We start from the raw sequence: 576,716 nt of genomic DNA on the forward strand, positions 1-576,716 counted from the left end.
TCACAAAAGTCAATTTCACAACCAAAAACCTTGGTGAGGAGACTTCACAAAAGGATAATAAAAGCACTAAAATATCCCCTGCTGTACTTTATAAGCATATTGCAAGTCACTGAGAAGTTCCATAACCATATAGAGGAAAGAGGCAGAAGGCTGAGTTCCTAAATAAGGTTGTGGAACTCCAAGGTGACTTGCAATACCCTTATCATGTATGCTAGGGCATATGTGATCCAATATAATATATGGTCACGCTATAACCTTTTCCACAAACTACTTAAAACCTTGGTGCATAGCTCTTTCATATTAAAGAGTGAGCATGTTTGCAAACATGAAGAATTAAAATAAAACCTCTAGTGCAAAATTAAACACATCAAACACATATAGGAGATCTGTGGCAAACAGATGTGCGAAACAGTTCAATACAAGTCAGTTTAAAAAAAAGGTGCAGTAGCTCGAATGAGCAGAAACATACAGAAAGATTCTAGCTTTTCTCTATCTTAGGAGTGCAAAAAATAAACATATTCTCTCTGCGTGTCATTGTAAACTATTAAAATAGAGCAGAAGAAAGAAAAGCAATGCTCCATTTTCATTGCTTTAAACAGCTGCTTCAATTGTGCCTGACCTGCCTTTCATCTTGGCTGCTAGCTTTAGCAGCTGGCATTGTGACGTCAAAACAGGAACGTAATAAGTTATACTAGTTGAGTACTGATGCCTTTTCTTTATAATCAGAGACTGGGTACATCACAAGTCGCCAAATATAAAGAAATTAGAGACTGCCATTTATACAGGGATTACAGAATCCCCTGTATTACAAATTCATAATACCAAAACACAAATTTCTGAGGAAAGAATTTCCTTAGTCATATCACTAGACTTGTTAATGATATTTTGACTAGAAGAGCAATTAATCTAATATAAGGACCATCATCTTCATATATAGGGCCTTATTACAAGATTAATGGTAAGACTGCCGTAGGACAACATTCGCCCCCACCAGCAACCCATGGCACTCACGGTCCAAAGGCCGCCGTATTACTAGTTGATAACAGGGCTGGATGTGTGGAAGATGGATCTTGCAGCGGTGGTGAGTATATTTCACAAATATATTGATGCCTGTGTATACATATGTGTCACATGCACACATATGAATGAAATATGTTGAAAAATACCATATACCCATTACCCAGGTTCAGCCCATATGTGGGCAGTCCTAGCAATTGGTATATGGTTCAAAATGAACTCACCTGAAGATAACCACACACAGAGTCGTAATCCTCAGGGTGAACATCTTGCTGTGAAGGGGGGAACTTGGAGAAAGGGATCCACTAAGGCATCTGCCTGGAAGAAGAAAAAAGGGGTGAGTACACACCCCAAATCCTTTGTCATCTCCACCTTGAAGCAGTCAGATGGACCACAGTGGCCCACTCATTGAATAGGCAGCTAAAATATGTCTGGCGGTGCAGCTCCCCTGTACAGCCCTTTGGCAGCTCCCTTTCCCCGAATGTGAACCTGGCGGTCTGCTGGCATTCTCAGCAGTCCAGCGGCAGTCTTCTCTAAGCCGATCATCCCAACTCGAAATATGACTGTCAGACCGCCGAGCGGCAGTCCCTGGCCCTCCTAATTCATAATAAGGCCCCTACAGGCACATGCATCATTCTAAAAATGTGCGATTCCTTATTTGCGATTTTTAAGGAAGCAGGAAGTGAGCAGCCCAAGCCTCATTTTCAGTGCACAAGCTCAGGGAGAGGAGGGAGCTGGCTCTGGGAGCTGAACAGGAGTGGGACTGAGAGATTGGAAACACCTGTTAACTAACTGAAAATGGAAGCTGCACAAACAGCAGAGGACAGCCAAACCAGGCAGGAAAAGAAAAAGAAAATTTTCTGAAAATTTTTCCCTCATTGAGGGAGTAGTCCACAGCCATGACAAGCCTTTGTATCGCTTTGTTCACCCTAAGTGTGGCAGGGTATGCTCAGACGTGAGTCCCTTGCTCACTTGGCCACTGGATTCAAAATAGCCTGGCTGATGAGGATTGTGAATCCGAAACCGGTCCCAGGATGCTTGTTTCCGGTCCATGGAAGACATGGCTTGGCAGTTCGGGCTGGACTGTTCCCATGAGGCACAGGGTCAGACTGATTTGCATATAGCCATGTCTGAAATTGGGTGGCTGAGTGGGCTAAAGAATGGTGATGGATTAAACCCAGATCACTTGACTGGGGGTGGGTGTTTGATTTGCTCAAACGCTCCGTCCATCATCCCCTTTGTATCGCTTTGTTCGCCCTAAGTGTGGCAGGGTATGCTCAGACGTGAGTCCCTTGCTCACTTGGCCACTGGATTCAAGATAGCCTGGCTGATGAGGATTATGAATCCGAAACCGGTCCCAGGATGCTTGTTTCCGGTCCATGGAAGACATGGCTTGGCAGTTCGGGCTGGACTGTTCCCATGAGGCACAGGGTCAGACTGATTTGCATGTAGCCATGTCTGAAATGGGGTGGCTGAGTGGGCTAAAGAATGGTGATGGATTAAACCCAGATCAGTTGACTGGGGGTGGGTGTTTGATTTTCTCAAACGCTCCGTCCATCATCCCCCTTTGTATCGCTTTGTTCGCCCTAAGTGTGGCAGGGTATGCTCAGACGTGAGTCCCTTGCTCACTTGGCCACTGGATTCAAGATAGCCTGGCTGATGAGGATTAAGAATCCGAAACCGGTCCCAGGATGCTTGTTTCCGGTCCATGGAAGACATGGCTTGGCAGTTAGGGCTGGACTGTTCCCATGAGGCACAGGGTCAGATTGATTTGCTTATAGCCATGTCTGAAATGGGGTGGCTGAGTGGGCTAAAGAATGGTGATGGATTAAACCCAGATCAGTTGACTGGGGGTGGGTGTTTGATTTGCTCAAACGCTCCGTCCATCATCCCCCTTTGTATCACTTTGTTCGCCCTAAGTGTGGCAGGGTATGCTCAGACGTGAGTCCCTTGCTCACTTGGCCACTGGATTCAAGATAGCCTGGCTGATGAGAATTATGAATCCGAAACCGGTCCCAGGATGCTTGTTTCCGGTCCATGGAAGACATGGCTTGGCAGTTCGGGCTGGACTGTTCCCATGAGGCACAGGGTCAGACTGATTTGCATATAGCCATGTCTGAAATGGGGTGGCTGGGTGGGCTAAAGAATGGTGATGGATTAAACCCAGATCAGTTGACTGGGGGTGGGTGTTTGATTTGCTCAAACGCTCCGTCCATCATCCCCCTTTGTATCGCTTTGTTCGCCCTAAGTGTGGCAGGGTATGCTCAGACATGAGTCCCTTGCTCACTTGGCCACTGGATCCAAGATAGCCTGGCTGATGAGGATTATGAATCCGAAACCGGTCCCAGGATGCTTGTTTCCGGTCCATGGAAGACATGGCTTGGCAGTTCGGGCTGGACTGTTCCCATGAGGCACAGGGTCAGACTGATTTGCATATAGCCATGTCTGAAATGGGGTGGCTGAGTGGGCTAAAGAATGGTGATGGATTCAAACCCAGATCAGTTGACTGGGGTGGGTGTTTGATTTGCGCAAACGCTCCGTCCATCATCCCCCTTTGTATCGCTTTGTTCGCCCTAAGTGTGGCAGGGTATGCTCAGACGTGAGTCCCTTGCTCACTTGGCCACTGGATTCAAGATAGCCTGGCTGTTGAGGATTATGAATCCGAAACCGGTCCCAGGATGCTTGTTTCCGGTCCATGGAAGACATGGCTTGGCAGTTCGGGCTGGACTGTTCCCATGAGGCACAGGGTCAGACTGATTTGCATATAGCCATGTCTGAAATGGGGTGGCTGAGTGGGCTAAAGAATGGTGATGGATTAAACCCAGATCAGTTGACTGGGGGTGGGTGTTTGATTTGCTCAAACTCACCGTCCATCATCCCCCTTTGTATCGCTAAGCTATTTGGCAAAGTATCTTTAAAAGTGCAAGAGCAGGAGAAAAGAAAAATATGGATCCGGATCCGAAACAGAGTCAATACAATTGGGGTGACGCACAGCACCACTGAAGAGCTGAAAAAGCGATGGTACGATTTGCGCAGTCGGGCCAAGGTGCGCATTGCTGACCGGCTGAAGGAGGCAAAATAGACAGGAGGGGGAACATCAACAGACACTGGGAACACTCCCATGGAGGACTTTGTGGAATCCACAATCCAGCCTGAAGCTGTTGTTGGTGTGACACAGCTAGACACCTCAGGGGCTGCACACACATCTGGAGGTAAGATGAATGCATGTTGCCATTGTCCCAAATAATAAAGTTAGAACCTGTTCTCAGAACAGCATAAGTGCACACTTATTAGCATCTACTACACAATGTTCTCAGAAAGGGAAGTGCATTATGGGAGATGTAGGCAGGTCAACAGTCACAATGAAAAACACACACATATGCAAAAAACAACTCTAAATAGTGTAACGTATGCTCAATTTAATGACAAAATAAATAATAGATAACTGTGACATGACCTCAAAAGCATGAATTAATGCTGTTTTCACTGTTTAACCTCACAGATGCAGAACGTGTAGAGGCTGAGGACAGTGATGACCAGCAAATGCAGCCCTCCAGTGCATCTGAAAATGAGGACACACCGGGTCCAGCAACCAAACAGTCATGTGCACCAAACTCACACAGGGCACCTGTCCCAACTCTGGTCCCCATGGCTTCAGATGATGAGGTCGATGTAACATCTGAGGGCAGCCATCGCCAATCTACTCACATCACAACTCCACAAACACCGGTCAGACGAGGCAATCCCAGAGTCTGGCATAGAAGACGTAGAGCACGCAGAACACAGCAGGCGGAGCAACCAAATGATGTCTGGGGTGGCCTTGTGGGACAGATGCTTTGTACGCATCGCCTGCAGAGCAAGAACACATGATTAGTACAGATCCAAATTGGAAAGATGGCAGACAACATTGCAGTACTGTCCAATAGTGTGCAGCAACTAACCAAGGTCATGCAGGAGGGACATGCATCTCTGAAAAGACAGCATCGCCAACTTATGCAGCACCTCAAAATGTATGAGCAATCCAACAATAGGCTGGCCACTACAACTGCACTGCTGGCACGTAGGTCTGTGACCATGCAAACACAAATGTGCCATTAGAGCGGGGATGTGGCGAAAGCACTGGACCAGGTGACCAATGCTGTGGAAATGATGAATGCATCCACTAGTGCAGCCAACATGTCCACGCAGGAAGAAGGTAGTGAGGGTGCCTCAAGCATGAGCAGTATAGTCATGCCAGTTGCCACTGCAGTAAGGCGCAACACACGCAGCAGTACCCCCTCCACTTCCAACATTAGGTAGGAAGATGCTGGCTCCGACAGTCGTCTGGGTTTTCGTGGGAGAAAGCGATAGACTTCCATGTACAATGAGATTCCGATATGGTAACGTAACCGTTGTTGCAATGTGACCTTTTGACTGACTTTCAAGTCATCCTTTCTTTTTATTCCACACATGTCCATTACCTAGATTCCTGTGCCACTGGTCACATTGAAAGTGTGCTTCAATACTCTGGTCATTATTTCTTTACATAAAGCTTACTTTGCTTGCAATATACAGTGTTTGTGTCATCATTACTCACCTTAGAAGTAATTTTGTGTGATGTCCAATCTTCTCCTGCGCCCTTCTGCTGTGCTTGACCCTTGTAGGGCACAGTGGTGTGGCACTTGCTGGTTTCCATCGTCCGAGTCGCTGTCAGACAGCTCGATTTCCATTCCTCCCATTGTCGCAATATTGTGCAGCATGGCACATGCTGCTACTATCTTGCAGCATTGTTCAGGGTTGTATTGAAGTGCTCAACTGGTCTTATGGAGGCATCTGAATCGGCTCTTCAGCAGCCCAAATGTGCGCTCTACGACGTTACTCGTTGATATATGTGCTGCATTGTACCTCTGTTGGTTGGCAGTTGTAGGATTGAGGTAAGGTGACATAAGGTAATTACGCAAGGCGTATGCGCTGTCACCTACATGTGAGAAAGCAAAGGGGGTTAGTGGTTGTTTGACATTGACATACGTACCTTGAATGTGAGAATGTATTGCACATATTTACCAAGCAGATGTCCCTCTCCAAATTCTCCCCTGACAAGACGGGTGTGAATGCCACTTTGCCTGAATATATAGGAATCATGTGCACTGCCTGGAAATTGTGTCACAATGTCAGTTATCATGTTTTTGGCATTGCAAACAACCTGAATATTGAGGGAATTATAACATTTCCTATTCCTATATTAATATTCCTGTGCTGCATGGGGATATATTGCCACATGGGTGCAATCAATACAACCCAAAACATGTGGGAAGCGAGCAATCTGGCAAAACTCCTGTTTAGTCTTAGCAAGGTCATGCGCTGAGGTAGGGAAATTGATGTGTGAGGCTATCCGGACCATTATGGCATCAAGGAATGCTTTGAATATTCTTGAAAGTGTGCTTTATGACACACCTCCAGCTGCTGCAATGACTCCCTGAAAACTGCCTGACGCCAGTAGATGTAGGCAACATAGGACCTGCACATGAGTTGTTGGCATTGGACCTATGTGTCTGTCGTTGCAGGATGGGGTCCAATTAATTGATGAGATCATGGATCATTGCTGCATTCAGCCTATACTTATCGTATATCTCATCCTCTAGCTGTCCTAGCAAAGTTATGCGCTCATTTATTCGCCTCCGTCTGTGTCCAGCAGCCTGCAGCCTCATCCTTCTCGCCATCAGGTACAGCCCTGCCATTGTGACTTGTGGGAGCTCATTCTGGGTGTGTTTGAATAAGTTTGAGTTGATTTGCAGCTGTATGTAAATTGCACTCATGATTACCACCTGGTTGTGATCCTTCTTATTTTGCGATAGCAATTTTGCGATTTTCAAAGGAGTCGCAATTTGCGATTTTTCATGCATTTCATTTGAGATTCTCTATTTGGGAGGCGCAAATACGGAATCTCAATTATTTTTGGCAGAATTTTTTGTGATTCTTTATATTTGCGAAAATCAGTGTTTTTCGCAAATATACCGTTGATGCATTGCTACACAGTTTTTTGCGATCTGCAATTTTTGTGAATTCTTAAACGCTTGATGCATGTGCCTGATAGTCTTTTGTCCTCTGAGCGATTGGTTTATAGTTGTGATTTCAAGAACTGGACACCAGTATGACTCAAGACCACTACGATCAGCCTTTTTGTTGGGCCATCAGTTCTGTTGTAGTTCTCCCTTTCCTGCTCACTTCTCTCAGACCACCATTACCAACATGCTCCACTATCTATCCTGAAATTGGTTGTATCCCTTCAATTCAAGGACTGCAGAAGCTTAATTTGACTAAAATACATATAACACTATGCATGTACAACAGGAAAACGAAACTGAGTTGCACAACCTTCAATTTAACACACAATACATTACTTTATGATTTCTAGATAAATAGATGATGCCAACAGTAGCCTTTTTGAAATGACAGTGGCAAGGAAATGCAATTGGTCTTGAAAGGTTACGTAAGAACATTATTGCACCTTGGAAAATGTATTCATGGAACAGGAACAAAAATGCATCAATGATGTATGCCCCCATAATAATAATGTAGACATGCTTATACTTTCTAGTCTAGTAACTATATGTAGCTGATCTAGAAATGTGCAATTTGTACAGGAATACATTTAAGTCCAGTCTATTATGCCTCATTACACTAAAGGCGCATCTTCATTGTTTGCGCTAGGCGCACCTTCTTAAAGGTGTGCCTCGTGCAAGCAATGAAAATGCAACGTATTAGCATGAATGTTCTGCCCCAAGGGCAGCCACGAACCAACACTGCCATGGTGGCAGGACATTCTTGTGAAAAATGGAGCGGCTGCTTTGAAGCCGCTCCATGATTTCACCCTGCAGACAGCAACCCGTCTGCACTTTGAAGGGGGATTAGAGATAACCTTGCTGATGGGTGCAATGAGTGACTACACCCGCCTGCAAGAGAATGTCTGGGGGTCCGTAGGACCCCCAATTCCCCCCTTCGGAGGGCTCCTCTCAGTGGGCGCACTGACAGTGCTTCACCTTTTGGGTGGCACACTGTCAGTGCACCTCATGAAAGCTTCTTTGCCTTTGCACCTGCATCTGTAATATGGCACAGGCGCAGAGGCACAGGGATTCTCTAATTTGCATCGGGCACCCCCAATGCAAATGTGAGATCGCCCTTTCAATATAGTCCTGGTGCTTTAAGTGCTCCAGCGCTATCAATATTACAGGGCAGCAGAAGCGTCTATGGCCCCTTCTGTAATACCAAAATGCCCTGGAGGCGCGCAAAGAGGGTGCAAATGCCCATTGCAGGGCACTTTCATAATAGGGCTCCAAGTGGAAGAGCTTTTTCTGTTACAACCACTGCACTCTGTACCTGACTCAGTCTCTTCCTTTGTCTAATTGTAAAGTCATATGTGCTCAATTAGTGTGGCACAGTTAAAACACTGAAAATTGACCTGCTTCTGCCCCACCAAACTTGTTTCCCCTCTCCGTTTAGAGATGGGAGAAGCACCATGTTTACACTCTAGTAAGTAATTTAAATTCAAAATACACTTTATTCGATTTAAAATGTTAAATCATAAAAGCACAAAACATTAACAATATACATTGTATCGTATGTGTGTTTTTAACCATCCATTTAAAATAACATCAATTAGGATAAAAAAGCTTCAAAATAATTTTATACACATCGATTAACATACATGATTTCATGAACAATAAAAAGGAGGTGGCTTTACATTGTTTTCCTACATCTAACCACCCCTTTCATGTAGTTAGCTTTACAGTCAATACTGGACGCTCCTGAGGCAGTTGTGGTGGGGGCCAGGAACCACAAGCTCCAGCTCTCCTTGCGGCGTCTGCCACCTGCGTGCATCTCCTGTGCTTGGAGGCGCATAACTCACCGCCAGCACTCCCGCAGCACGGGACGCTCCTGAGGTAGTTGTGGTGGGGGCCAGGAACCACAAGTTCCAGCTCTCCTTGCGGCGGCTGCCACCTGCGTGCATCTCCTGTGCTTTGAGGCACATAGATCATCACCAGCACTCCCGCAGGGTTCTAGATGGGCACGCTGAATTTTAAGTAGTAATTCCTAATCTAAAATTATGGGCATATTTGATTGGGAAACCTGGTTTTCTGAGCCTCTAAAAACTCTAGCCCTATTTAATAAGGTGGGTCTTTCCACATTTAGATCATTAAAATAGTTAATAATTTCACCATTTCCTGAAAAGATTTTTAAAACTTTGATGGTATACTCTTGAGTATATTTGTACTTGATAGCTCACTTTGTCCATACTAATTAGACTGGGCCCCTAGATTTTCAGTGAACTGAACCAATGTTCCTGTGAACACAATCCATGAGTAAACTATGGTGGCTTTTCCACTCACTCGCAGGGAAGTGCCCAATCTCAAAGTAAATATAGTTTACTTTCCATTAGATTTAATTTATGGTCTATGAAGCACAGCAATGAAAATAATGGTAAACATCAAAGCCTATATGAAGGAGGCTGGCTTACTATATGGTGCACATGTATTTAAGAGAAGCACCATGCACTAATCCACTCTCTAAGTGGTAGCTGTGGAGAGCAGCCTTCAGGCTCAGTCCAGAAGTACTGTAAAGTAGCTTGTTTCACCAGCTCTAATCACATAGTGTAGATTAAATGAAAAAGAACCACACAGTGTATTTATACAAATATGTCTACTTATCCTTCAGGCTTAGTCCAGACGTACTGTAAAGTAGCTTGTTTCACCAGCTCTAATCACATAGTGTAAATTAAATGAAAAAGAACCACACAGTGTATTTATAAAAATATGTCTACTTATTATACAACTCTCACCAACACATGGGTACATCTCCTACCTGGAGAGATCAACACAAATACACAGAATTCTTTAATTGGAAACAGGTAAGACCTAGCCATATACTAAGAAAGTGGAATGCGAACTGACCAAAGTTGGGACTTGGACCAGAAGAGTCGACTCATAAAAGCTGGGGACACAACGACCACCCAAGGTAAGTACCCAAGAACCCCACAGAGACTGTGTGAAGAGTTGGAACATAGCTGCATACTCAATACAAGAGAACAGGAAAGTCAAAGTTATAGTTTTAAAGAAGAGGGACCCTTCCCAGTTGACCCTGAAGAAACCCAGTGGAAGACAGAACGTTAAAGAGTAACCCTGCCCATGGATACCCCATGAACCAGGATACCTACACCAGGGAAGCCGGGTTCATAGCTGCGAATTGACTTTGGAAACCACAGTAGACCACCTAGGAGGACTTCAGAAAAGATGCTTCTGATGACGACTATGCAAGAGTTCAGTGGAATCAATGGGTAGATTCTTGAAACATAGAACCTGCAAGAGGACAGAGTCTATGGCAATCTATTGGGACCAGGAGACATCAATCAATCAATCAATCAATCATGTATAAAGCTCACTACTCACCCATGAGGGTCTCAAGGCACTGAGGGGGGGAGGGGTGTTGCTACTGCTTGAACAGCCAGTTCTTGAGGCGTCTCCTGAAGATCAGTAGGTCCTGGGTCTGTCGTAGGTCAATGAGGAGGGTGTTCCAGGTCTTGGCGGCGAGGTGGGAGAACGATCTTTCGCCGGCAGTTGTTCTTCGGATGCGTGGGACGGTGATGAGGGCGCAGTCGGTGGAGCAGAGCTGGTGGTTCGTGTGTAGAAGGTGAGTTGTGTGTTGAGGTATGCTGGTCCGGTGTTGTGGAGGGCCTTGTGAGCATGGGTGAGGAGTTTTAAGGTGATCCTCTTGTTGACAGGGAGCCAGTGTAGGTCTCTCAGGTGTTCTGTGATGTGGCTGTGGCGGGGGATGTCTATGATGAGACGTGCAGAGGCGTTCTGGATGTGTTGGAGTTGCTTCTGAAGTTTGGCCATGGTTCCCACGTAGAGGGCGTTGCCGTCGTCCAGTCTGCTGCTGACGAGGGCCTGAATGACTGTTTTTCTGGTCTCGGTGGGGATCCATTTGTAGATCTTGCGAAGCATGTGCAGGGTGTTGAAGCAGGAGGATGAGACGGTGTTGACTTGCTGGGTCATTGTTAATGATGAGTCTAGGATGATACCCAGGTTGAGTGCGTGGTCAGTGGGTGTCGGTGCGGCTCCCAGTGTGGCCGGCCACCAGGAGTCATCCAAGGCGGAGGGGGTGTATCCGAGGATAAGGCCCTCTGTCTTGTTTGAGTTCAGTTTCAGGCGGCTGTTCTTCATTCATTGGGCAACGGCATTCATTCCCTCGTGGAGGTTGGTTTTGGCGGTGGTGGGGTCCTTGGTGATGGAGAGGATCAGCTGTGGGTCGTCGACGTTTGAGATGATGTTGAGGTTGTGTGATCGGACGATGTTGGTGAGCAGTGTCATGTAGATGTTGAAGAGTGTAGGGTTGAGTGATGATCCTTGGGGTACGCCACAGATCATCTTGTGGTTTCTGAGCGGAAAGGGGGGTAGCGGACACTCTGTATGCTGCCGGTGAGGAAGGAGGTGGTCCAGTCCAGGGCTTTGTTGCGGATCCCTGCGTTGTGGAGGCATGTGCGTGGGGTGTGGTGGCAGACGATGTCGAAGGCGGCCGACAGGTCCAGAAGGATTTTGCCATTGTCTAGCAGGGTCCTGATGTCGTCAGTGGTGGCGATGAGGGTAGTTTCAGTGCTCTGGTTGCTGTGGAATCCCAATTGGGATGCTTCCAGAGCCTTGTTCTCTTCGAGGAAGCGTGTCAGGTGATTGTTGACCATCTTCTCAATGCCTTTCGCCAGGAATGGGAGCAGAAGATAGGCCTGACGTTCTTGAGGTCCTTGGGGTAAGCCTTGGGTGTCTTGAGTAAAACCGTGATCTCGGCGTGCTTCCAGCTTTCCGGGAAGATGGCTGTCTCGAAGGAGGTGTTGAAGATCTTGCGGAGGTGGGGTGCGATGATGGTGCTTGCTTTGTTGAAGATGTGGTGTGGGCAGGGGTCGGATGAGGATCCTGACTGGATGGTGCTCATGATTTTGATGGTGTCATCATCGTTGACGTGGGTCCAGGAGAGCAGGAGGCTGGTGTATCTGGGGGGTGATTCTGAGGTATCTGTTGATGTTGGGGGGGTCTGGGTGTAGAAGCTGTCGTGGATATCTGCAATTTTATGGTGGAAGAAGGTGGTTAGCGAGTTGCAGAGGTATTGCGATGGTGGGATGACGTTGGAGTAGGAGCAGGGGCTGGAGAGTTTCTTCACCATGTTGAAGAGCTCTTTGCTGTTGTGTGTGTTGTTGTTGATGCGTTCCTTGAAGGAAGACCTTTTGGCGATTCGGATAAGTTGGTGGTGCTTGTGGACAGCGCTCTTGTGGGCTGCGTTGTTATCTGGTGTCTGTTTGTGGTGCCGCTTTGTGCACCAGGTAAAGCTGAGGAAGACCAGAGCCATTCACAAGCTGTCACTCATCGGAAGTTGAGAACAGGAGGGTTGGTGTCCGGCGGGAGCACCAACAAGCCTTGGCAGCAGCAACAGACGTGGAAACATTGGCTCTACAAGAGACTCACCAAGTGCAGGAGAGTCAGAGCAGACCCTGAGCAAACAGGGGAGCCCACTGAAGTAAGAGAAGACCATGCTCAGACGTGAGTCCCTTGCTCACTTGGCCACTGGATTCAAGATAGCCTGGCTGATGAGGATTATGAATCCGAAACCGGTCCCAGGATGCTTGTTTCCGGTCCATGGAAGACATGGCTTGGCAGTTCGGGCTGGACTGTTCCCATGAGGCACAGGGTCAGACTGATTTGCATATAGCCATGTCTGAAATGGGGTGGCTGAGTGGGCTAAAGAATGGTGATGGATTAAACCCAGATCAGTTGACTGGGGGTGGGTGTTTGATTTGCTCAAACTCACCGTCCATCATCCCCCTTTGTATCGCTAAGCTATTTGGCAAAGCATCTTTAAAAGTGCAAGAGCAGGAGAAAAGAAAAATATGGATCCGGATCCAAAACAGAGTCAATACAATTGGGGTGACGCACAGCACCACTGAAGAGCTGAAAAAGCGATGGTACGATTTGCGCAGTCGGGCCAAGGTGCGCATTGCTGACCGGCTGAAGGAGGCAAAATAGACAGGAGGGGGAACATCAACAGACACTGGGAACACTCCCATGGAGGACTTTGTGGAATCCACAATCCAGCCTGAAGCTGTTGTTGGTGTGACACAGCTAGACACCTCAGGGGCTGCACACACATCTGGAGGTAAGATGAATGCATGTTGCCATTGTCCCAAATAATAAAGTTAGAACCTGTTCTCAGAACAGCATAAGTGCACACTTATTAGCATCTACTACACAATGTTCTCAGAAAGGGAAGTGCATTATGGGAGATGTAGGCAGGTCAACAGTCACAATGAAAAACACACACATATGCAAAAAACAACTCTAAATAGTGTAACATATGCTCAATTTAATGACAAAATAAATAATAGATAACTGTGACATGACCTCAAAAGCATGAATTAATGCTGTTTTCACTGTTTAACCTCACAGATGCAGAACGTGTAGAGGCTGAGGACAGTGATGACCAGCAAATGCAGCCCTCCAGTGCATCTGAAAATGAGGACACACCGGGTCCAGCAACCAAACAGTCATGTGCACCAAACTCACACAGGGCACCTGTCCCAACTCTGGTCCCCATGGCTTCAGATGATGAGGTCGATGTAACATCTGAGGGCAGCCATCGCCAATCTACTCACATCACAACTCCACAAACACCGGTCAGCCGAGGCAATCCCAGAGTCTGGCATAGAAGACGTAGAGCACGCAGAACACAGCAGGCGGAGCAACCAAATTGATGTCTGGGGTGGCCTTGTGGGACAGATGCTTTGTACGCATCGCCTGCAGAGCAAGAACACATGATTAGTACAGATCCAAATTGGAAAGATGGCAGACAACATTGCAGTACTGTCCAATAGTGTGCAGCAACTAACCAAGGTCATGCAGGAGGGACATGCATCTCTGAAAAGACAGCATCGCCAACTTATGCAGCACCTCAAAATGTATGAGCAATCCAACAATAGGCTGGCCACTACAACTGCACTGCTGGCACGTAGGTCTGTGACCATGCAAACACAAATGTGCCATTAGAGCGGGGATGTGGCGAAAGCACTGGACCAGGTGACCAATGCTGTGGAAATGATGAATGCATCCACTAGTGCAGCCAACATGTCCACGCAGGAAGAGGGTAGTGAGGGTGCCTCAAGCATGAGCAGTATAGTCATGCCAGTTGCCACTGCAGTAAGGCGCAACACACGCAGCAGTACCCCCTCCACTTCCAACATTAGGTAGGAAGATGCTGGCTCCGACAGTCGTCTGGGTTTTCGTGGGAGAAAGCGATAGACTTCCATGTACAATGAGATTCCGATATGGTAACGTAACCGTTGTTGCAATGTGACCTTTTGACTGACTTTCAAGTCATCCTTTCTTTTTATTCCACACATGTCCATTACCTAGATTCCTGTGCCACTGGTCACATTGAAAGTGTGCTTCAATACTCTGGTCATTATTTCTTTACATAAAGCTTACTTTGCTTGCAATATACAGTGTTTGTGTCATCATTACTCACCTTAGAAGTAATTTTGTGTGATGTCCATTCTTCTCCTGCGCCCTTCTGCTGTGCTTGACCCTTGTAGGGCACAGTGGTGTGGCACTTGCTGGTTTCCATCGTCCGAGTCGCTGTCAGACAGCTCGATTTCCATTCCTCCCATTGTCGCAATATTGTGCAGCATGGCACATGCTGCTACTATCTTGCAGCATTGTTCAGGGTTGTATTGAAGTGCTCAACTGGTCTTATGGAGGCATCTGAATCGGCTCTTCAGCAGCCCAAATGTGCGCTCTACGACGTTACTCGTTGATATATGTGCTGCATTGTACCTCTGTTGGTTGGCAGTTGTAGGATTGAGGTAAGGTGACATAAGGTAATTACGCAAGGCGTATGCGCTGTCACCTACATGTGAGAAAGCAAAGGGGGTTAGTGGTTGTTTGACATTGACATACGTACCTTGAATGTGAGAATGTATTGCACATATTTACCAAGCAGATGTCCCTCTCCAAATTCTCCCCTGACAAGACGGGTGTGAATGCCACTTTGCCTGAATATATAGGAATCATGTGCACTGCCTGGAAATTGTGTCACAATGTCAGTTATCATGTTTTTGGCATTGCAAACAACCTGAATATTGAGGGAATTATAACATTTCCTATTCCTATATAAATATTCCTGTGCTGCATGGGGATATATTGCCACATGGGTGCAATCAATACAACCCAAAACATGTGGGAAGCGAGCAATCTGGCAAAACTCCTGTTTAGTCTTAGCAAGGTCATGCGCTGAGGTAGGGAAATTGATGTGTGAGGCTATCCGGACCATTATGGCATCAAGGAATGCTTTGAATATTCTTGAAAGTGTGCTTTATGACACACCTCCAGCTGCTGCAATGACTCCCTGAAAACTGCCTGACGCCAGTAGATGTAGGCAACATAGGACCTGCACATGAGTTGTTGGCATTGGACCTATGTGTCTGTCGTTGCAGGATGGGGTCCAATTAATTGATGAGATCATGGATCATTGCTGCATTCAGCCTATACTTATCGTATATCTCATCCTCTAGCTGTCCTAGCAAAGTTATGCGCTCATTTATTCGCCTCCGTCTGTGTCCAGCAGCCTGCAGCCTCATCCTTCTCGCCATCAGGTACAGCCCTGCCATTGTGACTTGTGGGAGCTCATTCTGAGTGTGTTTGAATAAGTTTGAGTTGATTTGCAGCTGTATGTAAATTGCACTCATGATTACCACCTGGTTGTGATCCTTCTTATTTTGCGATAGCAATTTTGCGATTTTCAAAGGAGTCGCAATTTGCGATTTTTCATGCATTTCATTTGAGATTCTCTATTTGGGAGGCGCAAATACGGAATCTCAATTATTTTTGGCAGAATTTTTTGTGATTCTTTATATTTGCGAAAATCAGTGTTTTTCGCAAATATACCGTTGATGCATTGCTACAGTTTTTTGCGATCTGCAATTTTTGTGAATTCTTAAACGCTTGATGCATGTGCCTGATAGTCTTTTGTCCTCTGAGCGATTGGTTTATAGTTGTGATTTCAAGAACTGGACACCAGTATGACTCAAGACCACTACGATCAGCCTTTTTGTTGGGCCATCAGTTCTGTTGTAGTTCTCCCTTTCCTGCTCACTTCTCTCAGACCACCATTACCAACATGCTCCACTATCTATCCTGAAATTGGTTGTATCCCTTCAATTCAAGGACTGCAGAAGCTTAATTTGACTAAAATACATATAACACTATGCATGTACAACAGGAAAACGAAACTGAGTTGCACAACCTTCAATTTAACACACAATACATTACTTTATGATTTCTAGATAAATAGATGATGCCAACAGTAGCCTTTTTGAAATGACAGTGGCAAGGAAATGCAATTGGTCTTGAAAGGTTACGTAAGAACATTATTGCACCTTGGAAAATGTATTCATGGAACAGGAACAAAAATGCATCAATGATGTATGCCCCCATAATAATAATGTAGACATGCTTATACTTTCTAGTCTAGTAACTATATGTAGCTGATCTAGAAATGTGCAATTTGTACAGGAATACATTTAAGTCCAGTCTATTATGCCTCATTACACTAAAGGCGCATCTTCATTGTTTGCGCTAGGCGCACCTTCTTAAAGGTGTGCCTCGTGCAAGCAATGAAAATGCAACGTATTAGCATGAATGTTCTGCCCCAAGGGCAGCCACGAACCAACACTGCCATGGTGGCAGGACATTCTTGTGAAAAATGGAGCGGCTGCTTTGAAGCCGCTCCATGATTTCACCCTGCAGACAGCAACCCGTCTGCACTTTGAAGGGGGATTAGAGATAACCTTGCTGATGGGTGCAATGAGTGACTACACCCGCCTGCAAGAGAATGTCTGGGGGTCCGTAGGACCCCCAATTCCCCCCTTCGGAGGGCTCCTCTCAGTGGGCGCACTGACAGTGCTTCACCTTTTGGGTGGCACACTGTCAGTGCACCTCATGAAAGCTTCTTTGCCTTTGCACCTGCATCTGTAATATGGCACAGGCGCAGAGGCACAGGGATTCTCTAATTTGCATCGGGCACCCCCAATGCAAATGTGAGATCGCCCTTTCAATATAGTCCTGGTGCTTTAAGTGCTCCAGCGCTATCAATATTACAGGGCAGCAGAAGCGTCTATGGCCCCTTCTGTAATACCAAAATGCCCTGGAGGCGCGCAAAGAGGGTGCAAATGCCCATTGCAGACCCGGGGCACTTTCATAATAGGGCTCCAAGTGGAAGAGCTTTTTCTGTTACAACCACTGCACTCTGTACCTGACTCAGTCTCTTCCTTTGTCTAATTGTAAAGTCATATGTGCTCAATTAGTGTGGCACAGTTAAAACACTGAAAATTGACCTGCTTCTGCCCCACCAAACTTGTTTCCCCTCTCCGTTTAGAGATGGGAGAAGCACCATGTTTACACTCTAGTAAGTAATTTAAATTCAAAATACACTTTATTCGATTTAAAATGTTAAATCATAAAAGCACAAAACATTAACAATATACATTGTATCGTATGTGTGTTTTTAACCATCCATTTAAAATAACATCAATTAGGATAAAAAAGCTTCAAAATAATTTTATACACATCGATTAACATACATGATTTCATGAACAATAAAAAGGAGGTGGCTTTACATTGTTTTCCTACATCTAACCACCCCTTTCATGTAGTTAGCTTTACAGTCAATACTGGACGCTCCTGAGGCAGTTGTGGTGGGGGCCAGGAACCACAAGCTCCAGCTCTCCTTGCGGCGTCTGCCACCTGCGTGCATCTCCTGTGCTTGGAGGCGCATAACTCACCGCCAGCACTCCCGCAGCACGGGACGCTCCTGAGGTAGTTGTGGTGGGGGCCAGGAACCACAAGTTCCAGCTCTCCTTGCGGCAGCTGCCACCTGCGTGCATCTCCTGTGCTTTGAGGCACATAGATCATCACCAGCACTCCCGCAGGGTTCTAGATGGGCACGCTGAATTTTAAGTAGTAATTCCTAATCTAAAATTATGGGCATATTTGATTGGGAAACCTGGTTTTCTGAGCCTCTAAAAACTCTAGCCCTATTTAATAAGGTGGGTCTTTTCACATTTAGATCATTAAAATAGTTAATAATTTCACCATTTCCTGAAAAGATTTTTAAAACTTTGATGGTATACTCTTGAGTATATTTGTACTTGATAGCTCACTTTGTCCATACTAATTAGACTGGGCCCCTAGATTTTCAGTGAACTGAACCAATGTTCCTGTGAACACAATCCATGAGTAAACTATGGTGGCTTTTCCACTCACTCTCAGGGAAGTGCCCAAAGTAAATCTAGTTTACTTTCCATTAGATTTAATTTATGGTCTATGAAGCACAGCAATGAAAATAATGGTAAACATCAAAGCCTATATGAAGGAGGCTGGCTTACTATATGGTGCACATGTATTTAAGAGAAGCACCATGCACTAATCCACTCTCTAAGTGGTAGCTGTGGAGAGCAGCCTTCAGGCTCAGTCCAGAAGTACTGTAAAGTAGCTTGTTTCACCAGCTCTAATCACATAGTGTAGATTAAATGAAAAAGAACCACACAGTGTATTTATACAAATATGTCTACTTATCCTTCAGGCTTAGTCCAGACGTACTGTAAAGTAGCTTGTTTCACCAGCTCTAATCACATAGTGTAAATTAAATGAAAAAGAACCACACAGTGTATTTATAAAAATATGTCTACTTATTATACAACTCTCACCAACACATGGGTACATCTCCTACCTGGAGAGATCAACACAAATACACAGAATTCTTTAATTGGAAACAGGTAAGACCTAGCCATATACTAAGAAAGTGGAATGCGAACTGACCAAAGTTGGGACTTGGACCAGAAGAGTCGACTCATAAAAGCTGGGGACACAACGACCACCCAAGGTAAGTACCCAAGAACCCCACAGAGACTGTGTGAAGAGTTGGAACATAGCTGCATACTCAATACAAGAGAACAGGAAAGTCAAAGTTATAGTTTTAAAGAAGAGGGACCCTTCCCAGTTGACCCTGAAGAAACCCAGTGGAAGACAGAACGTTAAAGAGTAACCCTGCCCATGGATACCCCATGAACCAGGATACCTACACCAGGGAAGCCGGGTTCATAGCTGCGAATTGACTTTGGAAACCACAGTAGACCACCTAGGAGGACTTCAGAAAAGATGCTTCTGATGACGACTATGCAAGAGTTCAGTGGAATCAATGGGTAGATTCTTGAAACATAGAACCTGCAAGAGGACAGAGTCTATGGCAATCTATTGGGACCAGGAGACATCAATCAATCAATCAATCAATCATGTATAAAGCTCACTACTCACCCATGAGGGTCTCAAGGCACTGAGGGGGGGAGGGGTGTTGCTACTGCTTGAACAGCCAGTTCTTGAGGCGTCTCCTGAAGATCAGTAGGTCCTGGGTCTGTCGTAGGTCAATGAGGAGGGTGTTCCAGGTCTTGGCGGCGAGGTGGGAGAACGATCTTTCACCGGCAGTTGTTCTTCGGATGCGTGGGACGGTGATGAGGGCGCAGTCGGTGGAGCAGAGCTGGTGGTTCGTGTGTAGAAGGTGAGTTGTGTGTTGAGGTATGCTGGTCCGGTGTTGTGGAGGGCCTTGTGAGCATGGGTGAGGAGTTTTAAGGTGATCCTCTTGTTGACAGGGAGCCAGTGTAGGTCTCTCAGGTGTTCTGTGATGTGGCTGTGGCGGGGGATGTCTATGATGAGACGTGCAGAGGCGTTCTGGATGTGTTGGAGTTGCTTCTGAAGTTTGGCCATGGTTCCCACGTAGAGGGCGTTGCCGTCGTCCAGTCTGCTGCTGACGAGGGCCTGAATGACTGTTTTTCTGGTCTCGGTGGGGATCCATTTGTAGATCTTGCGAAGCATGTGGAGGGTGTTGAAGCAGGAGGATGAGACGGTGTTGACTTGCTGGGTCATTGTTAATGATGAGTCTAGGATGATACCCAGGTTGAGTGCGTGGTCAGTGGGTGTCGGTGCGGCTCCCAGTGTGGCCGGCCACCAGGAGTCATCCAAGGCGGAGGGGGTGTATCCGAGGATAAGGCCCTCTGTCTTGTTTGAGTTCAGTTTCAGGCGGCTGTTCTTCATTCATTGGGCAACGGCATTCATTCCCTCGTGGAGGTTGGTTTTGGCGGTGGTGGGGTCCTTGGTGATGGAGAGGATCAGCTGTGGGTCGTCGACGTTTGAGATGATGTTGAGGTTGTGTGATCGGACGATGTTGGTGAGCAGTGTCATGTAGATGTTGAAGAGTGTAGGGTTGAGTGATGATCCTTGGGGTACGCCACAGATCATCTTGTGGCTTCTGAGCGGAAAGGGGGGTAGCGGACACTCTGTATGCTGCCGGTGAGGAAGGAGGTGGTCCAGTCCAGGGCTTTGTTGCGGATCCCTGCGTTGTGGAGGCATGTGCGTGGGGTGTGGTGGCAGACGATGTCGAAGGCGGCCGACAGGTCCAGAAGGATTTTGCCATTGTCTAGCAGGGTCCTGATGTCGTCAGTGGTGGCGATGAGGGTAGTTTCAGTGCTCTGGTTGCTGTGGAATCCCAATTGGGATGCTTCCAGAGCCTTGTTCTCTTCGAGGAAGCGTGTCAGGTGATTGTTGACCATCTTCTCAATGCCTTTCGCCAGGAATGGGAGCAGAAGATAGGCCTGACGTTCTTGAGGTCCTTGGGGTAAGCCTTGGGTGTCTTGAGTAAAACCGTGATCTCGGCGTGCTTCCAGCTTTCCGGGAAGATGGCTGTCTCGAAGGAGGTGTTGAAGATCTTGCGGAGGTGGGGTGCGATGATGGTGCTTGCTTTGTTGAAGATGTGGTGTGGGCAGGGGTCGGATGAGGATCCTGACTGGATGGTGCTCATGATTTTGATGGTGTCATCATCGTTGACGTGGGTCCAGGAGAGCAGGAGGCTGGTGTATCTGGGGGGTGATTCTGAGGTATCTGTTGATGTTGGGGGGGTCTGGGTGTAGAAGCTGTCGTGGATATCTGCAATTTTATGGTGGAAGAAGGTGGTTAGCGAGTTGCAGAGGTATTGCGATGGTGGGATGACGTTGGAGTAGGAGCAGGGGCTGGAGAGTTTCTTCACCATGTTGAAGAGCTCTTTGCTGTTGTGTGCGTTGTTGTTGATGCGTTCCTTGAAGGAGGACCTTTTGGCGATTCGGATAAGTTGGTGGTGCTTGTGGACAGCGCTCTTATGGGCTGCGTTGTTATCTGGTGTCTGTTTGTGGTGCCGCTTTGTGCACCAGGTAAAGCTGAGGAAGACCAGAGCCATTCACAAGCTGTCACTCATCGGAAGTTGAGAACAGGAGGGTTGGTGTCCGGCGGGAGCACCAACAAGCCTTGGCAGCAGCAACAGACGTGGAAACATTGGCTCTACAAGAGACTCACCAAGTGCAGGAGAGTCAGAGCAGACCCTGAGCAAACAGGGGAGCCCACTGAAGTAAGAGAAGACCATCAAGAGGACCACAGGCAAAAGGCATAGGAGTCACAAAAGGACCTCAAGCAGCTCACCAAAGATGAAGGCCCACGGTGCAGAGGAGATGGTGAGGACAAATATTTTAGCAGGAAGAGATGCTGGAGACTGAATCTTCTTTTAGCCCAAATATATCTGGAGTCCAGAGCTAACATGGCTTTGCAATAGCAAGTCGACACAGTGCACAGGGGTTTGGTCCGAGCAGTTCTGACGAGGGATACTGGCCTCAAAAATGGAGAGAAGACAGGTCAGGCTTCAAGGGAGTTGCAGAACGACCACCTGTGTTGCTGGACCTTTCAAGTCTGTGAGACATCAACAGTAGCAGGCCCATCAACTTTGTTACAGTGTCTGCAGATGCAGAGGAGTAACTCCTTCATTCCAAGGGAGATTGCTTCAGGTGTCCTTGATACCTACAGGTCTGTTGAAGGTCCTGGATGAAGCATAGACACAGACAACAAAGAAGACATGCAGAACAGCGAGATCAGGAGCAGCAGAAGTCTTTCTTGATGCAGTCTTTGTTCCAGGCAAAGTGCAAGCATCCAGACAGTGGAAGAGTGGCGCAGTTTCAGGCTTGAGTATTGTCCCATGATGGATCTGAGGACCCACCCACAGAAAAGCAATTTTATAGCCTTGGAAATGGGTAAGACTAATCAAAGGTCCCTCCCAGAGGAGGGGCTGGACAGAGGGGAAGATACTCCCAAGTCCTTTGTCCAGTTTTGTGCCAAAGCGGGAGCCAAGGGCTCCCAGAACTGGTTCTAACTATAGTATGCAAGGAGGGCACCAAACGTTTCCCACCCCAGCCCAATACACTAAGCCCTGTCTGTGAGGTGGTCACACCTCCCTCTGACAGGAAACTATTGTTCTACCTTCCCCTGCTCGAGCTTAGCTCAGCAACAGGAGGGCAGAATCATGTCTCTGGGGTCGGCAGCAGCACTAGCTTGCTGGAAGACTCTGGAAGGCTGTTACCGGGAGTACTGGGGGCTTTCCAGAGGAGCGGTAACGCTGTTGGAGGTATGATTCCAACATGTTTGATACCAAACATGCCCAGGTTTGGCACAGTCAATGTATAGTTAGCCATTGCATAATGACACATGGCCACTGTATCAAAATGGTATACAGACTAATGAAGGGTCCACACTAATTCTGCTGGTTTGAGGGGGAAACTTGGGAGTATAAGTACATGTGCAAGTTTTATTGTTGCGCTGTATCTTCGTGAAATTACATCTTTGGAAGCGTTTATAATATATGATGCACAATCACAATGTAAATAGTAAATAGTAACGGTTGTTAATTTGTAAATTGATTTGTGTGTCATTTACAGTTACCCCTGATGAAGGGCACCAGTTGCTCGAAATGAATTGGGCTTTTAATAAAACACTGTTTGACGAATTTGCGTCAATCGTATTCTTGAAAATTAGGTTCGGATGGCCCAGCTGGAATATAAGAAACTTGAAAAGTGGAATATCACTCCGTGTGTGGACAATGGAAAAGTGCTGAATTAAAGTCAAACTAGATGGTTAAACATTGGATTACTTTGAGTACTTAGGATTAAGTGGAACGAAATTCTGCCAGACATGCGGGATAGCTGTGCGATTGGTGGGGCGTAAACGACGCCCCAGCTAATGTGGAATTGTTTACTTAGGTGCCAATTGGGCATGGCACACAACCAGTCTGCACGCACTCTGAATCATAATGGTTTAGTTTTGTTGAATTACTGAGAAAAAGGTGTGCATCCTACCCCCAATGTGGAAGTCTTCATGAAGATTCCCTTCAATGGGATAGCACCCACTGTTTAACCAAATGGTAAAAGAAGATAATAGACCTAATGAATGCAGAATCCACACCTACGGTGAAATATTGTGGTTTGTTACACAAGCCGGTGTTTTTGATTGAACTGAAATTAATTTTTAACCTTCATCTTTATTGAATGGCAAATAGTTGTATACCATTAATTGGTTGTATTAGCTACGTGACTTGGATGTCTTAATAGGATCTTTTAACAAATGCAGTGCATCATGGAACGTGTAGTATGCAGCGCAAGATAGCAATGTGCACAGGAGTATGGGTGGCTCAACAGAGTGGGAAACTCAGGATAATTAACTAATGGGGTGGTTGAAAGGGAAGGAGGAAGTAATATAAATAGGGGTGGGTAGCCTTTGAGACGTAGGAGGAAGGAAGCTTTTTAATGTCAGACAGGTACAAATTATTTTCTCTTTTGTTAGCTCTTAAACAAATACAAAAAGGTGGTATTGTTTTTTGATAAATTCGGCGCAAAAGTAACTGTTGGATTTATGTGCATATAGATGACATAAAAAAGGAATGGGGCGGTGGGAGGAGGGGGACAATGTGGTAACGTTGATTGCATGGATGCGAGTGGGTGGCGTATGAATGTCATAAGAGATGAAAGGAATTGGTATAAACGTACGGGAGTAGAGGCATGACATTTGAGAGAGGGGTGTGAATTAGTAGCTTGGTTGATGATGGAATATTGAGTATGTTGGGTGTATTTGCTGTAAGTGAATGGGGAGCAGGAGGTTTGATATGGCAGAAGTAAGTATTGAGAGTGAGTCTATGAGCACGGTTGTTGGATCACATGGGTTTATTTGGTTGTGTCTGTTCAAAAGAGCAAAAGTTGATTAGGTTGTCTGTAAAAGTTGGTTGTATTTAGAGCGGGACGTTTTAGGGGGGAGAGAGATTTTATTGGCATACGTGAAATGGATGTCCATTGGGGGAAAGAAGGGTGGAATGACTGTTTTAATAATTGTGAATGGGTGCATGGTTTTCAGACTTATAGAGTTGAACTGGTTCTGCTTGTTAAAAAGGTAAAAGGTACTTGAGTAAGTCAGGTGCATGTAGAGTGCGAGGAGTAGGTGGCAGAGAGAGAATAGTGGTAAACGTTAGACACAAGTTCATTGGGAGGAAAAAGAAAAAAAAGGGGGGATGATTGTTTGAATGAATGTGAAGATGGATGAGGAAGGATTTGGTCCAGAGCGCGATAGAATGGGTTAATGAATGGTCCACCCTAATTCTGCTGGTTTGAGGGGGATACTTGTGAGTATAAGTACATGTGCAAGTTTTATTGTTACGCTGTATCTTGATGAAATTACATCTTTGGAAGCGTTTATATTATATGATGCAAAAAATACACAATGTAAATAGTAAATAGTATTGGTTGCTAATTTGGAAATTGATTTGAGTGTCATTTACAGTGACCCCTGATGAAGGGCACAAGTTGCCTGAAATGCATTGGACTTTTAATAAAACACTGTCTTCGATGAATTTGTGCCAATCGTATTTTTGAAAATGAGGTTCGGATAGCTCAGCTGGAATCTAAGAAACTTGAAAATTGGCATACCACTCAGTGTGTGGACAATGAAAATGTGCTCAAGTAAAGTCAAACTAATTGGTTAAAAATTGGATTACTTGGAGTTCTTAGGATTAAGTGGAAGGAAATTCTGCCAGACAGGCGTGATAGCTGTGTGATTGGTGGGGCAAAAACAATGTACAGCTCATATGGAATTGCTTACTTAGGTGCCAATTGAGCATGGCACACAACCAGACTGCACACACTCTGAATCATAATGGATTACTTGTGTTGAATTACTGAGAAAAAGGTGTGCATCCTACCCAATGTTGAAACATTCTAATATAGGCATTTTAAAAATTGTAACTTAAAATCCGACTTTAGCATTTAAGAGTTTTTTTAAATTACAATTAATCAGAGACTAAACATGATATATTTACGTCTTACCTAGCAAAAGTCATCCCTTATTATATGTAAAAAGGTAATCTGATGTTTTCCAATGGGAGAGGTAGGTCTCAGAGTAGTGAAAAATTAATTAATGACTTATTCAATACCAGGGCATGTAAAACCTAAAAAAGTATGTATCCAACTTTTTATATACAGTGTGCTCTGCACAATGGAATGTTTATGGCCTACCCAAGGGCTAGCTCAGTTATATGTATTTAAAAGGAAGGTTTAAGCCTGGCAATAGGTTTATAATGTCATTGCTGCCTAGATCGGCCAAGGAAATGGTTACCTGTGCCCTCATTTTATTGCGTATTGATTATGCCAATGCACTATATATTGGACTTCCTGGATACTAGCCGAAAAAGCTGCAAATTATTCAAAACACGTCAGTTAGAGTGCTGCTTGGTATCCCTGGCAGATCAAGTACATAGCAACATCTTCGGGAGCTGCAATGGCTCCCCGTGGTGCAACACGTCTAGTTTAAGACCCTCACCCTTGCTCACGGCGCCCTATATAAATCCGGGCCGCCTTTCCTTTCCTTTTATGTTCCCCGAGGACAATTGCGATCAGCCGCATTATGTCGCGCAGTCATACCCCGATTTCGTCTGACACAAACTGGGGGCAGCTCTCTTTCTTTTTAGGGCAGCCAAAGCCTCGAACGCCCTTCCTTATGAATTGCAGACACTCAAGATCTCAGGCTGTTTAAAAAGCAGCTTAAGGCCTTACTTTTTAACTGATTTCAGATCCTCCTAGCGCCTCGCTTCTTGTCTACTGCAGTTGGCTTTCGCGCCAGGACACTCTTGAGTATCTCTGCGCGCTACAAGTGCTTTATAACATAACATAACATTGTGCCATCTCAATGTGGCAATGTAATGCTGCACAAAGGCTTCAATGGCACAGGCTTGAGACATGCTTTAAAAGGGCTACTTACAAAAAATGCTGCAGGCCCACTAGGAGCATTTAATTTACAGTCCCTAGGTACATGTAGTATCAATTTACTAGGGACTTATAAGTAAATTGGATGTGCCAATTGGGCGTAAGCCAATTCTACCTGCTTAAAGGAGAGAGCACAAGCACTTTTGCACTGGTTAGAAGTGGTAAAGAGAACAGAGTCCCAAAAGTCAACAAAAACTGGTTTAGAAAATAGGAGGAGTGAAGGCAAAAAGTTTGGGGTGACCTTTAGATAGGGCCAAGCCTGACAAAAAGCAATAAATTGCCTGAAAAACCCAATAAAGAACATATGATCAAAATCTCTGTTAAATTTGAACCAAACATTAGACTTCAATGCAGATTTAAAAATAAAGAGAAAGGGGACAACCATGCTGGTGTTCAGAAGGTGAATGAGCATTAAAAGCATTTAGATTGTATTTTCATAATGTCAGAGGTCAAATGTTAGACTGGCTTCTGACAAATTGCAGATTAGTCTTTTAAAATGGAGATTGGTATCTACTTTTCTTTCTCTAATTACAAAGTGAGAGGATTTTTTAATGTGAACCAAGTGACAATCTTGCTGAGTGTGAAAGGAAAAGCTGTAGAATGCTATTTTTTCCTAACACACTAAATGTGAACTGTGCAAACATTTCAAATCATATCAGCAGCTAGGAAAGCACAAACACAGCACTTTTGTGTGTACTTTTGAAGTGTGCTAGAAATATGTATTTTAATAGGAATAAATAAAGACCCTTTACTTGGTGATGTGCAAATTATAAATATTTGATGAAGCCCGATTTACACACATTATCAGTGCTGCTGTACAGTTTCATCAGATCCACCACATATCTGCACACATTTAGTGGCCATTTCAGGAAAAATGTGCTGGCTAACAAGACAATCTGCTACCACACCATGTTCTTCAAATATACTGATGACAGTGTGCACCAAAATACACAATAGGCTACATACAACACCCTTATCATTTTCCTACTGAATGGGTGTGGCTCATTTGCTACAATTGTTCTTTGTGTGATGCTCGCATTTTTCACAATCCCAATAACTTAAGTATTGTGAAGCTTAAGGAAGCACCACCATGCTGAAAATTGCTCCAGCACCCCCAATCAAAAAAAATTATTCCAGCATCACTGGGGATATCTCAAACACTTTTTGGCAATGAACGACCTAACTTTAAGAGACTTACCAATGATTTTTCTCCAATGTGTCTACCCACTACAATATTATGGTAATTGCTGGGAAGACAAATCCTCACAGAGGGCTGAAAAATAAATAATTCATTCAAGGAGTTAATTGCAAGGGCCTTAATGACTTTCTACATCAGGCAGAAAACATTGAAGCAAACAAGGTTCGAATTATCAGCCAGTCAATCAGCTGCGTATTTCTTGGAGAAGATATTTTCAACAAACACCCAGAACAACGCAGGCAGAGCCACATGTTCCGGAACACCACAAGCGCAACCACGCTTGCCTGAACAAAGCATCTGCATTAACCACTTATGTGTGTGGGTAAGGCAGAAAGCGCTCTAGTATTCAGAATGGGCAGGGAAGCGTTGTAACAGGAAGCTCTGAACAGGTAAGTGGGGCTGTGGCCGGGTTTGGAGTGTATTTTTTTGGGTTGGAGGGCAGGTTTGGAATTAGGGTTGGTTTTTAGGGCTCAGGGCGGGGGGAGGCAGGGGGAGCCCAGTGAGCGCTGGGGTCGTTTTATGGGATGGGTTTGGGCTGTGAGGATTGGCGTAGTTTTGGTAATTGCAGGAAGGATTTTACGTTTCGGGCAGTAAAAGGGTTGGGGGAAGTATTGGAAAGGGGCAGGTTTTAGGGCTCAGGTAGGGAGGGGGTCAAGGTACTTTTAGGGACAGCACAGGGGAGTGTGGTGGGGTGTGGACAGGGTAGTCCACACCCCACCACAAAGGCATGGGTTTAGGCCTCAGGCTAGGGGGAAGGAAAGGGGTAATTTTAAGGGCAGGGCAGGTTTAAGGCTAAGTGCTGGGGGGCAAGGTCGGGGATTTGAATTTTACGGATTAGGGCAAGGGTGGGGGTAGAGTAGTGGTGAACCTTAACAATGCATGCCCCCTTACCATTCATGCCTTTGCAACAAAAAAGCATGGTAAAGGCATGCGTGGTAAAGAAAGGCGTGGTTTAGACACATTCGTGGTTCGGGCTGTGTGGTAGATGCATGCGTGGTTTAGCCATGCTTGCCTCTTTCATACAACCAATATTTTTAGACTAAATGTAACCTAAATTGCTCTATCTGGACATGTTCCAAAGTTTTGGTTTATTTGAAGTTAGAATCTTGCAACAACCAGCAAGATGCAGACCAATCCACTCAATTTAAAGAGAAACATCACTCATGAAGCGGGAGGCATTTTAGTAAACTTTGGAGCAGACCACTATGGAAACCGACATCGTCTGCCTGCACACACTCTCAATTGAGAGAGTGACGAAGTGGTAGGGTGTAACCAATAATATGAAGGCATTGCAAAATGTAGCGTAACGGCCAGAGCTGCCTACTTGGAACTGGGCAACCAGGTTTAAGTCTCAGCTTCAGCTCAACAGCCTGTGATTTTGGGCAAATCACTTAATCTCCCCAAGCCTACCAAAAAATGAATGTGTGTAAAGTAACTGGTGCTCATGTGAAGCCATCCAATACCTTTGAGTCGAGTTTGCTCTGTATAAAACTGCAAAAAAAAGCCAGAGGTACCCATATAGGTGGACATCAAGGAATAAAAGTAGGATGATGGTAGACAGGATGGTAAGTTTGTCAAAATACAGATGGCGGCTGCTTTACCTGGTGGCATATAAAGATCACCCCACACCTCGTATCCTAACTAGGGAATTTTATCTAACATGATGTATACTGTGTAACCAGGGTTGTGAATCAACCCCCTTGGACGTGGCCTCTAATCACCTTGGGCCCGATTCACAGAACTAACTTAAGACAAAATCCTAAACTTACTACCATGTTTTTATTACCAGAAGGCACTTACTCATTTTGGTATTCACAGAAGGCACTTACTCATTTCGGTATTCACAGAAGTTAGGAGTCCTAAGTTTAGGACTCCTAAATGCCTTCTGTGAACAACAAAAGCCTTAAAGTTAGGATTTTTCACAGTTTAGGAGTAGTAAAGTTAGGACCTCTAACTTTGAGACTCCTAAATGCCTTCTGTGAATACTGAAAATCTTAAAGTTTGGATTTTTCTCAGTATAGGAGTCCTGGCGGGGATGGACCATCCTAAGCCCTATGACAGTGCCTGGTAGGCACCGCCACCATTCTAAGGATGCGGAGTGGTCCGACAGGCAATCGGAATGATTGCTACTATTGGACCTGTGGCTGTCAGGCTTTCTGCCCGCCAGCACACCGCCCGCCATCAAAAGCTGGAGGGCGGGAAACGGCCTCACTATGGCGGTGAACCCACCACGGACAGCCTGTCAGTGGTGGGTTAATCGTAATCAGCCCCTTAACTTCTTACAAATTATAAAAGTTTGAGAAATAGTTCACTATTGTGCGCAATTACGTACAATTATTTCCTATGGGGAAAAGTAAAAAATGCATATAAAATCGCACAGGCGTTTCTAGAGTTAGGGTAGTAACAGGCCAAGGGCCGATACTCCTTGAGTAGTCTGGCGGGGATATCATAGATTTACCTGGGAGCAGGGTGCTGGAGGGGTTGGTAGCTGGTGCGCTATGAAGAAGGGGACATCTAAAAAAAAACTGCACAGAGGAACTTGTAGGCAAGTCCAAGTGTGTCGGGTACACCAACTCCTTGTGATCGGAATGATGCTCTAACATGGGCCACCTCTCGATAGCTCCAAGTCTGACTACGTTTACAGCACGGAGCAGTGAAGCAATCAAGCGAGGGAAAAAAAGGGTGGGGTCAGCAAGGAAGGGGACCTAAAACGAAAACTAAAGGGAAGAGCCAATAAACAATCAAAGGAAAATCTCACTAGACTTTTCTAAATAATCACTCATTTATAGGATAAACTACCTGTAAAGAAAAATAACTGTTCCGTTAAGTATACAAGGAGAGTATAATATCTTCCAAATCAAGGTCTCTAGGAATGCTTTGACCCCCCCCCCTTGGTAGCCAAAAATAGTTTTACTATAGAAAGGAGAAAAGCCAAAGCCAAAAAGAGGGCTTATGTAAGACTCTATTAGGAATATAAATAAACATTTAGTTTTAGGCTAATGTACATATGACATACCCTACCCTTGTAATATTGAGCCTCGCTTCACAGAGGAAGTAGGAGACTGACAGGATTATGACTCTACAGCAATCTCCTGTTAGAGTAGGGCAAGAAAACATAAGCGTTAGATTTAACCAAATCCTTTGGTTCCAAGAGTAATACATCGGTAAAGCCCTCATTTCACTTTCGGAGAAGGAATTGTTACTGAGAGTCACCGTTCAACCCAACCGGGTCATCATCATATTATTTTGGGTATGTTTGTTCTCCAGAAAACATAAATGCCAAACAAGGCAATTCCAGTAAGACAAGGATGAGCATAAAGGGCACACAAAGTTCTAGAACGTGAAAGTGACGCACAAACAATAATTGCATCCCTATATCTCATGGTAATGTCATTGTTCACACATGTTGCCTATTCATCTATATGCATATACATATGTATAGCTTCAGGCTCTCCTCCTCATGCACTTGTTCCGCAAGAGCCCACCGAAAGTGAAACTCGCCAACAGAACAAGTGCTGCCCAAAAATAAAATGTCCCAAAGAAGCACGGGTATTCCTGCCACCTGCAAGAGACAAAAACGTGTATCTCATCAACAGGGAGGAACACTGCGTGTGCTACGCATAGTAAAGTACATATGCGGCCCAAAAACTGCGGACTTCCGTGCCCAAGAGGAATCCCATTTACTCCGCACTGGTTAGCAATGAAATGTCACAGATAAAATAAAACTGTACATCAAATAAAAGAAAATTCATCCCGATAACCAGAGGTGCAACCACTCCTTTACCAGACCCTTGCGTGGCTCTGCAACACGGCTCCCTGACTCCGGCCAGTGACGCAACAGGAGCAGAAGTGTTTTTATCTGATTTCCGCTCTCCCGTAACGTTGATGTGCCGCCACCGGTAGTCATGGGACTCATAGTCTTCCGAGTTCCGGCGGTATATCTCCACACTAGGAGGAACGCTGCGTGCAGGACAGGGTTCAGGTGGGGTTCATGACAAAGGGCTCCCAAACGGGGGCTCAGGTTGCAAGGGCCACAGGAGCATGGGGGCACAGCTGGATCGTCTGTACCCAGGCTAGGCAGGCTTGGTGTAAAACAGGGAGCCAGCCGGACTCTATGCTTCAAGAAGGTCTTCAGGGTCCCGGGGCAAGCAGGTTGCAGGGATGATTTCTGGAGAAGTGGGCCACTCACAAAGTAGGTCTGAGGGGTTCCAAAGTCCCTCAATGGGTGCTAGCTTCTAGGTTCCAGTTGCAGGTGGTCCGGTACACCAGGATTGGTATGGCAAAGCTCTGGAAGTTCCTGGTGCCTTCACACTTGGTGGGGAGACAGAGTTGAACTGTCAGAGCTCAAACACCTCTTCCTGGGCAGCTGCAGCATCACTCGGGCTGGGAACCTGCAAGTTGATTTACTGGACACTGCAGGTTTGGTGCCTGCAGTCTGCAGGTGAGTAGCTCCTCTACTCCAAGGGTGTTCCTGGGTGATTTGTGAAGTGCTGGAAATCCTCCGGGGTTCTTAGAGGCCTCACAGTGGCAGGACGAGAAAGCACACCATGAAAGTTAAGTCTTTGCAGCAGTAGACAAGGTTTTACACTCAAAGTCCACAGCAGGCACCTGGTTCTCAGGTGCAGCAGCTCTTCTCTGTCCATTTTCTTATAAGGTGAATTGAATCTAGAGTTCAGCATCTATGGGTGCCACCTAAATACTAAATGTAGGGGTGTTAAAGGGAGTGACTGGTAGTAGCCAATGGGCAGTGGTCATGACCATGATTCTGGTTGGCTAATTCTGTCCAAGGCAAGATGGAGGAATTTGAAAAATGTGGTCCACATTACCTGCCCCACCTTAGGGGTGGTGCTGGTCAAATGGGGGCACACCTCCTAATCCAAATCATTTTCCCACCTGTACTCCCCCAAATGTGGAGCAGGACAGGGGGATTTGCATCCTCCACTAACTTGAGGTGCCTGGGTTGCATTTCAAAGGCGGCATTGTCTTTGAAGCATCTCGCCCTGATATGTCATTCCGGCCTGGAGGAGGTGTGCAGCACCTCTGCCCAGAGCAGGCAATGGTCCCTGCCTCTGCACGTGCAGGCTCTCACCCCATGAGGGCAGAAATTTGACTGGTGGTGACAGGCTGGCTAAGACTACTCAGAGACCACAAAAAATCAGGAAATGGGGGGGGGGGAGGTAGAGTTTTGATCCTTTCAGTCTCCTAGGTTTATACTAACAATCAAAAGTGGAAAGGATCACTAGTCCTGCAGAACCCAAGTGTGCAGGATGTACAGGGTGTCTCCCAAATATTAACCCTCATGCACGTGTCTTTTCGTTGTTCTATTGTTCTGATCCCGTGGCGGTATATACTGGGTACCCGCTTTTTAAAGTACACGTAAGTGCATAATCATTGGGTTATTTTTTGTAAAATGCACCCTCCACCAGGAGGTTCTTTCTTGGGTTGTGACAGTAGTGATCGTGGAAGTGATTGGTGAGTGGGAAAGGTGAGGTATATAGTTAAAATACCCGTACAGCCAGATTGTTTATTTTAATTGATCTGGATTCGGCTAGCTTCAATGAGCGCGTTTATTGGATTGATTTTTAGGAAGTCCAAACGCATTTATTCAGTGCAAAATGTGGGGGGAGAGGTCGACATGTTTCTGCCCTAGTAGCCGTGAGGCGGTCTGTGGGCATTCATCAGGACCGGTGAGTGAAAGTGTGTGAAGGAAAGGAATATTATTAACCTGTTCCTTGGTGCGAGGTCACTTGGTACCTCATGTTAAATAGCGCGTTGCGGCATCAGTTGGGAGGCGCTGGGGTGCGGATGGCAATTTGCCTCACTACCGTAGCTAACAGCTGGTGCTGTCGCTGCCTTCAGCCAACCGGTTGGCTGAAGGCAGCGACAGCACCAGCTGTTAGCTACAAGCACCAAGGAACAGGTTAATATTATTCCTTTCCTTCACACACTTTCACTCACCGGTCCTGATGAATGCCCACAGACCGCCTCACGGCTACTAGGGCAGAAACATGTCGACCTCTCCCCCCACATTTTGCACTGAATAAATGCGTTTGGACTTCCTAAAAATCAATCCAATAAACGCGCTCATTGAAACTAGCCGAATCCAGATCAATTAAAATAAACAATTTGGCTGTACGGGTATTTTAACTATATACCTCACCTTTCCCACTCACCAATCACTTCCACGATCACTACTGTCACAACCCAAGAAAGAACCTCCTGGTGGAGGGTGCATTTTACAAAAAATAACCCAATGATTATGCACTTACGTGTACTTTAAAAAGTGGGTACCCAGTATATACCGCCACGAGATCAGAACAATAGAACAACGAAAAGACACGTGCATGAGGGTTAATATTTGGGAGACACCCTGTACATCCTGCACACTTGGGTTCTGCAAGACTAGTGATCCTTTCCACTTTTGATTGTTAGTACTCAGAGACCACACCAGTGTTTAGTAGTTTTTCTGGGGACACCTCTAAGGTGCTCTCTGTGTGCATTTATTACTAAATGGTGTAGATTTATTAAGATGAGATGTTTAGCACCCAACACCCCTCAGCACAGTGAAGCCATCATGGTGCTGGGGAACCCGTAATGATGGGTGTCCAACCCATGTACTCTATATGGCTTCCCTGAACACTATCCAAGAATAAACTTAAATATTGTAGGGTTGTGATATAGTGCACCCTGCCTTACTTCTGTAAGGCCTGCAGTAGGGGTGACATACCAAAACCTCATGCAGTGTCTGTGAGCCTGGCCCACAGGGACGTGTGCCATGTTGACTCTGATTTTCTCTGCACCAAGACACACAGCTCACAATTGAAGCTTATATGATCATGGAGATAGATCCTTAGGGAGGCACAATTTTTGCTGCAGCCCTAGTGGACCCTATTTAGTCCCAATGCCCTAGGTACCAGGGGTACCATTTGCTAGGGACTTAACAAGAGTTACTGAAGTTATGCCAGTCATGGTACAGTTTTGAGAAAGAGCTCTGGCACTGGGAACCTGGTTAGCAGGGAGCAAGTGCACTTTGAGTCGAAATCACATCATGTGCCAGTCAAATGTAGGGGCTAACAATGTCGAAAGAGGCACTTTCCTACATGAGCCAATTTACACTTGGAGTCACTCTGGTGGTCCTGGGTTCAAGATGCAGGTTAATTCCTTTTCACCCAGGCAGCAGGGAAGCAGAACAGCAAAGTAGTGGTCATTCTTGCAGCAATTGGGCATAGCAGTCCTTCTGAGTATTCCACAGGTTCCAAGGTATGCTTAAGAGTTGGGTCTTTGGGTCCAATATTTATACCTGGTGCCGACTTTGAAATGGGAGAAGCCTCTCTGTCCTTGCCCCAACTTGCTTGGGGAAACAAAAGACTAGTGTTAAACCCTTTGCGAGTGTGCAGAGTCACAGTCTTTGTGATGGGCAAGTGGAATGGGTTACTTCAAAACAGGGGAGACACTGTTCCAGGTGAGGGGTCACCCACTCACTCCAAGTAGTACTATAGAGTGTGAAGAGAGTTTGAAAGTAGGTGTCCAGGGCCTAGAACTCACTAGTGAGAGGGAAGAGCAAGTCTTGCCTCTTGTTGCCCTCACACACCCCAAAGGAAGTCATGCTTCATCATCACGCATTTGTTCCCCATCTAGTCGGCGCTGCAATGCCCTACGGGTCCACCAAAGTGTAGCTTTAGCGGAGATCTTTTGCAAAACGCTGTATGATGCGTGCAGGTGTAAGTCCTACATGGAGGGTGAGTCAGTGCGTGCAAGGTTAAAACTGGCTAAGGGTTAGCAAAAGACTGTGTTTATTATTATGGTACCCTTGTCAGAATAAAAAACACGAAGGTTAACAGTTACCCCAATCAGCGCAATGTACCTGGGTACCTAAGGGGACAACATGTTTTGCGCCCATGTGGTCATAATGATCCATGGCGCTTCATCAGGACTAGAAGATTGAGTGTAATGTGAATAGTGCACGGGAATAATAGGTGAAAGGGGTGAAGAACCCTCTTTGCAATCAGGGCGGGCCAAACCTGTGAACCCTACAGATTGACTGAAACTAAATAGTTGGAATGCTCCTGATGTGACCTAATATTAAAAATGAGAAATGCTCCAATGCTCCAAGGGCTAATGGCATCAGATGCCCGCACCTTACTGGGAATTTTGCTTGGGTGCCGGCTCACAAGCACCTACCCCATCCGAAGCCTGCCCGTATGCAATGGTTACAACTCTTACCCCCCATCAATTTAGAGATGGCCCATCCTGCCAATACTTATTCCCCCTTTGTCTCACTGTCTGGGAGTAATACACAAGGACCAACTGCCAGCTACTCTCAGCCATGTGACCCATGATACAGGTTGCAGGAACCAAATGGTTGGGGCAAAAGACCACCAATTTTCTTAAAGTGGCAATCTCTGGCTTAAAATCCAACTTTAACATTAATTAGGGTTTTAAATTACAAGACTTTAAAGATCAACCTTGACTTCCCTACCTCTCCCATTTGAAAGGTATTGCTATAAAATGTAATAAAGTAACTCAATGTTATGCCATGGGAGAGGTTAGAGATTTTCAGTACCAGGACATTTGAAAGTGAAAAATATATGCCCCACATTTTAACTACACTTGACCCTGTCCTATGAGCAGTTTAGGGCATATACTAGGGGTGCCTTATAAGTATTAAAAAGAAACGTTTAGGCCTGGCAAAAGGCTTACTTTTCCAGATTGAAATAGCCTTTTAAAACTGCACATACAGGTTGCAACAGCAGGCCTGAGACATGTTTGGAGGGCTGCTTAAGTTGGTGGTACAATGAGTGCTGCAGACCAACTAGTAACATTTAATTTTCACGTTCTGCGTACATGTAGTACTTTACTAGGGACTTACAAGTAAATTAAATGTGTCAGTTGGGTGTAAGCCAGTTTCAACATGTTTAAAGGAAAGAGCACAAGCGTGTGCAAAACATATTCTGAAAAAAGGAGGAAGGTAAAACGTTTGGGGGGAAAACCACTCTAAGGCTGGCAGGTCTAACAGGAGAGGAGTTGGAAGAGCACATGATTGCACAGGGGTGTATAAGGCAAAATGTACCCTCCACCACCAAAAGATATTTGGGTGGCTACTGTAGGAGGTGAGAGACAGGGGAGGGGGTATCAGACTGTAATGGTGGGGGAACTGATCCCAAAACCCTACTGGCTGTTTAGTGCCAGGAAGACCAAATAACTTACTCTCTGGTGGGGCAGAAAAGTCCTTTGCATGATAAGGGACATGCACCCCTGTCTTGAGTGCCCAACTGTACTGATGTCTGAATCCCAAATGCTGATTTGTTTTGTCATAGGCAAATGGGAATCATGCATCTGCTTCATGACATAAACCTGTCTTGCATGGGCAATGAGGTGTACCCATAGCCCCATTCTCATAGTCGTGGAAGGCTACTCCCTTCACCAGGAGTTAAGTAGCAAGAGTGTGGTGGTGGCAGCATACAGTGTACTGAGCAGTAGGAGTGAGCAGGTCTGTTTTACCCTGTGTCACTGAAGTGAAACCTACAGGTTCACCCACTTTTAATGTTCCACTACTGTGTGCTTAACTCACTCTTGGCCTACATCAGATTGGTATTTGCAGCGCAGAGGTGGTGTATCTGCGTTGGAAGTAGATGTGCCAGGGAAGAGTAGAATGCAGGGATAATACAGTAACGAGCAGTGCGTGCATGGCGAAAGCCTGTGCTGGGTGTATATGTGCCTATGAGTACTACATTACCTGAAGGACATTGAGCGGTGCAGTGAATGCAGGACAAATGCATGTGATGGCTGTTTATATACCTGGGAGTGGTACAATACTTGAACGGAAGGGTATGGTGCGTGCATGTTAAATGCATATTCTGGATGTGTGCCTATGAGTGGTACAATGCATAAAGGATACAGTGCTGGGCAGTGAATGCATGTTAAATGCAAGTGCTGGATGTATGTGTGCCGTTTAGTGGTACAGTACATGCATTGTACAGAGCTGGGACGTGCCTGTATGCTCTATATTCGCAGCAACTTTATGTCTGCCTGTGGATGGTACAATACATGGAGGGCTCTGTGTTCCATTTTGGGAGACCTGGGCCCACATGGTCAAACATGGAGAGGGGGGTAGAGAGATCTCCACAGACCAATTTGGGTATTGCTACATTCCTGTATGCTGGGTAGGTCATGAACTGGGGTGGGGAGAGCGAATCTTTGATTCAGTAAGAGCGAAGGTGCATGGGCACATCTCATAAAGGAGATGGTGCTTATAAGGGAATCATAAGGAATAGGATTGAGTGCCCTGGCTAACCCTTTGAGGCACATATCACTGGGGCTTTTATCCAGTTGTGAACTCTGGTCACTCCATGGCCTGTGTTGTACACCTATGAACTCTGGAGATACTCCTGCTGTGACAGTGCTTTTCAAGAGGAAGAGGGAGCAGAGGAGTGGACACTGCAAAGGCAACAGAACTCCAACATAAAACTTTAAATATTCTGACTTTAAAGCACATTTATTGTCCAGAAATGCACTATAATAAAGAAAGTTTGAAGCCCAAAAATTGTAATCTGCCAAGCAGCCAGACAGCTGTGTGATGAGGAAACGCTCTGCAAGGCATCTGCCTGTAACCAGTACTGGAGGCCAAGCCCTGTTAGTCTCCCTGCAGGGTGGGAGGACACCACACAGGCAATCCAAGACCATCTGCACAGTAACCTGGAGCACCAGCACTTCCTGCTTGCCAAGACCAGTGTGCACTTTGAGGAAGAGTAGAGAGCTGGAAGAAACGCGGTCAACGGGACTCCCTGTGTGAGGTGTTTGGAAACAGCCGTTGCACCTATCGAGCTGTTGCCTGTGATCATGACAGAGTTGGTGACCCCCATATGCCACGAGTGGGCTGCAATGAATTTAGCCTTGTGTCATGCCTATCGGGGCCAAAGTCCCTGTGTGGTAGCAAGGAAATGACCCCGTATACCAAGAGTGTGGAAATCGCAAATAATCGCTGTTAGCATAAGCAGAAACAATCTTGTTTGCGGCATCCATTTTGTCAGCTATGTAATTCTTCCATCCTAAACTGCTTGTCTTTTTTCCTGCCTGTGCTGTCTATTTTAGTTAAACTTCCTGACTCAGCTAAACACAATATGCATGCTAAGGAGTTTGAATCTGCCAGAACATCTGTTCTCAGACTCAACTGTCAATCTCTTAGTGCTGCCATAATCACTCCTGCTCCCCTCCCACTTTGCTGACTAAGTGATTTCCACATTTGCCCATGTTTGTCGGTAGTGATTCCTGTGTAGACCTGTACCTTCTATTTGTAACTACATGCTTACCAGTGCAGAAAATAAATTCAGAATAAAAGGCCCATGGTCTGTGTATTCAAGTCACTACCTCCTGGAACACTTGACCGTGTTATATGGATGTTGTCTCACTCATGAGTGAATAAACTTGTTATTTTGAATTTCAGCTCCAGTTTCAATCTCTTTTTTGTTGGTCTAAGAACCCGTGGACAAAGATAAGGTTGACCCCTGCACCAGCGTGCCCCTAAAAAGGCACATTTCCACAGTATGGTACCCGACTCGTAGGGTCCATCGGAGACGCGGCCGCCCGAAGCAGTGGTCTTGACGGAAGAGTGGAATCTTGCTGAGGATACGTCCTGCATGAGGAGACCCTTGTCTTCGCAGACCAACGTGTTTTTCTGGTTTTCTCGATATTGACCCTACAGGTGTTGGCCTGTCCCGACTGAGATTTTCTTTGGCGCCCATTTTTGCAGTGACCATTAGGTCGACCAAGAGATTGGCAGTTGTAGGTTGAAGACTTCTGTTTGGTAAGGTCACTGAAGCAGCACTCTTGATTTTGGATTTGCTTGGCCACATTAGTGATACTGTAGTTACTGTGAAACCAATGCGTGAAGCTGCGCCTCTGTATATTCTTCCGAAGGGTGTGGGAACAAGTGAGGATAAAACCTCAGATGATGCAAAGGGATATTTTATTTACAATTGGGTTTATACCCCTTGGAGTGGAGCAGATGTTATGGCTCTTAAAGCTGCTTTGCCGACCCACGGATAAATCCAGCCGCTTTTTATGAAGAAGTGGAAGGAGCTATTAGTTCCTGCACTATGACCCTTACAGATATCAATATGTTTTTTGGGGTTCAGTGACTTAATATCGAGGGACAAAATATAGAATGGCCACAATATCGACTCCAAAATATCGAAGTACAGAATATAGAATCCCTATCTACAAACAGGTAAGTACTAAAATATTGAATCCAAAATATAGTTTACTAAAATATTGAATGTTTTAAATGTATTAGAAATAATATAAAATGAATTCAATATTAAAACAATTAAATAAAACATACTTAAAATAATGTAAAAAAGGTTAAAATGTAAAAATAGTATATGTAATGTAAAAAAAGTAGAGAATTTGTTGGATAGTGAGAGGGTAAAAATTACTATTCCCGCTCCAGTGAGTGCAATGGTAGGGAAAGTGTTGGATAGCGTAGGGGTTAAAATTACTATTCCCACTCCAAAGAGTGCAACAGTAGGGAAAGCGTTGGATAGCAGGGGGTAAAAATGACTATTTCCACTCCAGAGAGTGCAACAGTAGGGAAAGCGTTGGATAGCGTAGGAGTAAAAATTACTATTCCCACTCCAGTGAGTGCAACAGTAGGGAAAGCGTTGGATAGTGTAGGGGTAAAAATTACTATTCCCACTCCAGTGAGTACAACAGAAGGGAAAACATTGGATAGCGTAGGGGTAAAAATTACTATTCCCACTCCAAGGAGTGCAACAGTAGGGAAAGCTTTGGATAGCGTAGGGGTAAAAATTACTATTCCCACTCCAGAGAGTGCAACAGTAGGGAAAGAGCTAGATAGCGGGAGGATACAAATTACTTTTCCCATTCCAGTGAGTGCAACAGTAGGGAAAGCGTTGGATAGCGTAGGGGTAAAAATTACTATTCCCACTCCAGTGAGTGCAACAGTAGGGAAAGTGTTGGATAGAGTAGGGAGAAAAATTACTATTCCCCTCTCCAGAGAGTGCAACTGTAGGGAAAGAGTTGGATAGCGGGAGGGTAAAAATGACTATTCCCACACCAAAGAGTGCAACAGTAGGGAGAGCGTTGGATAGCGGGGGAGTAAAAAATACTATTCCCACTCCAGGGAGTGCAACAGTAGGGAAAGCGTTGGATAGGGTAGCGGTAAAAATTACTATTTCCACTCCAGTGAGTGCAACAGTAGGGAAAACGTTGGACAGCGTAGGGGTAAAAATGAGTATTCCCACTCCAGAGAGTGCAACAGTATGGAAAGTAATGATTTAATATTACAATCAAATTAAATTAATTATCAATACCAATAAAACAATTTATTAAAAATAATTACCAATTAAAAACATTAAGTACCACTTAATAATTATCAATTAATTATCAATACCTATAAATAAAAATAAATATTTACTTTAATACAAATAATTACTTCCGACCCTATTCCCTTATAAATCCACAACCCGCTCCAAATAATAAATAATACAATTAACATAATTATGAATTAATCAATTAATGCAAACTAATTACCTATTAATAAAAATGTATTACCAATTAATAAAAATTAATTACCAATAATCATTAATTATCAAGCAATTAATTATCAATACATATAAATAAAAATAAATATTAACTTTATTACAATTAAATTACTTCCCACCCTATTCCCCTATAAACCCACAACCCGCTCCAAATAAATAATAAAATTAACATAATTATCAATCAATCAATTAATATAAATTAATTACCAATTAATAAAAATGAATTGCCAATTAATAAAAAATAATGACCAATTAATAATTAATTATCAATCAATTAATTATCAATATATATAAATAAAAAATAATATTTAATTTACTACAATTAAATCACTTCCCATCCTATTCTCCTAAAACCCACAACCCGCTACGGAACTAAATTACGCAAAAATTAAATTACATAACATTAATTACTTTAATTACTTTAAGAAAATTAAACATACATCACAAAATTAATACATCATTTTAACACATATACTACCATACATAACACTAAAAAAAAATCGATATTATAGAAATCGATATTTTGAATTCAATATTATGGAAATCAATATTTCCAACTCCAAATTCGATATCCTGACTAACTATATTTTGGTAATTCGATATTCTGTCCTATCAGAGTGTATTTAAGCTCAGGTGAGGCATGTTTCCTGCAGCGAGTACCTACTTTCTAAGGGTTTAGCAATAATAATTAAAAAAAAGATACTAATATAAATCCCCCTTTCTTGATAGAGACAGCCTCGAGCTACCAGTGTATATCTCTGAAGAAGGAATGTTTTTCTTGTAATTGCATTTCCAAATACTCGGCGGGCAAGATTATATTTGATAAAAGATATTAAAAAATTTTTTTGAAGTGCCCAGCTAAGGATCAGGACCATAATATCTGTTTTCCTCCTAGATGATTTTATTTGAATGCCAATACTGAAAGGACCATACAAACATGTAAATATCCCGACATCAAGAAATACAAGGTGTCCGGATAATTAGAGGTAATGACTCTTGGTTGTTTTGAAGTATAGTATCAGGGACAACCAAATGTAAGAAGGAAAGAGTAATAATATAAGTCCAATTACCTTTTAGGAAAACGCACAGGCCAGGATTATTAGAAGCAAGATATATGGGGATATCATTGATGGAAGAGAATAATATGTAACAAGGTAAATTTATAATCTTCTTTGAGAGCGCCACCCTTTTATATTGTAAAATGGTTTCCTAAAAAGATTAGAGTAGGTTCCCCCTTCTCCATGCAATTAGAATTATGCTTCCATCACTCTCGATGCATAAATAGGAAAGATATATCCAGTGGCAGACTGAGGGTAATATCATCAGGTTTTTTTTGCAGCACGGAAAATAGCCCATCTATTAGAATGAAAATAAACTGTTTTGGGATAATTGCATAGAAAGAATAACAAGACATAGGACTCTGAAATGTTACACCAACAAGCGAATACAGTATACCCAATGACATTTGTGGCAACATGGTGACAATACTTGGCATTATAAAGAAACTGTATAGAACAAATGAGCTGCCCATAGAACCTGCAGACGTAATATGTTGACAAAATTATGTTTTTACAAAAAAGAAATGTATAGCATGGGACAATAAAAGTCTGCTGTTTTTGCTAACAACTTCTATTTCTAATTATGTTTATTTGCAGGAAAGAAATGAATAGTGGCAACCAACCAATGCCCACTGAAAGAGAGACATAGATAACTGTCTTGAAAACGATGGTCTATTATTTTAAACCATCGAAACGCGTTGACGCCTTACTATACACAATCAAGGGACACAGTCTATCCTGTAGACACGAAAGATTGAGGGTGTCCAGGATTAGCCGAGAAGTATTTTGTTTCCCTGATGTGTGATTTGATGACAAATAATAGTGTCTGTTTTGTTGTCTCTCTGTTGTAGTGTAGTGCTTATGAGGAATTAGGTTGGGCAATTTTATTGTTAGTGTACAAAAAAAACTTTGTTTTTTTGGTAATTAAATGCTTGTACTAATGAAAAACAGCCGGATACAAATGTAATATTGTTGTATATGTTTTTAACTGGACTGAACTAAAAAAATTAAAATTTAAAATTGATTGTTGTAATATTCAGGATGTTGTTTTTAAACAAAAAATAAAAAGAAAATATTTTTGCATCTAACTATTCTGTAATTCATGGTGTTAGTATTAGAGGTCAATTCTAATACATGGGCTATAGTTGGTGTGATCAGCACATAGAGCAGTTGTTGTGAAAATTGCCCACCAAGGGATCTCCCCCCTCTTTTTTACTGTTTAAAAGTACTCTAATCCCCTGATGTGTTTAAGGGATCTCTCTCAATTATTAACCTGTTTTCGAGTGGTGGCAGCGACAGCTGTGTCCATGCGTCAAAGTAAGGGAATAGTCTTGTCACAGAGATTGCTTGTGCGCTCTTTTTGCATATTGGTCTTACTGTTCTGCTGCCCTTTATTGCTGCTGCTGACCGTGGAGCCCGGGGCCAAAATCTCCTTTCTGCCTTCATCCCTCGTCGCTCCCGCGGACCGCCGACTGCCGGGGCACTACACCCCCCAGAAGGCAGTGCGGTCTCGCGAGAGGGGTCGCGAGAGACTGCGCCAGTCTTCAAAACCAGCTGGGAGCCTCCGCGGCGCGGGACATGCTCTTTTTGCACATTGGTCTTACCGTTCTGCTGCCCTTCATTGCTGCTGCTGACTGTAGAGCCCGGGGCCAAAATCTCCTTTCTGCCTTCATCCCTCATCGCTCCAGCGGGCCGCCAACTGCCGGGGCACTACACCCCCCAGAAGGCAGTGCGGTCTCGCGAGAGGGGCCGCAAGAGACTGCGCCAGCCTTCAAAACCAGCGGGGAGCCCCCACGGCGCGGGACGCACGCGGGATCGCCCGGGCAGAGCCCGGACCAAGGGCGGGCCCGTCCTTGCCCGTCTGTGCCTGGATGAGGCTGGGCTGGGCCCTTTTTCTTGGTCCCTCAATTACGTGAACCCGGTAAGACAACAAAACAAAGGAGACTTTAAATGAACTTTACCAATCAACTAACTCTATTCGATTATTACCCCTAAGTGCTTCCCCTTAGTCTTACCAAGTATAAAGAGTGCCCAGTAAAACCTGCCCACCATACGACTGTATCCAGGAGAAACCGATAAACGGAGCGTACTGAACTTTACCTGTTGGAATAGACTAGAAATCTTGATTTTGATTGATATTGATTTTATTCTGTTTTCTTATTTTTCATCTTTTAAATAAATTGTGCTAGTCGAAGTCAGTATGGGTAAAAGGAAACTACTTAGCCCAAAGCTCAATACAGGAAAAAGAGCCCATACTGAGACCCAGCAAACCTTATTGAGCTATCTTACCGGAGCTATGGGGGCGCTAGATAAACAAATCAGTTCAGTAGTTAAATCCCTTGAAGCAAGCTCGTCTCGATCCAACGATGAATTGGCCCAACCGGAGGCTTTAGACTCCTCAGGGCAATGCAAAATGATAACAAATCCCCCAAATGAGTGTATTCGATATACCGCTGACGATATTGCTTCGAACAATTCAGATTTAGCATCGCAACCTCCCCAAAACAAGCATAGGTCCCCCTTACCTGTCAAAAATCTTCTCGTCCATAGAAATCCGATACACACAGATCCTATAATCTGCCTTGAAATCATATCACCCAAAGTAAACATTCCGCACAATGGAAAGAAAAAAAGAGGTCCCAAATAATCCCCAACAAAAGATAGAACAAGGCCCAGGAAAACCTCCGACACACAGAGCACAGATCCAAAGAACTTAATGACTCTATTGGATAGGTTGGATCTTTATTTCAGAGTTAGGCTAGACCAAATGGACCTGAGATTAACCTCCATCGAAGAACATTTAGCTAGTGTTAAAAAATAACCGAGTATGAACTCGCGATCCTCTGTACCCGGAGCAGGTTCTCCTAACTCTGGCTCAACCCTGAAACCCGGACCTCCTGATCCTAAAAATAATGTGCCCATAAATCCTAGGGATAGAGACCGTACCACATCAATGCCCTCCACTTTCACGTGTTCAACATGTCACACAACAAAAGAACACTTATCTAATTCTGTTAAACCTTCCCTATTAAAACCCACACCCACAAGGGGAGGATTTGGTTCCACGAAGGGCGCAATTGATCCTCCAGGCTGTACTGCTCGAGACTCATGCCTCTATTCCAACAAAAACCCTGAAACGATAAACTCGGACAGGGCAATCTTGGCTCCCAATGATCACCTTGACCTTCTTCCAGCGGCCACATATTATAGTGTTGGCTAATGTTCCAAAAAAGGAAACCTCAGCAGTAGAAGGGTGGGAAACATTGAGAAACAAATCCCTATACTGGTTGGTCAAGAAAACGGGCCTAACAGAACACTTGTTTAGAGAATTCAAAATGGCTACAATGGTCAAGAGTGTGGGTTCTCGTGGGGAACTTTTTGCGGGAGATTCAATTGTCTTGACTTTTGGATCTCTTCAGTTGGTTAACAGAGTACTGCAACAGAGTGGGAGTCACAAGATAGCAAGGGGTGAAATAAACATTCTTCCATTAGGCTTTTTCTATCCCCCGCCAAAAGGGTTCCAAAGAGCCTCGGGGATGGGTAGAAATGTATCAACCCAGCTTCGTCCATACGATATCCCAATATGAAACAGATTTGATCTACTTTCGGGCTTGGAAGAACTTGATTGACTGGCTCCTTTCACTTCGGGGCCTAAAAGGAACCAAGCTGCCATGAGCTGGGAAATACAGCCCCGTAAACCTCCTAACCCTTTCGCTGTACTCCTTTCAGATACAAACTCAAACGAACCCGACACATACCCCCCCCATTAGCTCCCAAGAAAATTTGACATTAGAAGTGGGGGTAGATTTGGGAAAGACTCACGATGCTGGGAAAAACACTACTGACATTAATGCCTGTTTAGATACTACCATCCAGACCAATGCCCTTGAATTAGCCAAAGACAAGCCCTCAATCACAATACTCTATTGGAATATCGCCGGTCAGCGTTCAAAGGCAAATAATGATATTTGCCTTAGTTTTACCCAAAATGTTAATATTCTCTGTTTTCAGGAGACGTGGGCCACTACTGTGATCCATATAGAAGGCTACAAAACATACTTCTCTCCTGCTCAACCTTCACCCTCCGGTAGAGCTAAAGGAGGCTTGTCCGTTTACGTTTCCAACTTGGTAGAAGCAGTAGAAATAATTCCAGTAAAACCTGAAGTTAATTTATAAAGTCTCTGCCTGAATAAAGCGGACCACTTCCTTTTAGTTAATTTTTATAATAACCTGCCCCAGGGAGAATTACTGATAGTAATACGACAGATTCATCTTTTACTACAGAGTATAGTAAACAAAACAACGAAAGAGGTCATAACTATTTGGGGAGGCGATTTTAACCAGCGTATGTGTAAGTTCAGTGATCAGAACATCTGCGGCATAATCGACGAGAATGATAGCCCGATAACCCACTTTTCTCATTCAATAATTGGGAATGCTCTAAATGACACTCTGTTTGGTCTAGACCTTGGTTTGGCCAACAAGATGATTAATCCGTCAATTGGTCCTATTCAACCTTTAACGATAGAGGAAGATCGAGCACAATAGATTTTATTCTCATTTCCTGTAAAGCGGAAAAACATGTCATAAACTTCACGAACCACGTTAACGCAATAAGTGACCATTACCCAATCAGTATCACACTATCATTGTCTCAGAAGCCAGATAGCCACAGCATAGCAAGGGCTCTGACCCAAAACAGCCTGACATTAGATAGACTAAATGGGTTCTCACTCAAATGGGAGAAAGTTGACCCAGTAGCTATAACTACTAACGTAGTAAAAACAGCGCATTTGGCTATTCAAAAGTGTCTTGATATGGCCTCATCGGATGAGGAAGTATTATTTAACTTTATGGTGGTCACAAAAGTAATAAAAGAAGCACTTTTTGTTAAACTGAAAAACACTAAACCCAAAAAGAAAGGCTGGTTTAACAGTAGGTGCACAATTGCGCATTCTAAAATGGAAACTGCCGTACAAAAAACAGAACGTGTACCCCAAGAAACAGCAATTCTTGGAAGGGAGTATAATCTCGCCATGAAAGCCAGAAAAGCAGAACTGAAACAGGAACTTTGGGATCAACTCCACAAAAGCTGTACCCAAAAAAACTGTTCCGCTTTTTGGGCTGTCATTAAATCTCCCTACCTTTCTGATTTGAGAGACTCCCCTAAAATTGATGTGGCCATAGACGAAAGGACTTGGGTGGAGCACTTCGCTAAGATATTTACGAAGGGAAACGAACTAGTGAACTGTCAGGTAAAAACCTTCTCTGAAAAACAACCAACTATATATCCCATAGTCCTTGATATAACCCACAATGAAGTAGATCTTGCACTAAAGGCCAGCAAAAACGGGAAGGCCCCAGGTCCCGACGGGGTCCCAATCGATTTTTTTTAAATCAAATCCTGACTTGTGGACCCCGATTCTAACCAGGGTCCTGCAGGCATCTTGCGCGGTAGGACTCGTTGAGTCATGGTCAAAATCCATCCTAGTCCCCATCTTTAAAAAGGGGGACCGTCAACTAACATCCTGCTACGTCCATTCTCACTGCTGGATTCTCTAGGTAAAGTGGTGGGCCGAGTCATCCTTCAACGCCTCCAGCAGTGGGCGGACAACAACAGGATTCTATCTGACCTACAATTGGGTTCCGAGAAGGGCTAGGAACTACTGAACAAGCCCTTAATTTGACCCTTCTGTTAGGCAAGTATGTTAGTGCGAAAGGTGGGGCCCTCTACATGGCGTATGTCGACTTGTCGGCTGCCTTCGATTGCGTTAGTCACGCAAAACTCTGGTCAGTCTTACTGGAAATGGGGATAGAGCCGATGCTTGTTAACTTCTTGCGTGAGCTATATTCAAATGCTTCAGCCAGAGTGAGGTATGGTGTTAAGGGGGAACTAACTGTGTTGTTTGGTGTAGAGAGAGGGGTGAGGCAGGGCTGCGTCCTGGCACCCTTTCTTTTTACACTTTATACCAATGGACTGGAGCGGGACATGTTTAAAGGGTGCCAGGACCTTCCGATCATAAATAATCGCCAATTCTGGCCCTACTCTACGCCGACGACGCGGTGATATTGGCCCGTACCCCTGTAGAATTACAGCGGGCTCTCGATAGATACGGCACTTTTATGGCCAATCTGGACCTAAACATCAACATTAAAAAAACTTTTGTTATGTCTTCGGGATCCAGAACGAAAAAAATCAAGGCTATCTTTTTTAAAAATGTAAAACTCAAGAGCACCGACACATACTTATATCTAGGGATAACTATTGATCACAAAATTACCTGGAAACCGGCCATTGAGTCTTGGAAACTCCTCTTTATGAGAGCTACCATTGCTTTGGTACATTTTTCACGAAGGTTGGGAAGAAGGCCGCCCGTCGAACTCATAGAGATTTATAAGGCCAAATGTTTAACTGTAGCAACCTATGGGGCGGCTGTGTGGGGCTACGAAAACATAGACGTTCTACAAAAGGTCGAAAACTGTTTTCTGAGGTATCTTCTTGCAGTTCCTCAGGGTACTGCGACCTTTTCGTGCCACTTGGAACTGGGTCTTTCTTATTTGGCTGATATTGTCAAAATACAACTGCTTCTTTTGTGGCACCGTATATGGTCATCAAACAAAACCACTTTTCCCAAGGGTTTATTCTGGATTGTATTTCTTTGGAAAATGCACACATGATTGGGTGGATATGTTTCATCAAAAGCTTCTTGTATGATCTAGGCTTTGAAAAATATTTTCATTCACCCACCCTCATCCTAGAGATATCTAGAAAAGCATTTCAGGCGCAGTGTCTAACACATTTAGATGAATTGCGACTGGCCAAAGAGGCCAGTAAACCATCTGCCAAACACATCTTGTCCATACAAACCACTCTGACTATCCAACCCTACCTAACTCTTAACATTACCAGCTACGAGAGATTTCTGCTGATTCGGCTTAGGCTAAACTCTTTCCATCGATTAGTTACCTTCCCAAAAAGAAATAACTGGGCAACAGCTTTACCACCTTGTCCATGTGACGATCTCTCTACTCAGGCCACTATCCATACAATTTTATTCTATAAGTTCTATAGTGAACCTAGGAAGATCTGGCTTATCCCGGTATTAAAATTTATGGGAATTAGAAGATGCCGTCCCGCACTGCTCTCCTTACAGTTTCTGGAAGAGGAATGGTTAACGAAAGTCATAATTACATTTTTAAAGTTTATTGTTCGCCATAGGCCAAATTTAGAGTAGACCATTACTCCTCTGTCCAGGATATTTATTATTTCCATGTAATTGTGCAATGACGTCTTTTTCATATCGTTCTTTTTTATAAAGATTGAATATTTGTATATTATGAGTTGTTAATACATTCAAATCAATTTTATCATGTAATTGTTTTAATGATATGGAATTTTTATAATCATTGAGATGTGAAAACATTTTTAGAACTGTACTTTTATGGTTTTGCATACGACGAAAACCGAATAAAGTTAATTTTGATTTGATTTTGATTGATTGCTTGTGCTAGTACCCCATTCAGATGATGCTATGTTAAATCAAACAAAAACACAACATGTGACTAGTGCCCGTTTGACAGGATATGAATTGACACTTTTGTCCCCTCATATCACGTTGAAAAGATGTTTGACTCTAAATCCTACAACATTATTGCCCTTTCCAGCTACTCAGTCTCAGTCACAGGAGCTGCATGACTGTTTATCCCTTACTGAAGAACAAAGGTTTGTGTTGATCTACAAGATACACCTCTTTCTAAAGTTGATGGAGAACTGTGGGTTGATGGGTCTTGCCTGAAGTTGCCTGATGGCACGACATCTGCTGCTTATGCAATTACAACTCTTCAGACAGTAGTTGAAACAGCTCGCATCCCACAGAAGTTGGCCCAAGCAGCCGAGTTGATAGCACTGACGAGAGCATGTTAGCTTATGTGAGAAGTTGGCCTGATGTATGATGTCTCCATTTCTGGGGGCACCTTATATCAGTCCAAACAATCCCTTATGGTGGTGGTGTGGAAATAAAATCTATAATTATGCCCCTTCGCTGCCCTCTGCGCGATCTAATTATGCCCCTTTGCGCGATCCCCTTTGCGCAATTAATAATTGCCCACATTAAAAGCCGGCACCATTTTGTTTTTAATTCACCCTTTGGTGTCCCAAGACCCCGAGCACGAGCACGACACCCCTGCCCCTGGCCTTCCTCATTTTCACCATCTGTCTCTGTGGTTTCTGCCAAGTCCGGGAAACCAGTACATGAGTTCCTGCTCCCCCGCAGAGATGGTTCATGTTTCTGACATGAAGCACGAGCACAAACCCCCAAATGAGGAAGGCTCCCCCTTCCAACTGTCAGACTATTTCACATCACAAGTCCCCACACGAAGCCTAAGACATGCCCCCATTTCTTCACACTCTGCTCCTCTTGCTGATCTTTGTTCCTCTATCTGCCACGACCTGTTTGTTCCTCTATTTTGCCTCGTGACCAAGACTGTATAAATATTCTGCTGTTGAAAATAAAAAGCCCCCTCTTCAAGAGAGGGACTTGAGAGATTGCTCCTGTGCCCGCTTGGTGCTGGAAGCGCTCCCCTTAAGTCGAGTTATTGGTCTTCTCCTCCTTCATTTGAGCACCACGGACTCCTCGCTTTGCATTGACAAGAAATTATGATTTATTAAGCATTGAAATTCAGAAATGAGGTAATAAGTAAATTTTATTTACCACATTATTTGGCGCCCGGAACAGGGACCTTCCCTTTCCCCCACGCGCCGGCGATATTGGACCCGGTACTGTCCCCTCCTGACCGTTAACGGACTTCAAAAGTGCACAACGCGGGGAATTCCCGCTAACTCCCTCGAGGCGAAGAGGGGGACCGACTGCGGCCCAGCATCCACACGAGGCGGTGAGGAAATAGCGGAACGTCCTGAACCAAAGCCCAACCTGCGAAGCAGACGAGTCCGAGGTTCTACAAATCCCACCTTGAAACTGCGCGCCGCGTTTTCCCAAAATCTTCAAGAGGCCTTCCAGTTATTTTTTCGGTGAGTACTGCTGAAAAGTATAAAAACGAACCCACAGCTTTTGTGGGGGCGGTAAAGATACGCGTTTTGTTGGTTTCTCACCCATCTTTGGTGAGGACTACTAAAACTAGTATAAAAGACGGACTCACTGCCTTGTGGGCACGGTAAAGATACATGTTTTTTGTGGGTTTCTCACTTATTTTGTGAGGACTACTAAACTAGTATAAAAGACGGACTCACCTCTTTCGTGGGTACGGTAAAGATATTTGTTCTGTTTGTGTTTTTCTCACTTCTAAAATCTTTGAAAGTCTTGCCATCATGCCTATTTTCTCGAAAATATGTAAGATGGCAACCAAAAGGAGTATTCTTGAGAAGGAAATTCCCCTTCCTCCTCTGGATACTCCAGGACACTTCATGTATGCAAAACATGGTGTCGGTGCACTTATTTATTGTGATCTATGGGTAGAATATACTAAAGACCTAGAACTCAGATATAGATGGCCTGAAAATTGTAGTTTTGATACGGAGTGTATTATGAAATTAGAGGAACAGTTATGGAAGAAAAAGAGAGTCCGCCAGTCACAGAGTGACTCAGTAGAATTATGGAGAAAAGAAGCCCATAGGAGGCAACAGAAGGAATAGCATAAAGTTGAAAAGGGTAAGAGAATGTCAGAGCAGGCCAAGAAAGAACAGTTACAAGAAATAGGGAAAGATGTAGTTAGTGAAAGGAATAAAAGGGAACAATCAGCCATTTCTACTGGTTTTTATCCTGTATTGCCATCTGCACCTGAAAACCTTAACATTGCATCAGCACAGCCTACAGCCCCACTACCAGAGGATACTTTTACTAATTTTCTCTTAGATACTCCACCACCCTATGAAGTTCCAGTCATTCAACACCCTCTGCCTCCGCCACCCCTTTCACAACATAACGCACCACCTCTCACTCCAGAAGGGGGTGCCGTAGGTCTAGACCCAGGTAAAACAATTCCCGACTGCCCCTATGACCCGACTCCGAGCAACACAGGGGAGGCGGGCCGAATAAGTAAAATACTTCATGACTGCTGGGAAGAAATAAGACATCTACCAGCAATTGACATGTTTCTTCAAGCGGCCTCTGAGTTTCTTCGTACTGGAGAGAACTCACGAGCCATTAACGCTATGACTACAAGAAGATCACACCCTGTAAAAATGCACATGTATAGGTTCTTCCTTTGCTGTTTCATAAAACACATACAAGCAGAGGAAAGAAATGTACCGGTTTCACTTTTTGACTTATTAGATTCCACATCCGACCACACTAGTCTAGAACTTATAAATGATGCACTAGACATGTTCACCCGTAATGTGACCCGTATTCTGCAAAACTTGCAAACAAATGAAGAGAATAAGAAACTTGAGGAGGAAATTACTGAACCTACTGAAAAAGTCCTACCCGTTCGTTCTTCCGCCCCTAATTCATGAACACCCCCGCCTACATTCCTCCAAGGTCACTCTGAACGGTCATCTCCAGATGAGTTATTTGAAAATACATCCAATGCATTAGACTACTGGTTAGACCAGGAACCTCCGCTTACACCGGAGGAGGAGGAAATAGCCAGAACTGCGACCATATGGGTCTCTCAATATAAGATATATGACAATTATCTCATAGCCCAGCTTTTTCTAGCATTACCACGCTCACATCAAAGATTAGCAAGTCTCTACATGGTACAACATCTCATCACACTCAATGACACTCATTTTAAACATGATCCAAGACTCGAAGATTTTCTGTCTGACTGCGCTGATAACATGTTCCTCCACAATAGTTCAGTTTTTCTCAACACATTTATAGATTTTAGACAGAAATACCAGAAAGTGACTGGATATAGATCTCCCCATAATACGTGTGGATCAACTAATAGACTTCCTCAAACACGCCAGTTCCCCATGAGAGAGGTCCACCCCAGAGCTGACACAAATGGAGCGCTACAACGCGTCTTCATTTATGTACCCTTGACAAAACTTGAGTTACTAAGGATGAAAGAGATGGTTCCCTCCCACTCAAAGGATCCTGCTGGATTCTTTAAGGAATTAGGAGATGTATTAATGATGGGAACATATACTCTTTCTGATATCACAGCAATTCTGAAATTATTGTTGCCATCAGGTATATATGACAAACTAAGAGAAAAAGATTGGGAAGTAGCAGGTGAACACATTAGATGGACTGAACTTCAGAATGACGAAAATACTAGAGTAGCAGGTCAAGGTATAGGAGACAGACTAAAAGCACTTCCTGGCACTATTTTAAAGGTGCTACCACAGTTACTAACAGTGAAAAAGGAGGACTGGGATGCCATTTCCTCCTGCAAACAGAAACATGGTGAAGACATAGGAGATTATTACACTAGACTTGAAAAGTGTTTTGCGGTAAATAGCGGCCTTATGCCGACAAGTGAAGCTTACCCGCATCTGTTTGTTTCTAAATTAGTAGATAACGCCTTGCCAGCCATTAAGGACAGAGTACTAAAAGTAGAAAGTACCTGGCAAGCACATACACCTCCACAGGTGTTACAAATGCTACAATATCACCAGAATCGCATTAGGGATGAAGAAGAAAATGATAAGAAACGCATGAAAGACACAAAGATGAAAGCATTAGTAGCCCAAACTGCACCCCAGCGTCAACAGACACCAAGTAGCCAGACAAATATAAAAAGCACTTGTAATTATTGCAAAAAGGTGGGACACTTCGTTAAAGATTGCCCTGTCTTAAAGCACAATTTGGCTACTGGTAAGACCCAGCCACGCCCATATCAGCCAAAACAGAATGGTTCCCTAGACAGTTCAACACCTTCAGTTCCACTGACAACACAAATGGCCCAAATGAATATTATAGACAGTGCCTACACTGAATATTACCCATATTTCTCATGATGTTGCCCAGAGAGAGAAGATGACAAACTGCCCCTAATCCCCATTCCAGTAGATCAGACAGGTCCATTTATAGAGGTCCGACTTCTTGGGGAGGATAGGAAGTTTCTACTATACACTGGGGCCAGTAAAACAACAATAAGCCATCAAGAGGTCCCAGAGGCTCCTCTCTCGGGTTCAAAAAGTATTTCTCTGGTTTTCTCGGGACAACCTGTGACAAACGTCACCTCAAAGCCACTGCCCTTGCAGGTTGGTCCCCTCATGACAACTACAGATCTTATATTGACTAAATCATGTCCAGAAAACTTGCTTGGTATAAAAACATTGAAAGAATTAGGAGCTGTCATTGTTTGCTCACCTACAGATGTCAGACTATTTCTGCGAGATTTCAAGGGCCACTACACAAGTAGAGAATTAGATGAGCGTTTGAAAGATTTGCCACACACCCTGTGGGCCACTGATTCCACCACAGTAGGATGTATGGAAATAACACCTCACAAGGTTACACTGAAAGAGGGAGCCCAACTACCACGCATAAGGCAATACAAAATTCCACCTCAGGCTGAACAAGCATTAATGTTAATTATTCAGGACCTAATACAGTCAGGTGTGATTAAGGAAACAACTTCTAACATTTACAATTCCCCTGTTTTACCAGTTCATAAAAACGTGGAACCAGGAACACCACCTGTCTACAGACTAGTGGTGGATTTGAGAGAGCTCAATAAATGTGTCGTTCCACAACACCCTGTGGTTCCAGACATCTCCACCCTACTCACAGCCATAGATGCAGAAGCAACGCATTTTTCAGTCATTGACTTGAAAAACGCATTCTTTAGCATACCTATTCACCCAGACAGTCAATACCTTTTTGGCTTCTCCTTACAAGGACGAAGTTTCCAATTCACAAGAGCTCCTCAAGGTTTCACAGAGAGTCCAAGCGTATATAGCCAAGCATTAAAAAGACAACTAGATACTGTTCAAATGCCCACGGATACAGCCATACTACAATATGTTGATGATATCCTCATTACGGCCAGATCTGACGCAGCATGTGCTGAAGCATCACTACTAGTACTAGAATTCCCAGCTGCAAATGGCCATAAAGTTTCCCCCGGTAAGCTTTAATTTTGTTTACAGCAAGTGGCATACTTAGGGCACTTGCTGTCAAAGGAGGGTAGGCAGCTTACACAGGAACGCATCCAACTCATACAACAAATACCACAACCAACAACACAGAAACAAGTTCGAGCTTTTGTTGGTCTCACCTCATATTGTAGACAGTGGATCCCACAATTTGCACTCATTTCCAAACCGTTAGTGCAGCTGACAATACTCGAAGCTGGCGCTACTCCACAATTACCCTGGACAGATGAACACACGCAAGCCTTTCAGTCTCTTAAAAAAGCTATGTGTCAAGCCCCAGTGCTGGCAACACCTAATTACACCAAAGATTTTACATTATTTGTAACAGAAAACTCAGGTACAGCACTATCAGTTCTGACCCAAGTTCAAGCAGACAAACATAAACCATGTGGTTATTTTTCAAGCACATTAGATCCAGTAGCACAAGCATTGCCTGCATGTCTAAAATCAGTAGCAGCTACTGCACAAGCTATTAGACAAAGCAATTCTATTGTGTTGGGACATCATCTGATAGTTCAGGTCCCACACGCTGTAGAACTTCTGTTAAACAGAACACAAACACAGCATCTGACAATAGCCAGACTCACCGGATATGAGATGACACTTTTTCAGCCACACATTGAGATTAGACGCTGCAACATTTTAAACCCAGCAACACTGTTGCCACTGACCTCTCCTACTGAAGAAATTCACGATTGTATTGACATAATTGATTTAGTGACCAAACCAAGACCAGATTTACAAGATACTCCCCTTGCTAAGGCAGAAATGACACTCTTTGTTGATGGTTCATGTATGAGACTCCCCACAGGAGAATTAGCAGCAGCCTATGCCGTCACAAATGGTACAGACACTTTAGAAGCACACAAGATAGAGATACTGTCGGCACAGGCAGCAGAACTCATAGCCCTAACACGAGCATGTCACTTAGCAAAAGGAAAGTCAGTTAACATCTACACTGATTCACAATATGCCTTTGGAGTTGTACACAACTTCGGTACATTATGGAAAGAGAGAGGATTTCTCACATCACATGGGTCCAGAATACAGCATGCTACACTCATCACTGCCCTCTTAGAGGCCAGTCAGTTACCAGAGAAAATCGCAGTGCTAAAATGTAAAGCGCACACAAAAGGAACAGATGAAATATCAAAAGGGAATGATTCTGCAGACAGTGCAGCCAAGTTAGCAGCAAACACAGAATTAAGTATACCACACTGCCAATATACAATACGAGACCCCTTTTCTGACATCCAGGATGTCCAAAGTCACACCACACCACAGGAACTGCTAGAATGGAAGGAAAAAGGAGGGTCCTTACAGATCAAGGCTGGATGACACCTGAAAGAGCAGTATGGTTTCTACCGGATGCCATGGTACAGGTTATGGTAAACACCATACATGGACCAGCGCATCTGGGAGAAAAAGAAATGTTAGACAGCATACAGAATATATGGCACAACAAACATTTGAGAGCTGCAGCCAAACAAAAAGTTAAAACGTGCATGATTTGTAATCAGTTCAACCCAGGAAAAGGCACAAAGGTGGAACAAGGAGGATTCCAACCCCCTGACCATCCATTTGAAGTTCTCCAGATGGACTATATCCAGATGGAGAGATGTAGAGGTCACAAGTATGTGCTAGTTGTAGTGTGTGCTCTGACCAGATGGCCAGAAGCCTATCCCGTCCCAGATTACACTGCAACGACAACTGCTAAACAATTAGTTAGAGAGTTTTTCCCGAGGTATGGGTTGCCCCGTGTCATCTACTCAGATAACGGCCAACCTTTTTCCTCTGAACTCATGAAGCAAGTGTCTCTTCTGTTAGGGTACACTTGGAAGTTTCACTGTGTAAGACATCCTCAGGCAGCAGGTCTAGTAGAAAGGCACAACCAAACTTTGAAGACAAAATTGGCCAAGATATGCACTGACAAAGGCGTGGACTGGATGGTAGCCTTACCGGTTGCCCTCTTCTACATGCATATGGTAGCCCATTCCAGAACTGGCTTATCTCCATATGAAGTGGTCTTTGGCAGACCACCAAATATGTGGGGTACGCCAAGGCCTAAAAGAATAACTGATGTTGACAGTACTATGCTGACTGACTACCTGGCTTCCTTGATGTCTGCACTCCAATCTTGTCGTTCTCAGGTTGCTGCCACCTTCCCTGACAAAACCAACCCGGAAAAACACGCCATCCGACCCGGGGACTGGGTCCTCGTGAGGAACTTCGACCGAACCAGTCCCCTCTAGCCCAGGTGGAAGAAGCCAAGACTCGTACTACTAACAACACGGACAGCAGTGAAGGTCGAGGGCAGGAAGGGCTGGCTCCACGCAAGCCACTGCCGGAAACATTTTGGACAAAAATACACTGTTGCTTATGGCCCTGCCAATCCCACTGACATTGTGACTGAACAATCTTTATTGCCTTTGGAACTAACCCCACAACAGGATTACAAATCAAAGTTAAGGTCTGCCATTCGGACTCTGGCTAATTAGGTCCATTGGGCGTCGGTCCAGTGGTGAAGTGGTTGGAGCATGGGAATGGATTTTAACACCTTGACTATGTGGGAGAAAAAAAATGAACTCTAGAAAAAGACATAATAGTCCTATTATATGTTTGACAGTATTATTTTTCCTCATGGCAGTTATGACGTGTCTTGGTTGGATTCTCCACACTGTTTTTCCTCCAACACAACACACCTCTCATACACCCAACAGCACTCAGGAACACACCTATCACGACCTACCCCCTCATGAACAAGCCCATAGACTAGCCTTGCGAAACAATACCTTCATACAGATGCTACACCACACTCAGCAGGCCAGTAATAGCACCAATTGTTGGATATGTGGCCGCATCCCACCTCATCAGAAAAAGGGAGGGATGCCTCTTTTTCCTTTCCCATTCTCTTATAATGGAACTTGTGAAGCCTGGTTCGCCCTAATAACAGCTGACGATACTAACCCCACCTCCTGCCCTGACGGAAATAATTCATGCAAGAATGGGTGGCCTTGGGGGGATTTAAACAAGGTACTCAATACTGCCTGTTACCCTAATAAGGAGGGAGATCCTCAGGCGACCGGTACAGTCCTAGAAAGTGAAGAATACAAGCAAGGGAACATGACCATGTCCTACAAGATGTTAAATACCAAACCTAAAAAGAATGCTGGTACCCTTCCATCTCGGTCTCACCAGTAAAAGGACACCTGTGCATCCAGAAAAATGGCTCTGTTCCATTAGGACACAGTGACTGTCATACCACTATAAGTTTTGAAGACAGAGGAAAGTCCTCATTTCTAGCATCTCGCCATACTTATTTCATCTGTGGCCAAATGGCCTATGTGCAGCTGCCCTTGAACTGGGGGGGAACTTGCTATATAGCATTCCTGTTACCCCCTGTCTTTGTGGCCCCATCCACTTACCACCAAGACCTCCTAGTGCCCCATGTCAGACATAAAAGAACGATCGATACCTCCTTGGTTGACCAAACGGAAACCTCATGGGAACAGTATACAGATTTTAACAAAGGGTTCTTCTTCTTTGTTGGCCCTGTACAGAACAGCAAGCTTATACGCAGGTTGACAAGGACCTTAGAGGCTGTTGTAAACCAGACGGCGTCTGCCCTGGGGAGCTTAACCCAGGAGCAGTCTGCCATACGATTGGTTACTCTCCAAAATTGCCTTGTCCTTGACATCATCTTGGCTGACAGAGGCGGAGCCTGTAAAATTATAGGCTCTAGCTGCTGTATATTTATTCCTGATAATTTCCCATCTGTATACACGGCCATAACAAAATTACACTAGATAGCCGTAAGTTTACATCAAGGACATGGCACTTGGACGTGGTCTGACTGGTTCTGGAAGATAATATCGTCCTGGGGATGGCAACTGCTGGCAGCAGCAGGTATAATATTCCTGATAATAACTGGATGCTGCCTTTGCATCCAATGTGGACCTGCCCTGTGCGGTCTATGCGCTGCAAAATGCATTCCTAAACCACTTGTCCAGCAGAGAGAAAGGGAAAGAATCATGTTACAAGAATGTATAAATGATCTCATGCAAATTGAGATATAATGTAGGTACACTCTGGGGCAAGGAGGGAATGTGGAAATAAAATCTATAATTATGCCCCTTTGCTGCCCTCTGCGCGATCTAATTATGCCCCTTTCCGCGATCCCCTTTGCGCGATTAATAATTGCCCACATTAAAAGCCGGCACCATTTTGTTTTTAATTCACCCTTTGGTGTCCCAAGACCCCGAGCACGAGCACGACACACCTGCACCTGGCCTTCCTCATTTTCACCATCTGTCTCTGTGGTTTCTGCCAAGTCCGGGAAACCAGTACATGAGTTCCTGCTTCCCCGCAGAGATGGTTCATGTTTCTGACATGAAGCACGAGCACAAACCCCAAAATGAGGAAGGCTCCCCCTTCCAACTGTCAGACTATTTCACATCGCAAGTCCCCTCACGAAGCCTAAGACACGCCCCCATTTCTTCACACTCTGCTCCTCTTGCTGATCTTTGTTCCTCTATCTGCCACGACCTGTTTGTTCCTCTATTTTGCCTCATGACCAAGACTGTATAAATATTCTGCTGTTGAAAATAAAAAGCCCCCACTTCAAGAGAGGGACTTGAGAGATTGCTCCTGTGCCCGCTTGGTGCTGGAAGTGCTCCCCTTAACTCGAGTTATTGGTCTTCTCCTCCTTCATTTGAGCACCACGGACTCCTCGCTTTGCATTGACAAGAAATTATGATTTATTAAGCATAGAAATTCAGAAATGAGGTAATAAGTAAATTTAATTTACCACAGTGGTTGTAAGTCAACCTTAAAGACAAGCTATCCTAGAGGTAGCATGGACTAAGCAGCCTAAAGGCTTAACTCAAGAGGACATGTGAAGCCAGCTGTTTTACCATATGCAATCCTGTAATATCAAATGAAAGGACACCACACAATTATATATTATAAAAATATATTTATTTATTCTCAGAATAATCCCCAATACTCTTTATGAGAAAAGAAGCACAAGCGTTTCAACAAAAGCACAATATAACATATGAAAGTTGCACAGTTATGGATGAGGCCAGTGGCCACTCAAACCATATATCAAAAAAATGGTATAAGTATCACTAATCGATCGGGGGTAAGGCCTAGGGCCTTGGGAATCGCAGGGACTACACTGGACTAACAGCAGTTAGGACGGTAATAGCCCGCGGGATTCGGGTGCAGCGCTAAAAGCACACGCATGCACCAATGCAAAGTCAATGGTGCGTAAAAGTTATCGAGTTACAGTTTTAAGAGTCTTCCGACTGGACTAGAAGGACAAAACTTTAGACTTAGACACTAGAGGTTTAAACCACTACAGGAGCACCGGCGTTCAAGAGTTACCTCACCCACAGGAAGCGGGTGCACAGGTGCAAAGATGTGTCGGGTTTCGTCACGAAGATCTATGGTGCCTGAAGATGAAGATGCTGCAGGCGTCCAGAAGAGAAGTGTCCGGTGTGATCCAAGGGTAGATTGAAGATGTAGAGCACCTGAAAGCAGAGGGGACAGAGTCTGGGTCACTAGCCAGTGACCAGGAAGGAACCAGGCGATGTCGGGCACAATCAGGTGCTTGTCATGAAGCTTGTCTCCACTGCCACGTGGACTCTGGGGCACCGAGGATGTCCTGGAGAGAATCACGAGCTGTCCCACAAAGGCTCTCGCTGTCGGCGGTGTTGGCTTCCGGATTGCAGTCAACAGGCCTTGGCAAAGGCAACCCATGCAGGATTTAAAGATTGCTTCTTACTCTGACCAGCAAGGTCAGAGTGGGTGCTCCTTTTCAGGGGAGCGAGGGCCAGTCTGGAGCAACCAGACTAGCAGAGCAAATTCAAAGGTTCATTGGTACTGGGGCCACTAGCCAACAGGCAAGCAACCGGATCAATGCGTCAAGCAGGAAAATGCAAAAGGGCCCCACGCAGCACTCGATGAGTGTGGAGGGGTGAGCTTCAGTGCAAAAACTGCTCGGGGCTGGAGCTTCTTAAACTCCAATGCACAGCTTTGAGAAAGCCTCGGATGCTGCACGGTCAGCGCTTCATAGTTTTTCCAAGATGGCCGGTCCCACGCTTCAGGTCGCCTCCACGGGTCTCAGCTTTGCAGGGACTGTGGATCGGGCTGTTGGAAGGCAAGCACGCTGGGTCTTGTTGATCTCTGTTGCTCGAGTTCCGGCGGGAACTGCAACAAAGCAAATGTCGAGGTGCTGGATGGTGCCTGTTTGCACAGGGTGGTCACTCCTTGACCACAAGGGAGATTCTTCAGTCTTCCACGTCAAGTGGGATGTCGATGGGTCCAGAGTTTCGTTTCATAAGTTTCAGTCAGGATAATCTGATGTGCACTAGCACAGCTCCTACCTTTATTCCAAATCAAGGGGTTGGATTACCTGCTAGGTCCCTCCTATGGGTGGGACCCAGGAAGGGGGTGGTTACACCCCTTTCCCTTTGTCCAGTTTCACGCCAGAGCTGGGACTGGAGTGCCCCAGAACCGGTTTGACTGGATTTTGCATGGGACACCTTGTGTGCCCCAGGCAGTGTCTAGTTTCTTTCAACCCTCCCTGCTCCAATCCACTATCTCCTGTCTGGGGTGGTGTAACACCTCCCTGTGACAGGAAACCCTTTGTCCAGGCCTCCTCTGCCAAGTTTCGGTCAGCAGCAGGAGGTCAGACTTGTGTCGGGGCAGCAGCATCCATTTTGTGATGCTGAGGCTCTGGTTAGGATTAACCGCGTTTAAAGTAAAGTAACATGTCTTCTCCCTCTAGAAGGGTGGAATGCTACCCCCGTCGCCAGAACTGGCGAGGGGGTAGAATTCCAAAGTGTATGACACCAAGCACGACATGTTTTGATAAAGCCAAACCAAAGATAGCATTAACCGCGAGGATTATAATGCACAAAGAGTATATGGTATGGCAGTATCACTGGAACAGCAGTAAGGAAATGGTTCCGAACACTGCAGACAGGCTCAGCTCATGCTAGAGCACCATCTCACATAAAACCAAGCACTCAGCCTCCAGGATTGTAAAGGCCTGCCATAGGAGTGACTTATAGGTGCATATGTGTCCAGATATAGGTTTAGACATTGGTATACTACATCTAAGCAAGGGGTGATTACACGACCTTGCACCAGCTCAGTGATCAGCCAGTTGTGTCAATTTGGGTGGCCAGCCAGGGGTGGCAAAAGATATGCTGCAGCCCCTGGTAGGCCTTGGATGCACCTATGCCCTGGGAACCTATAGTGCACTGTAGGGGCTGATAAGGTGACCCAACCCAATTTAGTTATGCAACTAGGGTACATGGAGTCCATTTTAAAGAGAGAGCAGATAGCCTGGGGCCCTGAATAGCAGGATCCCAGGCCAACTAAGTCGAAAACCAGCTAAACACTAGGCAAAAAAATCTGGGGTAACCATAGTCAGGTATCCACCTTCCTACAGCTTAGTACAGATCTACTCGTTAACATTTACACCAATAGCGAATATGCTTTTGGAGTTGCTCATGAGTTTGGGCAACTCTGGAAGGAAACAGGCTTTCTTACTTCACATGGGACACAAATAGTGCATGGAGAATTAGTACATAATCTCCTTACTGCCTTGACATATCCTAAGAAAGTGGTAATTTTCAAGTGTAATGCACATAAGATAGTGACTGATAAAACAGGAAAAGGAAATGCCTTTGCAGGTCACACAGGTTGTGAGACTGCAAAGCAACGAAGTACTACATCTATGTATGTAGTTAAGTCACAGGCTGAACGTTGGCATGATGCCAGACAAGAGGTGTTGGACATGCAACAATATGCCTCTGTCGATGAATTAGATCAATGGTCCAAGGAGGGAGCATTTGACGATGAGGGCTGTTAGAGGAATAAATAAATTACCAAATGGAAGTTACCCTCAGCCTATTTTCATCCTATGATTCACATGGCACATGGCTGGCACATGTTACAGCATCCTCAATAGCGAAGCAACTTATGCAAGTTTGGGATCATCTAGAGATTGTCGGTACAGCTAAGAAACTAGTCCAGTCCTGTCTGATTTGTCTCCAGTATAATCCTGGAAAAGGATCACGAACTCCAGCAGGAGGGTTTGCAATACCTACTGCATCTTTTGAGGTTCTGTAAATGGATTATATTATCGCAAGAAGAAGGGGACCCCTGAGAAACTAGTTATGAAGTAACCTAGACAGGGAAAATACACTCATGTAAACAATTTAGGACTACTTCAAAATAACACAACCCTTAAAAATTGATACGGGAAATAACAATAGTGACACTCAAAGAATTAGAAAAATACACAATTGTTTATTCATTAAGTATAGTTTTTAGGTTTTTTTTCTCATATAAATATATAGATAGCATTATAAAAGAACATAAGCTTGTAATAAAACAGCGACAAACATATCATACAGAGACTAGTAGACCAAGCACAACATTCTGACTACTATCATACCAATCCATACACACTGACCATACATACAATACCTTTCACATAAATGCACATAGTGTAATTCAACCCAAAAGTGATAAATTGATGAATAGGGTGAATCTTTAAGGTTTATGAAGTGGGCGTAAAGCTGACTCAGCGCGTTTCGACAGAAACACTGTCTTCATCTGGAGTATCACCTCTGGAAGTTGTGCTCACGATAGATAACCCCATTTGATTTACGTCTCTGTAGCTGGGCAGAAGAAGAAATTCTAAAAGGTCTTCAATATAAAAAGCTCAAGTGCAATATGTTGAGATGCAGATGAGGTTTAACACTTTTGCTCCCGAGATATACGGTAAGTAGATAGGAAGTCTTCGTCAGGTATAATATATAGGCTGATTCTCAGAAGTCAACACAGTTCTGTCTCGAGCCTGAGAAAGGTTTCAATGATACTACCAATGCAAGGTTGAACGATGTCTGGATAAAACAGAGGACAGTGACATCCTCTCTATAAGTAACGATAGACAACTTGGACGAGCTGTGAATCCTGGTGATGACGATGTATGCAGCCGATAGAATAATGGAGAGGGGCTTTACAGCTCTTTCTACGGAGACCGGCAAAACAACGGATATCAGCCGCAGCGTTTACGATGTCTCTGTATGATAGGTTTGTCACTGTTTTATTACAAGCTTATGTTCTTTTATAATGCTATCTATATATTTATATGAGAAAAAAAACCTAAAAACTATACTTGATGAATAAATAATTGTGTATTTTTCTAATTCTTTGAGTGTCACTATTGTTATTTCTCTTATCAATTTTTAAGGGTTGTGTTATTTTGAAGTAGTCCTAAATTGTTTACCTGAATGGATTATATCCAGCTTGAGCGCTGTAATAATCTGAAGTATGTCCTAGTGCGGGTTTGTGCCTTTAGTAAATGAATAGAGGCATACGCTACAAAAGATAATACAGCTCTTACTACAGCAAAGGTGCCCCTAAAGGAGTTTTCCCCCAGATTCGACATTTGGCGAGTTTTATAGAGTGACAACGGTCCCCATTTTATTGGGAAAGTTGTTGAGTATCTCATGACAGGGTTGGGAATTAGACAGAAGCTTCATGCTGCTTTTCACCCACAATCAGCAGTACCAGTGGAATGTTACAACTCTAACCTTAAACTAATACTTGCCAAAATATAGGCTTCCACATCTTTGGAATGGCCTGATGCACTGCCATTGGCTTTACTATCTATTAGATCTGTACCACATACACGATCTGGCCTCACACCGTATGAGGTGGTTTTTGGGAGGCCAATGAATATTTGGAGGACTCCTAAATGACCACCCTATACATGATGTACCCTATGTATTGATGAATGACTATTTGTTTCAGTTGACTGTCAGTTTGTCTTCTATTTATCAATAGGTTAGTGAGACCCTTCCAGACAGGTTGCAGGGTGAGGGCCATAATCTATGGGCAGGGGACTTTGTTTTAATAAAGTCCTTCCAGAGAGACAGCTCCCTAGCACCCTGATGGCGAGGAACTGAGCAGGTGTTCTTGGCTACCAGGACTGTGGTTCGAGTGACCAACCGGAAGAACTGGGTGCATGCAACACATTGCCTTAAGGTGTTGCAAGACCTAGTGAACCCAGCTGCATTGGCAGATCATAGCGGCATCCTGGATACAGAGAAAGGACAAGTTACATCACCTGAAGGACCTGAAAAAGTCTTCCCGGACCACACAATCCATGGTACATCGCGATATCAGCTCCAACCCAGGAAGAGAGACACATCATTGCTGAAAAAGACTGTTTGAGCCACTGTCCTGGGTTAGTGAAAGACTGAATTACAAAGGGGGGTACTCTTTTAGAGGCTACTGGTCTCAACCTCAGCGAAGACACCAATGTCTGCCCAGGACCTTAGAGAACCATCTGATCTCTAGTTCAGCGGCAAGATGAACATGCCTACAGAGAAGAAATCAACTGCTGCAAGAGTTTGTGATCGAAAGAGCATGTTCAATATTGGACTCACTTTGATTGTTGTCATTATCACTACAATAACATGGGTTGTAGAGGGAGTAGCTCCTGCTCGAAATCTACTGACTGCTACTACTCCTGTCCCCATTGAACACCACTATTTCACTCTTCCTTATCCTGAGCAGAAGTACAAAATGTCTTAGCTCAACAATACGGTCATTCAAATGTTGCATCACACCCATAATGCTACAAACATCTCCTGTTGGGTGTGTGGAATGGTGCCAGCTCATCAGAAAAAGGTAGGAACGCCTTTTATTCCTCTGCCGTTTTCACACAATGGCTTCTGCAAAGCCTGGTTTGCTCTACTATGGGCTTCTGAATATGCTAACATTATTTATGCTAATGTAGGTGGACTGAATGTCCAGCTGAACAGAGTGTGTTACCCTGATGAGGAAGGAGATCCACAAGCTAAACGAACTGTATGTGAAATGGAGGAGTATCGTCAAGGAAATTCTTCCACGCACTATGTTTTTCCTAACACTCGAACTGTCAAGGGTAAAGTACCTCCTGTTATAGCTGTTACTAGAGCTCAAGCAGACCTTTGAGTAAGCAGTATTGGCAGTATCTCTGTGAGAAAAAGTGACTATACTACAACATTGAACATTTCTAGAGTAAATAATAGCAGTTTTTTGTCATCACATAACACCTATTTCATTTGTGGAAGTAAAGGCTATTATCACCTACCTATTGGGTGGTCTTGAAGCTGCTATGTGAAACTATAAACTGTATAATGACATTTCTATGAACCGATATAAGAGGACAATAAATCATGATGAGGTGGATCAAACTGATACTGCACTGCAGATGTACGTTGACTTTAATTTGGGACTATTCTTCTTTGTTGGAGCGGCCTTAAACAGCAGAAACATAAGGGGCTAGACACGTGTTGTTGAGGCTGTATCCAATCAGACAGCCATGGCACTTGGATATCTCACAGAAGAACTACAAATTGCAAGAATCGTGGTGCTCCAAAATAGGATGGTCCTTGACGTCATCCTGGCTGACCGTGTTGGAGCATGCCGCATCATTGGGTGCAGCTGCTGTGTATATATCCCTGACCACGCCCCTTCAGTTTTTGAAGTGATTTCCAAGCTGCACAAAATAGCCACTGAAATCCATCAGGATTCAGGGACATGGACTTTGACTGGATGGCTATGGACTATGTTTACTGTATGGGGCTGGAAATTATTGTCAGCCCTATGTATATTTACTGAGATTCTTTTAGTTTCTTGCTTATGTATACAATGTGGCCCAATGCGTTGTTCCCTTTGTATTTCTACTTGTACCTCATGTATACCGACGAAACTAAATGTCACAAATGTGAATGCTCGCTTGGCAATGGGCCATGAAATTACTGAATTAATGCAGATAGATGTGCACAATGTTTTCTCAACTCCCTCAAAAGTATAGGAAGATGTCTTCAGCAAATGCTAAAAGGGCCTCTGTGGAAATCGCAAATAATCTCTGTTAGCATAAGCTAAAACCATCTTGTTTGTGGCATCCATTTTGTCAGCTATGTAATTCTTCTATCCTCGGCTGCTCGTCTTTTTCCCTGCCTGTGCTGTCTATTTTAGGGAAACTTCCTGACTCAGCTAAAAGCAAAATGCAAGCTAATGAGTTTGTAGTTGCCAGAACACCTGGTCTCGGACTCAACTGTCAATCTCTTAATGCTGCCATAACCACTCCTGCTCCCCCTCCCACTTTGCTGACTAAGCGATTTCCACATTTGCCCATGTTTGTCGGTAGTTATTACTCTGTAGGCCTGCACCTTCTATTTGTAACTAAATGCTTACCAGTGCAGAAATTTTAGCATAAAAGGCCCATGGTCTGTGTATTCAAGTCACTATCTCCTGGAACACTCAAGGGTGTTGTATGAACATGGTCTCACTCATGAGTGAATAAACTTGTTATTTTGAATTTCAGCTCCAGTGTCAATCGCTATTTTGTTGGTCTAAGGACCCGTGGACAAAGATAAGGGTGATCCGTGCACTGGTGTGCCCCTACAAAGGAACATTTCCACAAGTGGTGCCACCGTGGAAAAGACTGCTGTGCAGTAAGGGGCATAGCCTTGTGCAGTAGCATGGCAGTGACTCTGTAAGGACGCATCAAGGACATTAATTTTTTCTGCCATGTAAAAAGGATTACATTTAGATTCCATTTTAGTTTTCTCTTCTAACTTAGGCCCCGATTATGAGTCTGGCTGTCCCCTGACCACCAGACTCGTGGGGCGCTGCAGTGGTTGCCTCCAAATCTCCTTATTAGGAGGTTAGGAACCGCCATTTTCTGGCATTGTTGCCGTGGTGTAGAGGCATTCATATGCTTGGTGGGACTGGCGTAGTCCTGCCTAGCATATTAGGAGTTTCAACTCCGCCAGGGTTTTCATGGAGGTTCCTCCTCCATTAAAACCCTGGTGTAGAGGAAACAAAGTGCCTATGCGCACGGTAGATGGACAAAGGGGGGTCCCTGTGTGCATGCACACCAGTTCCTGCACAACATGGACTTTTCAGTTCATTCCATGCAAGAACTGTCTTTGGCATTCCCATTATGGTGTCCACTTTCAGAGGCACTGCCATGGGACCACCCAAAAAAAGCCCGCTAGACAGGAGGAAACTCCTCATTTGGTGGGTGGCCCGACCATGGCTTAGGTGGTGCGGCAGCAGGACGGACCTGGCGCCTCAGCACTAAAGTCGTAATCAGGCCCTCAGTATCTTTTTCAGATGGTGGTTTGAACATGTTTTTCCCTACCATGAGAAAATGGCATGCCCAATTTTTTTTTAGTTAGACATTGTTGTTCTGTGGTCTACACTGTTAGTTTCAGGGAAACATACTAGAACGTGATGTCCTTGCTTTATTTTGTGCTAGTAAGAGACAGCTCATTTACCCAGACTAGGTAAGGATGTTTTTCTGTATCTCCTGTAGTATGAGATAAAGCCAGAGTTCTATTATTTAAACAGAGTCTGTTTTGAATTCAGGTTAGGGACACTTCATGCTGGAGTTATAATGTATGCTGCAGAGCGTAGTGAATGCGATGCAGCTCCACAGGCATGACATACTTTCCAAAAAAGAAGATAGCAGCACAGGCAGAGGTATGTTAGCTTGCACACTGGGATAGAGTGCATTTGTTAATGCACTAAGGCCAGCTTCCTGAGACATTACACTCAGTATGGTGTTAGATCATTCCAGCTGTGTCTGGCAAAAGGGTACGCCCACAGCGCTTTTGCTAGGGTAGGGGTATTAGTGATAGACTTGAATCATTTTAGGCATAATCAACATGGTTTATTTATTTGTATTTTTCACCATTTTAATAATGCCCCTAAAAATATTGTGTCTCATCTGTATAATAATCGCGGTTCATGTTTTATTTAAAAGGATTACATCTTTTTTAAATGTATTTTTGTCTCTTTTCTTTATGAAACCTTGGGCTTGCAAAAGTGACAAAAGAAAGGGTTAAATCTGTTTCCACTAATTCCTTGGAAATAAGAGGTCATGTTTGAGGTTGATGACAGCATCTGTGGGATTGGAGGTTTAGGAGTTAAGATGCAGTACTATGAGTTAGTTGGACGAAGATTGATTGAAGATATAAGAAGACTCAGTATCTATATTATGAAGTGGTGTTGATCTAACTCACAGTTCTACTAAATTCATAGGAACTGTATAACAGTCCCTGCTGGAGAAGTTTGAATGCTGTGGGGACACTAGCACACCACCAGGCAGGATCGTCATAGCCACAACTATTGGGAAACCAACCAAGCACTTACACTGCAGGTGGAGCTACAGAGAGCCTTCAGTCCCTTCAGAATCTCAACCGCAGGTGAGTTACTCAGTACCCGTTGAGTGCTGCCATTGGGTCTGCATGTCGCTGCCTCACCTGAAATCAGCTTCAGCCACTGCAAGCGCCTGCGGACAGGAAGCACTCAGTAACGCTGATGGCTTCACACCTGCTGCCTGTTGGCACTGGGGGAACTTGCTGCTAAAATGAGTGCTATAGTGCTGGAACACTATTGACTTTATGTTAGAGTCATAGTAGCTCTTCAGACTCAGACTACTGGTGGGGCATACCCTGGATGTTACCAATAGTGAATGGGGAATAATCACAATCGCTAACCCAAGGAGTGAGTGGGACAGGGAGTTGTCTAAAGCACTAGAGGTCTGACATCAGGGGAGGACTTAAGTAATTGTTTGGGGAGATCGTATTTTTCCCTTTGTATGGATATCAGTAGAAAATAAAATACTTCTCCTTTTTAATAAAAATCAGGCTAGACAATGATTTATCCCTGCTGCTGCGCACATGTTGAGTTGTGAATCTGGGTTCACTATCCTGTATCCATCTTCCTCCCAAAGGAGACTTGGATTGCTTGGCCCACGCTATCCTGAGAGTAAAGTGCAGAAGGGCTATTTTACTCTATTATAGGTCGGGGGCTTGGCTTGACGCACACCAGAAAGATGGCCGCGTAGTATCGCAGCTATGCCAGCCACCGACATAATCCTGCAGTAATCCTGTCTTTCTGAAGCCATCGGCCCTACTACACTGCAGCGCCTAATACCCTGACACTGGGGGATTATTTATCGGTGAAATTGCGGCAAGAAAAGACAATAAAATGGTGAAAATCGTTGGTTCAACTTGACGCCACGCTCAAGACGACCTGGTGGCCTCCATATCCAGATCTCGGTGAGCCAGAGACCGCGTGTTGTAACATGCATTATATGTTTGAGGGTTGGTGTTCCAGCTTTTCCTTGTTTCCCCTCCCACTCCCTTCTCATTGGTTATTGGGTTCCTACGTCAGATTATTCATTAGGCATCAGGGTTGATCGGTGTTATTCCAGCCCCAGCTGTTCGCCATACCGGTCCTGCACTTGCGGGTCTTTATATATCAATAAATTACTTATATAATTCAACTGACGTTGTGTAATATATACGATGACACTTCAGATGGCGATGAGGACGGGATACTAAAGAGTTGTTCAAGACCCGCCAGTGTTTGACAGAGGATCGCCTTTTCTCTTCAAAGTATTTTTTCAAGGCAAGTTATTCAGATTTTCCTTTTTTGTGGCGAATTATTCAGTGCTAATTAATTTATTTACTTTTTCATGGAGGTCGAGTTATCAAGCAAAAGAGTGTTCATTTGGCTCAAGACTCAGCGACCTTCTAAACTTTAATTTCAGGCAAGTTACGATATTTCGATTTTTGCCAAAGGAGTTTTCTAGCGCTAATTCATTCTTTCGTCTACTTTCTTCCATGTGCTGACGCGCTGATTTTCACATGTTCGACAGCGTTTTCGAGGAAGCAAGTAGCATTCTCCTCAACTGTAAACTGTCAACGGTCACGTCTATTTCAACGTCGGCCGTTGGAATTTTCAGTTCAGAGTCTTGCAGCCAGGCATTCCTTTCAGCTGAAACTGACATCGCTGATGTGGTTGCTGACGTCATCGCGTAGCCTACGATCCGGAGTGTGACTCCATTTTGTATTCTGAAAATCGTATTTTTCTCTCAGAACAGTGTTATTCATGAGAGGAATTTGATGTTACGTGATAAAAAAACAAACAAACGGATTTTTACCTGTTTTTCAAGTTTATATTTTTCTCACATCAATGAGCTATTTCTTTTATAAAACTAAACTTAATATTTAGAATATTTAGTAGTAATTTTTGAGAAATTATAGAATTGTCAAACTTTTCTCTTTTCATATTTTAATAATAAGTTTTAAAAATAGTGTTTCTTGTGAAGAAAGAGGTACAAGGAAAAGTTGCAGAAATGGCTAGAAATACAAATATATGTGCTCCAGCCCCTTTCTTGAATGATCCAGGGAAACCAAGCATGAAGTGGAAAAACTGGTTGAGGGTTTTTGAAAGTTATTTAGTCGCAATAGACGGGAAGAATTATGATCCAGAGAGAAAGGTTGCAATTTTGTTTGGATTATTGGGAGCAAATGGTCAGGAAATTTTCGATAGTTTGCCTGAGTATGAGCCACCCCCGGGACAGTTTATACCATTAGATGAATACCAAGAGGCGCTCAAACGTTTGGAAAGACAGTTTGGTGAGGAGCCTAATATAATGATTGGGCGTCATCATTTCACTATGCGTAAACAACAAGAAAATGAAACTGTTGAAGAGTATATTGGTGCTTTACGTGTTCTAGCAACCAAGTGTGAATATAATGACATGGTGGATGTATATATTAGGGATCAGTTTGTTTTTCACTGCCATGAAAAGAAAATACAAGAGAGGCTTTTGTCATGTAAAAATCCTCCTTTACAAGAGGCGATAGATATTGCCAAAGGGATCGAGAGATCTCTTCAGACATCAAAAGTTTTATCTGCTTCCTCAAATTCATGGGCTGATGTGTATGTTGTTAATGATTTAAAACAAAAGTACCCTGCTTATGAGAAAAGAAATAGAGATGGCAGGGGCACAGATTCAAGTGTTATTATATGTTATAGATGTGGGTCAAAGAACCATAAGGCAGACTTTCAAGGATGCCCAGCACAGGGTAGGAAGTGCACAAAATGTATGAAAATTGGTCATTTCGCTTCGAGTTGTAATAATTCCAGATCACAAAGATTCCAGAAGGTGAAAGTAAGTTATGTAAATGATTTCGAGGAAGATATGTGTGCCAACATTGTTCTGTCTATTGATGACCAAACTGGAAATATTAAGGGTCCATTAGGCATTGCACACATTGGAGATGTAGAGGTAAAGATCATGGCAGATTCAGGATCTCCTATCACTATTATTTCAGATGTGAAATACGCGAAATATTGGCCTAATACAGACTTATTTGCTACAGATATATTTGCCAAAGCATATGGAGAGTCTGACATTAATGCATATGGGTATTTTTATGACTTGTTAAATATAAAAGGTAGAATAATTTCCACCAAAATCTATGTGGCTGAAAAGGGAAAAGACATTGTAGGTTGGAAGGATTTAGCTAAGCTGGGCATCATACTTAAACCTGGTGCAGATGACCCAATTGTTTTGGACGAAAACTTTGTACAAGCATCTATTTCTTTGGTAAGTCCAGTTTTAAATGATGATTTGGAAATTATTTTTAACAAGTATGAATCTTTGTTCGACAATAGAATTGGTTGTGTTAAAGGTTTCGAACACGAAATTAAGCTGAAAAAAGGTGCAATACCGGTTAAACATAAGGTAAGGGCAGTTCCTTTATCAGTAAAATCTGAATTGCGAGAACTCTTAAACAAGTTAGTAGAGGAAGAAGTAATTGAGCCAACCAATTCTTCAGAATGGATTTCGGCTATTGTTTTAATTAAAAAGAGAAATGGTGAAATTCGTTTATGTGCAGATTTGAGGTTGTTAAATAAAAATATTGTTGTTGATTGTTTCCCTCTGCCAAATATACAGGACATTTTGGCAGCCACTAGTGGATCAAAATATTTTTCAATTATTGACCTCAAGTCTGCATATCATCAAGTGCAGTTATCAGAAGCGTCAAAGGAGTTGACCACATTCATCACTCCTTTAGGGGCGTTCAGATTTAAAAGACTTCCATTTGGGCTGGCTTCTTCAGCCAGCGTATTTCAGAAATTAATGGAAGCTATTTTGAGTGGAGTTGACGGAGTACAAAAATTCCAAGATGACATTCTTATACATGCAAAAACAGTAAAAGAACATAATGAAATATTGGATACTGTTCTGAGTAAATTGTTTGATAGAGGGATGACTGTATCAAAAAACAAGTGCAAATTTTTAAAAGATGAGGTTGAATATTTAGGCCACGTGTTAAGCTGTGAGGGTATTAGACCCAAACTTGATTTAGTTAAAGCCATAACTGATGCCCCAAGGCCATGTGATAAGGATGCTCTTAGATCGTTTCTCGGGGTTAGCGAATATTATTCGCGGTTCGTAGAGAATTACTCTTGTAAAGTCGAACCCCTACGAGTATTGTTGCGCAAAGGAGAGAAATGTTTGTGGACTGAGGAACAAGATAAGTCTTTTAAAATGATTAAAAATGCAATTCTTAATGCTCCAACTTTGAAGCCATACAATCCAGAAGGGCATAATGTTGTAACTGTGGATGCGAGTTCTGTGGGTATCGGAGCAGTATTCACACAAAGGGTTGGCAATGAAAGTCATACAATTGCATTTATTTCTAGGAGGTTACAGGATTCTGAAAGACACTACAGCACCATAGAAAGAGAAGCATTGGCTTGTGTCTGGGCGGTTGAGAAACTGAGAATGTATCTATGGGGCAAAAGTTTTGAATTATTTACAGATCATAAGTCACTCACTTTTCTTATGGATGGTTGTGGTAGAGGGAATGGAAAAATTTTGTCTAGATTAATCAGGATACTGTCAAAATTACAAGAGTATAACTTCACTATCAAACATATTTCTAGAAAATGCAATGTGAGAGCTGATTGTCTATCACGCCTTCCACTTGAATGTGATGATTCTAAGGATTATGATGACACTGAATGTGTAGTTTCTTTTGTAAACAGTAGCAGTCAATTTACCAGTATTTGTGAGGAATCTGATTGGCTTTCACAACTTAATGATGATCCTGTATTAAGTAAAGTCAAATTATTTATTTCCAGTAGCTGGCCCCCAGTAAGAAATTTGAGTACAGATCTGAGAACTTATGCACAAGTGGCAGATGATTTAAGCATCGAGGATGGGTTCATAATGAGAGGTGAACTATTGGTACCCCGCCTAAGGTAAGACAAATTCTTTTACAAAAAGCTCACAGGACTCACCTTGGATCTACATTAACCAAGAAAGCCCTTAAACAATATTATTGGTGGCCAGGTTTGGACTCAGAAGTGAATTCATATGTAGAATCTTGTGCCACCTGTTTGAATTCTGACAAACGTTGGAAGTCCAGAGTTCAAGAGTTGCAATTAGTGGAAATACCATCTTCCTCTTGGAATAAAATCGCCATAGATTTCTCTGGCCCTTTTCATGCTTTAGAAAGTTCATGTAAGTTTTTAATGGTGGTTTGTGACTATTACAGCAAATGGGTCTATTTCAAGTTTGTTCCTAACATAGAATCTAAAAGTGTTATTCAATTTTTAGAACAACTTTTTACTATTGAAGGGTTGCCTCAAATTTTAGTGTCAGATAATGGTAAACAGCTGACATCGGAAATGATGACGACCTTTTTAAAGAAAAATCGAATTTCACAAGAAAAGACTCCATTGTACTCCCCCAGATCCAACGGGCAAGTGGAGCGTGTCAACAGGTTTATTAAAGATGGAATTTAAATGGCCCTGGCAAACAATTTATCAGTTGTAGAATTCACTCAAGAGAGAGTGGACATGTATAACAGAACTGTCAATAACGTTACCAATTTTTCCCCTTTCTTTCTTATGAGAGGTAGACAAGCCGTCACAAGCATATCACCCAGGCTTTCTGTGCATCAAAAAGGGAAAAGTGACTTTACTGTTGTGGATGATGATAGCCTAAAAGTCAAGAGTTCTATCTGCAAGCAACAACTAAAATCCAAGAAATACTATGATGACATTCATAAAGCAGTTCACAAAGACATTTCTGTAGGGGATTGGGTGTTAGTGAAAAAACCATTTGTAAAACAGAAAGGAGAGTCTAAATTCTTTGATCCAAGCGAAGTTGTAGAAGTATCAGGAGGTGCAATTCGTGTGTCAGAATTGGGTTGGAGGAACAAGAGTGATATAATCAAAATCAAAGGCTTTCAAAAGAAATTGATGTCTGATTTTAAAGATCGGAATGCAGTGTCACTCGCAGATAGCTTTTGGTATGAGGTGACATCTAATGATGAGAATACGGTTAATAATAAGGAGTCTGAAATGTGTTCCTCTTCAAATCCCAATGGCGAAATTTGCCAGCCAAAAGACACTGTTGATTTTGCTTTAAGATCAAATAGAGAATTGAGTTTAGAAGATGCTTCTGCTAACATCCATGGGTCGAATTCCCAAAGTTCTACCGCAAATGAATACAATGATTGTGGTAGTTTGCAGAATGAGCAGGAGTTGTTATTTTATCCTAATACTGTTGAATCTGCTAGTACAAGTTCAGGAAGAGTGGTACAAATTCCTTGTAAGTTTAGAGATTTTATAATGTATTAATATCATTCTGTTCTTTTGAAAAAAAGGGAGATGTTGTAACATGCATTATATGTTTGAGGGTTGGTGTTCCAGCTTTTCCTTGTTTTCCCCTCCCAATCCCTTCTCATTGGTTATTGAGTTCCTACGTCAGATTATTCATTAGGCATCAGAGTTGATCGGCGTTATTCCAGCCCCAGCTGTTCGCCATACCGGTCCTGCACTTGCGGGTCTTTATATATCAATAAATTACTTATATAATTCAACTGACGTTGTGTAATATATATGATGACACTTCACCGCGGATTGTGCTGCGGCTGGACCGGATACATCGCTGCTGATTGCCACCTCCACGGACGCCTATCCCACTTGGCACCCGGACGAGCATAGCCTGGAGAGTAGCGCATTGCCATATTGCTGCCGATAAGACCCGCTGATGACATCGGAGGTTTGTGTGCCGTGGCCCCTGCGCACCAACGTGAGCTGCGAGCTTTGGGGGCCGCTCTGTGGGAACCATCGTGGCTGGGGAGTATCGCGGGGTGGATCAGTGAAGGCCCCTAAGGAGAGACACCGCAGTACCAAAGGAGAGACACTGCAGTGCTGATTGAGCGCACTGTTTGGGGACACGTAGCTGCAGGGTGGGGAAAAAAACTGAAAGGCACTACTGCGGCTGACGGGTTGAGCCATTTGAAAAAACGCGACCACATGGTGACACTAACAGATACTACTACGAGAAAAGGCAGCGAAGTTGGGTGCACATACCTAATTGAGACATTCCCTAAAGGCTAGCTGGGATTGATCGTACCAGCATCTAAGCGCTGTGAAATATATGTAGGACACAAACCGGAGTCCAGACAGTGGTGAGAGCCATACTGCGAGGTGCCCGCGCCCCTAAAGCCCTTCAGGCACTACGCAAGCACCACACACAGTGCCGCACTGCCCCAAACATCGGCGTTGACACGTGGGTGCTTGCTACAAGGACGAGGCGCTTCTCAGCGCTTACTGCTTGACTAAATACACACACTATCCTCAGGTGGAACTGTATTGCTGCATGGTCACGATGACGTGGTAGACAGGGCTATACCTCGAACACATGCATGTGGTTTCTTACCATGCTGAGGGGCACTGATTGGCACAAGTGTTTCATATTTGGGAGTCTCTGGCGACACGCTGTGCCCCACGTGGTACTTTAACAGCCCCTCTGGCATATTTCCAAACTGTTAGCCGCCCGGTGAGGAGCTCTGGCGGAGAGCTTCTGGCCAGACACAGCCTTTTTGGCTAAATTCCCCCCTCCCCCGAGACAAACCCACTCACCTGTGTTCTTGATGCTCCTCGATGCTTCATTCCAGCCCTTGTGAGCCCAAGATACTCGTCGGAGTTGGAGCTTGAGGCTTTCTCCCGGGAGTTCCAGAGCCAGCATGGCCAATGTCCGGTGGAGCCGCTGCTTGGCTATAGGGGTGTCTGGCCCAGGTATCTCGCCGCGGCCGACACCTAACAAGCCGGGCATAGGGCATTGCTGCCCTCCTAACTCCGCTGCTAGTCGTTGACTTCCATCCGCCTTATCCTCTTCATCTCCTGGTTTGAAGCGCTGGACAGACCCTTTTGCTTCTGTAGCCGATGCCCGATGCCTCGCTGGTCTCGCCGGAGGATTGCTGAAGAGCCGGGCGGGGACTCCCCATCCTGTCTCTGGGCCCGATTGGTGCTGACTTTCTCTTCAGCCAGCCCACCTGTTTTGCCTCTTCGCAGGACTTATGGATTGACTTGGAGACAGGGCAGAGGTGAGAGGGTGCTGGCGCCGCTCTCCGTGGCTGCTCTGAGCCTTTCAATGAAGGTCTGGTGACATTTGAAAGTGGTGGGGCGTAAACTACTTTGCATATTGCACGCAGCGAGCGAGCCCGAACCACCTTGCATCCATCCATACATCATTCATGCATCCACCCACCCATCATTCATGCATCCACCCACCCACCCATCCTGCATCCATACATCATTCATTCATGCATCCACCCATCCATCCATCCTGCATCCATACATCATTCATTCATGCATCCACCCATCCATCCATCATGCATCCACCCATCATGCATGCATCCATGCATCCATCCATACATCATTCATGCATCCACCCATCCATCCACCCACCCATCCTGCATCCATACATCATTCATTCATGCATCCACCCATCCATCCATCTTGCATCCATACATCATTCATTCATGCATCCACCCATCCATCTATCCACCCACCCATCCAACCTGCATCCATCATGCATGCATGCATCCATGCACCCACTCTCCCTGTTCAATTTCCTTTCCTCTTTGAAACCGGCCAATCACGTTTAAGCTGGGTCCCCCAACTCCACCATCTAATATATTCACATTCATTTTACCGTTACTGTAAACATCCGTGGTCTCTTTGGAGGAAAACTGACCTGACAGGAGTCTGCGAGAAACTGGCTATAAGTTTGTGATTTACATCCCCACTGAACTATTTTCACACTGTCTACGGTTGATTAATAGCCACATTGCACACATCCGTACAGGGTGCACTCTTTACTTAAGACTGCATGCTTTTCTTCTTTCAGCACTGCAGTGCTGTCGGGCATCTTAAACAAATAAAACACGTCAAAACACTTTTTTCCTCCTTACTTGCGTGTGGTCACTCTTTTGCACAGCTCGTGTCAACAGGCTGCCGTGTCCGCACTAATTGTTTCCATATTTCAGACAATCCTGGTGCAGCAGGGGCACAGGTTACTCTACGCCCAGAGCACGCCCATTAGTAGTCCGAAGGGCTCCTAATGGGCATGCGCAAAAAAGCACGAACACAAGTGCGCATGCGTGGGCACGGGTAAAAAATTCTCCCTCCGTCCCCACGCATGCGCACTCGTGTTGCTGCCTGCCTGGTGACAATCATGTCAATCAACATGACGCCTCCCGACGTCATGCTGACTGGCATGCATTGTCAGTTCTCCCTCGGTGTCTCCTGCGGGCGGCTGCAGGCGGCTGCGGGCAGGGGGGCTTCGCCCCCACGCCCCTATGGACGCACCGCACCTGCCCTTCATTCCTAAACCTTATCAGAGAGGCGCCCCTCCGTTTCTTCTGGCTTTGCCTCATTGCTAGACTTCGGGCCGATTTGAGTCACAGCAGAGGTTTGGAATTTGCACCGCTCTCCGCGACTACTCTTGAGCCCATCTTTCTGCTATCGTTCTGGTGAGACGCCCCTCCTGCTTTCCTTTGACTTTGCTGCCTCCCATTCTGCGGACAGCTGCCTTGTCGCCCATGGTCTTTCTTCCCTGACCCCTGGTCTCCGGATTGGACACCTCTGCCCCCGCTGCTCATGGACTGTGCGGCTGTGACTTTGGGGCTGACTGCCTTTCTCCCTCTGGACTTCCTGGCTATGGTAGCCTTCTTCCTTGACTTTCGGACTTGGACTTTTGTGCTCCCTGCCATTTTCTTTTTATGACTCGCTTCTACTACCTTTCTCCTGATCCACCATTTTAGCGATCTCTGACCTCTTCCACTGCCCCAGCGACCTTTCTATTGTCTCTCCTGTTGCCTCTGACCCACTCCTTGCTGTCTTACTTGTTACCAGGCCGAACAGGGCTCTTTCATTTTGGCCAGGGGCACTCTTATAAGATGCATCGGAGTGTCGGATGACCTTAACTACTCACCCTGGTACTGGAAACACTTGAGGCACTGTATTGGTGGACCACAGACTCTCATGGACCTCCTCACTTTTCCTGCCCGCCATTTTGCTGCTGCTCTCGGCAGTTTTTCTCTTGTCCCCGGCTTGTCTTCTTGCCCATTCCTTCGTCTTTTACCCTTTTCCCTCGTTTCCCCCTTGATGTTCCTCAAATGTTTCCTCCCTTTTATGCATTGCCTTCTCTCCCTACCCTTGATTCCCTCCCACCCTACCTTGGTGTTGTGACTTCGTCCCCCCTACAACCCCACTTAAGGGAACTCTGCCTGAGGATCTCTACTATGTGTGCTTATTTTTGTTTATAGGGATAACTCTTATCACTAGTATTTGCAGTAGATCTTTGTACCATCTACCGTTCCTATGTGACCCTTGAGTATATCCAGTCCTATCCCTTCCCTATGTATATAGAGATAACTCTAATCACTAGTATATGCAGTAGACCGGTGGGCTCTCTTCCATTTCTATGTGACTCTTAGAGTATATCCATGTGTATCCCCTCCCTATGTATATAGAGATAACTCTAATCACTAGTATATGCAGTAGACCGTTGTGCTCTCTTCCATTTCTATGTGACTCTTAGAGTATATCCATGTGTATCCCTCCCTATGTATATAGAGATAACTCTAATCACTAGTATATGCAGTAGACCGCTGTGCTCTCTTCCATTTATATGTGACTCCTAGAGTATATCCATGTCTATCCCTTCCCTATGTATATAGAGTAATCACTAGTATATGCAGTAGACCTTTATACCATCTTAGAGTATATCAACGTGTATCGCCTCCTTGTGTGACTTTACATCTTGTACATTTGCAATTTTTTTCCGTGTGTATCCTTTTTATAACGCATGTAATCCTAAGTCCTTATGTTTCTCAACTGGTGCTTATGTAAAGCGCTCTGACACCTTCGGGTAAAGTTCGCGCTATAGAAAATCGCATAAATAAATAAATACTATCTGTTTCCCTATCTCGTTTTGTCTCACTCTCACTTTCCTGTCCTTTTCTGCCTTTCTTCTCCTTTCTCTCTATCCCTCCTCTTTCCTCCCCTGCGCCTTAGATTGTTCTTTGTCTCTTACTATCTGCCGCTTTTACTACTATCCTACCACTTTTCATTACCTCGTCCAGCGTCTTCATTTTTGCCTTCCTCGAGGATTCTCATTTCCCTACCCCCTGTTTTTTGATTTGTGTAATTTTATGTAATTTATTGTACTGCTGTGGTTACTCTTGTAAAGCGCTATGATACCTCCGTGTCTAGCCAGTGCTATATAAAACTCAAGTAAATAAAAATAAATACATTTAAAAAAAAGATAGTCCGGACTCCACCGATCTAAATTTCTGTATTGGGCTGTTGCCTACACGCAGGTCCACACAATGGGAAAACCGGACAAACATCAACCGAAACTTACGTTCGAGATGCGCAAATCTGGTAAACCCCAGCATGCCTCAAACTGGATGGGCTATACACATGAGCCTACAGTCCATCAACGACAATATGGAGGCACTAAATGGCCGCATTGATAGCATCTCTGCTAAGCTTGATAAACAAGGCCTGCGAATTGGAGAAGCGGAGCAATGTATCTCAAATATGAAGGATAGCCTACAAAAATTGAGATGAAAACATCGGACATGGAACAACTATTGCCAGTCATCCAAGCAAAAAACGAGTAACTCGAAGCGCGCTCAAGGCGCAATAACGTACGTATTTCGGGGCTTCCTGAATCGACCAATGTTGGGCGCCTGGAAACATATGTCGAAAACCTGTTCCGAGAGCTTTGTGGAGTAGACACGCTATCCAGTATCTTTATATGAGATAGGGCTCATCGCTCACTAGCAGTGCGGCTGCCTCTTGGGGCACCACCTAGGCCGATTATTGCCCGCTTGCTCAATTATAGAAACAGAGACACTAAACACCGGATATAAAGACAAAAAGGACATTTAAATCTATCAAGGTAATGCCCTCTCCTTCTACCCGGACTTTACAGCGACAGTGCAAGCCGCACGTAAAGAATTTCAAACAGCAAAGAAAATTCTGTTGGCAGAAAAGATCCCATATGCTATGCTGTACCCAGCGCGTCTCCATATTGGAACCAAGGATAAAGCTAAAATCTTCGTAAATTTTAAGCGGGCCCTGGACTATGCGAAAACGCTGCAGCGCAAAAAAACGCCGTCTCCAGGGACCTCAGATGTTGATGAATGAGGGGGAAAAACAGGTCACTATACTCCTATGATATGATCTAGTGAGGGCTCTACAGAGCGATCTGCCCCAGTGTCATATTCAGAGCCATTATCTCTGGATGGCCCCAGTTGGACACATCATTAATGCTCTATGCTATGTGACTGCAATGTTGAGGCACTTAGATGTCTCTGTATCCTTTAATGTTGTTGACCATCTGTTTTATAGAGGCTTTTATATACACAGGACACTGAATTGTTGCTTACACATCTTTATTTCTTGACTATAACGATGGCTCAGGTGCTATAACTAGACACTCGGTGGCCACCTCCCCTGTCTAATGGGAGGCTGTTTGTGTCGCAATGCCCCTTGTAATGGGTAGACCCCAATGTACTGTATTATTGTCACTATTCGCATTGTGGTTTGCCAGAGGTATTGGGTATGACTTTGGCAATGTTAGGGTGCTGAATAGGGGTGGGCGGAATTTGCTAAATCGCGTTACGCAAATCTCCGCAAAACGGTAAAAATCTCTGCGAACACGCAGAAATTCCGCAAACACGCATAATTGCTTTTTCTCAATGCTTTTTTCCTGTTCGCAATTGCTGTTTGCGTGCTCGGGGGAAAATATCTCATGAACACGCATTTTTTGGGCAATTTCGCGTTCACCGCGGAACTCGAAATTACCCAAATTCTGCGAGCGGAACGGAATTTACCGCCCAGGCCTAGTGCTGAAGTGGGAGGGGGTGGTAAGGTTTTGTAATGTTGTTTTAACTTTTGCACAACGTGATTGCACAATTACACGGAAGGAGGTTGCGTTTATTAGGGATTACATGGAAACACTCTGTATTTTTTATTCTGCCTCTCTTTGCATGCAATATCTGAGAACCAAAGGCTATTGCAAAGGACATGGACATAGGGTATCGAAGCATATTACAAGAATTTCTAAAATGGGTCTGTACTTATATGCTGATGTATTATACAACCGCCATCATGATTACACAGGGCCTAGTCCCCACTCACCTTCAAGTAAAGCTATTTACTTAGACAATGCACAATAATTACACTTGCCTGACGTGGAATGTAAGGGGACTCAACACCCCCAAAAAATCTGCCAAGTGCTCACTAATTTAGAGAGACACATGGCTCAGATAGCCCTTTTACAAGAAACGCATTTAACCAAATCCTCAGAAACCAGAATTTCGACCAGATGGGCTGGATACAGATTGGTGTCATCATATTCTGCATATGCCAGAGGGGTCCTTATTTTGTTTAAACGAGGTTTGCAATTCACAGCCCTTAAAGAGTACGTTGATGATAAAGGACGATGCGCAACGATCCATGGAAAATTAGGACAAAATATGATCACTGTCATTAACATTTATGGCCCTGTGGCGGACGACCCACACGTATTTCTCTGAATGCTAACAGTGCTACGCATATGACCAGAGGCAGCTATATTATGGGGGTGATTTGAATACGCATTTAGACCCCACCAATTACAGGTTGAACCCACAGGGTGCACTCACTGTAAATGTCGCTCAGTGTTTACCCAATGCTATGTTGGAATTGGGGCTTGTGGATGCCTGGCGCTTACGCAATGAAGAGGTGAAGATGGGCACACACATGTTATGTTATGTTATGTTAATAACTTTTATTCAGCGCACAGCTGCCCCAGCGAAGGGGCGTCCTGGCGTCACGCCTGCTTATAACACATGGTCCAGATTGGATTACTGGCTATTAAATGAAGACTGCAACAACTGGGTTACTGATGTAGCTCTGCTTCCACGCACATTATCAGACCATAGCCCAGTAGTGTTGAGTATTAGCGTACCCATATCTATACACCGTCCATTCACATGGCGTTTCAGAGCTGATGCCTTAATAGACCCTATTTATAGTGACACCATAAGGCAAGCGATAGCGCAATTCTTTGAAATTATTGTGGGAACTGTAGACAGCGCTGCCACGATGTGGGAGGCCTTTAAGGTCACTGTGAGTGGAGTATGCATAAGCACTACAGCCGGTATACTGAAGGATATCCAATGGCAACTTTCTACAATTGAAACTACACTGGCGAACCTAGAACGCGATTACACAGCCAACCTCAACGCTGCTACACTAGCACGCATTCATGAACAGTTACAGGAATATAACACCATGGCAGGAACAGAAACCCCTTATTTATCACGTCGCCATATCGCGCGAGCATACAGCAAAGGGGGCCTACCTGTTCGTCAACTAGCCACCAGACACCAATTCCACAATGAACATTGTCTCATCACGAAAATAGTAGATGCACAGGGGGAAGAACACTACAAACTTCAGGGGAGTTGAACAATTTAGAACTTGTTATTCCACACTATATACGTCACACGGGAGTGCAGATGAAGCGGTGCTTGATGACTATCTCTCTGATATCGCTTGTGCCTGGTTGGCGGATGGCCACTGCGAATATCTCAGCCAACCAATTGGCGAAGAAGATATCAAAGCAGCAATCCAATCTTTACCAAACAAAAAGGCCCCTGGTCCAGATGGACTCACAGCTGAGTTCTACAAGGAATACGCTGAACTTTTAATGCCATATCTATTAGAGGTATATGCAGAGGCCCATGAAAAGGGTATTCTCCCCTTGTCTTTACGACAAGCCTTAATTATCACTTTACTAAAAAAAGATAAACCCTCATCCCAATGTGACTCCTATCGTCCTTTGTCACTAAGTAATTTGGATGCCAAAATGGTAGCTAAAATATTGGTCACTCGATTTCAATCCCTCATGACCTGCCTTGTGCTCCCGGATCAATCTGGCTTTATACCGGAACGTTCTACGTCACATTATTTAAGAACGCTTTTTGCCATGTATCATGTTTTAACGCCAGACGTGCCTGCTGCTGCGGTAATGTTGGATGCAGCTAAGGCATTTGATTCAATCGAGTGGTGCTATATGTTTTACATCTTGAAGTGAATGGGGTTTCCGCCTGTGTTCATGTGCTGGGTACAGCTACTATATACAGAACCGTCTGCGAGGGTCCGAGTGTGGGGCCTCACCTCCGAACCACTTTCCATCAACAATGGAACTCGACAGGGTTGCCCCTTATCACCACTACTTTTTGCTATCACACTTGAGCCCTTGGCTTGTCTAATCTGGCAGCGGCACTGGGAGTTAGCGCTCAACTTCAATTATCTCCCCGTCAGCATATCATTATATGTCGACGACATGGTGCTTTTTGTCCGTGAGCCCTATAAATATTTATCCCCATTTTTACGTGAATATATCCAATTTGGTTTATTTTCTGGACTTTTAATAAATTGGGATAATTCGGTAGTTGTACCCCTGACGACAATCACTACGCCTCCACAAATGGAATATCCACTGATTTGGTCTGCAGATCCTGTGACATAGCTGGGCGCGTGGGTGCATCTCAACTCGGAGATTGTAGTCAGGGAAAATTATGGCACAGCATGTACGATATTAGACTCTCAGGTTGATAGATGGTCCTCTTTGCCCCTCTCCCTGGCTGATCGCATCGCCATTATCAAAATTATCATGTTACCACGGTTTCTCTACCTCTTCAATAATATCCCGATCACACTGCCAAAACAGCTATTCCACACTATCCGCACGCAACTGCTTAGGCTAATTTGGAATGGCAAGCAGGCCAGGGTAAGCTGGCATATACTTACTCTGGATTATGCACAGAGTGTTTTTTGTGCTCCAGCTCTATATGTATACTACCTATGTGCACAGGCACAATATGCCTACTATTGGCACAACCTGCATGCCTTTCCGCCCCATGTGGCGGTGGAAGATGGAGATGCCCACCTCATCCCACTGGCTGGAATACTCACACAAATACGCAGGGGCACACCACAAATGGAAATAAGCACTATTGTCGCCTGGCAGACTATTGGTAAAATAACCGCGAAACTCCTCTATACCCCCCGGCACTGCCACTTACACACCATGTGACTCAGGAAAATGGGGTGATCCGATCATTACACATGGTGGGTATACAACACATGCAGAATATCTATGTAGCAGGTCAGTTTCTCACAGTTGAAGACCTCCAATACGTTACTAATCAATCATCACTGTTTGTGTTCACCATCCATCGATTGAGACAAGCACCTAAGGCTCATTATGGCTCATTCCCAGAAGAGCCACCTACATTACAATCACGACAGCTTCTACTAGTGGCACCTTCAAAGCGTATATTGGTGACTAAACTGTATAAAGCGGAGCACTCTGAAATGGTGAGGATAGGAGATGACAGTCCAGACAGATGGAACAGTAGACTAGATCCTCCACTGACCCCCAACTGATTGGGAACACATAAGTACATTAACTGGTAAATTGACCCCAAATGTCAATTTAAGAATTATACATTTTAAGTATATTCACCAGGTACATCATACACCTCTGAAATTGTACAAGATTGGACTCCGAGACTCCAGTGAATGTAAGAGATGTCGCCAACCGGATGCAAACCTTTGACACTTGGTGTGGCACTGTGCGGCTACCGCTAAATTTTAGAGGGAAGTCATAACAAGTTTGCAGAATATGTCCAGTCTACAATTGCAATGTAAACCTGTTCATGTGCCTCATATTAAGGAAACAGTGGGGAAATTCTTACGAATTGCTTTATAACTATCAAAACGACGAATAGCGCTGACTTGGGGGAGTACCTTGACCCCACACGTTGGTCACTGGTTAAATGACATGGTTTATTGTAAAGAGTCTCCTGAGTTGTATGCGGAAGAATAGCTATCATCTTCCAAACCAAAAGACATCTGGGAACTGCTTTAACAATATTTATTAACAAATAATCAGCAAGACTCTATGATCACTCCTTAAATATCATTGGTGTATAATATGTAGTCCCTATGATTTGTCATGTACATTATCAATGCTAGCCCTTCTTGAGTCTGTATATGTAAAATAGCAATGATCACATCTAATTGATTGTGTTGAATGTTATGGGTGTTGATGTATCGCCCAACATGGCGGGTTGTGTGTTATCTCTGATTGAAACTCAATAAATAGAATTTAAAAAAAATACCAAAAAAAGAAAAAATCTTATATAGGTCGGGCCAAAGGACATCAGGAGTGAAATGCCTCAACGCCATGGTTAGGTGCAGTAGCCCCTATGTGCAGTGTGACCCTCTGAAATGAGTTCTGATACTCTCCTCCTGGTATGTAGTGTTAACAGGATCACTGCCTCTGCCTATTAATGCGCTCATCTCAGATATATTTTGTGGATAAGCAGGTGCATCTCTAGGAAGACGCCATTTCATCTTTAGACGAAGTCCACATACTCCTCCTCCTTCTCCTTCAGCACGCACTACTGTAGAGATCTTTCTTGTTTGTACCAGGTCCAATAAAGAACAAGCTTTGGTAAGTGCATTAGGTTTCGCCTATGTGATTAGGAGTAAGCTGTTTCTTAGTTGTAAGTTGTAGTTTGCTGAGGAGTTGTACAATATAAGTTACAGAAAGTCTGTTAAAGAGTAATGACTTGTTTATGAACACAAATTTTGAACATTTAAATGAAAGAGGGAACATTTTAAATTAATTGATGCAAAGCAATATTCTGCATTTAGAGGAGTTCTAACAAATGTATGGTCTGGTGCCACCGCACCTGTTGCACCATTCAAATCAAACCCTAGTGCCTGCAAAATAACTGCATTTGTGACTGCCTGTTTAGTAGTATTATATAGCAGTATTTGGTGTTTAGAGGAGCTATGACAACCTTTGTCCCGGTGTCACTGCACCTGCTGCACCATTCAAATCATGACCCCATTGCCTGTAGTGCAAATGTACTTGTGACTGCCCATTTGGTAGTAAAAGAATTGCAATATTTGGTGTTTGGAGGGGTCCCTAGAGCTTTGTGCCCAGTGTCACTGCACCTGGGCACAAAGCCCAACCCACCATCCACCTTCACACATACCCCAATCACATTCAGACCCACACCCCCTCTTCACATTCAGAAGCACACCCCCCATCCATACACACCCCCACACCCCCAAACACATTCACCCCACAACATGCCTGACCCAAAGAAACCAAAATTCACAAACCAGGAGATGGAGATCCTTGTAGATTGGGTCATGAGAATTGAGCCCCAGCTGTTTGGCGCATTGGTCAGACAGACCAGCATCGCTGAGAAAACAACCATGTGGGAGAGGATCGTCAATAAGGTCAATGCTGTTGCACCCATCAGGCGCACCAGGGCGGTTTGCCAGGCCAGGTGGTACGATCTGCGGAGGATGGTCAAGTGCAAGATGGACGAGGACTACGCCAATAGCCAGTGCACTGGAGGTGGTGTTCCCTGCAGACCAGTACAGTACCATCCCTGGGAGGAGAAGGTCATGGCCCTGCTACCACCGGGGGGAGTACATGGAATTGAAGGAGTCGTGGAGCCTGGTGAGTATGCAAACAACTCATTTGACATGGGGGCACTCCCAGCATCGGCCAAACATAGAAGGGGTGGGTGGATGTTACTCCCAGCAGTGCCCAGACATAGGAGGGGTGGGTGGATCTGACTCCCAGCAGGGCCCAGACATAGGAGGGGTGGGTGGATATGACTCCCAGCAGTGCCCATACATAGGAGGGGTGGGTGGATCTGACTCCCAGCAGTGCCCAGACATAGGAGGGGTGGGTGGATCTGACTCCCAGCAGGGCCCAGACATGACACGGGTGGGTGGATGTGACTCCCAGCAGTGCCCAGACATAGCAGGGGTGGGTGGATATGACTCCCAGCAGTGCCCAGACATAGGAGGGGTGGGTGGATGTGACTCCCAGCGGTGCCCAGACATGACACGGGTGGGTGGATGTGACTCCCAGCGGTGCCCAGACATGACACGGGTGGGTGGATGTGACTCCCAGCAGTGCCCAGACATGACACGGGTGGGTGGATGTGACTCCCAGCAGTGCCCAGACATAGGAGGGGTGGGTGGATATGACTCCCAGCAGTGCCCAGACATCGGAGGGGTGGGTGGATGTGACTCCCAGCACTGCCCAGACATAGGAGGGGTGGGTAGATATGACTCCCATCAGTGCCCAGACATGGGAGGGGTGGGTGGATGTGACTCCCAGCGGTGCCCAGACATGACACGGGTGGGTGGATGTGACTCCCAGCAGTGCCCAGACATGACACGGGTGGGTGGATGTGACTCCCAGCAGTGCCCAACAGTATGGGGGTGGGTGCAAGGCATGAGTTCTAGAAGGCTGCATGTGGAATGTCAGGAGGGTGCAAGGGGGAAGGTGAATATGGCAAAACTTTGGCCACCCCAATTGCCAATAATGTGTATGCACAGGCTCAATAGCACCCATCCCATATGGCCCAGGTACACACACGGACCATGCTCATTGTACTGGGAGTGTGAATGTACTGACAACATAGCTGATACTTGGCCTGGTGTATGCAGCACAAGGCCCTCATGTGACCATTGCAAACACTAACATAAGGATAACAAGGTCAGATATCTTGCACAGTAACTCACAACCAGGGTCATGGCAGCATGTGCCATGGTGGGACAGCCACAACATGAGTGAGGCACAGTTGCAACTCACACTCCAAATACCAGCCAAGCCTGTCACACACACCCCTTACTTAAACATAGCAAACTGGCCTAGGTAATGTAGTGATTCAGAAAAGGGGGTGGTGATGAACAGAGTGCCTGAATTAAGCAGACCACTCTTACCCAGTCCAAAGATCAGGGCTTGATCCATCACCGTTTTTTAGCTCACTGCACCATCCCAGCTCAGAACTTGGCTATATGCAAATTAGTCTGTTCCTGTCCCAGTGCATGATGGGAACAGGGCAAACCAAACTACCAAGCCAATTCTTGTACTGGGAAGGAAACAAGCTTCCGGGGACCGGTTTCTGCCATTTCAGGCGTCTTCGGCCCGGCTTGCTTGAATCCTGATGGTGCAATGAGCAAGGGACTCACATCTGAGTATACCCTTCCACGCTTATGGTGGACAAAATGATTCAGAAAAGGGGGTGGTGATGAACAGAGTGCCTGAATTAAGCAGACCACTCTTACCCAGTCCAAAGATCAGGGCTTGATCCATCACCGTTTTTTAGCTCACTGCACCATCCCAGCTCAGAACTTGGCTATATGCAAATTAGTCTGTTCCTGTCCCAGTGCATGATGGGAACAGGGCAAACCAAACTACCAAGCCAATTCTTGTACTGGGAAGGAAACAAGCTTCCGGGGACCGGTTTCTGCCATTTCAGGCGTCTTCGGCCCGGCTTGCTTGAATCCTGATGGTGCAATGAGCAAGGGACTCACATCTGAGTATACCCTTCCACGCTTATGGTGGACAAAATGATTCAGAAAAGGGGGTGGTGATGAACAGAGTGCCTGAATTAAGCAGACCACTCTTACCCAGTCCAAAGATCAGGGCTTGATCCATCACCGTTTTTTAGCTCACTGCACCATCCCAGCTCAGAACTTGGCTATATGCAAATTAGTCTGTTCCTGTCCCAGTGCATGATGGGAACAGGGCAAACCAAACTACCAAGCCAATTCTTGTTTTTGGCCACTATAGGTGTGGCAGGGTATACTCAGACATGAGTCCCTTTCTCACTGCTCCATCAGGATTCAAGCAAGCCGGGCCGAAGAGGCTGAAATGCCAGAAACCGGTCCCCGGTAGCTTGTCTCCTTTCTGGTGAAGAATTGGCTTGGTAGTTTGGTCTGCCCTGTTCCCATGATGCACTGGGCCAGGGACAGACTAATTTGCATATAGCCAGGTTCTGAGCTGGGATGGGGCAGTGAGATAAATAACGGTGATGGATCAAGCCCTGATCTTTGGACTGGGTAAGAGTGGTCTGCTTAATTCAGACACTCTGTTCATCACCACCCCCTTTTCTGTATCGTTTTTGGCCACTATAGGTGTGGCAGGGTATACTCAGACATGAGTCCCTTTCTCACTGCTCCATCAGGATTCAAGCAAGCCGGGCCGAAGAGGCTGAAATGCCAGAAACCGGTCCCCGGTAGCTTGTCTCCTTTCTGGTGAAGAATTGGCTTGGTAGTTTGGTCTGCCCTGTTCCCATGATGCACTGGGCCAGGGACAGACTAATTTGCATATAGCCAGGTTCTGAGCTGGGATGGGGCAGTGAGATAAATAACGGTGATGGATCAAGCCCTGATCTTTGGACTGGGTAAGAGTGGTCTGCTTAATTCAGACACTCTGTTCATCACCACCCCCTTTTCTGTATCGTTTTTGGCCACTATAGGTGTGGCAGGGTATACTCAGACATGAGTCCCTTTCTCACTGCTCCATCAGGATTCAAGCAAGCCGGGCCGAAGAGGCTGAAATGCCAGAAACCGGTCCCCGGTAGCTTGTCTCCTTTCTGGTGAAGAATTGGCTTGGTAGTTTGGTCTGCCCTGTTCCCATGATGCACTGGGCCAGGGACAGACTAATTTGCATATAGCCAGGTTCTGAGCTGGGATGGGGCAGTGAGATAAATAACGGTGATGGATCAAGCCCTGATCTTTGGACTGGGTAAGAGTGGTCTGCTTAATTCAGACACTCTGTTCATCACCACCCCCTTTTCTGTATCGTTTTTGGCCACTATAGGTGTGGCAGGGTATACTCAGACATGAGTCCCTTTCTCACTGCTCCATCAGGATTCAAGCAAGCCGGGCCGAAGAGGCTGAAATGCCAGAAACCGGTCCCCGGTAGCTTGTCTCCTTTCTGGTGAAGAATTGGCTTGGTAGTTTGGTCTGCCCTGTTCCCATGATGCACTGGGCCAGGGACAGACTAATTTGCATATAGCCAGGTTCTGAGCTGGGATGGGGCAGTGAGATAAATAACGGTGATGGATCAAGCCCTGATCTTTGGACTGGGTAAGAGTGGTCTGCTTAATTCAGACACTCTGTTCATCACCACCCCCTTTTCTGTATCGTTTTTGGCCACTACAGGTGTGGCAGGGTATACTCAGACATGAGTCCCTTTCTCACTGCTCCATCAGGATTCAAGCAAGCCGGGCCGAAGAGGCTGAAATGCCAGAAACCGGTCCCCGGTAGCTTGTCTCCTTTCTGGTGAAGAATTGGCTTGGTAGTTTGGTCTGCCCTGTTCCCATGATGCACTGGGCCAGGGACAGACTAATTTGCATATAGCCAGGTTCTGAGCTGGGATGGGGCAGTGAGATAAATAACGGTGATGGATCAAGCCCTGATCTTTGGACTGGGTAAGAGTGGTCTGCTTAATTCAGACACTCTGTTCATCACCACCCCCTTTTCTGTATAGGTAATGTAGTGGCCCACTGTCACAAGCGTCATGGTACACAACAAATTCCAATTGCATGAAGCAGTCAAGCAGGAAATGCAGCGGGCGGAGTCTCAAGTCCCTTGCACTCATAACACGACGCTGTACCTACACCTTACTGAGACAGCAGACCTACATCAATTCTTGCAATGGTGCTGGGTATTGACAAGGTGATGCACCTGGGAGATGTACAACACTCTAAAGCACTGTGCCAGCAGTAGGTGTACTGGTAGTGGTGTGTGTGTAGTGTGGTGGGCACTGGCTGCCCGTTACGGCACTGCAACACCTCCTAAAATTGTTCAATTGAAATCTTTACCATTTTTCTCTGCCACTGGTATGCGCATGCTGCCTCAAAACCTGGGGCATGCCTGAAGCAGACGTAAGGAATGACACAGCATCGTGCACATCGGCACACACAGAGCATTGCTTGATATGCCTCATACCAGCAACACAACTCCAGAAATCTGCCAATGCTATGGCACAGATGCAGGATGCTGCTGTGTGGTATTTCCAGCATGGTAAACCGCAGTGTAAATGTCTTGCATCCCTGCTGCCATAGCTGTGGTGCACAATGACAGGCAAATCTCTGATGATATGTCTGGCTGTGCCATGCATTGTAAATCGACTCTCACACAGAAAAAGCAACATGAACACAGATCAATGTGACTGCACAAGTGAACAGTGAGCAAAATCAGACACAGGTGTAACAGTGATAAGGACAATGTACATTAAAAATACAAATACCATGAAATGCCATTAACATTGTCTGTCTCTCACACCCCACAGGGCAACGTGCACAACCGAACCCCAACCAGGGGGAAGAAGAAGGTTCACAGTCCCAGGCTACACAGGACCCTGACCCCACCGACAGCGACGCCTCTCACCACTCCCAAACCCATGCAGCAGCTGGATCAGGGGCATCTGCGCCAACCACCACACCCATCCCGCCACATCCCAGCAGACAGCTCGGAGCCCTGCACACAATCCACAACTGAGCCAGTCTGAAAATGAGGGACACGGTTCGCCGGGCACCCAGGAGGTGGCAGACACCACCACCACTGTCAACCCTCAGGGGTCCCGGCGCCCTGATGTGCCCTCAACAGCAGGCCCGGCTTGTGTGGGCAGGGGTGGTGGGAGTGGATCAAGGCGGAGGCGAGAACCTGACCAGGAAGCTGCAGGGCCCGGTATGTCTGAACTCAGAAACATCATGTTGGACTACCGGCGGGACACCAGGGAGTTCAGCCAGGGGGTGGGGGCCCTCATCACTTTAAAAAACCAGCAGGCCGAGCAACACGCCAGTCAAAGACGACAACTTGGACGGATGGAGGCAACACTGGCTGAGCTCTAGGCGGTGCATAGGGACATTAGCCACTCACTCCGTCGGATTGCTGACAACATGCAGCACCCTCCCTGTGTCACCAGGCCCGAAACATCTAGGCAAAGACTGCACAGGGAGGGAGGAAGAGGAGGCGGAATCATCCGACGGAGAGTCCCAGGCATCGTCAAGGCCACGCAAAAGACAGTGAGAGGCAGAGGGCCATGCGCATCTCCAGGTCACCTGGTCTGGCATGTTGCCATTGTGTGCAACAGCATCACCTTATTGACTGTCTGATTCTCCCACATGGACTTGCTGGTCGGAGAGTCACCAATGATGCCAAACACTGTGGTCTTGACTCTGGTGACTAAAATTGCAAGGCATCACATCTCCCCCTGTGAACTTTGGATTTCTCACTTTTCTGTACAGCATCTAACCCCTACTCACAATTCACTCACAAGATGGAGAATTAAACCTATCAAACACTTTACGTATTGATGGAGAGTCCTTTTTGACGTGAGTCAACAACATATGTGAAGGGATATGTCAAAGTATGCCAGAGTGCAGATCAAACTCAAGCCATCCATACAGTGGGAACTGAGGGCCAGATGTAGGAGCCAAAATACCGGTCGGTAACGGCTGATTTCGGCCGTTACTGACCGGTATTTAAGAATTGTCATGTAGGGGCCCTATTTTACCGATTCGGTAAATTTACCGAATCGGTAAATTTACCGATTCGGTAACTGCAAGATGTTGGTGGGACTCTTCTGAGTCCCACAGGCCTTACAGATTTGGTATTTTACCACCCAATCCAATTGGGTGGTAAAATACCGAATCCAGGTGTGCATGCACATGTGTGCATGCACACCTATGCCATGTGACAGACAGACATGCCCTTAGGGCATGTCTGTGTGCCACATGGCACACATGCCTGTATTCGGGGTGCTAGAGGGTGTCAAAGTGACACCCCCTGCACCCTTGCAAAAATCGGTATTTACCGAATCGGTAAATACCGATTCGGTATTGCCCATTGATTCCTATGGGCTTCAAGGCCCATAGGAATTAATGGGCAATACCGAATCGGTATTTACAGATTCGGTAAATACCAATTTTTACAGATTCGGTAATTCAATTACCGAATCTTCCTAAATCTCCTACCTTCATATTTACCGATTCATAAATACTGAATCGGTAAAATTCTGTATTTATGAATCGGTAAATACGCTTTTCCTACATCTGGCCCTGAGTCTGGTTGTGGAGACACATAGCTCACCATGTATGATCAACTACATCCATGGAGGGAAATACTCACGCATGATTGTTACTACCTGCTGAGGGGGGGTGGGCTGGCTTGCCATACTGCTCTGACAGACAGTTACTGAAGTCACATGAAGGTCTACCGGTCATGGTTAATGTGTCTGTCTCCAGTGAGGGTGTACCAGGTCTCTTAGTTGATGTGTTAGTAATTTTCTCTGCATGCATTTGGACTGTGGAGGCAATGAAAGCTGCACAGGGCAAGGCAGGCTGGATGTACCTCAGGCAACGTGGTCTGGGATGGGAGATGTCCATAAATTGTGTCTGTTGGCCAGAGGATGTGGAGTGCCTACTGACAGTGGGTTAGGAGTATGAAGGTGATCCTGCAAATGATATTGGGACTCTCAATCAATCTGGATATTTGTAAAGTATGCTACATACCTGTGGGTGTTCCAAGGGGCTGGGGGGAGGGGAGGGGACTGCTACTGATCGAAGAGTCAGGTCATGAGGAGTTCTCTGAAGGCCAACATGTCCTGGGTCAGATGGTAGTTGTGATGGAGAGTGTTCCAGGTATTTGCGGCGAGGTGGGAGAGGGATCTACCACCGGTGCTGGTGTTCTGGATGCATTGAACTGTTGCCAGGGCAAGGTTAGCAGAGTGTAGGCTGTGGGTGGGGGTGTAGCAGCTGAGTTGGCTGATTAGAAATGCTGGGCTGGCGTTGGGTATGGCTTTGTGTGCGTGGATGATGAGTCCAAAGGTGATCCTCATGTTGTGGAGCCAATGCAGGCCTCTCATGTGTGGTGTGATGTGACAGCATCAGGGGGCATCCATGATGAGTTGTGCCGAGGTTTCCTGGATGTGTTGCAGCCGTCTCAGGAGCTTCTTTGATGTTCATGCATACAGAGTGTGGCTGTAGCCCAGTCTGCTGGTGACGAGGGGCTGGTTGGCTGCTCATTCCTGTGTCGGAGGGGATCCGTTAGAAGATCCTGCAGAGTATCCGGAGGGTGTTGAATCATGAAGTACAGACAGCTTACACTTGATGGGTCATGGCGAGGGTGTAGTTGAGGATGACCCCCAGGTTGTGTGCGTGGTGGTTGGGTGCTTGGGCAGTTCACAGTGAAGTTGCCCACCAGGAGTTGTCCCTGGATGTAGTGGTGGTGCTGAGGATGCGGACCTCCAAATTCTCTGTCTTCAGCTTCAGCCTGCTGACCTTCATCCATTATGCAAGGGCATTCATTCCCCTGTGGAGTTTGGCTTTGGTGGTGTGGGGGCAGTGGTGAGGGATAAGACCAGTTGGGTGTCGTTTGTGTAGGAGAAGATGTTGAGGCTGTGTTGTTGAGCAACGTGGGTGAGTGGTGGCATGTAGATATGGAACTGCGTTGGGCTGAGGGATGATCCCTGTGGGAGGCGGCAGATGATCTGGGTGGTCTTGGAGCGGAAGGGTGTGCGGCGGACGGTCTGGGTTCAGCGGGAGAGGAAGGACGTGGTCCAGGCCAGGGCCTACTCTTTGATGCTAGCCATGTGGTGGCGTGCTGTTAGGGTGCAGTGGCACACTGTGTTGAAGGATGCTGATAGGTCCAGAAGGATGAGTGCCGCTGTTCCTCCTTTGTCCCTCAGGATCAAGATGTTGTAGTTGGTGGCAATGCGGGCAATTTTGGTGCTGTGGTTGCAGCAATTGCCCGCCTGGGATGTCTCCAGGATGTATTTTGCCCTTGAGGTAGGTGGTCAGCTGTGCGGTGACACTTTCCACCGTGACTGTTGGCGGGAAAGGGAACAAGGAGATGTGCCTGAAGCTATTGAGGTCATTGGGGTCCATCTTGGGTTGCTGCAGTAGGGCGTTGTTTTCGGTGTGCCATGGCTGTGCTTGCTATGTTCAAACGTGCTGAGGGCATGGGTCAGATGGTGACCTGGAGTGGATGGAGATCATGGTCTTCATGGTGTTCACTATGCTGATGTTGGAGCAGGCGGTCGAGTTGATGGTGTGGGTGGGGGTCGCAGGGGTGGTGCTCTTTGCAGAGGATGAGGGGGTGTCGGTGTTGAAGCTGTTGGGGATGTCAGTGATCTTGCAAGGGAAGAAGGTGGTCAGTGATTCACACAGGTCTTGGGATGGTCAAATGTCGTTGGTGTAGGAGCTGTGGTTGGGGAGGTCATTCATGATGTAGAAGAGCCATTTGGTGTTGTGTGTGTTGTTGTGTAGGCGGTCCCTGAAGGCGATCCCCATGTCACTCCTGATGAGTTGGTGGTGTTTGTGGGTGGTGTGCTTGTGGGCTGTGCAGCTGTCTGGTGTATGGTTGCGGAACCAGTCCTCATACTCTTTCCGACAGGTGTGTATTGGGGCCAGGTGGACCTTGGTGATCCAAGGGCCTTCCCTGTAGGTGTGATGGATAGCGGAGTCATTGAGTGGGTTAAGGGTGTCGGCCCAGTTGTACATCCGCTGTTTCAGTTTGATGGGGGCGGTGTTGGTGTTGGTGGGGTCGGTGGTTGGTCCATGGCCGAGGGTGGTGGTCTGTTGGTCCTAGGTGAATCTGAACCAGTAGAGGTGAGGCAACTGTTGGGTGCAGTGTTGTCTGGTTGCCTTCCTTAATGTGAAGTGGATGCATCTGTGGTCAGTCCAGTAATGTTTGGTTGTGTTGTCGAATGAAACGTGGTGATTTGCAGAGAACATGGGGTCCAGTGTGTATCCAGCAGCGTGGGTGGTTGTGGTCACGAGCTGTGTGAGTCCGAGTATCCACAGGTTGTCAATCAGGGCAGTGGAGTTGGCGATGTCGTTGTCTGAAGTTCATGCCCCCAAGGAGGATGTGGTCTGTGGAGGTGAGGCCGTGGCTGCTGATGATGTGGCTGATGGTGTTGCTGAACAGTGTGCTGGGGTCTGGGCGGTCTGTAGACGACAGTTACTCTGATGGTTGTTTTGAGGTCGGTGTTGAGTGGAAGTGCAGATGCCCGGCAGTGGTGAGGGTGTTGTTGGTGTTGCTCGTGACTCCGAGGGAGTCCTTGTGTATAAGCGCGAATCCCACACCAACTCTGTTGGTGCTGTCTCAGCGGGAGACATTGTACCCCTCTTAGATGGCGAGGGCGATGTCTGGTGTGGCGGTGACTGTCAGCCAGGTCTCTGTCAGGAAGGCAACATTGGGGGTGGTTGAGGCTAGGAGGACCCAGAGTTTGATGGCGTGTTAGCAAGTTGAGCGGGTGTAGAGGGGGATGCAGCCGAGGTGGTGGGTCCTGTGGTCTATGTATTTGTGGTCCAGATGCTGCAGAAGCTGCAGTTGCAGCAGGTCAAGTGCCCTTGGGTGTGTTGCGTGGCAGCCTGGTATCAGGAGGAATTGTGTCTGTGGTCGAGTGCTTGGAGGGTGCTGGATTCATCGTACAGTCTGATGAAGTGGCCATTTTAGGGTCCAGGGTTTCGGGCGCAGTTTGCAGTCCAGGTTCAGACTGTCCAGCCTTTCCCATGGAGGTGGTGCAACGGAGGCACGAACAAGCTGCGTCCAGCCGTAACAAAGGATGGATGGACAGAGGAGGATTTTGGAGGCGTGTGTGTGGCAAAATCTGGGCACTGGGGGTTGCAGGGTCACTGGGGATGCAGCATCAGGAATGGGTGAACACATGATGGCAGAAGGTGTGACACATCATAGAAAAGTTGCACACATACACAAGGATAGTTGCTCAGCAACATGTGAGATGTAAATAAAACGGCTGGAGTGTCTGGTCACTCATGGTGCAATTCTAGTAAATGGGTGATGCATCACCAAATATGGCGGTCACAGGCTCATGCACCAAAAAGCCAAACGGGGCACAGGACAGACAGCGTCAACATGTGTTGCATTACTGTTGTGGGTACCAAACCAATATAAGTATATACACAACCATGTATGCCAAATTCATAATGGACCTTGAGCCATCACAAACACCATGCATGTTGACACTGGACAAATACCCACATATGCACTAACATCATGTAGTATGCCATAGATGACATATGCAGACTGTCAAGACCTCTGCGGTAACAGTAATTGGGCACAATCGACACTCAGAAATACATTACCAACATAAATGTTTCAAGTCAAATCTGTGGCCATGCTGCTATAGCCAATGTACATGGCCAGTGGCATAGCTCACACAAAAAATAACTGTCATGCAATCTGGGTACCTGTAATGATGCTCCAACAATCTCCAACCGACTGCCCGGGACTGCTGGTATCTTCGACCCTCAGATGTGTGCGATGCTGAAAGGGGTCCCTCTCCAGATAGCCCATTATTCTGAGTTTGATTAACAGACTCAATCGGGTGATCGGGCGAGGGAAGGAGAGGGTGGGAACAGCAGGGAGGGAGATCTGAAATGAAAGGTAAACAGGCATCACAAATCAAACATTCTTGCCAATGCATCACATCATACCGCTTGACGGATACTGTAACAGTAACACCTGTGTACTGTAACCACAGCCACTGTAGCCTATTGGTGAGCACAGGTCTTACAATTATACACCAGCTGAGGTATTAACTGGGACACATAAAAGGTAGCCAAGTCTGTCAACTAACTGAAGGGGGTTTGACTCTCCCCAGGCTGCTTCAATGCAATTAGAACCATGCCATCATCAAGTCAGTCACAGCCTATGATTGAGGCCATAAGAAATAAGTGGATTCCATGTGTAGCACAGCTACGTACACATAGGCTATACACCTTTGTCTGTCCTGTAAATCTGTGAGAGTCATGAATATTACATACACATCACCCACAAGAGCCCTACTTAGCTCATGTAACCAGGAAGGGGAACATTGGAAAACAAGGAAGCCAAGCAAAAGCCAATCCATGGCTATGTCAACTGAGCATTACAATGCCAAACATGAGAAGCTGGTGAGACCAAACTCTACAGAGAGTAATAAACCTCAAATGCAATACACCACCCCTACCGTGACATAGGATATGCAGCTAGGCACAAGATATTGCTGGGATTAATGACAACTGACTGGTGGCACAGAACTGTAAACGTTTTCAACAGCACTACGTGGGTACGTCATCAGTGAAACAATCCTGGGATAATGGAAAATGAAAAATTACATTAAGTTACCAAGAAGGCTAGCAAATCTGTGTTCCTCACCGGCACTGATGTTGTGACGTGACAGTGACATTACATAGTGGCACAAGGGGCAATGCATCCATACGAACAGACTCAGTGCACAGTTGTCAGACCATGTGAGCCATACACTGGCCTACACCTTCACACCATTCCATCAGGAAAACCAAACTGTACTGGCCCACAATATAAACGTGATGAGGCACACACATCCTGATGCACACAGTCACAGTGCAATTCCACACAGATTCTGTGGTTGTGATGTCACATGCAATGTTAACCGGTGAGTACCGCAATGTGTCTGTGCCAAGGTATACCCACATTGATGCATTCACAAGAGTCAACACTCAACAACAGATGACTGACACGAAGGGTGACTGTCCAGTAATGGGAGTATTACAACATGCATCTAGCTCCATGTTCATGACACATGTGTTTATGCGACCACAACCTGCACATGAACAGTTCCCACACATTCCCAAAACATTCCAGCACAAAATAGCCTGTTCAGATATCTCACCCAAAATGACATTCCCTCATGTCTTTGCATGGTACGCTGATTCGACACACGTTGCAATCATCAGGATGACTAGCAGGAGTACCAAGATGACCCGGACAGACAACAGGCAGAGCAACCTGGAAATGACAGCCACTCAAGGGTTCACATATGAAATTTTGTCCTACAGACATGGTAACTGATCACAATGTAGTACACCTGTACATCCTGAACACACACATTGCACATTTGCGTGTGTCCTGACATCATCACTTGTGTGATACATCACATCAAACTTCTAAGTGAGTTTGCATACAGTCAGCTGGCAACACATGCCACTCTATGGCAGTAGTTTGCACACAAATGCTCAGTGACTCACCATTAGGAGAAGAAGTTCCGTATGAGCCGACTCCGGATGTCATCCTTCTCCTCCTCATCGCTTTCATCGTGGCCCAGTCCGGCATCCTCAGCAGGTGGATGGTCCAGCTCGTCAGGATCCAGGTAGAGTGGTACGGCCTCCTCAACTGCCATGTTGTGTAGCATGCAGCACACAATGAAGATGTTACACACCTTGGCCGGGGCGTAGGGGAGGGATCCGCCGGTCTTATCAAGGCAACGGAATCGGCTATTCAGCAGTCCAAAAGTACGCTCTATGACTTGCCTGGTCTGTCCGTGTGTATTGTTGTACCGCTGATCTGCAGCTGTCCTTGGGTTGCAGAGCGGTGTCATGTGCCACGGCATGTTGGGATATCCCACATCTCCTACAAATAGACACCGTGTCACAATTAGAGTTATGCCATTCGGTCGGAGATAAAAAAAAATGAAACATACAAGACAAACAGAGTATACCCACCAACAAGACATGCCTGTTCGTTGTGCAGCTGCAACATCATCTGTGGTACCCTGCTACGCCTCATGATGAATGCATCATGGCACGATCCTGGAAAACGTGCACAAACGTGTGAAATGATCATGTTAGATAGACACACCACAAAGGCATTTATTGAGTGGTAATGTTTCCTATTGCGGTAGGCTTGCTCCTGAGCTTGTGGTGGCACAAAAGCCACATGTGTACCATCAATGGCCCCAATCACATCTGGCATCCCTCCCAGGTCATAGAATCACCCTTTACATCTGTCAACTCTTCGGTTCTAGGAAATTTGATGAATTCATCAATATGCTGTAACATGACAGCTAACACATCACGTAGCACACGGCTGTACATTGTCTGGGACATACCCCCCACATCTGCAATGGTAAATTGGACCATCCTGTGGAAAAGAATTGTAGGGCTGCCATCACCTTTAGCTGTGGTGTCAGCGCAGAAGGATACCTGTGTTTTGGTTGTAGATGTGGTTCCAGCCTGCCCCTCAAGTTCTGAATCAACTCACGACTGAATCTGTACCGTCTGATGCGATTGCGTTCCCTCATGGTCTCCAAGTCGGGAAAAGGCCTTGGTAGAGGGGGTGCCCTGCAGAACATATTTGGGGTAAATGGATGACAACTGTCAGACAACAACTATTCCACTGTACATGGCAGAAGCTACAATGCTACTACACATCAAGTTACTATGGGCTCTGCCATACGCAATACATCCGGGACACATATGCAAGCTTCCTGAAACTCCTAACGAAAGCCACACCCATCTGTTGATTGTGATCCTATATTTACTTAAACACCAAGGAGCTGATGGCCGGCTCTTAGTGAGCATAGCAAGATGTTAGAGGAGTGACACACGTCAACAGACATGCATTAGGAGGATGACATCCCATACAGACAGCTGATGTGCAAAGCACAGAGCCAGGTTACGGGGAATATACATTGGACATATCCTAGGACATGCCTAGGACATGATGACAACGGTGTGTATGTGACAATACAACACAACAGCAATTGTCACAATGCAGTCAGGTACCCATGGTGATCAATGATGTATGGTGCCATTAGACACAGAAGCCATTGGCAATGCACATGTTGCATGTTGTGCGTACATGCAACACCATTCCCGTCACGACACAGACACAGATTCGGAGCACCAACAGCAGATGCATTTCACAGTCCCCAAATAGCATATTCTATCTTTACCATGGCACACCCATTAGATTGTGACATTAGGAACATGATGTGCGTCAATTAGTCCAGGGCAAAAGTGCCATGGTCCCTGGCATCATGAGACAGTGCCCTTAGTGCTGACTGTGACATCCCCGTGTTGATGTGCATTACAACATGTGCATGAAGATACCAATGGGGGGACAGGAAAGGTGATGTTTAACACATAATGCACCAACACACATCACATGTGTAAAAAGGTTCTCACACATCGATTGTGCAACGTGACCTGATATCCTGTGCTATATCAGTGCCTGGCACACTTAGGGCAGGGTCATGTAAGTATGCAATGACAAAAACTAGATAGACATCCTTCTGTTAACCGTACAGCGACATCCCATGTGTGCGTGACGTTTCACTAATGTAATGGTGCCACACGCGAACGGGCCGTACCCCGACAGTGCGTGCGTGTGTGCGGGACGTTTCACCATTGTAATGGTACCACATGCGAACGGGCTGTACCCCGACAGTGCGTACGTGTGTGGGCGATGTTTCACCATTGCAATGGTGCCACACGCGAATGGGCCATACCCCAACAGTGCGTTCGTGTGTGCGAGACGTTTCACCATTGCAATGGTGATATACGTGAGCGTGTGACGTACCGTACATGTAGATTTCAATTGTTGTTACATTTTACTCACCGTCTGCGCCGTCGTCGGTTTCTGTGTACCAGGTCGTAGGCGTATAGGACTGGGAAGACACGGTTGATGGGGTTCATGGCGTGTCAGTGACGTACCGGGGTGCGGTTCGGACCAGACTCTGCTTTTACAGTAGTACTTGGTCGGTTGGAAAATGCTTCCTGTTTACGTACGGACGGCGCGTATAGCATGACCAGCATATGTATGGTACGTAGTTTTTGTTTGTACGGTATTTGGTACGATTTGTATGGGGTTTTGCTTGCGGTTAGGATCGTACTTCCTTGTACGTACGGGGACGTTGTCGGTGTACATTTTGTACTGGAATATAACTCTGTACAGGGATTCGTTGGCATTTTTCCAGGATCTGAAGTGCCCCTAGGTGTGTAGTAGGGTGCTTGGAGGTTTTGGTCCTGGTGCTGCTGCACTATTGAAATCATGACCTTAGTGCTTGCTAGATAACTGCACTTATGACTGCTTAGTTAGTTGTAAAATATAGCAATACCAGGGGACCCATTAGGATGTCGGGCGGATTGCCCCCGCCAGGCTGGCGGTGGCTACCGCCAGCCTGGCGGGGGCAATCCACCTGACATCCGCATTCGAATTCCCCCCGCCATATTAGTATGGCGGGGGGGACCTCGGCGGACGGAAAGACCGTCCGCCGCTTTTCCGCCTCGGTCGCCTTGCGGCCGGGGCGGAAAAGGATTAATATGGTGGCGGTGTCTATTAGACACCGCCAGCCATATTACAAGCCGCCAAGGAAAGGCATGCGGTCTTCACTCTGGGGGCCCCCTGCGGGCCCCCAGAGTGAAGGAGAGATGGGGGTGCACACAGGTGGGACCTGTGGTACCCTCCTTCATTTGCATAAACGAAGCGGCAGGCACCGCGCGGTGCCTGCCGCTTTGTTTATGCAAATGTGAAAGTGCATTTTTAGCATTGTGGCGGGCGGTGCTGAGAGCACCGCCCGCCACAATGCTAAAAATACAGGATGCGCCCGCCACAGTGGCGGACGCATCCTAATACCCCCTGCGGGACCCCCGCCCTTATGGCGGGCGGTCCCGATTACCGATGGGATGGCGTTCGGATTGATAATTAATTTGTTAATTGTTTAATTATATTTTTGGGGGTTTGGGTCTTGGGTTTATAAAGGTAAAAGGACTGTAGTTACTTATTTTTAATTAATTAATATTTAGTTGGTAATTAATATTAATTAATTAAATATGGAAATTGTGTAATTAATTTTAGTTGCAGGTTGTGGGGTTTTTAGGGGTAAAGGGTGGGAAGTAAATTATTTTTAATTAATAATTAACTGATAATTAATATTTATGAATTGATAATTAGGGTAATTGTTTATTTTTTTAGGTGTCACGGTATTGTTTTTAAATGTGTAAAGGGTGGGGAGTAAGTACATTTTTCTTACTTTATAATTAGTTCCTCAAATATTATAAGTTTTTTAATTGAAAAACAATTTTATTTGTGTAATTTACTTTTTACATTTTAATTTCAGGTGTGGGTTGTGGGGCTTTTAGGGGTAAAGGATGGGAAGGTAATACATTGTATGTGTTTTAATGTGTTCTTTAATTAATGATCTTTCTTTAATTGATAATTAAATATGTTCATTAGGGAATTTATTTTTAAAATTTTGATGTGGGTTGTGAATTGTGTGGTTTTATAGGGTAGGAAGTAAATAAACTAAATGCATGTAATAAATAATGTTTTTGGTCATAAATATTATGGTATTTGTGATATGTATTTATCAATATAAACATTTTTAAAACATTTTTAATAGTCAATATATTTGTATTTTACATTTTATCAATATATTTTTTTTTTTTCTGTTTAAGAAAAATATTATTGTTCACATTTTCTTTGTTTTTAATTTTGAACTGATTGGAGTGGGAATACTAAATGTTACTCCTCTGCAATCCAACACTTTCCCTACTGTTGCAGTCACTGGAGTGGGAATAGTAATTTTGACCCCTCCGCTATCCAACACTTTTCCTACCTTTGCACTCACTGGAGTGGGAATAGTAAATGTTATCCCTCCCTCCACCACTATCCAAAACTTTCCCTGCTGTTACATGGAATTGAGTGGGAACTGTAAGTTTAAAGATTTTTAAATAGTTTCATGTTTTAATTTATAATAACATTTTATTTTTCAATAGATTTCATGTTATTGTTTTTTATATAATTTTAAAATTATATAATAAATTAAAATGAATAGTTAATAATTATTTGAGAGTAAATATATATTAATGATTATATATGTGGTTAACGTTCTTGAATTATTTGTTATATTTATTAAAATGTATATTTAATATATATTTTTAATTAATAGTATTATTTTTTATATTACATTTTTATTATTTTATTATTTGATTTAATATATATAAAAATGATATTTTATACAACTATATTTATATGATCAATATTTATTTTCAATATTTTTGTACTTACCATTATAAATTTAGGATGTCGATATTTCTGACATCGATATATATATCTCAATATGGTGGTATGGGGATATTTTAGGTGTCGATATTCTGTCAGTGAACTCAATATCAGGTGTATAGAGGAGCTCTGACAACTTTTTGGACCGGTGCCACTGCATCTGCTGCACCATTCAAATCATGCCCATGTTGCCTCCAAATTAACTGCACTTGTGAATGCTTGTTTGGTTGTAAAGTATAGCAATAATAGGTGTAATACGGTGCCGGGAGATTTTGGTCCCAGTGCCACTGCACTGATACTCTATTGAAATCGTGATCCTGGCGCTTGCTGGATAACTACACTTGTGACTGCCTTTTTAGCTGTTAAATATAGCAATATTAGGTGTTTGGAAGAGATCTGACAAGTTTTTTGAGATGGTGGCACTGCACCTGCTGCACCATTCACATCACGACCCTGTAGTCTGCAAGATAGCTGCACGTTTGACTGCTGGTTTAAAAGTAAAATATAGCAATATTTGGTGTTTAGTTGGGGTACCTTGAGCTTTTGGTCCTGGAGTTACTGCACCTGCTGCACCATTCAAATCATGACCCTACTGCCTGCTAGAGAAATGCACTTGTGATTTTCTTGTTTAATAGTAAAATTTAGCAATAATCTCGTTTTTTTCGGAATCCCTAGAGTTTTGGCCCCAATGCCACTGCACATGATGCACCATTCAAATCAAGTCCCTTTTAACTGCAAGGTAACTACAATTGTGACTGCCTCTTTTGTAGTCAATAAGGAAAGAGGTTCCCTCTAGTTACTTTAAGGTCCAAGAGGAGGGGGAAACAACAAATTAGGAGAAGAAACCTCTAAACTGATCTTACTTCATAGTAGTGCTTCATAAGGCTCATAAGCAACGCAAACCCAACATCAATGTCATACACCAGTGTTAATTCCCCCAAAATATTTATTTTTTATTATTATTGTCTTCATACAAAAATAGTATTTTAATATGTTTTATCATTTTGCTACTAAACATTGCTTAAAAAAAGAGAAAAGGTAATTGTCCGCACATATATATGACAATAAAACAGATAAACAGACTGTTATCTAGATATAATCAAAGTCTCAAAAAGATGAATAGACAGTAGTCCTCCAGCTTATTAGCCAATTAATATCAGGACTGGGGCCATAGAATTTCACTTGTACTGTTGATTAAATTAGCATTGCTACAAACTTTTACAAATTATTCATCTGTAACAGTTTTAAGGGATATGTAACCAACAAGACAACTCTAAAATTGAAATACACTTGATGAATATCCAAATCTTTGTGATGCAAGTGTCACTCATCAGATTCTTCTGGTATATCTGTCTCTGTAAGGACTCTTCACATGTATGGTAGTGGTCAATGCACGTTTTGGGGGGGCCATCATTTAAACCACCTTCCTCAGGACCAACATCAGTTCAAATAAATCTCAAATAAAGTGGACAGGCGTTATCAGGAATACATTTCTTTGAAATGAGCCGTAAGTCTTTACAAAGTCTTTACAAATGAGGGAACAAGCCATAAAATACCCTGTGTTTAATGCTACCATCAAAGTTGATACCGATACATTCATATTTACAACAGAAACCTTTAGATGACAATGGAATGCAGCGTGCATCCACAATGTAACGAGTATTCTATTTGTATACCATGCATGAGTCAGGCATCACGCGTACAAGCAGGCCATGAATCGGTATGCCTATTCAATCTCTCCCGCGCTTGCTGGTAATTCATGCTGTCTCCGTCAACAGAGCAGCGGCTTTTTATATGTAGCGCTAACAACCAAACAGGAAAATTGATTAATTCACCTTTTTTCTCACTCATGGGTTTTGGATACCCTGGTAGACATCCCATCTAATTGGATGCCCCAGCGCTACACTCCGTAATTTTGCAGACTATTCACCTATTGGGAATAGTGACCTGGCATGCCCACCAGTGGCACCAGGATTAGGTTGCATCACACTCCCTTCTATCCTGAAGAAGACGCGGACGTCATAAGTTACCCTCTACACCTAAGTCGGGTCGAAATATTGACGCATAGCCCTAAGCATGGGCATGTACCACTCTTGATCACCCTGCCCTATTATAGGATGTTGCATTTATGCACCCACAAAATGATGACAAATATGTTGTAAAATTATCTTGTGGACAGGTCCTACTATACTGTTCTTTTTTTATAACCAGCATCAATCAAAAACAAGAATTACCTTGATACTATACAGCCTGTGATTTTGACCTCTTTCTATTCCAAGCATGAGCACTTCTCCCTTACTCTTTGACTCTTGAACAACCTGTCTACCTCTTAAACCTACGTGGTAAAGTCTTTACCATTTTTTTGCATTTATTATTGAAATATAAAAAATAAATATATTTAACAGAAAACTGGGGGTGTAGTATGTATTTTCTCTTGTTTCAGGGTGCAACTTTATTAAATAACTTGTGATCTAATAGTATTGATAACTAGTGGTTGATTAAGCAGGCAGCCCCCATATAATGAATTTCTCTCACTTTGCGGTTTTTTTCTCAAATCAGTCTAGGACCATTTGTTTTTCATATCATTAGTGTATGACATCATGTTCTACATTTGACACAGTGACAATGGATGCAATACTTTTTACAGAACATTGAACAAGACATTTCCATTATGGTCAGCTTTTTGAAGTTGAACAATACCCATGTCCTGTTGCCAAAGGGGTTATAGCTGTACCAGTCCTGTGCTTTGAAAATATTATCCTTAAGTGACCCTCTCAATCATGATTGCTGCCTGCTATGACATTTATTACTTACCCAAGCTATTTTTCATATTTAAATATTTGCTTGCATCCAAACTGGTTATTTATGCACCAGTGATTATCGAGGGGCACATTAACTATTAATTCACGCAACACAGAGCAGCAAGCCAACTTGCTGTGATATGTTTTGTGTAAGGAAGAGAGCAGAAATGAACTATATTTACAAATGTATGGAACATTTATGCTCTCTTCCTGCACTGGCACACTGTGTGCTGACTAGCTCCAATGCAGAACATATGTAAAGTGGAAATAATGAGGAGAAGCAAGGATATTTCTCCTTGTTAACACCTTTGTTGTGGAGGTGCACCTTTTTGGCGCAAACCCAGGTTTACAAGCCTTTGTTCTGGGTTTGTGAGGATCACCCATTCTCCATCCATGTAATGCCTACCTGATGCAAGTAAAGCAAAGCAGTGCTTTGCACTGTAGCAATACTTTGTATTTACGAAACAATGCAACAGGGTTTGAGTGGCTCAGTAAATACCAAAAATGGTTTTGCATTGGGGCTGTGCCATAAAGTCGATACAATCCCAATACAAAATTATAGCAAATTTCTGACTGAATGTATTACATGAAACACATGTTGACTGGGAATGTGCAAAATTCACAAATTTAACATTTTCATTATTGAGATTTCATTAAAAAAAATTGTTAAGTTATGTGTAAAAACACAATATGCAAGACTAGTATTGGGCACTATATTTTAGTTCAAATGGGTCCTAGAGTGTATTTTGGACACAAGGATGCATTTAACACTAAGGGGCCGATTCCGATTTGGTAAACTAATACGTACGACAAATCGAATCCGTAGCCCTTTCCGTACGAATCGTACAATTCCGTCCGAATCGCGTAGTATGATTCGTACGAAAAATATATGACCGAATCATTGCAAACTGTACGAAAAGCAAGGGAAAATCCGTACGATACGGACCCTGAAAGTGAACCGTACGAATCGTAAACATGCTGTACGACCCGACAAGTAAGATCCAGACTGGGGAATCAGAATGCGATTTGTACGAAAAACGACGCGTATGAGCTGAGATTTGTACGGAAAACGTTGCGTATTAGCGAGCCACACAATCAAATACGAGATGAACCCACACTGAACGAATCACACGCGAACCCCATAAAAACGTCGCTTATGAGCGACCCACACAATCAAATACGAGACAAACCCACACTGAACGAAGCGCACGCGAACCCCGTAAAAACGTCGCGTATGAGCGAGCCACAAAACCAAATACGAGACGAACCCACACTGAACGAAGCGCACGCGAACCCCTTAAAACAGCACAAGGAGGTTGAAAACAACTCGTACCGCGAGAACGTCGCATTGTACACACAAATAAACAGAAGCAAATACAAGTAAACAAGTCGTACTGAACCACACCAACACTGTAAAACAGCACAAGGAGGGTGAAAACGACTCACACAACACCACAAAACACGTCTCCTGTGTACAAACCATAGAAATGAATGTCCTGGGCAGATCCAAACAGGCAAATAGAGGGGCTAACTCTGAACCACCCCTTAAAACACACCCACCAAAAATTCAAACTAAGCCCCACCCACAAATGGACCAATAAAAAGGGCCCACATACACAAACCATGATCCTTTGCAACAGACCCAATTTGCAGGAGACACTGACAAAACACCACCAACTGCACACATCCACCTTCACACATACCCCTTTCACATTCAGACCCAAACACCCACATCCATACACACTGTCACCCCACACCATGTCCGCACAGAAGAATCCAAAGTTCACAAAGGAGCAGATGAGATCCTTGTAGATGAAGTCATCAGAGTCGAGCCACAGCTGTTTGGCGCATTGGTCAAAGGGACCAGCATAGCTGGGAAAACCCGCCTGTGGGAGAGAATAGTCAATAGGGTGAATGCTGTTGCACCCATCAGATGCACAAGGAAGGAGTGCCAGGCGGTACGATCTGCGGAGGATGATCAAGCAGAAAATGGACGAAGAGTACGCACAGAGCCAGTACACTGGAGGTGGTGGTCCCCACAGACCAGTACAGTGCCTGCCCTGGGAGGAGAAGGTGATGGCCCTGCTTCCACCGGTGGGAGTACATGGGATTGAAGGAGTAGTAGAGCCTGGTGAGTACAAAAACAACTCATGTAACATGGGGGTAATGGCATCCACACCCCAAGTACAAAAAATGCCCGCACAAACCCCCAAGCGCCCACCGCCCAGAACTACATCCAAACATGACGCTAATGCCACTAACATGTGTATGCCCCATTGAGAAAGCAAGGCCATGCTATGTCCCATGCTACAGGAAGCACAGACCCAAAAATGAATGTCCGGTATGCAGGGAGGGTGGATGTCACAAAATGCAGTGTGGGACTCCAAATCAGACCCAATTGCATGGGCGTCCACATGGGGGGGCAAGGGGGGCTCTTGCCCCCCCTGGATCGCCAGTGCATCTGGTGTGGGCCCAGTCAGGGCCGGCCCTAGTCCATCATGCTTTCAAAATGGTGCCATTGTTCCAGGTGGCATCACCCTCCATTGGGTGTGAATGGTGCATGGGGGTGGCCGAGAAGGGTGCAAGGCAGAGGGCGAGAAGGGTGCAAGGCAGAGTACGAGAAGGGTACAAGGCAGAGGATGAGAAGGGTGCAAGGCAGAGGGGCGAAGGGTGCAAGATAGAGAAGGGTGCAAGGCAGAGGGGAGAAAGGGGCAAGGGGGAGAAGGGTGCAAGGCAGAGAAGGATGCAAGGCAAAGGGGGATATGGGATCAAGGTGGATAAGGGTGCAAGGCGGAGGGGGAGAAGGGTGCAAGGCAGAGACGAGAAGGATACAAGGCAGAGGGGAGAAGGGTGCACGGTAGAGAAGGGTGCAAGGCAGAGGGGAGAAGGGGCAAGGGGGAGAAGGGTGCAAGGCAGAGAAGGGTGCAAGGCAAAAGGGGATATGGGTTCAAGGTGGATAAGGGTACAAGGCGGAGGGGGAGAATGGTGCAAGGCAGAGGGGGAGCAGGGTACAAGGGGGAGGGGGAGAAGTGTGCAAGGCAGTGGGGAGAAGGGTGCAAGGGGGATGGTGATGAAGTTAAAAATGTGCTTACTCCTAGAAGCATTTCTGTGGACGCCCATGCCCAATTGGCCTCATCCCATATAACCCAGGTACACACCCATGCACCATGCTCAAGCACAGGGAATGGGAAAGTACTGACAAGATAGCTGACACTTGGCCCTGGTGTAGGCAGCACAAGGCCCTCCTGTGACCAGTGCAAACTCAAACACCAGGACAACAAGGTCAGATATCTTGGACAGGAACTCACAACCACTGTCATGGCAGCCGGCTCCATGGGGGGACAGCACACCACGAGGGAAGCCCAGTGCCAACTCAGACTCCAACTACCAGCACGGCCTGTCACACACACCCCTTATACAAACATACCCTCCTGGGACAGGCAGTGGAGTGCCTCACTGTCACAATGGACATGTAACACAACAAAACCAATACAGATCTGCTGAAGCATCCTAGCAAAAAATGCACGGCACAGATTCACAAGCCCCTTGCGCCTCTTTCACGCCGCCGTTGCGTCACCTATGTGACGCAGCGGCAGCACAAAAGTGGCACCATGGTGCTGGGTATTTACAAGGTGACGCATCTGGGAGATGTGTCACGTTCTAAAGCCCTGCGCCAGAAGTAGGTGTTCTGGCGCAGGTGGCGGGGGGGGGATGTTCTGGCGCAGGAACGCCTCCCAATAGTGGCTGAGTTAAATCTACAAGATTTCACCTAGTCACTTTTAAGCCCATGCTGCGTCAAAACCCTGCGCAACTTGAAGCAGTCATAAGGATTGATGCATCATTATGGAGATAGGGCCCCACAGAGCATTGCTGGAGCTGCGTTGCGCTGGTGACGCAGCTCCAGCAATGCGCCACTTCTACGGCACAGATGCGTGATGCAGCTGTGCCGTTTTTCCCCCATGGTGCTCCGCTTTGTAAATGTGTCGCATCCATGTTGGCAGAGCTGTGGTGCACAATGACTGGCGAATCCCTGCTGTTATGCAGGGATGTGCCAGTTATTGTAAATATGCCCCACCTTGTCAATGACTCTGGAGCACATATCAATCTGACCTCACAACATACCCATCCACAAGTGAACATTGAGGACAATCCAAAGCATAGACAACTACCAGGTGGAACAGTGCCAACTACAATGTGTATGAAAAATGGATGTTGCATTAAATGGCATTAACATTGTCTGTCCCTCAACCCACAGGGCAGCGTGCGGAATCTACCCCCAACAATGGGGGAGATGATTCACAGTCCCAGGCTCTGCAGGACCCTGATCCCACCGACAGCGACGCCTCTAACCACTCCACGGATGACCCCGACCAACCTGGCACCTCTGGTGTCCAAACCCATGCAACACCTGGATCAGGAATATCTGCGCCAACCACCACCACTATTCCTGCCACATCCCAGCAGACATCTAGGAGCCCTGCCCACAGTGAATAACTGAGCCAGTCTGACAATGAGGGACAAGGTACGCCGGGCACCCAGGAGGTGGCAGAAAACACCATCACTGCCATCCCTCAGGGGTCCCGTCGACCCGATGTGCCCACAACGGCAGGCCAGGCTCATGTGGGCAGGGGTGGTGGGAGTAGCAGCAGGTGGAGGCGAGAACCTGACCAGCCAGCTGTAGGGCCCGGTATGTCTGAACTACGCAACATCATGGAGGCATACCGGCGGGATACCAGGGAGATCAGTCAGGTAGTGGGGATCCTCATGGAGATCAAAAACCTGCAGGCCGAGCAACACGCCAGTCAACAAGAACACCAAGGACGGATGGAGGCAAGACTGGCGGCGGTGCAAAGGGACATAAGCCATTCACTCCGTCGGATCGCAGACAACATGGAGCACCCTCTCTGTGTCACCAGACAAGACACTTCTAGGTGAAGACCACCACCAGGCACAGGGAGGGAGGAGGAGGAGGAATCGTCCAACGGAGCATCCCATGCATCATCAAGGCCTGCGTATGAGGGTCCCCCAAGGAAGGTGGGTCGTCCACGGAAAAGACAGTGAGAGGCAGCAGGCCATGCGCATCTCCCAGGTCACCTGTCTGGCACCTGGACTTTATGTGCAACAGCATCACCTCATTGACTGTCCTACTCTGCCACATGGACTTGCTGGTTTCAGTCTGATCAATGATGCCAAGCACTGTGGTCTGGACTCTGGTGACTCCAACTGCAAGGCATCACATCTCCCTCTGTGAACTTTGGATTCTCTGGATTATTGTACAGCACCTATCACTTACTCATGAATCACGCACCTGACAGATAAATAAACAAAATAATCACAAGGAAAATTGATGTTTCAGTCATTTAGCATGAGTCAACAACATACATGTGGAGACATGTCAAAGTATGCCTGAGTGTGAAACAAACTCAAGCCATCCATACACTGGGATCTGAGTCCGGTCGAGTACACACAAAGGTCACAATGTATCATCAAATACATACATGGAGCGCAAAACTCACACGTGATGGTTTCAAGCTACTGAGGGGGGGCTTGACATACTGCTCGGACTGACAGGTTTGGAAGAGTATCATGAAGGCGTAGAGGTCATGGGTCATGTGGAGGTACCCGGGGAGGGAGTCCCAGGTCTGTTTGGCGCGGTGGGAGAACTATCTCCCGCATGCAGTTGTTCTGTGGATGTGATGAATGGTGGCCAGGGAAAGGTTGGCTGGACGGAGTTGGGGCAATGGGGTGTTGGATGAGAGACGTCCAAGTTCGTTTTTGGTAATATAGACAGAGTCGGATGGCTGGGAGATAATTGCGCTGAGTTGTGACAACAAAATCTCTATATATACAGTAAGACAAGCTCAAAGGATAAGGTGATGGCCATCCACTAACAACCAAACCGGTAATGATAAATCAGTACCATGTATAATACAAAACCAAGATGTATCCTGAGATAAAAACAACACATGAAGTTTGTACAATCAATCACAAGTCAAGTAGTCTTCGTTTCTTCAGAAAATGATCTCAACACAGTCTAGCTGCCAACACGTGTGTCGTCTATAGTGGTATCGACTACAGACTTCTTCAGGGCTAGAATATTATAATATATACAGTCAGACATATCCGTAACACAATCTAAAAAAGCAACCTAATTGCAATAATCAAAAATACCAATTATTCCAAAGAAATTCAAACAAAGTGAGCATCTACAAGTGGCTGAACACTCAATGGTAAAAACATGTAGTTCCATCTACAATTAGTTACGAACACCGAGATCACAAAAGAAAGGCTGTGTAAAGTGATGAGAAAAACAGGCATGAAAGACACACAGATATCACACAAGACCACGTGTCACCATTAAATCACCAATCCAAGTTTGTGATAAAAATAATAATAAAGAATCAGGATAGAGGCAAATTCACCCAGTTTGTGAGAGAAAAGGTTAAATAAGAAAAAAGCAAACAAACACAAATGTGTGTGAATCATAATCCTAAGAAAACTCACCTATAGCTAGGCTATCAAATCATTGTCTTCAAACAGAGGATATCGATAAAATAATAATACATCTCATCAGGATCTATACTCGAATCAACAAGGATAAATTGTATTTACAATAGTGGCCAGAGAGGTAAAATGGGAATATTCATAGGAAGATTAACTAATCATAACTCACTATCAAATTTGGAAAGTTCCCAGTTCAGTGTATCAAAATTCCTGTACGGACTCCAGCGTCATGGAAGTACCCCAAATCACCTGTCAACAAAAGGCTAGCATAAATGATTCATCATCGATCCAATGTGGAAACAAAAGTTAAAAACCTAATTATCAATCTCATCCAATGTATGAAATAATTATATGAAAAAGTAGTAAAGACAGCTAGTCTTATGCCATAAAAATTGTGCTATGCTTAATCCTGAAACGAGATTCCACTGTGAAGCCAGTCATCATTATTGCCCCAAAGTTGACTATCTATTCAATAAAGTTATTTAAACCTGAGAAGTAACAAACCCCAACAATAAAAACAAACCACCGAAGGGTCTGGACTCACCTAGGACCGAGTATAGTCCGACATGAGGTGCAGAAGACGGCGTGTAGCATCAACGCCATGTTGGTAAAACGCTTAAATACGGTGTTTCCGTGAAGCAACATCGAAAAGGGACAAAACGTCTCAACCGCATCACTGTTGTAAACATACTCGGATGAGCGCCATCTTGTGCAAACCAAGAGGTCTCACCCGTCAATCGAGAAACGAAAAAACCACATCCCAATCATAACATTCACAATCTTGATTGGTAATTCTTCTAAATGATTACTTAACACGCACGAATAAAGTATAATAAAAAATTAAGTTTTTTAGGAAAAGAGCTATCGTAAGTATTCCTGAATGATGACCGTATTATTCTCATCCGAAGCAAAAAATCAAATCAAAATGATATGCTATGAAAATATGTGAAGTTATCTACGTGGGACACTAATGCCATATACGCCCGAACTAATAGTGAAATAAAATAAACAAAGGACTCCATATTTCTAGCCGTAACTATTGATAGGATTACAAACCAAGATTCACCACATAAAGATAAGAGAGAATGATAGCAAAATTAAGTGTAAAAAGACCACATGTCAGGAAATATAGTGAATCTAGAAGAAAGTTATAGATATGAGAAGGAAATAAAATCACCTCATTCCTGTTTAGCGTTATTAACATCATCTCATAATTGAGTGCACATAGAATACAGCAATAACAATATTCCATTATGGGATATCGACTATATAACATAGATAAGTCTGGAGCTATACATAAATATTCTTTATTCAGTAAACATGAAAGTAGTCGCAAGAAAGTGAAATAGTACAGAGAGCAAGGATCAGGATTAAGCATAGCACGAATTGGAAATGTGCTTTTTTATGGCATAAGACTAGCTGTCTTTACTACTTTTTCAAATAATTATTTCATACATTGGATGAGATTGATAATTAGGTTTTTAACTTTGGTTGCCACATTGGACCGATGATGAATCATTTATACTGGCCTTTTGTTGACAATATTTCGAGATGACTTTCACTTAATAAGTCATGTTGAGATCGTCCTACTGACGCTTCTGTCTACTTCTGCTCTCAGTTATTAGGTGATTTTGGGTACTTCCATGATGCTGGAGTCCGTACAGGAATTTTGATACACTGAACTGGAAACTTTCCAAATGTTATAGTGAGTTATGATTAGTTAATCTTCCTATGAATATTCCCATTTTACCTCTCTGGCCACTATTGTAAATACAATTTATCTTTGTTGATTCGAGTATAGATCCTGATGAGATGTATTATTATTTTATCGATATCCTCTGTTTGAAGACAATGATTTGGTAGCCTAGCTATAGGTGAGTTTTCTTAGGATTATGATTCACACACATTTGTGTTTGTTTGCTTTTTTCTTATTTAACCTTTTCTATCACAAACTGGTTGAATTTGCCTCTATCCTGATTCTTTATTATTATTTTTTATCACAAACTTGGATTGGTGATTTAAAGGTGACACATGGTCTTGTGTGATATCTGTGTGTCTTTCACGCCTGTTTTTCTCATCACTTTACACGGCCTTTCTTTTGTGATCTTCGGTGTTCGTAACTAATTGTAGATGGAACTCAATTTTTTACCATTGAGTGTTCAGCCACTTGTAGATGCTCGCTTTGTTTGAATTTCTTTGGAATAATTGGTCTTTTTGATTATTGCAATTAGGTTGCTTTTTTAGATTGTGTTACGAATATGTTTGACTGTATATATTAAAATATTCTAGCCCTGAAGAAGCCTGTGGTCGATACCACTATAGACGAAACACGTGTTGGCGGCTAGACTGTGTTGAGAAGATAATTTTTTGAATAAACGAAGAAACGAAGACTACTCGACTTGTGATTGATTGTACAAACTTCAAGGTCGTTTTTGGGTCTGGGGTTGTGGAGTGCCTCCTGAGTGTGGCTGACGAGTCTGAAGGTGATCCTGTAGTTAACAGTGAGCCATTGTAGGTATCTGTGGTGGACGGTGATGTGGCAGTGGCGGGGGATGTTGAGGATGAGGTGTGCGGATGCACCCTGGATGTGTACAAGTCCTCCTGGAGTTTGGCTGTTGTTCCTGCATAGAGGGCATTCACGTAGTTGACCCGGCTGGTGTCATGGACCTGGGTAAATGTCTGTCTTGCCTTGGAGTGGATCTATCTGTGGATCATTTGCAGCATGCGGAGGGTGTTGCAGCATGAGGTAGACATGCTGCTGAGTTGCATGATTATTGTGAGCGAGGAGTCTACGATGAACACCAGCTTGCGTGTGTGGCCACTGGGTGCTGGTGCGCTTCCCAGGCCGGTGGTACACAAGGAGTTGTCCCAGCCGTAAGGGGACAATCCTCAGATGATAACCTCAGTCTTGTCCAAGTCCAGCCTCAGGTGGCTGATGTTCATCCATTCGTCAATGGATCTCATGCCTTCTTGAATGTTGGATCTGGGAGTGGCTGGGTCTTTGGTGAGGGTGAGGAGCAGCTGGCTGTCAATGACATAGGACATGATGATGAGGTTGTGTGCGCATGTTATGGTGGAGAGGGGGGTTGTGGAGACATTGAAGATCGTCACACTAAGAGATGAGCCCTTGGGCATGGGCCAGATAACCCCAGTGTACTATGTGGTGAAGGGGGGAGGCGGACTCCCTGGGCCTTGCTGGTGAGGTACTTGGCGATTTAATCCTGAACCCTCCTCTGGATCCCAGTGTTGGAATGTGTGATCTGACAGTGAGGTAGAACATGGTGTAGAATGCCGTTGAGAGGTTGATGGGGGTGAGGGTGGTGGTGTCACCATTGTTGAGCAGGGTCCAAGATGTCGTTGGTGGTGGCAATGAGGGCAGTTGCGTGGTGTGATTACTGTGGAAGATGGACTGGGGCGGGTTGCCTGAAGGTGTTTGCTTGGAGGGAGTTGGTCAGTTGCTTGTTGACTGTCTTCTTGATGACATTTGCCGGGTAGGGAAGCAGGGTGATGTTCCAGGAGATCCTGCGGTACTGCCATCCGTTGTTTAAGAAGGGCCTGGGTCTCTGCATGCCTCCAGCTCCCATGGAATGTGGCGTACCCAAAGGAGACATTCATGACGTGCCGGAGGTGGGCTTCAAGGATGGGGTATGCTGTGATTGAGATGTTGTGTGGGAAGGGTCCTGATGGAGAGCCGGAGTGGATGGTGTACATGAGCCGGGTGGTGTCTTTCCTGCTGACGTGAGTAAAGAACCTGAGGAGGGGGTATGTCCCGTAGATAATAGCGCTGTCTGACTCAGTGTGGCGAGGCTGTCGTGTATGTCCACAAGCTTGCAGTAGTAGAATGTTGCAAGGGATTCCCTTGGCCTTGCAAGGGTGGGATGTCTTTTGGATGGAGAGCTGGGGTTAGATAGTTCACTCACGATGCCGATGAGCTCCTTGATGTTGTGTGTGTTGGTGCCTAGGCCCTACCTGAAGGATGTCCTCTTGTCCATGCTGATGATATGGTGATGTCTGTGTGTGGCAGTTTTCAGGGCGGAAAGATAACTGATGGGTGTTTGTTTCGCAAGGTTTGCACAAGAGTCCGGCTAGATCTGTATGAGCCCAGTAGGTCTGCCTTGTCCCAGGTGGCTGAACTGTTGTTATGCTTTACAGGAAAGTCCGCCAATGTGGCAAGAGTGTTGGATCCGTCGCTGATCCAGTGTGTGAGGTTGCAGGGTGTGGCGGTGGTGTTGGTTGGAGTGTCCTGGGTGAGGGTGCCACACAGCTCGTCTGTGGTGACTTAGATCAAGCATCTTTGGGGATCTGTAGCGGAGTGTGGGGCAGTGTGTTGCTTGTCGGAGAACTGGATGTAAATGTTAATGTACCAATGAAGGATGGTGGTGTGGTTGTCCTCCAGCCAGACGTTGCTGTCCCCCAGCCACATGTAGTCTGTGGAGGTGAGGGCCTGCGTGCTGATGTAGATTTTGATGGCTTAGCGGAATTGTGGGTGTAGGCCTGGAGATCTGTAGATGAGTGTTATTCTGAAGGTGGACAGGGGGTTGGTGTGAAACCTGAAGTGCAGGTGCTTGACAATGCTGAGTGTGTCCTTGGTGTTGTATGTGACTCTGAGGGTGTACTTCTGAATGAATTGCAATTCATCCTCCTGGATTGTTGGTGCGGTCTCTGCGGGTCATCTTGTATCCGTCTATGATGGAAGTTGTGTGCTGAGGATGCGTTTAACCAGGTTACTGTATTGAAGGCAATGTGTCGGGCTGTTGTGTTGAGGAGGTAACAGAGTCCAATGGCGTGCTGGTGGACGGAGCAGGTGTGGAGTAGGAGGCACCTGACCTGGTTGTACGGACATGGTCTGGTAGGTGGGTCAGCGCGGTGTAGGCAGTAGGAGTTGCACACCCAGCATGCGAAGCTGTCGTGTGTGCGCTTAGGGGTTGCCTGATAGCACGTGGTTGATTGTCCAGTGTTCGTTTCTTGGAGGGTGGCTGGAGCATGAGTCTGTTGTGTTACGTGGGTCATGCAAGGACCAGAGGGTCTTGCACTGTGCAGATTGCAGGCGCTGACGGTCCAGTCTTTGGCACGGCGTTGGCGCAACAGTGGCACAGACAAGCTTCTGCCTGCATTAAGAATGGGTGGAGGGAGGGAGGAGCACCTGGGAGGTGTGTGGGTTGTAGAATCAGGGCACTCGGTGGGGTGGTGCCGCAGGGGAGGCAGCAGCAGGAATGCGTGAACACCTGATGGTGGAAAGGATGAGAAACTAGGCCAAATCTAGCACACAAAGACATGGAGGTTAGAAAGGCACAGTGTAACAGGTGCATGGAAAGAAAGGAGTGTCTGGTTACTCATGGGTCACTCAAAGAAAATGGATGAACTATCACAAAAATGATGACGGGCACAGGATCAGGCTCTAAAAGGCCAAGCTGCGCCCTGGACACACAGCGTCAGCAGGTGTTGCCCGTTGTGGGTAGCAACCTGCACAAATACATACACAACCAAGTACTTCATGCACAATAGGGATCATTAACCATGAAGAACTGCATACATGTTGCCAAAGTACACATACACCCATATGCACAATCTTGACAATTATGCCATAGATGACGCATGCAAAGTGGCGGTGACAGAGATGAGGCACATTGTACTGTGGTGAACACATTTACTATACAAACGGATCAAGTATGTGTTGAGGCCATGCTGCATGAGCCAATGTCCATGGCCAGTGCCATTGCTCTGCAGAAAATAACAGTCATGTAATGAGTCTACCTGTACTGCTGGTGAACCAATGTGCACATGACTGCCTGTGACTGTCAGGGCCTTGAATCCTTGGAAACGTGCAATGCTCAAAGGGGTCAATCTCCCGATAGCCCCTTGGTCTGAGTAGAAATTACAAACTCAAAAGGGTGATAAGGCGAGGGAAGGAAAGGAAGGGAACAGCAGGGAGGGAGATCTGAAACAAAGGTAAACAAGCATTAGGATTCAACACTTCTTGTCACTGAATCACAGTATACCTCAGGACCTATACTGTAACAGTAATACCTGTAAAGGAAAACAACAGCCACTGTATCCTAGTTGGGATCACAGTAATGAAAGTGCTACTGGATCTGAGGATCAAACAAGGACATTACTACACACTTACAAAGAAGGCTGTTATATAAGTTTCCATGTATTTATCCAGCAGTTAGCAACATACCCAAAAAAGTTTTAAGTGCCACGTAACTGGGGAATTTGAGCTTTTTCAGGACGAGCTCTACAAGCCCCTGCTGTGAAAACAGAGATGAACAATCCGCATGAATTCATAGCACATGGAAAGGTGATGAAACACCATAACACACCAAAGATAATGTTGTACGAGTTGCTAAAGGAATTGCCAAAATTATGATCCTGTTCCAAGGATTGTGCAACTGCCACAGGGATCACCGAAGAAACATAAAAGGTAGCAGAGTATAGCAGCGATATGAAGGGGGGATAACACTCTGCAGGCTGCTTCAATGCAATTAGAGCCTTGCGGTAATCCAGAAATTCACAGTGCATGAATAAAGTCCAATAAACAGAAATTCAAATGAGCTGCTGCGTGTCTCACACAAAGCGGACAATCCGTAGTTCCCCCAGGGAATCAGTGAGGGTCAAGAAGGGAAATTACCCAGCCCCCGCAAGAGCCTTAAGAAGCTCGTCCAACGAGGGAGGGAATTAGGTAAACACAAGGAAGCCCCGCAAGAGCCAGTCATCGGCTCGTCCAACTGGGCTTTGAATTGCCAAACAGAACAAGCTGCTGGGCCGGAACTCAACAGAGAGTAACGAGGAGCGTGGTGCAAAAGCACCCCTACCGTGACCAGGATATGCAGCACGCCAAGAGAGAATCCTGGAATTAACGGCACCTGACTGGTGCCACGGATGCGTTTACAGTCGCTTCCGCGCAACGTGGTGACGTCATCAGCACCACGTTCTTGGCTTCATGGGAAATGTAACTTTTCATCCACTTACCGAGAAGGCTTGCACCGCAGTGTTCTCCACAGGCCCTGAGGAAGCGATGTGACAGTGACATGACATACTGGCACAAAGGGCAATGCATCCATACGAACAGACTCACAGGACAGTTGACAGAACATGTGGGACATACGCTGGCCCCACCTTCACAACATGGATGTTGGAAATCCAAATGTACTGGCACACAAGATTAAGTGGATGAGCCAAACACATCCTGCTGCACACAGAGAGGCTGCAATTCCCCATAGAGCCTGTTGTTGTGATGTCCCACACAATCTCAACCCGTGGCATCCGCAATGCGTCAGGGGCAAGGTTTACACACATTAATGCCTTCACCAGAGTCCACACTCCACTACAGATGACTGTCAAGAAGGGTGACTGTCATGTCATGGGAGTGTTGCTACATGTTATTTGATCCATGGTGATGAGACATGTATGCATGGTACTACAACATGCACAGAAACAGTTCCCACACATTCCCAAAGTGTACCAACACCAAAAAGCCTGTTAGGATCTCTTACCTGAACTGACATTTACACATGTCCATGCATGGAACGCTAATTCAGCCTACTTTGCAATCATCATGAGGAATAGCAGGAGGACAAAGATGACACGAGCACACAACAGGCACAGCAACCTGGGAATGACAGACACATAAGAGGTCACCGGTAAAAGATTTTGCAGCAGACATGGGCAGTTACGAAACATGAACAATGTAGGACACATGCAAATTTCATAGAAAGTCATTGCGCAATACTGTGTGGCATGACATCAGCACTCGAGTGACACATAAGAACACACATCAAAGTCACTTTGCATACAGTCAGCTGGACACACACATTGCAACACATGCCACTCAATGCTACAAGCTTGCACACTCATACCCAGTGACTCACAATTATGAGAAGAAGTTGCGTATGAGCTGACTCCGGATATCATCCTCCTCCTCATCACTTGCATCGTGACCAAACCCTTGATCCTCAATGGGTGGATGATCCTGCTCCTCAGGATCCAGGATGATTGGCACTGCCTTTTCAACTGCCACATTATGCAGCATGCAGCACACGATAAAGATCTTACAGATCTTGTCTGGTGAAAATGGGAGGGATCCGCCGGTCTTATCGAGGCACCGGAATTGGCTCTTCAGGAGACCAAACGTCCTCTCAATCACTCGCCTGGTCTGCCCGTGTGCATTATTGTACCGTTGATCTGCAGCTGTTCTTGGGTTGCGGAGAGGTGTCATTAGCCATGGCATGTTGGGATATCCCGAGTCCCCTACATAGATACATCAATTAAATAAGTGGGTCAGGAGATGACGTTAGAGCAAAAGATACTGAAACACACAGGACAAACAGAGTTTACCCACCAACAAAACATGCCCGCTCGTTGCGCAGCTGCAGCATCATTTGTGGCACCCTGCTATGCCACATGATGAATGCATTGTGTGCCGATCCTGGAAAACGTGCACACACGTGGGAAATCAGCATGTTAGTAAGACACACCACAAGGGCATTTATTGAATGGTAATGTTTACGGTTGCGGTAAGCCTGCTCCTGTACCTGTGGTGGCACCATCAATGGACCCATCAATGGACCCAATGACATGTGGCATCCCTCCCAGGGCATAGAAACCACCCTTGACATCTCTCAACTCTTCAGGAGTAGGAACTTTGACCAATTCATCAATGTGATCCAACATGGCTGCCAAAACATCACGCAGGATACGGCTGAACATCGTCTGTGACATTCCACCAACATCAGCTATGGTTAATTGAAACATACCTGTAGCAAAAAAATTGAGGGCTGCCATCACCTATATCTTGGTGGTCAGCGCAATAGGATACCTGTGTTGCGGTTGGAAATGTAGTGCCAGCTTGTACGTCAACTCCTGAATCAACTGTTGAGTGAATCTGTAACGTCGGATGCAGGCACGTTCTCTCATGGTAGCCGAGTCTGGGAATGGCCTTGGTACAGGCGGTGCCCTGCAGGACATATTTGGGAATAATGAAGAATGACGGTCAGCCAACATCAATGGCAATGTACATAGCACATGCAAAACTGCTACTAGACATCAGGTCACTACGGAGTCTGGCATGTTCAATACATCCCGGAAACATATGCCAGCTTGCTGGTACTTCTACGAAAAGCCAGATACACCTGTTGATTGACAAATCAACATGACATGCCCTGAAATGAGCTGCTGGGCAGGTCTGAGGGAACAGCCCGGGAAATCACCGGAGCGACACACGTCACCATACCTGCAGTGGAAGGATGTCATCCCATCCAGACAGCTGACGGCAAGGCACACACACAGGTCACATGGAATGTCAAATGTACATATCAAACACATTGCAATTAAGGTGTACGTGACAAGGAAACAACACAGCCATTGACACGACGCAGACATGTATGCCTAGGGAAATATGATGTCTGATGCACATAGACCCAACAGCTGTGGGAATCCACATGTGGCATGGTGTGCGTAGATGTGAAACCATTTCCATCTAAACACAGACCCATGTTAGATGCACCAACATCAGATGCATTTTACGGAACACAAACAGCTCAATACTACACATGACACACACCTGACATAGTCACATAGGGTCATGCTGAGCGTGACATGTTAGTTGACAAAGTGCCCCAGCCCCTGGCATCAGGAAACAGGTGCCGGTAGTGATGACTGCTACCTACCCCTATATTTGCATCAGCGTGTGAAACGCACCCTACCCCTGCATTCGCATCAGCGTGTGAAACGCACCCTACCCCTGCATGCGCATCAGTGTGTGAAACACACCGTACCCCTGCATTCGCATCAGCGTGTGAAACACACGGTACCCCGCATTCGCATCAGCGTGTGAAACGCACCATACCCCTGCTTTCGCATCAGCGTATGAAACTCACCGTACCCCTGCATTCGCATCAGCATGTGAAACGCACCATACCCTGCATTCGCATCAGCGTGTGAAACGCACCGTACCCCTGCATTCGCATCAGCGTGTGAAATGCACCATACCCCTGCATTCGCATCAGCGTGTGAAACACACCATACCCCTGCATTCACATCAGCATATGAAACGCACCCTATCCTGGCATTGGCATCAGCGTGTGAAACACACCGTACCCCTGCATTCTCATCTGCGTGTGAAACGCACCGTATCCCGCATTCGCATCAGCGTGTGAAACGCACCCTACCCCTGCATGTGCATCAGCGGGTGAAACACACCATACCCCTGCATTTGCATCTGCGTGTGAAACTCACCGTACCCCGCATTCGCATAAGCGTGTGAAATGCACCCTACCCCTGCATTCGCATCTGCGTGTGAAACGCACCGTACCCCGCATTCGCATAAGCGTGTGAAATGCACCCTACCCCTGCATTCGCATCTGCGTGTGAAACGCACCGTACCCCGCATTCGCATCAGCGTGTGAAACGCACCCTATCCCTGCATTCGCATCAGCGTATGAAACGCACGGTACCCCTGCATTCGCATCAGCATGTGAAACGCACCATACCATGTATTCGCATCAGCGTGTGAAACGCACCCTACCCCTGCATTTGCATCAGCGTGTGAAAAGCACCGTACCCCTGCATTCGCATCAGCTTGTGAAATGCACCGTACCCTTGCATTCGCATCAGCATGTGAAATGCACCATACCCCTGCATTCGCATCAGCGTTTGAAACGCACCGTACCCCGCATTCGCATCAGCGTGTGAAACGCATCGTACCCCTGCATTCGCATCAGCGTGTGAAACACACCGTAACCCACATTCGCATCAGTGTGTGAAATGCACCGTACCCCTGCATTCGCATCTGTGTGTGAAACGCACTGTACCCCGCATTTGCATCAGCGTGTGAAACGCACCCTACCCCTGCATGTGCATCAGCGTGTGAAACACACCGTACCCCTGCATTTGCATCTGCATGTGAAATGCACCGTACCCCGCATTCGCATCAGTGTGTGAAATGCACCGTACCCCTGCATTCGCATCTGCGCGTGAAACGCACCGTATCCCGCATTCGCATCAGCGTGTGAAACGCACCCTACCCCTGCATTCGCATCAGCGTATGAAACGCACCGTATCCCTGCATTCGCATCAGCATGTGAAACGCACCATACCCTGCATTCGCATCAGCGTGTGAAATACACCCTATCCCTGCATTCGCATCAGCGTGTGAAACGCACCGTACCCCTGCATTCGCATCAGCGTGTGAAACGCACCGTACCCCTGCATTCGCATCAGCGTGTGAAATGCACCTTACCCCTGCATTCGCATCAGCATGTGAAACGCACCATACCTCTGCATTCGCACCAACGTGTGAAACGCACCGTACCCTGCATTCGCATCAGCGTGTGAAACGCACCCTACCCCTGCATTCGCAGCAGCGTGAGAAACGCACCGTACCCCTGCATTCGCATCAGCGTGTGAAACGCACCGTACCCCGCATTCGCATCAGCGTGTGAAATGCACCGTACCCCTGCTTTCGCATCAGCGTGTGAAATGCACCGTACCCCTGCATTCGCATCAGCATGTGAAACGCACCGTACCCCTGCATTTGCACCTGCATGTGAAACGCACCGTATCCCTGCATTTGCATCAGCTTGTGAAACCCACCATACCCCTGCATTCGCATCAGCGTGAGAAACGCACCGTACCCCTGCATTCGAACCGGCATGTCAAACGCACCGTACATGTGTGTGGATCTCACAATTACTTAGGGGAAACATAGGGGACGAATAGTAGGCCCTGAATGCATGCTGCTGTCATGGATACTGAGTTTGGAGTAGCTATGTGTCCAACAGGTGTCCTGCAAAAGTCAGTTGCCCCAAAAAGTACAATGTTGCAAAATGATTGTTGAGCTGAAACTCAAATTTGAAACGATGCGAATGGGTGTCAGAGTCGTATGTTTAAAGGGATTGGAGGAAACGTACGATGCGAATGAATATGACCTGTCACTCTGTACTCCTCGAACTAAAAGCCCCTCAGCAGCACTGATTTAAGGCAGCATGAACCCCTGAGAGGGCACTTCTATGCAAAACATTGGAGTGGACCACACTGCGGCTGTCTCTGCATCCTCTGGCTACATTGGCACGTACTGTGGAGAGGGCCCAGGCATTCTCAGAGGATGAGAACCAGGCCCTGCCGGACAGCCTCCTCCCACAGCACCCAAAGCTGTATGGGAGACCAGAGGAGCCGGTGAGTGCAGACTCCATTACCTTTGACTGTGCACCTGTTATGTGAGTGTCACAACAGGCATTGTGTCCAGGTGGGACAGACATGCAATGTGGTTTGGAGTGTGTCCCAGGGGGTGTACATGCTGATGTCTCTCATGTAGAGCATGATGTACTTCATGTGTGTTCACTCCTCACTTGCATTGTGCCTACTGTGACATTCACTGCATAGTGAATGACACATTCAGCCGTGCCAGACCTTGCTGGCTTTATTTCCAAATGTCCTGAGGTGGAACCGTGGTCCCCCCGGAGTGACAGGTGACTGTACTCACAGATGTTTATGACTTGAGTGGACCTGTGGTGAGATTGTCCAAATGATGTGTGTGAATGTGCCTTGTCATGTGGGTGAGTGTGTATGTGATGAGTTGCACCACTGCTGCATGGTGTGACAAGTAAGCAGTGCTGTGTGCCTGACTTGCAAAGCTAGCACGACACCTGTGACCCCCCACAGGCAAGTGGCACATGTGTTGTATCCGCTGTTGTCAGTGACAGGCGAGTGATCTGTGCCAGGGTGTGTCAGTCTGGTCTGCTGAGGGTTCTTCAGTGGAGTGGCATATGTGACTGCTTGGCACGTGCTGTCCCACACCCTGCAGTTGCATGTGCTGCCCAGAGTGTGCCATTATCAGTGAGTGTGTTGCACCCGTTCCGCCATCTGTTGGCTTTCAATGCCATGTAGTGCATTGGTGCCTGCACACAGGCCAAATTCACATGGACAATGATGCAAGTCCTGTCAGCATCCTATGCCCTGTTCACATTATCAAAGATGTGCAAGTGTATGCCTCTGGGACATGGAGCAGGTGTAGTGATGTTGTCTCACTGTGTCTTCCTGACAGGTAACACCCTACAAGAAGGGGGAAATCTGGCGGGCCATCGTCAGGGGCGTCAGGTCTGCGGGGGGCCTCGCCGGCGCCTGAGGAATGTGCAAAAGAGGTGGCAGGACATCCGGTGCTGGACCAGGCATATCGCCTGGTCCAGCTGAAGTTGTCACCTCCACGCCGGCATGGTGGACGCTGTCGGCTGACCCCCCACATGCTTCGCGTTCTGGCGGTGGAGTTCCCAGACCTCGATGGGCAGTTGCAGGAGAGACAGCAGCAAGGAGGGGGTAGGTACATGGCTGTTTGTTGTGTTGTGTGTCACCTGCTTTTTTAAGTGCTCTGAAGCCTGGCTACACTCCCACAGTTGGGGTGTCTGCTCAGACAAGTTATATGTGCAGTGCCTTTTCGGTTCCCCACAGTCACCTGGTGCTCATTTTCATCCCTTCCCCTCCTTAACATGTGTCTCCTGGTCTGTGTGTAATCACATTTTCACATGTTCATCTAGGGTGCAAGAAAATCAGACTGCACATTGATTTCCGCATCATGTGGGAGGGTGGTATGAGACATGTGTTGGGACCTTGCCTGTGCCATGACCTGTGCCCTGTGTTGGTGCTCCATATTTGTTGGTACTGATGATGACTCTCAACATAGGAGTGTGAGGTTTCAACTGCACACCCTTGCAGCATGCATGACCTATGTAAGGTATTGTAATTGCATTTATATAGCGCTTACTACCCCTGACAAGGCGTCAAAGCGCTTTTTCGGCGGGTAGTATGCTACTCCGGGACCCATAGAGGATTAGTGTTGAATTAGTATAGTGAAACATGCAAGTACATTTTAAGTGGTGGATAGGTTAGTCAGTTATTTGGATTTGGAATGATAGCAGAAGGATAGAGGAGGACAAAGGTTTGTATTTATTTATCGCTTGTTGACGCACGCTATTCAGGAAACCTAAAGGATTAGTGTTGAATTAATATGGTGAAATGTGAGGTCATTTCAGTGGTGGATATTAGTCTGTTACTTGGAGTGAGAAGAATAGCGGAGGGATAAAAGGGGAAGAAAGATTTGCATTAATTTACCACTTGTTACCCCTGATGGGTATTGAAGCGCTTTTCTGGTGAGTAGCACCCCACTCCGGAACCCAAGGATTAGTGTTGAAAATTAGTATAGTATAAATATGAAATAATTTGAGTAGTAGATATGCTATTCAGTTATTTCGGCAGTATATTAGTATAGCTGAATATGGAATTTGAGAAGTGAACATGTTCGTCTTTTAATTTTGATTGAAAAGGATAGTGGAGGGATAAAAGAGTGAAGGATTTTTTTGTAGGTCTTAGCAGTAGGAAGAGGCTTTTGGATGAGTAAAAAATGAGTTTTTGGAGTGGAGGAGTCAGAGGGGAGAGTTTAGAGAGGTTTGTTTAAGGGAATTGGTGTAGTAAAAAGAGGTGTCAGATGATGCAAGGAGGGGTAGAGCAGGAGGGTTATTTTGGCAATCATGGTAGTGGTATGGGTTTGAGATAAATGAGAGAGGATATATATTGATAGATGTATATGATGAGAGATAGGGTAGTGCATTGGAAGGAGTAGTAGAAAGAAGTTTGAGATGAGTCAGAAGGTTGGGATAGAAGATATATTGAGGGAAGTATAGGCTGAGAAATAGGGTAGTGCATTGGATATGCTTTTTCAGGAGAAAAGTAACAGACACACAGATCCAAGTACATGGAAGGTACATAGATGCACAATGCTCTGTGGATGAGGATGGTGTGGGCTGGGTATTGCTAAATAAGAAAAAGGGCAGCATTTCTGGCCCTGGTCCTGGTCAGTCTCGAACAGGCTCAAACAGGCACTACCCTTGTCCTCTCCGCCCTAACAGGCTCAAACAGGCAACTACCCTTGTCCTCTCCGCCCTTAACAGGCTCAAACAGGCAACTACCCTTGTCCTCTCCGCCCTTAGCCTCGACGCCCGGGCTGAGACGCCCTAAGCCTGGCCTTTTATAGCCCTGGTAATCAGGTGGCCCTTTCAGCCAATGGGAACCCTAGCCCTAACACTATCCAATCACAACACTAGCCCTAAAATCTAGAACCAATAGGAGACCAGGACCTTACAGACAATCTTAGCCCTAGTCCAAGCACCCAATCAGTTCAAAAACCCTGATCTCTACATCCAATAAAGGCCTTAGCCCTGCCAGTAGTCCCAACCCAAGTCCAAGCACCCAATGGTACAGGGAACCCCAGTCCCTACTTCCAATAGAAAGCCTAACCCTACTCTTAGTCCCACAACTAGTCCAACAACCAATCACACCCTAAATAGCTACTTCCAATTAAAGGTCTAACCCTGGCCCTAGTCCCACCCTACTCCCAACAACCAATAACAAAGTAAGCCCTATTCCCTACTTCCAATAGAAATCCTAACCCACCCAGAAACCAATAAGAACCCTCAAATACCCAACCAATGAGGACATTAACCCCAACCCAATAGAAACACCAAATATAACCACCAATCAGTGTACACATGAGCCAACCATTAGCAGACCATATAAGGTCCCAGCGCCCTCAGACAAGGTTTGCTGGCCAGGGAGTTGTAAGTTGCTTCTCCTGTTCAGAATCTCCTAGGAGACAGACAGGCTCAATCCACACTTTGGACTTTCGCAGGTAAAGGCTTCACTAACTCGAAATCTAACAATACTGTTTGAATAAACTTTACCCCCCTGCTGGCCAAAAAACAAAGCGCACAGGCCCCAGTAAATACAGTTTAAACAGCTCACAGAAGCACCCTCTGATGTATAATAAATATCCCTGTTGCTGGGGGGGCGAGGTAGGGCGGGTGGCCACACTGGCTTGTGAACACAAAATGGTGGCTGGGGGTGCACTGTTTTAACAAACAGGTCTTCGCACAGAGCAAAGGAGAAATTTGGAGGGAAAACAGATTTGTCTCCAAGGAATGAGAGGGACAAACTACAGAGGTTGGACTGCAAATCCCACAATTCAACATGTTAAATGCAAGCAATCATGGGTAGGGAAAACCACAAGTTTAAAACACAAAACAGGTGATAAAATATGCAATCACAGGTAGGTCAAAACTGCAATTTTAAACTGTAACAAGCACATGCAAAGACAGTAATCACAGAAATGGAAAATCGTTTTTTAAACAACTTTTGTTTTGGGAAGAGACAGCACTAGTCTATCTCCTTACCACTTCCTGGACTCTGCTCCCTGCAATCTGGGGCTCAGGTCTTGACCTGAGAAAATCTACTATGTGTATATATATGTATATAGAGATAACCCCAATCACCAGCACATGCAGCAGACCCCTGCACTCTCCACCACTCCCACGCGACTCCCAGAGTACATCCACCCGTATCTCTTCCTTGAGTTACTTTACTACTTGTACATTTGCAGTTTTTCTTTCTGTTTGTATTTCTTCCTTGTGTGACTTTACATCTTGAACATTTAGAATTTTTCTTTCTGTTTGTAACTCTTCCTTGTGTGACTTTACATCTTGTACATTTGCAATTTTTTTCTGTTTGTATCTTTTATGTAACGCATGTAATCCTAAATTCTTATGTTTTGCAACTGGTTCTTATTTAAAGCGCTCTGACACCTTCGGGTAAAGTTCACGCTATATAAAATTGCATTAAATAAATAAAATAAACAAGTAAAAAATAAAACTTCTCCTCTGAGGCAGCACAGAGCTGACTTGACCTGTAGAATGCCCCTTGGTTCGGCCCCCCACTCCCCAGGGGGAGGGGGAGAGTGGCTGGACCGGGGGTCTCAGTGGAGGCCACCCCAGGGAAGCAGAGCCCGAGCACCAATGCACAGGAATGGCTAGAGATAAGAAAAGGGAGAGAGACTAGGAAAGAGCGGGCCCACCAGATAATAGGGCTGGGCCAGCTCAGCCGTAAATCTAGGGTTAGGAATGTGGGAGGGAGGAAAGGGTATTTAAAGGTGGGCACCGGGCACAAGGCCCTCTTTCTCCGGGGAATTTTGTCAGAAGAGAGGTGCTGCTGCTACAGAGTGTAAGGTGAGGAGGGGGGCTAGGGGAGCACTAGGTCTTGGCAGGGACGAAGGGTAGGAGAGATGTGCGGGTACTGGCAGGGTTCGCTGATGGTCCTGTAGTAGTGAGGGCGCAGCACAGATCACAGTGCAATTGGTTAGGTAGGGGGGCACACAGGTACAAGGGCTTCCGCCCTCAAGGAATTGCCGGGCTGGCTTACTCGTATAAGAGGACTCGGGGGCCGCTGGTATCCTTGAGTGACTGTTCGAGCCCTAGTCTACATTCACCATGGTTTTCATCCTTACGGGGGTCGGTTAGAGTGGGGAACTGCGGTGCCTACGGGGAGCGGAGGAGACCGAAGACCGGGGGTGAAGGGGTGCTATACAGGAAGAATCCCCAATCCTTTTCAGACAACGCAGTGAGAATTTGGAACTCACTTCCGCCTCCGGACCACCACCTCCCCCAGGTCTTCAAAACTGACCTCAAGGTTCTCCTCCGTCAAAGACACTTTTTTTTTTTTGAAGTTCAAAACTGCTTTATTGCATAGGAAAGCAGACAGTACACAGCTTCATGTGCCTACAACCCGGAGGCCGGCAGCGTGACAAACAAATAGAACACAGCCTGTCGACCGGCATCCCAGAGGCCCGGCAGCGTAGTATAGAATCAGGCTATAGCAGCAGCACAGCCGACCGTGTTAGGCACTGGAGGATATATTGCAGCAGAACAGTGTTTTCAGTTACTAATGTTTTAGGTTGATAAAACTTCCCAACATTCAAACGAACTAAGAGGCATTGTAGACATGGACGGATATGAAGGCATGAACCAATAGGGTATTATAGATATGCAAGGATATACTATCTCATCAGTCATAGAACAAGAGATCTGGCAGCATATAATCAACGCCATAGAGAGCAACATGTATGGTGTCACGAAGTGCCAGCGAATATGTAAGGAGTGAGCATATGTCATAGGTAGCATGGTAGTGTCCCAGATAGAGCAACGGGGACAGGCATCGCCAATGGGGAGTTCAGTGGTTGCAGGCAACACATGGGATGTACTAGGTAGGACGGGAGTCCACAACAGGGGAGCACGGATATACCTCCCATCGGCACAGAGGGAATATGCATGTGTATGAACGAGTCTTGTGATTAGTCGTTGGAACCCCCGTAGGGTCGCTAAGCACTAACCTGGCTCCCCTCGGGGGCATCATCATCATCTATTTGTGCAAGTAAGTAACCCACCAGGGGGTCCCAGATATCCCTAGGCCGACTCATGACCGGTAATAGTTCAGCGAAGGTAGTGTACTGCTCCTGACAATAGGTCAAGTCCGTTAGCCAATCCTTACATTTAGGCGCTCTACCCCGGCCCCATCGGCATGCCACCCGTCTCTTAGCTAAGAGCAATGCAGTATCGACAAATTTCCGACTAGACCTAGGAATATTCGGAGTATGCCCTAAGAGTGCCAGCAGGGGGTCCATAGGCACAGCGCCCTTCGTCATTGCCGTGAGGGCGTCCGTTACTTGTTGCCAGTAATGCAGCACCTGGAGACATCCCCATGCCAAGTGTAGGAAATCTGCATGTTCGGCGCGGCAACGCCCACAACGATCATTGTCGCTAGTCTGAATCTGTGTTTCCGCACAGGCGTGTAATATATCCGTTGTAGGAATTTGTAATGTATGATTTTCAGTCTGCTCCTTGCTGAGATACGAGACGTGAGGGTACAGCAATATTGCCATTGCTCATCGGTTAATTCAGCAGTCAGCTCAGCTCTCCAATGCCTCCGGGCACCAGTCAAAGGTATGGGAGCCGCAGCCCTGAGTTGACGGTACAGGCCAGAGACCAAATGTGTCCCATCTTGTGAGCAGAGTAGGAAATGGAGTGGGAGCAGTATGTCAGGTTCACTGGGGAAATCAGGCAAGATGTCCTTCATCCCCGCGCGTAGGCGTATATAGTAGAACACGTCAAGTGGAGTACGGCTATGAGATGCAAAAAACAGCTCTGAAAATTTGAAATGGCCGTTCAAGAATAGGTCACCCCAGCAAGCAATTCGTACCTTCGCACAGAGGGTGCGGAAACCCTGTTCCTGTAGCAGGGCGAGATCAGGATGAAAAGTCAGCGGTAGTCTGGGAGAATACGGCAAAGGGCAGGACAGGTTTTTGGCAATACGCCGCCATGCGTCAAGCGTACACGATACCGAGGTGTTCGATGTAGGTATGGACGACTCCGGGCAATGAAGCAGCCCACTGAGCGGAATAGGATGTACAATCCAATCTTCCACCGCGATGTGAGGCATGAAAGGGGTAGGGGCCAACCAGTGGTATGCGAATTGTGCCTGTGCGCAGAGGTAGTAAGCCTCAAAGTCAGGGACATCAAAGCCTCCCATTTCAAATGGAAGAATGAGCGTGTACCATTTCAACCGTGGGTTCTTACCCCCCCAGAACAGCCGACGCAGTTCCGACCTCAAGGTCTTAAAGAAGAAAGCCCCTGGATAATAGGGGATTTTGAGGAAGAGATATAGGAAGCGGGGAAGAATCACCATTTTTATAAGGGATGCTCTACCGGCCATGGAAAGCGGCAGGGTGATCCAACGATCAACTGTGGAGGCTAATTTGGTGATCGCCACTCCATAATTGGATCGTAAAGTTTCGCTCCTATCTTGGGAAATTTGTATCCCCAGATATCGCAGCTCAGTCCGATACCACTCCAGTGGATAGTCAAGGGGGAAATCGGAAACCGCCTCTGTTAATGGGAAAAATTGTGACTTGGACCAATTGATGTGCACACCCGACATTCCGCCGAAAACAACGAATTCTCGGAGTAGGGGGTTAAGGTGCACCTCAGGGTGTTTAACATAAAGTGTGATGTCATCCGCGTAAAGGGAAACATCTATTTGCCGCTGCAAGCATTGTATCGCCCCTTCCCGGTGTAGTTGACGTAGGCGACAGGCAAGAGACTCAATGGCTATAGCAAATAAGAGGGGGGATAAGGGGCATACCTGGCGCGTACCTCTCGTAATGTCGATTGGCTGCGACAAGCGGCCATTGATCAGCACTCTCGCCGTGGGTCGAGTGTAAAGTAGGCGCACCCAAGATATGAAGAGTGTCGGGAACCCCATGCTTGCTAATACAGAGAATAAGTAAGGCCTTTCGACCGAGTCGAATGCTTTGGAAACATCGAGGAAAACAGCTGCTACCGGCATGTCGGGATGTACAGTGCGGAGTAAGGAGAAAAGAGTGCGGAGGTTATGGGAAGTGGAGCGGCCAGCCACAAACCCAGATTGATCGGGCAATACAATCCGGGTCATGAGTAGTGAGAGACGGGTAGCCAGAACCTTAGCGAGTATCTTGACATCGCAATTCAGTAGGGAAAGCGGGCGATAAGAATTGCAGGAGCTGGGGTCTTTGTCGGGTTTCAAGAGGGAAGTAATGACCACTTCCCGCATGGAGCCAGGGAGGACACCATCGCACAGCGACTCTTCGTAAACCTCTCGGAGGACAGGGGCCATAATATCTAGGTATGCCTTATAAAATTCCGCAGGGATGCCATCGAGGCCGGGGGCCTTGCCGTTCTGTAGGGACATAATGGCGTCGCGGATTTCATCCAGCTCAAAGGGAGCTGCCAGGAACACCCTATCCCCATCGCTGAGCCAGCAGAGCGCCACATCTCCCAGATAGGCAGCATAAGGTATAGCGGGCTTAGTGTCAGAGGTATAAAGTGTGTGATAGTGAGATGTAAAGGCAGTAAGCAGCTTGTCCGATTCCCTGACCGTGGACCCGTGTGTATCAGTAATTTCAAGTATAGTGTTGCGTTCCCGTGAGGCTCGCGTGAGTGTAGCGAGGACCCTACCAGGCCTATCTCCCTCGCAGTATTTTCTGGCCTGCCAGTGTTTTCCACGAAACTTAGCTTCCCTAGCAGCCTCCTCCTCATATTGTGTCAATGTTTCCCTAAAAGCAGCGTGTATGTCAGGGCTATCGCTCTCCACCATACGGAGTTCAAGTGTGCGCAGCTCCCTCTCTAGTTTGTGAATCGTGTTTTTGATATCCCGCAGGACCCCAAAGCCCTTAGAGATGCAATATCCTCTAACGGTCACCTTAAAGGCTTCCCAAATGTGCTCGACCGAATCCACTGACCCCCTATTCCTGGGGAAAAAGGCAGCTATCTCCTGGCCCAACTCAATTCAGAACAAACTATCCAACAGGATCTCAGGCCGAAGTCTCCAGTGTGGTCTGGGGCTATCCCACCCAGGTACGCGAATGTGTAGTAGTAAGTACAGGACTGTGATCAGAGTAGGTTCTTGGCAAGTGTGTCGCCCTTAACACTTCTGCGGTAATCCCCCTGGTAAGGAGAAAGTAGTCCAGTCGTGCCCATGTGCCCGTGTGTGAGGTAAAATGTGTGCCTTCCCTCCCATGGGGATGTAAGTGCCGCCAAATGTCTATCAGTTCGCCCTCCCTGATCACTCCCTCCAGCGCCTCGCGCGCCCTGGGCTTATAGTTGCTCACCCCATCCATCCTATCTAAATGTGGTACCTACGCTAGGTTGAAATCCCCACCCCAGATAACGTGACGCGAGCCCACATCCATGATTCGTCCCCATAAGGTGGTAAAGAAAGCGGGAGTATCCACGTTAGGGGCATAGCTGACAACAAATGTGAAGGTGTCTCGACCCAGTCTGCCCCACAACAAAGCATATCGTCCCTCGCCATCTACTAGTTCCCTGCACTTATGGAACGGCATGTTACGTGCTAAAAGGATGGCGACTCCTCTCGCATAAGTAGAGTATGAGGAGAAGGTGCGGACTCCAGCCCACTTGCTCGCCAACGTGTGTTTTCCCTGTGGTGATAGGTGGGTTTCCTGCAACATGGCTACCTGGACATGGTGTCTATTGAGATAAGCGACGACACTGCGACACTTCATGGCATCATTGAGACCCCTAACATTCCAAGACATACAGGTCAGTTGTGCATCAGCATTGAAGGCAGCCATAGATAGAAGAATAGCAATTGTACCAGTTCTAACCTGTGCGACAAGACAGAACCAATGCTAAGTGACCGATATAAATATTCATGCCAATGCAATAATCGAACAAACAATTCAAGCGATAAAAGCCTCTTTCGGAACCAACCCAGCCCCCCTCCCACCCCAGCATCCCAATCATGCCAGCAGCCACCTTTTCCCTCCCACTGTCCCTCCCTCCACCCCCCTCCCCCCAACCCCTGCAACAACGTCAACAACAGAAAAATTTGCATGGGGAGGACCCTGTAGGGATACATCATAAAGTACGCACAGCCACGTCCCCCGTCCACGGCCTCCGATTCTGTACCGCCCATGGAGTAGGCCGGGGTCAGGAAAGTGGTCCTTGGATTACATTACCACAGGAGTGATGAGGCAGCGTGGGTCCATCGTGCGTGGTCGTCTCTGTGTCCATGCAACCGAAGCAAGGGTCAGTGTGCGATAGCGCAGGCAAAGCAAAGAGTTTAATAGAAACAAGCGTTCAGTGTCCGCCCACTGCTGAAGATGAGTTTTCGCCCTCCAGGTCCGCCGCCTCTCTGCTTTCCTCCCTACGAGCTGTACGGATCGATTTCAGGAAATCTTCAACTTTTTGGGGGTTTGTAAAGAAATGTTGCTTCCCCTGATGTGTGATCCGCAGCTTTGCCGGGTAGAGTAGGGCATAGTCCAGCTGAGCCTCTCGCAGTTTCTTTTTCACAGGGATGAACTTTCGCCGCTCTTCCTGCACCAGGGGAGTGAAGTCTGGATATATGGAGAAGCTGACGCCATTGTATTGCAGGGTTTGCTTAGAGCGGGCCACTCTCAGCGCGACATCACGATCCCGATAATTTAACAATTTAGCAATGATCGGCCTAGGTGGCAGTCCGGGCTTGGGAACAGGGTCCAATGATCGGTGTGCTCTCTCGATGATGAACTGAGGAGAGAAGGCGTCCTCTCCGATCGAGCCTTTCAGTAGTTTTTCGACATAGAGCTCCATCCTGCCCGTGTCCGTGGACTCCGGAATGCCCGTGACGCGTATGTTGTTGCGTCGGCTGCGGGCTTCCAAGTCCTCATTCTTGGCCGCTATGACCCTGAGCAAATTGTCCATCCTGGCCAATTGTGTGGTGTGAGTTGAAGTGATATCATCATTATCGGATATGCGTTGCTCCGTAGCTGTCAGCCGCTCCTCGTGACGGTCCACCTTATGAACCAGGGCATCTAGCCGGGCAGTGATGCCGTCGACCTTTTCCACCACAGTGGCAAACCCCTGTCTCATCTCTTGAAATAGGCTATGGAGGTCAAGATCTTTAGTAGGCGTAGTAGCGGCTTTCGAGGACGTATCGCCGGTCCCAGGATCGGCAGGTACTGATTTCGTGCCTTTTTTGGGGCCATCAAAGCTCAGTTTTGATTGACGATTTTCTGGTCGCACCATGCTGGCGGCTGGACACGACCTCTCCACCACCGCACTCACAAACGCTGCCGTGCAACCAGATTTCCGCCAAGGGGGACGTGACGCAATCTCGAGAAAATAAGTGCGCAAATGGAGAGTGACAATGCCGCGCGGTGTGTGTCAGCCGAGGCCTTTCCAGTGCACGGTGTGCACAGCTCGGGGGCGCTACAGTTCATCCGATAGCATCTGCGCCAGTGGGTTCCTTGGTGGGGGTGGGTCACGAGGCCCAGCGGCAACAGTGGTTTAGGGACCGGTACCCTGTGGGAGAATCAGGCCTTAAAGTTAATTCCAGATCGTGAGGGTAGGCGCAGAGGCCGCCAGCACAAGGCAATCGTGAAAGGGAGCAGGCCGTCTGCTGTCGCTCGTGCAGCCCAGGGCGTCGGAGGAGATGGGCAGCATCCAAAGTGAGCAGCAGATTGTTGTTCAGAAGCACACTGTGTGTAGAAAGATCCAATATCAGCAGCGCCGTATTAGCGTGCAGCTCTCAAATCCACAGTTGGATCGATGGTCTGGGGAAGACCTAGCAGCCGAAGCGACCCGAGATCTTCAGTGGTCTGGCATGGGCCAGCCCGAGCCCCGACAGGCAGCAGCAGCAGGTTGCTGTAGCAGGCACCGTGCGGGATATTCGAAGAGACCCCAGGGGGCCGGGGGTCGCCGCGCACACAGGAATCAAGAGAGGATGCAGGCTCAGGATCGCGCCAAATATTATAGGGAGGCAGCAGCAGTTAGGAGTCCGGGCCCACGATCGCCCGCCAGCTATTTTGACAGAGGGTGTTGCCGCCGGTCCAGAGCGCCTCTCACCTCGTGCCGTGCATCGGCAAGATCCGCACTCCTCCGACGTCCTCCAATGCTGGCCAGATCTAGGGAGGCAGTCGTGGCACCCTCCCAGCTGATCCGTCTCTCTCCGGGCCGCACTCGACCAACGGTCACTCCCCGCAAGTGCCGGGGCCAACAGAAGCAGGTCGAGCGTGCGAGGCGACAGGGCAGCTGCTTCCGATCACACCCGCCGCCCGCATCAGACACCGGGAATCAAGACAGCCGCTCCGAGGACTCCGAGACCCCTGGCGCAGTTCGGACCTCCCGCCTCGTGGCAAGCCCCGGTGTCGCGCAGTTCTCCCCTGCCGTCCCTCTCAGCCCGTAGTCTCCGAGGGTGTCACCGGCAAAAGTTCAGGCGGAGCCCACGCCGGCCTCGATGTCTCAAGCGGCTCAAGCTTCGGGTCGATTGCTGGGGACAGACCACTGCATCGGATGGTAGGCAAAATTTTTATTTTAATCGCCTGTGGTAGAGGATAATTGTAGGATAACGGGCCAAGGAGTGGGAGCTACTTAGTTAAGCAGCCATTCCGCGTGTGCGCCCTCTAGCGCCCCTTCCGTCAAAGACACTTCCAAATTTAATTCACGCCCTCTCTATTACCTGAAGGAAGACCTTCCATTTTTAGAAAATTCTATTCTCCTTGACTATGGAAGTGCCTTCCCAGTGTGTTCTTGTGGTTTGAGTGTCTTTGCTTTAGATACCTGCACAAGTGCCACCATTGCCTACGTAACGTTTGTTCTTGTGTTTGAGTGTCTGCCATTTATTGCAGTATTATCCTTCTACCTGTGTTTGGTACTCTTTTGTAACATGCACACATCACTTTTCTCTTGTAACACACTGTGCCCATTCTATGTGGGTTCAGCATGGGTCTGCCTCTGTGGCATTGGTCCCTGGCATAGTTTGTATTTTTCCTGTGTCTGCTACATGTGTCCACTGGACAGGGATACAACATTTGGCTTGTGCGTACTCACACTGGGCAGTGCCTGTGTGCCTATTCACAACAATCTGTTGATGGTTGTTGTTAGACGGACCGGGAGGGTCGGCCGAGGATACGGGGAGAGGTCTCCGGGGAGAGCCGTCTCCAGTGAATCGTACAGACAAGTAACTTCCCCCCCACAGACGGACACCACACAATGATAAAGTTCAACGATACTTTATAGACAATTCTTCAAGTACGGTAGAATGGTACAAGGAGGTCTGGACTCAGGGGTCCCCTCTATTCTGGTCTCTGGTTGGGAAAAGGGTAGCGGGACAGTCTTGTTACCAAAAAGATGGAAAATAGCTCTCAATCCTCGAGCTCGGTGGTGTAGATGAACGGGCCGCGGCGGAGCCAGCAGGTCCCGAGGTGGATGAAGGAAGACGACGGTCCGCGGCAGAGCCAGCAGGTCCCGATGAAGGTGGTGGTTACAAACGGTCCGCGGCCACGCCAGCAGGTCCCGACGATGATGAAGGATAGGGTGGTTCCCAAAGCCGCGGCAGCGCCAGCAGGCAAGACGAAGGTGCACAAGACAGAGCTACGGCAGCGCCAGTAGTCCGTCAAGGATGAGTTCTTCTTTGCGTCTCTCGACTCCAAGATACAACTCCCGTCCTGCTCCGGAGCTGCCCCAGTTATAGGGCTGGTGTGCTTTGATGTCCGGACCCTCGCACTTGGAGGTCGGGAGGTCCGGGATGAGGGGGTTCAGACACCCAGCAGGGGGGTGGAGCCAGCGCCCGGGGAGGCGATGGGCGAGCGGCACTTGGCGGGGGAGAGCCAGCGACACCTCCTGCTCCCATTGACTGACCAAGTAGCCCGCTCACCTCCTGGGTGGATGTTGGTGCCGGAATGTCTGAGGCCTGGCCAGGCCCAGGGTTGAGGTCGATCGGGGGCCAGGCGGCCTCGTGGTGGAGTGTCCAAGATGGCGCCCAGGATGGGCGCGCAGGCCGGTAGTGGGTCGGCCTACGCGGTCAACAGGTTCGAGTGTAGGGGTCCCTGCGGGGACGGTGGACGGGCAATGGTGGTGTGTGGTACTTGCGTGGCTGGTTCGGGCCTGGTTGGGCCGGGGGAGAGCGGCCCTTCATGTGGCCTGTCCAACATGCGTCCCCCCCAGCTGAAGGCGGGGAGAGTTACCCATTCTCTTGGGGACTCTTCTCGTCGAGGCGGAAGAACCGGGACAGGCCATCTGCGTTGGTGTGATCGGGCCCAGGCCGATGTTCAACTGTGAAGTCCATCCCTTGTAGGGAGATGGACCAGCGTAGTAACTTCGGGTTTTCCCCCCGCATCTGCATCAGCCACTGCAGGGGTCGGTGGTCGGTCTGTACCCGAAAGGGTGTGCCAAAAAGGTAGGGCCGGAGCTTCTTGAGGGCCCATACCACCGCGAAGGCCTCCCTCTCTATGGTGCTCCAGCGTTGTTCCCGTGGTAGGAGTCGCCGGCTGATGAAGGCCACCGGCTGGTCATGGCCTTCGGTGTTCACTTGGGACAGGACTGCCCCAATGCCATGGTCGGAGGCATCCGTCTGGACGATGAACTCCCGGCTGTAGTCGGGGGCCTGGAGCACAGGGGCGGAGCACATGGCGGCTTTCAATTGTTCAAATGCAGCTTGACACTCTGGGGTCCAGTTGACTTTCTGGGGCTGATTTTTTGACGTGAGCTCTGTGAGGGGCCTCACGATAGTACCATAGTCTTTCACGAACCTTCGGTAATAGCCCGTGAGGTAGCGGGCAGCTCCCATGCGGTCGATTAGTTCATCTGCCCGGGGGATGGGATGTGCGTCTGTCCTGGTGACCGCATTCAAGCCCCGGTAGTCGACGCAGAACCGGAGTTCTGGTGTGGTGCCGGGGGCAGCTGCTTTGGGGACCAGGACTACAGGGCTGGCCCAGGGGCTGTCCGAGGGCTCGATGACCCCGAGCGTGAGCATTTTGGCTACTTCCTCCTGGATGCAGGCCCGTACCCGATCTGGCACGCGGTAGGCCCGGTGGCGGATAGGGGGGCTGTCCCCCGTGTCCACATCGTGCGTACACCAGGAAGTGACACCTGGGGTGAGGGAGAACAGGCTGGCGAATTGTGACAGGAGAACTTGGCACTCTTGGTGTTGCTCTCGGGTGAGGGCCTCTGAGAGTCGGACCCCATCTACGGAACCGTCTTCCTCCCGCGTTCGTAGGAGGTCCGGGAGGGGCTCGGAGTCCTCTTCAGCCCCATTGTCTGTGGCCATCAGGAGGCTGAGTTCTGTCCGTACAAAGTGCGGTTTCAGTCTGTTAGCGTGGAGGACCCGGAGGGGGTTCCGGGAAGATTCCAAGTCGATGAGATAGGTAGCCGGACCCTTGCGCTCGACCACTTTGAAGGGCCCTGTCCACTTGTCTTGTAGGGCGCAGGGTTCGGTGGGGGACATCACCCATACCTGTTGCCCAGGTTCAAATTCGATGGAGGAGGCATTCCGGTCATACCACCTTTTCATGTCCTCCTGACTGGCCTCTAGGTTGGCTTTTGCTAGTTCTCGGAATCGCCGGGTCTGGTTGCGGAGTGTTAGGAGGTAGCGGAAAACATCTGGTGGGTTCTTTAGAGGGGGCATCTCCCAGCCTTCCTTAACTAGGCTGAGCGGCCCTCGCACGGGGTGTCCATATAGCAGTTCAAATGGGCTGAAGCCCAAGGACTTCTGGGGAACCTCTCGATATGCGAAGAGAAGGCACGGCAACAGTACATCCCACTGGCGACGGAGGGGCTCTTCCAACCCCCCGATCATCCCTTTGAGCGTGCGGTTGAACCGCTCAACGAGTCCGTTTCCTTGAGGGTGATAGGGGGTCGTGAACCGGTAGGTAACCCCGCACTGTTGCCAGAGAGATTTCATATATTTCGAAATAAAGTTCGTGCCTCTGTCACTGACGACCTCCCGGGGGAAGCCCACCCGGGAGAAGATCCCCATCAGAGCCCGGCCGACTACCGGGGCTGTCACCGTCCGCAGGGGAACAGCCTCCGGGTAGCGGGTGGCGTGGTCCACTAGCACCAGGATGAATCGATGGCCTTGTTTTGTGCGCGGGTCCAGGGGCCCTACGATATCGATTCCGACCCTCTCGAACGGGGTGGTGACCACGGGAAACGGTTGCAGGGGGGCTTTCAGTTTGCGGCCGCTCTTCCCACTGGCTTGGCACGTGGGGCAAGATCGGCAATGCTGGTGTACATTGTCCCTCATTTTGGGCCAGAAGAAGTGGGTCACCAGGCGGCTATAGGTTTTGTCTTGACCCAAGTGTCCTGCCAGGGGGACATCGTGGGCCAGGTTTAGCAGGAAGTCTCTAAAACGGAGGGGTACCACTAGGACTCGGCTGGCCCCCAGCTCCGCGATTCTTTGCTCACTGTACAGCAGATCATTGTCCCAGTAGACCCAGTGAGTTCCGGAGGTATCCCCTGCGCTTTGGGCTAGCGCTTGCTGGCGGAGTCCCTCGAGGGAGGGACAGGTCTTTTGTTCTTGGCGAAATTGTTCTTGCGTGGGCCCCCCCTCTTGAGGCCACTGGTCGAGGTTAGCGAGGTCTGGAGGTTGAGCTGGTTCGGGGGGGACGTCACGGTCGGTGGTTTCGGCGGGGGCGACCGGAGGCGGTGGCGCCGGCCATTCGAGTTCCTCTGGGCGGGTGTTGGCACGGGCGGTCATGGACCGGGTGGTGACGCACGCCCAGTCCGGGACGCCCAGCATCCCCAGGTGCTCTTTTCGTTCGACTGCTGCCCATGGAGAGCTTTCCAGGTCATTACCCAGGAGGCAGTCTACGGGGGCATCATCTCGGACCGTCACCTTCAACATGCCGGAGACCCCTCCCCATTCGAAGGGGACGCAGGCCATCCGACACAGACTTTCTGAGTTATCGGCTGAACGTACAGGGCAGAGAATGTTTGGTAAGTATTGATCGGGGGTCACCAGGTGACAGCGGACGGCTGTTACACTGGCCCCAGTGTCACGAAGGGCTTCAGCCCGGCGTCCATTGATGCCCACCCATTGGCTGTACTTCTGGGTATTAGCGGGTAGGGGGACCCGCGGGACCATGTCTCTCCCCCCTAGGCAGGCGAGAGCCATGGCGGCTGGCTCCCATTCTTGGTGTTCCTGTTCATATTCTTCTTGTTCCTCTGAGATCTGTTCCTCCCCCAGAGCAGCAGCGGCTACTTGGCGGGGTCTTGGGCTCTGGTACTGGGGGCAGTTTGGGTCGTTTGCATAGTGTCCGACTCGTTGACATCGATGGCAGGTAACATTGGCTCGATGTCCCGGTCGCGCTGGGGTGCTGCCCCGGTTGGCCGGGGGGGTGGGGCTGGTAGTGGGGGTCACCGGAGCGTTGCTTCTTCCGCGTCCTTGGCCTCCACCTCCTCGGGGACGGTGCTGACCATTGTTGTTCCGGTTCTGTTCGGAGGACCCATTTCGACTCACTCTGGTGATCTCCCACCGGTCTGCTTCGGCTGCGAGCTGCCGGGGATCCGTTAACTTGCTGTCGAGGAGGTGCTGGCAAAGTTCAATGAAGCAATTGTTCGACAGATGCTCCCATACCATAAGATTGAACAGTTGTTCGTAGGTTGTGACCTTGCTTCCTTTGATCCAGCCCTCGAAGGCTCGGCTAAAGTAATTGACATAGTCCACCCAAGTTGTACCTGGGATGCGGGTGCAGTCTCGGAACCTCTGACGGTACATCTCGGGTGTGAGGCCATAGCGGGTGAGGAGTGCAGCTTTCATATGGTCATAGGAGGTCATCTGCTGGTCCGGGAGTTGCAGCAGGGCGTCGCGGCCCTCATTGAGGAATCTCCCCCACAGACCGGCCCCCCAATCGCTTCTATCGATCCGGTGTGCAGTCATAGCGATTTCATAGGCCTTAAACCATTGCTGGATGTCGTCCTCTCGGAAGTATTCTCGAACGACATCCTTGGGGATGTGTACCTTCTTCTCTGTTGCCCCTGGAGTGTGGGGTTGCTCGGGCACCCCTGTTTCTTTATTCTGTTTGCGTAGGTCGATTTCAGCTAATTTCCGCTCATGTTCATATGCCAGTTTCTTTTCCTCGAGCTCCCTTTGTCTCTGTTTCTCCTCTCTTTCTTCTCGGAGACGCAGGTGCTCTAAGTTGATTTTCTGTTCGGCCAACTTTAGTTCAACGTCCACTTTGAGCCGGGCCATTTCCAGCTCGTGTAGTCGGGTTCTTTCTCGTTCCTGGATCTCGTCCGGCGAGAGACCCGTTCTTCGTTCTTCAGGGGCCATGGGGGTTTGTGCTGCGATGTCTTGATCGGGGGTTCCGGCAGCCCCGGTTTCTGCCCAAGATTCCAGGGCCTGCTTAAAGTCATCTTTGGTATTTAGTCCGGTGGTAGCGATACCTAATTCGATACAGAACTGTTTAAGTTCACGATGGCTGTACTCGCCCAATTTCTCCATCTGGAATTTCTCCGTTGATCCGCTGTCTTTAGTTGACATCGTGATTCGCCGTGGGGTGAGCTACTCTCTGTACGGTTTATGCGGTGATTCGGATCCCGTCGCTGGCCACCAATGTTAGACGGACCGGGAGGGTCGGCCGAGGATACGGGGAGAGGTCTCCGGGGAGAGCCGTCTCCAGTGAATCGTACAGACAAGTAACTTCCCCCCCACAGACGGACACCACACAATGATAAAGTTCAACGATACTTTATAGACAATTCTTCAAGTACGGTAGAATGGTACAAGGAGGTCTGGACTCAGGGGTCCCCTCTATTCTGGTCTCTGGTTGGGAAAAGGGTAGCGGGACAGTCTTGTTACCAAAAAGATGGAAAATAGCTCTCAATCCTCGAGCTCGGTGGTGTAGATGAACGGGCCGCGGCGGAGCCAGCAGGTCCCGAGGTGGATGAAGGAAGACGACGGTCCGCGGCAGAGCCAGCAGGTCCCGATGAAGGTGGTGGTTACAAACGGTCCGCGGCCACGCCAGCAGGTCCCGACGATGATGAAGGATAGGGTGGTTCCCAAAGCCGCGGCAGCGCCAGCAGGCAAGACGAAGGTGCACAAGACAGAGCTACGGCAGCGCCAGTAGTCCGTCAAGGATGAGTTCTTCTTTGCGTCTCTCGACTCCAAGATACAACTCCCGTCCTGCTCCGGAGCTGCCCCAGTTATAGGGCTGGTGTGCTTTCATGTCCGGACCCTCGCACTTGGAGGTCGGGAGGTCCGGGATGAGGGGGTTCAGACACCCAGCAGGGGGGTGGAGCCAGCGCCCGGGGAGGCGATGGGCGAGCGGCACTTGGCGGGGGAGAGCCAGCGACACCTCCTGCTCCCATTGACTGACCAAGTAGCCCGCTCACCTCCTGGGTGGATGTTGGTGCCGGAATGTCTGAGGCCTGGCCAGGCCCAGGGTTGAGGTCGATCGGGGGCCAGGCGGCCTCGTGGTGGAGTGTCCAAGATGGCGCCCAGGATGGGCGCGCAGGCCGGTAGTGGGTCGGCCTACGCGGTCAACAGGTTCGAGTGTAGGGGTCCCTGCGGGGACGGTGGACGGGCAATGGTGGTGTGTGGTACTTGCGTGGCTGGTTCGGGCCTGGTTGGGCCGGGGGAGAGCGGCCCTTCATGTGGCCTGTCCAACATGCGTCCCCCCCAGCTGAAGGCGGGGAGAGTTACCCATTCTCTTGGGGACTCTTCTCGTCGAGGCGGAAGAACCGGGACAGGCCATCTGCGTTGGTGTGATCGGGCCCAGGCCGATGTTCAACTGTGAAGTCCATCCCTTGTAGGGAGATGGACCAGCGTAGTAACTTCGGGTTTTCCCCCCGCATCTGCATCAGCCACTGCAGGGGTCGGTGGTCGGTCTGTACCCGAAAGGGTGTGCCAAAAAGGTAGGGCCGGAGCTTCTTGAGGGCCCATACCACCGCAAAGGCCTCCCTCTCTATGGTGCTCCAGCGTTGTTCCCGTGGTAGGAGTCGCCGGCTGATGAAGGCCACCGGCTGGTCATGGCCTTCGGTGTTCACTTGGGACAGGACTGCCCCAATGCCATGGTCGGAGGCATCCGTCTGGACGATGAACTCCCGGCTGTAGTCGGGGGCCTGGAGCACAGGGGCGGAGCACATGGCGGCTTTCAATTGTTCAAATGCAGCTTGACACTCTGGGGTCCAGTTGACTTTCTGGGGCTGATTTTTTGACGTGAGCTCTGTGAGGGGCCTCACGATAGTACCATAGTCTTTCACGAACCTTCGGTAATAGCCCGTGAGGTAGCGGGCAGCTCCCATGCGGTCGATTAGTTCATCTGCCCGGGGGATGGGATGTGCGTCTGTCCTGGTGACCGCATTCAAGCCCCGGTAGTCGACGCAGAACCGGAGTTCTGGTGTGGTGCCGGGGGCAGCTGCTTTGGGGACCAGGACTACAGGGCTGGCCCAGGGGCTGTCCGAGGGCTCGATGACCCCGAGCGTGAGCATTTTGGCTACTTCCTCCTGGATGCAGGCCCGTACCCGATCTGGCACGCGGTAGGCCCGGTGGCGGATAGGGGGGCTGTCCCCCGTGTCCACATCGTGCGTACACCAGGAAGTGACACCTGGGGTGAGGGAGAACAGGCTGGCGAATTGTGACAGGAGAACTTGGCACTCTTGGTGTTGCTCTCGGGTGAGGGCCTCTGAGAGTCGGACCCCATCTACGGAACCGTCTTCCTCCCGCGTTCGTAGGAGGTCCGGGAGGGGCTCGGAGTCCTCTTCAGCCCCATTGTCTGTGGCCATCAGGAGGCTGAGTTCTGTCCGTACAAAGTGCGGTTTCAGTCTGTTAGCGTGGAGGACCCGGAGGGGGTTCCGGGAAGATTCCAAGTCGATGAGATAGGTAGCCGGACCCTTGCGCTCGACCACTTTGAAGGGCCCTGTCCACTTGTCTTGTAGGGCGCAGGGTTCGGTGGGGGACATCACCCATACCTGTTGCCCAGGTTCAAATTCGATGGAGGAGGCATTCCGGTCATACCACCTTTTCATGTCCTCCTGACTGGCCTCTAGGTTGGCTTTTGCTAGTTCTCGGAATCGCCGGGTCTGGTTGCGGAGTGTTAGGAGGTAGCGGAAAACATCTGGTGGGTTCTTTAGAGGGGGCATCTCCCAGCCTTCCTTAACTAGGCTGAGCGGCCCTCGCACGGGGTGTCCATATAGCAGTTCAAATGGGCTGAAGCCCAAGGACTTCTGGGGAACCTCTCGATATGCGAAGAGAAGGCACGGCAACAGTACATCCCACTGGCGACGGAGGGGCTCTTCCAACCCCCCGATCATCCCTTTGAGCGTGCGGTTGAACCGCTCAACGAGTCCGTTTCCTTGAGGGTGATAGGGGGTCGTGAACCGGTAGGTAACCCCGCACTGTTGCCAGAGAGATTTCATATATTTCGAAATAAAGTTCGTGCCTCTGTCACTGACGACCTCCCGGGGGAAGCCCACCCGGGAGAAGATCCCCATCAGAGCCCGGCCGACTACCGGGGCTGTCACCGTCCGCAGGGGAACAGCCTCCGGGTAGCGGGTGGCGTGGTCCACTAGCACCAGGATGAATCGATGGCCTTGTTTTGTGCGCGGGTCCAGGGGCCCTACGATATCGATTCCGACCCTCTCGAACGGGGTGGTGACCACGGGAAACGGTTGCAGGGGGGCTTTCAGTTTGCGGCCGCTCTTCCCACTGGCTTGGCACGTGGGGCAAGATCGGCAATGCTGGTGTACATTGTCCCTCATTTTGGGCCAGAAGAAGTGGGTCACCAGGCGGCTATAGGTTTTGTCTTGACCCAAGTGTCCTGCCAGGGGGACATCGTGGGCCAGGTTTAGCAGGAAGTCTCTAAAACGGAGGGGTACCACTAGGACTCGGCTGGCCCCCAGCTCCGCGATTCTTTGCTCACTGTACAGCAGATCATTGTCCCAGTAGACCCAGTGAGTTCCGGAGGTATCCCCTGCGCTTTGGGCTAGCGCTTGCTGGCGGAGTCCCTCGAGGGAGGGACAGGTCTTTTGTTCTTGGCGAAATTGTTCTTGCGTGGGCCCCCCCTCTTGAGGCCACTGGTCGAGGTTAGCGAGGTCTGGAGGTTGAGCTGGTTCGGGGGGGACGTCACGGTCGGTGGTTTCGGCGGGGGCGACCGGAGGCGGTGGCGCCGGCCATTCGAGTTCCTCTGGGCGGGTGTTGGCACGGGCGGTCATGGACCGGGTGGTGACGCACGCCCAGTCCGGGACGCCCAGCATCCCCAGGTGCTCTTTTCGTTCGACTGCTGCCCATGGAGAGCTTTCCAGGTCATTACCCAGGAGGCAGTCTACGGGGGCATCATCTCGGACCGTCACCTTCAACATGCCGGAGACCCCTCCCCATTCGAAGGGGACGCAGGCCATCCGACACAGACTTTCTGAGTTATCGGCTGAACGTACAGGGCAGAGAATGTTTGGTAAGTATTGATCGGGGGTCACCAGGTGACAGCGGACGGATGTTACACTGGCCCCAGTGTCACGAAGGGCTTCAGCCCGGCGTCCATTGATGCCCACCCATTGGCTGTACTTCTGGGTATTAGCGGGTAGGGGGACCCGCGGGACCATGTCTCTCCCCCCTAGGCAGGCGAGAGCCATGGCGGCTGGCTCCCATTCTTGGTGTTCCTGTTCATATTCTTCTTGTTCCTCTGAGATCTGTTCCTCCCCCAGAGCAGCAGCGGCTACTTGGCGGGGTCTTGGGCTCTGGTACTGGGGGCAGTTTGGGTCGTTTGCATAGTGTCCGACTCGTTGACATCGATGGCAGGTAACATTGGCTCGATGTCCCGGTCGCGCTGGGGTGCTGCCCCGGTTGGCCGGGGGGGTGGGGCTGGTAGTGGGGGTGACCGGAGCGTTGCTTCTTCCGCGTCCTTGGCCTCCACCTCCTCGGGGACGGTGCTGACCATTGTTGTTCCGGTTCTGTTCGGAGGACCCATTTCGACTCACTCTGGTGATCTCCCACCGGTCTGCTTCGGCTGCGAGCTGCCGGGGATCCGTTAACTTGCTGTCGAGGAGGTGCTGGCAAAGTTCAATGAAGCAATTGTTCGACAGATGCTCCCATACCATAAGATTGAACAGTTGTTCGTAGGTTGTGACCTTGCTTCCTTTGATCCAGCCCTCGAAGGCTCGGCTAAAGTAATTGACATAGTCCACCCAAGTTGTACCTGGGATGCGGGTGCAGTCTCGGAACCTCTGACGGTACATCTCGGGTGTGAGGCCATAGCGGGTGAGGAGTGCAGCTTTCATATGGTCATAGGAGGTCATCTGCTGGTCCGGGAGTTGCAGCAGGGCGTCGCAGCCCTCATTGAGGAATCTCCCCCACAGACCGGCCCCCCAATCGCTTCTATCGATCCGGTGTGCAGTCATAGCGATTTCATAGGCCTTAAACCATTGCTGGATGTCGTCCTCTCGGAAGTATTCTCGAACGACATCCTTGGGGATGTGTACCTTCTTCTCTGTTGCCCCTGGAGTGTGGGGTTGCTCGGGCACCCCTGTTTCTTTATTCTGTTTGCGTAGGTCGATTTCAGCTAATTTCCGCTCATGTTCATATGCCAGTTTCTTTTCCTCGAGCTCCCTTTGTCTCTGTTTCTCCTCTCTTTCTTCTCGGAGACGCAGGTGCTCTAAGTTGATTTTCTGTTCGGCCAACTTTAGTTCAACGTCCATTTTGAGCCGGGCCATTTCCAGCTCGTGTAGTCGGGTTCTTTCTCGTTCCTGGATCTCGTCCGGCGAGAGACCCGTTCTTCGTTCTTCAGGGGCCATGGGGGTTTGTGCTGCGATGTCTTGATCGGGGGTTCCGGCAGCCCCGGTTTCTGCCCAAGATTCCAGGGCCTGCTTAAAGTCATCTTTGGTATTTAGTCCGGTGGTAGCGATACCTAATTCGATACAGAACTGTTTAAGTTCACGATGGCTGTACTCGCCCAATTTCTCCATCTGGAATTTCTCCGTTGATCCGCTGTCTTTAGTTGACATCGTGATTCGCCGTGGGGTGAGCTACTCTCTGTACGGTTTATGCGGTGATTCGGATCCCGTCGCTGGCCACCAATGTTAGACGGACCGGGAGGGTCGGCCGAGGATACGGGGAGAGGTCTCCGGGGAGAGCCGTCTCCAGTGAATCGTACAGACAAGTAACTTCCCCCCCACAGACGGACACCACACAATGATAAAGTTCAACGATACTTTATAGACAATTCTTCAAGTACGGTAGAATGGTACAAGGAGGTCTGGACTCAGGGGTCCCCTCTATTCTGGTCTCTGGTTGGGAAAAGGGTAGCGGGACAGTCTTGTTACCAAAAAGATGGAAAATAGCTCTCAATCCTCGAGCTCGGTGGTGTAGATGAACGGGCCGCGGCGGAGCCAGCAGGTCCCGAGGTGGATGAAGGAAGACGACGGTCCGCGGCAGAGCCAGCAGGTCCCGATGAAGGTGGTGGTTACAAACGGTCCGCGGCCACGCCAGCAGGTCCCGACGATGATGAAGGATAGGGTGGTTCCCAAAGCCGCGGCAGCGCCAGCAGGCAAGACGAAGGTGCACAAGACAGAGCTACGGCAGCGCCAGTAGTCCGTCAAGGATGAGTTCTTCTTTGCGTCTCTCGACTCCAAGATACAACTCCCGTCCTGCTCCGGAGCTGCCCCAGTTATAGGGCTGGTGTGCTTTCATGTCCGGACCCTCGCACTTGGAGGTCGGGAGGTCCGGGATGAGGGGGTTCAGACACCCAGCAGGGGGGTGGAGCCAGCGCCCGGGGAGGCGATGGGCGAGCGGCACTTGGCGGGGGAGAGCCAGCGACACCTCCTGCTCCCATTGACTGACCAAGTAGCCCGCTCACCTCCTGGGTGGATGTTGGTGCCGGAATGTCTGAGGCCTGGCCAGGCCCAGGGTTGAGGTCGATCGGGGGCCAGGCGGCCTCGTGGTGGAGTGTCCAAGATGGCGCCCAGGATGGGCGCGCAGGCCGGTAGTGGGTCGGCCTACGCGGTCAACAGGTTCGAGTGTAGGGGTCCCTGCGGGGACGGTGGACGGGCAATGGTGGTGTGTGGTACTTGCGTGGCTGGTTCGGGCCTGGTTGGGCCGGGGGAGAGCGGCCCTTCATGTGGCCTGTCCAACAGTTGTTTGTCACAAATTGCCAGCCCCACGAGGTGAGGTTAGGTTACTTTTGGAATTGTTGCTGCACAGTTTTTGTTACCCCGATTCAGAGGTCTCACTTCTTGAGCTGTATCAATCACATTGACTGAGGTATGGGGGTGTTGTGCGGGAGAGGTCTTCATGGGCACACCTGATTTAGCCTTGCCAGGTCTGACCTGTGGGTGAGAAGTGGCTGAACAATGGTTCACCATGCACTGCCCCTGTGATGGTGGCCAGTGGGTTCAGTTGGGGCTTTGCAGCCTATGTCATTTTGTTCCAGACATGATTCAGGCTCATACATTTTTGCCACATGTATGTAGTTCAAATGCAATGCTGTTTTGTCTTTGTGTGCAGACATCTGTGTCGACATTTTGCCTGGGGATAACGGTGTGTCCACAATGCAGCAATGATTTTGTTCATCACAATTGCAGGCCCATTAGCTTAAGCAATGTCCTGAGTTGGGACATGTGTGCCACTCCACATGACAGCCATTAGGTTTCATGTGCAAGCAACTGTGTCATCAGGGAATGGATGCCCATGTGAGGAGTGACATATTTCAAGTTGTGTCACATAAATTATTGTACCTTGGCACTCACAACACTTGTTAATAGTTGATCATGTTTAGAATGTGTTAATTTGACAAATTGTGTAAATAACACTTATGTGCCTGCATGATAGATGTCTCACAAGGTAGTGTACACAAAACGACATTTCCACTTTCATGGAAGACGCTGGCACATTTTCAAACAGGCCAGTGTTATTGATAAATGGTGTGGCTTGATCTCCATATACATGTTCCCACAGTGGTCTTGAGGTCTTGAATTCCTTTGTTGTCGATTATACAAACTCAGGAGTGTCAAGACATCAAGACCTTCATTGGCCCATGTATATGGACAATCTGCAACACCATTTGTTTCTAACAGTGTTTTATTTTGAAGTGTGCCAGCTTTTCCAATGAAGGTGGAAATGTTTTTTAGTGTGCATTTCCTGTGAGACATCTTTCATGCAGGCACATAAGTGTTCTTTTCACAAAATTGCGATTTACCACATTCAATACATGTTGATTGTGTAAAGTATTGTGAGTCCCAAGGTACCAACATTTTCTTTACTTTATTTTTTGCAAAATGTACCCACAGGGCTCTGAGTGTGGTGACACCTTGGGGAGTGAGGTGGATTAGTTAACCCTGATGGGCACCTCTCTGTTTCTTTCTTGGTGAACAAGAGGTGCCATCACTTCATTGTATTGATCTGCTCTCCTGCAAACAAACACTAGCTTCTCTGTGTATTTCTCTTTCAAGTTGTGGCCTGGTGTGTTCTTGGGATCAGTGTGTCCAAGTAGCATTGTGTCTATACCAACTGGGCAGTACAAGGCTCAAATATGTGCAGAGTTATCTGGCTGTTACTCATGATACATGGCATGATTTACAGTGTGACCTATTGATTTTGTACTCGTGTCAGATGTGTACAAGTGACTGATGCATTTCTGTTTCTTCTCCTTGCCCACAGCATCATCACCCAAAACTGGAGGAGACAGCTGCACGGACCAGGAGGAGGGACCCAGCCACAGTGCCACCAACGTGGAGGAGTCCGAGGGAGCAAGTGGCACGGAGGGTGAGGGGAGTCAGTCTGCGGACCTGTTGGGAGGCGACACATCTTTCCACGCCGATATATCCGATTCTGACTCCCATGAGGAGCGAGAATTTGCCGCAACACCTGGCAGCAGCACCGAGTCTATCCCCGCCTCCTCCAGCACCATCTCCACCCTCCCAGTTGCTCCTGTCCTTTCTGTCTGTGCAGCCCCCCATGTCTCCTTCAGCCTCGGCACCGCAACCCCTGCCCCTGTCACCCCTGCTGCCCTCAGTGCGGAGTCTGTGGACTTACTCTGCCAGTTACAGGTTGGTCAAACATCGATGCTGAATGTCCTCCATGTCCACACTCAAATCCTGACACAGTTGTTGTCTTTCATGGAGGGCGTGTCATCAACGATGTCTGACCAACGTCAGATTATGCAGTCCATGGACTCATCACTGATGGCAGCAGTTTCCCTCCTGCAGCAGTTCCCCCTTCTTCAGGCCCATCCGATCACGCACCCCAACAGACACAGGCAGCACCCCCCCACATATGGAGAAGCACACACCTCCTGGCACGCACACTCAGGGGGCTCCAGGCACACCCACAGGGGCTGGGGATAGACCGCATACACGCAGCCAGAGTCACAGTCCGTACTCCTCACAGCCCTCTCCCTCCACTCCAATAGTGTCCTCGGGTGCAGGGGTTGGGCTGGACAAACTGGCTGCAGTATGCAGCGCAGAGTATATGTCCACCTTTGGCGCTACGTCCACCCCTGCACCCACCACACCTACCCTTTCCACTCCTGTCCCTGCGGTGCCTGGTCCTGCCCCGATGATGCCCCCAAGGGTCAACATACCATGAGGTACTTCATGTGCAGGCAAGTTAGGGGTTGACGGGCTACCCAACGTCCCTCTCCAAGGACATTTGTATGAACTGGCCATTGGCCTTATTTGAGCACGGACTCATTTTTGAACATCTTATTTTTTCAAGCTGAATAAAGCCTTTTATTTTACGTTCACCACTATTGCATTTTAGGTACTTGGTGTTGGTGATGAGTGGTCCTGGAGTTGCTGTCCTGGTAATGTTTTGGGGTTCTGAAAGATGTTTTTTGTTGATGGTCATGAGGTGGACCATGGTATCTGTGTGCCGTCACAATGTCTCTGCAATTAATCATTGGTTGTGTGTGTTTAGTTTGGCTTGAGACATTGTCCCAAGAAGTGTTCCTTCCTCTGTGGCACCTGACATCTTCACTGCAAACAGTCGCACAATTGTTGTGCTGACATGTGTGCACATTTCCTTTTTTGGTGACGGTTCCCTTCAACAATTGCCATGCCTGCCCACAGATGTCTACTGCTCATTTGTCTGTACCATCCTTGCTACTCACTGTACTTGTGTTTTGAGTATGTACAAATGCCTTCAGGGACACATTCACCCTTTTCATTACTATGCATGTGTGTAATCACAGCCTACCCCTATGATGGGAATTGTTATGCAGGGTATTTGGGCACATGACTCACAATGTTGTACATTGTATCTAAGGGGATTCAACCCTATTCCTTCCATGAGAGACTACATCTTGGTAGTCTGAGCACCACCTGGACATTCATATCAGTCCTGGGATGTGCGTGACAGTGTGTGTTCCGTTTCGCTCTCTTTGTTTGGTAGGCTGTTATATCACTATACACTATTGTGTCATGATGGTAGGATGTGCATTTAGCCTGCAGCCGCCATGGGTGGGTATGCATGTGGAATTTGACATCATACCCACATGTGGTGGTCATGCAGTGTGTGAAAGTAATCCATCCTCCAGGGAGTGGGACACTGCTGTAAGTGATATGTTGCTATGGCACTATCATTATAGTCACAAGTTAGGGATGTGCACATACCCCCATGTAGTTGTGGTATGCTGATGATGATGTACCCCCCTATATCTGAGCACTGCTGGGAGTCCTGTGCACCCACCCCCATACTGTTGGCCACTGCGGGGAGTCATATCCACCCACCCCTCATATGCCTGGCCACTGTTGGTAGTCATATCCACCCACCCCCATACTGTTGGCCACTGCTGGGAGTCATATCCACCCACCCCCATACTGTTGGCCACTGCTGGGAGTCATATCCACCCACCACTCATATGTCTGGCCACTGCTGGGAGTCCTGTGCACCCACCCCTCATATGTCTGGCCACTGCTGGTAGTCATATCCAACCACCCTATACTGCTGGCCACTGCTGGGAGTCATATCCACCCACCCCTCATATGTCTGGCCACTGCTGGTAGTGATATCCACCCAACTCCATACTGTTGACCACTGCTGGGAGTCATATCCACCCACCCCTCATATGTCTGGACACTGCTGGTAGTCATATCCACCCACCCCCATACTGTTGGCCACTGCTGGGAGTCATATCCACCCACCACTCATATGTCTGACCACTGCTGGGAGTCCTGTGCACCCACCCCTCATATGTCAGGCCACTGCTGGTAGACATATCCACCCACCCCCATACTGTTGGCCACTGCTGGGAGTCCTATCTACCCATCCCTCATATGTCTGGCCACTGCTGGTAGTCATATCCACCCACCCCCATACTGTTGGCCACTGCTGGAGTCGTGTGTACCCACCCCTCAAATGTCTGGCCACTGCTGGGAGTCATATCCACCCACCCCCATACTGTTGGCCACTGCTGGGAGTCATATCCACCCACCCCCATACTGTTGGCCACTGCTGGGAGTCCTGTGCACCCACCCCTCATATGTCTTGCCACTGATGGTAGTCATATCCACCCACCCCCATACTGTTGGCCACTGCTGGTAGTCATATCCACCCACCCCCATACTGTTGGTCACTGCTGGGAGTCATATCCACCCACCCCTCATATGGCTGGCCACTGCTGGGAGTCCTCTGCACCCACCCCATATGACTGACCACTGATGGTAGTGATATACACCCACCACCCCCTTGGAGCTGGACACTGCTGGCCCAGATCTGCGCATACCAATGTGAAGGTAATATGCAGGGCCAGATCGGCGCGTACCCTTCCGTTTGTGCGGTACGCAGGGGTTGCTGGACATGCCCCCAGGTAACCAGACCTTGGTGATGATGTATGGCATACAAATTATGGGGTGGGACTTTGGTATGGGTAATGTTTCCCACCTCTCACCCCCCCTAGCCCCTGGTTGTTGTTGTTGCAGCAAGTCCTAGGCGAACAGGACTGGGGTGACACGGACGATGTGGTTGATGGCGTGTATGTGCCTCGTATCACTATTGTAATGGTGCCATACGCGAGCGCACCGTACCCCTACATCCTGGCGTGTGTGCGCATCTTATCACTATTGTGATGGTGCCATACGTGAGCGCACCATACCCCTACATTCCTGGCATGTGTGTGCCTCGTATCACTATTGTGATGGTACCATACAAGAGTGTGTGAGACGCACTGTACCCCTACATTCCTGGCGTGTGTGCGCATCGTATCACTATTGTGATGGTGCCACACGCGATCGCACCGTACAACTACATTCCTGGCGTGTGTTTGCCTCGTATCACTATTGTGATGGTGCCATACGCGAGCGTGTGAGACACACCGTGCCCCTACATTCCTGGCGTGTGTGCGCATCGTATCACTATAGTGATGGTCCCATACGGGAGCGTGTGAGACGTGCCGTACCACTACATTCCTGGCATGTGTGCACATCGTTTCACTATTGTGATGGTGCCATATGCGAGCGCACCGTACCCCTACATTTCGGTCGTGTGTGCACATTGTTTCACTATTGTGATGGTGCCATATGCTAGTGCACCGTACCCCTACATTTCGGGCGTGTGTGTGCATCGTATCACTATTATGATGGTGCCATACGCGAGCATGTGAGACGCACCGTACCCCTACATTCCTGGCGTGTGTGCGCATCGTATCACTATTGTGATGTTACCATACGCGAGTGTGTGAAATGCACCATACCCCTACATTCATGGCGTGTGTGTGCCTCATATTACTATTGCAATGGTGCTATACGCGAGCGTGTAAGACGCACCGTACAAGTACACTTCCGTTGTTGCGGTACGTTGTTCTCACCGTATGCGCCGTCGTTGGCTTTTGTGCACCAGGTCGTAGGCGTACAGGACTGGGATGACACGGATGATGGCGTTCATGGCGTGTAGGTCGCATACCGGGGATGTGGTTCAGGTTGGACTCTGCTTTTACGGACATTTTGAGCTCCCGTAGAAAAAGGGTCGTATGGAGTGTCGCAGAGACGAATCGTACTTGCTGAGCCGGAAACTGCTGCTTATTTACATACGGACGTTGCGTAATGCGTGTTCCGGATACAATTCGCACGTATTTTTTTGTCGTACGGTGTTTAGTCCAATTCGTATGGATTTCTGCTTTGGATACGAATCGTACTTCATTGTACGTATGAGGACGTTTAGGGGTACGATTTGTACGGGAAATATGCTCCGTACGGCTATATGTAAGGGATTTTATCGAATCGGAATCGGCCCCTAAATAAAGCATGAAAAACTAAAGAGCATAGATCAACACCTGCTTGTGTTTTTTTGCGTAATTCCCATTGTGCCATACATTTTTATTGGAACTGGCACATGATTAAGCCTGGGCCAAATGGGGCAACAGCTCAACTTGATACAGACCACTGGACATCACATGCCAATACAATACACACTGTGTATACTGATAAACATTTGATTCACAGGAAATGTACTCACCATCATGCTGCTGCTCACAAGCCTTCAACTGGACATGCAGGTTCAGCCAGGCTTTTACTAAGGTTTGCCACTTGCATAGAATCGGAAGGGCCTGGAGTTTGGTGTAGTGATCTGTGGGTCTCCTAAAAAAACCCTGCTCCTTGCTTCTTGACCAGCAGCAGATGTCAACCCAGCTCTTAAGGACATCTCTCGTAGTTAATTTCTCAATCCCAAAGAGATTGCGCTTCATGGAGATCTCTTGTTAGCCCGGCAGTCAGGCATGCTTGGCAAGTTGGGTATAAGCAACCCCACAGAACTGAGGAATTGTATTAATGACACTGTTTCTGATAAAGATGTGTTCTCCTTGCACACATTTGAGGCCTGCTCACTCACGTGGATAATTGGGTTAAAGTTGCTCTCCATTCATGTATCTTCACACTCTACTCATGCCTACATTCACAACTTTCATTGAGGGTTATGTTTTGAAGGGTACATCATGATTTACAATTGCACATGTAGCGTGTGTGCGTCTGTGTGTGTGTGTACTATCCTACAAAATCCCTTGTTATCTAATACACATTGAATATGGTAAGAGAGCAGCAAAAAGTAAATCTAGGCACCAGGTGTATTTTTTAGTCTTTTCCCAAAGACGGATCTTGGTCATCTCCACATTGATTTTGAGCTGGTTCTGCTTACTATATGTTGCAAGGGCCTTTAGTTTCCTCTGCAGACCAATTGGGATACAGTCCAACAATACCAGATCATCTGAGCAAAGCAGACAATCATGTGCTGTTTCCCTACTTTGGGGAAGAAGGGCTTTGTTTGAGATATGAAAGTAGGAAGTTCAGCTAGAAATAGACTGAAGAGCAAGGGTGCTAAAACGCACCCCTGCCAAAGTATTTTTCTAATTGGAATTCTTTGAGATAGCTGGCCTGATATTTCTAGCTCCATCTGAACCCACTTGCCAAAGTGCAAGGATTGATCACACTATGAGGTTTGAGGGAGCTCCCAGGCCAAAAGTTTTCTCCATAAGATATCCCTATTCACCAAATCAAAGGCTGTCCTGAAATCAACAAAACAGCAGCAAAGCCTTTGATTCACTTCTAAGGCCTCCTGAAAGATGACCATTAACGCAAAGCAGTGAGCAGTGATCCTGCCAATAAACATCCTGTCAAGGAATATGGCAGGTGCAAAGAGTGACCTGTAGGACAATACACCTCCCGAGAACTGGAACAACTATGAAATAGTTGCGCTTCAAGAAACATGGCTAACAGCCCCAGTCAACGTCCCTAGGCACATTCTTCATCACGTAAATGCCACAAGAACCAAGTAGTATGGCAGACTGAAGGGCGGCCCTGCCATTTACATGTCCACAACTTTAAATATCACATTTGCCCAAATGCCTGCAACAACAGCGGATATGCAAATATGAAAAATTGACTTGGGCCCCAATCACGCTACAAGTACCATCATCCTCATTAATCTTTATACACATCCAAAACAAAAGATTAAAAAAGATTTATTCAAAACACTTATTGCTACCATAGCAGAAATTCGGTCTGAACAACCAATGTGGGAAATAATACCAACAGGAGACTTTAATTCAAATCTAATATATACTCCTGAGGAAGATGACAATGTAACTGCAGCGAACCCAATCTGGGCAGTACAAACGCAAGTCATTCCTACCTACAAGCGGTCTGATTCCAGTGGGCAGCAATTGGTGATAGATCTTGAACACTTAGGGATGCGAGTACTAAATGGTAGAGCGGCACAGGATAGACCTCCTACCTGCACACATAATGGTCCCTGTGCAAGCTCTATTATAGATTACAGAATCATCACATTACCGCTGTTAGCGCAAATAAAGGTGTTTTCAATTACACCGCACTGAGAGCGACCGTTTGCACCAACATCTTGAACTTGCAACATCGTTTTCAAGTCATAGTAAAGCACCAGCTTAGGTTGGGTCTACAATAACAATAACCCTCAAACAAATAAGATGGACAATTAGCACAATTCCCCAAATAGCCTTGTGGTCAAAGGAACTGATAGCAACAGAAGAGTCAGAAAACAGATTGATGATAGAATCCTGGGCCACCTTTTTAATAAACTTTCTCAGGATTCTGCAACAACAAAATTGCAATGCAGAACGAAGATTGACCAGCACAGATTCCTCAGTCAAGCATCTGGAAACTTAAGGAAAGAATTAAGAGGCGCTATCAGGTCCACAAGGGGACTCAATACACCTATAACGATATGGGAACAGATACAGCAACTTAAGAAGCAGTACAAAAACACATTTGGGAGGACAAAAGAACACAGCGGGACAACTTCTGGTTGAGACTGTTATACAATGTTAAACGAACAAACCCTAGAGCTTTTTGGCAGCAAGTAAACTCCCTTGCATGAACAAAAAAGTAATAAACACAACCTGCATAACAGAGCAAAGCAAAGGTTTTTAAGTTGCATGTCAAAGTACACACATTACAGCACACTTTTTGCCAGATTCAACTCTTTTAGTCATACCTCCATTCTATGACAAAATCAATATTTTTAATTCATTTTAGTGCAGCAAGTCTTTTGGTGATTTGGTAGCTCTTGAGTTGTAACCGACCCTATCTTGGCTGTTTCCTTTTACTTATTAGGGTGCCTTACCCCAGAATGACCGTCCCAATCGCACAAGACTTCAGTGCCATCAAGGGAGAAGATTTCAATATGTCCCAAAAAAAAAAAGCCAACATCGCACCTCTCTCGTCACTTTTCCAGCTGGCACTTTCTTCTTGGTATTTCCTCCTTTTGACCCACCCCCTTGTATCTTCCCATATTGCTGCTTGTTAGTCCAGCCCACCTTGTTCCTTGCATCCACCCCTCCACTCCTCTTTATCCTCCTTCCTAATGGCGCTTTCTCCTGGCAGCTTGTCATCAGTGCCACAGAATTGAAAACTGTTAAGTAATGTAGACTTCTTTGCCTTCATTACAGTTCCTTTTTCTTTCTATTTAAAATAAAGTAAAGTTGGTAAGGAACCTTCATCATAGTGCTTGATTTCTTTTTTTATAACAGAAAAAAAAAACAATTTGTCATTGCACCTTCATTTTGCATATTGGCAGAAACATCACTTTAATAAAAGCAAGGCAGCTCTCAATACGCCCCAGTGTTGGTTTCTCAAATTTGGCTGGCTTTAATGTGCTAATGCTGTTTCTCCAAGCACTACAGTCCCCAGGATAAACAAACGTATAAAGACGCCATAGCCATATATAAACGTTCCATAGTTACTCACATGAGCGCCTTCTTTCGATCCCAAATTGAGTCTGCTCAAAATTCCACCAAGAAGCTGTTCCAAGTAGTCAACACCCTCTCCATTCCCTCATCAGGTCCATCTCTTGAGGCATCTCAAGATTTATGTAATTCCTTAGCGGATTTCTTTGCTACCAAGGTCACTAATATATATTCATCTTTCTGTTCCTTAACTCACCCTGAAGGTTCTGATTCGAATCCCCTGCCTACACCAGCCAGATCTACGTTTTCACATTTTCACTCAGTCTCTGCTGAACTGATTAGTAAACAGGTTGTTACCATCAAGTCAGGCTCTCCCCTAGACCCGTGTCCACCTTCCATAATCAAACTTCTCTCCGAGGTCATTACCCCCTGACTCACTGACATTTATAATTCCATGTTTCTCACAGGCGACTATCCTGAAATATGGAAAAAAAACAGTTATTAAACCTTTGCTAAAGAAACCATCCCTTGACCCCTTAGAATCAGCTAACTACAGACCTATAGCTTGCCTTCCCTTTCCTGCTAAGATATTTGAATCTCTCATGAATCACCAGCTTTCTGAATACATCAATCAACACCAACTTTTAGACGACACCCAGTTTGGATTTAGGCAGGGTCACGGTACGGAAACTGCACTGATAAAAGCGTCTGACGAGATCAGGGCAATCTTAGATCAAGGAGGGGTGGCGGTCCTCATACTATTAGATCTCTCCGCAACCTTTGACACGGTTGATCACTCCACCTTGATCAACCGTGTCTCAACCTTGGGGGTTAATCACCTAGCTAAGGACCTTCTTGCTTCTTTCCTGGCTAACCGCACCCAATCTGTGAAACTGGGCACTTTCTACTCGTCCATCTTCACTTTGCCGTGCGGAGTGCCCCAGGGATCATCGCTAAGTCCAACACTATTTAACATCTATGTGTCGGACTTGGCGAGGGTCATTAAAGCACATGGGCTGAGTTTAACCACCTATGCAGACGATACCCAGTTGGTGCTGGCCATGCATAAGGATGGGGCAGCGGTTGCCTCTAGATTCCAGGAGGGCATGCAAGCCATAAGCTTCTGGATGTCGAGGAACTGCTTAAAATTAAACTCGGACAAGACCGAGGTTATGACCTTTGGCAACCTTTCCCCTGGATGGTCCGCCATCTGGTGGCCAAACGAAATTGGCCCCCTCCAAAACCGGTTGCCAAGGTCAGAAACCTCGGGGTCATGTTTGATGACAAACTTTCATTCCACCACCACGCGAACACAGTGGTTTCTTCCTCCTTTTATATGCTAAAAAAAATCAAGAAGCTGCTCCCATATTTACCGGCATCTGTAGGAAAAACCCTTATAACTACCCTAATCTTTTCCAAGTTGGATTACTGCAACGCCCTTTTTTTGAATGCTCAAGAACAGGTCCTAAATAAACTCATATCTATCCAAAATGTGGCAGCCAGAGTTTTACTTGCCATCCCCAAATATAACTCTATCACTGCGGCCATACGTCAACTTCATTGGTTGCGTGTTAGAAGCCGCATAAAATTCAAAGCACTTTGTATAGCTTACAAAGCGATTCACAACTCAGGACCACGGTTCCTTAGGAATGCTTTTTTGATTTATACCCCCAACAGATCCCTCCGCTCATCATCTACTTGTCTTTTACCAGTCCCACGCACCAGAACCTCTTCTTGGGGAGACAGACGCTTCCTAGTGGCCCCCTCTAGGCTCTGGAACATCCTCCCTCTGTCCATTAAATATAGCCCCACCCTTGCCATTTTCCGAAAACAACTGAAAACTTGGCTTTTAACCAATGATCTCCTTCAGCTTCTGCCTGTCCTATGCATTTAAAAAGTTGGATATTTACTTTATAGTTTTTCATGTCCAGGTAATAAACAAGTCTTTAATTCAGTTTCACTACTGTAAGACTATCTCTCTCATAAGTTAACATCGGAATTACCTTGTTACATTTTATCAATGCAACTAGCAGCCCGTCCCGACGTTGTCCGGGTATGAATTGCTGCCGGCCAGTAGTATATTGTTTTGTAGGATTTCGTTTTGATAGCATTTCTTATCTGTGACAGGCCTGTGAAACGCTCCGATTCACAGTGCACTGCTGATGCACTTAAGAGTGCGCGTTCAGTAGAGTGTGAACTCGAGTTTCCCTACTTTATTTTTCCTTCCAATATTATATAGCGCGAACTCGACAACATGGCATGAGCACAATTTACATTACAGAAGAACGCATTCATTTGTGGTAGGCACGGGGAGACAAAGCGATTTGCCTGGAATCACAGGATGTTGAGCTGATGCCGAGATTCGAAAGTAGCTCCCCAGCTCTAAAGTTCGCAATTCTAGAACTTGTGACGGGAGGTGTGTCTAAAAGTGTATGTCGGTGCTGGCCATCAATGAGAGAGACCTGTGCATTTTTCAAATCGGTGGTGAAAAAATATGAGTATTTTGCTGGAGATGTGGCCCACCGTGCCACCAATGTACTTACCGGGAGAGGGTAAACACCCATTATTCCGCAACTTTCTTTCCGCATACCATCACTCTGCATACTTTCATTACGAAAGTACCATGACTCCGCAATGCCATTATAACGCATGGCATTACATTTTATATGCTTTTACCACGCATACATTTACAACAAAATTCGTTGTAAATGCATGAATGGTAAAAGCATGTTGTTTTTTATGTTTGGATAAGGTAAGTATGGGTATAGGGGTATATGTTTTGGGGTACTGAGGTATATGTTTTGGGGTGTTTGGGTATTTTAAGGGTTCAGATATAGTTTTGGGTTATGGGGTACAGGGGTAGTTTTAGTGTTTAGGGATAAGAATGGGTTTTGGGGTACAGGGGTATTTTTAGGGTTCAGGGCTAGGTTTGGGTTTTGGGGTACAGGGGTATTTTTAGGGTTCAGGGGTAGGTTTGGGTTTTGGGGTACAGGGGTATTTTAAGGGTTCAGGGCTAGGTTTGGGTTTTGGGGTACAGGGGTATTTTTAGGGTTCAGGGCTAGGTTTGGGTTTTGGGGTACAGGGGTATTTTAGGGTTATGGGGTAGGTTTGGGTTTTGGGGTACAGGGTTATTTTTATGGTTCAGGGCTAGGTTTGGGTTTTGGGGTCCAGGGGTATTTTTAGGGTTTAGGGGTAGGTTTGGGTTCTGGGGTACAGGGGTATTTTAAGGGTTCAGGGCTAGGTTTGGGTTTTGGGGTACAGGGGTATTTTAGGGTTCAGGGGTAGGTTTGGGTTTTGGGGTACAGGGGTATTTTTAGGGTTCAGGGCTAGGTTTGGGTTTTGGGGTACAGGGGTATTTTTAGGGTTCAGGGCTAGGTTTGGGTTTTGGGGTACAGGGGTATTTTTAGGGTTTAGTGATAGGTTTGGGTTTTGGGGTACAGGGTATATTTATAGGGTTAAGATGAGTTAGTGTTTAAGGGTGTTGGGGTATTTTAAGGAGTAAGGGTAGGTTATGATTATGGGGTGCGGGGGTATTTAAAGGGAGCAAGGTGGACACCCGGAGCTGGAATGTACAGAACCTGGGAAGAAAAAACAATGAACTATTGGGCACAACGATCGCTTTTTTTTCGTAATCCCGCACCCGGCACACGCCCACGCCCCCAGCACACGCCCACAGCACACGATATGAGACATGGCATGAAGGGCGGAATGTACCACACGCCCCCAGCGTTTGTCACGCCCCCAGCACACGCCCACAGCACAACGCAGACACGCCCACAAGGGACTACTTTGCTGGCACGGTTCTTTTACCTTTTAACTGCATATGGTGGGCGTCTGCATAGCCTATGTCCTTCTGCTGCAACTGCCCTTTCCAACGCTGTATTGGGTGTTGTGATTGGTGCTGTGGTTCCTGAGATTACCCGCCTCAAAGGTTTGGGCTCTCTCTTTATTATATTAGTATAGATTTCCATTTGGGAAAAGAAAAATACTTTGAGTTTGGTGTTTCTGGTCTCACCATTTAATATCACAACTCATGGTAAAGTCAGATTTTTCAAAATCTAATTCTGAAAATACCACTTTTAGATTATTGGTTTTGTCTTTCTTTAACCATTCTGTGCCTTCTGTCTGTCTCTAAGTACACATTTGGGGTGGTGAACAGCTGGGCCTTGCGAATTCCCTCTAGGTAGCCACACACACAATGGGAGCTTAGATGTGACTTCTTGGGCCTTAATGGGCCATTAACTGGTTAGATGCGGGGTGGGAAAGCTAAACACAACTTTACTTGCACCTAAAAAAGCTGTGCCCTGCCTCTAAATATTAAGCCTCACTGTCCTGTATTACCACTCCAGCAAGCTTAGAGCCAGTCCAGGGGAGAAAGGGATTCCCTGTACTTCAAAGCCACAGTCTAGAAGCTTCTCCCCCCTTCCAGAACCAAGTGTAAATACTGAGCATCAAACACCACCACTTTAGCACACTTCTGGACCTGTGGATACTCTGCCAGGAAGAAAGTCTGCTGTCCTGCTGAAAGAACTGACACTTTGCTTTGCTGACCTATGCCAACTGCCCTCTTGCCTGGGAGTGAGAAGGACTGGACCTGCATCACTACAACCAAGAACCCAGAGTGGCTTGAAGGGCCAGCTGACTGACGTCCTGTTTTCTGAGGTCTCATTGACAAAAAAAGACTTCCAACCAATCTGCTCCTGCACCTGAACACTGCATAATGTGAGACTGCCCTGCCAAATGGTACCACCCCAGTCCTGGACCTATGGAAGTGGATCTAAGGTGCTCTGCCCTTTGTGATTCTCATCGGTACCGCCACAAAGCCTCGTAAAGCAACGTCACAGAAACCACGCACCAGAATTTAAGGTACTGTGTGCAGTGGGTCCCTGTAGCTGCCCAACACTCCAATGCTCTCGGCCTGAACTTGTTACTTTGTCCCAGTTCGGCGCGACCAGATAATCGCACTTGACGCTTTGAGTTTTTTTGCTCTATTTTCACCTACATCTTTAAAATTGCATATCTCATGATCTACTTATTGATTTTTTGTCATTTTGGACTTGTTTTATTTTTTAAACTACGTTCTATTTTTCGAACCAGTTGTTGTACCTTTTGTGTGGTGTTTTCCCAGTTTTACTGTTTGAAGTTTTGCACAAATACTTTTCCCATTGCCTCTTATGTTATGCCTGACTGCTCTCTGCCAAGCTACCAGAGGGTGAGCACAGGTTAATTTAGGTTGTGTATCTGACTTACCCTGACTAGGGGGCCTATTATGATTGCGGATTTCCCGCATCCTCCGGGCCGGCGGAAGCCACCGCCGGCCCGGAGGATGCGGGAAAACCGCCGCGGAGCCTAGAAAGACCCACCGCCATATTAGGATGACTGGTGGGTCTTGCATTCAGTCCGCAGCTTTTCCGCCGCGGTCGCCTTCCGACAGCGGCGGAAAAGCTTTAACATGGCTGGCGGTGTCTATCAGACACCGCCAGCCATATTATGATAGTGTAAAATGTATGCTTTTCCGCCGTGGAAAAGCATACAGACCTTCACTTCGGGAGCCCGTTGCGGGCCCCCTGGGTGAAGAGGGGGTGGGGGGTGCACATGGGGGGTACCTATGGTACCCCCCTGCATTTGCGTGAACAAAGCAGCAGGCACCGTGCGGTGCCTGCCGCTTTGTGCACGCAAATGCGGTGCATGCATTTTTAACATTGCGGTGGGTGCAGCTTGAAACGGCACCCGCCACAATGTTAAATATAGAGGATGTGACCGCCACCCTGGCGGTCACATCCTAATCTGCACGGAGGGAACGCAGCAGCCCATGCGGACGTTCCCTCTTACTCTGGGGTCGCGGACAGACTCAAGTCCGTCCGCGATCCTAATCGACCCCTAGGTTTGGGGTCCCTATTTGTACAGGGTGCATGCATCTGCCAACTAGAATCCCAATTTCTAACACTGTTGTTAATGCATTGGTTTCTTATGGCTATAAAATTGTCCAACAAAACATTAAAAACTATCCATTAAGTAAAATTGAGGCCTTCTGTATTTATTCGGACTTCAGGGTTTTTTCTTGTCGGAGGGACGCACATGTGCATACCAGCACAAGCTTGCAACTTTTTGACAGATCCACATCCATCTAAAAAGAATTGCAGGTGGTAATGCCATAAAAAGCTGGGAAAAAACCCATTTCCAGTGGTTTGCAGTTGGTGTGGTTTGGGCAGTGAAGGCAAGTTACGCACCCAGTTTCTCTGGTTCCCCTGCAGATATTTGTGTTGAATTTTGCTTTGCGGATGAGTTAAAATAAATGCTGTATTTTGCCTTATTTACTTTTCAATAAATTGTATTACCTAACCCTAGTCTTTAGGTTTCGGTAATGAGTCATAAAAAAAGAACCATACTTTAGAGCATATTGTGGTTGTTCTCCATTCATCGCCCATGTATAAGTAACATAATATATATTCCGGGAGAAGACTAAACGCTGATACATTTTGCATCACAAAATTCTGCTTTTTGTAACAATGCTGCACTTGACGTGCTGCTAGGACACTGACATTGGCCAATGAAACTACTGCTACAGAATTATCGATCTATGGGGCATATTAGCAAGAACCTCGTTAAAATTATCGCTGTTTTAGCGGCAGGAAACTTCCGCTATAACGGCGATAATGGGCTTGCTAATATGCGTTATCGAATTCTAATAGAAGCCCAGGTTAGATGTCTTGCACATCTAACCTGGGCTTCTATTGGAATTCTATAACGCATATTAGCAAGCCCATTATCGCCGTTTTAGCGGCAGTTTCCTGCCGCTAAAACGGCGATAATTTTAACGAGGTTCTTGCTAATATGCCCCTAGGTTTCCCCTCACCAAAGTTATGGCTTCACCTTTTCTGTGTTGATTTGAACCTGGCTGCCATCTCAAGTTCAAAGTTCATGCCCCACCTTTTTTTGCCACCACCTACTTTCTTCATGATGTCGTGGCTTCATGCTTCAGACTTCTACAGAGACGATTACTGCACTTCACTTTGCAGCTGCGTGGACCACATTAACTATGTTAAATGAGTATTTTGATTATTTTACCACTGTTAGCTGTTTTGAAGTCCCTCCATGGGCCATACAACTACATTCAGCATGCTCTTCCCGATGCTGCTATGCACTTGGTTGAGCTTGACAAAACCTCATAAACAAATGAATACAAAACAAATAAATATAATCTCTGGGGTTGAGATCCAATATTGCTAGGAATTTCATTTATTGCATAATCTGAAACAGGAGAATTGTTCTGCTTCAAACCTGTTCGTTATCTTCAAATGTTAAAATACCTTTTTTCTTTTAGGAAACATCACTCCCTCTAATCTCGTCCTTTTGTACATTTCACAAGCGTCTTTTCCTGTTTTTTTCTTCCTTATAAACATTATTATTCTATTAAGTGTTAGGAATGATAGTTAATTTAGCCATGACGTTCGAATTTAAAGAAACCAACACAAAACACAAGAACAATAAAACAATAACAAACCGTTCGTGAAGGCAAGGAGTATGTATAGTGTACTTTTTTATTTTTTGCCAACCCAACGCAACGTACATCTTCTTTTCTTTGAAAAAAAAGTGTATATTTCTGGGGAAGCCGTTTGAACAAATAGATACATCCCTGAAAGGACAAAGAAGTCTGACATGCCTTCTTGAAAAGAAAACCTAAAAATACCTTGCTGGATGTTCTTGTGATGGAGAAAAATAATTGCTCTGTAAATAATGCTATGCAGTGACTACAATACTAACAATGTAATTTCTCTCACAATCATAGAAAAAGTTAGTGTATAATAAATATTTTTCTTCAAACATCTTCTTTAATCTACTAGCTTCATCTGCGAGTTTTTCTCAAAACAAGTTGTTAAGGAGTCAGTGATTTACAAACGAAATAAATGTAGTGGCACACAATGGGTAATCTGATTGGCTCTAATAAACATTTTCACTGATATATTCATTCATGTTTACAAATAGCAGCAGAAACTTCACAAGTAATAGCAGAAAAGGGTCTTAGGCTCACCTCATCCATCACTTCTTTGCTGTACCCATAATAATGATGCATACATAATATATACATAAATAAATTAATAAATACATAAATAAATAAATACGCTGATACATATTTTCAAAGTAATGAAAGCAATAATTCCGGTAGGCTTTTGGTAGACGCGGACTGAGGGAATTTTCTTCAATGAAGCAAGTAAAAAAATATTCAAGATGGAGGACTGTTGCAGCTCAAACGGATTTCGGTGATAACTGCCAAGTCAATTTTTGTCAGAATCACTCATAGCGTCACCAGATAGCTAATGCAAGGTCTTCTTAATAAATGTAGCATTTTTTAATTATATAACAGAAACAATAAATGACAGCCTTGAGAACACTGATTTTACAAGGTGCATAGCAGCAATCTACAAAGTGGTGTGATACTAGTGCCTAGAGTATGAGCAAGCACTTCAGTGTGTGACTCTTCACAAAGTGATCCAACACACAACATTATTGTACACAGTACAACACACGCAAATGTGGTCAATCCACAAAGAAGGAGCATAGATTTTCTCCACTTGGGGCACTGTAGAACACACACCTACATAGAGAAACAGAATACTGTCATAATTTCTTTTTTTACAAGAGTTCCCTTAAAGTGGGGGTGATGTGTACACACAGACTCAAAAGTTGCTTATATCTTAAAAGGATTCTAGAAAAACGTTTGGGTTAAAGTTGTTCAGGAGGCACCCTCCATTTAATTTTGCCACAGAAATTAGTTTGCACCTTTCCCAATTAATGTATGATTTTTTTTGCCTCTGGCACCACATGCACACTGAAGTATTATGCCTACAAGGACCTTATATTGATTTATATTTTATGTGTGAAACAAATATGAGCTGAAAAGTTAAACATATCTCAAATGGATTCCATAAGCAATGACCTGTGACACATAACGAGGGTGGAGTTTGCTGTATTGCAAGCAAGATAATGGGCCGCGGGACCCTAGTTAAAAGACATTACACATTGAGGGGGCAGTGGGTACTTAACACCTGTTTGCATTGGTGCCAGTGTATCTGCTGCCAATTACTCATTTACATTTGAAGAACTGAATTGATGATTTCTGTTTCGAAGATAATAAAGCCCAGTGAAAATCCATGCTAGTTGGTGAACTGATATCGAATTGCTTTTGGTATGGCACTGGTTGTATTATCTCAGTTGCTTCTCTGTATGTCACACTCTTCTCAATCAAAAATTTAAAAAACTAGCATCCCAAATTGAACTAGAAAAAATTGGCACAATATAGGTATAATCCTATGACCTTTGTTTTATTTTCTATTCAGCATCGCGCATCCCTATTGTCAAAACAGAGTTGTTTCAAAATATATGTTTTCGCAAGCCTTCTTACGTGCTGTGAAAAAATTCCTTCTATGATAATCATGCTACCAGTGGACATTATCTCCCGCTCGAGACATCTGAAATGTGGAATAGCCAGCGTTAACAAAAATACCACTCACGTTTTTTACAGGTTTGTCACAGCATCAGTATTACACCGTAGAGGCACGCAAGTGGTAAAAATATGTCAAATAATTTCGAGTTTTCTCCCTTAGGGTCACTTACTTGAATCTACAGCCAGTCTGTTTGACCAAGATGTTTAAACTCTCTTCCGAACCTTTCCCTCTGAACTATCACATAATCTACACCCTCAACTGTTGTGTTAGAGTATTATAAGAGCAGGACAGAGAAGGAAAAGCGGTCGACAAGTTGCCTGTTACATGACGTGCATTAAAAGGACAGGGGGGCATGTTACCAACAAGTAGCGATAATTATCGCTAAATAGGCTTAGCGACGATTTTTTATCGCTGCCTATCGCTGGATATGTTAGCGGAGAAAACATGGTATTAGCAACGTTTTTCTCCATTGTGCTAAAATATCCAGCGATAGCGGGAAATGCGGGAATATTGCTCAGAATACAGCGATATTCAAGCATTAGCGACGAAATTCTCTTAGCCATGTTATCCAACTCCCATTGGATAACATGGCTAAGAACTGGTCTGGGCAGGTGTTAGTATTTGGAGATATTCGCGCTTAGCGCGAATATTTCCATCGCTACGCCTGCCTTGCTAATAGGTGATAGCGACGTTAGCGACTGCTTTCAGTCGCTAACTGGTTGGGTACGCCCGCTTTGCATGTCATTAGCGATAAACATCGCTGACATGCAAAGCGGGCCCCAAACCGTTTGCTATCGCCTAAAAGTTGTCGCTAAGATCAGTTAGCGACAGCTTGCTAATAGGGCGATAGAATTATCGCCGCTTAGAGGCCAAAAACGGCCGCTAAAGCGGCAATAATTGCCTATCGCCCTGCTTGATAATATGCCCCCATAATGTCCTTAACTTCCTTATGACATTGTATGCCACAAATATATCTTTTGAAGGTATATTTTAATACTGTTTTGCTACCATCACTCACAAATCCAAAGTGGAGGGTTACATCATATTTACAAACTAGTTGGCACTTACAGAAAAAACAGAACGCTCCCAGCTCAGGGCATCCATATTGCAGGCGGGTCAAAAAACCTGCTGCCTCAATACATTATGCAACATTAACATGGATAATTATATGTCCAGCTGGTACATTGTCTGTAATGGTTTGCGTGTTGCTGAAAGGCAGTACATGCCACTCCAATGTATATTCACTGCTGACATGCTGCTTCGAAGCTGCTAATCAAGTGAAAGCAGGGGCTGCATGTTTTCCTCCTCGTTCTTATCTGCGCGCTTTAGTACCCCGGGATCCACCACTGACTGAGACCTGGAAAAGAACAAAAGGCACATTTTATTCAGCTCCTGCAAGAAACGCACAAGACACAATGACGCAGATGCTATTGTAATTCAAATCAAACCTACTTTATTTCCAAGAAATACATTCTTGCAGAAATATTGCACATTACCCAATTCATATGTAAACAATCCCGAATGTCATAAAATTAATAGTGCCAGCACACATTTAGATCAATTTAACTAACACATGACTTCATCTAATAGCCGCATAAATACTTAAAATTTCCGAGGCTAAAAGACAGCAGGTGGTCCATAAGTCTCGCATATATTAAGAACACATTAAAAAGACAAAAGATGCCGAATTAACCATTACCTGGCAGCTTATTTTGTTCAGAAACAACATTGTAAAGTGCAGTGTGCATAGCAGCTTATCACAATCACATGGGCTCTCTTAATCAATCTTGTTAATAGGTCACAATTCCCATCTTATGCAAGGCCTTGCCAAATCTTTCTTTGGATGCGTACAGGACTCGGGTCTTCGAAACAGTCCCGCACATATTAAAACATTCTAAAAGCAAGATGCAACACATTGCTTGCCAGGTCAAAACACCAGTCTGCCAGCTAAAGCGCATGCTGACCTTGATCTTAAAATACTAAGAGGAAGAAGGGCTAACCTGGGATGTTATATTTTTTGCAGATTGTAATTGTAAATGGTATTTACATATCACTTACTACCCCTGAAAAGGCATAGAAGAGCTTTGGGTTGGATTTGAAAGAAGTAGGAAAGAAGTGAAAGTTTGAGAAGGATGTTTGGTGGTTCACAGCAGTCAGAAAGGTTTGGGAAGAGTCAGAGTGAAAAGGGATAGGGCAAACGTTGAAAAGAGGATTTTCTTTTTATAGAAGGACACTGAAATTATCTTACACATGTACATATCCAAATGTCACTTTGTACTGTTTTACTAGCTGGTAAAAACCCCTTTATACAAAAACCCACATGTAGATAGAAGCAGCAATATTTATGCTGCATCTGCTTTGTTATCTAATCACAAGAGGCAGGTGGAAAGACTGATCCATTCAGTTTCCTGTGTAAATATGCTAATCAAATGGAGAAGGATCACTTGTCCTGCACAACCTTTAGTATGCAGGAGGAATGTGGGGTGTCCCAAGTAAAAGACCCTCATGCACGTGATGGGTATGGTGGTAAACTGAGCGGTATATCTTGGTTTTCCGCTTTTTGAATCACGTGTGTGCATAATCATCAGGTCAGTCAGGTTATGCAGCCTCCACCAGGAGGTTCTTACCCAAGGTTGGTACAGTAGTGAGCCAGTGACGGAGGGAAGGAGGGAAAGGAATTAAAAGTCCCGAAAAGTCAGATAATGATTTTATTCGTTCTGTATTTGGGACTGGTAAACTCTGTAATAGTGCATCTTGTGGAACTTGTTATGAGTAGTAGATGTACTTAGAGTATTAAGGTCATAAAAGGTGAGCTAAAAGATGGTCGACATGTTTCTGCCTCAATTGCCTTGATTAGGACTTACGGGCATTCATCAGGACCCATAGGTGAATAAGGTGAGGAAAATATAAATATACAAAAGTGCTCTTGAAAATGGTGATAAGAAATAGGGATTTTTTAAACCTGTTTCTCTGTTAAGGAGGTCACAGTGTACCTCACGCGCTTTTCTAACGCGCTCCAGACGGGTAGCGGAGCTTCAGGCAGACTGTTGCGTCTTGCGCTGGTGACCTCTTTGCGCACTCTCCTCTCGCTGACCCGGAAAGCATCTGCTTTGTGCCCATTCCACAAAGAGAGTACTCTGCTGAAGTCCCTATCTTTCATGATAGAAGAGTTAAGGATCAGAACAGTTTTATGCTGCTCAAGAGGCAGGTAATAAAGGGGTTCATCATTGGGCTTTTGTGCATTCAATTTGTGAGGTCAACAAAGAGGAAAATTGCATGCTTCCTTCTCCGCTGCACTTTACAATGGTTGGTAGCGGTAAATATTACACAACATTCCCCCATCACCAAGCAGAACCAATCAATGGCTTTCACTCACAATTCAAACTAAAAATGAAAACAATAGGCTGCAGTCTTTCAGACGGTTGTATGAGACTTACACAGGTGAAATAACATTGATCTACGACTATATCGCATCCCCTACAAAGTCAAGGTGAGTATATTACTGTAGGGGGCATCACATGTCACATTGAGCCATCTGAATGCAGTTAAAGAAGATTTATTTCCATGAATCTCCAGAGCAGCTTGTCTCAACATAATAATTACTATTACTTTTACCTTCACATCATCTATAAAACCATATTACCTACTTACCAATATTTCCCTTGCAATGCAAATGTTAGGTCGTCGTAGCAGTATTATTGTAATGTGAAATAATACTTGCGATAGCATAGCAGTACACTCTTTTGGACACACACCGGTGCAATGAGGATTAGACACAGTTTTCTTTGGGTCATAATTCCAGGCATGGAAGGATGTTGGTAGCTGGTCACAGCTTATACATTTCTTCTAAAATATTGTGACGGATGTCCACAACAGGTCTGGCTGTGCACTTGTTTTCCTTTGTGTGAGAAAAGGAGAAAATTGTGCATTCTATTTTCACACGGAGCGCTTGCATGTGCTGCGTAATGTGTGATGTGCACTTGAGGTATCTTATCTGTACATGTTGTGCACTGGCAGACGTATGGGGAGGATAAGGAGCAAACCCAGACATATTTGTGGTAAATCACTTATTGCGATATAGATTAGGAAGATAGGGATGCACTTATTTCGGGTACGTCTTCCTGTGTGGTAGGTTGAACTAGGACAGGTCAGGCACAGGAGAAAGCACAGGGCAAACACTGCTCTCGTGACACTGTTCGCATGGGATTTCTTTGTAGAGCGCAACATGATATAAAATGTAACCGTTTTTGAATTCCCTGTTCACTCCCAAACCTCCATCTTATCATAGATATCAGCTGTTTATTATTATTACCCAATTATATGGTTCTTACTTTATCGACCTGGGAATGATGACAGTGTGAGTGATCATGCTGGGATTGTAACCTGCGACCAACAGTTTAATAGTGGATCCTGAAGTGGCCGCATGAGTCCGGCCAGCCAACAGACAAGCACAGTATGACTATATTCATTAACTTCCAGAGTACAGCTGAAGACTAGAGTAGAAATGGAAACCAAAACATTTAAGAGGAGGGGTAGTTTATGGTTTGACACTAATAGAGAGACTGGATGTGCCGATGTTAAACACATCCATCTTTCCTTCAAATGGTGCTGTGAGCAAATGCATAACTATAAGGATCAAGTTGATTACTCATTTATGAAGAGTGAATGGACACATCTGTTTTTATCAAGTCCAGCCTTCTCACAAATCATAAATGCTACATATGAAGACAACGCTTGCATATTGGTTCCCTTTGGTTGGGAGGGTGCTCTATGAAATGTGCATAACTCAGGCTTTTAACAAGAATCTGTGACTCATACCATAAAATCCTCATTATGAGTGGCCGTTTAATTCCAATAGGACTACTAACAGCAGCTATCTGCCCACCAGAATTATCAGTTTTTTTGTTTCACCCTGAAAGTAGCTGAAAACTTTGGAGATAAAACAGGACCAAAATGCGGAATTAGCAGGGAAATTGGATCCATAATTACTGATTCCTTGGCAATTTTTCATTTCTCCGTGGCCCCCCAATGTCCAGCTCATAACCGGCCAGATTATCCCCTGCCCATTTCCCGGACAACTCAAGGTGCGGGCCTAAGTGTCTTGTGTTCCTAGCTTAGAAACTCTTCTTCAATTCTTCTAAGTAGTCCATCAAGTGCCCTTAAGAATTGTTTAACAATGTCTGTTCTAAGGCTATCAAACGCACGATTGAATTTAACAGGGGAGATCTGGTGAGAATGCTAGCCGGCATGAGAAACAAGTTCCAAATATATGCTATAGCAAGATAGAAATGGCCCAAAAAATCTATTTTGTTACAAATACACAAACACTCAAGAAAAACCCTAAAAGTATCTAGACATTTAGGGGGAAAGTGTCTTTCCCCAGGTATGATCTAAAAGGGATTTTCATTTAAGTGTGGCAAATGTTTGGTCCATTGAACGATGGAATTATGGACTTATAGGCCCAATTTAGAGTTACCCCATCACAAACGTCTAAGATATCCTGGACGCCTTGTTATAAGTGCCATAGAAAAGAATGCACTTTTAATAAGCCAGACAGGATATCCATTAATTTAGTGATTGAATAACTCATCTGCCAAACTCCAAACCAACCCCCTAGACTTTCTAATGGAGTAGAATTCTTTCAGCAAGGAGCGTAAAACACTTTGTGAGCGATACAGGGTTGATTTCCTTAGTTAAGTCAAGTGTGTGAAAATAGTGAGAAAACCTTGAGCTGAAAAAGATCCTTCAGTTGGAGTTGAGGCTTCCAGAGGCTGAAGACAGATTCAGGATCTGGGGCTATATGCAACCCTATCTCCCAGTTAGCTGATATGAATGTGTGAAAAAAGATACATTGATTTTCTGTGGAAAATCTGCTACTTGCCCTCGATAGCTTGGTTCAAGCAACAAGGATAGTCTCAGAGAAAATATATATGGCATGTGTGTAACATCTAGAGAAACAACAATATATTTACACATTTACATAGGTCAAAACAAGTTAGTAAAAAATACATAAATCGAATTAGCAAATGACACAGAAAAAAAGCAAATCAGATGTAGAGAGTAAAAGGTGTAATGACAACCAACACTAACCAATAGAAAATCATGAAAAAGAAAATAAAAAAATTTGGAAAAATGACAGTGTCAAAGATTCATATTATTGGCCCCTAGGAACCTTTAATATCTGACTCATGAGCGAATGTAGTTGAACAGAAGTTGTTGGTTGACCCTGCTGAAAGCTTTTACCTTAAGACTTAGAAACCTTTTTGAGGTGGACATTTTCTGTGGGGAAAACCTGAAAGAAGTTGCCCGCTTGTGCTTCAGAACTTGGATACATCGAGCAAGAGTCCCTCTAAAGGTCCAAATGTGTCACCAAAAAGCTCTGAGCTAGAAAGACAACAAAGATGAAGTCTTTGAGGCTGTTTCTTTTCCTGGGAAGTTACACACGGTGCCCTTGGTGATCTGGGTATTTAAAAACAAAAAAAAACAAAAAACAAAAACTAAGGTGTAGCATTTTTCATAAATTCTGGTAGAACTCTTGCCTTGAAGAAAAAACTTCAGGACGGGATCTCTACTTTGTGCAGCTCTGCATGGTACTTATGGACATACGTCCGCTTCATCAGAATGATGTTTAAGCAAAAAACAGTGCAATGCATCTGGCTTTCATGGACCTTAGTAGCACATTTAATCATGTGATCAGGTCCAAGCTCTATGGCCTTTTAACCAATGTGGGATTGGGTCCTCCTTTAGCGGATTTTCTTCAGGCCCTGAATAGAGACTGCTTCTGTCAGATTTAGGGAACAATCAGGATGTACTAACCCCTTCAAAATGGCTTGAGACATATGCCAGAGTTGTGTTCTAGCCCTATTTTATTCTTGTTGTATATTAACAATCTTACCCCCTTCTTGATTTCATATGGCCAGGACATTCCGCGGGTTAAATGTATATGTCTGCTTTGTTATGCTCAGATGATGCAGTACCCATGTCTCACACTTATACCAGATTGAAATGCCTAAATGATGCCTTTGTACTCTTTATAGAGAATATACACTATGGCGAAATCTGACAAAAAGTTTTATTATGGCCTGTGGTCCTAAGAAGAAGAAGTCAAGATGTATCTTAGTCAAGGGAAAGATAGATTATTAGGAATGTCTGACACTATTCACACTTCAGTGTGACATTCAACACAACTAGTTCATTGACCCCCTGCATTTCATCTTGGAAGCAATTCTTCTACGCATCAGTGGTACTCTTCAATAACTTTACTTTCCATATTGACAGTAAGCCCATTGCACCTTTTCTAGAAATTTGTAAAATGAAATGCATTCTTATCTTAACAATGAATGCTGGTGTTTGGGTGATATAGATGGGGTGGTAGCCTTCAAGGGGGGGTACACTTAGTCAATTCTGTCGACACCTTCTTGCCCTTCCCCTGAGTAGCCCACACTACTTTGTATATGAAGAGCTGCTACTTGGCTTTGTTGAGGATTAGATTAAACTTGTTCCTTTGTTACTATGGATATAGATCTGGACTAATTAACATCCATTCTTAAAACAGATCAATAATCCAAGATTGTGTTTTCTGTGACCAAAGACTTAACATCTCTTGGTTTCGCTATATCAAATCTGTAACAAAGAAGCCTGGCAGATCATCCTTACAAACTTTACCTTTTTCAATGGTAGCCAGAGACAAGTGTTGTAGTATATATGGACCTAAGGTGGTCGAATAGAGAAGGGTTGTCTGACAGAATATCGATGAAACAAATATAGTGTGGACAAAATATTGTGTCAAAAATATTGAGGACCAAAATATCGAGAAGGTAAGAGCAATGAGTTAACCATGGATAGTATAGACTTACTATTCTTAACTCCACATCTATGTACCTTGATGATATATATACATATCTATATATATATATATATATATATATATTCACTGAAAAAACCATAGGTTATAGACCATATATAGTTAGGAATTAGCATTTAAAAAAACCTTATTTTACTCACACAAAACCATTGAAATTCCATATATAGTTAGTTGCACTAACTATATATCGCGCACCCGCAATCCACTGCTGATCATGTCACATATTACATCATTCATGACATGGTCAGTGACATCACTGATGACATCACTGATGACATCTCAAATGACATCACTGATGAAATCACTGATGACATCTCATTTGACATCATTTCTATTAGGAGTACTCTCTCTTTGCAGATAGTGAAAGGTAGTTAACGCAGGCCTTTGCCCCCGTTGTAATCCGTCGTGCCTGCTTCTCTCTCCATTTGATTGATTGTTATCCAAGTATTTACTGTTTTAGAATTAGTTCTCTTTGGTTCATTCTCTATTTACAAACAAACACAGAGTCGCAATACTCTGTTTAGTCTTTGCAGATAACGAAAAATCGTGTAAAAAAAAAGAAAAGGAATCGAGCAAAATCAGTAGGCCACTAATGGGATCTCTTTTTGACCTCGCTAAAATAGAAACATTAGGAACAACCCCTCATGACAAATACAAAACTAGTGAGATGAACTGAACTCCACACAATGATGGCTGCAAAACAGCTCGGCTCCGCCACCCACCCCGCCCAAAATAACGATAAAGAGCGGCTGCCATGATTGGTTGCAGAATGGCCACAACGGAGCTACGAAATGGTGGTGCTCTCATGCTAACCCCAGCTTCAGTCTGAAACATCCAGAAACACTGTAGACTACCAATTCGATCAGTTCCGGTAGCGCCCCAATGTAACCCGGTAGAGAAGAACTAGCCCTCCCGACATAGGTGGCCGGCTCCCGGGGTCAAGCGGAACTTTTTGCCTTTTGGTGACTCTTCCATTCTTGACCTTGTCCCACAATCCGTTTGACCTAAAGACACGCTGTAGTGGGGCGCCCCTTTACCGTTTCAGTTGCCATTCCGCCCGCTTTTCCTACACTGTGCCTTTTCCGCTATTCAGCTGTTTACCGCCCGCTCTTGCGACTACAGCGTCTCGCTCACCATGTAGTTGAGTTGCTCCCGCTCTTGCGGTGCAGCGATAGGCGGCTGCCACAGGACTCTCAAAATGGCGGCCGGCTCTTCAGATTTGGGCGTGGTCCACTAAAATGGCCCTGCGACACCTTGGAACTCGGACGCTTGTCTGCTAGGGCTTGGGCTCCATTCTCGAAAGCGTCCCCTCAGCCTTGAAGATTCTACAAAAGTCTTGGGGGCCCCCGACTCCCGCAGGCTTCTGGTGGGGAGCGGCTGCCATAATTGCTCGTGGAATGGCCACGACGGAGCTACGAGATGGTGGTGCTCTCATGCTGACGCCAGCTTCAGTCTGAAACATCCAGAAACACTGTAGACTACCAATTCGATCAGTTCCGGTAGCGCCCCAACGTGACCCGGTAGAGAAGAACTTGCCCTCCCCTCTTTGACTGATGGTTCTTGTTGCCTGTCCCTTCTGTTGTCATTTAACAGAACTATTTAGCCTGCTGAAAGGGGTTGTGTTTCGACCGCTGGTTGGTGGAGACATTTTGACTATATTCTGGACCTGCGTTGTCGCGTAATGCGTCATATGACGCGCCGCGTTAGCGCATCCGGAAGTCATCCGGGGCGCGCAGCGCGTAACGTAAGCATAACAAGTCATGTGACTTGTTAATAAAACTTTTCATTGGTTCATTTTACTTTTCTTATTCTAATGATGAAAGCCTTGGTCATATCACCTAAAAATTACGCTTTTAATTACTTCCGAACATTATTTTTTCTTAAATATATGTTATAATGTTCCAGGCTAATGTACTTTCCCGGAAATTTTACAACTGTCCTGCAAGTAAAATATATTCTTTTTTCGAGAAAAAGAGCGTTTCTTCGTCCCATGACGGAGCCGTTGAGCAAAAGAGGGTCGACCTGCTGTCTTAGTCGCCGATACGCCTGAATATGAGATTCTTATCGATCACTTTATGTTGCAGGAATAGAAAACACAACAGCCCTTGACCATTTATCTTTACTGCGTTCCTTCGTATTATACCTTTTACCCTTCATGTAATTGGTCTGCTTTATTTCACTTGCCTTTTAATGATTCTAAAACAGTGACTATTATTAAAAACTTTACCAATGTATATACTACTACCATGTTTTCTTTTAAAAACCTTTATTGTGAAAATTTCATTATACAAATACGAGCCTATAACCACGTGGGCCTGCCACGGAGCAAACTGTAATCGTATATGATGAATAGACATTTACACTGTAGAGGAATGTAACGGGCGGGCCATTAGGTTGCAAGAACTAAGGTGTCTAACAGTTACGGAATCGGTGGACGTACATTTTATAATTAAAATACGACAGGGCCAGTTACAATAAAATTATCTAGATATACATTTGCGGGCAAGTACCATGGGTGACGTTAATTCGAACTTTCAACAGTACAGTAATCAATAAAACATCAGAACTTAATATCAATAGGGATGTCGAAATATTCAATCAATTCTCGTCCCCGCCCGCCATGTGCTTCAAAACTGCATACGTATCTCGTGATTTCAAGGTTCTGCAACCAGTACACAACAAGGAGTTACGAGTCCCATTTATTCCGGCGCCATTTTGGGCGAGGACGGGCAGGTCCAGGATATAGTCAAAATGTCTCTACCAACCATCGACTATGATGATGTTCATATGCTGTATTTATTAGAGTAACAGTCATCTGTCCACATGAAATTAATTTACCACAATCTAAACATGTCATTTTAATCTTTCCAAAGTTCTTCTAAATATTTGGGACCGTTTCCCTTGCCTCTGAAGCTCTCAGTGCCACTTCTTTGATGAATGTACTAGCAGGTCAGGGGTTCTCCTCCAAATCTCTCTTTTATGCAGCACTATAATTAATTGGTGCCACCTCTCCATATGACGATGCATGGTATCGTTACCACAACTATATTTTTTTTCGGTTCCTCTGGAGAGTTCATCGTGGCAGATGAAGCGTGTAACGTACCGGGCATTTACCTTTTTTTGCATGTACAGGAAAGGAAAAAAAAATCGAGCGTCCAAGTTCTAAGGTGTCCCAGGGCCATTTTAGTGGACCAGGCCCAAATCCAAAGAACAGGCCGCCATTTTGAGAGTCCTCTTGCAGCCGCCTGTCGCTGTAGCATCAAGAGCAGCCGAAACTCAGCTGAATGGCAACTGAAACGGTAAATGGGCGCCCCACTACATTTCAGCATTGTAGGATGACCACACCAGTACAGCAACTTGCTAGACATCACCTCGGTGCCATCCGGATCTCGGCGCCCCACTGCAGATGAAGTGCCTCTCAACTATGAAACCACCACGGTGACATCCGGATCTTGGCGCGTTGTGCTGCCTTCGGTCCGCTACTGACGCCATCTCACAGGCTAATGGGGTGACCCACGCCGAGTTTCAGCATTGTAGGATGACCACACCAACTTGCTAGACATCACCTCGGTGCCATCCGAATCTTGGCATCTCAACGCCTAGTGGTATCTTCCATACAGAAAATATTGTTACGCTGCCTTTGGCCCCATTCGCACATCAGTCCGCAACTTAGACATCACCTCGGTGCCATCCGGATCTTGGCATCTCAGCGCCTTGTGGTGTCAGTCAGAAAATATTGTTGCGCTGCCTTTGGCCCCATTCGCACATCAGTCCGCTACTGACACCATCTCACAGGCCAATAGGGCGCCCCACGCCGACTTTTACCATTGTACGATGGCCACACCAGTGGCACAACTTGCTAGACATCACCTCGGTGCCATCCGAATCTTGGCATCTCAACGCCTAGTGGTATCTTCCATACAGAAAATCTTGTTACGCTACCTTTGGCCCCATTCGCACATCGGTCCGCAACTTAGACATCTCCTCGGTGCCATCCGGATCTTGGCATCTCAGCGCCTTGTGGTGTCTTCTACTCCGAAAATATTGTAGAAAATATTGTTGCGCTGCCTTTGGCCCCATTCACACATCAGTCCGCTACTGACACCATCTCACAGGCCAACAGGGCGCCCCACGCCGACTTTTACCATTGTACGATGGCCACACCAGTGCCACAACTTGCTAGACACCACCTCGGTGCCATCCGGATCTTGGCATCTCAGCGCCTTGTGGTGTCTTCAAATCAGAAAATATTGTTGCGCTGCCTTTGGCCCCATTCGCACATCGGTCCGCTACTGACGCCATCTCACAGGCCAACGGGGCGCCCCACGCCGACTTTCAACATTGTAGGTTGGCCACAGAAGTGCGACAACTTACTAGACACCACCTCGGTGCCATCCGGATCTTGGTGCGTTGTGCTGCCTTCGGCCTATTCGCACATCGGTCCGCTACTGACGCAAACTCACAGGCCAACGGGGCGCCCCACGCCGACTTTCAGCATCGTAGGATGGCCACACCAGTGCGGCAACTTGCTACACACCACCTCGGTGCCATCCGGATCTTGGAATCTCAGCGCCTAGTGGTGTCTTCTATTCCGAAAATATTGTTGCGCTGCCTTCGGCCCCATTCACACATCGGTCCGCTACTGACGCCATCTCACAGTCCAACGGGGCGCCCCACGCCGACTTTCAGCATTGTAGGATGGCCACACCAGTGCGGCAACTTACTAGACACCACCTCGGTGCCATCCGGATCTTGGCGCGTTGTGCTGCCTTCGGCCTATTCGCACATCGGTCCGATACTGACGCAAACTCACAGGCCAACGGGGCGCCCCACACCGACTTTCAGCATTGTTGGATGGCCACACCAGTGCGGCAACTTACTAGACACCACCTCGGTGCCATCCGGATCTTGGCGCGTTGTGCTGCCTTCGGCCTATTCGCACATCGGTCCGCTACTGACGCAAACTCACAGGCCAACGGGGCGCCCCACGCCGACTTTCAGCATTGTAGGATGGCCACACCAGTGCTGCAACTTGCTGGACACCACCTCGGTGCCATCCGGATCTTGGCGCGTTGTGTTGCCTTCGGCCTATTCGCACATCGGTCCGCTACTGACGCCGCCTCACGTGCCAACGGGGCGCCCCACGCCGACTTTCAGCATTGTAGGATGGCCACACCAGTGCTGCAACTTGCTGGACACCACCTCGGTGCCATCCGGATCTTGGCGCGTTGTGTTGCCTTCGGCCTATTCGCACATCGGTCCGCTACTGACGCCGCCTCACGTGCCAACGTATTTTCTCCGCATTTTACACCCTATGCCGCATAACAGGTCATGTGACTTGTTTATAAAACTTTTCATTGGTTCATTTTACTTTTGGTTTCCTAATGATGGAAGGCTTGATCATGTGACCTAAAAACAACACTTTTCATTGGATGAAAACTTTTTTTTTTTCCCAAACGATGAAAGCCCCACCTTGTTTCTGGATGTTTCAGACTGAAGCTGGCGTCAGCATGAGAGCACCACCATCTCGTAGCTCAGTCGTGGTCATTCCGCGAGCAATCATGGCAGCCGCTCCCCACCAGAAGCCTGCAGGAGTCGGAGCCCCCAAAACTTTTGATGAATTCTCAAGGCGGAGGGGACGCTTTCGAGAATGGGGTCCAAGACCTAGCAGACAAGCGTCCGATTTCCAAGGTGTCCCAGGGCCATTTCAGTGGACCAGGCCCAAAAAGGAAACAGCCTGCCGCCATTTTGAGAGTCCTGTGACAGCCGCCTATCGCTGCACCGCAAGAGTGGGCGCAACTCAGCTGAATTGCGGCTTTTGACACAGTGGACCAAAAACGGACGGAATGGCAACTGAAACGGTAAAGGGGCGCCCCACTACAACAGATGACACTCCACCTGGAGAGGCCCGTTCACGCCGCCTCCCCCGGGGCGCCCCACGCCGTTATTCGGAGCAGCATTGTAGGATACCAAAACCAGTGCGGCAACTTACTGGACATCACCTTGGTGCCATCGTTCTGCTGCCTTGGAACTATTCGCGCAACAGTTTGCTACTGATGACCCACCCCCCGCGACGCCCCATGCCGTTATTTGCTGGGTGGCAACTTACTAGACATCACTTTCGTGTCATCTAGATTTCAGCGCGTTCTGCTGCCTTGGAACTATTCGCACAACAGTTTGCTACTGATGACCCACCCCCCGCGACGCCCCACGCCGGAAATCTGGACGTTGTGCTGCGTTGGGACTATTCGCACAGCCGACCGCTACTTTGTTGTTTTTCCCTAAAAATGTTTATATGTTATTACTATTTTTGTTTTCTTGTATATATTTATAAATTATTAAAGTTTTATAATCTTACTACTTTGTCGGAGTGCTATATATTTTTAATGTGACACATAATTGTAAAAACTTTGATGTTCAAAGAGTCATCCCTGGAATCTTCCGCTTCAGGCTCGGTCCCCTCCCCAATCACAATACAGGATGGTTTTCAGATAATAGCAACGCTTCTGCTGTGACGGATCTCATCGAGTGTGGGCCTTGATCTACTATAACTCCTTTGAAGAGGGGTGATTCTTTACAGCTGTGGCCATAAACTACATCTGCAGGGCTAGCTGATACCCTAGGACCAGCCTGGACAATCGGACACAGAGGAAAAGGAGTGTCAGAGGGTGCGGTAGTGAATAGGGCGAAAGGGAGGTGTCGGGCGGGCACAGGGTGTGATTCTCAGGGAAGAGCAGCGCAGATGGGGGGAGGTTTATTACCCATGCATAAGACAGAGAGCGGGGGGACCACTGCCTGGGGGAGATGCTTGCGAGGGTGGGGAGCCATGCTAAGGATCGACAGCGTGCACAGAGTGGGTCTGGTCAAGGCATCTAAAATGGCTGCCGTGCACGACAAAAGTGTGGCATTTGAAAAAAGACAAGATGGCGCAGACAATGTTTTTCAACACTTCCTGATTTCCTTCGAATCGAACGTTAACAGACGTTGGGGCATATTACCAAAGTTAAGCGATATTTATCCATAACGATGCTTAGCAACGATTTTTTTACCGTCAGAAATTATCGCAGATAAACCTTGCTATTATCAAGGTTTATCAGAAATACGATAAAAAACGACCGCAATGCATTAATATCGCTGAAAACTCAGCGATATTCATGCATTACCGAGCTAATGCTCTTAGCCATGTTATCCACCTCCCATTGGATAACATGGCTAAGAACTGCTCAGGGCAGGTGGTAGCTTTTGGAGATATTCGCGCTTATCTCGAATATTTCCAAAAGTTGATAATAGGAGATAGCGATGTTAGCGACTGTTTCCAGTCGCTAACATCTTGGCATGCCCACTTTGCATGTCATTAGTGATAAATATCACTCACATGCAAAGTGGGGCCCAAGATGGTCGCTATATTCTACTAGCCGTCGCTAACTGGTGTTAGCAACAGCTAGGTAATACACATATAATTTTATCTCCGCGAAGCGGAGCGCTGTTACAGATATATGTCTTGTTTCTGAACGTTAATTTCTCAAAATGCACTGAAGCACATATATTGAGACCTAGCAAAGGCACATCGGGCTACCAGTCCCTACAATTTTGCCAAGTTTCGTGCAAATCCATTCAGCTGTTCGATCCTACCGAGAGACAAGATGGCGGCCGCTACGGACTGTTTGGAATGTTTACAGACACCAGAGAGCCAATCAGCTTCGCTTCGCAAAGCTCCGTAACGCGAAAAGTACGCGAAGCGGTGCGCTGTTAGAGATATATATCTTTTTTTGAACGTTAATTTCTCAAAATCCACTGGAGCACATATATTGAGATCTACCAAAGGCACATCGGGCTACCAGTCCCTACAATTTTGCCAAGTTTCGTGCAAATCCATTCAGCTGTTCGATTATTATTATTTTTATTTTTTTTTGCCCCGCGGGGCCCTTTTAAAACCTCCACATCAAACCTAGGGGGTGAGCGACAATGTACTATGCCCCCTTATGGTCATTTGCCCCTTCGCTTTGGCCTCCTCTTGTCTCTCGATCCTACCGAGAGACAAGATGGCGGCCGCTACGGACTGTTTGGAATGTTGACAGACGCCGGAGAACCAATCAGCTTCGCTTCACAAAGCTCCGTTGCGCGTAAAGTACGCGTCCTGGGACGCTGCCAGGTCCGCTGTTACAGATATATATCTTTTTTTAAACGTTAATTTCTCAAAATCCACTGGAGCACATATATTGAGACCTTGATAATAGGAGATAGCGATGTTAGCGACTGTTTCCAGTCGCTAACATCTTGGCATGCCCACTTTGCATGTCATTAGTGATAAATATCACTCACATGCAAAGTGGGGCCCAAGATGGTCGCTATATTCTACTAGCCGTCGCTAACTGGTGTTAGCAACAGCTAGGTAATACACATATAATTTTATCTCCGCGAAGCGGAGCGCTGTTACAGATATATATCTTGTTTCTGAACGTTAATTTCTCAAAATGCACTGAAGCACATATATTGAGACCTAGCAAAGGCACATCGGGCTACCAGTCCCTACAATTTTGCCAAGTTTCGTGCAAATCCATTCAGCTGTTCGATCCTACCGAGAGACAAGATGGCGGCCGCTACGGACTGTTTGGAATGTTTACAGACACCGGAGAGCCAATCAGCTTCGCTTCGCAAAGCTCCGTAACGCGAAAAGTACGCGAAGCGGTGCGCTGTTACAGATATATATCTTTTTTTGAACGTTAATTTCTCAAAATCCACTGGAGCACATATATTGAGATCTACCAAAGGCACATCGGGCTACCAGTCCCTACAATTTTGCCAAGTTTCGTGCAAATCCATTCAGCTGTTCGATTATTATTATTTTTATTTTTTTTTGCCCCGCGGGGCCCTTTTAAAACCTCCACATCAAACCTAGGGGGTGAGCGACAATGTACTATGCCCCCTTATGGTCATTTGCCCCTTCGCTTTGGCCTCCTCTTGTCTCTCGATCCTACCGAGAGACAAGATGGCGGCCGCTACGGACTGTTTGGAATGTTGACAGACGCCGGAGAACCAATCAGCTTCGCTTCACAAAGCTCCGTTGCGCGTAAAGTACGCGTCCTGGGACGCTGCCAGGTCCGCTGTTACAGATATATATCTTTTTTTAAACGTTAATTTCTCAAAATCCACTGGAGCACATATATTGAGACCTACAAAAGGCACATCGGGCTACCAGTCCCTACAATTTTGCCAAGTTTCGTGCAAATCCATTCAGCCGTTCGGGCTAAAAGTGAGGCCAACCGCCCTATGGAAAACTCAATGCTAAAAACACGTTTTGGGACCCCCCTTTTTTCTCGGCCCCCCCTTGACGAACCCCCCCCAAATTTTCAAGGGCTGCTCAGAAACAAAATGTGCCATTTTCCTGAAAATTTCAGCCAATTCCGTCCACAAACGCCAAAGTTATTAGACATAGAATTTTCAAAAAACCCATAGAGAAAAAATCCTAACTATATATACCTACTGGCGACCGCCAGTAGGTAATATATATATATATATATATATGTATGTATGTATATATATATATATATATATATATATATATCTATATATATATATTATTTCCAAACTGGCCCCCTGTTCCGGTTCTCTGGGCGCTCTCCGGCGGTGCGTTTAAGATACGGCAGAGCCTCGCCGTTAATATTCCACAACACCATTCCCCACAGGGAGTTCTCCTGCACTCTCAGTTATCCATCAATAATATAGCTGCAGATTAAATTGCTTTTTCCATGCGGTGTTTTATTTAAGCATACCAGCTACCCCTACACGTTTCGGTCTCCACTGAGACCTTGCACACTGGGATCAAACAAACACAAAGTGCGGCATAACAACTTCGTATTTAAACATGATGACATCACTTCCTACATTGTGCCGCTTTGCATTCTGGTAACTGTGTTTTTTTTTTACAACGTTCCGTATTTACTTCAACTTCAGATACCTATTCAAATTTTCAACTAATAATCTCATCAAGTCACCGATCCAATATCACATTTCAATGGTGTAATCATGGGTTTTAACATTTTCCTGTTAATTTACAATCTATTTTTCAATTTAACCATACCATATATTGGCAACCATCACAATCCAGTCCTCCAGTGGACAACAATGTAATCATATCTATTGCTGTAACATGCATGAATTTGAATGGTTATCTCCCATTAAGGTCCGACCCTCCGGTGGGCATAATTTCACCAGAATTACATATGGTTTACCTACCATTATGTCAGTTTTAGTATATTTCTTGTATAGACCTTATATCCTAACTCCAAACGATCTACTTATTTTATATCCATGCATGCTTTTCAATGTGTTTTTACAATCAATATTTCCTTTCTTATTATACTGTTATCATTTCATAGCCCCATGAGTTCAACATAAATTCATTAATCATAAACTTACATACGGTTATATGAGAATCATTTTGGTAGTGAAGAAATAAATTCATCAAAATTACGGGAAGCTAATATGTAACACTTATTAGTGAGTATAAACTTCGTATTTCTTCAACAAGGTTACGGTTATTTTCAATTTCAGTTAAACTGGTTATATTTCAAAAAGTCAAGTCTCTAATTATTATAAATGTGAATGCAATTCTTCACCCTGATTTAGACCCATCGGGGTCAGTGTTCTGAAATTTAAATAAGCTTAGACTCCTTCTGTCTCAGTATCTTTTCTCGATCACCACCCCTTCTTACACAAACATAAATATCTGGCAGAAGGTCTGAGACAACTGAGTGATGCCGACTGCTATTGAAAATCAAGTATGGCCGAAGTATTAAAATCGGGATGAGTACCATTTTTTACATTGTGCTCATCCTAGGGTCCACATTCTCTATCTGCTTCCGAAACTACATAAGGATATCTGTAATCCCCCGGGGAGACCCATAGTTTCCTCCATAGGTTCACAATTGGAGAACACGTCTAGGTACATTGATTAGTATCTGAGAGCGTATGTGGTAGCATTACCATCTTATCTTAGAGACACAACGCACTTTTTGACGATAATTGAGGGAATACACTGGGAAAGTGATTGCATCTTGGTTTCCCTTGATGTAAGCGGCCTATATACAAGTATCCAACACGATCTAGGACTACAGACCATTCAACATTTTTTCAAGACTAGGTCTATCTCATTATTTCATCATTCACAGATGATTGTGAATATGATTGAGATCTGTTTAACTATCAACTTTTTTATCTTTGATGACACGGTGTATCGGCAGTCACAGGGCACAGCCATGGGAACCTGCATCACCCACAGTTATGTGAATTTATTAATGGGCTGGTGGGAGGAGCAGGTGGTCTCACAAATGGCGGAATTTGATAACAATGTGGCCCTGTGGCTGCGATACATTGATGATATCTTTTTCATCTGGTGTGGGGATGATGAGTCAGCCAGATGTTTTGTTGACAAACTGAACATAAATAGGCTTAATCTTAAATTCACTGAACACATAAGTAAACAGTCATTGGAATTTCTCGATGTTTGTTTGGAAGTCAAAGATAACCTGACGACCAAACTATTTCGGAAAAAGACTGCTGGAAATAGCATTCTCAGTGCCAGCAGTAGCCATCCTTGTAACTTAGTGCACAGTATCCCTTATGGGGAGCTTTTGTGTGCAAAGAGAAATTGCGTCACTGATATCGCCTGCAAGTGTGAGGAAACAGTTATGTGCCAGAGGTTTAAAGATAGAGGCTATAGTAAAAAGACCATCGATGAGGCAGTTTCAAGAGTAGAAAAGAAGTCTAGGAAAAAACTGTTATACTCCAAGAAAGAGGAGAATAGTGGTGAATGTATCAGGTTCATTACTACATTTTCAGGTAAGGCTAATGAGGTACGCAGAATTTTTAAGAAACATTGGCATGTATTACTTACCGATGATCATCTTAAGAAAAATGTGGGCAGCAATCCTCAGATCATATTTAGAAAAGGCCGATCATTGAGAGATGAGTTGAGTCATAATCATGTGACAGCGCAGGGTAGAGATACATCAACTGTTACACCTGACTTCAAATGTTGTAGGAACCGTAAGGCATGCTAGGGGAGTATAGACTGTGACAAATTGTTGGTACTCAACTCCAAGAGGGAGTTTTTGATCAAACAGAATCTGACGTGTAATACAACTCATTGTGTATACATCTTGATTTGCCCTTGTAATAAATGGTACGTGGAGAGCACTAAACACCAAGCGAAAAAACAAGTGTTGGAGGACCTACGTGCAATAATAAATAACAACAAGCAGTATCCCATTGCTCGTCATTTTCATGACAACCATATGCAGGATGATACATTTGTTTGGATGGTTGTAATTGACACTGTAAATATGGGTGTAGGAGGTGGCAACATAGAGTTGTCATTGAGAAAATTGGATTCACAATACATTGTTGATTTAGAGTCTGGCACCTAAGGGGTTAAGTTTAAGCGAGGAACGGCAATCCATTTGCATGATTGATGATATAAAGAATTTTTTTGAATAACAAATTGTTTCTAAGAATTTAAAATTTAAAAATTAATTTATTACAAGTGGGGGCACTTCTTCATGCAACTGTTTGAATACTTTATAATCTAAGGAACGTTAGACTGATGTAGAACACCATATAAAATAAATGGACACCGGGGTCCATTGGGAATTTATTTATTCGTTCTCCGTTAATTCTGCCATTGAGATGTTGAAAAATATCCTGCTATTTTGCCTGTATGCCCACTGGGGCAGAATTGTTTTATGCATGATCTTTCATCTAAGTTCACTAATGATTACCAGTTACAAGTTATAACATGGTGACTGGCTGACGATAACCAATGCCCACTTGGGCAGAACTGGTTGAGATTGAAACTTGAAAGGTTGGTTCTTTATCGATCAGTGTTGATGAACACTACGAATCACCGGGACGATAACATGAGTCATTACGCCTCGATGGGAGGGGTATCACAGTGACGATAAGATCAGCCAGTGTGCCACAATGGGATGGGCTACACGCCCGTAACTCATGCAATGCGTGCCTCTACTATAAAGAGAGGGGCACGGCAGTGAGGCATTATTTTACAGAGATACTAAGATTCTTAATATTTTAATGTATTTATTGGTGTTTCAGGACCCATATTAGGAATGTTAACGTATGGATTGATCATCACAACATTCGTATAGCTTAATGCATTTACTGTATATTATATATGAATGTGTACGGTTTAGTCTGATAACCAATGTCCAACGGAATACAGCCGAATAGTGCAATATATTCTAATGATGTTTAGAGACTTCAAAATGGCCGCAACAGTTGCTATTATGTATTGGCACTTGTGTGGGTCAGTCCGTCCTCTAATGGGGAACATGAAATGTATTTAATCATGGCGATTTTGTGTGTTTACAAGCGGGATCAAGGCGTAAAGCCGAAACGCGCCATTTTTTACTTGCTAAATAAATTAACTGCAGCCATATGGGTGTCCGAGTGTTTCCTGTGCAAACGGGGATTGTTGGAGATTAAATATATATATACACAAATATATACACATTTATATATATATATATATATATATATATATATATATATTTATATATATATATTACCTACTGGCGGTCGCCAGTAGGTATATATAGTTCGGATTTTTTCTCTATGGGATTTTTGAAAATTCTATGTCTAATAACTTTGGCGTTTGTGGACCGAAGTGGCTGAAATTGTCAGGAAAGTGGAACATTTCGTTTCTGAGCAGATACTGAAAATTTGGGGGGGGTTCGTCAAGAGGGGGCCGAGAAAAAAGGGGGGTCCCAAAACGCGTTTTTCCCATGTTAATTTCCATAGGGCGGTTGGCCTCACTTTTAGCCCGAACGGCTGAATGGATTTGCACGAAACTTGGCAAAATTGTAGGGACTGTTAGCCCGATGTGCCTTTGCTAGGTCTCAATATATGTGCTCCAGTGGATTTTGAGAAATTAACGTTCAAAAAAAGATATATATCTGTGACAGCGCTCCGGGTAGCGCTCCGGTTCGCGTACTTGATGCGTAACGGAACTTCGCGAAGCGAAGCTGATTGGCTCTCCGGTGTCTGTCAACATTCTAAACAGTCCGGAGCGGCCGCCATCTTGTCTCTCGGTAGGATCGAGAGACAAGAGGAGGCCAAAACAAAGGGGGAAATGACCATAAGGGGGTATAGTAGATCCTCCCTGACCCCCTAGGTTTGATGTGGAGGCTTTAAAAGTTTTTTTTCGTGGGGTGCGCCCGGTACGCGTAACGGAAAGCGGACTGGGGAGCGTACTGCAAGGAAACAAGAATGATTGACTTTTAACTTATTGTATGTTTATAGACTTTTTTTTTTTTTTTTTTTCTGCTGAGTGACGTCTCGGCCTATCTCCACGGGATGCAGTCCCTACCATCTCGGCGTTTAAGCCCAGGGGGACCGGTAGTGTGGGAGAGATAACGTCTGTTAACGTTCGATTCGAAGGAAATCAGGAAGTGTTGATAAACATTGTCTGCGCCATCTTGCCTTTTTTCAAATGCCACACTTTTGTCGTGCACGGCAGCCATTTTAGATGCCTTGACCAGACCCACTCTCTGCACGCTGTCGATCCTTAGCATGGCTCCCCACCCTCGCAAGCATCTCCCCCAGGCACTGGTCACCCCCGCTCTCTGTCTTATGCATGGGCAGTAAACCTCCCCCCATCTGCACTGCTCTTCCTTGAGAATCACACCCTGTGCCCGCCCGACACCTCCCTTTCGCCCTATTCACTACCGCACCCTCTGACACTCCTCTTCCTCTGTGTCCGATTGTCCAGGCCGGTCCCAGGCTATCACCTAGCCCTGCAGATGAAGTTTATGGCCCCAGCTGTAAAGAATCACCCCTCTTCAAAGGAGTTACAGTAGATCAAGGCCCCCACCCGATGAGATCCGTCACACCACACGCGTTCCTACTATCTGAAAACCATCCTGTATTGTGATTGGGGAGGGGACCGAGCCTGAAGCGGAAGATTCCAGGGATGCCTCTTTGTACATCAAAGTTTTTACAATTATGTGTCACATTAAAAATATATAGCACTCCAACAAAGTAGTAGGATTATAAAACTTTAATAACTTATAAATATATACAACGCAACAAAAACAGTAAATACATTTAAACATTTTTTTGAAAAAAGAAGCAACAATGGTCAGTAGCTGTGTTTTGTGCGAATAGTCCCAAGGCAGCACAACGTGCTGAGTTCTGGACGGCACCCAGGTGATGTTACCTGGGTGCCGCACTGGTTTTTGGTATCCTACAATGCATCTCCGAAAAACTAAGTGGGGCGTCCCGGGGGGTGCGGGGGGAGGCCTCGTCAGTAGCGGTCTGTTGTGCGAATAGTCCCAAGGCAGCAGAACGCGCTGAGATGTGGATGGCACCCAGGTGATGTCCAGTAAGTTGCCGCACTGGTTTTGGTATCCTACAATGCTGCTCCGAATAACGGCGTGGGGCGCCCCGGGGGGGGGGGGGGGGGGGTTAGGCGGCGTGAACGGGCCTCCCCAGGTGGAGGCTCGTCTGCTGTAGTGGGGCTCCCCTTTGTCCAAAAAACGGCGTGGGGCGTCCCGGGGGTGCGGGGGGAGGCCTCGTCAGTAGCGGTCTGTTGTGCGAATAGTCCCAAGGCAGCAGAACGCGCTGAGATGTGGATGGCACCCAGGTGATGTCCAGTAAGTTGCCGCACTGGTTTTGGTATCCTACAATGCTGCTCCGAATAACGGCGTGGGGTGCCCCGGGGGGGGGGGTGAGGCGGCGTGAACGGGCCTCCCCAGGTGGAGGCTCGTCTGCTGTAGTGGGGCGCCCCTTTACCGTTTCATTTGCCATTCCGCCCGCTTTTGGTACACTGTGCCAAAATCCACCATTCAGCTGAGTTGTGCCCACTCTTGCGGTGCAGCGATAGGCGGCTGCCACAGGACTCTCAAAATGGCGACAGGCTCTTTCCTTTTTGGGCCTGGTCCACTGAAATGGCCCTGGGACACCTTGGATCTCGGACGCTTGTCTGCTAGGTCTTGGACCCCATTCTCGAAAGCGTCCCCTCAGCCTTGAAGATTCTACAAAAGTCTTGGGGGCCCCCGACTCCTGCAGGCTTCCGGTGGGGAGCGGCTGCCATGATTGCTCGCGGAATGACCACGACGGAGCCACGAGATGGTGGTGCTTTCATGCTGACGCCAGCTTCAGTCTGAAACATCCAGAAACAAGGTGGGGCTTTCATCGTTTGGGAAAAAAAAATGTTCTAATCCAATGAAAAGTGTTATTTTTAGGTCATATGATCAAGCCTTCCATCATTAGGAAACCAAAAGTAAAATGAACCAATGAAAAGTTTTATAAACAAGTCACATGACCTGTTATGCGACATAGGGCTATAAAAAGCGTAGAAAATCCGTTGGCACGTGAGGCGGCGTCAGTAGCGGACCGATGTGCGAATAGGCCGAAGGCAGCACAACGCGCCAAGATCCGGATGGCACCGAGGTGGTGTCCAGCAAGTTGCCGCACTGGTGTGGCCATCCTACAATGCTGCGCCGAAAGTCGGCGTGGGGCGCCCCGTTGGCCTGTGAGTTCGCGTCAGTCAGTGGGGGCTGTTTGAGGATCTGACTGCATTGGAAAGCAATGTGATGCTGTGCGTCACCCCCAAGATGGAGGTTCCTCGGCTGCAGTGGGGCGCCCCTTGGTGTTTCACTCGCTATGCAGCTGAGTTGCGTGTGAGGCGGCGTTAGTAGCGGACCGATGTGCGAATAGGCCGAAGGCAGCACAACGCGCCAAGATCCGGATGGCACCGAGGTGGTGTCCAGCAAGTTGCCGCACTGGTGTGGCCATCCTACAATGCTGCGCCGAAAGTCGGCGTGGGGCGCCCCGTTGGCCTGTGAGTTCGCGTCAGTCAGTGGGGGCTGTTTGAGGATCTGACTGCATTGGAAAGCAATGTGATGCTGTGCGTCGCCCCCAAGATGGAGGTTCCTTGGCTGCAGTGGGGCGCCCCTTGGTGTTTCACTCGCTATGCAGCTGAGTTGCGTGCGCACTTGTGGCGAATAGGCCGAAGGCAGCACAACGCGCCGAGATCTGGATGGCACCGAGGTGGTGTCCAGCAAGTTGCCGCACTGGTGTGGCCATCCTACAATGCTGCGCCGTAAGTCGGCGTGGGGTGCCCCGTTGGCCTGTGAGGTGGCGTCAGTAGCGGACCGATGTGTGAATAGGTCGGAACCAGCACAAGGCGCCAAGATCCGGATGGCACCGAGGTGGTGTCATAGTTGAGAGTTCTGAGCAGCGCTTGTAACACTGTCTGAAGCTTATTTGCACCTGCTGCAGCTTCACTATTGCCCTGGTGTGGCCTAAGATCGCCCATGACACAGGCGGCCGCCTCCTGGGGTCCGGCGGAACTTTTTTCCTTTTCCTTTGTGCATCTTGTTCCACAATCCGTTTGACCTGAAGACACGACCAGGTCCCTGAATGTGTGCAGGGGGACGCTATTGATTGAATCAAAATGGCGGCTTCACACAAAGCTGACTCAAGCGTTGCTGCTGATGCTATACAGACAAAAACTGGTTTTCAGTTTGTACATTCTTCAGGATTTTTCCATACAAGGCTGGTTGAGAGTTTGTAGAACAATGGCTTCAGATTTTCAACATACTACTCTTCAACATTCTTCCTAAATGTAACAATGTGAGACTCACTAGGAGAACAGTGCAGTGAGGGCCACAAACGGCTGTTTATCTTTCCTTTCAAAATGCTGCCAACAATATTTTCGGAATGGAAGACACCACAAGGCGCTGAGATTCGGTTGGCACCGAGGTGGTGTCCAGCAAGTTGCCGCACTGGTGTGGCCATCCTACAATGCTGCGCCGAAAGTCGACGTGGGGTGCCCGAAGGAGGGGGGGGAGGCGGCGCAAACGAGCCTCTCCCGCTTCTCCATGTGGAGGCACTTCATCTGCAGTGGGGCGCCGAGATCCGGATGGCACCGAGGTGGTGTCTAGCAAGTTGCTGCATAGGTGTGGCCATCCTACAATGCTGCGCCGAAAGACGGCGTGGGGTGCCCAAAGGGGGGGGGGAGGTGGCGCAAACGAGCCTCTCCCGCCTCTCCAGGTTGAGGCACTTCATCTGCAGTGGAGCGCCGTCTAGCTGAGTTTCGCCCGCTCTTGCTGCTACAGCGACAGGCGGCTGCAACAGGACTCTCAAAATGACGGCCTGTTCTTTGGATTTGGGCCTGGTCCACTAAGATGGCCCTGGGACACCTTAGAACTTGGACGCTCGAATTTTTTTTCCTTTCCTCTACATGCAAAAAAGGTAAATGCCCGGTACGTTACCTGCCTCATCTGCCACGATGTACTCTCCAGAGGAAACGAAAAAAAATATAGTTATGGTAATTATACCATGCATCGTCATATGGAGAGGTGGCACCGATTAATTATAGTGCTGCACAAAAGAGAGATTTGGAGGACAACCCCCGACCTGCCAGTACATTCACCAAAGAAGTGGCACTGACAGCATCAGAGGCAAGGGAAACGGTCCCAAATATTCAGAAGAACTTTGGAAAGATTAAAATGACATGTTTAGATTGTGGCAAATTAATTTCATGTGGACAGATGAGTGTTACTCTAATAAATACAGCATATGAACATCATCATAGTCGATGGTTGGTGGAGACATTTTGACTATATCCTGGACCTGCCCGTCCTCCCCCAAAATGGCGCCGGAATAAATGGGACTCGTAACTCCTTGTTGTGTACTGGTTGCACAACCTTGATATCACGAGATACGTATGCAGTTTTGAAGCACATGGCGGGCGGGGACGAGAATTGATTGAATATTTCAACATCCCTATTGATATTAAGTTCTGATGTGTTATTGATTACTGTACTATTGAAAGTTCGAATTAACGTCACCCATGGTACTTGCCCGCAAATGTATATCTAGATTATTTTATTGTAACTGGCCCTGTCGTATTTTAATTATAAAATGTACGTCCACCGATTCCGCAACTGTTAGACACCTTAGTTCTTGCAACCTAATGGCCCGCCCAGTACGTTCCTCTACAGTGTAAATGTCTCCTCATCATATACGATTACAGTTTGCTCCTTGGCCGGCCCACGTGGTTATAGCCCCGTATTTGTATACTGACATTTTCACAATAAAGGTTTTTAAAAGAAAACATGGTAGTAGTATTTACATTGGTAAAGTTTTTAATAATAGTCACTGTTTTCGAATCAGTAAAAGGCAAGTGAAATAAAGCAGTCCAATTACATGAAGGGTAAAAGGTATAATACGCAGGAACGCAGTAAAGATAAATGGTCAAGGGCTGTTGTGTTTTCTACTCCTGCAACATAAAGTGATCGATAAGAATCTGATATTCAGGCGTATCGGCGACTAAGACAGCAGGCCGAGCCTCTTTTGCTCAACGGCTCCGTCATGGGACGAAGAAACGCCCTTTTTCTCGAAAAAGGAATATATTTTACTTGCAGGACAGTTGTAAATTTTCCGGGAAAGTACATTAGCCTGGAACATTATAACATATATGTTTAAGAAAAAATAATGTTCGAAAGTAATAAAAAGTGTAATTTTTAGGTCATATGACCAAGCCTTTCATCATTAGAATAAGAAAAGTAAAATGAACCAATGAAAAGTTTTATTAACATGTCACATGACCTGTTATGCTTACGTTACGCGCTGCGCGCCGCGCCCCGGATCGCTTCCGGGAAGCTGCGCTTCGCGCACCGGAGCACTTCCGGATGCGCTAACGCGGCGCGTCATATGACGCATTACGCAACAACGCAGGTCCAGAATATAGTCAAAATGTCTCCACCAACCAGCGGTCGGAACACAACCCCTTTCAGCAGGCTAAATAGTTCTGTTAAATGACAACAGAAGGGACAGGCAACAAGAACCATCAGTCAAAGAGGGGAGGGCAAGTTCTTCTCTACCGGGTCACGTTGGGGCGCTACCGGAACTGATCGAATTGGTAGTCTACAGTGTTTCTGGATGTTTCAGACTGAAGCTGGCGTCAGCATGAGAGCACCACCATCTCGTAGCTCCGTCGTGGCCATTCCACGAGCAATTATGGCAGCCGCTCCCCACCAGAAGCCTGCGGGAGTCGGGGGCCCCCAAGACTTTTGTAGAATCTTCAAGGCTGAGGGGACGCTTTCGAGAATGGAGCCCAAGCCCTAGCAGACAAGCGTCCGAGTTCCAAGGTGTCGCAGGGCCATTTTAGTGGACCACGCCCAAATCTGAAGAGCCGGCCGCCATTTTGAGAGTCCTGTGGCAGCCGCCTATCGCTGCACCGCAAGAGCGGGAGCAACTCAACTACATGGTGAGCGAGACGCTGTAGTCGCAAGAGCGGGCGGTAAACAGCTGAATAGCGGAAAAGGCACAGTGTAGGAAAAGCGGGCGGAATGGCAACTGAAACGGTAAAGGGGCGCCCCACTACAGCGTGTCTTTAGGTCAAACGGATTGTGGGACAAGGTCAAGAATGGAAGAGTCACCAAAAGGCAAAAAGTTCCGCTTGACCCCGGGAGCCGGCCACCTATGTCGGGGGCGATCTCAGGCCACACCAGGGCAACACGACTTGGGGAGGGGGCCGGAGCCAAGCGCCCCCTCCGAGTCCGCGCCATCACACCGTCCCTCGGGGGCCTCCATCAAGCGGTTCAGGGAGGTACCGCATCACATTGTTTTCAAATGCAGTCACGTCCTCAAACAGCCCCCACTTACATTGAGAATAGTGAAGCTGTAGCAGGTGCAAATAAGCTTCAGACAGTCTAACAAGCACTCCTCAAAACTTTGAACTATCAGAGTGCACGAGTTTCATGCTCGATCGATTGAGCTAGCCGGATCGGGCAACAAAAAGTATAAAATAGTTATGTAAATAGTTATTTAATAAAATGTTTTACCCTGTTACTTTGCTGGTGTGTTGTATATATTTGTAATATTTGCATAGAGTTTATCGTTATTTTGGGCGGGGTGGGTGGCGGAGGCGAGCTGTCTTGCAGCCATCATGGTGTGGAGCTCAGTTCATCTCACTAGTTTCGTATTTCTCATGAGGGGTTGTTCCTAATGTTTCTATTTTAGCGAGGTCAAAAAGAGATCCCATTAGTGGCCTACTGATTTTGCTCGATTTCTTTTGTTTTTTTACACGATTTTTCACTATCTGCAAAGACTAAACAGAGTATTGCGACTCTGTGCTTGTTTGTAAATAGAGAATGAACCAAAGAGAACCAATTCTAAAACAGTAAATGCTTGGATAACAATCAATCAAATGGAGAGAGAAGCAGGCACGACGGATTACAACGGGGGCAAAGGCCTGCGTTAACTACCCTTCACTATCTGCAAAGAGAGAGTACTCCTAATAGAAGTGAGGGGGGGGGGGCAGCATTCAAAGCAGATCAGTGTGCATAAACACGAAAATGTTTTTACTTACCACGTACTTGACATTCGACAGCTTATGATATTTGCTATTAAAAAAACATTGAAATTCACTGAAAAAACCATAAGTTAGAGACCATATATAGTTAGGAATTAGCATTTACAAAACCTTGAAAATTCACTGAAAAAACCATAGGTTATAGACCATATATAGTTAGGAATTAGCATTTAAAAAACCTTTTTTTACTGACACAAAACCATTGAAATTCCATATATAGTTAGTTTTACTAACTATATATCGCGCACCTGCAATCCACTGCTGATCATGTCACATATTACATCATTCATGACATGGTCAGTGACATCACTGATGACATCACTGATGACATCTCAAATGACATCACTGATGACATCACTGATGACAACATTCAGTGACTGTATGTTTCTGTAAAGTTAAAATATGTCTTACATATTGAAGAATGAGTGGATTTATAAGTGTCTGGATGAAGGATTTATTAGGTGCATGACTGACTGTATGAGTGACTGATTAAATGTGTCTCACTGAGTGCATGGGTTAGTGACTAAACTGTCTTAATTTGTGCATCATTATGTCTGTTGTTCTGTAAACTGCTGCATGTGTTGATCATTAGCTATACGAGAGGCTATATGTGTTATTAATTGGTTGCCCAAGTATTTCTATGGCAGATTGAGTTTGTGTGGGGGTGGCTGGAAGGTGTGTGACTCTATGCATAGATGTGTGATCAGTTGATTCACTAGATGTATGGGTTCAAAAGTGCATGTGGAAACACCTGTATGGGCGGTTGACTGTGTGCATGAGTGTATTGGTGAGTGAATGGATATCTAAGTGCTACATGTCAAAGTAAGTACATATGTAAAACACAGTACATGTGAGAGTTGACATATATAAATAACTGTGCATAAGAGCCAGTGAATGTGTGAGTGGCTGTATGGATCATTGTGAACTTGTATCAGGGATTGCATAAGAGAGTAAATATGTGTTAGTATATGTTTGAATAAGTAAGGTGTGTATAACTGTATAGTTGAGGAAATGGAGGTGTGATTGATTCTTTGCATGACTGACTAGGTGTGTGAGTAACTCCATGGATGAGTGACAGTCTGTGAGTGTCTGTTTACACTGAGTGTATCTAAGGTTATATTAGAGTCTGAAGAGGTTCATCGTATTATCACATGAATGATGTCATCAGTGATGTGATCAGTAATGTCAAATGAGATGTCATCAGTGATGTCATTTGAGATGTCATCAGTGATGTCATCAGTGATGTCACTGACCATGTCATGAATGATGTAATATGTGACATGATCAGCAGTGGATTGCGGGTGCGCGATATATAGTTAGTACAACTAACTATATATGGAATTTCAATGGTTTTGTGTCAGTAAAAAAAGGTTTTTTAAATGCTAATTCCTAACTATATATGGTCTATAACCTATGGTTTTTTCAGTGAATTTTCAAGGTTTTGTAAATGCTAATTCCTAACTATATATGGTCTCTAACCTATGGTTTTTTCAGTGAATATATATATATATATATATTTATATATATATATATATATATATATATGTATATACATATTACCTACTGGCGGTCGCCAGTAGGTATATATAGTTAGGATTTTTTCCCTATGGGATTTTTGAAAATTCTATGTCTAATAACTTTGGCGTTTGTGGACGGAATTGGCTGAAATTTTCAGGAAAATGGCACATTTTGTTTCTGAGCAGCCCCTGAAAATTTTGGGGGGGTTCGTCAAGGGGGGGCCGAGAAAAAAGGGGGGTCCCAAAACGCGTTTTTCCCATGTTAATTTCCATAGGGCGGTTGGCCTCACTTTTAGCCCGAACGGCTGAATGGATTTGCACGAAACTTGGCAAAATTGTAGGGACTGGTAGCCCGATGTGCCTTTTGTAGGTCTCAATATTTGTGCTCCAGTGGATTTTGAGAAATTAACGTTTAAAAAAAGATATATATCTGTAACAGCGGACCGGGCAGCGCCCCAGGACGCGTACTTTTCGCGCAACGGAGCTTTGTGAAGCGAAGCTGATTGGTTCTCCGGCGTCTGTCAACATTCCAAACAGTCCGTAGCGGCCGCCATCTTGTCTCTCGGTAGGATCGAGAGACAAGAGGAGGCCAAAGCGAAGGGGCAAATGACCATAAGGGGGCATAGTACATTGTCGCTCACCCCCTAGGTTTGATGTGGAGGTTTTAAAAGGGCCCCGCGGGGCAAAAAAAAATAAAAATAATAATAATCGAACAGCTGAATGGATTTGCACGAAACTTGGCAAAATTGTAGGGACTGGTAGCCCGATGTGCCTTTGCTAGATCTCAATATATGTGCTCCAGTGGATTTTGAGAAATTAACGTTCAAAAAAAGATATATATCTGTAACAGCGCACCGCTTCGCGTACTTTTCGCGTTACGGAGCTTTGCGAAGCGAAGCTGATTGGCTCTCCGGTGTCTGTAAACATTCCAAACAGTCCGTAGCAGCCGCCATCTTGTCTCTCGGTAGGATCGAACAGCTGAATGGATTTGCACGAAACTTGGTAAAATTGTAGGGACTGGTAGCCCGATGTGCCTTTGCTAGGTCTCAATATATGTGCTTCAGTGCATTTTGAGAAATTAACGTTCAGAAACAAGATATATATCTGTAACAGCGCTCCGCTTCGCGGAGATAAAATTATATGTGTATTACCTAGCTGTTGCTAACACCAGTTAGCGACGGCTAGTAGAATATAGGGACCATCTTGGGCCCCACTTTGCATGTGAGTGATATTTATCACTAATGACATGCAAAGTGGGCATGCCAAGATGTTAGCGACTGGAAACAGTCGCTAACATCGCTATCTCCTATTATCAACTTTTGGAAATATTCGAGATAAGCGCGAATATCTCCAAAAGCTACCACCTGCCCTGAGCAGTTCTAAGCCATGTTATCCAATGGGAGGTGGATAACATGGCTAAGAGCATTAGCTCGGTAATGCATGAATATCGCTGAGTTTTCAGCGATATTAATGCATTGCGGTCGTTTTTTATCGTATTTCCGATAAACCTTGATAATAGCAAGGTTTATCTGCGATAATTTCTGACGGTAAAAAAATCGTTGCTAAGCATCGTTAGGGATAAATATCGCTTAACTTTGGTAATATGCCCCAACGTCTGTTAACGTTCGATTCGAAGGAAATCAGGAAGTGTTGAAAAACATTGTCTGCGCCATCTTGTCTTTTTTCAAATGCCACACTTTTGTCGTGCACGGCAGCCATTTTAGATGCCTTGACCAGACCCACTCTGTGCACGCTGTCGATCCTTAGCATGGCTCCCCACCCTCGCAAGCATCGGCTGTGCGAATAGTCCCAACGCAGCACAACGTCCAGATTTCCGGCGTGGGGCGTCGCGGGGGGTGGGTCATCAGTAGCAAACTGTTGTGCGAATAGTTCCAAGGCAGCAGAACGCGCTGAAATCTAGATGACACGAAAGTGATGTCTAGTAAGTTGCCACCCAGCAAATAACGGCATGGGGCGTCGCGGGGGGTGGGTCATCAGTAGCAAACTGTTGCGCGAATAGTTCCAAGGCAGCAGAACGATGGCACCAAGGTGATGTCCAGTAAGTTGCCGCACTGGTTTTGGTATCCTACAATGCTGCTCCGAATAACGGCGTGGGGCGCCCCGGGGGAGGCGGCGTGAACGGGCCTCTCCAGGTGGAGTGTCATCTGTTGTAGTGGGGCGCCCCTTTACCGTTTCAGTTGCCATTCCGTCCGGTTTTGGTCCACTGTGTCAAAAGCCGCAATTCAGCTGAGTTGCGCCCACTCTTGCGGTGCAGCGATAGGCGGCTGTCACAGGACTCTCAAAATGGCGGCAGGCTGTTTCCTTTTTGGGCCTGGTCCACTGAAATGGCCCTAGGTCTTGGACCCCATTCTCGAAAGCGTCCCCTCCGCCTTGAGAATTCATCAAAAGTTTTGGGGGCTCCGACTCCTGCAGGCTTCTGGTGGGGAGCGGCTGCCATGATTGCTCGCGGAATGACCACGACTGAGCTACGAGATGGTGGTGCTCTCATGCTGACGCCAGCTTCAGTCTGAAACATCCAGAAACAAGGTGGGGCTTTCATCGTTTGGGGAAAAAAAAAAGTTTTCATCCAATGAAAAGTGTTGTTTTTAGGTCACATGATCAAGCCTTCCATCATTAAGAAACCAAAAGTAAAATGAACCAATGAAAAGTTTTATAAACAAGTCACATGACCTGTTATGCGGCATAGGGTGTAAAATGCGGAGAAAATACGTTGGCACGTGAGGCGGCGTCAGTAGCGGACCGATGTGCGAATAGGCCGAAGGCAACACAACGCGCCAAGATCCGGATGGCACCGAGGTGGTGTCCAGCAAGTTGCAGCACTGGTGTGGCCATCCTACAATGCTGAAAGTCGGCGTGGGGCGCCCCGTTGGCCTGTGAGTTTGCGTCAGTAGCGGACCGATGTGCGAATAGGCCGAAGGCAGCACAACGCGCCAAGATCCGGATGGCACCGAGGTGGTGTCTAGTAAGTTGCCGCACTGGTGTGGCCATCCTACAATGCTGAAAGTCGGCGTGGGGCGCCCCGTTGGACTGTGAGATGGCGTCAGTAGCGGACCGATGTGTGAATGGGGCCGAAGGCAGCGCAACAATATTTTCGGAATAGAAGACACCACTAGGCGCTGAGATTCCAAGATCCGGATGGCACCGAGGTGGTGTGTAGCAAGTTGCCGCACTGGTGTGGCCATCCTACAATGCTGAAAGTCGGCGTGGGGCGCCCCGTTGGCCTGTGAGTTTGCGTCAGTAGCGGACCGATGTGCGAATAGGCCGAAGGCAGCACAACGCGCCAAGATCCGGATGGCACCGAGGTGGTGTCTAGTAAGTTGTCGCACTTCTGTGGCCATCCTACAATGTTGAAAGTCGGCGTGGGGCGCCCCGTTGGCCTGTGAGATGGCGTCAGTAGCGGACCGATGTGCGAATGGGGCCAAAGGCAGCGCAACAATATTTTCTGATTTGAAGACACCACAAGGCGCTGAGATGCCAAGATCCGGATGGCACCGAGGTGGTGTCTAGCAAGTTGTGGCACTGGTGTGGCCATCGTACAATGGTAAAAGTCGGCGTGGGGCGCCCTGTTGGCCTGTGAGATGGTGTCAGTAGCGGACTGATGTGTGAATGGGGCCAAAGGCAGCGCAACAATATTTTCTACAATATTTTCGGAGTAGAAGACACCACAAGGCGCTGAGATGCCAAGATCCGGATGGCACCGAGGTGATGTCTAAGTTGCGGACCGATGTGCGAATGGGGCCAAAGGCAGCTCAACAATATTTTCTGAAGAGAATACACCACAAGGCGCTGAGATGCCAAGATCCGGATGGCACCGAGGTGATGTCTAAGTTGCGGACCGATGTGCGAATGGGGCCAAAGGTAGCGTAACAAGATTTTCTGTATGGAAGATACCACTAGGCGTTGAGATGCCAAGATTCGGATGGCACCGAGGTGATGTCTAGCAAGTTGTGCCACTGGTGTGGCCATCGTACAATGGTAAAAGTCGGCGTGGGGCGCCCTATTGGCCTGTGAGATGGTGTCAGTAGCGGACTGATGTGCGAATGGGGCCAAAGGCAGCGCAACAATATTTTCTGACTGACACCACAAGGCGCTGAGATGCCAAGATCCGGATGGCACCGAGGTGATGTCTAAGTTGCGGACTGATGTGCGAATGGGGCCAAAGGCAGCGTAACAATATTTTCTGTATGGAAGATACCACTAGGCGTTGAGATGCCAAGATTCGGATGGCACCGAGGTGATGTCTAGCAAGTTGGTGTGGTCATCCTACAATGCTGAAACTCGGCGTGGGTCACCCCATTAGCCTGTGAGATGGCGTCAGTAGCGGACCGATGTGCGAATAGGCCGAAGGCAGCACAACGCGCCAAGATCCGGATGTCACCGTGGTGGTTTCATAGTTGAGAGGCACTTCATCTGCAGTGGGGCGCCGAGATCCGGATGGCACCGAGGTGATGTCTAGCAAGTTGCTGTACTGGTGTGGTCATCCTACAATGCTGAAATGTAGTGGGGCGCCCATTTACCGTTTCAGTTGCCATTCAGCTGAGTTTCGGCTGCTCTTGATGCTACAGCGACAGGCGGCTGCAAGAGGACTCTCAAAATGGCGGCCTGTTCTTTGGATTTGGGCCTGGTCCACTAAAATGGCCCTGGGACACCTTAGAACTTGGACGCTCGATTTTTTTTTCCTTTCCTGTACATGCAAAAAAAGGTAAATGCCCGGTACGTTACACGCTTCATCTGCCACGATGAACTCTCCAGAGGAACCGAAAAAATATATAGTTGTGGTAACTATACCATGCATCGTCATATGGAGAGGTGGCACCAATTAATTATAGTGCTGCATAAAAGAGAGATTTGGAGGAGAACCCCTGACCTGCTAGTACATTCATCAAAGAAGTGGCACTGAGAGCTTCAGAGGCAAGGGAAACGGTCCCAAATATTTAGAAGAACTTTGGAAAGATTAAAATGACATGTTTAGATTGTGGTAAATTAATTTCATGTGGACAGATGAGTGTTACTCTAATAAATACAGCATATGAACATCATCATAGTCGATGGTTGGTAGAGACATTTTGACTATATCCTGGACCTGCCCGTCCTCGCCCAAAATGGCGCCGGAATAAATGGGACTCGTAACTCCTTGTTGTGTACTGGTTGCAGAACCTTGAAATCACGAGATACGTATGCAGTTTTGAAGCACATGGCGGGCGGGGACGAGAATTGATTGAATATTTCGACATCCCTATTGATATTAAGTTCTGATGTGTTATTGATTACTGTACTGTTGAAAGTTCGAATTAACGTCACCCATGGTACTTGCCCGCAAATGTATATCTAGATAATTTTATTGTAACTGGCCCTGTCGTATTTTAATTATAAAATGTACGTCCACCGATTCCGTAACTGTTAGACACCTTAGTTCTTGCAACCTAATGGCCCGCCCGTTACGTTCCTCTACAGTGTAAATGTCTATTCATCATATACGATTACAGTTTGCTCCGTGGCAGGCCCACGTGGTTATAGGCTCGTATTTGTATAATGAAATTTTCACAATAAAGGTTTTTAAAAGAAAACATGGTAGTAGTATATACATTGGTAAAGTTTTTAATAATAGTCACTGTTTTAGAATCATTAAAAGGCAAGTGAAATACAGCAGACCAATTACATGAAGGGTAAAAGGTATAATACGAAGGAACGCAGTAAAGATAAATGGTCAAGGGCTGTTGTGTTTTCTATTCCTGCAACATAAAGTGATCGATAAGAATCTCATATTCAGGCGTATCGGCGACTAAGACAGCAGGTCGACCCTCTTTTGCTCAACGGCTCCGTCATGGGACGAAGAAACGCTCTTTTTCTCGAAAAAAGAATATATTTTACTTGCAGGACAGTTGTAAAATTTCCGGGAAAGTACATTAGCCTGGAACATTATAACATATATTTAAGAAAAAATAATGTTCGGAAGTAATTAAAAGCGTAATTTTTAGGTGATATGACCAAGGCTTTCATCATTAGAATAAGAAAAGTAAAATGAACCAATGAAAAGTTTTATTAACAAGTCACATGACTTGTTATGCTTACGTTACGCGCTGCGCGCCCCGGATGACTTCCGGATGCGCTAACGCGGCGCGTCATATGACGCATTACGCGACAACGCAGGTCCAGAATATAGTCAAAATGTCTCCACCAACCAGCGGTCGAAACACAACCCCTTTCAGCAGGCTAAATAGTTCTGTTAAATGACAACAGAAGGGACAGGCAACAAGAACCATCAGTCAAAGAGGGGAGGGCTAGTTCTTCTCTACCGGGTTACATTGGGGCGCTACCGGAACTGATCGAATTGGTAGTCTACAGTGTTTCTGGATGTTTCAGACTGAAGCTGGGGTTAGCATGAGAGCACCACCATTTCGTAGCTCCGTTGTGGCCATTCCGCAACCAATCATGGCAGCCGCTCTTTATCGTTATTTTGGGCGGGGTGGGTGGCGGAGCCGAGCTGTTTTGCAGCCATCATTGTGTGGAGTTCAGTTCATCTCACTAGTTTTGTATTTGTCATGAGGGGTTGTTCCTAATGTTTCTATTTTAGCGAGGTCAAAAAGAGATCCCATTAGTGGCCTACTGATTTTGCTCGATTCCTTTTCTTTTTTTTTACACGATTTTTCGTTATCTGCAAAGACTAAACAGAGTATTGCGACTCTGTGTTTGTTTGTAAATAGAGAATGAACCAAAAAGAACTAATTCTAAAACAGTAAATACTTGGATAACAATCAATCAAATGGAGAGAGAAGCAGGCACGACGGATTACAACGGGGGCAAAGGCCTGCGTTAACTACCTTTCACTATCTGCAAAGAGAGAGTACTCCTAATAGAAATGAGGGGGGGGGCACCATTCAAAGCAGATCAGTGTGCATAAACACGAAAATGTTTTCACTTACCACGTACTTGACATTCGACAGCTTATGATATTTGCTATTAAAAAACCATTGAAATTCACTGAAAAAACCATAGGTTATGGACCATATATAGTTAGGAATTAGCATTTACAAAACCTTGAAAATTCACTGAAAAAACCATAGGTTATAGACCATATATAGTTAGGAATTAGCATTTAAAAAACCTTATTTTACTCACACAAAACCATTGAAATTCCATATATAGTTAGTTGCACTAACTATATATCGCGCACCCGCAATCCACTGCTGATCATGTCACATATTACATGATTCATGACATGGTCAGTGACATCACTGATGACATCACTGATGACATCTCAAATGACATCACTGATGACATCACTGATGACATCTCATTTGACATCATTCTTGTGCTAATACGATAAACCTCTTCAGACTCTAATATAACCTTAGATACACTCAGTGTATACAGACACTCACACACTGCCACTCATCCATGGAGTTACTCACACACCCAGTCAGTCATGCAAAGAAACAATCTCACCTCCATTTCTTCAACTATACAGTTAAACACACCTTACTTATTGAAACATATACTAACACATATTTACTCTCTTATACAATCCCTGATACAAGTTCACAATGATCGATACAACCACTCACTCATTCAGTGGCTCTCATGCACAGTTATTTATATATGCCAACTCTCACATGTACTGTGTTTTACATATGTACTTACTATGACATGTAGCATTGAGATATCCATTCACTCATCAATACACTCATGCACACAGTCAACTGCCCATGTAGCTGTTTCCACATGCACTCTTGAACTCATACACCTAGTGAATAAACTGCTCACACATCTATGCATAGAGTCACACACCTTCCAGCCACCCCCACACAAACTCAATCTGCCATAGAAATACTTGGGCAACCAATTAATAACACATATAGCCTCTCGTATAGCTAATGATCAACACATGCAGCAGTTTACAGAACAACAGACATAATGATGCACAAATTAAGACAGTTTAGTCACTAACCCATGCACTCAGTGAGACACATTTAATCACTCACTCATACATTCAGTCATGCACCTACTAAATCCTTCGTCCAGACACTTATACATCTACTCATTCTTCAATATGTAAAACATATTTAAACTTTACAGAAACACACAGTCACTGGATGACGTCATCAGTGATCTCATCAGTGATGTCATTTGAGATGTCATCAGTGATGTCATCAGTGATGTCACTGACCATGTCATGAATCATGTAATATGTGACATGATCAGCAGTGGATTGCGGGTGCGCAATATATAGTTAGTGCAACTAACTATATATGGAATTTCAATGGTTTTGTGTGAGTAAAATAAGGTTTTTTAAATGCTAATTCCTAACTATATATGGTCTATAACCTATGGTTTTTTCAGTGAATATATATATATATATATATAGGGGGCGCTAGGTGGCGCACTGGTGTATGGACGCCTCGTCGTAAGGCTCTCACAGCCTGGCGCAATTAATCCTGTAATCGATCCTCGAACCGATATGTGATTGGGCTGAAGCTGCCACCATCTGCTGAGGAGGCTGCCCTGGTGCTCCGGTGCAATTTTCGGGCCGATCGCTCATACCCCAAAGCTGGAGGAGGCTCCGTTGTGCCCAGCGATCTGGACTGCTGGAGGGCTTGATGCAGGCGGCCGGCCTGTCGCACAACGCGAGGCCGAGGATCCAGTGACAGCTGCTGGGCCCTGGAAGGCGCGAAACTGACGAAGCGGCGGTGGCGAGACGCGCTGTCCGAGCTTTACTCCTCACAGCGGCGCCTTGAAGATAGCGGTGCTGTTGCTCGGCCCATCTACCCCTGCAGGTACGCGCTATAATTCCCTGGATCCCCCTGGGCAAACTATTTCTTGCAGAGTGCGACCAGCGGGCTGCTGACGGCTGTCGGGGGTGGAGGCCATCTTAGGAACGGCCCCTCAGCCGACCCACGAGACATTCGGGGGAAGACATCGCGGTGCACGCAGCGCCGGCTGCATATGCCGTTCGCTCTTGGGAACTACCTGGCTGCCCCTTGATAGCGTGGTGAGTGGAGCAGGCAGCGCTGTGCAGGGGCCGAGGCTGCGGCCATTATTGGAGGACTACAACTGCTATCCAGCTACTGGCACTAATTGGGTCCTGAAGTGAATGTGCATGACAGTGTGCAAGAGGCAGGAGACGCAGGTGGTACCGGCCAATTGGAGACAGCGGTGGCTTGCCATGCACTAACACCTTTGGCACTTACTACTCCTTATTGACTGCGACCACCACCCCTCACCGGCTAATTGACATCCTGGGAGAGGAGGTTGCTCCATGCGACTAACTGTGCTGCGGGCCTAATTCACGAGTACTGCTAATGGTGTGCGACCGACCTACCACCCTGAGGGCAATAGACGCACGGTGAAACAGCGGTGGGGTGGTCCCACTGGGAGATTCCCAAGTCGGAGTTGATGAAGAGATTGGAGTACGAAGGAGACGACAGATACTCGCATTAACTTTGATTTGAATCCCACCTGAATGCTGATATTTACTGGCGCGCGTTGAGACGGTACAGACACTGCGTAGATAGTGTTCACCGATCCTGCGTACCAGTGGTGAACTAGCTGCTTACTTTGCTACGCACTGTGCTGCTTGTGTGTGGTTGGTGGCAAGATGGGCCGACCTGACGCGCGTCAGCCGAAGCTTACATTTGATGCCGCGAGGAAGTCAACTCGCACCACTCCGGAGCAACTACCGCAGACGGAAACCAGTAAGCCTACTAGTAGTCAGACGACTAACTCCACTGATATCCAGGAAATCCTACGCGAGATGCGACAGGGATTCGCAACTATTGCTGATAAGGTGGACAGAATATCGTCCAGGATGGATGCTGTCGTGCACAAGCTGGATGTCCACAAGGGGAGACAGAAGGAAGCGGAACAGCGGATCTCAGACGTTGAAGATACCTCAGGACAACATATGTCACGACTTACGCGGATGGATGACCTGCTACGCACAATAGCGGCGAAGAATGAGGATTTGGAGGCGAGGAGTCGCCGTAATAACATACGATTAGTGGGTATTCCGGAGTCCACCAATGTGGGCAGAATGGAGGACTATGTGGAAAAACTCCTGTTGGCTTCGGTGGGCTCGGATGCATTCTCCCCCCAGTTCATTGTAGAGAGGGCGCACAGATCCCTTGGACCGGTACCCAAACCGGGCATGAAACCGAGGCCTATCATAGCCCGCTTGCTGAACTATAGGGATAGAGACACAGCACTACGGGCGGCTCAGACCGCCAAAGCACTTCACTACGATGGGAACAGCTTCACGATATACCCTGACTTCACTCCTATGGTACAGGACGAACGGCGCAAGTTTCTGGACGTCAAGGCGAAGCTTCGCACTCTTCAGGTTGACTACGCACTACTCTATCCGGCTAGACTACGAATCACGTACCAGGGCCGCCAAAAATTTGTTACGAAACCACAGCAGGTAGAGGAATTTATAAAACACTTCAAACGCACAACGCTCCAGAACAGGGATGGGATGGCTGCGCCTGACCGCGGAGAAGACCGCATGGAGGATGAGGAACAGTGATCTCCTGACTCTTGATCATCCGATATCGCCCTGAATCCTGTCTGTGAGTACTACGGTGTGGACTACTACACGGCAATGGACTTGTTCATTGTTTACTATACTCCTTGATATTTTGCGGTGGGTGGGGGTTTTGGCCTGACACAATTTGGTCTTGATCCTCATCGCCAGGCACCCCCCTTTCCCCCTGATAGCTAAGGGTGTCCCACTGTGGGGAACTTGTGGAGGGGAGGGGGTGCTGTGTTGCCACCTAGAATGCTACCCAACGGGTATTACCCATATTGTTACTGTTGTTACAGGGTGTTTTCTCGCCCTCGATTGTTGAGGGCATTGGGGAGGGGACGGGTGGAAGATTGCACTGGCGAGTTGGGGAAGCCTCTGTGGGTGGTGGGTGGGGAATGGGGGAAACAGTGGGAATTTAATGGTTTGGTTGAATGCGAACTACACGGGCAGGACAATACAGTGATATGCTGGAGGGATGCGAGTGGACTTGTTGAGTATGTTGCATTGTGGTTATGGGTGTTCCATTGTACGATCCTAAAACAGATTGAACTAGGTCACACTGGGCGCAGGAACTGTTAACAAATGCACCTTTATATCCTGGAATGTGCGCGGACTGAAGGATGCACGGAAATGTAGGCAACTGTTAGCATATTGGGACAGACACAGTGTACAGGTGGTTATGCTGCAAGAAACTCACGAACCCCCAGCGGCTGCCTCCACCTTCGGCGCGAGATGGGCGGGGGTAAGGGCTATCTCGAACTACTCCTCTTATTCCAGGGGCACTGCTATACTCATACACCGAGCCCTCCCCTTCACACTGCAAGGTCAACTGATTGATAAGGAGGGGAGATATGTGATTGTGTGGGGGAGGTTGGGTGGAGAAACGATCACCATTGCCAATTGCTATGCGCCTAATGTTGATGATCCTAATTTGTTTGCGCAACTCTGGGGGGGCATATTTGATGTGGGTTCTAGGCATCTCATCTGGGGTGGAGACTTCAATTTGGCCCTGCACCCGAGATTAGATAGAGCGGATGGAGGTTCAACATACCATACTAGGGCGAGGGATACCCTTAGAGGGATAGTTGAAGAGGAAGGATTGATTGATAGCTGGAGACGAGTGCATCCTGATACTCTAGATGGAACGCACTTTACCCAACACACTGGAACATGGGCCAGAATCGATTACATTTTTGTATCCATAAATCTAGCACCACATATTCTGCACTCTAAACATCTGCCCAGGATGCATTCCGACCATTGCCCGGTCCTAACGGTTCTAGATATGTCCGGTTTTAATAAACCACGCCCACCTTGGCGCTTACACCCTAGTGTGCTGATAGATACTGTCTTCCGCGAAGAACTTAGAACAGACATAGAAGAATTTTTTCCCCGGAATAAGGATACTGTAGACTGTAGAGACAGTCTGGGAGGCTTTTAAAGTTACGGTAAGGGGATGGTGCATTGCTAAGAGCTCTGGGGTGCTGAGGGACATTCAACGTGCTCTTAGTAGGTTGGAGGAGGACCTCAAAACTCTGGAGGATGGCATGGTTCGAGGGGCTACTGGAGACATGCGGTGCAAGTTCAGGGCTAAACTGTCGGAATACGAGGCAGAAGCGCAAATGGAGGTATCATTTAAGGGAAAGCACTGGCGGGCCCGCGCTTATAACGAGGGAGGGAGACCGGGAAGAGCGCTATCCATGGCAGTGCGGGCTGCACGGGGTTCAAATATTATCCTAGAACTGACCACAACGGACGGGGAGGTACACAGGGATTCTGTCGGGATTCTGAATACACTCCGAACACACTATGAACAACTCTATACCTCACGGGCGTTCGGTGAAGTGGACTTGGATGACTATATGGGGGACATTGCACTCTGCTGGATAAGCGACGTTCACAAACAGTTTCTAGGGGCGTCCTTCGAGTTGGACGAGGTGCGGGACGCCATTATGTCCTTAAGCAATGGGAAGGCACCGGGTCACGATGGCTTACCCGCAGAATTTTATAAATGTTATATAGAGGTCCTTGCACCTGTTCTGCGGGAGGTATTTGAAGATGCCTTAGAAGTGGGTGTACTTCCGCGGTCTATGCGTGAGGTGATTATCACGTCTCTCCTCAAACCGGGGAAAAATGCTGCATACTGTGACTCGTACCGCCCACTGTCGCTCTTGAATTGTGACGCCAAAATTCTGGCTAAGGTGCTGGCGACGAGATTATCCTTACTTATGACTACACTCATATTGCCTGATCAATCGGGCTTTGTCCCAACGAGATCGACCTCACACAACCTTCGCACGGTTTTCTCCCTGATCCAAACGGTACATCCTGAGATCCCTCTAGCCGCAGTTTTTCTGGATGCGTCAAAGGCGTTCGACTCGGTGGAATGGGGGTTCCTATTCACAGTCTTGCGAAGGATGGGGTTCCCCCCGATATTCATAAACTGGGTACGGTTGCTATACACGGCTCCGACGGCGAGAGTACTCGCGAATGGCCAACTCTCTGACGCCTTTGCACTAACAAGAGGAACCCGCCAGGGGTGTCCTCTCTCCCCCTTATTGTTTGCCGTGGCGATAGAACCATTGGCCTGTCGAATCCGGCAACTTCATAAGGCTAGCGCCTTTAATTACCACCAGCGTCAGCTCTCTATCTCGTTATATGCTGACGATGTTACCCTCTATGTCAAAGATCCCAGCTCCAACTTGAATACATTACTGCGGGAATTTGTCGCCTTCGGAGGCCTCTCTGGCATTTCTATTAACTGGGGTAAGTCCCAACTCTTCCCTCTAACGCCGGCAATATCGGAGTTCCCGCTGGAATTCCCGCTCGAGTGGTGCACCTCTGAACTGCGCTACCTGGGCATAGGGTCGTGGACCTTGGTCAGCGGACTCGATAATTCTCGCTTCGGTGCTTACTCTAATCAGGGGTTCCACTCGGCAACTCTGGGCATTAGCTTGCCTAATCTCCACAACAGCCCCACCAATTCCAGGGATGCCTGGCTCCACCTTGGGGACTCCCAGCAGGGACCATCCCACAGGGAAAGCCAGGACGGGTTCCCCAGAGTTATACAGCGCCGGGACGCCCCGTTGCTGGGGCAGCTGTGCGCTTTACAAGTATACTACATTTACATTTACATTTACATATATCGAGAGATAGGGAGGATACCTTACGTGCGAACTACGGAGTAGCTATTACTAAACTAGCGGATTCAGTGACCAGATGGATTAAATTGCCCTTGTCGATGGCGGCGAGAATCTCCCTCATAAAAATGGTGGTTCTACCGCGCTTCTTATACTTATTCCTTAACGTTCCTTACTACCCAGGCTCATTCTTCTTCAAAACCCTACGCTCTGAGCTTATACGGCTTGTATGGGGGGGCAAGCAGGCACGCCTCCGCTGGGCGGTTATGACACAACCGTACCGTATGGGCGGATTTGACGTGCCTGATTTCGAGGCATATTACTTGAGTGCTCAGGCACACTACCTGGATTATTGGCTGAAACCGTCACCCTACATGCCGCAGGTGGCGGCGGAGGGTTGGATAGCCCATCCGCTACCGCTGGCAGGCGTGGTTCATGCCCCTACATCAGAATTGGATATGTATTCTAATACAGTGACCTGTACGATGGATGCATGGCATCGTATAGGGAGGAAGCTGCAGGCCCCATTACTATACACGGCTCGGATGCCACTTTCTTATCACCCGCGGATAGCACTCCTTCAAGAGGTGGGATTCCAAAGGCTGTGTCGTCGGCTCCACATTCATAAATGGGGTGATCTTTTCCGCGAAGGGCTATTTCGGTCTCGAGAGGATTTCTTTCAGGACAATGAACCCACCCCATTGGAGTTGTTTTATTATATACGGTTACGGGAGGGCCTGAGGGTCTTGCTGCCGGAATACCCTCGTGAACCCCCCAGTGTGACCCCACTCACGGTAGTAGTGAATAGCGTTGATGGTGCGCATTTAGTGTCTCGTATTTATAGAAGCCTACGAGAGGAAATGCCTGTTGTGGAGAGTACGGCCAGGGCGCATTGGTCATCAGATCTTGGCAGGGAGATAGCGGACGAGCAATGGGAGTATAGTTTTGGCCTTTCAGGAGCGGTGATGTCCAGTTGTCGTTTTAAAATAATACATTATAAGTTCCTTCATAGGTTATACTATACGCCGGCTAGGAAATTTGGATTTGGTCTGATTGACTCGGACAGATGTGAAAGGTGTGGTCAGGAGGGGGCGGACTTCTTTCATTTAGCGTGGACTTGCCCGCAAGTGCAGGAATACTGGTCACAGGTGTGTGCAGGACTTTCCCTTATGATAGGAGATGCCCTAACTTTAGATCCACAGCTGTTCCTACTAGGATACACTGCAAAGATTGCACGAGCCGTTAGGAAATATACTGACGTGGCAATATTACTGGCAAGAAGACACGTGGCGTGTAGGTGGGGTCGGGGCAGAGCTCCTAAATTCAAGGTTTGGCTGCATGACATGCTATACTGCCAAGAACAGTACGGTATATTTTCAGAATTGCTGCCCCTCAACTCTAGGCCAGCTGACATATGGGGTCCTCTGCAGACATATCTTCTTGCAACCGCCACACAAGGAGAGGAGGATGCTGCCACTGAGGATATTACGCTAACGTCTGAATCAGCTTGAACTTGCATGCCTTGTTTTGATCAGGGATGGATGGGGGAAACTGTGATATATCTATGCTGTTTTCGGCTTTCTGTCATACGAGAATTGATTATGCAAGCAATGATGTCGGATGTGTAGATTTATGCCTGATAAATACAGTCTACTGTAAAGACCCTCGGCCCGGCCCCTTGATCGGTCGGCTGCATACCCTGTTTAACAGTATTTCAAGTGCATTGAGAGCTGGATAAGTACTCCTCCCCCCTAGCCTACTGAAGGGATGACCTGCTCCTTGGCTTCGTTGCCCCTCAACCCCATATAGCAATTGCCAAGCTTACAATCGCAGCTGCCCCAGTGCTTTGATCTGATCTGTTGGGACCTCCCTTTGGTTATGGCTCTGGTTCCTACCCATATGAGATCCTTCCTATATATGTCCTTACTTGACAAAAGTTCCACTGTGTTCATATATGTGTATCGCTGCCGGCCTTGTACGGTTGTAGGCACACTGCTGTGTAACTGTGTATGTATGTCAATAAAAGTTTATAATCCCCCAAAAAAAAAAAATATATATATATATATATATATATATATATATATATATATATATATATATATATATATATATATATATATATATATATATCCAGGATCCCAAAGAACGACCGCGGTGGGCCAAACAAGGGCACAGACTCCAGTTAACAAAGTTGTTTTCCTGTAGAAATTCCCTTCACAATATTTTTGACATCAATATTCTTGACACAATATTTTGTCCATATAACATTTTATATCCGATAATCTGTCCAAATACCATAGAGAATTGGAGGCAATGCACAAACAGTTGATGAGAGAGTATGCTGTGGTCTGGATCTCAACTGACCTGGAACCCTACCTGGAATCAGCAAACCAACCATGGGAGCAATCACTTTTACCCAGATGTAGAGTAGGCAGTAATTGTTGATATCTTTCTTTTCGTGAGGAAGATATGTGACTACCTCGATATACACTTGGTCTTGTAATAATTTTTTTTATCCCAGACTTTGATTTACTTTATCATTTTTTGCGAGTTTATCAATCTTTCACACAATGATTTTTGATTTCTGTTTTAAATAAGCACAACTTTGATAGATGTAGAGCAGCACTATTCTTGTACCAAATGCTTTTCTAAGACTGAAGTGGGCACAGCTGTAATTCATCAGCATAATTCTTGCTATTTGGTTAACTGTTCTGATTCTTGTAAATTTTAAATATGCAAATTAAAGATTTCACAAGTGCGAGTCTTATACAATTATTTTTAAGCGATAGAAGAATCTTCAGAGGTGGGCTGATTTTAATTATCAAAGTCGAATGTTGTTATTTTATGCTTTTCCGGTTATCCGTTTTCAATTTTTAAATGTGAGGATATTATTTTTTTAATTTGTGTTATTTATGTAAATTCATGAATCTTTGTTAAAAATTGAATTAATTTGATTGACTGATAGTGTGATGATTTTCAGCTATTCTGCTCTGGAAGCTCGCTCCAAAACCTGAGAATTTTGTCTGGTTTCACTTCCAATCAATGCAATTATTTCGATAGGGAACAGTTAGGTGATCATTTGACCTAGTATGGCAGTGCAGTCAGAAATGGGGAATGTGGAGAAGTGTGGCTCACTGGTTAGAGGAGGCAGACCTGGAAGCAGAAGTCAGCCTGGGACCAGGGTTCAATTCCCGGCTCGGCGGGGTCTTGAGTCCTAAAATGTCCATGGCCTCGACAATTCTCGCTCCGGTGCCTACTCGATTTACGGGTTCCGACTCTGGGCAATAGCTTGCTTAATCTCCACAACGGCCCCTCGCGGCGGGATGCCTGGCTTTCACCTTGCGGATACCCTGCCGGGGTTATCTCACAGGGGAATACCAGGACGGGTTCCCTAAGCAAGCGCTTAGAGACCGCTTGGTGATTTGCGCTATATAAATTCCTGTACATTTACATTTACATTTACAATGCATATGATAAGCTGGGTTTCTTAAAAATATCATTTGGAATCGCTGAATCTCTGGTATTAGATAATCTCACAAAAGTTCAAAATAAAATTAAAACTGAGGCCATGATCTAAAGGTGTATCTTATATGTATTTAAACATGTAGTTGGGCATATGGTTAAGCCATTAAGGTGCTTTCAACCCTCAAGTTCTTCCCTTTCCATCACTTTAGTACAGAAAAATGTCGAGGAAAGATGCTGCAAAGAGAGGCCTATCTGAGGGTGGAATGGAGGATCCTGGAAAGTGATAAACTTATATTTACATCAGTTGTTTAATAGGATACCTCACAGTTCAGAATAAGCAAATTATCTGTTGCTTGGGAGGTTAATGCCAAAAAAGAAAAAGAAAATATTTTGTTCTTCTAAGTCTAAGAATCAGTCAGTAGGGGAAGGAAACTAGTCAAATGCAGAACAAGCTCTTCAAGTACACTAAATTAGAAAATTGATGCTTTTATTATTTTCCCCATGATTCTGAGGTTTACTTCTACAACCAAAAGGGAAGCGCAATTTAACCTGTCATTGTACATGTTTTAGGGATCATTTCAAATATTGCTTTATTGTAGGCCAGGGCGGAAAATTCCGTTCCGCTCACGGAATTTGCGGAATTTGGGTAATTTCGTGTTCCGTGGAGAATGTTGAATTGCCAAAAATTCTGTGAGCCGTGGCTTCGTGGAAGTTTTTGCTTGTTCGCGCTTTCAAAATGTGTGTTTGCAAGATATTTCTCTCCGAGCACTTAAACAGAGTTCGCGAACAGGAAATATGCATAGCGAATGGGCGGAACAAGCAATTCTGCGTGTTTGCAGAACTTTTGCGTGCTTGCGTAGATTTTTTATCATTTTGCGGAGCATTGCGGAGCGTTGCGTAGCGCGACTACGCAAATTCTGCCTACCCCTACTTGATTCCACTTGTGGAACAGAACTATTATGAAAAACCCATTTTAGGTGTTACTAAACTCGCAACAATGACGTTACCTTGCTGTATTTATACACATCTCTCTGGCAAACAACACAATTCCAAATATTGTGTTAAAAATATCTTCACCTTTTCTTGTTTTTTTATTCATTTTAATTTAACCTAATTTAATTTTATTATGTATCTTTGATACACATATCTAATTACATTCATTTTATGTCTTTATTTGAAGAAACTCAACCTATTGATACGAACTGAATGAAATAAAGGTATTGTTTGAGGTGATGGAAGCCCCACTCAGGCAACAACCATAATCTTTGTCAGGGTGAAAACAAAGTCACTTAATAAACCTATGCTTAGCTCTCTGGTAGGTTGGCCCAAAGCAGTCAGGCTTAACATAGAGGCAATGTGTAAAGAATGTATGCAGTATTTCAACTGTAATGAAGTGAAAACACAACACAAGTAAAATCCCAAATCAATTCAGAAAAATAGAGTACCTGTTAATAAATAGCATGATACTAGAGCATCAAAAATCCAATCAGTAGAACCAGAGTAATGCTTTTTTTAAATTCTAGAAAAAAATATTGCCAGAGGTAATGAAGCGCCAACTGGAGGTGACTGGTCACACGAGACCGGGATACAGTCTCAAATTCAGCTGACTGCGATGGAGCAGAGCCAGATACAGGACCAAGTTTGTCTAACTCAGGGTTTTCCTTTTCCACTGTAGTGTGGGAACTGCATGGTATTGTTTTGAGTGGTTCTGCTTCACTTGACTTCATATCTGGCAAGCTTTCCGCAAGATCTGTGTGGCAGGGTTTTACACCACTCGGCATAGGATCAAATGAAGCAGTTGATGAGAAGTTGCACTGCTCTTTGGGGCTTTGCATCACTTTGTGTTGGATCCGATGGAGCCTTTGGTGGGGCTCTGAGTCACTTTGGATGCAGTGAAACATACAGTTAGGCAGGGAGAAGTACACTCCAACCCCACCCAAGGGTCCAGGTACTTGAGGACAGCATGTGGGGGTCAGGGCTCACTTCCAAAGGGCCAGCAGAGGTGATCAAGTCAGGGCTAGTTGGATCTAGTATGCTGGAAAGCAGGAACAGCTTCTGGAAGCATGTTGTGTCTCTGTAGCTCAACTAGGAGGTCAGGCAACAGACTGGTGGAGTTACTTCTGGGGTCCTGGGTTCAAAGAAAGGATCCAGTCTTCCTTCTTTAGACAGCAGAGAAGTCCTTCTGAATGTTCTCAGGTACAGGAGTATTCTGATGAGAGGTTCTGAGGTTGCCACGTTTATGCATTGGGTGGGAGAAACACCTTTTTCTCACTGTAAGATGGTTCTGGTCAGTTCTTCCCTTTACCCTCAGTTAGGCTCCAGCCTGGTTAGTGAAACAAAGAGCAGACAGGCCAAGAAGTGAGCTGCATCTTCCAGTGACAGGGGAGGCTTCTACTGAAGTCAGGAAGGACTGCATACAGTACCAAGGCTACTTGATGAAGTGTAACCACACCAGTGACCCAGCTCATCCCAGCCATCCTGTCAGGAAGACCCTCATCTCTTTACCACAAGGCCATTATGCACCACTGTCTGAAAGGAATACACATCACAGCACAGGCAGGAAGGCCATTAACAGTCAGATGACCCTGGCTACTGGCAGCAGGGCAAATTTGTTTAGGCAGAACAATGCAAACATTCTAAAAGAGCATCCTCAAAATAGTAATTAAAATCCAACTTGACCACTAAAGAGGATTTTTGCTAGCTCTTCCCAAAGTGAATTTAGCACTTATTAAATGTAATAAGGTATATCAGTGTAAGTCTATGGGAGGCGTGCCATACCACAGTGAAAAATTACGTTGGGGTTTTTGAACAGGCAGGGCATGTAAAATGTGGAATGCACATGTCCTACTTTTTAAATAACTTGACCCCTTCCCTATTGGCATTGAGGGCCTACCGAAGGGGTAAGTATTAAAAAGTAAGGCTTAGGCCTGGCATAAGGTTTACTTTGCCATACCAAAATGACACTTTATAACTGGGCAAAGAGACTGCAGGGGCAGGTCTGGAGACATGTGTTACAGAGCTACTTAAGTGGGTGGCACAACGTGTTCCACAGCCAAATAGTAACATTTAATTTACAGGCCCTGTGTACATGTATTACAATATACTATGGACTCCTAAGTAAATTTGATAATCCAATCAAGGGTTTACCAATTTTACCATGTTTGGAACGGCGAGCGCAAGCGCTTTACCCCTGGCTAGCAGGGAAAACATGCAGAGAGTCCTAAGGTTAAAAAAGCATTAAGCTAAAGATGACAAAAATCTGGGGAATACCATGTAAAATATGGTCCTCTCCAACACAGGGCCACCCCAGCAGAAAGCAGAGAGAATTAACCACATCCAAGAGTGTTCTTTTCGCTAAGGTGGAGAAACCTTGAGAGATTATCAGTAATGGTGTGGTCAGTCCCAGGGTGATGCTCCACTGTAAAGTCCATACCCTGTAGGGAAATTGGCCCACCTCAGCAGTTTAGGATTCTCATCTTGCATTTACATAAGCTATGTGAGGGTTCTGTGGACTGTTTGAATCCGCAAATGAGTCACAAATATGTGTGGTCTCAGTTTCTACAATGCCTCCCTCTGAATTGCAATACACCTTTGTCCCTCGGTAGTAATCTCCTTCTGAAGAAGGCTACAGATTCGTCATGGTGCTCATCATTTAGCTGTGAACAGACAGCACAAATCTCATGCTCTGAAGCATCAGTCTCTATGAAGAACTCTATTGAGAAGTTAGGTGCCTTGAGCACGAGGTAGGTTATCAAAGGCTTTTTGTTTTGCCTCCATTCAGCTTGCTTATTGGGCTGTTTCTTGGAAGTCAGCTCTGTCATGGGGACAGCAATGGTGCAATACCCCATGTCAAATCTTTTATAGAATCCAGTCAGACCTAAGAGAACACTCACTTCAGTCTGGGTCTCGTGGGGCTCACAAGTCAGGATGCTTTGTATCTTGGGCTGAGGATTGGAGTGAAGTAGTGTGGCTCACTGGTTAGAGGCGGCAGACCCGAGAGCAGAGGACGGCCTGGGACCAGGGTTCGATTCCCGGCGCGGCAGGTTTCTGGACCAGGGTCAGCGGACTCGATAATTCTCTCGCCTCGGTGCCCACTCTGATCAGCGATCACACTCGGCAACTCTGGGCATTAGCTTGCCTCATCTTCACTAACGGCCCCACCAGACCGCCGGGGATGCCTGGTCTCACCCTGGAGATACCCATTAAGGGACCATCTCTCAGGGAAGCCAGGAAGGGTTTCGCAGCGGTCGAAGCGCCTTGGGACCCTACGGGTAAGTAGTGCGCTATATAAATGCCTATACATTTACATTTACATACATGGCCTCCACCAACTTGGTGGCCCAGGTACATCACAAGCCCTGCCCTATCTGGCACTTGTTGGCCTGCGTGATGCAGGGCTTGAAGCACCTCTCTGCAGCTTGTGACCCAGCTAGCTCAAGAAGGTCGCCTAAGAAAGAAATGCCTTCTCCTGTAGGTTCCGGGGCATCAGCCTCAGGCTCAGTCTCCTCCTTGAAAGGGGTAACATCAGGGGTGGGATTCCTGTGTGGTGGGATGTGGTTTATTAGTACGGGTAAGTAGGTACTTACCACTAGTAATAAGGCCACAATCACAAAATGAGGCCCTGTCAAGGTCTCAATACATTATTCCCTTGCTTAACCCTTGGTATCTGGCTGCGAGCAGGCAGACTTAACTTAGGAGACCCACGTGTAATGCATTTAAAAACACCAATTCATTAAATAGGCAGGACACAACACATGATAAAAATCTAACACCAATTTATAAATATAGAACCCATGACACCAAAACAACAAAAATCCAATTTAGGAGACCGGAGACATGAATTTTGAAATAATAAACACTTTCTAGTGCCACAAACATCATTTTTGGACATCTGGTTGCGCTTGAGCAGAACAAAGTCAAAGTTTCATGCTCACCGAAATGGAGCACAGGCCTGGTACACTTAGAGGTAGGGTCTGGTCAAGTTTTTACCCTGACTTAGTCCCTTCTTTGGAGCTTTTTCACTCAACGTCAAGTCAGGCTCCTTGTCAGGCCGGGATTCGAGTCGATTATAGCAGATTGGCTCAGCACAATGCCACAGTCTCGTTGACGATGAAAAGCTCCAGAGATTCAGCAGGGCAGACCTGAATCTCAGGTTGGGTGACGGGCGACGTCACCAGCTTGTTTATCATCGACAAGTTGGTCACCTTATGGAGCTTTTGGAGAAAAGTTCTCCAAATTCTCCAAACTTCTCGATCTTCTTCCAGAAGCTCCTTTTGGGGTTCCAAAGTGTCCACAAAACCAATCCAAGTTTCCGAAAGCTCTGAGTTGCTCCTTGGGTTGTTGGGACTATGACGCCCACAATGCACCCAGCCAAGTCCAGCTGAAGGTAGTTAGCTGCTATCGTCTTGCTAGAGATAAAGCAGGAGCAGATCTTTTAACCTGTTGCTTTCTGAGAGTTCCCTCCTTCACTTTGTATAGGAAGGCAAAGTCCTTAGGGTTGTAGTTCCCAAAGTGTGCAGCAGGTGGAATCATCCAGAGTGCAGTCCTATAGGTGCAGGCCACGGTTCCAGAAGGGCAGTCGTTCTTCTTCTTGTAATTTCAGTCAGGGTTCTGAGTTGCAGGGCAGCTCTCTCATATTTATCGAATGTTCCTGGGTTACAAGCGGGAGCCACCCCTGACCAATGGGGTATAGGATGACACCAGAAGTATAGCAACTTCCTCCAAAGTGTGGCATATTTGTGTTCCAGGAAGCACTATCCCTTCAAAATCCGAAATGGAGAAACGCTCTTCTGGAGGTTAGGATTTTGAAAAGCCACCCTACTCGTGTGGCTAAGTTCCCCTAACAGTTCCCTTCCAGCCGTTATGCTAATTCAATTACTGGGTCTCCTTTCTGACTGGGGGTGCAGCAAGTGGGGGGAGCCTGTGTCTTATCCAAACTGTCATTCTTTCTTTGAAGACAAGTTTGGCTACCCAGACCCCTCCCTGCCTTTTGCTCTGCAACCTATAGGTCTCCTCCCACCAGTCATCCTTTATCTCTATGCAGGTCACTTCACACCTCATCTGAGCAGCTTGGTTCAGCCTGCCAAAGCCTGGTCAACCAGGAGAAGCTGCTGGAAGGCTGGATTTTAGTTTATCAGAAAATAACATTCTATAACTTCTTTTCTGTATAGTTTTCATACATCTAACCCAGTCAAGTTGTTGGATTTATTCTATCATTTACAAACTTTGAAATATGTTTATAGCTCACATCTATCAATAATTAAACTTTAGTAAATATGTTCCCATGCTAGCTTATGGAGCCAATGAGCTACAATAGGGAGAAAAATGAAATTGACAGTTTTTCCCTTACCAGGGCATAACACATCTTTTAAAATGTCCCTGCTTATAGTTACAAGGCATCCTACTCCTAGAGCAACCTGGGGGGAGACCTTGGGCTTGACTCAAATGTGTACAAATAAGGTAGTTTGAGACACTGGAAGTACCACTAACTTTAACGTCGTATTTGCATATATTTTACTTTTAAAAGCAGCCTGCAAAGCTGGGCCGCTAAGCATGAATGCCTTACCATATACTAGGGACTTAGAGGTAGGTTGTCATACCAATTGCAATTACAACTAATCACCATATATCTTTTACACAAAGCGCTGGCCTTTGGTCTGCATAGCAGAGCCCAGTGCACAATCATAGACAGTTATCAGCAGTAGCAATCAAAAAATGGGGGTGATCAGGGCAAAAGGGATGACTTTCTCACACTATGCCCTTTGCTCCTCCCATTAAAGATGGGCACTTGGGCCACTGTGTCAGGCTCAAGGTCCTTCGGACTTCCCTGACGGGCTGCCATGGACTGTGTGGTCATCAAATCCCATTCATGCAGCTCCAAGGTCTTCAGATGAGACCTGAGCTTCACTTCCCTCCAAATAGTGTGCTCTAGGCCATTCATCTGCAGACAATCAACAAGGATTGCAGGACTCACAGCTGCTTTCAGACTGCCTGAGACCACCCACCCCTCTAGGGGATCTAAAGCCACAGGATTGTGGCGTACTGATCATCATCTGTAAAAACCTGGTGAACTATATTGGGAATAACCTGCTCTGAGGACACCAAGTGACATCTAACTGTATTCATGCTGGCTGCTGTGTTTCTTAGAGTCCTCACCCTCTACGCATTGTTGTGAGTCAATGCCTGTATGTATTAGTATTGTTAGGCATGTGAGAAGTAGACACTATCAATCTGTCACCCAGGGACACTAGGGTAACCTCTGCTCTCTCCCACACTAACTGGTGCCACTGTCTCTCGAAGCACTGCACTAGCATTCCCCATGGGTAGCCCACCAGTGGGGGGCTGTTTCCTCAAGGAGCTTATGGCATCTTCCTTTTTGTCCTCTGGCTTTTAGCACTCACAGCACTTGAGCAGGAGGGGCCACTGGGCCCTCTTCGCAAACAAACCATGCTTCTTGAGTTCAAAGGACAGCTGGGACTCCTTCCTTTGAGAATTCTTTGGGGCCCTTTAGAAAACTTCTTGTGATTTACCCTGTGTTCCCAATCATTCTTTGAGTGGGACCTGATCCACACTTCTTGGGGTCCCCCAGATATCATCCTGATCACTCTGGTATTGAGCCAGAGGTCAAGATAATTTCCAGGTGTTCTGGCCACACTGAGTTATAATCACTTAGGTGCTGGTGCAACTCTGTTAACAATTACTCATGATGTGCTCCTTCATTATCATTTTATAAAGCCTGCTGTAATCATTCACTTTTCTGCTCTTCACCTAACTATCCAGTACCTTACTTTACTTCAGGAGTCCACAAAGTCTGCCTAGGCTGGTGTGACTGCTTCTGGCTATCTCTGCACCTCAGGAGATACCGCTCAGGGGTCAGACCAAACTTGTGATAAGGACTTCCTTCATGGGGCATAGCTCATCTGGTCAGCTATCCTTAGGACCAACAGGTTATCCCTCCCAACTATTGAAACGTGCTTCCATAGACTAGCCGCTCAGCCATCCTCTGGGACTTTTCCAATACACAGGGCTTCCTCATATGCTGCAAGCCACTCCCTCCCAAACAACTAGGCACCAGGGCCGAGAGAATGTGGACCCCTTTATCTACTGTAGGCACTACTATGTTGCTGCCACGAGCTTCATTGCACTTTGTAACTCTCTTGGCTTTAGGACCCATTTACTGACTTCATGAGCCAGCAAACTGCTCCTCTCCTCCATGACCTCCTCCATGGCTAGCCTTAGTTTCATCCTGGGCCTTCTTTGCACCGGCCTCTGCTTTCCGTTCTTCCATAGCCATGGTTTCCAGTTGCAGATACAGGGCCCTCTCCTTCTTCCTGTCCTCCAACGCTTCAGGGTTAAGGCTGCTGAAGGACATTCTGACCCTGGCTGGGGACCTCACTACTGTGGGCCCTCTTTACCCCACTGCCTTTGGGGCCATTGCCAGAGTATTCTCTCCCTGCTTCTCCACTTCATCCTCCCCCTCAGTATCATCATCACCCTTCTGTAATGTTGCCCACAAATGAAGGGCCTCTTCCAAGGTTCTGAGGGCTACCTGGCACTCCAGTTTCTTGGAGCATTTGGGTAGCTTCAGCCCTCTCTCCTTGTACAGCTCCTTCAGCTCTGCCACTATGAAGCCTTAATTGTTGCTGAGATCTCATTCCATTCACAACAAAAGAGTTCAATTTACAAAAATTTTAAAATGCCCAAATACAAATGAAGATAATTGAACAAAACTATTTTTTGATGTTAAATTAAGGCTTTTTATTTTTACACAAATCACTGAGTAGCACTGCAAAAATACTAAATTCCACCACTGAACACAAGTGTAAAAGATTGGATTTTTAGTTGAGGGGGGATGAGAACCCAACTCAAATAATAATCAAAATCCGTGTCAGGCTCATCCTCAAAAGTCACTTAATAAACCTATTCTCAACCCGCTGTTAACTTGACAGAAAGCAGTGAGCCTTAACTTAGAGGTAATGTGTCAAATATGAATGCAGTACTTAAACCTGAAGTCGTATTTTAGAGGGTTATCTTAGTGGGTGGCACAATGAGTGCTTGAGCCCACTAGTAGCCAATGTTCCCTCTAATTTCTTTCCTCTGTGTGCGGCAATGAAGGGTCTCTGTGCACTACAGCCAAGACTTTGTGCACCAACTCACCATACAGGTAAGTACTTTTCACATTCCAAAGAAGCAAGGGGTCCCCTGAATATAAAAGTGCAGTGAGTGAGGTACCTTGTTTCAATGTGTTGTAAAATGGGGGACATGTCCATAAAGATTTATATTAAAGAGACAGAAAGACAGCTAAGCAAGTATTATGTTGATTTTATAATAGTTCAACATGAACAATTTTAAATTTATGACAACTTGCTCTCCATTCAGATTAGTTCTGTGTTGTTATGCTGAAAGTTGTGGATACAATTAAAAAACAGTCTTTGATATATTTTTGCTACCACTGCTTTACATTTTCCGTGATCTATTAATAATACCTCTTACAAATAACCAATTCAGTAGTGGTGATTTTATCAACCTTGAATGGGTGGTAAGTTTCGTAAGCCTTGGCAGCATTTGACCATATTGCTTGTATATTAAATTTAGAATACAGTAGGGCACACTTACCTCACTTAGCTACCTCTATAGGTTTAAAATTAATTTAGTTTTTTGGTGCCATGCTTTCGCCCAGCGAATGGCTATTTAAAGACAATGTGAACAAAAGAGCCCACTTTGCAAATCACTATTAACTGATCTTAATTGTTAGATGTTTTAACACAATCTGACAACGTAGTAATAGATGTGAAAACTTGATTAATTTGGAGAGCATATTATGGATCTGGCCCGAAAAGTGATGTCTTGGGTCTATCACAATTTATCAGATAATTAGTTAGGCCTTATCTCATGGAACTAACTTCTAAAAATAACTGAAGGCAATGGGGTCTCAGATGGTGCATCACACTGTTCAGTAGGCTAGGTTCAGAGCCTGGAAAGAGCGATAATCAAAGTGAGCAGATGATGCAGTCCCTTATCCTGTTACTAGAGATCACTCAGAAGTAGATGAAGGAGAAAACCCAAAACATCTCAGAATGAGTTCCTTTGTGAGTCTGACTTTCCTAACTCCTGATAATGGACGGAGAAAGTTATTTGGGAGGAGAATCTGTGTTCCTTAGTCAGACACAGGTGAGGTCATACCACATGTTTTAATGCGATTTCAACCCTATACCAGTCTACTGTAAAGGAGTTGAGCTGAGCTCCTACACCATTACTAGCACAGGCCAAAAAGATCATTAAAGAGCTATGATCTATTTAGGCTTCCTTCTGCAGTGTTTCTTTTTCAGTGTAGGTGAAATCTGAAGAACGGTACAAGGGTCCCTCATTTAAATAATGATGAGAGACAAAAATGCAGGAATAGTAAACAAGTCTTTAAGAAGGACATCCACAATTCTTTGTATAACCATAGACTCATTCTTTAGCAAAAGCCAGGCTCCAACGGAGTAGAGGGACCTTTCAAAGAAAGAGGAGCAGGTGACTTCTTAATGTGGTTTGCCAAATGCTAAAAGAAAGTTCATTACCCTAAAGGACTAACCATAAATGTGTTTCCACAGTATGCATGCCTTTTATGGTAATGCTAACTTCAGTATGTCCACACAAAGTTTCATTGAAATAAAGAAAACCCAAACATTTTTAAAAGAGCATTTATTTGTAATCACCTGGCATCATTCATTATTGATTTTGGGTGTGAAGACTATAACGTTTTTGGTATGAGCTTTAAGAGCTGTGCTTTAAAATAAAGGACACAAATGGCAGTGGGGAATATAGTCCCAACAAACAGGTGGATTTATCAATGTCTTCTGCACTGTCACCTGCTATTAGGCAAGAGATGTGTAATATGCAATAGTCAGCCCAGTTGCAGTGAATGACTCATTTACATTCCATAGAGTTACTCACAATGAGCAGGACTTTAGTTTTCATTAAGATGTGTTTAGCTCAGAGCCATGCAGACAGGTAGGCAAGCAACATAACCACCAGTGCTTTAAGTGGAATGAAATAAAATATGTGGGAGGTCCGTGAAAGGGATGTTGACAAAGAAGTGTATGTTGGACTCCTTTTTAAGATTGGTGGCCTTTGACAGTGTGCAGCCTTTCCAGTATTTTGGTGCCACTGAGTTTTCCGTTATTGCATCCAGAAATATCTCTCAACAACATACACCTAGAGCACGTCAGAACTATTCCCAAAACTTGTCAGCAGCATCTGATAAATGAGTAGCAGCAATCATGTGTTTTTAGTATGCTTTTATGGTCATGAAAAATGTACCGAATAAAGCTTTTTGAATTTGAAATTGAGTAGCAGCAATCAATGATTTTGGGTAAATAATTAGAACGAAAGTACTTAAATTCTGAAAACATTAGACTGAATTAAACAGTATTATTGTCTGTGTAAGGGGTAGTGGTTTTCAAAGTGTCTCATTTACTCCTGTCCTTCGCTTCACTCTACTTTCCTCTACAGTCACCCAGTCTGTTAGTCTTTCACATAAAATGGAATTTACACTAGATAATTATGTGACCTAAACCATTTGCGCTCTACACAGAGGCCAAGGATTGTATGATCATGTAGTGTGAGCACCACGACCCACTGACAAGCAGTGTGAGAAACTTGCACTGCCTTTAACCTCAACTCCAGGTCTCTCAATTGTGCCCAGTTATGAACATCCATCTACAAGTTAAGCACACCCAGACATCTAGACAGCACTGAGTGCACAGTATGCACTATACAAGAGCTGATTGTTGCATTAAAAAGTGCAGAAACACACCTGTAACAGGAAGTGTTCCTAGGGAATGCAAGATGAAGTATAACGTGAAAGAGCCCGTTAACGCGATGGGAACCACCCATTTCTCACAGCACAATTTCTACAAAGGTTTTTTTGAAGGGAAATCACAAACAAAGTGCTATTTGTCTCTGTGTCAGTTATTCATTATATATCATGCAAGTTGGACTCTTATTTCCATAAAAGCCGTTTTATCAGAAGAACAAATAAAAGTTACATTAAGAAAAACAATCAATCAAATTAAGTTTATTTCTGGTTCAATCCCTTTATCAACATCATGAAGTACAATCCATCCGGTACGGCTATATAAGAAACAATATGCAAACATAAAAGAACAGCATTGAATACAAAACCATAAATTAAAACAGTTATTAATGCAATACTTGGATAAAAACCATAAAAAGTTATTGCACAATAAAATACTTCAAGCATATATGGTTCATTCGACTTTAGAAGGGAGAACCAGGAACTAAGTATGCTTGTAATCAAGTAAAATTCAAATCATCACATGCAGTGTGCCGCAAACGAAATTACCACAGCAGTAAGTCTCCCCAACTCAGATTTAAAGTGGCTAAACATGTTTCATGTGACAGACGCATTGGCCAACGCTGCAGCTTCCACATGCTTCAACACCCTCCACATACTCAGCACGACCTTCAAATGGACCCACCCCCGAATTAAGGAAGACCGACACCCATGCACTCATCACCAGCAGGCTGGACTACGGGAACGCCATCTATGTCGGAATCAACAAATCTCTTCTCCACAAACTTCAGACTGTCCAGAACGCAGCAGCCAGACTCATCCTCAGCATCCCATGACAAGACCACATTACCCAGCATAAATGAGCACTCCACTTGCGCCCTGTCGAAAAAAGAGTGACCTTCAAGCTGCTCACACACACCTATAAAGCCCTCCACAACACCGAGCTCCAATACCTCAATCTCCATCTACACCCCCGAAAGAAACCTCCACTCCGCTGACCAGGCCTTGGACGAAATCCTCTGCAACCACAGAACCAGACAGGAGGCACACCCTTCTCCTACATCATGGCCAAGTCCTGAAATGAACTCCCGCTCAGCATCAGATGAAGCCAGACACTAAAAGCATTCAGGAAGAGCCATAAGACCTGGCTTTTCGAATGATCAAAGCTGCACAAATCCCCCCTACACACTCCCCCAGCGCCTGGAGACCCTCACAGGTGAGTAGTGCGCTCTATACATCCCTGATTGATTAATTGATTGATATGCCACCACAGTGTGTGTTTGAGTGTTATCAACAGGCCCTGCAATTGGTTTGGCTGTCTGTAACTCTTAAAGGTGCAGTGCTGCCTTCTTTAATATACACAGAATGTCTGAGATTGGCTTGGTTTGGCTTCACCTCTGAGAGCTACTTTCAGGGTGCTGGTGAGCTTCCAGTAGCTCCCGAACTACTGGTTGGAGACCCCTGGCATGGATAGTGAGTCGGGAATTGTAGTCCTGAAGCACAAATGTGTAGGTCATTACACCACTACATGCATAATGCATAGCACTTTGAAGCACTCCATTCCCTAAAGCCTCGCTCACTGCATGAGTACATGCTTACTGACTGAATGATTACAGTGATATAAGGAAAGACACTGGGTGAATTCCTAATTGGCTGACTTTTACTTTAGTGAAGGAATTACTACATGGGTCCATAAAGAGTCACTGTGGGATTGCAACAGCAGTCACACTGTGTTTGCTGGAGTATATGGATAGTGACTGGGGAATTGTAGGCCTGAAGTACAAATGTGAAAGTCGTCACACCACTACATGCATAATGCATAGGAGTTTGAAGCACTGCATGCCCTAAAGCCTGGCTTACTGCAGGAGTACATGTACTTGTGTAACTGCAAACACACCAACCAACCAAATCATTCTCTCTCAATTTTGCCAAATGACCACTGACTCACAGTGTGATTCTAGACAAATAACAGTGTCCCTTGGACTTCACTGAAAGAATTACTAGATGGTACTGAAAGAGTCACTATGGGATTATAAAAGCAGTAACAGAGGTGTCGATTCCGAATCGGGAAAAACCACTCCGAATAGCCGTTCAGAGCGTTTTTCCCGTACGAATCGTACCCTGCAACGTCCCCCGTACGTACGACGAAGTACGATTCGTACCAGGAGCCGTACTCTGTACGAGTCGTACAAGACACCGTACGACTCTAATCTCCGTACGATTCTCCCTCGGAACCCGCTGTACGCGACATCTGTATGGTTCGCGGCTGGTTTTTACGACCCAGCAAGTACGATACGTGTCAGGTACGCACCGTACGACCCTTTTTCTACGGGAGCTGAAAACAGCCGTAAAAGCAGAGTCCGCGCCGAAACAGGTACGGAACGCCCCCCCCGGGTACTGTGCGTACCCACCATGATCGCAGGGGTACGCACAGTACCCCTGTGATCATGGGGTGTACGAGCCGTACCCCCATTGTACGATCGGTGTACGAGCCGTACCCTCATTGTACGATGGGCGTACGAGCCGTACCCCATGTACGATGGGTGTACGAGACTTATCCCCATTGGGGGTTTACGAGCCCTACCCCATTGTACGATGGGTGTACAAGCCGTACCCCCATTGTACGATGGGTGTACGAGCCGTACCCCCATTGTACGATGGGTGTACGAGCCGTACCCCATGTACGATGGGTGTACGAGCCGTACCCCCATTGTATGATCGGTGTACGAGCCGTACCCCCATTGTACGATCGGTGTACGAGCCGTACCCCCATTGTACGATGGGTGTACGAGCCGTACCCAATGTACGATGGGTGTACGAGCCGTACCCAATGTACGATGGGTGTACGAGCCGTAACCCCATTGTCCCAGACTGCACACAGGCTCTGCAAAGGCAGGCCTGAGCCATATTTTATAAGCTGCTTCTGTGGGTGGCACAACCAGTGCTGCAAGCCCACCAGCAGCATTTGATTTACAGGCTCTGGGCACACATAGTGCACTGTACTAGATATTCCAATCATGGAATCACGAATCCATAACATCAATTCACAATAAGGAGCACTTGCACTTTGGCACTGAATAGCAGTGGCAAAGTGCCCAAAGCATCTAGACAAGCAAAAACATAGCAAAAACACAGGAGGCAACATCAAAAAAAATGGGAGGGAGACCCACGCCAATGGTGCCAGGTCTAACAATAAATCCTTTCCAAGGACGGCCTCTTACGAGTATTGCCTACCCCCCTTGGAAGGTTTTTCCTGTTGTTAATTGTTTATTGGAGATTTTTAATGGGATTCACTGGGTGCCTGGTTGCATGTATCCAATGTGGGTGGGGGGTTGTGGGTAAAGGGTTTGTAGAATTTGTTGTTCTTTTTAGATTTTGATACAGAGTAATGCTCCTCCGATTTACTGACCGTAGGTATGTTACACATCTACAATACACTCCTGCTCATAGTACCTAGCTCTCATAACTCCTCCAAATACGCATAGCAAGGGCTTATGTTTCAATGTCTATCCTGTAACATTAGAGGGCTGTCAAACCCTAGAAAGGGATTTCAGGTTCTAACCTATATGTCCAGATATGCCATCCAAATAGCCTTCCTACAAGGAACACACTATGCACCACTCCCAACACACCAATTTAAATCGCAATGGGGCACTAACAACTTCTTCGCCAATTATAGTACATACTCCAGAGGGGTGTGCATCTTGGTGCACTGGTCTCTCCCCTTCCAGGTGAAGGAAGTCATTGCATATGAGGCAGGTAGCTATGTTTTAGTATTGGGCTCCCTGGGCAAAGAACCACTCCTGTTGGTCAACGTATATGCTCTGAATGTTGATACTGCACATTTCTTCCCCACATTTGCCACACATATCACAAGACTGGATGCCAAGAACATATTAATGGGTGGAGACTTCAATCTAACCCTGGACCCCACAATCAACACAACAGGGCCGGGCCACATTACTAAACCACACGTGGTGAGGAGCCTTACCTCTTTGTTGGGTTCATCACTACTGAGAGATCCCTGGAGGGCCCGTAACCCAGTGGTTCGTAACTACTCCTTTTATTCAGCACCTCAAGGGTCTTGGTCGTGAATTGACCATTGGTACCTTACTCCCCGACTTCTGGTAGAGGTTCAAGCTATTGACTGTCTGCCTCCCACACTGTCAGACCACTCCCCGGTCCTTCTCTTGTTGGAACTGCTCACAATATCGCAACCAAAATATCTACTGAGATTGCCTGCTGAGGCATTGCTAGATTCTGTATTTCACGCTGAGGTTGGAGAGGCCATCCTCAAATACTTTCAACTAAATGAGGGTTTAGTGGCACTACAGTCCATGTTGTGGGACGCTTTAAAGTCTATATCAGAGGGGTGTAGATTTCCAAACAGGTGGGAGTGCTGCGCTCCATACGAAGAGAAATAGAGGTAGTAGAGGGAAAACTCAGTGGACTGGACCCCGCAAAGCGTGCGGCTGCCCCTCCGTCACTCCGTGAGCAGGCAACATTGTTAAAGGGATTCACTGACCTTGCTGCATGTAGGTTAAAATATCTGGGCAAGTATGCCAGAGCACGAGCATACGGCGAGGGTGAAAGGCCCAGGAGAACACTTGCTAGACTACTTCGTCCCCAGCGCCAGTCAGCATATATTACGTAACTAGACATGGAGAGCGGGGTTACGCTACAGATGGGGAAACAAAATTACTGCTAACTAACTAAACTATACACGTCCTGCGAACTTCCAGTGGGGCAGGCCCTGGCAGACTGTCCAGCAGAAATAGCCATGGTGTAGCTAAACGGAGGACAGCGCAAATTCCTACCCGCCCCTATTGATGAGCATGAAATCAAGGCAGCAATTAATGATCCCGCTGGCAACCGAGCCCCCAGGTTGGATGATTTAATGGGTGAATTCTATAAAAACCTATTAGGGCATACTCGACCCACGTTTGCTGGAAGTACATGCTGACCCTCTGCAGACGGGAATGCTATCTCCTACTATGTGTGAAGCTATAATATCGCTGCTACTCACACCAGGCAAAACACCCCGTAGCTGCACCTCCTATAGACCATTGTCACAGGTAAATCAAGATTACAAAATTTTGGGCAAGATCCTAGCTACCCACCTCTCTTTATTAATTGACAAGATCATATGCCCATTCCAGGAAAGGTTCGTTCGTAGCCACTCTACCACTGTGAACGTACAGGCAATATTTGCAGTCATAAATTAAGTAGAACCCTCTCTTCCTGCGGCAGCAACACTGCTAGGTGCCGAAAGGGCTTTTGATTTGTTAGAATGGCCTTTTCTATATGCGGTGTTACAAAAAATGGGGATTCCGGTTGGCTTTGTTAACCTAATTCGGCTTCTATATGCGACCCCTGGCGTCCGTCTCTAAATAAACGGCGACATAACTCCCCAGTTTCTTCTCACGCGAGGCACCAGACAGGGTTGTCCCCTCTCACCTCTGCTATTTACTATAGCCATTGATCCCCTGGCTCGACTCATTCAAGAGAGACACATTAATTTTAATTTTTTATTTTATGTGACTTTTATAGCGCCTGAATCACCCCATACGGAGTATCTCTGCGCTGAGACTGCTTGTGGCCATACCGAGGGGGACTAGAACAGTTCAGTTTTCAGATGTTTTCTCAAGGCTAGGAAATTTGTGCCCTGGCACATCTGTATAGGGAGGTGATTCCAGTACCTGGGGGCTAGATGGGAGAAGGATTTGCCTCCCGTGCTTGCCAGTTTGACACGGGGAGTACAGAGAAGTGCTTGATGGCTAGACCTAAGGGGACTGGCCAGAGTATATCTGACCAACTTTTGGGATAGATAGCTGGGGCCCATGTTGTGTCATGATTTATACACCATGCAGCAGATTTTGAACTCAATACTCTTTTTTATTGGGAGCCAGTGGAGTTTGCGGAGAAGTGGAGCAGAGAGTGTTCTGGGGGAGGGGGGGGCATTGCTCACTAGACGGGCAGCAGTGTTTTGAACTATCTGAAGTTTATTTAGGGATTTTTCTTTAGCAGAGATCAGTAGATCATTGCAGTAATCCAGGTGACTGATAATCAGTGCCTGTATTAATGTTTTTTGGGTAACTGATGGCAGTAAGGGATAAACCCTTACGGATAATGCCAAAAGTATGAAAGCAAGTCCTGGCTGTGAAGTTTACATGTTCCTCTAGCGTTAATTCCTTAATCAATTCGCACTCCTAGATTTTTCACTGTCTGCTTTGGCGGTGGGGCCAGTCCTAGTTCCCCTGGCCACCAATTGGGAGACCATCTCAATTTTCCTTCTCCGAATAACATGATGTCGGACTTTTCGGTGTTCAATTGGAGGAAGTTATCCCTCATCCACTGTGCAATGCATTTCATACCTTCTGAAAAGATGTCTTGAATGTGTTGATTTGATTTGTCAAAGAAAGAAGAAGAGGAGTTGCGTGTCACCAGCATAGAAAATGGGGGTGAAGCCTAATTTCCTCAGTAGCCCTGCCAAAGGGGTGACATAGATATTAAACAATGTGCCCAATGTGGGGCTCACACAGGAGCCCTGTGGAACGCCCTTGGTGACTGTGGTGGTCTGGGAGCTGTAGGGGCCAAGGTTAATTGTTTGTGTCCTGTTGTTTAGAAAGTCAGTCAGCCAGTTCAAGGCTTTGCCCCGGATACCTATATCCTTAAGGCGTTTGAGCAGGACCTGGAGGGATATGGTATAGAAGGATGCAGACAGGTCGCGCATTCATCGTGGACTGAGGTTCCATAGGGGCCTGCTTGTGACCTCATATTATGCCGATGACTTGATGCTATTTGTGGATGACTCAAGTGCTAACCCATCTCCCCTGTTATGCGAGGTGGTGCTTTTGGAGTATATTCAGGGCTAACTATAAATTAGGCCAAATCTGAGGTCTTCCTGTTGACCCCAGCCACTAACCAAGTCGATACTGAATTCCCATTTCAGTAGTGTGCTGTTCCCCCAAAATATTTGGGCATCTTTCTGCATTGTAGTGCACCTGAGGTGATTTGTTTGAGTTATGGGCCTGCAATAGACAAACTTACAACAGAGGTCAAACGATGGATCAAGCTTCCTCTTTCCATAGCTGGTAGGATTGCCTTCATGAAAATAGTGGTACTTCCACAATACCTATGGGTGGATTGTTTTAACGCCGCACAAATACCTCTTGTTGATAATCCTTGGAAACACTTACTAAACATACACTAGCCAGATACGGATTGTGTACTGTAGGGGATCTTTTTAAAGATTCGCAATTGCGCACTATAGAGGAGCTTACCCCACATTGAAATGCACCGTATATGGATAGATTCATGTTACACAGGGTTCGTTGCTCCCTGAAGCAGGTTGGTCGACCATGACAAAAGAGCCACCCAACTCCCCCCACTTACACTGATTATCACTTCCCCAAATGGAACACACTTAGTATCATGACAATCTCATGCCTCCCTGGCTCTTCCCCCCGCAGTAGGTGCAAAAGTGTGCCTGGAAACAGGACCTTGGCCTCTCATTGACAGACAAAGTGTGGTCTTACTGTTGTGAGCAAATGCGCTTTGTATCAAACAACCACCATCATAAATTGAAATTTTTTTAATATTTGCAACGGGCATATCTCACACCTTACCTGTTAGCTAAAATGGAGTCCAGCATGCCACATAAATGCACTAGATGTGCCTCAGATCGAGCTGGTTTTAGCTTGGGATTGCGGGCCTAAACTGACATACTGGGAAGAGATTTTTCAACACCTGTCCCTGATGAACACACATTGCGTCCTGCGCCACTAATGGTGTTGCTGGGTTATGTCCAGCCTGTGCAGACGGGAGTGCAGCGGTTTATTGCAATTGCCCTACTTACTGCAAAACTGTAGGTCTCCTTACATTGGGGTAATGCACAAACCCCTACTGTGAAGGCCTGGCTCCGAGATTTGGTATACTGTGACACCACAAGTGAAATATACGCCAAACTACAACCAGCAGCGTTACGCCAAAAGGTAATTTGGCAACCGCTGAAGTCATATTTGCAGGCATACCCCCTAGAAACCAACTGAAATCTGTACATGGGTATTGCAGTGCGGGCATACATACACTAGGGGAGGAGAGGTTGCAGTAGCTTTTCCTATTTGCCCTTTGCTGGTGCTGGTGTTAACTGATGATGGTGGGGGTGCATATATGCCTATACAAGGGCTTCTGACGCTATCTGAGGTGTATTTCATGGAAAGGATGGTTAAATCCCTTGATATACCTTGTATGATCCAATATAGGATATGTTAATTGTTCAATAGAACTATGCATGTGAGATATATCAACATGAGGAGGATGAACGACGAAACTTCTAGACGAGAGACTTTTGCTGAGACAATTATCATTGAAATTTATGGAAGTACTCTGTATCGTGTTTTTGTTGTTTTTGGTTACTTCATTTCCTTTTTTCTTGATGCACATTCTGAAAACATTGCAGACGTGTTTATTGATATCTGTTGCACTGTTTATGTGCACTGCAAAATCTCAATAAAGAAAAGTTTAAAAAAACAGTGCCTCTACCACATAATCTTCTTGGTGGTCTGTTTATCATATTCTATATGAGAGACTTACATCTAGATGCACTAAGGTTTGCGCAGGTGCTCACATAGCACTGGGCAATTTTCTGATTGTTTGGAGGAGGTGTGGCACATTCAGACAGTTTAGTCACTAGCCCATGCATTCAGTTAGACACATTTAATCACTCACTTATACAGTCAGTCACACACATACTAAATCCTCCATCCAGACACTTATACACCCACTCATTCTACAATACACCTTGGCATTTATATAAAACATATTTAAACTTTAGAGAAACACACAGTCACTGGATGATGTTATCAGTGATGTCATTTGAGATGTCATCAGAGATGTCATCAGTGCTGTCACAGACCATGTCATGAATGATGTAATATGTGACGTCATCAGCAGTGCATTGCGGGGGTACGAGTTATAGTTAGCTAAACTAACTATAACGGGGGAATTTCTATGGTTTTGTACGAGTGAAATGTCCAACTAACTATAACGTCCCTGAAACCTATGGTTTTTTAGTGAATTTCTAAGGTTTTTAAATGCTAATTTCTAACTATACAGTGCCTGAAATCTATGTTTTTTTCAGTGAATTTCAATGTTTTTTTAAATACTAATTTCTAACTATAACGTGCCTGAAACCTATGGTTTTTTCAGTGAATTTCAATTGTTTTTTAAATGCTTATTTCTAACTATGTCTACAAAGTTAGGACATGTGAAGAAAGAGGAAGAAAAGCGCAGCAAGAAGCAAGACAAATGCAGAAAGAGGCAACAGAAGTCCAGAAAGATGAAGAAAAACGCAGGAAGAAGCAAGAGATGTGAAGAAAGAACCAACAGAGGAGCAGAAACTCCTCCTGTGCCCCAACTTTTTAGTGACAGGTACTGGTGTTAACTGATTCTGACTAACCAGGACCAGAGCCAGTGCTATGCTAAAAGAAACTTAGAATACAGTGAAAACACCTACATACACTAGGGAACACTATGCATTGGGGTACCCCTGTAATGAGCATGACCTTCTCTGTATTTGCCATGAGTTAGTGCCTGGGTCATTGCATGAGTACATGGGTGGTGACTGGATGATTAGAGTTTAGCAAGGACAGTGCATGGTGATTTTATAACTGCTTGGGTTTTGGCGGAGTGATTGGATAAGTACATGATGCTGGATGGGTGATTGGAGGAGTGCATGGGTAGTGACAGAGGGATTTCTGGAATGCATGGGTACAACCTGGGAAATTAGAGGAGTCAATCAGTACTGTGTAGGTGGTTAGAGTTCTGCATGGGTAGTGCACAAGTGAATTTTAGCAGTGCATGTGTTAGTGTCTGGGTCGCTCCATGAGTACATGGGTACTGACTGGAAAATTAGAGTACTACAAGGAGAGTGCATGGTGAATTTATAAGTGCCTAGGTTTTGGCAGAGTGATTGGATAAGTACATGGTGTTTGCTGGGTAGTGACAGGGCAATGGCTGGACTGCATGGGTGTTGCTCAGGGTAGTGTAGCAGTGCATGAGTTAGTGTATGGGTCATTGCATGAGTGCATGAGTAGTGACTGGATGATGAGAGTGCTGCAAGGAGAGTGCATGGTGAACTTATAAGTGCTTGGATTTTGGTGGTGGGATTGCATAAGTACCCACGCGTCACATCAGGCCCGCCCGTCCCTTCACCACTGTGCAAACGCACCCCCTGGCGGGTTTTAATTTGGGGGATTAATTCCCCTTGAATCTTGAGGGCCCCTGGTGGCCAACTAGCCCACCATGTACCTCCATTAAGTGCCACAGAGCTGCGTTGCAGAGAGGTGGTCCAAGGCTACGCCCCTTTATACACCTCTCTGCAACGCAGCTCTGTGGTGCTTACTGGACGTACCTGGTGGGCTAATTGGCCCCCAGGGACCCTCAGGAGTCAAGGGAACGTAATTCTCCACTGTGCAAACGCACCCCATAATGCATTGTAAATTGGGGGAATAAGTCCCCTTGAGTCCTGAGGGTCTCTGGGGGTCAACTAGCCCACCAGCTACCTCTAGTAAGCACCACAGAGTTGCGCTGCAGAGCGATGTAAAAAGGGGGCATGGCCTTGGACCACCTCTCTGAAAGGCAGCTCCCTGGCGCTTACACATTCTAATCCAATAAACAATTTCAGATATAGTTTTTTTTCATATGGAATAAAATATAAAGGATTATGATGATGGATGGCAAGAATGAGTGCACATTATCCCATGAACCAGGACCACAAGCAAGTTGGAACAGTTATTACTCAAATATGTCTCACACTTGCCTTTTCATGGATTTCGGGGAAAGATCCTTCTCTATTTCTTTTGTTGGCATGTTGTAGGAGTCTGCATTATATTCGCTGTCATCATCATACTCATGGTCAAGTAGTGTCCTTGCCCATGTGCCCATATCATACGGAGGCAACATCCCTCCAAACTCTGACGGCAGGATCTCGGGATGGATGAGTTGATGCAAGCTGTTCAAATTATTTCCATGTAAAAATATCTACAAATTAAGAGCATAAAAATCGTCAGGGATACATGTGCAATAAACTAAACAAAGAATCTTAACGAAGTTGGATTAAATGAGTTATAGAGAACCTTTAATATTAAAAAACATTTTGTCTAAGATTCTATCCCTTTTTGTGGATTTAGGAATGTCATTTTTCAACCACAGCAAACGATTAAGAGCATTAAAAGTATATATTACTTTTTTTCTTGATAATAGGAAATAACAAGGCAGCCATGTCTGGAAGTTTACCGCTAAGGTAGGAACAAACTCTCCAGAGTGCTTTGGTATTCTAATTTCTTCATTGCATTACACATGTAGGCCTATGATCTTAGGTCATTGTTTACATCTTCACAACAGTAAAGATTATTTCTGACAGGTTTGGTATGACATTTACAGTGAAGCAGATGGATACACACAAAGCTTTCGCTGAATAAGTTGACATTTCTATAACAATTCTATTTATTCCCAACAGAACGCACAGTGATTCGCGATTGGGCCTTCACTGTAACCCGGCATGACAGTCATGTATGGGTATACTCGGATCATTTATTTTTTGTCACTTTACATTTTGCTCAGCGAGAAAGCTCCGTGCATTTCATACTGAAAATCTCTTTCCAGAGCTCTATCTTCCATCATGGAGTAGCACCTGATTCGCAGGGTAGGCAGAGGCATTTGCAGGCATTCTAAATATCCACTGTGGTACTCTGAAATATCACTTATCACGATCTGCAGACTTTGGAGTGCAGCTATGACAACACAAACAGTTTCAGTTGGACATCTCAGATATTAAATTAGAAGCCAGCTTTAAACATGAGTGTTACCATTCAATGTTCTATGTCCAGATTACCGACAGATAATCTTCATTATTCAGGTCACCCTGTTAATAATTAGAGTCCTTGTACAGAAGAGATTATTGTGAGTCGAGGAGGCAGGAAACTCTACAGTTTTTCCACAAACTGTGCCAAACTGTATTTTTATTAGGTTTTTGGTATTTCTTTAAGTAGAAGAAATGATACCACATTGTGTGTGAATTATAAATGCAAAACACTGTTCTGAGATAAAAATATCTTGCTGGAACAGCAAACCCATGTCATAGTCATAGTCAAAATTACTTTATTCGGCAGCAGGAGCCATAAAATTAAGAATTTTTTTTTTAAGTTCCAAAAGATACGTTTTGAGCATACAAGGGAAAAGAAAACATTACTACATTACACATAGCAAAAATCAGAAAACACACAAAGAAAAATAACAATGATAACACCATGCAAAAGTTTTTCTTTGCCACAAAAGTAAGCATTTTAAAAAGGCACATTTCATTGAAAAACATTTTATACATAAAAACTTAGGTTACATAATTTAAAAAAAATATCTGTACATAGCAATAAAGGGACATCCGACTTGACGATTTCATCGATCACATATACACCTGCAGAGGGTACAACACATAAAGTGCAACAGTGAAAGGCATTAGTCCAGAGGCTACAGGCATTATCTCATAAAGTGCACATTATAATGGTTCAAAACCAAGTTAGCACTAACTGAGGGAGCAAGATGAGAATTGCAACGATAATTTTTTCCTGGGTCTGATTGCCTCAGTTAGAAAGCTTGCAACCCCAAAGCATACCATAGGAGAGGATAACATTTGCAGGTAGATCAGATCTAGCCTGACTTGGACAAATTGGCGGTCTCTAAGTAATGGTAAGATATGTTTTCTGTGCAAGGAATCGTAGTGGGCGCAGAAAAACATAAAATGCAGAGTATCCTGCTCTGAAAAATTATCACAGAGGCAGGGTTTTAGTGAGCCAGGTTTCGCGTAACCTTGTGGAAAAGCCAGAAGCCAGGGGACCAGGTTCAAACGGAATCTGGTCAGAACAAAACAATGATATGCTATATTGACGTCAGATAAATATGGCTGCATTTGTGGACCCAAGCTCAATATAACAAACCTTCTCACCGACGGTTTGACTAACTCCTTCTCCTCCTTGAGTCCCTGCCGTTTGCCCAGAAACTGCTGTTTGAGGTCTTGTACCTTACCGCTGCCGTAGTGTTTTTATGGGCAGTGTGCAAGAGGGAGACCAACTCTATGTCTAAACAAAGACCGCGTAACATCAACCACAACTTAGACCTATTAACATAATCAGACGCTGAGGTTAGGTCCGTGAAGGCCAGATGTAAAACTCCCCTCTTAGCGATGGTGTACTTCCCAATTACTAAATGCAGGTTAAGGCATTGGTCCAAGTTTCCTTTGACCTGCCTGAAGCGATACTGCAGATTGGAAATTATGTTAACCTGATCAAGCCAAACTGTTAGGCGATCCAATATTACTTTCCCCAAAATTTGGGCCGCTGAATCTAGGAGGGAAATCCGTCTATAGCATGCGAGGTCATCCCGGGGACCCCTTTTAAAAATGGGGTTGATAACCACCTTTTCCCATGATGAGGGAAAGCCACAAGAGCAGGCTTCATTAAAAACATGGGTTAGGATCTTGGCCCAGACCTAGGGATCGGCCTTATAGAGGTCTGCTGGTACCCCGTCTGGTCCCGACGCCTTTCCTCCAGAAGTTGAGGTAATAGCTTTATGAACCTCATCTATACTGAAATGGAGGGAGATGTTTGGTGGACCGGGAGCTGATTGTCCCACAGAAACTTCCAGATTTATGTTGATATAGATGTTACCAAAATGCTAGATACAGAGCTCAGCAGGTATTGTGCAGACTCTACTAGAGTTTGGCATATCCGAAAAGAAAGGGCTATTGACCACCAACCAAAATCTGGTGCTGTCAGCGAGGACGCTAGCTTGGCTGTGCGCCTCCTAAGCCTACTCCCTTAGCAGCTTCTTCCTTTCCTGAAATGCATGTTTACAGGCCTTTCGGCAACTCGCAATTAATGTTGCGTCCCATGGGTTTTGCATAAGAGCCTGCTTTAGTTCTTTATGGGCAGCCAAACAGGTATTGTAAAACCACCATTTAGGTTTTGGGCATCTAGCTCTAGTTTACAGGTTATATCGGATGCTACCTGCTTAGCGATTTTATCAAAAGCGGTTAGAATGACTCTATCATGTGGGACAGCGTCCATACAGACTTGAAACTCCGGAGCACAGGTGGAATACAAATTGTCTAGGAAACTCTCCGGAATGATCCTTTCCCACTTCAGTCTCCGAGCTTGGTGTTTAGTTCTATTCTTAGCATTGGAGATTTGACTAGATACCCCCCCTTTAGTGGCGGCTGACAGGGAGAGATCCAGTATTGAAGGATTATGATCGCTGAGGCAGTTCCAGGAAACACTTAGGTTTTTAACAACTGGCACTAATAGAACAGATAACATAATGTGATCAATTATACTAGGGCTACCACTGCTGTATAGGTGGGGACCAGGACAGTGGGGTCAGTTTGCTGTAGGCATTGCAAATCATGGGCTGATAGGAAACTTTCTAAAAAAGTGCCTGATGGTGTGTGCTCAAAGTGATTTGACAGGTCAAAGCCATCACCCTCATCTCACATGGGAGTACAGTCAAGACAACAATGATGAATATTAAAATTCCCTAAGATTGGGCGTGGCTAGGCGCCGGTTAAAATGGCCGCCTGAACCGAGTGCTCTGATCGACCGAGCCTCCAACAGTCTGAAATCCGGCCAAAATCCGCCGAAAGGAAAGGAACACATTTCAAATAGTTACACATCACTAATCAAAATTCATTATGCATAAATAATATGGCTTTATCCTCAGTATAACTTCCCCCAATTTTTAATTTTTATTTTTAACTTTAACTTAATTCAACATAATCTAATCCTTAATCTTGAATAAAACGGGTCCTTCCGTTTCTCCAATGTGTCGGGACTCTTTTGAGACCGGTTAAAGTAATGAGATTTCACCTCTATTTTGTGCTTAGGAATCAGCCCCACCCTACCCTCCACCTCCCTTCACGTCCTGACGAAAACCCGCGCAGTAAGGATCTACTGTCCTACATTTTCTGGGTCGAAACGTAGACATTCATCTACAACCAAGAACTCCTGACCCTAGCTTGATATATTCAGCATCCTAGGAGTCTCTTTCCACGAAAAATGTATTTTTTGATATATGCCTTTTCTTGACCTCTCATATGTGGATCAATGATATTTATGATTTGACTTGTGGATTTATGCATAATGAATTTTGATTAGTGATGTGTAACTATTTGAAATGTGTTCCTTTCCTTGCACTCTTTCCCTTCCTCCTGTGGGCGCATTGAATTTTGTGTACTTTACTATTGATTTTTCAATCATTGAATGGCTCATGGTGCAGTGAAAATAAAAACACTTTGCACCCTCATTTGTTTTGGATCAATTCAACAAAAATGTGTGAGTATAAATAAATAATTGTTTGTTTGGTCTGGGACCCCTTTATATATACTTCAATTTTTGACTGCAGAGCATGGCACCTAATCAGGGTGCTACGGACTTTGCGACCTGGGCCCAGTGGGCGGAGAGGCCTTCGCGGGCTGAAAGTGGGCCTTAAACCTGCAACTTGGCACAGTGGCACGAAGGAGGACGAAATCCCTGCCCGAGTCCCCGGCTTGAGGCCTATTCGGAACGGGGCCTGTCGGGCCCTGAGAGGAGCCGCTCCACATCCTTGGTGCCGCGCTCCCTGGGGCTGATGCCCCCGGAGTGCTGTGACCCCTGCCTGGACACCTACTGCGCCCGCACGTCCAGAAGGTGAGGCGCATCGGCCCGGGGGGCAGGAGGCTTGTGTGCGGTGCCGCACGCGACGAGGGACGGCGGCATTGGCCGCGATTGACTGCACAGCGTGGCGCCTAAGCTGGGTGCTACGGACTTTGCGACCTGGGCCCAGTGGGCGGAGAGGCCTTTGCGGGCTGACGGTGGGCCTTAAACCTGCAACTTGGCGCAGTGGCACGAAGGAGGACAAAATCCCTGCCCGAGACCCAAGTCATCATTGGACACCCTCCCTGTGCCCTGCGTACCGTGAGAACCAGCCCCCGGGGGCGCAGATCTGTGTGCTGCAAAAAACTTGCTGTGCTGTGCTGTGCACTGAACCAGTGGGGTTACTCCATGGCGGCGCATGCCGGCTTCACCTCGGGGTCACGAGGGGTGGGCATCTTGCTTCGGCGCAACTTTCCCTTGGTCATTGAGCACTCAGACTCCGACCCCCTAGGACGCTTTGCTACAGTGTCGGGTAAATTGGAGGGTCGCAACATAAACCTAGTCACGGCTTACATCCCGTCTGGTCTCCAAACACAATCGTATCAGGATCTAGGTAAGATGCTCCTTTCACTCCCAGAGGGGCGCCTCCTGATAGGGGGAGACTTTAATGCTGTGGTATCCGGGGCCCTAGACAGACTTCCACCCAGAGACATCCCAACGGGTCACAGATGGCTTACAGACTTTCTTGATGCTTTTGGCCTTATGAACCTATGGCGCACCCGCCACCCTCGAGACACGCAATACACCTTTTACTCTGGCACACACCGTTCGTTCTCCCGCATCGACTACATACTAGCGCCACAGTACCACGACACAACACTTCAGGAGGTTACACATCTGGCGAGAGGGATCTCAGACCACTTGCCGTTCCTTGCTCACCTCACAATTGGTGACAAGCAAGAGGGCTGCACTGCGCCGATAAACGCATGGTATCTACGCTGTGAAACCATTAGACAGAAACACCTCCATTCAATAGACCGATACTTTGAAGAAAACAATGGTACGGTGGCCTCGTCCACGGTGCTTTGGGAGGCTTTTAAGACCGTGCTTAGAGGGGAGGCCCTCTCAGCGATTTCTGGTCGACGTAAGGAACGGGAAGAACAAATCTCCAATATGGAAAGGGACCTCCTAGAACTGGAAACAGGGGCTCACGCTGAGGGTGAGCCCAGGGCAGTTCACCTTATGGAACTTAAGGCGGCGGAATACAGGGCCCTAGTCACTGATGCTGCCAAGATCATAGCCAGAGATAAAGAAGGTAGACTATACGATCAAGGGGATAAGGCAGGCAAGCTCATAGCCTGGCTAGACAAAAAACAGCAGGCTCAAAGAATAGTCGCAGAGCTCAAGACAGAGTCTGGTACCGTAATTACGGAACCTCATGACATAGTCAGGGAATTCGCGTCCCATTATCAGAAGGTATACAGCAAAGGTTCGGACAGACCAGAGGAAGACTCGGTCTCCTTGCTGACCAACATTCGAATGCCCACGCTCTCGGATATGGAGAGAGAAGACTTGGAGGCGCCACTTACCGCGGAAGAACTGGCCCGAGAGATCGGGGATCTCCGGTCGGGAAAAGCGCTGGGACCAAACGGCTTGCCAATAGAACTATACAAGCTCACACCTTCTGGCCTTGGTCCTTACCTAAAGCGGATGTTTGAGGAAAGCAGGGATCGGGGCATTCTACCTCGCGATCAACGTATAGCCTCAATAGTAGCCATCCACAAAGAAGGGAAACCAAGGGACTCCTGTGCCTCTTACAGGCCCATATCCCTCCTCAAAGCGGAGCCCAAAATTTTGGCTAAAGTCCTTGCCAACAGGCTTAAGCCTGTCCTGCCCGTCTTGGTCCACCCGGACCAGTCTATGCAGAAGGACTAGGATAGTTAGAAATGCAGATGGAATATTAGAAGGCTACAGCCTAAGGCAGCAGCACACAAGCCTTATACTGCCAGCCTGGGGAGGACCAGGCCCGTCGAGGAGCACAGTAGCGCAGGCAGCTGTGAACGGTCACGCGAGCCCATTCTTAGCCTGCTATGACCGTCTGAGAGAAACGGTGCAGTACAGTGTACTGGACAGGTGGGTGACAGCAGGGCACCAGACCACACAGAGAGGAGCAAGTCTGCCTGATGCGGCCTGCGGGCGGGCGATCACACAGTCTGAGCACTGTGGTTCTGAAAATTCTGGAATTGTGTAATTATTCTGGACTCGAGAATTAAACTTCGTCGAAACATGACGAATTTGGTATCAAAAGACCGAGAATGACGAGCACACCATGTACAAATATTTTCAGCATATTCGAATAACGATTTCACCTCGAAATCGTCATTTTCGTTCTGAACCCTCGGCTTCCATTTTATATACTACAGCCATTTTGTGTGTTGCCCTTTACATAGGTCTTAATCCAGCTAAATTCAATTCCACAAGGACACGTACACCTTAATCGACTTTCCTATGACCTGTGCACATTGGAACCATTGCCCCAGGCCGAACTCGTTAGGTCAGTTCCCCTCCCAGTGGCCGAACAAGATAGCATCAAGGCTCAACAAGCCATAAAACCATTTCAGCGCACCCACATCTGCCGTATCTTGCTCGCATCTGTCTCTACTCTTTTGCTTCACTTGCTTTATGGTGGGGAGGTGCCCGTTTTTATTGGGGGTCCACTGATATCTGATGAAATGTTGGCCTTGCCGGGTGATTTGTTGTGGGCAGCACGACGTGAAATATGTACATGTCATCATGACTCTGCTTTTTCTTTGTAACCAAGAACTGTAAATGAGATACTGCAAATTCGAAGAATGTTTGCCTGAAGCTGAATATTCTGTATAAAAAGAGAAGCCTGACTTTGTAAATTCGAGCAGTCTCCTGAGAATATACTTCCCCGTGTGTTGTACTTCTAGGACACTTGTTACCTTGGTTGCAGCTAATAAAATCGATCCTTGACTTCACCTAGAAGACTCTGAGTTTCTGTGGTCTGAATCAGGAAGAACCCGAGGTCTCTGGGTGTACCCTGACACCGCTGGGTTGCCGGTTCTGTGCCGGTTCTTAAAAACCCAGTACCTCAACTGGCGCCCAACGTTTGGGGCGATTCCAGTGGTACCAGCCCAGCCAGAGGTTCGTGAGGAGCTTCGTGTGAAAATTCCGGAGGACGGCCAACCACCTCATCGACCCCTGCATGTCGACGTGGTCCGAAGGTCTTTGCTGCGAGGTTCCCCGCTTCCCAACGGCTACAGAGGACTGCTGCCCTGGCTATCGCCCTGATTTGGACCCTTGAAGCTTAGTAGAGCGAAACACTAAGACGAGTCTTCTGGTGACGTCATCGATATCTCAGTTAAGTATAAGTGGAGCGTCTCCCAGTCCTTAGTTGGCTTTGATTTGGAGCTTGCAAGCGCCAAAGCCGAAGGACTCGTGTATTCACGAGAAATATCGTAATCGATAATCCTTTGAAGTTTGGAACTAGACTAGAGAGCGAAGATGCCTGGTCTTAGACTTGGAAATTTGTTTTGTCTTGGGTGTAATAATAGGGACTCCCGACTGGAGGACTCATGTACGGTTCCTCCGGTTGGAACTCCAACTTACGAGTTATATGTGAAACATGGGGTAGGCCCCATCACATACAATGAAGTGTGGATCAAATACACCAGAAAAGATGGTGTTTTAAAATGGCCCCAATATGGTAGCTTCGATACCGAAATCTTAGACAACCTTGAAGTTAAACTGTTCAAAAAGAAAGCCCGGCCGGCGATGTTTGACTCTTTTCACCTATGGCGTAAGGAGGCCAAACAGAAGGAAATCTAATTAGCTAAGAAAAATAAGAGAGAAGGGGGACTTTCAGTAATGCAAGCTGCTATGCAGTTTAAAGACAATGAAGAAGAGCAGATGAGTGAGCAGTTGCAAAGGCAACGTAAAATGGCAATGGATAAATGCTATCCAGTTTTGCCGTCTCTTCAGCAAGAGGCAGCAAAAGAGCGTGAAAAAGATCCATTAATGTCGCATTTATTAAGTTCGCCACCCCCCTATGCACAAAATGCCACCGCACCCCCGCAACCTTTAGTTGTGCAACCTGTGCCTCCTGTTCCTCTGCAGCACCTACCAGCTGTTCTTCAGCTGACTCCTGTCTCTACGGTGCAGCCTCCTCCAGGCCCACCGACCACATCTGCTGCACCTGTGCTTTCTACGATTTTGCCTACTGTACTTTCTACATCTCCTAATGCTCCCTCTACGATTTTGCCTAGTGCTCCTTCTATTTCTCTTGATGCCTCCTCTGCTATTGTCTCTGCCCCTGCCTTACCTCACCCCGTTTTTCCACCCGTTCTTCCTTCAGTTTCACCTTCCATTCGGCAGAAAATGGCCAGCACTGTCACTAACCTTTTCTCACCCCTTTTCGGGTCGCCTACTACGACCCCTAACATGGGACGCAGACAGTTGCGAAGTCGACTGCCTGACTATCAAGAGAGAGACTCACTGAATCGTTTAGCACGAAAATGGGTTATGGATACTGTAAAATATGATGTAGAGTCTGTCCTGGAAGTCTTCCATCAATGGGAAGCACCGACGCAGAGATATGTTTTTGAACAGATGTGTGTTTTCCTTTGTGAGGATTTGGAAGACAATGATCTAGAATGCAACCCGCAAGAGTTGTGTCGTGTACGGTTTAAGTTTGGAGTGGGCATGATTGTAGGTCCCGATGTGGAGAAAGCGGTTGAAATATTGTTATCATATCGGAGTAAGGGGAGCAGTTCTGGGTCACAATCTGAGCCTGGTGCATCTAGTAGGAAAAAGGCGCGACAATACCCGATGAGAAAAGTTCCCCCACAATGGAGAGAGGGCGACACAACTGTTAACCCACCTATTCTGCCACACTTTCAGCGTGTATGGGTACATGTCCCATGGAAGCGAGCTGAAGTTTTAGCCCTTAAACAGACATTACCTGATCCACGTAAAAATCCTGCAGGGTATTACAAAGAGTTGTCACAAACTGCTGGGTCATGTATAATGAATTTAGCCGATATCGATATGTTATTTGGGAATGTTGTTCCACAGCCTTTATGGGGAAAAATTCGTCATACAGATCATGATCAGGAGTTAGGTGACTCATTGGCTAATATTGCCGCTGCAGATGCCCGACAAGTTGGTGGTGCTAAGCCTGAGCCTTTGATAGCAGAATTCCCTGGTAAAATAGATGATTACATGAAAACAATAATGCCTGCAATACGTGTGAATTGGGATAAGTTGTCTGCATGCAAGCAGAAGAAAGAAGAAACTGTCTCAGATTTCTTCACCAGGTTTGAAGAAACATTTGTCGATCACAGCGGTCAAGATATGACCACAGAAGGTGGTCAGAGATTGTTTGTCGATAAATTCGTGCACAATCTGCTTCCAGAATTGTGTAAAAAGTTAAAGGATTCAGAAAGTTCTTGGGCAGTCTCATCTTCAGCCCAGATATTGGCTACTGCACAATATTACGAGAATAGAGACAAGGACGAGAAAAATAGAGCAGAAAGGAAAACCAAGGAGTTGAAAACGAAGGTTTTGCTACAGCAAGCATATCCGCCACGTGGTGGTGGTGGTCAAAACAATAATGGTCAGAATAACTATCAGAATAATTTCCAGCAGCCTCAACAGTATTAGAGGAACTCGCAAAGAGTCGAGTACACTCAGCCACGTGTCCCTGTAGGCCCCAACCAGTGTTCATATTGCAAAGAAGAGGGTCATTTCAAGTATAGTTGTCCTATTTTGTTACAGCGTGCAAATGGTGTTTCTGGTGTAAGAGGTCGTGGTGTTCCGCAAACGCCTAGAGGTAGAGGACGTGGAAACGCCCCCCAGAACGCACGTCCCCTTCCACCCCAAAATTCTATGAATAGGTTCGATCAACAGAACAACGTATCTGACAGGACAGCTCAATACTATGTTGATGATTACTATACAGAAGATGAGTATTTGGAGGGTAAGGACTGCTAGGACAGCCATAGACAAAGAGAATGAGTTGTTTCAGTTCCAGTAGATCAGAGTGGACCCTACGTTGAGGTGATTACATCAGGTGTGTCAGAACCATTTCTGTTGGATACTGGTGCTACAAAGAGTTCTATTATGCACTCCAAACTCCCTGGCGCACCTTTGTCTGGCGAAATGAACGTTTCTGTAGGTTTTTCTGGCGCCCCAGTTAGAAATCCGATTTCTGACCCTTTGTCTCTTTCTGTTGGTCCTTGTGAATTCGAAGCACCCCTTATTCTGACAACAGGTTGTGGCGAAAACTTGCTAGGATTGGATTTGTTAAAAAGATTGTATGCGACTTTGTACTGTTCTCCTTCAGGAGTACAACTTACTTTAGGTAAGAAAGTGGTTTCTCCCATGTATTTGTCGAGGGATAAACTTCCAGCAGAATTGTTGTTTCTTCCAGATATCCTTTGGGCCGCTGGTCCTAATGATGTGGGTCTTTTAGAAATACCACCATACGTTGTGACATTAAAAGCCAATGTTCAAATGCCACGAATTCCCCAATATAGGATATCTAGTGAGGGTGAAAAAGCTTTGCTAGCGATCGTTTACGAATTGATTGAAAAGGATGTGATTGAAGAAACACGAGGCAACGTTTGCAATAGTCCTGTTCTGCCTGTTTTAAAACGAACTGATCCCTCTCAGCCACCTGTGTACAGATTCGTGATTGATCTTAGAGAGGTGAATAAGATAGTTGTGCCACAATTCCCAGTTGTCCCCGACATTACCACATTATTGACTATGATTCCAGCATCTGCCTCTTGGTTCTCGGTGATTGACCTGAAGAATGCTTTCTTCAGCATCCCGATTGCTGAAGAGAGCAGGGATATTTTTTCCTTCAGTTTGGGAGGTCGCAGCTTCCGCTTTAAACGCGCTCCTCATGGCTACTGTGAAAGTCCATCAATATACAGTCAAGCTCTTAAAACACAGCTTGATATGATTGTTTTACCTAAAGGTGCTACTCTTGTACAGTATGTGGATGATTTGCTCATTGCTGCAGATACTGAGGAAATTTGTAAAAAGGCCACGCTGTCATTATTGCGTCATCTGTGTGATTTACATCACAAGGTGTCACTTTCCAAACTGCAATATTGCCGACAAGAAGTGACCTACCTAGGTCACCTCTTATCGAAGGAGGGAAGGAAACGGACCCCAGAAAGAATTCAGGCAATAGCGAAATTAAGTGTGCCAAGAACACAGAGAGAAGTGCGTGCATTCTTGGGCATTACATCGTACTGTAGACAGTGGATTCCAAATTTTTCGTTATTGGCCAAACCCTTGGTGGCATTAACGTGTAAAAATACACCCAATCCCATTCTTTGGTCTGAAGAGTGTCAGAAAAGTTTTCTCGAATTGCGCACAGCATTATGTTCGGCTCCTGTGTTAGGTACCCCCAACTACAGTAAGCCTTTCACATTGTATGTCCACGAGAAAGAGGGCTGTGCATTGTCTGTGTTGACTCAGTTGTTTGGAGGTAGGCAGCGTCCATGTGCCTATTTTTCGTCGACCTTGGATCTGGTAGCTAGAGCATTGCCAAGTTGTTTAAGAGCCACAGCAGCAGCAGCTGTTTCTATTCGACAGTCTGCTGGTCTAGTAATGAATAATACACTAGTCGTGATGGTCCCACATGCAGTAGACACGTTGTTAAATAGAACCAAGACACAGCACTTAACTAGTGCTCGATTGTCCAGTTACGAATTATCACTGTTAGCGAGTCATGTGCACATAAAAAGGTGCAGTACCTTAAACCTAGCTACGCTGTTGCCAATTGTAGAGGAATCAGATGCTTCAGAACAGCACGATTGTTTTCTCAAAACAGAAGAAGAGACGAAAGGGAGAGTAGATCTATCCGATACTCCTCTTGCTGAATGTGATGGTACATTATGGGTGGATGGTTCATGCTTCAAGCTCCCGAGTGGTGACACGACTGCAGCATATGCCGTCACGACTTTGCATACAATCGTTGAGGCTGCACGTGTGCCACATAATTCAGCTCAAGCAGCAGAATTAATTGCACTCACGAGAGCATGTGTGTTGTCTAAAGGAATGAAAGTGACTATTTACACTGATAGTCAGTATGCATTTGGAGTGGCTCACAGTTTTGGACGATTGTGGAGAGAAGGTGGGTTCCTAACTTCGCATGGAGCTAAGATTCAGCATGGTCAGTTGGTGAAAGAGCTTCTTGAATCACTGACCTTGCCTCTGCAAATGGCGATTGTTAAATGTAGTGCTCACAAGAAGGTGACTGACAATGTTGGTCGTGGAAATGCATTTGTTGATGAGATCGCGAAAGAGACGGCAAAGAATGTAATGAGCCGAATGTATGTTGCAGGCCCTGCAAGATGGACTGGTGATGTTGAAATGTGTGAAGACACGATAGAGAGTGTGAAGTCCATCCAAGCTGAGGCCACAGAGAAAGAGTTGAGCACGTGGAGAGAAAGTATGGTTGCTGGATTGAATTATCAGAGCATCAGAGATGGTTGTTACCCGACGCATATGTGCTTGCAGTGGTTACGATGGCTCATGGAATGGCCCATATCAGCGTGAAAGGGATTTGCGAGTTGTTGGCTCCGGTATGGCAAAATTCGGGGATTCCCAAGTGTGCAGAGAATGTGGTTAAGAATTGCATGGTATGTTTGAAACACAATCCGGGTAGGGGAACCCCAACTCCAGCTGGTCATTTTGCACCTCCTACGTATCCGTTCGAGGTTTTGCAGCTAGATTTCATCCTCATGGAGAGGTGCAACAACTTAAAATACGTACTCGTTGTTGTTTGTGCCTTCTCAAGATGGGTAGAAGCCTATCCCCTAAAAGACAATACTGCCTTGTCCACAGCAAAAGCCCTTGTGAAAGAGTACTTCCCCAGGTTTGGAATGCCTAGAATGGTCTGGTCTGATAATGGAAGTGAATTTGTGGGTCGTGTGATGAAGAAAGTGTGTGAAGGGCTAGGTATTCGGCAGAAGTTCCACGCTGCAAATCACCCCCAATCAGCTGGATTAGTAGAATGCTACAACGGCACTTTAAAACTTAAACTGGCCAAAATCCAAGCGAGCACAGGTCTTAAATGGCCTGACGCTCTACTCTTAGCACTCCTGTCCACCAGAATGACTGTGCATTCACCAGTGAAACTTAGCCCGTATGAGATCGTTTATGGCCGGCCAGCCAACATATGGGGAGTGCCTAGACCCACAAAATTCAGTGACCTTGAACATCCTGTTTTGCTTGATTATCTGTATGAATTGACGGCTAAATTGCGTGTTTTGCATCAACAGGTTCACGACACCCTGCCTCCGGTCTCTGAGACTCCGGGTCACGCCATTGACCCTGGTTCCTGGGTTCTTGTTAAGAACTTTCAAAGAACGAAGAACGACCAGCCCAGGTGGACCGGACCGCACCTCGTCCTTCTTTTCACAAGATCAGCCGTTCGGGTGGAGGGGAAGACCAACTGGGTCCACAGGATCCATTGTAAGAAAATCCCTTTTCCCCTGCCTTATGACCAGTGGGTCCAGAAGGGTGTCGCTGACCCTGAACCTGATACCGTGCCACATGTCATACCTTTCAGTAATGCACGGGTAAAAAGAACTGACTCTGAACGAGAAAATGAGAACATTTCGCACGTAGCCGTGCCACCATCCAAGCGATTGAACACTACAGAGCCTGAACTTTTGTTCCAGGATCAAACAGTACCTGGAAGACAACGGTATAATTTGAGACCGAGAAAAACGAACTAATAAAAGCGATTTCTTTTGCAATTCGAGACCAAGATCCATGGACTAATAAAAAATTATTTTTCCTTCCAAACACCATTTTTTGAAAGTGCAGCTCTCCCATCTGAGAAACTTGCTTATTTTTGTTTTTCGAACCGCCATCCGGGTTCCGCTGCTAGGGCCGCGGTTGCTTAAAGTCTTTGGGGTGCAGCTGACGACATTAGGTCGGTAGTTCTGGTTGGTCCAAGGGAGTTGCCCTAGACTGACAGAAGCATCCCTTAGCAGAGTCAACCTCCCACCGCGGGCAGCACTCTAGAGAGGATGGAGTTTTCCGAGATGGAGAGATCTGCCAAACCAACGAACTTTAAACGCAAATTATGTAACGTGATGACAAAGAAAAGTTTTATAATATTGTGTATTTTTATGCTATTCAGTGTAATGATATTTTTAATAAGTTATGTTTTATTCTCTTTTCGTGTAACATTTGCACCCACTACATCACCCATACCTCCTCCTACTGTTTCCTCTCATTCTTTCCACCCTCTTCCTGACCATGAATCCAAAAGGAGATTGGAGTTCATTAATAACTCCTTTGTTCAGCTCTTGCACCAACACCAACTTGTAATGAACACAACTAACTGTTGGGTGTGCGGTCTTATGCCTCACACAACGGATAAAGGTATCCCTTATCTGGTCCTGCCATTTAGTCACAATGGTTCTGTATGGGCATATAGGACAATGTTCATATATGCCCACGAAATCTACCCCCTACGTTCTGTAACAGACAATCCAAGGAAAAGTGCTCTAGTCAAGGGTATAGTAGACATGATTAAGGAAGGTATTTCTTATGAGACTATCCCGAGAGATGAGACACTAGTATACATAGGATGGAACATGACTGGATATGGAGCTACTCTAAGTGAGAAACAGCAAGCTAAGAGATCTTCCCCAATTTGGATTGTACCCCATCAGGGTCATCTGTGTCTGCAAGGTAATGGCACGAATCCCAGGGCTCAGTTAGGGAAGAGTATCTGCACTAAAACGTATGTTTTTGCAGCCCAGACTTCCCCCGCGTTTTTAGCAGCTAAGGGTACTTATTTCATCTGCCATGATAGAGCCTATACATGGTTGCCCCCTGACTTTTCGGGCTCATGTTTTGTTTCATTTCTGTTGCCCCCCACCTACACAGCAGCGGCAGATTACCACAGGACAAGGATAGTTAGAGGTGTCTTGAGTACAGAAGACACTGCAGGTCAAGAATTTAGGGACTTTGCAAAGGGTTTTCTGCCGTTCTGGGGATCCATGGCTAACAGCAGAAACATAAGGCAATTAACAAGGGTAGTTGAGTCCACCGTGATTGAAACTGCTGGTGCCCTTAGTAACTTGACTGCTGAGCTCCAGTCGGATCGACTTATGACCCTTCAGAACAGGGTCGCGTTAGATGTCATACTTGCAGACCGAGGTGGGGTATGCAGATTGATCCAATCGAGTTGCTGTGTTTTCATCCCAGATAACGCTCCAACGGTGTACCAGGCCATCTCCAAACTACATAAGATTTCCGAATCTATTCATGTGGATAAAGGAGATTGGTCGTTAATGGGATGGTTCTGGGAACTGATATCCGCCTGGGGATGGAAAGTTCTGATGGTCATTGGGATGGTCTTAGCCATTCTTTTCCTGTTCTGTCTATGCGTGCAGTGTGCTCCTGCAATATGTGGCCTTTGTGTCACATCATGTGTAAGGAAGCCTGTATCAAGAGATGAACTGAGTACTAGAATGATGTTACAGCAACATCTCAATGACTTTAGGAATATAGATCTGGACTCAGATTAGCATGAGGACAGATTAATTGCCTATGTAAGGGCAAAAGGAGGGTTTGTGGTTCTGAAAATTCTGGACTCGTGTAATCATTCTGGACTCGAGAATTAAACTTCATCGAAACATGACGAATTTGGTATCAAAAGACCGAGAATGACGAGCACACCATGTACAAATATTTTCAGCATATTCGAATAACGATTTCACCTCGAAATCGTCATTTTCGTTCTGAACCCTCGGCTTCCATTTTATATACTACAGCCATTTTGTGTGTTGCCCTTTACATAGGCCTTAATCCAGCTGAATTCAATTCCACAAGGACACGTACACCTTAATCGACTTTCCTATGACCTGTGCAAATTGGAACCATTGCCCCAGGCCGAACTCGTTAGGTCAGTTCCCCTCCCAGTGGCCGAACAAGATAGCATCAAGGCTCAACAAGCCATAAAACCATTTCAGCGCACCCACACCTGCCGTATCTTGCTCGCATCTGTCTCTACTCTTTTGCTTCACTTGCTTTATGGTGGGGAGGTGCCCGTTTTTATTGGGGGTCCACTGATATCTGATGAAATGTTGGCCTTGCCGGGTGATTTGTTGTGGGCAGCACGACGTGAAATATGTACATGTCATCATGACTCTGCTTTTTCTTTGTAACCAAGAACTGTAAATGAGATACTGCAAATTCGAAGAATGTTTGCCTGAAGCTGAATATTCTGTATAAATAGAGAAGCCTGACTTTGTAAATTTGAGCAGTCTCCTGAAAATATACTTCCCCGTGTGTTGTACTTCTAGGACACTTGTTACCTTGGTTGCAGCCAATAAAATCGATCCTTGACTTCACCTAGAAGACTCTGAGTTTCTGTGGTCTGAATCAGGAAGAACCCGAGGTCTCTGGGTGTACCCTGACACCGCTGGGTTGCCGGTTCTGTGCCGGTTCTTAAAAACCCAGTACCTCAGCACGTCATGGTCGTCGACCATGAGTCGGGAGAGAGACGCTCATCCTGAGTAGAGAGAGTAGTCAGTTACACGCGCCGAAACTATGTGAGCCTGAGGGGAGTGCGTGGCATGCGAGAGATGGTCCGGATCTTTTAATAAAGTGCACGGGGATGGACAAACAGTATTCCCAGGGCCATCATTAGTAGCGCTTTCGCACGCTTCTAGATTGACAGCACTCTTACCCAAAGAGACTGTGCCCAACACTCCTGTGTACCCCTATGCTAGGGTGAAGTTTGGCAACAGCAGCAGGTGTGCTTGCACTTGCAATGCACACACACGCACTGCTGCCTTCAGCAGAACGTCTCAAAAGTATCACACGTCACACCCATGCTGTGTCCTCCTCCAATGACGTCTCAGCCATGCAGCGTGCTTCACGTTCATTTGCTGCTGACATTCGTGCCACTGCCCACCACTGGTTGGCTCAGTTGCTGCTTGGCTCCCATCCATGCTGCCTGCCCTGCAAGTGACAAAGTGTCGGCACAGCCCCAGCTAAAAATGTGTGCACTCCTGGTGAAAATAAGCCCAAAAAGTAGCCACCCGCCAGGTGGGTTTTTTTCCCCGCACAAATGAGAAAAATGTTGCCCAATTGTGCGGGGAAATAGCCCAATCAGGCAACACTGCTTTCATGCTACATCCAGAAGTAATAATTATATACTGGGAAGGGCGCTGCTGTGTTGTGAAGTGAGCCAGTACTGCTCTTAATGGGCGCCATCCTAGGTGAGTCCCACTACAAATTTCCACGTCCTATCTAAGTTGTTACTATTTTCGCTGCAAGAGCGCCGTTTTAAGAGTGTTAAACTCCAATGCCCCATATTTTTACTAGTCGATCATATTTCAGCCAATATGTACGTCTTAAGAACCTTTCACTAGGTTTGACGGATTGAATTTCCCACTGTCATAGCTATTTTCTTTTTAATCCTAGCCTGTGTATGCGATATTAAAATAGTTTGGCCTGCACAGAGCTTGTTTCAATCACTTTCACCTATCCACGTAGCTCCCTACCCATACCCAGCTCACCTAGAGGTTTAGTCTACCTACCCATCTCCTTCAAAACATCCCTGAGCTCCTCCCTCTCAGTGAGGGGGTTGTAACCTGCACTATGACAAGGTTCGTTGTGCAAGGAGATACCCTATGATGAAGCATGCCACCTTCGGGTGGTTGGGGGAATCGTCCTTAGAAAGGGATACCCCAATACTTTATTGATGTTCTAGACAATGTGGCCTCTTATTGTGTTTTCTATAAATGCATTTTTACCATCTGCTGCCATCCTCACGCCCACATTTGTTGTTTCAGGTCTGCTTCTGCTGAACTACAAATCCACATATTACAAGTGTTATAATATCCACTAACAAAGCCAATAGGTCTCCCTTGATCAATATCACCTGTACAGTCTCAAAAAAGTTGCTGCTGTCTTCAATGCGTTTATGATACCATGGCACATGCCTTCAACCATTTCAACATGGACTTTCTGTATGTAATTAAGCAATGCCCAGTCACATTAGAGTATCTTATGAAACTACAAGTCATTGACTGATTAACTCATGACCAAAATTGGATGCAGAAAAACCTGCTATGCTTAAATAGTTCTTCTTAGATAGAGGTTTTACACTAAGGGGCTTATTATGATATCAGGCGAACGCACCTGAGCGGAATTAGGACCAACTGACTCTGGTCGGCAGACCCCACCGTAGCATTACAACGCAACCGCACATGGTGTGGTCACATGCTACCATTTCTCAATGGGAGCTTGTGCTGCCGCTGTGAACCAGTCATTATTTAAGCTCCAATAGAGAAATGGGAGAATCTGTTCATGCACGCAGCGGGTGGCAGGCACCTCAAGGTGTCTGTCACATGGTGCAGGGACTACCTCAGCCCCCAGCTGGAGGCCGCAGAGAGAAGGGCCCCCAAAGTTGCTTTACGACTGGCTTTTAATGTTGGAAAACCCGACATGGAAAGCCTGTCACAAATCAACATTGTGATCTCGACGGCAGAAACGCCATCCATTGGGATTTGGTCAGGCCTCCGACTGGCCGACAGGCTCCTTGAGCCCGTCGGAATCCAGCAAAATGACCATCCGGTTTCGCTTTCCACCGCCTGCATTGTAATGCGACGGTCAAAGGTGAAACACATGGTTTGACTCAGAATGCCGCCGACCTGTGTTCGGAGGCTTTCCAAGTCGCATCATAATGATGCCTTAAATGTAAGCACCCAAGCTTGAATCGTTTTCACTGGGCACTTTGACTAGAAGCTTGGCAGGGGGAACTTGGCAGGTGAAAGGACAAGGAGAGGAGGTGGTCAGAGGCAGGGTGTTCCTTTATCAAGGGAATTACATCACACTCAGCTGGAGGATTTTCCGTGTGTAATGTAAAGTAAGCCTGAACATGATCCGAGGGGACCCATCATGATAGTTGAATGCAGACGTAAATGTCATTGGCATGTATAAACAAGCAAATCTAAATATACAAGAAGGAAGATTTATAATTAAATCTATTTCTAACATCCTAATATAATGTCAATCTTGGAAGTTCTTAGCTAAGCCTTGGGCCAAGGCCAGGGCTTTGCAGTGCTGCACTGAAAGCAGAAAAAATGCATTTTTGGCACCAGGGAAACTGCAGTGCCATGCACCCAGAAAAATAATTACTAACACCCAGTTTTCAGCATGGAGATGTGTGACATTCCTATAGTTGCAATCAGTGCGCCAATGAGTGCTGATTAAATGTATGACACTTTGAATCTTTATTGCAAGTAGAAAAGTCGTACAATGCAGAGATAAACGGCCTGTTTTTGTTCACCATTCATAGGCCTTTAGTGTTGTGTTTATATTAAACACATCAAAACTACAGCTACCAGAATAAAATTGAAAACTTTAAAAACAACTTCAGAGCCCACTGTGCATCTCAGCCTTAGACCAGCTAGGGGAAAAGGGCTGATTACTTTTGGTGCTTTAAAAGGCGCTCTTCTTCCCCGTTGTGCAGGATATCACTAAGGACTCTTCGGGGCAAAAGAAATTTCACAGCTCACACTGCATATTGGACTTAGCTCAGCTGCTGGAGCTGGGGCTGATTACTTTCAGCGCTGCAAAAGGTGCTCTACTTCCTCACTGCATGGGACACATGCAGGCCCTCCGGGAGATCAGACCTGGCAAAGCTCCTGCCAAAAATGGGCTTGTATGCACCCATCAGAGCCCAAAACAGGCTAGGCCTGGCCACTGGAAAAACACATTAGGGAAATTAAATCTGGATCCCCGTTGCATCCTTGTCCCCTCGCAGTTTTGAAAGATATAGCGAAGGAGGTGAGTCCTATTTTCATGTAAATATTTAACAGCATGTTCACGTCTGGTAATTTTCCTGCACTATGGAATGATGCGTCAATCCTTCCACTGATAAAAAATAACTATCCTGGAAGCATCAAACCTGAGCAACTATCGCCCAATTGCCAGGCTGCCTCTTCCAGCCAAAATAGTGGATGAAATCATGAATAAGCAGTTTGCTCATTTTATTCAGGAAAATGATTTACTTGATCCCACCCAATTCAGTTTTCCACCAGAACACAGTACGGAGACTGCCCTGATCAAGGCCACTGAGGAGATTCAGACTGTGAAGGACAGAGGGGGTGCTGCCACTCTTATCCTCCTTGATCTGTCGGCAGCTTTGGATACTGTTGACCATAATTTACTGCAACTGCGTTTGGACACATTAGGGGTTAAGGGTATGGCATTGGCTCTGCTATCTTCTTTTCTGAAGGAAAGAAGACAAACAGGGACCCTGGATCAGTTTAAATCAACCCCTTAAGTTCTACTGTGTGGAGTTCCACACGGCTCATCATTTAGCCCATCCTTGTTTAACATCTATATATCAGAACTGGCTCCTTTTGTGGAAACTAGCGGAAATAGCTGTTAGCATGAGCTAAAGCCATTTTGTTTGTGGCAGCCATTTTAGTTAGCCATTTGCTCGCCATGTGCTTTCTCCCTCTTCACTGTTGCCTGCTTCTGTATTATGCCTGAGTCATCAGTTACAGTTAACTCCTTCAGCACTGAGCCAGAGCAATGTATGCTCAGAAAGGCCTGTAGCTGCCAGAATGCATCTGTCTAAGTATATAACTGTCAGGCTATTCCAACTGATGTAAGGGTTTTTGTTACTCCTCCTACTTTGTGTGAAAGTATTTTCTGTTAGTTCTTATATGTGAAATAACTATTCTTGTGTATACTTGTACCGCCTCTTTTTGAGTCTCCATGCTTACTCAGCTATAAACTGGCCATAAAATGCCCATGGTTCCTGTACTCCTTGGACTACCTCATACAGTGGCCTGAGGGTACCGTATTGACGTAGTCTCCCTCATGTGAGGTTAACAAATGTATTCTATTTAATATTACAGTTTCCGTGCCAATTTCTTCTTTGTTTGTTTAAGGGCCGGTGCATTAGTGAGCCCCTAAAAAGGCTTTTTATTCCACACTTTGATCGAGCATTTCGGCTTCAGTCTAACAGCGTATGCCGATGACAAACAGATTGTGGTTGCGGCATACAAAGATCAAACCTCTCCAGCACTGCATTTTCAAAACTGGAAATTACCAGATGGATGGGAAAGCACTATCTTAAACTTAGCTCGGGGAAAACCAACGTAGTGATCTTTGGGAATCTACAACCCAGATGGGACGGCCTTTGGTGGCCGGCAGAGATGGGTGAATTGCCAAAACCAGTAGAAAAGGCAAAAAAGTTTGGGGTACTGATTGACAACAAACTAGCTTTCGCTCAGCAGACCAGTGCTACTGTGTCAGCCACCAACCATCTGATTAAGAACTGAAGAAGATTCTTCCCTATATCCCCATCGACTCCAGGAGGATGGTGGTGACTGCACTTTTGCAGTCAAAACTATACTACTGCAACGGACTATACCTAAAGAAATAATATTAAAGAAAACTACAGATGGTATAAAATGCAGTCACAAGTCTCCTATTTAATATCCCAAAGTATTAGTCAGTCTCTAAAGGAATCCAGATACTCCACTGGCTTCCTATGGCACATCATTTCAAGTTCAAAATACTATCCTTAGCATACAGGACCAGTGTTTCTTAAAACAATATTCTCCTGGTACCATCCTGCCAGACAGCTACGATCCACTGGCGCAAAACTCATGATGGTTCCAAGGATTTGCATCTCCAGTTGGGGAGGTCGAAGCACTGCTTATGGCATGGCTAAACTATGGAATACGCTTCCAATGGATATCAGAGCTGCCAGCTCACTTGCCTCTTTTAGAAAGGGTCTTAAGCCATGGTTATTTCAGAATTAGGTCTCACTTCGTACAGGCTTACTTTTAGTTCTCAGTGCCAAGACACCTCTGGGTATTCGTGCGCCCAATACATTATGTTAACATAACATAACATAACATTGATCTTAGTCCCTGCTTTTTGAAATTTGGTTGAAATGGGAAAATGGTTAATGGTGTCAGGTGCTAAGAAACCTCCACTACATTGCTCCATTATCAACTTCCTTTCAAATGCCATCGGGCTAACAATCAAGAAACTGAAGAAAAGGATGGACACCCCTAAAAAATCTTTACCTGGGCCCTTATAGAGCACAACATCCACAGGCACCTCAGAATCTAACTCAGGCATTTTAAGTACACCTAGGGGTCGATTCCGATTTGGGAAAAACCGCTCCAAATAGTCGTTCGGAGCGTTTTCCCGTACGAATCGAACCCTGCAACGTCCCGTGTACGTACGTGGAAGTACGATTCGTACCAGGAGCCGGACTCCGTACGAATCGTACATAGACCGTACGACTCGAATCCACATACGAGTCTCCGTCGGAACTGGCTGTATGCGAGATCTGTACGGCTCGCGGCTGGTTTATACGACCCAGCAAGTACGATACGTGTCGGGTACTCACCGTACGACCCTTTTTTTACGGGAGCTGAAAACAGCCGTAAAAGCAGAGTTCGCGCCGAAACAGGAACGGAACAGCACCCCGGGTACGGTGCGTACCCCCCATGATCGCAGGGGTACGCCCCGTACACCAAGCGTGCATGGGGTACGGTGCGTACCCCCCATTATCGCAGGGGTACGCACCGTACCCCATGTATGCTGGGTGTACGGGGTGTACCCCTGCGATCATGGTGGTACGCACCGTACCCCATCTACGCTGGGTGTATGGGGCGTACCCCTGCGATCATGGGGGGTACGCACCGTACGGTGTGTATGTGATTGTGCGCTTTTCCGTACGAATCGCCCTTACCTGACGTGGACCGTACGGATCACGTCCTGATGCCCCGGTCCGGATCGTACTTGTTGGGTCGTACGGTGTGTGTACGAGTCGTACGGAGAGAGCTCCGGATACGATTCGTACGGACGTTTTTTTTTTTACCGGATCGGAATGGACCCCCTAATGTAATTTGGGCACGAGCCAAAGGAAAAACAGCCAATCCCTGCATCTCTGTTGCAATCCTCTCAATCAACCCAGTGAAAGTAATTGGTACAAATTTGGGTATTGATTTACTGGGTTTGCCGCCAACTAAAGAGAAGAAAGGCTCACTACGCCCTTTGCGAAAAAAAGATAAAGTCATGGCTGGGCCTGTGGGCGAAGGAGTATTGTGGGTAAATGTGATCATTTGAAATCTGTTTTGACTTTGCCATTTTGAGATTAATCACCAAAATACCACAACCAATTCCTTCTAGTTCTCATTCTGTGTATTGTGTGAGATCTATTGCTGTTCCATAGAAGGAGTCTTTAGCTGTCATGGAAGTTGTGATCTACATTATCAATATTTCCACTGGTGAGTACTTGTAACATCAGTTTTGGTGGACTCTCAATGTATTCAGTCATACAGTGCGCAAATGCTATTTCCTAAGTAGGCAGATATATGCAAACCCTTATAATATGAAATACAAGACCCTCAAAATTAGAACTTGTCTATAAGTTCTCGATTTCTCGTTTGACAGAGGACTTTCTTTGTTGCTATTATATTGTGATGAATAAGTATTATATTTTATTTGTGTGATATTGCTGATTTAGGCAGGCCTGCTCTCTAAACATGTAAAATTAGTGGAGGTAGCATCTTCCTTGTATAAAAGCTTCACAGTGCCTAGAATCTTCTTTCGCTTTATAAGGGCACAACCTAATGTTTTTATTGGTCAATACAAAACAAAAGGCCATGTGTGGTGTGCTGAGCAGCATATCCACATTATTGTGAAGGAAGCCACTGTATATACACCAGAAAGAGACTCTAATGCTGTCAGTTTTTTTAAAATGCTAAAGACATTTATAATGACAGTGATGTTGCAATCATACTAATTAATATTCACCGTTTAACGTCTCTTTGATCAGGTAATTGCCTTGATGTTCAAGTATGCTACACTAAAAAAAAACACAGTTTGTTACCTTCTCTGGCATATAGCACATACCATAAAATGCAGGTACAAGAAATATTGTATCTTTACTGTTCCCAGCAAGTCTTTGGATGAGTTGATCTAGATCGTTCTAAAGGGTATAGTTGTGTCATCATTAGAATTCCTGGCTGTTTTGGGGAACAAGTCCTGTGAAGCATTTGGCAATATTCATTAAAAGAGGTACTTACTATGGTCAGGGAGGTATGGATATCTTATTAGACTACCATAATACCCGCACCATTGATTTTTAAAAGAGGGTCTGTGTTGGAGTATAGGGAGTATCATTTTACATTTATTGAGTAATGTATTCAAGTTCAAATATTGCATGCTGGTAAACATATTCTTAAACTTTTTTTATTTGCTCAGGCACAAATATGTGTTTTGAGCGTATATGGCTGTAAATCTAATTTTGTAAAATAGAATTGATAATGTAATTGTTGTTATTGAGGAGGATTTTGCCAACAGTATGTGTGTATTGGTTTATTAAATAAAGAACATTAATACGAATCTGATAATTATGGGGCTTGACCTGTTTCATACATTAAAACCCCATTTGTGAATCCAGTGTCCAAAGGAAGGAGGAATGTTTGTGCTGCACGTGTAAAGAAAGTTAAACCAGTTCCACCAAATAAAAAGATAAAAAAATGCAGCCTTGAACAGACTTAAAATAGCCAAAAGTTTAATGTGATCTGCACATTTCCCACAATTTTATTTTGTAATTACTAATACAAAACTTGATAGTAGCATTGTACATTGGAGGATAACAGAAACAAAGAAAAAAGCAGATATTACAGTGAACAGACATCATAGGTTTTCTTTATAGAAAAGCAGTAATATACAACCTTGTAAAAAGCAGCCGTAAAATAATGTTGTCCCTTGCCCTAGCTAGTGAATGGATATTCCTCTGATAAGTGATCTGCTGTGAAAATTGCATCTATGGAGGAAATTACATTTTCAGAGAATTATTTGTTAATAAATCTCTCTTATAAGCCGCCACGGCCACCATTTTCCACACAACACAGACTCAATTCCTCTAATTTTATCAATGTTATAATAAAAATAAATATTTTTTATGCAGCATTTACTATAAAGCAACATGGACATTAACAAATAAGTCTTTCAAATATAAACACAGGAGTTTATTCAGGAATCAGAATTCAAAATTGTCACATAAATCTTCTACCCTACATTTTCCCACTGATTTCACCAGCAAAAACCTGGTGAAAGTTATTGGTGGGAAAATGACAGTATGAAAAGTCACTACCTCCAGAATGTAGGGCCTGGCATGTTAACAGACAAAGTGCAAATAGGGAGTGCAAATTATGACCCAACCTTTTGAGGCCAATCTGTAATTTTGTGAGGTGACCTATTTGAGAAAAGGTTTTGTTGCAAAATGTTGTGTGGAAGAATAACCTGTCTATGCAAAACTCATTAGGCAGGTCACTATTTGGAACCCGTCAGATATTGGCTATATATAGAGGGATGGTGGCCAGCAAGTAAAAGCTGACCTACATCCCTATCTTTGTATTCCTGAAAGGGGAAGTTTTTTTTTAACAGACCTTTTTCCGTGAAGAAACTGTGGCTGCTTTGAAAAATATGACAATTCTGGCAGATTATAGATTTGTATGAATGTCTTTTGGTTTGTCTTCTGCAGTTGCCTGCTTACAGAGAGTAATGACAATTATTTCAAGATACATTCCACAAGTCTTGTTTTTTCAAGGGGATATTGTTATTTATGGAAAAGATACCTTAGAGCATGATGAAACAGTAAGGCGAGTGTCAGAATAATTTTCCGCGTGTGAGCTTACAGCAAAAAAAATAAAAAATGAAGATTCACGGTAACATTGGTAACATACTGGGAAATATGTTGCCTGGCCAAAGAATTCATCCTAAATTTGATTTGGCTGATAATTTCATTAATTCCCCCAGGCATGTAGACAAACAGCAAGGAGGATCTATTTTGTGTTTAGCTGAATTTTAATTAAAGTTCAACAAAGTGTTTACCAGTGTTATTGAACTGGTAAGAATGATTTTAAAGGGTTATTCCTTTAATTGGTCAGAAGAATGGGAGATCGCTTTTAAAGCAACAAAAGACAAGAGAAGTAAGAATCCTACTTTAGGGCATTTTGAGGTGAGCAGAAAGATTATATTGACCACAGATGCAAGTCTTAAAGGATTGGTACTGTCTTACCCCAGACAGTAGACGGTGAAGAGAGAGTGGTTGTTTTTGCTTCTCGTGCATTCAAGGAAGTAAAACATTCTACTCATGTGTTAAAAGAGAAGCCATGTCAGAAGTTTGGGTATTATGTCACTTAATGTTTTATCTATGAGGTCATCCTTTTTATATTCAGACAGCTCATCGTCCTTAGGTTCAAATTTTCTAGTGCAAGGGCAGTGAGCAACTCCCAGGCTGAGAAGGTGGAGTAAGGAGTTGGAAGAGTTTAACGTGCATGTGCAATATTTGCCTGGACTAGTGAACAAGATATTGTTTGTCTTTTTTGCTTGCTTATAGAAAATGCATATGCTTTTTGAATGCTTGATAATCACAGTGTGGGCTCGATTGATTAAAGAATTTGTGGTTAGTTTGGCCTGAATACAAGACATTAGATTTGAATGTGAAACCGTATTTTGTGGAGGAGATAAACAAACTATTTGCAATGATGGACTAATGAGAGTGGGAAAAAATTATTCCACCAGTAGGTGTAAGATAGAAAAGAATACAGTTAGCACATGAAGGACATCTTGAGAAGAACCTCACCAAAGCTAGAGTGAGGGAAGGGTATTGGTGGCTGGCAATAGACTGTCAAGTAGAAGGTGTAGTTAAAGATTGTTTAATTTGTGCCACCAATGACAAATCACGTTACTTATGCTCTTATATCACCCGTAGAGGTTCCAGAGGAACACTGGGAACATTTGGCTCTGGATATCCTGGGTCGATTTGAGTTATTGAATTCCACAGAAAGATATCTCTTACTAACGGCTGATTATGCTTCTAAGTGGGTTCCCACTAGATGCGTGACTGCAGTGTGGTCTAAAAAAGTCCTGGATTTTTTCAGAGCTTTTGAAGTTGTGCTGAAATACTCAGCGACTGATAATAGAGTGCCGTTTAATTCCCAATCGATCCAGAATCTGGAAACTGTTTATCCAAAGACAGCTTTATACATACCACAAGCCAATGGACTTGCAGAACACAAAAATAAGGTGGTAGATTGTGTTTTCAGAAAGCAGTGAAGTTCAGGTTTTCACCTACAGATGTTTTCAGGGACACTTGGTGGGCACATCACACTACCCCAAACTGTGTTACTTTAAAACCACCATTTAAGTTGTTGAAGTGAAGAATTCTGTTTTCTTGTTATGTTATGTTGATTTGTATAGCGCACAAATCACCTGGGAGGGTATCCAGGTGCTTGAGCAGGTGTCTAGGTAGGTGTGTGGTCCTCAAGGTGCTTATACGAAGAGCTAGATCTTCAGCTTCTTGCGGAACTCAGAAGAGGATATGATATGTTGAGAGTGGTTGTTTCAGATCTTGGATGAGATTTAGGAGAATGTCTTACAACATTTTAAGAAGAGTGGCCTATTAGATATCTGGGTGTTAAAGTGATCCCAAATACAGCAATGTATAAGCTCTTAATTATGTGTCCCAACTAGTCAAAACTCATACACTAATTCAATAATGGGATAGACTTCCCCATATGTTCATAGGGCGTACTTCGCTTATCAAAATGAATTTGTTGCCTCTGTTTCTGTTTCCGTTTTCTAATGTCTTGATTAAAATTCCTAAATCATGTTTTCATGCAGACATACGCGCATTTATCTGGTAAAAGAAACAAACAAGTGTTAAGCTCTCAATTCTTCACTTAAATCAAGAGGAAGGGTGTTTGTCTACTCCATGTTTTAAAAGCTAATAACAAGCTGCCCTATGAAATGGGCTGACCTTCACCTTCAAAAAGGCATCCGGCGAAGATTATTGCTATTTGAATAGTATGTTAAAAGTTGTTGGAATTGATCCTGTCTCTTTTTTTACAGATCCCTAGACTACCAAATAGAACATGTAATAAGACTCCCGGAAGTATATTATATTGTTTTAATTGCATCCGGCAAGAATATAAAGTGCCAAATCTTCATCCCGAGTTAAACCTTGACTTTTGTTCAGGGTTTAACTTAAGTTTTGGGCAGTCCACGCTTAGTCGTTGGGCAGGTTTTGGCATTTGGTGGCTTAAAGATTTTTATCGCAACAATCAATCAGTCTTCATGTTGTAGTACAACAAAAGAGATAAATGAAGTAACAGAGAAAATATGACAGCCTTTTTTGATCTCCCGCTTACCAGGGACCAGAAATTGGTAAACAGTTTTACTTCAGCACTTAGGACCAAAGTTAGTATACGACAATATAAGGAAAATAGCAACTGTTATTGGCAGTGATATAACCAGCGGACATTGGAAATATACCCAGATTAGTGGAAAAAACATCCGGGCAGCTAACTTCGAGTGCATGACTTTCTATTGTAAATTGATGTTATACTATACTCTGGATAACATTAAAAAGATGTATAATGGAGCAGATGCTAGATGCTTTAGATGTGGGTCAGTTTCTGGGGAGTGGCTCTACATGATTTTTACTTGCCCTAAACTGAGCACATTTTGGAGAAATATCATTATTGAAGTAGGAGTCCAGATGGGGAGAGTGATTGTCTCCGATCTGCTGGGGCCCTTTTTGGTACCCCATTGAGTGTAAACACTCTCCCTACCAAACTCATTTAATTTAATTTCAAATACTTTATTCGGCATTCTTTCATAGAAACCATAAAAGTAACAGTTCAAAATACAACACATTCGGTGACTTAAAAACAGTGAATTAGTTACAGTGTTTAACAGTGGTAAGAGGAATTTGTGGGTAACGGGAGTACAAAATGGGTGGAAGCCAAATTGACCAAAAAAAGAAGAAAAGCCGTTAAAACACAATTATTTTAGAAGTCAAGACATTTTCTGTAGTTCATTGCACATTTCAGGAAACCGGCCACAAACGGTATACAATCGGGTGTCAGCAATTGCAAATAATACAGGGCGGTTCGTACCTGTACAAAATTTAACTTTTTTAAAAGAGATTTCAAATAAATAGTCCTGGGCATTTCATAATATTTACAAAAAAACATGAAGTGGAGCAGGTCCTGTGGAGACTTAGAGTCGCAGCCACAGGATGCCAACACACTCCCTTTGAGACTGCCCCTTGGAACTGCCAGTAAAAGATAAAGGAGATTGAATCTGAACCTAATTAATAGGAATCGCTCATAAGCAGGCAGCGGCCACAGTAGATACGGCTCAATATCTAGAGTGGTTTTGAGTGTCAAATGTGTCCTCACACTAGGTTTCAATAGTTCTTTCTCTTCTCTTTCCATTTTCCTAATTTGTGTGAAGGAATTCTTTACGAGCGCGACGTCCAAACTGTTAATACCTTAAGGATTTAAAAACAAGTCCAAGCGTCCCAGCTCGTAAAAATGGGTTTTTAGATATTTGAACCAAGGAATATTTATCATATGGTCAAGACTCAGGGCCTCTTTAAGTATGTCATGGGTGAGGTTTAAATGCTTGCTGAGCCAGCATTGCAACCAGAAAGTGAGCGGCCGTAAGGCCAAAGTATCACTTAAATGGGGCATGCCGGTTTCTTCATGGACAGACAGATTCGCGGTCCCCTTTGGGATGCTCAATGGTTGTTTTAAGAAGTTGTTTTCTGTCACCTGAAGACCCTCGAGGCCACAATATCCCCAAAGTTCACTACCATAGCATGCTATGGATATGCACTTGGCCCGGTAAATTTTTAGCATCGCAGCCACTGGACGATTGCCCATTTTGGCAGCAAAGCCAAAAAGTGCCGCATTTGCCCTAGTTACCTGACCCTTTTTTTTGTTTAAGAGTGCAACCCAGTTAAGCCGGTGATCAAGCAGGACACCCAAGTAGGAGAATGTTGTGCAGTTTGGCACCCTCACTCCGTTCACCACAAAGGGGCACTCTTTTTTTTACGCGGCCCGACGTGCATCACATAAGATTTGATATTGTTTATGGACACGTCGCGCTTGTCCATAAAATCGTGAAAGGCATCAAGTAGGGTTTGGAGCCCTTTGGGGGTTCTTGCCAGGAGGACTGCGTCGTCCGTGTAAAGCAAGACGGGCAGTCCTCGCTTTCCTACATACGGGAAATCTGCCCCGGTTTCTAGCAAAGAACCTTCCAAATCATTAATATATAAGTTAAAAAGGAAGGGGGCTAATATGCACACCTGCCTAACCCCCCTTTCGATGTCAAAGTTCCTGGATACCTTCAGGTCATTAGAGTATCTAATGTTGGCCTTAGTGTCCCGGTGGAGGTCCCTCAAGAAGTCAACCAGGGCGAGCTCCACCCCCATGGCCTCCATGGACTGCCACAACTCTTCCCGGTTAACGCTATCAAAGGCGGATGAGAGGTCCATGAAGGCCATGTAGACGGATCCACTGCGGGCCATGGTGTACTTCCCTATGATGGAATAAAGGTTTAAACACTGGGCCATGGTTGAGTATCCTGGGCGGAACCCATACTGGATGACTGAAATGATGTTATTATCCTCCGCCCAGGTACACAGTCCTTTTAAGATTGCCCCCCGATGACCTTTACAACAGAGTCAATCAAAGAGATTGGCCTGTAATTAAGCGTGCTGTTTCGGTCCCCTTTTTTGTGTACAGGGACGATCGTCGAGACGCCCCAGGAGGCAGGGCATTCTCCTTTGGCTTTAGCATTACCCACGGCAGTCAGGATCTCGCCCCAAAACGAGGGTTTGGATTTAAAAAGGTCCGGTGGGATGCCATCCGGACCTGGTGCTTTTTTATTGGTCAGGTTAACGACCACCCTCCTCAATTTCGTTCACAGAGAACGTGAGTATTTCCTTATCCATAGACCTATCAGGGGGATCTATTTGACTCGATGTTTTTTTAAATAGTCCTACAAAATGAGACACCCATTCGTTCTCAGTTATATTGGAGCCCACTTCTCTGACCCCTTCCGCTAAAAAAGGTGATCGGTTAATGGTGCTCCAAAATCTGGAACTTCTGGATAGGGTCACAGAATCTAAGAGCTCCCTCGATATTTCCTCTTTGACCAGCGCCTTGCGATTAGCCAGAGCAAGTTTATAATTTTTCCTAAGGGTACAGATTAGGACTCTATCTCTTGGTATTTTTTTCAGCCCAGCCTTAATTTCACTCGCTGCTTTGAAACAAAGGCTACAGAACCATTTTGGTCTGCAGGGCATGCTGGTCTTGCCGTGGGCAAGTAACATGCCGCTTACTTTGGACGCGATACCTTCTAATGATTTTAGGATGCCTGCCGGTGATGATTCGTAATTGTGGCAACAACTACATTCTGCCTCGCAGGCGGTCAACAGAGAGTCGTGGAAGGTGGACGGAATTACCTAACTCCACTTGATGCGGCGCCCTCCCTCTGTGGGTTGTAAGCTGTTACTGCTGCGTGCTTTATCTTTGATCTTAATTAGACACCCTCCTATGGTCACACAGACAGGATTATGATCACTGTGTGAGCTTGGAATGATGGGAAAACCCTGGAGGAGGGGTAAGATGGATCTAGATACTAATATATAATCGATAAAGGTCCCGCAGCCTCGACCCTTAAACGTTGGCTCCCTGGGATTACTAAATGGCGCAACAAAGCTCATTGCAGAGAATAAATCGTGATCATCGAGCATAGCATTTAGAATATTACCCTGTGTGGTATGCTCGAAGTGGAGACCCGATATCAGGGGACAACCCAATTTCACCCGGGCATTCAACTTTGGGTCGCCACACGGGTGAATGTTAAAGTCTCCCGCGATAAAATTCCTATGATGGCCACATTCTTGTTTTACAAAGCTATTCAATTTTGCTAGCCCACAACCCTCCTCCTTGTTGATGGCGTTATAAAAGTTAATCACCAGGAGGGATCTGTCCTTCTGACCCAGGGAGATGGCCTGGATGTTTCTATTGGCCGTGAGGACGGTCTTAATACTGCAACGTAGAGCCAGTGATGCAAAGATTGCAAGGTCACCCTTGGCTCTGCCGCTAGTAGCTCTAGTCGCTGGGACAAAAAAAAGCTCAATTCACCGGCCACGTTTCTTGCAAACAGATTAGCGCAAATTTACTAGCAAACTGGACCAGAGGGAATCTATGGCTTTCCCTGCTAACCCCGCTATGTTCCAACTAAGAACATTATGATTTTGGGGTATCTCGGTGATACCCTGCACGGCTTCTCTTGATGTGTCGGGCAGGAGTGTGACAGAGCAATTATCTTTCTGAGCCCCGTTAGACTGAATGTTAACAGGGTCTTCTAATGTAGCCACTGGGTATGCAAACTCAGGCGTTGTGTTGGTTATTGGGCAGCTGCAGGTAGATAATGTGTTTTTAATGTGGGGTTTATGGGTTAAATGGTCTCCTCGCAGTCAGCCGCATTCATTGAGGCCTGAAAGGGCTGCAAAACGGTTAGGAGCCTCAAATGGTGAGGGGAAGCCCTGTACCCACCCCAAGAGGGCTCCCTTGACGATGTTAACATTGGTGGCCTCGTTTTCTGCTGCCCCCTGAAGTATGGTGTCCTGTCATAATAGCCCCTAGTCCTGATATCGGGTCGAAGATGTATTGGTGCCCTATAAAAGAAACCTGGGGGCAGTATCTCTATCCCCTGCCCTCTGGCTGCCCCCACTCTCGCCGCGTCTCTAAGAATCCTTTCCGCTGTAGTAGGATTGTTAAAGTTTACCACAATGCAGTCGCCATTCCTGGATTTACGTGAACTGCCGATCCAGGACACACGGCGGACCATAATGATGTCGTGAGTGGCCTGGTGCCCCTTCCCGGTGTTACAGTGCAACCAGTGGGTAACCTTGTTTTTAAGTTGATAAAAGTCCTGGACGGGATGGGACGTTTCCCAAAACCAGTACCAGCGGTGTGGATTCCGGGGGAAGATCAATAACCGGAGGTTTAACCACATTTCTAGATACTTCATTGAGGTTACCTATACCTCTGGTTGGAATGGCTGCTGAGATGTTATGTGACTGATGTTTGATGGCCACTCCCGCCGTGTGTGTATTGCTGGAAACCCCTGATGTAGTGGCTCTTCCTTTTGTTGACCCATGATCTTTGATGGGTGTCGTCCTTTGCTCAACCTCAACCGAATTGGGGGCCGTAAATGATGGGAAAGATGTGTTTGAAAGCTGTGTCCCCCCCCCCTTTTGTAAACTAGCTGTGAGACTTTCTGGTTTTTGTGTGTTTTCCAGAGTTGCCTGTTGCAGCTTCCCTAGATTCTGGTTAATTATCTTTAGTCTCTCTATGAGTGGGAGCATAAAGGATTTAAGCAGTTGTTCTATTTGGGGTATTCCCACTATCTCGCTGGGTCCAGATGTAACACCTACAGGAAGATGTAAAGTGGCATTCGGTGTTGTGTTTGGCGATGCTATCACTGGTATGGGTTGCCTATTGGTGAAGAATTTTTCTTTAGGGGGAGGTGGTTTTGCTGGTAATATTGACTTTTTGGGGACCTTCGATCTTCTACCCGTTTGACGTCCACCGCCCCTTTTCCTCTTCCCAGTGTGAGTGGGACATGGGGCTATAGGTCTCACGGTGTCCGCAACAGCTGGTACTGACTTGGTGGTTAATACGATGGGTCGATGCTCTTCAGGAGATGACATACTGTCCACTGATATGCTCACAGAATTAACAAGGTTACACCCATCTGAACCTGAGCTTATATTCCTCGGCCTGATCCCGCTTAACCTCGTTGGGTTGGATCTTTCTGGTGTTATGGCGTTTATTATGTTGCCCAGGGAAGAACGTTTTGAGCCCAAAAGTTCAAGGGATAACCGCTTTTCTGTGAGAGCTATTTCACACTCCAACACTGCTGCTGCTCTAGTGATGAAGTTGTCTAAGGTCCCTGTTACACTACCCCCTATAGTGCTTTGCACTATCTTCCTCCCTTTCCCTAGTGGTTGAGACATTATCAATGATGTAATCAGACCCTATAACAAGCAAAAAGGATCGTACTATAATATTTGTCCAGTTCACCTGTATAGTCCTAGGGCTTGGTGCAGCTGATGACAAGGGGGGGCTCAGCCCGGGCTTCTCCCGGCGCGTCCCGAGCGCGTTCTCGCGGGACGAGGGACCAGGCGGGGCTTTATGCGCCTCCTGTCGCGTGCAGATGAGTCGTCCTGCCCCAAGGGATCCAGGGGCTTGTAGTCAGCAGGAGGTGGACCGGCGGAGCCAAGCCCGGCCGGTCGATGATAGGTGAAAGCCCGTAGGAGCAGGGGGGCGGAGCCAAGCCCGGCCACAGGAAAGGGAGCAGCGAGACCAAAGCGCAGCCCCACGGCGAACTAGCAGCGTCTGGCAACAACTCAATAAGCTCTGTTTCGTAGCCTCTTTATTAGCAAAATCCTTAATGCAAGCAAACTGGAAGTCAACAAATATACCCACTTTGGCTCAATGGATTGCTTAATGGAGATTGCTGTGGAGAAGTGTGGCTCAATGGTTAGAGCGGCAGACCCTGATGCAGAGGTCTGGCCCGGGACCAGGGTTCAATTCCTACCTCGGCTGGTTCTCGGCGGATCTTGGGATCTTAATTCCTCGGACCTGATTTCTCGCCTCGGTGCCTACTCTAAGCATGGGTCCCACGCTGCAACTCTGGGCAATAGCTTGCTTAGTCTCCACAATGGCCCCCAACAGCGCTAGGGATGCCTGGTTGCACCCTGGGGATGCCCAGGAGTGGACATTTCACGGGGAAAAATCAGGAAGGGTTCCCTAGCGGTATGAGTACAGCGCCAGGACACTCCGGAGTATCAGTGCGCTTTACAAATACGCCTACATTTACATTTACATTTACATTTACATTTACATTTTAATGTCTAGGCTGAAAAATCATGAGAATCTGTATGCAAAGGTAGTCTGGGCCAATAAGTGCTGTATTAAATATTTAGTCGAATTGGGAGAGCATCGAGAGTGCCGAATCTAACAGATAGGTGATTTTGCTAGCCAAAGGTGGGATATACAAGACGCTATTTTCAATCATTGTGATGAGTATATTATCAGCCTTTCTGATTATTGTGGTCAATTTTTTTGTAAATTGAGGAATTGCTATTTTTTCACTAATTCTTAGCCAGCCAAATACAGGTCATAAGCAACGCCATTCATAAATGTTGTTAATTTAGCCACTATTCATTTTCATGATTATTGTATGTAATGTTTTGTAAATTGATTAATTGCTAGTCTGAAGTGTTATTTATGAAGTGAAAAATTACATACCTGTTGTATTTGTGATAAATGCGCTTTTAACAAAAAAGAGATTTAGGAGAATGAAGGACCTCCAGTTTTGCTTTTGTGGATGCGATAAATGTGTGCAAGTGAGAGTGAGAATGAGAGTGAGGCAGAGCGTAGGTGTTGTGTAGGGCTCTGTATATGTGCGTAAGAAATTTGAATTGGCTTTGCTTGTGAGTGGGAAGCCAGTGAAGCTTCAAGAGGTGCAGTGTGATGTGGGTGATCCGTTGCTGTTGTCCAGGTTGCTGGAGGTGAGTGCTTGTGTGATGGCCCATCTGGTGTTCTGAGGCAACCATTTGAAGATCTTTCACAGCATGTGTAGGATGTGGAAGCAGGAGGCTCGCTGTATTGACTTGAGTTGTTGTCTTGCTTTGGTTGTCTAGGATGATCCCTAGATTTCTTGTGTGGTCTGTGGGTGTTGGTTCTAACTCCGATGTGCACCAGGTGGAATCCCATGGGGAGGTGTTGTTGCTGAAGACCAGGAGTTCTGTCTTGTCAGAGTTGAGCTTCAGGCAGCTGGTTCATATGCGTTGTGCTACCATGGTCATGCAGTGGGTGAAGTTGGTTCTGGTAGTGGTTGTCTTGTACGTCAGGGAGAGGATGAGTTTGGTGCCATTTCTGTAGGAAATGACAGTGATTTGATCGAATAGTGTTGGTGATCTGTCTCAAGTAAATATTGTACAGGATGAGGTTGAGGGACAATCCCTGTGTGACTCTGCATATCAGTTTCTTGGTCTCTGATGTGAAGGGTGGCAGCCTGACCCTTTGGGTTCTTCCTGTGGGCGCGGAACAGATCCATTTGAGAGCAGATCCTTGTATGACAATCTTGTGAAGTCTTCTGATGAGGGTGTTGCGGGAGACAATGCTGAAGGCCTCTCAGAGGCCGAGCAGGATGAGGGCCGCTGCTTCAGTGCCAATGAGTCTGGCTTACGAATGAAATTGCCTTTTGTAGAACTTATGGGTGTAGACATTCGATAAGTCATCATACATGCACTCTGTCACTTATCTTTGCACTTATGCATCCATTCATCAATCCAATAACGCATTCTTCTATTCACCCTCTCACACTAACTCAACATATGCAAGCTAACTCAAAAGAATAACAGAAGAAAAAAGAAAACATGATGGCTTCTAAACATGGTGGGCATATGTTTGCCGTAACAAAACTAAACATAGCAGTGGGTATCCTTCTTGGAAAGGTATTGTAAATAGTCTATCATTGTTTAAATGTTCAAGCACCGTAGACACATTTAAAATCAATCATCTAGGAATGGTACAACAATGATACAATATGGACAACAACATTCCTTAAGGATTTCATTACTTAGTTAAAATGGTCATGAGGAAAATGGTACGACAATCAAGCAACCCGTTAGCATTGCCTGGAGAGCTGTGGTATCTGATTAGGAAACATTAAAATACCAAATGAGGAGAAGCAAAGAAATGAAAGGGAATCTATAAAATGAGAAAATTCTTAACCAAAGGATTGGCCAAACAGCCCTGATACTGATACACACACATTTTCATGTCGATTTAAACACGTGATCAGAAAATGCCATCACTCACAGGGAAAAAGAGCCAATGACTGATGTAGACTGGACCATTACTCCATGCAATTCGCTGCCATGATGAAAGCAGAGTTTGAATGACACTCAGCCAAACCAATATAAGAGCATAGTGGAACTAAAGGTCCTCCACCTATTTATATGGATATATATTTTCATTTGTAGATGTATGTACTGTTTAATGTTTTTTTATTATTACAAAATCTTGGCAGACATCTTAGAAGAGGTTCTAGCAATAATTATTAAAGTGCAATTCTTCTCCCACTGGGGTTTGTTGCAGCCAGTTGCTCCCAGCATAATCATTACCTACAAAGAAAATTTGACATGCTGTACAACAAAATACTTATCTGTAGGCATACAGAGAAATAATAATCTACTCTTGAATGAAAGTTGATTTTAACATATGCTTTTCACAATCAATATGTCAAGCCTAATGAGTTTATCATAACTTTTCATATGAAACAGATCAGACCTAAGGCAACAGAAATCAGGCGTGTTGCAGTTATCAGCATTGTATCGCCATAACCTACTGAGGCCCCTGTACTGAGCATAAGTGTTAAAAAGTAAACCAGGCAGATAGCTGATTAAACTTCTTCTTTATTCACGGCCTCCACAGTGCCACCCAGATAACAGAACCAACTGTGCGTCTCTCTCCTCAAGTTCACCCTGCTCACTCTGAACATTCGAAAGCAGCCTCCAGGGGTAAGGGACGTTCCAAAGGGAAGGAAGGGAGAGGGATGGAGGAACATACCATGTCTAAACCCCAACATGTATGAAACAGATACCTTAACCTTAGTAGAGCTAGAACATAGCCTGACATTAGTAATAGGATTATTATAAACCATTGCTAAGCATACAAATACCTTGTGAATATGGTACCTTTAGCAACCAGTAATCTGCGCATTAAAATTTATGGATTATAACAATAAGCTTTTCCACAAGGCAACCATCATGCATACAGAAATAAAATAACATCTTATACAAAATTACAATTTGCAAAGCACACTACTATGAGATGTAAGAGGATCTCACAAGGATTCTGACTGTACAAATCTCCTATACAAAAAAATGTGTCTGAGGGGGTAATCAGCACCAAAATGCTAACCTACTACAATGGTAATCTGTGAGATTCCATGTCACAAAATATCTATCATTGGCTTTAACACAGAATAATAACAATCTACACTTAACAACAATTAAAACATCAGGCCTGCTGTGTTTATCATAACATTTCATTAAAAACAATCAGCCCTATGATCTTCATCATTGGCTTGTAACCATAACCAATTAAGTCCTACTGTGGCGATTCTGGAGGTATGCATACTAATACACATTACATGCTTATATCTAAAATGGGGTTTCCATTTTAAGTTTGATCACACTTAGAGAAACTCATGTTATAATCAACCATAGAAAAGTGTTTTCACGTTAAGTTAGCCATAGTTAATATAGGCCTCAGTAAAGTAATATCTCCTAACATTGAAACTATATGCTTTTGTCTGCGTGTATTATCTCACGTTTTACTCTCATTTCAGGAGCCAAGCTAACTGCAGTAGTTTGAAGCAACGAATAGTCAATTGTTTAGTTTCATTGGGAACATTTTATTATTGCTAGCTTCACTGTAACTGAATAATTCATTTATGCCATCTGTGTTGGGGATGGCCTGACCGTGATACACCATCCTGTGCGCGTCGTTTGTGTGATGTCTTGGATACAGGGTGATAACGCTTTATTGTTGAAAGGGTGGAATTTCAATTGGTTCCCACTTCTTGGGAATGGTGGGCAGCGTAGCATTTCTTGAACCCGATGTTGTATTTGTACAATGCTGATCTAGCTAGTTTCAGATGCTCTGATCTACTCTTTCGAGAGCAGATTTAGCTTCACTCTCCCTTGGGCCAGATGTACAACCATTCCATTTTGCGGGCCACAAATTGTGATTTTTTTTTGCAACTCATAAAACGGAATGTACTAATGTGTCTCAGATTCATTTAGCGATTCACAATGGGGTCGCAAAGGACCTGCCTCATCAATATTCATATTGGGGAGAGGAGTTAGCCTAACAGCTAGGGCGGTTGACCTTGAATCTGGGGAACTGGGTTCGAGTCTTGGCAATGACGCTAAACATCCTGTGATTCTGGGTAAATCACTTAATCTCCCCGTGCCTAACAAAAATTAATGTGTCCTCATGTTATACAACTGGTGCTATATAAAGCGCTCTGATACCCAATTCGGGTCAAGTTCATGCTATATAAAACTCTGTAAAATAAAAAATAAAAAATATTTATGAGGCAGGTTGCTATTTGCGGCCCATTGGGAATGGGCTATGATCAAAGGGATGGTGGCCTGCTGGGAAAAGCAGACCACCAAGTCTGTGCTTGCTTTTTAAATGAAGCAAAGTGTATTTTTTTCAAATGTAGCCTGTTTTCCATAAAGAAAAATGGGATGTTTAAAAGAATTTTTTTTTTTTCATTTTTTATGTTCAGGCAGGGGTCCGTTGGACCACTGCCTGCTCTCAAAAAACATTTCACTGCCAAACACTAACCCCTTCCTGTTTGTGACTGGCTTACTATTAATTTGAAAATGGTGGTAACTGCGATTGTTTTGGCTCCGCCTTTGCAGTCGCAAAGCAATCGTACATCCCCCTGCAACTCGCTATTAGTAAGAGACGCCCTTGGCACACCCCTTCCTAATTGCGACTCGCAAACCCTATTTTGCGAGTTGGTAATAGGTTACTGATTCGCAAAATAGGGTTTGTACATTCTGCAACTGTTTTTACCGGTCGCAAACAGCCCGACCGCTAAAAAAGGTTGTACATTTGGCCCCATATTCTTACTTTGCCACACTCACAGATTTAAACTCTTAAGCAAATCTATTGTCCTTCCCCTGATTGAACCTTCACGTCCATATAGTTTAATGACTGCCCTCCTCCCATTAGTGCTGCTGCCAAAAAAAAGATACTGTAAACCAGCTAGTTATCTAATAAAACGTATATTCTTGGCTGTCAATATGTGGGCAGAGGCAAAGTTCCTCTTCTGGTGATTGTCACATAATTATCTGAAAATGCTTGCCAAAGCAGCTGATGTTTTTCCTACATTTGTTTAATACATCCTAGGAGGAGGTACTGCAATCAAAAAATGCATGATTGAAATTTCACTATGCCCATGTGGCATTGTGGCATTTCTGCTAGCGTATGTGGAGGCCAGGAATGAGCCCCAAAAAAAGCAGAGGTTTTTTTATTACACGTCAGGGACACATTAATTCTTGGTTTTTTTTTTTAAATGCCATAACAATGTGCATTGTATTCTTTGATGATACCAGAAATGGTGCTAGAATGGGTGCCCGAGATTGGGTGGTTGATTTATCACATGAACCAGAAGGAAGAGTGATGCAATATTTACTTTTAGAACATTCTCTGCCTTTGGATTATGGTAACGAAATTTCTGGGGTGCACTGAGGGTAAGGGAAACAAAGCCCTACTGCTTCCCTCCTCAAATTACCTCTTTAAAAATAAATAATTTAGTTTGCTACATCTAGAACAGTTACAGTTACTCAAATAAAATTACCCTTTTCCGCGTCTTCTCTTTCAAGAAAGGTCGTATCACTGTGTACAAAGCATGTATATACCATGGTTGGTTGACAAAATGAATTCCTCCGAAGCGAGCAGGAAAACTGTCCTAAAACAAAAAATGAAATCCTATTTATTAGGAGGAATATTTGAAACAGAAGCAATGCATCCATCACAGATTTTAATGAGGAACGGCATTATTGAATTTACATGAAAATTGGCAGCCATTCTGACTGATCTTCAAACAACAAAATTGCAGTTTTCCCTAACAATGTAAAAAAGAGAGGAAGGGCCTAATGAGCTCATTGTAACTTATACTTGTTGAGCATAAGTGTTAACTAGTTAGTTAAAGTGCCTATAGAATCAATTTGTAACTAAAAAATAAAGTCCCATTGCAGCAGGGTATCTCGCCTGATTAGTAACCTCAAAAATAGTGAGTGGAGTGTAAGTAGATCAACTAACAAAGTTTTGAATACATGCTGTCAGAAAATGTTTGTGTACAACATGTTTTTTGGATTGGACCTTTAATCCCTTTTTGAGCCACATGAATGCATGAAATTTGCCTGGGATAAAAAGCAGCAACATATTGTTTTGTGCAGCATAGATGTCTTTGAAGTTGTTGTTTTTAGCTGATACCCAGGCATGTTAGACGTTTTCGTGGGGCCTGGGTCAGCAACTTCACTGGAGAAGTGTGGCTCACTGGTTAGAGGAGGCAGACGCTGATGCAGAGGTCAGACCCGGGACCAGGGTTCAATTCCCGACGCGGCAGGGTCTTGAGCCCAAATGTCCACGGACTCAATAATTCTCGCCTCGGTGCCTACTCGAATCATGGGTTCACACTCTGCAGCTCTGGGCAATAGCTTGCTTAATCTCCACTATGGCCCCCCCGCGGCGGGATGCCTGGTCTTCACCTTGGGGATGCCCAGTAGGGATAATCTCGCAGGGAAAGCCAGGACGGGTTCCCAAAGCAAGCGCTAAGAGACCTGTCGGTGATTTGGTGCTATATAAATCGAAATTAACATAACATAACATAACATAACACTGGCCCCCCCACAGGATGAGCCCCTGTTTTCAAATAAAAAAATAAAAACTTGGTGGAGAGTCAGACAAAACATAGCAAATACAACATCTGCCACATTTATTGGTGTTAGCTGACTCATCAATATTAAACAGGACATTGTTACTTTAAAATCGATAAATACCCGCTGTAGCACCCAGACAAATAGACCGATTACAATCTCGCTAGGAAAGCCCTCCGTACTACTCGGATCCAGAGGGCTTTCCTAGTTAATTGGGCTCCGCGAGTCAGAGAGTCCGATTACGATGAACCTGTATGGTGACGGACTCGGTTCGCTGAGACTCCCATTGAACTCTATGAAAGCCTGTATACCGAACACATGCACTGCCTCCCAGAGCAAAAAGGGGTGGGTGGGGAAATGTGTACTACCTGTGGCGGGCCCCCATGTTGCCCGCCACACTGTACATGCATGGAAAGGGGGGAACCATGGGTACCCCACAGGACTGATTCTGAGGGCCCTGGGTGAAAGGGGGCCTGCTACAGCGCTCTGAAGTCCGATTCCCACAGCTGTTTCATCTCACTGAGACGAAGGCGATACGGCTGTCCAAATCGTCCATCATACTCGCTCATTCGGAAGTCGGCTCCAATGCGCTGCACGATTCGGCTGCGAACGAGTCGGACTGGCAGGATCGGGTTCGGAAACTAATCGTGCGACACGTGTGAGATCTTCGCATCGTACTTGGCCGTTTAGAATGGGGGACGATTCGGTAGGAAACATAGGCTCCGAATCAGATTTGCTTGTTCGGGAACCCATCTGAAGGCCTTCCTAGCGAGATTGGAATCAGCCCCAAAAAGTGTGTGACCTAGGAAATAATTTCCCTCACTTCTGAAAGCCCAGCTGAAGTGTGATTGTTTCAGTGTGCATCCTGTAAAATGGCTGCAATATTTTAATCAAGATTAAAAGTATGGCTCCTTTTGTGGAATTAACACTGAAAAACTTGTAGAACATAGATCTATTGTAGAACAGAAGATATATTTAAATTTGCTTCTGTAGGATTGTGCCTGCATTTGCAGTGAAGCTCAGTCTGTTAGTGAATACGCACAGGACTTCTTCTGGGCACCTGAAACAGCAGCAAATTCACCTCAGTTCTTCTGGAATTTCCAGTGAAATCCTTTTTATTCAAAGTTGGAACCAATCAGGTATTCATAATTGTGTCCAGTGCTGATTTACGCATGAAGAATTAACATTGTGCACATGCACATTTGCACTTTCAAAATTTTAGTTTTGTTTCCCAACAAGAATCCTTTTTTTTTGTCGCGAAATCCCCTTTGCTTCAATGCAAACAGTTTGGCGGTGTCCCATCCCAAATTTACCTTTTCCTGTGCCTCACAAGAGTAGATCTACAACTGTATCCAGTGTTTCCAGTGTGGATGCACCTAGCAAAAATGTGTGAATAACTACAAACACTTAAGTTAGTGAGTGTTCACCTACTTAGACAGGCAACCGTGTCCTGCAACATCGACGACTCACGACTGTAAACAGATTTGCCTACATTTTAAATGAAAACATACTGTATCATTTTATTCTGGGTAAACAGGTGCATGAGTGTAAATTCACATTATGTCTTAAATGAAGGTGTGAGCACAACTAAGTTCAACTTAGGCGGGCAAATCCCTTTGTGAATCAGACCCTCGGTCCAGACTTGCAACTGCTAATCACAATTCTGTATGAATAATTAGCTCAAGTACACACAAAAAACAATTGGACATATTTAAACTAAACCTAGCAGGAATGTCATGTCTGGACCAACTTTAAATCATTTTGTGGATTTATGCAAATCTGTAAACTAGTTTTAGAAATAAACAGTTTGATTAACAAGTCACTACAGTAACCACAGTTTTGAATGAAATATAGAATCTGATAAGCTATAGTAATGTATGGAAACCAGCTAATGTACTTTGAGTTGCTGTAAGCAGGGAGAGCTCATTTGAAGTTTTTTACACCACAGGTGTCTGCCCATCCCAGCTATCTGCAGGACCAATTGTTACCATTTCTGTAACATATACAGAGTGAGTGCATTGACTCTGCCCATAATAGTTTTTCACTTTTACCACATGCAATTGGAAGTTCTGTGTATCATTCCGCTTACAGAGTGTATGTCAGAGTATTGATGGAAAAAAAATGTCTGCCATAAATTTTTGGGCTTAATTATCGGTTACAAAATCTTGATTAAATTGGGATTGATGTTCTCTTTTGTAAATTATATTTATGCCCAGACATTTTTGTTAGCAGTTAATTATTACTTTTTACTGAAAATGACTCTTGAGGGTAGCAGAGCGCTTTACAAATGCTAATGAAGGAAGAAACAGGTGGAGCAAAACAACAACATACTCGAGAATGGTACAGTACGTAGCAGCTCCCAAGTTGAGGGAATAGACCACCAAGATCCAGGGCAACAAATTAACAAACAAGGTCATAACAGGCGAGTAATAAATCTGGGTATAGACACTGCACTATATCGGGCCCGGACAGCAGGGTTTGTGGGTTCAAGGTCAAAAAGGTGTTCATCAGTAGCAGATTCACTTCTTTTCTGAATGATTCAGTTGAGAGGGGGAGTCTGATTTCAGGGAGTTCCAAATTCTCAGGGCAACACCTGAGAAGGATCGGTTGTGAGGGTTTTTGTTATACCATTTCTGTGGTTTCAACAATAAGGTGCTGGTTTTTGTAGAGGATCTGCAGCTGACAGATAGCTCCACTTATTGTACACGGTACCAAGGGGTGTTGAAGTGTTGGGCTTTATGGGTCATGCAGGCAATTTTTAACTGTATCCTTGCCTCATATAGGAGCCAGTTTAAAGATTTCAAATCAGTAGTGACGTGGTTGTTTCTTTTAGATCCTACGATGAGCCTTGCAGCACAGTTAAGAAAGGCCCTTAGTGGAGCCAACTTTGATCTAAGTAGGCCGCTGAGAGTTGCACTTCCTTAGTCGAACCTGGGAATCAATCGGGCTTGAACATATGACTTGAAGGTCGTCAAGGGGAAGGAATGATTTCATTTTGCTTAAGATGTTCAATTGGAAGTTTTCTCCTTTAGTGGCTGTATGTGCTCCTGCAAGTTCAAGCTCTTGTCTAGCATTATTCCCAGTGAGCTTGCATAATCTATAGCATATGGTGAGAAGTTAGGAGCTGTTAGTTGCTTCATCCATTCTTCAATATGACTGGGTGGGGCGATTAAGAGGAATTACGTTTTGAGGGTGTTAAGTTTGAGGTGGTTGCAGGTCAGCCAGTTTTGTAATTTTAGTGAAGTAATGCTGAGAGACCTGATGTCTTCAGGGGAAGAGATTGTTGTGCAGTTGGGGGTCATCGGCATATATGGTATAGTGGATGTTGGATAATTTCAGATTTTCAGGTAAAGGCTCCATAAACAGTTTAATGAGAGAAGGTGAGCGTGTGACGCCTGTGTGACCCCTAATTTGACCAGTGTGGATTTGGACAGGGACTGATTAACCTTGATTCTCTGAGTTCTGTTGTGAAGAAATGAGGCAAACCAGTTTAGGACAGCCCCTGATAGCCCACTCCTCCATTTCAGTAAATAAAGGGGGCTGTCATGTTTGATCGTATCAAAAGCTGACAAAAGGTCGAGGAGGAATAGAAGGCAAGATTTGTTCTGATCCAGCATTTTTAACCCTTTGTCAACTATGTGTGTAAGGAACAATTCAGTGCTGTGGCCTTGGCAGAAGCCAGATTAGATTTGATCTATAAGTCCGAACTGTTCTATGTGGTTGCATAATTGAGTATGGACACATATCTCAAGGAGCTTCGCCAGAGTCGAAATCTTGAAGATTGGGCGGAAGTTGTTTAGGTCCGCGTAATGTGCTGTGGGTTTTTTTTTTTTAAACTGTGGATTTTTCAAAATAATTGCAAGCAAACACCCTAGGCAGTCATACGGTTCAGTTAGTCTAACAACTCATCATACCAACATCATGATATATAGGAACTCAGTGTGGATACACTATAACTATGTTAAAATATATTTGAAATGTATTTGATTTGTTCTAAAAAACAAATTAAACTGTTCATAAATACAATGCAACATAATGTCCTATGTTACAAACAATCACTATCTCATAGCCAGCTTTTCATTATGTATTTATGTATGAATTAATGTTGTACAGTATCCTCTGCAAAGCAATTTGCCCTTTATACTTTTTGTGACTTTTATGATTGTTCACATGTCCTGGTAATACTGGGCCTATTCCTCTTGCTAAATTCGGACAGGTTTGATTTCCCAGCATTTAACAAAGGTTGTGATTTGTAATTCAAATGTTAATTACATGATATGATAAACAATGCACTACTTCTAACTGTGATCTTGCGAAGGAATCACAATTTAACAGACTACTTGTAATCAGATGTTATAGGGTTTTTCAAAATGTGCAAAATGTGTAAATATTGTGGGAACAATTTGGGGGGATGATTTGAGTTTTAATGATGCATAGATGATCATTGATGCGAGTTACTCAAGTCACTTAGAAGAGTAAATAATGCCACATTTTCATTTTGAAGGCTATCATTATAAAATGGATGCAGTTTCTTGTGTTGTGTTCAGTTTCTTCTGCTCAATCCCTCTCCCAATCAGTGTCCTGCAGTAAGCCATCTCTCCCCTTGTTTCTGCAGAGCATCAAGTGAATGACATTAATATAATAGTGTTGTACCACATTTTTTAGAAGATATTTAGTGTGAATGAGGTTCCCATGATGTAATCAAAGTATCATTTAAAATGACTTCATGTGACACAGGATACAGGTAGCAGGCACTAATTTGTTAGGACAAGAAAATACCCACTGCCTAAAAGGGTCATTTTCAGAAGTGTGACAAGGGGCCCAATTACAATGTATCGGGGATTGGGACCGCCCAACAGGCTGTTGACGGTCTCAACTTAGGTATTTTGATTCGACCGCCACCATGGCAGTCACAGTACCTATTAATTGCATTGTGGTGTGTGCTGCTGGCTGCAGCACCCGCCGCAATGCAAAATGGGACAATTTACATATCTCTGCACTACGTGGCAGGCACCATGAGGTGCCTGCCACAGGGTGCAGAGATCTTTAGAGGGGCACCCTTGGTGCCCCTTAGGTCCCATGTATGGGAGCCAGGAGGGAATGGGGGCCAAAGTCCATTTCTGCAAGGCTTTTCATGGCGGGTTTACCTGCCATGAATAGGCCAGATGAAAGGGGCATAGTAATCCCTATGGGGGTGCCTTGCAGGCACCACCAACCTGGTAGGGACTACAAGCCCCTCCACCGCATCATCAGGCTCAAGGAGCCCGTCGGATGCATAGCGATCAGACTTTCTGATTGCCATCACCCCGCCGGCCATTGCAATAGGGCAGACCAGAAACATGTCTCCGATGGCGGGGAGACCACCAGTGACAGCATGTCGGTGGCGGTGCCCCTCAATTCTGATTTACCATTAAAGATGGCTTTAAATTACAATACATTATAGATCAAACATGATATTTCTACATATTCCGAAACAAAACTGATGATGTATTAATCTAATAAAATAGCCCAATGTTATCCTATCGGAGAGGTAGGTCTTACAGTATTAAAACATGAATTGCAGAGGTTTTCACTAACAGAATATTTAAAACTTAAGTTTACGTGTCCAACTTTTTATACCCTGCCTTATGGGCCCGTCCTTGTGAGCTGTTTAGTCCTAACCCTGGGTGACTTTTATTTATTAAAAAGGATGGTTTATGCCCGGAAATATCTTTATTTTGACAGATTGAAATAGCAGTTAAAAACTAAACACAGGCTGCAATGGCAGACCTGAGGCATTTTTTAAAAGGCTACTTATGTGGATGGCACAATAAGTGTTAAAGACCCACCAGTATCATTTAATTTAAAGGCCCTGGGTACATGTAGTACCATTTCATGAGGAACTCACAAGTAAATTAAATGTGCCAATTAGGTGTAAGCAAATATTACCATGTTTAAATGGGAGAACACAAGCAATCTGGCACTGGTTAGCAGTGGTAAAGTGCAAAAAGTCCTAATGCCAGCAAAAGTAGATTTAGCAAAACAGGATTGAAGGCAAAATACATGGCGGGTACACAAAAGATGTCAAGTCTAACAAAGTCTATTAGGAGATGAGTAGAATATATAAATTAGAATATTTACCATGAGAATTATGAGAGAGATAATCAAACTGGAGCACATTCAGCACCCACTATCAGCTGCTCCACAACACCTCGCTAACTCTCCAGAGGAACTTTTATTCTGCTTCTTCACAATTATACTCAACTATACAAAACGGCATTGTCATATTCAAAACTCAAAAGATTTTCACAATGAAGATTCAGACCAACTGACTTCTTCACTATTTCTTTCTAAGGTGAACTTTGCATCATTGATACTCATAGGATGCACCCTAAACTAGCCAATCTGCATTGCTGTGTGACGTTTCACCTATACTTGTCTATGGTGTGACATTACTAGCTAGTTTTTTATTAGATAGGTTGACTGATAAGTACACCGAAGGAAAGTGGAATCTTATGGGGGATTGACAAGTGTCCACATCAAAGAATAAGGCTGCCACCTTCTAGATGTCCCACAAAATAAATAAAAAGAATATCTGCTCAGTCTATAGTAAAGTGAAACACAGCGGCCTGACCTAAATGAAAGGCAATGTGTAAAGTGTTAAGCAGTGCATGAACCCTAGAAAAAGTCACTGTAAAACACAATAAACCTCCACAGCCAATTTTTGAAATAAGGAGAACATTGTTATGAGTAAAAAAAGACCAAAAAGCAGAAGTCCAGTCAGAAAAATCATATATATATGAATTGCTAAGGAGTAAAAGGAAAAAGCACCAAGAAAAATAATGCGCTAATAGTAATCAATGATCGTGGTAGACCAAGGTGCTATTTCAGGCTGACTGTTCTAGAGGACGGACTGGATACACCCAGAAGATTGGTCCTGATGAATATCTGGAAGTGAAAAAGTTCAGATACGTTTCTAAGTTCCTGTTCAGAATGGGCTTTTGTCACTTTCTTAAAGAAGTTTTTTTAAATTTCTAATAGGTCCCAATGCAGAATGGCACTTTGTCACTTTTTGAGAAGGAAAAATCTCTCCACATAGGATGCTGCAGAAACTGCAGCCCCTGCAATGGAACCGAAGGCCCGATATCTGAAGCAGGTTAGTCCCAATGGCGCTCTAAAACTTTTGAGATTTCTCACTGAAAACTTTTCAAGTCACATCCAATTGGGTCCTGAGAGTTGTGGAGATTACTTCGTGGGATAAAGCTGAAATACAGCCTCTTGCTGTGGAACTGCTGGTCGGATACATTTTCCACTGGGTCCTGCTGAAGCTCTGAAGAAACATTTTCAAACGTTTCCAAATATTCTTCAGGTGCCCAAACAACCACAGAACTACACATGTAAGGGCCGTAGGACCTAAGGGGAAGGCACTTAGAGAATCTCAGTGATAGGCCTCGGGGAAAGTTCAGTGCTAGCCCAGTTGCAAGTGGTTCACTAGGATTCTTTGCAGGAATGTCTTCTTGGGCTCTTTTGATGTTCCTTGAGCCACCCAGGAGATCAGCCTTATGATCCTAGGAGCACATTCTGTCCTTGGATTTCAAGTGGTCCCAGTTTTAACACCCTCAGGTCCAACTCACAAGCCACAGATGCCAAACACAGTAGTTTAAGTCTGCCTGGGGCACTTTCACAAGTCCAGCAATGTTCTGAGGAAGACTGGCTGAGCGTCCAGCTCTGAAGAGGGATTCAGCCAGCTTTAGGTGTGGGATACCCTAAGACACTCCTAGTCCTTCTCTGACCCATGGAGTAAATGTTCCAAGAGCCTGCCTTATGTACTTTTTCAGTAGTTCATCTTTATCTTACTGCAAACAGGCCTAAAATACAATGCGTATTCAGCCACACTAAGCTTGGGCATTAACAGCAGAAGGTGTGTAGGGGTGTGTACTATGGAAAATACTAATGTTCTCCCACATCTAACACCAAAATCCAGTTCGAAAGGGGCCCTGGAGACACAACAGAAAATAACTAATAAGTTTACAAAGACTACCAAGTCTACAAATGACTACTTAGCCTGCTAAAACAAAGCACCATGCTGTAGTAATCAGGCAATGGATACACAATAATTGTGATCTCGGCCTGATCGATCTCTTTCAAGGGTACACACGTTTCACATGTGCCTCCTCAGGAAGGCCTGTCATGCAGAGCGTGCAGAGCTTGACACCCTTTTTCAAACAGGAGGGCTAGCAGCTCCCAAACTGAGTATCCCGTTGATTTCAGATGGATTATTCCTCTCCATTCAGATCAACCTGTCAATCAAAATGGTCTATTGAGTTACTTCTGGAAGGAATTCCACACCTCATTATAGGCAGGGCAGGGATGTCCAGTAGCTGCAGACTAAGAGTAAATTGCTTATAGTGGCTAATGCTAGCATGTACCTGCAGTGAATAAATCACGAAAACCTAGGTTCACTATTTGGGATTTATGCGTAGGCACGGGAAATACTGCTAAACCAGATTAAATCAATGTTTCTGCAACATCCAGAGGCAAAAAACTACAGTGAAAGTTCAAGAACTTTTTTCTTGTTTTTTAAAAATCCAATAAATTGGTAAAGTCGTATTTCTTCTAAGTAGAAGAAATACCACTTATAGAAAAGTTATATTTAAAGGTTATTTTTTAACTGGCTATAAAAAGTCAGACTTTACCAATGCATTGGATGTTTATGGATAATGTAGAAACAGTGATTTCATCTGCTTTACCAGTATTTCCTATTGGAACAGCTGAACCCAAAGCGGCAAAAAATAGCTTTTGATGATTTATTCACGGTAGGTACATGCTAACAATAATTTAGGCATGTAGCACTTGAAGGCACAATGCACCCTACCTTAAGAGCAATAATGTAATATTAGTGGTGACTGATTAAGCAATTAGAAGCAGATTTTTAGGCCTGTAAAAAAAAAAGATGTTATTCTTGGGAGCTTGTAGGCTGCAGGGAACCGGAGTGAGTGGAAGCCTATGCCATGTTTTTAGAGTCACAAAGTAGATGGCATAGTGTAATTACCTGCAGGTAAAACCTAACATAATGAAAAACTGGGAGTGAACATCAAAAATGGGGGAAGTGTGCAACATAGAATATTTGACATCCTTAAGAAAGCTGTTAAGACATGTTATTGAACAGTAGTACTACAGTGATAAGTTCTCATCCTAGAGAAATTGTCAGACATGGTGATGATATCTCAGTGTTGTTTGAGGACATAGCAATCTACCACAGACTGTACGACTTGGGACATCTGAGCACTGAATTCAAAATGTACCCTCGAGTGAATGGACGTTGTACACCTGTGTAAGAACCCTTCTTGTTAAAACTTCTGCCAGTAAGGAAGGGCACTGGTGAAACTGAGGACATAGAACAAATAGACCAACTAGACCTTTATCCTTTCCAATAAAGGAGACATCACTGCAGAGGAGAAGGTTTTCGTGATAATGACAAGGATCACAAAAGGGCTTGTTCAATGTCAGAGCTTTAAATTGAGTTCGGAGGAATTTAATGCTTGTTGTAACTCCTGTTAGTAGTCTATCATGAACAAAAATACTGAAAACAGCGCATAACCAGCAGAACCACTGGTTATTATGTTCATTTTAAAGTTCAAGGTAAAGACACATAGAACCAGCAGAACCACTGGTTATTATGTTCATTTTAAAGTTCAAGGTACAGACACATAGAACCAGCAGAACCACTGGTTATTATGTTCATTTTAAAGTTCAAGGTAAAGACACATAGAACCAGCAGAACCACTGGTTATTATGTTCATTTTAAAGTTCAAGTTAAAGACACAGAATTAATTATAGAAATGAAAATCTATCATTGAAAAAACCCATACAGATCTGAAACCCCGACACTCAAGAAACACAGGAGAACACAGCTGGGGAAAAGCAGGGATATATTTCTGTGTGAGGGGGACTAGGGGGTGTTACCAAGTTTTGAAAGAATTGTTAAACGTCTGACAAAATCAAGTTAACACATTGTCCAGGCCAGCCAATCCAGATGAAGTAGATCTAACACCCTGTAATGGAAACCTTAGGATGAATATGTATTGAAAATATATGTTTGTCGTATGTTTCCATATAGTTCCGGGATGATACCTGCAACTAATAACTGATACCATGAACCAGGATTTTGCTTTCAACTGCTCTCAAAATTTCCCAAATGCACTGCACCCTATTTTTTTAACTTTGGGAACGCTGAACCCATAGACAATCTATGGAAGTCTGGTACCCGTGAAATTCAGGAGACTCTGAGGAAAGGAGATATTGGTCAAGCCTTGGCAGGGAAATGTTCCTGCTCAAGCTGGACTGGAAGGAATTGTCATCTTTGCAGTACATTGCCAAAAATATGCAAAACATTATGTTTAGAGCACTCCCTCAACAAGCCAGTAAAAACAAATTAGGACTAGTTTGCATCACTAGATTCCTTTGATTGTATAGAATGATAAAATAAATTGTTTTACACCTTACACATGGTCCTGAATTTGATATCTGTCATCATATGAATAGTGCACTGTTAATAATGGTTAATCCACAGTGTAGTGATCTTCGCTTGCATTACATAATTGATTGTGTAGAATGCATTGCATAATAAAACGCACATATATTTGGTATTACCTTCTCAAGTCATTCAGGACACCATTTTATTTGGTAGTTTTGTACTTGTTTTTTAAGATATTCTGTACAAAATTTAGGAATAATGCAAAACATAAAAGCAATAATCAGGTGTGATCATGGGTGGCTGGCTCATAGTGCCGCTGATTCTCCTTGAGTTTGAAGCGCAGCAGCAGTATGCACAAATGATGCAATGGAAATGGGCACCTAGAGACCTGAAACAGAGTCTCAAATGTGCCTAGCCAATATGAAAGTTGGCGGTCCTTGTGGAAGGCCTAAAGTGTAATAAAGGGGGCCTGAGAGACCCCCCAATGATTGAATTGAAATGAATTGAGTTCTTATATAGCGCAGCTGCCACCCTACGGGTATCCTGGCGCTCAGACTTAGATAGACCAACCTAAACACAGACCGGGATAACAGTGGGGACAGGGCTAAGGATCAATCCTAGGGAACAGCCAGGTTTTCAGGCTCTTTCTGAACTCGGCCAAAGAGTTGGCTTGTCTGATGTTCTGGGGCAGCTCGTTCCATAAGTGAGCGGCTGCCACACTGAAAGCCCCCCCCCCCCATCCTGGAGCGCCTAAATCTGGTGGTCGTCAGCAAATATGCGCTATGAGGAGCGGAGCTGCCTTTTGGGAATGTACCAGGTAAACTTCTCCTGCAGTGGGATAGGACCCAAGTCGTGTACTGCTCTGTAAGCGATGCAGAGTGATTTAAAATGAACCCTTTCCTTAACAGGCAGCCAATGAAGGTCTCTCAAAGCCAACATTGTGGAGGACCTACGTTGTCTGTTTAACACCATCTTTGCCGCCATCGACTGGACTCTCTGCAATGATGTCTATGAAAAGGAATTATCTCTGTAGGAGGCAAGGAGATTAGCACCTAGCTAATCAAGTTGTATTTACCTGAAATAAACTAAATGTACCACAGACACAAGGCACCCTTCTACAGAGGAGAAAAGCAGGAATAGAAAACCGAAGGACCCCAGGCCTAGAACTACAAACTGGAACACCTGGGGAGGGCCCTGCACAGTGCTAGAAGAGGAGAGTAGTGATGCATAGAGGGATCCACAGAGTGGTGGTGTGAGGTGACCAGGACCTGCAATCGATAACGCTGACCCCAGAAAAGGCATTTAGGGTAAGGGAGTAACATCACAGTCTTGAGGACTGTCAACGATGCTGGGGTAAGGCACATGGCCATAGAGCAGAGGGAGACTCAGTGCAAGAAGCCCATTTCACTAAAAAAATAAAGACGGGAAGAAAGAACACACTGTCAAAGACAATCTCCAGAAGGGGGATAGGCAAAGAAAAACAAGCCATCTGGCACACGTAAGTCAGGATCCTCTCACCCTTGTCTAAAGAGGTTGAGCCTACCAACAGGAAGAACATTTTGTGAGTTTGAGAGACGATTTTGACTCCCTGAGGGGGAAAATGAAGCAAAACTGAGAGTAATTAAGAATTACATGAATACACTGTGAGACACGGTAAGCTCCCTAGAGGAGGCGAGTGATGTAAGGAGCATGAATTCAAGAGAGGAGCTCATTATGTTGGAAAGGCCAGATATATCATTGAAATCCTCTCAGAAAAAATAACGTATTCTCAACTTGACTCACGCCCTCAGGTGAACAACCATCAAGGGAGGGGAGTGAGATCCTTGCTGTGAGAAGTTGGCCTGGTATATGATGTCCACTATTCTAGTGGGCACCTTGCACCAGTCCAATCGACCCGTATTGATGGTAGGTTATAAAGTCAACCGTATAGAAAGCTATCCTAGTGGTAGCTGTGGAGAGCAGCCTTCAAGCTAAGACTTGGAGATGAGTTAAGCGAGTTGTTTTACCAATTATAATCTCTTCATTGATCAAATGAAAGCACACCACACAAGGTATACATCTCAAATATATATGTATTTATTCTAAACACAACCCCTCTGCACTCTTTATGAGGTCATAGGTAAAAGTACAATACAAGGAACTTAATTAGCATACGATAAGTTGCACAGTATACGTTATGCCCTAGGGGCCTCACAAACCATATACTAAAATAGTGGTATAAGAACCGCTTGAGAATTAGAAAGCAGGCCTAGGGCCTGTGGATCACTGGGGCTGCCTAGAACCACCAAAGTTTAGGATGTAAGAGGCCCACGGGAGATGCGTGCAGTGTCTAAACACAGCCGTGGGTTACAATTGACTTTCTATAGAGAACGAACAAGTTACAAAGTTACAGTTTAACAGTACTTCTACATGAACTACGATGGAACCCTTTTAGACTAGGACACTTCGAGAGTCAAGACCCACGGGAGAACTGGAGTACTCGTGTTACCTCATCCAGGGAAGGCAGGTGCATAGGTGCCTTTTGGTGTCGGGTTTCATCGTCAATTCCAATGGAGAGCTGCGAAGAAGAGCTGCAGGCGACCAGAGGAAAAGTGTCCGGGTGGATCCAAGGGTGGATTGGAGATGTGAAGAACCTGAAAGCAGAGGAGACAGAGTCTGGGCCACTAGCTAGTGACCAGGATTGCGACAGGAAGATGCCAGCCAATGTCAGGTGATTTCAGGTGAAAAGGTGAAGATTGTCTCTTCAGCCACGAGGACCAGGAGGTGTCGACGATCACCAAGAGCTTGATTCAATCTTTTCCACAAAGGATCTAGTGGACTGCGGTGTCGGTATCCGGATTGGGCCCAACAAGCCTTGGCAAATGCAATCCACGCAAGATATTGAGATGGTCTTCGCGTCAGACCAGCAAGGTCTCAGGAACTTCTCCTTTGGAGAGGAGTTGGAGCAAGCCTGGAGCAACCAGGAAAGCAAAGTAAATCAAGGATTGGGCTTCATGGGAGCTCACTAGCCAACGGATTAGGAACCGCAAAGACGCATCGAGCAGAAATGCACAAAGCTGGGGTGGTGTTGAGTGCAAAAAAAACGATGGATTTAGGCCCAGATCTCTGTACTGGGGTGACTGTATGACATTGTTCTGCATTCTGTCCATCAACTGTTGTTTTTGCAATTGTCACCCCGAGTGGGACTGGAATGCTCAGACGTGAGTCCTGTGCTATCCACACCACTGGAGTCAAGCTATCCTGGCTGATGACAGCTGATAGCCAGAAACCGGTCCTAGGATGCTTGATTCCGGTCCTGGGAAGATATGGCTTGGCAGTCGAGCTGGACTGTTCCCCAAGGCTGATTTGCATATGGCCATGTCTAAACTGGGGTGGTGTGGAGTGCAAAATAAACAATGGATTTAGGCCCAGATCTCTGTACTGGGGTGAATGTATAACTTTGCTGTGCATTCTGTCCATCAACTGTTGTTTTTGCGATATTCATGTAGCACAGATATAGCCCAGAGAAGCAGTAGCTTGCTTTAAATATAAAACCCACAAAACAATAGGTTACCCTATGTTGAAATATAATTAGAAATATATCACAGATGGGACATTGTCGGTTGAGAAATATTTATTAACTCATAACAAAATTCATTTATACATAAAATACAGGCATACTGTAATGAGTTTGCATGCTTTTAGTTAGCATAATAGCAGTATCAACCAAACTCACTGCTGTTAGTCAGGACTTTTAAAGTGTGAGGTCCTTTCTGCATAAACCAGAGAACATGTGCCAAATTTGTTCTAGTAGATTTAGGCACACACAAAAGAAAGAAATCTATTTAGAATTAAGTATTAAGTGAATAAATCATTTGCATCTGTGACAAAGTGATTCATTTAGGTTGATTGTATTCCAGCACAAGAAGTAATGTCACTATCCTTGTTAAGTCCAGTAAATGTTTCAATCATTTAAATCTGAGCTCAACCCCATGTAGCTATGGCACAGAGCAGACAAGCTTAACTTGAGAAAATGGGTAAAGTATTTACAAGTTCCGAACGTTAATAGTCAAAAACACAACACAATAAAAATCCCACCACACTTTAGAAAAATAGAGAATATTTTAATAAACAAAAAGAGTCCAACAAAAATAAGGGCGACTGGAGATATGATTTTTTAAAGTTTGAATTAAATTTTAGCACCAAAAAGCACAAATTGCCAACCTTGGGCAACTGATCATGCAAGACTGGGACAAAAATTAAGTGTAAGACTGACCAAGATGGAGCAGGGTTAGGATACGACGTCCAGGCAGGGCCTGGTCAAAGATTTACCTTCTGACTTAGACTTTTTCCGTGAAGGTAGTCTTCAGTGGGGTTGGCAGCAGGATAATTATGAAGAGAAGGTCGTTGACTACTTGTTGGTGAAGGATGAGGTGTCAGTAAAGCAAACAACAAAGGTGGGGAAAGATCAGGGCAGAAAAAGTCCAGAATATGTGCCCTGGAAGCCATCGACTTTTATCAGATGCAACTCGGCGTCAGACCCAGATTTGCTGCTGTTGAGAAGAGTTTAGCAGAAACTGCAGCGAAGCAAGGCACACCAGCAAAGAACCCTCGGTGGATCAGCTATAAGGTAGGTCCCAGTTCTCTGCTGGTACTCCAGGCAGAAATCTTTAAAAAAGTTTCAAAGCCCCAGCTTTTAGGGTTAGACAACAAGACTACACTATGACACTTATGTAAGGGTCCCAGGACCTTAGGGACACCACAGAGGGTCAGTACTCGCTCTAATAGAAGCCAACAGCAGGGTACAGAACAGGTCTATTTGGAACTGGTCCACTGGGGACCTTCAGGAAAAGGGATCTTGCAGCTTTGTATCCCCATAGGGTAACCGGAGGTCAGCCAACTGACCCTTGGAGTCCACTGCTCAGTTGTGAGAACAAGTGGGTGTAGGTCCAGCCCTTAGGGGTCGCCCCCTGGGTCATAAGAGCAGGTGCAGTCCTTCTTCTGTCTTCCACATGTCCAGAGGTGTTCTGAAGAGGGTACTGGAGTGTCATATTTATGTTCTGTGCCGGCCTGTGGGTGGGGTAAATTTCAATGGGGTAAAGGTTTACAGGGTCATCTGTAAACTTGGCCACTTTTGTAGCACTTTGTGAATTTAATGTGAACTATCCCACACTGCCCCTCTTATGTAAAACCCATGAAGAGGTGTGGCTATGACAATGGGCAAACCCTTCCTTGTGGTCACTTAAAACTAGTACTGGGTTAGCTCCCCCTCCACTGAGTTTTGAGGCTGGCTGGATATTAAAACAAAAGGCAAGCTGGTTTAGGAAGGAGCTAAATCTGTCAGTGACAGGGTAGGTATCCTCTGAAGCTCAGGAAGGGGCTGAGAACAACCCACCAGACCATCTTGCTAGAAAAACATCTACCCACACCTAAGCTCTTTGTCCACTGTCTGGGAGCAATACATATTTCACCACAGGAGAGCTATTAACAGTCAGTTGACATTAAACACTATCAGACAGGCATATTTAGCTTAGTCAGGAAAATTACAACTTTACAAAAGTGCCATTTTCAAAAATTGTAATTTAAAATCCAAATTTACCATAAGTAAGGATTTTTAATTACTATTACAATAAGTAATTTCTCTAACTATTCCTAAACTTAAGTTATGCATTAAAGGATGTTAAAATGTAATGCAGATCATTTCTGTGGGAGAGCCAGCCTTGCCACAGTGAAAAAGCACTTTGGAGGTGCCTTACTCACAGGACATGTGAACCATAGATACACTTGCCCCACTGTGTAAATACCACGCATCCTTCCCTGTGGGCATATATGACCTGCCTTAATGGTGATTGATAGCTAATTAAAAGGAAGGGTTAGGTCCTCAAAGGGCTCATTTTGCCAAGTAGAACTGGCACTTTTAAAACTGCACACCCAGGCTGCAGCAGCAGGCCTGGAGACATGCCTTACATTGTTTCTTTAGTGGTGCGCACAATATGTGCTGCAGTCAACTAATGACTTTAACTTACAGTCCTAGGTACATTTTTGTATCATATACTAGGAACGTAGTAGTTGGTTAAATACGCCCATCAGGAGTGTAGGCATTTTCAACATGTTTTCGGGATTTATGCTCATACACTGGAGCCTGGGTTAGCAGTGTCCCAGCGGTGGTGTAAAAAAAACAGCAGCATCAGTCCAGAAAATGAGGATGACCATACAAAAAGGGGCATTTTCGCACAGCCGCAATCACTTTATATCAAGTGGTGTTATCATGGGCATACAATGTTTCATTCTTCATATCAAATGCATACATAAAGCATAATGTTCACTCACCGTCATAGACACACATCTACAATACATTCCCTTAAGGAAATGGTGATCCTATAGTCAATTAATCGGGCATTTACTATGTGTTTGTTGATGGAGGTGGACAAAAGCCAGATTTAATCTCAGAGGATTTCTGCACACAAAGGAGTGATATTACTCCTGTGTGAAAGAATGTCATGCTCTGTAAAATTTATAAAAATAGAGCAAATTGAAATATGCTTTTAAGTGCTTAAAGTATCTTAAAGAGACTGACTTAAAAATCTAGGCATGAAAATGCTGTTTCAACTAATCACTTTTTTATTCTTCTCATTATAAAGTTTTAGCTGCTGCAGGCATTACACAAAGGAGCAATTAGATGTCTTCAGAAAGAATAAAAGCATGCACACAAGTTTGTTTTAAAGTCTAATTATCCTTACAAAAATCCCAGAATAGTTGGTAGCCAGAAGCTACACCTTAATAGATGACTTACTGTCAATATATAATAAAAAATAGAGAAACATCCCGGTCGTATTGTTAGGAAGACATAACGCGTTGCATTACATTTTCTTGCCGAGGCTGTATATTCTGTATCTGCCAAGGCAGCCCCAAAAGACAAGTAGAAACTTACCAATAAAAAGCAGACGCTAGAATACAAGCCTAGTAAAATGGTTTGGACTAATCAGAGACATTTGGCAACAGCAATGATGCTAGGTATGTGCAGCCATAAAGTACCTACGGTCAAAGGAGTGAAGACAGAATGCATCAGTGTGGTGAGTTTGAAATCCCTCATGTCAAATCATGTTTGGAACATTTTGTCATTACGGGAATACCACCAAATGTTGGAAGATTTCGCAGTCATGGGGCAGACTGACTGGCTGTTGTGTCGCAATCAGCACACAGACGACACTCTGTAGTTACTCAGTGGGAGCTTTATTGATACGGTGTCCTCACTCATCTATTCCCTGCTTCATTCTGCCCCTGACTCCTCCTGTTCTGTTTCTCATTCCCCTCCCACTTGGAGAGCCCTGGTGCCGGTCCTAGTGCCCAGCCCAGCTACAACATTACATTTCCCCCTTCATAAAAAACTTGAAACATTTCAGAGGTATCCTTGCATGTCAAATTAAACAATAAGGGAAAACAACATAGTTACAGTTCTTCAATGAGGAGAACCGGTCTTCGATGAGTTTGCTGCAGTGGGTGGGTTACATCGTGAGTCACCTGCTCATCTTCACCAGGAGAAGTGGAAGTCCGATGATTGCTTGCTAACTAAGGTGCATTCTCATTCAAAGCATTGTCAGGCATTGTCAGTGCTTCTCGGACAGTGGGCGTGCATTTCTGGAATATGCGCCACATTCCTAGTGATCCTCTTGTTTGCCGACGCGGCCGTGATCATGGTCCCTTTTTGTTTTGTTAGTAACAGCAGGCAAGGATAATATCGGCAGTCTGCTTTTCACTGTTGTTTTTGCCTCACCACACCCAATCCCCTTCCTGGATGGATTACTGTGCAGCTTCCCCCCGACTGCCGGCGTATTCTTTCATCTTCTCCTTTTTCAGTCTGTCTCGTGCTACTAATTCCTCGTGATCAGACTCTTGATGATTACCACTAGCGATGTCTTCCCAGCCGGTATTCTCGTGCGCACTGTGTGACCCAACATTAAGGCCTCGACATATAGTCAGCTGGATTTGCAGCTTTTCCGGGTTTGTGGACGATACTATATGCATATTCTTGAAGGGGGGTGCCCCACCGCTCTATTCTGGGTGGCATTTTGGCTGGGGGATTTCCAAAAATGGTTAACAGGGCCTGGTGAACCGTGATAAGCATAAAGTGTTTTCCATAAATGAAGATGTGGAAATTTTCACAGACCCAGACTACTGCCAAGCTTTCCTTTCGGGCTGAGAGTACGCTCTCTCTGTGTCTGTGAGACTCCTACTTGCATAGGCTACGATGTATCATTGATCACCCTCCTTGTCATATTGAGCTAAGATGGCTCCAAGTCCCACTGGACTCGCATCAACAGTGATTTCCGTTTTTCACCTAGGATTGAAATAAGCAAGGTTGTTCGCTGATTCCACTGAAGCTTTGATTGCGTGGAAAGCTTGATCACATCTCGTGGTCCATTGGAATGGATGGACCTGTTTGCTCAGCTTCATCAGCGGATAACTGATGGTGGCGTAATCTTTAATATAACATGCACAGTAACTCACTATGCCTAGAAAAGAGTGCAGCGTCTGGGAGTATCATTTAAGGCAGCGATATTTTCCGGATCCGGTCTCATGCCTGCACCTGAAAAAATGTGTCAAAAAATTTGTAATGTAGATTTGTGGAATTCGCACTTCTCTTTATTTAATGTGAGGTTAGCCTCCAGTAGGGCATGACACACTCGGTCTAGTGCCTTGTCGTATTCTTGCATCGTTGTCCATATACTAGAATGTCATCACTGTAGTTTCAAGCGTTGGGAATATGATGAATTACTTTCCTGATGGCCTCTTGAAAGATCTCTGTGGCAGATGAGACCCCAAAACTGAGTTTTTTGTATCTGAACAGGCCTTGGTGAGTCGAGAAGGGGTGAGGTATCTCGATTTTTCATGAAGTTCTAGCTGGTGATAGCCCTTGTTGAGGTCCAATTTGGAGAATATTTTCATGTCGCTGATGTGAGGTCCCGGTGTCTCTCTCTCTCAATGGCGGTGTTGGGTGCTCTCATATCCACGCAGAGACGCACTTTGCCCTGTGAGCCCTTTTTTGGTACTACGACCACTGGAGAGACCCAGGGAGTGGGTCTTGATGTTCTCTCGATGATGTCAGCCCTAAGAAGATCCTGCAGTTCCTCTTCCAAGGACTGTTGAAGGTGAAATTGAATTTTTCTGTGATGTTGTGCCTTGGGTGTCACTTGTTCATTTATATGCAGTTGAACTTGACAATGAGCCATTTGTTTTTAGTCCATTAAATAGTTTTGGAAACTTGTGAACTATATCAGGTTCATCATCAACTCGATATAGTATTTTTACTAGTCGCAATCGCTCCGCTGCAGGCAAACTCAGAAGACAATCTGCTTCGGGACTGTCAATGACATAAATGCGGGCGGGAATAGTCCTGTTCTTGTATGTGAGATTAGTCTGAAATTGTCCTAAACACAGAAGAGGTTGCTTTGACATCCATGTATGCCCACACAGCAGCTTTATGTAGGTGTGGCTGTGGATCTATTGGATTGTATTCTGCAACAGAAATATAGTTGAGAGATGCCCCACTATCCAATACGAACTTGGCCATGTGAGTGCTATTTGAATATGTTGTTGTGGGTATTCCTTCAGTCAGTCAGGATCCGCAACCATGAAGACATATTCATCACTGTCTTGCGATATTGGATACAGCGACCTCGACTCACGAGATTGTGACCAACATGAGTTGTATGTGCCATGAGACTGGCGGCTGGACCTTGAAGAGCAAGTAGAAGAATCTCTGCGGTCTCTCACACCCTTGACATGATGGCGAAGAGTGGATTGTCTGGATTGTCTGTACGTATCTCTGTGAGTGTCTTTGCGAGGTGCTCTGCAGATGTTTTCAAAGTGATTGTCCCAGCCACACTTCCTACATCTTTGGCCTAATGCAGGGCACGGATCCGTGTGAGGGAAGTCATCTCCACAGAGATAGCATTTAAGTTGGTGCTCCAGTCGTTTGTCAGTCCGACTGTGACTACGACGACGACGGCTTGTGTGATGAGACTGCACTTTGGGTCTCGATGATCATTGTTTTGCAGGGGAGGACCTATAATTGTTACGAGATTGGAGCCTAAATGCCTGTTCTCGTTTTTCGCCCCTTCCTGCTTCCATTCGCTTTACATGTTCTTCCGCCTGATCATGTACCCGCGTCATTTCTTCAATCTCATCAAGAGAGTAGCTTTTCTTCAATAGACGTCTACGTAACGACTCAGACTGGCATCCTTCTATGATTTGCAGACGAAGGGCGAAGGGCGTCTTCCGTCGTGAAAGAGTCAAATTCACAATAACGAGCCAAACGTCTGAGGCACGTGATGAATGTGCTCATCTTTCTCTTTTGATGCTAGATTGAATGTGTATCTTTCATAGTCAATATTTCTTTTGTGAAGAAATTTTTGATTTAGAGCGTCATGCACATTTGCGTAGGATGACACAGCATCAACAGGAAGTTCTTTTATGATCTGACCAACATCTTTCCCAATTAGATTGCGCGATGCAATCAGTTGCTGATCCTCCTCAGTCACCTGACACCCTTTCATGAAATCTTCGAAATCCTCTAACCATTCCTGCCAGCGAAGGTTCATGCCCCCATGGGGCATGAACACCGGCACAATTGGGCCCACCTGTAACTGCTTGTGAATGTAATTTTCCATGATACATGTCCTGTTTCTATCTCATACTTGTTGCTCATATGTATGCCAAATTCGTCATCCCATACTGTGTGTATTTTCATAAGGGCACAATAATGCTTTTAATCACGTGCCCTTGCAATCTTCATCGAGCACGTCAAAATGTATAATCCTGGCTATACCAACTCATATTATTCAAACGAATCCAAAATATGTTGTTATGTATGCATGTATAATTGAACCTGTTCCTCCTGGCCATTTTGTGCCAACACATACCCACGTGGCTGTCCCTTGCTAGGCGATCTGTCGTTTTTTCCGACCACCTCGCTCCCGTTATTTACTGCCTTCCTAATTGTATTTAGATCCTTCACTTGCTACTCCCACCCCTCCCTCCTAGTTCCCGGTCTTGACCTATCCCCGTCCACCATGCCGTTCCTCCCCACTCCCTGAGCCACACGTCACTTGGCCATGCCTCCCGCCATTCCTTGATAACTTCCGGAGTCCGTGGCGTCTCCCTGACTATGCCTGATTTGTTCGCACTCCTTCGTGCTGCAATTCGTTTCCAGAAGTACATGTCTCCCCTTTCCCCTCCCACCGCTCGTTCCAGCACTCCACGAGTCGCTCGATCCCGTGTTCTAAGATGCCTGTTTTCCCCTCTCTACAGATCGAGTCTCTGCCGTCCCGATCACTGTCTGGATCGGACGCTCTTTCTACATTCAGCACGCCACCGTCCAAACGTGAACGACCCGACCCTCCGGTTAGATTCGCACCACACTCCCTTATAAATGCGCTATCCCACGCGCCCTTTCCAGTCGACCTATCCTCATCTCCATACTTTTCCCCACACAGGCTCTGGATTTGACAGAACACCTCCCGGCTTCTGTATTCGGATACATGTTCCACCCATATCCTGACAGGTACTCAGTCTTCAGCTTTGACTCGATCTTTCCCGCGCCCCTCCCGCCCGCCTCACCTCACTGTCTGATGCCCCGATCTCCCGCCTGACCCTCTGAAGCCCCCGCCCTCCTCCCCAAGTCCATCGGCCGATGTTCTCCACGCGCTCAGATACCTACACGGTCCGCCTTGCACATTTTAACCATTCCACACCGCCCTGCCTACACCGACAGACCCCTGGCCTTGTATATTCTATCCCCTCCACACCACCCTGTCTACACCGACAGACCCCCGGTCTTATACCCCAGCCATCCCCGTTCCCTTTTCTTTCCGCGCTCCACACTCCTCGCTCCTTCAGGTTCCCCATGCCAACCCTCCATCGGCATTCATGGACGCGACCATCCCCTATCCACCTCATGAGTCGCCATACTCCTGAATAAGGCCTGCCACATTCCTCTTGCTGACTCTGACCGGCCCTCCGCTTCATCTAATTATTTATCCCTGACGCCTCTTACCACCACCCTGCCAGTCAGCTAGCCACCCGGATTCTTGGCTCACGGCCAGAACGCTCTCCTCCGCCACCTCATGTCCCACTTGTTAACTTCTCTCTCGCACCACGCACTTGCTCAGCCCTGAGTATTACTCTCCTGAGGCTTCTGCCATGCACTCCATAATCACCCAACCATACCTGGGCTTGTCTTTCTCCAGGCCTCCGTCCTTACCCTCCCCCCTTCTCTCTCCCCCATGTACAGCACTGTTCTACACCCAACCCTGTCCTGATGATGATCCCAATTGAGGAGGATCAAAACGCCGTCGACCATTCAGCCCAATAAAAGGCACAACCCACAATGTGGCTCATCTTACTAACAGCCTACCCACATTAGAAACCAGCTTCTCAAGTCATCAGAAGCCACATTGTCTCATCTAATCACTGTATATATTCAACACCAATCACTAATGCACCGTTTACGCTGATCACCTTGTCACTTGCGTCGCCACCTTGATCACCATATGCGCCTTTCATGCACCAAGTACAATTGGGGTTGTATCATTTGTTTATCTACAGTGTTGCTACAACTGTAATTCACCCTGTTATTCCTAGATAAATATGATGCCACTGGCACATTTAACATATGTATTGAGTCTCCTTATTTCTACGCTGATAATGTTTTTTACATATCCTCTCTAATTGTCTAATAATCATACCAGTTGGGATACAATATGTTTGTTCTGATTACCTACCCCAATCCCAACGTGGTTGAAGGGTTTGTGCTCCTGTCGTGTATACATGATTCCAAGATGGCCGCCGGTGATAGCTCGCTCCTCGCGAGATTACAGTTAAATGCAAAGGCTCCACCACACGGGAGCAGGCAGGCACTGAAACGTACCGGCGCTTGTGGGGAATTAGTCACCGGGTCCAGGACTCGCCTCCTCACAGCTCCTCCGAGGCTCACGGCCATACCAGCACATCGGGCACCACGCAGTCCAGATTCTACGCGACCGGAGTGGGGACCCGGCTCACGTCTATGATGGCACACCGCAGGGGACCCACTCGACAGGGGTGGGCTCCCGGGTCGCAAACAGCACAGCTCCTGGACAACGGAGCGTCTGGCAGGACGGCGGGCACAGCAGGGACACAACGCAACCGGGGTGAGCTCCCAAGGTCACAAACAGTCCAGCTCCAACATAACGGAGCGCTCTACAGGATACTACTGCACCTGGTAAGTGCAGCGAAGGTCCACATCCCATCTTCGTCGCCAGCTGTAGTGTCGCAATCACCACACAGACAACACTGTGTAGTTACTCAGTGGGAGCTTTATTGATACAGCCTCCTCACTCATCTATTCCGTGCTTCATTCTGCCCCTGACTCCTCCCGTTCCTTTTCTCATTCCCATCCCACTTTGAGATCCCTGGTGGCGGTCCTAGTGCCCGGCCCAGCTACAACATTACACTGGCTTGAGCAGAAAATGTCTCAAGGGCACATTTAAACCGTGGCAAATTGACATTATCCTTCCAAACCAGTCATCAGCCAGCATTTTGCCTCACTTTGCACTTTATTTCACGCAATTTATGAAAACTTTCCCAAACTGTGTGAAGAATTTGGTATCTTTCCAAAATCTTGTTCTGTTATCATCGCCTTATGGTGTTAAAAAAAAAAATCGTCATAATCTATTTATCTTGCTCGGCAGCGCTCCGCAGGTATAATATGTGCATCGACTGCATTTGGGAATCAACTATTTCTGGTCATATGATTAGTGTCTTTACCCTTCTCACATTCTTCAACATGCATTTTGTTTTTGGGGGCTTGTGCAGTCTATTGCAAGCTATGGGGTGGCCTTGGGGCACTGATGGACATGGCAATGATTGAAACACAGGGAAGAGAGATACAGTGGGCAATGTGATCATTACTGAATGAAGAGCAACATTCAGTTTTGGGGATTTGCTGTGGTCATTAACCAAAATGAGGAATGGTCCTACCTGCCCTTCAGGAAAGTAAAGTTATACCTCCCAGTATGTTCGGTCTTCAAGGGAGGACAGAATGGAGATTTAGGGCCTGATTTATACCCTAGCTGGCGGCCTGGCATCCATCCACTGCCACCGCGGCTGGACTGCTGGATGACATATTAAGATCACCACCAACTCTGCAGTGATATCTGTGCCTTCACAGGAACTGCCACCATGGCAGGTCCCCGGAATACATTAAACATTTGGAACCTCTTTTAGACAGCTGCACAAGAGGCTTCTTTGTATTTCATAAACAAACCCCAAATAAGGAGCTTGTGTTTAGAAAACAACAACAACAAAAATAGCGGCACCCACACCCTGGAGTTTTTCTCCCAGATTATGAGATTATTATTTTGTTTTTCTGTTCGTGACCACCAGGTTTTACCTAGCAGTGATAGGCAGAAAGAAAAGGATATTGAACTGCCCATTTTAAATAGGGCGAGCATAGTAGTCACGCATAACTGAAAACCATCTGTGATGAAGGAATAAGGCAATAGAAATATTGCAAGGCACAACACAATGAAACAGTCAAAACAGTATGCAACACAGCAAGCATGGCACAACATAAGATCACATTGCAATAATGCAACCCAAAAGATGGCAGAATAAAAAACAACACAACACAACACATCACTCCCACAACAAACTATGTACAAATATTTGTGTCACACATTACAACCTCCAAACCCCTGCTAAAGGGTGTTGATACCAAGCACTTATTACCGAGGACATGAAATATCACAAGTCAAAAATGTTTTGTAACCAGGGCCCCTGTTTCACTCTAGCAGGTATTTTCTCTTCCCTGCTTTTGCCTTTGTCAATGTTTTCCTATCTTTCTTTTCCTCCATCCCCGCCCTTAGCTGGCTTTCACTCCGTTGATCTGGGTCAAAGTCTGATGAAGAAAAATAAGTTCTGCCCATGAAAAAATAGATGCCACTGCCCACCATCTTAGAGCACAACTTGAGCTATGAATGGAGTCATATTTACTACTTATGGGAGCAGTCTGGCGCCACTGTGAATATATTTGCCCAAGGAGGGAACCCACCATTATCCTGACAACAACAAAGACAACATAGTTCAGTTAAGTCGGGGATAGCCAAAGCGTTGTGCTAAAATAAAGTAAGGTAAATTGATGAATCCATCTTTGTGGGCTCATACGTTTTTCTAAGAGATAGCAGCTGTCAGGAGACCCCGCAGCATGTGCGTGTTGCTCCTAAAATACGAAAAGCTAAATCTGTGTCTCACGCTATCGCAAAGGTTAAATGAAATACAACTGACAGGCAGACTAGCCTGTGGCCTCAGCTGCACTTAAGTGTACACTAGATAATGCCAAATGGATGATGACAGGAAAAGGCTACGCAGTCACTGAGACCAGAAAATATCTGAATTACAGCCTCAGAATTATTTGACCTTTGGGTAAATGCATCAGCGGAGAAGAGAAGGGCAAGCCATCATGTACAATTACGAAAAGGACTGCAATATCCAATCCTAAAAAGAAAATGTGATAAGCAATTTTAGTATGGGGACGTATACAATAAGTAACCATAAGTCAGGAGTTTTTAACTCAACGAGTCACAGCATGTTTATGCTATTTCTATAACCCATGGTGAGTTAAATGTAATAGTGAAATCTTGATTTATTTCAGTCAATTTCAGACCCTAAATGTATATTTTTTATATTGACTCTGTTGGAGTTTATAGTCCTGCATCCAGAATTAACGGTTCACGAAGGGCATGGATTAGGCCAAGTTATTTAAATTTTCGATTGCTAAACTGGTGGGTATTGTTGTGAGGAGGGGACCAAATAACTGATTTCAAGGCAGTTTGGTGACTAATTAAAATTTTATGGTGAGTAACATTGTGTCACTGTTACAAATGGGGGTCTCTAGTTGCCAATGGTTTGCACCTTTGTCCAAATAGGGACACTTGCTTCTAGTCAGGGAAAGGGGGATACACTCCTAAAATAACCCCTGTTCACCCCCTTGGTAGCTTGGCCCAAGCAGACAGGCTTATCTCAGAGGCAGTGTGTAAAGCATTTGAGAACACATACAGTAACACAGTGTGAAAACACTACAAATAGACACCACATCAGTTTAGAAAAATAAGTAATCTTTATCTAAACAAGACTAAATGGCAAAAATACATAATACAGTATCAAAGATAGGGTTCTTAAATGGTAGAAATTGTTCCGTTCAATGCAAGTTGTAAATGCAACACTTTTCCAACGAAGTACCTTAGATGCGTCACGCAAAACAAGCAAAAGGGTCGCAGGGAAGGCGAAGCGTCAGTTCCTTGCTTCGGGGGAGGCGGCACACTTGTTCCTTACTGCAGCGCAGGGGAGACGTTGCGTTGCGTCAGTTCCTTATTGGAGAGGAGGGGATTCGTCACTTACTTGCTGCGTTACGGGTACGATGTGACAAGATGGCGCCTCGATGCAATGATCTGGTGCGATGCGTCAAAATGGCGGCTTAATGCGATACGACGATCTGGTCTGATGCGTGAACTTTTGCAGCAGCACCGCAGGCGCTGCAACAATGTTTTTGGTGATGCGCCGGGACTCGGTGTAGATGCGGCACGCTTTTTCCCCGTGGCTCAACAATGCATCGAGCCTCAGGGCGGATGCGACACGCTTCTTTGTTGTTGCATTGCACTTCCATCTCCCAGTGACGAACAGTCTCTAGAGGTCGTGAACAGCAGCAGGCACCGCTCTGCATGTTAGAACTTCCCAGCAAGGAATTCAGGGGAGCTGGTGGTGAAGTCTTTGTGTCCCTGAGACTTCAGACAGGAGGCAAGCTCAGTTTCAAGCCCTTGGAGATCTTCCTCAAGATGACAAAGCAAACAGCAAAGTCCTTTTCCCTTTTCCTTGGCAACAAGTAACCACTGCAGGCCAACCCCAAACAGCAAATAACAAACAGCACAGGGGCAGCAATCTTCCACCAACTTCTCCGAGTCTACTCCTTGCCAAAGGGTCCACTTGATTTCCCATAAGTGATCTAAAGTTCTGGGGTCTGGGTCCCCTTTTTATACACAAGAATCCTTTGTATCTGAAGGCAGAGAGTGTCTGTACCCAGCCAAAACTAGTTCTGTCCTCTCTGGTGCAGCTTCCTGGCAGGAGGTGGAGACAGCATTGTTGAATGCAGACCTGGCCCATGCAGGTGAAAGGAAATGTCCTCCCCTACTCTAAATTCAACCCAGGTCCCATTCAGCCCAGTCCTGACTAATCAGACTGCTGGAGCCACAGCCTTCTCCCAGCTCCTGTCACTCACAAGCCAGACGTGCAATACAAAAACCTACAGAGGCATACTGGATGGTTAGGCAAGAAAATAACTATTTTCTAAAAGTTGTATTTTCAAACACAGAATGTTAAACTCACAAACACTAAAAGATGAACCTTCGAAACATTGTCAAAAGGATATAAACAATGATGACTATTTGACTATGAGCAGCAGAAACAATAAATAATGAATGTGACATCTACTTTAAACAATATTGCTTTGAGGCCTAGGTAGCACAAGCAAAGAAAATCCTTTTTAACAAGTTGTATTAAAATTGTTTCAAAGGTAATAGTATTGCGCCAGTACGTACATGTAAATTCATGTGTAAAACAACATTCTGCACAAATACATCTAGATATGTATTAAGGTTGATCCCAAAGTACATGGCATCCTTCTCAATCAAATAGTTTATGACTTTTAACTGTCCACTCACTGTCAGAGTCCAGGTACTTTGAGATGTTGTCCTAACACTATAGTCTTCTCTCTTTGAGAATGTGAGTGTAAGTATCTATCATCAGTTAACATCTGGAATAGGGTAGTACTGTTCAGTCATTCTGTCTGTGTCTACATGAATCATGGAGGTGAAGATGAAGATTAGTGAAAATATTTGGAGGACACCCTTTCATACGAGGGCATGATGGATCCAATTCTACTTTGGTAACTTTAGTTTTATCTAAATTATTGGCTCCTCTCCATGTTAGTGCCAATGATTACCTAATATTTTTGAAGATAATTAAGCAATTTGTAAAGGTCTCCAAGCCCTAATCTGCAAAAAGGTTGGGGAGCATCGGTGTTTAAATTTCATTTTCATTAAGGGAGATCCGACAATTCCTTCCACCATTTTGCAGCACAATCATTACAGCTGATTCTTAAATGTTTTTGCACATTACACTTTCACGACCAATACATTTCTTTTGTAAGTTTTTGCCACACTCAATGTAGTGTCTTGTGTATATGGAGCGCGAAACCCCTCAGGTCCCTATAGGATTCCATAGTATAGTGATGTAAGTGATTGGGTGTGGTTGATAAAATTCATGACGTAGTATGTCTCAGTTAACAGTTACACTCTAGGGAAGAAAGACGTATAATACTGAGCTCCATGTGTGGCATGATTCATTTACATACTACCTGGCTGGGGAGGATGGCACAACTGATGACAAGATAAGGGATACATATACTCCGCAAACTTCAGAGGCGAGAGTGCTCTCCCATAGAATTTGCCAAGTTCCAGCAAACTACTAGTGCGTTCCACGTGTGCCTCAGTTATAGTAAACATTGATGGTTTGGGTATGTGGAGTCAAAGCACAACTCCAGTCACTGCAAGACCTTACAAGAAAGTAAAGGCCCTACGGAAAATGTCTTTTATCGCCGGTCAGACAATTTCTAATACCCCCATGATAAGAGGTACGATGCCACAACCTAACACAAAGCTATCACTCATACAGTACGATAATGCTAAAGGCAGTAATTATGCTTTATTTTCTACAACAATTATATTCAGAATTTAATTGAGGTTTTTCCAGTTTGGAATTGCACTCTCATTCTTATCACTTTATTTTTCAGGTTTGGCCTCTTCACAAAATGTATTGCACCCACTTCCCTTTTTAGAGAAACCTGGTAAACCAGAAATCAAATGGAAGCAATGGTTACACTATTTTGAAAGTTATTTAGTTGCTATAGATGAGCTTGAGTATACACCTGCCAGAAAATTCACACTTCTTTTAGTCATCTGGGTATTGCAGGGCAGAATGTTTTTGACAATCTTCCTGTTATACCTCGCCCTGTGGGTGATTCTGGGTGGAATGTTTACATCGAAGCTAGAAAGAGGCTTAAGAAGCAGTATTCGGAGGAACCTAGTGTGTTGTTAGAGAGGCACAGTTTTGTTATGTGCAAACAGGCTAGCAATGAAACCATAGAGGAGTACATAGCGGCATTGCAGGTCCTGGCTGCGCCTAGCGAATTTCAGAATTCAGTTGACACTTATATAAGGGATCAATTTGTTTACAATTGTTTCTCAAAGAAGATACAGGGGAGGTTGCTTACCTGCCACAATCCATCTTTTTCTGAGGTTATTGACATTGCTAAAAGCATTAAACGTTCCATTTTTTTTATCTACTCAAGCTTTGTCTTCTCATGAAGGGGGCCCTTCCATTGCTCTTTTGACTGATGATACTGCCATTTCTGCCATCAAGTTTGGTAAAAATAGGAAGAAATGTCTCCGGTGCCCTGTCTCACATCATTGAAAAACGAGGTATACCTGTGGGCGGCCGCGTTCCCATTGTAAAGTCAAAGTTCATTCATGGTGATCAGGAAACACAAAAAGACGAAGGTACAAGCCCAAATCCATGTCTATCAGAGAACTTTGGGCTAGATGTAGGTAAATGGTATTTACCGATTCGTAAATACCGAATTTTTCCGATTCGGTATTTACAAATCGGTAAATGCTATGTAGGTAAATATTCGGTAAAAATTACTGAATCGTTAATATTCGGTAATTACCGAATCGGTATTTACCGATTCGGTAATTGCCATTGATTCCTATGGGCCTTGAGGCCCATAGGAATCAATGGCAATTACCGAATCGGTAAATACCGATTCTGTAAAAGTACTGAATAGTCAAGGGTGGCAGGGTGTCACTTTGACACCCTGTTGCACCCCTGATTAGTGCTTGTGTGCCATGTGACACACATACATGCCCTTAAGGCATGTATGTGTGCCACATGGCACAGGTGTACATGCACAGATTTGCATATACACAGGTATTCGTTATTTACCACCAACTAATAGTTAGTGGTAAATAACGAATCCTTAAGGCCCTGTGGCACTGTTTACAGTGCCACCTACATCTCAAATGACAGATTCGGTAAATTTACCGATTCGGTAATTTACCAAATAGGTAAATTTACCAAATCGGTAATTTTTAAGGCAACTACATCTCAAACTCCAAATACCAGTCGGTAACGGCCGAAATCGGCCGTTACCGACTGGTATTTGCCTACCTACATCTGGCCCTATGTCACATGCATGTTTGATCAGCATCAGCGCTGCTGCTGACATGGGACTAATATCTTTGAATTACAATGTCAATGTTCATCACATCATAGTGAATCAGTTTCTGGTCTTGTTCTATGGATTAGGAAACCTTAGGACAATGCAAGTGCAGCGTCACATTAAGGAGGACATTCGTCCTGTTGCTCAACAACATAATCAAATTGCATTTCACCTACAAAAATCTGTTGAAAAAGAAATTAACACTTTGATGAAACATATCATTGAGCTCTCTACTGGTCCTACGCCATGGGTGTCACCAATCGTGGTGGTACTGAAAGACAGTGGAGGGTATGTGTGGATTTGTGTTGACATGCATCAAGCATTTAAGGCAAATAAAAGAGAACAACATCCAGGTCTGCACCTTGCTAATATGGTTACCCAGTTGAATAGTGCCAAAGGGCCTGATTTTGATCTCAGAGGTCAGATAACTTTGTCACAACAGTGATGGATATCCCATCCTCCGAAATATAAATCCCATTATATCCTATGGGATTTATATTTCCGGGGACGGGTTATGTATCACTGAGTAGCCAGTCTGCTAAGATCAAAATCAGTCCCAAAGTCTTTTTGCACCTTGATCTGAATGAACAAAGGGTATCATCAGTTCGAATTGGAAGAAAAATGCAGCTGCTGCACTTTTCCAAGATGTCATTCATCAAATTACACAGCCTGTCATGCTTGCTTTCAACTTTAGTGATGATATACTAGTATTTGGGGAAACACTGAAAGAGCATGATAGAGCCCTTACCGAAGTATGCCGTCTACTTGGCGTTGCAGGTCTTACTTTGAATGCTGAAAAGTGAGAGTTTCACAAAACAAAATTAAAATTCTTTGAACACATTTTCCCTGATGAGGGATGACTCCAGATCCAGCCAAAGTTCAGGCTTAGTCATCCACCTCTTCTCTACGAGATGTACTTTCCTTGGGGTGACCAGTCGCTGCTCCAGGTACACCTGTGACTTTGCCACTGTGAGTGACTAATTGAGAGACTTGACAAAATGGAATGTTCAATTTCGGTGGTCACTGGAGTGTGATCAAAGTTTCAAGACAATCAAATATGCAATTAAAAATGCTACTCAAATTACCTACTTTGATCCTAAATTGCATACAGAGATTGTTGTGGATGCCAGCCCAGTGGGTTTGAGCACAATTCTTGCTCAACATAGTGGACAAGCAAATGTGTGAAGGCACATTGTAGTGTATGCTAGCTGGAGTTTGTCTGAACAAGCACATTCTCAAACCAAAAAAGGAATCCTTGGGTGTTTCTGTATGGAAAATATTTTACGCTTGTTACTGATCACCAAGCACTAGCTCACTATTTTTGGCAATCCAAAGACTAAGATGCCTCCTCGCATTGAGGAGTGGGAGTTACAACTGCAAGAGTATGACTCCGCTATTGTGCACAGGCCGGGAAAAGATCAGAACCCTGCCTACTTCTTTTCTTGAGTAGCCTTACAGTATCAGAGTACCCCTTCGAAAGTGGCTGAGGCCTACCCTAACTTCATTTAGAGATCCAGTACTCTGGCAGCCATATCTGTGGAAGAAAGATGTGCTGCTACGAATGCAGACAGAAATATGCTCATTGTCAAAGAAATTATTATGCATCAATCCTGGAGAACACATGCTAGACCTTTTGATATCAACATTGAATATCAGAAATTCAAGAATGTGCGTGATGAACTGTCAGTTACACAAGAGGGGAATATCTTACGAGGGTCGAGAATTGTAATTCCTGAAAGTCTCAAACAACAAGTCAGTGAAGTGGGGCATGATGGACATTGTGGAATGTTACCACAAAGTGAGCCCTTCCAGTCCATGTTTGGTTTCTTCATCTTGATGAGAGAGATGAAAGAGAGCTCCAGCTTATCAGTTATGTAACTGTTTATCTAAAAAAAAACCAGCATCCTTTGAATATATCACATCTTCCAAAACATGTCTGGGAGAAACTTGCAGTTGCCTTCTTTGGACCCCTTGCAAATGACAATGGTCATTGTAGAGGAGTACTCCTGGTTTCCTCTGGTGGAAGACGTTTCGTCACTCACTCATAATCGAGTCATTGAAAGACTAGAAAACATATTTGCAACCTGGGGTGCTAATTCAATCCTAAAATCTGACAATGGCCCACCATTAAATTTTCTGGAGTTCAAAGACGTTCTTACGCATTTAAATATCAAGCATCAGAAAAACACACCTCTTTGGTCACAGGATGATGGCGCTGTGGAAAGCTTTATGAGCGGTCTTAAGAAAGCAGTACAGTGAGTTGTATTAGAAGGACTTGAGTTCAAGTCAGTTAATCATTCTACTCTTCATGTATACTGATATACTCCCCATTCTATGATGGGTGAAAGCCCGGCCACCCTGATGTTTGGGAGAGATATGGGTAGCAAATTGCAAAAGTGAACCACTGAAAGAACAATTGATGCTAAGAAGGTTGGAATCACTGATTCATCTCACAAATCCAGTATGAAGACACATGCAGACAGGTGTGAATGTACTCTAGAAATTACTTTTTGAAAAGGAGATCGTGTCCTTGGCAGACATAGGTGAAAATGAAAATCTGATGCTCCATTCGATGCTTATCCATTGCCAGTTGCAACAAATAAGGGACACATGGTGACTGCTCATCGTCCTGGAAAGTCTGTTACGAGAGAATCCTCACATTACAAGGACCTGCCTTGGAGTTTGTCGGTTTCAGACATCGGGAGTGAGACGCTGTCATCAGAGGGCCAGGTGAGCCCAAGGACTGCAACTGTGTCTAGATCAGCAGTGCCAGCTGTGGTTGCCTCTCCTGTGTCTCCTCAGCCTCACAAAAGATCTGGATGAGTGGTTCGAGAGCCTCAATAACTCATTGAGGACTATGATGAATGTTTGTTTTGTTGGTACTTTTTATTTGTAAAGAACAAACAAAATAGCGAAGACCAAATAGTGGGACCGTCCCTGTCCCTGGGTACGTATTTTATAAACAACGTGGACGAACCCAAATGCAGATGACTCTATAACACTTATAGTGCTGGGCACCCCATAGGTTTGTAAGAAGAACCCTCACCCACCAACCTAGTTGGTGGCATGCTTCATCATCTGGTTCCCAGCTGGTTAGCCGAATGCCACCCAGCTGTGCTACAACGCCTGATTACAGCAGAGTGGGATTTTGTGGTAGTGTGTGGTAAATTGGTGAGATTAAAATGTCTTGGGTATTCCTTGCTGACCGATTTGTTATTCCCAGCGGCTCAGGATACATTAAAAACAAAGATAAGGGAAAGTATGAAGTTTTGCAGTTGGTCTTCATTATTCTACTGGTCAAAATGTTTCAGCCTCTTTCATAAATCGTTGAGGCTTTCTTCAGGACCACATTAAAGTGAAGTAGTGTAAGGTGAAAAAATTGCAAGTGGCAAAAATCCGCCACGTGTCTCTTTTTGCAGCACACACGCTAAGGTGTGCTGTGCATGTTGTGGTTAGACTGTACTTACGGACCCACTGCTTGAATAAACATTTGCTACGCAATGTGGTAGCTTGTCAGATCCAGGAGGAGCGTGCACTTTTAGTCAAGCATTCATCGAGGTAGGCTGCCCACTTCCACAACTATTCCGGTCTCCTCTGGATCATCATGATCCCAGAGCTATTTTTAATCTCACCACTTCACCACACACTACCAAAAAATCCCCCTCAGCTGTAATCAGGTGTTGAAGCACCGCTGGGTGGCATTCGGCTACCCAGCTGGGAACCCGATGATGAAGCATGCCACCAACTAGGTTGGTGGGTGAGGGTTCTTCTTACAAACCTATGTGGTGCCCAGCACTATAGGTACTTTTTATTTAACAATGGGGGAGGTGTAGTGTGTTGGGTATTATAGAAACTAGGACCCCTCTGGTCCCTAACGGACTCCGAAGTCTAGGGACATAAGTGATTGGGTGTGGTTATTAAAATGTATGACTCAGTACGTGTTAGTTAACGGTTACACTCTAGCGTATAAAGACGTGTAATACTGAGCTCCATGAGTGGCGTGATTCATTTACATTCTACTGTGTTGGGGAGTACACTACACTCAACTCAAGAAAATACTCTTTGGTCCTCCTTATAAAACAGCCTATAATCCCAATAGAGTTCGTAACTCTGGATACATGCTCCACTGGAATAACAAGGTCAAATTATTTTACCGCAGGCATGGTGTTTTTCTCCTGGATATTTCATTTGCTCTAAGCATCTGTGTGAAAAACCTCTGTAAAAGAGTAATTATCACAGGATTAAATCACCATACTCGCAATACCACAGTAAATCTTCATTTCTGAGTAGACCCTCAGGGTCCAAATGATAACGGGCAGCATTTTCTCCAACATATGAATTTACAGGTACCCTCAGTATTGGTAACTCTGGTGGAGAAATATCAGTCCATATCCTGGGCCTCTCGTAATGAGGGCCTACGTGACTGAATTTTGGTAGACCTTCAGTTTGTGTTGAAGGCAAACAAATTGGTATTTCAAGGAAGTGCCATGGCAGGTGGCACTTTTCAGTATATTGACCATCCACAAAGTCACCTCTGTTTTCCCATTTACAATGGTCATCATTGATGACAGATACTTATGTCACGCATTTGTCTTTGAAACTGTAACAGGAAAAACAGTGATTGTGATAAAGTAACTACTTGGTCACTTGCAAAACAATGATACATTAAATAATGGTGATTGTTGTGATACAAATAACGGTTTCCTTTCTGTTGTCAGTCATGACGCATGCTCTAACAGACAATGAGGTAAACAATGAAATTCAATAGGAACTCATAGAATGCTAAGGACACTGCCACTAATGTGAGACATTTTCTCATATATTCATTTTTTTGCAGTTTTATATAGCATGAACTTAACCCAAAGGTATTGGAGATATTCTTAATAGGATAGCCTCAAAAGAAATGGATTAAGGAAATGTGATATGTCAATGCAGCAATGGGATGAAAAGAACATAACTATGGCATAGGAAAAGATTTTACAATCTAAATGCTTTACCTGGAGTCCCTCTATAGCCAGCCTCAGCATGCTTGGAGTCAGCTTGGAAGCCTGCTTAAAAGTAAAGTTGCTCCAGTCAATGATCAAGACAAATCCATTCACCTGGAGCTCTGGGTCTTCAATCATGGCTTCTAAAGACAGCAATATTGCACGTAAAATGTCCACCAAGGTGTACCTGTAATTACCAAGCAACAGGAGTTTTAATTTTTGAGATTGTCACAACATCAAAGTTATGGCAGAAAAAACAGGATTAAAGCATAATATATACAATAAAACATGTTATTAATATCTAAGGTCAACCAAAAAATCAACACAATTGAAGTTTACCAAATGTTGATTGGCACAGCTTATTAATTTCATGAATATTATAAGATGAGTTTTGTTCAGGTGACAAAGAGTATATAAAATGTGCAAATTTCTAGTGTGAAATGGAAGTAATTTAAAAACAAAGGGCCTCATTTACAAGAAAGTGCTGCAGCGCAGCACCGCAGGCCCTTTGGCTGCGCCACACTGCAGCACTTTCAAAGCGCAGGGATGTGTCATATCTACAAGGATTTGACAGATCCCTTTGCTCTCCCATGCGCTGGGGTACAATTAGCTGCCATGCGCCGACGCAGGGCACCCTTGCACCATAGTGCAAGGATTCCTGCATCACGGGGATGATTGTTTAGGTGTAGGAAGGTGTCCCTTCCTGCACATTAACAAACTGAAATGGCGTTTTTCAAATTATATGCGTGCTGCATTAACACAAATAGAACTTGTAAAACTTAATTTTTTTTAATGATTATTTTGTTGGCAGGAAGGGACATTTTCCTACAGATAAGCAATCATAAGAGGTGATTTCCTCGTTTTATGTGTTCTGCAGTATACGTTAAGCAGGATGCATCCCTACGCATCCCCTGAGGAGGGGTAGCATTCAGACACGTTTCCAGGTTCATGATTTCTGGTAAATCTGGAAATGTGTCAGGTTCTATGGGTGTTGCGTGACACCCACAGCAACAGCCATGTAACGCCCCTTTCACGCAAAGTGCTGCGTGTAAAGGGGCCGTATTTACAATGACAGGAAAAGCTACAAAGGGTGGCTTTACTGTCCTTGTAAATATGGGGCAGAAAAATGTGCAGCTGGTGCGTCCAAAAAAATGACGCACTGGTGGCACAAGGACTTGTAAATAAGCACCAAATTTGCAAATTGTATCTTGCTGGTATCTCGAGTAATAGAGTGTTTCAAGGAGAATACGTCCGGCCTGAAGAGAAAGCTTCTCTGAATGAGGTATTTTCTACTTGAGTCAGGCTCCAATGGTCAAAAGGTATGCTGAATTTTGTGCTAAGTAAATTGATAACAATTTTGTACGTTTCGTGTACCCCGAAATCGGGAATTATGCAAAATCACACTAGAGTAACAAAAAAATTCAAAGACATCCATTGACATTTAGTTGCAACAATCAAGTAGATACTTCTAAAATGCTAATAAATGACAATTTATATCACAAGTTTCGAAGCAACTGTCAGGTTTTTATCCATACAGGTTTTAATACATAATTCAAGATGGATCCTAATTCCATAAATTCATACAAAGAACCTGATTATGAATTGAATGGGTAGAGTGGTAATTCTGAATACAAATTTTTAATTATTGTGCAGTAGTACTGTACCAGTACCATGCGATTATAAGTTGAATACCACAGAATAGGGAATCGCCATGAGGAACTGGGTTTACTGGTCAGACAGAATACCACACAGAATTCCCAATGCTGTGGAGTCTAATGCAAACATTACTCAACGGCTCTGAGAAGGTGGCAAATGTTGGCGGGGTCCTTGGTGTGGGCAAGGTGGAGGGACGGAAACAGGGGAATAAGGGAGGGAAAGGTCATTTAAGGCCGGAAGAAAGGATTGGCTGCTGCAGCAGGCAACGTCTTATGCGATTTTATCAGGAAGAAAACTACAGCCCAGTAAAATCATTAACACCCGAGAAAACCATGTGCAAGAACACCGGTCCCTCGTGATCCGGCACAGGGGTGGACTAGCCGTAGCGGGCATCGGGCATTTTCCCGGTGGGCTGCCAGGGTGGGGCCAATTTTGGGCCCCTGGGAGGCCTTTTTTGTTACTGGGGGGCTGGCAATATCGCCCCCCTGTCCGGCCCTGATCCGGCAGAATGGAATTCCACATGATAATTCCATTCTGCCTGACTGTTAATAAGTACCAAAGCCATAAACTCCATTGCATAAGCATAATATTTATACACATTTAAATCCCATTACTCATTCACACAGAAGATCAAATAATGACTAAGCCTAAAAGCTAAATTAGGCACTAGTGATTTACCGTTTTGTCTAAAAAGATTCTGTCTGTCAGTGTGGTAGATGCTTATCCTTCACAACAAGCTCTTGATACAGCGACAGTTAATCAAAGACTGTCTATAATTGAGGATACCCTGATGCAGTTGCCTAAAAGTCTCTCGGAGGCTGAACAGCAAATTTCATATCTTGAGGATCGCTATCAAAGAATGGATGAGATCATTATTCCAGAAATAAAGAAACTGCAACAGCTGGAACTTCAGAATCAGAATCTGAATAAGCTTTATTCGATTTCAATCATATAAAATCACAAAAGCATAGTACGCATCAAAAGAAAACTCTTGAATATACCTTCAAGAGGCTGGGACTTAAAAAGGAGATGTCGGAAAACCATTTGCGATGCAGTACTTTGAGATTTATCTGTATTCCAGAAGGTAGTTAGTCTCAGGGGGAGAATCAGAATGTACCCCTGCTGATGAACTCTCTCATTAAGAAATTCATATTGCAAAATGCCTCGAAAGATGTATCTATCATGAGAGCACATAGTGTCCCTGCCCAGTATCCTGCCGATGCCAAGTACCCACGAAAATGATAGTTAATTTTGCACACTTCCGCATTAGAGAACAGGTCTTGGCTACAGCAATCCATCAAAAATCATTTCTTATTTCTGAAAATGTTCATATGGGGGTGTTCCAGTATCTGGCTGCTGTAACAGCCAGACGTAGCAAGGCTTTAAAAAGCCTGATTCAAGAATTAAAAAGCCTGGGGGGCAAGCCACTATAGTACAACAAGTTCAAAGTGTTGGTAAAGGGTCAATTTCATGCTTTTTCGTCAGTAGGAGAAGTAAATGTTTTTCTATCAAACTAATCTCTAAATAAAATCCAGGTTTATCTTTATATTTTTCCTTTTTTCTGGTGGGAGGGTAGTGTTTTTGGGGACAAGTGCCGCACCATGGCACCAGTAGGTGAGGGGAGCATCCAGGCCCGGTTGGTGGGGAGGCCCCCATTGCTCCAAAGAGGGTGAGGAGAGGGTTTGGGATGCTAGAGGGGGAGGGAGGATTGCCAGAAACCGGTCCTAGGAAACTTGATTCCGGTCCAGGGAAGGCATGGCTTGGCAGTTCGGGCTGGACTGTTCCCATGAGGCACAGGGTCAGACTGATTTGCATATGGCCATGTCTGAACTGGGGTGGCAGAGTGGGCTAAAGAACGGTGATGGATTAAACCCAGATCTGTTGACTGGGTGTGAGCGTTTGATTGGTTCAGATGCTCCGTCCATCACCACCCCCTTTTGTACCGCTTTGTTCACCATAAGTTGGCCGGGTATGCTCAGACGTTGAGTCCCTTGCTCACTTTGCCACTGGATTCAAGCAAGCCTGGCTGAAGACGGCTGAAATGCCAGAAACCGGTCCTAGGAAGCTTGATTCCGGTCCAGAGAAGGCATGGCTTGGCAGTTCGGGCTGGACTGTTCCCATGAGGCACAGGGTCAAACTGATTTGCTTATGGCCATGTCTGAACTGGGGTGGCAGAGTGGGCTAAAGAACGGTGATGGATTAAACCCAGATCTGTTGACTGGGTGTGAGTGTTTGATTGGTTCAGATGCTCCGTCCATCACCACCCGCTTTTGTACCGCTTTGTTTGCCATAAGTTGGCAGGGTATGCTCAGACGTTGAGTCCCTTGCTCACTTTGCCACTGGATTCAAGCAAGCCTGGCTGAAGACGGCTGAAATACCAGAAACCGGTCCTTGGAAGCTTGATTCCGGTCCAGGGAAGGCATGGCTTGGCAGTTCGGGCTGGACTGTTCCCTTGAGGCACAGGGTCAGACTGATTTGCATATGGCCATGTCTGAACTGGGGTGGCAGAGTGGGCTAAAGAACGGTGATGGATTAAACCCAGATCTGTTGACTGGGTGTGAGTGTTTGATTGGTTCAGATGCTCCGTCCATCACCACCCCCTTTTGTACCGCTTTGAGAAAATGAGCAGGGCAAGAGCTAATAGGCTACAATGCACGTCGGTGAAATAGGAAAGCTAGTGAGAGGGAGGACGTAATACTGCAGGTAAAGCTGGCACAGGTCTTTACTACAAGAAATAAAAGGTATGTCCCAACTTTTTAAAATAATTTTATATGCACAGGCATACTTCTCTTCTGCTACTGCAGTGGTTCGAGGAGTTGGAATTCTATTATCTTTTATGGTCTATACGACCGAAATAAAGAATTTTTGGATTGGATTGGATTGGATTGGATTATCAAATTCAATTGATTGGCACTTTAAGGAACCCTCCAGGGAGCCCCATTCAGGCCAAAGTCAATGAATAACTATGAGATATGGGAGACTGAGAGACCTCTCTTCTGGGGTGGCTCCTCCACTAAGGCGGAGAAGCGTCGCCCCACGGCTCTCAGAGCAGTGAAAAAAGAAGAAAAAAATTATAATTACTTTGTTATCATTATTTTTTTTTTGTACCTGCAAGGCTGGGTTGGGGGGGGGGCAGGGCAGGTGTCACAGGGGGAGGAGTGGTGGCACACTCTAAGTGTGCATGACTGTTTGGCCGTCCGTCTTGGGACAGCAAAACAGTCATGCACACTTTGGATGTTGGACAGCCTGATGGGAAACATGCATTGTCCCCGTCAAAGTGCCGAACCATGCAGCATTGTGATTGGCTTAGGGGAGCCTGTGTGATTCCTTCATCCGAGACTCAACAGGAAGAGGAGCTTAGATGGAGAAGCGATGGCAGCCGTCAAAGGTAAGTGTTTTTTTTTATAATAGGTTGTTTTTTGGCCCACCCCCTCCATACTCCCCTTCCCGCCCTACCACCCCGTTCCCTGCCAGCTGCCACTGCCTGTGGTTACATTCCACCGGGGAGTGGGGCAATCATTGAGCATTAAACCACTGTTGCAAAGGCAATAAGGCAATGTGAGTAAAGTTTGTGAAAAAAAATGAAATGAAGAGAGCATGTTTTCTCGGGGTGACTGAACTTAATGTACAGAGAGAGAATAGTAGGCATCCCACTTGGGTGGAGCTCATGCTCCCACGACCTATAATAGCAGCCTTGAACAAGAATGAGTGAAGAGGTAATGGAGGGGGGAACCACTAAGAACGTCCTGGCGGGACACCAAATCAGGAGGTCCCCTAGCGAGGATCCTGACAAGGACTAGATGTGAAGTTTGGAGGGGGGGTCCTTGGCTGTTGGAGGCCACAAAATGTCAGCCAAAAATGGATAAATACCTGGGGACTTCAGGACTAAAGATAAATGTTGTGGTGAAGGACCAACTACATAATCAGTTTGTGAATTTCATCCCAGCCCAATTTCTCAACATAGGGTGTTTTCTACTTTGTTAAATGTTCATTTCGTCAAACCGACTTTGCGATTTGATAAATGTTCCACTGGATGTCAATGTGGAAATATTAACTAAAACATAAAATGTGTATCTGTACTAGTTTTCGGTTTCTATTATTTCTAAACTCGACCAGGCACCCAGGAAGCCTAAATAACTATTTGACTTTAAGCATATACTAAAATGTCAGCTGAGTCCATTCTGCTGCATTTAATAATTGTTATTTTCTGCTACTTTTAAAAATGGTTATTTACTGCTACTTTTGAAAACTATTATTGAATATAATCATATGTTAAGCTTAGAAACCATTATTATATGTTCCAGTTAGCCTTTTAGGCTGCTATTCGGTTAAGCCTTCTATGTGGTGGTGCGGTTAATGGTGGGACTTCTGTGTGAACGCATTGTCGACCAACCTGGAAGCCTTTTTCTTAAAACTTAAGGACAATCATTCCAAGTTGCCTGCTGTGCTTGAGAGGGAAGGGAATGCATAGGAGGATTGGAGCATGGAGGGCAAGGAGAGGAGAGAAAATAGTCACTCATGCATGTCAATAGCACCACACGTGAAGGCAGCAAAGGAAGGATTAAATCCATCCAGACAAAACACAGCGACTCCGTAATGCTCATAGGATGAGACAAATACAAAAGTAGAGAGCAAATTTATCAAATCAGCACGGTAAACTGAAATAGATGTGAAAGCAACTAAATCATTACCAAGGGGCTAGACCAAACCCTATTCTATTTCTACTTTGCATACACTAAGATATAATAGGTCTGTTGCGAACAGGCAGCTAAAACTGCCTGTGGGCGAGAACCTAAAATGTTCCCAACGGCACCTCCGAATGCTGAGCAGACCTTGGTATTTTGAATGCTAAGATGATAGGAGTTTAAGGGGCCAGGATTTGCCGTATCACAAGTAAAGAATAGACTTGCATGGCAAAAAGATGTTGACACATTGCACTTCTGCTTTTATTCTGCATTCAGATGTTTCCTCTAAAAAGTCACAGCGGTTTCTCTCTTCTTTATATGCTCCCCACTTCCCATACATTACAACAATTTAAAGTACAACAGACAAAAATACGAAGTATCTCAAAGTTGTGTAGTTTCACTTATTGCAAAGAAAAGCGTATACCTTCAAACGTAAATATATCAAAAGTGCAAGGTAACTAGATTGTGTGGCTTACCTTCAAGAGGACAGCTGTAGACTCTAATGAATAGTCGGTGCCCTCTCTGGTTCCAGGCCCTGCATCAATAAGACTTAACTGCTCTACACTTAACTATGGTGTTATGCAGGCCATTAATTGAGAAGTAGACACACTTCCTTTCTATAGTGAACTTTATTGCATGATTAATAGAGATTAATAGAATCATTAAGGCGTGGTAGTAGACACTTTCGAGGTATTGTGAAAGTCAGTTTGCTTGTTCTGTTATCTGTAGAGGAATTTATTTTTCTGTCCCAAACCCACTACTACATCTCATGATGTGGTCTTCAAGACACAAGGGAAGATAACTGGGCATAAGCGGAATTTGGAATGCACTAAACTCGAGCTTCAGATCTGAACTCGACTACATGCTGTACAGTGGCGGTGTGTCCATTGGGGGCGTCAGAAGTAGAACGAGGGATGCTGAAGGGGATGGGGCAGCAGCAGCACTCAGGAGGGTGAGTGACAGCGCAATAGTGTGCATGTTTGTTTTTGGGCTGGTCATTCTTAAGACCAGCCCGAACATGCGCACTAAGCCTTCCCCTTATGAGAGCGAGGGTTGCTTCATTCGCAGCCCCCGGTCTCCTAATGGGCAGGGAGTGACCATGCTCCAGGCCAATCCTGGCTCTGCTGGACTCTGGAGCAGCGTCTGGATTAGCTGAGAGCCTGAGAGGGCTTCCCAGTTGCCAGCCACTCACACAGCAGCAGAAGACCACGGTGAAGGCGCCAAACGTGGACCCTGGCCCAGAAGCAGACAGCAGAGGCGGCAGACCCAGTCACGGTCAGGTAAGTTTAAGCTTCTTTATTTTCAAACCCCCATGGCCCCCAACACCCGTGTGAGACCCCCCCCACGAGATTCCCCCCCCCACGAGTATTGTTAGCCTCCTCTGCCTGCCATGCTTTTGAATTCTTTGGACGCGTCTGTAAATGTTCTGAAGACACCTATAACTCTTTAAAACTTCTCAATAAATAAATAACTCCACAGAAGTTATACAAATGCTATATGACTGATTTGCTACTGTGGGTCATAATAGCAATTCATCTGGTAACTGAGGTTACAAAAAACACTGGAGTTGCAGCCGCGGACTGTGTCTGGGGTCATTTTTGCTCGCTGTTAAGGAGGGAGAAGAACTACATCGACCAGCTGCCCTGGGACTACGCGCACCTGCGCACTTACCAGCCCCGCCTCCCCGTGCTACTTAGCGGCTTGAGGCCCCCGCTAAGCGGGACGTGCGCCGGGCCAAGCCCGGGCCAAGGGAGGGTCAGGAAGGGTCTTTTGTTTAAAGCTGCCTATTCCTGTCCTGAGGACTTAACGGTCACCTGAGAATAAAAACCTTTTAGTAATTTCCTCTTAAGTGTCCTCGAGGAATAGGGAATTTCTCCCACGAAATCTAATTAATTTTTAGGGGCTCATACTGAGCACTCTCCCCAATTCGAGTAAAGTAAAATGGATAAACGTAAGAGTACTGTGGGCATTCTAGATGCCTTTCTTCTCAGAGCGGAATCCCTTCTCAGCCACGAGATTCAGTTAACGGAGCGAAGGCTCTCGCTAGACCCCACACTGTTCCCCTTAACTAGGGGGGAAGAAAACAGTAGTTCATTAAACCCGAGGGTTACAATCCAGCATAGAACCCCAAGTCTTAATTCATCACCCCTGCTCTCTCCCCCCAATAATCATCCTAGTGAATTGAACCAGTCATTTCAAGAACAAGCAGGCCCACAAACCCGGAACCGTTTAAAAACCAAGAAAGGGCCAAAAATATGCTTAAAGACTAAGGGAACAAAGGGGCAAGATGCAGGGAGAAAAAAGGTCCTTCAAGAACCAATCCGTAAGGAAACGCATTCAGTAGAATCACAAACTGATGTGGTTAACCACCTACACACAGAACAATAGACTTCCCTGTTTAAGGCCCCCGTTAAATGTTCGTCCAATTCAAACTCGCGCATAGAAACGTTCATCAGGGACCTTTTAGAAGTACACTCCAAGGACATGACGACACTGATGAGCTCCCTTATCAACGAAAGATTTAGTACTCTAGAGCGCAAGCTGGATCAATTAAAAGAGGATATAGAGATCTATAAAATATCCTCAAAGAAGCAAATCTCAGTCCAAGATGCTAGGGTAGGCGCACCCACACGAAACAAAGACCTTAGGCAGAGCTTGCAGGGGCCATAACAACTAGAACAAGGGTTCCACATTCAGAAAGCCAGAAAAATCAAGACTCTCCGTTTAACATCTTAACGATTACTCCCAGGGTAGAGCACAACAAAAGGCACGATCCATCAAACAAGGACAATCAATTCTCCAGAACATTACAACCAAACCCAGAAATTCTAGATCTTCCCCCAGTGTCATGTCCTTACGCTATAATTCTTACGGGGTTTCCACCCCTGAAAGAAGCTAAAAACGAAACTTGGTTATCGCTTTGAAACAAAGTACTAGATTGGCTGACAAAGTATAAGCGATTCAATCCCTGTACCACTTAATGAAATTGTCATGGTTCGCAGGTTGGGATGGTTAGGTTCCTCGTTGAAAACAATCCAGGGTGACTGTATCGTTGTAAATTTTAGGTCCCCCGAATGGTTCGCTCTCTCTTAAATAACAAAGAGCTTACTTCCTCATCTGATTCAACCATTATGGCTGTCCCTTTGGGATACTTTTACAAACCTACAGCAAACTTTAGGGGAGAAAGAAAGGGTTCAATTATAACCCAAAACAGGTTCAACCAGCTATCAGCTCTAGACGAAATAGATTGACCATTAACTTATTTTTTTATTTTATTTTGGAAGTTTTATATAGCGCGGACAAGATCTTTGCAGATATCAGAGCGCTTTACATAGAGGGGGTACATGAGGGAGCATAGTCAGACAGATAAACCAATAGTACAAATAGGTGTACAATAAAAATACAGTAAAAATACAATACAGTAAAAGTACAATAAAAAAAACAATACAAATAGGTGGCTGCAAAGCCAATCATGTGAGTAATAAGACAGCTAATACAAATAAGCAAAGGGGTCAAACATGTGGTACAGATCGGTACAGAGTATTAACAGAGTTCGAGATAATAGTTCAGGTGTATTTAGCCATGAGGATAGCTTTTACTTCATTTTTAAAGAGTGTAGTGGAAGAGATAAGCCTGGTTTCGGGAGGGAGTGAGTTCCAGATCCTAGGCGCCATTCCTGAGAAGGAGCGCTTATATGTTTTTTCCTTCCGGAATCTTCGAGGTTTCAGCAGAAGATTGTTTGTGCCTCTAGTGTTTCTAACTCCACCAGAGATTGTCAACGTCTGAGCGAGGTATCCGGGTGAGTTTAGGTGTACCGCCTTGTGTGTCATGCAGGCGATTTTCAGGTGTATTCTTGCTTCAAAAGGCAGCCAGTTCAGGGATTTCAAGTCAGGGGTAATATGGGAGTGCTTTTTTGACCCAGTGATGAGTCTCGCTGCGGCGTTTAGAGAAGCTCTTAGGGGTGCGGTTGTAGTTAGGGGGAGTCCGCAGAGGGCGATGCTGCCGTATTCTATACGAGGGAGGACTAGTGCTTGTACTGCGTTTTGGAAGTCTTTGGCTGGGAGGAAGGGTTTAAGTTTCCTCAGCGTATTGATTTGGAAGTTCGCTCCCTTTGTTGCCTTGCTGATATGTTGCTGCATGTTGAGATTGGTGTCTAGTGTTATGCCTAAAGATTTCGCTGAGTCCACGATGGTGGGTTGGACATTGAGTGCGGTTAGGTGTTTAAGCCAAATTTGAGTGGTGGAGATCTTCGCTGGGGGTGAGATCAGAAGGAACTCTGTTTTCAGGGCATTGAGTTTGAGATGATTATCGGCAAGCCAGGATTGGGTGTCTCTGATCGTTGAGTTCAGGAGCAGGATGTCTTTGGGGGATTGTAATTTGAGATAAAGTTGGGTGTCATCGGCTTACATGTGAAAGTGTACATTGGATGCTTGTAGCAAGGTGGTCAGAGGTTCCATAACTAGGTTGAACAGAGTTGGGGATAGAGAGGATCCTTGGGGGACGCCTAGCGTTACAGGTATTGGCGAGGACATCAGGTTGTAGCTCTTGAATTTCTGAGACCTGTTGTGAAGAAAGGAAGTGAACCACTTGAGAACAGTTCCAGATAAACCCATTCTTGTGTTTAGTAGTTCTAGTAAGTTCTCATGTTTAACGGTGTTGAATGCTGAAGAGAGATCAAGAAGGATGAGGAGGCATGTGTCGTTTTGGTCTAGCATTTGAAGTGCGTTGTCAATTATGTGAGTCATAGCAGTTTCTGTACTGTGTCCTGCTCGGAAGCCTGACTGGTGAGGATTGAGGAGATCAAATTGTTCAATGTGTTTAGTCAATTGTAGTTGTGCACATTTTTCCAGCAGTTTGGCGAGAGTGAGAGTGGGAATATTGGTAATGGGGTGGTAATTGTTGAGATCAGAGGGGTCGGCTGTAGGTTTCTTTAGGAGAGGTGTGACTTGTCCAACTTTGAGAGAGTCAGGTATGCTTCCTTGTTGGAGAGAGCTGTTGATAATTTTAGTCCAGAGAGGGAGAAGCAAAGGGGTAAAGTCTTTTACTGCGATAGTAGGAAGGGGGTCCGTGAGGTGATTGGATGGTTTCAGGGTGCTGAGCAGTTTGCCAATTTCTTCTTCCGTGTATGTGCCAAAGGTTGACCATGTGGCATTGTTTTTTTGGTTCAATGGGTGCTAAGCACTGGGGTTTGGAGTAGAGGCTTGCGTCAATGAGGAGATCGCTCTTTATGTTGTCAGTTTTTTGGATAAAAAAAAGCAGCGAAGTCTTCACAGGAGGGTGCTTCACGCCCAGTGTTGAGTGGTTGGGGTTGATCCTTGGATTGTGATCTGATTAGCTCAAACAGTTTTCTCGGGCGGTTTTTTGCTTGGTCGAGCTGAAGGCTGAAGAAATCTGATTTTGAGCGTTTTATTTTCCTGAAGTAGGCGTTTCTCTTTTCCTTCAGAGCTTTTAGGTGCAGTGCAGAGGGTGCTGATCTCCAGGTGCGTTCTGCCATTCGCATGTCTCGTCTATCCTCATTGAGACTCCCGTCGTACCATGGATTGGAGATTTTAGTAGAGACTCTTTTTAGCTGCATAGGTGCGGCCTCATTAATTATTGAGGTCATAGCATTGAGATAGTGGTCAGTCAGGGTTTGAACGTCCGTAGCGCCTGTCGGTGGGAGTAGGAGACTGCGACTGTTAGGGGGCAAAGAGCCTGGGTTGAGTTTTTTCATGTCTCTTTTCCAGACTTTGGGCTTGGCGGGTTGAGCCGGGTTAACTTTAACTTTTTCATTGATGTAGAATGTGACAATATGATGATCTGACCAGTCACAGGGTTGGATGGACTCGAGTTGGATAGAGTCCTCTTTGGAGATGATCAGGTCGAGGATAGATCCTTCTTCGTGGGTCGGGCTGTTGCATATCTGGGTGAGGTTAAGGGCTTCGAGGAAATTTTTAAGACTATTTACCACCGCGTCATTGCGATCGTTCCAGTGGAGGTTGAAGTCACCAAGGTATATTTGGGTGAGCTGCCGTCCGGCATTGGTTGAGATCATATCCATGATTTGTTGGGAAAAGGTGAGGTTGTCCCTGGGTGGGTGGTAAATGCTGTGAAGAGAGCATATCGGTTTGCCCTCACTAATAATGTCGAGGCAGATGTATTCCCAGGATGTTGGGGATGGTAGGGAGGTGGAATTGACTTTCCGAACAGAGAGGTTGTTCCTGTAGATGCATGCGATTCCACCACCTATTTTGCCTGATCTGTCGAGCCTGATAATGTGGTAGTTGGGAGGAACCAGTATGTCCATTATAGGTGACGAAGATTCAGTTAGCCAGGTTTCAGTCAGGATGATTAGATCAAGGTCCAGCGATAAGAGGAGATCAGCAATGGCGGCGGCATGTTTCGAGGCCGATCTGCAGTTGAGGAGAGTGCATTTGAGACGGGGTGTGTTGAGGGTGGTAGAGGGTTCTAGAGAGAGAGGGACTTTTCTAAGGTTATTGGGAATGGAGAATCTGCTGTTTAGTGTGGGGGGTCTAAGGGGATTTGAGTGTATCGCGGGAATGGTGAGGTGTGAGGTGATTGTGTGATTTTGGGGGGCTGGGTCATAGGAGCGGAGAAGGGTGAGTGTGTCGAGGTCAGAAGTAGGGTTGTGGGTGCGACGAGGGCGGTTGTTGCGATTGCGAGCTGGGATTGAGGTCCGGTGTGGAGAGAGTTGAGTGAGAGAGTTAGTCGGAAGGGGGGGACAAGTTGGGCAGGGAGGTGTAGGTGTGTGAGGAGTTGCAGGGGCGACGAGGGGGACGAGGGCGGTTGCTGCGAATAGGAGCAGGGATTGACGCCCGGTGTGGGGCGTGTTGCGTGAGGGAGTCAGCCGGAGGGGTAGGGGAAAAGTTGGGAGGGGAGGAGGAGGTGGGTGAGGAGTGTATGGGGTGTGTGGAGAGTAGTTCTTTGATGATGTGTATGTCTTCTTTGATCTGAGTGAGGGTGGCCATGATGTTGTCCATCGTGGGGTAGGTGGTGGAGGTGGGGGTGGCAGTCAAAGGTGAATGACTGACCAGGGAGTTCGCGTGCAGGTGGGAGAGTTCTGGTAGGCTGGTGTTCGAGCAGGGCTGCGTTGTGTTGTTGTACGGGACGGTGTTAGGGAAGAGAGAGGTTTTGGGCGGGAGGGGTGTGGATGAGGTAGGGAGGAGGTTGGTGATATGATTGAGGGCATTGATGGTAGGCGGGGGGATCAGGGTGTAGGCTGGGAGACTGATAGTAGTGGTGGGGGTGCAGGAAGGGTAATGGGTACTGCGGAGTATGGGCCCACACCGAGATTAAAGGTTGTTAACAGTTGGGATAATCCATATATTCCTTCTCAAAACTCTCCTGTGAGTAGAGCTAGGGCAGTAACCTATCCATCTAAGTTACAGGATTTTGTTATAAACCCCCTAGAACGAACCCACACAGCCCCACACTCTAACTCACCCATTGATTACATTACTCAGAACAGACCATATAATATCACCCCAAATTTGGCCTCGCAGTTCGATTATATGCAGGGAAACGTCAAACCTAGCCATCTAGTAGCCCCCCCTACTGTCGCACCCACAGAGAGATGGGCCCTCTTTAAAATCATTTTCTGGAATATTGCAGGCCTTCGCCCAATGGTCAACATGGGTGAGTGGCTTAATTTTGTTCGGGACTATGACCTCATTTGTCTACAAGAAACATGGGCAGTTTCTCCCGCCTATGTAAATGGCTATAAAACCTATTTTTCCCCCGCTACTCCATCTTCTTCGGGACGTGCAAAAGGAGGTCTAGTGGTATATGTCACCAACTTAATTAAATTCCGAAAAATTATGGCCCTAAAAACCAAGCCAAATTACCAGATAATTCAAATCAATATAAATAACATGGACCCCATCTTGATAATCAATTTTTATAATAACTTATCCCAAATACAGCTAATTGTAATTTTTAATGAAATTCGCACCTTCCTCTTAGATTTTAATGTTAGACATCAAGGAAAAAACCCTATATTCATTTGGGGAGGCGATTTTAATTTGAGTCTTTGTTCCCATAATGAAAATAACATATGTGGACTAACAGATGAAAATGGCATAAATATTACTCATTTTACCCACTCCCAAAATGGGGTTTGTTTAAATGAAATGATTCTGAGCCTCCAACTAACTTCGGCTAATGAAACGGTCTCTCCTATGGTCACTTTGAAACCAACCTTTCACGGAAATGGGGCATCTACTTGTATTGATTTCATATTCTTAACAAGTACTGCTTCTTCCCTTATGGTAAATTTTCAAACACATAATTCCGAATTTAGTGATCATTTTCATATTTCAGTATCCCTCTCCTTTCCCACAGTAGGAAAAAGGAACAAACGGTGGGAAATCTACCAAGAAGCTATAAGATTGGGCAGATTGAACGGTTACGCATTAAAGTGGGCAAAACTCGACCCAGTGGTATTAACGGAAAAAGTTGTGAAGAACTCCCTGACTGAAATAAATATGTGTTTGGCAGATTTATCTTCACCACAGGAGATCGTTGATAATTTTTTGTCAGTCACCACTTTCATTCAAAAAGCTTTAACTATGAATGTCAAAAGAACAAAAAATAAACAGCCTGGTTGGTTTAATTCCATTTGTACTAAAGCCCACTCAAACTTGAACAAAGCATTAAAAGTGCCAGATAGGGACAGAAAAGAGATTGCTCACCTGAGGAAAATTGTTAACCAAGCTATAAGGACAAGAAAATTAGAACTAAAAGAGGAATTATGGGCAGACCTGCACAAAAGCTGCCACCTTAACGATTGTGTTGCTTTTTGGCAAGTGATAAATTCTCCATTTTTGACAGTTCCCAGAGATACAAACAAGTTAGAGGTCAGCATAGATGAATCATCTTGGATTGCCCATTTCTCAAATATATTTGGAACAGCAGAAAACCCTAATTCTGATCAGTCCGCCGGAATGTTGAATCTGGCTAGTTCCACCCTCCCATTCACTCCACTGGCCTTGGACTTTTCCTTAAACGAAGTGGAGAATGCATTAACAGCCAGCAAAGGTGGTAAGGCCCCTGGCCCTGATAGGGTCCCTGTGGATCTCTATAAATTATATCTAGACCTCTGGGCCCCCATTTTATTAAGGGTATTAAACGAAACCTGCAAAATTGGCCTTCTAGATTCATGGTCACAATCCATTCTTATTCCAATATTTAAAAAGGGTGACCGCTCAAACCCAACTTGTTACCGTCCCATTTCCTTACTGGACTCATTCGGAAAAACGGTGGGCCGTATTATTTTAGATAGACTACAATCCTGGTCCAAAGAAAATCAGATTATATCCGATATCCAGTACGGTTTTAGGGAAGGTTTGGGCACTGTTGAGCAGGTGTTACATTTGTCACTAATAAAAGGGAAATACGTGGACGCAAAAGGAGGGAGTCTTCGAATGGCCTACGTAGATCTTACAGCTGCGTTCGACTGCGTGGGCCATTCAAAGCTATGGGCCATACTAACTGCTCTTGGAGTCGACGACTTGTTAGTAAAATTCCTTCTGGAAATGTACTTTAAAGCCACAGCTAGAGTGAGATTTGATACAGGGGGTGAACTGCCTGAATCGTTCAGAGTAGAGAGGGGGGTCAGACAGGGTTGTGTTCTGGCCCCCTTCCTTTTTATTTTATACACCAACGGCCTAGAAACAGCCATGCTGGAGGGAGCAAAGGATCTACCCCTAATGCAGCAACGTCCGATCCCCGCCCTCCTCTATGCGGACGATGCTGTGATAATAGCCCGCACTTCCATCGAACTCCAGCGTTCTCTGTCCCATTACGACCTGTTCATGGCAAACCTTGATCTAAAAATCAATGTTAAAAAAACTTTCATCATGAACTGTGGTAAAAGTGGAGGTAAAGGGATGAAGATCTACATCAATAATTCTAGTGTAGAGAATACCCCCACATATCCATACCTGGGAATACTGATAGATGAAAAAGGCACGTGGAAACAATCCATTCAGGCCAGAAAACCTCAGTTCTTATAATCTACCATGGCTCTGGTAAAGTTTACCCAGAGATTGGGAAAAAGAGCACCCGAGGAACTGATATGAGTATACCAGGCCAAATGTATTAGTACGGCCACCTATGGGGCGGGGGTGTGGGGATATGTTAAGGCTGAATCCCTCCAAACAGTGGAGAACTGCTTTCTGAGGTTCCTTCTTGCGGTTCCCTGGGGAACATCAATGTTTAGTTCCCACCTTGAGCTGGGCCTGCCTTATATTACCGATCTTATCAAGGCAGAGCCCATACTCTTGTGGCACCGCATTTGGACCTTGGATAAGCTGCTCTTCTCTCAAAGTATAGTGAGGGATTGTCATGCGCTAGAAAATGTTTCAAAGATTGGATGGCTCCATTATGTAAAAAAGTTTTTGACTGATATGGGCCTGGAGCAATTCTACCTGAACCCCCCAGAATTGAGTAATATCAGCAGGAAAGTGTTGAAAACAAAATGTTTATCCCACCTAGCGGAGCTCCGCTTGTCCGATGTAGCCCGCAAACCCTCAACCCAACACTGCTTATCGATTAAAACCACACTGCTGATTCATCCATGTCTAACCTGACCTTTAACTAATTATGATAGATTTTTGTTGATTCAGGCTAGACATAATCTTCAGGTTAACTACATTCCCTCAAGTAAATGATTGGTCGCAGCTCCTCATTCAGTGCCCTTGTGACGGTATTTCCTCCCAATCCACATTACACATTACTCTTGTATGCACATTTTATTCAGAGGCGAGAAAGTGTTACCTTGTACCTATTTTAAAAAGTCTCGGCCTACGCCAATGTCGCCCTGCCCCTTTGGCCCTTCAATATTTAGAGCTTGAATCTATCTTTTGCCCTCCCCATTGTCAGGTTTTTTAAATTCTGTATTAGACACAGAAATAACCTCTAACTGTATTCTGGTGTCTTCTTTTTTTCCTGCTATATTTTTAATCCTTATTGTTGCATATTTTACTGAATTGGTACCTTATACTGAACATGTATCTTTTCTCTTCTTGAAGAATGTATGAACTTTTTACATATGCACTTTTATGGTTTGTCGAACATCGAAACCGAATAAGGTTTTACTAACACTGGAATTGCAGGTGATGGGGGAATTCCGTGGTGTAGCAGTGTTGTGTTTCTATTTAAATCCCCTACTATTTATCACCTTATTTTATACGACTCTGGGCAATGTTATGTTGCTATTCAGTCTCCCAATGCATGTCCTCTGTCCATATAACCCAAGGTAAATTTGGCTTCACCCAACTAGCCTATAGTATTTCTCTGAACGGCAAAGTAAGTTGGTGCAAAAAATGCACCAGAAGCATGCAAGTTAAATGCCACGTGTGGGCAGTAGTGTATATTTACAAATGCAACTGGAAAAAAATGGCTGATGCACCATAATTTGAGCTGGCTAGCTGGCAGCAGCTTAAAATCCTGTGCTAAAACAAATGGGGGAATAATGTTCTTCCATGCAGAAAATAACTATTTTATACATTGGTTAATTCTGTGACCCCTAAGTGTGCCTTGTACCCACAGGGCTAGGTGCTTAATGTATAAAAGTTTGCAATGCTACATTCTAAAGTATTGTATGTCCTTACAATAAACAGCTAAATAATGTGGTCTTCAATTAATAAACAAAGTGATGTTATCCAAAGGAGTGGCCTGGTTATGATTAAAAGTGTAGCTGCTTTCCTATGAACAGTATCCAGCAAGATTGTCACCTAAATACTCTCACTTTGAAATCAGAGAAATAAAAGTAAACACGCACCTGACATTTAACCTCAGTCTTTGAATGCACAGCAAATGTGACGAGATAAGAGCAAGATTTACCGGCCTGTTTACTGTTTGCTTAAAATGCAAATTTAAGGCACTTTTGAATATATGCTGCAGTTTATTTGCTTCTCACTTTTCTCTCCTGATCCAGCGCCATGACACCAAGTTGGGTAACAATACTGTTATAAATAATGCATGCATTCAATGTACAATGCAATTCTGTAGAAGACACAAATATACAGTGCTGATGCCTTATTGTATCATCTAATGTGGCACATAGAAATATTCACCCACCTATTTACAGTGCCACTGACCTACAGAGCAATTGTATGAGATGCATGCAAATATGTTGCCACTGACGAATGCTACAGTGAAATGGGGAACTTGAAAACACACTTCCATGGACAATGCAGTTGAATTCATTCCACGGGGAACATTCCCACTCATGAATAATACCCTTCAATGGGAAACTTGTCTGTGTGTGTCGTGGTGGGTAGAGGTTGTATAGAGTGATGCTTGTGTTTGTAACTTGTGTATGTGAACCCGTGGGAAAGGGATGGCTAAAGATTGTGTAAGGCAGGATATCCCTTACATATGTGGCCCTGCACACACTCATTAGTGACAACAGCCCAGTCGTTCTCCTCCCTGTTACTGATGTGATGTGTTCACCGGCAGCTTTGTTTGTGTGTCTGCTATTTCCATGGTAATCTGGCAGGTATGCTACAGGGGGAGTCCAGCAGCACGTCACTCAGTATTTCTCCAAGCAGCTCTCAGTCCAGCCCTCCCTCTTTCACCACTGAGGGGCGCCTTCTCTGCGTATCATAGGAGGTATCCCTGTGGTCAGTTTGACTGCCATTCTTCCCAACAGGCCAGCCACTTGAAAGGGTGTTGAGGTCATGCACTAGCTGAGTTATAGTGCTCCTGGCCACCGAGGTAAGCGCTAAATTCACACCTTAGTATAAAAAAACATATTTTTATTTATAGCGCCAGAAGTGAGCAAGTCAATTTTCTTATCTTGCAGTTTTTAGGTCTCGCCTGGTGTTAGCAGGGAGCATGCGCTGCGCTCTCCATGCGAGGTCTTCTTGGAATCAATAAGGATCCAGAAGTTTGTTTCTGTTCCGCCCCTAATTTCTATTGGTGCGCGTCATTTTGCGTCACCTATTTTGGTAAACAGGGTGTTATGATTGTCCCAGAGGCTGTTTTGTCCTTGCTCCTTGTATTTTGATAATGTGTTTTTGGCTTTACCCCTCACCACACTGCGAACAGTTACACACTGGTAAGGTTTTCTCTGCAGTATGTTTCCACGCAGGACTGATTTTATGAGGGTGGCCTCTCGTTGTGGGGCTCATGGGTGCAGCTGAACTGATTACAAGAGTTTGGAGCTTTGGCTACTTCCGTATGGACATACCTTCAGGGCCATACCTCTATCCATGCCTAGACCGCTTGATGTTTGTAACTTGGTGTGCATGGTGCCTATGAATTTCCTTCCTGGCTGCTAGTTACTGATGGAACAGTACCCTTACTCGTTTGCATATTGTGATCAAACTACGCTTGCCATCAGCTTGCAGTCACATTGATCTTTGGCTGTTGTTTTTCAATGGCCGTACTTATGCCATTATGTATATTGTTTACAATTAACTTAATGAAAGGCGAGACCTATTGAATTTTTAATGCTTGTCTCTGCGTGCTGTCTCTTAGGAAAGCACGGGGAACATGCGTCCCTGTCGTAACACTTACTCCAAGGGTAGAATGTTGTCCTTTTACCTAATAGGCACTGCTGTGTTCCTACATGCAATATAAAAGGAAACTGTGGTGTCCCGGAGCTACTTTATTTTTTATGAAACACTAAAGCCTCGAAGTCAGAAGTGCAGGTGGCTGGCATAGGATACCTTTTTGTGTTATTTTGAACTATGGGACAACCCCGATACAGCGGCTTTTCCCCCGAAAAAGCTTTTTAGGGATGCGTATTGGGATAGGATCAAAGCCAAGAGACACGCATCCATTATAGATAGTTCCCTGACTGCAACATTCCTTGCTATCAAGGATGATTCATACCTGGAAGAATACTGGGATACTATAACGAAGCCACAAGACCGTAAATTGTATCACCAGCTTAGAGTAGGCATCCTACCGCTACGAGGGCTAATGAGCAGATGGAACACCTTAGGAAGTGACAAGTGTCCATTCTGCTTAGATCAGGTTGAAACGGTCGATCACTTCCTCTTTGTTTGCCCGGAGTATCAACAACCCAGACGGTTGTGGTTAAGACCTGTTTGTCGGTTAATGGGAACCAGATCCGCGCAGGCCGCAAGTAGAATCTTGAAATCTGACACCTCCACCCTTGTGGTTACAGGTGTAGCTAAATATGTGAGTTGGGCCTGGATACTCCGGATCCGGATGATCAGTTCCTAACCTTGTGGTGTATATGATATTATTGGTTGTCCACAGAGGAAGCAGGCACTCCCCATGGGTATTGAGACTTGATTGGAGGCTTTATTAGAACATACCTAGTTGTCTAAGTCTTTTGCCATTTGCACATTTAATACTTTTTTAGCATTGGTTTTGGCATCTTTTTATCTATTTATATATTTTATGTATTCACATACTAGGGATAATCAATTTTACTTTGTATAATATGGATGACTTGTATGGATTTTTGTATCGTTTAGTATGTCTTTTATGATGAAAAAATAAAGACTTTTTGACTTGACTTATATATATATATATATATTCACTGAAAAAACCATAGGTTATAGACCATATATAGTTAGGAATTAGCATTTACAAAACCTTATTTTACTCACACAAAACCATTGAAATTCGCATATATAGTTAGTTGCACTAACTATATATCGCGCACCCGCAATCCACTGCTGATCATGTCACATATTACATCATTCATGACATTGTCAGTGACATCACTGATGACATCACTGATGACATCTCAAATGACATCACTGATGACATCACTGATGACATCTCAAATGACATCACTGATGACATCACTGATGACATCTCAAATGACATCACTGATGACATCACTGATGACATCACTGATGACATCACTGATGACATCTCAAATGACATCACTGATGACATCACTGATGACATCTCATTTGACATTACTGATCACATCACTGATGACATCATTCATGTGATAATACGATGAACCTCTTCAGACTCTAATATAACCTAACCTTAGATACACTCAGTGTAAACAGACACTCACAGACTGTCACTCATCCATGGAGTTACTCACACACCTAGTCAGTCATGCAAAGAATCAATCACACCTCCATTTCCTCAACTATACAGTTATACACACCTTACTTATTCAAACATATACTAACACATATTTACTCTCTTATACAATCCCTGATACAAGTTCACAATGATCCATACAGCCACTCACACATTCACTGGCTCTTATGCAGTTATTTATATATGTCAACTCTCACATGTACTGTGTTTTACATATGTACTTACTTTGACATGTAGCACTGAGATATCCATTCACTCACCAATACACTAATGCACACAGTCAACCACCCATACAGCTGTTTCCACATGCACTTTTGAACCCATACATCTAGTGAATCAACTGCTCACACATCTATGCACAGAGTCATACACCTCCCAGCCACCCACACACACACTCAGTCTCCCATACAAATACTTGGGCAACCAATCAATAACCCATATAGTTACTCATATAGCTACTGATCAACACATGCAGCAGTTTACAGAACAACAGACATAATGATGCACAAATTAAGACAGTTTAGTCACTAACCCATGCACTCAGTGAGACACATTTAATCACTCACTCATACAGTCAGTCATGCACCTACTAAATCCTTCATCCAGACACATACATCCACTCATTCTTCAATATGTAAGACATATTTTAACTTTACAGAAACATACAGTCACTGGATGTTGTCATCAGTGATGTCATCAGTGATGTCATTTGAGATGTCATCAGTGATGTCATCAGTGATGTCACTGACCATGTCTTGAATGATGTAATATGTGACATGATCAGCAGTGGATTGCGGGTGCGCGATATATAGTTAGTGCAACTAACTATATATGCGAATTTCAATGGTTTTGTGTGAGTAAAATAAGGTTTTGTAAATGCTAATTCCTAACTATATATGGTCTATAACCTATGGTTTTTTCAGTGAATTTTCAAGGTTTTGTAAATGCTAATTCCTAACTATATATGGTCTATAACCTATGTTTTTTTCAGTGAATTTCAATGTTTTTTTAATAGCAAATATCAAAAGCTGTAAAATGTATTCTTCTTTTAAAGGAAAAATATATTTTATATGCATTTAATATAATTTTTTTATGTATATAAATTTTTTGAGGGAACAAATTTATCAACTATCATGCTGAAGAAGAGTGTGGGGAAAAAAACCAAAGAGGAGGACTAAGAGGAAAGAACAATCAGTTCAAAAATACAATTGCTTTAAAGCATGAAGTGCTTTTCCACACATTTACATTTAAATAACCCATATTAGAACATACAAAATATCTACAGAGGAGACGGTGTACATTGAATTTTAGACTCTTCATTGGTACCTACATGTTGGTACTTACATCACCCACACAACACAACAGCTCTATTCAGAGCTACCCTACCTCAAAGCACTCTAAAATATTATTTTAATATTTCCCTTGGTTTTCCCCTTGTTACGCTTTCCGGAACGCTACCCGGTGCGCGGACCGGGCGCTAATCGTGTGTTTTTTTTACATATATGGGCCTCCTCAGCCACCCTCAGAAAACCTAGGGGGTCAGGTTATGTCTCCCGTGCCCCCTTATACCCATTCCCAACATTGTTTATCCTCCATCTTGTGACTAAATTCGTCGGAAACACAAGATGGCAGACTCCCGTTACGCTACCGGTGAGCTACCCGGTTCGCGTACCGGGTAGCGCTTCCCCCGCGAAAAATCGAAAAAAAAATTATTTTATTTTTTTGCCCCGCGGGGCCCTTTAATAGCCCCCACATCAATCCTAGGGGGTCAGGAGGGGTCTACCTTGCCCCCTTTCATTCATTTCCCCCTTCGTTTATTTCCACCTCTTGTCTCTCGATCCTACCGAGAGACAAGATGGCGGCCGCTCCGGACTGTTTAGAATGTTGACAGTCACCGGAGAGCCAATCCGCTTCTCCTCGCGAAGTTCCGTTATGCGTCTGGTACGCGAACCGGGGCGCTAACCGGGACGCTGTCACAGATATATATATTTTTTTTAACGTTAATTTCTCAAAATCCACTGGAGCACATATCTTGAGACCTAGCAAAGGCACATTGGGCAAACAGTCTCTACAATTTTGCCAAGTTTCATAGAAATCCATTCAGCCGTTCGAGCTAAAAGTGAGTCCAACCGCCCTATGGAAAACTCAATGTTAAAAACATGTTTTGGGACCACCCTTTTTTCTCGGCCCCTGCTTGACGAAACCCCCCCAAACTTTCTGGGGACGCTCGGTAACAAACTGTGCCATTTTCCTGAAAATTTCAGCCAATTCCGTCCATCAACGCCAAAGTTATTCAACATAGAATTTTCAGAAATCCCTATTCCCCCTCATTTTGTTCCTTTGCAAATTAAATGTTTTAAGTGTTAACACTTTATTCCAATCAAGATGACTTCAGGTGTGCCATACTTTTGTCATAAGTAAGACTGTTAGCGCTCTAGTTGTTCTTTAGAATACTCTGGGACATTCTGTCACTGGGCTATAGTTGGGCTACATCTGGCTGATATTTGAGCTACATTTGTTTTTTTTTGTCTCTGGTGGCCATCTTAGGGCTACATTGGGCTACATTTGGGCTCTAACATATATATAGCCCAATGTAGCCCAATATATATTTTTCAAAGTTAATTTTCGTAAAAACCACTGGAGCATATATCTTGAGACATAGCAAAGGCACATCGGGCTACCAGTCCTACAATTTTGCCAAGTTTTGTGGAAATCCATTCAGCCGTTCGAGCTAGAAGTGAGTCCAACCGCCCTATGGAAAACTCAATGTTAAAAACACGTTTTGGGACCCCCCTTTTTTCTCACCCCCCGCTTGAAGAAACCCCCCCAAACTTTCAGGGGACGCTCAGAAACAAAATGTGCCATTTTCCTGACAATTTCAGCCAATTCCGTCCATCAACGCCAAAGTTATTCAACATAGAATTTTCAGAAATCCCTATTCAAAAAAATCCTAACTATATATACCTACTGGCGACTGCCAGTAGGTAATATATATATATATATATATATGCGTGTGTGTGTGTGTGTGTGTGTGCGTGTGTGTGTGTGTGTGTTGTCTGTTTCTAACCAGAGCACATTATGTGAGTCTTGAAACTGATTAGGCAGCATAATTTAGTGGTATTGGCAATATACAATCATAACAGGCATAAATGCATGCTAAAGTTGTTTAAATTCACAGGGTTTTTGCACAGAAAATGTATACCACTGCAACTAATCACACACTCAAATGCATTTTGTCAGATTTATGAGCGTAATAAAGTCGTGCTGCATACAGCCAAATTTACTTGTCGTGACAAGTGCCATAAATGTACAGTCCCATAAACATAAAAACCACACAAGCGGCTTACACAACATTTTATGAGGGGCAGGGGGCAGAGCATAAAAGAAGCATCAGCATTTCTCGACTAAAGCAAAACACTGAATCTCCTTTTATTTCCTCTCACTTGAACTTCGTACATGAAAATCACTGGCTCTTGTCAATCTTAGTTTGGCGTCTTCCATAGAAAAATCAGACCCGGCGTCTAGCATGTTTGGCTTCTATTGTCAATACGGACATTTCTGGGGGGTGCAAGAAGTAGATACCTGGCTTGAAACTAGCAAAAAAAAGTCATCAGAATTAGGTCTTTAACATGGATTTCTACATTGATGGAGATTTATCTTCGTCGCAATATGTCATATGCCATTATAATCCTCTTTTGTTTGGCAAAGGCTCTTTTTATTAGGCAAGGCCCTATAACAAGGCAAAGGGCTTTAAAGAACCAATATAGCCCGAGGCATCAGGTCAAATAATTTACATTACCAAAGGGATACATCTCCACATGAGGTGCATCAGGAGAAGAGCTCAGGACGGAAGGTCATGAAGCTATATTGATTTTTTATTGAGATTGGTCAATCAATCTAACTACAAATCTGTTGCAATTATTTTATATTTTATATTGTATTTTAAACCCATGTATGCTGAGGCTTTTTTTTTAACCTCACTGATTTTTTATCTTTTTAAAGTTAACTGATGCATTTTAATAGCAACTAATTAGGAAAAGATATTGTCCCTGATGGTAATCGGTGACTAGTTGTGATTGAGGAAACTTTTATGACATCTAAGCAGAAATAAACTATTTTACTGGCTACATCTCGATGGCTAGTCCACCCTCTGACAGTAGAATATTCTTGAATAAAAAGAGAGTAACAGAAAGAAAAGTTATACCAGCCATTACTGACCCTGATCCAATGTTTTATCTTCAATGGAGCTCTTAGCATTTCTTTGTTCTAAACAAGTAATATTATTTTTTTTAAAAAGAGGGCACTTCCAAACAGTTATTGACTCAGGGGGGTACAAGTAAATGCTTCTTTTTGTGTGATAACCCCCTGAGGCTGTTGGTTTTTCAACTCTGAGAGTCTCCTAATTAGGCCTCAGTGCCAGCTTTCAAACCCTTAAAAGGTACATGTCTGATTGGCTTCAACAACAATTGACATACGTTAACTTACTTATAGGTCCCTAATATCTGGCACCAGGGATACCCAGGGATTGTAAGTTAAAGTGTAACACAGCAAAGCAAGGCTCCCATCTTGCTATTGCTGGCTGGCAGAGCAGTTTTCATACTGCTAACTTGATTTTGACATTTAAAGTAATGAGAAAGTCCAGACCTTCCTTTTTAATATATGTCACCCTGAAGATAGGCCTATCGAGCCCGAAGCAGGGTGCGGTCTATTAAAAGTAGGTCATGTTTTCTTATAAGTCTTAACAGTAACACCCCCAAATTGTTGTTTTTGCTGTAGAAAGGCTAGTGACCCCAATGGCGAGTACAGGATTACATGCTGACAAAACTCAGCTGTGTGAGCTACTGAATGGGACTAGTAAAGATGGTACTTTAAGGTATCAAAATAATTATTAAATGAAGCTCGACTTAATGTCAAAGTTGAAGTTATTGTGACTTTTAAGTAAACGGCAACTTTAGAGAGTTGCCAGTCTGTTTCCCAGGTTTTCCAGTGACAGTTTACAATTGCTGGCCATGAGACATATTTCTACCCTCCTGGGAGGTATGAATGACACTCAGAAAAGAACACAATGGCCTACCATTGGAAAGGGTATTACCTCTCCCTAGTAGGAAGGACAAATAGGGTGTGAGCTCAAGAGATGCACTTCAAAAGGGGCACCACCTTTGAAAGGCAATTGGTTGATACACACAAGTGGGGTTGCTCTTTAGTTCTGGTAGACAGGTTAGTGTGAGAAACAGACAGGGGAAAAGGTTGCCAGATCAGTTTTCACATGAGCCTCAGGTAGCCACAACTCTAAGGTGGGTTACCAAGCTCCCCTTACTCAGAGAAGAGTTCTGCCATATTGATAATGGGCAGTGTATTGCATTCTGGGATAGCTAGTTGCCACATTATGCAGGAAGATGTCATCAGGCGGGAGAGGGCCTGGTAGCCCATTGGCTAGCAGTAACCACATCCCAGAGGGCAAATTCTTGGCATAAAAATGTCATCACTTGCACCCAAACCTCGGATCACATATGCGCTGGAGGTAGGACAGAAGAAGGAGTGCCTTGTGGTTCCCTTGACCTGGCAAAGAAAGGCTGAACCAAAGACTGTACTGCACCTGCTGACTCTTGGGCTCGCAAAGAGAGGACTGGGCCTGTGGTGCCCTGCTCGAGGAAAACTAATCCCTTAGCCCCAGACAGAAGAAGTGACTCTAAGAGTTAGTTGGCTAACTTCAGGTTACAGCTAGAGAACCACAAACGCTTAAGAAGCCTGCCTTGGTGATTGATTGTCACAATTGCTTGACCGCCACTGACTGCCAAAGCACAGCCTGGGAGACTGAGGGCCGGATTTAGACCTGGGCGGATGGGTCGCAATGCTGACGGATATCCTGTCTGACGAAATATAATTACCATTATATCCTATGCGATTTATATTTCTGTGGACAGGATATCCGTTACCGTTGTGATGGAGTAACCCATCCGCCAAGGTCTTAATCAGGCCACAAGCCTTGATGCTCAAAGGTTCCATCCCAGTTTGTAGGACCTGGGAGAGTCGTCAGAGTGCAATTTGGTCCCCCAAGACATACACTAGCCTCAGTTAAAGGCACGTGGCAACTGTTTTTTAGTTGGACTTCAATCGGACTTCAAAGGACATCGACCCCAACCCTCCCATCTGCGTTTTTGTGAACTGAGGAGTGGCCCCAGAAATACCCCATCACCAGATCAGAATCCACAGCATTTTACAGCATCCTCTGCCGCTTACATCAGGACCGCTCAATTGATGTCTATGGCAGTTTGTCCATAGCACCTGGAACTGGACTGGAGACTGCTTTAACTGCAAGGTGAATGTCCTGTCAAGCCTAATTAGCCCCTATGACTTGCTCCGTACTAGAGCTGGTCGTGAAAAGCGAGCCGGAGTAAACAAACACAACTTTTCAAATGTTTTCAAAGTAACCGCGGTAGTTGCCAATGCTTGCTTGCAATCTGAAAGAAAAGCAGTGATTTAAAAGTTGCTTATTAAATTATATGACTTGAACTCTTTGGTAGATTTTGTTCTGGTGTCTAAACATTCATACAAATAAGAACTATTAGTATAAACTGGTGTCAGGTATGTTTGTGTCGTGTTTTTTTCTTCTTCCACTGTTTTGGTATTTCGAAATTCTTCACACTTGTTCCTTTGAACAAAGCCTAACTGCTAGAAGCTGCAGATACAAAGGGTTACGCTAATTTCTTGAAAATTAATCTTACTGGACCCAAGATGGGTTTGTGAGTTTATTACACACAGTGAGATTGCATCACCACACTGTGTAATACACTGTTTTACTCACAGATTGAGTAAGAGGACTTGAGTCAAAGCCAAAGCCCTATTGTAATCTGGTTCTTAACTACTTGGTGTGCCCACCCCTTTGGATAATATTGCTATTGTGAATCAAGCTTCTATAATGTGGGGTGGAATTCACAAAATACCTAATAGATGGTATTTTTTTTCATGCTACTACTTTGCTTGAAATTTAAATGAAGTATACCTGTTGAATTTTTTTTGAGTGATGAGGTTTCACCATTTTTTGTCCTATTGAAATGCACTATAGTGAACACCTGGTTTTGAGGGTCACAAAAAGTAGCACATAGAAAGTGTGATAGCAGATTTTACGTGGTCCACAAGCTCAATGAGGACTCATTTCCTATAAATTCATAAATACCTTTCTCATCCATGTGAGGAAAAAGTATGGCATTATGAGTGAAACGTCACTACAACAGCAACAGCAGCCATGTCGGTTAATTTCCCCATGTGTTAAGGAGCTCCACCACAGAGTAATTAGCAGTTAGAATGTTAACATTCTACTTTCCTGACAAAATTGAGGCACACGTTGATGCCATGTTACTATATTAGAAGCTGAAAAATCGAAACCATTCCCTATAGAGAAAACAGCAGTAAATGAACAATATGAGGGCTTTTATGGTTAGTGCTCCAGAAAGCTACAATAAAGAGACCTTTTCCCATCAGTTCTCACACATCTTCCTCATCCATGTGAGACAAAAGGTCTGACATGCTGAGTAAAAGACTCCTATTCTACTTCAGCTTTAAGCTTTACCCCAGTGTTCTAGTGAACTACTGAACTGCCGACATTATGTTTTCAAGACAGAAATGATGCACTGCTGGGCATAATGTTGCTGGAAAACTGTTGTACTTGATCCTTTTTCAACGAAGCAGACAGAAGTCAATTAGCACTGGCTTAATGCAGGTATGAAACTGGTTATTTGTGAATGAAAGTATGTGAATCATTTCCATATGCATATTCAGTGTACTAGTCAGAAAATTAATGATTCTAAAGCAGTATAGCTCCCATGGCAGGCACATTCTGCGAGCTAGGTGAATTAGGAGCCTATTTATATGTTGTTGTAAAGGGTACATTCGGCCAACATAATGGTCTGTCAGCGCGATTTAAATGCGGACAGGCCTTTGGTGTAATGACAAAGGACACTACTCCCATCTCCACTGTGGTTATATCCCTCTGACGGCCTGATGGAGTAAGAACCTTCGGACGTTGACCTGTATGTCCACCCACCTAATTTAGGGGGTCATTAATATGGCCTGTCGTGGGCAGGGACCGACCACCATAAGGGCGGAAGTCCTGTGCCTCGAATTAGGATGCACCCGCCACAGTGGCAGGTGCATCCCGCATTTTTAACATTGCGGCGGGCGGTGCTGAAAGCACCGTCCGCCACAATCCCAAAAATGCATGTTGTGCGTTTCAAAGCACAACATGACAGGCACCGCGCGGTGCCTGCCATGTTGTACTATCAGACACCGCCACCATATTAGACCTTTTCCGCCACGGTCGCAAGGCGACCCCGGCGGAAAAGCGGCGGACGGTCTTCCTGTCCGCCGCGGACCCCCCACCCATCCTAATGTGGCGGGGGTCATTTCCTTGAGGATGGCAGACGGATTGCCCCCGCCGGACCGGCGGTGGCTACCGCCAGCCCTGCAGGGGCAATCCGTCCGCCATCCAAATCGACCCCTTAGATAGGTTAGAAATACAGGTCAGTTTTCACAGCCCTTCAGAGCCAGGAAAACCCTGGCAATAAGCCAGTGAAAACTGTAAAATGTTGCCGTCGTCATGGAGGCATTGCTTTTTTATTTTCAAAAACAAAATTCTGCTTTGAGGTTTTCTTTTTGGAAATTAAAAACAAAATTGTAACTTTGCCATCCAGCTCCATCATGTTTGACAGAGCCATACAGCAAAGTTACAATACAGTGCAGAAACCACATTGAAGGCAGTTCCTGTCAATGCTTGAAATGTTTTGCTGGCCTCCAGGCCTTTACAAAATGTGGTCCTTGGGACCTCCGCCAGAGTGACAGAGTAATTTACTCCATTGCCCTTGCGGAGGATGGCCCAACTGCTAAATATTAAATAGAGCCCTTAGTTTTTTATTAGAGCTCTGCAAACTTCATAGACAGCTGTTAGGGGAAGAGTGCGTAGAGATAAGTTAAATGATGCTGTAATGAGGATTCTTTCGGGTGTTAGCTATGAATCTTCTGGTTAGATTTTGACTTGCAAGGAGCCAATAAAAATACTGCATTTTGGTACTTTACAACTGTCTGATTTACAATAATAATTGTGTTACAGTCTTGAAGTTGGTGTTCTGTTGTATGGCCTTCTTTAGCTATCTCATTGTTATTGAGAGGTTTCACTGCTGGATCCAACGCATATATTTTGCATATTTGTTTGCGTGAGATATTTTATGCAACAACAATTAGTTGTGAGAATATGTTGGAGGTTTTTGTTTGTGTTAAATGTTGGCTAAGATGCTTCACTGAAGCAGGTGAGTTCTGACAGTCTATGTTGTATGTGTTCATGAATCTGGTGTCGAATACGGTGTTTTTGTTGTCCATTCATCAGACCAGATTCTAGTGTAATGCTTTATTGGCTGTAGGTCACAAATATATGAATATCTGTTCATTCAAAAAACTCCAGGAAGCATACTTAAAACACACATGCCAGGATGGCATCATTTAGAGCATGGGTACTCAAAGTACGGCCCTTGCAGACATCCTACCAATGTATTTTTTTTTCTTTTAAAGATTGTATGCTGCAGCGTGACTCTGAGAGTCTCTGCTGCTCTGTGGGGGCCAGGGTCGGGCGATTCTCATTAGCCAGAGTGGAGCTGCAGGGGCCTAAGAAGAGGTGGAATACAACAAAGCCTCATTAGCATGCAAATGGCCTTTAACGACCTGTGATGTGCTTGGGTGCGGCTGTGTGTGTCAGGAAGCTGTCTCACCCGGGGCTGACACATAGGCAGGGTGAGATGACTGAGGGAGGTCGAGGGACAGAGACAGAGGGAGGGATGGAAAGAGAGAGAGACAGAGGGAGAGAGGGAAAGGGAGGGAGAGAGAGAGAGAGAGTGGAGAGGGAAAGGGAGGGAGAGGGACACAGAGAAAGGGAGACAGAGGGAGGGCGGCAACAGAGGAGGACGATGGAGGGAGTGAGGGTGACGGAGGGAGTAAGGGTGATGGAGGGAGTGAGGGCAACGGAGGGAGTAAGGGCGACGGAGGGAGTGTGGGCGAGGGAATGTGGGCGAGGGAGTGAGGGCGGGGGAGTAAGGGCGGGGGAGTGAGGGCGGGGAGTGAGGGCGGGAGTGAGAGGGGGAGGGAGTGGGAGGGAGTGAGAGAGAGGGAGAGAGAGACAGACAGAGGGAGGGAGACAGTGGGAGGGAGAGAGGGAGGGAGAGAGGGAGGGAGAGAGAGGGAGTGAGAGAGGGAGTAAGGGAGGGAGTGAGGGAGAGAGGGAGTGAGAAAGAGAGGGAGTGAGGGAGAGAGGGAGTGAGAGAGAGAGGGAGGGAGTGAGAGAGGGAGTGAGAGAGAGGGAGTGAGAGAGAGAGAGAGCGAGAGAGGGAGGGAGGGAGGGAGAGAGGGAGGGAGCGAGGGAGAGAGCGAGGGATGGAGAGAGCGAGGTAGCGAGGGATGGAGAGAAAGAGGGAGCGAGGGAGGGAGAGCGAGAGAGCGAGAGAGGGATGGAGGGAGACAGAGCAAGAGAGGGAGGGAGGGAGAGAGGGAGCAAGGGAGGGAGATAGATGTGTGTATGCCGGGTGTGGTGGCGCAGTCGAAGAAGGCATCCGCTGCGGGGACCTGTGATCAACCTCATGGTCATAGGTTTTTTTGTTGACCTAGCCCCGCCCCTCCCCCACTGACCCCGCCCCCACCGGTGTGGCCCAAGGAAACAAACCACACTGTAAATTTGGCCCCCGAGAGAAAGTTTGTGAGTACCTATGATTTAGAGCAAAATTGAAGCCTTGCTGTCATCTTTGTGCATTTTTCCAATATGAATCCACTTATGCTGTGCAATTTTATTGACAGATATTTCCAAGGTGGTTTGTTAAGAAATTCTTCTGCATTACTCATAGCTATGTTGCGAACTTTTCTGTGGCCATTGGAGTGTTCTTGAATGTTAATACTTGATTGTCCTTGTTGGAGTTTTAGTATGAGAACATGAATTTGGTGAAACAAGGCATGGCATAGTGTTTTCTAAAATATGCATCCTAATTGCCCCATTCAACACACATAAAACATTTTGCCGGGCTATTCTGCCTTTTTCAGAAGGACATTTAGGCTAGGCAAAAGAAGAGTTGCAGACTGTTAACCATTTGTTGGGTATTTCCATCCATGGGCAGTTAGTGGAGGTTTCAGCTTTAAAAAGATCATCTGTCTTGCACAATGTTGTAATTGGCCTGCTATGCATAAAACTTCAGTCCACTTTCTTTTTACTTTTCAAATTGTATTATTTCAATGTTTTGCACCTCGCTTTGGGTCAGTGGTGGCTGGTGATCTTTGAAAGTGGTAGGGAGTGATACTTGCCCAGCCTAATCCCAGCAACCTACTACAAACTAGATTCTGCAAAATGCATGCCACAGAAAGTCTATCATCTCAATTGTCATCACATTCACTCAACACAACCATCTCTCCAACATCCTTTTTTCAAGACTTCTTTGCCACCTTGGGTACTGTTGGCTGAGACATACTTCTGGTCATCTTGTTGATCTTTGGCATGAGTGAAACAGGGAAGTTAGCTACTATTCCTCTAACATAAAGACCATTAATGATATAGGTCATCCCACCTCTCACACCACTCTAGGAAGGGCAAAACACAAGGATGGGTCCTCTTCTCCTCAACATTTCTATGTTTTTAGCTTCTGTGGCAAATTTCATATCCATATAGGGCTTATCTTAAACTTGTTGAATGACAATATCCAAGCCTCAGTTAATTTCCTTCGATTATTGACTCACTCTATGATGAATTTGTTTGTCTTTTTTGATTTGTTTGCAACATTATAACATATTACTGTCACAGTAGCAAAATAACGTTGTTTTAGATAATACGCAAATACATTCCACGGAATAAATAGTACTATACTCAGCCAGCCCCTGTGACCTTTCTCCAGACTTCACGCCATAAGTACAAGAATTGACTCTCATGTTTGTCTTTGTCATCCCAGTATTTTAAATATACCACTTGATACCCCCCAATCCAGTGTTGACTTCTAATGAGACCTGACCCTCCCACTCCAAGCTCTAAGACATTCTCTAATACCTCCTACCCCCCTCATATTTTCAAAAACTTCCGCGGGCAATCCATCTTTTCATATACCACTCTTTCCATATATGTATATACCGGTAAGAAATGGGGTTATTGGTTAAGGAGGGTGTTAACCCTCCTCAAGCACCAACCTCAAGCCTCATCAGGGGAACCACATAAAAGTCACCAAACTAAACAGTGATTGTGGCTTTGCACAATAGCAGTCAGTCTTAACTTTGAGGCAATGTATAAAGTATTTATGCAGCACAGAAACAGTAACAAAGTGAAAACACAACACAATAAAAATCCCAAACTAACTAAGAAAAATAGAAAAATACTTAAATATTTTTAGACCAAAATAACAAAAATCCAATCAGTTAAAGTGAATGTATTGATTTTTAAGGTCTAGATAAAATTTGCGAAAAAAAGGTCCAAAAACCCCAACTTAGGGTATCTGGTTGCGTTGCAATAGGACAAAGACTCAAGTTCAGGCTGACCGTGATGGTGCACAGGCCTGGGCACAAGAACAGGTTTGGCCCGCTGGTCAATCTACCTAGTTGTACTTGGACTGAGATGCAAGTTCCTTCATCAAGCTCCATCAAGTTGCATCGGTTCCGATGGGGCCCCCAGTCAGGAGCTGCAAGGTTCTGCAATGCAAGGTCCTGCATCAAGATGCAGAGTGCTGCATCGGTTCAGATGAGGTTGCTGATTAAGAACTGTGAGGTGCTGCGATGTAAGGTGCTGTGTCAGTTCTGATGAGGTCACCGACCAGGAGCTGCTAGGTAGTGCAATGCAAGTTCCTGCATTGAGTTGCATCGTGCTTGTTGGTTCCGATGAGGCAACCTGTTGGGTGTGGCCCTTTCTGCAGAGTTATCCCATAATGTTTGCCTTCACTCTTCTGTTTTCTACACCTGTTTTTGTTAGCTTTTGGTACTCTGCACACTATACCACTGTTAACCAGTGCTTAAGTGCTTTTGTTCTCTCCTTTAAACATTGTGAAATTGGCTTTCAACCAATTGGCTCACTTATGTTACTTGTAAGTCCCTAGTCAAGTGGTACTATATGAACTCAGGGCCTGTAAATTAAATGATGCTAGGAGGCCTACAGCACTTAGGGTGCCACCCACCAAAGTAGCCCTTTAAACATGTCTCAGGACTGACCTTGAAGCTTGTGTGTGCAGTTGAACCGCCAATTCGACCTGACAAAATACGCTTTTTGCCAGGTCAAAATCTTACTTTTTGATACATATAAGTCACCCCTAAGTAGGGCCTTAACAACCCTGAGGGCCGGATGCAGTGTATTTAAAAATGTGGACATGTACTTTTAACTATAACATGTCCTGGTTGTGAAAAACTCTTAAATTCATTTTTAACTATTACAAGGCCTACCTCTCCCATAGCATAACATTGGGTTAACTTATTCCATTTGATAAGCTATAACTTTCATTTGGGAGCAGATCGAAATATCGAGTTTGGAGTCTGAAGAATTTTAATTTTAAAACCTCTTCAACGTAAAGTCGGATTTTAAGCCACCGCTCTGAAAATGACACTTTTAGAAAGTTGGTATTTTCTTGTCCAAACCATTTGGTGCCTGCAGCCTGCATCCTGAGAGACATGATTAGCTGGCAGTTGGTCATTGAGTATTGCTACCAGACTGTGAGACAAAGGGGGAAAAGGGGGGAAAGGTGTCAGCAGCGTGGGCCATCTCTGAGTTGATTAGGGGGAGGAGCTTTCATCTACCACACTTGCACATCACAAAGGCTGTGCCTGAGCACATTCAGAAAGGATATGACTTTAATCTTTTGTGACTGCAGACAAGCTGGAGCCAGGGCAGGGAGGCAGGAATTTCTAAGCACATCTGGGGTTGTAAACTTTTAGAACCTTCTCCTACTTCAAAGTGGCCACCAGGTATACATAATGGACTTTCAGACCCAATTCTGCAGTACACATCTGGAAAACTCAGAAGGGCTGCTGTGCTGCTCTGAAAAAAGGATTGCTACTTCAGGAAAAGGGCTGCACTTGCATCTTGATCCCAGGACCACCAGAGTGACTACAAGGGCTAGTTTCTGGCCTCCTGGTCAGTTCCTCAGGGACAGAAGAGGCTCCATCTGCCTTAAACCCAGCACCTGGATTCTGTCTGCTGTGAGTCCTACAACCCAAGTGATGCCACCCCTGGCTCGGACTCCCGAATCGGGCCCAGCAGCTTCTTCTAAACGACTGGTGCGCAACGCACCTTCAATGCAGGAATTTGCATCACAAGTACCTCGTCGATGGTATTCTCAATCCTGATGCAGGGCTCTACATCGCAGCACCACATCTCCATAGAACCATCACATCATGACACATCCTTGACGTGGGATCTTGCCACACTCCCCTGTAGGAGAGTAGGGTCTGCTTCCTATGGTTACCCCCACTTTTTGCTGTGATTCTCTAGTTTTTCGACTTTAGTGTTGCTGTGGACCTGCTAATCAGGCCCACAGCCCAGCTGTTCTCTCTCTAAATTGATACCATGTACTTTAGGTACATACCAGATTGGTTACTGGGTCACCCTTGTGAGCCCCTGCATAGTGTAACAAAGGAACCCAGGGCATAGGTGCACCCTAGGCCTACCAGGGGCTGCAGCATGTATTGTGACACCTCTGGTTTGCCTTCCAAACTGACACCACAGGTCTGTTCACACAGCCTGGGTAAGGTAGTGTAATCACCCGTTACTTAGATATAGTATACCTATATCTATATATACATATAGACACATATACACCTATAAGTCACTCCTATGGCAGGCCTTAACAATAAGCATGGGCCAAAAATCCATTACGCTCGTGAAATTTGCGGATTTTTGGCAATTTCGCGATCCGCGAATCCCCTCGAAATTGCTGAAAATTCGCAAATTCGCGAGCGGGCGGATTTTTTTTTCTCATGGCCAGCTCACTCAAGGGACCCCTGCGCCCTTCGGCGCTATGGCATAGTAACACACACATGGTCACTGGAGACAACTCTTCTGGCACTTTACGCAGCTGTAGTGTAGGAAAAGCACTATATATTTACCCAACGAGGTAGCACTTACTGATTAGCCAGTAGAAAGTACTCCAGGTGAGTAGAAGTATCGCACAAAACTGTGCTGTCTTCTTGGATAAATATGAAGGGCAGGGTTCATTCTGGCACGATGCTCCTGTCACAAAAATTAAACCTCAACAGGAAGCACTTACAGCAGGTGCCCAAGTTGAAGCTCAAGGTCAGTAACGCATTCATCAGCCCAAAAACAATCGTGAGCTTTGTCGAGGCAGGGTAGGTGTGCTTTCTCCCCATATCTACCGTCAAAAATTTGCTGTGATGCTTGATAGAGGCATTTGCATCCTTGACTTTCACGAGCGCAATCCCTGTGCAGTTCCTGTGACCAGGAGCTTCTTTCTCCTCATCTGCTGCTCTGATCGGTCTCTTACCTTTTTTACACACAAGAGGCATGTGAACTCGCATCGAAGGCCCGCCCGTTTGGCCCCGCCCACACACTTGCAGTGTCACCGTCTTCCCGTCATTTACCCATTATGATGGACAGCTCACTCAAGGGACCCCTGCCTGCACCCTTCGGCGCGATGGAATAGTAACACACACATGGTCACTGGAGACAACTCTTCTGGCACTTTACGTAGCTGTAGTGTAGGAAAAGCACTATACATTTACCCAATGAGGTAGCACTTACTGATTAGCCAGTAGAAAGAACTCCAGGTGAGTAGAGGTATCGTTCAAAACGGTGGCGTCTTCTTGGATAAATATGAAGGGCAGGGTTCATTCTGGCACGGTGCTCCTGCCACAAAAATTAAACCTCAACAGGAAGCACTTACAGCAGGTGCCCGAGTTGAAGCTCAAGGTCAGTAACGCATTCATCAGCCCAAAAACAATCGTGAGCTTTGTTGAGGCAGGGCAGGTGTGCTATCTCCCCATATCTACCGTCGAAAATTAGCTGTGATGCTGGATAGAGGCCTTTGCATTCTTGACTTTCACAAGCGCAATCCCTGTGCAGTTCCTGTGACCAGGAGCTTCTTTCTCCTCATCTGCTGCTCTGATCGGTCTCTGACCTTTTTTACACACAAGAGGCATGTGAACTCGCATAGAAGGCCCGCCCGTTTGGCCCCGCCCACACACTTGCAGTGTCACCGTCTTCCCGCCATTTACCCACTATGATGGAAAGCTCACTCAAGGGACCCCTGCACCCTTAGGCACGATGGCATAGTAACACACACATGGTCACTGGAGACAACTCTTCTGGCACTTTACGCAGCTGTAGTGTTAGGAAAAGCACTATACATTTATCCAACGAGGTAGCACTTACCGATTAGCCAGAAAGTGCTCTACTCTAAACATCCGCGAGTTCACGGATTTTCCCGCGAACTCGTGGATTTTTTTGCCGAATTCGCACGAATTTGCAGATCACAGATCCGCAAAATTCGCCCATACTTACTTAACAATCCTGGAGGCAGAGTGCTTGGTTTTAGGTGAGAGGGTGCCCTAGCATGAGCTGAGCCCCTCTGCAGCTTTCAGAACCATCTCCTTATAGCTGTTCTATGATATAGCCATACCATATTCTCTTAAGTGCATTATAATCCTCGTGGTTAATGCTAAATTTGGTTTGGCTTTATCAAAACATGTCGTGTAAGGTGTCAAACACTTTGGCATACTACCCACCCACCAGTCCTGGTGGCGGGGTAGCATTTCACCCTTCTAGAGGGAGAAGACATGTAGTTACTGGTTTACCCGGTTAAAGTTAAACAGAGCCTCAGCATCACAAAATGGATGCTGCTGCCACAGACACGAGTCTGACCTCCTGTTGCTGGACGAAGCTCCGGCAGGGGAGGCCTGGACAATAGGTTTCCTGTGCAAGGAGGATCTGGCACCTCCCCAGACAGGCTTATGTGTTTTGGGGCAAGGAGGGTTGCATTAAGTGAATGCTTTCCAGACACTGCCTGGGGCACACAAGGTGCTCCATGCATTTCCCAGTTCAAACCGGTTGCTGGGGCACTCTGCCCCAGCTCTGGCACGCAACTGGAGAAAGGGAAAGGGGTGTAACCACCCCCTTCCCAGGTCCACCCATAGGAGGGACCTTAAGGGTAGTCCAGCCCCTAAACTTAGTATAAGTATAGGAGCCCAGTCACTAGGACTTTAGATTACCCTGGATGAAACTTTGAAACATAAATCCTGGACCTTCGACATTCCATTTCGACTGGAAGACAGAAGACATCTCCCTTGTGGTCAAGGAGTGACCACCCTGTTCAAACAGGCACCAACAGCAACTTTGCCAATCTGCATTTTCGAGGCTCCCACCGGATCCTGAAGAATCTGCGACACAGGACATGGATTTCAAGACATCTCTGACCCCGATCTTCGTTCTCAGCAAAGCTGAGACCCGTGGCACACACGAGAGATGTGGGACCGGAACTTCTGGACATCCTGCATTTTGCAAGCTGCACTCACTTCACGAGGTAACTCGAAGTCATGCATTGGGGTGCTTGAAGCTCCATACCCGAGCCCCATTTGCACTGAAGCTCAGAGGCCCCCACTCCATGAGTGACCCGTGGGCCCTGCTTTTGCATTTCAGCTTGACGCATCTTTGCGGTTCCTAGTCTGTTGGCTAGTGAGCCCCCGAAGAATTTATTTTGAATCTAACTTATTTTCCTGGTTGCTCCAGGCTTGCTCCAACTTTCCTACAAAGGAGAAGTTCCTCAAACCTTGCTGGTCTGCACCGAAGCCAATCTCGACATCCTGCGTGGGTTGCGTTTGCCAAGGCTTGTTTGATCTACTCCAGATACCGACACTGCAGTCAACTAGATCATTTATGGGACAGCTTGAATCCAGCTCCTGGTTGTCATGGACACCTCCTGGTCCTTGTGGTTGAAGAGACAAACTTCACATCTTCACCTGAAATCACCCGACATCTGGTGGCATCTTTCTATCACCGCCCTGGTCACTGGCAAGTGACCGAGACTCTGTCCCTTCTGATTTCAGGTTCTACAGATCTTCGATCCACCCTTGGATCCACCCGGACAATTTTCCTCTGGTCACCTGCAGCACTTCTTTGCAGCCCTCCATTGAAAACGACGACGGAACCCGACACGAAAAGACACCTATTGCACCCGGCTTCCCTGGGTGAGGTAACACAAGTACTCCGGTGCTCCCGTGGGTCTTGACTCTCGAAGTGTCCTAGTTTAAAAGGGTTCCATCGTAGTCCATCCAGAAGTGTCCTTAAATTGTAAATTTGTAACTTCTTCGTTTACCATAGAAAGTCAATAGTAACCTGCGGCTGTGTTTAGACACTGCACACGTCTCCCGTGGGCCTCCTACTTCCTAACCTTTGGTTGTTTAAAGTAGCCCCAGCGATTCCACAGGCCCCAGGCCTGCTTTCGAATTCTTTTGTGGTTCTTATACCACTATTTTAGTATATGGTTTGTGAGGCCCCTAGGGCATAATGTATACTGTGCAACTTATCGTATGCTAATTGAGTAACTTGTATTGTACTTTTACCTCTGACCTCATAAAGAGTGCAGAGGGGTTGTGTTTAGAATAAATACATATATATTTGATATATACCTTGTGTGGTGTCCTTTCATTTGGTACTCAAGGGATTATAATTGGTAAAACAACGTGCTTAATACGCTCTCTGAAGTCTTAGCTTGATGACTGCTGGTCCATGCTACCACTAGGATAGCTTTCTATAAGGTTGACTTTACAACCACCCTCAATAAGGGTTGATTAGACTGGTGCAAGATGCCCACTAGAACTAGTGGACATCATATGCCAGGCTAACTTCTCACATTGGTGTGCAGCGGATGGGATAAGAGCTTGCATTGTTTTACCAAATAATCTTGAGAATATCATTTGAAAGATCACATCAAGGTACCTGTAGGTACATATGAATCAAGTGTTATAATACATAAGTTCTACTGAACTTAGCAGTTGTAGGTGGTAAGGGCTTAGCACACCCTGACTACAACTCCTAGAGAGGTTCTAGTAGGAAAACAAGTAGTGTAGGTAGGTGCACACACCACACCACACTAGTCATGTCTTTAAGAGCAGGAGGTAGTGCCTCTCTGCCAGATGTCAGCCATGTGCAGACAACTAAGTATGACACTTTCACTTTTCAAGATTTGAGAAGCTTGTGTGTTGTCAGACAATTAAGACAAGGACAGAGTCCAACCACCCAGCACCTAGTAAATCTTTTAGTGGCAGATGACTTGGAAAAAGCATCAGACCCAGAGGCACAGGGTAGCAGGGAGGGGGCCATCCCTCATCAGAAGAAGATCCTAGTGGGAATCCCACCCAGGATAATGATGCTGATGATGAGGATGCAGACCAGGATGAGGTTGATTAACCTAACCTGGGAAACACAGGACTACCTGAGGGTGGAGCGGGCCTAGGTAGGCCTCCCTTTATCCCTTTGTGTAGGTCTAATGACGTGCCCAGAAGAAGCAAATCTCTTTCAGAAAAATCTGGACATTCTGACTCATCAGTAGGGTCCTCTGCCTCTGCTCAAAGGAGAATTACTTCCCCTCAGAGAAGAGAGCACAAAGCTAGAATGAAAGAAGTCAAGCTTAGGATCAGGAGACAAGAAACTGCCCTGGCCAAAGAGACCCTAGCTCTTGAAAGAGAGAAGAAATTGTGTGGGCTAGAGCCCACTGGTGGCAGCAATATCCCTACTGGTAGGGAAAGGTCTCATGACCATAGAAACCTGAACAAGATTGTCCCTCCCTATCAGATTGGGGATGACATCCACAAGTGGATAACTGCTTTGGAGAGGGCCTGCAAAGTACAGCAGGTAGCCCAAAGTCAGGGGGCATTAATCTTGTGGCTCTGCTTTGCAGACAAAGGAAGAGACAAGCTCCTCACTGTTAGAGAAGAGGATGCTGACAACTACAATGTCCTGAAGAGTGCTCTAATCTATGGGTTTGGCCTAACCACTGAGCAGTACAGGTTCCTGTTCAGAGATACCCAGAAGAACCAGACTCAGGACAGGACAGATTTTGTAGATTGTGCTGCTAAGGCTCTGGAAGGTTGGTTACTGGACAGTAAAGGAAGTGACTATACAGGATTGTATAACCTTATAATGAGAGAACAGATTCTTAATAACTGTCAGAACCAGCTATTGCATCAACACCTGGTTGACTCTGATTTGACCTCTCCCCAAGAGTTGGATAAGAAGGCAGACACATGGGTCAGAACCAGGGTGAAGCAGAAGGTACAGAACCAAGGTGGTGATCAGAAGAAGCAAGACTAAAAGGGTGGGGAGAAAGCAAAAGACCAGAAGTCTTCTCAAGGTCCCCAAAAAGCTTCTAATGGTGGGGGTTCCCAACAATCTGAAAAGAAAGAAGGCCAAAAAAACCCTGGTGCAAAGTATGTAAGAGTAATACTCATTGGACCAGTGATTGTAACAAGAAGGAGACAGCTCCAGCCACCATTGCCCCTAAGGCAACTATTTCCCCTAGTTCAGCTCCAAGTGGTGGTAATCAACAGAAGGGTGTAGTAGGGTTAACCCTTGGAACTGAGATGGATTTTGGCCTTGTCAGAATACCAACTAAAGCTGTTTTGATCTGTGATGGGGACATAGCCATGTCCTCTACTGTGAGTCCCAATAACTTGGGCAAGTACAACAAACTCCTTTGATTAATGATGAAGTGGATCAGGTCTACAGGGACACATGTGCTAGTGTCACAATGGTGACACCCAGCTTTGTGAACCCTGAACAAATCATACTAGGTGAAAATTACCTAGTGACCAATGCTAGCAATGTCACTACCACGCACAGTATGGCAGTTGTTAATTTCTCCTGGGGAGGGGTAACTGGCCTCAAGAAGGTTGTTGTTAGCTCAGACCTCCCCGTAGAATGTTTGCTTGACAATGACCTAGAGACTTCAGCCTGGTCTGAAGTAGAGTAAAGGACACATGCAGAAATGCTAGGCATCTCAGCACATGTGCTTGCTGTGACTAGGTCCAGTTGCCTACCAGGAGGAGAAGCAGTAGGGTTAAGGCAGTGCCTTCCCCTCTGCCTCAGGAAGAGTATCAGCATTCTGAGAGAGCTGATTGTGAGACCCAGGAAGGAACTGTCCGAGAAGAGCTTAAGCCTGATCAGGTTGAGTTTTTTGGGACAGGGGGACCTTCCAAGGCAGATCTGAGGCAGGCGCAGTTGAACTGCCCTTCTCTTGAACCCCTCAGACAGCAAGCTGCTGCTGAGGCTGCAGGGAATGCTAGTGGAACCCATATGGTTTACTGGGATGAAGGGCTCCTGTATTCAGAGGCTAGAGACCCCAAACCTGGTGCTTCCAGGATGTTGGTCATACCTTTGGCATTCAGGGGATTCCTTTTAACACTAGCCCATGATATTCCCCTTGCAGGACTTCTTGGCCAGAACAAGACTTGGGACAGGCTTGTACCTCACTTTCACTGGCCTCACATTTCAGAAGACACCAAGGAGTTTTGTAGCTCCTGTGTCACCTGTCAAGTCTGTGGCAAATCAGGTGGCACTACAAAGGCCCCCCTTATACCACTACCTGTGGTGGGGGTTCCCTTTGAACGTGTAGGGATTGACATTGTTGGACCAATGGATCCCCAAACAGCCTCTGGGCACAGGTTTATTCTGGTGGGAGCGGACTATGCCACCAGATACACAGAAGCTATTCCCCTTAGGACCACAACAGCACCTGTTGTGACAAGAGCCCTCCTGGGAGTTCTCTCCAGAGTGGGTTTCCCTAAGGAGGTTTTCTTAGACTGAGGTGCAATCTTCATGTCTGGATACCTGACTGTAATGTGGAAGGAGTGTGGAGTGAACTACAAGTTCACCACACCCTACCACCCACAATGCAATGGTCTAGTTGAAAGATTCAACAAGACCTTAAAGGGCATGATTAAGGGTCTCCCTTAAAAACTCAGGCGGCGATGGGACATCCTGCTGCCCTGCCTTTTGTTTGCTTATAGAGAAGTCCCACAGATGGGGGTTGGCTACAGCCCTTTTGAACTTTTGTTTGGGCATCCTGTAAGAGGACCCCTTTGTCTGGTGAAGGAAGGATGGGAGTTATCTCTCAAACTTCCTAAGCAAGTCAGTGTGGACTATGTGCTTGGCATCCAAAAACCTTGAGGCAAGTCAGGAATTGCAAAAGGCCTGGCATGACCAAAAGGCTGTGCTGACTGTTTACCAGCCAGGACAGAAAGTGTCGGTGTTGGAGCCTGTGGCCCCAACAGCTCTCCAAAACAAGTGGAGTGGACCCCACACTATTGTTGAGCAAAAGGGAGATGTCACCTATTTGGTTGACCTTGGAACTCCCAGGAGCCCCGACAGGGTGCTTCATGTCAACAGACTGAAACCATATGTTGACAGGGCAGACATTGGCTTGCTTATAGCTACTGATGAAGGTCAGGAGGAAGAGAGTGACCCTCTCCCAGACCTGCCTTCTCAGAACCCTGATGATGGTTCAGTTGATGGTGTAGCCTTGGCAGGCAGCCTCACTGACCAACAGCAGCAGGACTGCAGACAAGTTCTGCAGGCCTACAGACATATATTTTCTCTGACTCCAAGTCAGACTACCTGGTGCACTCATGAAGTGGACACTGGGGACAGTCTGCCTGTTAAAAGTAAGATTTACAGGCATGCTGATCATTTCAGGGACTGTATCAGGACAGAGGTCCAAAAGATGTTGGAATTGGGAGTCATTGAACCCTCAGAGAGTCCTTGGACCAGTCCAGTAGTCCTTGAGCCTAAACCTCACACCCAAGACGGTAAGAAAGAGATGAGGTTTTGCGTGGATGACAGAGGTCTCAAAGCTGTCACTAGGACAGATGCCCATCCAATACCCAGGGCAGATGAGCTCATAGACAAATTGGTATCTGCCAAGTTTTTGAGCACATTTGACCTGACAGCTGGCTACTGGCAGATCAGACTAGCTGATGATGCAAAGCCAAAGATAGCATTTCCAACCCCTGGTGGACATTATCATTTTTTGGTAAAGCCCTTTGGTCTGAAAAATGCACCTGCCACATTTCAAAGGTTGGTGAACCAAGTCCTCTCTGGCCTGGATGACTACTGTGCAGCTTATCTAGATGATATAGCTGTCTTTAGCTCCACCTGGGAAGATCACCTGATCCACCTGAAAAATGTTTTGGAGGCCCTGCAAAAGGCAGGCCTAACCATCAAGGCTACCAAGTGCCAGATAGGGCAGAGTCAGGTTGTATACCTGGGCCACCTTAAAGGTGGGGGCCAGGTTCAACCATTGCAGAGCAAAATCCAGACCATAATGGACTGGACTGCTCCAACCACCCAGACTCATGTCAGAGCTTTCTTGGGCCTGACTGGGTATTACAGGAAATTGGTCAAGGGTATGGTTCCATAGTGACACCCCTTAATGACTAAACTTCCAATGAAATGCCTAAGAAAGTTCAGTGGACAGTAAGCTGTGAAAAGGCATTTGATGACCTGAAGCAGGCCATGTGCACTGCACCAATTCTGGAAAGTCCAGACTACTCCAAAGAATTAATTGTTCAAACAGATGCTTCTGAGTTAGGGGTAGGGGCTTGTTGTGAATGTATCTAGGACCCTAATTAAATATTCCCGATTCAAGCCCTTATGAGGTTATAACAAAACATATCCTTATAAAGGCATAAGAATCATGTCCATATTTAGTCATAGCCAATGCAGTCCAAATACGGCAAGGCTACTCCCATAGACTCCTAGAAAGTACAACGCGTTCTTTAAACAAACCAAGCCTCCAGCAGCCCGGGAATTCCCCCTGCTTTTGTTTTGATTTGCACAAGAACTCCTGGAGTCCAGAAAGAACTGTAAGTTCTTAGTGACGTCTTATGTCCAACCTTACGTCAAACCCGGCACCTTCCAGGTATAAATATACCAACGTTGCCTTAAGCAAACACACGGTGGTTTGGAGCAGAGCGGCTATCTACTTGCCCGACGCCCAGCTGATGCAAGTGCCGAAGGAAGCCGACCCTCCCATTTGACGCACTGAGGGAGACGCTGTCTTTTCTCCTGCCGAGAAATCCTGCTCCGGTGTTTCCAGTCACCCTTGCGGGTTGCTGGGAGATCGAGTCCTGAGAGAGAGATACAAGACCTCCTTCATTCTAAAACTAAGGTACGGAGCTGATTAGATCCTTAGAGAATTCTTGATGCAGATTCTTGGTAAAAACCTAACTTAACTTAAACTGCAACTTACTTACTCCTTCCCACGTATTAGGCTTAGGTCAGGTACACCGGGGTAGGCGTATCTTAGAATCACCAGTTGAGTACGTTTAGTCAATGATTTTATGTATGTATATATTTTATCCATTTTAAGTATCATATGGCTCAGAAACCATATCAATGCTTTTACAGTATTATTTCATAATACTACTTTTACTGTACGCACTTTACTTCATGATAAGTATTGCAATTGTGGCAATTCACTTCTCTTGCATGAGAAAGAGGACTGCTCAATGAATAACACCTTTTATTGAAAACGCCTGTCTCTCTATTTCTCTGCACTCCTGGTGAAACTAAGTATGCACGATTGACTGAGTGAAATAACTGTCTATTGTTTTCACACGACTCTGCAGATATACTCCTTGTTCTGGAGGGAGCAAAGTTGTCATGTTTATGCGGTTGTCAGAAACTAATCCCTTCTTGTCTAATCAGGAAAGTGAACTCCTTCCTGTTCATTCGAGAAAGTTTCTAGTGACCTCTGAGCTAGCTGGCATACCTAATTAAGTCTAACATATTCAGTAGAGACCTAGATGACCTCAGTCCTCGTCTAAACTATTGTTTGTGTTATTCCAATGCGCAGAGCCTATTGGGTATATAGGAACTACACTACATGACGCCCAATGTTTGGTAAGGCGATAATCTAACACTAGATGCTAGAGTAAATCAGTCGCTTTTTTTACACAGACCCCTTTTTCCCGTAAAAACTCCAATAGACGTCTGGAGTGGGTGAAAGGTTAATATCCGCCGGAACTTAGTAGGATGAGAATCCTGTGTATTACTTTTTGGTTTAGTCAACTTTGAAGGATACAGTGTTCCAAAATATTGTGCACCTAATCTTTGTTTCCTTGAAACTTGATCTGCAACACAAAAACTTTCTGTCAGTAAAATGCCGGAAGGTGATGAAGAAAGAGATGCTTTGGCAGCTCAACTTATAGCGGATGACACAAGTCTCCAAGATGAAAACCAGAATACTATAATCATTCCGGTAAATGTAAGAAGAACTATAACTCTTAAACTTATAGAAAATGGACTATCATCAAGAGGTGGTACAGTCATATTTGTGGCAGAGGCCCATGAATATCGGCAGACAGAGGTATTTTATTCATGGATACATTTTCCAGCAGCACACGCTGTGACACAAGATTTCCACTATTACAAAATAGAGGAACCTCCAGAGGAATACGCTCCTTTTCGAGGATGTTGAAATTCCACTAACATACCAAGAGCACCTGCTCTGGTTTAATGGCGCCCTAAAACATCAAAATCACATCACCAGGCTCGGTCCACTAGGTAGACCAGGAGCCACATGGCCGGTTCTAGCCAGCTACACACCACATCCCGACATTGAAAAAATGTCAAGCGAAGAACTCTTAGTTAAACTAAAAGAATTAACAAAGGCATATAGAGAAATAGTTCAATTGGCAATTGACGATATAACATACCTGCAGAAATTGAAAGAAACAGATATAACAGAACAGCCTTTTGAACTTGCCAGAATCATAGAAAAATCCTATGAAGAACTAGGTAGAGATAGTTTGGGTGGGAAACCACTAAAACCACAACTAACTGAAAATCCTGAAAAAACTTTTATTAAGAATAATCTCAACACTCCAAAAAAGGGTTGGGTGGGTAATAAACAATCCACTCCCAGAGAAAAACGGTTTCAGTCCAGAGGAAGGTCTCCTCAAAGGAGAGATAGATCTCCAGAAAGAGGAGGCAAGTCTCCCCAGAGAGAGCCCTCTGAGAAAAGATACAACCTTAGAGATAGGGATAAATTGAGAAAACCTGACAGATATCAAGATATTGATACACGTCCCTCTCGATCTTTTCAGACTTCCTCACAGAAATCGGAAAGAAGAGGACGGTCAGAACACAAGGAAGAGCACGTCAAGTCCAAAGACAAGGAACCTGCTCATCAAAGTAAAAAATTACAATTTCCAAAAAAGAAGGTAGCTAGTATTAAAATAAAACATGCCGAGGATTCTGAGGACACAACTGAAAAACGGAGAGTGGGCCCAGACAATGCTAGACAGCGCAGCAGAAGTGACCATAGCTCGCAAGATCCTGATGAATCTTCTGGAGACAGTGGACACGAATGAATACATTCAAGTGGAAACTGCAGATACCAGAGTTAGCAAACCCCATAAATTATATGAAATAACATTGCGTATAGAGGGGGACAAAACTAGGAAAATAAAAGGTCTCTTTTGGGATAACCTTTCGAAAGGCTATGATATCCTTCTAGCTGAGAAAGAACCAGAATTTGTCAGGGAGTGCCCTCATGGCGAATAAATGATTATGCCTGCCTACTCAAATCAAATTCCAATTCTTAAAAAATACACATTTGCAAGAAAATGGGCAGTGGCCCAAGCCCCTGCATTATATAAAAATCATGTAGGATGGGATGAGGATTCTCCTCACCATAAAATCCAGTTAAAAAATCAACCTACTGCCTAAAGGCAGTATCCTGTTAAGCAAGAAGCTAAAAAGCAAGTCAGGGAGATTCTAGATCAACTTGAATATCAGGGGGTGATTGAAACATGCACCTCACAAATAAACAATCCTTTGTTTCCTGTCTCCAAGCCAGACGATTCATATCGTCTAGTTTTGGACTACAGACACCTAAACTCTTGCTGCACAACATTTGCAGTACAAAACTCACACAGTGCAGCACTAATGAATAACATCGTGCGCAAAAAATATAAAACAACATTAGATATCTCAAATGGTTTCTTTTGTCAAAACATTGCACCTGAAAGCAGGTATTTGACCACTTTCTCAACAATGGGAGCACAAAGCAATTCTGTCGACTCCCACTGGGATTCAAGAATAGCCCAGGATTATTCTCAACAAGGGTAACAGAGTTACTACAAATGTATGATTATGAGGCATTATCTTATGTCGCTGACATCTATCTTACAGACGACGACCTGGAGACACACTTGAAAAGAGTGAACATCATAATACTTGGGTTCGCAGCTGAAGGGTACAAATTCAACTTTAAAAAGTTACGAATTGCTCATCTAACTGTCCTGTTTTTAGGATATGAATTATCAAGAGAAGGCAAAAGCCTAGCAGACAACTTCTTAGAGAAGTGTGCAGTACTCCAAGCACCAAAAACGCTGAAGAACTTACAATCAATATTAGGTTTCCTGAATTTCGGAAGAGCATACATTCTAAATTAGGCAGAGAGGGTTAAACCTCTATATGAATTAATAAAACCTGATTTCAAACCAATTAATTGGATTCAGAAACACACAGAAATATTACCATCATTACAAATAGACATGTTAACTAAAACAAAACTGCAAACACGCGCAAACGAACGCAACCTTGTAATCCGAGTCATCCCAGGAAGATGCGGATTCACGTACCTGACCTCTAATGAGGGAGAAACGGTACCAATAGCTTATAAACCACACTTGTACACACAAGCTGAAATAAAATTCAGTACTACTGAAAAAATTCTAACAGCGGTTCAAACTGCTGTAGAAAAAGAAAGAGCCCTAGCCCAAGGCAAGAGCATATCTGTTTTAACAGCAGTATCTGCCCTTGAGGCAGTGACAAGACCACACATTCCAAATGCTGTGGCATTAGATCCAAAATGGATACAATGGGAAAATTCTCTTGCTGCAGAAGACGTGAAACACGCTTTTGATCCAAAAATGAAAAGACTAGAAGATCTAGAATATGAAAGTGAATGTCCTCTGTCAATCGAAATTCTGCCTCTCGAACAATACACCTGTGTAATCTACACGGACAGATTTGTACAACACTACGTTGTGAAAAAACAAGTTTACAATGCAGCATGCGCGATTGTTAAAGGTCGCTGGCGCTTAGGTAAATTCAGACCGATGGTCACCAAAACTGAATCAATCAGAAACTGTACAGCTCAGCGAGCTGAAATAAGATCTTTAAAGATGGCCCTTGAAAATGCCGATCGCGAATTCCCCACACTAATAGTGTGCGATTCGCATTATTGCGTCCAGTCTTACAATAATGACATGCAGACATGGATCAAAAACGGTTACAAAGATGAGACTGGTGCCACAATAAAGCATAAAAAACTTTGGGAACAGGTAGTTCTTTTGCAGAAAGAACTACGAAAGACTCACGTGATACATACACTGAGTCATCAACGTGATGGCGTTCACGTTACAGGGAATTCATTGGCTAACAGAGCCACAGCGGCAGCGGTCAAACCGGCTTCCGTAGCTACAAAAAAGCGTACTAAAAAACAAATAGACGGTGAAACGCTACTAGCAGTAAGAGCCTCAATGAAAGGCAACTATGCGGCGTTACCTCTAAATTATCCACTCGGAAATAAATACATAATTGATGCGAACTCCGTTCCTTTTGCTCAAATCCCTGGAGTGGGGGATAGAGTAATTCCAAACACGAACAGGAGAGCTTACTTGATTCAAGAAGCACACATGGGATTGGGTCTGAGGCACCAAGAGATCTTGAAATCTCTAATAGAATTACAATCACAATACTGGTGGCCGGGGATGAACGTGCAAATTTAGAACTTTGCAACTAGTTGTCAGAACTGCAATAGAGATTGATGTGGTGAACCGGACGAGACACCAGCCCAGATACCTTTATTAGAAAGCATTAGGCTATCTATACGCAAAAATCCAGAAGGAAAAAGGCGATCCCATAATTATTAAGACGAGATTCATTTAGATGTAGGCCCCAGTGCTCGGCTGACGCCAGAACTGTTATAAAAGATTTGCGAGTCTTTATCGGCACATACGCAATTGGCATGCTACATTCTGACCAGGGTCCTGCGTTTAGCTCTCGAGCTTACAAGGAGGCCATGGCCAGCATGGGCATTGCATTGCGGTGCTCTTCCCCCTTCCATCCTGAGGGTAATGCGGTAGTGAAAAGAAAAAAACGTGACATAAAGCAATCTATAACGGCGAGGGTATTAGGTTCGGGTGATGGGTGGGTCAAACATCTAACAAGTGTCCAACGTAGTCTTAACAATCTGCCAAGAAATTCTCTAAGAGGTATCACTTCATACGAACTATTGTTCGGTACTAGAATGATAATCCAGGACTTATATTGTCAGACTTCAGTGGTGAAAGAAAAGTCCTTTGATATCAAAGATCGTTTGGCTGTTTTACAGGACTTAAATGAAACAAGAAGAAGACTAAGTAACATAAAGTTAAAGCCAACAGCCACTGAAGAGAAACCACCTGTCCCAGCAAGACCTGTCTGGATTCCAAAGATTGGGGATCTAGTCAGAGAGAAGATCGCGGTGAAGAAGGAATTTGGGCCTTCTTACAGAAAAGCAGTACCTGTCTTAGCTGTCAGCGGAACAAGATCAGTAGTACTACCGCCCCTTGCTGGTAAAAAGGAGAACAGAGTTGTATCCATCGACCTGGTAAAATGACAATCATGTGGCCAATAATAAGTAGTAGGCCCAGTGGACTCCCAAGAAGTAGCAGAAGACCAAACCTTGCTACAATCCAAGAGGTTCAAACTGAGAGACTAATCACTTTTGATAAACCTACAGTAAATAAAAAAGGGCTATGCAACAAAGCCATGGAACTTGTGCGTCTTGCAACCCAAATTGCAACAGTTCGTCAAGAAACACCTGTCTACAATGATGTAGCATCGGACTATACTAATGTACCAAAGAAAGTTCCAAAGACTAAAGAAAACCCGGAAGCAATTCCAACAATTGACAGAACTGCATCTCGCTACTTCATCAATTTCAATGACTTTTCTGATGATCCAAGTGAACATGAAGAAACGCCAGCAACAAAAACTTTCAAAGAAAAAGTAACTGAACTCTTTCATCAACTCAAAGAAACATATCTGATTTCACCATGGATTGAATTATGGAGTGTGTTAGGTGTACTTTTCCTCCTGCTTTGGCTCATCATGACTTTATGTTTGGGTAGATTTATTGATGGAAAATATAGTACAATGGACACAGCAAGTCAGAACATCAACTTGGTCCCAAAGCCACACAGATCATCTCACATCGAGACAAGAGAACTGTCATCAGTGAACATCACAGCCATTCCTATACCCGGTGGGGTAGCATGGGACAAAACGGATTATGAAATCTATGGCCCGATTGAGCTTTTGAAATATCTACATCAATTCAAGGTTTCCTTAAGTGACTTTATGACACCAAGTACTTTCTCTGATGATTGGCACTTTGAAAATATTAATAATATGATGTCAGATTTAGTAATGTCAGCAAAATTCACAGAACATGATTATTTGCAGGGTTCATCAAACTATGAAGAAATGTACTGTTATAATCATTATGGTCATCACTATTTGCATAAATCTGCTCAACCTAGAAATGTTTTTACTTATAACCAATGGGAACATTGTCCAACACCGCCAAAAGGCAGCTCAAAAACATTTTATGAGAAATTCCCATACTTCTTAGGGTTTAACAACAGTGATCCAGAAACGTTTTATTTTAAAATGTTAAATAAGACAGGAATGAAAACAATGTTGACAAATACTAAATTGATTTATTCTGAAAAATGTTATGATAAAATGTCTACATTTGGTTTTGAATTTTGGAAAAACAAGATTGAAACAAAAACCATCTGGGGTACAAAAGACTGGCAGGTATAAGGTTTAGAATTATTATTTAGAGCCTGCATGATCCCAGAACAGATAATATTCCTGAATGACACCATTCACAAACAACCTGTCTTGGTTTATCCAAGATAAAAGACTTGAACAAACCGTCTATTCCAAAGCCCATACCTGATAGTAATAGCACTACAGATGTGGAGATAGACGTATCCCATATTTTACACCAAAACAGAACAAATCCTGATTGGAAAAAATGGTTGATCTGGCCCACAGACACAAATAACTGTCAAGATAGATTCCTGAACAAAACACAGGGGTTCAAACATACCAGGCCAGACCCAAGATATTCCCAGAGTCAACATCCAGGGATAGTTACAACATACAGTGTAGGGAAACTATGCCTTGAGTGGCTACAAAAATCCACACTGGCTGAAATTAAGCAACACTTGACTTTACTTAAAGACAGTGCTGACTTGCGAGATTTCATACTGGGACCTCGCAAACAGCGTCAGAAACGTTTCATATACGCCGGTATATACGCTGCTTACAACGAGGCTTGGAAAGTAATGCAAATTGAAACTGCTGAAAAAATATGAGAAATTGATTGTATACATTTGGAAAAATTATTTTCTGTAGTGGACAATGGGTTAACGACCCTGTCCTCCAGAATTTATTCACTGGACAACATTGTATCATCTGCTATTGATATAATAAAGCAGGACTTGCTAATGTTACAACATGGTCAGTCCCAATTGCGTTCTATTATACAACTTGGCTGGACGTTGCAAAACCTGCGTTCAGGCTACGTTCCATGGCGTCTGATCAACACAACGTCATTATTTTCTAACTTTAACCTTACTGATAAAAAAATCAGTTTGGCACAAAAAGGAGCAGATTACACGATTCTGAGCATTGAAAAACTTGAGAGATTACCATTGACAATGTCAGAGAGACCTGTCATTGAATGGATAATACATGGAACAATTACAATTCCGATAACAACTTTTCAGTTTCAATATTGCCAAAAGTATATACCAGCAGGCCTGTATGAAAGGTTGGGTAAAGGATACATCAAATCAACCTGGAATTTACCTTACAAACATAAATGTTATAGTGAAGGGAAAAAAAGAAGTATTTCTTAGTGGTAACAATTGTAAAAAAATCACTAAGCGGTAGACTTCTGTGTAAATGTAAATGTAAATGTAGTATACTTGTAAAGCGCACAGCTGCCCCAGCAACGGGGCGTCCCGGCGCTGTATAACTCTGGGGAACCCGTCCTGGCTTTCCCTGTGGGATGGTCCCTTGCTGGGAGTCCCCAAGGTGGAGCCAGGCATCCCCGGAATTGGTGGGGCCGTTGTGGAGATTAGGCAAGCTAATGCCCAGAGTTGCCGAGTGGAACCCCTGATTAGAGTAAGCACCGAAGCGAGAATTATCGAGTCCGCTGACCAAGGTCCACGACCCTGCCGCGTCGGGAATTGAACCCTGGTCCCAGGCTGACTTCTGCTCTCGGGCCTGCCGCCTCTAACCAGTGAGCCACACTACTCCACCAAGGTATATACTTGCATGGAGCCTGCGAAGGTTCATCAAATAACCTTTCATGTCACCTGCATGGCACACCGGCAACACATATAGAGCCTTTTTTCAGACAGCTTTCCAACGGCAGCTACATTCTAATAAGTGACCACAGCTGTTGTGGCATGGTGCCAGGAAAAGCCTATCTCGTAACCGTTACTTCCAGGGTAATTTGCTGTATGCAAGTATTGTATCCAAACAGCAATCCAGACATCGAGGCGGCAATATGGCCTTATTTGAATATCTCTTCGATTCGAATTGATACTTTAAGCAGAATGAAGTCTATTCTTTTACAGACAACTGTGCCTTTAACCTCGTCCAAAGAGACGTATGATCTGCAAGTTGCAAGGACAGCGGCAGAGATACATACCCTATTATCGACAAATTGCCCCGTGCATTTTGTAGAAATGTTAGGTCAAATCTTAAACATGTCTGATACCAGTGGCATCGCACATGAATTTAAGACAATTTTTTCGGGACTGTTAGCACCCTTTGAAACAGTTATGGGCATTTTCCCGAATTTTGTGCATTCTTTATTCGGCGGCCTGCCTCTTCTTTTGGGACTCGTAGCAGGAATTTTATTTTTGATCCTTCTGCTCCGATATGGCAAGCCAAGCCACAGACAAAACTCCAGCTACGATGGAAGAAACGATCCTAGCAATACGCTACCGAGACCGAATCACTAGAGTCCTCGGATTAGCCCGGCTAAGAGATCTGAATACAACTTGGTTTTTTTCATTCAGACCAATCTGGCAAGATTGCATCCTACCTGTGCTTCGATGTCTGCTATGCGGAGAAGAATGCGTGTTGGACGTCTGTCTTACACTACCATCAGCAGTACCAACGGATATCGATACTTTGCTTGGTTCGGTAACGGCTCATGCAACGTGCTGTCCCCAGCAGCTACCTATTCTGATGACGGCATTCGTTGAGGCTTCACCATTACGATTAGGTGGTGGTGAAGTACGAGATGAAAGCAGCACCACACAGGTACAACCTTCTGTGAGCATTGCTGATCCCGACATCGATGATGGCAATGATTCTCACATATGCACTATTGCAGCTTTTTCGAACTTGGTCGAACTTTCACCTACTGTTGTAGACAAATTTTTCACAAGCCTCTCTGATATGATGTTCTCTCCTAACAACGAGAATAACTTTAAAACAACGAGCACACAGCGTTCCCTGAACTCTGAATTCGGCCTTCAGTTTTTGATAAACAACACTACTGAAAACAATTGGAACAAATTTTTCCCCTGAAAGCGAAATTGTTTTTTCCACTTCAAAAATATTTACCTTTTTTTTGGTACATGGTACTCTGCTTAAAGTAGAACTATTCTTAAAGAACAGACCTTCTATTTTTAGAGACACTAGAGACAATATTTTACCTCAGCCTCTAAGACATGTACAGTATTGTATAAATATGTGATGAAATGGTCTCGAAATTCTTTTCTGTATTAAGAGCCATTTCATAAATGTAATTTTCGCAATTCATTCAGCCAATATTCATATATGCATTATCTGAATACCACTGCTTGAAAAAACGTACAGTATAAATACTCATTTTCATGTATATACCATATACCATTTCAAATGCAATTTATGTATTTTGGGGTGGGTTGAAAAACACATGCATCATTATATGTTTAGTATTGCTTAGTATTTAGTAATGATGGACATTATACATGGAGTGGGTGTTGTGAATGTATCTAGGACCCTAATTAAATATTCCCGATTCATGCCCTTATGTGGTTATAACAAAACATATCCTTATAAAGGCATAAGAATCATGTCCATATTTAGTCATAGCCAATGCAGTCCAAATACGGCAAGGCTACTCCCATAGACTCCTAGAAAGTACAACGCGTTCTTTAAACAAACCAAGCCTCCAGCAGCCCGGGAATTCCCCCTGCTTTTGTTTTGATTTGCACAAGAACTCCTGGAGTCCAGAAAGAACTGTAAGTTCTTAGGGACGTCTTATGTCCAACCTTACGTCAAACCCGGCACCTTCCAGGTATAAATATACCAAAGTTGCCTTAAGCCTTTGCTGTGGTTTGGACCCTGAAGAAGCTGAGGCCATACTTGTTTTGTACTCACTTCAAAGTTCAGACAGGCCATAAGCCCCTCTTGTGGCTAAAACAGATGAAGGGTGAAAATCCCAAATTGCTCAGGTGGTTCATTTCCCTACAGGGGATGAACTTTACAGTGGAACATAGACCTGGGAGTAACCATGCCAATGCAGAAGGACTCTCCAGATATTTCCACTTAGAACATGAAGACTCAACTGGTCAAGGTTAGTTTAATGTCCCTGCGTTTGGGGGGGAAGGTCGTGTAGGAGAGTAGGGGCTGCTTCCTATGGTTACCCCCATTTTTTGCTGTTATTCACTGGTTTTTCGACTTTAGTGTGGCTGTGGACCGGCTAATCAGGCCCACAGCCCAGCTGTTCTTTCTCTAAATTGATACCATGTACATTAGGTACATACCAGATTGGTTTCTGGGTCACCCTTGTGAGCCCCTGCATAGTGTACCATAGGTACCCAGGGCTTAGGTGCACCCTAGGCGTACCAAGAGCTGCAGCATGTATTGTGCCACCCTTGCTTGCCTTACAAACTGACACCACAGGTCTGTTCACACAGCCTGGGTAAGGTGGTGTAATCACCCCTTACTTAGATATAGTACACCTATATCTATATATACATATAGACACATATACACCTATAAGTCACTCCTATGGCAGGCCTTAACAAGAGTTCTTTGTTTTATGTGAGAGGGTGCCCTAGCATGAGCTGAGCCCCTCTGCAGCTTTCGGAACCATCTCCCTATAGCTGTTCTATGATATAGCCATACCATATGCTCTTAAGTGCATTATAATCCTCGCGGTTAATGCTAACTTTGGTTTGGCTTTATCAAAACATGTAGTGTAATGTGTCAAACACTTTGGAATACTACCCCCTCCCCCCGCCAGTCCTGGCGGCGGGGGTAGCATTCCACCCTTCTAGAGGGAGAAGACATGTAGTTACTGGTTTACCCGGTTAAAGTTAAACAGAGCTTTAGCATCACAAAATGGATGCTGCTGCCACAGACACGAGTCTGACCTCATGTTGCTGGATGAAACTCCGACAGGGGAAGCCTGGACAATAGGTCTGAGGAGGTGCCAGCAGCTCCTTGGACAGGAGGTGCTGGCACCTGCTCAGACAGGCTTATGTGTATTGGGGAAGGGAGGGCTGCATTCAGTGAATGCTTTCCAGACACTGCTTGGGGCACACAAGGTGCTCCATGCATCTTCCAGTTCAAACCGGTTCCTGGGGCACTTTTTTGTGGTACAGCTCGAATCCCGCTCCTGGTTGTCGTCGACGCCTCCTGGTCCTTGTGGCTGAAGAGACAAACTTCACATCTTCACCTGAAATCACCGGACATCTAGTGGCATCTTTCTATCGCCGCCCTGGTCACTGGCAAGTGACCCAGACTCTGTCCCTTCTGCTCTCAGGTTCTACAGATCTTCGATCCACCCTTGGATCCACCCGAACACTTTTCCTCTGGTCGCCTGCAGCACTTCTTTGAAGCTCTCCATTGAAAACTACTACGAAACTCGACACGAATAGACACCTATGCACCCGGCTTCCCTGGGTGAGGTAACACTTGTACTCCGGTGCTCCCATGGATCTTGACTCTCGAAGTGTCCTAGCTTAAAAGGGTTCCATCGTAGTATATCCGAAAGAGTCCTTAAATTGTAAACTTGTAACTTCTTAGTTTTCTATTGAAAGTCAATGGTAACCCGTGGCTGTGTTTAGACACTGCATGGCCTCCTACTTCCTAACCTTTGCTTGTTTGAAGTAGCCCCAGCGATTCCACAGGCCCCAGGCCTGCTTTGTAATTCTCTCGTGGTTCTTCCACCACTATTTTAATATATGGTTTGTGAGGCCCCTAGGGCATAACGTATACTGTGCAACTTATCGTATGCTAATTGAGCAACTTGTATCGTACTTTGACCTCATAAAGAGTGCCGAGGGGTTGTGTTTAGAATAAATACATATATATATATTTGATATATACCTTGTGTGGTGTCCTTTCGTTTGGTACTCATGGGATTAAAATTGGTAAAACAACTTGCTTAATACGCTCTCTGAAGTCTTAGCCTGATGACTGCTGGTCCATGCTACCACTAGGATAGCTTTCTATAAGGTTGACTTTACAACCACCATCATTAAGGGTCGATTAGACTGGTGCAAGGTGCCCACTAGAGCTAGTGGACATCATATGCCAGGCTAACTTCTCACATCCACAAACCATGATTTAAGGTATACTTTGTACAGCACATCTAACGTGCTCCCTGTATCTAGCCTGCGATCCATCGCGGATGGCCTGCCCTTGTCCCAGTGCAAACCGACATTAACAGTTGCCGCTTTGTACTTCTAGGTTCTTTTTTCCACATAAATCCTAAAAATTGCTTTTTTCTGGACCTATGGATAGGATTGCTGTCGTTTTGGTTTCAAATAATAATTTTTTATTTTACTCTATTTTTCCTAATTGGTGTGAGATTTTTCTGGTGTGATGTGTTCACTGTATTGATTTGTGAAGTGCTGCATAAGTACTTTACATATTGACCCTAAGTTAAGCCTGAGTGCTTTTTGACCAGCCACCAGAGAGTTAAGCACAGGTTAAGTTGGTGTTTGCTTGTGTTTCACCCTGGCAGAGATTGAGGTTTCTGCCTGAGTAGCGCTTCACCCACCTCTCAACCTGTACCCTAATTTCTTACACGCCAATCAGGAGCTGAAAGGTGTTGCATTGCGTGATCCTGCATTGCGCTGCATCGAACTGTGTGGCACTGAGTCGGTTCAGAGGGAACCCACGGTTGGGCCAGGAGGAGTACACTCTGATTCCAACCAAGGGGATAGGGTCTGGGGGCACCTCTTGGGGATCAGGAATCACTATAGCAGAGACCTGCATCAGGGTGCAGGCAAGTCCAAGTTGAGTCTGTGCATCTGGAAAGGTCTCTGGAGCTTGCTAAGTCCCTACAGCTCAGGACAGGAGGCCAGTCTAGTGATTCTGGGTTCAAAGGACAGGCACAGTCTTCATTATTCTGGCAACAGTGCAGCAGGGCAGTACAGCACATCAGAGCAGTCCATCTTCTGAGTCTTCCATTGGTCCATAAGTGATCTTATGAGTGGCTCAAGAGGTCCAATATGTATAACTGGGGCAACATTGAAGGGGGAGAAACTTCTGAACTTCCCCCATGCCTGGTTTGGGAATTTACCTCCTCTCCTCCCTGGTACCAGGGTGTCTGGAGTCATGAAGGGCTAGTGTGAAGTTCTTTGTGTGTATTCTTAGGCAGCTCCTTTGAAATGCAAGTGTGGTAGATGACAGCTCCGCCCCTCCCATCAGGTCAGGACAGTACATTCTGTCAACACCAAGTCCCCCTTTGTGATACTGGCTGGGAGGAACACACAAAGGCCAACTGCACCTAGGCATGTGACTCAGGATACAGGCTGCAGGCACCAAATCGGTAGGACAAGAAAAACTTTCTAAAAGTGGCATTTCAGAAATGGTTAAAGAAGTCTAACTTTCCAAGTATATAGGATTTTGGATTACAATTCTTTAGGGACCAAACATGAGGTGTCTACATGTAACCAAGAAAAGGTCATTACGTATTAAATCCAATAATGTAACCCAATGTTATCCAATAAAAGAGGTAGGTCTTACAGTAGTGAAAAATGAATTTAAAAGTTTTTCACTACCAGGACATGTAAAACTTAAAAAGAAGTATCCACTTTTTTAAATAGAATGCACAGGCATGGGCTGTTTATGGTGCACCCTAGAGGTGACTTTTATGTTTTATAAGGAATGGTTTACACCTGGCAAAACGTTTATTTTGTCAGGTTGCAGTGACAGTTAAAACTGCAAACAGGCTGCAATGGTAGGCCTGAGACATGTTTAACAAGTCTACTTACGTGGGTGGCACGATAAGTGCTGAAGGCCCACTATTAGCATTTGTTGTAGTGTTACTGTGTTGGGGCTCACAAACTATTTTATTGTTCAATTTTCTCTCAACCCAGATTAACCTCAGCTACCATATTGAATCTCTAAGGTTCCACAATGGATCTTGCTCTGTGTGAAAATGGACTGGAATGCTTAGAGGGTAAGCAATGATCATATGATGACTTGGAATAAGACAACTGCTAACAATAAATATTGGTATAGTCTCCTAGGTAATCCCACCTCCAGTTCAGGTACTCACTAAATCAAATTGAACTTAGCCACAAGAAAATAATGAGACAAAACGTGCAGAGTTATTTATCTTAGTATAGATTTCTATTCAAGACTCAAATCAATAGCATACAACCTAAATTCAATTTAGATCAGGTTTAATGAGCAATTGCAAACTCTGCGAGATGGAAATATGAAAAAACTATCTTCCTCATCTGAGGGAGATTTTATCCTAAAGAAAAGAAATTAGCAGGGAAATCAGTTGCATTTTCATACCACCCCTCTAGGAAAGTTTAGCAAATGTCACATGACCAGTTCCAATTAATGGACCGAATTGCCTGCCCCTGTCCGCACTGCAGCGTCAATGCCACAGCTGTTTTGACGTGAACACTTTCAGCCAAAAACGTTCCACAACAATAGCATACCAGCCGATAGCAGATTGCAGTATTTTGTCACAGTTCGAATTGTTTCTGGTAGTCCCAATCGGTAATCTCTGACCCACAAGATGGAAAAAAGGGTGATGCCCCTTGGTTCAAAATGTAAGCAATAATACTACATTGATTCCAGGTTTACACCCCTTGACATCACCAAATTTGTTGGACCACTCAGTCCCATTGGTTGCTTATGATAGGATGAGATGATGTAGTAGGTAAAAGTATACAGATCTGGAAGAATTAAGTAATACATTACTCGCCATTTCCTTAGAGCCACTGTAGTTTAGTCATCAGAATTTTTGAGCATTTAGAAAGTACGCAATTTCATGCTCTCATCCCTTGTCTGTCGATTCTCAAGCGTTTTCTCTAGGAAGTAACACTTTTGCTGCAAGTCTAGTCAAGTAAGCCACAAATGTGAAAAAAGGCGATTGATTGTTAGAACACAAGTGGCAACTTTACGAACTGTTCCCATAGGTTTGAGACTATTCGGTTTATAAGTTCATACTAGGAAAGAAAGCAAAGTTTGAGTCCTTCATGAAATACAGCTCATGCACTATGAATTTGTGCTAAAATATGAATCTCAAATTACATAGAATGGTCATTAATTCTTCAATGAAGCATATTAATATAACTTCATTATGAATTACACTTAGTTCAAGTATAGGGTACCCATAAAGAAATGTAATATTCACTATCATTCACTATCATTCACATATAATTTTGTACGTCTCCATTGCACTTCATATGTTATTACAGCATACAAGATTTAAAGACACGTAATGCAATTATACCATGACTTCATATATCACTTACTTTTTCTATCAATGTCAGTGCTCACGTTACACATTCTAGTATTACTATCCATTTTCTAACACATGAAACAATTTTATTCTTAAATAGTAATATAGTGTGTTATCATTTATTTACCACGTTTATCTAAGCATAGGAACACGTCACTAAAATAAAAAAAATCACATCTACTTATTACCTGTTATGTTATGTTAAAAATTATTTCTATAGCGCGACATACACCGGGTAGGTTTTTTGGCGTTATCTGTTATAAGAAACTACTTCTAAAATTCTGCATGCTTTTACAATGCAGTATCTAAATCAGAAATTCATTTCTGTATTTCTTGTTACGTGGAGCCTAATACACATTTGTCATTATCGTACAAAGTAGTGTCACAATCCATTTATGTGTAAAATTGTCACAAATAGAGAAGAAATGACATCTCTTCTCTATCCCATTTCATTTACAGACCCTACGTACATATAGTACTACTTTACTAGGAACTTGTACGTAAATTAAATGTTCCAATTGGGTGTCAGCCAATGCCAATTTAATCATGTTTAGAGGATAGAAAATAAGCACTTTAGCTCTGACCAACAACAACTGGCCCAAAAAAAACAAGTGGGATGGAGGCAAAAACTTTGGGAGTAACCCTGTAGAGAGGGCCAAGTTCAACTACACCTATCAGCAATTTTTTCTTGGCAGGGGTACACCTTTTACCTGATGCCTGGCCAGTATCTCCTTTTGCTATAGACAACAGACAGCTGCTTAGCCCTTGGTAGATCACGTTTATTGTGGTATTATCTCCCCCACCCCAACACCAACTTCAGCTCCAGTATCATCACTTTCCAATATTTCCCTATATAGGGACACTCCTAGACCATGTGCAAGGTGCCAGCTGCCACATGGCACCTATTGCAGTTTGGGTGATCTCCCCATTTTAAACAGTCTAGTTTTATTATATAAGGGTCTATGTGAAATATTTAACTGGATAAACATCCGTATGGCCGTTATCACAATCTCTCATGAGTACATAAGTTCCGCTCCCAATCCAAGCCTTCCTGAGGCCCTATATCTGAATGTGTGTGTTGAAGTTTCTTCAGGATGTCGTGTTTATTGCTTATTATGGTTAAGTATATAAACGATACAGCTTTGGAGGTTCCAAATTGAATTTGTGGACTAAATCTTAGCTATATGCTCTTGATTGTTGCCCACTATGTCAGACTACTTCGAGTTCAACTTAACTGTGACAGAGAGAATTCAATGTCTCTCCTCTACTGTTCACAAAACATCACTTCACTGTTCTATTTATCACTAAACCATATTCTCCTCTCACATGCCCCCAGCATAGTGGTCTTCACGTTGACTGTCGAATGAGATTCTCAAGCCTCAACACATCAAAAGCCATCAACGTCCTGTTGAGAGTTTCACAATTCTCTTTCAACACCCTAAGGAGAATCTTATAGAAAGGTCCCCCCCCGGAGTTCAATGGGTTTTTGCTTACATTCTTTGCACTCAGTGACACATCGATATTACAGAAGAGGCTGTTTCCATAATATGGATTACACTGGACACATTGTGCACCATTGAACTCCAAGGATGGATTCACCTCATTTGGACAAGGGCACAACCATGTGCAAATGAGTGAACTCCTTTGGCACAGTGCTGTATTATAGAAGCGGGCCCAGAGGCAAAGCAGCCATTTGGAGGCAAATTGATGGTGTGCCAAATATGAAGTGATGCACACTCAGTATGCCCCTTCGGAAGGCCTACAGAATTCCAGGATTATAAGGAATCCCGACGCAGGTGAGTGCAGTCACACTCTGCCTGCTCCCTCTGCAGAAGCCTGCTTTTACCTCTGCATTGAAATATGTACCAATGGTGGGAATTTGTACCTGCATTGAGAGCAGCCTGTGATACTTTTGTAATATGATACAAAGTCTGCACCATGTGCAGTAGGCCACCATCGACTGGCACCGTATTAATGAAATATGGCATCAGATAATTCTGCATCGAAACTGCTCATCAAGAATTTCCCATGAGTTCATTGACATATCCCCTTAATACTTAGCACTGAAAGAATATTAGAACACTGGAATGTGGAGCACTCCATTGAATACAAGGAACTCACAAGCCAATCTCTCCTTTACTACTCTGCAAATAGCAACAGTTCAGGAATTTACTTAACAATAATCAATTTGGAAACTGTTTTTTTCTTTCATTGTCTCAGGATTCACTCTCTCTCCCACTGGCTGGTGTCTGTTGTCAATCACAGTGAACCCCTACATACCATCTATTTTAATAAATACGCTGCAGTTCTGGTTATGATCCCTAAACAAGTAAATAATGTAACCAATGTTTTTGCTCAGGTTGTAAAAAGTAGTCAGCATACAAGTTTCATATAAACTGGCACGAGTTTACACACTAAAAGGAAATGCAAGTCATACTGATTCTGTTTTGTAAACATGGCACATCAATAGTATTTATGTCATGGATGTAATCCAGAAACGTGAATTATATAGCGAATAAAATAAAAATTACATTCACTGTACTATTGAGAAGAAAAGAAAGCAGCTACCTTCAACCATTTTCTTTGACTGTAAAATATATACATCATGGAAAATAACTGCACTGCTGAGTGTGGTATAGTTATTAATATAGTGTATAGATATTTACATTTATCCTGGCTTTGACCAAGACCTCCCTGTTTTTTGTTTTTGTCCAGGGCTTGTATATGCTCTTATATTACATCTGCGTAAGTAACTCTTAGACACAGACTATCACATATTCGGATCCTTCCTTTACTTACTGAGATGCTCCATATACTTTGTGCTTCCATAATCAGTTCAGGAACTGATAAAAACATTCAGAAAAAAAACATTTTAATCATGCAAAGGAATAGATGGGCTTAATTTTAAACAAAAAGGAAAACAGAGTGTAGTAGAGAGCTTTTGACAGTAGAGTTTTGCTAATTTCATTACAAGACCGGAGGCTATCATTATGCATTAATCTTTTAATGCCACTCCATGCAACATTTTAAAGAACATATTACATCACAAAAGCATTAACAATCTTCCTCTTATAAATGGGGCTTCTTATACAGATAAGTAGCACATTTCACTTTACGTTTATGACTGATTGGAGTAGTTTGAAAGAATAAGACAATATCTGGTTTACTTTCACTTTCATCTGAGCTAGGGATCAGAAGCAAAAGTGCAGTTTTGCTGATGCATACCATATGATTCCTAAAAAAGCACAGTACGCGTGTCCACAAAAGAATATTTTGTGATGTACTAAATCTGTTTCGTGAGTCATAAATGTCTTTCTGAGTTACAAAAGGGGTATGTTTCCCCTACGAAATCACAATTATGAATTGATGTGAAAGGGACTCATTAGTGGCATTGATATGCATTAAGAGGTTTGTGACTGCAATTGTGGTTAAAAACTATTGATCAGATAGCAAACCCTGATTCTTTGCCAGGATCGGAGGCGAGGATTATGCTCTGCTTTCTTCCTTTTATTCAATTCTTCAGACTTCAACATTAGCAATGCAAATTAGACTTTCCAAATAGGCAACGGGAAAGGACTACACAAATTCATCCTATCACAATCAGTCCAGTCCAACATAAGCAGACCTGGTCAACTTCCTCTTTCTTTCCTGCTCCAGCAGATAAGTGTCGTTTTCAATATTCTCCCAACTGCATGTACGATGTCAGTGTATCTAATAGTTTTTTGGGCTTTTAGAACCTTGCTGCAAAAACGCATGTCAGCTCTCCATTTGTGGCTTACTTTATTGGTTTATTTGGGGCCGCACAAGTGCAATGCGGTGTCTTGCCTGCTAGAGGGCATCTGACGTCGCTGAGGTGCTCTTCTCGCATCTCATTGCTCCACGGGGGATACACTTAAATCTGTCAGAGCTTAACACTGACATGCTTGCATCCCTGCAGAGGATGTGCCTCCCCCGAACTGCCTTGGAAGCCCCTATGCACCGTGTGGTCTGTAAGTAAAGTAATTAATAAGAGTCTGTCGTCCGGTGACACAGGTCTGTGTCTGGGAAGTGTGTAAACAGGTATTTTGCAGCGCAATAGCGCTTTTGAGTGTCACTCGGGGCTTGGCTCAGGCGGAACTTGATTTTGCCCTTAATAAACAAGCATTTACAATGCAACTGTCTCGCCTTTGCAAAAGTAAGAGCTATTGGCATTGTAAATGACAAACTTTTTATTTATGTGTTGGTTTTGAAAACAGATACATAAATGGCATTGTCATTTACAATGCCAATAGCTTAATCTCTCCCGCAAATGCGAGACCTATTGCATTTGCAATGCAATAGGTTCGTATTTACGCGAGTTTGAGCTATTGACATTGCAAATAACAATGCGTTTTATTTATGTTTCAAAAACTAAAACATAAATAAAAGGTCTCTCATATTGCTGTCTCTCTCACACTGCTGTCTCCCTCACACTGCTGTCTCTCTCACACTGCTGTCTCTCTCACACACACTGCTGTTTCTCACACACTGCTGTCTTTCTTAGACACAATGCTGTCTCTCACACTGCTGTCTCTCATACACACTGCTGTCTCTCACACTGCAGGTGTGGGTTGTGGGATGTGGGTTTTCAGCTTATATCTGGAGGGTGGGTGCTGCTGCGTGTCATGGGTATCTCTTAGACATGCACTCATACGTAAATGCCTGTTCCGTTTTAGAAAATTGAGCAGACATATAACACAAAACACTACACCCCCAGGCACTTTATTTATTTAAAGACATTGTGCATTGAGGATAAATTCGGAAACATCCGAAAATGTGGAAAACAAAAAATGTTTGGCATTCAGAAAAGCAGAATTCTTGACAACACATCCGTCTTTATGGCCAGAAAAATTGAGTAAAAGTAATAAAAATGATATCTGTAATTTAAAAAAAAATGAGCCTCATTTAAATATTTAAGAAGCTGATACAGAGAAAAGTGCCAAATCACAACTGTGATTTATTCTGTGTTCTACACCTTCACTATCAACTAGCCCTAGAGGCGCAGAGTCAAAGAATTAGATTTTGTTCATATTTAACTCCTGAAATCTGGTACATTCCAGAGCTGATCCTGACATTGCAAAAGGCCACCGCTTTTGACAGACACAACAGTGACAGGCGGCAGGAGGGGCGGGGCCTGTGGAGCGCTGAGTAAGCTGCTCCCTGCACACTCTCCCGCAACCCCAGTGGGTCAGAGGTCAACGGTGTCCTGCGAGGCCTGGGAGCTGTGTGCGCCGTCTCGCACAATTACTGCTCTCCGATTTGATGAACTGGCGCTGAGGAGAAGCAATCCTTGAAGAACCCAGTGGAAATCAATTAACTGTGCTCTTTATAAAGAGGTAGTAACAGAATATTGTTTCCAGGTGTCTGCATTCGAACACGTAAAATAATCACATTTCCAAGTAAATAGAATCACATAATCCATATGTTGTCGGTTCATACTTCTATTGTGCCAGTTTGTTATTTATATCTAACTCGCGCAGAAAACAACCCGACATTCCCATGCCCCACATTTCAGCACAAAACACTGCAATTAAAAATAAAAGGAGGCAGGCGGTACTTACCAGCGACACCCTGCTGCTGTCCGTGGGGCTGGCGATGGCCAGCGGCGGTTTATATTTTTATTGTTTTTGGTTATCAATAATAAGAGAAAGAACTGGTCACGAGGCAGTCTGTGTCTGTGCTTGTGCATGCCCTCCACAACCTCAGGGTGTGTGCTGTGCCCTCAGATGCCTCCTCCCAGCCAGCGAGAGAGGGAGGCTGCAGAGGTGCAGCTGGTACTCCTCCCCTGTTGTTGTTTTTGCTTCTCCCCGGCAGCTCTCACTCACGGAGGGGCTGCGGCGGCGGCTGCTGCAGGGCGCTTGTTGTTGTGTGTATATGATGGCTTGCACGGCCGCTCCTCCCGCAGCACGTGCGGATCCTCTCTGATTGTTACTCTTGTGGCTGCCCGTCCCTGCCGCGCTGCTGAACACGCCTTCCGCCCGCTCCTAAATCGCTACATTTTTGACAATCGCAGGGTGACGTCACCCCCGCCAGTGCCCCATTCACAACAAACTTTACGCTCAAAAGGGGAGGAGGAACAGGGGATGAGGCAAGGGGGCGGGTGAGAGCCTGGGTGGGGTAGAGTTGTGGAATTGAGACTGTCATCGCCGGGCCTAAAAGAGCATAAGACTCAGAGCACCATAGCCGTCTTGAGCAGAAAGGAAATTTATCAAGAGGGTGGGAAATTGGCTACAATAGGTACAATTATCCATGTTTCGAAAATGTGAATTGAATAGGTTTAACCGGTAAGCAGGTCAATCCAAGATGGCCGTAGCCACGAACAAGCCTTTAAGTACTTTGCACGTGATGTTCTTCCACAGCACCTCACTTCGCATGTACGAGCCCCTGCCTCTCCTCTGCTTCACGTCAAACACACCGTTCAATGACTCAAAAAACAAGCGCTCGCCATGACACAGCCTTTTGTCTCTAAGCCCTGTCCTTTTCAGACTGGGTGCCCGACTTCCTGCTGGGGTAAAAGGTTCCTTATCTTCTTTATGGGGCCATCTGGACCCATAAAGAAGATAAGAAACCTTTTACTCCAGTAAGTCAAGGAACCCAATCTGAAAAGGACGGGGCTTAAAGAGAAAGAAGAACGTCACTAGGACATCTTCTCCAATGGCTGGCCACCGTTTAGGAGGCCAGCCAATGGAGAAGAGGGGCGGGGCTTAACCCTCGCTAGTGAAGTCACTCTAAAACATAAAATCTCGCGAGCTCTACTGCGCATGTGCGCAGTACGCCACGTGAGACCTCAAAACTGGATGTGTCAGCCCTGGGGTTTTGGCCCATATTTCTTGCTTCTAGCACATCCAAATTCAACTGGCCTCATCCAGTGCCAAAATATCGCCCCTAGGGCTAACGGACTAGCTGTTTGACCATTCACAGTTCAACAATCTTTATTTCATCACTCTACGATCATAAAACCATTAAAAAGACATGAAACATTCAGAATAGAATACAAGTTAGAAGATTAAAACACATTAAATAAAAACAGATGGCCTCTTTCTTATAGTACGTTGAATGCAAACAGCAGTTGAGAAACAAATCTTCACAATTGACAATGACTGCAGAAAAGTAACAAGCATTGGCATGGCCAATAGGTCTCGCCTTTGGGACCTTATAAGTGTTTAGCTAGAGCTATTGTCTTTGCCAGTGTGTTTAATCTATGGTGTAGCATAATGTGTCTGCTGTTACAAAGAGATCTCAGCACCAGGGCATAAACCGCTGAGCTATCTCACTGGCACTCAAGTGGACCTGCAGAGTTCAAAGAGACGGAGAGCGAGAGATCAGAGCAGCAGGTGCGCTAACACTGAGAATTATCTCTAGGACTGGAGCATGTGGTATGGAGCTCTCTGCAGGAGGCGCATAAACCGACTCAGCTAGGTTACTTACAGGGAACCATGCTATTGTGCATATGTTTTACCCAATGAGCCCCCTCTGCCGTTGGTGCATTAACCAACCGAGTCAGCTCACTTGGAACTCTGCAAATACAGGTCTCTGCTACAGGTCTAGGAACCGAGTGAGCTGTCTTTTTCCGAACTGGCATGTAGCCCTTAGGATACACTTCCCTGCTGGTTACACCCATCTCCCAGCCGGCTACTGTGCCTAACTGTGCCTAACCAGCTTTCTTACTCAAAGGTACACTCTGATCTCTGCCACAGGAGCTTTAAGCCGCTGAGCTGTCTTACTACTGGTGGAGCCTGTGACTAAGCGCCTCATACACACAGATCTGTAACAGGCGCTACATTCACTGAGGCAGCATACTCCAATCCGTACCACAGGCGCTTTGAGACGCTGAGCTGTCTCACTAGTGCTGAAGTCTGTGACCAAGCGCCTCTTACACACAGATCTGTAGCAGGCGCTGCACCCACTGAGGCAGCCTCCCAGGCCCAGGGTACACTGAGCAGCAGGGAGGGAGTGAACCCGTTTCTTGAGGTCTGACGCTTCCAGTTTTGAAACCTTGGGTGAGAATGAGTTCAGTGCATAAAGAAGGGGAAAAAATTAAGATTACAGATCAGGCGCGGCGCCGGCGAGAATCCACGTCACTTCCGTGCTTTAAATCTTAGTAATGCAGAGATGTGCGAGGGCCGCTCCCCAAAGACACTGAAGACAGGGAGGGAGGGAGGCCAGGAGAGCACCAGTATTCGGAAGTGTTATTTTAAACACAACGCCTGCAGCAGCCCGGGTTAGGAGAGCCAGTGTGAGGAGAGGGAGGGGGGGTGGAGAGAGCAGGGCAGGCGAGCAACTCCATTGTCTCCTGTGAGCCGGGTGACCAAGCGCTTCTTACACACAGATCTGTATCAGGCCCTACACCCACCGAGGCAGCCTCCCAGGTCCAGGATAGACTGAGCTGCAGGGAGGGAGTGAACCCGCTTCTCGAGGGCTGACGCTTCCGGTTTTGAAACCTTGGGTGAGAGTGAGTTCAGTGCATAAAGAAGAGGAACAAATGAAGATTACAGATCAGGCGCGGTGCTGGCAGGAGTCCACGTCACTTCCACAGAGCCAGTGTGAGGAGAGGGAGGGGGGAGTGGAGAGAGCAGGGCAGGCCGAGCAACTCCAGAGCTAGTGTGAGGAGAGAGGGGGTGGAGAGAGCAGGGCAGACTGAGCAACTACATTGTCTGCGGTGAGCCTGGTGCATGACCGCGCTGTCATGCTAATTAGAAACAGATGGCCCCTATAAAGATAAGAAATCCAGTCCAAATGGGCCGGATGAAAGGGAGAAAGGGCAGTGGCCAAAAAACATCCTTTTCAATGGGAAGCCAGCGTTTAGTATAAACGCTGACTTGACCCAATGAAAATGATCGGCGGGGCTTCAAGTCTCCTTCTGAAATCCGCTCTCTCACATATGTCTTGCCGAGCGCAAAGCACATGTGCGCTGCAACGCTAGGCAAGACCTAAAAACGACTCAACTATATTGGATATTAGCCTGTTTTAAAAAAGGTAAAAGATACCGCTTTCTCAGTAGTGCACCATACTTGCCGAAAAATATAAAGTGTAATGTGCTTTGTGCAGACCAGCCATCACATGCACAGGGAGGTAAGTTGCAAAATAAGAACTCAGCTGAGGGAAGCTGGCAAAAAAATGCACTGTTCTCAATCTAAGTTTTACTAGTAGAAACCTATGGTGCCGCTCGCTAACCCATCTTAAGTACAGCTCTATACCGTTACTTGTGCAAATCTCAGCAATGCCAGGACGGTTGGCTTATTGACTTCCCCCTGCACGCTCTTATCTGTGCATTTGGATATAAAAGTGCTTTTTAAGGTCCTTAGGTAACTTGCATTCAGGTTACCAGGGGAGGTAAAAAGATCTTACAGGCCCAAGTTAAAATAGGTGGTATGAGTGTACCTGATTCAGGGAATTTTTAAGCATTAATCGAGCTCCAGGTAGTCGATCAGAACCACCCGATTAAAGTAAGTTTGACTCCTTGTCCTGATCCTGAACCACAGATGGAAGGGTTGCAACTTTATGACATCACTGATAAATCCTAGCCAAACCTCAGAATGGCAGATAAATGTGCAAGTAGATTTGCCAATAGCCTCTTAATAAAGCCATTCTCAAACCTTTCAAGACCTGCCTGGTCACTGAGGCCCCAAACCCCTGCCCCATAGCTGGCAATTGCACAGCATTTGAGCTCCCTAATGGGCTTCTTGCCTAGCATACTAGCGAAATTGAGGACGGCTTCAATGGCTGCTTTTAAATGTGCCCCAGGTGAGGTTCTTGTCAAATGGAAGTCCAAAAACCATAACATCGGTTTTAGCCTGATTACACAAAAAAACACAGGAGAGAGAAAGGGTTTTTACGAGTTTGAAGGGAATACTCCTGGTCCCCTTTGAGCAAAGTAATCAAACAGTAGGAGAAGTACACCCAGGAGACACCTTAATGTCTCCGAGGTAATGGGAGAGGTGCACAGGAAGGGAAATTCTCCTTTCTTAAGAAGACCCCTCACTCACCAACCTAGTTGGAGACATGCTTCATCATTGGAGCCCCACCTGAATAGCCGAATGCTATCCGGGTGTGCTTCAACACCTGATTACAGTGGAACAGGTTATTTTTTGTGGTGCAAGGGAGTGACAAATAGTGGTTTAAAAATTGGCCAGATTTAACTCCATAAAAAGTTTTATTCTGGAGCAACTGGACAATATTAAAAATGTTCGTAAGATGCCGTTCTCGATTAAATTGACCTTCGGTATCTTCGTAGTGAAAAAACATGCATAAAAAAGTGTGTAAAATATGGTCTACATGTTTCAACCTATGGATGATAATACCAGGTTTTCGTCAGGACCAGTGAACGTTACCCAGGCGGTATACACTCACTAAGGTGTACCCTAAACTCTCAATACCACAGATTGGGAATACAACACTCCAAGAGAATTCATCATTGAATGTGCCACATTGGCTCTTAAGAAAAATGTTTTTGACTTCAAAGGAAAACTTTACTTACAGTGCACAGGCACATCAATGGGCAGCACTTTTGCCCCTAGTGTGGCCGGGCTTTATGTCCATACTTTTGAACAAAAGCATATACAAACTGCTAATAATCAGTTCATCTCTTCCATAAGCTTATGGAAGAGATATATTGACGACCTACTAATGATATGGCAGGGCACTGCAGAATCTCTACAACTTTTCCTAACCTGGATAAATACCTTGGATCCCAACCTAAAATTCACCCATACAGAGGACAATGAAGAGGTGGTTTTTCTGGATGTGGTGATTTCTAAAGACAATGTTTCCTTTGCCACAAAGACACACTATAAGCCCACTGCCAGGAACAACTTGCTGGAATTCACAAGTTTTCATCCGAGACCGCTTCGGGAGAACCTCCCCTATGGCCAGTACCTCCGGTTGAGGAGGAACTGTACCCATTTGGAAGATTTCCGTGATCAATCTAAAGATCTGACCATCAAACTGCAGAACAGGGGATACCCGGAGCCAGTCCTAAAGAAAGGCTACAAGCGAGCAAGAAATCAACCGAGGGAAGCTCTCCTTGAGAATGTTCAAAAAACACAGAATGACATTCCACTGACCTTTGTCACCACCTACAGCTCTGCTTCCAATGCTGTCAAACGAATTATACAGAAACATTGGCGTATCCTTAACAGCAATAACAGGTTGTGGGATAAACTGTTGTTTTCGTTCAAACGGTGTCGCAGTTTAAAGGCCAGCTTGGTCAACACACGACCTATACAACGGAACATCAATTTAATAACATCAGTAATCAATGCTTGGGGCTTGCCCAAAGTTACTGGTCATTAACACTGTTCCAGTTGTAGTATCTGCCACCTCACCAGCTACACCAAAACTCTCAATTTAGAACCAGAAAAAACATGGATTCCAAGGGCACATACCAATTGTAACTCTGAAAACGTGATCTACCTCATCACATGTCCTAGTGGACTATGTTACGTTGGTATGACCTCCCGGAAGGTCATACTGAGGATTTGTGAGCATCGGAGTAACATCAGATGTGGCCGAGCCACAACAAAACTCAGTGATCACTGTATACAGAGTCATCATACAACGAATGATATACACTGGACAGTGATCGAACAGGTGAATGCTGGGTGCAACACTCAGAGGATCCTATTTGAGAAAGAGCAAAGGTGGGTGTACCGGCGGGGAACCCAGAAAAAGGGCCTAAACGATAATATCCCATGGTCCACGGTCCTCGGGAACTGAGTTTTCCCCATTTACATTCACAAACACTCACGTTAACATTAAAAAGAACGCTTATATGAGTACTCTCTTATAATGATGTCCGTTATATGACATATGACAACCAGCCATTAATTTAGACTGCCTAGGTAGTTTTCTCAACTTCACGTCATTCACTAGGGGTCTTTCCCTTGTCTGTCATGACAACTGCCATTTTTTTCTAACTTTTTTCTAAATCTTCAGGCACTTACCGGGGACTTTAATATGAAAAACCAGCTCTTTTTCAGCTCCGAGTAATGTGTTTTTCTTCTGGGGACACACAGGGTAATTTACCAGCTTTTTGGAATTTACGGTGTCCCTGTACTTGTAAAACTTTATTAGTCCCGACAGAACCCACAAGCTTTTGTTGTTTAACGTGAGCCCCTGGAAATGGTTGCCATAACAATTCAATCCTCATCCTTCCGACTACTTGCTGCCTAATGGTCCCACGGCAACCATGTGATCGCCGTTGGAACCAACCAGAATGCGTGACAACAGGAAGTAGGAAGTGGCCGTCGACACGAACGGCGCTTTCACTCCCATCCTTCTACTATTTCTATACCTCACCCACGGGACTCCCCAGTCTTCGGGGTCCGGCGTAGGGGTATGCAGGTGCAATAACGGGTGCCTAGCCAAGGAGGCGTGAGTAATATGGAAGCGAGATAAGTACACCGCCTATAAGTTTTAACTACGTTATGACCCGTTTTTCTTTTTCCCTTTAAATCAACAGGGTGTGCCATTTTGCTATCCACCTTCCCCCCCGTGACCCATGGCGCTCAGAACTGTAGCGCCCAATGTAAGAGCGTGTTTCGAGTGTTTGGGAGTGCTTTACATGTCAGATTAGACTAAGTATGAGCCAGACAGTTTGAACTATATCACTCGTAAGATCTATATTTACGGGCATTTTCACTATCTTTTTCGTCCGTTTTTTATCTTTATCACGATATGAGACATGAGGGACATCTGTCCCTGTGTCTCCACAAGTTTTTTGTTACCACTTATGAGCACGAGTTCACCATACCCTCACTCGTACTCTACATATGGCTAAGTTGTCACTATGGTAACACCCCAAGCAAGTGTGTGTACTCACAGATGACAATGAACATTACTTTTAATTATGATTTCTTTCTTCTTTTTTTCTATATATGTTATGTCTGTCATCTGTCTATGTCTATAAATTAGAATAAACTTGGTTCCACTCCAATACGTTGGAATCTTCGAAACCCTTGTAATTAATTTTTCAATTTTTCACACCAGTAACCCTAGGTTAGGGTGGGCCTTAGCCCGCCCATACCGCCAGGGTTCTGACATAACACTAATCACTTACACATTGGTCCTGAAGAATGCCTGATTAATTACATCACATAGGCTGAAACATGTTGACCTAAATCACTACACTTAGGGGGTAAACCTGGACTTATAATTTTGGTCCTTTATCCTTCACTGTTTTTATACTGTCCAATTGGCAAACTAATAAAATACTTTTTTTGACCTAATTGTGACATTTTTAACTCTTCACTTCACTTTCACGAACCAGCTCCGCAGTATTTCTGGCATTGTAGCACACTGGGGTGGCATTCGGCCACTCCCGGTGGGGCCCAATGATGAAGCATGTCACCAACTAGTGGTGAGTGAGGGCCTTTTATAAGAACCTAACACGGTTTCTTCTATAACTGTCATAGACTATGTACCAGTACACTTGCCGACAAACTAACCTTGTTTTGTCCTACAGTCACTTCAATTGTGACGCTCCTTTGTTGTTTATGTACCCTAACCTTGGTCACTGCAACTCAACCATGTACTCACAGTCAGGTGTCCATTCATCCAATTGTTGAAAGGAAGAAATTAAAGTATCCTTGGGAATCTGCGCCAGGTCCTCTAGTTAGGCGCAGCAGCCGGTGACTGGGCTCCACGCAATCGTGAAACTGAGCAAGCACCTCAACCCCAGCTTCTATGAGGCACACCACGTCGCGTCTTTAATTGGCATTCCTCGAAAACCAGTCAGAATAGCTGTGCGTAAAATGATCAACCCAGGCCTCAAGGGAAATCACAGTGTCATGGCCAGATTCCTGAATATTATCAAAGTAATTGCAATTTACCATCATCCAGTAGGCTTTTCTGTCCTTCAACTCACTGGATTGTACTAGGGAAGAATAAGCTTCATCGCTAATTCTTCAAAATATTGAGCAGCTCAGGCCCACCCCCTGGTTTACAGATTTCACCTAAATATATTTGAAAGTCAGAGACTGAAGAGCCCAGCACAGTCAATAAAAAAAGATCGCTGGTCAGCTTAGACCAGCTCATGGTCACCCCTTTGTTCTTAGAAAATGATAATGGGAGGGGGTTAATCTTAATGTGAATCTTGTAAAAAAAAGAAACATGAATCGATAGGGCCAAGAGCCTATGGTCACTAAGAGGAGAATCATCTAAAGTATAGTCCAGTGCCTAATCCCTCAGATTCTCTGAAAATATGTCACTAAAAGTGCCCATCCCAATCAAAGTAAGGGAAGTGTCTGGGATCGAGGTCAGGGAGACAAAGGCAAAAACTAGGTTACATTTCATCAATATCAGATTGAATTCATCACAAAGTGGCCTGTCAGCAAAATGGGTAATGCAGTCCCCTGCATCGTTCACCAGCACAAAAGCATTGCTAGGATAAAACTGGCAGAACCTCATGTTAAAATCCCCCAGGAGTACCACCAGAAAGCTGCCTTTTCTGTCTCTAATGCAGTTAGCAATGTCCTTATGCAATGACCTGGCCAATTCCACCTTGGTTAGATCACATACATTATTGTAGTTGTTTATCAGTACCATTTGCATTGTTAGACACTGTAATACAATGAGCTGGTAGTACACAGAACCAAGACTCAACCATGTAACCTGGCCAGGGAACGTGAGGGATATAAAGGTGATAAGACCTCCTTGGCCCTGCCCATAGCGCCTGGGATTGCTGGTGTAAAATAAGTTAGTTACCCATCAATGAATACAGGGTCAATTAACTATGTCTCCTTCAGACAAATGGCAGCATAGGATTCAATGAATTTAAGTCAGTCTTAGTTGCCCCACTTACTCGCCAGACCCACCATGTTCCATGAGGTTATGATTAATGACTTGGCTGACCTGTTTCCAGGGTCCTCACTGAAGATCGAACTATCACTCATGACAGAGAGTACGTTGGGCCTGCGCTGGGCCTTGCCAATGCATATTTTTCTGTAAATTGTTAGGGCCAGAAGTGGTGGCATCAGTGGGGAGCCAGTCCAGCGAGCCAACTGCAAGACGGGTGCAAACCTATTTGAAGTGAAGACAAATTGACAAAAGTTCATGGGAACATGCATCAGTCTAGCCGGTTGCCTGTGCAAACCTATTTGAAGTGAAGATAAATTGACAAAAGCTCATGGGAACAGGCATCAGTCTAGCCGGTTGCCTGTGCAAACCTATTTGAAGTGAAGACAAATTGACAAAAGCTCATGGGAACAGGCATCAGTCTAGCCGGTTGCCTGTGGAAGTAGTCTAATGGAAGTGCTCCCACGGACGAGGAGGTAGCCCCAGTGATATTAAGCCTGGTCAAAATAATTTTAGCCACCCATCTGTCTTTAAAGTTGATGACAATGTAATCATTGTTATCAGGCTTTGGCTTCTTTCCCACCCATGAGACTCTGAGGACAAGGTTGATCTGGCTGTGGAACAGCTCAGGACCACCCAATCTGACATTAGCCCAGTGTTACACATTGTTAACTAGTTAGTCATGGTCCTTGCATGTGTGACACATCAGAAGGGGGACATTTTCAAAATCATGACAAAAGGGGTTGCCTGGGGGAACGGGGGGGGTAGATATAGGGTGGGAAGCTTAGGAGGCAAGGACACTAGTGTACACCCAGATCTATTGCTTCCTGGGCCGCAAGACCCTTTGTTTTGCACCAAGCCCCACCTCCCCCTACCAGGATAGCTTGCAAGCCTATCCCATTCTCACCATGATTGCATCTACCTTCGCTAGACCAATCAGCCCCTCCTTCCATGGGACTGTTCACCGGATCATCTAGAGCATGGGACAGGATAGGTGGGTCAAGAATACTGGCGCCACCCACAGAGCCAGGTGGCAATCACCCTGTAGTGTGACACTACGCAAGGACAACACTCAGATTTATCAGTGCTTCGTCAACCTTCTCTAGTGGGAGCAGAATCAGCCCTAATGCACACATTAAGGCAGTTTCTACACCCTTGTATAGCTGCTCAAATATTTTGGGTGCAGGTCTTCTTATCTTGCTCATACTGTGACTGTTGAGGCCGAAATTAGGGCAAGGGCCTGGGGTAGACAGAGCTGTTGATGGGCCAGGACATTGTTTCTTGGATTTGGCCCCCCTCTCCACTAGACTTTTTGATTTGCACGTCCTTCCCTCACTGGCAGAAACTTGAATCCCCTCAGAATGGCCAACAGGTTCAACAACCACAGTGAGTCCAGGATCAGTTGGGCAGTGGAGATATCTAAAACACATGGGGCCGTATTATGCATTGTGATTGTTTGCGCTTAGAGCACCTTTTAAAAGGTGCGCCGGGCGTAATCAATAACAATGCGCCCTATTATGATGTATGTGCTGCCCACAGGGCAGCCGCAAACTTGCCCCTGCCCCCAGGCAGGTCATTCCTGTGAAAACACAGAGCAGCTGCTCTGTGTTTTCACAGTGCAGGCGGCAACCCACCTGCACTTTTACAGTCAGTGACTGCACCCGCCTGCAAGGGGATGTCTGGGGGGTCCATGGGACCCCCTTTACCCCTTACAAAGGGCTGCTCTCACAGGGCACACTGACAGTGCGCCACCTTTTAAATGGTGCACTGTCAGTGCACCTCTTGAGAGTTTCTTTGACTCTGGGCCCGCGTCGGTGATATGGCCCGGGCACAGAGTCAAAGGAATTCCCTCATTTGCAGAGGGCACGCCCCGATGCAAATTAGGGAACACCCTCTGAAGGTAGCGCTGGTGCTTTAAGTGTGCGTGTGCTATCAGTATTACAGAAGGGGATGCACAAGTGTGTGCGTCCCCTTCTATAATACCAAAGTGCCCAGGGGGCGCACAAAGCGTGCGAAAACGCCCATTGTGCCCCCAGGGCACGTATTGTAATATGGCCCCAGGACTCACAACTTGCCGCAGTGAATAGGAGCATGTGGCGTCCATAGTGGGCTCAGGCAAAACCACAGGTTCCAGTTCAAGTGAGGATGACAGGAAGAAACTCTGTACTCCAAGTTTGATTTCCTTACTGATACCCCCCATTCCACCATAAAAAAGGCAATCCAATGTTGTGCCAGACATGGATTTTGAGGGAATAGCCCTGCATTCAGCCACAGTGGAAAGGGCAGGGAAGGTATAGTACCCTGTCAACAGGGGCTTAAACACAGTAGATGACAATGAGTAGCCCAAATGGAAATGGAAGAGCACAGTACCTTTTAAAGGCCGATGAAAGGGGGGTGGCCTAGCCAAGCCTCTTCCGAGCAGTGACAGGTGAAGATAGCGTGACCAGACGCAACCTGCACTTGTCCCACACTGCAGGAGTACTTGCAGAAATTTAAAGCACCTCTTGCTGTGAAAACAGCAAGGGGTGGCCTCCCTGCTGCCAGCAGACCTGGTCCCTGTAGTCTGTGGCTGCCTCTCTGCTGCCGCTGGCAGAGCTGGACCCTGTAGTCTGTGGCTCTCACCTTCTGCCTGTGAAGTCCCGCACCACTGGAGCACTTGCCAGAATTTAAAGCTTCTCCTGCCGCAAAACCAGCAAGGGACAGCATCTCTTATGCTAGTGCCGCTACCAGAGCTGTGCCCTGTAGTCCATGGCGCCTGCCTTCTGCCTGTGATGTTCCATTCATTTTGCGCTGCTAGTGCACTCAAAGGTTGTCTGGCATCATTCAGTATAACACTCATGCCCTCTGGTCTACCAGATAGGTCGCATTATTCCAATTTTGCTGGCACTGCCACTTGCACTGTGAAGTGCCTGTGTTCAATAAAACAAATGCTACAATGCAGGCAGGTATGGAGGGTGAGTACCTGAAGGAAGAGTCTATCTCATTTCCTTGCCCTGGATGACAAATTATGGACCCGATTCACAAAGGTAAACTTAGACGTTTGGTCTATACTTACACCAAACATCTAAGTTTATGACTTTGGAAATTTAGAAAGGGTATTTGCAAGTACTATCTTTATGTTTCCACTTGGACATAGATCTGCCCCGAATGCGGAAATACATGGATTTTGCAAATGTTCCAGGATTTTTAGATCAAGTTTTTTGGTTCTCCGATTCAATGCCTGCTGGTTTTCGCAGTGGACCGGGCTGCCTTGATAAATCGAGGGGTGGCAGATCTGCTCCCTAAGGATGCGATTGCCCTGGTGTGTCTTCACCTGCATGCTTTCCTCAGCAATATCTTCTTGGTGGTGAAGCGGAACCGAGGTCAATGTCCCATGATCAAACTAAAAGAGTTCAACAGATGGTTGGTTTACCACCATTTCAAGATTGAAGGTATCCATCTCTAGCATGATTTGTTGCTGCAGGAAGACGGGATGGTGCAACTTGACCTCAAAGACGAGTACCTGACGGTTCCTATTTTTCCACCCTATGGCAGTTTTTTGCAGTTCCAGTGGAGAAGTCAAGTATACAAATTCCAGACACTGCCTTCGGGCTCTCCTCAGTCCCCTGATACTTCACCAAGGTGTTGAAACTGTTGGTGCCGTCTCTCAGAACTCAGGTCCACCGCCTGACAATTAACCTAGACAACCTCCTTCTCATGGACCACTGCCCATTCAGGCTTAGGGATTAGTTGCAGAGGACAATCCCTTCTGACTCCATCCAAACCGACAAACTTCCTGCGGTCCATCATAATTTCAAAGGAAAAAACTCTAAGTCTGCCATCCAGGAAAGTGTAAAAAATTCTGAGTCAATTGAGAAAGACTCTGTCTGGGCTCAATACCTCACTATGCAAAGTAGTCCATGTGGTGGGACTTCTGTCCTCCTCCATCCAGACAATCTTCCTAGGCCTGTTGCAATACAGGGCCCTTCAACGGCTCAAGGCCTTCTACCTACGCAGAGGACTCCAAAATTTGGAGCATGTTCCTTTGACAGAGGAAGTTAGTGATGAGATGAGGTGGTCGTTGGCTCACATGGAGGCAAAGAATTGAAGAGGCATATTCGGATCAGCGACAGATAGTGTTACGGAGTCAGGAACCTGCAAATCGTGATGGGGAACACACTGTGGGGACTCTTTCACAGAAGGAAAATGGCCTACCTCAGAGCGACTACATTACATAAATTGCCTGGAGCTGATGGCGGGATCCTTTGTTGTTCAATGTTGGACCAAAGAGAAGATGAGTTGCTGTGTCCTCCTCAAAATGGACAACATTTAAGTGGTTCTTTATATCATTGAAGACCTAGGCAGATCTGGCCAAGAATTTCTGGACATGCTGCCTGCCCAACAATGTCTCAGTCATGGCAGATATCTTCCTCGAGTCTCCAACAAGTAGCAGACTGGTGCTCGAGGGAATGGTCGGACAAAAGCCTGTGGCATTTCGATCCAATGATATTCAAGAAACTGGACAATCATTAGGGGGCTTTCACAGTGGACACCTTTGCCTCCATTCTGGACCACCAGGTGGCCAGATACTTCAGCTGGAAATCGTACTCTCTGGAAGTGGTCATAGACACTTTCCTGTAAAACTATCCGGGGAGATGGGATATGTGTTTTCACCTTTCGCAATGATTATGAGGTTGTCAATTCAGGTGAGACAAAAGCACTCAAACTTGGTCCTGATCACGCCATTCTGGAGGTCTCAAGTTTCTTCTATAACTTTCTTGCTATTCTTCAATCCTTCTATCCCACACTCCAGAGCTACTTCAGGATCCTCTGGGCAATTGTCACCCATTAATCCTCCAGGGACGAATGACTCTCATGTCGTGGAGGATTACAGGGAGAGGTGGCGAGTCCCAGAACTTTTACACGAGGCTTAAAGAACGTTGGCCACAGTAAGGGCAGACGGGAACACAAAACGATACAGTTCCTCGTGCTTTAAGTGGGTTTGTGGTGTGTTCAACGTGGTGAGGATCTCGTGAGGTGTGAAGTTCGTCCTATAATGAACTTCCTGGCCAGACGTGGGTCCCGTGCTCTCCATGCCACTGGAGTCAAGCTATCCTGGCTGATGAGGGCTGAAATCCCAAAACCGGTCCTAGGATGCTTGTTTCCAGTCCAGGGAGGACCTGGCCTGGCAGTTCGGGCTGGACTGTTCTCATTGGGCGCAGGGTCAAGACTAATTTTCATATGGCTGGTTCCAAACTGGAATGGCATAGTGAGCAAAAACCCAATGGATTTAGGCCCAGATCTCTGTACTGGGGTGAATGTATGACATTGTTCTGCATTCTGTTCATCATTTGTTCTTTTTGCAAGCATGCCCAGACATGGGTCTCGTGCTCTCCATGCCACTAGAGTCAAGCTATCCTGGCTGATGAGGGCTAAAATCCCCAAAACGGTCCTAGGATGCTTGTTTCCAGTCCAGGGAGGACCTGGCCTGGCAGTTCAGGCTGGACTGTTCCCATTGGGCGCAGAGTCAAGAATGATTTGCATTTGGCTGGGTCCAAACTTGAATGGCATGGTGAGCAAAAAAACAATGGATTTAGGCCCAGATGTCTGTACTGGGGTGAATGTATGACAATGTTCTGCATTCTGTTCATCATTTGTTCTTTTTGCATTTGTCATCCTGAGTGGGACGGGCATGCCCAGACGTGGGTCCCGTGCTCTCCATGCCACTGGAGTCAAGCAATTCTGGCTGATAAGGGCTGAAAGCCCGAAACCGGTCCTAGGATGCATGTTTTCAGTCCAGGGAGGACCTGGCCTGGCAGTTCGGGCTGGACTTTTCCCATTGGGCGGAGGGTCAAGACTGATTTGCATATGGCTGGGTCCAAACTGGAATGGCATGGTGAGCAAAAAAACGATTTAGGCCCAGATCCCTGTACTGGGGTGAATGTATGACATTGTTCTGCATTCTGTCCATCATTTGTTCTTTTTGCACTTCTGGTATCAAGGCTTAGCTAATCGAACAGTAAATTGGTGCCGGTGGGCCATTTTGGCGGGTAACCTGCCAATATTAGGGATACGTCTGGCACTGCCCCCTGTATCCAGATACTCCTCCCTATGGGATGTCAATAAAGTCCTACATTTTTCTGGTCATGGCAGCGTAGCAAATTTCTGTCATGAAAAAAATTATCGGCGAAATTTGCAATGTGGCTCTGTTTGGTTTCTCGCCTCAGACTTTCAGACGTTCGAGCTCTGAACATCACAGGTAGTTTTTTACTCCTCGTGGTGTCACTTTCCATATTTCAAAGAGAACAAAATCCAGTTTAAAGGTGGTGTCTTATCCGGCTTATGAGAAGTTCCCCAAACTGTGCTTGGTGCGATGCCTCAAGGCTTACGAGAACATGATAGAGGAAGTCTGTCTCCCTGGTGAGAGACAATTGTTAATGTCTCTCAGGAAACCATTCAAAGCAGTCTCCTCTCCCATCATCGCTCCATGGGTCTGCTGGGTCATGCAAGAAACAGGCATTGATGTGTAGCAATTTGGAGTCAACTTGAGTAGAGGGACGATGCCCTCCAAAGCCCGTATTCTAGGGGCAAGACTAGAGGATATCCTCAATGTTGCAGGCTGGTCTTCTGACTTCATGTTTGAGCAGCTTTATTTCAAACCGGTATTAGATATGGCGTCCTTAGTGGTGGACAAGCTTTGAACTAGCATAACGCTAACCTCTGGTTCTGACATAGAATGAAATATTTCCTAGCTTATGTAACAGAAAGTTTCAATTCTATTAGGGACACGGAGGCAAGGATTTTTCCCACCCAGGTTTCTGAGAAATTCCTGCACCTTTATGGTTCAACGGAACTGATACCCAACTAAATTGTGTTTTTGTGGAACTTCCTTAGTTGAGTATAGTTGTTTGAGATATTTTTCCAGGTTTCGTAACCTTTGATAGTATATGCATGGCAAGAGTTATTTTCTGAAGAACACAAATCATGTAATGTAACATGAGGTCATCTCTTTGTCTACTGCATGATCCTAGATTTACCTGATGTGGCATTCATGTTCTATTTTGTGTTTTTACCAGATTCTGACTAAAACAAGGGTGAATACAGAAACCGTAGGGAGACGCTTCTGTCGCATTCAAGTAAGAGGACGTTGACCAGGGGACGTCTGCTTATGTTGGACTGGACTAATTGTGGTTGGATTCATTTTTATAGTCTTTTTCCCTTGCCTAATAGAAAATATAGTTCTTTTGTACTTCTTTTAATTTTGCAGTTTGCTGGAATGTAATAAAAGAAAGAAAGCAGAGCAGTGTTAAAGAGAGTTAGTGGCACCATGTGTCGCCGCCGTTGCATATAGAAATATGCCCCATGGATCAGAGGGAGTCTGGTGCTGTGGTCACTGCCACAGACTTGGGGTCACTGTCATTCAGGGTACAGTTACACATTGTGTAGAACAGAGTTAGTGGCAGCTCGTGTCACCGGCCTTCCATATAGAAACGTGCCTCACTGATCGAAGGGGGTCTGCTGTTGTGGTTGTCTCATGGAGTTGGGGTCCCTGCCATTTAGTACTCAGGACACAGTTCACATGTGAGATTGGCTTGTGTTGAAGACGGTTAGTGGCACCATGTGTCGCCGGTCTTCCACAGTGTAGGCCGGAGGCAGCGGTGAGCAAGGGCCCACAGCCACGTGCATACGTTGGTGACCCAACCGGCCTGCGTAGTTCAGGTTCAGAGGCACCACGTAGCGCTGGCCTTCCATATACAAATATCCCTCACTGATTGAAGGGAGTCTGATGCTATGGTCGCAGCCACCAAGTTGGGGTCGCTGCCATTCAGGACTCAGGACACAGTTACACATGTGGGATCGGCTTGTGTTGAACAGGGTTAGTTGGCACCACATGTCGCTGGTCTTCCTCAGTGTAGGCCAGAGGCAGCAGTCAGCAAAGGCCCACAGCCACATGACGCTGACTTGAACTGCACAGTTTGGGAGCATTTGGTCTTCTTAATCCATTATAGTCTCTTACACAATTTGCGTCGCTACTAATCTTGAATTGTGAACCGTGTTACCCCAGTGTAGGGCAGAGACAGCGGTCAGTATGGGCACACAACCACGTGGCGTTGAGTTGAGCTGCACAGTTAGTGGCACCTGGAGTACTCAAGCGAGTGCCCACCCCTGCGATGATACTTGGTCCTGGCGGGCCGCACTGGGAGCAATGTCTTTTGTCTAATTAATTATGCCGTAATAAGGGTACGTGGCAATGACTTATGGTGCAGTAAGTTAGTAGCACCTGAAGCACACACTGTGTGTGCAGCCTGCCATGATGCATGGTCCAGACGGGTCGCACTGGGAGCAATGTCTTTTGTCTAATGAATTCTGCCTTGATAAGGCCAGGTGTGGATGACTTATGGTGCAGTGAGTTAGTAGCACCTGAAGCACACAGCGTGTGCACCCCCTGCGATGATGCGTGGTGCGGGCGGGCCGCACTGGGAGCAACGTGTCTTGTGAACTGGACTGCGTCATCTGCAATTGCCACTAAATCTGAATTGTGAGCCCTGCTGTCCGCAGTGTAGATTGAAGACAGTAGTCGGTACAGACATAAGTATGCAGTACTGTGTCGCTGGGTTCGCAGGGGGCCTGTGTCGAGGAGGCCCACAGTCATGGCGGCAACCACGGGGCAGGGTGAGGACCGCCGCTCTGGCAGAGTCGTTGGTCTTCCCACAAGTGAACCACGCCCAGAGACTGGCCTATTTATTCATACTCCTACGCTGGAGTGGCATACGTTGGACCAGCCCACTCCGCTTCAGGTTCAAGGGGGGACAACACAGCTACATGACCGAGATTTTCCTCACTGCCTGAAGTAACATGGTTGCGTCCACTGTGCACTACAGTACAAGTATCAATAGTATCTGTCCACATGGAGAGGTTTGTGCTTTGCATAGTGAGGTCTGTGCGGCACATCAGTGTTACACTTGGCATTGTGTGCATTATTATTGATGGGTGACTTGCCGCCTTCATACATAGTTGGCTGCCACCTCTCCCAACATTCAGCTATTGTGCGGCTGAGGGGCCATGGTGTTTTGGGAAGGTCCGTTGTCCTGTTTGAGCTGCCTCGGTGGTAATAGAGGGGCTGGTCCAGGGAGGAAGTTCTGGTGGCGCTGGGTGTTGTGCCCGTGTTGGGTGTCAGAGCTGCATGATCAGTAGCTCTATCATGTGTTGGTCTTTAGATGTGGCTGTGAGTTGGGTCCAATTCACGCAGTAGATAGTCAACTTCCTTACACCAGTTAAAGGTTGATGGTAATTTGTTACTGGTAATCCGGCTTATCGCCTGCTTTTTGGATCGCATTGCAGATTTGGTTGGTTGTTGAAAATATGGGGAAGTGGTGTTTTCGTGTTTTTTTTGCACTGGAACGCCTACTTTGCATATCATTAGCATTAGTTTTGGCTCTCGTTTGTGGCGATTTTGTTGGAGGAAGGTATTAATGGAAGAGTGGTGAGATTTGCAGTTTTCACCAGGTTGAGAATGGGATGATAATTAAAAAACACAAAAAAAGATAGGTTTAATGAACATTATAATTAGAAATTAGCATTTAAAAAAACCTGAGAAATTCACTGAAAAAACCATAGGTTTCAGGCAAGTTATAGTTAGAAATTAGCATTTAAAAACCTGAGAAATTCACTAAAAAAACATAGGTTTCAGGCACGTTATAGTTAGAAATTAGCATTTAAAAAACCTTAGAAATTCACTGAAAAAACCTTAGGTTTCAGGGACGTTATAGCTAGTTGGACATTTCACTCATACAAAAAGATAGAAATTCCCGTTATAGTTAGTTGAGCTAACTATAACTCGCGCCCCCCCCAATGCACTGCTGATGAAGTCACATATTACATCATTCATGACATGGTCAGTGACATCACTTTGTGGAGGAATTAAAAGACAACAACTTAAATTTACAATTTACCTCCACTGTTGATGCCAAATCTATCTGCTTTTTAGACACAGCGGTATATGTTGAAAACACAAGTCTGGCTACAAAACTACATAGGAAGCCAACTGCAGGCAATACCATACTGCATGCGGCTAGCCAACATCCACACCACCTGATAAGCAGTATTCCCTTTGGGGAGATGCTGCGTATCAGGAGGATATGTAGTTCAGATCTAGAGTGTTTTAAGGCACAGGATGAGAGTAGACTGCGACTCCTGGTGAGGGGATATTCGGAGGAGGTCCTAATAAAAGCCATAGACCGTTCAAGAGACTCGTCAAGAGAACAAGCCTTAACTTCCAAATCTAAAGCAGTAGGAAGTGAGTTAAATGAGTCAAAAATTCAGCCAAGAGTCATACTAACATTTAACAGACAGCACAATGACATCAGAAAGATGTTCTATATGAACTGGAACCTGGTGTCAGGGGATCCTGTCATAGGGGGTTGGTAACTAATAAACCAGAACTAACCTTCAGAAAATCTCCATCGATGGCAAGTAAACTAGTAAGCAATTGCCCAGAGGTATTGGTACCTAGCACATGGATGGCACTCAGTAAAGGATTTAAGAAATGTTTTACTTGCAAAGCATGCCGTTACGGCTGCAATAAAACGTACTTTACTGTCCCATTCAAGGATGAACCTGTGCCGATTAGGAAGAGATTGACTTGCAAGACAGACTATGCAGTCTATGTGCTGCAGTGTCCCTGTGGGTTGCGGTACGTGGGGAGCACCTGACTGCCCGCCCACAAACGGATATTGCAGCACATCCAGGCTATTACAGGTAAAGATCAAGCATACCCAGTGGCCCGCCACTTCTAAAGTGTACATGAAAGTGATCCCAAATATTTACAGTATTTTCTAATTGATACTATGCTGCCACTTAAGCGAGGAGGAAACAGAGAAGCACAACTACGCCTTCTAGAGAAAAGATACATTTTGGTACTTGATAGTAAGACCCCGGCAGGTTTGAATGCAAGCGAAGATCTGTATATCTGCTTATAGTTCCATGGCAGTGTTTTATGGGAATCATTATTTCTTACAAAGGCATTATAGATCAGTCGTGTGGCCTGTCAGGGAGGAGAGATTATAACAGAAGCAAACAAGAATCACAAATAGGCTTATCTTCCGTCCCTATTTTTAATATTTGCACAAAATTCGCTTTATAGCAAAATTTGCACACAAATAGCACATTGGTTATTGCACTATAAAGAGCAGTACATAGTTTACATTGATTGAACAATGTAGTTCAATGCATGGTATTAACCCACTTGGGTTGTATAAACAGGCAATCAACATCTAAAAACTGAAAGAGTAAATATGAATTGAAATGTATTTATACAAATATTTATATATTTATATAGGTGTATATTTGCAGTTATTTATTACTATTGTATCTATATAATGTTTTTATAATGGTTAAATATTGATTTAAGACACTGTGTCTGCTATTTAAATCAGAATCATACCATTGTAAATATTTCTTCAGTTTTTATTAATCTACTGCACTGAGCATTGCCATTGTTTCCCGCTATTTTATACTATAAGTACCCTCTTCAGTGTTTGCAACACGTCATGTGATCAAGCCTCTGGAGAGAGGCGAAACGTGTCATGGCGGACATGCTGGGCAATTTATGAAACTTGCACAAATAAAGCACTGATTATCTGGCACCAGATATCGGGTTCACTCTTCGTCATTCACCTTGCAAAAAGTTGGGTACGTGGATACATGTGGCGAGAATTACTCAATATATATATATATATATATATATATATATATATATATATATATATATATATATATTCACTGAAAAAACCATAGGTTATAGACCATATATAGTTAGGAATTAGCATTTACAAAACCTTGAAAATTCACTGAAAAAACCATAGGTTATAGACCATATATAGTTAGGAATTAGCATTTAGAAAACCTTATTTTACTCACACAAAACCATTGAAATTCCATATATAGTTAGTTGCACTAACTATATATCGCGCACCCGCAATCCACTGCTGATGATGTCACATATTACATCATTCATGACATGGTCAGTGACATCACTGATGACATCACTGATAACATCTCAAATGACATCACTGATGACATCACTGATGACATCTCAAATGACATCACTGATGACATCATCTAGTGTCTGTGTGTTTTTGTAAAGTTTAAATATGTTTTACATATTGAAGAATGAGTGGATGAATGGAAGACTGAGTGTGTGTGTGGCTGGCTGGGAGGTGTGTGACTCTGTGCATATCAATGTGTACTTGTATCAGTGATTGTATAAGAGAGTAAGTATGTGTTAGTATATGTGTGAAAAGTATGGTGTTCTGTGTTTAACTGTATAGATGAGGAAATCGAAGTGTGATTGATTCTTCACAGGACTGACTAGGTGCATGAGTGCATATGATAGTGTTGTAATAATGAGTGACTGTATGTATGAGTGATTGTATGGGTGAATGAGTGAATGTGTGTGTAGACGTAGGAATCAGTGAGTGCGTATGTAGTAACTGGTATTGGTGTGTCATGATGTCATCAGTGATGTCATTTGAGATGTCATCAGTGATGTCATTTCAGATGTCATTAGTGATGTCATCAGTGATGTCACTGAAGTATGGTGTTCTGTGTTTAACTGTATAGATGAAGAAATGGAAGTGTGATTGATTCTTTACAGGACTGACTTGGTGTGTGAGTAACTCCATGGATGAGTGGCAGTGTGTGACTGTCTGCATAGGTGTATGAGTGCATATGATAGTGTTGTAATAATAAGTGACTGTATGTATGAGTGATTGTATGGGTGAATGAGTGAATGTGTGTGTAGACGTAGGAATCAGTGAGTGCGTATGTAGTAACTGGTATTGGTGTGTCATGATGTCATCAGTGATGTCATTTGAGATGTCATCAGTGATGTCATCAGTGATGTCATTTGAGATGTCATCAGTGATGTCATCAGTGATGTCACTGACCATGTCATGAATGATGTAATATGTGACATCATCAGCAGTGGATTGCGGGTGCGCGATATATAGTTAGTGCAACTAACTATATATGGAATTTCAATGGTTTTGTGTGAGTAAAATAAGGCTTTCTAAATGCTAATTCCTAACTATATATGGTCTATAACCTATGGTTTTTTCAGTGAATTTTCAAGGTTTTGTAAATGCTAATTCCTAACTATATATGGTCTATAACCTATGGTTTTTTCAGTGAATTTCATTGGTTTTTTAACAGCTAATATCTGTAGCTGTAAAATGTATTCTTCTTTAAATCCCAAAATATATTTTATATGTTTATTAATAACTTTTTTTTAAAATATTTTTTTTCTTCGTTCCCGCTTCGCGAATCGGGAAGCTTCCCGTTAGCTGACCTTGATGCCGCGAAATAGACCGCGAGCCGGTAAACGTTTCTTTACCGCAACTGCCGCGTTAGAAAACAACATCGTGACGCCTCCCGTCCGCATGACGTTTCGCGTTGTCGCGTGATACGTCATATGACGTGCTACGTTAGCGAACTGGTACGCTTACCGAGTCGCAAAGCACAGGTTTCTGGAAGCAAACCGGGAGGCCCTGCAAAGCGCTTAACGTAAACACAGCAGGTCATGTGACTTGGTAATAACACTTTTCATTGGTTCATTTCAATTTTGGTTTCCTAATGATGTAAGACTAGGTCATATAATCTAAAATGAACACTTTTCATTGGTTGAGAACTATTGTTTTTCCCAAATGATGAAAATCCCTCCTTCTTTCCTCACTCTGACTTTCATCATTGTGAGAGAAAGACCCTTTGTTACCAGTGAGCAATGGCTTCTTTAGTAGCTTCAGCTGGTGCTTCCCCACCACCTCCACCACATTCAAGGAAGAGTGGACCACCTGCTAAAGTTATAATTCAGCAAGAAGAGGAAGAAGAGGAACAGGACGACCTAGATAATCTCCCTATTATGGCCAGAAGATCTGTTGTACCGGAAGTAACGGGACCAGAGGGCAGGGAGATGATGCCAAATATACAAACGAGATTTCGTGAAGTAAAACAAGTCTGCGTACATTGCAGTGGATTCATTTGCTACGGAGAAAGTAGCATCACTCTGATCAACAGAGCTATTGACAATCATGCTCATGTTTATCCGAAACGCCCCAAACAATACATTCTTTTTTTTTGTTTTGTTGCTCCTGTTGAGCCCTTTACAATGAATCGTTTTCGTTGCCCCCTCCGAAAAAAAAAAAATATATATAAAACTGTTCAGAAAAATTCAAAAAAAGTAAAAAAATGTTCAGAAAAATAATTAAAAAAATATAAAACAACAAAAACAATTAAAAAAAAAGTTCTTTTCAGAACTACCTCCCCGTTATTAAAAAATTGGTACAATATTTGGAACTGTGCCAACCTCTATTTCTCTTAGTTCGCTTCCCAGTTCGCTCCCCGGTACGCGAACCGGAAGCAAACCCAAAAAATATTTTTTTTAAAAAGAACAGTAAGTATAAGGGAAGGAAACAGACAGTTATGTTAAAAGAAAGACAGCTATAGGGGAGTAAACTAGAGATACTATTACCCGTAATCCACTGCTGATGATGTCACATATTACATCATTCATGACATGCTCAGTGACATCATCAGCAGAGGATTGCGGGTAACAGTATCCCTAGTTTATTCCCTTTAGCTGTGTTTCTTTTAACATAACTGTCTGTTTCCTTCCCTTATACTTACTGTTCTTTTTAAAAAAAAATTTTTAGATCAGTCAGAAACAGTGAAAGTAATGAAATATAAAAGACTACGTAGAATATGAGCACTGTATGCAACAACTTTGACACTTACAGAAGCCTCACCTTCTCCATGCCTCCTACACAGTTCTACATGTACATCATAAATGCAAACAGAACAGAATTAATTATACATGTTAAATGGTTTATTTTTGCTGTTCTCAGAATGTATCAAATTTCACTAAAACAGTGACTTGAAGGTATTCATCATATAACAGCGGGGAAAAAAAAACACAATCAAAATGATTGTGTTTAAAAAACCCATACAACATAACAAATCAGAATTCAGAACTCCTTAAAGTTAACTTACTTTCCATGACGGCCAAGGATGTCCTATGAACAGCTTACACTCTGTTGTGCTGTTATTACTTTCAACCCGCCACTTTCTGAAAGAAAACCTCCATCGTTTTCAAAAACATGTTACATACAATAAATGACTTCTCGCTCTCTACCACACGTTTCCACAAGGCCAAATCGTGTCTGAGCCATTTATAACTCTTAGAATTCTTTTAAGCCAATCCCGTCATGTTGTATTTCCGCAACTTTCACAATTAAAATGTTGAAGATCATTTTCACAATCCTGGACTAGTAATATCTTCCCCTTCTTGCTCAATCATGTTCTACATTTCCTATCACACTGATACTGCTTACTATGAAGCAGACTTACACTACCTTTATGACTAGTACAATTATTTAATTCTCTACATCACTTTTAATGACAAAGCAATGTAAAACAGTAGACAGCATTGCAGACTTACATTCCCTCTACTCCATGTTTTGATTGGCTGCTTCAATTAGCTTATAAAAAGAAACAGTTTTTCTGAACTCATTCAAAGTGCACGTATTTCTCCATGACGTCCAGTGTTATGGTAAGAAGTTATGTCTCTGTACTACACTTATCCTCAAGGCCAAATCGTGTAGGAGCCATTAGAACTTCTTGAAATTCCTCAGAGCACATCCCGAGATTCTTTCCCTAAAATTTTGGTTTTAAAAACACCAGGTAAGAGTTTTTAAGGTCATACGGCAATTTTTTTTTGAAAATTAAAACAGAATCATTGCAGAATGACCAGCCATTTCTACACTTTAAATAAGCTGTATAATGTCCTGATGTTATTGAAGGACCATCATGATATATAATTGCTACAGTTACAAAAGTCCTTCCTGATATTGACAACTGTGAAGCCACAACATTTTTAATTAAAGTTGTCAATTTTGTTCCATCAGGCCTACATCGTTGGAACATTAAAATGACATACTGGCCATATGTTCGTATAAATAATGTGGACATCATTTCAGATTTACATTGGCTACACTCCATGTTGTGATCAGCTGCTTTTACTAGCTTATTAAAAGAGACTGATTTACTGTCTGGCAAAGTTAAATATATAAATCTTTCTGAGTCTACACTAGTAGTACTTGATACCCTACAGTTCTCGCAGTCATGCTGCCATTGATAAGAAAGCCCAAACAGGTGATCTACATCTACACCTTCATCATGCAATACATCAAGCATATACATTAAAAACTCCTGACAATCTTGCTGACTATTTTGAGAGAATTGTGTTTGGCCTGAACATCTGTCTAACAAATTTCGAATTTCAGACACACTTTCTATGTTTGTTCTATCAGTGCTACATTTCTCTAACACAGAATTTAACAAACTGCAAAATCTTTGATCAGAATTGACCACAATCTCTTCTTTTACATTTTCTAGAGAAAACAAAACATTAACCACTACATTAGCATAGCAGTTGACACCAGAACTGTTTTCAAATTGAAAACCAACAACATCTTCAACAGAATCCTTTTTGTTTCTGCTTATAATTTCAGGTTCATCGACTTTTCGTCTTTTTGCTACAACCTCCCCAGTATTGGTCACATTTCTTCGTTTCCGGCCTACCACACGTTTCTCAAACAAAGGATACTGAGGCAAATGTGGCGCATACTCTCTTCTTAACCTATTGTATTCCTTAACACAATCTAGATCCGCACAAATGTTTGTGACATCACACTCAATCAAGTACAATCCCGATAAAGTTCTAACTCGTGACAATGCCACATATGCCATACCCTCCTTGAACACAGAACTGCCAATATTCACCAATGCACAGTCTACACTTAAACCTTGAAATTTATGGATTGTCACCGCATATGCCAAGCAAACAGGAAACTGCTTACGACGAACATATAAGTCTTTTACAAGCAAAAATCTAGCAGAACAACGAGCAATTAGCTGTACTTCCTCAATGCCATCAAATTTAATTTTTAAAAATTCAATTCCATCTCTATTTCTGTATTTCACAAAATCAACAACATTACCCATTGATCCATTTACCAGACCTCTTTCAACATGTAAATTCCTTCTTAAAATTATACGGCAGTTCAAGCACACATTCAGAGTCTTTTCAAAACCCGCAGTTTTAGATATACTCTTCTCTAATGAATCCAATTTTGTTTTCAGATTCTCAGACAAAATAATTGTTGATCCCATATGCTCTACTCTGTCAATAGCTTCCAGTTTCACAATCTCTTGCTTTTCTAAATGCAACATTTTGTTGTTGAATTTGGCACATTCTGCAAGAGTTGGCATCAAACATATTCCAGATTTTTTCTCAGTAACTTTCTGAAAAATATTCTCAGGCACAACATCTTCGTCTGGATATAAATTTGTCAGTAATCGTGCATGTAAAGCTTCTTTCCCATGCTCGGTCACTTTTCCAATTCTAACATCTTGTAGAATAGTCTTGTAAACTTCATCCTTTGCCTGACGCATATTTTCATGCAGTTCAGCATAATTGAAGTTTAACCATATATTGACGTTGCCAATGCTCCCTAAGCACTTCCTGGTATCTTCATGCGTGAGCATTTTGAACACAGGTTGCCCTTTCACTGGTGTCAGCTGCAGAAGATCTCCGAAAACAATGATGTGTTTGCCACCAAATAACACATCATACTCTGTTTTGAGAACTTCTTGCATTCTCAAATGCACAAAGGCAAGCATGACATTGGAAACCATGCTTACTTCGTCAATGATAAGAAGTTTCATTTTCCTCAAGACTCTTGAAACTTCAAAACAAGCATCTCCAGATAGCTTGTGATATTCTAATTTGTTGTCATGCTCCACTGGCAGCATCAGTAAACGATGTAAAGTAATCCCTTTAATGTTATGTGCTGCCAGTCCAGTTGGAGCGGTGACAACACAAGACAGCGATGACTCTGTCCTTTCCTGCAAATAACATGAAATTGCTTTAATAAGGAAACTTTTTCCAGTTCCTGCTTCTCCACTCACATACAGTCGGACAGGCTTCAACGACGTACATGAGCACTCTTTCTTGTCATGACTTAATCCATGATCAATTTGCATGGTAAGTTCGTCATATATTTTCCTCTGCTCAACGTTGAGTTGTCTTTCCAACTCTTCTAAGTTAACCGCATCCTCCTGAGCATGTGCCATGGCTCTTTCCACTTCATTCATAGCAGTGGCAGCTTCATTTTCGATAAGAGGTCCTCCTAGTGGATCCTGACTCAATGAAGCAGAACTCTGACTGTCCTGAGAACTGTCTCTGGCAATCTCGGCTGCAATCGTTGCTTCCTGCTCAATTTCCACATTCAACATTTCTACATATTTGGGAAAAGCAGGACATTCTATGGTCTCCTTGGCAGCATTGAATGAGTCTTCGTAACAAAGGAAATCTCCAAGCAGTTCCTCTTCTGCACGCCATGGCTTAAAAAGTTGCAAAAGTGCTAAATAGAAAAACTCCTTTTTTTCAGGAGATTCGCCACTCAATTTTCGATGGTTTATCAAGTGGCATTTTCTTTGCTTGACCAGACATCCCTCACTTCCTATTACAGCATACACTCCTTTCTCAGTATCTTCTTTGATGTTCCTCTTGAATATGTAATTTTGCAGAACCTCATACAGACAAACATTCTCGAGGTGACTGCTTCGATTTGGATAATATGTATCCAACATGTTGCTCTTCAAAATGTCGGTACTGTTTGGCTCCTTTTCCGCCAAATACTCAATTTCCCGCACAGGTTTCAGAACTCGATTACGCGTTGCAGCAAGACCAACACTCGCCCAAACGATACTCCTGGACTTGGCATAGAGACTTGCTGAAGACAACCGGTCAGAACATTCGTAAGCTCCGATTTCTCGATGCGACAACATCTTCAGACTGAAACTGTACAACTTCTTGCTGAGGCTCTTTTCATGGGAAATGTCCTCCCACATATTCTTCAATTCTGTCTTCTCTTTTTTGGTGATGTAAGATGTCACATACCGAGCCACAGCCATACAGTTATCAGCCACAAACTGTATATCCATGTTAGCATTCCACATGGACAAAATCACCGGGTTGTAGTCGTTGATGTACTTGGACTCTTCGTTCCTCTTCAAATTGTATGTGTTTTTAGGTGATTTCTTCATCACATTATGTCGCAGCGAAGACATCAAACTGTTTACTCTTCCTTTAGAAATCACCGGTCGTGGAAAGCCGAAACAACATTTGGTGTAGAACTTGTCCTTGTTTCGGAATTTACGACGGCAGTACTTTCCACATCGATGGCTTTGGAAACGCAGAACTTTTTCTCTTAGGCTTTTCTTCTCCTTTGCGTTTGGAACAGCACACGTAGAATACTGTTGGATGAAACTCATCACTGAGTCTTCTGGATCCGTTCCAAATTTAGGTGCATCCTTGATCCACAACAACATATGTATATGAGGAGCACCTCTTGCTTGGTACTCCTTTCTCCAGAAGAAATCCAACACCTCTCCAAGAGGTGGATTCTTCTTATTCATGATGAAAGACATCATAGCTTCAAATCTATGATTGAAGTACCTACATACATTGACTGGATCCAAAGAGCACAGTTCTCCGGGTGTCTTGAATTCGATGTTATCTACGTTAGCATTTGCCTCTCGTAGAAATTCAAGTAAGTCTTCCCAGCCATACTCGGCACAGCTCAGAGTGAGGAACCATGTGGGAGTACCTAAGTTCCTCAGCATACATTTTAAATCACCATGACGACGGTACCAGTACTCATTAGTACCACGCTGACACGCCATGAGATTAATCAGGTGAGAATCCAAAATACTGTCTTGGACATTGACTTTATCCATAAAGTCACTTGCCGAGATGTTTTGCATGTGTATACCACTTTTCAAGATATGGTTCACTGCATATGACAGTCCAGACAGATCGCTTTCAAACAGGAGATGAAACAAATAAGGAATGCATTGTCGAAACCTAGCATCTCCTGCATACAATCGCAAAGTCCGGTATTCAGAAGCAGGAATTTGATGAGGTCGCTCATCATATCTTCCTCCCTGACCTGTTGGAAAAAGCTGTGGGAAACACCGAGCTTCCAAACTTTCCTCCCAAACACTAATGGGACTCCCTTTGGCTTGTTTCATTTGAAACAACTCAATAGCATTCCCCATGACTTCCTTGGAATGCAAAGGATGAACACTATAATGTTCATATATTTCTTCACTAGTAGAGGGTTCTACTTTCTCAATTTGACCAGCACACAAATCGCTATCCTCTTCCTCACTTACTTCCTCTTCTGCAACATATACATTCTTATAGAATTTATTATTTTTTTTCAAATACAATGTTGCCTTTTTAACTTTCCTAACATCTACTAAATCTTGCCATATTTTCTTATTCTTTGTCGGAACCCCATTAACTAAGATAACCAGAGGTTCCTCGTCCACTTTTTCTACTCCAATTGTGTTAATGTTTTTCTTCAAATCTAGAGGCAAATAAACAACTCTTCCCTTTAATCCTCTCTGTAAATCTGATGGAGGCAATTTCCCTGTCTTTGGCTCCATTCTTACAATAGCCTGAAAGGGATGGATACTTTGAATCAAAATAGATTCATAAGTATTTAAATCCTTCAATTCAGAAGGAATCTCAATCAATTCCAGATTATTATGAACTGCTCTAGCAGGCATCTGGTTTTGATTTAATTTGTTACAACAATAAGTACACACACATTGATCCAATCCCAAATCAAAACAATTTTCTACCATCAAGTATGTTGTGAAATCCTTCCATTCACTATTATTTTCCCTTTCACTTTTTGCATATAAATCCACTAACTTAGTCTGATTCTTATAATAAGTGCGTCGACAACACACACAAGTGAAATTTGGCCTCTCACTTGATTTGACCTGAAACGTCGCAATTTCCCTCTGGAAATTATCTGTACTGGAAACCTGTACACTATCTTCCACATTACCCGCTTCTTCTTGGTCAATTTCAACATTCTCCTCTTTACTTCCAAAGTAACAAAACTCAATTTCTTCACATATATTCTTCACATCTATTTCAGAACCATGCAAAAGAGCAGCGCATAATTGTTTAAGCATAATTGCTGGACTCTTAGCATAATACAACATTCTAACTAATTTCCTCACTTTATTATGATGCACTGCTAGCATCCTGAAATGATGAAAAACACTCTGGCATACTCTCCTGGAAAGACAAGCCAGTGAATGACCATGCAAACCTGTCACTTCTCTCACTCTGCAAGGATCTAATTCTTGCAACAACATCATTTTCTGCTTCAAACTTTTCTTATTAAATGACCGTACAAAATCACAAAGCAAATTGATGGAATCCTGTCGCACACTACAAATACTACTACACTTCCAGGTGTACACAGGACCCTTAGCACGTCTTCCTAAAACCTCATTACCTAACACCTCTTCTGCCTCTGTTGTCACAAGTTTTTCTTTTTCAACTGGACAACCATCTTTCACTTCATAAGCACGACCACTGGTGTCAAGTGCATGCACCAAATCATTATCCTGGAAATAACTCTCCTCATTAAAAAATGCCTCAGAGCTTGAACTATGCATCCATTCTCCAGAAAAAACTTCACAAAAATTACTACGATTAACTATTCTCTTCCATCTACTATTTCTTTTGAAATCATAAATTGCCTTCTTTAGCTTCCTAATTCTATTGATTATCAAAATAAATAACTTACGTTTAATTTCAAATGCCTGATCAATAACTTTCTCAACTTTTTTTTTTCTCTTATAAAAAACCACTTTCTGTTGACCTTTCTTAATATTTTTTAACAAATTGCCAATTATCCTGTTGCGGAACATTCGTTTACGAATGTCCCTAAACTGTTGTTTCCTTCTACTATCATGCACAGAGTTATCTCTTGCTCTAGCAGTAACATTTTTGATTGGCCTTTCCTTTCCATTTGAATTGCTTCTCTTTTTATGGACTGAAACATTTTCTGTAGTAATATTTTTTTTACTACACATATTTCTTATGAATGTTTTTGTACTCTTACCCGGTGCTTTCTTCGTGACTTGACAAATCTTTTTGTTAGAGGACTGCTGCTTCTTTTGATTGGCCTGCTGTCTTTGACGTTTTGCAGGCTTTCTCTCTCTTTCTTTCGTTGGCATGGTGAAATGTTGAAATGATCTGCAGTTGAATCTGTGGTAAAATATATTAAAAAATGTTATTAACCACTATTACCAAACAGTAAATCAATAACAGTGATCAAAAACTTAACACACTACTTGACATTTTAAATAGAAGATTTTTTAGTCCTTGGCAAATTTACAATACAGAAATAGCAGAAAAGAAATGGAATTTATATTCATGTTACCTGTGCTATTTTATATGTGAATCTGATCTAATTTTATGAGCATATTTTAATATTTTATTGAAGACACTACACATAACCTGTTTTTGAAGGTGTCTTTATTTTTAAATTAAATGGTTTACACTTTTACTTTTTATTTATTATAAATTTTAAAAATAAATGTTTATAGTTCCATAGGCTCAAGCAGGTGAGCTTCCCACCCTATGTCATATAATTCGGACAAATCTGCATCCTCATCACGCTCTTCTTCATCCTCAGGATTTAAATCATCCAAGGGATCAACATCCACTGATGTTTCAATTACAAGTTCAATGATGAGGTCAAAATCAACTGATTGCAGATTGTCGCTCATATTGATGTTGTCTTTATCTTTAAAGAAAGATAACAACAATGAGATGTTGCAGAGTAAGAGACAAATCTCAGAGATTATAATAGTAAAATTGTTTAACAAGAGTAACATTTTGCAGCTATTATTTAGCCATGTCCAGCGATGCTGAGCAGGTGAAGCCTATGTCTAATTTTTCAGTGAACAGGACTCATCTCTTCTTAACCTTGGATAAGCCTCACCAACTCTGTGTCCCCTGCACATACTTAAATGTAAAGGGGCAGATTTATGTTAAATGGCACATCCCCAGGCATGCACCAGTTAACGTGCACCGCTGCTCTGCCACCCATGGTGTGCCGTATTTACAATCAGATAGGAGAAAGCTGCGTCAAAACCCTGCGCCTGCTTTAAGCAGGCATAGGTCTTGACGCAACATTGTGGAGATGGGGCACCCCTGAGCCTTGCTTGAGCTGCATCGCACTTGCGATACAATTCCAGCAATGCGCCACCTTTACAGCACAGATACGTCACGCATCTGTGCCATTTTTGCCCCATGCTGCGCCGCATTGTAAATGCAGCACACCATGGGTGGCGGAACAGCGGCGCAAGATGACTGGCACATCCCTGGTGATGCGCCAGTCATCATAAATCTATCCCTAAGCTTCTTATCTTGTTACAGATGAACCGCCATATGTACCATCAAACTATTTAGCATTTCCTAAATAGCGAATTTTAAGGAATAAATAGCAATTCTTTACCATTCCTAATTTGCAATGAGCAAATTGCTAATTGCAAATTACCCATTCATTTCCATGGGCTAGGAGGCTCATAGGAATGAAGGTGCAATTTGCGATTAGCAATTAGCTCATCGCAAATTAGGAATTTTTCCAAGGGTGCATGGGTGTCTCAAGAACACCCTGCTGCACCCCTGAAAAAGAAATTTGGGGGCATATGGCGCACATACATGCCCTAAGGGCATGTATTGGCGTCATGTGGCACCTTTTGTTTTTTTTTTTTTAAATTCTTTTTGAAAAGAATTCGCAAATTACCACAAACTAGAAGTTGGTGGTAGTTTCCAAATCCTTAATGTCATTTTTTACATATTTTTTGTTTGATACATTGCATTTAAGAAATCGCAAAATTTGCAAATCCTTCAGTGCAATCGCAAAATAAGGAATAGCAAATTTTGAATTAAGGACATTTTAAGTCATTTCCACATGTGCAGTGTTTTGAAATTATGATTTCAAAATCGTTTTTGGGGAAAAGGAATGGTTTGCAAATTTATGACAAGGACATAATGGTGTATGCTTCTCTATAAGGCATTTCACTGTCTCTGATGTCATTTTTCCCATATTACATTATAAGACCTTTCCCCATGGAGCACATTCCTTGTAAATATGCTCCCACCTGTGCATGGTGAATTTAGATTTTGACTGTTTGAGTCACATAGCCATGTTAAAAGTGACCCAAAAAAATTGCAAACGCTTTAAAAAAACACATTCATGTGTCTTAAGCACATTTTAAGTCATTTCCCCGTGGACAGTGTTTTGTAAGTGGCGCAAAAGAGGCATACACCTATCATAAATCTGTCCCTAGCATTTTAAATGATTAATTCATGATGACGATAAGGTGTGGCCTATCCAGAGGTTTGTTTAAGGTGAGGCCTACTCAGGATTGCAGATTAAAGTTACGCTTGATGAAGAATACAGAGGACATAATACATGTAAAGCTCTACCAATGAAGTAAGTAATGTCCACTTCATTGCGCCAGTCATCATAAATGTATCCCTAAGCTTCTTATCTTGTTAGACATCAACCGGCATATGTATCATATAACTATTTTGCATTTCCAAAATAGCAAATTTTAAGGAATAAATAGCAATTCTTTACCATTCCTAATTTGCAATGAGCAAATTGCTAATTGCAAATTACCCATTCATTTCCATGGGCTAGGAGACTCATAGGAATGAAGGTGCAATTTGCGATTAGCAATTAGCTCATCGCAAATTAGGAATTTTTCCAAGGGTGCATGGGTGTCTCAAGAACACCCTGCTGCACCCCTGAAAAAGAAATTTGGGGGCATATGGCGCACATACATGCCCTAAGGGCATGTATTGGCGTCATGTGGCACCTTTTGTTTTTTTTTTTTAAATTCATTTTGAAAAGAATTCGCAAATTACCACAAACTAGAAGTTGGTGGTAGTTTCCAAATCCTTAATGTCATTTTTTATATATTTTTTGTTTGATACATTGCATTTAAGAAATCGCAAAATTTGCAAATCCTTCAGTGCAATCGCAAAATAAGGAATAGCAAATTTTGAATTAAGGACATTTTAAGTCATTTCCACATGTGCAGTGTTTTGAAATTATAATTTGAAAATCGTTTTTGGGGAAAAGGAATGGTTTGCAAATTTATGACAAGGACATAATGGTGTATGCTTCTCTATAAGGCATTTCACTGTCTCTGATGTCATCTTTCCCATATTACATTATAAGACCTTTCCCCATGGAGCACATTCCTTGTAAATATGCTCCCACCTGTGCATGGTGAATTTAGATTTTGACTGTTTGAGTCACATAGCCATGTTAAAAGTGACCCAAAAAAATTGCAAACGCTTTAAAAAAACACATTCATGTGTCTTAAGCACATTTTAAGTCATTTCCCCGTGGACAGTGTTTTGTAAGTGGCGCAAAAGAGGCATACACCTATCATAAATCTGTCCCTAGCATTTTAAATGATTAATTCATGATGACGATAAGGTGTGGCCTATCCAGAGGTTTGTTTAAGGTGAGGCCTACTCAGGATTGCAGATTAAAGTTACGCTTGATGAAGAATACAGAGGACATAATACATGTAAAGCTCTACCAATGAAGTAAGTAATGTCCACTTCATTGCGCCAGTCATCATAAATGTATCCCTAAGCTTCTTATCTTGTTAGACATCAACCGGCATATGTATCATATAACTATTTTGCATTTCCAAAATAGCAAATTTTAAGGAATAAATAGCAATTCTTTACCATTCCTAATTTGCAATGAGCAAATTGCTAATTGCAAATTACCCATTCATTTCCATGGGCTAGGAGGCTCATAGGAATGAAGGTGCAATTTGCGATTAGCAATTAGCTCATCGCAAATTAGGAATTTTTCCAAGGGTGCATGTGTGTCTCAAGAACACCCTGCTGCACCCCTGAAAAAGAAATTTGGGGGCATATGGCGCACATAAATTTTAACAACATTCCATTACCTCAAAAACGATTTTCAATTCATAATTTGAAAACACTGCCCACAGGGAAATTACTTAAAATGTTCTTAAGACACATGAAAGTGTTTTTTGAAAGCCTTTGCAATTTTTTTGGGTTACTTTTAACATGGTTATGTAACTCAAACAGTAAAAACCAAAATTAACATGCACAAGTGTGACCATATTTACAATGAATGTGGCCCACGGAGAAAGGTCTTTTAATATAATATGGGAAAAATGACATCAGAGACACAGAAATGCCTTATAAAGAAGCATACACCATTATATCCTTGTCATAAATTTACAAACCATTCCTTTTCCCCAAAAACGATTTTCAAATCATAATTTGAAAACACTGCACATGAGGAAATGACTTAAAATGTCCTTAAGACACATGAAAGTGTTTTTTGATTGCCTTTCCAGCATGGTTGGGTAACTTTTAACATGGCTATTTAACACAAACATTCAAAATCTAAATTTGCCATGCACAGGTGGGAGCATATTTACAAGCAATTTGCGCCACAGAAAAAGGTCTTACATTAAAATGGGAAAAATACCATCAGAGACAGTCAATTGCCTTATAAAAAAGCATACACCATTATGTCCTTGTTATTAATTTTAAAAACAATTCCTTTTCCCCAAAAACGATTTTCAAATCATAATTTCAAAACACTGCACATGGGAAAATTACTTTAAATGTCCTTAAGACACATAAAAGCGTTTTTTGATTGCCTTTGCAGCATGTTTGTATCACTTTTAACATGGCTATGTAACACAAACATTCAAAATCTAAATTTACCATGCACAGGTGGGAGCATATTTACAAGCAATTTGCGCCACAGAGAAAGGTCTTACATTAAAATGGGAAAAATAACATCAGAGACATTCAATTGCATTATAAAGAAGCATACACCATTATGTCCTTGTCAGAAATATTATAACCATTCATCTTCCTCAAAAACGATTCTCAAGTCATAATTTGAAAAGACTCCACAGCTCCTATGCAGAAAAACACCCTGTAGTACTAATACTTCACATTTTCTCCAATTACATTTTCTCAAAGAAACAAAATCTATTTGTAAAACACTTGAGACAAAGCAACATTTGAAAAACACAACTTTCTTCATAATTTTCTCCTTAAAGCACACTATTCTCTATCTAAATTAAAGAAATATTTTCTCACCTTAGCAAATACTTTGAGTTTGAAAACAGTCTCAGAAACACACCAATTTGTCTTCAGCAGAGCAAAAGGTATGCACTCCAGACTCTGCAGCTATCAAAAGCACAGAAATGCTGTAATTCTTCACACATATCTCTCATGTCACCCAATCAAAACTCTTCCCTCACTTTTTTTCAAATGAAAACCCTTCCCCCCTCTGCCATTTCATGCCTTTTCTGCATAGCAACCACCTCTTGCAAGACCTCTGGTGTTTGCAAGTTCACACAACAATGTTGCAATTGAACTCTGAACTCTCAGTGCACCTGCGTATCCACTGCAATCTTTAATTTAATGATTATTTATTGACCATTCAAAATACATCTTTCAAAGAACTCACCCATGCACACTAACTTTCTGTTTTCAGCAATCAAAATCCACCAATCACTGTTACTGCTTCATTAACACAGAAACTCCACAGTTTTTTTCATTTTAAACTCTCATTTTTTCAACTGCCATTTCATTGCCACACTTCATCTGACTGCAGCAGAACCTTCTCTCACCATGTTTTCTGTCTGGATTGTTGGACATAGTTATATCCACTGGGCTCACAGGTATGCTGAGAACAGAAAATTACCTAACCTCAATTTACAAGATGTGGAAATTAAGTGGTTTGGCCACAGAGGATTAAAATGTCACCAATTGATACCATTGGTGAAAACCTTTATGCATTTGCCAAAACCTGACCTGTTAATTGTGCACTGTGGAGGTAATGACTTGGGCACTTTGACTGGGGTAGGTCTGGAAATGCTTTTAAAGGACACCTTTGAGCAATTAATGGCACTTTTTCCTCAGACTGCCTTGGTATATTCAAATATATGCCAAAGACAAAAATGGAGGTGGTCGAACCAATTTTGTCCACAAATTGAGAAGTCGAGGAAGCATGTAAACAAATCTGTTTCAGCTTACATGAGAGACCATGGAATGGGCTCCCTGTACAACAATAACTTGCGTTACTACATGCAAGATATCTACAGAGGAGATGAAGTTCACTTCTCAGATGAGGGCAACAGAATTTTCATTCTGAATTTAAGAATGTGCATTGGTACCTACTTATAAGTACCTAAATGTACCATAAACCCAAAAGCTCTTCTCAGAGCTACCCTACATCTGATCACTCACAATTATTATTTTACTCTAACTTTTTTCACTAATTTTCAACAAAGTACGCTCCCCGGGGCGCTACCCGGTACGCGAACCGGGAGCTAACCTCGCGAAATTTTTAAAAAAAATGTTTTTTTTCGCACATATAAGCCTCCTCAGCCATCCTCACAAAACCTAGGGGGTCAAGATAAGTCTACCGTGCCCCCTTCTACCCATTCTGAACATTATTTGCCCTCCATTTTGTATCTTAATTCGACTGAAACACAAAATGGTGGACTCCCGTAACGCTTAAGGTTCGCGGACCGGGCCCTACCCATGCAAAAAAAAAAAAAAAAAAATTTTTTTGTTTTGCCCCGCGGGGCCCTTTTAAAACCTCCACATTAAACCTAGGGGGTCAGGGAGGATCTACTATGCCCCCTTATGGTTATTTCCCCCTTTGTTTTGGCCTCCTCTTGTCTCTCAATCCTACCGAGAGACAAGATGGCGGCCGCTACGGACTGTTTGGAATGTTGACAGACTCCCGTAACGCTTAAGGTTCGCGGACTGGGCGCTACCCACGCAAAAAAAACAAAAAAAAAATTATTTTTTTTTTGCCCCGCGGGGCCCTTTTAAAACCTCCACATTAAACCTAGGGGGTCAGGGAGGATCTACTATGCCCCCTTATGGTTATTTCCCCCTTTGTTTTGGCCTCCTCTTGTCTCTCAATCCTACCGAGAGACAAGATGGCGGCCGCTACGGACTGTTTGGAATGTTCACAGACGCCGGAGAACCAATCAGCTTCGCTTCACAAAGCTCCGTTGCGCGAAAAGTCCGCGAACCGGAGCGCTGCCCGGTCCGCTGTTACAGATATATATCTTTTTTTAAACGTTAATTTCTCAAAATCCACTGGAGCACATATATTGAGACCTACAAAAGGCACATCGGGCTACCAGTCCCTACAATTTTGCCAAGTTTCGTGCAAATCCATTCAGCCGTTCGGGCTAAAAGTGAGGCCAACCGCCCTATGGAAAACTCAATGTTAAAAACACGTTTTGGGACCCCCCTTTTTTCTCGGCCCCCCCTTGACGAACCCCCCCCAAATTTTCAGGGGCTGCTCAGAAACAAAATGTTCCATTTTCCTGAAAATTTCAGCCAATTCCGTCCACAAACGCCAAAGTTATTAGACATAGAATTTTCAAAAATCCCATAGAGAAAAAATACTAACTATATATACCTACTGGCGACCGCCAGTAGGTAATATATATATATATATATTCACTGAAAAAAACATAGGTTATAGACCATATATAGTTAGGAATTAGCATTTAAAAAACCTTATTTTACTCACACAAAACCATTGAAATTCCATATATAGTTAGTTGCACTAACTATATATCGCGCACCCGCAATCCACTGCTGATCATGTCACATATTACATCATTCATGACATGGTCAGTGACATCACTGATGACATCACTGATGACATCTCAAATGACATCACTGATGACATCACTGATGACAACATCCAGTGACTGTATGTTTCTGTAAAGTTAAAATATGTAAATGTAAATGTAAATGTAAATGTACAGGAATTTATATAGCGCAAATCACCGAGCGGTTTCTAAGCGCTTGCTTAGGGAACCCGTCCTGGTATTCCCCTGTGAGATAACCCCGGCAGGGTATCCACAAGGTGAAAGCCAGGCATCCCGCCGCGAGGGGCCGTTGTGGAGATTAAGCAAGCTATTGCCCAGAGTCGCAGAGTGTGAACCCGTGAATCGAGTAGGCACCGGAGCGAGAATTGTCGAGTCCATGGACATTTTAGGACTCAAGACCCCGCCGAGCCGGGAATTGAACCCTGGTCCCGGGCTGACCTCTGCTTCCAGGTCTACCTCCTCTAACCAGTGAGCCACACTTCTCCACTTTGTCCATATGTCTTACATATTGAAGAATGAGTGGATGTATAAGTGTCTGGATGAAGGATTTAGTAGGTGCGTGACTGACTGTATGAGTGAGTGATTAAATGTGTCTCACTGAATGCATGGGTTAGTGACTAAACTGTCTTAATTTGTGCATCATTATGTCTGTTGTGATGTAAACTGCTGCATGTGTTGATCATTAGCTATACGAGAGGCTATATGTGTTATTAATTGGTTGCCCAAGTATTTCTATGGGAGATTGAGTTTGTGTGGGGGTGGCTGGAAGGTGTGTGACTCTATGCATAGATGTGTGAGCAGTTTATTCACTAGGTGTATGAGTTCAAGACTGCATGTGGAAACAGCTACATGGGCAGTTGACTGTGTGCATGAGTGTATTGATGAGTGAATGGATATCTCAATGCTACACGTCATAGTAAGTACATATGTTAAACACAGTACATGTGAGAGTTGGCATATATAAATAACTGTGCATGAGAGCCACTGAATGAGTGAGTGGTTGTATCGATCATTGTGAACTTGTATCAGGGATTGTATAAGAGAGTAAATATGTGTTAGTATATGTTTCAATAAGTAAGGTGTGTTTAACTGTATAGTTGAAGAAATGGAGGTGAGATTGTTTCTTTGCATGACTGACTGGGTGTGTGAGTAACTCCATGGATGAGTGGCAGTGTGTGAGTGTCTGTATACACTGAGTGTATCTAAGGTTATATTAGAGTCTGAAGAGGTTTATCGTATTAGCACAAGAATGATGTCAAATGAGATGTCATCAGTGATGTCATCAGTGATGTCACTGACCATGTCATGAATGATGTAATATGTGACATGATCAGCAGTGGATTGCGGGTGCGCGATATATAGTTAGTGCAACTAACTATATAAGGAATTTCAATGGTTTTGTGTGAGTAAAATAAGGTTTTTTAAATGCTAATTCCTAACTATATATGGTCTATAACCTATGGTTTTTTCAGTGAATTTCAATGGTTTTTTAATAGCAAATATCATAAGCTGTCGAATGTCAAGTACGTGGTAAGTAAAAACATTTTCGTGTTTATGCACACTGATCTGCTTTGAATGCTGCCCCCCACCCCTCATTTCTATTAGGAGTACTCTCTCTTTGCAGATAGTGAAGGGTAGTTAACGCAGGCCTTTGCCCCCGTTGCCCCCGTTGTAATCCGTCGTGCCTGCTTCTCTCTCCATTTGATTGATTGTTCTCTTTGGTTCATTCTCTATTTACAAACAAGCACAGAGTCGCAATACTCTGTTTAGTCTTTGCAGATAGCGAAAAATCGTGTAAAAAAACAAAAGGAATCGAGCAAAATCAGTAGGCCACTAATGGGATCTCTTTTTGACCTCCCTAAAATAGAAACATTGGGAACAACCTGTTGATAATACCAATGTGTATGTACATAAGCGGCGTTCATTTGTGTTCACAGTACCCCTTGTTGATTGTTTGAATCGAGCATTGAATTGTTCGAAGTTGATTCTCTTAAGAATCTTCTCTGCCTGCAAACGAGGAAGAATAGGAATATTCTCTCTCCCTTTGCAGATAGTGAAGGGTAGGTAACGCAAACCTTTAACACGTCGTGCCTATTTCGTTCCTCATTGATTGATTGTTTCCCCAAACATTGACTGTTTGGGAATTGGTTCTTTTTGGAGGTATTCCCTGTTTGCAAATATACGTAGGAAAATCTTTGCAAATAGTGAAAGGGTACGTAATGCGGACCTTTCTCCCCCGTTGTAATCTGTCATGCCTATCTACTCCCCACTGATTGATGCACCTGTTTCACCCGGACCATTTACTAGAGATACGTCATCTGGCCCAACCAGAGAGCACCCCTACTGAAAAGGACATATGCAATAATAACGAAGTGATCACTGTATCCTGTTAACAGAAACTTTAGCATGAAACAACCTGGAAAGAAAAGAATAGGAAAACGAAAATCAGTAGGCCACTGATGAACATGAACTTTTATTAAACAACGAACAAAGAAACGATAACATAACGTAATGATAAAACCTATTAATGTCCTAGAAACAAGAAAACGTTAAAATATGCCAGTGGTGAGAGACCAGAAAAACAGTAAGAGAAACCAAATCACCCCTCGCTGTCCCACCGCCTGCCACGCCAAAAAAATCGATAGACTAGGGAAAATGCAAGTCAGTAGAACATCCGCCCCCACTCTGGAAACTTCCAAGGTGGGGCAGGGTTGCGGCTACGCCCAGCCGGGAGCAGCCCATATAAGGCGGGTCCTGCTGCCACGCCTCGGCCAGGAGATCCTAACGTAGGGTGTAGCCGGAGGAGAGGCCGAGGCCGAGGCCAGCGGGACCCGGCCAGGGGATTGCCTTTACAACGCTGAAGAGTTGCAGGGGGGGGAATATCTCCTCGACCCTCCCCTCTCTCTCCCAGTCCGGCCGTGGTGGCCCTTGACAGTTTCAGGTAGTCCCGCCACATGCTCTTCCGGTCCGGCCACCAACGGTCGGGGGGCCGAGGCCGACGGGATCCGGCTGCAGCCGATAAACCAAGAAACCCGTTCATGGGGCCAGAGCCAGGGGCGTCCGGCCGACATCTACCGGAAGCCCGGCCCGAAGACGGACGGGACACTTCTTCTTTCTTGAATAATGGCTGCGACAACACTGGGGGGGGATGTCTTGCACATGCCTCCGACCCCCCCCCCCCTCGTCCTCATCGCCTGGTCCGGCCATAACAAATCTCAAGCGAGACGCCGTGGGGTGCACTGGGAGGGAGAGACGGTGCGAACAGGCCTCTCCCGCCTCCCCAGGTGGAGGCTTCCCAGCTGCACCCTCAGCGCTCCAGGCGCCCGGAAAAGTGTTCTTCCACTGTGGCCATGCTGCAACGTCTCGCCCGGCAGGGTGGAGCCCGTCCGCTCATTTGACCCCGCGATCGCCAGTAGCTACCGAACTCTCAAAATGGCGGTCGACCTGGCAAGAGCGGGCCCAGCATAAAGAAATGGCCCGGTCACTGGTTGACTCCACCACCGTAGTCCTCCACGACCTTGAAGATTCTAGAGGAGCCGCGGGAGTCTCCGACCCCCGATGGGGAATGACTGCCATGATCGCCCGTGGAGTGACGAAACTGTATCCGCGGGAAGTCGGCGCTCCCATGCTGGCGCCAGCCTCACTTTGAATTACTAGAATCCTGCAGACCTCAGTTCCGGTGAAAGCACAGTGTGACCCGGTAGGAAAAATTGTTGCACCCTCTCCCCTTTTTGACTGATAGTTCAAACCCCCGATCCTTTCCTTTGCCCTTTTAACGGAACTTTGGACTGCCTCCCCCTCTTTTACATTTTCTAGAGAAAACAAAACATTAACCACTACATTAGCATAGCAGTTGACACCAGAACTGTTTTCAAATTGAAAACCAACAACATCTTCAACAGAATCCTTTTTGTTTCTGCTGTGACCCTGCTACAGCACAGGCATTGTCCCCAGCAGTAATTCTGCAATGCCGGTAAGAATAGCTGTGGTGCCTACTGGACTCACTCACCCCCGCGGCGCCCCACGCCGTTATTTGCTGGGCGGCAACTTACTAGACATCACTTTCGTGCCATCTAGATTTCAGCGCGTTCTGCTGCCTTGGAACTATTCGCACAACAGACTGCTACTGACGACCCACCCCCAGGCAACATCTTCTGAATTTTCATAATTTGAAAGAACTAGTAACATGTCCTCATCAGGAATTCAAAAGAAATTGCCACGGTCTCTTCGTTGTTTAAATGTTTTTACTGTTTTTGTTTTGTAGTATATATTTATATGTTATTAAAGTTTTATATTCCTACTACTTTGTTGGAGTGCTATATATTTTTAATGTGACACATAATTGTAAAAACTTTGATGTACAAAGAGTCATTCCTGGAATCTTCCGCTTCAGGCTCGGTCCCCTCCCCAATCACAATACAGGATGGTTTTCAGATAGTAGGAACACGTGTGGTGTGACGGATCTCATCGGGTGTGGGCCTTGATCTACTATAACTCCTTTGAAGAGGGGTGATTCTTTACAGCTGGGGCCATAAACTACATCTGCAGGGCTAGGTGATAGCCTGGACAATCGGACACAGAGGAAGAGGAGTGTCAGAGGGTGCGGTAGTGAATAGGGCGAAAGGGAGGTGTCGGGCGGGCACAGAGTGTGATTTTCAGGGAAGAGCAGCGCAGATGGGGGGAGGTTTATTGCCGATGCATAAGACCGAGAGCGGGGGTGACCAGTGCCTGGGGAAGATGCTTGCGAGGGTGGGGAGCCATGCTACGAATCGACAGCGTGCAGAGAGTGGGTCTGGTCAAGGCATCTAAAATGGCTGCCGTGCACGACAAAAGTGTGGCATTTCAAAAAAGGCAAGATGGCGCAGACAATGTTTTTCAACACTTCCTCATTTCCTTCGAATCGAACGTTAACAGACGTTGGTGCATATTACCAAAGTTAAGCGATATTTATCGCTAACGATGCTTACCAACGAATTTTTTACCGCTAAGCATCGTCAGAAATTATCGAAGATAAACCTTGCTATTATCAAGGTTTATCGCAAATGCGATAATAAACGGCCGCAATGCATGAATATCGCTAAAAAGTCAGCGATATTCATGCATTACCGAGCTAATGCTCTTAGCCATGTTATCCACCTCCCATTGGATAACATGGCTAAGAACTGCTCAGGGCAGGTGTTACTTTTTGGAGATATTCACGCTTAGCGCGAATATCTCCAAAAGTTGGTAATAGGAGATAGATATCTTGCATGTTGTAATGCAAATTATTGTGGTATATGGAACTCATACCATAATCTCTCAGGAAAGCAGAAACTGATCCTTTTGGGACCGCCTAAAAAGGCCTAGGGGGTGAGGGGTACTCTACTTTGCCCCCTTTTCACGTTCCGAACTATTTTATTTTACTCTCTTCTGTAATTACACAAAATAGCAGCGATAAGATGCATCGGAGACACACAGTGAGAGAAAGGAGGCCGGAGATGAAGAAGAGATGTCAAATACACATTGGAGATAATATAGTGGCAGAAGGGAAGTAAATATGAGTAAACTTACCATGTAACATAAAAATGTTGCACTCTATACTATAAGTCTCATTTTATACTACAATCACTTCGCTACAACCTCATAAATTAAAAATAAAAATGAATAATGTCTCAAACAATTTTTGATTTCTAAATATAAATTTATTCTTCAGAATTTTCTAAATTTGAAAGAACTAGTAACATGTCCTCATCAGCAATTTCCTCATGAAAAGTCTGCAATGATGATTCTTGTAACTCTATGGTCTCCAAACATTCGATAAATTCGCCATCAACAGATTGATCAAAAAAATCATTCAAGTCATCTCCTCCTTGTGACAATATTTCATTATTGGTGCTGTCAATTTCAATCAATGTAGTGGAATCATTCAAGTCATCTCCTCGTGACAATATTTCATTATTGGTGCTCTCAATTTCAATCAATGTAGTGGAATCATTCAAGTCATCTCCTCCTTGTGACAATATTTCATTATTGGTGCTGTCCATTTCAATCAATCTAATGGAATCATACAAGTCATCTCCTCCTTGTGACAATATTTCATTATTGGTGCTCTCAATTTCAATCAATGTAGTGGAATCATTCAAGTCATCTCCTTGTGACAATATTTCATTATTGGTGCTGTCCATTTCAATCAATCTAATGGAATCATACAAGTCATCTCCTCCTTGTGACAATATTTCATTATTGGTGCTCTCAATTTCAATCAATGTAGTGGACAATTCAAAAGAAATTGCCACGGTCTCTTCATTGTGAGCCATTTTATTTTGAAATTGCTTGCTGTAAATTGCAGAAAAAAATAATCACTTTCATTTATCGTTTTTAGTAATACATAATATAAAACTAACTTTATCAAGTATTTAGTATAACAGAAGGACTGCAAATAAATAACAGAAAACATTTTTCAAATTATCTTCAAGTGTACAACATAGTTCCCCTTACAAATTAACAACTCACCTTTTTAAAAGTAGGAGAAGTGTTAGTACTGTGTAAATCAAACACCAGAAATTCACCACCAAAAATTCCTCACAAATGTACCTCAGACAGTAGTATCACAAAATGGCTGTGGTTTCCTCTCATTTGACATATATACATAACCAATTAACTTTCATCACACACAAATACAAAACCAAAGTAACATGTTAATTGGTTCTAAATTTCAACACTTTCAAATGTGTTTTCCCCATGCAATTTTCCATAGGACATTTACATACGTCTACAGCCTGAATGGCTGAACGGAATTACACCAAACTTGGCAAAATGGTACATCAAACCTAAGAGGTCAGGAAGGATCTACTATGCCCCGTTATGGTCATTTCCCCCTTCGCTTTGGCCTCCTCTTGTCTCTCAATCCTACCGAGAGACAAGATGGCGGCCGCTACGGACTGTTTGGAATTTTGACAGACGCCTGAGAACCAATCAGCTTCGCAAAGCTCCGTAACGTGAAAAGTACGCGAAGCGGAGCGCTGTTACAGATATATATCTTTTTTTGAACGATAATTTCTCAAAATCCACTGGAGCACATATATTGAGACCTAGCAAAGGCACATCGGGCTACCAGTCCCTAATATTTTGCCAAGTTTCGTGCAAATCCATTCAGCCGTTCGATTATTATTATTATTTATTTTTTTTGCCCCGCGGGGCCCTTTTAAAACCTCCACATCAAACCTAGGGGGTCAGCGAGGATCTACTATGCCCCCTTATGGTCATTTGCCCCTTCGCTTTGGCCTCCTCTTGTCTCTCGATCCTACCGAGAGACAAGATGGCGGCCGCTACGGACTGTTTGGAATGTTTACAGACGCCGGAGAACCAATCAGCTTCGCTTCACAAAGCTCCGTTGCGCGAAAAGTACGCGAACTGGAGCGCTGCCCAGTCCGCTGTTACAGATATATATCTTTTTTTGAACGTTCATTTCGCAAAATCCACTGAAGCACATATATTGAGACCTACAAAAGGCACATCGGGCTACCAGTCCCTACAATTTTGCCAAGTTTCGTGCAAATCCATTCAGCCGTTCGGGCTAAAAGTGAGGCCAACCGCCCTATGGAAAACTCAATGTTAAAAACACGTTTTGGGACCCCCCTTTTTTCTCGGCCCCCCCTTGACGAACCCCCCCCCAAATTTTCAAGGGCTGCTCAGAAACAAAATGTGCCATTTTCCTGAAAATTTCAGCCAATTCTGTCCACGAACGCCAAAGTTATTAGACATAGAATTTTCAAAAATCCCATAGAGAAAAAATCCTAACTATATATACCTACTGGCGACCGCCAGTAGGTAATATATATATATATATATATTTGCATTGGTGAGGGCTGTTTCTCTTTCACTGGTGTTTTATCAATTCTTATAGGTGGAAACCGAAAACAGGATAGCCTAAATATTACATACTCTTATTTGAATGAAAATGATTACACAATAGCAAAACCAATAAGGTCAATGTAGAAAAGATTAATTCTTCACAAATAAAGGTATAAGTCTTCCTTTATTCATGTAGTAAATCCAGGATAATGAACCGCATCCATCTGTCAATTCGTCCAGGAAACCACTGCCTCTTAACTTCTATTCATAGCATTCCGCCCTAGATCCTTCATCACATAAACCTTCCAGAATAATGGTAGGCTAGCAAGTCTATCACAAAACCTTTAGTATAGGATACTACACACCTCCCCCATTACTTCAACAAACAGTGGGACACACACATAACTAATAAGATATGACAACTAATACACAGCAAGGCATGACAAATACTATAGCATTATATACATTGCATTTGGGAATATCATTACACAAAATCTTGGAGATGTGTTGGCCTCTTGCTCATATGTTGTTGGCTTTTCTTGTTACTTTTTTGTTTACTATCAGTAACCCTGGAATGCAAAGAGTGCTGAACTTGCTGCCCCTTGGAAACAGATTCACAACCATCCTCAGATTCAGAATCAATCCAGAAGTCAGTAGCAAGACACTTTGATGCAGTTTCCTTCCATAATGCAACTCTACCCAAATTCCAAATATGGTAATCATCAATCTTGATTGCATTCCTGACTGAACAGTTGGGAGAACTTTTCCAACAACCCACCTTTCCTTGGTTTTTCTATTTTTACTCAATCACCAACTTTTACGTCGGTATTCTTTACTGCCATTCTATTCTAAAAAAACTCTTTACGCTTCCTCATAATCTCCTTCTCTCTGTTAGCTCTCAAATTCAATCACAAATTTTCACTTTCTGGACTTAAATTGGTTTCAGATGCTCCCACTTTCTTTATCCATGCAGGGCCAACCAGATCATTTGAAGACTTTTTCAGACAGTAGAAAACGTGTAACTCCCATTGAAGAATGAGGAGTCAACCTGAACATCCCAACTTTCTCTTTTAGTTCATACACCCAACGCATTTGCTACTGCATGCTGGATACACTCTTCTATCCCCTTCTTGAAGTGTTCAATCATACAGTTGGCAGCAGGATGATATAAGGACGTAGTCCGGTGCTTGATGACCCTTTTACTAAAAAACTCCTTCATCATCCTTGACATTAATTGCACTCCATTATCTGTTTAGAATTCTTTTAAAAATAAAAATCACATTCCCAGTCTCTACTGCATTGATCACTTCAAGTTCAGGCCCCTTAGAAAACATTTCCATGTAGGTGATAATAAACGTATCACCCCCTGAGATCCTGATAGGACTTACTGTGTCCAGGTCACCCTCAGTCCAAGGACCAGATACAGGCTCCTTGATTAACATGGGTTGGGGCCTGCATTTCAAGGTCTTGTCACTCTTACTGCACAAGTATTACAAGAACTTTCAACTTTGGAGAACAAATACCAATGTCTGCTATATGTTCAATCTATTCTACCCATTCTCTGTCACTCACACCCTCTGCATACCTTGGAAGTGAGACCATATTTTCCTTACAGATACTCCTGGCACCATCAATTGTGAAAAAGTACAAATCAATGTATTGGTTAAAAACACTGGAATATACAGTTTAAAATGAAGACAGTTTTACAACATACATTTATTGTTAGACACAAAATTGTAGAACAAATATGTAAACAACTCCTAGTTGCATACTATAAAAACCAACATTGTAAATAAAAAAGAGCGTACATATTACAAGACAAACAACTCTATGTCATAAGTAGCATACACATCCATAGGGATAAACTTTACAGGCTATTGCCTGGTATTGTTCAATTCATAAAAAGCTCCTTGGTCTAGCCACTTGACGGATTGTGTACTTTTCAACGAGGCGTCGACGCGTTTCGATGGACTCTTATACCACCATCTTTCTCAAGACAAAAAACTTTTTGGACTCTCAAAACAAAATCTGATACACATATAATCAATTAAAAACCTCTCTAAGGCGACGGTAGCTGCTCCTACAACCCTAAGCGAATGCTCTCTGGGTGCTGGGGGTCGATACCTCCTCTTTCTTATTTGGCATTTAGTTCAAAGCTTCGGATTAGTCTACAATCGCCTGGAAGATGGTTAACAGTATACAAAATAGTCCTGCTGAGTAGTTTAAAATCAGGGCTGGTTTTATGTATTTTATAGCCTGATGCAGGAGGGTGAAAATAGACTCTTCTGATCAAAGTAGTTCTGTATCGGGGCGTCGCTCAATCGCCCCACCCTTGGCATGTAAAATCACTGGCCAAATATATGACTCAGAAAATTGCCAAACATATTCATTTCCTTATGAAGGAGGATGTTTCTTCATATCCACTGTCACCTTTTGAAAAAGTACTGATTCAGGTTTCCCTCTAATAAGTAGGGTTCAGTAAGCTGCACGCTCCTGCATGGAATCGTTTTTGGTTTTCTTACCCGGCAAACTCTTCCTGCACTCCATTCAATCACATGCCACTCTTCCAACTACCACATCTATGCCCGGCCACCAATAATTCATTCTTATTCTCTTCTTCATTTCGGAAATGCCAGGTGCCTTTCATGAGCATTCTCAATAAGCTCATCCTCACCTTCTCTGGAGGAATTAATCTTCCGCCTCTACTTATCAGGCCATTCTCCAATGATAGTTCATCCTTCACTTGCAAGAAACCTTTTGTACTCTTGGGCACTGTAACCCCTGCAGACCACCATTTTCCAACCTGTGAAGTAGTTCCTGCAACTGCACATCATTTATCAGTTCTCTTCTCCACTCCTCCTCTTGAATGATAACACCTGATATATTGAAGAACATGACAGATTCATCCCCAAATTCATTCTCAAAACCTATGTCATCTTCTGTTCTGGGCACCTGAGCACACAACCTAGAACAACAGTCTGCAGTAATGTTCATAACTTCAGGGACAAATGTGACAGTTAATTCAAATTCTTGTTGTGCCACCACCGACCTTCTGATCCTGCTGGAGATGGCAGTAATCCCTTTTTTGCAAAAAACCTCTTTCAAATGTTATAGTCTGTTTTTACTACAAATGAACTGGCCCACAAGAGCATTTTCAGCTTTGATATTGCATAGTACACCACCAGAGCCTCCTTTTCTATGACAGAGTAGTTTGCCTCAGAGCCTCATAATGCCCTACACAAAAACAAGATGGTTCTAACCTTACCACAAGATTTCTGTTCTAACAATGCTCCTAACCCTTTCACGCTGGCATCCAATTGCAAATGGTTTTCAAACATGGTTCGAAACTACATAAACTAGATGCTTTAGACAAGTCTATTTTCACCTACTTCAAACTCCTTCTCACATTATGCTGGCCAAACAAATTCAACATCCTTTTTTAAAGCATTCTCTTGCTATTACTTCCTTCAGCTAAGCTGGGAATGAAGGTGCTGTAGAATTCTGGTGTTCACAAAAACGTAACCAGCTCTTCCTTGGAAGCAGGCTTGGTATATCTTGTATTGCACTCACAAGACTCACTTTGGGACGAATCCCATCTCCAGTGATTAGATGACCAAGGTACTCTATTTCTGTCACTCCAAATCCACATTTCTCTAGTTTTAAAGTTAGCCCACGGGTCGTCAATCTTTTAAATATCTCATATACAATTCCATCATGTTCTTTCTTGTTTTTACTGTATACTAGCACATCGTCTTGATAGATTTGTACACCATCAACCCCTTTGAGAACACTCTCCATGGTTTTTTGAGAACTGCTAAAGCAGAAATTAAGCCAAAAGGCATCCCCAAGTACTTATAAATGGCATAATAAATTAAGTCAGGTCTTGTGATTCGCGATGTAATGATATTTGATGGTATGCTGATGTGATGTCCAATGAGGTGAATAGCTTGGCACCCCTCACACAGTAATGTTCTCTGTAATGTTAGGTAAGGGATAGTGAGCCGCAACTACTGCCTAATTTAACTCTCTCATATCTATGCAAATTCTGGCCTCTCCATTTGCCTTTCTGGCCATAACCACAGGAGACACCAGTCCGTTGCCTCCACCTTTTGAATCACTCCACTCTTTTGAAACTTGTCCAACTCGTCCCTCATCACTCTCCGAAACATCAGAGGAACATTCCTCACTTTCCCAATTTTGGGAATAGTTCCCAGTTTTAGTTTTATGTGATGAACATGGTTCCTAGGATAACTTAACCCCTTTCGGAACACACTTCAGGAAAATATACTTCAAAATCGAAAGGCTTGTCTGAACTTTCCACTTCTCAGACCATGACTCTCTCTTGCAGCCTAACCATCTCTTAGTTTCACCGATGGTGTTACATTAAAATCCAAAAACATTGACAAGTCTCTCAGGTGAAAGCAACCAATTAATTAATCACCCTGGTTTCTGACATATATTTTGGCAGAGATTAACCTATCATAGAACTCAATCGTTCGACAAAAGTAACCCATTAACTTAATGGGCTGTCCACCATATGCTCTAGGCTTGATATCAATCTTCAGTATATCTACATAATACTTTAGACATTCCCTATTGAATTTACAGGGAAATAACGTTATTTTCACTTTAGAATCAAATAACATTTTTACACTAGAGTTATTTATGAGTAGCTTCTCATTTGGACCTTGACATTCACAATCTCTTATTTGCATACCAAATTCCTCACCATGAGGGTTAGAGCCATAAAGCACTTCACTCCCTCTTTTGCTTTTAGTTGCCCTGCAACAGGTTGTGAAGTGGCCCATTCTAGCACGTCTTGCATGTAGCTTTCCATCCCGGACATTCATTGAAGTTTTCCACATGCTCTACATTGCCACACCTAATGTACTTTGGGCCAGATGTAGGTAATATCAAATCTGCGAGTCCTTAATAGCGAATTTTACTGATTCGCTATTAAGGACTCGCAAATTTGAATGTAGGTAGAAATCGCTAAAATATTACAGTTTCCTTAATATTCCTTAATAACAAATCGCAAATTGAGATTCGTTAGTAAGAAATACCTACCCACTCAATCCTACGGGCTAGGAGGCCCATAGGAACGAATGGGAAGATATTCACTATTTGCGATCAGCTATTAAAGAAGCGCAAATAGCAGGCGCTATTTCAAGGGTGCCAGGGTGTCAAAAGCACACCCTGTTGCACCCCTGAAATGTGCATGTGTGCCCATGTGGTGCACATACATGCCCTAATGTGACGTATCTGTAAGCGCAAAAGTGACGCATTGCTGGAGTGTGTCACAAAAGTGACGCAACTCCAGCAATGTGTCCTTTCACATGGGGCAAGCCCATGTGAAAGGGCCTGCGTCAGTCTTATGCCTGCTGTGAGGCAGGCGTAATAAATTGACGCATTTGCGTCCTAGAAGTGGCGCAGTGAAATCTTATAGATTTCACTGCGTCACTTCTATGACCTTTTCTTGCGTCGGAACGCCCCCCTGCATACATTATACCTGGCGCAGGTATAATGTAGCGCAGGGGTTTACAAAGTGACGCATCTACCTAGATGCGTCACTTTGTAAATATGGTGCAACAAGGCACATTTTTTACGCTGCTGATGCGTCACAAAAAGTGACGCACCTGCGGCGTAAAAGTGACGCACAGCCTCATAAATGAGGCCCGTGGTATGTCAAGCACGACTTGCTCAGAGTTTGACTAGGTCTTTGCAGATGGTAGAATCAGCCTTTATTTTTGGTAACCCGACCTATTCTACAAAGTCAGATTTTGACTACAGCAAGAGGGAGAAAGGCAGAAAAGGGCGAAAGAAGGAGAGAAAATTGTCCAGGAAAACAGTGACAACAGGAGAAAGCAGCGATGAAAAAGAACCCACAAGATTGAGGTAAAGAGATAAGAAGTGTGGGGTGGTGGAAGAAAGATACCGGAGTTGGAATCAAAATAGATCACTTTGGTATTGGGCAACCCCAAGCATCAGGCAGCACCAGCTGCGAGACACTGAGTAAAACTTTGGCCCCTGAACTTATTTTTTTTTTATTTCTATTCAGCACTGTCCTTCCTACATTTTGGTACCATATTTTTCTCGCCTTGCTGGTCCAAGTAAGCTCTTAACTAAAGTGGCAGTGGGTGTAGGTTATGTGTGGCTTTCTTTGATCTGCATCCATTTGCATGCTACAGCATTTGTTTGAAGAGTACAGACTGCATCGCAGAGGCTGCTGGTGGAAATGTAATCAGCCCTGAAGTGCACTCACCAGAAACGTTCCCACTCGTTTGTTTATCTACAGAAGGGGCTGGCACAGTATCATTAGCTAATTGTTGTTTGCCAGTGCTGCCTTGAATGTTTGAATCTGAATAGCAGCTTTGGACTGAGTCCTCCGGCCTCCCTGTGTCAGAAAGGCTCACAGACAGCATCACTCACTTTCAGAGGGCGCCATCACCAGCATGCGCCAAGCAATCATATTGAATAACAAGTTTATGCAAAGTTGGGTTTCATATGTGTAAGGTCTGAACAAAGGTATTTGATTTTAACCCAATCTCATTTAATATGCCTTAAGAGAGGTTCATACGACCAATGGCAGTGGTTGTCTAATGATTACACTCGAAGACTAAAATACAAATATCCCCACCCTGGCAGCAATAACATTGAATTTCACATTTTCATTGCATTAATAAATGTGTTAATCTGCTCACAATACTCAGTGCTTAATATCTAAAATAATAAGTGCTGTGCCCAAATCTTTTTTGTAAAGCCTGTGGAATGCCCTGACCAATGCTGAATACCTAGGATGTATTGTCATGTTCCACCTTATGTCTCTTTACTCCACCATCCTGTACCTCCTGTCTCTATCGCACTCTTGCAGGTTCTTTTCCATGCCTGCGTTCTCTCTTTGTTGTTGTTTTTCCCTTTCACCTTTTTTCGCCCTTTTGTATATTTCACTCTCTTTCTATGGATAAAACTCTAATGAGGTAACATAAGTGTTGGTGCTCAAAAAGGAGTGCATTTTGACCCCCACCTGTAAACACCAGCTCAAATTAAGCACCCTCAACACTGCACTCTTTTCGAAATAACATCGTTTTTAAGCAACATTAATTTACACGTGAGCTGCATAGAGGATTTGTTTCGGTCTGCGGTGTTTTCACTAAGGTACGTGGGGCCTCATTTATGGAAAGTGACGCATCGCATGCGTGAAAACAGCGATGCGTCACTTTTCATTGCTCCCTCCTTGCGACACCAATGATGCGTCATATTTACAGTATGACGCATCATTGCGCAAGGAGTTACAGATACGTCAGTATTCCTGACCTATCTGTAAGCGCAAAAGTGACGCATTGCTGGAGTGTGTCACAAAAGTGACGCAACTCCAGCAATGTGTCCATTCACATGGTGCAAGCCCCATGTGAAAGGGCCTGCGTAAGTCTTATGCCTGCTGTGAGACAGGCGTAAGAAATTGATGCATTTGCGTCCTAGAAGTGGCGCAGTGAAATCTTATACATTTTACTGCGTAACTTCTATGACCTTTTCTTGCGTCGGAACGCCCCCCTGCATACATTATACCTGGCGCAGGTATAATGTAGCGCAGGGGTTTACAAAGTGATATATCTACCTAGATGCGTCACTTTGTAAATATGGTGCAACAAGGCACATTTTTTACGCTGCTGATGCGTCACAAAAAGTGACGCACCGGCGGCGTAAAAGTGACGCACAGCCTCATAAATGAGGCCCGTGGTATGTCAAGCACGACTTGCTCAGAGTTTGACTAGGTCTTTGCAGATGGTAGAATCAGCCTTTATTTTTGGTAACCCGACCTATTCTACAAAGTCAGATTTTGACTACAGCAAGAGGGAGAAAGGCAGAAAAGGGAGAAAGAAGGAGAGAAAATTGTCCAGGAAAACAGTGACAACAGGAGAAAGCAGCGATGAAAAAGAACCCACAAGATTGAGGTAAAGAGATAAGAAGTGTGGGGTGGTGGAAGAAAGATACCGGAGTTGGAATCAAAATAGATCACTTTGGTATTGGGCAACCCCAAGCATCAGGCAGCACCAGCTGCGAGACACTGAGTAAAACTTTGGCCCCTGAACTTATTTTTTTTACATTTGTATTCAGCACTGTCCTTCCTCATTTTGGTACCATATTTTTCTCGCTTTGCTGGTCCAAGTATGCTCCTAACTAAAGTGGCAGTGGGTGTAAGTTATGTGTGGCTTTCTTTGATCTGCATCCATTTGCATGCTACAGCATTTGTTTGAAGAGTACAGACTGCATCGCAGAGGCTGCTGGTGGAAATGTAATCAGCCCTGAAGTGCACTCACCAGAAACGTTCCCACTCGTTTGTTTATGTACAGAAGGGGCTGGCACAGTATCATTAGCTAATTGTTGTTTGCCAGTGCTGCCTTGAATGTTTGAATCTGAATAGCAGCTTTGGACTGAGTCCTCCGGCCTCCCTGTGTCAGAAAGGCTCACAGACAGCATCACTCACTTTCAGAGGGCGCTATCACCAGCATGCGCCAAGCAATCAGTTGGCAATTAAAGAAATTGCGGAAATTTAGACCTACTGAGCCCATGCCAAGGGCTCCAAGCCACATCACAGTGGAATGCTGCCAACAGCACTTATGTTAAAACCTACAAATAATTTCATTAATCATACTGCTTTCCCTGAAGGTCTAAAAAAACAATATCAGCTTTCAGAGAGACGGGGTTGGGATGTTAGCTTAATAATAATTTGAGAGTTATAATGCGCACGGGAAACATTGGTTACATCGCAGTGTTCACACCGCAATACCTTTACAACGCAGGTATTACAGCGCAAGTCATTACAATGACTTGCGATGGATGGCGCTCTAAGCTAAGGAATAGTATGATTTACTATTCCAACACCTTCCCTACTGTAACGTAGGCTGGAGTTGGAATAGTAAATCATACTATTCCTAATTCCAGCGCCCTCCAGCGCAAGTTGTAACAACTTGCGTTGTAATGCCTGCGTTGTAAAGGTATCGCGGTGTGAACACTACGATGCAACATCGTATATTTAATGCGCACAGCTACCCAGAAGCATTTCCTGGTGCAGATGCAGAACGAGGACTTAAAATAGCCAGGTCTTCAGACTTTTGCAAAAGGTGAGAAATGACTTGCAGTTTCTAAGAGCGTTGAGCAGAGATTTTCACAATTTTGGACCTAGATAGGCAAAGGAGTGGTCTTTCATACGGGTTAAACGAAACCTTGGTACAGTAAACAGTGCAAGATTCAAGGATCTCAAGGACCGTAGGCTGGTAAGGAACTACCAGTTCCTGGTGTTAACGTGGCGCCAAGTAAGTTTAGCCTTAAACATATAACAGTGCTTTACACTCAATACGTTTGGAAACCTTAGGCCAGTGCGGTTCCTGAAACAAATGAGAAACCGAAGCATATTTAGGCAAACGGAAGAGCATCCTAGCAGCAGCATTTTGAACAATCTGCAAGCGATGGACAGAGGTCTTGTCTGCCCCCAGGTACAGCACATTGCCATAATCCAATCTGGATATGACTAGAGCCTGAACTTTATAGATCCGCCGAAGGGCAGCTATCAATGATGAATAACAAATGGGTCTCGGAATAGAACCCTGTGGAACTCACAAGTGGTTGTGTTTAGGATCTTAAATTAGCCGAAAATACCAAAAACATACTTTCTTTTAGGAAAGAAACAAGCCACCCCAAGGCTGAACTTCCAAGGACTAAAGACTCAAGTCTGTCTGCCAGGACAGAGTGGGACACCGTGTCGAATGCAGCACTCAAATAAAGCAGGATGAGCGCCGCTGTACTTCCCATATCCAGATGTTGTCTTAGATGTTATGTCATGCCAAGAAGGGTGGACTCCGTACTGTGTCTGGTCTTAAAGGTAGGCTGAGGAGTGGAGAAGCAAGTGGGCATCAACAAATGAAGTAAGCTGGGCGTTGATATGTTTTTCTAATGTTTTCCAGAAGAGGGAGGACCAAAGCATGCTTCCACCTCTGAGGCACAAACCCTTCGATCAAAGATGAATTAAGGAGCTTCCAAATTCATAGTTAAAATGGTTGTATTCAGGAATTCAAGCTTGTCTGGTGGAAAAGGACCCATCGAACATCCTGATTTAATTCACTGAAAGGCAACCAGGAAGGATGCCAAATCCAAAAGAGCCATTCACTTAATTTAGGGGTGCACTCTACCTTGGTTGCAAAGTGATTAGCCTCCGCTAAAGATGAATTTTTTAAATACTAATTAAGGTTGGAATCTATATTCACAGAATTGCTAGCAAACTATACGTGAATATTTTCCACTTTGAGTAAAAAAAAAGAGCTAACTCATCACAATGGCACTGTGAAAGAAGGGCGTAGCCGAGATGCTACAGGCATCCGATAATTCTTTAACCACTTTAAAAAGTGTGTTCTGACAATTCTGGGCATTACTTATTTTTCCTGTATAGTATGTAGCATGAGCAGACTCATAGAGAGCATGATAACCTTTTAATGATTCCCTTTATTCAGACTTTACCTCTGCAGTATATGACTTCCTCCGGCGTCTATCAAAAGCTTTGCAGCTTTTCCTTTATGAACTGGGTGTATCAGAGAACCAAGGAGGAAGTGGGTGGGTTCTGACCATACATTTAGTGATCGTAGTGTGGAAATAAAATCTATAATTATGCCCCTTCGCTGCCCTCTGCGCGATCTAATTATGCCCCTTTGCGCGATCCCCTTTGCGCGATTAATAATTGCCCACATTAAAAGCCGGCACCATTTTGTTTTTAATTCACCCTTTGGTGTCCCAAGACCCCGAGCACGAGCACGACACCCCTGCACCTGGCCTTCCTCATTTTCACCATCTGTCTCTGTGGGTTCTGCCAAGTCCGGGAAACCAGTACATGAGTTCCTGCTCCCCCGCAGAGATGGTTCATGTTTCTGACATGAAGCACGAGCAAAAACCCCCAAATGAGGAAGCCTCCCCCTTCCAACTGTCAGACTATTTCACATCGCAAGTCCCCTCACGAAGCCTAAGACACGCCCCCATTTCTTCACACTCTGCTCCTCTTGCTGATCTTTGTTCCTCTATCTGCCACAACCTGTTTGTTCCTCTATTTTGCCTCGTGATCAAGACTGTATAAATATTCTGCTGTTGAAAATAAAAAACCCCACTTCAAGAGAGGGACTTGAGAGATTGCTCCTGTGCCCGCTTGGTGCTGGAAGCGCTCCCCTTAACTCGAGTTATTGGTCTTCTCCTCCTTCATTTGAGCACCACGGACTCCTCGCTTTGCATTGACAAGAAATTATGATTTATTAAGCATAGAAATTCAGAAATGAGGTAATAAGGAAATTTAATTTACCACATTATTTGGCGCCCGGAACAGGGACCTTCCCTTTCCCCCAGGCACCGGCGATATTGGACCCGGTACTGTCCCCTCCTGACCGTTGACGGACTTCAAAAGTGCACAACGTGGGGAATTCCCGCTAACTCACTCGAGGCGAAGAGGGGGACCGACTGCGGCCCAGCATCCACACGAGGCGGTGAGGAAATAGCGGAACGTCCTGAACCAAAGCCCAACCTGCGAAGCAGACAAGTCCGAGGTTCTACAAATCCCACCTTGAAACTGCGCGCCGCGTTTTCCCAAAATCTTCAAGAGGCCTTCCAGTTATTTTTCGGTGAGTACTGCTGAAAAGTATAAAAACAAACCCACAGCTTTTGTGGGGGCGGTAAAGATACGCGTTTTGTTGGTTTCTCACCTATCTTTGGTGAGGACTACTAAAACTAGTATAAAAGACGGACTCACTACCTTGTGGGCACGGTAAAGATACATGTTTTTTGTGGGTTTCTCACTTATTTTGTGAGGACTACTAAACTAGTATAAAAGACGGACTCACCTCTTTCGTGGGTACGGTAAAGATATTTTTTCTGTTTGTGTTTTTCTCACTTCTAAAATCTTTGAAAGTCTTGCCATCATGCCTATTTTCTCGAAAATACGTAAGATGGCAACCAAAAGGAGTATTCTTGAGAAGGAAATTCCCCTTCCTCCTCGGGATACTCCAGGACACTTCATGTATGCAAAACATGGTGTCGGTGCACTTATTTATTGTGATCTATGGGTAGAATATACTAAAGACCTAGAACTCAGATATAGATGGCCTGAAAATGGTAGTTTTGATACGGAGTGTATTATGAAATTAGAGGAACAGTTATGGAAGAAAAAGAGAGTCCGCCAGTCACAGAGTGACTCAGTAGAATTATGGAGAAAAGAAGCCCATAGGAGGCAACAGAAGGAATTGCATAAAGTTGAAAAGGGTAAGAGAATGTCAGAGCAGGCCAAGAAAGAACAGTTACAAGAAATAGGGAAAGAAGTAGTTAGTGAAAGGAATAAAAGGGAACAATCAGCCATTTCTACTAGTTTTTATCCTGTATTGCCATCTGCACCTGAAAACCTTAACATTGCTTCAGCACAGCCTACAGCCCCACTACCAGAGGATACTTTTACTAATTTTCTCTTAGATACTCCACCACCCTATGAAGTTCCAGTCATTCAACACCCTCTGCCTCCGCCACCCCTTTCACAACATAACGCACCACCTCTCACTCCAGAAGGGGGTGCCGTAGGTCCAGACCCAGGTAAAACAATTCCCGACTGCCCCTATGACCCGACTCCGAGCAACACAGGGGAGGCGGGCCGAATAAGTAAAATACTTCATGACTCCTGGGAAGAAATAAGACATCTACCAGCAATTGACACGTTTCTTCAAGCGGCTTCTGAGTTTCTTCGTACTGGAGAGAACTCACGAGCCATTAACGCTATGACTACAAGAAGATCACACCCTGTAAAAATGCACATGTATAGGTTCCTCCTTTGCTGTTTCATAAAACACATACAAGCAGAGGAAAGAAATGTACCAGTTTCACTGTTTGACTTATTAAATTCCGCATCCGACCACACTAGTCTAGAACTTATAAATGATGCACTAGACAGGTTCACCCGTAATGTGACCCGTATTCTGCAAAACCTGAAAACAAATGAAGAGAATAAGAAACTTGAGGAGGAAATTACTGAACCTACTGAAAAAGTCCTACCCGTTTGTTCTTCCGCCCCTAATTCACGAACACCCCCGCCTACATTCCTCCAAGGTCACTCTGAACAGTCATCTCCAGATGAGTTATTTGAAAATACTTCCAATGCATTAGACTACTGGTTAGACCAGGAACCTCCGCTTACACCGGAGGAGGAGGAAATAGCCAGAACTGCGACCCTATGGGTCTCTCAATATAAGATATATGACAATGATCTCATAGCCCAGCTTTTTCTAGCATTACCATGCTCACATCAAAGATTAGCAAGTCTCTACATGGTACAACATCTCATCACACTCAATGACACTCATTTTAAACATGATCCAAGACTCGAAGATTTTCTGTCTGACTGCGCTGATAACATGTTCCTCCACAATAGTTCAGTTTTTCTCAACACATTTATAGATTTTAGACAAAAATACCAGAAAGTGACTGGATATAGATCTCCCCATAATACGTGTGGATCAACTAATAGACTTCCTCAAACACGCCAGTTCCCCATGAGAGAGGTCCACCCCAGAGCTGACACAAATGGAGCGCTACAACGCGTCTTCATTTATGTACCCTTGACAAAACTTGAGTTACTAAGGATGAAAGAGATGGTTCCCTCCCACTCAAAGGATCCTGCTGGATTCTTTAAGGAATTAGGAGATGTATTAATGATGGGAACATATACTCTTTCTGATATCACAGCAATTCTGAAATTATTGTTGCCATCAGGTATATATGACAAACTAAGAGAAAAAGATTGGGAAGTAGCAGGTGAACACATTAGATGGACTGAACTTCAGAATGACGAAAATACTAGAGTAGCAGGTCAAGGTATAGGAGACCGACTAAAAGCACTTCCTGGCACTATTTTAAAGGTGCTACCACAGTTACTAACAGTGAAAAAGGAGGACTGGGATGCCATTTCCTCCTGCAAACAGAAACATGGTGAAGACATAGGAGATTATTACACTAGACTTGAAAAGTGTTTTGCGGTAAATAGCAGCCTTACGCCGACAAGTGAAGCTTACCCGCATCTGTTTGTTTCCAAATTAGTAGATAACGCCTTGCCAGCCATTAAGGACAGAGTACTAAAAGTAGAAAGTACCTGGCAAGCACATACACCTCCACAGGTGTTACAAATGCTACAATATCACCAGAATCGCATTAGGGATGAAGAAGAAAATGATAAGAAGCGCATGAAAGACACAAGGATGAAAGCATTAGTAGCCCAAACTGCACCCCAGCGTCAACAGACACCAAGTTGCCAGACAAATATAAAAAGCACTTGTAATTATTGCAAAAAGATGGGACACTTCGTTAAAGATTGCCCTGTCTTAAAGCACAATTTGGCTACTGGTAAGACCCAGCCACGCCCATATCAGCCAAAACAGAATGGTTCCCTAGACAGTTCAACACCTTCAGTTCCACTGACAACACAAATGGCCCAAATGAATATTATAGACAGCGCCTACACTGAATATTACCCAGATTTCTCATGATGTTGCCCAGAGAGAGAAGATGACAAACTGCCCCTAATCCCCATTCCAGTAGATCAGACAGGTCCATTTATAGAGGTCCGACTTCTTGGGGAGGATAGGAAGTTTCTACTAGACACTGGGGCCATTAAAACAACAATAAGCCATCAAGAGGTCCCAGAGGCTCCTCTCTCGGGTTCAAAAAGTATTTCTCTGGGTTTCTCGGGACAACCTGTGACAAACGTCACGTCAAAGCCACTGCCCTTGCAGGTTGGTCCCCTCATGACAACTACAGATCTTATATTGACAAAATCATGTCCAGAAAACTTGCTTGGTATAAAAACATTGAAAGAATTAGGAGCTGTCATTGTTTGCTCACCTACAGATGTCAGACTATTTCTGCGAGATTTCAAGGGCCACTACACAAGTAGAGAATTAGATGAGCGTTTGAAAGATTTGCCACACACCCTGTGGGCCACTGATTCCACCACAGTAGGATGTATGGAAATAACACCTCACAAGGTTACACTGAAAGAGGGAGCCCAACTACCACGCATAAGGCAATACAAAATTCCACCTCAGGCTGAACAAGCATTAATGTTAATTATTCAGGACCTAATACAGTCAGGTGTGATTAAGGAAACAACTTCTAACATTTGCAATTCCCCTGTTTTACCAGTTCGTAAAAAAGTGGAACCAGGAACACCACCTGTCTACAGACTAGTGGTGGACTTGAGAGAGCTCAATAAATGTGTCGTTCCACAACACCCTGTGGTTCCAGACATCTCCACCCTACTCACAGCCATAGATGCGGAAGCAACGCATTTTTCAGTCATTGACTTGAAAAACGCATTCTTTAGCATACCTATTCACCCAGACAGTCAATACCTTTTTGGCTTCTCCTTACAAGGACGAAGTTTCCAATTCACAAGAGCTCCTCAAGGTTTCACAGAGAGTCCAAGCGTATATAGCCAAGCATTAAAAAGACAACTAGATACTGTTCAAATGCCCACGGATACAGCCATACTGCAATATGTTGATGATATCCTCATTACGGCCAGATCTGACGCAGCATGTGCTGAAGCATCACTACTAGTACTAGAATTCCTAGCTGCAAATGGCCATAAAGTTTCCCCTGGTAAGCTCCAATTTTGTTTACAGCAAGTGGCATACTTAGGGCACTTGCTGTCAAAGGAGGGTAGGCAGCTTACACAAGAACGCATCCAACTCATACAACAAATACCACAACCAACAACACAGAAACAAGTTCGAGCTTTTGTTGGTCTCACCTCATATTGTAGACAGTGGATCCCACAATGTGCACTCATTTCCAAACCGTTAGTGCAGCTGACAACACTCAAAGCTGGCGCTACTCCACAATTACCCTGGACAGATGAACACACGCAAGCCTTTCAGTCTCTTAAAAAAGCTATGTGTTAAGTCCCAGTGCTGGCAACACCTAATTACACCAAAGATTTTACATTATTTGTAACAGAAAACTCAGGTACAGCACTATCAGTTCTGACCCAACTTCAAGCAGACAAACATAAACCATGTGGTTATTTTTCAAGCACATTAGATCCAGTAGCACAAGCATTGCCTGCATGTCTAAAATCAGTAGCAGCTACTGCACAAGCTATTAGACAAAGCGATTCTATTGTATTGGGACATCATCTGATAGTTCAGGTCCCACACGCTGTAGAACTTCTGTTAAACAGAACACAAACACAGCATCTGACAATAGCCAGACTCACCGGATATGAGATGACACTTTTTCAGCCACACATTGAGATTAGACGCTGCAACATTTTAAATCCAGCAACACTGTTGCCACTGACCTCTCCTACTGAAGAAATTCACGATTGTATTGACATAATTGATTTAGTGACCAAACCAAGACCAGATTTACAAGATACTCCCCTTGCTAAGGCAGAAATGACACTCTTTGTTGATGGTTCATGTATGAGACTCCCCACAGGAGAATTAGCAGCAGCCTATGCCGTCACAAATGGTACAGACACTTTAGAAGCACACAAGATAGAGATACTGTCGGCACAGGCAGCAGAACTCATAGCCCTAACACGAGCATGTCACTTAGCAAAAGGAAAGTCAGTTAACATCTACACTGATTCACAATATGCCTTTGGAGTTGTACACAACTTCGGTACATTATGGAAAGAGAGAGGATTTCTCACATCACATGGGTCCAGAATACAGCATGCTACACTCATCAGTGCCCTCATAGAGGCCAGTCAGTTACCAGAGAAAATCGCAGTGCTAAAATGTAAAGCGCACACAAAAGGAACATATGAAATATCAAAAGGGAATGATTCTGCAGACAGTGCAGCCAAGTTAGCAGCAAACACAGAATTAAGTATACCACACCGCCAATATACAATACGAGACCCCTTTTCTGACATCCAGGATGTCCAAAGTCACGCCACACCACAGGAACTGCTAGAATGGAAGGAAAAAGGAGGGGTCCTTACAGATCAAGGCTGGATGACACCTGAAAGAGCAGTATGGTTTCTACCGGATGCCATGGTACAGGTTATGGTAAACACCATACATGGACCAGCGCATCTGGGAGAAAAAGCAATGTTAGACAGCATACAGAATATATGGCACAACAAACATTTGAGAGCTGCAGCCAAACAAAAAGTTAAAACATGCATGATTTGTAATCAGTTCAACCCAGGAAAAGGCACAAAGGTGGAACAGGGAGGATTCCAACCCCCTGACCATCCATTTGAAGTTCTCCAGATGGACTATATCCAGATGGAGAGATGTAGAGGTCACAAGTATGTGCTAGTTGTAGTGTGTGCTCTGACCAGATGGACAGAAGCCTATCCCGTCCCAGATTACACTGCAACGACAACTGCTAAACAATTAGTTAGAGAGTTTTTCCCGAGGTATGGGTTGGCCCGTGTCATCTACTCAGATAACGGCCAACCTTTTTTCCTCTGAACTCATGAAGCAAGTGTCTCTTCTGTTAGGGTACACTTGGAAGTTTCACTGTGTAAGACATCCTCAGGCAGCAGGTCTAGTAGAAAGGCACAACCAAACTTTGAAGACAAAATTGGCCAAGATATGCACTGACAAAGGCGTGGACTGGATGGTAGCCTTACCGGTTGCCCTCTTCTACATACGTATGGTAGCCCATTCCAGAACTGGCTTATCTCCATATGAAGTGGTCTTTGGCAGACCACCAAATATGTGGGGTACGCCAAGGCCTAAAAGAATAACTGATGTTGACAGTACTATGCTGACTGACTACCTGGCTTCCTTGATGTCTGCACTCCAATCTTGTCGTTCTCAGGTTGCTGCCACCTTCCCTGACAAAACCAACCCGGAAGAACACGCCATCCGACCCGGGGACTGAGTCCTCGTGAGGAACTTCGACCAGACCAGTCCCCTCCAGCCCAGGTGGAAGAAGCCAAGACTCGTACTACTAACAACACGGACAGCAGTGAAGGTCGAGGGCAGGAAGGGCTGGCTCCACGCAAGCCACTGCCGGAAACATTTTGGACAAAAAGACACTGTTGCTGATGGCCCTGCCAATCCCACTGACATTGTGACTGAACAATCTTTATTGCCTTTGGAACTAACCCCACAACAGGATTACAAATCAAAGTTAAGGTCTGCCATTCGGACTCTGGCTAATTAAGTCCATTGGGCGTCGGTCCAGTGGCGAAGCGGTTGGAGCATGGGAATGGATTTTAACACCTTGACTATGTGGGAGAAAAAAAAATGAACTCTAGAAAAAGACATAATGGTCCTACTATATGTTTGACAGTATTATTTTTCCTCATGGCAGTTATGACGTGTCTTGGTTGGATTCTCAACACTGTTTTTCCTCCAACACAACACACCTCTCATACACCCAACAGCACTCAGGAACACACCTATCACGACCTACCCCCTCATGAACAAGCCCATAGACTAGCCTTGCGAAACAATACCTTCATACAGATGCTACACCACACTCAGCAGGCCAGTAATAGCACCAATTGTTGGATATGTGGCCGCATCCCACCTCATCAGAAAAAGGGAGGGATGCCTCCTTTTCCTTTCCCATTCTCTTATAATGGAACTTGTGAAGTCTGGTTCGCCCTAATAACAGCTGACGATACTACCCCCACCTCCTGCCCTGACGGAAATAATTCATGCAAGAATGGGTGGCCTTGGGGGGATTTAACACCTTGACCGCGGCGCCGTAGCCGCGCCCTGTGCTGGACATTCCAGAACAGGGCGCGGTCGTGACGGAACCGTTCCGTCATCAGCACAGCTCAGCCGTGACTGATGACGGAACGGTTCCGTCATCAGCATCGAAGGGGTTAAACAAGGTACTCAATACTGCCTGTTACCCTAATAAGGAGGGAGATCCTCAGGCGACCGGTACAGTCCTAGAAAGTGAAGAATACAAGCAAGGGAACATGACCATGTCGATGCTTTTAAAAGCCCTTGAGGTGATCCCTGGTTGGAGCTGAGACGATCGACGGACCCCTTCTTCCGGACCCGCTTTATCATATCCGGGTCGTTACCTTCGTAAACTGACCACCCTACGAATAAATGTGATGTCCCATACCACATGAATTAAAGAAGAAAAAAAAGTGAAATTAAATAAATTGCAACTGCGAATACATAAGGGGTCTCTGACTAGAAACTTACGCAGTAGATTGTCCTCATTAAGGATTTACAAGACAATACCAACTAGTATAGATCATACGAACTGTTCAAGCCCTGAAGAAGTCCCTGGATGGGACGAAACGCGTTGGCGGTTCCAAAAGTGATGCTGTCTAAAGGCTTTTAAAAGATTAAAAAATAAAGAACTACTGCAAACTAAAAACATCGACTTGTTCGTAAATTTGAAAAAACTGTTATTGATTTGTCTATCTGTAACAAATGTTTTTGAAGTGTGCTGGGCAAAGGTGTATTATTGGATTGTTGAGGGTTGGTTTTTCGAATCCACCCCTAAACTAAGGGAGTATAGGGAATTGTACTCTCAGCCCTTAGCACCTTCTCCATTTTAATAATACTGTCAGGGTACTTTTTAGACTGGTGCTGACATCTAATGCTTTGATTCCCATTTTTGTTTGAACATGACCATGTCCTACAAGATGTTAAATACCAAACCTAAAAAGAATGATGATCCCCCTTCCATCTCGGTCTCACCAGTAAAAGGACACCTGTGCATCCAAAAAATGGCTCTGTTCCATTAGGACACAGTGACTGTCATACCACTATAAGTTTTGAAGACAGAGGAAAGTCCTCATTTCTAGCATCTCGCCATACTTATTTCATCTGTGGCCAAACGGCCTATGTGCAGCTGCCCTTGAACTGGGGGGAACTTGCTATATAGCATTCCTGTTACCCCCTGTCTTTGTGGCCCCATCCACTTACCACCGAGACCTCCTAGTGCCCCATGTCAGACATAAAAGAACGATCGATACCTCCTTGGTTGACCAAACGGAAACCTCATGGGAACAGTATACAGATTTTAACAAAGGGTTCTTCTTCTTTGTTGGCCCTGTACAGAACAGCAAGCTTATACGCAGGTTGACAAGGACCTTAGAGGCTGTTGTAAACCAGACGGCGTCTGCCCTGGGGAGCTTAACCCAGGAGCAGTCTGCCATACGATTGGTTACTCTCCAAAATCGCCTTGTCCTTGACATCATCTTGGCTGACAGAGGCGGAGTCTGTAAAATTATAGGCTCTAGCTGCTGTATATTTATTCCTGATAATTCCCCATCTGTGTACACGGCCATAACAAAATTACACAAGATAGCCGTAAGTTTACATCAAGAACCTGGCACTTGGACGTGGTCTGACTGGTTCTGGAAGATAATATCGTCCTGGGGATGGCAACTGCTGTCAGCAGCAGGTATAATATTCCTGATAATAACTGGATGCTGCCTTTGCATCCAATGTGGTCCTGCCCTGTGCGGTCTATGCGCTGCAAAATGCATTCCTAAACCACTTGTCCAGCAGAGAGAAAGGGAAAGAATCATGTTACAAGAATGTATAAATGATCTCATGCAAATTGAGATATAATGTAGGTACACTCTGGGGCAAGGAGGGAATGTGGAAATAAAATCTATAATTATGCCCCTTCGCTGCCCTCTGCGCGATCTAATTATGCCCCTTTGCGCGATCCCCTTTGTGCGATTAATAATTGCCCACATTAAAAGCCGGCACCATTTTGTTTTTAATTCACCCTTTAGTGTCCCAAGACCCCGAGCACGAGCACGACACCCCTGCACCTGGCCTTCCTCATTTTCACCATCTGTCTCTGTGGTTTCTGCCAGTACATGAGTTCCTGCTCCCCCGCAGAGATCGTTCATGTTTCTGACATGAAGCACGAGCACAAACCCCCAAATGAGGAAGCCTCCCCCTTCCAACTGTCAGACTATTTCACATCGCAAGTCCCCTCACGAAGCCTAAGACACGCCCCCATTTCTTCACACTCTGCTCCTCTTGCTGATCTTTGTTCCTCTATCAGCCATGACCTGTTTGTTCCTCTATTTTGCCTCGTGACCAAGACTGTATAAATATTCTGCTGTTGAAAATAAAAAACCCCACTTCAAGAGAGGGACTTGAGAGATTGCTCCTGTGCCCGCTTGGTGCTGGAAGCGCTCCCCTTAACTCGAGTTATTGGTCTTCTCCTCCTTCATTTGAGCACCACGGACTCCTCGCTTTGCATTGACAAGAAATTATGATTTATTAAGCATAGAAATTCAGAAATTAGGTAATAAGTACATTTAATTTACCACAGTAGGTAGAGTGATATCAAGAGCCTCATCAAGTCAGTAATAAATCATAACTTGATCCAAACTGAGCTGTTGTAAAAGAATTGGCTTAGTACTAAGTTACTGCTCATTTAATGCTAAGAGGTTAAGTTTGGACCAAATTCTGACTTTTGATTCCAGGAGTGGCCATGTTGTGGGAGAATGGGAAGAAATCCTAATCTTGAACAGCACAAATGGATCAGACCAGCAGAGCTGAAGCGGAGGGTCTATCATCAAGCCCTTTATGTTAGAAAAAATAGGGTCCGAAAGATGCCCCGCAAAGTGAGTAGACACTGAATTTAAGAGTGCCCAGTTAAAAACACCCAAATCCTCAATAAAGGACGTATTTCAATTGCTATTTAAGTCCTCAAGATGGAGATTAATGTCTCCGAGCAGTACACAAAATATGAGGAACTAATAAGGTAGGGAGGTACACCAATTTCTGGGGTACCCAGGGGGGATGATAGACCAAGGCCCCAGAAAATGTAAATTTGGGAGTAAGGGAAAGACTTAATGTCAAAGCTTCAGTCAGGGATCAGAAGTTGATATATTTTGCATATGTAGTCGTTCTTTTTTTTTTAATGATGGCAATTCCTCCGCCAATTTTATCTTGCCTATCTATCCTAACTAAAGAATTATTAGCAGGAAGTTCTGCAATAATGTCTGGCAGAGAACCTGCATGAAACAAGGTGTTAGTGAGGAATAGCGCATCTGGGTTGTAACCCCGAAGGAAATTAAATGCTGATGTTTAGGAAGCGAACAACAGTTCAGACTAAAATAAATTAAAGGTTTAAGTAAGATGGTACCCATCAGAAGGCTTCTCGCCATGAGGGCCATCATGATCCTTAGTCAATAAATGATTAGTTGGCAGTGGTTGTACCGCATTAGCCAGCCCAGAGTTAGTGTGAGTAGAAAAGGCAAAGTTGCAGGTAAATGATGTCACCCCTGGGTAAATGACCAGACAATTTGTGTTACCAGTCGTTCACAACAAATTCAGAAACGTTGCAGTATAAGATCTTGCCTCTGGCTGAAATGGGTCAGGGTTCCTGAACCCGGTCCGGCGCTGACTGGCTTGCCTTTGGTGCACCAGCGGCATGTCCGCTACACATGTCCGACCAGCCACAGGGCTTGCCTGTACAAGCCACTAGGCACCGCCAGTTCAGGACGCTATCTTATTTTTCTGAAGTTTCTGTGCAATTTCATGACACATCAAAGGATTACTGGAGCTTGGTCTTAACTATGGCCCTGACACAACAGTGGCACCAGATTGTGACATTAAGCAGCAAAATTAGAACACAACCCTCGAAAGAGAGGAGCAGAGGAGGCAAAAACTTTCTTTGGCTAGGCTGGCAAAGTTGCTAGCACTGACCCTGCCAGACGCTGACTCTGTAAGAACAAATACCAACAAGCATGATGAGTTTGGCAATGACTACATTAGCTAGGTAGACGTTCCACTTGCTTTACTGCCACGAGGGTTGGAGTTCTCTGAGGAGGGAAGGTCGTAGTTAAGAAGGCGATATGAACTGAAGTATTCTAAAGGCAGGGCACATGAGCAAGAATTTATTTTCCAACATGTGCAATAAAAATGATCACGTCACTTCTACCCAATACCACTCATCTCCGTGATGCCACCAAATCAGGGTTATTGCTAGGCTAATGGTGAGGACAGGGCTTTAAGTGGGATGAAAAAACTGGGGGTCTCTCGAAGAGGCGTGGCCGGTGTAATTAAGGGCATGGCTTAAAAACACTTAAGCTAAAAATCTGTGCTTAACATAGTGTGCCACCCGACTTGTATTTTGCTGTTTCTGTCATTGCATCCAAATATATGATACAACAAGTAACATCATACCTACAACAAGTCAGGGCTATGGGCTTTGTCAATGATTGTTATTTGCATAAGATACATAAGCAGCAACTATGGATTGTATATAATATTGAAAAACCTTCCACTAAAGCCCTGGTGACACCACGACAGTGTTGCTGCTCCTGAGTTTAAAAAAAAGAAGGGGAATCCAGAGAGAAAATGACTCTCTTTATAGGATTTCCCTTCCCCTACAACGCTCACCTGGCATGACGTCATGTCGTAACTTCTTCACTAGTGAAAAGGTTGTAATGTGAGCATGCACACATCGATGTGCCTGCTGCCACTGCCATCCGGAAAAAAATGGACCGCCTGTGCCAGGGCACAAAACAGAACCCGAGAGGGGCCCATTTCGACACTTTCTTTAAACAGCTGCTGAGGCTCAGCACCGGTGGGACCCGGCCCACTTAAAGCCCTGGGTGAGGTGCAGAAGACATGAGGCAGGTCATTGCAGAATACATTTATTTGGAAGGTGGTGCCAACTAAGAGTTAGGAGGCCTCCGTCCCTTGTTTTATATCCCGAGTCTGGTCACCTGCAAACATGTGTACTTGGCTTATATCAAAGACAATACTTTGGAAGTGCCAATTGTCTACACCCACCCAAATTAATTTGCCTCTGGCATTCCTACAGGTGTATGGCTATTGATGCTTTTGACAGACTGCGAGGCGCATATAGTCTATCAGCTGTATGCCTGCTGCGACACCACAGACCAGTCTTCCTATCTGTATCTGTGCTTCATCCTCTATGTTTGCTCGCTAACATGTTGTGCATCATATGTCCGGCTTACAACTTCACTTATTTAATTTAGCCTCAGAAGCATATCTGGGAGAAACAACAACTTAAATATATTGCAGGTGAATGAGGTTTTTCAAATGAGGTTTGTCATTGGGTTGATTGGTTTGTTTTAACCCCTTGGCTGCGGCGGTAATTCCACCGCAGCGCTAGGGGGGAGGGGGCGCCGCGCGGCGCCGCCATGCTCGTGACGGAACCACTCCGCCACAAGCCTCGGGCGCCCTGTGCTTGCGACGGAGTGGTTCCGTCATGGCCCTGCCCGTTCAATAGAACGCTCAGCGCAGGCGTGAAATCGCTGCCGCGCAGGCATGGCGGCGGGGCCGTGACGGAACCACTCCGTCATTAGCACAGCCCGTCCGTGGCTGGTGACGGAGTAGTTCCGTCACCAGCACCCAAAGGGTTAAGAAGGCCCCTAACCATGGGCGTCAATTCACCAAAATGCCTGGGGTGCGGAAGGGAAATCATATTGACCTTCACTTTCCCCCACCCCTGCACATACATACACTTTTTTCACGTAAACACTCCCACCCGTGAGCACCCATGCGATAGACATTTAAAAGCATTTTGTTACTCACCCCAGTTTCCAGGGAAAGTCATGTTCCACCTAATTGTGCTCCATGTTTTACTACACTAATTGTGACTAATGTAATATTATTCACTATTAGTGTAGTAAAAAAATACTAACAAAGTGAGTGGAGCCCCAACCAACGTCCCCAAAGACGGGCTGTCACTGAATACCTGGCATTGATTTTGCTACCTCTGAGGGTGGGGTCACAAAGGGGCAAGTTAGGGGTCGCAGCTCGATCTCTGGCGACCCCTAAATAACGTCCAAGCCCCTAACGTGTTTTCACCAGATCAAAAAGTCCACTTCACTTCTACCAGTCACCTTTGTGTAATTCTGAGTTTGGCTCGGCCACTCAGAATGCTTTACATGCTACTGTAGCCACTACTGTGTGCATTTACATTATCAACCCGATTCCCGCGTCAGTATCAGGCCACGGACATTGTAAGATGGCTGTATATCACTAGTAGAAAGACGGGCTCAATCTGATACTTTCCAAATATTCAAATATGTAATGTGACTACACAATATGGTCGTAATTAAAATTTTAAAAGACGGGCACAAATTTAAATTACCTTGTGAAACTCGTAAAATGAAGGCTGTCCAGAACCTACCATTTCATTTAACGTGATCTGGATATAACCGACGTTTGTTGGAACATTTGCGTCCAATAAAAACTTGTATAAATTCTAAATACAGACATTCCAATTGAATGATTTGGAGCAATAGTTGTGGCTGGATCATTAGCAGTCTTCTCCATATAAATGGTTATTGCTACAATGGACCCTGATGAAGGCACACATGCAGAAACGCGCGTAGCTCTCATCTACCTCTAGCCTCCCTACGATCTACAGCAACACTGAATATATCAACTGAGATTTAATTGGATAATGAATTGTAATATTATTGTTTTGTCTCATTTAGACATATGATTATGTTGTTGTTGTATTTATGTTTTTAACTACTTCTTTAAGAAAATTAAAAACAAATATATTGCTGATATTAATTAAAAAACAAACCAAAAAATAATAAATATGTTAATATTGGTACATATACTTTTTCGCTTAATTTTTTGCTTTCTTTCCTGAATTAATGCACATCTGTTTATTGTAAAAAAAATTCTAATTGTTTTGTTGCTGAGAATATTGTGTGGAGAGTAATACACTTGCTTAGGTACTTTTTCCATAAACTGTTTATCTCCCTGCGACTAGCAAGTATATTGTGTATGTAAGGGGTCCTATTTTCCAAAATTATATATGCATTTAGGTTTAGTTCAGTGGCAGTGACATAAAGCTGAGACAACAAACATTTTTACAAGTCCATGTTGGGTGACTTTTAACAAGCCTGTCTGCTTTCTGGCATTAAAACATGCCAATCAATTGTCTTTCATTTTATTATGCAACCTTAGGTACAGGTCAGGTCAATAATACGGGTAGTGAGCAGCGCTAATGACCTCCAGAGGGGGCAATAAGGATTCGATATTGATTGCCACTTATTTTAAGCGGATTGTTTGCAAAAGCGGTTTAGTAATATCCGCCACCTGACATTAAAGGGCCTTTGGTGTTCACTTTTTAATGGACAGTTTTGATTAATTCGCGTCCATGTTTGAGGAGTTCAAATTCATATACTAAAACCCGAGGGACATTCTTTCTACTTCTTTCCAGTTGGATCTCGTGTGTGTCACCGCGAGGACTGTGACTTCACTCACCTAATATGGCAGATGTTTACACTAAAAGAAATCTAGTTTTTGCTACCTGGTATGACTCCTCTGCAGTACTCTGAGCTATTAAAAAGTGCCCCCAGCTTGGTAATGCGAGGAGTGAAGCGATGATGACAAATAAGTAATCACATTTTGTCTTGTTTTTCTTAGGAATATTTTGCCACCATAAGACAACAGGTAGAAGTTGCAACATCTAAGGGTACCGAGGGATGTGCCATTTTGGCAAAGGAAGGATTTGAAAGGACCACTGTTTTAAGACATCTTATGTTTAAGCTTAATACAGACAAAAGTATTTTGCACGTCTGTCAAAACTTACCATGTTTACAGTATGCTTGATATCTTAACAACACTGATCACAGGTGATGGAAGATGGTAAATTACTTTGTTGACGGTAGAGCTAGGAGAAATAGGGCGATTCTTGTAAAAATGTGTTTTATAATTTTATCCCATCTTATTTAATTAGCCATATTTTTCTGAATTAATCTTTTACCTATCTCTGCCTCGCTTGCCGTGATAGCTGGTATTGACAGCTCTTGAAAATAAGCTAAGTGGTAATATAGATTACGTTCAATTCCAATATCTTGGCGTGCTTGTCGCGGTTATGTTATGGACCATTATAGAGGAATGGTTCCACTTTCCAGTGGCGTGTGACACCAAAGATGACGCGTGCGTTCTATCATTTGCATTGTTCAGATGTTAACTGTGCACAGGGCAAAAGAATGTCCTTGTAGTAGCTGTTTGGTAGGGTACTGCCTATTCTTAAAATGCGTGTGCCTCTGTCATAGCTCCATCCGCCTGCAATAACAGAATAATGTATCTCAATTCTGTTTGAAGTGGTTGAATATCTTAGTGGAATACTGCAAATGTATGTGTTTTCATTTGACTAAGCGGAGTATGCAGAGTACATTGTGTGTGTTTCTACCAAGTCCTGCCGCTCTTTTCCCTTGCCATCAACAAGCTGTGGCAAAAAACAAGGAGGTGATGGACGGAGCGCTGAAACTTTTCAGACACTCACCCCCAATCACTATTAGATCTGGGTTGAATCCATCACCTTTTTTAAGCTCACTTCACCACCCCAATGCAGATCCAGCCATATGCAAACCAATCCAGCCCAGTCCAGCCCGAACTGCCAAGCCAGCCAAGCCTGAACTGCCAAGTTAGGTCTTCCCTGGACCGGAAACAAGCATCCTGGGACTTAGGGAGAACAAGGTAAACACAATATAATGATGGATAGAGTGCTAAAACTTTTCAAACACTCACCCCCCAGTCACTATTATATCTGGGTTGAATCAATCATCGTTCCTTAGCTTACTTCACTACCCCAGTTCAGACCAAGCCACAAGGCAAATCAGTCCTGACCCTGTGCCTCACGGGAACAGTCCGGCCCGAACTGCAAAGTCAGGTCTTCCCTGGACCGTAAACCATCATCATGGGACCCGTTTCGGGGTAACACCCCTCATCAGCCAAGCTAGCTTGAATCCAGTGGCAAAGTAAGCAAGGGACCCACGTCTTGGCATACCCTGTCAAATTAGGGCAAACCAAGCAAACACAAGGAGACGATGGACAAAGCGCTGAAACTTTTTAGACACTCACCCCGGACACTATTAGATCTCAGTTGAACCCGTCATCGTACTTTAGCTCACTTTGCTACCCCAGTTCAGACCCAGCCATATGAAAATCAGTCTTGACCCTGCTCATCATGAAAACAGTCCAGCCAGAACTAGCAATTCACAACTAACTCATCATTGATGTCTGTTCTGCACATCATGGAAACCAGAAGGGAAGCATCAGTTTGAGCAAATTACTGAACAACTGGAAATAGGAAACAAGGAGCAGATTGGAGAATATCAAGGGAGTCATATGGTGGCTGGCATAAAAGCCATACATTAGGAGAAGAAGCAAAAGGAATAAAACTGACCAACTTAAGCAACAAAACATACAATTTCCGCTCACATGATTGCAACTTAATGCGGGTTCCTTTATAATGACCAGACATTGGTTGCCGTTCATTTCATTCCAATGTAAACGTTAATAAATCTGATAAGAATTTGCTGACAGCTAAGAGGCATGCCTGCTTTTACACAGCTTTAACCTACAATCCCTGACCCTTCATTTACTGGTACAGTTTGCAGAAGGTGCCATTCCCAAGGAAACTAGACCTTACACAGCCATGTCAAGACAGCAGAGACCTGTTCGCTCACAGCAGCTTCTAGACACCAAACAGCATCCTTCACATTAGATACGCCATGGCCCACGTGGTACAACCACCTTCTCCCATCCCTTCATTGTTTACCATTCCCAAGGAAAGATGGAGGAGGCGTGGCCAAGTGCGCTAAAGCTCTGGCCTGGAATCAAGAGCCACATGACACTGTTGTTGAGAGCATCACTGCATCTTCCACAATCTGTTGTTCATTTAAAAAAAGGGGATTGTCTAATCTCGCCACCTCTATTCACTGCAATCTGCTGCTATAAGAAGGGAGGCCTTTTAACCAGTCCTTAACCATGACCCGTGGAAATGCTATGTACTCAAGCAGGAAGTGGAAAAATATATGTGCAAAGTAATACCTCCTACAAAAAGAGCGAGCCAGGGTGCGCAGCAAATTGAGAACGTGCGCCAGAGACTGGTGTCTGCGGTTTTACCTGGTCTGGTCCCAGTTTGCAGCAAAGAGCACCAGTATCTTCCGTCCATAGTGGTCCAGGTGGGAGAGCACCCCCGGGAAGCCGTCCTTCAGCCCCTGCTTGATGCCGGGGTCGGTGGCCTTGAAGTTCTTGAACATGTCCAGGTTCTGCTGGCGGTACTCGAAGTACTGTGCCAGGAGGCGGAAGGCCTCGAAGTGGTTGAACTTCCTGGCCCGCAGGAACCGCAAGATGAAGGCGTCATCCGTGCGCAGGAAGCCGATGTCCGGCCGGGTGATGACCATGTCTCGGACCTCCTGGATGTCCTGGTGCAAGGTGTCCGGGTTCTCGTTCAGCTCCAGTCGGGCTTTCTCCAGGGTCTCGGGCGAAAGGCCGGCCTGCAAGTGGGTCATCTTGGCACCTTCTGGGGCCCAGCGTCCTGCTGCCGGGAGAGACGCCCTGCCCGGGGGCCGCAGTCACTGAGCAGCAGGCACACAATCTGATCCCAGCATAGGGTCAAAAGGCGGCTGTCTCTACGTCGTGCAGCAACCCAAACCACTTATTCCAACGGATGCATTGCTTCCTCAGCGACGGAAGATGTTGCAGCTGCCTCCACCCTCCTCGCTCCCGTTAGATTTTTGACATCCTTCAATCAGTGCGTGCGATTTAGCAGTCAAAGACCTGCCTCGTTTTCTTTACAATGAATATGTCTCCTGCAACGTTTGCTTTGCGTGCTCTTTCCCATTTTCGGCACATTTAACAACAAACCGCAACGGAGTCAAATCCACCCAAGCTGTGTTTAACAAAAAGCAGCGATGGCTGAACATGGAGACGTAGAACAGAAGGAATAAAAAAAAAACGTGGCACTCCTACTAGCTCATAGTCAGGCGATGCTGCGGCAACCTGCATCAGCAGCAGCTCCTCTGGTGGCGAGGAGTCTTCGGAGGCAGGAGGCGAGCATCGCGGGGAGGAGAGGGGACCGCGAGGAGGCGGCGGTGCGACGTTACTTCTACTCCTGGGATGAAGTCCCTGCAGCAGGCGAACCCCCACAATAACCAGCAACCCTTCGGAACCGGGACGAGCCGTGGGTGGGGCTGAGAGTAGTGTGTGTTACCAGGCAGGGCGGCGGACAGCTGGTGACACGGAGCTGATGCTATCCGGCTCAGCCTTTGTGTCTTGCGGGGTCTCGGTGTGTGGGGGGCGGGAGCTGCTGCTTAGCTCTGAAGAGAAGGAAGCGGGGGCCGCCCGTCTGCTTCTCTCGTCTCAATGAGGGTGCTGCTCGTCACGTGACGTCACCTTAGGCTGCGCCCTGAATTGGCGCTGCACGTCTCTGGCTGCTTTCTACCAAACTCTTCTTCACATGAAACACCTGCACATCGCACCCACCCGGCCGTCCTGACTTCACTCTTTCAATAAACACAACTCGGTTGCTGGCAGGTGAAGTAGGGTGACCAACTGACATGGGTGCAAATTTAGGACAGTAAGTGCACACATTCAGGACAAAGGGTAAACATTCAGGACAAAAATCCGAGACAAAAGGTACGTTTTGCGTACACATCAGGGGAAGTCGCGCAATAGTGCATAAATAAATTGACAATCAACACAAGCACAAGTAAAAATAAGTTTTATTTTAGGTTGAGAGAACCTTGCACTCACTGCCTCTGTTGTGTATGGGAGTTAAACACACTTGCGTTTGCACATTCCCAAAAGTGTAGAAAAAGATCAAAGCTGAAGGCTTCTCGGATCTTACATTCCCCCTCTCCCCCCACTGAAAAAAACACCCCATCTGAAATGCTGTCACTGGGCAGAGAGGCCCATTATCATTCTGTATGTGCTAATTAGGCCACCATACAGAATGATAATGGGCCTGATAGCAGTCTGTGCCAGGTCGCGGAAGGGGTTGCTGCAGGCCACAGATCACAGCAGGAGCGTGAGCTGGCCCCTGCAGTGAGAGTTACAGGCTGCTTGCAGGGGGCAGCTCACGCCAATGTCTGACATTACGGACAAAAGGCTTCCGTAAAAGAAACCCTTATGGACAACGGACATGAGGCCCAAATTACGGGCAGTCCGTGGAATTTACGGGCGGTTGGTCACCCTAAGGCGAAGTCAGTCTTTGCCAATGTTACTTCTGTTGCTCCTGCCATAGGCGGATCTCCCGCTGTCAATATGACATTGTGGGTGCAAGCACGTAAAATGCACTCCTGTACCCAGGTTTGGTAATAAAAATGAACTGAGTAGACCCCTCAGGCCATTCGAACCTAGCTAGCACTACTGCTGCGCTGGTGGCTATCTAATGCCACTCCCTGCGGTGCTTCCAGGAGCTAGCAACTGCATACTGTCGGCTTGTCGATCGCATTAGATGACTCGCAACAGAAGCCTACGCTGCTTATCTTTGGAGCCCCCCAAAAAAGTAAACAAACCACTGAAGAATGTAGCTGCACGATACAGACCCACTCTTCTTTCTATGTGTTTGCTGGTCATGTGCTGCAAGTCTGTGCAAACTTCCAAGCTTAGGCTTCAGGCACTGCCTCTGGCAGGTGCCTGTGCGCACAGGTGAGAAGGCTCCCACAAGTCTCTAGGCGAAGCCACTTTTAAGGTTCCTGTCTACTTTCGTGCCCAGACCTAGCGACCATCTCTATGGTTCATCCGCAGCCTTTGGTGCATGTGTGTGTGTGTGAGACACAACTCCCACAAATTCCTGCGAAAAACAACCTCTAGGTTGAATGACAATTTCAGAATGATGATGTCTACTGTCCAGTCCCAGCCTCTGGTGCATGTATAGGACCAGAAGCAGGGCTTTAAGTGGGATGAAAAAACTGGTGGGCCTCTCAAAGGGGCGTGGCCAATGTAATTAAGGGCGTGGCTTAAAACCCATCAGCTAAAAATCTGTGCTTTGCATATTGTGCCTCACGACCTTTATTTTGCTGTTTCTGTCATTGCATCCAGATATATGATACAACAAGTGACATCATACGTCCAACAAGGCAGGACTATTGGCTTTGTCAATGGTTGTTAGTTGCATAAGATAAATAAGCAGCAACTATGGCTTGTATATAATATTGAATAAGGTTTCACTTAAAGCCCTGCTGACACCCCTCTGATGTTGCTGCTCCTGAGTTTAAAAAATGGAAGGGAAATCCAGAGAGAAAGTGACTCTCTTTAAAGGATTTCCCTACCCCTACAATGCTCACCTGGCATGACGTCATGCCATAACTTTGCCTGTGATGAGAAAAGAGCAGTGTGAGCAGTGCACATGATGTGCCTGCTGTCACTGCAGTCTGAAATAAATTGACTGCATGTTCCAGGGCACAAAACAGAGCCGATAGAGACCCGTTTTGAGACATCCTTTAAAAAAATGCAGGTGCTCAGACCCGGTGAGACCCGGCTCACTTAAAGCCCTGGCCAGAAGGTTACAAGCCTCTACTTGGAACTGATTTGTTTGATGCAGTTTCAACACATTCGCACAATGGAGGATACAATCTTAGTGTGCAGCCATCATCTGGGCCTAATGAATGCATGCTATCAAATCTCCACATGCCTCCAAGAGATGCCATATCAGGGTGCGTTTGCAACTACTGATGCATTGTTCTCACCAGACATCAACCAGCATCTATGCCAAGATACACCCAAGATTCATTCAGCCCCCTTAACCCAATTAGTTAAGTCCTTTGGGTTTGAGACATGTGGAACCTGTTTTCGTACCATGTGTCTCCTCAAGAAATTCTTTTGGTGGCTTTCATTGAGCTCACGTAAAACACTCATCCAGACTGTAGTCATAACCCGCTTAGACTATGGCAATGCCCTGTTCCTCTCCTCAAATGAATCCCTCTTATCGAAACTGCAAGTGGTGCAAAACAATGCGGCCCATATGGTAAATAACTTGACTCCTAGGACTTCATCAGTACCTACACTCAGAGCCATAGATTGGCTCCCCATTCATAAGAGAGTAAACTTCTCTGCCTGACCGATAAATCCTTGCAAGACTCTGGCCCAAAGTACCTTCAGAACAGACTCACGCCTTACGTCCCAAACTTGAAGCTCTGATCAAGCAATGAATCTCTACTACGTCCAATGGTGCATTTGCACCTCTAAACAGGGGGGCAGAGCCTTTTTTTTTACCCTGGCCAACTCCACTGTAACAAACTTCTTCTGTTCATCCATGCATGTTCAAGTCTAACTAAATTTAAATAAAAACACCTTAAAACCTGGGTGTTTTAGTACTGCCTCTACTCCAATACCTGCTGACCAAGCGCCCAGATTTCCCTCATGGGACGAGTTTTGTTTTATATCAAGACTCAAATAACATACCATAACATTCTATGCCTCTGGAGTCTGTGTACGAGTCAACTCCCAGTACTCCATGCTTCCAGCCATCTTAGTTAGGCGCGCAACACCCATTGGTCTCACCGGGCTTCAGCCCCCCCCGTCTTCTGTGGCAGCCCGGGATGAGACAGATCCCGGGCACACACATAGCCACACCCGAACGTTTCACAGGTCTTTAAAAGACCATTTGAATGTTAATTAGGCCTTGCTGTTGTTTCACCCCTTGTTGGAGGCCCTGCAGCTCCACTCTGCCTACTGATTAACGGTTCAGCCCCCCTGAAATGTTTTCTCAGCTCCCCCCCGAAATTTGGCTCTAGTTGCGCCTCTGATCTTAGTCATAGTTATTAATGCCTGTCTGGTACCAACCACACTAGTCTCGGATTTCAGCCATATCAAGAATGCAGTCTCAGCACCCGATGCATGCATGTGATGACATCCAGTAAACCTCTATGTTGGGCCATTTCCATTGTATATTGTCACCCTCTGAAACCTTTATATCAAGACTATACAATCTTCTTTGTGCTGCGATTTCCACAATGCATGCTCAGTCTTTCCTTTATTTGTGTGATACAACCACACACACTTCTTGATGCTGCTACCTCTATGGTATAATTCGATACAAGCAACAATTGGTCCTATTGGAAAAGGATAAAAATGAACAAAAATTCTACATTACATCCCGTATTTAAATCAATACAAATTGATTAATGCGAGATAAAGAAAATGTATCCCCTGCACAAAGAAATATGACATCAATAGAATTTATATATTTTTTCATCAATGGTGCATACATTCAATAAATATTACTTCAATCGCTACATAAGGTGAATGAAAAAGTGGTCGTAGAGGTTTTCAAGTGTAAAGTGCCTTGACAGAAGGAAGAATAATAAATATCAAAGTTACAGGAAAAACAGTAAAGACAGCAGCAAAAGCAGGCTATTGCAGTAAGCCTATTCGTAAGATGTATTAGAGTATTCAAGTTATGTCCATATAAGAACAGGTGGGCAATGAATCAGATCACATTTGTCATATGGATGATGAAATTCAATCTAGACTTTTACAAATATGTCAATGTTTCGACTCAACTACAAAGTGGGGGGAATTTAGACGTTGCCTACAGGTCTTCATCAGGAAGTAAAACAGAGAAAAATGTAGGCAACCTTTAGTGGTGTACAAGCCAGACTCAAATGTGGGGTCCATAAATGGTAGGTACATACAAGGTCACAAATGCGCCTGGTCCAGCAATACTGTTTTACTTAAAAAAAAAATGAGCGCAGCTGAGAAATACTTTGATACTTTGTTGCAAGGCCAGGGACCTGTTTGTCAGACAGAGGAAGGTTAAACACTCACCTTACAGCCAGATATAGCAGCAACGATGATTGAAGCTAATAAATCCATTCCCCTATATGAAGATACCCATGAGTATATATTTATTTATTTATTTATACCATTTGTAGAGCGCACTAATACCAACCGGTGTCCTGGCGCTAATATATATGTCACACTCCACAGATAATACCACCATAGGGGAAAGGGAAAAAAGGGACAAAAGAAACAATAACGTTGCCGCTGCTTAGCACAGAATAGGGATGTCTTCGGGAGATGTAGACCTCTCTCCTACGATCCACCCCGTCTGCCCTGTAAGTGAGACATAATACACACATAAGAAGTTCCCCCCTATATATTTAACCACAATATTCCTCTATGTGTCATGTGCTTACTTATATTGCAGCTGTATATCTCCCAACAGAAAAGGGCACAAAAGGAAAAAATAAAGAATAAAAAATATACATTTCGGTTCCACGAGGGAGTTGTTTGGTGTGTTCTGATGACAAGGAAGCAACCCATAATTATAAAGTCAAGGAGTGAGGTATTTATCTTACTGCAGATAATCCTCTGGAAGCGTTGAATGTTCCTTCCATATGGCTGCTCAGAGCCTTGAAGTAGTTCTGGTATCTCCAATCTAATATATGCCCAGCTCTTTCTCGCTCTCCGGAGCGGAATTGTCAAGGCTAATAGAACAAAAACTGAAGCGCTTCACCAGCACGGAAGCAACCTCACTCGGGAGGCTGTCAGGATAAGAGTATTTATGCCCAGCTCTTTCTCGCTCTCCTGAGCGGATTTGGCAGGGATGCAGCACTGAAAATAGAAGCGCTTCACCAGCGCAGCTCTGAAAACTGAAGCGCTTCACCAGCGCGGATGCAACTTCACTCGGGAGTCTTCAGGAAACGAAGGGTAGCCCCGCTAACACAAGGCTGCTTAGAGTTGGCAGCGTTTCGCCTGTGTTCTGATACCGAGCGCAAGACGCTTCTTGATAGTTCCTTCCGTTTGCTCGATACTATCGAGCGCGTCACGGAAACGCCTACCCAGGACATAGGTAGGCGTTTCAATGCTCCAAGGAATTTACCGCACCAGGGCGCTTGAGACGCCATACAATAGCTGTTCTCTGGGGAAATTGTCTCGTAAAAAGAAAGAAGGCAGCCGTCCAGAAGGCGGAATGCCACAGGTACACCAAGGTCCAAAGTTCAGCAGCTTGTCTGACGCTGCTGCTTCACGCTGTTTCTCCTTAACCGGAAATACTCGAGTGACAAGCCGTGAGCACAACAAAGGCTGGGCTTATGTACCAGCAGTCAGGTGCTATAGCCAGCCTTCCCTGAGGGTTATGGGAGTTGTAGTTTATACCCAAAAATTCATACAGTGTTCTGTGTATGTGCCCCATGTACCTATCTCCGCCTAGCCATGACACTGTTTTAATTTTTCAAGTATGAGCTCATTTATCTCCACCTTCAAGTAAGGGTATATTGCATTGGGCGGCACTATAAGATGCGTTGATCCTGCCTTCACATCAGCATTTTTAAGTAATACAGTTTGCAGGGCCAAAAGCCTTTGCACCCTTATATGTACCTACCATTTGTGGACCCAGCAGTTAAGTCCAAATTGTGCACCACTAAACGTTGACCCCACTTTTCTCTGTTTTACTTCCTGATGAAGACCAGTAGGCAAGGTCTAAATTCCCCCCACTATGTATTCGGGTTGAAATGTCAACATATCTGTAAAAGTCTGATTGAATTATGACAGATTTGCTCTGATTCGTCGGCCACCTGTTCTTATATGGACATACCTTGAATACTCTAATAGGTTTTTCGGACAGGCTTACTGCGGTAGCTTGCTTTTGCTACTGTATTTACAGTTTTTTCTGTAACCTTGATATCTTTTTTTTTCTGTCACTTCTCTTTACACTTGCATGCCTCTACAAGCAATTTATTATGCACTTTATGGAGTGACTGCACAAGCTATTGTCCATCTGCGACCAAACTTCCACAACCCGCTTTGTGCGGCCATATGAACGGCGCCGGCTCACAGTATGGAACAGAAAAAACAATATTCCACATGGTTATTACTTTTAAGCTCATCATAATTCATTGGGATCTGTAATATCTTATTAGAGATCCAATCAATAAATTATTAAAGGGAGGGCTGTGTTTGTGCAGTAGCAGTACGTTTGTTTAAGCTTTTTTAATCTTGTCATAACTGTTTAGTGTTATGGATAACAGTGTTGTATTTATTCAAAGTAATTTGATGGCACAACATTTTTTTCTAAGAGTGCAGGCGGCACAGAAAGTAGGTGAGTATGGCGAGAAAGGTAAAATATGTGCAGGAACAAATTTGTTGCGCTGCTTTTGAGCAAGATACGAAGGTCGAAGATATGAATTACAATTATAAGAAATCATCAGATTTGTAGTTATCGATGTCCTAACTCCATCGGTCTTGATTTGGATAGGCCCATTCTCAGGGCTGACAGTTGGAGCTGCTTGGACATGCGACCATTGCTTTATACTAAGAGTGTAATTTACAAGCTATCGTGAAATCGTCAACATAATTTTCAACATCTGTTATTAAGAGGGAGAGCTACTCTGAGCGGTTGCCTCTAGCGCAGGAACCACCAGGAGCAAACTCATTTCTACCAGGTGATGTACACAATTTTGTGATATCGTGTAAGTCAGAATTGTATATATTCAGAGAGAAATTCAACGTGAGAATGAATTTATGTATGTGCTTTTATATTTGTTTTGATTGTTCTCATTCTTTTATGGTCTAACCAGACCAAACAAAGATATGTGAAGATGATGAATTTATGGTTAGTGTACGAAACTGGGTTATTGGATATGAGGAGTGGAAACCCCACTCAGGCAACAACCACAATCATTGCTAGGGTGACCCACAAAAAGCAACTAAATAAACCTGTGCTTAAGCCTCTAGTAGCTTGGAACAAAAGCAGTCAGGCTTAACTAAGAGGCAATGTGTAAAGCATTTATGCAGCATACAAGCAGTGATAAAGTGAAGACACAATACAAGAAAAATCCCAAAGAAGCTTAGATAAATAGAGTACATTTTAATGACTAGAATGTTACCAGAATGACAAATATCTTATCAGTAGAACTGGAGATATTCAATTTTGTACGTTTTAAGTGAGAATAGCGACTGGAAGCACAAAACGCCAACTGTCGTTATCTGGTTGCTCTTGACCAGGAAAAGTCTAAAGTTCAGTCCGAGTGCATGGACCGGATACAGAAACCAGGTTAGCCCCACTGAGAGTTGTACCTTTTCCCCTTGATGCAATGCTTTGCATCACTCAGCATCGGTTCCGATCTGGAGCTGCATGGTGCTGCAATGTGAAGTCCACAAAAAGAACAATTGATGGTCAAAATGCAGAACAATGTCATATATTCACCTCAATACAGAGATATGGGCATTAATCCATAGTTTTTTTGCTCACCATGCCATTCCAGTTTGGACCCAGCCATGTCGAAATCTGTCTTGAGCCTGCGCCAATGGGAACAGTCCAGCCCAAACTGCCAGACCTGGTCTTCCCTGGACTGAAAACAAGCATCCTAGGACCGGTATTAGGGTTTCACCCCTCATCAGCCAGTATAGCTTGACTCCAGTGGCCTGGAGAGCATGTGACCCAAATCTGGGCATACCTGTACCACTTGGGGTGACAAATGCAAAAAGAACAATTGATGGACAGAATGCAGAACAATGTCTTACATTCACCCCAGTACAGAGATCTGGGCCTAATTCCATCGATTTTTGCTCACGTACCATTCCAGTTTGGCATGGTGTAGGCATTGGTTCCAATTAGGAGCAGGCCGAGCTGCAATGTTATGTTATGTTATGTTAACACATTCTTCTATAGCGCAACAGCTACTCCGGACGGAGTGTCCCGGCGCTTTGGCGAAGAGGTCCTCCAGGGGCAACTACATAACAGAAGTAAGGAAAGGCGGGGGCCCTATCGGGTGAAAAGCCAAGTTTTTAAAGCCTTTCTGAAAGACGTAAGGCTGGGGATCTGTCTCAGCGAAAGGGGAAGCTCGTTCCAGGCACGAGGAGCCAAGTAGTGAAAAGAGCGGCCACCCAGTCTTGCGCGTTTGATGGTCGGAACTATCATTTTAGACAAGGAGGCAGACCTTAAAGCTCTATTAGGTTTATAAAAAACAAGACGTTTTCTAATGTAACTAGGGCCAATGTCATGAAGGGCTTTGAAGGTCATCGTCAGACTTTTGAAAAGGGCTCTCTTGGCTATGGGAAGCCAGTGCAGTTCTTTTAACAGATCAGAGGCACCAGCGCGTCTGGGGAGCCCGTAGATGGCACGGGCAGCTGAATTTTGGACTACTTGAAGTCGCCTCACAAGGTATTTAGGGAGTCCTAGGTAAAGGGCATTTGCGTAGTCTAATCTAGACCCAATAAGGGATTGAACAATGACCCTTCTATGCTTGATTGAAATCAGGGGGAGAAATTTTCTAAGCATCCGAAGGATGCCGAAACATTTCCCAGAAAGGCAAGATATTTGGGGTCCGAAAGCTAGGTCATTATCGACGATGATTCCTAAGTTTTTAGCTTTGATACTGGCATTTGCAGGTGGAAACAAGTCTTGCGGCCACCAGCTTTTCCAATTTGGTTCAGTAGTGCAGCCAAAGAAAAGCAGCTCCGACTTGTCGGAGTTACATTTTAATCCATGCCCTCTGAACCAGCCAAAGACTGTCTCTAGACAGCTTCTGATGAGAGTCCCGTCAAACACCTCATTCTTGCCACATGTAAACAAGAGTTGGGTGTCGTCAGCGTAGGACACGATCTGAGCGCCAAAAGACTCCGCCACCTCTGCTAGGGGGGCCAAAAAGATGTTGAAAAGCAGGGGGCTAAGAATAGACCCCTGAGGGACCCCTACCTCCAGAGGTGCCATAACGGCGGAGTGTGGAGGCGCCCAGATCGTTTGTCGGCGGTCGGCTAGAAAGGATTTGAGCCAATTCCACACCGTCCCCCGAAGACCACATTCCCAGAGTCGTATTAGGAGGGTATCATGGGGGACGGTGTCGAACGCCGCCGACAGGTCCAACATGACCACATGGCCTTTCCTCCAGCATCCAATACCTCTCTAATAGCGATTGTGACTTCCAGTAACGCGGTCTCCGTACTATAATTAGCACGAAAACCAGATTGAGTGTTGTGCAGCAGATGATTCTCCTCGATGACATTCGAGATTGATCTGTGCACATGTCTTTCAGCCACTTTCGCCAGAGCGGGGAGGAGAGAGATTGGCCTATAGTTGGCAATGTGTGGTCCTGTGTCAAGTTGCATTGTGATACTTCAGTTCTGTTGAGGAGCTGCGGGGCAGTGATGTGAAGGCCTGTGTCAAGTTGCATCATGCAGCATTGGTTCCAATGAGGGCACAGATCAGGAGATGCGAGGGGCTGCAATGCGAGGTGTTGCACCACGTCATATTTGATGGAGCCCACAGTTAGGCAAGGAGAAATACACTTTGATGCTAGCCAAGGTCCAGAAGCTGGGGAGGCTCCTCTTGGGACCAGGGACTCATTCCAGCAGAAGCCAGCAGCAGGGCTCAGTCAGGACCAATAGCAGGTCCAGGCAGGTCTTGTGCATCAGGTCAGCTAAGCAGTTGCAGGGAGGCCTCTGAAGTGTATTGAATCCCCGTATATCACATAGGACGTCAGCCAACCGACCCTGGGAGTCATTCAGGTTAGCTTGGGGTAAAGGTAGGCAGGTCCAGTCTTCCTTCTCTGACAGCTCTTAAGCTGCCGGGCAGTCGAGTCTTCCTTCTTTAATGTTTACAGATCTAGTAGTGTTCAGAAGAGTGGCTCTGGACATCCAATATTCATACGCAGTGCCAGCCTTTGGGTGGTGAGATTGCCTGTCCTGCCTCTACATCTGGTTCTGGTAGGTTCTTCCCGTTCCACTGTAAAGGCTCCAAATTATCTGGGGGTGACAAAAGGCTGGCAAGCACGGCGTCAGATTGTGTGGGTAGGAGGCATATCGTTTTTCAAACTGAGTTTTCATTTGATACACTTTTTCTTTCAGTGACTCACCTCATATTTTTGCATATCTTCGCATATCTAATTCAAAATTCCACCATATTAATCAAACATTTTTTCAACATAGTTCCCAGTCTTTTGCTAAGGACAAGGTGGGCTCTGATTCATAGTGGGCAAATATCATAATTCTGAGCATGCTGTCATTTTATTTCCCTGTAGTGAGGAGAGTGACATGATTTCCCCCATTATGACTCAGTCTTTCCATCAACTAAAATTTCTCCTATAGCTTGTTTTGCCTCTCATAACATACATTGAGATCTGCTGAACTAGAAAAAGTTCTAACCCGTTTGGTTGCGAATACTGTTGCTGATTTCTACCAAATAATAAGAATCCAAAAGATCCTAATAATTTATTGAAAAATATATTATCATTTAATATCCTCAAAATTGCAGCTAAAAGAGTTATTGTAAACAAGTGATGATAATTACACATTTGTATAAACTGATCAGTGATTTAGCACGAAAGGTGAGTTAAGCTCCACACATGGATATATATATATATATTCAACCTAGTACGGTCATGATGTAAGCGAATGCAATTTTGCACAGGAAAAAAAACATTTGGCCTAATTTTGCACTTTATAAATCTGTAAATACTGATTTTAGAGTGATATCAATGATGTTTTTAGCCAACTATCGTGAGCTGCTTTTATATTGTTGTGAATGTATCTAGGACCCTATTTAAATATTCCCGATTCATGCCGTTATGTGGTTATAACAAAACATATCCTTATGAAGGCATAGGAATCATATCCATATTTAGTCATAGCCAATGCAGTCCAAATACGGCAAGGCTACTCCCATAGACTCCTAGAAAGTACAACGCGTTCTTTAAACAAACCAAGCCTCCAGCAGCCCGGGAAATCCCCCTGCTTTTGTTTTGATTTGAACAAGAACTCCTGGAGTCCAGAAAGAACTGTAAGTTCTTAGTGACGTCTTATGTCCAACCTTACGTCAAACTAGGCACCTTCCAGGTATAAATATACCAACGTTGCCTTAAGCAAACACACTCTGGTGAGAATAAGCATGCACGATTGACTGAGTGAAATAGCTGTCTATTGTTTTCACACGACTCTGGAGATATACTCCTTATTCTGGATGGAGCAAAGTTGTCATGTTAATGCGGTTGTCAGAAACTAATCCCTTCTTGGCTAATCAGGAAAGTTAACTCCTTCCTGTTCTTTCGAGAACGTTTCTAGTGACCTCTGAGCTAGCTGGCATTCATAATTAAGTCTAACATATTCAGTAGAGACCTACTCGACCTCAGTCCTACGTCTAAACTATTGTTTATGTTATTCCAATGCGCAGAGCCTATTGGGAATATAGGAACTACACTACATGGCGCCCAATATTTGGTAAGGCGATAATCTAATGCAAGACACTAGAGTAACTCAGTCGTGCTTTTCACACAGACCCCTTTTTCCCGTAAAAACTCCAAAAGACATCTGGAGTGGGTAAAAGGATAATATCCGCCGGAACTTAGTAGGATGAGAATCCTATGTAATAGTTTTTGGTTTAGTCAACGTTGAAGGATATAGTGTTCCAAAATATTGTGCACCTAATCTTTGTTTCCTTGAAACTAGCTCTGCAAACAAAACTTTGTGTCAGAAAAATGGGGGAAAGTGACGATGAAAGAGAGAGAGCCAGAATAGCAGCTCAACTTTTAGCGGATGACACAAGTCTCCAAAATGATGACCCGAATGTAATAATCATTCCGGTAAACGTAAGAAGAACTATAACTCTTAAACTTATAGAAAATGGACTATCACCAAGGGGTGGTACAGTCATATTTGTGGTAAAGGCCCATGAATATCGGCAGACAGAGGTATTCTATTCATGGATACATTTTCCAGCAGCACACGCTGTGACACAAGATTTCCACTATTACAAAATAGAGGAATCTCCAGAGGAATACGCTCCTTTCGAGGACGTTGAAATCCCACTAACATACCAAGAGCACCTGCTCTGGTTTAATGGCGCCCTAAAACATCAAAATCACATCACCAGGCTCGGTCCACTAGGTAGACCAGGAGCCACATGGCCCGTTCTAGCCAGCTATACACCAAATCCCGACATTGAAAAAATGTCAGACCGAGAACTTTTAGCTCAGCTAAAACAACTCAATAAAATACATAGACAATTGGTCCAAAATGTCATGCGGACTTCAACAGTCCAACCAGCAATAAAAATTGCACAACACACCCCTCAACAGGGGAACACAAATAAAATCACACCACAGAATATACAATCAGCCATTGGCAAAATAGCCGCAAAACGGGAACAAATTGAATTCTGATTAGCTCAAAAAATAACTCAAATAGAGGCAGTATTTCCTGATACTACACCTCATGACAAACACAGAATTCTGACTATCTGTCTTCCAATGGGGATCGCACCACATGTGGAGGACTGTGACACTTGGGGCACAGTGTTTGCTTCCATATACACAAAAACACATGGTGTTTCGTCTATGGCGGTTATACCAGACGTACTAAGACAGATTCAAAATGAATACGGTCCAGAACCTGCTTTAACTCTAGGTATGAAATTACTGAAAGACTTTAAGCAAGTCTCTGCTATATTACTAGCCAACATAAAAGGAGAAGCAGCATCTGTGGCGATCCACCAGAAATGGAAAGAAACAGATATAGCAGAACAACCTTTTGAACTTGCCGGAATCATAGAAAAATCCTATGAAGAATTAGGTAGAGATAGTTTGAGTGGGAAACCACTAAAACCAGAACTAACTGAAAATCCTGAAAAAACCTTTATTAAAAACAATCCCAATACTTCAAAAAAGAAGTGGGAGGGTAATAAACAAACTACTCCCAGAGAAAAACAGTTTCAGTCCAGAGGAAGGTCTCCTCAACGGAGAGATAGATCTCCAGAACGAGGAAGCAAGTCTCCCCACAGGGAGCCCTCTGAGAAAAGATACAACCTTAGAGATAGGGATAAATTAAGAAAACCTGACAGATATCAAGATATTGATACACGTCCCTCTCGATCTTTTCAGACTTCCTCACAGAAATCGGAAAAAAGAGGACGGTCAGAACACAAAGAAGAGCACGTCAAGTCCAAAGACAAGGAACCTGCTCATCAAAGTAAAAAATTACAATTTCCAAAAAAGAAGGTAGCTAGTATTAAAATAAAACATGCCGAGGATTTTGAGGACACAACTGAAAAACGGAGAGTGGGCCCAGACAGTGCTAGACAGCGCAGCAGAAGTGACCATAGCTCGCAAGATCCTGATGAATCTTCTGGAGACAGTGGACACGAATGAATAAATTCAAGTGGAAACTGCTGACACCAGAGTTAGCAAACCCCATAAATTATATGAAATAACATTACGTATAGAGGGGGACAAAACTAGGAAAATAAAGGGTCTCTTTTGGGATAACCTTTCGAAAGGCTATGATATCCTTCTAGCAGAAAAAGACTGGCCCCCAGAGTTTGTCAGGGAGTGCCCACATGGCGAAGAAATGATTATGCCTGCCTTCTCAAATCAAATTCCAATTCATAAAAAATACACATTTGCAAGGAAATGGGCAGTTGCCCAAGCCCCTGCATTATATAAAAATCATGTAGGATGGGATGAGGATTCTCCTCACACAAAATTGTGGTGTAGTGTAGTTCCTATATTCCCAATAGGCTTTGCGCATTGGAATAACATAAACAATAGTTTAGACGTAGGACTGAGATCGACTAGGTCTCTACTGAATATGTTAGACTTAATTATGAATTAATAAAACCTGATTTCAAACCAATTAATTGGACTCAGAAACACACAGAAATTTTACGGACATTACAAACAGACATGTTAACTAAAACAAAACTGCAAACACGCGCAAATGAACGCAACCTTGTAATCTGAGTCATCCCAGGATGATGCGGATTCACGTACCTGACCTCTAATGAGGGAGAAACAGTACCAATAGCTTATAAATCACACTTGTACACACAAGCTGAAATGAAATTCAGTTCTACTGAAAAAATTCTGACTGCGGTTCAAACTGCTGTAGCAAAAGAAAGAGCCCTCGCACAAGGTAAACGTATAATAATCGTTACACCGGTACCTGCCCTAGAAGCGGTAACAAGAGCAAGCATTCCGAATGTTAAAGCTTTACATCCGAGATGGATACAATGGGTTAATTCTCTTGCTGCATCAGACGTAGTATACGAATTCGATCCTAACTTAAAAACACAGGAATTTCTCCAATATGAATATGAATGTCCTCTGCCGACCGAAATCCTGCCTCTCGAACATTACGGCTGTATAAAATATACAGACGGTTCAGCACAACCCACAGTTGGGGTAAACAAGCATACAGTGCTGCGTGCGCGATTGTTAAAGGTCGTTTGCACGAAGGAAAATTCAGACCACTGGTCACTAAAACTCAATCTCTAGGAGATTGTACAGCTCAGCGAGCTGAACTACAGGCTTTTAAGATGGCGCTTGAAAATACCGATCGCGAATTCCCCACACTAATAGTGTGCAATTCATATTATTGCGTCCAGTCTTATAACAAATACTTGCAGAACTGGGTTCAAAACAGTTTCAAAGATGCAAAAGGTGGCACAATCAAGCATAAAATTCTTTGGGAACAAGTAGTTCTTTTACCGAAAGAACTACAAAAGACTCACGTGATACATACATTGAGTCATCAACGTGATGGCGTTCACGTTGCAGGGAATTCATTGGCTGATGAGGCCGCGAAAGCAGCTGTGCAAATGGCTTCCGTAGCTGCCATCACCCGGTCAAAAACAAAAATAGACAGCGAAATAATGCAGGCTGTCAGTGCTTCAGTAAAAGACAGTGGTAAGACACTCCCGAAAGGCTTTCCAGTAAAGTACTCATACAAAACTGATGCGAATAATGTTCCTTTTGCTCAAATCCCTGGAGTGGGGGATAGAGTAATTCCAAACATGGAACACAGGTTAGGACTAATTTTAGCGGCACACGAAAGGCTTGCTCCTGCACACGCTGGTGTTTCTGCCACAGTATCATTATTAAAACAGAGATATTGGTGGCCGCGCATGAGAAAACAAACTAGAAACTATGTTTTAGAATGTGAAATATGCCAAAAAATGAAAGTATCAACAGTGAAACGACCAGCACAGACGCCCCTTCTGATCTCGGATAAACCATTAGCATGTGTTTACCTTGACCACTGTGGTCCCTTACAAAGGGATGGCAACTATAAATATATCATGGTCGCAGTGGATTCCTGCACGAGATTCATTTGGATGTGGCCCCAGTGCTCGACTGACGCCAGAACTGTTATAAAAGATTTGCGAGTCTTTATTGGCACATACGCAATTGGCATGCTACATTCTGACCAGGGTCCTGTGTTTAGCTCTAGGGCTTACAAGGAGGCCATGGTCAGCATGGGCATTGCATTGCGGTACTCTAGTCCATTCCATCCCGAGGGAAATGCGGTAGTGGAGAGAAAAAACCGGAACATAAAGCAATCTATAACGGCGAGGGTATTAGGTTCGGGTGATGGGTGGGTTAAACATCTAACAAGTGTCCAACGTAGTCTTAATAATCTGCCAAGAAATTCTCTAAGAGGTATCACTCCATACAAACTTTTGTTAGGTACTAGAATGATAATTCAGGACTTAGATTGTCAGACTTCAGTGGTGAAAGAAAAATCCTTTGACATCAAAGATCGTTTGGCTGTTTTACAGGACTTAAATGAAACAAGAAGAAGTCTAAGTAACACAAAGTTAAAGCCAACGGCCACTGAAGAAAAACCACCTGTCCCAGCAAGACCTGTCTGGATTCCAAAGATTGGGGATCTAGTCAGAGAAAAGATCGTGGTGAAGAAGGAATTTGAGCCTTCTTACAGAAAAGCAGTACATGTCTTAGCTATCAGCGGAATGAGATCAGTAGTACTACTGCCACTTGCTGGTAAAAAGGAGAACAGAGTTGTATCAATCGACCTGGTAAAACCACAATCATGTGGCCGATAATAAGTAGTAGGCCCAGTGGACTCCCAAGAAATAGCAGAAGACCAAATCTTGCTACAATCCAAGAGGTTCAAACTGAGAGACTAATCACCTTTGATAAACCTACAGTGAACAAAAAAGGACTATGCAACAAAGCCATGGAACTTGTGCCTCTTGAAACCCAAATTGCAACAGTTCGTCAAGAAACACCAGTCTACAATGATGTAGCCTCTGAACATACAGAATCAAAGATAAATGAAAATCCGGAAGCAATTCCAACAATTGACAGAACTGCATCTGGCTACTTCATCAATTTCGATGACTTTTCGGATGATCCAAGTGAACATGAAGAAACGCCAGCAAAAAAAACTTTGAAAGAAAAATTGACTGAACTATTTCATCAACTCAAAGAAACATATCTGATTTCACCATGGATTGAATTATGGATTGTGTTAGGTGTACTTTTCCTCCTACTTTGGCTCATCATGATTTTATGTTTGGGTAGATTTATTGATGTAAAATATAGTACAATGTACACAGGAAGTCAGAACATCAACTTGGCCCTAAAGCCTCCCAGATCCTTTCACATTGAAAAAAGAGAACTGTCATCAGTGAACATCACAGCCAATCCTATACCTGGGGTGTAGCATGGGACAAAACGGATTACGAAATCTATGGCCCGATTGAGCTCTTGAAATATCCACACCAGTTCAAGGTTTCCTTAAGTGACTTTGTGACACCAAGTACTTTCTCTGATGATTGGGACTTTGAAAATATTAATAATATGACGTCAGATTTAGAGATGTCAGCAAAATTCACAGAACATGACTATTTGCAGGGTTCATCGAACTATGAAGAAATGTATTATTATAATCATTATGGTCATCACTATTTGCATAAATCTGCTAATCCTAGAAATGTTTTTACTTATAACCAATGGGAACATTGTCCAACGCGGCCAAAATGCAGTTCAAAAACATTTTATGAGAAATTTCATTGCTTCTCAGGGTTTAACAACACAGATCCGGAAACGTTTTATTTCAAAATGTTAAATAAGACAGGAATGAAAAACATGTTGACAAATACTAAATTGATTTATTCTGAAAAAATTATGAAAAAATGTCTACATTTGGTTTTGAATTTTGGAAAAATAATATTGAAACAAAAACCATTTTAGGTGCAATAAACTGGCAGGTACAAGGTATAGAATCATTATTTAGAGCCTGCATGATCCCAGAACAGATAATATTCCTGAATGACACCATTCAACAAACAACCTGTCTTGGCTTAGCCAAGATAAAAGATTTAAACACACCGTCTATTCCAAAACCAATGCCTGATAGTAATAGCACTACAGATGTTGAGATAGACATATCCCATATTTTACACCAAAACAGAACAAATCCTGTTTGGAGAAAATGGTTGATCTGGCCCACAGACACTAATAACTGTTAAAACAGATTCTTGAACAAAAACAGGGGTTCAAACAGAACAGGCCAGACCCAAGATATTCCCAGAGACAACATCCAGGGATAGTTACAACATAGAGTGTAGGAAAACTATGTCTCGAATGGGTACAGAGATCCACACTGCAGGAAATTAAGCAACACTTAACTTTACTTAAAGAAGGTGCTGATTTATGATATTTCATATTGGGACCTCGCAAACAGCGTCAAAAACGTTTTACAAATACGCCGGTATATACGCAGCTTACAACGAGGCTTGGAAAGTAATGCAAATTGAAACTGCTGAAAAAATACGAGAAATTGATTGTATAAATCTGGAAAAATCTCTGTCTGTACTGGACAATGGGTTAACGACTCTGTCCTCCAGAATTTATTTACTGGACAGCATTGTATCATCTGCTATTGATATAGTAGAGCAGGACTTGCTAATGTTACAACATGGCCAGTCTCAATTACGTTCTATTGTACAGCTAGGCTGGACGTTACAAAATCTGCGTTCAGGTCACGTGCCATGGCGTCTAATCAACAAAACGTCATTATTTTCTATCTTTAACCTTACTGATAAACAAATTAGTTTGGCAAAAAAAGGAGCAGATTATACGATTCTGAGCATTGAAAAACTTGAGAGATTTCCATTGGCAATGTCAGAGAGACCTGTCATTGAATGGATAATACATGGTACAATTACAATTCCGATAACAACTTTTCAGTTTAAATATTGCCAAAAGTATATACCAGCAGGCTTGTATGAAAGGTTGGGTAAAGGATACACCAAATCAATCTGGAAATTACCTTATACACATAAATGTTATACTGAAGGGAAAGAAGAGGTATTTCTTAGTGGTAATAACTGTAAAAATGCACTAAGCGGTACACTTCTGTGTCAAGGTATTAACTTGCATGGAGCCTGCGAAGGTTCAATCAAATAACCTTTCATGTCACCTGCATGGCACTCCTGCAACACAGATAGAGCCTTTTTTCAGACAGCTTTCCAACGGCAGCTACGTTGTAATAAATGACTGCAGCTGTTGTGGCATGGTGCCAGGAAAAGCCTATCTCGTAACCGTTACTTCCAGGGTCATTTGCTGTATGCAAGTATTGTATCCAAACAACAATCCAGACAAGGAGGCAACATTATGGCCTTCTGTGAATATCTCTTCTATTTGAATTGATACTTTAAGTAGTATGAAGTCTATTCTTTTACAAAAAACTGTGCCTTTAACCTCGTCCAAAGAGACGTATGATCTGCAAGTTGCAAGGACAGCGGCAGAGATACATTCCCTATTATCGACAAATTGCCCCGTGCATTTCGTAGAAATGTTAAGCTAAATTTTAAACATGTCTGATACCAGTGGCATCGCACATGTATTTAAGAAAATTTTTTCGGGACTGTTAGCACCCTTTGAAACAGTTCTGGGCATCTTCCCGAATTTTGTGCATTCTGTATTCGGCGGACTGCCTCTTCTTTTGGGACTCGTGGCAGGAATTCTATTTTTGTTCCTTCTGCTCCGATATGGCAAGTCAAGCCCCAGACAGAACTCAGGCTACAATGGAGGAGACAATCGTGGCTATACGATACCGAGAACGGATCATTAAAGTCCTCGGCTTTGCCCGGCTAAGAGATCTGAGTACTACCTGGTTTCTTCAATTCAGACCAATCTGGCAAGATTGCATCTTACCTGTGCTTCGATGTCTGCTATGCGGAGAAGAATGCGTGTTGGACGTCTGTCTTACACTACCATCAGCAGTACCTATGGATATCGATACTTTGCTTGGTTCGGTAACGGCTCATGCAACGTGTTCCCCAGCGGCTACCTATTCTGATGACTGCAAAACAACAGGTGATGGACAGAATGCAGAACAATGTCATACATTCACCCCAGTACAGAGATCTGGGCGTAAATCCATCGTTTTTTTGCTCACCATGCCTTTCCAGTTTGAACCCAGCTATATGCAAATCAGTCTTGACCCTGTGCCCCATGGGAACAGTCCAGCCCAAACTGCTAAGCCAGGTCCTCCCTGGACTGGAAACAAGCATCCAAGGACCGGTTTCGGGCTTTCAGCCCTCTTCAGCCTGGATAGCTTGATTCCAGTGGCATGGAGAGCACGGGACTCACGTCTGAGCATACCCGTCCCACTCGGGGTAACAAATGCAAAACAACAGTGGACTGTTCCCATGAGGCACAGGGTCAGAGCTGATTTGCATATAGCCAGTGTCTAACCCAGGGTGGTGTGGAGTGCAAAAAAACGATGGATTTAGGCCCAGATCCTTGTACTGGGGTGAATGTATGACATTGTTCTACATTCTGTCCATCAACTGTGTTTTTTGCAATTTCACCCCGAGTGTGCTGGGGATGCTCAGACGTGAGTCCCAGGCTCTCCACACCACTGGAGTCAAGCTATCCAGGCTGATGAAGGCTGATAGCCAGAAACCGGTCCTTGGATGCTTGATTCCGGTCTGGGAAAGACATGGCTTGGTAGTTCGGACTGGACTGTTCCCATGAGGCACAGGGTCAGAGCTGATTTGCATATAGCCAGTGTCTAACCCAGGGTGGTGTGGAGTGCAAAAAAACGATGGATTTAGGCCCAGATCCTTGTACTGGGGTGAATGTATGACATTGTTCTACATTCTGTCCATCAACTGTGTTTTTTACCTATTCTGATGACGGCATTCGTTGAGACTTCACCATTACGATTAGGTGGCGGTGAAGTACGAGATGAAAGCAGCACCACACAGGTACAACCTTCTGTGAGCATTGCTGATCCAAACATCGATGATGGCAATGATTCTCACATATGCACTATTGCAGCTTTTTCTTAACTTGGTCGAACTTTCACCGACTGTTGTAGACCAATTTTTCTCAAGCCTGTCTGATATGATGTTCTCTCCTAACAACGAGAATAACTTTTAAAACAACGAGCACACAGCGTTCCCTGAACTCTGAATTCGGCCTTCAGTTTTGATAAACAAGACTACTGAAAACAATTTGGAACTATTTTTTCCCCTGAAAGCGAAATTATTTTTCAATTCCCAAAATATTTACCTTTTTTTCTGGCACATGGTACTCTGCTTAAAGTAGAACTATTCTTAGAGAACAGAACTTCTATTTTGAAACTCTAGAGACAATATTTTGATTCAGCCTCTAACACATGTACAGTCTTGTATAAATATGTGATGAAATGGTATCAACCTTCTCTTCTGTATTAAGAGCCATTTCATAAATGTAATTTTCACAATTCATTCAGCCAATATTTATGTATGCATTATCTGAATGATACCACTGCTTGAAAACCGTACAGTACAAATACTCATTTTCGTGTATATACCATATACCATTTCAAATGCATTTTTTTAATTTTGGGGTGGATTGGAAAACACATGCATCGTTACATGTTTAGTATTGCTTAGTATTTAGTAATGATGGACATTATACGTGGAGTGGGTGTTGTGAATGTATCTAGGACCCTATTTAAATATTCCCGATTCACGTCCTTATGTGGTTATAACAAAACATATCCTTATGAAGGCATAAGAATCATATCCATATTTAGTCATAGCCAATGCAGTCCAAATACGGCAAGGCTACTCCCATAGACTCCTAGAAAGTACAACGCGTTCTTTAAACAAACCAAGCCTCCAGCAGCCCGGGAAATCCCCCTGCTTTTGTTTTGATTTGAACAAGAACTCCTGGAGTCCAGAAATAACTTTAAGTTCTTAGTGACGTCTTATGTCCAACCTTACGTCAAACTCGGCACCTTCCAGGTATAAATATACCAATGTTGCCTTAAGCAAACACACGGTGGTTTGGATCAGAGCGGCTATCTACTAGCTTGAAGCCCTGCTGAGACGAGAGCCGAAGGAAGCCGACCCTCCCATTGACGCACTGAGAGAGACGCTGTCTTTTCTCCTGCCGAGAAATCCAGCCCCAGTGTTTCCAGTCACCCTCGCGGGTTGCTGGGAAATCGAGTCCTGAGAAAGAGATAAAAGACCTCCTTTATTCTATAACCAAGGTACGGAGCTGATTAAATCCTTAAGAGAATTCTTGATTCAGATTCTTGGCAAAACTAACTTAACTTAAAACTGCAGCTCACTTACTCCTTCCCACGTACTAGGCTTAGGTTAGGTACACCGGAGTAGGCGTATCTTAGAAGCACCAGTTGAGTACGTTTAGTCAATGATTTTATGTAGGTATATATTTTATCCATTTTAAGTATCATATGGCTCAGAAACCATATAAATGCTTTTACAGTATTATTTCATAATACTCCTTTTACTGTACGCACTTTACTTTATGACAAGTATTACGGCAATTCACTTCTCTTGCACGAGAAAGAGGACTGCTCAATAAATAACAACCTTTATTGAAAACGCCCGTCTCTCTATTTCTCTGCACTCTGGTGAGACTAAGCATGCACGATTGACTGAGTGAAACAGCTGTCTATTGTTTTCACACGACTCTGGAGATATACTCCTTATTCTGGGGGGAGCAAAGTTGTCATGTTTATGCGGTTGTCAGAAACTAATCCCTTCTTGTCTAATCAGGAAAGTTAACTCCTTCCTGTTCATTCGAGAAAGTTTCTAGTGACCTCTGAGCTAGCTGGCATTCATAATTAAGTCTAACAAATTTACCTAGTCGACCTCAGTCCTACGTCTAAACTATTGTTTATGTTATTCCAATGCGCAGAGCCTATTGGGAATATAGGAACTACACTACAATATATATATATATCTATATATATATTCACTGAAAAAAACATAGGTTTCACACCAGTTATAGTTAGGTGGAAATTTTACTCGCAAAACCATTGAAATTCCCACGTTATAGTTAGTTGGACTCACTATAACTTGCGCGTGCAATGCACTGCTGATGACGTCACATATTACATCACTGATGACATGGTCAGTGACATCACTCATGACATCACTGATGACATCTCAAATGACATCACTGATGACAACATCCTTGTGACAAAGTGGCAGACCTCCTATCAGCATAAAATAACCTTTGACACACACAGTCAAAAATAGAAACTAACATTTTCTTAAAAAAGGAGAAACCAATACCAATTACAACAACTTATTAGGTAATTCCAACATCTACATACACATCCACTCATTCACCAACAGTTCTATATAGTCACTCATGCATGTACTTACTCATCATATGTACTCATACACCTATACATCCTGTTACACACTAATACTCATCCATATAGTTACTCACACACAATTTCACACATGCAAATAAACTATCAAAAAAACATTTACTTGATTATACTGCTATATACACACCACTACACATACTTCTACAGAAACGGAAACATATTTACTCTCTTAAACAATCAATTATAAAAACACATACTCACTAACCCACCCATACACACAATCATCCACCCATACAGTCTTGCACACATGCTGTCTTCAAAATACATACAAATAGTGAGTCACTCATTCATGCATCTGTGCTCTAAGTAATATCCCCCACCGAACCATACAGACACTGATACTGAGACTCAAAAAAACAACTAATAACCCATATACACACTCATGTAGCTACTCATCAACCCATGCAGCCACTTATACACAAAGTGAGACACAGATACAGATATTTAAATATTTAAACATTACTCGCTAATATATGTATTCACTAAGATACATTTAATAAGTCAGTTAACCAATCAATTTTACACAAAAAAAATCCATTTAGACATTTATTTACCCATTTATTCTTCCATCAACCTTTAGATATAGATATATAAAAAAGATTTATTTTTCAGAAAGATACACATTCACTGGATGATGTCATCAGTGATGTCATGAGTGATGTCACTGACCATGTCATGAGTGATGTAATATGTGACGTCACCAGCAGTGCATTGCACGCGCAAGTTATAGTGAGTCCAACTAACTATAACGTGGGAATTTCAATGGTTTTCTGCGAGTAAAATTTCCACCTAACTATAACTGGTGTGAAACCTATGGTTTTTTCAGTGAATTTAATAGGTTTTTTAAATGCTAATTCCTAACTATAACTGGTGTGAAACCTATGGTTTTTTTAGTGAATATATATATATATATATATATATGAACATAAAGTTGTAGCTATTCCCAAGCCACAGTATCGGCGGGCTCACGGCAGGGGTAGCCACCCCCTTAAATGAATCACGTCACCACCAGCGCTCTCCTTCCCGATATTTAGGAAAAGAATTACACAGGAGCCGTGGCCTCGGTTAAAGTGCAGGTTTATTTCCAGACACAACGTCCTACGCGTTTCGGAGTGAACACTACTCCTTCGTCACGGGCAAAAATTGTGCATCTTAACAACACTAATAAAGTAAAGTAAAGTGTCACGTGGTATAACAACATAGACAAAATATTTGATGCTTGTACTTTTTTTACAGAATATGTAGCAGATACATTGTTTATAGTGTATTATTTTAGATGAGTGACCGCTTGCTAATGTTACGACCAGAACTTATTTTAAACATTTAAAATGTCTCCAACCTCAAAAGTTACCGTCCGTAATTTTACAAGGTTTAATTGCATATGTTCATAAAATATAACTGTTATGCTGGCCCTGTGCCTATTATAAAGTAAAATAAAGTAAAATAAAACCACAATGAGTAATTGATATTTCTTACTCGGCAAACATGAGACTCGTACCCTCCGTCTCAAAAGACAAAAGACACAATGACAGCCTGATAACCGCTTGCGCTACACAGTTAAGCTCTGCTTAATTTAAAACTGTTGTGGTACATCCGTGAAGATACTTAATAAAGAATCATTTGACAATTCAAAATATAGCCCAAGTGGGCTAACGTAACTCATATGTCTTTTTCAGTTTATATTGTCGGCATACTACAGGGCACACAATGTCTGCTATCTCATGGTGACATGTGAAAAGGAAATAAATAGTAAAGTATTGCCCAAGTGGGCCAGTACTGTTCCCAGTAGATGTTATGACAAATCATGCCCCAGTGGGCTAATGGTCTTGGTCAGCAAAGTAGCTTCTCATCACTCATTCTTGTACATACATCGGTAATATCTAGAAAAATAAAATAAAGTCCTGTTAAAATCTTCATACCCAAAAAAAGGGGGTTCCTGAAGAAAATACACAAAATTCTAAAAACAACAAAATAGAATAGCAACAGCAACAATTATTCTACAACTGTATGAAATGAAATTAATGCAAGTGCACTTCCATTTCTTCGTCCATATTCAACCCATGGGGCACCATGGTGTTGAATCTGATAATAAATTTGGACTCTAGTTTCCTTAGTTCAAGTAATCTATTGCCCCCTCTCATATTGGGAGAAACACAATCAATAGCAGCAAATCTAACAAGATTAGCATTGCTTTTGTGATACTCGTAGAAATGTCGGGCTATCGGATAGGTTCTATCATTGTTACTGATTGCCCTTAAGTGCTCTAACACTCTCTTCTTGCCTTTATGGATGGTACTGCCAATATAGTACTTTGAGCAAGGACATTTGAGGGTGTAGACAACATATTCAGTGTTGCAATTGAGATGTTTATGAATGACCCATGGAGCCTCATTGTCATGAAATTTCAGAGATTTAACACTACTGCTATATTTGCAGGCCTTACATTGGTTGCAAGTAAAAAAGCCTTGCACTGCATTCTTTTTTATAGGGGTCGGGATCATATTACTGCACAACTGATCCCCTAGTGACTTGGGTTTACGAAAGGTTAGGGATGGATAGTCACCTATATAGTCTTTCAGGTCATTGTCTGTTTTTAAAACCTCCCAAATTTTCTTGAGGCTTTTTCTAACCTCCCACGCATGAGTATTATAGGTCGTGATGAATCTTATTTTCTCTTTGGGCTTATCTAAAGACTCATCAGGTTTTGGAAAAATAAGTTCATGGCGATTGAGAGCATCCACTTTATTAATGGCTTTTTTGACTGTTTTGGAACTATAGCCTCGGGTCAAAAATCTCACACTCATGATTTCTTTCTCTTGTTCAAATTTCTCGGTTGTACTGCAATTCCTGCGGGCTCTTAACAATTCACCGTAAGGTATGCTCTTTATAAGATTGTGAGGATGGCAGCTGTCCGCATGTAGTAGACTGTTGCCTGCCGTTGTTTTTCTAAATAAGGAGCTTACAATAGTGTTATTGCTTATCTCTAGTTTGAGATCTAGAAATTCCATGGAGTCTTTACTTATATTATATGTGAATTGGAGATTCATTTGGTTGTTATTTAGTATTTTCACAAATTCAATTGCTTGTAAGTCAGTGCCACTCCACACACAAAAAATGTCGTCTATGTACCGCAACCAGAGGACGGCGTGGTCTTGGAATAGCCTGATCTTATGAACGACCTGCTCCTCCCACCAGCCCAGGTAAAGACCCGCAAAGCTGGGGGCGAAGCAGGTCCCCATCGCCGTCCCCTGGATTTGTCTGTAGATGTTTTTATCAAATAAGAAAAAATTGTTTGTTAAACAAATCTCAATCATTTTTAGTAACATGTTCGTATGCTGAAAGAAACCTAAAGGTCTATTCTGAAAGAAATGTTTGCAAGCTTCCAGACCTAGAGTTTGTGGAATGCTTGTGTACAAGCTGCAAACATCTAGGCCTAGCATCAGGTACTGGGGAGACCATTCGATTTCACTGATGTGTTTCAAAAAATCACTGGTATCAAGGACAAACGAAGGAAGAGACTGGACCAAAGGCTGCAGAAAATGGTCTACATACTTTGAAGTGTTCTCTAAAGCACTTCCACAAGAGGAAACAATCGGTCTCCCTGGTGGTCGTTGGGCATTCTTATGCAATTTGGGAAGCAAGTACAAAACAGGCAATTTTGGATATTTGCATGCCAAATAGGAAAATTCATCTGTACTTAATATGCTTTCATCTTTCCACTTCGTAATTTGGTTAGCAACATTAGACATAGCTTGATCATACACCATCCTAGTGGTCTGGCAGTATCTGCTAGTATCAGACAATTGTGAATACCCTTCTTGTCTATACATGTCTAGTGGCCAGATGACCACATTCCCACCTTTATCACTTTTTTTAATGACAAAGTCGCGATTCAATTCAAGACTGCCCAAAGCTTCTCGTTGTTTTTTGGTCAAATTATTTCTCATTTGAAATTTACGTGATTTTAAACATTTCAATTCATTTACCATTCCTTTCTCAAAACAATTGATTGCTTCACAGTTTATTTGAGGTATGAATATTGATTTGGGTTTAAATGGAGTCACTGCCATCATATCCAAAGTCAAATCATTATTCATTGCGTTCGAGATAGGGTTTTCCACCCTCCCCTCCTCACCGGCCAATTCATATACCTCTTGTAAAGTCTCAATGTCACCAATTCGGAGATCTGGTTGTTCATTAGAACGTTCAGTGACTTGTTTCCTAGGTTTGTTTGAAAACCACTTTTTGAGTTTGAGCTTTCTTATATAGTGGAATAGGTCAATTCTTGATTCTGTGTAATTAAAACTAGACGTTGGACAAAAAGATAAGCCTAACATTAAAACATCAAGTTCATCCTCACTTAAAATATAATTTGAAAGATTTACCACAGTCTTGTTCTTCATGTTTTCTTCGCAAATTTGCCCCTTGTTCTTGTTCCCACCGGGCTGTCTGACTGAATGGAGTAGTTTTGCTTTTTTCCTCCTCTTCCTCCTCTTCCACGCCCTCTTACCGGGCTGTCGCTGTTGGCCATCGCATTTGACCTTTCTTTTGCCAGCAACTCGTATTCCTTTAAAAATCGTGCTTTTAGTAATTCAGCTTCATTGTCGTGATCTTGAGGTGTTACTTCAGAGTCACACTGCAGGATTTGTTCAGTTAGTTGGGATATACCACTACCGGAGGCTGTAGATTCTTCTGCTCCCTTCGGTAAACCCACATTCGATTTTGCTTGAGTGGTATGTTCACTTCTCAATTTTTCAAACTTCTTTCCAAAGGTCAAAATTTGACCATTCCTGTAATCAATTTCATCTCTCTCAAACTTAGATAATTTTTTCATTTTGATTTCTTCTTCTAATTTCTCAAGTCGTTTATTCATTTTTTCCATTTCGGTACTGAATTCATCATCTCCCAGTAATTCTTTTAATTTGGCAATTATTTCTTCACTTTCTAGTGTTAATTTTACACTTTCCTTTTCAGCAGATTTAATCAGTAACTTCAACATGTTCATAGAGCAGTTATGGTTGTTTTCCATCCATTGTGTTATTAATTCTGGATCTGGTTGTTGTAATGTGGGGGTTATAAAGATGCGCAAACCCCGAGGTATTCTGTTGCAATCCACATAATGTTGGAGCGCCGTAGCCTCCCACCACTTAGATTGCTCTTTTTTGAGCACTTTCCATAGAGTATCCCATAATTTCCGTTTGTCTTTCCCTATGTTGGGGGCAGTTGTAGACTTATCGCCGCCATTGTCACTGCGGGCGATTTTATCAAACAATAATGTTGCAGCTGCTTTCCGTTTGGTGTTTCTTGTGTCTGCCATTATTTATTTACGGTTAAATGCAAACACGTAAATCCCGATGTTGTTCTCGGGCTGCACGTTCTTTATAGCCCCGTGAGTTGTTTATTCACTCACACGCTTATCCGAATAACACGATTAAATTTCTCATTTGTATGCAGCACCCGTGGCGTGTTTGTCGACTCACCAGCTAGGTCCAAGTACGGAGATTGCAGCTCCCTGCCTCTCCCGCTCGTTGCTTCGCCTGTGCTCCGGTTCCACTCTCCTTCCGCTGCTTAAATCCAAATGGCGTTTTCGTGTGAGCAAGGGATTTTAAAGTTCATGAACATAAAGTTGTAGCTATTCCCAAGCCACAGTATCGGCGAGCTCACGGCAGGGGTAGCCACCCCCTTAAATGAATCACGTCACCACCAGCGCTCTCCTTCCCGATATTTAGGAAAAGAATTACACAGGAGCCGTGGCCTCGGTTAAAGTGCAGGTTTATTTCCAGACACAACGTCCTACGCGTTTCGGAGTGAACACTACTCCTTCATCACGGGCAAAAATTGTGCATCTTAACAACACTAATAAAGTAAAGTAAAGTGTCACGTGGTATAACAACATAGACAAAATATTTGATGCTTGTACTTTTTTTACAGAATATGTAGCAGATACATTGTTTATAGTGTATTATTTTAGATGAGTGACCGCTTGCTAATGTTACGACCAGAACTTATTTTAAACATTTAAAATGTCTCCAACCTCAAAAGTTACCGTCCGTAATTTTACAAGGTTTAATTGCATATGTTCATAAAATATAACTGTTATGCTGGCCCTGTGCCTATTATAAAGTAAAATAAAGTAAAATAAAACCACAATGAGTAATTGATATTTCTTACTCGGCAAACATGAGACTCGAACCCTCCGTCTCAAAAGACAAAAGACACAATGACAGCCTGATAACCGCTTGCGCTACACAGTTAAGCTCTGCTTAATATAAAACTGTTGTGGTACATCCGTGAAGATACTTAATAAAGAATCATTTGACAATTCAAAATATAGCCCAAGTGGGCTAACGTAACTCATATGTCTTTTTCAGTTTATATTGTCGGCATACTACAGGGCACACAATGTCTGCTATCTCATGGTGACATGTGAAAAGGAAATAAATAGTAAAGTATTGCCCAAGTGGGCCAGTACTGTTCCCAGTAGATGTTATGACAAATCATGCCCCAGTGGGCTAATGGTCTTGGTCAGCAAAGTAGCTTCTCATCACTCATTCTTGTACATACATCGGTAATATCTAGAAAAATAAAATAAAGTCCTGTTAAAATCTTCATACCCAAAAAAAGGGGGTTCCTGAAGAAAATACACAACATTCTAAAAACAACAAAATAGAATAGCAACAGCAACAATTATTCTACAACTGTATGAAATGAAATTAATGCAAGTGCACTTCCATTTCTTCGTCCATATTCAACCCATGGGGCACCATGGTGTTGAATCTGATAATAAATTTGGACTCTAGTTTCCTTAGTTCAAGTAATCTATTGCCCCCTCTCATATTGGGAGAAACACAATCAATAGCAGCAAATCTAACAAGATTAGCATTGCTTTTGTGATACTCGTAGAAATGTCGGGCTATCGGATAGGTTCTATCATTGTTACTGATTGCCCTTAAGTGCTCTAACACTCTCTTCTTGCCTTTATGGATGGTACTGCCAATATAGTACTTTGAGCAAGGACATTTGAGGGTGTAGACAACATATTCAGTGTTGCAATTGAGATGTTTATGAATGACCCATGGAGCCTCATTGTCATGAAATTTCAGAGATTTAACACTACTGCTATATTTGCAGGCCTTACATTGGTTGCAAGTAAAAAAGCCTTGCACTGCATTCTTTTTTATAGGGGTCGGGATCATATTACTGCACAACTGATCCCCTAGTGACTTGGGTTTACGAAAGGTTAGGGATGGATAGTCACCTATATAGTCTTTCAGGTCATTGTCTGTTTTTAAAACCTCCCAAAATTTCTTGAGGCTTTTTCTAACCTCCCACGCATGAGTATTATAGGTCGTGATGAATCTTATTTTCTCTTTGGGCTTATCTAAAGACTCATCAGGTTTTGGAAAAATAAGTTCATGGCGATTGAGAGCATCCACTTTATTAATGGCTTTTTTGACTGTTTTGGAACTATAGCCTCGGGTCAAAAATCTCACACTCATGATTTCTTTCTCTTGTTCAAATTTCTCGGTTGTACTGCAATTCCTGCGGGCTCTTAACAATTCACCGTAAGGTATGCTCTTTATAAGATTGTGAGGATGGCAGCTGTCCGCATGTAGTAGACTGTTGCCTGCCGTTGTTTTTCTAAATAAGGAGCTTACAATAGTGTTATTGCTTATCTCTAGTTTGAGATCTAGAAATTCCATGGAGTCTTTACTTATATTATATGTGAATTGGAGATTCATTTGGTTGTTATTTAGTATTTTCACAAATTCAATTGCTTGTAAGTCAGTGCCACTCCACACACAAAAAATGTCGTCTATGTACCGCAACCAGAGGACGGCGTGGTCTTGGAATAGCCTGATCTTATGGACGACCTGCTCCTCCCACCAGCCCAGGTAAAGACCCGCAAAGCTGGGGGCGAAGCAGGTCCCCATCGCCGTCCCCTGGATTTGTCTGTAGATGTTTTTATCAAATAAGAAAAAATTGTTTGTTAAACAAATCTCAATCATTTTTAGTAACATGTTCGTATGCTGAAAGAAACCTAAAGGTCTATTCTGAAAGAAATGTTTGCAAGCTTCCAGACCTAGAGTTTGTGGAATGCTTGTGTACAAGCTGCAAACATCTAGGCCTAGCATCAGGTACTGGGGCGACCATTCGATTTCACTGATGTGTTTCGAAAAATCACTGGTATCAAGGACAAATGAAGGAAGAGACTGGACCAAAGGCTGCAGAAAATGGTCTACATACTTTGAAGTGTTCTCTAAAGCACTTCCACAAGAGGAAACAATCGGTCTCCCTGGTGGTCGTTGGGCATTCTTATGCAATTTGGGAAGCAAGTACAAAACAGGCAATTTTGGATATTTGCATGCCAAATAGGAAAATTCATCTGTACTTAATATGCTTTCATCTTTCCACTTCGTAATTTGGTTAGCAACATTAGACATAGCTTGATCATACACCATCCTAGTGGTCTGGCAGTATCTGCTAGTATCAGACAATTGTGAATACCCTTCTTGTCTATACATGTCTAGTGGCCAGATGACCACATTCCCACCTTTATCACTTTTTTTAATGACAAAGTCGCGATTCAATTCAAGACTGCCCAAAGCTTCTCGTTGTTTTTTGGTCAAATTATTTCTCATTTGAAATTTACGTGATTTTAAACATTTCAATTCATTTACCATTCCTTTCTCAAAACAATTGATTGCTTCACAGTTTATTTGAGGTATGAATATTGATTTGGGTTTAAATGGAGTCACTGCCATCATATCCAAAGTCAAATCATTATTCATTGCGTAGCGAGGATGATTCCTGGGAACCATGGTCCAATGTTCATGCTCCCAGGGCTGTTGCTTCGTTCCATCGGAGGTTTCCCTCTAAGCCCGGGCCTAGGAGGCGCATGGGAGGGGGGCGTACTGTCAGGTCCTAGCCTTCGCGCCTGCATTATGAACTACAATTCCCAGGGATAGCGGGCCAAGAACTACGCTTCCCATGCTCCTTTGCGGCCCTCGCGATATAGCGTTACCGAGCGGCTTGCTCGGAGCTAGTGATTCTGTTTGTCTACGCGGGAGCGGCTGCCTTCGGTTCCTGCTCTCCTTCCCAGGAGCGAGGTCGGCATAGGATTCGGCGACTTTGGCGACCCTGATTTGGTATCGTTAATGACACAGTTTACCTTGCTTGCTGGGCATATGTTTCTTATGAGCGCGGGGCGCTCGCCTGCAGCCGGACATGCAAGTCGCATTGAACTCGACTTGAACTACTGTGAGTGTGATTCAGAACGTCCTTGGATAAGGCGTGTCTGGCGTTTGTTTACTTCAACAGTTGTACTTGGTTTGGCACTTCCAGTGGCGGAATGAAGGGGAATGTCAATCTCCTCATTGCCGTCATGAATTCATGACGAGTGTTATCTTTATTTTCGGATCTCAATTCCCAAAGCGGGTGGCAGTGGCTTTGTGGCTACACCTCACCGTGTTTGGTTGGGTATTGACAAAAAGAGGTTTTCAGTTCCATTCATGGATGTCAATGCTGTAATTGATATCGTTTATTGAGAAAAAGCCTCTGCAGTTATTTGCCTTCTTATGCTTGCCTTCATTGATCTGCTGGACAGTAGAAACAGTGTACTGTGCAAGACTTTGGCTGTGTAATTCTCTAGAGGAAGAGTGTTGCCACTCTAGGGGGATTGGAGGAAAGGGATGAAGGCCGTCGTGCGGAGAATGAATCATGATAGAAGCAGGTGATTAGTCCTTTTAGCGAGACTTTACTGAGAGTAGACATAGGAAGTTTACTAACCTGTTCTTTTGTTTTGCAGCTTCCTTTCCCTGCTGACCCCTCCTTTCCTTCCTTGGGTTTTCCCCGTTTTCGGGGTTTTTCCCTCGCCGTATCACTCGAACACCCTGTGTGGTATCAGTCAGGGTGTTTGGGAGGTCCGGAGGTGGAGCTTATTGCTACGAAACGAATCCTGCAGAGTGCTGATCCTGACACAAACAGCCAGGGGGGCTGAACCTTACAGAGGATTTACACACTAGCCTGTATTAAAACTGGTTTGAAATCAATGGCGACTTTTTATCTATGTGTTTTTATACAGTAGGTCTTGTCGTACAAAGGTATTTTAACTGTTTGATATATATTTATTGTTTTATTGATATATATGTTCTAATATACATATCCCCTACTGTTTACAGCCACCTGGCTCATTGTGGGCATACCCTCGTAGTTACATGGGAATTTTGAGTATGCAAAGAACAATCTTGAAATGATGGACATTGATTGAAAATTAAGAAGACTGTTGTTCCTGGTTTCATGTATGACCCATTTATGATGTGTTTTTAATTATGAACTGATTTGATCATTATTCTCAATGAATTACTGGATCCCCATTTCTTATGTTGAAGTTTCTCTGAGTCACTATTTAAAATCTACATGAGTTGGGTTAGGTATGACTGGGCTCAGTCGACCGAGTGCCTCGATCATATTATGTGTTTTTATTAGTTTGCACTTTGGCACCTTATTATTGCACTGTATAGGTTCTAGTTACATTTTTTAGTTTTGACATGGTGCATTGCAACTGTAGCAATAATTAATAATGACTTACGGAATTTAACCCGAGATTCGACCTAGGACGGTCATGATGTAAGCGAATGCAAATTTGCACAGGAAAACATTTTTTTCGGCTAATTTTGCACTTTATAAATCTGTAAATACTGATTTTAGTGTGATATCAATGATGTTTTTAGCCAACTATCTAGGCCTGCTTATATATATATATATATTCACTGAAAAAACCATAGGTTATAGACCATATATAGTTAGGAATTAGCATTTAAAAAACCTTATTTTACTCACACAAAACCATTGAAATTCCATATATAGTTAGTTGCACTAACTATATATCACGCACCCGTAATCCACTGCTGATGATGTCACATATTACATCATTCATGACATGGTCAGTGACATCACTGATGACATCACTGATGACATCTCAAATGACATCACTGATGACAACATCCAGTGATTATGTGTTTCTGTAAAGTTTAAATATGTTTTACATATTGAAGAATGAGTGGATGTATAAGTGTCTGAATGAAGGTTTTAGTAGGTGCGTGATTGACTGTATGAGTGAGTGATTAAATGCGTCTTACTAAATGCACGGGTTAGTGACTAAACTGTCTGAAAGTGTGCATCAGCATGTCTGTTGTTGTGCAAGCTGCTGCATGTGTTGATCAGTAGTGGATGAGTGGCAGAGTGTGAGTGTCTGTATAGGTGTATGAGTGCATATGATAGTGTTGTAAAGATGAGTGATTGTATGTATGAATGATTGTATGGGTGAATGAGTGAATGTGTGTGTAGACGTAGGAATCAGTGAGTGGGTATGTAGTAACTAGTATTGGTGTGTCAATGGTTTCAAAAATTATACTCTGTATTTAACACTGGGTGTAACAGAGGTTATATTAAAGTGTGAGGAGATGCATTGTATTGTCACATTAATGATATCATCATTGATGTGACCATTGATGTCAAATGAGATATCATCAGTGATGTCATTTGAGATGTCATCAGTGATGTCATCAGTGATGTCACTGACCATGTCATGAATTATGTAATATGTGACATCATCAGCAGTGGATTACGGGTGCGCGATATATAGTTAGTGCAACTAACTATATATGGAATTTCAATGGTTTTGTGTGAGTAAAATAAGGTTTTTTAAATGCTAATTCCTAACTATATATGGTCTATAACCTATGGTTTTTTCAGTGAATTTTCAAGGTTTTGTAAATGCTAATTCCTAACTATATATGGTCTATAACCTATGGTTTTTTCTGTGAATTTCATTGGTTTTTTAACAGCTAATATCTGTAGCTGTAAAATGTATTCTTCTTTAAATCCAAAAATATATTTTATATGTTTATGAATAATTTTTTTTTTAAAATATTTTTTTTTCTTCGTTCCCGCTTCGCGAATCGGGAAGCTTCCCGTTAGCTGACCTTGATGCCGCGAAATAGACCGCGAGCCGGTAAACGTTTCTTTACCGCAACTGCCGCGTTAGAAAACAACATCGTGACGCCTCCCGTCCGCATGACGTTTCGCGTTGTCGCGTGATACGTCATATGACGTGCTACGTTAGCGAACTCGTACGCTTACCGAGTCGCAAAGCACAGGTTTCTGGAAGCAAACCGGGAGGCCCTGCAAAGCGCGTAACGTAAACACAGCAGGTCATGTGACTTGGTAATAACACTTTTCATTGGTTCATTTCACTTTCGGTTTCCTAATGATGTAAGACTAGGTCATATGATCTAAAATGAACACTTTTCATTGGTTGAGAACTATTTTTTTTCCCAAATGGTGAAAATCCCTCCTTCTTTCCTCACTCTGACTTTCATCATTGTGAGAGAAAGACCCTTTGTTACCAGTGAGCAATGGCTTCTTTACTAGCTTCAGCTGGTGCTTCCCCACCACCTCCACCACATCCAAGGAAGAGTGGACCACCTGCTAAAGTTATAATTCAGCAAGAAGAGGAAGAAGAGGAACAGGACGACCTAGATAATCTCCCTATTATGGCCAGAAGATCTGTTGTACCGGAAGTAACGGGACCAGAGGGCAGGGAGATGGTGCCAAATATACAAACGAGATTTCGTGAAGTAAAACAAGTCTGCGTACATTGCAGTGGAATCATTTGCTACGCAGAAAGTAGCATCACTCTGATCAACAGAGCTATTAACAATCATGCTCATGTTTGTCCGAAACTCCCCAAACAATAAATTCTTTTTTTTGTTTTCTTCCTCCTGTTGAGCCCTTTACAATGAATCGTTTTCGTTGCCCCCTCCGAAAAAAAAACAAAAAAAATATAAAACTGTTCAGAAAAATTCAAAAAAAGTAAAAAAATGTTCAGAAAAATAATAAAAAAAATATAAAACAACAAAAACAATTTAAAAAAAAGTTCTTTTCAGAACTACCTCCCCGTTATAAAAAAATTGGTACAATATTTGCAACTGTGCCAACCTCTATTTCTCTTAGTTCGCTTCCCAGTTCGCTCCCCGGTACGCGAACCGGAAGCGAACCAAAACATTTTTTTTATAAAAAAGAACAGTAAGTATAAGGGAAGGAAACAGACAGTTATGTTAAAAGAAAGACAGCTATAGGGGAGTAAACTAGAGATACTATTACCCGTAATCCACTGCTGATGATGTCACATATTACATCATTCATGACATGCTCAGTGACATCATCAGCAGAGGATTGCGGGTAACAGTATCCCTAGTTTATTCCCTATAGCTGTGTTTCTTTTAACATAACTGTCTGTTTCCTTCCCTTATACTTACTGTTCTTTTAAAAAAATTTTTTTTAGATCTGTCAGAAACAGTGAAAGTAATGAAATATAAAAGACTACGTAGAATATGAGCACTGTATGCAACAACTTTGACACTGACAGAAGCCTCACCTTCTCCATGCCTCCTACACAGTTCTACATGTACATCATAAATGCAAACAGAACAGAATTAATTATACATGTTAAATGGTTTATTTTTGCTGTTCTCAGAATGTATCAAATTTCACTAAAACAGTGACTTGAAGGTATTCATCATATAACAGCGGGGAAAAAAAACACAATCAAAATGATTGTGTTTAAAAAACCCATACATTACAAATCAGAATTCAGAACTCCTTAAAGTTAACTTACTTTCCATGACGGCCAAGGATGTCCTATGAACAGCTTACACTCTGTTGTGCTGTTATTACTTTCAACCCGCCACTTTCTGAAAGAAAACCTCCATCGTTTTCAAAAACATGTTACATACAATAAATGACTTCTCGCTCTCTACCACACGATTCCACAAGGCCAAATCGTGTCAGAGCCATGTATAACTCTTGGATTTCTTGTAAGCCAATCCCGTCTTTTCGCATTTCCGCAACTTTCAGAATTAAAATGTTGAAGATCATTTACACAATCCTGGACTAGTAATATCTTCCCCTTCTTGCTCAATCATGTTCTACATTTCCTATCACATTGATACTGCTTACTATGAAGCAGACTTACACTACCTTTATGACTAGTACAATTATTTAATTCTCTACATCACTTTTAATCACAAAGCAATGTAAAACAGTAAACAGCATTGCAGACTTACATTCCCTCTACTCCATGTTTTGATTCACTGCTTCAATTAGCTTATAAAAAGAAATAGTTTTTCTGAACTCATTCAAAGTGCACGTATTTCTCAATAACGTCCAGTGTTATGGTAAAAAGTTATGTCTCTGTACTACACTTATCCTCAAGGCCAAATAGTGTAGGAGCCATGAGAACTTCTTGAAATTCCTCAGAGCACATCCCGAGATTCTTTCCCTAAAATTTTGGTTTTAAAAACACCAGGTAAGAGTTTTTAAGGTCATATGGCAATTTTTTTTTGAAAATTAAAACAGAATCATTGCAGAATGACCAGCCATTTCTACACTTTAAATAAGCTGTATAATGTCCTGATGTTATTGAAGGACCATCATGATATATAATTGCTACAGTTACAAAAGTCCTTCCTGATATTGACAACTGTGAAGCCACAACATTTTTAATTAAAGTTGTCAATTTTGTTCCATCAGGCCTACATCGTTGGAACATTAAAATGACATACTGGCCATATGTTCGTATAAATAAAGTGGACATCATTTCAGATTTACATTGGCTACACTCCATGTTGTGATCAGCTGCTTTTACTAGCTTATTAAAAGAGACTGATTTACTGTCTGGCAAAGTTAAATATATAAATCTTTCTGAGTCTACACTAGTAGTAGCTGATACCCTACAGTTCTCGCAGTCATGCTGCCATTGATAAGAAAGCCCAAACAGGTGATCTACATCTACACCTTCATCATGCAATACATCAAGCATATACATTAAAAACTCCTGACAATCTTGCTGACTATTTTGAGAGAATTGTGTTTGGCCTGAACATCTGTCTAACAGATTTCGAATTTCAGACACACTTTCTATGTTTGTTCTATCAGTGCTACATTTCTCTAACACAGAATTTAACAAACTGCAAAATCTTTGATCCGAATTGACCACAATCTGTTCTTTTAAAGTTTCTAGAGAAAAGACAACATTAACCACTACATTAGCATAGCAGTTGACACCAGAACTGTTTTCAAATTGAAAACCAACAACATCTTCAACAGAATCCTTTTTGTTTCTGCTTATAATTTCAGGTTCATCAACTTTTCGTCTTTTTGCTACAACCTCCCCAGTATTGGTCACATTTCTTCGTTTCCGGCCTACCACACGTTTCTCAAACAAAGGATACTGAGGCAAATGTGGCGCATACTCTCTTCTCAACCTATTGTATTCCTTAACACAATCTAGATCCGCACAAATGTTTGTGACATCACACTCAATCAAGTACAATCCCGATAAAGTCCTAACTCGTGACAATGCCACATATGCCATACCCTCCTTGAACACAGAACTGCCAATATTCACCAATGCACAGTCTACACTTAAACCTTGCGATTTATGGATTGTCACCGCATATGCCAAGCAAACAGGAAACTGCTTACGACGAACATATAAGTCTTTTACAAGCAAAAATCTAGCAGAACAACGAGCAATTAGCTGTACTTCCTCAATGCCATCAAATTTAATTTTTAAAAATTCAATTCCATCTCTATTTCTGTATTTCACAAAATCAACAACATTACCCATTGATCCATTTACCAGACCTCTTTCAACATGTAAATTCCTTCTTAAAATTATACGGCAGTTCAAGCACACATTCAGAGTCTTTTCAAAACCCGCAGTTTTAGATATACTCTTCTCTAATGAATCCAATTTTGTTTTCAGATTCTCAGACAAAATAATTGTTGATCCCATATGCTCTACTCTGTCAATAGCTTCCAATTTCACAATCTCTTGCTTTTCTAAATGCAACATTTTGTTGTTGAATTTGGCACATTCTGCAAGAGTTGGCATCAAACATATTCCAGATTTTTTCTCAGTAACTTTCTGAAAAATATTCTCAGGCACAACATCTTCGTCTGGATATAAATTTGTCAGTAATCGTGCATGTAAAGCTTCTTTCCCATGCTCGGTCACTTTTCCAATTCTAACATCTTGTAGAATAGTCTTGTAAACTTCATCCTTTGCCTGACGCATATTTTCAGGCAGTTCAGCATAATTGAAGTTTAACCATATATTGACGTTGCCAATACTCCCTAAGCACTTCCTGGTATCTTCATGCGTGAGCATTTTGAACACAGGTTGCCCTTTCACTGGTGTCAGCTGCAGAAGATCTCCAAAAACAATGATGTGTTTGCCACCAAATAACACATCATACTCTGTTTTGAGAACTTCTTGCATTCTCAAATGCACAAAGGCAAGCATAACATTGGAAACCATGCTTACTTCGTCAATGATAAGAAGTTTCATTTTCCTCAAGACTCTTGAAACTTCAAAACAAGCATCTCCAGATAGCTTGTGATATTCTAATTTGTTGTCATGCTCCACTGGCAGCATCAGTAAACGATGTAAAGTAATCCCTTTAATGTTATGTGCTGCCAGTCCAGTTGGAGCGGTGACAACACAAGACAGCGATGACTCTGTCCTTTCCTGCAAATAACATGAAATTGCTTTAATAAGGAAACTTTTTCCAGTTCCCGCTTCTCCACTCACGTACAGTCGGACAGGCTTCAACGACGTACATGAGCACTCTTTCTTATCATGACTTAATCCATGATCAATTTGCATGGTAAGTTCGTCATATATTTTCCTCTGCTCAACGTTGAGTTGTCTTTCCAACTCTTCTAAGTTAACCGCATCCTCCTGAGCATGTGCCATGGCTCTTTCCACTTCATTCATAGCAGTGGCAACTTCATTTTCGATAAGAGGTCCTCCTAGTGGATCCTGACTCAATGAAGCAGAACTCTGACTGTCCTGAGAACTGTCTCTGGCAATCTCGGCTGCAATCGTTGCTTCCTGCTCAATTTCCACATTCAACATTTCTACATATTTGGGAAAAGCAGGACATTCTATGGTCTCCTTGGCAGCATTGAAAGAGTCTTCGTAACAGAGGAAATCTCCAAGCAGTTCCTCTTCTGCACGCCAAGGCTTAAAAAGTTGCAAAAGTGCTAAATAGAAAAACTCCTTTTTTTCAGGAGATTCGCCACTCAATTTTCGATGGTTTATCAAGTGGCATTTTCTTTGCTTGACCAGACATCCCTCACTTCCTATTACAGCATACACTCCTTTCTCAGTATCTTCTTTGATGTTCCTCTTGAATATGTAATTTTGCAGAACCTCATACAGACAAACATTCTCGAGGTGACTGCTTCGATTTGGATAATATGTATCCAACATGTTGCTCTTCAAAATGTCGGTACTGTTTGGCTCCTTTTCCGCCAAATACTCAATTTCCCGCACAGGTTTCAGAACTCGATTACGCGTTGCAGCAAGACCAACACTCGCCCAAACGATACTCCTGGACTTGGCATAGAGACTTGCTGAAGACAACCGGTCAGAACATTCGTAAGCTCCGATTTCTCGATGCGACAACATCTTCAGACTGAAACTGTACAACTTCTTGCTGAGGCTCTTTTCATGGGAAATGTCCTCCCACATATCCTTCAATTCTGTCTTCTCTTTTTTGGTGATGTAAGATGTCACATACCTAGCCACAGCCATACAGTTATCAGCCACAAACTGTATATCCATGTTAGCATTCCACATGGACAAAATCACCGGGTTGTAGTCGTTGATGTACTTAGACTCTTCGTTCCTCTTCAAATTGTATGTGTTTTTAGGTGATTTCTTCATCACATTATGTCGCAGCGAAGACATCAAACTGTTCACTCTTCCTTTAGAAATCACCGATCGTGGAAAGCCGAAACGACATTTGGTGTAGAACTTGTCTTTGTTCCGGAATTTACGATGACAGTACTTTCCACATCGATGGCTTTGGAAACGTAGAACTTTTTCTCTTAGGCTTTTTTTCTCCTTTGCGTTTGGAACAGCACACGTAGAATACTGTTCTATGAAACTCATCACTGAGTCCTCTGCATCCGTTCCAAATTTAGGTGCATCCTTGATCCACAGCAACATATGTATATGAGGAGCACCTCTTGCTTGGTACTCCTTCCTCCAGAAGAAATCCAACACCTCTCCAAGAGGTGGATTCTTCTTATTCATGATGAAAGACATCATACCTTCAAATCTATGATTGAAGTACCTACATACATTGACTGGATCCAAAGAGCACAGTTCTCCGGGTGTCTTGAATTCAATGTTTTCTAGGTTAGCATTTGCCTCTCGTAGAAATTCAAGTAAGTCTTCCCAGCCATACTCAGCACAGCTCAAAGTGAGGAACCATGTGGGAGTTCCTAAGTTCCTCAGCATACATTTTAAATCACCATGACGACGGTACCAGTACTCATTAGTACCACGCTGACACGCCATGAGATTAATCAGGTGAGAATCCAAAATACTGTCTTGGACATTGACTTTATCCATAAAGTCACTTGCCGAGATGTTTTGCATGTGTATACCACTTTTCAAGATGTGGTTCACTGCATATGACAGTCCAGACAGATCGCTTTCAAACAGGAGATGAAACAAATAAGGAATGCATTGTCGAAACCTAGGATCTCCTGCATACAATCGCAAAGTCCGGTATTCAGAAGCAGGAATTTGATGAGGTCGCTCATCATATCTTCCTCCCTGACCTGTTGGAAAAAGCTGTGGGAAACACCGAGCTTCCAAACTTTCCTCCCAAACACTAATGGGACTCCCTTTCGCTTGTTTCATTTGAAACAACTCAATAGCATTCCCCATGACTTCCTTGGAATGCAAAGGATGAACACTATAATGTTCATATATTTCTTCACTAGTACAGGGTTCTACTTTCTCAATTTGACCAGCACACAAATCGCTATCCTCTTCCTCACTTACTTCCTCTTCTGCAACATATACATTTTTATAGTATTTATTATATTTTTTCAAATACAATGTTGCCCTTTTGACTTTCCTAACATCTACTAAATCTTGCCATATTTTCTTATTCTTTGTCGGAACCCCATTAACTAAGATAACCAGAGGTTCCTCTTCCACTTTTTCTACTCCAATTGTGTTAATGTTTTTCTTCAAATCTAGAGGCAAATAAACAACTCTTCCCTTTAATCCTCTCTGTAAATCTGATGGAGGCAATTTCCCTGTCTTTGGCTCCATTCTTACAATAGCCTGAAAGGGATGGATACTTTGAATCAAAATAGATTCATAAGTATTTAAATCCTTCAATTCAGAAGGAATTTCAACCAATTCCAGATTATTATGAACTGCTCTAGCAGGCATCTGGTTTTCATTTAATTTGTTACAACAATAAGTACACACACGTTGATCCAATCCCAAATCAAAACAATTTTCTACCATCAAGTATGTTGTAAAATCCTTCCATTCACTATTATTTTCCCTTTCACTTTTTCCATATAAATCCACTAACTTAGTCTGATTCTTATAATAAGTGCGTCGACAACACACACAAGTGAAATTTGGCCTCTCACTTGATTTCACCTCAAACGTCGCAATTTCCCTCTGGAAATTATCTGTACTGGAAACCTGTACACTATCTTCCACATTACTCTCTTCTTCTTGGTCAATTTCAACATTCTCCTCTTTACTTCCAAAGTAACAAAACTCAATTTCTTCACATATATTCTTCACATCTATTTCAGAACCATGCAAAAGAGCAGCGCATAATTGTTTTAGCATAATTGCTGGACTCTTAGCATAATACAACATTCTAACTAATTTCCTCACTTTATTATGATGCACTGCTAGCATCCTGAAATGATGAAAAACACTCTGGCATACTCTCCTGGAAAGACAAGCCAGTGAATGACCATGCAAACCTATCACTTCTCTCACTCTGCAAGGATCTAATTCTTGCAACAACTTCATTTTCTGCTTCAAACTTTTCTTACTAAATGACCGTATAAAATCACAAAGCAAATTGATGGAATCCTGTCGTACACTGCAAATACTACTACACTTCCAGGTGTACACAGGACCCTTAGGACGTCTCCCTAAAACCTCATTACCTAACACCTCTTCTATCTCTGTTCTCACAAGTTTTTCTTTTTCAACTGGACAACCATCTTTCACTTCATAAGCTCGACCACTGGTGTCAACTGCATGCACCAAATCATTATCCTGGAAATAACTCTCCTCATTAAAAAATGCCTCAGAGCTTGAACTATGCATCCATTCTCCAGAAAAAACTTCACAAAAATTACTACGATTAACTATTCTCTTCCATCTACTATTTCTTTTGAAATCATAAATTACCTTGTTTAGCTTCCTAATTCTATTGATTGTCAAAATAAATAACTTACGTTTAATTTCAAATGCCTGATCAATAACTTTCTCAACTATTTTTTTTCTCTTATAAAAAACCACTTTCTGCTGACCTTTCTTAATATTTTTTAACAAATTCCCAATTATCCTGTTGCGGAACATTCGTTTACGAATATCCCTAAACTGTTGTTTCCTTCTACTTTCATGCATAGAGTTCTCTCTTACTCTAGCAGTAACATTTCTCATTGGCCTTTCCTTACCATTTGAATTCTGTCTCCTTTTCTGGAGTGAAACATTTTCTGTAGTAATATTTTTTTTACTACACATATTTCTTATGACTGTTTTTCGACTCTTACCCGGTGCTTTCTTGGTGACTTGACAAATCTTTTTGTTAGAGGACTGCTGCAATATTCCATGCTCCTGCTGTCTTTGACGTTTTCCAGCCTTTCTTACTCTTTCTTTGCTAGGCATCCTAAAATCTTGAAATAATCTGCAGTTGAATCTGTGGTAAAATATAATAAAAAATGTTATTAACCACTATTACCCAACAGTAAATTAATAACAGTCATCAAAAACTTAACACACTACTTAAGTATATAATATACTGAAGCCTATCTCCAATTTTTCACTGAACAGGACTCATCTCTTCTTAACCTTGGATAAACCTCACCTACTCTGTGTCCCCTGCACATAATTAAATGTAAAGGGGCAGATTTATATTAACTAGCACATCCCCAGGGATGCACCAGTTAACGTGCACCGCTGCTCTGCCACCCACGGTGTGCCGCATTTACAATCAGATAGGACAAAGCTACATCAAAACCCTGCGCCTGCTTGAAGCAGGCATAGATCTTGACGCAGGTAGGCTGAAAGCTAAAGCAACAACTAAGTGTCGTGTGCAGAAGTTACAAAAAAGGAAAAATGGCGTTTAAACCAGTAATGAGACCATGCTAACGTAATACAGAGTAAAAATATCCAGGATCTACATCAGTTTGGGGTTCACGAACCTGGCAGGTACAAGGCACTGAGGCTTTCCACCGTGCATGTCTCATCCCAAAACATATGTTGTTTGTGAATGAAACAATTTCCCAGACCAAATGCTTTGGATTGGCTACTTCTAAAAAATTAAACACCCCTACTATCCCGGAGTTAGAGGAATACGATGGTTGGAGTAATTTTACTCGTTGTCTATTAAAGATTTACAGGCCCTACTCCGTAATTCTTCCTTTAACATTTCCAGTATAAATCCAAAAGGTTGACTGCTTTGGCAACGTGCCTTATCCACGGTTTAATAACGCTGCCTTTTGCTTTATATAAGTTTTCAAATTGTATGAAATATATACCAATAGGTCGTTATTAACCTTTAGGTAGTGGTTTTCTTCATCAAGTCTGGTCGCTTCCATACACATACAGATTTTCAAAGATGATCAAGAACTTTATCTGAATGGAGAGGAATGCACTGAGACGCCAGATCATTCACTAATGTGTAGGCACAGACAGTTACACGGTTCATGCAACAAACACCGACCAAATATGGCTTGCGTGTTGCAAGGCACGCCAGTTCCTGCTATCATCCCCACGTTCAAGTTCTTGGAAAATGGTAGTTATTTGATGCTCAATAATGAAGATTGTTCTGGGTTAATTAAAAGTATTCATTTTATCGTAACAGTAAATGAACGGGTTATTTGCTGCAGAAATGTTCTATTTCCTCCCACACATGAACATAGGGAGTTTTCAATCTGGCCACAAATACCAACCTTGGGAGCACATTTCAACAGCATGGCAAGAATAAGAGCTCTTTTGTCTCAGAGAGAGGTGGCCTTGAGTTCGGCCCGTGAAACTTTCGTGCTTCACATAGCGAACACCCGTATAGAGGTGCAGACCCTTTTAAATACAGATTCGACTTTGCATTTCAGCAAGATTACCCATTCATTTCCATGCAGCAGGAGGCCCATAGGAATGAAGGTGCAATTTGCGATTAGCAATTACCTCATCGCAAATTACGAATTTTTCCGACGGTGCAGGGGTATCTCAAGAACACCCTGCTGCACCCCTGAAAAAAAAATTTGGGGTCATATGGCGCACATAAATTTTGAAAACATTCCTTTACCTCAAAAACGATTTTCAACTCATAATTTGAAAACACTGCACATGGGGAAATGACTTAAAATGTCCTTAAGACACATAAAAGCATTTTTTGATTGCCTTTGCAGCATGTTTCAGTCACCTTTAACATGCCTATGTAACGGAAACATTCAAAATCTAAATTTGCCATGCACAGGTGGGAGCATATTTACAAGCAATTTGCTCCACAGACAAACTTCTTACATTGAAATGGGAAAGACTCTCAATTACCTTATAAAGAAGCAGACACCATTATGTCCTTCTCATCAATATTAAAACCATTGCTTTTTCTCAAAAACGATTTACAAGTCATAATTTGAAAACACTCCACAGCTCCTATGCACATAAAAGCCCTGTCAGTACTAATACTTCACATTTTCTCCAATTACAATTTCTCAAACAAACAAAATCTATTTGTGAAACACTTGAGACAAAGCAACATTTGAAAAACACAACTTTCTTCATAATTTTCTCCTTAAAGCACACTATTTTCTATCTAAATTAAAGAAATTTTTTCTCACCTTAGCAAATACTTTGAGTTTCAAAACAGTCTCAGAAACACACCAATTTGTCTTCAGCAGAGCAAAAGGTATGCACTCCAGAGTCTGCAGCTATCAAAAGCACAGAAATGCTGTAATTCCTCACACAGATCTCTCATGTCACCCAATCAAAACTCTTCCCTCACTTTTTTTCAAAGCAAAACCCTTCCCCCCTCTGCCCCCTCTCTGCTTTTTCTGCATAGCAACCACCTCTTGCAAGACCTCTCACACAACAATGTTGCAATTGAACTCTGAACTCTCAGTGCACCTGCATATCCAAAGCATTCTTTCATTTAATGATTTTTTCTTCGCCACTCAAAATACATCTTTCAACGAACTCATCCATGCACACTAACTTTCTGTTTTCAGAAATCAAAATCCACCAATCACTCTTACTGCTTCATTAACACAGAAACTCCTCAGTTTTTTTCATTTTACACTCTCATTTTTTCAACTGCCATTTCATTGCCACACTTCATCTGACTGCAGGAGAACCTTCTCTCGCCATGTTTTCTGTCTGGATTGTTGGACATAGCTACATCTATTGGGCTCAAAGGTACGCTGAAAACAGGAATTTACCTAACCTCAATTTACAAGATGTGGAAATTAAGTGGTTTGGCCACAGAGGATTAAAATGTCACCAATTGATACCATTGGTGAAAACCTTTATGCATTTGCCAAAACCTGACCTGTTAATTGTGCACTGTGGAGGTAATGATTTGGGCACTTTGACTGGGGTAGGTCTGGAAATGCTTTTAAAGGACACCTTTGAGCAATTGATGGCACTTTTTCCTCAGACTGCCTTGGTATATTCAAATATATGCCAAAGACAGAAATGGAGGTGGTCGAACCAATTTTGTCCACAAATTGAGAAATCGAGGAAGCATGTAAACAAATCTGTTTCAGCTTACATGAGAGACCATGGAATGGGCTCCCTGTACAACAATAACTTGCGTTACTACATGCAAGATATCTACAGAGGAGATGGAGTTCACTTCTCAGATGAGGGCAACAGAGTTTTCACTCTGAATTTAAGAATGTGCATTGGTACCTACTTATAAGTACCTAAATGTACCATAAACCCAAAAGCTCTTCTCAGAGCTACCCTACATCTGATCACTCACAATTATTATTGTACTCTAACTTTTTTCACAAATTTTCAAGAAAGTACGCTCCCCAGAACGCTTCCCGGTTCGCGAACCGAGCGCACTCCACGCAAAAAAACTAAAAAAACGGTATATATTTTTTTGCCCTGCGAGAACCTTTCAAAGCCTCCACATCAAACCTAGGGGGTCAGGGACGATCTACTATGCCCCCTTATGGTCATTTGCCCCTTCGCTTTGGCCTCCTCTTGTCTCTCGATCCTACCGAGAGACAAGATGGCGGCCGCTACGGACTGTTTGGAATGTTTACAGACGCCGAAAAACCAATCAGCTTCGCAAACCTCCGTAACGCGAAAAGTACGCGAAGCGGAGCGCTGTTACAGATATATATCTTTTTTTGAACGTTAATTTCTCAAAATCCACTGGAGCACATATATTGAGACCTAGCAAAGGCACATCGGGCTACCAGTCCCTACAATTTTGCCAAGTTTCGTGCAAATCCATTCAGCCGTTCGATTATTATTATTATTTTTTTTTTGCCCCGCGGGGCCCTTTTAAAACCTCCACATCAAACCTAGGGGGTCAGCGAGGATCTACTATTCCCCCTTATGGTCATTTGCCCCTTCGCTTTCGCCTCCTCTTGTCTCTCGATCCTACCGAGAGACAAGATGGCGGCCGCTACGGACTGTTTGGAATGTTGACAGACGCCGGAGAACCAATCAGCTTCGCTTCACAAAGCTCCGTTGCGCGAAAAGTCCGCGAACCAGACCGCTGCCTGGTCCGCGCTTACAGATATATATCTTTTTTTAAACGTTAATTTCTCAAAATCCACTGGAGCACATATATTGAGACCTACAAAAGGCACATCGGGCTACCAGTCCCTACAATTTTGCCAAGTTTCGTGCAAATCCATTCAGCCGTTCGGGCTAAAAGTGAGGCCAACCGCCCTATGGAAATTAACATGGGAAAAACGCGTTTTGGGACCCCCCTTTTTTCTCGGCCCCCCCTTGACGAACCCCCCCCAAATTTTCAAAGGCTGCTCAGAAACAAAATGTGCCATTTTCCTGAAAATTTCAGCCAATTCCGTCCACAAACGGCAAAGTTATTAGACATAGAATTTTCAAAAAACCCATAGAGAAAAAATCCTAACTATATATACCTACTGGCGACCGCCAGTAGGTAATATATATATATATATATATATATATATTATCCAATCCTTCGTTCCTTGGTTCGAAAAAAGGCGCTGGCACCGTGGGATTCTGAACAAAGAGGAATCTTTATTCTTCAACGCAAGTGGCTCTACGCGTTTCGGCGGGGAACCCGCTTTGTTCACAACAACTTCATGGTGGGTGTTACGAAAATATATACACAAGGTTTTGGAGCTTGGTGATGACGTGCATTGGTTGCTATGGTATCCCTCCTCCCTTTGATTACCATGGAAAAGGTATGTTACATTTACGTAACGTCCATTACATTACATGTAGTCTTTCTTTTGAATTGTACATAACATCTGATAAAAACAACTAATCATATGAACCACATATGTCTTGTTAATTTCATTCGGTTCAAATAACAATTTTCGAAAATCTTACATGAACATGTAATTTTCTTTCTTTCAAACGATGTTATTTAACCATAAATCACCCATGGTATGTATGTTCTATCATAGGAGGGCATCGATTGGTAACCCTGAAACGCAACCCTTTGTTTTGTGCACAGAAAATATAAACTTGTGATCGTGAGATTCAAAAAATTATGTGCAAAAAATATACATACAACATAATACTGGGTTACATTAAGAGCTTCATGTGGCAAACATATATCAATTTTCGTAGACCATTTGTCAACATTTTTACTTTGTATGTTCTGCCCCAGTGGGCTTAGAAACGACTATGGACTACTACTCCTCTCCTCCTATCCCTACTTAATAGTAATTTGCCCATACAGCTACTTGTCTACACCTGATGTTTAATCTCCCGATACTGTTATTAATATGTTTTGTGTGCATGGATTGGTAAAAACGTGAGTTTAAGCTCCAAAAGGTAATGTGTCGTAATGTGAAAAAATAAAATAAAAACAATAATAAGTGCAGTTGTGCTTATTTAAGCACCCTTCCCACGAGGTTTACAGAAGAGTGGGAATGATAGCATCAAATGGATCAAATTATTGTTAATATTTACAGGTGCGGGCCTTTTCTTAGGGTATTAGGTTATAAATGTACTCTCAAGGCTTCGTCTGAATTTAAGCCGTTCGGAGTCTTGGTGTCAAGCATGAGGATATACCTCGACTCCAACCTTCTGAGTGCTAGGAGTCTGTTACCTCCTCTTGTATTTTTGCTAACACTGTCGATGACATATTATCTCAGATCTTCTGTTCTCCCTTCATGAAAAGCGTTAATGTGGCGTGCTACAGGGTAGCTTTGGTCATTGTTAGCAACCGCTCGTAAGTGCTGTAAGATCCTTACATGCACTGGATGCAATGTACTACCAACATAGCGCTTTTTACACGTACATTGTAAAACATAGATGGCGTGATCCGTTTTACAATTGAAGGTCCCTCTTATGTCCAATTGGGTCTTTCTAAGTGGGAGCTGCACTTTGCTGGTATTTATGCCATGTTGACATGCTTTGCACTTCGTGCACTTGAAGAATCCCTTTTTACTATGAAGCCAGTCGATATTACTGACTTGGCTCGGGATGTTGGATACCAGTTCCTGCTTCATCGACTTGGCCCTTCTGTATGTTATCTGCGGCAATTTGGCACAAGATGTTCCTAGTGTGGGGTTACTGCGTACTACTGGCCAGTGCCTATACAAAATTCTACGTACTCGTGTATGATAGGCATTGTACCCAGTGATGATACGTGGTGTCTCAATTTTCTTATTAGATGGTTCCAGTGTAGTGTCTTTGAATAAAAGACTGTCCCCACTCTTGGTCATGCTCTTATTCTCTGCAGTTTTAAGAGTCTTCTCAGAGTACCCTCGAGAGCGCAATCTTGTAAACAACTGTTCTTTAGATGTCTCAAAACTATCTTGTGTACTACAGTTGCGCTTCATTCTGAGGCACTCAGCATAGGGGACACTGGTAATTAGGCTTGGAGGGTGAAAACTCCCGGCATGCAAGATGGTATTGCCGGAAGTTGGTTTTCAGTGGGTCCTCGTTTGAATCTTATTATTGGAAACAAATAGTTCCGAATCCAAGAAAACAATCGAGGTTTTGCTGGTAGTACATATAAACTTTAAGTTCAAAGAGTTCTCATTCAGTTCTTCAGCAAATTCCCTTGCACTCTCCTCACTGCCTTTCCATATTAAAAAGATGTCGTCTATGTAACGACTATATTGCATCACATTTGTTGACATTTGTGTGCTAAAATCTGCCATGAGTACTTGCTCCTTCCACCAGCCCATATGCAAATTAGCATAGCTGGGGGCGAAGCAAGTACCCATGGCAGTCCCCTGTATTTGCCTTTAGAGAAGTTTATTGAACATGAAGGTATTATTTTCAAGACACCACTCTATCATTTGTAGTAGCATGGTGGTGTGCTGATAAAGTTCAATATTTCTGATCCGTAGGTAGTGTTTGATGGCTTTTAAACCTTCCTGATGTCGAATACTGGTGTACAAACTCTGCATATCCAAAGTTACAAAAACAAAATCTGATTGCCAATTTACATCATAGATTTTTGCTAAAAAGTCCCCACTGTCCTTGATGTAAGAAGGCAATTGCTGTACGTAGGGTTGCAAAAAATAATCAATGAACTTGCTGGTATTTTCAAAGAGCCCCCCGATTGCCGATATTATGGGCCTTCCTGGGGGACTAAGTTCATTTTTATGAATCTTGGGGATGAGATAGAGATGTGGTGTCACTGGGTAATTGTTCTTTAAATAATCAAATTCATGTTTGGTGATCAATCCCGCTGACTTCCACGTGTATAAACTTTGATGGTATCTTTCTTGTATGTTTGTTACATTAGTTGCACTAATTCTGACATAACAATCCTTGTCAGCTAGCTGTATTAAAGCTTCTTTGTTATACATCTCCTGGGGCCATAGTACCAAGTTCCCTCCCTTGTCTGACATTCCTACCATGATGTCCTTTCTCTTCTTGATTTTTTCCATTACTTTATCATATTCAACTCTCTCGTTGTTTATTGTTTTCAAAAAGTTATTGCTACTCTCCAGGGACAACAGTTTCAGATCTTTTATCACTTTGTCCGAAAAAATGTCTAGATTGTCTCTTGGCATTAGCGGACAAAAAGTCGATTTTGGTCTGAATGGGGTCTTTGTGGACTCATGGATATTAATCCCGGCATGTTGTGCTGCCATATCTGTATTCCAATTGTGTCCTTCATTTTCTCTGTCTTGATCAATTCTGCCATCTCTTGGATCAGCCACTGTCCAACTGCCCTGAACACTGTCGGGGTTTGATCTTTTTCTTGATTCCTGCTTTTCTCTTGGGTGTTAATGAAATGCTTGCGCAATTTTAGCTTCCTGATGAACTGATGCAGGTCTATACAAGTTTGTATATAGTCAAAATGTGTTCTTTTACAGAACGATAGACCTAGCGTGAGTGTTTCTTCTTCTTTCCTAGTAAGCGCCATGTTTGAAAGGTTGATTACTGTGTTGTTGTGTTCGACGTTGTCATTCATTGTCTCCTGTTTGCTCTGTAAGTTTGTTTCTTTGTCGTTTTATGTTGTTTTTTGTTTGCCCCATCTTCTGTTCTTGCGCCTTCTGTTCCTTGGTTTTTGTTTTTCTTGTTGTATTCCTGACGGGGATGCCATGACCTGAGACTTCTCAGGCGGTCCTCCCGTAAAAAACCAAATTCATCTACTGGGGTTGGAACACTTTGTATTGGCCCACAGGCATTGCTGGTGCCTGGATCCGATTCTGCTCCAGAGCTCACTTCTGATTCACTGGGCACGGAACCCTCTTACGCATTGCTCATGGATATGGGCAATTTTTGTCGTCTGATACTGTCAAACTTACGAGCGAAGGTGTAGATTCTTCCCTTCAAATAATCATTGTGATCTCTTTGAAATTTGAGCGCTTTGCGTTCCTTTATAATTTGTTCATGTTTCCCCACTCTCGCTTTTATGTCCACCATGGCTTTATTGATTTCATCCTGATTTTCATGGCTTTCAAGTTCTTTGCTCACTATCTCCAATTGCGCTAGAATTTTTTCCCGGTCACTGGCGGCATACTTCACAAGTATTTGCAGCATATTTCTAGATGACTGGGCATTGTTGTCCGCCCACTCCTGCAGCATGGCTGGATCCGGGTCCTCGTAGATCGGTACCACCAACATTCTCAATCCCCGTGGTACCCGACCCACTTCCAAATCACTGCGCAAAGATGAACATTCCCACCACTTGGAAATTTCTAGTTTCCTAAATCTTTCGAACTCCCCCAGCAGTGACTTGACAGTTGTCCCTTCTGTTGGTTCGTTTCCCACTTGTCCCGATGTTGTGGAACTTTCTTTGCTATTTGTATCACTGAAAATGTCCAAAGCCGCCTCCATGCGCTCTCGTACCCACTCCTCGGCCATCGTTGCAAATTAGAATATTTAAATCCTCTTTGAATCCCACTGCCGCTTTTTAAGCTTGAAGCTCAACGGACTACCTCTCCCATAAGCCACCTTCTCTGGACCTGCAAACAACACTTCTGACAGCACACGTGGGCTTACCTCGAAACTCGGATACCCTCTGGCACACTCAAGAGTCGAAGCGGCCCGTGCTGAAGCAGTCAGTCCGTGTCAATTATCGTCCGTGATTCTCGGCTTGGGGGGCTCTCCGTTTTCCTCAGTCTCGAAGAATGTCCATATTTGCTGCCAGGCAGCGGAGAGCACCAAAACGAGGAGGGTCAGCGTAAGGGATTCCGGCACACCCCTGTATATATTATCCAATACTTCGTTCCTTGGTTTGAAAAAAGGCGCTGACACCGTGGGATTCTGAACAAAGAGGAATCTTTATTCTTCAACGAAAGTGGCTCTACGCGCTTCGGCGGGGAACCCGCCTTGTTCACAACAACTTCATGGTGGGTGTTACGAAAATATATACACAAGGTTTTGGAACTTGGTGATGACGTGCATTGGTTGCACTGTTTAATGTGTACGTGGCCCCCCTGGCTGACTTAGTGAGATCTTTTGGGTTTATACCGGTGTCCTACGCCGATGACACCCAACTTCTGTTCCCCTTTAAGACCTTCTCTCCTGCTTTACAAAGAACTTTTGCAGAAGGGATGAGGGCAGTTTCCAAATGGATGGCCAACAACTGTTTACAGTGCAACGTGACCAAAACAGAGGTTGTACTTTATGGGGAAGCAGTGACATTATGGTCCAATGAGTGGTGGCCTCTTGAACTAGGACCTGCCCCTATTCCCAAACAGACCATAAGAAATCTGGGAGTGCTATTTGATCAGTCACTGACTTTCAAAGATCACGTCAACCAGGTTGCTGGTACCTGTTTCGGGGTTATTTCTCTGCTGAGAAGGGTCTTTCCTTTCCTCCCAGATCGCCACAGAAAGACCTTGGTCCAGGCTCTGGTCGTTAGTAGATTGGACTACTGTAATGGCCTTCTTTTGTCAGCTAATGAAGGCCATTTTAACAAACTACAGGTGGTCCAGAATACGGCCGCGAGGTTGGTCATGATGGCTCCATCCAGGACTCCCTCTCGGCCACTACTGATGGAACTTCACTGGTTGCCAGTGCGACTGCGGACCAAATTTAAAATCTTGTGTACAATTCACAAGTGCCTGATGGGGAAAGGCCCGAAATTTCTCTCCACAGCCTTCCTTCCTTATGTACCTGGCCGCTCACTACGATCGAGTAATCTCCAGCTCCTTAAGGTTCCAAAGATTAAAAAAACTCGCCAAGGAGGCAAGGCTTTGGCATATACAGGGCCTGTTCTTTGGAACACTCTCCCCCTCACACTAAAGCTTAATACTGACCACCTGTCTTTTCGGAAAGACCTGAAAACTTACCTTTTTTCCAGCATTTAATTCATTCCCTTCCCACCCCAACTAGTACTGTTCGGGCAGAGTAGCTGGTTCTTTTGTTTGGCAAAGCGCGGAGATACCCCCTTGGGGGTCTATTCAGGCGCTATATAAGCATATAAAATAAATAAAATAAAATGGTATCCCTCCTCCCTTTGATTACCATGGAAAAGGTATGTTACATTTACGTAACGTCCATTACATTACATGTAGTCTTTCTTTTGAATTGTACATAACATCTGATAAAAACAACTAATCATATGAACCACATATGTCTTGTTAATTTCATTCGGTTCAAATAACAATTTTCGAAAATCTTACATGAACATGTAATTTTCTTTCTTTCAAACGATGTTATTTAACCATAAATCACCCATGGTATGAATGTTCTATCATAGGAGGGCATCGATTGGTAACCCTGAAACGCAACCCTTTGTTTTGTGCAAAGAAAATATAAACTTGTGATCGTGAGATTCAAAAAATTATGTGCAAAAAATATACATACAACATAATACTGGGTTACATTAAGAGATTCATGTGGCAAGCATATATCAATTTTCGTAGACCATTTGTCAACATTTTTACTTTGTATGTCCCACTCCGGCTCACCAGCACATCCACGAGCCTACCTTTTCATGAGTACCGGTACTCTCCTCGGAAGAAGAGAAGTGCCGGTACTCAAAGTGATACATTTAAGAAGTGCCGGCCCATTTAAAGCACTGGGTAGTACTAAACTCGCAGTTCATCAGCGTATCCTACAACATCTTAGGGCTATCGTTAACCAAGATAATACATACCCTGTGGCTAGGCACTTTAAAGAACACCACCAAAGTGACAACAAAGGTCTTACATTTTATGTAATTGATGCAGTCAGTGCAAGTAGACGGGGAGGTAACAGGGAGTCAAAACTTTGCAAGTTGGAAACCAAATATATACTCCAACTCGACACCAAACAGCCAGGGGGGCTGAACCTTACAGAGGATTTATACACTAGCCTGTATTAAAACTGGTTTGAAATCAATGGCGACTTTTTATCTATGTGTTTTTATACAGTAGGTCTTGTCGTACAAAGGTATTTTAACTGTTTGATATATATTTATTGTTTTATTGATATATATGTTCTAATATACATACCCCCTACTGTATACAGCCACCTGGCTCATTGTGGGCATACCCTCGTAGTTACATGGGAATTTTGAGTATGCAAAGAACAATCTTGAAATGATGGACAATGATGGAAAATTAAGAAGACTGTTGATCCTGGTTTCATGTATGACCCATTTATGATGCGTTTTTAATTATGAACTGATTTGATCATTATTCTCAATTAATTACTGGATCCCCATTTCTTATGTTGAAGTTTCTCTGAGTCACTATTTAAAATCTACATGAGTTGGGTTAGGTATGACTTGGCTCAGTCTACCGAGTGCCTCGATCATATTATGTGTTTTTATTAGTTTGCACTTTGGCACCTTATTATTGCACTGTATAGGTTCTAGTTACACTTTTTAGTTTTGACATGGTGCATTGCAACTGTAGCAATAATTAATAATGACTTACGGAATTTAACCCGAGATTCGACCTATGACGGTCATGATGTAAGCGAATGCAAATTTGCACAGGAAAACATTTTTTTCGGCTAATTGTGCACTTTATAAATCTGTAAATACTGATTTCAGTGTGATATCAATGATGTTTTTAGCCAACTATCTAGGCCTGCTTTTATATATATATATATTCACTGAAAAAACCATAGGTTATAGACCATATATAGTTAGGAATTAGCATTTAAAAAACCTTATTTTACTCACACAAAACCATTGAAATTCCATATATAGTTAGTTGCACTAACTATATATCGCGCACCCGCAATCCACTGCTGATCATGTCACATATTACATCATTCATGACATGGTCAGTGACATCACTGATGACATCACTGATGACAACATCCAGTGATTATGTGTTTCTGTAAAGTTTAAATATGTTTTACATATTGAAGAATGAGTGGATGTATAAGTGTCTGAATGAAGGTTTTAGTAGGTGCGTGATTGACTGTATGAGTGAGTGATTAAATGCGTCTTACTGAATGCACGGGTTAGTGACTAAACTGTCTAAAAGTGTGCATCAGTATGTCTGTTGTTGTGCAAGCTGCTGCACGTGTTGATCAGTAGCTATATAAGTAGCTATATGGGTTATTGATTGGTTGCACAAGTATTTGTATGGGAGACTGAGTGTGTGTATGGCTGGCTGGGAGGTGTGTGACTCTGTGCAGATCAATGTGTACTTGTATCAGTGATTCTATAAGAGAGTAACTATGTGTTAGTATATGTTTCAAAAATGTAAGGTGTTCTGTCTTTAACTGTATAGATGAGAAAATGGAAGTGTGATTGATTCTTTTCAGGACTGACTAGGTGTGTGAGTAACTCCATGGATGAGTGGCAGAGTGTGAGTGTCTGTATAGGTGTATGAGTGCATATGATAGTGTTGTAAAGATGAGTGATTGTATGTATGAATGATTGTATGAGTGAATGTGTGTGTAGACATAGGAATCAGTGAGTGCGTATGTAGTAACTAGTATTGGTGTGTCAATGGTTTCAAAAATGATACTCTCTATTTAACACTGGGTGTAACGGAGGTTATATTAGAGTGTGAGGAGATGCATTGTATTATCACATGAATGATATCATCAGTGATGTGATCATTGATGTCAAGTGAGATGTCATCAGTGATGTCATTTGAGATGTCATCAGTGATGTCATCAGTGATGTCACTGACCATGTCATGAATGATGTAATATGTGACATGATCAGCAGTGGATTGCGGGTGCGCGATATATAGTTAGTGCAACTAACTATATATGGAATTTCAATGGTTTTGTGTGAGTAAAATAAGGTTTTTTAAATGCTAATTCCTAACTATATATGGTCTATAACCTATGGTTTTTTCAGTGAATTTTCAAGGTTTTGTAAATGCTAATTCCTAACTATATATGGTCTATAACCTATGGTTTTTTCAGTGAATTTCATTGGTTTTTTAACAGCTAATATCTGTAGCTGTAAAATGTATTCTTCTTTAAATCCAAAAATATATTTTATATGTTTATTAATAACTTTTTTTTTAAATATTTTTTTTTCTTCGTTCCCGCTTCGCGAATCGGGAAGCTTCCCGTTAGCTGACCTTGATGCCGCGAAATAGACCGCGAGCCGGTAAACGTTTCTTTACCGCAACTGCCGCGTTAGAAAACAACATCGTGACGCCTCCCGTCCGCATGACGTTTCGCGTTGTCGCGTGATACGTCATATGACGTGCTACGTTAGCGAACTCGTACGCTTACCGAGTCGCAAAGCACAGGTTTCTGGAAGCAAACCGGGAGGCCCTGCAAAGCGCGTAACATACACACAGCAGATCATGTGACTTGGTAATAACACTTTTCATTGGTTCATTTCACTTTCGGTTTCCTAATGATGTAAGACTAGGTCATATGATCTAAAATGAACACTTTTCATTGGTTGAGAACTATTTTTTTTCCCAAATGGTGAAAATCCCTCCTTCTTTCCTCACTCTGACTTTCATCATTGTGAGAGAAAGACCCTTTGTTACCAGTGAGCAATGGCTTCTTTACTAGCTTCAGCTGGTGCTTCCCCACCACCTCCACCACATCCAAGGAAGAGTGGACCACCTGCTAAAGTTATAATTCAGCAAGAAGAGGAAGAAGAGGAACAGGACGACCTAGATAATCTCCCTATTATGGCCAGAAGATCTGTTGTACCGGAAGTAACGGGACCAGAGGGCAGGGAGATGGTGCCAAATATACAAACGAGATTTCGTGAAGTAAAACAAGTCTGCGTACATTGCAGTGGATTCATTTGCTACGCAGAAAGTAGCATCACTCTGATCAACAGAGCTATTGACAATCATACTCATGTTTGTCCGAAACTCCCCAAACAATAAATTCTTTTTTTTTGTTTTCTTGCTCCTGTTGAGCCCTTTACAATGAATCGTTTTCGTTGCCCCCTCCGAAAAAAAAAACAAAAAAAATATAAAACTGTTCAGAAAAATTCAAAAAAAGTAAAAAAATGTTCAGAAAAATAATAAAAAAAATATAAAACAACAAAAACAATTTAAAAAAAAGTTCTTTTCAGAACTACCTCCCCGTTATTAAAAAATTGGTACAATATTTGCAACTGTGCCAACCTCTATTTCTCTTAGTTCGCTTCCCAGTTCGCTCCCCGGTACGCGAACCGGAAGCGAACCAAAAATTTTTTTTTTAAAAAGAACAGTAAGTATAAGGGAAGGAAATAGACACTTATGTTAAAAGAAAGACAGCTATAAGGGAGTAAACTAGAGATACTATTACCCGTAATCCACTGCTGATGATGTCACATATTACATCATTCATGACATGCTCAGTGACATCATCAGCAGAGGATTGCGGGTAACAGTATCCCTAGTTTATTCCCTATAGCTGTGTTTCTTTTAACATAACTGTCTGTTTCCTTCCCTTATACTTACTGTTCTTTTTAAAAAAAATTTTTTAGATCAGTCAGAAACAGTGAAAGTAATGAAATATAAAAGACTACGTAGAATATGAGCACTGTATGCAACAACTTTGACACTTACAGAAGCCTCACCTTCTCCATGCCTCCTACACAGTTCTACATGTACATCATAAATGCAAACAGAACAGAATTAATTATACATGTTAAATGGTTTATTTTTGCTGTTCTCAGAATGTATCAAATTTCACTAAAACAGTGACTTGAAGGTATTCATCATATAACAGCGGGGAAAAAAAAACACAATCAAAATGATTGTGTTTAAAAAACCCATACAACATTAGAAATCAGAATTCAGAACTCCTTAAAGTTAACTTACTTTCCATGACGGCCAAGGATGTCCTATGAACAGCTTACACTCTGTTGTGCTGTTATTACTTTCAACCCGCCACTTTCTGAAAGAAAACCTCCATCGTTTTCAAAAACATGTTACATACAATAAATGACTTCTTGCTCTCTACCACAAGATTCCACAAGGCCAAATCTTGTCAGAGCCATGTATAACTCTTGGATTTCTTGTTAGCCAATCCCGTCTTTTCGCATTTCCGCAACTTTCAGAATTAAAATGTTGAAGATCATTTACACAATCCTGGACTAGTAATATCTTCCCCTTCTTGCTCAATCATGTTCTACATTTCCTATCACACTGATACTGCTTACTATGAAGCAGACTTACACTACCTTTATGACTAGTACAATTATTTAATTCTCTACATCACTTTTAATCACAAAGCAATGTAAAACAGTAGACAGCATTGCAGACTTACATTCCCTCTACTCCATGTTTTGATTGGCTGCTTCAATTAGCTTATAAAAAGAAATAGTTTTTCTGAACTCATTCAAAGTGCACGTATTTCTCAATAACGTCCAGTGTTATGGTAAAAAGTTATGTCTCTGTACTACACTTATCCTCAAGGCCAAATAGTGTAGGAGCCATGAGAACTTCTTGAAATTCCTCAGAGCACATCCCGAGATTCTTTCCCTAAAATTTTGGTTTTAAAAACACCAGGTAAGAGTTTTTAAGGTCATATGGCAATTTTTTTTTGAAAATTAAAACAGAATCATTGCAGAATGACCAGCCATTTCTAGACTTTAAATAAGCTGTGTAATGTCCTGATGTTATTGAAGGGCCATCATGATATATAATTGCTGCAGTTACAAAAGTCCTTCCTGATATTGACAACTGCGAAGCTACAAAATTTGTAATTAAAGTTGTCAATTTTGTTCCATCAGGCCTACATCGTTGGAACATTAAAATGACATACTGGCCATATGTTCGTATAAATAATGTGGACATCATTTCAGATTTACATTGGCTACACTCCATGTTGTGATCAGCTGCTTTTACTAGCTTATTAAAAGAGACTGATTTACTGTCTGGCAAAGTTAAATATATAAATCTTTCTGAGTCTACACTAGTAGTACTTGATACCCTACAGTTCTCGCAGTCATGCTGCCATTGATAAGAAAGCCCAAACAGGTGATCTACATCTACACCTTCATCATGCAATACATCAAGCATATACATTAAAAACTCCTGACAATCTTGCTGACTATTTTGAGAGAATTGTGTTTGGCCTGAACATCTGTCTAACAGATTTCGAATTTCAGACACACTTTCTATGTTTGTTCTATCAGTGCTACATTTCTCTAACACAGAATTTAACAAACTGCAAAATCTTTGATCAGAATTGACCACAATCTCTTCTTTTACATTTTGTAGAGAAAACAAAACATTTACCACTACATTAGCATAGCAGTTGACACCAGAACTGTTTTCAAATTGAAAACGAACAACATCTTCAACAGAATCCTTTTTGTTTCTGCTTATAATTTCAGGTTCATCGACTTTTCGTCTTTTTGCTACAACCTCCCCAGTATTGGTCACATTTCTTCGTTTCCGGCCTACCACACGTTTCTCAAACAAAGGATACTGAGGCAAATGTGGCGCATACTCTCTTCTCAACCTATTGTATTCCTTAACACAATCTAGATCCGCACAAATGTTTGTGACATCACACTCAATCAAGTACAATCCCGATAAAGTCCTAACTCGTGACAATGCCACATATGCCATACCCTCCTTGAACACAGAACTGCCAATATTCACCAATGCACAATCTACACTTAAACCTTGCGATTTATGGATTGTCACCGCATATGCCAAGCAAACAGGAAACTGCTTACGACGAACATATAAGTCTTTTACAAGCAAAAATCTAGCAGAACAACGAGCAATTAGCTGTACTTCCTCAATGCCATCAAATTTAATTTTTAAAAATTCAATTCCATCTCTATTTCTGTATTTCACAAAATCAACAACATTACCCATTGATCCATTTACCAGACCTCTTTCAACATGTAAATTCCTTCTTAAAATTATACGGCAGTTCAAGCACACATTCAGAGTCTTTTCAAAACCCGCAGTTTTAGATATACTCTTCTCTAATGAATCCAATTTTGTTTTCAGATTCTCAGACAAAATAATTGTTGATCCCATATGCTCTACTCTGTCAATAGCTTCCAATTTCACAATCTCTTGCTTTTCTAAATGCAACATTTTGTTGTTGAATTTGGCACATTCTGCAAGAGTTGGCATCAAACATATTTCAGATTTTTTCTCAGTAACTTTCTGAAAAATATTCTCAGGCACAACATCTTCGTCTGGATATAAATTTGTCAGTAATCGTGCATGTAAAGCTTCTTTCCCATGCTCGGTCACTTTTCCAATTCTAACATCTTGTAGAATAGTCTTGTAAACTTCATCCTTTGCCTGACGCATATTTTCATGCAGTTCAGCATAATTGAAGTTTAACCATATATTGACGTTGCCAATACTCCCTAAGCACTTCCTGGTATCTTCATGCGTGAGCATTTTGAACACAGGTTGCCCTTTCACTGGTGTCAGCTGCAGAAGATCTCCGAAAACAATGATGTGTTTGCCACCAAATAACACATCATACTCTGTTTTGAGAACTTCTTGCATTCTCAAATGCACAAAGGCAAGCATGACATTGGAAACCATGCTTACTTCGTCAATGATAAGAAGTTTCATTTTCCTCAAGACTCTTGAAACTTCAAAACAAGCATCTCCAGATAGCTTGTGATATTCTAATTTGTTGTCATGCTCCACTGGCAGCATCAGTAAACGATGTAAAGTAATCCCTTTAATGTTATGTGCTGCCAGTCCAGTTGGAGCGGTGACAACACAAGACAGCGATGACTCTGTCCTTTCCTGCAAATAACATGAAATTGCTTTAATAAGGAAACTTTTTCCAGTTCCCGCTTCTCCACTCACGTACAGTCGGAAAGGCTTCAACGACGTACATGAGCACTCTTTCTTGTCATGACTTAATCCATGATCAATTTGCATGGTAAGTTCGTCATATATTTTCCTCTGCTCAACGTTGAGTTGTCTTTCCAACTCTTCTAAGTTAACCACATCCTCCTGAGCATGTGCCATGGCTCTTTCCACTTCATTCATAGCAGTGGCAGCTTCATTTTCGATAAGAGGTCCTCCTAGTGGATCCTGACTCAATGAAGCAGAACTCTGACTGTCCTGAGAACTGTCTCTGGCAATCTCGGCTGCAATCGTTGCTTCCTGCTCAATTTCCACATTCAACATTTCTACATATTTGGGAAAAGCAGGACATTCTATGGTCTCCTTGGCAGCATTGAATGAGTCTTCGTAACAAAGGAAATCTCCAAGCAGTTCCTCTTCTGCACGCCAAGGCTTAAAAAGTTGCAAAAGTGCTAAATAGAAAAACTCCTTTTTTTCAGGAGATTCGCCACTCAATTTTTGATGGTTTATCAAGTGGCATTTTCTTTGCTTGACCAGACATCCCTCACTTCCTATTACAGCATACACTCCTTTCTCAGTATCTTCTTTGATGTTCCTCTTGAATATGTAATTTTGCAGAACCTCATACAGACAAACATTCTCGAGGTGACTGCTTCGATTTGGATAATATGTATCCAACATGTTGCTCTTCAAAATGTCGGTACTGTTTGGCTCCTTTTCCGCCAAATACTCAATTTCCCGCACAGGTTTCAGAACTCGATTACGCGTTGCAGCAAGACCAACACTCGCCCAAACGATACTCCTGGACTTGGCATAGAGACTTGCTGAAGACAACCGGTCAGAACATTCGTAAGCTCCGATTTCTCGATGCGACAACATCTTCAGACTGAAACTGTACAACTTCTTGCTGAGGCTCTTCTCATGGGAAATGTCCTCCCACATATCCTTCAATTCTGTCTTCTCTTTTTTGGTGATGTAAGATGTCACATACCGAGCCACAGCCATACAGTTATCAGCCACAAACTGTATATCCATGTTAGCATTCCACATGGACAAAATCACTGGGTTGTAGTCGTTGATGTACTTAGACTCTTCGTTCCTTTTCAAATTGTATGTGTTTTTAGGTGATTTCTTCATCACATTATGTCGCAGCGAAGACATCAAACTGTTCACTCTTCCTTTAGAAATCACCGATTGTGGAAAGCCGAAACGACATTTGGTGTAGAACTTGTCTTTGTTCCGGAATTTACGACGACAGTACTTTCCACATCGATGGCTTTGGAAACGTAGAACTTTTTCTCTTAGGCTTTTTTTCTCCTTTACGTTTGGAACAGCACACGTAGAATACTGTTCTATGAAACTCATCACTGAGTCGTCTGCATCCGTTCCAAATTTAGGTGCATCCTTGATCCACAGCAACATATGTATATGAGGAGCACCTCTTGCTTGGTACTCCTTCCTCCAGAAGAAATCCAACACCTCTCCAAGAGGTGGATTCTTCTTATTCATGATGAAAGACATCATACCTTCAAATCTATGATTGAAGTACCTACATACATTGACTGGATCCAAAGAGCACAGTTCTCCGGGTGTCTTGAATTCGATGTTTTCTACGTTAGCATTTGCCTCTCGTAGAAATTCAAGTAAGTCTTCCCAGCCATACTCAGCACAGCTCAAAGTGAGGAACCATGTGGGAGTTCCTAAGTTCCTCAGCATACATTTTAAATCACCATGACGACGGTACCAGTACTCATTAGTACCACGCTGACACGCCATGAGATTAATCAGGTGAGAATCCAAAATACTGTCTTGGACATTGACTTTATCCATAAAGTCACTTGCCGAGATGTTTTGCATGTGTATACCACTTTTCAAGATGTGGTTCACTGCATATGACAGTCCAGACAGATCGCTTTCAAACAGGAGATGAAACAAATAAGGAATGCATTGTCGAAACCTAGGATCTCCTGCATACAATCGCAAAGTCCGGTATTCAGAAGCAGGAATTTGATGAGGTCGCTCATCATATCTTCCTCCCTGACCTGTTGGAAAAAGCTGTGGGAAACACCGAGCTTCCAAACTTTCCTCCCAAACACTAATGGGACTCCCTTTCGCTTGTTTCATTTGAAACAACTCAATAGCATTCCCCATGACTTCCTTGGAATGCAAAGGATGAACACTATAATGTTCATATATTTCTTCACTAGTACAGGGTTCTACTTTCTCAATTTGACCAGCACACAAATCGCTATCCTCTTCCTCACTTACTTCCTCTTCTGCAACATATACATTTTTATAGTATTTATTATATTTTTTCAAATACAATGTTGCCCTTTTGACTTTCCTAACATCTACTAAATCTTGCCATATTTTCTTATTCTTTGTCGGAACCCCATTAACTAAGATAACAAGAGGTTCCTCTTCCACTTTTTGTACTCCAATTGTGTTAATGTTTTTCTTCAAATCTAGAGGCAGATAAACAACTCTTCCCTTTAATCCTCTCTGTAAATCTGATGGAGGCAATTTCCCTGTCTTTGGCTCCATTCTTACAATAGCCTGAAAGGGATGGATACTTTGAATCAAAATAGATTCATAAGTATTTAAATCCTTCAATTCAGAAGGAATCTCAACCAATTCCAGATTATTATGAACTGCTCTAGCAGGCATCTGGTTTTGATTTAATTTGTTACAACAATAAGTACACACACGTTGATCCAATCCCAAATCAAAACAATTTTCTACCATCAAGTATGTTGCAAAATCCTTCCATTCACTATTATTTTCCCTTTCATTTTTTCCATATAAATCCACTAACTTAGTCTGATTCTTATAATAAGTGCGTCGACAACACACACAAGTGAAATTTGGCCTCTCACTTGATTTCACCTCAAACGTCGCAATTTCCCTCTGGAAATTATCTGTACTGGAAACCTGTACACTATCTTCCACATTACTCTCTTCTTCTTGGTCAATTTCAACATTCTCCTCTTTACTTCCAAAGTAACAAAACTCAATTTCTTCACATATATTCTTCACATCTATTTCAGAACCATGCAAAAGAGCAGCGCATAATTGTTTAAGCATAATTGCTGGACTCTTAGCATAATACAACATTCTAACTAATTTCCTCACTTTATTATGATGCACTGCTAGCATCCTGAAATGATGAAAAACACTCTGGCATACTCTCCTGGAAAGACAAGCCAGTGAATGACCATGCAAACCTATCACTTCTCTCACTCTGCAAGGATCTAATTCTTGCAACAACTTCATTTTCTGCTTCAAACTTTTCTTACTAAATGACCGTATAAAATCACAAAGCAAATTGATGGAATCCTGTCGTACACTGCAAATACTACTACACTTCCAGGTGTACACAGGACCCTTAGGACGTCTCCCTAAAACCTCATTACCTAACACCTCTTCTATCTCTGTTCTCACAAGTTTTTCTTTTTCAACTGGACAACCATCTTTCACTTCATAAGCTCGACCACTGGTGTCAACTGCATGCACCAAATCATTATCCTGGAAATAACTCTCCTCATTAAAAAATGCCTCAGAGCTTGAACTATGCATCCATTCTCCAGAAAAAACTTCACAAAAATTACTACGATTAACTATTCTCTTCCATCTACTATTTCTTTTGAAATCATAAATTACCTTGTTTAGCTTCCTAATTCTATTGATTGTCAAAATAAATAACTTACGTTTAATTTCAAATGCCTGATCAATAACTTTCTCAACTATTTTTTTTCTCTTATAAAAAACCACTTTCTGCTGACCTTTCTTAATATTTTTTAACAAATTCCAAATTATCCTGTGGCGGAACATTCGTTTACGAATATCCCTAAACTGTTGTTTCCTTCTACTTTCATGCATAGAGTTATCTCTTACTCTAGCAGTAACATTTCTCATTGGCCTTTCCTTACCATTTGAATTTTTTCTCCTTTTCTGGACTGAAACATTTTCTGTAGTAATATTTTTTTTACTACACATATTTCTTATGACTGTTTTTCGACTCTTACCCGGTGCTTTCTTGGTGACTTGACAAATCTTTTTGTTAGAGGACTGCTGCATTATTCCATGGTCCTGCTGTCTTTGACGTTTTGCAGCCTTTCTTACTCTTTCTTTGCTAGGCATCCTAAAATCTTGAAATAATCTGCAGTTGAATCTGTGGTAAAATATAATAAAAAATGTTATTAACCACTATTACCCAACAGTAAATTAATAACAGTCATCAAAAACTTAACACACTACTTAAGTATATAATATACTGAAGCCTATCTCCAATTTTTCACTGAACAGGACTCATCTCTTCTTAACCTTGGATAAACCTCACCTACTCTGTGTCCCCTGCACATAATTAAATGTAAAGGGGCAGATTTATATTAACTAGCACATCCCCAGGGATGCACCAGTTAACGTGCACCGCTGCTCTGCCACCCACGGTGTGCCGCATTTACAATCAGATAGGACAAAGCTACATCAAAACCCTGCGCCTGCTTGAAGCAGGCATAGATCTTGACGCAGGTAGGCTGAAAGCTAAAGCAACAACTAAGTGTCGTGTGCAGAAGTTACAAAAAAGGAAAAATGGCGTTTAAACCAGTAATGAGACCATGCTAACGTAATACAGAGTAAAAATATCCAGGATCTACATCAGTTTGGGGTTCACGAACCTGGCAGGTACAAGGCACTGAGGCTTTCCACCGTGCATGTCTCATCCCAAAACATATGTGGTTTGTGAATGAAACAATTTCCCAGACCAAATGCTTTGGATTGGCTACTTCTAAAAAATTAAACACCCCTACTATCCCGGAGTTAGAGGAATATGATGGTTGGAGTAATTTTACTCGTTGTCTATTAAAGATTTACAGGCCCTACTCCGTAACTCTTCCTTTAACATTTCCAGTATAAATCCAAAAGGTTGACTGCTTTGGCAACGTGCCTTATCCACGGTTTAATAACGCTGCCTTTTGCTTTATATAAGTTTTCAAATTGTATGAAATATATACCAATAGGTCGTTATTAACCTTTAGGCAGTGGTTTTCTTCATGAAGTCTGGTCGCTTCCATACACATACAGATTTTCAAAGATGATCAAGAACTTTATCTGAATGGAGAGGAATGCACTGAGACGCCAGATCATTCACTAATGTGTAGGCACATACAGTTACACGGTTCATGCAACAAACACCGACCAAATATGGCTTGCGTGTTGCAAGGCACACCAGTTCCTGCTATCATCCCCACGTTCAAGTTCTTGGAAAATGGTAGTTATTTGATGCTCAATAATGAAGATTGTTCTGGGTTAATTAAAAGTATTCATTTTATCGTAACAGTAAATGAACGGGTTATTTGCTGCAGAAATGTTCTATTTCCTCCCACACATGAACATAGGGAGTTTTCAATCTGGCCACAAATACCAACCTTGGCAGCACATTTCAACGGCATGGCAAGAATAGGAGCTATTTTGTCTCAGAGAGAGGTGGCCTTGAGTTCGGCCTGTGAAACTTTCGTGCTTCACACAGCGAACACCCGTACAGAGGTGCAGACCCTTTTAAATACAGATTCGCCTTTCCATTTCAGCAAGATGGTTCGGACTATCTCTAACGCGTCCTCCACAAAGGGCCTGGCGCACTTTTTTAAAATTGTTACCAGTGGTCTCGTGACTTCATTTGAGAAAATCTTTGGAGTCATCCCTGCTTTCTTTCATTCTATATTTTTCCACTGTGCTTCGTGGATTCCCATTTTTACTTGCATTACCAGCGGACGCTCTTGTGCTTTTTTACATTTTTAAATATGGATGTCCCTCCTGTGCAAGCTCCCGCCCTGCAGCTGCTGACACTGTTCCGCAATCGCATGCTAGAATATTATGGCACAATGCCGTTGGCGATATTAAGCACGGCATATGGATTATCTTTTCTATGCTGATGTGATTCCTTCAAATCTAAGACACTAAAGTATCGGCACACCCTAAACCAACACAAAGAGACCTTCTTAGCAAATAATATAATATGTGTATTAGGGAGGGTGAGATATAAGCAGCCGCGGGCCGTGGAGGGAGTTACGGTGAGGCAGGGAGGCGGGGAGGGGGAGAAGCAGGGTGGAGCCCTCTCTACCTTGCCCCTCCCCCTCCCCGCCTCCCTGCCCCACCGTAACTCCCTCCACGGCCCGCGGCTGCTTATAAGTGTTGCTAACTCTTATTCATTTACAGCATGTTAACATACTGTCACCATTCGCTTTTTATGTACTATTGACTATGCTGGTAATTTTGCTACTGATAATATGTGTACTTGTATAATCTAAGATACTACGCCTGAGAAGACGGCATTAGTAAATAAACATTTCAAATACACATGTGTTCTTCTTAACTCCATGTTCTCGTTTCTAAGAAATATATAACGACCGACTGTTCATGAGTTCCACGTATCCTGAGGTACTATAAGTTCATATTCTGGATTGTCTAAACATTGAGAGTTTGTTATATCCAATGTGACACTGTACCTAGCTTGCTAAGGGGTTTTGATTACTAAGGTGAGTTTTGGGACACCCTAATTCGCCGAGGTTCCAATCCTCTGTCCACAGTTCTGTGTCAAAACAGAAACCCTGCGACAGGGGCACCCCTCAACCTTACTGGAGCTTCATCACACTTGCGATACAACTCCAGCAATGCGCCAACTTTACGGCACAAATACGTCACGCATCTGTGCTGTTTTTGCCCCATGATGCGCCGCATTGTAAATGCAGCACACCATAGGTGACGGAACAGCGGCACAGAATGACTAACACATCCCTGGTGATGCGCCAGTCATCATAAATCTATCCCTATGCTTCTTATCTTGTTAGAGATAAACCGCCATATGTATCATCAAAGTTTTTTGCATTTCCTAAATAGCGAACTTTAAGGAATAAATAGCGATTCTTTACCATTCCTAGTTTGCGATGAGCTATTTGCTAATTACAAATTACCCATTCATTTCCATGCAGCAGGAGGCCCATAGGAATGAAGGTGCAATTTGCGATTAGCAATTACCTCATCGCAAATTACGAATTTTTCCGACGGTGCAGGGGTGTCTCAAGAACACCCTGCTGCACCCCTGAAAAAGAAATTTGGGGTCATATGGCGCACATAAATTTTGAAAACATTCCTTTACCTCAAAAACGATTTTCAACTCATAATTTGAAAACACTGCACATGGGGAAATGACTTAAAATGTCCTTAAGACACATAAAAGCATTTTTTGATTGCCTTTGCAGCATGTTTCAATCACCTTTAACATGCCTATGTAACGGAAACATTCAAAATCTAAATTTGCCATGCACAGGTGGGAGCATATTTACAAGCAATTTGCTCCACAGACAAACTTCTTACATTGAAATGGGAAAAATAACATCAGAGACTCCCAATTACCTTATAAAGAAGCAGACACCATTATGTCCTTCTCATCAATATTAAAACCATTGCTTTTTCTCAAAAACGATTTACAAGTCATAATTTGAAAACACTCCACAGCTCCTATGCACATAAAAGCCCTGTCAGTACTAATACTTCACATTTTCTCCAATTACAATTTCTCAAAGAAACAAAATCTATTTGTGAAACACTTGAGACAAAGCAACATTTGAAAAACACAACTTTCTTCATAATTTTCTCCTTAAAGCACACTATTTTCTATCTAAATTAAAGAAATCTTTTCTCACCTTAGCAAATACTTTGAGTTTCAAAACAGTCTCAGAAACACACCAATTTGTCTTCAGCAGAGCAAAAGGTATGCACTCCAGAGTCTGCAGCTATCAAAAGCACAGAAATGCTGTAATTCCTCACACATATCTCTCATGTCACCCAATCAAAACTCTTCCCTCACTTTTTTTCAAAGCAAAACCCTTCCCCCCTCTGCCCCCTCTCTGCTTTTTCTGCATAGCAACCACCTCTTGCAAGACCTCTCACACAACAATGTTGCAATTGAACTCTGAACTCTCAGTGCACCTGCATATCCAGAGCATTCTTTCATTTAATGATTTTTTCTTCGCCACTCAAAATACATCTTTCAACGAACTCATCCATGCACACTAACTTTCTGTTTTCAGCAATCAAAATCCACCAATCACTCTTACTGCTTCCTTAACACAGAAACTCCTCAGTTTTTTTCATTTTACACTCTCATTTTTTCAACTGCCATTTCATTGCCACACTTCATCTGACTGCAGCAGAACCTTCTCTCACCATGTTTTCTGTCTGGATTGTTGGACATAGTTACATATATTGGGCTCAAAGGTACGCTGAAAACAGGAATTTACCTAACCTCAATTTACAAGATGTGGAAATTAAGTGGTTTGGCCACAGAGGATTAAAATGTCACCAATTGATACCATTGGTGAAAACCTTTATGCATTTGCCAAAACCTGACCTGTTAATTGTGCACTGTGGAGGTAATGATTTGGGCACTTTGACTGGGGTAGGTCTGGAAATGCTTTTAAAGGACACCTTTGAGCAATTGATGGCACTTTTTCCTCAGACTGCCTTGGTATATTCAAATATATGCCAAAGACAGAAATGGAGGTGGTCGAACCAATTTTGTCCACAAATTGAGAAGTCGAGGAAGCATGTAAACAAATCTGTTTCAGCTTACATGAGAGACCATGGAATGGGCTCCCTGTACAACAATAACTTGCGTTACTACATGCAAGATATCTACAGAGGAGATGGAGTTCACTTCTCAGATGAGGGCAACAGAGTTTTCACTCTGAATTTAAGAATGTGCATTGGTACCTACTTATAAGTACCTAAATGTACCATAAACCCAAAAGCTCTTCTCAGAGCTACCCTACATCTGATCACTCACAATTATTATTTTACTCTAACTTTTTTCACTAATTTTCAAGAAAGTACGCTCCCCAGAACGCTTCCCGGTTCGCGAACCGGGCGCACTCCACGCAAAAAAACTAAAAAAACGGTATTTTTTTTTTTGCCCTGCGAGACCCCTTCAAAGCCTCCACATCAAACCTAGGGAGTCAGGGACGATCTACTATGCCCCCTTATGGTCATTTGCCCCTTCGCTTTGGCCTCCTCTTGTCTCTCGATCCTACCGAGAGACAAGATGGCGGCCGCTACGGACTGTTTGGAATGTTTACAGACGCCGAAAAACCAATCAGCTTCGCAAACCTCCGTAACGCGAAAAGTACGCGAAGCGGAGCGCTGTTACAGATATATATCTTTTTTTGAACGTTAATTTCTCAAAATCCACTGGAGCACATATATTGAGACCTAGCAAAGGCACATCGGGCTACCAGTCCCTACAATTTTGCCAAGTTTCGTGCAAATCCATTCAGCCGTTCGATTATTATTATTTTTTTTTTTTTTGCCCCGCGGGGCCCTTTTAAAACCTCCACATCAAACCTAGGGGGTCAGCGAGGATCTACTATTCCCCCTTATGGTCATTTGCCCCTTCGCTTTCGCCTCCTCTTGTCTCTCGATCCTACCGAGAGACAAGATGGCGGCCGCTACGGACTGTTTGGAATGTTGACAGACGCCGGAGAACCAATCAGCTTCGCTTCACAAAGCTCCGTTGCGCGTAAAGTACGCGTCCTGGGACGCTGCCAGGTCCGCTGTTACAGATATATATCTTTTTTTAAACGTTAATTTCTCAAAATCCACTGGAGCACATATATTGAGACCTACAAAAGGCACATCGGGCTACCAGTCCCTACAATTTTGCCAAGTTTCGTGCAAATCCATTCAGCCGTTCGGGCTAAAAGTGAGGCCAACCGCCCTATGGAAATTAACATGGGAAAAACGCGTTTTGGGACCCCCTTTTTTCTCGACCCCCCCTTGACGAACCCCCCCAAAATTTTCAGGGGCTGCTCAGAAACAAAATGTGCCATTTTCCTGAAAATTTCAGCCAATTCCGTCCACAAACGCCAAAGTTATTAGACATAGAATTTTCAAAAATCCCATAGAGAAAAAATCCTAACTATATATACCTACTGGCGACCGCCAGTAGGTAATATATATATATATATATACTCCGCCATACCACCCACCCAGGCTGGACGTTACAGTGCCTGCTGGGATCTGTAGTTTATTCATCCGCAACAAACTGCTATGGGTGTGACAACTTCATTAGGGGAGGAGCAGCGAGCGCTGGACAGTATTTTACACAGGTGGGGATTGATGGGTGTGTTCTGCGTTGGGCGCTGAGGAAGGCTGTCAAAGCCGAAATGCATTCGCCACCGCTGCCAGAAGAAGAATAAATACGAGCTGGCTTCTCAGAAAACCCCTTCGGCCTCTGAGTCTCTCTTGTCGGGAGGGACTGTTTCCACGAGATTTTGCTGCGCCTGCCAGGGACGCATTACGGAAGGCCCCGCGACACCAAAGGTCAAAGGACAAATACTGGCATCAGACTGCTTGCAGCTGCAATACGTCGAGGTATCGACAGTTCCTTTGGACCGCCAGCAGCCACAGGAATTCCGGGGAGACTTAGGTATTTTACCGATTGGTGCAAAGTCCGCATTGACTGCCCCTGCCCCGCATGTGTTCCTGTGGAGCTGGAAGTTGCGGAGTAAGGGGACCAAGGAAGCCGGCCGTGGATGTTCTTCAACTTGGATGTGCACACAACCTACCTGTAATCAGCGCGAACCCATTGTTTTGCCTCACTCCGCCATACCACCCACCCAGGCTGGACGTTACAGTGCCTGCTGGGATCTGTAGTTTATTCATCCGCAACAAACTGCTATGGGTGTGACAACTTCATTAGGGGAGGAGCAGCGAGCGCTGGACAGTATTTTACACAGGTGGGGATTGATGGGTGTGTTCTGCGTTGGGCGCTGAGGAAGGCTGTCAAAGCCGAAATGCATTCGCCACCGCTGCCAGAAGAAGAATAAATACGAGCTGGCTTCTCAGAAAACCCCTTCGGCCTCTGAGTCTCTCTTGTCGGGAGGGACTGTTTCCACGAGATTTTGCTGCGCCTGTCAGGGACGCATTACGGAAGGCCCCGCGACACCAAAGGTCAAAGGACAAATACTGGCATCAGACTGCTTGCAGCTGCAATACGTCGAGGTATCGACAGTTCCTTTGGACCGCCAGCAGCCACAGGAATTCCGGGGAGACTTAGGTATTTTACCGATTGGTGCAAAGTCCGCATTGACTGCCCCTGCCCCGCATGTGTTCCTGTGGAGCTGGAAGTTGCGGAGTAAGGGGACCAAGGAAGCCGGCCGTGGATGTTCTTCAACTTGGATGTGCACACAACCTACCTGTAATCAGCGCGAACCCATTGTTTTGCCTCACTCCGCCATACCACCCACCCAGGCTGGACGTTACAGTGCCTGCTGGGATCTGTAGTTTATTCATCCGCAACAAACTGCTATGGGTGTGACAACTTCATTAGGGGAGGAGCAGCGAGCGCTGGACAGTATTTTACACAGGTGGGGATTGATGGGTGTGTTCTGCGTTGGGCGCTGAGGAAGGCTGTCAAAGCCGAAATGCATTCGCCACCGCTGCCAGAAGAAGAATAAATACGAGCTGGCTTTTCAGAAAACCCCTTCGGCCTCTGAGTCTCTCTTGTCGGGAGGGACTGTTTCCACGAGATTTTGCTGCGCCTGCCAGGGACGCATTACGGAAGGCCCCGCGACACCAAAGGTCAAAGGACAAATACTGGCATCAGACTGCTTGCAGCTGCAATACGTCGAGGTATCAACAGTTCCTTTGGACCGCCAGCAGCCACAGGAATTCCGGGGAGACTTAGGTATTTTACCGATTGGTGCAAAGTCCGCATTGACTGCCCCTGCCCCGCATGTGTTCCTGTGGAGCTGGAAGTTGCGGAGTAAGGGGACCAAGGAAGCCGGCCGTGGATGTTCTTCAACTTGGATGTGCACACAACCTACCTGTAATCAGCGCGAACCCATTGTTTTGCCTCACTCCGCCATACCACCCACCCAGGCTGGACGTTACAGTGCCTGCTGGGATCTGTAGTTTATTCATCCGCAACAAACTGCTATGGGTGTGACAACTTCATTAGGGGAGGAGCAGCGAGCGCTGGACAGTATTTTACACAGGTGGGGATTGATGGGTGTGTTCTGCGTTGGGCGCTGAGGAAGGCTGTCAAAGCCGAAATGCATTCGCCACCGCTGCCAGAAGAAGAATAAATACGAGCTGGCTTCTCAGAAAACCCCTTCGGCCTCTGAGTCTCTCTTGTCGGGAGGGACTGTTTCCACGAGATTTTGCTGCGCCTGCCAGGGACGCATTACGGAAGGCCCCGCGACACCAAAGGTCAAAGGACAAATACTGGCATCAGACTGCTTGCAGCTGCAATACGTCGAGGTATCGACAGTTCCTTTGGACCGCCAGCAGCCACAGGAATTCCGGGGAGACTTAGGTATTTTACCGATTGGTGCAAAGTCCGCATTGACTGCCCCTGCCCCGCATGTGTTCCTGTGGAGCTGGAAGTTGCGGAGTAAGGGGACCAAGGAAGCCGGCCGTGGATGTTCTTCAACTTGGATGTGCACACAACCTACCTGTAATCAGCGCGAACCCATTGTTTTGCCTCACTCCGCCATACCACCCACCCAGGCTGGACGTTACAGTGCCTGCTGGGATCTGTAGTTTATTCATCCGCAACAAACTGCTATGGGTGTGACAACTTCATTAGGGGAGGAGCAGCGAGCGCTGGACAGTATTTTACACAGGTGGGGATTGATGGGTGTGTTCTGCGTTGGGCGCTGAGGAAGGCTGTCAAAGCCGAAATGCATTCGCCACCGCTGCCAGAAGAAGAATAAATACGAGCTGGCTTCTCAGAAAACCCCTTCGGCCTCTGAGTCTCTCTTGTCGGGAGGGACTGTTTCCACGAGATTTTGCTGCGCCTGCCAGGGACGCATTACAGAAGGCCCCGCGACACCAAAGGTCAAAGGACAAATACTGGCATTAGACTGCTTGCAGCTGCAATACGTCGAGGTATCGACAGTTCCTTTGGACCGCCAGCAGCCACAGGAATTCCGGGGAGACTTAGGTATTTTACCGATTGGTGCAAAGTCCGCATTGACTACCCCTGCCCCGCATGTGTTCCTGTGGAGCTGGAAGTTGCGGAGTAAGGGGACCAAGGAAGCCGGCCGTGGATGTTCTTCAACTTGGATGTGCACACAATCTACCTGTAATCAGCGCGAACCCATTGTTTTGCCTCACTCCGCCATACCACCCACCCAGGCTGGACGTTACAGTGCCTGCTGGGATCTGTAGTTTATTCATCCGCAACAAACTGCTATGGGTGTGACAACTTCATTAGGGGAGGAGCAGCGAGCGCTGGACAGTATTTTACACAGGTGGGGATTGATGGGTGTGTTCTGCGTTGGGCGCTGAGGAAGGCTGTCAAAGCCGAAATGCATTCGCCACCGCTGCCAGAAGAAGAATAAATACGAGCTGGCTTCTCAGAAAACCCCTTCGGCCTCTGAGTCTCTCTTGTCGGGAGGGACTGTTTCCACGATATATATATATATATATATATATACAGTATTTTTAAAGGTTTCACTAACAAAACTTATTTCTTTTAGACATAGTTGGGAATTCATGGGTATTTATACATTTATCCTGCTATTTGTTTGTATGAGATATTTATTCCATGCACGTTAATTGAAGAACAATATCAAGCATTTAAGCTGTTATTAATTACCAATGATACATGTTAGTATGAAGTATTTCCTCTATGCCTATTGTTGGTTGCACTGCACTAGCACTTTAAAAGCGATGCAAAAAGTCAATGAGATGTCATGTGATCAAGGGAGGGATCTCCCGAAACGCGTTAGGGCCGCATTGGCGAAATAAAATTATGCACTCACCAAACTGGGTCCACGCCTGTCTGTTCGTTTAGGATACAGAAGTTGAAGACAAGTTGGAGTGATATATATATATATATATTCACTGAAAAAACCATAGGTTATAGACCATATATAGTTAGGAATTAGCATTTACAAAACCTTGAAAATTCACTGAAAAAACCATAGGTTATAGACCATATATAGTTAGGAATTAGCATTTAAAAAACCTTATTTTACTCACACAAAACCATTGAAATTCCATATATAGTTAGTTGCACTAACTATATATCGCGCACCTGCAATCCACTGCTGATGATGTCACATATTACATCATTCATGACATGGTCAGTGACATCACTGATGACATCACTGATGACATCTCAAATGACATCACTGATGACATCACTGATGACATCTCATTTGACATCAATGACCACATCACTGATGATATCATTCATGTGACAATACAATGCATCTCCTCACATTTTAATATAACCTCTGTTTCACCCAGTGTTAAATACAGAATATAATTTTTGAAACCATTGACACACCAATACTAGTTACTACATACGCACTCACTGATTCCTACGTCTACACACACCTTCACTCATTCACCCATACTATCATTCATACATACAATCACTCATCTTTACAACACTATCATATGCACTCATACACCTATACAGACACTCACAGTCTGCCACTCATCCATGGAGTTACTCACACACCTAGTCAGTCCTGTAAAGAATCAATGACACTTCCATTTTCTTGTCTATACAGTTAAACATAGAGCACCTTACATTTTCAAACATATACTAACACATACTTACCTTGTTATACAATCATTGATACAAGTACACATTGATCTGCACAGAGTCACACACCTCCCAGCCAGCCACACACACACTCAGTCTCCCATACAAATACTTGGACAATCAATCAGTAACCCATATAGTTAATCATATAGCTACTGATCAAAACATGCAGCAGTTTACAGAACAACAGACATAATGATGCACAAATTAAGACACTTTAGTCACTAACCCATGCACTCAGTGAGACACATTTAATCACTCACTCATGCATTCAGTCATGCACCTACTAAATCCTTTGTCCAGACACTTATACTTCCACTCATTCTTCAATATGTAAGACACATTTTAACTTTACAGAAACATACAGTCACTGGATGTTGTCATCAGTGATGTCATCAGTGATGTCATTTGAGATGTCATCAGTGATGTCATCAGTGATGTCACTGACCATGTCATGAATGATGTAATATGTGACATCATCAGCAGTGGATTGCAGGTGCGCGATATATAGTTAGTGCAACTAACTATATATGGAATTTCAATGGTTTTGTGTGAGTAAAATAAGGTTTTTTAAATGCTAATTCCTAACTATATATGGTCTATAACCTATGGTTTTTTCAGTGAATTTTCAAGGTTTTGTAAATGCTAATTCCTAACTATATATGGTCTATAACCTATGGTTTTTTCAGTGAATTTCAACGGTTTTTTAATAGCAAATATCATAAGCTGTCGAATGTCAAGTACGTGGTAAGTGAAAACATTTTCGTGTTTATGCACACTGATCTGCTTTGAATGGTGCCCCCCCCCCCTCATTTCTATTAGGAGTACTCTCTCTTTGCAGATAGTGAAAGGTAGTTAACGCAGGTCTTTGCCCCCATTGTAATCCGTCGTGCCTGCTTCTCTCTCCATTTGATTCATTGTTATCCAAGTATTTACTGTTTTAGAATTAGTTCTCTTTGGTTCATTCTCTATTTACAAACAAACACAGAGTCGCAATACTCTGTTTAGTCTTTGCAGATAACGAAAAATCGTGTAAAAAAAAAGAAAAGGAATCGAGCAAAATCAGTAGGCCACTAATGGGATCTCTTTTTGACCTCGCTAAAATAGAAACATTAGGAACAACCCCTCATGACAAATACAAAACTAGTGAGATGAACTGAACTCCACACAATGATGGCTGCAAAACAGCTCTGCTCCGCCACCCACCCCGCCCAAAATAACGATAAAGAACGGCTGCCATGATTGGTTGCGGAATGACCACGACGGAGCTACGAAATGGTGCTGCTCTCATGCTAACCCCAGCTTCAGTCTGAAACATCCAGAAACACTGTAGACTACCAATTCGATCAGTTCCGGTAGCGCCCCAATGTAACCCGGTAGAGAAGAACTAGCCCTCCCCTCTTTGACTGATGGTTCTTGTTGCCTGTCCCTTCTGTTGTCATTTAACAGAACTATTTAGCCTGCTGAAAGGGGTTGTGTTCCGACCGCTGGTTGGTGGAGACATTTTGACTATATTCTGTACCTGCGTTGTCGCGTAATGCGTCATATGACGCGCCGCGTTAGCGCATCCGGAAGTCATCCGGGGCGCGCAGCGCGTAACGTAAGCATAACAAGTCATGTGACTTGTTAATAAAACTTTTCATTGGTTCATTTTACTTTTCTTATTGTAATGATGAAAGGCTTGATCATATGACCTAAAAATTACGCTTTTCATTACTTCCGAACATTATTTTTTCTTAAATATATGTTATAATGTTCCAGGCTAATGTACTTTCCCGGAAATTTTACAACTGTCCTGCAAGTAAAATATATTCTTTTTTCGAGAAAAAGAGCGTTTCTTCGTCCCATGACGGAGCCGTTGAGCAAAAGAGGGTCGACCTGCTGTCTTAGTCGCCGATACGCCTGAATATGAGATTCTTATCGATCACTTTATGTTGCAGGAATAGAAAACACAACAGCCCTTGACCATTTATCTTTACTGCGTTCCTTCGTATTATACCTTTTACCCTTCATGTAATTGGTCTGCTTTATTTCACTTGCCTTTTAATGATTCTAAAACAGTGACTATTATTAAAAACTTTACCAATGTATATACTACTACCATGTTTTCTTTTAAAAACCTTTATTGTGAAAATTTCATTATACAAATACGAGCCTATAACCACGTGGGCCGGCCACGGAGCAAACTGTAATCGTATATGATAAATAGACATTTACACTGTAGAGGAACGTAACGGGCGGGCCATTAGGTTGCAAGAACTAAGGTGTCTAACAGTTACGGAATCGGTGGACGTACATTTTATAATTAAAATACGACAGGGCCAGTTACAATAAAATTATCTAGATATACATTTGCGGGCAAGTACCATGGGTGACGTTAATTCGAACTTTCAACAGTACAGTAATCAATAACACATCAGAACTTAATATCAATAGGGATGTCGAAATATTCAATCAATTCTCGTCCCCGCCCGCCATGTGCTTCAAAACTGCATACGTATCTCGTGATTTCAAGGTTCTGCAACCAGTACACAACAAGGAGTTACGAGTCCCATTTATTCTGGCGCCATTTTGGGCGAGGACGGGCAGGTCCAGGATATAGTCAAAATGTCTCTACCAACCATCGACTATGATGATGTTCATATGCTGTATTTATTAGAGTAACACTCAGATGTCCACATGAAATAAATTTGCCACAATCTATACATGTCATTTTAATCTTTCCAAATTTCTTCTAAAAATTTGGAACCGTTTCCCTTGCCTCTGAAGCTCTCAGTGCCACTTCTTTGATGAATGTACTAGCAGGTCAGGGGTTCTCCTCCAAATCTCTCTTTTATGCAGCACTATAATTAATTGTTGCCACCTCTCCATATGACGATGCATGGTATAGTTACCACAACTATATTTTTTTTCGGTTCCTCTAGAGAGTTCATCGTGGCAGATGAAGCGTGTAACGTACCGGGCATTTACCTTTTTTTGCATGTACAGGAAAGGAAAAAAAAATCGAGCGTCCGAGTTCTAAGGTGTCCCAGGGCCATTTTAGTGGACCAGGCCCAAATCCAAAGAACAGGCCGCCATTTTGAGAGTCCTGTTGCAGCCGCCTGTCGCTGTAGCATCAAGAGCAGCCGAAACTCAGCTGAATGGCAACTGAAACGGTAAAGGGGCGCCCCACTACAGCAGACGAGCCAGGCCCAAATCCAAAGAACTGCTATCTCACAGGCTAATGGGGCGACCCACGCCGAGTTTCAGCATTGTAGGATGACCACACAAGTACAGCAACTTGCTAGACATCACCTCGGTGCCATCCGGATCTCGGCGCCCCACTGCAGATGAAGTGCCTCTCAACTATGAAACCACCACGGTGACATCCGGATCTTGGCGCGTTGTGCTGCCTTCGGCCTATTCGCACATCGGTCCGCTACTGACGCCATCTCACAGGCTAATGGGGCGACCCACGCCGAGTTTCAGCATTGTAGGATGACCACACCAGTACAGCAACTTGCTAGACATCACCTCGGTGCCATCCGGATCTCGGCGCCCCACTGCAGATGAAGTGCCTCTCAACTATGAAACCACCACGGTGACATCCGGATCTTGGCGCGTTGTGCTGCCTTCGGCCTATTCGCACATCGGTCCGCTACTGACGCCATCTCACAGGCTAATGGGGCGACCCACGCCGAGTTTCAGCATTGTAGGATGACCACACCAGTACAGCAACTTGCTAGACATCACCTCGGTGCCATCCGGATCTCGGCGCCCCACTGCAGATGAAGTGCCTCTCAACTATGAAACCACCACGGTGACATCCGGATCTTGGCGCGTTGTGCTGCCTTCGGCCTATTCGCACATCGGTCCGCTACTGACGCCATCTCACAGGCTAATGGGGTGACCCACGCCGAGTTTCAGCATTGTAGGATGACCACACCAACTTGCTAGACATCACCTCAGTGCCATCCGAATCTTGGCATCTCAACGCCTAGTGGTATCTTCCATACAAAAAATATTGTTACGCTGCCTTTGGCCCCATTCGCACATCAGTCCGCAACTTAGACATCACCTCGGTGCCATCCGGATCTTGGCATCTCAGCGCCTTGTGGTGTCAGTCAGAAAATATTGTTGTGCTGCCTTCGGCCTATTCGCACATCGGTCCGCTACTGACGCCATCTCACAGGCCAACGGGGCGCCCCACGCCGACTTTCAGCATTGTAGGATGGCCACACCAGTACCACAACTTGCAAGACACCACCTCGGTGCCATCCGGATCTTGGCATCTCAGCGCCTTGTGGTCTCTTCTACACCGGAAATATAGTAGAAAATATTGTTGCGCTGCCTTTGACCCCATTCACACATCAGTCCGCTACTGACACCATCTCACAGGCCAACGGGGCGCCCCACGCCGACTTTCAACATTGTAGGATGGCCACAGAAGTGCGACAACTTACTAGACACCACCTCGGTGCCATCCGGATCTTGGCGCGTTGTGCTGCCTTCGGCCTATTCGCACATCGGTCCGCTACTGACGCAAACTCACAGGCCAACGGGGCGCCCCACGCCGACTTTCAGCATTGTAGGATGGCCACACCAGTGCGGCAACTTGCTACACACCACCTCGGTGCCATCCGGATCTTGGCGCGTAGTGAAGCTGCAGCAGCTGCAAATAAGCTTCAGACAGTGTTACAACCGCTGCTCAGAACTCTCAACTATGACACCACCTCGATGCCATCCGGATCTTGGCGCGTTGTATTGCCTTCGGCCTATTCGCACATCGGTCCGCTACTGACGCCGCCTCACGTGCCAACGTATTTTCTCCGCATTTTATACCCTATGCCGCATAACAGGTCATGTGACTTGTTTATAAAACTTTTCATTGGTTCATTTTACTTTTGGTTTCCTAATGATGGAAGGCTTGATCATATGACCTAAAAACAACACTTTTCATTGGATGAAAACTTTTTTTTTCCCCCAAACGATGAAAGCCCCACCTTGTTTCTGGATGTTTCAGACTGAAGCTGGCGTCACCATGAGAGCACCACCATCTCGTAGCTCCGTCGTGGTCATTCCGCGAGCAATCATGGCAGCCGCTCCCCACCAGAAGCCTGCAGGAGTCGGGGCCCCCAAAACTTTTGATGAATTCTCAAGGCGGAGGGGACGCTTTCGAGAATGGGGTCCAAGACCTAGCAGACAAGCGTCCGATTTCCAAGGTGTCCCAGGGCCATTTCAGTGGACCAGGCCCAAAAAGGAAACAGCCTGCCGCCATTTTGAGAGTCCTGTGACAGCCGCCTATCGCTGCACCGCAAGAGTGGGCGCAACTCAGCTGAATGGCGGATTTTGACACAGTGGACCAAAAGCGGACGGAATGGCAACTGAAACGGTAAAGGGGCGCCCCACTACAACAGACGAGACTCCACCTGGAGAGGCCCGTTCACGCCGCCTCCCCCGGGGCGCTCCACGCCGTTATTCGGAGCAGCATTGTAGGATACCAAAACCAGTGCGGCAACTTACTGGACATCACCTTGGTGCCATCGTTCTGCTGCCTTGGAACTATTCGCACAACAGTTTGCTACTGATGACCCACCCCCCGCGACGCCCCACGCCGTTATTTGCTGGGTGGCAACTTACTAGACATCACTTTTGTGTCATCTAGATTTCGGCGCGTTCTGCTGCCTTGGAACTATTCGCACAACAGTTTGCTACTGATCACCCACCCCCCGCGACGCCCCACGCCGGAAATCTGGACGTTGTGCTGCGTTGGGACTATTCGCACAGCCGACCGCTACTTCGTTGTTTTTCTCTAAAAATGTTTATATGTTATTACTATTTTTGTTTTCTTGTATATATTTATAAATTATTAAAGTTTTATAATCTTACTACTTTGTCGGAGTGCTATATATTTTTAATGTGACACATAATTGTAAAAACTTTGATGTACAAAGAGTCATCCCTGGAATCTTCCGCTTCACGCTCGGTCCCCTCCCCAATCACAATACAGAATGGTTTTCAGATAATAGCAACGCTTCTGCTGTGACGGATCTCATCGAGTGTGGGCCTTGATCTACTATAACTCCTTTGAAGACGGGTGATTCTTTACAGCTGTGGCCATAAACTACATCTGCAGGGCTAGCTGATAGCCTAGGACCGGCCTGGACAATCGGACACAGAGGAAAAGGAGTGTCAGAGGGTGCGGTAGTGAATAGGGCGAAAGGGAGGTGTCGGGCGGGCACAGGGTGTGATTCTCAGGGAAGAACAGCGCAGATGGGGGGAGGTTTATTACCCATGCATAAAACAGAGAGCGGGGGTGACCACTGCCTGGGGGAGATGCTTGCGAGGGTGGGGAGCCATGCTAAGGATCGACAGCGTTCACAGAGTGGATCTGGTCAAGGCATCTAAAATGGCTGCCGTGCACGACAAAAGTGTGGCATTTGAAAAAAGACAAGATGGCGCACACAATGTTTTTCAACAATTCCTGATTTCCTTCGAATCGAACGTTAACAGACGTTGGGGCATATTACCAAAGTTAAGCGATATTTATCCCTAACGATGCATTGCAAAGATTTTTTTACCGTCAGAAATTATCGCAGATAAACCTTGCTATTATCAAGGTTTATCGCAAATACGATAAAAAACGAGCGCAATGCATTAATGTCGCTGAAAACTCCGCGATATTCATGCATTACCGAGCTAATGCTCTTAGCCATGTTATCCACCTCCCATTGGATAACATGGCTAAGAACTGCTCAGGGCAGCTGTTACTTTTTGGAGATATTCGCGCTTATCTCGAATATTTCCAAAAGTTGATAATAGGAGATAGCGATGTTAGCGACTGTTTCCAGTCGCTAACATCTTGGCATGCCCACTTTGCATGTCATTAGTGATAAATATCACTCACATGCAAAGTGGGACCCAAGATGGTCGCTATCTCCTACTAGCCGTCGCTAACTGGTGTTAGCAACAGCTAGGTAATACACATATAATTTTATCTCCGCGAAGCGGAGCGCTGTTACAGATATATATCTTGTTTTTGAACGTTAATTTCTCAAAATGCACTGAAGCACATATATTGAGACATAGCAAAGGCACATCGGGCTACCAGTCCCTAATATTTTACCAAGTTTCGTGCAAATCCATTCAGCCGTTCGATTATTATTATTATTATTTTTTTTTGCCCCGCGGGGCCCTTTTAAAACCTCCACATCAAACCTAGGGGGTCAGCGAGGATCTACTATGCCCCCTTATGGTCATCAGCCGTTCGATTATTATTATTATTTTTTTTTTTGCCCCGCGGGGCCCTTTTAAAACCTCCACATCAAACCTAGGGGGTCAGCGAGGATCTACTATGCCCCCTTATGGTCATTTGCCCCTTCGCTTTGGCCTCCTCTTGTCTCTCGATCCTACCGAGAGACAAGATGGCGGCCGCTACGTACTGTTTGGAATGTTTACAGACACCGGAGAGCCAATCAGCTTCGCTTCGCAAAGCTCCGTAACGCGAAAAGTACGCGAAGCGGTGCGCTGTTACAGATATATATCTTTTTTTGAACGTTAATTTCTCAAAATCCACTGAAGCACATATATTGAGACCTAGCAAAGGCACATCGGGCTACCAGTCCCTACAATTTTGCCAAGTTTCGTGCAAATCCATTCAGCCGTTCGATTATTATTATTATTATTTTTTTTTGCCCCGCGGGGCCCTTTTAAAACCTCCACATCAAACCTAGGGGGTCAGCGAGGATCTACTATGCCCCCTTATAGTTATTTCCCCCTTTGTTTTGACCTCCTCTTGTCTCTCGATCCTACCGAGAGACAAGATGGCGGCCGCTACGGACTGTTTGGAATGTTGACAGACGCCGGAGAACCAATCAGCTTCGCTTCACAAAGCTCCGTTGCGCGAAAAGTCCGCGAACCAGAGCGCTAACCGGTCCGCTGTTACAGATATATATCTTTTTTTAAACGTTAATTTCTCAAAATCCACTGGAGCACATATATTGAGACCTACAAAAGGCACATCGGGCTACCAGTCCCTACAATTTTGCCAAGTTTCGTGCAAATCCATTCAGCCGTTCGGGCTAAAAGTGAGGCCAACCGCCCTATGGAAAACTCAATGTTAAAAACACGTTTTGGGACCCCCCTTTTTTCTCGGCCCCCACTGGACGAACCCCCCCCAAATTTTCAAGGGCTGCTCAGAAACAAAATGTGCCATTTTCCTGAAAATTTCAGCCGATTCCGTCCACAAACGCCAAAGTTATTAGACATAGAATTTTCAAAAAACCCATAGAGAAAAAATCCTAACTATATATACCTACTGGCGACCGCCAGTAGGTAATATATATATATATATATATATATATATATATATATATATATATATATATATATATATATATATATATATATATATATATATATATATATATATATATATATACATATATATATATATTCACTGAAAAAAACATAGGTTATAGACCATATATAGTTAGGAATTAGCATTTAAGAAACCTTTTTTTTACTCACACAAAACCATTGAAATTCCATATATAGTTAGTTGTACTAACTATATATCACGCACCCGCAATCCACTGCTGATCATGTCACATATTACATCATTCATGACATGGTCAGTGACATCACTGATGACATCACTGATGACATCTCAAATGACATCACTGATGACATCACTGATGACATCTCAAATGACATCACTGATGACAACATCCAGTGACTGTATGTTTCTGTAAAGTTAAAATATGTCTTACATATTGAAGAATGAGTGGATTTATAAGTGTCTGGATGAAGGATTTATTAGGTGCATGACTGACTGTATGAGTGACTGATTAAATGTGTCTCACTGAGTGCATGGGTTAGTGACTAAACTGTCTTAATTTGTGCATCATTATGTCTGTTGTTCTGTAAACTGCTGCATGTGTTGATCAGTAGCTATATGAGTAACTATATGGGTTATTGGTTGATTGCCTAAGTATTTTTATGGGAGACTGAGTGTGTGTGTGGGTGGCTGGGAGGTGTATAACTCTGTGCATAGATGTGTGAGCAGTTGATTCACTAGATGTATGGGTTCAAAAGTGCATGTGGAAACAGCTGAATGGGCAGTTGACTGTGTGCATGAGTGTATTGGTGAGTGAATGGATATCTAAGTGCTACATGTCAAAGTAAGTACATATGTAAAACACAGTACATGTGAGAGTTGACATATATAAATAACTATGCATAAGAGCCAGTGAATGTGTGAGTGGCTGTATGGATCATTGTGAACTTGTATCAGGGATTGTATAAGAGAGTAAATATGTGTTAGTATATGTTTGAATAAGTAAGGTGTGTATAACTGTATAGTTGAGGAAATGGAGGTGTGATTGATTCTTTACATGACTGACTAGGTGTGTGAGTAACTCCATGGATGAGTGACAGTCTGTGAGTGTCTGTTTACACTGAGTGTATCTAAATTTTTATTAGAGTCTGAAGAGATTCATCGTATTATCACATGAATAATGTCATCAGTGATGTCATCAGTGATGTCTTTTGAGATGTGATCAGTGATGTCATCAGTGATGTCATCGGTGATGTCATTTGAGATGTCATCAATGATGTCATCAGTGATGTCATCAGTGATATCATCAATGATGTCATTTGAGATGTCATCAGTGATGTCATCAGTGATGTCATTTGAGGTGTCATCAGTGATGTCATCAGTGATGTTATTTAAGATGTCATCAGTGATGTCACTGACCATGTCATGAATGATGTAATATGTGACATGATCAGCAGTGGATTGCGGGTGCGTGATATATAGTTAGTACAACTAACTATATATGGAATTTCAATGGTTTTGTGTGAGTAAAAAAAAGGTTTCTTAAATGCTAATTCCTAACTATATATGGTCTATAACCTATGGTTTTTTCAGTGAATTTTCAAGGTTTTGTAAATGCTAATTCCTAACTATATATGGTCTATAACCTATGGTTTTTTCTGTGAATTTCAATGTTTTTTTAATAGCAAATATCAAAAGCTTTAAAATGTATTCTTCTTTAAATCAAAAATATATTTTATATGTTTATTAATAAAAAAATGTTTATTATTATGTTTTGGTTCGCTCCCGGTCCGCAAACCGGGTAGCTTCCTGTTAGCTCAATTTGGTGCCGCGACTCGGTACGCGAACCGGTAAACGTTCCGTTAGCGCAACTGCCGCGTTAGAAATCAACATCGTGACGCGTCGCGGAAGCGCGACGTATCGCGTTGTCGCGTAATGCGTCTTATGACGCGCCGCGTTAGCGCACCCGGAAGTGCTCCGGTACGCGAACCGAGGCGCGAAGCACAGCTCCCCGGAAGCGATCCGGGGCGCGGCCCGCAGCGCGTAACGTAAGCGTGACAGGTCATGTGACTTGTTAATAAAACTTTTCATTGGTTCATTTCACTTTTGGTTTCCTAATGATGTAAGGCTAGGTCATGTGACCTAAAAATAACACTTTTCATTGGTTTAGAACTATTTTTTTTCCAAAATGATGAAAGCCCCCACCTTTTTTCTCACTCTGACTTTCAACTTTGTGAAAGGAAGACCTATTTTGCTTAGTAGAAAATGGCTTCAGTAGTAGCTGCAGCTGGTGCACCCCCACCACCACCACCACCACCAAGGAAGAGAGGACCACCTCCACAGTTCCTTCCCAACACAGAGGAGGAAGAGGACGAAGAAGAGGAAGAGGAAGTACAGCCAAGACAGTTTTTACGTGAGGAGCCCCGGATATCTCACCACAAAAACAGTTTTATTTGGCAGTTTTTTTCTTTTCCTCAAGGACAAAAAAAAGTGAATACTCACTATGTGACATGCCTCATATGCAAAGAAGATTTATCTAGAGGCACAGATAAAAAGTATAGTTTCGGCAACTATACTATGCACCTTCATATGCAGAGGTGGCATCCACTGAATTACAGCATGGCAGAGATGCGTGACCTCCAAGACAACCCACCAACTCCTGTGGCCAGTAGATCGGGGCCAGAGGCACGGGAAACAGTGCCAAACATTCAAGAAAATTTTGTGCACATGAAGATAGTGTGTCTTTATTGTGGTAACTTACTCTCATGTGCAAATATGAGTATTAATTTGATAAACAGAGCATATGAAAACCACAAGTGCTCAAAACGCCCCAAAAAATAAAACATTTTTTGCTCCTGTTGAGCCCTTTCTAATACCTGTTTTTTGTTGTTTCCCCCCAAAAAACCAAAAAAAACATAAAATTGTTCAAAAAATACAAAAAAAACAAAAAATGTTCAGAAAAATAAAAAAAAATATAAAACAACAAAAACATTTAAAAAAAGTTCTTTTCAGAACTACCTCCCCTTTATAAAAAAATTGCTAGAATGTTTAGCACTCTGGCAACCTCTATTTCTTTTGGTTCGCTTCCCGGTTCGCTCTTCGGTACGCAAACCGGGAGCGAACCAAAAAAGAAGAGTAAGTATAAGGGAAGTAAACAGAGAGTAATGTTAAAAGAAAGACAGCTATAGGGACTAAACCAGAGATACTGTTTAATAGATCTATTTACCGAAGAAAAGATGGAAGAGGGTATAATTGTGAAAAACAAAATAGATAAGGAAGTGAAAGAAAAAAAGGAGAGTAGAAGAATAACAAAGAAGAGTTTATTAGAGAATGTGAGTGAATGTTCAAAATAAAATTAAAACATGTGGAATAACAGAGAGAAAAAACAGAAAGCAGAAAAGAAGAAGTAACAGAAAAGGAATAATTGAAACAGCAAAGAAATGTAAATAACATAGGGGCATATTATTAACATAGGCGATAAAAGTTTCGCAGATTTTATCGGCAGAAATGTGTCGCTTAAGCCGCTTTTGCGGCAGAAAACTGCCGCTAAAGCCGCTTTTGCAGCAGTTTTCTGCCGATAAAAGCAGCAATAATTTTATTGGCTGTGTTCATAATATGCCCCTTAGTGTGTTTTAATTACAGAGAGAAAGCATAATGAACAAGTAGTGAAAGAGTGATCAGTCAGAGACACTAAGAGTAATAGAGACGGAGTGAATGAACAAGAGTGAGGAACTATGAGAAGAGAGGGACTGAGAAAAGGAGTGGAAGGAGTAGAGTAAGTAAGTAATAGAGAAAGGAATGAGGGAAGTAGCAAAGGCAGGAAAGTGAGGGTTAAAGAAATGAAGCAGTGGAACTAATAGTAGTTAAATGTGATAGAAATGTAACGAAAAGAGTACAAAACATTTACCTTATAATTGTCGTTAACTTAGTCACTTGTTATTTTTATACTTTCAATCTGTGAAAGAGAGAACAAACATTTGAAAAATATTAAAACATGTATTTAAAAATTAGAAAAGACAAGGGAAAAGATTGAAGGACAAACAGTTTTTCAACAACTTTGACACTTACAGAAGCCTCTGCTTCTCCAGGCCCCCTACACAGTCCTAAAGATATACATTTTAAACTAACAGTATCTTGATGCAGATGAAGTGAGGCCTATCTTGGAACATGGTGCATCTTTTGCACTGCTGTTGTCTCACAAAAGGCACGCAATGGCAGCGCAAAAGAGGTGCACAATCATCATAAAACTGTTCCTAACATTTTAAATGATTGTTTCAGGATGGCAATAAGGTGTGTCCTATCCAGACGTTTGTTTCAGGTGAGGCCTACTCAGGGTTGCAGATGAAATTTAGGCTTGTTGAAGAGTACAGAGGAGATAATACATGTGCAGGCCTACCAATAAAGTGAGTCATGTCCACTGCACTCTTGAACAAAGTTCAGACCTCCTCTGTTTCCCTAGACAGGCCTAAACTTCATCTGCACAATGTGATTCGTAATGTTAGGAAACACAGGTAATGTATTTGAAAAACGTGCAATTTCTTTTGCTCATTTCACAATCACATCACTTGTGTTTCCTTTGGTTAGGTATCTCATTGTGGAAATGTAGTCTATCATATGAAAGACTACGTAGAATGTGAGCACTGTATGCAACAACTTTGACACTTACAGAAGCCTCAGCTTCTCCATGCCTACTACACAGTTCTAAATGTATATCATAAATACAAAAAGTACAGAATTAATTATACATGTTAAATGGTTTATTTTTGCTGTTCTCAGAATTTATCAAATTTCACTAAAAACAGTGACTTGAAGGTATTCATCATATAACAGCGGGGGAAAAAAACCACAATCAAAATGATTGTGTTTAAAAACCCATACAACATGACAAATCAGAAATCAGAACTCCTTAAAATTAACTTACTTTCCATGACGTCGAATGATGTCCTATGAACAGCTTACACTCTGTTGTGCTGTTATTATTTTCAGCCCGCCACTTTCTGAAAGAAAACCTCCATTGTTTTGAAACATATGTTACATACAATAAATGACTTCTCGCTCTCTACCACACGTTTCCACAAGGCCAAATCGTGTAAGAGCCATTTATAACTCTTGGAATTCTTCTAAGCAAATCCCGTCATTTTGTATTTCCGCAACTTTGAGAAAGAAAACGTTCAAGATCACTTTCACAATCCTGGACTAGTAATATCTTACCCTTCTTGCTCACTCATGTTCCAAATTTCCTATGACACTGATACTGCTTACTATGAAGCAGACTTACACTACCTCTATGACTACTACAATTATTTAATTCTCTACATCACTTTTAATCACAAAGCAATTTAAAACAGTAGATACAATTATATCAACCCCTAGAATCATTATAGGCCAGTTACCTACCCTAAATTCTCTTTTCTGAAAACAGAAAGTAAGAATATTTTTAAGTAAAAAGGCAACATTGTATCGTAGTCAAATAGGAATCATTTACGAAACAGCAGCTTTTTTTACATTTTCAATAAGCTGTGTAATAAGCGGATCTTGTCAAATGACCCTCATGTCATATAATAGCTGCAGTTAAAAATGTTCTTCCTAAAATAAACGACTGTGTAGCCACAACATTTGTAATTAAAGTTGAAGACTTACTTTCATCAGGTTTATATAGTTGGAATTTTAAAATGACATTATAACCAAAAGTTTGGTCAAATAATCTAGACAGCATTGCAGACTTACATTACCTCTACTCCATGTTTTCATTGGCTGCTTGAATTAGCTTATCAAAAGAAACAGTTTTTCTGAACTCATTCAAAGTGCAGTTATTTTTCCATGACGTCAAGTGTTATGGTAAGAACACCGTTTGCTTTGGGAAATACTCTGTTGTCCTTTAACTAATCCGTGCCCACCACTTTCTGTAAGAAAACCTTCTTTTTTTCCAGGAACTATTTAAAACTCAAAAATAACTTTTGACTCTGTACTACACTTATCCTCAAGGCCAAATTGTGTAGGAGCCATTGGAACCTCTTGAAATTCCTCAGAGCAAATCCTGAGATTCCTTCCCTAAAATGTTGGTTTTAAAAACACCAGGTAAGAATTTTTAAGGTCAAAAGGCAATTTCTTTTTAAAAGTTAAAACAGAATCATTGCAGAATGACCAGCCATTTCTAGACTTTAAATAAGCTGTGTAATGTCCTGATGTTATTGAAGGACCGTCATGATATATAATTGCTGCAGTTACAAAAGTCCTTCCTGATATTGACAACTGTGAAGCCACAAAATTTTTGATCAAAGTTGTCAATTTTGTTCCATCAGGCCTACATCGTTGGAACATTAAAATAACATACTGGCCATATGTTCGTATAAATAATGTTGACAACATTTCAGACTTACATTGGCTACACTCCATGTTGTGATCAGCTGCTTTTACTAGCTTATTAAAAGACACTGATTTACTGTCTGGCAAAGTTAAATATATACATTTTTCTGAGTCTACACTAGTAGTACTTGATACCCTACAGTTCTCGCAGTCATGCTGCCATTGATAAGAAAGCCCAAACAGGTGATCTACATCTACACCTTCATCATGCAATACATCAAGCATATACATTAAAAACTCCTGACAATCTTGCTGAATATTTTGAGAAAATTGTGTTTGACCTGAACATCTGTCTAACAGATTTCGAATTTCAGACACACTTTCTATTTTTGTTCTATCAGTGCTACATTTCTCTAACACAGAATTCAACAAACTGCAAAATCTCTGATCCGAATTGACCACAATCTCTTGTTTTAAAGTTTCTAGAGAAAACAAAACATTAACCACTACATTAGCATAGCAGTTGACACCAGAACTGTTTTCAAATTGAAAACCAACAACATCTTCAACAGAATCCATTTTCTTTCTGCTTATAATTTCGGGTTCATCGACTTTTCGTCTTTTTGCTACAACCTCCCTACTATTGGTCACATTTCTTCGTTTCCGGCCTACCACACGTTTCTCAAACAAAGGATATTGAGGCAATTGTGGCGCATACTCTCTTCTTAACCTATTGTATTCCTTAACACAGTCTAGATCCGCACAAATGTTTGTGACATCACACTCAATCAAGTACAATCCTGATAAAGTTCTGACTCGTGACAATGCCACATATGCCATACCCTCCTTGAACACAGAACTGCCAATATTCACCAATGCACTGTCTACACTTAAACCTTGTGATTTATGGATTGTCACCGCATATGCCAAGCAAACAGGAAACTGCTTACGGCGAACATATAAGTCTTTCACAAGCAAAAACCTAGCAGAGCAACGACCAATTAGCTGTACTTCCTCAATGCCATCAAATTTAATTTTTAAAAATTCAATTTCATCCCTATTTCTGTATTTCACAAAATCAACAACATTACCCATTGATCCATTTACCAGACCTCTTTCAACATGTAAATTCCTTCTTAAAATTATACGGCAATTTAAGCACACATTCAGAGTCTTTTCAAAACCCGCAGTTTTAGATATACTCTTTTCTAATGAATCCATTTTTGATTTCAAATTCTCAGACAAAATAATTGTTGATCCCATATGCTCTACTCTGTCAATACCTTCCAGTTTCACAATCTCTTGGTTTTCTAAATACAACATTTTGTTGTTGAAGATGGCACATTCTGCAAGAGTTGGCATCAAACATATTCCAGATTTCTTCTCAGTAATTTTCTGAAAAATATTTTCAGGCACAACGTCTTGTTCTGGATACAAATTTGACAGTAATCGTGCATGTAAAGCTTCTTTCCCATGCTCGGTCACTTTTCCGATTCTAACATCTTGTAGAATATTCTTGTAATCTTCATCCTTCGCCTGACGCATATTTTCATGTAGTTCAGCATAATTGAAGTTTAACCATATATTAACGTTGCCAATGCTCCCTAGGCACTTCCTGGTATCTTCATGCGTGAGCATTTTGAACACAGGTTGTCCTTTCACTGGTGTCAGCTGCAGAAGATCACCGAAAACAATGATGTGTTTGCCACCAAATAACACATCATACTCTGTTTTGAGAACTTCTTGCATTCTCAAATGCACAAAGGCAAGCATGACATTGGAAACCATGCTTACTTCGTCAATGATAAGAAGTTTCATTTTCTTCAAGACTCTTGAAACTTCACAACAAGCATCTCCAGATAACTTGTGGTATTGTAATTTGTTATCATGCTCCACTGGCAGCATCAGTAGACGATGCAAAGTAATACCTTTAATGTTATGTGCTGCCAGTCCAGTTGGAGCAGTGACAACACAAGACAGTGATGACTCAGTCCTTTTCTGCAAATAACATGAAATTGCTTTAATGAGGAAACTTTTTCCAGTTCCCGCTTCTCCACTCCCGTACAGTCGGACAGGTTTCAACGACGTACATGAGCACTCTTTCTTCTCATGCCTTAATCCATGATCAATTTGGTTGGTAACTTCGTCATATATTTTCCTCTGCTCAACGTTGAGTTTTCTTTCCAACTATCCTAAGTTAACCGCATCCTCCTGAGCATGTGCCATGGCTCTTTCCACTTCAATCATGGCAGTGGCAGCTTCATTTTCGATAACTGGTCCTCCTAGTGGATCCTGACTCAATGAAACAGAACTCTGACTGTCCTGAGAACTGTCTCTAGCAATCTCGGCTGCAATCGTTGCTTCCTGCTCGATTTCCGCATTCAACATTTCTACATATTTGAGAAAAACAGGACATTCTATGGTCTCCTTGGCGGCATTGAAAGAGTCTTCGTAACAGAGGAAATCTCCAAGCAGTTCCTCTTCTGCACGCCAAGGCTTGAAAAGTTGCAAAAGTGCTAAATAGAAAAACTCTTTTTTTTCAGGAGATTTGCCACTCAATTTTCGATGGTTTACCAAGTGGCATTTTCTTTGCTTGACGAGACATCCCTCACTTCCAATTACAGCATACACTCCTTTATCAATATCTTCTTTGATGTTCCTCTTGAATATGTAATTTTGTAGAACCTCATACAGACAAACATTCTCGAGGTGTCTGCTTCTATTTGGATAATATGTATCCAACATGTTGGTCTTCAAAATATCAGTACTGTTTGGCTCCTATTCTGCCAAATACTCAATTTCCCGCACAGGTTTCAGAACTCGATTACGCGTTGCAGCAAGACCAAGACTCGCCCAAACGATACTCCTGGATTTGGCATAGAGACTTGCTGAAGACAACCGGTCAGAACATTCGTAAGCTCCGATTTCTCGATGTGACAACATCTTCAGACTGAAACTGTACAACTTCTTACTGAGGCTCTTTTCATGGGAAATGTCCTCCCACATATCCTTCAATTCTATCTTTTCTTTTTTGGTGATGTAAGATGTCACATACCGAGCCACAGCCATACAGTTATCAGCCAGGAACTGTATATCCATGTTAGCATTCCACATGGACAAAATCACTGGGTTGTAGTCGTTGATATACGTGGACTCTTCGTTCCTTTTCAAATTGTATGTGTTTTTAGGTGATTTCTTCATCACATTATGTCGCAGCGAAGACATCAAACTGTTCACTCTTCCTTTAGAAATCACCGGTCGTGGAAAGGCGAAACGACATTTGGTGTAGAACTTGTCCTTGTTTCTGAATTTACGACGACAGTACTTTCCGCAACGATGGCTTTGGAAGCGTAGAACTTGTTCTCTTAGGCTTTTGTCCTCCTTTGCGTTTGGAACAGCACATGTAGAATACTGTTCTATGAAACTCATCACTAAGTCTTCTGGATCTGTTCCAAATTTAGGTGCATCCTTGATCCACAGCAGCATATGTATATGAGGAGCACCTCTTGCTTGGTACTCCTTTCTCCAGAAGAAATCCAACACCTCTCCAAGAGGTGGATTTCTCCTGTTCATGATGAAAGACATCATAGCTTCAAATCTATGATTGAAGTACCTGCATACATTCACTGGATCCAAAGAGCACAGTTCTCCGGGTGTCTTGAATTCGATATTTTCAATGTTTCCATTTGCCTCTCGTAGAAATTCAAGTAAGTCTTCCCAGCCATACTCGGCACAGCTGAGAGTGAGGAACCATGTGGGAGTTCCTAAGTTCCTCAGCATACATTTTAAATCACCATGACGACGGTACCAGTACTCATTAGTACCACGCTGACACGCCATGAGATTAATCAGGTGAGAATCCAAAATACTGTCTTGCACATTGACTTTATCCATAAAGTCACTTGCCGAGATGTTTTGCAGCTGTATACCACTTTTCAAGATGTGGTTCACTGCATATGACAGTCCAGACAGATCGCTTTCAAACAGGAGATGAAACAAATAGGGAATGTATTGTCGAAACCTAGGATCTTCTGCATACAATCGTAAAGTCCGGTATTCAGAAGCAGGAATTTGATGAGTTCGCTCATCATATCTTCCTCCTTGACCTGTTGGAAATAGCTGTGGGAAACACCGACCTTCCAAACTTTCCTCCCAAACACTAATGGGACTCCCTTTGGCTTGTTTCATTTGAAACAACTCAATAGCATTCCCCATGACTTCCTTGTAATGCAAAGGATGAACACTATAATGTTCATATATTTCTTCACTTTTAGAGGGTTCTACTTTCTCAATTTGACCAGCACACAAATCGCTATCCTCTTCTTCACTTACTTCCTCTTCTGCAACATATACATTCTTATAGTACTTATTGTTTTTTTTCAAATACAATGTTGCCTTTTTGACTTTCCTAACATCCACTAAATCTTGCCATATTTTCTTACTCTTTGTCGGAACCCCATTAACTAAGATAACCAGAGGTTCCTCTTCCACTTTTTCTACTCCAATTGTATTAATGTTTTTCTTCAAATCTAGAGGCAAATAAACAACTCTTCCCTTTAATCCTCTCTGTAAATCTGATGGAGGCAATTTCCCTGTCTTTGGCTCCATTCGTACAATAGCCTGAAAGGGATGGATACTTTGAATCAAAATAGATTCATAAGTATTTAAATCCTTCAATTCAGAAGGAATCTCAACCAATTCCAGATTATTATGAACCGCTCTAGCAGGCATCCGGTTTTGATTTAATTTGTTACAACAATAAGTACACACACGTTGATCCAATCCCAAATCAAAACAATTTTCTACCATCAAGTATGTTGCGAAATCCTTCCATTCACTATTATTTTCCCTTTCACTTTTTGCATATAAATCCACTAACTTAGTCTGATTCTTATAATAAGTGCGTCGACAACACACACAAGTGAAATTAGGCCTCTCACTTGATTTCACCTGAAATGTGGCAATTTCCTTCTGAAAATTATCTGTACTGGAAACCTGTACACTATCTTCCACATTACCCTCTTCTTCTGGGTCAATTTCAACATTCTCCTCTTTACTTCTAAAGTAACAAAACTCAATTTCTTCACAAATATTCTTCACATCTATTTCAGAACCATGCAAAAGAGCAGTGCATAATTGTTTAAGCATAACTGCTGGACTCTTAGCATAATACAACATTCTAACTAATTTCCTCACTTTATTATGATGCACTGCTAGCATCCTGAAATGATGAAAAACACTCTGGCATACCCTCCTGGAAAGACAAGCCAGTGAATGACCATGCAAACCTGTCACTTCTCTCACTCTGCAAGGATCTAATTCTTGCAACAACTTCATTTTCTGCTTCAAACTTTTCTTATTAAATGTCCGTACAAAACACAAAGCAAATTGATGGAATCCTGTCGCACACTGCAAATACTACTACACTTCCAGGTGTACACAGGTCCCTTAGGACGTCTTCCTAAAACCTCATTACCTAACACCTCTTCTGCCTCTGTTGTCACAAGTTTTTCTTTTTCAACTGGACAACCATCTTTCACCTCATAAGCTCCACCACTGGTGTCAACTGCATGCACCAAATCATTATCCTGGAAATAACTCTCCTCATTAAAAAATGCCTCACAACTTGAACTATGCATCCATTCTCCTGAAAAAACTTCACAAAAATTACTACGATTAACTGTTCTCTTCCATCTACTATTTGTTTTGAAATCATAAATTGCCTTGTTTAGCTTCCTAATTCTATTGATTATCAAAATAAATAACTTTCGCTTAATTTCAAGTGCCTGATCAATAACTTTCTCAATTTCTTTTTCTCTTATAAAAAACCACTTTCTGCTGACCTTTCTTAATATTTTTTAACAAATTGCCAATTATCCTGTTGCGGAACATTCGTCTACGAATGTCCCTAAACTGATTTTTCCTTCTACTACCATGCACAGAGTTATCTCCTGCTCTAGCAGTAACATTTTTGATTGGCCTTCCCTTTCCGTTTAAATTGCTTCTCTTTTTCTGGACTAAAACATTTTCTGTAGTACTACTTTTTTTTCTACAAATGTTTCTTATGAATGATTTCTTTATCTTACCCGGACCTTTCTTGGTGACTTGACAAGTTTTTATTGTAGAGGTCTGCTGCAATAATTTTTTAACCTGCTGTCTTTGATGTTTGGTAGCCTTTCGCCTTCTGTCCTTCGAAGGCATTCTTTAATTTTGAAATGATCTGCAGTTGAATCTGTGGTAAAATATAATAAAAAATATTATTAACCACTATTAGCAAACAGTAAATCAATAACAGTCATCAAAAATGTAACACACTACTTGTTATTTTTACATAGAATAATTTTTAGTCCATTGGCAAATTTAGAAATCACAAATAGTAGCAAAGAAATGGAATGCTTCTACATTTTACCTGTGCTGTTTTATATGTGAATCTGATCTAATTTTATGAGCATATTTTACTATTTCATTAAAGACACTACACATAACCTGTTTTTGAAGTTGTGTTTAATTTTAAATGAAACGGTTTACATTTTTACTTTTCACTTCAAGTAAATTTTAAAAATAAATGTTTATAGTTCCATAGGCTCAAGCAGGTCAGCTTCCCACCCTATGTCATACAATTCTGACAAATCGGCATCCTCATCATGTTCTTCATCATCCTCAGGATTTAAATCATCCAAGGGATCTACTTCCACTGACGTTTCAATTACAAGTTCAATGATAAGGTCGAGATCAACTGATTGCTCATTATCACTCATGGTTGATGTTGTCGTTATCTTTAAAGAAAGAGAACAACAATGAGATGTTGCAGAGTAAGAGACAAATCTCAGAGATTATAATAGTAAAATTGTTTAACAAGAGTAACATTTTGCAGCTATTATTTAGCCATGTCCAGCGATGCTGAGGAGGTGAGGCCTATGTCCAAGTTTTCAGTGAACAGGACTCATCTCTTCTTAACCTTGGATAAGCCTCACCGACTCTGTGTCCCCTGCTCATACTTAAATGTAAAGGGGCAGATTTATGTTAACTGGCGCATCCCCACGGATGCACCAGTTAATGTGCACCGCTGCTCTGCCACCCATGGTGTGCCGCATTTACAATGTGGAGCACCATTGAGCAAAAACAGCACAGATGCGTCACGCATCAGTGCTGCAAAAGCAGCACATTGCAGGAATCACGTCGTAAGCGCGACATGTCTACTGCAATGCACAGGAGGAAGCCTCACATTGCATGGTGCATCACTCCTTATGCCTGTTTCAAACAGGCGTAAGGATTTGATTCAGCAATGCTATAAAGCTGACTCAGTGAAATCTTCTAAATTTCACTGTGTTAGTTTTACAGGGCTTTCATGCAAATAAATGCATACCCTGCAACAAAACACCTATATGAAAACTGACGCAGGTTTCATGTGGCACAGGACTTTACAGCATGACACATCTGCCTAGATGCATCAAGTTGTAAATATGTCACAACATAGCAAATCTTTTGCACCGCCGCTGCGTCACAAAAGTGACGCACAGCAGCGGAAAAGAGGCACACACCTATCATAAATCTGTCCCTAACATTTTAAATGATTGATTCAGGATGACGATAAGGTGTGGCCTATCCAGAGGTTTGTTTGAGGTGAGGCCTACTCAGGGTTGCAGATGAAATTTAGGCTTGTTGAAGAATACAGAGGAGATAATACATGTCCAGGCCTACCAATGAAGTGAGTCATGTCCACTTCACTCTTGAACAAAGGCCAGACCTCTTCTGTGTCCGTGGACAGGCCTAAAGCTCATCTGCACAATGTCATTCGTAAAGTTAGAAAACACAGGTGATGTAATTGAAAAATGTGGAGTTTCTTTTCCTCATTTCACAATCACATCACCTGTGTTTCCTTTGCTTAGGTATCTCATAGTGCAGATGGAGTCTAGCATATGAAAGAGTACACAGAAGTTCAGCAGTGTATACAACAATTTTGACATTTACAGAAGATTGAGCTTCTTATCTTGTTGGAGATGAAGTGAGGCCTGTCTTGCAACATGGTGCATCTTTTGCATCACTGCTGCATCGGTTTCATGTGGCACGGGACTTTACAGCATGACACATCTGCCTAGATGCATCAAGTTGTAAATATGTCACCACATAGCAAATCTTTTGCACAGCCGCTGCGTCACAAAAGTGACGCACAGTGACGCAAAAGAGGCATACACCTATCATAAATCTGTCCCTAACATTTTAAATGATTAATTCAGGATGACGATAAGGTGTGGCCTATCCAGAGGTTTGTTTAAGGTGAGCCCTACTCAGGGTTGCAGATGAAATTTACGCTTGTTGAAGAGTACAGAGGAGATAATACATGTGAAGGCCTACCAATGAAGTAAGTCATGTCCACTTCACTCTTGAACAAAGGCCAGACCTCTTCTGTGTCCGTGGACAGGCCTAAACCTCATCTGCACAATGTCATTCGTAAACTTAGGAAACACAGGTGATGTAATTGAAAAATGTGGAGTTTCTTTTCCTCATTTCACAATCACATCACCTGTGTTTCCTTTGCTTAGGTATCTCATAGTGCAGATGGAGTCTAGCATATCAAAGAGTACACAGAAGTTCAGCAGTGTATACAACAATTTTGACATTTACAGAAGATTCAGCTTCTTATCTTGTTGGAGATGAAGTGAGGCCTGTCTTGCAACATGGTGCATCTTTTGCATCACTGCTGCATCGGTTTCATGTGGCACGGGACTTTACAGCATGACACATCTGCCTAGATGCATCAAGTTGTAAATATGTCGCCACATAGCAAATCTTTTGCACCGCCGCTGCGTCACAAAAGTGACGCACAGTGACGCAAAAGAGGCATACACCTATCATAAATCTGTCCCTAACATTTTAAATGATTGATTCAGGATGACGATAAGGTGTGGCCTATCCAGAGGTTTGTTTAAGGTGAGGCCTACTCAGGGTTGCAGATGAAATTTACGCTTGTTGAAGAGTACAGAGGAGATAATACATGTGAAGGCCTACCAATGAAGTAAGTAATGTCCACTTCACTCTTGAACAAAGGCCAGACCTCTTCTGAGTCCGTGGACAGGCCTAAACCTCATCTGCACAATGTCATTCGTAAACTTAGGAAACACAGGTGATGTAATTGAAAAATGTGGAGTTTCTTTTCCTCATTTCACAATCACATCACCTGTGTTTCCTTTGCTTAGGTATCTCATAGTGCAGATGGAGTCTAGCATATCAAAGAGTACACAGAAGTTCAGCAGTGTATACAACAATTTTGACATTTACAGAAGATTCAGCTTCTTATCTTGTTGGAGATGAAGTGAGGCATGTCTTGCAACATGGTGCATCTTTTGCATCACTGCTGCATCGGTTTCATGTGGCACGGGACTTTACAGCATGACACATCTGCCTAGATGCATCAAGTTGTAAATATGTCGCCACATAGCAAATCTTTTGCACCGCCGCTGCGTCACAAAAGTGACGCACAGTGACGCAAAAGAGGCATACACCTATCATAAATCTGTCCCTAACATTTTAAATAATTTATTCAGGATGACGATAAGGTGTGGCCTATCCAGAGGTTTGTTTAAGGTGAGGCCTACTCAGGGTTGCAGATGAAATTTACGCTTGTTGAAGAGTACAGAGGAGATAATACATGTGAAGGCCTACCAATGAAGTAAGTCATGTCCACTTCACTCTTGAACAAAGGCCAGACCTCTTCTGTGTCCGTGGACAGGCCTAAACCTCATCTGCACAATGTCATTCGTAAACTTAGGAAACACAGGTGATGTAATTGAAAAATGTGGAGTTTCTTTTCCTCATTTCACAATCACATCACCTGTGTTTCCTTTGCTTAGGTATCTCATAGTGCAGATGGAGTCTAGCATATCAAAGAGTACACAGAAGTTCAGCAGTGTATACAACAATTTTGACATTTACAGAAGATTCAGCTTCTTATCTTGTTGGAGATGGAGTGAGGCCTGTCTTGCAACATGGTGCATCTTTTGCATCACTGCTGCATCGGTTTCATGTGGCACGGGACTTTACAGCATGACACATCTGCCTAGATGCATCAAGTTGTAAATATGTCGCCACATAGCAAATCTTTTGCACCGCCGCTGCGTCACAAAAGTGACGCACAGTGACGCAAAAGAGGCATACACCTATCATAAATCTGTCCCTAACATTTTAAATGATTAATTCAGGATGACGATAAGGTGTGGCCTATCCAGAGGTTTGTTTAAGGTGAGCCCTACTCAGGGTTGCAGATGAAATTTACGCTTGTTGAAGAGTACAGAGGAGATAATACATGTGAAGGCCTACCAATGAAGTAAGTCATGTCCACTTCACTCTTGAACAAAGGCCAGACCTCTTCTGTGTCCGTGGACAGGCCTAAACCTCATCTGCACAATGTCATTCGTAAACTTAGGAAACACAGGTGATGTAATTGAAAAATGTGGAGTTTCTTTTCCTCATTTCACAATCACATCACCTGTGTTTCCTTTGCTTAGGTATCTCATAGTGCAGATGGAGTCTAGCATATCAAAGAGTACACAGAAGTTCAGCAGTGTATACAACAATTTTGACATTTACAGAAGATTCAGCTTCTTATCTTGTTGGAGATGAAGTGAGGCCTGTCTTGCAACATGGTGCATCTTTTGCATCACTGCTGCATCGGTTTCATGTGGCACGGGACTTTACAGCATGACACATCTGCCTAGATGCATCAAGTTGTAAATATGTCGCCACATAGCAAATCTTTTGCACCGCCGCTGCGTCACAAAAGTGACGCACAGTGACGCAAAAGAGGCATACACCTATCATAAATCTGTCCCTAACATTTTAAATGATTGATTCAGGATGACGATAAGGTGTGGCCTATCCAGAGGTTTGTTTAAGGTGAGGCCTACTCAGGGTTGCAGATGAAATTTACGCTTGTTGAAGAGTACAGAGGAGATAATACATGTGAAGGCCTACCAATGAAGTAAGTCATGTCCACTTCACTCTTGAACAAAGGCCAGACCTCTTCTGTGTCCGTGGACAGGCCTAAACCTCATCTGCACAATGTCATTCGTAAACTTAGGAAACACAGGTGATGTAATTGAAAAATGTGGAGTTTCTTTTCCTCATTTCACAATCACATCACCTGTGTTTCCTTTGCTTAGGTATCTCATAGTGCAGATGGAGTCTAGCATATCAAAGAGTACACAGAAGTTCAGCAGTGTATACAACAATTTTGACATTTACAGAAGATTCAGCTTCTTATCTTGTTGGAGATGGAGTGAGGCCTGTCTTGCAACATGGTGCATCTTTTGCATCACTGCTGCATCGGTTTCATGTGGCACGGGACTTTACAGCATGACACATCTGCCTAGATGCATCAAGTTGTAAATATGTCGCCACATAGCAAATCTTTTGCACCGCCGCTGCGTCACAAAAGTGACGCAAAATGACGCAAAAGAGGCATACACCTATCATAAATCTGTCCCTAACATTTTAAATGATTGATTCAGGATGACGATAAGGTGTGGCCTATCCAGAGGTTTGTTTAAGGTGAGGCCTACTCAGGGTTGCAGATGAAATTTACGCTTGTTGAAGAGTACAGAGGAGATAATACATGTGAAGGCCTACCAATGAAGTAAGTCATGTCCACTTCACTCTTGAACAAAGGCCAGACCTCTTCTGTGTCCGTGGACAGGCCTAAACCTCATCTGCACAATGTCATTCGTAAACTTAGGAAACACAGGTGATGTAATTGAAAAATGTGGAGTTTCTTTTCCTCATTTCACAATCACATCACCTGTGTTTCCTTTGCTTAGGTATCTCATAGTGCAGATGGAGTCTAGCATATCAAAGAGTACACAGAAGTTCAGCAGTGTATACAACAATTTTGACATTTACAGAAGATTCAGCTTCTTATCTTGTTGGAGATGGAGTGAGGCCTGTCTTGCAACATGGTGCATCTTTTGCATCACTGCTGCATCGGTTTCATGTGGCACGGGACTTTACAGCATGACACATCTGCCTAGATGCATCAAGTTGTAAATATGTCGCCACATAGCAAATCTTTTGCACCGCCGCTGCGTCACAAAAGTGACGCAAAATGACGCAAAAGAGGCATACACCTATCATAAATCTGTCCCTAACATTTTAAATGATTGATTCAGGATGACGATAAGGTGTGGCCTATCCAGAGGTTTGTTTAAGGTGAGGCCTACTCAGGGTTGCAGATGAAATTTACGCTTGTTGAAGAGAAGAGTACAGAGGAGATAATACATGTGAAGGCCTACCAATGAAGTAAGTCATGTCCACTTCACTCTTGAACAAAGGCCAGACCTCTTCTGTGTCCGTGGACAGGCCTAAACCTCATCTGCACAATGTCATTCGTAAACTTAGGAAACACAGGTGATGTAATTGAAAAATGTGGAGTTTCTTTTCCTCATTTCACAATCACATCACCTGTGTTTCCTTTGCTTAGGTATCTCATAGTGCAGATGGAGTCTAGCATATCAAAGAGTACACAGAAGTTCAGCAGTGTATACAACAATTTTGACATTTACAGAAGATTCAGCTTCTTATCTTGCTGGAGATGAAGTGAGGCCTGTCTTGCAACATGGTGCATCTTTTGCATCACTGCTGCATCGGTTTCATGTGGCACGGGACTTTACAGCATGACACATCTGCCTAGATGCATCAAGTTGTAAATATGTCGCCACATAGCAAATCTTTTGCACCGCCGCTGCGTCACAAAAGTGACGCACAGTGACGCAAAAGAGGCATACACCTATCATAAATCTGTCCCTAACATTTTAAATGATTAATTCAGGATGACGATAAGGTGTGGCCTATCCAGAGGTTTGTTTAAGGTGAGCCCTACTCAGGGTTGCAGATGAAATTTACGCTTGTTGAAGAGTACAGAGGAGATAATACATGTGAAGGCCTACCAATGAAGTAAGTCATGTCCACTTCACTCTTGAACAAAGGCCAGACCTCTTCTGTGTCCGTGGACAGGCCTAAACCTCATCTGCACAATGTCATTCGTAAACTTAGGAAACACAGGTGATGTAATTGAAAAATGTGGAGTTTCTTTTCCTCATTTCACAATCACATCACCTGTGTTTTCTTTGCTTAGGTATCTCATAGTGCAGATGGAGTCTAGCATATCAAAGAGTACACAGAAGTTCAGCAGTGTATACAACAATTTTAACATTTACAGAAGATTCAGCTTCTTATCTTGTTGGAGATGAAGTGAGGCCTGTCTTGCAACATGGTGCATCTTTTGCATCACTGCTGCATCGGTTTCATGTGGCACGGGACTTTACAGCATGACACATCTGCCTAGATGCATCAAGTTGTAAATATGTTGCCACATAGCAAATCTTTTGCACCGCCGCTGCGTCACAAAAGTGACGCACAGTGACGCAAAAGAGGCATACACCTATCATAAATCTGTCCCTAACATTTTAAATGATTGATTCAGGATGACGATAAGGTGTGGCCTATCCAGAGGTTTGTTTAAGGTGAGGCCTACTCAGGGTTGCAGATGAAATTTACGCTTGTTGAAGAGTACAGAGGAGATAATACATTTCAAAGGCCTACCAATGAAGTAAGTAATGTCCACTTCACTCTTGAACAAAGGCCAGACCTCTTCTGTGTCCGTGGACAGGCCTAAACCTCATCTGCACAATGTCATTCGTAAACTTAGGAAACAAAGGTGATGTAATTGAAAAATGTGGAGTTTCTTTTCCTCATTTCACAATCACATCACCTGTGTTTCCTTTGCTTAGGTATCTCATAGTGCAGATGGAGTCTAGCATATCAAAGAGTACACAGAAGTTCAGCAGTGTATACAACAATTTTGACATTTACAGAAGATTCAGCTTCTTATCTTGTTGGAGATGAAGTGAGGCCTGTCTTGCAACATGGTGCATCTTTTGCATCACTGCTGCATCGGTTTCATGTGGCACGGGACTTTACAGCATGACACATCTGCCTAGATGCATCAAGTTGTAAATATGTCGCCACATAGCAAATCTTTTGCACCGCCGCTGCGTCACAAAAGTGACGCACAGTGACGCAAAAGAGGCATACACCTATCATAAATCTGTCCCTAACATTTTAAATGATTGATTCAGGATGACGATAAGGTGTGGCCTATCCAGAGGTTTGTTTAAGGTGAGGCCTACTCAGGGTTGCAGATGAAATTTACGCTTGTTGAAGAGTACAGAGGAGATAATACATGTGAAGGCCTACCAATGAAGTAAGTCATGTCCACTTCACTCTTGAACAAAGGCCAGACCTCTTCTGTTTCCGTGGACAGGCCTAAACCTCATCTGCACAATGTCATTCGTAAACTTAGGAAACACAGGTGATGTAATTGAAAAATGTGGAGTTTCTTTTCCTCATTTCACAATCACATCACCTGTGTTTCCTTTGCTTAGGTATCTCATAGTGCAGATGGAGTCTAGCATATCAAAGACTACGCAGAAGGTGAGAACTGTATGGAACATGGCTATGTAAGTCAAATAATCAAAATCTAAATTTGCCAAGCACACATGGGGGTGTATTTACAAGGACCTTCCACCACGGGGAAATGTCTTTAATTAAAATGGGAAAAATAACATCAAAGGGACTCAAATGCCTTTTAAATATACCCCAAGCAACCTATGAAACTCTAGCACTACATATCAAGAAACCTAATTGATTTCAAAAATCGTTTTTAAACACATCATCTAAATCAATTATATACCTACATTCAAGGGGAAATGACTTAAAATGGCCTAAGACACATGAAAGCGTTTTTTAAGGCCCTTGCACTATTTTTGGGTCGCTTTTAACTTGGCTATGTTAGTCAAAGAATTAAGATCTAAATTTGCCAAGCACAGATGGGGGCATATTTACAAGGAACTTGCACCACGGGGAAAGGTCTTAAATTAAAATGGGAAAAATAACATCAGAGAGACTCAAATGCCTTATAAATATGCCCCAAGCAACCTATGAAACTCTAGCACTACATATCCAGAAACCTAATTGATGTCAAAAAACGTTTTAAAACACATCATCTAAATGAATTATATACCTACATTCATCGGGAAGTGACTTAAAATGCCCTAAGACACATGAAAGCGGTTTTTTTAAGCCCTTGCTCCATTTTTGGATCACTTTTAACATGGCTATGTAAGTCAAATAATCAAGATCTAAATTTGCCAAGCACAGATGGGGGCGTATTTACAAGGACCTTGCACCACAGGGAAAGGTCTTAAATTAAAATGGGAAAAATAACATCAGAGAGACTCAAAGGCCTTATAAATATGCCCCAAAGCAACCTATGAAGCTCTAGCAGTACATATCAAGAAACCTAATTGTTTTCAAAAATCGTTTTTAAACACATCTTCTAAATCAATTATATACCTACATTCAAGGGTAAATGACTTAAAATGGCCTAAGACACATGAAAGCGTTTTTTTTAAGGCCCTTGCAATATTTTTGGGTCACTTTTAACATGGCTATGTTAGTCAAAGAATTAAAATCTAAATTTGCCAAGCACAGATGGGGGCATATTTACAAGGACCTTGCACCACGGGGAAAGGTCTTAAATTAAAATGGGAAAAATTACATCAAAGGAACTCAAAAGCCTTGAAAATATGCCCCAAGCAACCTATGAAACTCTAGCAGTACATATCAAGAAACCTAATTGTTTCAAAAAACGTTTTTATACACATCTTGTAAAGCAATTATATTCATACATTCATGGGGAAGTGAGTTAAAATACCCTAAGACACATGAAAGCATTTTTGTAAGACCCTTGCACTATTTTTGCGTCACTTTTAACATGGCTATGTAACACAAAGAAACAAAATCTATTTGTAAAACACTTGACACAAAGCAACATTTTAAATACACAACTTTCTTCATAATTTTCTCCCTACACCATACTATTCTCTATCTAAATTAAATGAATCTTTTCTCACCTTAGCAAATACTTTATGAGTTTCAAAACAGTCTCAGAAACACACCAATTTGTCTTTAGCAGAGCAAAAGGTATGCACTCCAGAGTCTGCAGCCATAAAAAGCACAGAAAAGCTGTAATTCATCACACATATCTCTCATGTCACCCAATCAAAACTCTTCCCTCACTTTTTTCAAATCAACACCCTTACCCCCTCTGGCCATTCTGCCTTTTTTGCATAGCAACCACCTCCTGAAATACCTCTGATGTTTGCAAGTTCACACAACAATGTTTCAATTGAACTCTGAACTCTCAGTGCACCTGCGTATCCAGTGCAATCTTTCATTAAATGATTTTTTCTTGACCATTCAAATTACATCTTTCAAAGAACACATCCATGCACCCTAACTTTCTGTTTTCAGCAATCAAAATCCACCAATCACTGCTACTGCTTCCTTAACACAGAAACTCCACGGTTTTTTTCATTTTAAACTCTTTTTTTTCCAACTGCCATTTCATTGCAACACTTCATCTGACTGCAGCAGAACCTTCTCTCACCATGTTTTCTGTCTGGATTGTTGGACATAGTTACATCTACTGGGCTCAAAGGTATGCTGAGAACAGAAATTTACCTAATCTCAATTTACAAGATGTGGAAATTAAGTGGTTTGGCCACAGAGGATTAAAATGTCACCAATTGATACCATTGGTGAAAACCTTTATGCATTTGCCTAAACCTGACCTGTTAATTGTGCACTGTGGAGGTAATGACTTGGGCACTTTGACTGGTGTAGGTCTGGAAATGCTTTTAAAGGACACCTTTGAGCAATTGATGGCACTTTTTCCTCAAACTGCCTTGGTATATTCAAATATATGCCAAAGACAGAAATGGAGGTGGTCGAACCAATTTTGTCCACAAATTGAGAAGTCGAGGAAGCATGTAAACAAATCTGTTTCAGCTTACATGAGAGACCATGGAATGGGCTCCATGTACAACAATAACTTGCGTTACTACATGCAAGATATCTACAGAGGTGATGGAGTTCACTTCTCAGATGAGGGCAACAGAGTTTTCATTTTGAATTTAAGACTGTGCATTGGTACCTACTTATAAGTACCTAAATGTACCATAAATCCAAAAGCTCTTCTCAGAGCTACCCTACATCTGATCACTCACAATTATTATTTTACTCTAACTTTTTTCACAAATTTTCAACAAAGTACGCTCCCGGAGCGCTACCCGGTACGCGAACCGGAAGCTAACCGCGCGAAATTTAAAAAAAAAATGTTTTTTTCCCGCACATATGGGCCTCCTCAGCCACCCTCAGAAAACCTAGGGGGTCAAGATACGTCTACCGTGCCCCCTTCTACCCATTCTGAACATTATTTGCCCTCCATCTTGTATTTTAATTCGACCGAAACACAAAATGGTGGACTCCCGTAACGCTGCAGGTTCGCGTACCGGGGCGCTCACCGGGAAGCGCTCCATTAAAAAAGGTGGGAAAGTAATTTACAGAAGAAACCCTGGAGACACTTTCACCAAATATAGAATTGCTCATACTACATACCAATCCCTACCATTTTCACTAATTTGGTTGGAATTCCATTTAGTTATTTAGCCTGTAGACCTCTCTAAATACCCTGAGGTAAATTACTTCACAAAACACATCTGAAGTGTTGGAATTGACAACCAATTAAAATGTTACTTTCATTTTCTACTTTTTTTACCTGAAATTTGAATAGTTATGTACCTGAATATATATAAAAAAAGAGAGAGAAACACAGCCATTTTGACTACTACTTCCTGGTGTACATTTCAATAGGATTTTCAGTAATTACTTCAACTTCTTTATAAAGGTACGTTGTTATTTTAAAAACTGAAGTATATTGTGCACTTTAAGTTAATATGGTAAATTTTTTCTGATAGTTATATACTATCCCTCTGTAGTAGTTATACATTTAGATAGACTTCTCTGTTATAGTTATGGATGGAGTTAGGTTTGTCTTGTATAATTATGAATTTATTTACCTTAAATCACATACACTTTTTTATATTCCTACTTCCACTCTGATACTATACACTGCCCAAAGATAAATTCACTGTTAAAAAATGCCTATCTAAAATTAATCCCAACAGTGCCCTATCTCTACTAATATATATTTTTTTAATGCAAATTTCAGGCAAAATGGAAGGCGAACAGAAACTTTCATTTGAAATTGTCCTTCCAGAGACCAACGAAGAAATCATTGATCCAAATTACATTAATTTTATGGATGAAACTTGGGACGAAGAACTACTGCAATGTGTGCAATCAGTAGATGTCCTCCTTGAAAATGAGGACATTTTACACACTCAAACATTACAAGCTATGTTCAATGAAAATAACGACATTTCAGACAGTGAAATGTTAGACATTTTATTAAAAACATTTTTTGCCCCGCGGGGCCCTTTTAAAGCCTCCACATCAAACCTAGGGGGTCAAGGAGGATCTACTATGCCCCCTTATGGTCATTTCCCCCTTTGTTTTGGCCTCCTCTTGTCTCTCGATCCTACCGAGAGACAAGATGGCGGCCGCTCCGGACTGTTTAGAATGTTGACAGACACCGGAGAGCCAATCAGCTTCGCTTCGCGAAGTTCCGTTACGCGTCAAGTACGCGAACTGGAGCGCTGCCCGGAGCGCGCTTACAGATGTATATCTTTTTTTGAACGTTAATTTCTCAAAATCCACTGGAGCACATATCTTGAGACCTAGCAAAGGCACATCAGGCTAACAGTCCCTACAATTTTGCCAAGTTTCGTGCAAATCCATTCAGCCGTTCGGGCTAAAAGTGAGGCCAACCGCCCTATGGAAATTAACATGGGAAAAACGCGTTTTGGGACCCCCCTTTTTTCTCGGCCCCCCTTGACGACCCCCCCCCCAAAATTTCAGTGGCTGCTCAGAAACAAAATGTTCCATTTTCCTGAAAATTTCAGCCAATTCCGTCCACAAACGCCAAAGTTATTAGACATAGAATTTTCAAAAATCCCATAGAGAAAAAATCCTAACTATATATACCTACTGGCGACCGCCAGTAGGTAATTACCTACTGGCGGTCGCCAGTAGGTATATATAGTTAGGATTTTTTCTCTATGGGTTTTTTGAAAATTCTATGTCTAATAACTTTGGCGTTTGTGGACGGAATCGGCTGAAATTTTCAGGAAAATGGCACATTTTGTTTCTGAGCAGCCCTTGAAAATTTGGGGGGGGTTCGTCCAGTGGGGGCCGAGAAAAAAGGGGGGTCCCAAAACGTGTTTTTAACATTGAGTTTTCCATAGGGCGGTTGGCCTCACTTTTAGCCCGAACGGCTGAATGGATTTGCACGAAACTTGGCAAAATTGTAGGGACTGGTAGCCCGATGTGCCTTTTGTAGGTCTCAATATATGTGCTCCAGTGGATTTTGAGAAATTAACGTTTAAAAAAAGATATATATCTGTAACAGCGGACCGGTTAGCGCTCTGGTTCGCGGACTTTTCGCGCAACGGAGCTTTGTGAAGCGAAGCTGATTGGTTCTCCGGCGTCTGTCAACATTCCAAACAGTCCGTAGCGGCCGCCATCTTGTCTCTCGGTAGGATCGAGAGACAAGAGGAGGTCAAAACAAAGGGGGAAATAACTATAAGGGGGCATAGTAGATCCTCGCTGACCCCCTAGGTTTGATGTGGAGGTTTTAAAAGGGCCCCGCGGGGCAAAAAAAAACCAAAATAATAATAATCGAACGGCTGAATGGATTTGCACGAAACTTGGCAAAATATTAGGGACTGGTAGCCCGATGTGCCTTTGCTAGGTCTCAATATATGTGCTCCAGTGGATTTTGAGAAATTAACGTTGAAAAAAAGATATATATCTGTAACAGCGCTCCGCTTCGCGTACTTTTCGCGTTACGGAGCTTTGCGAAGCTGATTGGTTCTCCGGCGTCTGTCAACATTCCAAACAGTCCGTAGCGGCCGCCATCTTGTCCCTCGGTAGGATTGAGAGACAAGAGGAGGCCAAAGCGAAGGGGGAAATGACCATAAGGGGGCATAGTAGATCCTTCCTGACCTCTTAGGTTTGATGTACCATTTTGCCAAGTTTGGTGTAATTCCGTTCAGCCATTCAGGCTGTAGACGTATGTAAATGTCCTATGGAAAATTGCATGGGGAAAACACATTTGAAAGTGTTGAAATTTAGAACCAATTAAAATGTTACTTTGGTTTTGTATTTGTGTGTGATGAAAGTTAATTGGTTATGTATATATGTCAAATGAGAGGAAACCACAGCCATTTTGTGATACTACTGTCTGAGGTACATTTGTGAGGAATTTTTGGTGGTGAATTTCTGGTGTTTGATTTACACAGTACTAACACTTCTGCTACTTTTAAAAAGGTGAGTTGTTAATTTGTAAGGGGAACTATGTTGTACACTTGAAGATAATTTGAAAAATGTTTTCTGTTATTTATTTGCAGTCCTTCTGTTATACTAAATACTTGATGAAGTTAGTTTTATATTATGTATTACTAAAAACGATAAATGAAAGTGATTATTTTTTTCTGCAATTTACAGCAAGCAATTTCAAAATAAAATGGCTCACAATGAAGAGACCGTGGCAATTTCTTTTGAATTGTCCACTACATTGATTGAAATTGAGAGCACCAATAATGAAATATTGTCACAAGGAGGACATGACTTGTATGATTCCATTAGATTGATTGAAATGGACAGCACCAAGAATGAAATATTGTCACAAGGAGATGACTTGAATGATTCCACTACATTGATTGAAATTGAGAGCACCAATAATGAAATATTGTCACAAGGAGGAGATGGCTTGTATGATTCCATTAGATTGATTGAAATGGACAGCACCAATAATGAAATATTGTCACAAGGAGGAGATGACTTGAATGATTCCACTACATTGATTGAAATTGAGAGCACCAATAATGAAATATTGTCACGAGGAGATGACTTGAATGATTCCACTACATTGATTGAAATGGACAGCACCAATAATGAAATATTGTCAGAAGGAGGAGATGACTTGAATGATTTTTTTGATCAATCTCTTGATGGCGAATTTATCGAGTGTTTGGAGACCATAGAGTTACAAGAATCATCATTGCAGACTTTTAATGAGGAGATTCCAGATGAGATGATTGAAGAGGAAATTACTGATGAGGACATGTTACTAGTTGTTTCAAATTTAGAAAATTCTGAAGAATAAATTTATATTTAGAAATCAAAAATTGTTTGAGACATTATTTATTTTTATTTTTAATTTATGAGGTTGTAGCGAAGTGATTGTAGTATAAAATGAGACTTATAGTATAGAGTGCAACATTTTTATGTTACATGGTAAGTTTACTCATATTTACTTCCCTTCTGCCACTATATTATCTCCAATGTGTATTTGACATGTCTTCTTCATCTCCGGCCTCCTTTCTCTCACTGTGTGTCTCCGATGCATCTTATCGCTGGTATTTTGTGTAATTACAGAAGAGAGTAAAATAAAATAGTTCGGAACGTGAAAAGGGGGCAAAGTAGAGTACTCCTCACCCCCTAGGCCTTTTTAGGCGGTCCCAAAAGGATCAGTTTCTGCTTTCCTGAGAGATTATGGTATGAGTTCCATATACCACAATAACTTGCATTACAACATGCAAGATATCTATCTCCTATTACCAACTTTTGGAGATATTCGCGCTAAGCGCGAATATCTCCAAAAAGTAACACCTGCCCTGAGCAGTTCTTAGCCATGTTATCCAATGGGAGGTGGATAACATGGCTAAGAGTATTAGCTCGGTAATGCATGAATATCGCTGAGTTTTTAGCGATATTCATGCATTGCGGCCGTTTATTATCGCATTTGCGATAAACCTTGATAATAGTAAGGTTTATCTTCGATAATTTCTGACGATGCTTAGTGGTAAAAAATTGGTTGGTAAGCATCGTTAGCGATAAATATCGCTTAACTTTGGTAATATGCCCCAACGTCTGTTAACGTTCGATTCGAAGGAAATGAGGAAGTGTTGAAAAACATTGTCTGCGCCATCTTGCCTTTTTTGAAATGCCACACTTTTGTCGTGCACGGCAGCCATTTTAGATGTCTTGACCAGACCCACTCTCTGCACGCTGTCGATTCGTAGCATGGCTCCTCACCCTCGTAAGCATCTCCCCCAGGCACTGGTCACCACCGCTCTCTGTCTTATGCATGGGCAATAAACCTTCCCCCATCTGCGCTGCTCTTCCCTGAGAATCACACTCTGTGCCCGCCCGACACCTCCCTTTCGCCCTATTCACTACCGCACCCTCTGACACTCCTCTTCCTCTGTGTCCGAATGTCCAGGCCGGTCCTAGGCTATCAGCTAGCCCTGCAGATGTAGTTTATGGCCCCAGCTGTAAAGAATCACCCCTCTTCAAAGGAGTTATAGTAGATCAAGGCCCACACCCGATGTGATCCGTCACAGCACACGCGTTCCTACTATCTGAAAACCATCCTGTATTGTGATTGGGGAGGGGACCGAGCCTGAAGCGGAAGATTCCAGGAATGACTCTTTGTACATCAAAGTT

General features: G+C 44.0%; 1 protein-coding gene across 1 annotated transcript; it reads right to left on the minus strand.

Annotated features, from left to right (window-relative positions):
• Window positions 1-168,708: 168,708 nt before the first annotated feature.
• Window positions 168,709-462,873, minus strand: CLVS2 (clavesin 2). Its single transcript, XM_078648939.1, has 5 exons — window positions 461,740-462,873; window positions 319,318-319,492; window positions 282,434-282,544; window positions 241,186-241,406; window positions 168,709-171,988 (listed from the first exon to the last, which is right to left on the minus strand). Exons 1-5 carry the CDS (start codon window positions 462,126-462,128, stop codon window positions 171,901-171,903), a joined length of 984 nt encoding a protein of 327 aa, XP_078505065.1. The 5' UTR covers window positions 462,129-462,873; the 3' UTR covers window positions 168,709-171,900.
• Window positions 462,874-576,716: the final 113,843 nt, after the last annotated feature.

This window comes from Lissotriton helveticus, chromosome 6 (assembly GCF_964261635.1).
Source record: "Lissotriton helveticus chromosome 6, aLisHel1.1, whole genome shotgun sequence".
Taxonomy (NCBI): Eukaryota; Metazoa; Chordata; class Amphibia; order Caudata; family Salamandridae; genus Lissotriton; species Lissotriton helveticus.

Coding starts and splice junctions, on each gene's coding strand:
- CLVS2 (XM_078648939.1), bottom strand. CDS start 462,128: ATGACCCACTTGCAGGCCGGCCTTTCGCCCGAGACCCTGGAGAAAGCC. Junction 319,493..461,739: donor GCAAACTGGGACCAGACCAG/GTAAAACCGCAG, acceptor TGGTAATTACAG/GTACACCTTGGTGGACATTT. Junction 241,407..282,433: donor AAGAGAAGACGCGGAAAAGG/GTAATTTTATTT, acceptor CTTAATTTGTAG/ATATTTTTACATGGAAATAA.